This window comes from Typopeltis vanoorti, chromosome 13 (genome assembly GCF_054136105.1).
Source record: "Typopeltis vanoorti isolate ZY-2024b chromosome 13, IOZ_Tvanoo_1.0, whole genome shotgun sequence".
NCBI classification, from domain to species: Eukaryota; Metazoa; Arthropoda; class Arachnida; order Uropygi; family Thelyphonidae; genus Typopeltis; species Typopeltis vanoorti.
In genome coordinates this window covers 49,204,129-49,633,224 of record NC_143561.1, presented here as the reverse complement: position 1 = coordinate 49,633,224, position 429,096 = coordinate 49,204,129, and the positions used below count along the sequence as shown (strand labels likewise).

Genomic DNA, 429,096 nt, shown 5'->3' with positions numbered 1-429,096 from the left:
CACGCCTCTAATCTTTCTCAGGACTATCATATCTACGGTCTCTAGTCTTTGGTCAAGTGTTTTACTTCTGACCCAGCTCTCAGATCCATAAGTTAAAACTGGTTTGAACAATGTCTTGTATACAGCTAATTTAGTGTTCTGACTAATTTCTCTCTTATTCCATATGAATTTATTCAATTGACTTGCTACCATACCAGCTTTGCTGATTCTGTTGTCTATTTCTATATTTAATTTACCATCTTCACTAAAAATCGTGCCTAAGTAGCTGAAATGTTTTACTTGTTCCACAGGTTCTCCATTCGCAACACAATTGATATTTTCAATGATTCTGCCTGTTTTCATTGTCTTCGTCTTTTTATTGCTGACCTTCATACCATATCTATTACAACAGTTATTCAATTTAGTCAGAGAATCTTGCAGACTTGTAGCGGATTTATTTAGAAGTATAACATCATCAGCATAAAGCAAAGAGCTGACATTAACATCTCCAATTTTGATATCATGTTTAATACCACTTTCCTTCATAATGTGATCCATATTGATAATGAATAACAGAGGGGATAATGTACATCCTTGTCTCACACTAGATTTAACATTAAACCATCTTCCTGTACTTCCTTCAATTCTAACTGCTGACTTACAACTTAAATAAAGACTAAGTATTGCTTGATAAAATGCCCCATTGAAACCATATAACTGTAGCGTATTGAATAGCTTCTCTCTTGGCACCTTGTCATATGCCTTTTCCAAATCGACAAAACTTAAATACAGATCTTTTATAATCCCATGCTTTCTTGACTATTTGTTGTAAAATGAAGATCTGATCCTGACAGCCTCTATTTGGCCTGAATCCAGCTTGTTCTTCACCCAGCTTTTCTTCTACAATTCTTCTCATTCGTTTCTCAAGTATACTTGCATAGATTTGCCAGGAACATTTAGTAGGGAAATACCTCTGTAATTCTCACATTTAGTTTTATTTCCCTTTTTATATATGGGTACTATGAGTGCTCTACTCCAATCATCGGGAATTCGTCCCTCTGTCCAGGCTTTCTGAACTATGCAGTGCAGCCACTGTAAGACTTTTATACCACCATACTTCAGCATTTCTGGTCGAATATCATCTACTCCTGCTGCCTTTCCACATTTTAAGCCTTTGATGGCTTTTTCTACTTCAAGTATGGATATATATTCCTGACTGCATGCCTGGTCAGTGTTTTTTACCACTGTGCTGTCATCACTGCATGTTTCATTTAGCAGTTTGTCAAAGTTATTACTCCATACTTCAAGGATATCTTTTTCTACCGTTTTCATGTCACCTTTATCATCTCTAACTCCTTTTACAGCACTCTTTCCTCCATTCCTAAGCTTCTTCAACAACCTCCAGAATATTTTGCCACCTTCTTGATATTTATTTTCTATATTCTTGCCAAAGTCCTCCCATGACTTTTGTTTAGCTAGTTTTATACAGTGTTGAGCATTCTTGCATTTGTCTCTGTATTCTCTAAGAGCACAAGCTGACTTATTTGCCAGGAACTTTTGATATGCTTTCTTCTTTTCCTTCAATGCCTCTTTAACTTCCTGTGTCCACCATGGAGTTCTGATTTTTCTATCCTTGAAGAGAACTTCACCACATGCCTCTCTAGCTGAATCACTCAGGGCTTGCCACTGAATCTCCAAGGTTTGATTCCTGTTCTCAAACTCTTTCATTTTTTCTTCAATAATCTTTGTGTATTTTAGTCTACAGTTCACATCTGAGAGCTGCTCAACATTTATTCGCTTTAAAACTTTCTTACATATTATTCTTTTCAATGTGAAATTCAATTTTATCCTGCTCAAGATTAAATAGTGATCACTTCCAATTTCAAATCCTCTGTACACTCTGGTGTCCTGCACCAGGGAGAAAACATCACTATCAACAATAACACAGTCAATGAGACTTTTCTTATTTCTTACCTCTCCTCTCCATGTGAATTTGTGCACATTTTTATGTTGGAACATGGTGTTAGTAATAACCAGTCGATGTCCTGAGCAGAAATCCAACAGATATTTGCCATTATTATTAGCTTTGCTCTTTTCTCCAAATTTTCCCAAAATATTTTTGTCTCACAATCATTTCCTACTCTGCTATTTAGATCCCCAACAAGGACCAACTTTTCCTTTTTCTAAAGCATTAAAAAATTCCTCTACCTCTACCTTAGTAGAACCTTCTGTGGGACCATAGGCACAAATAAGTCTCATTGTCCATTTCCCCATTCTCATATTTTCCCACATTACTCTATTTGAGACTGCCTGCCATTCAAGAAGATTAGCCTCGTATTATGTGTTGAATACTATGGCTACTCCTTTTCCTTGATTGTCATTGCTTGAATATAACATTTTGTATTTATTGCTCAGAAAGATCTCACCAGTTTTTGTCTTTTTTGATTCAGTCACCCCTATTATGTCGATCTGGTACTTATCTAATTCCTCAGCTAGCTCCATTTCTTTGCCATTCAGGCTCCTTATGTTGATAGTGCCGATCTTTAACTCTGGTGATGTTGAGTCGGGGTGTGTTTTCAGATTTGTTCCAGTAGCTGACTTTTCGCTGTTCGCCCTGGTTCGCTGGCGAAAACAACGGGGGGCCTTGTTTAACTGGGCGACGCCCCAGCCAGCATGAAATTTTGTCATGTTGTTCCATCATTTTTTATTTTGGTTTAACCAGTAAGAATACAATTTGGTCGGCTAAATCCCAAATTGCCAGCCCAACGTCGTTCGTTCAGTATCCAGGTAGATACCCAACAGGGTGCACCACAAGAAGGTGAGGATTGGACATTAGGTCAGAATCCCTGGTCGGTTCTCTGCATTCCTTTAAAGGCTATGTGGAAGTCTCCTCTCAGTTATACAGCTTTGACCCTTAAGCCCCCCGTTGCTGTCACTTAATTTCACTCATGGATTTTTTTTTTAAGTAATGGAGATATGGATTTTTGTTTGATTGGTTGGAATGTTATTTTGTATTTATTTATTTATTTTTAATGATAAACTGTAATCTTTGTAGACTATCATCTTTCCAGTTGGAAGCATTCTGTACATCTTGTATTTGTGATTTGTTGTGTAGTTCATTTCGAAATATACCCGGGTTCCTTCCTGTGTTCTAACCACCTTGTGAAAATCCATCTTCTATTGTGTGTGTTTCATTCTGTAAAAAAATTGGGTTCAGCAATAACCAACTATACTTGAAACATTTTAATTTTAGAATGATTCCCAGTTTTTGGCTTGTAGAGTAATAAGAGTAAAGCATATTCAGGACATAATTTGTTAAACAGACTTTAGTATAAACTAGTTAAATAGATACAGTCCTGTGATATCTTCCTTTCTTATGGAAAACAATTTACTGTTTAGTTTTAGTAGGGCAGCTTGTAAGTACTGGACAATTTTAAACTAAACAAAATAGCAAAGGAATATACTTTCACAGATTTGATCAAGAAAGCTAATTTGGAGATCACTCTTTGCAGGTAGTTTAATATAGAGTTTTTTTTTGTAAATTTAAATTTACAAAATTTAAACACTTTTTTTCAGCATGCAATGAACATGTGGAATAATAATGACTCTTGAAGAGATGGACAGTGGGTACTATCATTGTATTTTTTTCCCCCAAGCTATATTTGTTTGTTGTGAAACTTTTTCAGTGCGTGTGTGTGTGAGTGTATACATACATACATACATACACACACACAGTATATTGTTGTTGTTTTTTAAATTCCACTTCTATCAATTTATTAAAACAAATAGTCCTAGCTCTCTGTGAGATATTCCAACTGTTAAACTAGATGATGCTGAGAATTTTTATGGAAGTATTTACTGTCAAATCTCATATATCATGATCAATGTAGTAAATCCATAGGATCCAAAGGAATGGTTTATTAATGCAAGAATATGCTATAGTGAATTTCCTTTAGAATAGCATTCATAATTTGAAAAGTGAGGATTCACTATAACAAATGATGTTTGCTATAGTGGGAAATTTCACAGTATTTACTTTGATGTAATTATATCACAAGGACAGAATATATTATCTGCAGCTCATGAATAAATATTTTTATTAGTATCAATGTTGTGATGATTACATTAAACATATAGCATAGTACACATTGGTTAACAAAAGATACAAATGTAAGATATTTTTCCTGTGAGCATAAGCACCCTCTATGTTAGACTAGAAAATTTGCAGGTAAATAAAAGAGAGACCTAGATTCCAAAAATAATGCTACTACTGAATCCTGTATGCTGTAGAGCTCATCAGCAGTTTTCCTTTGGTCATTTATATAAGTGGAGTATGTTTTATCTTTATTGTAGGTTGCAGTGAAGCCTACTTCTGGAATACAGCAAGAGAGAGTGATGCTGCATCTGTTATTGACATAAGCAACTTCAGTCCTGTAGTTCTTTGTTGATCAATCAAGAAATAAGTTATAGAGAAACACTGCTGAAATACTTCTTCTTCATTGTTTGAGGACCTATAGAAAATCTAGAACCCTGTTTGCATTCCTTATTCCTGGTTTATAGTTCACTAAATGCTACTTTCCTAGGAACCTTAGTACAGCAGAAAGTGTGTTGAATCTAAGTGCAGTTATGCTAGTCAAGCTCTACATGAGAGGGTTGAAATATTGCTGCCTACGGAGAGAACAAACTAGACTTGCAAGCAAAAGTAATTCAACTTGACCATGATCAAAAGAAAACTCAAGACAGGCTCACTGTTAATTGTATTATTTTTTAAATTGTCATTTTCTTTGTTTCACATATGCCTATGCTCAATTAAGAAAAAGTTATCACATTTTTATCCTGTTAATTAATGTGAGTTATGTTATCTGCTCAGCACTAAATGCCAACTTTGTTATTATTCAGTGATGTATGTAACACAGCATCTGATGCTGATTTCAGTTAGTGAAATTTATTGACATAATAAAAATATTTATTATATTAGCTATACAAGGGTAGTCCGAAAAGTTCTCGGCCTGACAATGAAAAAACGAATTTATAATTTCAAAATTATTTATATTTTTCAACATAATCTCCCTTAAGACTAATACATTTATTCCAGCGATGCTTTAGGGCATTATTCTGTCCCTGTAGTGGTTCTCAGTAAGATCTGCAAAATACCCCTTTACAGCTTCAATCACACCTATTGATTCGAAGAAAAACGCTGACCAGCAAGGAAACGTTTTAGTTTTGGGAAGAGATAGAAGTCAGAGGGAGCCAAATATAGGGAATAGGGTGGATGTTCCAACAATTCATAGTGCAGATCCCTTAATTTTCCCATTACGAAAACACCTTTGTGGGTAGGTGCATTGTCCAGATGAAAGATGATTTTTTCTTCTGCAAATCAGGTCTTTTCTCATGAATTTTTTCGTCTAGTCTGGTTAAAAGACCGGAGTAATATTCCCCAGTTATTTGTTTACCATTTTCAAGATAATAAATAAACAAAATGCCTTTAGCACCCCAAAACACCAATGCCGTGAACTTTCCTGCTGATGGAACAGACTTTTATCTTCTTTGGCACTGAACAACCGGCTTCTGTCCACTGTTTTGACTGCTGTTTGGATTCTGGTGTGTAATGGTGACTCCAAATCTTATCCATAGTAATAAATCGATCCATAAAATCAGTTTTATTCTTGTTAAACCGCTCCAAGCACTGTTCAGAGATTTTCATGTGAGTGTGTTTTTGATCTGCTGTGAGCATGTGTGGCACCCATCTTGCGCAAAGCTTTTTCATGTGCAATTCTTCATGCAAAATATATCTAAATATATCCTACACATTCTTTTGAAATGCCTATAGTCTCAACAATTTCATGCACTTTGACTCACTCATCCCATACCATATCGTGCACTTGATCAATGATTTCTGGTGTTGTTACACTTTTTGGACGTCCTTCATGTGGATCATCTTCAGGGCTGGTATGGCCATGTTTAAACTCGGCAGCCCATTTCTTAATTGTTGAAAATGAAGGAGAAGAGTGCCCATAAACTTTTATGAACTTCGAATGAATTTCTTTTGGCATTAAACCTTTTACAAAAAATTTTATAACTGCACAATACTCAATTTTATCCATTTCAAGAATACAGACAACACTTTTGCTTCAAACAGTTGTATAAAACAAACTACTTGATAGAATCTTGCAATTTCACATGGATGCTTATGACTGATGTACCAACTTAGAAAAAAAAAATCTTGCCAATAATATTGCCATCTATGGTTGAGGCTGGAAACTTTCCAGACCACCTCGTATTTACATAAGAAGGCTAATGACAACACTGTTTATTTGAACCTCAAAAGTTTTATACCCTGAGGAACATTTCATGAAAATTACTCTGCATAACATTTTTTCTGCAGAGATGCAAGTATATTTCTCATTTCTTTTCACAGATTATGTAGCTTGTTTTTGTTTGTTAGTTCATTTCACAGCTGAAGAATTTCAAATGTTTTATAGGATGCACCAGAGTGTGTGGAATGTATGGGACTCATTTAAATATCTAACTGAGCCTTACAAAAGTGGATTTTGTTACAAAAAATGGAAAAAATATATATTTGTCTTATTTATACTGGACCACTTTTAACTTCTGTACTGCATTAGCACCTCCATAGCATAATTGGAAAACCAACAGGACATTGAACATTCATTTGTAGAAAAAAATGGATGTTAGTTCTTAGATGTTTGAATAGAAATGCCTGCACATGAATGGATTTGGCATCAGGAGCCTGGAAATAGATCATCATGGGAAGGAATGGCAAAAATGTGTGTGAAAGTTCAGCTATGGTATGCAAACATAATAAAGATATGAAATACATTGAGCATGGTTATGCAGTCTTCAAAGGGGTTGAAATGTAAGCTTTGCATTTGGACCCTTTTCAGTATGTCTGGGGAGAGAAAAGAGAAAATTATACAACAAGGCCAAGTAAATTGCACATCTAAGTATAAGGAAAGATGGATGGTATATTTGTTGTGTCTATACATAAATGCCAGGAGCATCAGGGATAAAGGAATTGAGTTTGTTGCTTTATTGAATACATTTTGGCCTAAGATTCCTGGAATTAGTGAAACCTGACTATAAGATGTTGTAATCTGACTATAAGAATCAGATTTTTAACTAAGATCAAGTGTAAAAGGTATAGTATTTTTAGGAATGACAGAAAAGATAGGAAAGGAGGGGAATAGTACTAATGATATCAGACGACTTTAGTCTAGTTAGGGTAGAAACACAAGAAAACAATGATGGTAACAATGTCCCATAGCAGTGAGTTTGAAGTTATCTGGTGTGAACTGGAGGCTAACAGGATTAAATGTATGGTGGAGTGTTGCTACAGACGTGGTGGTTCAGTTGCAGGAGATGAGGAAATGCATTGCCAAATTATTCTGATTGGTACTAAATGAGTGATCATTATGGTGACTTTAATTAATTATCCAAACATTGATTGGATAGAAGAGAAATCTTATGATAAGAATGAAGCAGAATTTATTGAGTTCTTATGAGATAGCTTTCCCAAGCAGCATGTGAAAGAAGGAACTCAAGGTCAAAGAGTGTTAGATTTATTCATAGTATTAGAAGGGGGGTTATTAAGAGTATGACTATTTTACCACTATATGCTGACAGCAATCATGCCGTACTTTCCAGGGAAGTAGCTAATTATATTGATGTTCTAATTAGGACAGGTTACACACTGAACTGCAAAGCTGGAAGTTAAAACCAATTTGGAGAATAATATCTTTGCTCCCATGGTACCAGTTACTGAATGGCAAAGAATCAACAATGCATGGGAATCTTTAAAAAAGTGCTTAAATGAGGCAGTATCTGAATGTATCCCTAGAGTTTTAAGAATAAATAAGATGGCAGTGAAATGGATTTGCAACCTTATTAAGCAAAAGATCAAGAAGAAGATCATGTGGAAGGAATATCGTGGGAATTAGAGTGAGAGGAGTTATGAAATATATAAAGTGCAGGCTACAAAAGCAACAAGTATTATGTGGAAAGATAAATTGGAGTACGAAAAGAAATTGGCTATGCAAGCTAAAAGCAATCCAAAAGAATTTTATCATTATGCAGATAATCTCATTAGCTTCTGACTCTAGAGTCAGAAGCTAATGAGATTATTCAATTAATGAGTGTTCACTTTGCTAAGATATATTAAACAGATTTGTGTGTGTGTGTGTGTGTGTGTGTGTGAGAGAGAGAGAGAGACATAGTGCTACTACTACATTAGATGAAGAGTTAGAGATATGAGAATGAGGTTGAAGAACTGTTGCATAACCTGGATAAGAATCTGCAATAGGTACAGATGGAATATCAATACATATGTTAAAGGCACGTTCTACTGGAATCAGCTAGGCCTTCGTATAACTTGAATCTCAGCTCAGCTCAGCTCAGAAAACTTACCACAGGAATGGAAAGAATGTATGATAGCTCATTGTACAAGGATAGTGCAAAAACTGATGTGTCTAACACCACCACATCAGAGATGCTGCCTTATCAGCATCTCTGATGTGGTGGTGAAGATTTTAGAGAAGTTGGTAAGAATTCACATACTGAAATGGGTATACAGACAAGCTATATTCTTTACAAGGCCTTTATAAGATGCATCTGGACTACTAAACTACTCAAATAAATATAGAACACTTTTGTTAAATATAGATATAGAACTGGTGATTTTAAGAGCTTAAGAAAAGTTGTTTTTGAAAACTTGTAAGAGTTGTTTACTTACTTATTCAGTTTTAAGAGGTGCTACTTTTATTATAGGTACATTGTTCATTATGCTGATGCAAAATAGAACAATGACAGTAACTTTGTTCACTGTAGCATGTATGTAAAATGTATATGAAAATGTAATAGCAAATTTGTGAAAAGAGAGTGAAACTGGTAAGCACATGTATCACATTGATTTGGGAGAGTAAGAAAGTATAACATTGGAAAGTTAAATGATGTATGGTGAGAAAATGCAATTACGAATTTCACTTAAGTTGTAAGTAAAGTGGTGGAAGTGAGCAAAAGTGCATACTATAATGAAATTATTACTATGGCAGGTACAAATTAAAATTATCATTATAGCAGCTGCTTGAGTCCAGAGGACTCAAGGAGACCAACTGTTGGCCTCAACGATCATTGCAAATGAGTCAATACATAGATTGTGCAGGAGGAATCGTGTGGAGTGAGTTCAATGGACAAAAAAGGATACATATAAGGTGGATAGTTTGCATTTGAACAGATTCAGAGTTAGATGGAATGAGAAAGTATTACTGAGTGAAAATTTGGAGCAGTCAGAGAAACCAGAGTATTTAAGTGTACTACTAAATTTGAGTAGGATAATCAACATAAGATGTCAGGGAGGTTGTGGGATGAAAGGGTTAATGCAGTTTATGTATTCTAATACCAGAAGTATTTGAAATAAAGGAGAATTTCTGCAATTGGTTAGTTCATCTTGGTCAGAAGTCATAGGCATTAGTGAAACTTGGTTGATGTAGGCTGATATAGGGATAGAATACAAGGGTTATAGCATTTTTCGAAAAGGATGAGAAGGGAGAGGTTTTGCTAATGTTGGTCGAAGTATTTGAAGCAAAAAAGAGTAATTATTAACATGCAGAGAGCAGTACATTTAAAGCTCTGTTGTGAGATAAAGAACAACGGAATAAATATATAGTTGTTTGTTATTGTAAGCCAAAAGGTACAATGAAGAATGTGGATGGCACGTGTCAGCCAATTTTTTTATTTGTATCCCATACAGGAAAAACCTATAAGCACATAAGTGCCGTGCAGATGAGGACTAAGAAGTTAATTGATGTTTTTTTTTTTTCCTTTTTTCTTTTTTTTTGAGCTGCAGGTTGTAGTTGTTTGGTACATCATGATGAAGGCTGTTTTCCATGTTCCAGAGAGCAGAGGTAGATGGAATAAAAGAAAGCAAGAGGAGAAGCAGGCTCAGTCCATTTGTAGTTGCACAGTAAAGGGATGCTGGGCAGATGCTACTCCTTATGATAAGTACAACAGAAAGTAGAGAAATGATGGTTACCAGTTCACTGGAGGTGATATGGATCTGTAAGAGAGGAATCATCTATGAGCCTAACTGCTTGCTTCAAGGATTTTAAGGGACGTTTTAGGTACACCACTCCAAACATGTGAGTAGTATTACTATAGTACAATCCCAAATAGTTAAGAGCTAATTAAATTTATTTTAGTTAATATAGTGGGCTACATTGTAATTTCCTTAAAAATTATAGCTAGAGAATGCTTAGTTTCTTGCTGAGGAGACTGTTGATGCGATGTTTATGCCAGGAGAGACTGGAGGTAAATGTTTGTTCTAGAAGAGAGAGAGAGATCTTGTTTGTTGATTTGTGTAATACTGAGGGTAAGTGAGTTGAGATGTCTTTTGCGAGAGAAAAGGCAAAACTATGTTTTGTTAGCATTGAACATGTCAAAATTGTCCTCGTGCCATTGAAGGATATTATTATGTAGATCAGCGTTTAAGGTACTGGTTGTAAATGATCTTGTAGTATGGGATGTCAGAGTACTGCATAGTTTGTCAAATGAGTAGGATGAGTGGAGAGGATTAAAGGTGAATTGGAAGTAGATTAGAGGTGAATTATCTTAATAAATGCATAACAAGTAATTATTATGGGGAGATGTGAACTATAGGGATGTAGACTGGACAAAGGAATGGTCACAGGAAGGAGGAAATGGACTTTATAGAAATGCTAAGAAATAATTATCTGAGAAACATGTAATGGAGGGAATTTCAGGTTCAGGTACTGGATCTGGTGATAACATCAGAGAACCTGGTGGTAATCAAGGCTGCAATGCATCTAATTAGGAAGAGTGATCACTGGATCTTGACCTAGGAGAATGTATATGTAGAATTTTCAATTAAGAAGGAACATATATGGAATTGCAAAATGGGTACTTATGACAAACTGAGGAGCCATGCATGGCAGATGGGCAAGGGTGTTTGAAGAAAGCAGTATTAGACTGTATACTTAGAGTCCAGAGGATAAATCAGAGAGGAGTTAGATGGAAAAGCAGCATCATTAAACAATAGTTGCTGAAGAGGAAAAATTTTTATGGAGGGCATATAAAGAGAAAGGTGATCAGCAAGTCCACGAGCAGTATAAAGCACAGGGAAGTAGAGTGACCTGTACAGTAAGAAAAGTCAAAGCTAATTATGAGAGGAAGCTAACTGATGAGTCTAAAGGAAATCCCAGAGTTCATTTGCCATGTGGTGAGTAAAAACAAGAATGAATGAATGACTATGGAAGGATAACTTTCACTAGTGCTGATGTGGGGAAGTAAAAGAAGCAAATGAAATAATTGAGTTAGTTACTGAGTGATCATTTGCAAGGGCATACCATCCAAGTGGTGATATTGCAGTGCCAGTTATGAGAATTGAGGTAGATGAATTGTGGAGGTGCTTATGGTATCAAATATCAGCCTATGTATTACAAGAAAGTGTAAAGGAATCAAGTTCTTGGAAGCTAATTAGGGAATAGAAAAGAAGACAAATGATTAGAACTAGATGTTTTTGTTTGTTTGTTTGGAGGTAGTGATTGTGTGGAATGGAGTTGCTTGAGGTGATTGTAAGCACTTCATCATTAATGAGTTTGGGGAGAGATGTGATGAGTATTATGTGAATAATACTTGGTATAGGCCTCTCATGAGAAGTCTTTGTCTCCTTGGAGATGCTCGAGAAAATAACTTGGAACTAAATAATAAAATAAGGAAGGAAAAATTTAATATGGTGGAGAGCCATTTGAATCAGTTGGTCAAAGACCAGAGACCACAGATATAATAGTTCTGCAACAAAAATTAGAAGATTGAACTGATAGCATCAGTAATAGGATCATTAAAAATGACGATATTAGAAGAATGCATTAGCACAGATGATCTAAGATGGCATTTGGTTGCTGAAAACAAAATGAAAGTTTAGCAGAAATAGGTGTTTGGTGGTAGGCTGGAAAAAGACCCAGAGATAGATCAAGTTTTAGGTAGATTGATGTGATTAATAATGCCTCAATGAAATAACAGATTCATTTGACAAATTATTTTGGAGAAAATTCTTGATAAGTAGTTAGTATAACATAATTAACTTTATATTATTATTATCAGAAAATGATTCAGGCTACCATCACCGGGGAATGTGGAATAAGTGAATGCAGATGTATTAGACCAAACCTCTTTTCCCACTTGAGGTGTCTGGTTTGATGTTTTTTGTGCTCTCTGCTATTAAACACCAGTAATCCTATCCATAATTTTGCTGATGACAGTACAACACTTATACTCATTTGGCAAACCATTCATTACTCAGACATCCCAAGCTACAAGATGGTTTGCAACTAGTGCCTTAAACACTGGTTGCAGGCATTCATTTTCCATCCTTCAATAGTGTGAGGACAATGTGCAGTTTCTCTTTTTTTTCCTCACAAAAGTGATCTCAGCTCACCTACTCTTACCTTTAGTAATAAACAAATCACAAGACAGGATAAGATCTTGCTCCTTAGACTGATATTTACTTCCATCTTCAAAAAAATTAGGCATTAATTTCAGCTCAAGATGCTACTAACTCTGTACAAATTCATCCATCCATGTGTAGAATACTGGTCACATGTTTGGATATTGCATCCAAAACATCCCTAAAAATTCTTGATGCTGTCCAGACAAGAACAATTCAGCTGATAGATGATCCTTCATTTGCTGACTCATTTCAGCCACTATCTCACAGAGGCAATGTTTCAATTCTGTCTTTTCTACAGGTATGCTACTCCACTGAACTATCATTCTGCTACTTTCTTTTGGGCCTGTTAAAACAAGAGCAACAGCTTTCCAGCATTCCTTTTTAGTCTGACTGCAAACACACCAAACCAGTTTCTTCTTTTATTCCATCTGTCTCTATATTTTGGAACAGCCTTCCTGATGGAGTGCTCTCCAACCAACTTCAACTCAAGAAAAATGTCAAGAGAGTTCTTTTCCAACCCTTTCTGTACTTCTCTCACACACACTGCACTAATGTGTTATAGGTTCTACCCCTCATGCATGGGATCAATATAAAAAAAAAAAAAGAATAAAGAAAGCACACATTAGTTACATCTATCCAATTATACTTCATATGTGGAATCCTATCAGATGTAACCAATACCCATTTCCCTTATCCAACTCTTCTCACTCTATTATAAAACTTGAGCAGATTGCTAAAGAAAAACTCACCTTTAACAAAGTTATGCTGTCCGCTATAGAACATCCTAGTACTGTCTGTCCACCTTTGAATTCAGTTCCTAACTAGCCTCTCCGATACCTTGAAGACCATACTAAAGACACTGACTGGTCTATAATTTGTTACATCAGCCCTAGCTTCACCCTTTTCTAATGGAATTATCTTGATCTCCTTCCTCTCAATAAGGATTCATGCAAGTGCTGAGACCCAAGTTGAACCACCAGGCCAAAGGCACTGCTAAACTCTCTTTCATGTTTTTTTTTTCATTTAGTTCATCTGAGCATCTAGAGAGCAAATTGGTCTGCCCAGAATTTATACCTTACTAAAGTGAATGCTTAACCCAGTTATTTTCATTTGATACATGGTGGTAAAATTCTCTTGGATTTTCTTTATACAGCTAACGTTTTTTCATAATCAAGTTTCAGCTCCTTACTATAACTTGCGCTACTTCCATGCCATTTATTTTTCCTACTCTGGAGATGCAATCAGATATTGTTCCCTACAGATACTCTTTAACTACTTCTGATGCATTGTTGATTCTTCTGTCATTCAGTTTTTTTCCCATGGCTGTGGCTTGGCATGGGAAAAAAAAATCTTGGCATGTCACTTCTTATTGCCTTAGTAAACTAAGGCAATAAGAAGTGACAATGCACATGAGAACTTTGACTGTGTGAAATTATTTATGGTTCCACATATTCAAAGTTCTCTAATAGGCACTGTCACCTCCCAAGTCAAAACTACATGATCACTCACCATTTGAAAGCATAACAGCTCCCCCCTCACTTGTAGAAAAATTGTCAGCTGCTATTACTAGATCCAGTGCTCTACTGCAAGTCTCTTTCAACACATGCTCTCTTTCTCTCAGTCATTACACTCAGAGTTTCAACCTTTTAATTTAATGTATGTGTTGCTTAAACGTTTATGCAAACACTGAGGCATAATTAGTTTCCTTGATTATTCACAATCACTCTTTCACTGAACAACAAGTTCTCCAATCACCATGCATCCTGCAAGTACAGATCATTGTGGCCATTAAAATCATCTCATACATCAATACACTGCACACCATTTTCTTATATACAGCTACTCACTAAATCATTCATACTCACAGCTCTTCACCTCAGCTCACTCGTCATACTGTCACAACAGACTAAGAATCTTGACTCTTTTATTTTTCACCTCACTCAGTTCTTTCATATCTTCTATCATACCATGCTTATCCTTATCTCCTTTCAAATTGTTTATTCCAACCAATACAATTATATTAAAGAGTCCAAGAAATTACATTCCTGTTTAATCCTTTATCCAAGTGTACACAAATAATGTTTGCACATGAAGTAATTTCATGACTAGGCAACTTGTATATAGAGGCTAATAACTTTGCATTTAATTTCCTTAGAATGACATAATGCAAAGCACACACATCCTTTCAGGTGTGTGCTTTATTGGAAAGGCCACTACTTAGATCATTTTAGACCTTTGTTGAGTGAAAAAGTAAAGGGAGAGTTCATCATAGGTCTAGAATAGTTAGTATACAGATTCAGAAGCACCTCATGATATTAGAAGAAAGAAAGAAAAGGCAGATAGTATGAGAGAGAGAGAGAAAGGAATCAGCTTTGGGCTACAAGATGATATAAAAGCTATCATTTTTACTTTTTCACCAGTCTCTTGCAGATGAACAACCAAAAGACCAATTGAAACTAAAGTCCAAAGATGACATATCCAGGTGGTTGGCCTTCTCTACCTGGGTTTGCTCTCCGATCATTCCTGTAATTGACTATAAGACCACAATGAACCCATTTAAAAAACTTCTCAAAATAAAAAAAAAAATAGACAGAATTTTATCTCTCCCTCATGATTATTGCATAATGTGGCACCACCTGGCCAAAAATTTGTCATCTCCTAGAATGCTTTTCTAAATACAAAAATTATCTGACTGCACAACAAATTTCCATAATACAATATTGTAAAGCATTCGTAAGGCATATTGGAATCCGTGTGTAGAGGCTTAAGTGCTGTGAAGACATCATGTTGGAGGCTTAATGGATTGTATACAGCACTAAGAAAGGATCTGTTTTAATCCTTTCTGAGTGCTGTATACAATCCATTAAGCCTCCAACAGGTACTTCATATTGCTGTTTTTCAAATTCATGTTTTTTCCTAAATTTCCATAAATGGTGTTTTAATTCATTAATTATAAAAATCAAAATTCTCTTCCCATTTGTTGACAAGTGTGTGTGTGTGGGGACTGCAAAAAAAAAAAAAAAGGCCTGTTTGAATCAAATGCTCAACACATTACATAATATGTTCCAAATATGTAGAGCAAGAGGGAAACCATAGAATACATGTTCTACTGTTTCCAGCCTGTAAACAGATGTCACAGATTGGATCTTCGATGTTATTTCCATTTGATGGCATTTACTGGAAGGTGATCACATGCAATTTTCCAAGCAAAATCCTTCTTTTAGGTATCCTTGAAACTGCAGTAAGTTATGAAACAAAGTGTTATTGTCAGTACCCAACAATGGAAGTTTGTGGCAAAAGAGGTTAAAGATTTCTTTATACTAAGTTTTGTGGTTATTAATGGTAAAAATGTCAATACCAGAATGTTGTAGCATTCAGGATCAGTTTCAACTTTTGGACCTTTATAATCATTTATTCTGGGAGGTTAAAACTTAGGTAATATTGCAATATTTTATGAATTTTTGAAACTGTATTGCTTAAATAACAGTATTTTAACACTGGAAGCCGAAAGCCTCCGTGCTTCTTTGATTGTTCAAGAAATTCCTTTTTAACTTCTTGGTATCAACTGGACCAAAAAAATTGTACAGGTTTACTATATAATTGCTTTTCTTCGGTTTCTTTAACATCTAGGTGAAAATATTAGGTTAAGTTATTGTAGTTTTTGTTTTAAACGAGTGTTTGAATGAGCTGTTTAGTTTGTAAGTAAACCTAGTTTTTTTTTGTTTAAATACAACATTCGGTATGGTGCCAATCCATGGTAGAGCAATGGTGGCAAAGACCACTTTGTCGGATGATTCGAATTTGTGGGATTTTGTTCAGTTCATTATGTGTGGAATGTATTTGTCAAGAAAATTAAAAGATATGTGGAAAGAAATTAAAACTGGAGACAGAGTGTGTATTAAATGTTTTAAAAGTGAGTGCCTATTAGGTGACGAGAAAATGGTGTTATTAATGCTGAATGTGTGGCTGTGAAAACAGAGGAGAATGAAATGGACATTAACAAAGAAATAGCACTCTTGAACATTATCTTACACATGACAAAGAATGAAATTGAAAATTTTCAGAAGCAGTAAGAGATTAGCAGGGCTGAAAAGAGAAGGAAGCAGGTGGTCTGAAGTAACAATAATAAAGACCGAGTGAACAAACAAGAAAAACAAATTAAGGAGAAAATTTTATACGGAGACTCAATGATCAGGGGAGTACTTAATGCAAGTGTGACAAAATCGTGTTTCTGTGGTGCAAAAATTCACAATATTAGTCACACCATCCAGATGCAAAAAGGTAAGTCAAAGAAAATGATCATGGTTGGCACAAATAATTTGAGAGGCGAGAAGTATTCTATAAGGGAGGATGTAAAGGAGTTGTTAGTAGAGGCAAAACTGAAGAGTGAGAAGGTAAAGATTGTAAGTCTACTACCATGCTATGATAGAGGAGAACTGAGGAGGAGGACATTGCTAGCTAATGAGTCCATATAAGTTGTGTAGAAGGAATGATGTAGGATTTGTGGAGATGTAGTCTGTGTTTGACAGAAAGAAGGATTTGTACAATTCTGATGGACTGAATTGTTGCGTGATTATTTCAAACTATATGGCACATGGTTGAACAGCGGTGGGCACACACAAATTGGTCGACAGGCGCCATGGTGCCTGCGGGCATAGGGTTGGGAACCCCTGATCTAGAGGAAGCAGTATTAAATTGTATACCTAGGGTAAGGAGGATTAATCAGGTAGGAGTTAGATGGATTAGTAATATCATTAAGCATGAGCAGCAGAAGAAAAATGCTGTGGAGGGTATATAAAGAGAAAGGTGACCAGCAAACTCATGAACAGTACAAGGCTCAGGCAAGAAAGGTGATCATGGCAAGGGAGGCAAAATCAGATCATGAGAAGAATCTAGCTGAGCAGGCTAAAGGAAATTCCAAAGAGCTCTTTCATTATGTGCCAAGTAAGCAGAAGAATGGCTATGGAAGATTAACCTTAATGAGTGATGATAGTCAGGAGGTGACAGAAGCAGATAAAATAGTTGAGTTACTAAGTGACCACTTTACAAGGGGGGGGGGATATCATCCTAGTGAGGTTACTTTAACATATGTGACAGACACTAATGCAGGAATAGAGGTGGATGAACTGGAGGTTCTTAGGATATTTCAGAATCTCAATGTAAATACAGCTGTGGGATTAGATGGGATATCAGCTCAGGTTTTGCAAGAATATGCAAGGGAACACCTCTGACTAGGCTCTTTAATTGAAGTCTCAGCTCTAGTAGAGTGAAAAGAGGGCAACATAATTCTCTTGCATAAGGGAGGGTCTAAGACTGCAGTAGCAAATTATAGACCAATCATTATCTCAGGTGTGGTGGTAAAAGTACTGGAAAAATTGGCCAAAAAAGAGAATTCAAGAATGGGTGGATAAAAATATGATGCTGTAAAGGGTCAACATGGTTTGTGAAGGGTAGGTCATGCCTTAGTAATTTACTTCTTTTTATAATAGAGTAACAGATAAAGCAGAGTTGGATAAAGGAAATGGCTACACAATGATTCTGCTGGATTTTGCAAACAGATTTGACAGAATAACACATGAAACTCTGTTACACAAATGAGGATAGATATGTGGACAGACAAATATTTTAAAAAAGACAACTGGCAAACAATTAACAAAAATGAAAAGGAAATAACTAAAGAAGAATTAGAAATCAGCCTGAAAGAAACAAGAAACAGAAAATTACCTGGAGAAGATAAGCTAGGTTCAGAACTATATAAATATGCAGGAACAAGATTCAAAGAAATTTTTAAATAAAATTTACTCAACTAGTATCCCCCCCAATAGAATGGAAAAAAGCAATTGTGATTCCTATCTTTAAAAAAGATAATAGAGATGACCCTAAAAACTATAAAGGTATCAGTATACTAAATTCCTGTTACAAAATATATAGGAATCTTAAATAGCAAACTAATGAAATATTCCGAAAACTTTATTTTAGAAGTACAGAATGGATTTAGAAAAGGACGATCATGTATAGACTCGGCCTTTTGCCTAAAATTAATAATAGAGAAAAGAAGAGAATACAATTTAGAAACACACATTGCATTTATTGACTTTGAAAAAGCATTTGACAAAGTTAAAAGAAACATATTATTTAACATATTAAAAGAAAGACAAATACCAAATAATATCCTAAAAGCTATCACAAGTATATATGAAAATAATCAAATACAAATAAGACTAAATCACGAGCTATCATATATGAGAGAGATAAACCAAGGGGTCTGACAGGGATGTCCCCTCTCAGCAACTCTTTTTAATATTTACTTAAATGAAATAATAATAAAATGGAATAAAAATTTACATCAAGCAATTAAACTTTCTCCTACAGTAAACTTAAACACTCTCCTCTTTGCTGACGACAAAATAATAATTACAAATTCTGAAGATAACTTACAGAAACTATTTTAGATCTAAATGAGATATCCAAAGATTATGGTATGATAATAACAGAAAAATCAAAAACTATGGCCTTTAAAGGACAAGATTCTTGCTGGATCTTGTCCTTTAATTCACCTGTTCTAAGATCTTGTTATCTATTACTAAAATAGTAATAGATAACAAGATCTTAGAACAGGTGAATTCATTTAACTACCTAGGATGTATGATCACAAATGAAAAAGATATATAAACGTAAAAATTGCAAAATATTTAAAAATAACAGGTGTAATTAACTCTATATTTAAACCAAACCTAGTTCAAAAACAAACCAGACTAAATGTAATGTAAAAAGAAATGTAAAGTATACAATACATTAGCCCTAACAGTCTTAATGTATGGAAGCGAAATCTGGACAATAAAACAAAAAGACAAAGATTAACAACAGCAGAAATGAAGTTTATGAGAAAAACTGCAAAGTATACCTATTTGATCACAAAAGAAATGAAGAAATTATGAAAGAATTAAACCAAGAACCAGTAATAGAAAAAATTAAAAAATATAAACATAAATGGATGGAACATGTCCAAAGAATGAAAACAGAAAGATTAGCAAAACAAGCCATTAGGAAAAAGAAAACTAGGACGTCCTCTTAAACGATGACTTCTAAGGCCGGAACAGGCCATGCTAGGCCTAAATCCTTGATACGCATGATGATGAGGAGGATAGATATTGATACTGGTTATGTGGATAAGAGAGTTGCTGCTGGACAGATATCAAAAAGTGGTATATGGAGGAGCAGAATCAAGACAAAAAGAATAAGTGACTAGTGGTGTGCTGCTGGGACCACTACTGTTTAATTTGTACATAAATGATATAGGAAATAACCTGAAAGGAAATATTCAGTTCTTTGCTGAGATAGGTAGAATAATAGCTAATCAAGGTGAGAGCTTACAGGGCAATTTAAATAGGCTGTCAACATAGGAAAAAGATAATGGGTGTCAGTTTAAAGTGGAGAAATGTAAAGTTATGCATTTTTTGATATATATATATATCGATTACAAGCTGTGTACCACATTGATGGAACTGTACTCCAGAAAATAGATGAAACTAGATATTTAGAGATGGTGGAAGACAGAGAGTCAAAGTTTAGAGGACATTTGCTAAAGTAGCCCATAAGATTATTTAACTATTGAAGAATACATTAACAAATAGAGATAAGTTGTTATTCCTCTTTATAAGGCCTTGATACATCCATATCTGGATTACTGTGCAATATCTGGAATACAAAACTAGCTTACTAGTTTTGTATTCCCTGAGGATGCCAATAGAAAAAATTGGCGAAACATGTAGGAGGATAAAAATAAAGCTACTTGACAAAGATTATATAAAAAAAAGTGTAATAGTCTTATGAATAATTGTCAAGAAAAAATTCAACATAAAGGAGTTTAATTTATTAGGTGTTTTATTTAGTTTATCATGAAATGTGTATTTTAACAGTTGAAACTTCTGTTTTTGTCTTTTTCTTGATTGAAAATTAATCATATTAATTGTTCTTAATCGCATTTGTTTGGAAATGAAAGGATACTTATTTAAGTTAAGGGATATTACATCCCATATAGTTTCTCAGCCGAATAAGAAACTCAAAGAGTTTCATGCCGAATAAGAAACTCAAAGAGTTTCATGCCGAATATAGTAGAAACTATGTAAAGTTCGGCGATTCCAAGTGTAAGCAAATACCTGGATACTGCCGCAACTGACCCTAAAGGTAGTGCAAGCTGAGGCAACTCGTGTCAAAGGTGGAGCAAGCTCCGATCACTATTCTTGATATTTACCCATAATGTGAACTTAGCTCCTAGGAGCTGTATTTTTGTTCGACATTATGAGAGAAGGTCACTACCCAGACCGGTTTCAACCTTTATTGAGGTCTCATCAGTGAGTAGGCAGACCTAGTTAATATCAAGTTTGTAGCGAACAGAACTTACAACCCTTCTACGAGTTTTGCCATGAGGTGTCCTAATAAATTATTAGATATATGAAGAGCCAAATGTCACCGAATTGAAGCCTTTGGCTCTTCATATATCTAATAAAGGATACTTATTTTGACTAAGAAAATAGCATCATATGTTCTAATTGCTGATCTGTAATAGAGAATCTGATCATGACTGAGGCGTCATACTTGCTCCCAGTTGGTGCAAGTATGATCTCATCTTCCTTACTTGATTCCTGGGAGCAACCATGTATGGTTGCTCCCAGGAATCAAGTAAGGATGATGAGAAAAATTAGAATATGATAGAAGACTAGCACTGTGATCCAACAAGAATCTGAAAGAGTTCTTTTGCTATGTGGGCATTAGGATGAGAAATTACCTTGCTGAACAGCTCTACTACATCATATGCATTAGTTTCCTGGCAGTATTTGGATGACCAATGCATAAATGCATATGATGTAGTATGAGCACTTTAATGATCGCTTCATTAGTGTGTTTAATTCTGATAAAACGGGTTTTATTCCTAGGGGGAATTGAAGCATTATAAGTAAATGAAGATGTATAGAATACTAAGCACTGTAGCTGTCACTAAGGCAGTCAGATTAAATCAGATTTTGTTATGTTTTAAGAGCTAAGGAAATGATTATCCTTGACCTGGCTATGTAATGAGTCTTGAAATTGGGGTGAGTTCTAAGAACTGAAAGGAAGTTAAGAAAATAGTGCCACTGCATATGGGTGGTAAAATAGAGGTATCAAACCATAGACTAGTTTGTGTTCCTCCTGAAGTTATTAAACTTTTTTTTGTAAGAGTTTGTATACAGAATTGGGTAGATGGTTTTTTATGAACACCAGCATGGATTTATTAATCCATGCTTGTATTCTTGTTTCAAGTAACCTGGTTACTTTTTATAATAAAGTAACAAGAATAGTTGAAGGAATGGCATACACTGTAATTTTTCTGGATTTTGTAAAGGCATTTGATAGGGTGCCACACGATAAGTTGATGTTTAAGTTTGCAACATACAGGTTTAGATATCATTAGTGGATTGGATTGGAAACTGGCTTTCTGATGTCACATAGTTGTGTATGGAAGTATAGGAAGGTTATAAGTAGGTTCAGTACCAGTATTACGTTAATAATAGGGTCACTATTATTGTAAGGAGATATTCAGTTATTTGCAGATAATGTGAAGCTTGGAAGAAGTTGGTGAGGTGCAGACAATGTATGATTTTAAGGAGTGGGATGATAAACTTTGTTGTTTAAGGTAGACCCTCGCGCAATGAATTATGACTATGGAGGTCCAAATTAATAATAAATGTAAAATATTTGGTCTTCCTTCTCAAAAACTAGTTTTTTTTTTTTTTTTTGCATACATTTTTAATATTATGTTATATGTGAACCATGTAAAGGGGAGAGGACTAAATTATCAACAATTATTTTGGATGAGGGATATATATATATATATATATATATATATATATATATGAGGTGCATTTATATAAAATGTAATTTATTTTTTTGTGTGCTGTAATTTTTTTTATACTGTAAAAATGTTTATCAAAATGTAGCATCATATTTTTTTTTCCATATTGTGTAAAAAAACCATATGTTGTTCACTGTCATCTTCATATTATTTCAGTTCTTTTACAAATATTTTCCATAGGTTTAGATGAACTAAGTAAACAGTGTATCCAATATTCTAGATGAACACAAGAATCACCAAGAAGCCTATAACATTCAGTTTAATCTACAAACTTCATGAAATTTGATGACACTTGATTACATAAAAATCAAAAGTAAGTGCATTATTCAAAAAATATCCTACTGAAAACTTCATGTACACTTGAATAGTCTGTCTTCTGTATATGAGGTAATGTTCAAATCAAAGTAATCAAAGCTCCATTTATTTTATAACATTTTCTTTACAAACATACATTTATACTTCAGAATGTTCTCACAGATCAAATCAAACGCATAATTCTCATATCTTTTAATGCTTTGAAATAATTCAAAGGCAAATACAAATGACAAATGTGTGAAACAGGCACAGTTACTGAAATGTGGCAGTGTGTTCTTCAAGAGTATATAATATGTTATAAATGGTTCAGTGCTAAACCTACAAGATTACATTATAGTATACAAAGAAAACTGTGCATGCTTGTTCATACTCTGTTAATGCAATCCTGGACATTGTTCAGAAACTGTAGTGAAAATTTTATAAATTACTAAAAATAAATTGCAAATGGTTTAATAAATAAATATTTACCATTTGTTCAAACTATCTACATCAGTTATATAACTAGTTACAGAAATGTGTTCGTGCTATTTGTACTTCATATGGTCCTCGATAATATTAAAAATTAGTTCATAGTTATAGTGTGAGAAATAGATTAAAAACTATCATGTAAATATATTTCTAGAGCAAAAATCATTATTTGTATTAAATTAACAATTTGACACAAGAAGATAATGGTTGCAAAGGCTGTAAATTAGAAAGATAATGTGACTGATCATATTACTTTTCTTACAACCAATTACAGATTACCATAAAATATCCAAAAAGACTACAAAATTTAAAAAACAGTGTCAATTATCATTATATACAACAAAATGAAATATGGCATCATTATACACATTAAATAAGTAAATAAAAATCACAAAATTAAATATGTAAATAAAATATATTTGAATATTTTATAACTTAGGTTTATTATACAGTTATTTTAAGTAAAATGAAAAGTGTTCCCTACCAATTATTACATCATGTAAATGAAAGCAGATATCATTTTTACATATTATATACATTAGAGGTCTTAAATCACGTGATGTGTCCTCTGGTAGCATTATGCAGACTGTCATTCATTTCACTTTGTTTATCAAATGCCAACGTTCTCCAAGAGAAATAAATTTTTTCAGTAAAAAATTATGGGTATAACCTATAGACATTTGGAAGGGCAATGAATGAGGCTCATAACTTGATCTGAGGGTGAAAGTCCTGATTTACTTAAAGTGAAAAGTTTAACAAATAGGAAAGGTATAAAAAGAATAATAGAGAACAATTGCAAGGATATAAGGTTCAATCTAGAAAAGTGACCATTATAGTAAGGAAGGAGAAATTAAAATATGAGAGGAGACTAGTACCACAGTCCAAGAAAAAATCCCACGGAGCTCTTTTCATTTTATTAGCAGGAGGATAAATGCTTGTGGAAGAATGATCCTGCTGGATGGAGAAGGTGATCAGGCAACTAATGACAACAGAGCTGTTTAATGATCACTTGATTAGGATTATCATTAATGAAATAGCTTTTATTACGGCAGGGGGGGACTGAATGATTTTGCTTCATGTTTTAAGGAAATATGCTAAAGATCTGATAATGTCATTGATCTTGTTTGTTCACTGATGGTCTTGTAAATAGAAAAGTCCCCCAAGGAGTAGATAGAAAGATTTGCATAAGGGTTGGAAATAAAGTTACACGAAAGTAGAGACCAGTTCATATTTCATTCAGGATTTCAGAAAATTCAATAAGAACACATGCAGACCTGGCAGATGAAGGTGAAATTTACAGAGGTTGGCATGGATTTTTTTTTAGTTGTCTTGTTTCAGTAATCTAGTATACTGCTGATTACTGAGTATGTGAGAGATCAGTAGTATGAAGAGAACAGGATTACAAAGGGGTTATGGGGATTATTAATATCAAATCTTTATGTCAGTGAAGTGTAGGAAGATATTTAAGGGATTTTTAGAATAATGGCTGATAAAGAGGTGACATTCAAAGACAGATAAAAGTAGTGAAGTAACCCAAAAGACAGCTACAATAGTGAGAATGTTACTTAACGATAAAGAGAAACGTGATCCTATGGTATAAGGCTCTGATCATGCTACACCTGGACTAATGTGCATAGATCTGGTAGCCTGTATTTTGAAGAAAATTAGAGAGAGAGTACAAAGGTGGATAACATTAATGATATCAAGACTTGAGCTATAAGGATAAAATGACAGAGTATAATCATCTGCAGAGTTTGGCAGACGCATGAACGAGAGTGGTGATATGATGGAGTTGTATAAGTTATTGTTGTAGATATTTAGTGGATTAGATTGCTAGTTTTTGTGAAAACAAAATGAAAAGTAAACTGAGACATTCACATCACTATAATCCTAATAATAATAATATTATTATTATTGACAGATCTCCACTAGATTTATCACACAGAAGTCACTCAACCAATAACATATCTGTTATGATAAACAAAGTGAACATATAGTATATTTGCAAGAAGACTAGCTTTAAAATGAAAGTAGGTTCAGTCTGACAATGATAAAAGTGATTTGGAACAAGATATTAAAGTTGTATAGCATTATTTTATCAAAATAAAAAAGATGGCCAATATTAAAGATAACCTAATGTTTCTGCCAGTTTGATATAGCATGAAATGGAAGAATGCCTGCAAAATAAGAATTGGATAAATATAGAAGAGATAGCTTCAATCTACATTTAGTTCAAAATTCAGTTGATCACAGTTATTTTTTAAATGCAATTGATAAACAAGGAAGGCAGTTAACTAATTTCTTGCAGGTAGGCTCTGCTATCCTCTAGCTTGTTTGCTGCTGTGGTGCTACTAGAATTGCAAATTATTCAACATACTGGAACTGCTCTTTTTTGTGGTTAACTGATGTCTTTGATCAATATAAAAGTAGAAAAGATGTGGTCTTCAAGCACCAACATTCTTGGGTTGTCCTCTCTGAAATGTTATGATCATTGGATAAAAGTAAACTCGGTTAATAGTTAATCTGGAAAAAAAGTCTTTATGGGAAATCTGAATGCATACAATAATGAAAAACTTTTCTGAATCCACAGTACAGTTATTTCATCCATACCCATCCATTATTATCTAGTACATACAATATATAAAGTACAGTAATTTGATTAAATTGTCGAAATGACATACACTATCTACTTAATGATTCTAAATAAAGCTATATTTAGACATTAAGTTATATATTTTTAAGTTTGTTTTTAGTTAGACTTTGCTTTTTTATTATAAACATGATTAACAATTACTATATATATATATATATATATATATATATATATATACACACACACATACATACATACATACAGTGAAAGCTTAACAGAAGCCTATTGTCAGAAAAATTGTTCCTAGTAATATCTATGTTTAATAATACAACTTGTAATGTAATTTGTTCCTTCCATATTAAGTGGGAAGGAACAAATTACATTACAAGCTGTACTATTAAAGATAGATGTTATGCATGAAGAAAATTTGAAATTTTTCTTCTTTAGTGAGCACATGAATTTTCTGCAACTAAGGTTTCATGTTGCTCCTGTTGTCAGATAATAGAAAATAATGTTGGTCTTTTATATATATCACTGGTTTTTGCTCCTTTTTGGTTTTACAATTTTTAGTTTTCATATTTTTCTTTTTCAAAATCTACAGTTCATTTCATTCATTCATCATCATCATCATCATCATCAACACCATTCTCTTACCACATGTTCTCACTTCAATCAAATTTGGCTTCAAATATTTTGTCATCCTCACCTTCCAATGTACAACCAGGCATGTTTTTTAAATTACACTTTCAGTATTAATCAAAAGTTTGTATTAGTCTTTTCCTCTGGTTGAAGTTACGAGCTAGCTTCATTACCTGATTTGCTATTATATGTTGCTCCCATCCATGAAAGGCTATTAGCAAATTTGTTTTGTACCATAGGTGGGCTAGAGATTTTTTGTCTATTTTTATCAATTTCATATATATATATTTTTTACATAGTTATACAGAACTTGCTTATATCAGTAAATTCCATTTCATCATTAAATAAATTTATAATTTTTGTTATAACAAACACATTTATTCATAATGGTTGCTTATTCCAAAAGTAAGCATGCACAAAGTTCCCCATTATATATATATAGCTCTAGGCTCTAGTAGGTATAAAGGGAAGTTAGTATCACAATATTTCATTTCATTTTTCTCCCCAATCACTCCTCCCATTGTTTAATGCCTTTCTTCTCTATTCTACATGTTAGGCCTGCTACAGAGCTATCTTAAGCTCTTCTAAGTCACACCTGTCCCAAGGAGGTGACTGGCCCTATGCCTCCCGGTATGTTCGATGGCTGTAGCTGCATGTGTTCATGGGACCAGTTTGCCTACTTGTAGGAGGAAAAAAACCCTAGATAAACTGGGGAGAAAAATCCTGCTGTCCATGCCCAAGACCAGCTAGCTGGGTTTTGTCTGAGAAAGATCCTTAAGCTCCTCACGTCAGCGACGGTAATCGAACCCAGGACACTCCTTTCCCAGGCATATGGTTGCAAAGTGCATAGCAGAGCACTAGGCTAACTGCACAGACCCATGAAATCTTATTATCTAAATGGTATTTGATATCGATCAAGATTTTGTGTTGACTAATCAATATTCTTGCTGAATATGGGAATTCCACTGGCTACATGCACCAAAAGAATTATTATTATTATGATTATTATACAGTATCTCTACTGAGTCTGGAAACTTATCATGGGAGACTCACACTAACGTTTATGATACACAAAACGTATCATTCCTCTCCTTAAAACTCATTCACTGTCACAGCACTCTTCGAATCAGAATCAGAACTTTTCGAAAAGTTCTGTTTCTTTTTGGACAGAGGGTGTAGATATCCTGCAGGATGATTTAAATAAATTGGCATTGTGGGCAAAGAATAATAATTGTTAGTTAAATGTTGCAAAATGTAAAGTTGCATATGGTGTATCATATTGATGGTACTGGATTGCAGGAAATTGATGAGGCAAGGGATTTGGGGATAATGGTGGACAGAGATTTGAACAAGTTCAGAGGATGTATTGCAAAAGTTGGATGCTGAAAAACATGCTAACAAGTAAAGATAAGGAAGTTATTATCCCTCTTTTTAAGGCTATGATTCAGTGGATTTTGACTACTGTGCACAGATTTGGTTACCTGGGTTTCTTACAAATCAGAAGATGGTAGAGAGGATTCAAAGATTAGTGACAGGTCTGCAGAATTCTCCCTATGAGGATAGATTGAAGGTTTTGGGTTACAAAGTTTAGTTGATAGGCAGAAAAGAGGAGACATAATAGAAAGGGGTTTTATAACATTGATGGAGAGGAAATTTTTTATTATATGACAAATAGAGAACTAGGGGTCATCTGTGGAATTTGTGTAAGAGTGTATTTAGTGAGGGTGTGTGGAGAGTGGTGAATGAGTGGAATGGATTGCCAGAATTAGTTGTGAGTGCTGTGACAGTGAATGAGTTTTAAGGAGAGGAATCATACGTTTTGTGTACATAAACATTAGTGTGGGTCTCCCATGATAAGTTTCCAGACTCAGTAGAGATACTGTATAATAATCATAATAATAATAATTCTTTTGGTGCATGTAGCCAGTGGAATTCCCATATTCAGCAAGAATATTGATTAGTCAACACAAAATCTTGATCAATATCAAATACCATTTAGATAATAAGATTTCATGGGTCTGTGCAGTTAGCCTAGTGCTCGGCTATGCACTTTGCACTTTGGTAGTCGGTCAACTTGTGGGGAACAAATCGCAAATTCAATTTACAAAGGCCCAAACTCTCAGTCAAAATGTTGTGCACAGTTGATTTTGGAATCCCCAATTCATCTTATGGACGATTTCGGGTTTTCTTTGATGAAATCACACATTTTTTGGATGTTAACTTCGCGCAGTCCATTTTTTGGATGGCCCGGCTTTTCGTCATCCTCAAGAGTTTCACGACCACTTTGAAATCACTTAAACCACTCGTAAACTTGAGTACAGGATAAGCATTCATCACCATATGCTTTTTGAAGCATTTGATGCATTTCAGTATAAAACGTTTACCAAGTTTAACACAAAAGTCAATCGCAGCTCTCTTTTTGAAACTCATTTTCTGACCGTTCGTCAAAACACACTGTCACTCTTCGCACTATAACTCGGCTTCTAATGAAATAAATGTCATAAACAGTTGACACAACACTAATGAAGGTTGCTGCTTTCGACAACAAAAAGATACAACAGGTAGCGCCACTAGTTTCTTCTATTTTCGAAAAGTTCGTTTCTTTTTGGACAGAGGGGGTATATCATCTTAATCAACTATTGCCCTCCCCAGTTTTGCATCATTAGAAAACAATCTTTCCTATATCATTGATATACAAATTAAAGAGTAGTGGCTCTAGTACAGAACCCTGAGGTACTCCACTAGTCACCCTCATTCTCCTAGATTCCACTCCACCAGAGAGTAGTATATGGTGGAGTGGAATCTAGGAGAATGAGGGTGACTACCAGGCTACTAGTTTCATATCCATTCTCATTTGGTCAACTTTTGTAATAGTCTTCTATGTGGTATTCTGTTACATGCCTTTGCAAAGTCAAGCAATATCAGGTATAGCCATTTCCTTTATCCAATTCTACCATCATTTTATTATAAAATGTGAATAAATTACTAAGACAAGACCTATCCTTACAAAGTCATGTTGGCCACTTATTATCATATCCCTATCTGCTCACTATTACTGTTGAGACAGATTGAACTTCATCAGAGGCAGTGTCAATTCTTTTGCATATTAATGTAGTACATGGGCTACCATGCCATTCAGTTTCACTGCTGTATTCACATTGGTATTTTTCAATATGTCGAACATCTCCTGTACATCTACCTCAATTCTAATGTGCATTTTTGTCACATCAGCAACTACATAATTTCCATCTGGATGATACATCTTTGCAAAATAATTACTCAGCAATTTGCCACTGGCACTTTCTTACCATCAGCAGTCATTAAAATCATCCTTCTGTAGTCATTTTTCCCTCTTACTTCTACATAACGTAAAAACTCTTTTGGATATACTTTGGCCTGCTTAACTAATTTTCTCTCATAATCTGATTTGGCCTTTCTTACCATGCTAGTCATCCCTCTTGCTTGAACTTTGTGCTGCTCATAGGTATGCTAATCTCCTTTTTTTTTAATATTCCCTCCATATTCTTTTCTTTCTTTCTTTTTTTTTTTTTTGCAGCTCTTGGCTTTATGCCTCTATTCATCCTAATTCCCACTTGATTTGTACTTCTAACCTTGAATATGCACTCTGATACTGCTTCTCTCAAACAATCTCTGACCACTTCTCTTGCATTACTAGAATGCAAGAGAAGTGCTTATATGAGATGACTCCTAAAGTTTGCCTTATTTAAGAGCTTTATAGTAAACATAAACCCTTTTTTGACATAGAATTCCACATATTTGGCAACTTCCAGAACAAGACTGCATGGTCATTCTCCCCATTTGGAAGCAGAGTGTCTATTACCTTGCAGCCTATATATCTATTACCTTGGTAATAGATATAGGCTGTTTGGAAAGAAGCAGCAATTCAGAGCAAATTCACAGGATTGCTGTCAAAAGATGTGCTGATGCTACATGACAATGTCCATGTCCACACTGCCAGATCTTGCTCACTAACACTGGTCTCTTTTCAGGCTATTGAAATTGATTTGGGGGGAAAAAGAAAAAAAAAGTAATTTTGCAAGATTGGCTTTATGTATATAGCTTTTCCCTCCTACTGGAGGCATACAAAAGCATATGTCCCACTGGCCACACCTTGGGGGAAGGGATATGTTGAAATATGATGTTCATTTATGTTTTGTATTGTATGATGTAGTGTTTATTTTTATAGGAATTTTAATAAATACACTACAGATATTCTAACTGACCATGGTATAAAAAACTGAAAATATTGTGATATACACTGGCAATTAAAAAAATAATAAATTATATTAGTACTGATTTATCAGTTATCAGAAATATGTTACAAGTAGATAATGAAATTAAACACTGATAATATGTTGTCATATACACCAAATAGAGCCTCCATAGCTCAGTCAGTCACTATAGACAAAGCCCTTTGTCAGAAAGATCTGGTTTCAATTCTCATCCATGACTGAGAAACCTTTATCTGGTCTCTTCTGACTAAAGGTGAGTTACCAGTCTCATACACAGGTGGAGGGTTTTTTCTCCCAGTAACTCAGGTTTTTCATCCCTCAAAACAGGCAAACCAGTCCCATGAACACACACAGCTATAGTCATAAAAAATATACTTACAGCAAGGAATCACCTTGCTTCATAATCATCTTCCTGGTATAGTAGCATATGCTTTCCCACCATCCATAAGACTGAAGGGAAAAATACATACATACATCAAATAATCAAAAAAAAAGTATATAATACATCTCTTCTTTTGCTATTAGTTTTGCTGTCAAGCGAGATATGTTATTTTCAGCAAATGATAAATATAAGTAATGCTTTCTATGCACAAACAACATTTACAGAATAGTCTTGTGTACCATTAGCTTATGGATGCCGACTGGAACTATATCATCATCAGTCCTCCAAGGTCAAAGGACATTCTCCCCACCCCCCATGGGCAAGGTGTATTGTGGCATGTAACGAGTCATGTGTTTGTAGCTGGTATAAATTGGAGGAACATCATGCTCCCATGTCAGTGCAACTGTGTCTGGGTCAAAGAGCTATGAGAAGGGGAATTGATGGAGTTTGAAAGAGGCATTGTGATAGGATGCCAGGGTTGCAAGCCTATCTATTTGATAAATTGGGCCATCCCAGGTCAACAATCAGTGATACCATACCATACTGAGATGGTATGGAGTCAACTGCAAGTGCTATCCTTTGTAGAGGATGTAGCCACCTACAGTCACTTTCGGTGACTGTAGGTGCTACAAAGGATAATATGTAAAAATCCCCATTTTTCGGCTGACACGTTGAATGCAGAGTTCTGGGCATTGACTGGAATACAAATCTGCACAAAAACATTCAGAACTAAGGCTCACAACATGGGTTTCCATGGTAGGACTGCAATATGCAAGCCCCCACATTACCCAAACCACATGCAGCATCGTCTTCATCATCAAAGAGCATGTACAATGGGAGAAGCTTGGAAAGCTATGTTATGGAACAATGCATCATGCTACACCCAGAGGCATAGCTAGGGGAGGGCAGACGGGATGGTCCACCCTGGGCGGCACTTTGCATTTATGAAATCTTGCCATAATGTCTATAAAACAACTGAGTGATGAAATAGACTTCGACAATGTCATCGAAGATTTTGCTAATGGAAAAGCAAGAAAAATAACATTGTAGAATGTTGGAATTAAAGTTTTACTTCAAAAATAAACATAGTGTTTTAATTACTAATTATATGAAGAGCCAAAGGCTTCAATTTGGCAACATTTTTGCTGAATTAAAGTCTTTGGCTCTTCATATAATTAGTAATTTATTAGGACACCTTCTTGGCAATTCTCATAGAAGGGATGTAAGTTCTATTCACTACAAACTTGGTATTAACTAGGTCTACCTACTCACTGATGAGACCTCAATAAAGGTTGAAACCGGTCTGGGTAGTGACCTTTTCTCATAATGAAGAACAGTAATACAGCTCTTAGGAGCTAAGTTCACATTATGGGTAAATACCAAGAATAGTGATCGGAGTTTGCTCCATCCTTACTATGAGTTACCTCAGTTTGCACTACCAAATGGGTCAGGTGTTGCACTATCCAGGTATTTGCTTACACTTGGAATCGCCGAGCTTTATATAGTTTCTATATTTGGCATGAAACTCTTTGAGTTTCTTATTTGGCTAAGAAACAATATGGGATGTAATAACCCTTACCTTAAATAGTGTTTTAATTTATTTCCCTATATGTCGTTTTGACTTTTTGTAGTATTTTTGGTATGTATTGAAAGGGGTGGCAAACTCAGGGACCACCCTGCACTGCAAAAGCTCTAGCTACGGCACTGGCTACACCCTCTACTGGGCAGATGGACAGGTGTGGGTGTGGTGGATGCCCAGTGAATGTTTCTTACCAGAGCATGTAACCTCAACTATGATATTCGGGATTGGCAGCATGATAGTATGGTCCTGTTTTTCCTTGTTTGGCCTTGGACCTCTGTTTGCGATGCCATGAACATCGAACCCCAAATGCTTCCTGCTTTGTGACATTTCTGTGGAACTGACCATTGTCTTTTTCAGCGAGACAATGCACTCTGTAATAAGGCTGCAGCCACGTGGTTTATGAAGATGAACATTATCACACTTGGCTGGCTAACACAGAGCAATGATCTCAACCCTACAGAACATCTGTGGGAAGAACTGGAGCATTAGGTGAAGTCATGAGACATTTGGCCTATAGCAGTCCAGGACCTTATTATATGTTTACAGGAAAAATGGTCCAAAATTTCCATTGATCACAATTATATGCTTGTGGAAAGTATGTCCCATAGGATTGCTGCAGCCATTGCTGTTTTTATTTATTTATTCGTATAGAGTTTCCTCCCTTTTTTTTCTCCCCATCCCTATCAGGGAGAAAAAATTAGGAGAAATACTTACCCTCATGGGGGGGGGGTAAGTATTTATGGCTGTAGATCTGTATGTGTTCAAGGGGCCGGTTTGCCTGCTTGCAGGATGAAAAATGCCAGATAAACTGGTGGAAAAAACCCTACTGCCCACACCCAAGACCGGCTAACTTGGCTATGGCTGAGGAAGATCCTCAAATTCCTCACGTCTTCGATGGGAATCAAACCTGGGACACTCCTTCCCCAGTCATATGGTTGCGAAGTGCACAGCCACTAGGCTAATCGTGTGGACAGTCATTGCAGTGAAAGGAGGTCTTACATCTCATTAAGGTGGGTGTCATGACTGTTTGTTCCTCATATTATGGTGTCCATTGTTTTCTTTCTAAGCAATACCACCAAACTGTACCTTAAGCTCATTCACTGTTTTAAATCACCACTTACTCTCCATGCAAAAAAAAAAAAAAATGCTGCTCATTTCTTTGCTCATGCTTTTCTTATCCAGCTTCCAGAAATAGTTGCCTCTTGCCCTACCCTTGTTTGTCTCCATGCTGTGAAAACTCTCTTCCTTAATCTGACACTCCCTCACCAACTTATGTCTCAATCATATCATTTTCTCCTCCTCTCCCTATCCACTAGGCTCAGCAAAGGCAATCCCTCAATCTGTTCTCATAATCAAAATTCTGGAGACTCGATAATTAATCACTTTTCTCTGGAACATTTCATTGAGCGACTTTTTTGTGTAAAGTATTAACTGTTGGAGATGGATATTAACTGTTGAAATATGGATGCATGTTGCTTTTTAATCAGTGATTATTTACAACATATGGTGGTGTTAGATGTGTGGGCATAGAAGATAAAGACTTTTCTTTGCCACTGCTAGGCTATGTTCAAATCCTGCTTTAAAACTCCTTCTAGCTCTGGAAATTTATTATTTGTGGAAAACAAGTAGTAAATTTCACTGCTCTTGTAACACTATTGCATTGAATGAAGGCAGCCTTCTTAAGTACCATATAGCCATGTTTACCCTCCAAAACAGGATTATCTCTAATGCCTTGTCTAACTGACATGTAGTATAGGTTTTCAATAATATTTTATGAGTAGAAGTTACGATGAATGATTTATGAACACTATCTAACAATCTCTTACAACTAACCAAGCATACTGATCAACCATTTCTCCTTCCCCCATTTAGGATTTTGTTAAAATACTGTAATTTCAAACCATATTGTGTATTTGAATGTTATATTCTACATTTCTAACAGCAGAAATTAAATATTCAATCAAAATACTCATAACTATACTATTTGCTTTAATAGTACAACAATGCTTAAAATACGATGTAAATACATGTATAATTGTATAATCAAGTGATAAGTACAAGTATTTCCATAATCTTTGAGAAATAAGAAAAATAATTAAGTACTTTTCCTTTCTATTCTTTCTTACATACACATGAACACATTCAGATATCTTTAAGATAATGCAAACTTGTTACCTCCATCTTTTTGTTTTCTTAAAAACATTAAACATTAATTAATTTTACTATATTGACAAAAATGATTTACCCACCTAAAAACAAAAAAAAAAATTAAGGTAATAGAAGAATAAAATGTCTTATAAATCTTATAACAATGAATAACAACCTTTACTGATCTTTTCATATTAGACTGCTGGTTCCCAGGTTATGGGTTCCCCTGGATGGCCATTTTAATAAAACTTTGATAAAGGAATGATTCTATGTGATATTTGGAAGTCACTTATAAGATCTTTCCATATGTCAGACTTTAACTTTTTTTGCCAACTATCACACATACTTACTGAACAAAGACTGACTTGTGCCAGCTTCCACATTCCACGTGCTTTCTGTTCTTTACTTCTGTGTAATGGTTCATGTTGACCCCTTTATTGTAATTTTTTTGTGTCCTTCCTAACATAGAAGCCACTAGCATATTTGGCAAAACTAGTCAGTATGATCATCTATAATATTATGAAAATCCCAATATGGCCTAATAAAGTCTGATGTTAGTTATTTATTCATATTTGTTTTTGGTTGAAAATTCTACATACTCAAATATGTAATGAATGAGCATTTTAACATAAATCTTATAAATGTTCAATTACAATGGTTTTAAGTTTTTATTTATTTCATAAATAAATTCATAAGTTCTCATCCTAGGGATAGCAGAATCCTTATCTGTCATCGGGAGATAATATTAAAGTACAGCTGGTTCAAAATAGTAGGAAGTGAGAAGGAATATTTTCCACTGCTGTCATCACCTCACTCCTTTCTGCATTTTGCATTTGCATTCTTTGTATAACACAGTATATTAAATTCTTCCAAACATCTCTGAGAGTTTTCTTCACCTCGACAGCAGTAATAGCCTGAGTAAAAGCATTTCTTAAATAAAATGTCTTGCAATAACACCCTTTCTATGGGTTGCATGAGTGAGGTAGTATCATGTGAACATGTTAATAGGATAGCCATCATAAGTACAAATGGTCATAACTTGTCTGTTTGTTAACTGCATGTATCCTGTCAGAAAAACAGGCAAATTCTGATTTGCCTGTTTTTTTTTGTTTTTTTTATGAAAATCCCAAGTTTCCAGCTGCAGTTCAGGTGGGCCCAACCAAAACTCCAAGTCTCCCTTTTTTATTTATTTATTTTTTTTTTTGAAGAGGATGAAACCAATGATTATAGTTACACCACAGCTCGTTTGGAATGGCTATATGTAGCTGGTGTAAAGATAAAAACTCGGAAAGGAATAAATGTTAATAAATCATGCTATATGCATTCTAACTGCTCAAATATTATACATTAAAGATGCCAAGAAATTCTATTCTTGGTTTAATCCTTTATCCAAGTATAAGCAAACAATGTTTACTGCATGAAGTATCTTCGCAACTGGGCAACTTGTATATAGAGGCTAATGACGTCACATTAATTGCCTTAGTATCCCAGAATGCAAAGCAAATATCCTTTGAAATGTGTATAATGTAATGCATTATGGGACGGGCCACTACTCAGACCTACTCGGTCATATATATTACCCATATACAAGTAGTCAAAAGGTGCCAAGCCTTATTATTAAAATACTCTGGATTAAAGGTAGATGTGGAAAATTTTTTTTTTGCTTGGTTATACTATAAAAGGTCAAAACTGGTCTGGGTAGTGGCCTTCCTATAATGCTGGAAGTTTTTTTCACTTGGTTAGACTATAAATTATATATTTAGTTTAATCCTTTATCCAAGTGTAAACAAACAAAGTTTATGCCTGAAGTATCTTCAGGACTGGGGCAACTCGTGGCAAAGGTAGACTGAGTTCTGATCACTTTCCTTAGTATCCCATAATGCAAAGCACATTATATATTTTACAATGTATAATTAATGATTTTATAATGTAATTATACATTATACATTGAGCCTTCCCATAATGCATAGCATTATATATATCTGCAAGGAGATGTGCTTTACATTATGGGATACTAAGGAAAGTGATCAGAACTCAGTCCACCTTTGCTATGAGTTGCCCCAGTCCTGAAGATACTTAAGATGTAAACTTTGTTTGCTTACACTTGGATAAAGGATTAAACTAAATATATAATTCCTATAATGCATTGCATTATACATATCTGAAAGGGTATGTGTGCTTTGCATTATGGGTCACTAAGGCAATTGATGTGAAGTCATTAGCCTCTATATACAAGATATTAAGTTATTAAGATACTTCATGCACAAACAATGTTTGCTTACACTTTGATAAAAACTCAGAATATAATTTCTTGGCATCTTTAATTTATAGTATAACCAAGTGAAAAAACTTTCAACGTCTACTCAAATATGAATTTTTATTTAATAGTTACATTTAAAATAGTAATTTCTTTCATTTCAATTTAAATTTAATCATGTGCATATTAATATATAATTCTGGTTGAAACTGGTTGTCCAATTACTTGGTACTTGAGAGATCACTCATAAATCAAAATGCAGGTTTTGCAGAGAAATAAAACAATCTGGATTAAATATAAGTTTATTATATTTTATCCATATTATTTTATTTATCTGCAAAACTTAGCTAGCACTTCATCTATGAAAAACGGATTTAGTAACTGGTGTAATATATAAATAAAATGCAATCATGATCATTATAAGCTAACTTGAAATTTCTAGTAATAATTCTTCCTTCATGAAAAATTAACAAATGGAACTAATGGGTATGGGGGGGGACAGTAAAGGCTGTTTTATTCAATTAACTAAAATAATAACATCAAGAGCTTCCTGTATTATATTTTACTATAGAAAGGTAAATTCTATTTTTATATATAGAATAAACATAGTTTTGGCTCCACTGAATGAAGATAACATTTTCATTTTAATGATCTTCCAGTCCTTGTAATAAAGCACAGGAGAAAAACATAACAAGAAATGTACTGGTCATCATTCGTTTAAGTATTTTTTATCCAATAATGTTCACTGGCAGGTTTACTCTCATATGCATGCAGTACAATTAGTTTCCGGATAGTATTACTCGGTGACACCTACATATGAAGTGATGAATATTGAGAAAAAGGCAATTATAAGACCTAAAATGTTTAAAAATGTTGTGTTTCTATATAGCTTTTGAATTTTTTTTTTTCCACTTCTTCGTCAATAGTATTATCAAGTTTATTATAAATAATAATCATTAAGTTAGTTGTAAGCTTAATATAAATATAAACTTAATATAAAAATCAGTTATGCTATTCAAAAGTTAGATACGAATGGGGGGGGGGATACATTTAGTAAGAAACATCCATCCATACTTGTAAATCATTTGTTATCAGGCATGTAATTAGAAATTAATTATAACAAAAAATCTTGATCTGATAATACTTAATTATTTAACATGGCACTTCAAATTCACATTTATTTAAAATACCAATACTATTCAGGCTCTGGTCTTTCGCTCGCTTTCTTCTTTCTGTATAACTCTGGCTTCATGTCCTTAGTTGCTTCAGCTGTAATTCCATCTACCCAACTCAATCCACTGTATAAATCTTGACTATAAATTCGATCCATAATTTTTGCTTATGATAGGCCACTATACATCTCATTCGACCAGCAGTGCATTAAAAAATCCAGTGAATAATATTCAACTCTCTAAATAAAACAGAACCAAGTCTCTGTCTCTTGGTTCTTGAAAAATTCAATCTCTCCATAATACATGTACTTCATTGCAAGCTATCCATCTCCACAGCTCTTATACGGCTCCACTGCTTCACATTCAGAGTCCATTCTTGACAGTAGTATGGGCATGTTTAACAAATGTCTCAGGAGAGATGGCTCAAGACAGCAATGAGCTGGTCATCACCAGGAAGATGGAAGAGATGACAGCTTCAGCATGCATGGAGAAGGAGAGTTGTGGAGACATTGCAAGCCAGAGGATTGCAAGAAGGCTCATAGGGTGACCATTCACAGTGGGAAAAGGGGATCACAAGGCAACTGCTGTTGCCTTGTGATCCCCTTTTAATCATAGTGCATACAGGTGTATGTTTTTAAGTGAAATAAAGTTTTTAATATGCATGCTAATTGTTGGTTTTGTGCAACTTCAATTAGTTTATCATGTAAAATAATTATTAAATAAAATTGTTTTTCCTTGTTTTCTGGATTCCTCTGTGACATAGAAGAATAATACTATCCATAGCTGAAAAGAATAATTCAAATATTTCAAGCATGTGAGGAACATCTATATGCTTTAACTACACATATTTAGTTTTAAATTGTGTAAACTTTTATGCATTTCATGTCAGGTAAATCTATAGCTTTATCAGGACTACAAATCCATCGGATCACAGCTTATAATCCAAATGTTTGATTTGCATCATCATAAATTAAGGAATAATCATTTACTTTAAAAAATTAAGCCTGTGGATAAGTCCAAACAAATTAGGTCTACTGCTAACTGTTGTTCAGCATTGCATTACTATGTTTCTTCTCATGTAATTCAGGACTCGTATGTTACAGTTATTCATTAATGATTTCTAATTATTATTCAAATTTTCAATTCAATTCAACTTGTTAGTCCCAAGTGAAACTCTTGTGGCATCTTACCACCACTTTTTGAAAAAAGTTTCTTATGGTGTTTGTCTGTATAAAAGGAGACAGCTATACAATTCATATGAGGGTTAATTATTTCTGGTATTAAACTACACACAAAGATATCAAATAGAAATTGTGTTTTAATTTGACTAGTTTTATGAAAACTAGTCAAATAGCATGAATAAATTAAAAAACTAGAAGGAAAGTAATAACAGTTAATATTTCTAGTGAAAAATATTTGAAAATGTTTAGACAATGGAAAATGTGCATTCGCTGTTATGCTGGCTACTAGTTCGTGGGTTGCGGACAGGTAGTATCAGCAGGTTGTGTATGGAGGAGTAGTATCCCAAAAGAGAAAGGTCACTAGTGGAGTGCCACAGGGATCTGTTTTGGGACCATTATTGTTTAACTTGTACATTAATGACATTGGAACTGGCTTAACTGGAGATGTACAGCTGTTTGCTGATTATTCAAAATTGGGAAGAGCTATGAGAAGTAGACCAGACACTGTGGCCTTACTGGAGGATCCGAATAGAAATGTGAGTGACAAATAAGTAGAGCTATCAGTTTAATGTTGCAAAGTGCAAAGTTTTGAAATTTGGTAGGTAGGCAAGGCTGTGATACAGGGTATACAAATTAATAAAGAAATTTTGAAGGAGATGGAAGAAATGAGAGCTCCTGGGAGTGATGGTAGACAGAAACTTGAAGTTTATTGTTCACATTGCTAAAATTGTAAGAACATCCCAATGGATTATGGCAATAAGAGGAGGACACTGCCATGCAAAAGCAGAGGCTATGCTTCCCTTGTATAATTATTTGATCAGGCCACATGTGGACTACTGTGTATATGTGGCCTCATTTTGCACAGATTTGGTCCATGGAGAATGAGGATATATCGGAAAGGGCCCAGAGAACGTTTACTAAGTCAGTGTCAAGTCTATGGAATGTCAAATACTAGGGGAGAGAGAGAGAGAGTGAGTGACGGAATGCAACTTACAGAGCCTTGTGAATAGAAGAGGGGGGATATGATTGTGACATATAAGTTGGTGAGGGGTTGTTACCAAATTAATGTGGAGAGGATTTTTCATATATAAGAGGTATGCAAGGGTAGAACTAGAGGTCATCCCTGGAAGCTGTATAAGGAGTGTGAGCAGTAGGTTCTTTGCATGGAGACTGATTGGTGAGTGCAGAAGCTGTGAAGGTGTTCAAGGCACAATTCAATGATCTTTTTTTTTTTGCATGTGAGAGAGTATAGACCTCCTACGATGAGTCCTTTGACTCCATACAGGTCAGATATTAATAATAATTTTTAATGTGCTTTGACATGTGTAACTTCCCTGACAGTTCCATCTGTCCTACATTACAAATTTCAAAACAAGTGATCTTGTATATCTCAATTATCTGAGTGGGAAATGGAGGGGGGGGGGGGTTAAAGAAGACTTGAAATCTTGTTAGCCGGGAGAAAGCAACTTTCATTCCTTGATGATGCAATCTTCTTCAAGTCTCGTTCAACCTCCAAAACTCTCCCCATTCACCATTCAAAAAAACTACACAAGATCACTTGTTCATGTGAAATTTGCTATGTGGCAGGCTGGTCAAAAGAGTTTACACATGTCAAAAATACCATCAGGTTTTACTTTGACAACCTACAAAAATGGCCTACATCAGAGCATTCGAATATGTTAAAATATTCCCATTAATATGATAAGAAACAAGGTATGAACCTTCATCACATATGGTAATCTTTCATCAAAAACCTGAATCACCTAATCTCAGACCCTCTTCTCATCACATTGCTAGCCATTACAATACAACATGAATCGTGTGGATTCACCATTGTTAGTCTCTTTTCAAATATTTGTGTTACTATTTTACTCTTTCTATTAATTTGCTTTACTCACACTCCTGAAGTGTACTATAATATATAGAGTAAGGAGGGTTAATCACGTAGAAGTTAGATGGATGAGTAATATCATTAAGCATGAGCTGCAGAAGAAAAAAATGCTGTGGGGGATATATAAAATCAGATTATGAGAAGAATTTAACCGAGCAGGCCAAAGGAATCCCAAGGAGGTCTTTTGTTATGTGGCAAGTAAGAGGAAGAATGACTGGAAGATTAATTAATGAGTGATGATGGTCATGAGGAGACAGAAGTGGATAAAATAGTTGAGTTACTGAGCGACCACTTTGCAAGTATATAACTTTCTATTGAGGTTACTGCTTTAACCTATGTGACAGACACTAATGTGGGAACAGAGGTTCTTAGGATATTGCAGAATCTCAATGTAAATACAGCTGTGGGATTAGAGGGAATATCAGAGTTTTGCGAGAATGTTCAAGGGAACTAGCAATGCCTCTGACTAGGCTCTTTAAGTCTCAGCTCTGGTAGAGTTCCAAGGGAGTGGAACTCTACCAGAGTTCCACTCCCTTGGTTCTGACTGTAGTCAGAACCTCCCTTATGCAAAGGAATAATTTTGCCCTCTGCATAAGGGAGGTTCTGGCTACAGTAGCAAATTATAGACCAATTAGTATCTCAGGCGTGGTGATAAAAGTACTAGAAAAATTGGTAAAAAAGAGAATTCAAGAATGGGTAGATAAAAATATGATACTGTATGAGTTGCAAGGCATTTGACAGATTTTTATTTTATTATTATTATTATTTTTTTTAATGTTGAGCCCATACATGAGAGGTTGGTAGATCAACCTATAGTACATTAGTACCATGTATGGGTTTAGAATACCTCATGAAACACTGTTATGAAGATTAGAACAAATGAGATATGACACTGGTTAAGTGGATAAGAGGGTGGCTGCTGGACAGATATCAAAAAGTGGTATATGGAGGGGAAGAATCGAGGCAAAAACAGGTGACTACAAGGTTCAGTGCTGGGATCATTACTGTTTAATTTGTACATATGATATAGGAAATAACATGAAAGGAAATATTCAGTTGTTTGCTGAAGATGCAAAATTAGGTAGAGTAATAGTTAATCAAGGCAATGTGGAGAGTTTTGCAGGACAATTTAAATAGGCTTTAAGTATGGACAAAAGTTAATGGGTATCAGTTTAATGTTGAGAAATGTAAAGTTATGCATTTTGGGATAAACAGATTATAAGCTATGTATCACATTGATGGCACTGTACTACACTGTCCCTAAATCTCTAGCTTCATCTAGAGATTTAGGGGTGGTGGTGGTAGAAAGATAGTTAAAGTTTAGATGGCATATTGCTAAGGTAGCCCATAAGATTACTTGGCTATTGAAGAACACATTAACAAGTACAGATAAGGAAGTTGTCATTCCTCTTTATAAAGCCTTGATATGCCCCCATCTGGATTACTGTGCTCAAGTCTGGTCCCCAGGGTTTCTTGGGGATAAGGAAGCAGAGTGGAGAGGATTCAGAGGCGAGTGACCAAGATAGTGAGTGTCCTGTGAAATGTTCTCTATGAGGATAGATTTGAGGTGTGTGGATTGCAGAAGCTGGTTGACAGGAGAAAAAGAGGGATATGATAGAAACATTTAAGTTACTTAAAGGATTTTATAGGATAGATGCAGGGGAAATGTTTCAGCACTTGGCTAGAGGGACCAGAACAAGGGGGTTATCCCTGGAAGTTGAATAAAGTTGTGGTCAGTAGGGGTGTGAGGACTAGATTTTTTGCTTGGAGAGTTGTGAATGAGTGGAATGGGTTGCCACAGTCAGTTGTGAGTGCTTTGTCTGTTAATGGGTTCAAGGAGAAGTATGATAGATGAGTCTGAAGACTCATCGCGGGAGATTATATGGAGGTGCCATATAATAATATATGTCAAACTAGTCAATAAAAAAAAAAATTGAACAACAGTCTTCATGCAGAATTCATACTGGATTTGATGTTTAACTTGTTTCCTATTTACAGAAGCAAAAATTTGTGTGTGTGTGCGTGTGTGTTGTGTGCATGCGTACATATGCCTTTCATTAATGCACATTAATGATATTGCAACATAAAGTCTTCTGAATATGGTATAGCTTTACCATGAAACATTTTTAAACATCTCTATTTACCTCTCTAGCTAAAGAAGGAAAGTCAGAGAGATAGTAACTATATAATTTTTAGGATTTTTGCATTTCATTTTTATATCTGTTTTATCTTTTAATTTTCTCTCTCAATCACTTAACCTAGTTGATAATATCAGATATATTTTAAATGCTAAAGTTTCATTACTTACATTTCTGAGTGAGATATTCCGTGTTCTGAGAAAATATTCCACACCTGCAGCAATCAATGATAATACAACTCCAATAATGAGAACATAAAAAATGCCTGTTACCTCGCTCAGTGACAGTTTACCACGATACAGGTCCTAGAATACAAATCACTGATCAATCACAAAATATAATTGTTCATGTTGCATTTCTTAACTAAAATTCAATTATTACATCTCTTGATATTTAAATAAAAAATGGATTAAAAACACAGCTGCTTTCAAATAACTATTATTTGACCAGTGTCATATTTAAGTTTGCATATTAATTCTAAACTTTATTAGCATCAAAAAATTATTTTAGTCAACTCTCATTATAGCAAACTCATAAGAACTACAGGAAGTTTGTTATACTGAAAAATTGTTTATAGTGAATTTCTTTTAACATAGCATTGTACCTATAAATCTTTAGTTGGAACTTCTCAATACTTTCTTATAACAGTGTTTGCTATAGCAAGAGTTAATGGTGTTATTATTATAATTATAAAACCACTATTTGTGTCCATTGGAAACAATGCAAAATTCACCACTCAATTACACAAATCATAAAATAAGAAATAAAGTTTGCAATAACAGCAAACAGACAACAGTAATACAAGTTAAACCATATAGGAAAGAATATGAATGCCCCCTTTCATGAAAGATTAGCGTACGCTTGTATCTGCCAGAACTTTTATAGTCTATATTCAGCATGAAACTCTTGTAATTTCTCTATTTGGCTTAGAAATAATGTTGGATTGAATATCCACTTAATTTGAATCAAGAATATGAATGTTTAATTTAGATGTTAGTCTAGAACCTTTCACACACACACATACACTGGATAAAAGCATCTGCACTAACCCAAATCTCTGCTTGTGCAAAGCCAATAGTTTTGGACATACCAAAAGATTTTCCATAGTTTCTGTTTCAGAAACTGGCAGAATCTTTCACATAGCACTGTTTTTTTTTGAGGTTGTGGTTAGATTTTTTCTCATCTTGGTACATACCAAGATGAGAAAAATCAGAAGAGCCCGTTTAGGCTCTTCTAAGTACTCTAGATGCTTGCTTGCAGTCTAGACAAAATGTAAAAATCATAAATACAACTGCCACTGTCAGAAGAGCTTCCAGGTAATGTCTCTTCTGACAGTGACAGCTACAGCTCATTCTGGGTGTTAGTGTCATCAAGTGATTTCTGTCAAAGTTCTAACTTGATAAGTTTTTCTGAATGGATTTTGTCCAGACATTAGACTGTAATCATTCTGTTGCAAAGGGTCTTTTATTGTAAGAACAATTCTTCTAATAGCTGATGGGACTATACAAGAAAGCTAGTAGAGGTCAGTTGCCTTTGTTGGTTTTAAGTATCTCTGATTTGTCTGTAACTCTGGTTTAATACTACATCAAGTTTGGAGACATGGCATGATCTATCCATACTGGGCATGCATAATCTGTAACTGCAAAACATAAAGAAAGACCCACAGTTCTAAGGGTATCAACAAATGTATCCCACTTTAATGAGATTTTGTAGAATGCTGCTCTTCCTTGCACTACTAACTTTAGCCTTTGTGAAGCCAGCCAAAATCGAATGATTTTTGGCTGGATTGACATGCAAGAAAGTTTTCTTTGTAAATAAACCACCAGATTTATTAGGACTAGTGACAGTTTACCTTCAGTCATATTAAAGTCAGAGGCTTGTGTTGCAAAAGCTAGATGATCTGCATATGCAAAACTGGTTGGTTGTTGACTTAAATGTTCAAAAAGGAGTAATCATTCTCCCCTGTGGTAGTCCATCTTGTTGCATTCAGCACCACCTTTTTTTCCAAATGAAGTCACAAAGAACTATCTATTTTCAATACCCACACAACAATCATAAATTCATCAATGGTGGCTTGATTGAAGATGTCACAAAGTCTACTGTACCATTTCTACCATTCCTTACACTCATTCACTGTCTGCACTCTTATCTCCATTTCAGGAAGTGCACTCCAAGCATCCACCAGTTTATATGAAAAGCCTGCTTCTCGCTTCTTTACTTACCATAAAATCAAAAGAGTATTTATATATCCTTATGAATCTCATGAGTTGTATTTTTTTTAAAGCTACTGTTATATATTATACTGGAGAATACATATTATCCTATTGCAGTTTTTTGCAAAATCATAGTGGGCAGCTTGGCTTTTCACATTTTATAATAAAGTGACAGCAGAATTGGATAAAGGAAATGGCTACAGCATGAAAGTGCTAGACTTTGCAAAGCTGTTTGACAAAATAACACATGGAAAACTATTACAAAAGTTGGAGCAAATAGGAATGGATGGGGGGGGGGAGGCTGACAGACAGACATCAAAGAGTAACATATGGCATAGTAAAATCGAGGAGAATGAGGACTAATGGAGTACATCAAAGTTCTGTACTAGGGCCACTACTCTTTAATTTGTATATCAATGATATAGAAAAAATTTCAGAGGGGATATTCAGTTGTTTGCTGATGATGCAAAACTAAGGGAGAGCAATAGTAAATAAAGATGATGTAGATATCCTGCAGGATGATTTTAATAAATTAGCATTGTTGGCAAAGGTTAATGATTGTCAGTTTAATATTGCAAAATGTAAGGTTATGCACTTCAGGTTGAAAAGGTTGCATATGGTGTATCATATTGATGGTACTGGAGTGCAGGAAATTGATGAGGCTAGGGATTTGGGGATAATGGTGGACAGAGAGTTGAACAAGTTCAGAGGATGTATTGGAGAAGTTAATAAAATGGCTAAAAGGATTACTTGGATGTTGAAAAACATGCTAACAAATAAAGATAGGGAAGTTCTTATCCTCTTTATAAGGCCTATGATTCAGCTGCATCTTGACTACCGTGCACAGATTTGGTTACCTGGGTTTCTTAGGGATCGGGAGGTGGCAGAGAGGATTTAGAGACGAGTGACTAAGCTGGTGACAGGTCTGTGGAATGTTCCCTATGCAGATAGGCTGAAGGTTTGTGGGTTACAAAGTTTAGTTCATAGGCAGAAAAATTTTAATACTTTTCAAATTTTCCAACTTTTAAGATATTAAAGGGGATTGATAAAATTAATTCAATGGAAATATATCAATATATGACAAGTACTCCACAACTTCCACAAATGGCTCCTAGTTCTCCTAGTCGGAGAACTAGGAGCCATTTGTGGAAGTTGTGTAAGAGTGATTAGTAGGGGGGGGGGGGTGTGTGTGGACTACATGTTTTGCATGGAGAGTGGTGAATGAGTAGAATGGATTGCCAGAATTAGTTGTGAGTTCCCTGACAGTGAATGAGCTTAAGGAGGGGTATGACAGGTTTTGTGTGTATAAAAGTTAGTTTGGATTTTCCACGATGAGTCTCTGTTTCCCATGGAGATACCATATAATAATAATAATGATAAATGGAATAAAGCTAAATGTAAAAATTACAGAGGAATTTCTGTACTAAGTGTTCCAGGTAAGATTTATACAAGCATTCTTGAAATGAGGCTGAGACAAATTGTGCAGAATAACAAGTTTGGTTCAGGGCAAACAGAGGTTGTCAGGATCAGATTTTCACTTTACAACAAATAGTTCAGAAATCATGGAATCATGGATCAAGGATCATGTATTTAAGTGTTGTAGATTTGGAAAAGGCATACAACAAGGTGCCTAGAGGATATCTTTTTTAAATGCTACAATCATATGGGATAAATGGAGCATTACACAAAGCAATACATAGTCTATATTTTAGTTATAAATCAACAGTTAGAAGGAAATGAAATGCAGAAAGATGGTTTGATGTAAAATCAGGGGTAAGACAAAAATACATTAAAGACAAAGAAAGTAGAATTAAACCTGATATTATAATAGGGGATATCAAACTTAGCTCTTTGCTTTATGCAAATGATACTGTACTCTACAATACATCTGGTGTTGCAGGAGTACAGTAAGATTCTCTAAATTGAATAATAGCTGTAACAAATTTGGCCTGAAAATCAGCAGTAAAAAGACCAAAGCTATGAACATAGGCACGAACATAGAAAACTTCAGCTGCATTCTCAATAGAGAGCTTAGAGAACGAGTAAAATATTACAGCTATTTACATGGTTTTTAGTGAAGATGGCTCAGAAGTATCTTATAAGAATCAAATATTAGATATTAACAATATTGGAGTGATGACAAGTAATAGACTTATTTGGAAGAAAATTGTTGATAGTGGATTAATAATAATGTAAACTTATGCAGTACTGTAATAGTAGCCCAAACAACCTTTGAGGGTACATATCAGGAAATTGATGATGATGATGAACTATTTCTTAACAAACCAATGCTGGTTCTCAAAAAGTTCTTATTCACCCATGTATCCTGATGCCGACCAACTTCTCTAAAACCTTATTCCCATTCCAGAAATGAAAACCAAACTACAATTCAATGTGTCAGTTATCATATTACCTTTGTGCAGTGATACTATTTTATCTTTCTTCCACTCTGCCAGTACTTTTCCAAGATTAAAAGATTATTTATTTATTTATTATTCATTATTTATTCTCAATAAATAATGAAGTCAATGGTATACTATCGATTCCTAATATACTCATGAATTTAGAAATATCATCCAATCCTATGTTTGATGGAAATGATTTTTATCACCTGGTGAAAAACCACTACTACCTTGGAAATCTGAAGTGGCTTGAAAAAGTTAAAAGTTCTCCAAAGCAGAGTTTCTTGATTTTCTAGTCTGTAGTCCCACCCATGATACTAATGCACAATAGGATACTAATGTGCAATAACCTTTCATGAGCTGGATTCATATTCAAAAATTCCATGGTCTTATTAACATCTAAATTACTAAAATTCCACAGCTCTCCATCGTCTTCTACAAATACTGCCTAAATTGTTACCATGAAACACTTGAGCAAAGTGATTACTAAACTTCCACTATATCTCCTGCACTCCCCCCCCCCCCTTATTTAATCATCAACTTTATCCAATAAAGTCATCATTTTCTAAACATTTCTTTTTTTTAAGTGGCAAAAGCAAATGCCTAAAACTCTTTGGGATTTACTTTAGTCACTATTCTAATTCTTTTTTCTTATTAGTTCTGTCACTTACTTGTTTTTTATATACATAGTACAGCTTCTCAACACCTTACCTTTTATATTTTTTTCATAGCACTTTTAATTCTGTAACTCCCTTAATGCCTCTATTCATCCACTGAATTGGAGTGATCCAATTAGATTTATCCTTCTAACCTTATAAACGCAATTCCTCACCGCTGACTGCAAATATTCTTAAACTGCTCTCAAGCACATTCTTAATTTCTTTTCTTCTTCTTAAACTGCTCTCAAGCACATTCTTAATTTCTTTTCTTCCAAGTGTAGCATCTTAACTTCTCCTCTTCTGAAGACTATCATAATATCCCATCTTATATCTTTTTCTACCCAAGGCATCTATATGCTTGCTCATTTCCCAAGTAAACACCACCTGATCAATCTCACTCACTGAAGGCAAAATGGATACTTCCTTCACAACATTCTCAGATGTATTAAGTCCAGAATTCTTGATCACATTGTTCCCTCCATTACATTAATTATTTCTCAGAAATTTGACAAATTCTCTCTTTATCACAGTCTATAGCTTATTCTTTCTTCCAGTTTATTCATATTGTCATAACTGAAATTCTCCACAATGATTACCTTTTTTCATTCATTAAGTGAATATACCTAAATATATTGGGAGATGGGAGGAGAATGTATTATTATTATTATTACATAACACCTCCATGGAGACCAAGGACTCATCGAGGGAGGGAGGGCACCTACTCTACAACTCTCTGTCTCTACCAACGCACAAACTGCAACTACCTTGATCATCTAAACCAACGCCATCTATTACCGACCATCATCACCACCACCACTAAAACATCCATGGCAGGATTTGAACCCACAGCCTTTTGGCTGGAGAGCAAATATGCTAACCACTCAGCCAACAGGCCGGCATGGTATAATAATAATAATACACTGATGTGTCTCTATTCAAATGCCAGGAGTATCAGAAATAAAGGGAATGAACCGGTGGTAATGACAGCCTCAGACTGGTCAGAGATTACTGGGATCAATGAAATGTGGTTGACTGACAGAAGATGATGTCCTGACAAGAACAGAAGTAGGTTTTAGCATATTTTTGCAGGATACGGAGAGTAAATGTTATGAGCTGTGTCCTCATCAGTTATAAATAATTTGGAAGTAAATGGCAATGAAATCCTCAAGAAGCATGTCTAATCTAAATGGTGGTAATGAAGAAGTTGAGGATAAAGAATCCAGAGAATAAATGCAGAGAAAAAGAATCACTCAAAGTTCTCTGCCATCTCTTATGCATAAGTCACTGTATAGCAGAATTCAATCCAAGTTAAAGTAGTTTGTAGCCATCATGTGGCTACAAACTTTTGGCAATTCCATCTAAACATCTTTTAACAGAAACTTGAAATTGCCATGCTGTATTAATTCTCATCTATCTTGAAGGAAAATAAGGGTAAAATCTGTTGAAGGACTCTTCTGAGATAAAACTAAGATTTAATTTCAAAAGAATCCCTCCTCTCTCTCTTAATGAATTAGAATGCAACCTTAACATTGAATATTAAGTGAAAATTCTGTCTCTTAATTAAAACAATGAATGTTATTTTCTAAGTTTTAATAGAAGATCTTACTATTTAAAGTTATAAGAAGATTATGTAATGTACACAAATGATCAAGCACAATATTTAAATAAAGGACTTAAAGTTCATAAACTAGTTTTGGAAATTACTTACAGTGAATTTCTGTTGATTAGAATCTTCCTTGCAGTCACTGCTCTCTCTCCACCATTTGTGATAAAGCACAGTAAGCTCTCCACTTTCATGAAGTGTTGTAATTGCATCGCTGAGTTCTTTTCTACAGAAATAAATATTAATACAAAGAATGAAAAGGATTATACACACGATGTGTGCACATACAAACAAGCAAAGTGGTCATAAAGAAGTGTTTTCCACAGCATTTTTTTACTAACTAAACAGACGTAGCTAAAAATATATGTAAAGCACAAATACAAATATTGAAGAATTATTATTCAGTTAAAATCCATAATTCAGTGATTGTCTAAATCAGAATTTGTTCTGATTCAAGCCATTCATAATTATTATTAGCATCAAATTTCCATGAAGTAAACAATTCATAGAAAGTTATCACTGTCACACAGAATGCTCATCAATTTGTGTCTTAAATTTCTGCACTGTCCACACTTTGGGCAATGAATTCCACTCACCAACTCTTCATGCAAAAATTTTTTCCTCACTCTCTTGTTCTTACTTTCCTTATACAACTTCCAGGAATAGTTTCTTATTCTAACACTGTTCATCAAGCCTAATGTTGTTAGCAATATCCATAAATTAGCATCAGAAGCTAACATTAGGCTGACGTTGTCAGCATTCTTTCTCAATTTTTTCCTCCTAAAAGAAATCTATCATCTTGCTAAATCAGCGTCCTCAAGAAACTACACAATGACAACAGTATAGTCATTATCAGAGCTGATAAGGGAAGTGCTACTGTTGATCTTAATACCAGTGAATACAATAGAAAAATGGACATGATTCTCAGAGACTGCTCCACCTATAGACTTTAGATTATGATCCCACCAGATCTCAAATCAAAAAAAGTTTCTTCCTGGCTCCTAAAATCACAAAAGAACTCAAATCCTTCAGTTCTCATCCCCCCCCCCCCCCCCCCCAAAAAAAAACAACAAAAGATATATGGATTACCAAAAATATCCAAACCCAATTCCCCCTTAAGACCTACAGTAAATGTTACAGATTCTCCATGCTATAAATTAGAAAAACAGTTAGCAAGTTCTCTTACATCTCCTCCCCTCCTTCACTAGTCATACCACTCCCTATATAAAAAAAAAAAAAACTCTAATTCACTTTAAAACTTCTATTGAGAATTTAACTTTAAATAATACAGATATTTTGGTTAGCTTTGATATTATCTCACTGTTCACCAACATTCCCTTGATGTCCTTAAGAATCTCACAGGCTTCTTATCAACTACCCCAATCTGAACAATAATGATGGTCTAAAAATCTCAAGCATATGGAAAGCACATATTCTACCCACAGAACCTTTCTCCCTAAGAGTTATAAACAGGACACTGTAGATAATCCAGAATCCTAAATCTAATATAACAATTGTCATGTTAAAAATAGGACATCATTGTTACTATTAAGAAAACTATCTATATGAAAGACTGTTTCTCTCATATTATTTTAAATAGAATTTAGCTTTGATGTAGTTTCTAAATATTGAAAATTTATTTATCACTAGGTTAGACTATAATAGATTTAGTTTAATTCTTTATCCCAGTGAGAGCAAACAAAGTTTGCGCCTGAAAATATCTTCAGGACTAAATATAGTGTTGTACTATCTTATCCAGTAAGTAGTGCAACACCAAGGCAACTCGTGGCAAAGGTGGAGCAAGCTACCAGGCACTTCTAACCCAGTACCAGGCACTTCTAACCCAGTATCTCCCATAATGCAAAACACATTTCCTATGTGGATATGTATACTGTTATGCATTAAAGGGATTGGCCATCTACCCAGACTAGTTTCGACCTTTATTGAGGTCTCTTCAGTGGGAGCCAGGCCCAGAGCTGGAGATACCAGGCAGAAGCAGTAGCAAGTCATCTGTGCCTATGGGAGTTGCCAAAAGGTTTATCACCTTTTTTAAAAATTACTCTGGATTTAGAGAAAGATGTTGAAAATTTATTTATCACTAGGTTAGACTATAATAGATTTAGTTTAATCCTTTATCCCAGTGAGAGCAAACAAAGTTTGCGCCTGAAAATATCTTCAGGACTAAATATAGTGTTGTACTATCTTATCCAGTAGGTAGTGCAACACCAAGGCAACTCGTGGCAAAGGTGGAGCAAGCTACCAGGCACTTCAATAAAGGTCGAAACTAGTCTGGGTAGATGGCCAATCCCTTTAATGCATAACAGTATACATATCCACATAGGAAATGTGTTTTGCATTATGGGAGATACTGGGTTAGAAGTGCCTGGTAGCTTGCTCCACCTTTGCCACGAGTTGCCTTGGTGTTGCACTACTTACTGGATAAGATAGTACAACACTATATTTAGTCCTGAAGATATTTTCAGGCGCAAACTTTGTTTGCTCTCACTGGGATAAAGGATTAAACTAAATCTATTATAGTTTCTAAATAATTAATTAATTTTTTATTTTATCTGTATTTTTTTTTTTTTACTAGAGTTCATGCCAGTAGAATAACTGGTGATCAGATCATTGTTTCTTTAGCTTATTGTGTGAAATGTAACTCAGCTTGCCCTTGTATACTTATATATACCTTAATATGAAGGTCTAAACGTCGGGAAATTAAAATAGTTATTTATAACACAGTTGTAAAGTCCATAATTTCTAAAATGAATGGAAGGTAGAATTTCCATACAGGATTGGATAATTCCAATGATGAGCGGAAATTCTTTATGTATATATTACTATAGAAATAGTGTATAGTGCTCATTAGTGAATAAAAGAAAATTCTTAGAAAACAAAGTAAAATATATAATAAAACATAGAAATATATAATAAATAATAAGCACAATAAAATGTACAAGATGATTTGCTGCTCCATCAAGCTACATGTATTCCTGCCACACCTAGATGAATCACCTGATCTGCATTACTAGTTCATTGGATAATAATCTCCTTCTTATAGTTATTTACTGAGTTATCAACATATATAACTGCTGTTTATTAGTGGTTAGATAATTATATTTTGCAAAAAAAAAATCTCTTTCCCTATCCCCATAACTTTTTTTTTTTAATTATGCCATTGTAAATGTCAATATATTTATATTTGCTATTTTCATATGGCTGATTAATGTTGGTTCATATATATATTTACACATTTTAGTAGTTCAAATTGACCAGGCAAGGCAGGTGACTTGGTTGGTGAGAGTAGCTAAAGAGAGGTATGAACAGCAGTTAGCTAATGAAGCCAAAAAGAATCCTAAGGAGTTCTTTCGATATGTAGCCAGCAAAAGAAAGAATGATTATGGAAGGATTGGAGAAAATGGTATAAAGACAGCTGTTGCAGAAGGTGAGGTAGAGATACTTAATGAGCAGTTCATAAAGGTCTTTCAATTGTGTGAATGGGACTTCATGGAGAGAGAGAGATTGAGAGCAGTTGATGATGGGGAAGAGTAAGTGACTGTAAGTGAGCAAGAGGTGTATGGAGATTTGAGCAAACTAGATGTAAATAAGGCTGTGGGACTTGATAATATATCACCACATATTCTGAAGGAATGTGCCAGGGAGTTGACGCCGGCCTTCACATATTTTTTAAATATGAGTCTTGCACTGGGTCAAGTTCCTAAGGAGTGGAAGAGGACAAGATTGTGCCACTTCATAAAGGAGGTGATAGAACTCAAACATCAAACTATAGGCTTATCTGTGTGTCAGGTGTTGTAGTTGTTGGAGAAGCTTGTGAGAACTAGGATTCAGAACTGGGTTGACAACAATGGTATTATCTTTCATGGACAGCATGCATTTACTAAAGGGAGGTCATGTTTTAGTAATCTACTTACTTATTACAATAAGGTGACTGCTTCCATGGACAGAGGAGAAGGATACACAGTAATATACTTAGATTTTGCAAAGACTTTTGATAGATTACTGAATGATAAGTTGATAGTCAAACTGCAGTGGATGGGGTTGGATATTACATTGGTATATTGGATTGGAGACTGGCTATCTGATAGGTATCAACAAGTTGTGTATGGGGGGGCAGAAGCGATATCCAGGAAAAGGAAGGTTACTAGTGGTGTGCTTCAGGGGTCTGTTTTAGGGCCATTGCTGTTTAACTTTTATATTAATGATATTGGTGAAGATTTGGATGGAGATATTCAGTTGTTTGCAGATGATGATGCAAAGTTAGGATGAATCATGAAGAGCAGAGAAGATGTTGTGGCCTTAAAAGACTTGAATAAATTGAGTGATTGGGGATGGGAATGGAAATATGAGTTCTATGTTACAAAATGTAAAGTTTTAAAATTTGGCAAACAAAAATGGGATGCAGAATTTATGCTTGGTGAGGATATATTGTTGGAGGTGGAGGAAATAAGAGATCTGGGGGTGATAGTGGATAAGGAATCTGAAATTTAGGGGACACATAGCCAAAATGGTGAAGCCAACACAAAGGCTTCTGGGAATGATGCAGAGGACACTGACTTGTAGAAGTAGGGAGATTCTTGTTCCATTGTATAAGGCTTTGATTAGGCCACACATGGACTACTGTGCCCAGATTTGATGCCCAGAAGAGATGTTGGAAAGGGTCCAAAGGCGACTGACTAAGGTAATTTCTAACCTCTGGAATGTTGAGTATGAGGAAAGATCGAGAAGATGTAATTTGCAGAGTCTAGTGGAGAGAAGGAAGAGGGGAGATATGATAGAGACCTACAAGTTGGTAAGGGGTTGTTATAGGATCAATGCTGGAGAGGTTCTACAGAAAATAGTGGGAGATCAGGGGAGAACCAGAGGTTCATCCCTGGAAACTGTATAAAGAGAGTGAGGGGGGGGGGGAGAAGGTTATTTTTCATGCAGAGTGTGTGAATGATTGGAATGCCTTGCCTGAGAGTGTAGCGTCTACAGAAAATTTGAGTGTGTTTAAAGCACGGTATGATGAGCTATGTGTTTGATAAAAGGACCTCCTAGATGAGTCTTTGACTCCATGGGGTCTTGGGTGATAATAATAATAATAAAATATACCAACCAAATATAGCATTTTCCTTAATTATTGTTTTCTAACATATCCTAAAAGAAATACATTTCTTTCTTCCCTCAATGTACATTTGGTTACAATTGAAGAATACATCACAATATATGGTGTGTCCAACAATATGCAAAACAGCCAAACTGTAGTGAGGCATGTAGAATGGAGTGCATTATCTAGAAATGTTGCATATCCAGCAGTATTCATCATTTCAGGCCCTATAACTTATAGTCCAATTCCATACACTAGGAGAAACTGCTTCAAATCATTACTACACCTCTGCCACCACACTTCACTTGGGATGATGCACTCAGGCATAAAAGTGTTCCCCAGATATCTGCTATAGCCACATTCACCTAGCCAAATGAAAAAGGGGTATAGCATGGTTCATTGTTCTATATCATGGATTTTCAAAATGCTTCAAGAATCAGTTAGTGGTCTTTACACCAGTGTAGTGTATGCTGATAACTGCCGTAGTTAATGTTGGATGATATGCAACTGCTCGGAACCACTGTTACTATTTCCCTACATCTTCAGCTAGAGTGGGCACACTATCCCTGCTATCATCAGCAGTAGCAGCACTCTCTCCCCACTCTTACCCTTTCTATTCTCACAGAATATATTATTATTATAATCAACAGACCTCCATGAGTCAAGAGACTCATTATGGGAGGTCCCACCCTCACATGCACAGCTCATCATACCTCAACTTAAATGCATTCCAATCACTCTCCATGCAAAAAATCTACTCCTCAAACCTCTTGCTCATATCTGCCTTATACAGTTTCCAGAAATGGCCTCTCATTCTCCCCCATTTCCAGGTATTCTATGAAAAATCTCATCCATGTTAATCTGGTAATTACTCCTTACCAACTACATCTTGATCATGTCTTTCCTCTTCCTTCTATCCACTAGGCTCTGTAATGTGCATTCTCTCGATCTATCCTCATATTCCACATTCCAGAGACCAGAAACCAACTTAGTCAATCATTTCTGAACCCTCTCCAACATCTCATCATTCTTTTGAAAACCTGGTGACGAAATCTGTGCATAGTAATCTATATGCGGCCTGATCAAAGCCTTCTACAATGGATTCAAAACATCCTTAATTCTACACATCAGTGTTCTCTGCATCATTCCCATAATCCACTGTGTTGTCCTAACAGTTTTAGCAAAATGTCCACAAAATTTCAAGCTGCAATTCACCATCACCCACAGGTCTTGTCACCTCCTCTAAAATATCCTCACCAATCCTATACTCTGAATTCCATCTTTTCTTCTCAAATTTTAAAACCTTACACTTTGCAACATTAAACTGATAACCTCACAAAATTGCCCATTCAGACTATCTATTTAAGTCCTCTTGCAAAACCCTATCATCTGCAAACAACTGTATATTACCATTAAAGCCCTTTCCAATGTCATTTACATACAAATTAAACAACAATGGTCACAAAACAGATCCCTGGGGCATGCCACTAGTGACTTTCCTCTTCTGGGATATCACTCCCCCATGCACAACCTGCTGATACATATCAGACAGCCAATAATAATAATACTGGACTCGATAACAGCAACAATAATAATAATAACAACCATATCCCCCACCCACATTCCCATCATATACCAATGATTTTTAACAAACAATGATGCAACAAATCCTTTCTCCTCATATTTACATGCCTATTAAAGTGGATAGAAAAAGAACTATAAAAGTCAGTAGGATAGTAATATGGAAAGATAAATAGACAGCTAGAGAGTAACGAAAATCCTCAGGATAGTATGAAGAAAAGAAAAACCTGAGGATCTTATGGAATTAAACAGCCAGAAATAAAGATTACATTTGTTTTCAATAATTGTTAATATCAGAATGAACGTTGGTTATGGAAGGAGTTGAGGAAATATAAATTGCAAAGTAATAATGTGATATAGACTTTTGAAGTTTGCGATGATGTTGATAACATATTAATACATATGGAATCAAACATAAAGTGAAGGGAGATAAAAAAAAAAAAAGAAGCCATCCATAGAAGTTATCTAAAAATGTAGGGAATAAAGGAGCAAGGAGTAGATTGTTTTACATGGAGAGAAAGTAATGAGTGAATATGAATGAAAGGATTACTATGACAGATATGTTGCTGGTTGAGTGTGACCTCTATCCATGCAAATTTGGTAATAATAATAATAATGAAAATTATGATATGGCAGATAAGTTTAATAGTGAGAAGCAGATTTTTATGTTTGATTAGGATAAAAGCAGATTGACATTAATTGTTTAATGGCAGTTTCCTCTCATTAATTGTTATTTTTCATATTACTAACATTATGTGTGGCACATAAAAATTAGCATGACAAATGCAAATAGAAAGAATTTTATAAAATAATCTTCAAAATGAAATTAATAGAACCAAGAACTGAAATAGCAATTAAACTTAATCTTCGTGCACCTGTCTTTAGATCCTTTTTGGAGTGCAATTCCATAACCAGTGCTATGAAAACTTCCAGGTAAAACACTTATATCACATGGCTTCCTTAAACTCGTATATTCAGCTGAAGGAGATTCCATAATGAATGCAAAATCATCAGCAGTTCTTATACGTTCTGTACCCTCGTGATAACTTTTTAAAAGCACATCTGGATGTTTATTCAAATACTCTCCAAACTGCTTGTAGAGACCAGCTTTTGAATTCTGAAAAAAGAATAGAGGAAAGCAATATAATTATATTAAATGTATTTACAGCAATTGTAAATAATGGATTATATTTTGCAGAAAAACATAAAATCATTTTACAAATGTGTTTCATCAGTAGGTATGCCACTACCCAGTCTTTCCCCCCCCCCCAAAAAAAAAAATCTTTCTAGAAGTTTCTTTTCAGGTTATCATTGACAATCTGCTGGTGATGATGATGCTAAACTGTTTTGTTATCCGATATCTCACATTATTTCAGAGAAAATTTGATTATGCCAAGAAAAGAAAAGAAATGTTTTCTCAGGCTAACATCTCTGGTGCTAAATGGCAGAAGAATCAGCATGATGGGTATTACTGAAAGTGGAGACTCTGAAGGGATCCAGTGGAAAGGAACTAAAATAATATGAAGACTCAAGAATCTATGGGGAGAGAGAGATAAAAGGATAAGAGGATACACCCAACTTGATTATGATCCTACAAAAGGACAGCTCAAGAAACTCAACAAGTTACTCGATGAAACCACTTCCTTAGATCAAGAAACCATAAAAAAACTCAGAACATACCATGCTAGGTCTCCTAGAATATATGGTTTACCTAAACTTCACAAGAACATCGTTCCACTCAGATCCATTGTAGATTCTATTAGCAGCCCAACTTACAAATTATCAAGATTTTTGTCTAACCTTCTCTGTCCTCTTATAGGCCACTCAGCCTCTTCAATTAAAAATTCCACACAAAAATAAAAGACATTCGACTGTCAGAAATAGACACAGTAATTAGCTTCGATATTGTCTCCCTTTTCACTAATATTCCTGACAAGGAAACAATAGACTTGTTAACTCAAAAATTTCCATCTGATATTGTAGAATTATTCAAATTTGTTATTACATCTGGATACATCACATGGAAAGAAAAAATTTACAAGCAAGAGGAACAGCAATAGGCTCTCCCTTATCACCAAACTTTTTCTGGAACACCGTGAAGAAAAAATTTTCACATTTGAACCTAAACCAAAAATTTGGCTACGATATGTTGATGACATTTTTGCCATGTGGAGTCATTCTGAACAAGAACTATATCTGTTTCTAGATAAGATCAACATTTTTCATCCTTGCATCAAATTCACACTAGAAAAGAATCTTCACAAGGTATCTCCTTTCTGGATTTACACATCCAACAAAAACAAGATGGTTCCATCTCCACTTCTGCCTATCGTAAGCCAATATTTTCAGGTCATTACATTACAGTTCATCTGCTCACCATCCATCTTAAAAATATGGCATCATTAAATCATTAGTAGCCAGAGCACACGGATTTTGCTCCTCCAAAGAATCTTTAAACCAAGAATAGGAAATCATCAAAAATACAGCCATACGAAATGGATACAATCCAAAAACAACTCAAAAAAATCATGTCACTTCCCCCACACACACATCAACCTAGACAAGAACAAGCTCGTAGGATTCCTATACCATAAGTCAAAGCTGTCTCTGAATGCCTGTCAAAAATTATGAAGAAATACAAACTTGCTGCTGCTACCTACAAACCAATCAACCAGATCTATAATATGTTACCTTCTCCTAAAGACAAACTCTCACCGTTGATGTTATCTGGTGTTTATGAAGTTCCGTGTCCCTGTAAGATGTCTTACTATGGACAGACAGGAAGATCTATTATTAAACACATCTCTGAACATCTGAACCATGTCCGTCTTCTCAAACTGCACAAATCTGGCCTCGCACAACACGGAGTTGAAATCCCAAACTTCTACATAGCTCAAGATATAAACATGAGCATTTATATAAGGAAAGTGATGAAGTCCTACATCACAGACCCAAAAAAAGAGTGAACTTCTGGGAAACTGTAATGACATTCTTACTATCCCTAAAGTATGAGAAATTGTCATCCTTAATGCTGTGTAAAATAAATTGATGTTATTTTATATGAATTTAATCTCTAATTATTTTATTTATTTATTTTTCTCAGATATATTTTAATTTAATTCTATAACATGCTACTGCACGCATAGTGGAATTCCATTATAATCATGCGTCCTAACTGTATGTTATTCCTAGTATTGTGTGAAAACTGTACTGATGATGTCCTAAGATACTTAGGACGAAATATTTACTTATTAAAAAATTTAATTACTGTAGTTTACGTGTGTAGTTATAAAGTAGAAAGAATTGAGAGTAGTAAGAAAATTGTGATGACCTTGTGTACATACTGTATCATTCTGTAAATATTCCTTTACACTTAATTAAATGGTTTGTAAACAACACATTGGACTGATTTTTGTCAATGCACTATCCTAAAAAATTCGAACCTGTGTAGAAGTTCATATGACTTATATTTATGCCACGACTAGTTTTAAAGTAAGAATAATATTAGGAGGAGAATACGAACAATATCTGCTTTGTCTTTGGTTTAAGATCTTATTCTCTTGTGCTCAAAATACAGTCTAACTGGCACAGTCATTAAACAAATAAATTTGTTAGACTATAGAATGTGGGAGATAAGATTAGTACACATAAGTAGATGGCAGCAGTCTGTGGCTTTAGGCAGTCAACCATTTACGATAATTAAGTAAAGAGAAATTAAAGACAAAACAGAATAATGAAAGTATATAGTATAACAAAAGGTGCAGCCGACAAGAATACTGAACGTATAACTACAACCACAGTTTTTACAATATAATATAAATATTTAAGTTAGCAAAATGATTTTATTGGATTAATGTGGAAGGAATTATACATAGTGGTAGGTGACAGGGATGAAGGAGAGAACATTCTTGAAAGTTGAGTACAGTGTGGCAAAGAGGGGAGCGAAAAGTTTTTTTTTTTTTTTTTTTTACATGGAGACTAGTAGGTGATTGAAATGCACCAGCGGAATGAATTGTGAGTGCAAGAAATGTGAACTCAACATGAACTCAAAATTAAAGCTCACTATGACAGATATGTTACATGCCAAGTGAAACCTCCTGGGATTGTTGAATCCATGGAGGTTTGTTATAATAATAACATTCATCTATAATGTCCCATTTACACCAAATAATTGTAAAATTCTGAATAGGTTTTTGCTTTGCAATTTATCATGATGTTTCATCTACAAAAAACTATCTTTTAATGACATCTGTGAAGCAAATACAGATCCTTGTTATATTACCATAATTTCTCAATGATTTTTCACCAAAGGAAAAAAAAAATCTAATTCTCACAATCCTTATTTAGACTGAATTCATTGGTTCCTCCTCAAGTTTCTCTTATGCTATTTTTCTTAGCTACTTCTCAAGCATGCTTGCAACAACCCCTGCAATACTGATCAAAGAAATTCCTCTAAAATTCTCACATTTGATTTCATCTCTCTCTCTTTTTTATAAACGTGAGCTCTACCTCCAATCATTTGAAATATGACTTTAGATCAGACTTGCTGAATTAACCATTGTAAAACTTTTATACCTCCATATTTCCGCATTCTTCATGTTTGCCTTTTCACATTTCAGGTCTCGGATTTTTTTTTCTATGTGTTGATATGTACTCCTGATTACATCCCTCTTCTATATTTTCTATCAGTACTCTGTCACTTCTATTTCAAAAGGAATTATTCTAACATGAGATGAATTTTATCACCTGGTGTGAGATCACTTCCCTGCTTACTGGAGTTCTGAACTGGCTTTTAAAAAAATTCCATGTTTGGTCTCTAGAGCAGGGTTTCTGGACTATGTAAAAAATAAGTAAAAATACAAAAAAAAAATATAAAATCAATAAAAATGAAAAAAAAATCCTTTATCTGCCCACAGTACGAATGTACTATAGATTTACAAATAAAATTTTTGTGGGTGGGAGACACGTAAAAATTAATAAATATATAAATAAAATAAATCACATGGAGAACAGAAACCATAAGAAAATCTTATTATGTTATTGTTAATAGTGATACCAGTTAAGGATACATGAGTACATGCAGGGAATGTAAAATAGGATGATCAATTTAATCTTGAGACAAATAAAAATGAGTATCATGTTGAAAACAAAAATATGCATGAAAGTTTTAAAAAACAATCAAAGTTGAGCAACTTTCAGTGATGAACTGCAGTCTTGAATATACAAATGTCATTCAAAAAAAAAATTTTAAAAAATGAGTGTTTGAAAATGAGATTGAAACCTTGGAGATTCACAAAAACAGTAATGAAACATTGAATGGTGAAGTTGGTTGAAAAGATAGAAAAATCAAGCTTCATGGTGGGCTCAAAAAAGTTAGAGATATTCCTGGAAGAGAATAATAAGAAATTATATCAAAAGTTTTTGTGAAGTTAAGTGATATTTCAGAAAATATACAGAAAAATGTAAGAAAGCTAAGCTTTGCATACAAGTAGCTAAACAAAAGTCATATAAAGACTGCGAAGAATACAGAAAATAAATATTATGAATTTGTCTAAGTGTTCCTTGGGTTATTGAAAAGCTTTGGAGAGGAAAGGATACTGTAAAAAGAAATCAGAGATGATAAAAGTGATATAAAAACTAAATATATATACATATCTGGATGTCTAGAGTAATTACTCGGAAATACTGAGATAAGCAGTATCAAAATAGTGGTAGAAAATATTTAAGAATAACGCAGTGGGAAATCAATATCAATACATGAGATAGAAAAAACCATCAGCAACATGAAATATGAAAAAGAATTGGAATGAATGATATTTGATGACAAATGTTGAAACACAGAGGAGAGGTGTAAAAGTTTTACATGGTAACACTGCATAATTAAGAAGGCCTCATTTCATTTGAAATGATTAAAGTATTCATCTATAAAAAGAGAAATAAAACAATGTGAGAATTATAGAGAAAATTTCTTAGTGAGTGCTATTCTTCCAAGTAAGATTTATGAAGCATACTTGAAAGAGGCTTAAGAAAAATTATCCAAAAAACAGAAAAGAATAAGTCAGGTCAAGTAAATGTTATCAGGAACAGAACTTCCTTATTAGGACAAACAGTTGAGAAATCATAAGAATGTAACAAGAATCTGTAAGTTTTCAAAATTTGGAAAAGAAATACAGGAGAAGAGAAAACCTTTTCAAAATGTTACAAATCTTCTTCTTCTTCCCAAAGTCCTCAATAGGACTGGTAAGTAGATATCAGGAAATATTCCACACAGTCCTTGATTGATAATTAGCTCTCTGCTGTGTAAGGGAAGCACCTGTCCAATTTTTTATATTGTCTATACAGTTTATTTTATGTCTACCTCTTTTTTGAATTTCTGGAATAATTCCTTCAAGAACTTGCATTGGGAGACCATTAGATCTGCTGATATGACAAAGCTAAATGAGTTGTTCCCTTTGAATCTTTGTTATGATGATATGTTTTGGACTGGTGAAAGAAGTGATTATTTGTCTTATTTCAAAGTTTGTGATATGATATCTTTAGGAGTCATCTATAGTATTTCATTTCAAATGCCAGGAACCTCTTTTCATCTTCTTTTAAAGGGTCCAAGTTTCACTTCCATATAGTACTGAATTAAGTAGCATGTCAATAAGATGTAATTTGTTTGTAATTGTAAGCTTGTTATCTGTCCATAATGGTTTTAGTTTTTGGATTGCCTTTGTTGCTTTTGTTCTAATATCCTGTCTTTATCTTCCATCTTTATTAAAGATATTATCCAGATATTTAAACTGAGCAACTTCTATTGATATCCTTGAGTAGGATTTTTTCAGTTTATGAAACAGGAGTACAGATATTTGACATTGTTAACCATATTTTTTAAGAGTGTGAGCTAACTTTGAGGCAGTTTCCTGAAGATCTTATTTGTTTTCTGCTAGAAGATCAATATCATCAGAAAACTTTAGATGTTATAAATTAAAGATGCCAAGAAATTATATTCTTGGTTTCATCCTTTACCCAAGTGTAAGCGAACAAAGTTTGCACATGACGTAACTTCATGACAGGGCAACTCTTATATAGAAACTAATGACTTCACATCAATTGCCTTAGCATCCCATAATACAACACATATCCTTACAGACATGTATAATGCTATGAATTATGGGAAGGGTAAGCAAAGGATGGTAAGGAAAGTAATAATGGATGAAGCCAAGAATATAATTTCTTGGCATCTTTAATTTATAATATAACCAAGTGGTAAAACTTTTAACATCTATCTCTAATCAAGACTATTTTAATAATATGGTGTGACACCTTTTGACTATTTGTATATGGAAATATGACCTCAGCATTACCTCAACCTTAGTATCACTTCTGGTTCTGACTCCCACTGATGAGACCTCAATAAAGGTCAAAACTGGTCTGGGTAGTGCCCCTTCCCATAATGCATAGCATTATACATGTCCATAAGGATATGTGCTTTGCATTATGGGATACTAAGGCAGTGATGTGAAGTCATTATTCTCTATTTACGAGTTGCCCGGTTGTGAAGTTACTTCATTATTGGCATCTTTAATTTATAATATAATATAATATAACCAAGTGGAAAAACTTTATATATGGTTAATTCGTCTTCCTCCTCCAGGCCTTCATTTACAACATATTCAAGGAAGCAATTAAATAACATTGGGGATAATTTGATTTCAACATTATTTCAGATGATGAGTACAGTGATTCACTCAGTGTATTATCTTGGTATCTATTCCATAATGTTATGGAATTTTCCAAAGAGCATCATGCCAAATAGATTCAAAGGCTTTCTGTAAGTCAATAAAGTTATTGTCAATCGACAATTCCTTCTAAATTTTGTTGGTCCAAGCTACCATACCATCTTTTCAATACTTTGCCATTGTCAGTAATATTTATTCCATCCTTATTCTCAATTATCCAGCTCTTATGAACAAATGGCTTTGTTAATATCTTAATTATTTGGTATGCTGATTCTTTAAATAACTACTTCTTTTTTGCAAATTTTCTCTCTTTTTTTTAATCTGTCTATTCAGATAATTATGCTGTTCATGTAATCTTCTCCACTGATCACAAAGCTGTAATATTTCTAGGGTAATCCAAGGATTATTGATACTGCATTCTTTTCCTCGAATATTTTCAGCTACTTCAACGATTACCCTTGAAAACTGTTTCTAAGGGACATCAGGATCAAGAGATTTCAGAAAAGAGGAAAAGCAATATTTGTTTTAAGCAGTTCTTTAGTGGTAATTGATTTGAGTTGTATAAGGCTAAACTTTTGTCTTCTTATTTTTCTAATGGTTCTAATTTCAAATTTTAACATAAATGTTGCTGTAACTAACTCATGGTCACTTCCAATGCCACATCTAGGAAAGATCTAGTTCTTGCTGAGTTTATACAGATTTTATATTTAGTTTTTATAAGCATAGAATGAATTAGGTTCTAACTTCTTCGATCTGGGGAGATCCATGTCCATTTTGTAACCTTTTTATGTGGAAAAAATGTGTTGGTTATGGTGAGATTATTCTACAAAGCAAATCTATCAGTTTCATACTTCTGTCATTTGTTTCTCATATTCGAAAGGGCCAAAAAAGGGAAGAAAATTCCTTTCTACATCTATTCTGAATTTTGTATTTTTACAAACACATAGTATAAATGAGGAAAGGGACATTATACTTATAGCCTATACTTACAACCTAAGTATAGGCTGTAAGTATAACCTATTTAGTACAAGAGTATTGACTACTATAACATTTTTTGGTATGAAAATAAGCAATAAAAAGACAAAAGCTACAAAAACAGGCATGAATATAGAAAACATCAAATGCATTTCTATGGAGAAGCTACAGAACAAGAGAAAATATTTCAGCTATAAACTACTGAAACATTTTTTGCTGTGACTAATGTTATGTGAAATAGATAATAGAATTATAATAGAAAATTTTTATGTGAAATAGATAATAGAATAAGCAAAACTGGTATGGTAGTAAGCCAGTTGAATAAATTTATATGGAATAAAAGAGAAATTAGCCAAAACACTAAACTATCAGTATAGAAGACAGTCTGAAAACCAGTTTTAACTAATAGATCTCAGAATTAGGTTAGAAATAAAACAGTTGATCAATGAGTAATGACACTGATATAAGAGTTCTGAGAAATAAGGGAATCAACGAAGGACATTAGTGACAGAACCATATAATAAATGAAACATTTTATTAAGGAACTTGGCATTATTAACATTCAAGAATGTGAGCAGAATTAATTTAAGATAATATGATCATTTACACAGAAGGAATGGAAGGTTAGCAAAACAGGTGTATGATGCTGTTAACGTAAAATATGACAATACTGGAGTCCTGACAAATAACATATTAATTTCAATGAAAGAAAAAGAAAATAGGAAGCTAGTAATAATGCAAACTTTTATTAAAATTCCAGAGTGATAACTACATGACATGAAGTTTTGATGACCAAACCTGGTGCAGGATAATGTTCTGGTTCTTATTGCACTGAAGACTTTAAAGGTACAGCAGCCTCCCTTACATCCACAATGTTATGGACAAAGTTGCCCATTTTCTTCAAATAAATAATAAATTACACAATAGCCACAGTAATTAACTTGAATGAAATAAAGGTACAAATATTTTGTACTGAAATTAACAGTACATCATCAGTGTAGAACAAACAGTTCAACAGAATGGAATACAAAGTACATAGCAGTCGGTGAATTACCAATTAAAAATTGTTGCCACATACTAGAAATTAATATTAATAAAATATTATTAAATTCTTAAAAAACTATTTCTTTGATGGTTACATAAGATAAGAATAAGAGAGACAATCATTTCGATTCAAATTTGGCCGATGTAAAAGAAATTTGCAAATTTCTTTGAAAAGGCATTCATATTTCAAGATGTTGAAAAGAAAAGAAAACATAAATCAGGTTTAGCTTTACACACAACCACTGAAAACCACCTGTTACTTTGGAGGGGGAAAAAAAACAGAAATGCAGAAAAAACAGAAAGTGATATCAAACATTTTGTCAGAAAATTTAAGGAGGCTTCCGAAATGCTGTGCACTCCTGGTCAGCACAATGCACAAAGACTTAGTTTAGTCTTTGTTCATCAAAAATCTCATATTTACAGACCTTGGCTAGACAAATATTATGTTACAGAATGCAAAAATACCACCCAATGCATGCTTTTACATGTGTTATTTATTTTAACTTTCATCCATTGTATTTCTTCGTTCCTTAATATGACGTTTTACATTTCTAGCATTTTAACTCTTTTGTTATTACATAAACATGTTACTTCATGTCATTATACTAGAAATTCATTGAACATCTTCACAATGCCAAAATCTGAAACTTTTGGAAGCTCGTGGTGAGTTCATTTATTCTAAGGTTATGCTAGAAAAATTTTGCTGCAGAAACTTTCGGAACAGACCTACATGTCTAGTTAGTTACCGGTATAATGATGTTTAGTATTACTTTCAAGTCTCAATGGAGTCCAAAGAGTCATTGCAGGAGGTCGAATTGGAATATTGGAGCACTCATTCACCACCCACCAAGCAAAAAATTTCCTTTCACCTCTTCCCTCACATGACCTTGTACAGCCATCAGGAATAACCTTCTAGTTCTTACATCACTAATTATTCTATGCAATAATTCCCCTGTACCTACTTGGTAGGCTCCTCTCAGCAACCTCTATGTCTCATATCACCTCTCCTCCTCCTATCTACCAAGCTCTGAAAACCACATTCCTTGAATCTGTCCTCATACTCAATATTTAAGTCCTGAGATGATCTTGGTTATTCTCTGCACTCTCTCCAATGTTTCTTTATCACTGATATAGCCAGGTGACCTCAGATCATCTATGCACAGAAATCCAAATGAGGCCTATTAATAGCATCTTACAGAGTGGAACTATCACCTCCTTATCCTTACATCAACATTCTTCACATTATAGTAGGAATGAATTGGATAGTCATTTGGTAGCTTGGTTACAAAACTGCTTAATCACACCTTTTGTGAGTTGTCCTCTGAACTTCAGTTCCATATCCACCAAGTTGCCCAGATTGCTTGCCACCTCCTGAAGCAAAGTTCCTTCAATATGATAAACCTCATTCCATCTTCTCTGGCCAAAGTACATAACTTTAACTTAATAACACTGAAATGACATCTCCATTCTTCAGCCCAAAACCACCAACCTATTCAAATCCTCTTGTAACAACATATCAGAATGTACTGACATTATTCTTCCTAATTTATCATCATCAGCAAACAAATGAAGATCTCTTTTCACATCATGAACTATATTATTGATATATAAGTTAAACAGTAGTGCTCTCCGAACAGAACCCTATGGCACTCCACTCATCACCTTCCTTTCCTGGGACACTGCACTTCCATACACAGCTCGCTGGCTCCTATTAGTTAAGCAGCCTTGTAACCAAGTAACAAATGACAATCCCATCCTACTCAATTTCAACAGTAGTTTATCATGTGGTACTTGATCAAATGTTTTAGCAAAATCCAAATAAATCACTGTATAAACATCTCCCCCATCCAATACACTAATCATCCTATTATAAGTAACCAAGTTACTAAAGTATAACTCCTAACAAACTCATGCCGCTCTCTCAGAAGCCTTCGATTCTCATCAATTCACACTTGTATTCTGTCTCTGAACAGCTTCTCTTACACTTTCACCACTACACTTGATATACACACCAGCCTATAGTTTGTCACTACTGACTTGAACTCTCCCTTATGCAGTAGCACTATTTTTCCTTCGTTCCACTCTTCTGGGACTGTGCCTCTTGCCAGACTTCTGTTGAACAATCAAGTCAAGAGTATAGCTAGCTCTTTTGCTAGCTATATTCTTGACAACACATATATCCCATTCAATTCCACAGCCTTATTAACATCAAGGTTACTTAAAATTCTAAATATTTCCCATTCTTGTACTGCCAGTTTTCTGTCCTGATTCCAATTGCTATTCAACATTACTCTTAGCCCTGCATGAAACACTAACAAAATACTCATTAAATATTTGCACCATATCTTCAGTAGATGTGACTCTTGTTCCATCTGCAGCAACTAAAGTCAGCCTTCCATATTCACCCTTTCTCCTACTAGCAATATACCTATAGAAGTTCATAAGGCTTAGCAACAGTTCAGTTCTAATAAAGCATACACCAGTGCACAGAAATTACCCTCTTTAACTTCCTGTGTCTGCCATGGCGTTCTGATTTTTCTATCCTTGCAGACAATCTCACCACAAACCTCTCTGGCTGAATCAACCAATGTTTTCTTCAGGGTTTGCCACCGAATTTCCAAGGTTTGGTTCCTGTTCTCAAACTCTTTCATTTTTTCTTGAATAATGTTTATATTTTAGTCTTTCACATCTGAGAGCTGCTCAACTTTCATTTGCTTTAAAACTTTCTTTCATAATGGAATCATTGTAGATGATTGCAGTAACAACAGTAATCCTTTGTCTTATACCTGATTTTACAAAATATCTTCCTCTACCTAATTCAAATCCAACTGCTGACTTACAACTCAAATATACATTACATATTGCTTGATGTAATTTCCCACTTATGGCATATAACTTAGCATTTCTCTTCTCTCGGCACCTTGTCATGTACCTTTATCAGATCCAAAAATTAAAATACAGATCTTTGTTATATAGCCTGTGTAGCTCAGTGGATGTGGCGTTTGCACACCACCGCGCTAGGCCGCACGAAGGAAGTCTTGGTTTCGAGTCTAGTCGGCGACTAGAGGAAATTTTTGTAAGCCTTTTTTCGACCGGTTCCCGAGTTAGTCGATCTCTGGCACGGGCAAGCAGGTTTTTCCTCCCGGAAACTCGGGTTTTTCGTCCTGTAAACTCAAGAAAATCGACCGTAGAACCCACATTATTTCAGACATTAAATATATTGTGTTAGGGTTAGAGACCACGAGATGGCGGCACATTTGAGCCGTCTCTCTTCAACTGCGTACCGCTTAATTAGTGATAGCCTTGGGCCATCTGTCTCTGATTGGGTACCAGTGGAGATTGAACTGCCCACTCAGTCTCCAAAAATTAGATAGGGCTAAATGGCCTCGCCTACTCCCGTATATACAGGAATAAAAAGGCGTTAGTTGATTTTTTTTTTTCTTTGTTATATTCTCGTGATTTTTTTCGACTTTCGACTATTTGTCTTAAAGTGAAAATCTGATCTTTGCAATCCTATTAGCCTGAAATGAGCTTCTCCTCCACAATTTTTTTAGCTTCCTTTCCAATATGCTTACACAAATGTTAACTGGAAAACACATAGTGGGAAACGTTCTCAGCAATTCTCACATTTTATTTCTCTTTTTATAGATGATTATTATTATCAGAGCTATACTCCAAACATCTGTAATTTGATCTTCTGACCATCCTTCTGGATCATGTGCAGCCACTGTAAAATAAAACTTGCATACCTCCATATTTGAGCATTTCTCATTGAATATCATCTATTCCAGATGCCTTTTCACATTTCCAGTTTCTGATGGCTTTGCTTTTTCTGCCTCAAGTACTGATATATAATTCTGACTGCATTCCTCTTGAATATTTTTTACCACTGCTCTCTCTCTTTTTCACTACTTTCATTCAAAAGCAATCTGTCAAAGTAATTACTCCAGACATCTAAAATATATCTTCAGTTTTCATATTACCATTTATCATTCTTATAGACAGGCTTATACGTTGGTTAGTCATAACTATTATTTTTTTTTGGAAAGAAAAATAACAATGTATACTAAAACATTAATTATAAAAACTTTAATTAATACTTTCCTATATTTTGGCAATGTTACATTGCCATTATCAGAGATCACAAAAAAATGATATGTGCACACAGGCACTAACATTGGGCAAATCAGGTTGAAGAAAGGCAACCAAAGTCAGATCTAGAGTCCTAAATGGCATCTCCTAGTGGGCTAAATTGGATAGTCTTGGCCGTTGGGCTGAGGATCAATGGATTGATTCTTCCCAAAAGGAAATACAACCTTACAACCACTTACTGGCCACATAGAAAATTGGCATCCCTTATCCATTCCACCAAAGACCAGCCACATTTCCTAGACCTACCAGATCCCTTGCAGTTGCAATCTGTCCTACTACAGCCAAACGGACTGGACAGCCAATATCAGAATTTCTGAACACAAGGATTACATCCAGTTCCACCAATACAACCACTCAGGACTTGCTGACCATGCTGAAGAATGCCAATCTATTATACTGCAGAAAATAGAAATGCAAAAGGCTGTTCTCCTCAAATCTGCCTCAGCCCTGAAAAACTTTCCAAACCTCAACAAATTTGGGTGTGTAAGACTATCCCAAATCTCAGAAGCATTAATCTTCCAATCTTCAGCCCAGCAGCCAAGACTACCCAATTTAGCCCACTAGGGGATGCCATTTAGGACTCTTGGCCCGGCTTTTGTTGCATTTCTTCAACCTCATTTGCTCTGTGTTAGTGCTTGCATGCACATATAATTTTTTTGATCCCTGATGATGGCAATATAATGTCGAAATATAGGAAAGTATTAATTAAAGTTTTTATAATTAATATTTTAGTATATGTGATTATTTCTGAATAAATATCGTTACCATTATCATTCTTTTTACAGTACTCAATCCATTTCTAAGATTTCTCAATAGCTTCCAGAACATTTTGCCACTGTCCTGATATTGATCTTCTACATTCTTACCAAAGTCTTCCCATGATTTTTGTTTAACTATTTTTACACACTGCTTCACTGTCTTACATTTTTCTTTGACAGCTCTTGCTGACTTACTTGAAAGGAATGTTCGATACATTTTCTTCTTTTCCATGACTGAGTACATGAAGTTTTGATTTTTTTATCCTTGTAGACAACTTCATCACATACCTCTCTTGCTGAATCAATCAGTGTTTTCTTCAGAGTATGCTACTGAATCTCCACGATTTGATTATTATTTTCAGAATCTTTCATTTTTTCTCCACTAATTTTATATAATTAAGTCTACAGCTTACTTTTGACTGCTGCTATACCATGATTCTTTTTAAACTTTCTTACATATCTTTCTTTTCAATATGATATTTGTTTTAATCCTGCTCAGAACTAAGTGGTGATTCACTTCCTATCTTGATAAAAAAATATCCACACATCACAATCATGGCTCATACAGGTATAAAAGGAAACACTTAAAGGAAATGACATAATGAAAAAACTCTGTGACTTTTGACATGGCACTATAATAGGGTCAACTCAGTTTGGGAAACTGCAGTTGCCCCAATCAACTGCAAGAGATATGTTATCATGAAATGGAAATGCTAGAAACAGTAACAGCACAATCACAACTTAGTATGCTACATAAAATCACAGAGTGAGACTTCCAAGTGCTAAAATGTGTGGTGCAAAAAAATCACTGTCCTCAGTTAAAACACTCACTTCAAATTCAAAAATGCCTCTGCAAGCACAGAAGCACCAAAACTGCTTCTGTTGCTTGCAGAGGCAACAGAAGCAGTTTTGGGAAAACATTGGGAGCTCAAGAACATGGTTTTCCATGGCTGCACAGCCACATCAAGCCTAACATCAGCAAAGGCTGTCGATTAGATTGGTGTAAAACTAACCACCATTGAACTTTGGAGCAGTAGAAATGTGTTCTCATCATCTTTATCTGATAATCCAAAGAATCCCAAGAGAACACTACCTACCCAAATGTTGGGCCAACTGTGAAGTTTGGTGGAGGAGGAGACATCATGGATCTGGGACTGCTTTTCAGTTCAGACTAGGTCTCCTAGTTTCAGTGATGGGGAATCTTAAAGCTGTGGCCTATAATGACATTCTATACAATTCTGTGTTTCCAACTTTATGGCAACAGTTCAGTGAAGGCTCTTTCCTGTATCGACATAACAATGTCTCTATTGACAAAGCAAATCTGTGCAAGAATGGGTGTTAAAGAACTTCACTGGCCTGCACAGAGCCCTGATCTCAACCCCACTGCTGATTACAAGCCAGGCCACGTTACTGAAGATCACTGACCAACCTCACTAATGTTCTTCTGGAACAATGGAAGTGACTTAGTACAGATTGAGGGCTGTTATAGCAGAAAAAGGTGGATCAACATATTAACACTTTTCATATTTGAGCATGCATCCAGATATTTTTGATCAGCTAGTGTATTTCAAATTCTCTGTATACAGAAAAACCTCGCTTAACGCGATTAATTAATTAATCAATTAATGCTTGCTAAGCAAAATCATGTTAAGTGAATACAATAAACAATAGGAATAATTATAATTCATCCATCAGTTAGAGGTAAATTTGAAAAACAAAATTTACAGTATAAGCTATATTAGAGGATAAAATCATCAAAGTTAATAAAAATCAATTGCTTAAATTTTTATTTAATATTTAAACATTTGATTGAGCTACTTTTTTACAAAAAAAATTAAGTAAAGATGTTTGCTTGACTTTTTCATCTTGTCATGCAATTTGCGATAGCTGGCGATCGCTTTATCAAGATTTTAGCAGACTTCAAAGCTTTGTTCCATATCAGAATCAGCATCAAACAAAATTTCCTTAGTATGTTCAATGTGATTGAAAACTAGTTCAAGTTCTTTTGCAGTTAGCTTCTTAGTCGCAACATTCTCTTCTTGTTTGCACTCCTTATCTTCTTATTTTTCATATACACACTGTTCTTCTAGTTGAAGGAGATCATTCTCACTTAACTGTTCTGAATGTTCTGTTCTCTTAATGACTTCCAGCTTTTCCTCTAACATAATTACTTTTCCTCTAACATAATTACTTTTCTTCTCTTTTTATTACTGCTGCTTTCTTTATCAGTCTTTCTCTTTTCCATATCAGGAGTTTTATTTATTTCATGTGGGGTTTCCCCCTTTCCTCCCCTGTCCCTTAGGATTAGTGGAGCCCTCCTTATGAGGGATTAAGTATGTATTTTATGACTGTAGTTCAATGTATGTTCACGGGGCCAGTTTGCCTGTTCTGAGGGATGAAAAACTAGAGTTTCCGGGTGGAAAAAACTCGCTACCTCCGTATGAGACCGGATAACTCACTTTTAGTCGAAAGAGACCAGATAAAGGTTCTTCATGTTATGGGTGGGAATCGAACACAGGTCTTTCCGACCAAAGGGATTCGTCTATACCAAATGAGCTATGGAGGCTCATATCAGGGATTGGATATATTAAAGCCTTATAGGTATCTAAATTAAAGCAAAATGAAGGAAAAGTGATTGAGCAAGAGAACAGAGTTTTTGCACATGCGATGATAGCTTTGAGTCAACTGCCAAGTGCTGTTGGCCACTGCCTGCTATACTGACAAGTGCCGCCACTTGCTGCAGATTGGCAACAAAAAATTTCACGTAATGTAAAATTTCGCATAACGTAAAAAAATTGCGTTAACTGATTAATCAATTGCTTGAAGTGGAAAATAGTATCATTTTAATCAATCGCACTAACTGATTATCACTCATATCGAATTCGTTAAGCGAGGTTTTCCTGTATTCATATTCCAAACCACAGTGCAGATACTGCTATCAACAATAACAGTTGATGAGACAGTGGTAAACTGTCGTTTGTTGATTTTGACTAGTAGGAAAAGAGGGAGAGACTCAATTAAAATTTATAAATTACTTCATAACAAATATAATGTAAATATCCAATCTCCATTGCACTTGGATGAGTCTGGATCTACCCGCATGCATAATAAAAAAAAATAAGGAAGAAGAATAATGAGCTCCATGTTTACAGATAGAGTAGAAAATTTACAGAAAAAACCTTCCCTAAATGTGGCAGATACAGCCACTGTGAATAATCTTAAGAATGACACAGATAAATGTTATAGGTGGAAGTAGATTAAAAAAAATTAAACACATTAAAAATAATAGCAGAATAAAAAAAAAAGGTGTGTGTGTGTGTGTGCACATGCATATGCATGCATGAATGTGTATATTAGTAATATGACTTGCTTATAAATTAGGACTAACATTTTAATGATTTTGGGACCAAGGAAGATTATTACAGGATAACTGTCTCTTTGTTTAAACCATCTACAATAATACCAGCTGAATAGCTGGTATTATTGTTGATAATTTACTGTGTTTGTGAAGGTCAGACTAGTCATGAACACTGATAAATGTGTTATGGATATTGTTTACTGTTTCATCAATTATAAATTTTGTTTAGTTATAGGGACACCAAGGAAAATTTGATAAGAAATTTAATAGTACAAGGGACGTCCAAAAAGTAAGTTCCGATGGGCTGTCAGAGAAACAAAAATATACTTACAAAAAAAAACTTTATTGGAAATTAAAGTAGACATCTTTCGCTACTTTTCTACATAATTTCCACCATTGTTCAGGCACTTATCATAACAGGACACCAAGAGTTATATACCTTCCTCGTAGAAGATTGACGCCTGTGTATTGATACACAAACCATGTATTGATTGCTTCTTTGACCTACTCCTCCTCGTCATCTTGAAACTGCCAGCCACCAAGGAAAGATTTCAGATGTTTGAACAGGTGAAGGTCGCTTGGTGGAGGTTAGGACTATATGAGGGAATTGTTCCCAGTCGAAGTCTTACCCATCTTCGTACCATTGAATCACTTAGTGCGTGTTGTCCATAAACCTTAATAATTTGCCGATGAATTTCAGATGCTTTAATGTTCCTCGCATTCAAGAAACAGATAACTGACTTAATTTCACGTGCATTGGGTGATTCAATTTTACATGCGGCAGGCGATTCGATTTTCTTAGACATTATAAACACACGCCAAGAAGTGTACGGACTGCAAGAATGTCTGTAAATGGCACCAACACCTTGCTAAGGAATCAACAAACTCAGAATGCATGCACACCGTTGCGATTGCAGTGCTGCAGTGAAAATATTTAAAAACGGAACTTACTTTCTGGACATCCACTTTTCCATCGTATATAATTAGCACTGTTGAACAGGTTAATTTTGTTTTGCTTTATATTATCATCATCATCATCCCAAACCATGGGCTCACTGCCCACTGGTGTCCGATGCCTCCTTCACTATCTTCTTCAACCTTTCTTTTCCAGTGCCAGCATCATAGTTTCTGTACACCCATTTCACACTAGTCCTTTATGTTATTCATTCTCTGTATGGTCTACCTCTTCTGTTTACACCATTCATAATACTAAACATGAATGTCTTTATCTTCCAGTCCTCACTCATTCTGCAGATGTGTCCAAATAATTGCAGCTTCCATTTTATAATCTTCTGCAATAGATTCTCCTTTGGTTGTCTTCCAATAGAGTTCTTCATTTGTGACTTTCTGTACCGATCCTCTTCTTAGAATCTTCCTGTAACAAGTTCTTTCAAATGCCAAAATTATTTTTCTTGATTCCTTATTTATTATCCATGTTTCCGATCCATACAGTACACTGCTAAAGATGCATGTTTCCAGTACTCTTAGTTTTGTTTGCAGGCTAATCACTTCACTTTTCCAGATGTTATCCATGGCCTTCAGATTTGTTCTTCCCTTTGCAATCCTGATCTTTATTTCTTTTTTACAGTCCAAATCATATGTCATTTTATTTCCCAAATATGTGAATTGTTCTACATTTTCTATATCAATTCCATCCACTTGTATCTTTTGTTTCATGTTCTTCTCACCAAATACCATTGTCTTTGTTTTTTTCGAAGTTTCATAACAAGTCCAAATCTTTTCCCTTCCTCATTTAACAGTTTCAATGTTTTTTGTAGTTCTCTTTTGCCTTCTTCAATAATAGCAATGTCAAATAATAGCATCTGCAAATCTCACATTGTTAATTCTCATCCCATGCACTGATATTCCTTTTGCATCTTCCTTCATTTTATCCATTGCTCTTTCTAAATGTGCGATGAAAATGCTAGGTGATATTGGGACCCCCCTGTCTAGTACCTCTGCTTGTTTTAAACCATTTCCCCAAATCATCACTTATTCTAACTGCTACAACTGCATTCTTATAAACATCTTTTAATATAGCTATTAGTTTTCTGTCAATTCCATAGGATTCTAGCACTGCTAATGTCACTTTCTGGTCGATACTGTCAAATGCCTTCTGAAAATCAACAAAGCAAGCATATATGTTTTTGTTTTTCTCCTAGCTTTCTTTTCTATTAACTGCATTGTCAAAATCTGTTGAATTATAGTTCTAACTTTCCTAAATCCTGCTTGTTCATCTGTAAGTTATGCTTCCAATTGTGTTCTCAATCTTTCCATCAATATCATCATCATCTTACCAAGATGACTTGTCAAGGCAACTGTTCTATAATTTTTACATTGTAGCTTATTTTCTTTCTTGTGTAATGTCACTAATATCGATTTCACCCACTCCTCTGGCATTTTCCCTTCTTTCCATACCATATTACATAGTTGGTGCATTTCTGTAACCACACTTTCACCACCATATTTAATAATTTCTCCAGTGATGTTATCATTACCAGGACTCTTGTTGTGTTTTAGCCATCCTATTGCTTTTCTACCTCTCCTCCTAAAATGTCCATATCATATTCATTACCTGGTGGTGATATCCGCTTCAATTCTTCAGTCAGTTTCCCAATGCCATCTAAATCTAGTTTTTTTTTTCATATAACTCACTACAGTATCTTGTCCACCGTTGTATAATTTTTCAACAAAGCAAGCATATATGTTTTTGTTTTTTCTCCTAGCTTTCTCTGCTATTAACCACATTGTCAAAAATGTCAAAACCGTATTGTCATCAATACTTTGCTTTTATCATCTTTAATTGTGGTCTGCTTTGGTTGCCACCTTTTAAAAAATGTTGTGTTGGAATGTTGCTTTATATGGAAATAATTAAAGGATGAGAAGGAGTACAAGGGAGACATGAATGTAAGGAAGTGAAGTCCATCCTAATCAACTGAAAATTAAAGAAGATGATGATAATGGTGATTACATGTTTTGAATTACATATCCATTCTGACTGCTTTTTTCACCTCATTATATTTTCTTCTATATTGCTCCTCTAAACCTGAAATTTAGGGGACATATTGCAAAGGTGGCAAAGGTAACACAGAGGATTGCTGCAATAATAGAAGGACACTGACCTGAAGAGATAAAACAGTTATCATTCCATATAATAGATTTAGTTTAATCCTTTATCCCAGTGAGAGCAAACAAAGTTTGCACCTGAAAATATCTTCAGGACTAAATATAGTGTTGTACTATCTTATCCAGTAAGTAGTGCAACACCAATTTTCAACAGTTATCATTCCGTTGTATAAGACCCTGATCAGACCACACTTGGACTATTTTTGTCAGATTTGGTCCCCAGAATTTGAAGGGGATGAATTAACTGTGGAAAGGGTACAAAGATGGATAACAAAGATGGTTTCAGGACTGCACAATGATAGTTATGAGGATCGGCTGAGGGAATGTGGACTGCAGAGTTTGGTGGATAGAAGGAGAGGTGATATGATTGAGACTTTTAAACTGTTGAGAGTGGTTACAGGATTGACACTGGGGAGTTCTTTCGCTTGGTTGAACAGTGGGAAGGAGTGATGACAAGGGACCATCCCCTGGACGTTACGAAAGGAAACTGTAAGCAAGAGGGTGAGGAGTGGTTTCTTTGCATGGAGGGTGGTTGAACCATGGAATGCATTGCCTGATGGAGTGGTGAGAGCGAGAACAGTCAGTGAGTTCATGGAGTAGTATGATAGACTTTGTGTTTCTTAGGAAGGACCTTCCACGATGAGTCTTTTGACTCCATGGAGGCCTGAATAATAATAATAATAATAATAATTTGTTCTGATGTATCCCTTGTTATCTTCAACATTCTTTTCTCCTGTACTAACTTCAGTGTTTCTTGTCTAATCCACTTCTTCTTGATCTTCTTCTTCTTCTTCTGGTACTGTTTCTTCAACTGCGTCTTCTATCGGCTTCATTACTCCTTTCACTCTTAGATTCAATTTTTTTTTCTTTTTCCACACTTTTAAGTTTTTCTTCTAACACAGTTCTGTACCTTCTTCCTATTTCTGCTTCACTTATTCTTGCTGTATCTCTTTGTTTCTGATAATGGGGTTTATATTTTTTTTAAATTTCAACTTGATGTTTGCAAACACTAAACTATATCCGCTCCTTGAAAAGTTCGACACTGCTGTACTGATGTTATCCATCTTCTTTTAATCGTAATCATATCAATCATGTTCTTGGTTTTCCCATCATTTGATCACCACATCAATTTTCTACATTCTTTTTTTGGAATCTTGTGTTGGAATGTTGCTTTATATGGAAATAATTAAAGGATGAGAAGGAGCACAAGGGAGACATGAATGTAAGGAAGTGCAGTCCATCCTAAACAACTGAAAATTAAAGAAGATGATGATGATAATGGTGATTACATGTTTTGGTTGTTGCTACAATAGTGTGAGACAGTATATGACTAAACTGTTGGTATTTTCCTCCAGATGCTCCGGTTTTCCTCTAGTAAACATGAAAACATGAATATAGCTTACAACAAAAATAACTGAGAGCCAGTTACTTTAATTACTTTCTTCCTTCCACCAAGAGACCTAAATCCTCAATGGATTTAGATCTTCTGATGGAAAGCAGAAATAATAATAATAATAACATAATGTTAGTAAGTTCTATAATAAAAAAAAGTACATTGTAATTAAATAAATACCTTAAAGAATGCTTCTGTTGAACCGCCAGCAATAACACCAAGATGTGGTGTTCCTTTGGACACTGTGCTCTAAAATAAAAATAACAAAAAATAATATAATATGAAAGAGTTGACAGCTATATATATATATATATATATCTACATGCCTCATCTCATCATTATAGACCTCAAAAATTGGGTATCATTTCCAGACTAGGAGCAAGAGCCTGCCAACTCATTACTGACAAGGACAAACTAACCAAAGAACTTCAACATTAAAGAAACACTTTCCTTTAAAATGGCTATAACGAGCACACCATCTCCAGACTACTTAATTGACATGAGACCAAAGAAATTTCTAATGAAGAAAACAGAGGATTCATCATGCTCCCATATATTAGCTCTGTGTCCATCAAACTAGCAAAAATGCTTGAGGAATATAAAATCAAAGTAGTATTTACTCCCTTTATTAAGATGAGATCACTACTAAGATCAACAAAATCTCGACAAAGCCCAATATCTTCAATATCTTGGTGTTTATCGGCTATGGTGCAATTGCCAGTCATCTTGCTATGGACAGACCAAAAAAATCAATTGAACAATGCATTGAAGAACATGGTAGAGATATTGAATACCACAGAAATGAAGCCTCGGCTTTGTTATCACATATGCTATCTTCAGGTGACCCACAAGACACTTCACAAATAAGACATCAAGTTTTATGGGATAAATCAGAACTAATACATCATTGCTATGATACAACAGAAAGAAAAATATGGGAATCTTTGGAAATAGCATTAGATCCTAAACATTTAAATATTAATCAAATTATTAACTTGTCTGAATACATCCTAGCTTTCATTAATCAAGAACATTTGCATGATTGTGTAAACATGTACATTCGGAATAATTAGAAATATTTTTAAAAATAACATCAGTCTCTTTTGTATAACTGCATAACAGTTGTCACCTTTGTTAGTCCTTACTGTTTTGTCTACTAGTTTGTTTATTTACACCTGAAGGAATCCTATACAATTGGGATGAAATGTTGTGCTACTAAGTAAATAAATGTTATCAACTTATTCCAATGTTCTGCCTTATAAACTTTAATCACATATATATATATTTTAGTATGGAAATTTAGCAATTTAGTATGGAAAGAAGTATGCTTGGTATCACAAGACTGGATCACAAAAGGAATATGTGGATAAGAAATCAAACCAAAATCTCTGACATCATAGGAAGAGTGAAACATCTGAAGTGGCAATGGGCTGGGCATATTGCTCGAACATAAGATCGATGATGGACAAAAAAGTACTGGATTGGATTCCACGAGAGGAAAACAACCATGACACTGACCAAAATCACAGTGGACTGATGATATCATCAGATTTGCAGGAGTGAGATGGGAAAGAAGAGCCATGGACAGACAGTTGAATGACAATGGTCGATGATGATTATGATGATTTATATTTAAAACATACATATTTCAAGATACATATACAGAGAGTTACACGATATCCGATCATTGTCAGTAAGTATACTTCATTCAGTCGAATACTAGTGCCTCTTGTTCCTTCCATCACTTGCTGTGTTAAGTAATGCTGCCAAATCAAATCTATATGCTCTCTCATCTTTCCAGTAATCTTCTACAATGATCATCATCATCAAGTCTTACCGTGCCTACTGGTACATAAGACTGCAATGTTGGTTTTCCATCTGCCCCCTCCCTCGCAGCTGCTCTTGCTTCTGTCCAACTCGCCCATCTTTCCCCCTTCATTTTGAATTCCATCATATGCTTGTTAACTTCTCCAAGTTAATTTTGGGCGACCTCTAGAGTGTCTCCCTCCTGGAACCCAACTAAGTGCTACTTGGGGAATTCTGTTTATCCCTATGCAAAGAACATGTCTGGTCCATTTCCATCTTCTTAGGCAAATCTCTTCATCTATTGACTTGGAGAAGGTTTTCTTTAAAAGTTCCTTATTAGTGATCCTCATTGTATTTGGCCAGGAGATTTTTAAAATTCTTCTTAAACATTTGTTTTGAAAATGTCCAATTTATTACTTTGTACCTTGGTAAATTTCTAAGTTTCAGAGCCATATAGCAGTACTGCTCGCACAATAGATTTATAGATATTAATTTTCACTTTAACTGTAATATTTGTTGCTTTCCATAATTTATTTAATGACCTGAAACAATTTTGTGATTTAGCAATTCTTTGTAAAACGTCTTTGTCGGTGCCGCCTTGTTTATTTATTACTGATCCAAGGTATGTAAAAGTATCAACATCTTCAATTGTTTAATTTTTTAACTTAATTTCATTATTTGATTTTTCATTTATTCACATGACCCTGGTTTTCTTCTTGTTTATATGAAGACCCACAGTTTCTGCACAGTGAACAAAGTCATCAGTTTTTAGCTGTAAGTCATTTAACTTGGAGAACAGGAGCACTATGTCATCAGCAAAATCAAGGTCTTCCAGTGTGGATGTCAAGTCCTAACGTATTCCTCTCTTTTAATGATCGAGTTTTTCATAATCCAATCAATTAAAATGATAAATAAGAGACCAGATAGAACACAGCCCTGCCTAACTCCAGTTTCAATGATAAAGAAGTCTGTAAGTTTTCCATCTACTTTCACGCAAGACTTGCTGTCATTATACATATTCTTAATAATGTTAAGAAATTTATTCTTCTAATATTTTCCAAAGTTTCTCTCTATCTACTGAGTTGAACGCTTTACTAAAATCGATGAAGTTTAGGTAAAGTGGGGCTTGAAATTCTATGCATTGTTTGATTATATTTATAAGAGTGAATATTTGTTGGATGGTTCCATAACCAGTTTAGAAACCTGCTTGTTCTTCTCTTAATAAATTTTCGATTTCCTTTTTTAGTCTATTAATTAAAATTTTTGAAAAACTTTTGCGGGAATTGAAAGCAAATTTATTCCTCTCCAATTTTCACACTTGGTCAAATCTCCTTTTTTGGGGATTTTTATAATTACTGCTTCTTTCCATTGTTGAGGAATTTTTTCTGTCTTCCATATTTCATTGTATAACCTTTGTAATTTCGTAGTAGTTGTATTAAGATCAGCTTTTAACATTTCGGTGTTGATATTATCACTTTGTAATCTCGGCTTCAGAAATGTTCAAAGTGGGTATTACACTAGTTGTAATATTTTGCACCGGTTGAGATCCTGTATCTACCTTTACATTCAAAATACTCTCTCCATCTTGCTTCAATTTTGGAGTCATAATTTCAACCATAATTTCCTTGTTTGTCTCTAATGAGGAAGGGAATGCTTTTTTGTTTCGTTGATTCATTTTATAATCTGATAAAGTTGTCTAATTTGTCCATTTTCTGCAGCATGTTGTGCTTCTTTTGCTAATTTTTCAATATATTTTGTCTTAAGGCATATTCTGGTAATTGGACTACATTTTTTTTATTAAGCTAAAAGCACAATAAAGAAATAAAACCCAACAAGTTTCGTAAGTCGTTTGACTTGCATCTTCAGGGGTAAAAGGTAACTGAAAGTTAAAACAACAAAAAAGAGAAATTAATAGTTCATACTATACAGTTGTAGCCATCTGACTGTTTATAAAATTAAAAAATCAGAATGCAGATTCAAAGCAGTACTAAGTTTAAACAATGCTGGATGATGTCACGTTCTGTTGTTCACGATCATAATGTCCAAGTATTGACTGAGGTATATTTTTTTTTTATCAAAGCTGACCAAACTTGGTAGAATTAAGCCTTGATTTTTATTGCATTATGTTGGAATTCTAAGCATGTTTGCAGCTTCTTTAAATTTCCTTATGTAACGGTTTTTTTTCTATATAAGACATGCTTGTTTTCTGCCAGAGTACATTGTGGCCGGTGGAAGTGGTATGGAAAGCTAGACCTGATTTGTGTTCTCTTCTATTTTGTACATCCTTTTGGTGTTCATTCATGCATATTTCCCCAGATCTTCCTGTCTGTCCTATGCAGCAGATGACGCAAGAACAATAAATTTTATAAACACCTGGTTTTTTTAAAGGATGATGTGGAGGTTTCGAGGGATATAGAAATCTTGAAATTTTTTCCAGCGGTAGAAAGGCTACTTTGATGTTATGTTTGTTTAGTAATTTAGCCATCTTGTCTGTAACATTCTTGATATATTGAAGCGTGATGGCGTTTTTGAAATCTTGTTTCTGTGGGATGCTTGTAGGAGGTGTGTGGAGGATTTTTTTGATAGTCTTGGGTTCATAACCATTTTTTTTGAGGATCTGTGTTAAATGTTCCAATTCTTCATTTTTCTGTTTTTCTGTGCTGGAAATAATATAAGTTCTGTCCCTCAGGGTTTTTATTAGACCTATTTTTTGCGAAGGGTGGTGGTGTGAGGCCTCATTAAGAAATCTTCCTGTGTTGGTGGGTTTTCTATATATTGAGAAAGAAAGTTTATTATCTTTTTCATTGACTTCTCATAGGATGTCAAGAAAAGAAGTTTTCTAATTTCTTCCTGTTCTAAAGTAAATTTTACATTCTTATGTAAATTATTCAGGTAATTTTTGAAAGCAATGAGTTCATCTGTTGTTCCTGGCCAAATGATGAAAATGTCGTCTACATAGCGTAGCCAAATTTTTGGTTTTTTATGAGAATTGATTAAAGCATTATTTTTAAAATGTTCCATAAATAGGTTAGCTAAAGCCAGAGAGAGGGAAGAGCCCATAGCCAATCCATCTTTTTGTTCCAAAAATTTGTCTTGATACATAAAAAAAGTATTATTTATACAATGTTTATAAAGATCTACAATGTCCGGAGGAAAGAGGTCTTCAAGGAGATTCACAGTTTTGTTTCTTGGAACATTCGTAAATAGGCTGATAATGTCCAAACTTGCTTAGATGTCTGAAAATCCAATGTAAATATCTTTTACCTTCTCAATAAAACGTGTACCGTTCTTGATGAAAGATGTTTTTCCTGTGTGAAGTAAAATCATGTTAGTGAGATGTTTTGCTAAATTAGAGGTCTGATTTTAGTTCTTTGAGGGATGTGTATTCCATGTAAGGAAGGTTCCTTTGCAATAGTAAAGCTATGCTCTGTATGTAGATGAGATCTGATGTATCACCAGATAAATTTCTTATTCCTCTTTCTATTTGAGCGATTATGTCAATTTTTGGTAGGAAACGTGGCATTAAGGCAAAGTTGAACCTTTCATGAGTAAATTTTTTTCGGTTCTTGATAGGACTCTTGAAGAAAGGTTAATAACTACTTTGGAATAATCTAGGCGTTTTCTTTGTTTTTTGTTTTTCACGAAGTAAGTAAGTTAAATTTTTTGATTAAAGTATGTTTCTTCCGATCAGAAATTGCTTTGTTATATGTGATGATATCTAATTTGTTCCATAGGTCAGACGGAAGGGATGTGGCTAACTCATCATGTAAAGATAATGTATCTCGGCTAATTTGTGCTAATTCTGATCTAGTGGCTAAAATTCTTTCTCTCAGAATTGCTAGTTCCATTCTTCGGTAAATTCTGTTAGCTTTATTTGTACGGAACGCACGCTTGATTTGGATGACTTAGGTATGATTTCATTATCTCTGCATCGGATTAAGAATATAAGACGGTTGATGAAATTCAGATGTTTAATACGTAATTTCTCTAGTTGCATAACTTTATACCAAAAGCACTCACCATGAGCATTTAATTGTAAGTGGAGGTTTCTGTGGTTTAGAATTTCATAAGGCATATTCCAGTAATTTTAACTTATGGATCTGAGAGCTGGGTCAGAAGTAAAACACTTGACCAAAGACTAGAGACCGCAGATATGAGAGTCCTGAGAAAGATTAGAGGCGTGAACAGATGGCATCAATGGCAATATCATATTAAAAATGAGGATATTAGGAAAGAACTTGACATTGTCAGCATCCAGGAATGTGTTAGCAGAGCTAATCTCAGATGGTATGGTCACTTAAATAGAATGGGAGAGGAAAGATTAGCAAAACAAGTGTTCTCTGCCAGGTTGGCAGGAAAACGACCCAGAGGAAGACCAAGATATAGGTGGATTGATACTGTACAAAGTGCCTTAGACGATAGAAATATAAGATCTGATAATGTTGGAGTCTTGACAAGTAACAGACTGATTTGGAGGAAAATTGTAGATAGGAAGTTAGTAATGATATAATTTTTTCATGTAGTACTGTCATATCCTGTACACCCCTTGAGGGTACATGGCAGGAATTTGATGATGATGATGATGATGATGATATTCCAGTAATTGGACCACATTTTTTTTATTAAGCTAAAAGCACAATAAAGAAATAAAACCCGACAAGTTTCGTAAGTCGTTTGACTTACATCTTCAGGGGTAAAAGGTAACTGAAAGTTAAAACAACAAAAAAGAGAAATAAATAGTTCATACTATACAGTTGTAGCCATCTGACTGTTTATAAAATTAAAAAATCAGAATGCAGATTCAAAGCAGTACTAAGTTTAAACAATGCTAGATGATGACGTTCTGTTGTTCACGATCATAATGTCCAAGTACTGACTGAGGTATATTTTTTTATCAAAGCTGACCAAACTTGGTGTAGAATTAAGCCTTGGTTTTTATTACATTGTGTTGGAATTCTAAGCATGTTTACTGCTTCTTTAAATTTCCTTATGTAACAGTTTTTTTTCTATATAAGACATGTTTGTTTTCTGTCAGAGTACATTGTCGCTGGTAGAAGTGGTATGGAAAGCTAGACCTGATTTGTGTTCTCTTCTGTTTTGTACATCCTTTTGGTGTTCATTCATGCATATTTCCCCAGATCTTGCTGTCTGTCCTACGTAGCAGATGCTGCAAGAACGATAAAATTTATAAACATCTGGTTTTTTTAAAGGATGATGATTGGACGAAGCATACTTTAATCAAAAAATTTAACTTACTTCTTCATGAAAAACAAAAACAAAGAAAACACCTAGATTATTCCAAAGTAGTTATTAACCTTTCTTCAAGAGGCCTATCAAGAACTGGAAAAAATCTACTCATGAAAGGTTTCAACTTTGCCTTAACACCACGTTTCCTACCAAAAATTGACATAATCGCTGAAATAAAAAAAGGAATAAGAAATTTACCTGGTGATACATCAGATCTCATCCGCATACAGAGCACAGCTTTACTATTGCAAAGCAAATTACCTCAAAGGAACCTTCCTTACATGGAATACACATCCCTCAAAGAACTAAAATCAGACAAAAATATCGTTATAATCAAAGCAGATAAAGGGAATGCAACAGTCGTTTTGAACTCTGAAGATTATAACGATAAAATGAAAACTCTTCTTGAAGATTCTAATACCTATAGATCTTTACACAGAGATCCCACATGGCATGCTCACAATAAAACAAATGATCTAATTAAAAAGATTTCTAATTAGACTGAAGAACTTAAAAGAACTCTACAATCAAAACACCCATTAGTTCCAAGAATTTATGGTGTACAAAAATACATAAGATACGTATTCCCTTAAAACCGATAGTGGATGGAAGAGACTCTCTGACCTCTAATTTAGCAAAACATCTCACTAACGTGATTTTACTTCACACAGGGAAAAACATCTTCTTTCATCAAGAACAGTACACGTTTTATTGAGAAGGTAAAAGATATTTACATTGGATCTTCAGACATCTTAGCAAGTTTGGACGTTATCAGCCTATTTACAAATGTTCCAAGAAACAAAACTGTGAATCTCCTTGAAGACCTCTTTCCTCCGGACATCGTAGATCTTTATAAACATTGTATAAATAATACTTTTTTCATGTATCAAGACAAATTTTGGGAACAAAAAGATGGATTGGCTATGGGCTCTTCCCTCTCTCCAGCTTTAGCTAACCTATTTATGTAACATTTTGATAATAATGCTTTAATCAATTATCATAAAAAAACAAAAATTTGGCTACGCTATGTAGATGACATTTTCATCATTTGGCCAGGAACAACAGAACTCATTTCTTTCAAAAATTACCTGAAAAATTTACATAAGAATATAAAATTTACTTTAGAACAAGAAGAACTTAGAAAACTTCCTTTTCTTGACATCCTATTAGAAGTCAATGAAAAAGATAATTATCATTATTATTATTATTCAGGCCTCCATGGAGTCAAAAGACTCATCGTGGGAGGTCCTTCCTAAGAACAAAGTCTGTCAAGACTCATCAAGGGTCTTGACAGACACCCCCCCCCCCTAAGAAACACAAAGTCTATCATACCACTCTTTAAACTCATTGACCGTTCTCGCTCCCACCACTCCATCAGGCAGTGCATTCCACGGTTTGACCACCCTCCATGCAAAGAAACCACTTCTTACCCTGTTGCTCACAGTTTCCTTTCGTAACTTCCAGGGATGGCCTCTTGTCATCACTCCTTCCCGCTGTTCAACCAAGCGAAAGAACTCCCCACTGTCAACCCTGTAACCACCTCTCAACAGTTTAAAAGTCTCAATCATATCACCTCTCCTTCTTCTATCCACCAAATTCTGCAGTCCACATTCCCTCAGCCGATCCTCATAACTATTCTTGTAACCATCTTTGTCATCCGTCTTTGTATCCTTTCCACAGTTAATTTATCTCCTTCAAATCCTGGTGACCAAATCTGAGAATAATAGTCCAAGTGTGGTCTGATCAGAGACTTATACAACGGAATGATAACCCTCTTATCTCTGCAGGTCAGTTTCCTTCTCATAATTGCAGCAATCCTCTGTATTACCTTTACCACCTTTGCAATATGTCCCCCTAAACTTCAGGTTTCTATCAATCATCAACCCCAGATCTCTTGTCTCCCCTACTTCCTCAAGTATAACTCCTCCTCCCATAGAGTATGCAGCATCCCATCGATGTTTCCCAAACCTCAAGACCTTACATTTTGCTGCATTAAACTGACACCCCCATTCATTTGCCCATTTATGTAGCTTATTTAAATCCTCTTGCAGGGCTACCACATCTGCACTATTACTAATAATCCTTCCCAGCTTCGCATCATCTGCAAACAACTGAATATCCCCCTGCAATCCACTGGCAATGTCATTGATATAAAGGTTAAACAATATAGGTCCTAGTACTGAGCCCTGTGGGACCCCACTTGTACCCCTCTGCCTCCTTGAAACTGCTCCACCATACACAACTCTCTGATACCTATCAGACAGCCAATCCTGAATCCAGTTGACCAATCTGACATCCAGACCCATTTGCTGCAACTTAAATATCAGCTTATCATGTGGCACCCTGTCAAATGCCTTCGCTAAGTCTACGAAAATTGCAGTATATGCCTTTCCCTCATCTAATGTTCTTGTAACTTTATTATAAAAGGCTAGCATATTGCTAAAAGAAGAGCGCCCCCTTTCACAAATCCATGTTGATTCTCACAGATAACATTACCCTCATCTGCCCAATGCTGTATACGGTCCCTCACTACTTTCTTCAAGATCTTAACAACTACTGATGACACACAGACTGGCCTATAATTAGACATCTAATTATAGGCCAGTCTGGTACCACCCTTATGCAATGGCACTATCTTACCTTCCATCCATTCCCTGGGCACCTTTGCCAAAGCCAGACTTTCATTGAAAAGCCAGGTTAAAGGCACTGTCAGTTACCTAGCACATTCTCTCAAAACTCAGGGTGAAATATCATCCAGTCCCACAGCTTTACTGACATCCAGGGTACTCAGTATCTGAAACACACTCTCCTCCTGTACTTCTAAACCTCGAATCAGCCCTATCCCTCTAGCATTAAAACTGACTCCTCTAGGATGAAATACTCCAATAAAGTTCATTGAACAATTCCACTATGTCCTCTGCATCAGTCACTCTATTCTCATCCCACAATATCATTCTTCCACAGTCATTTCTCCTCCTACTGGCCACATAGCTAAAAAATTCCCTAGGATTTTCTTTGGATTTTAGGGTCAATCTCCTCTCATATTCCAGTTTCGCTTTCCTTACCACACTAGTCACTCTTCTGGCCTGTGTCTTATATTCTTCATGCATCTTCTCTTCACCTGTCTCCTTATATCTCTTCCATAGCCTCTTTTTCGCATGTAATTCCTGTTTAATATTGTTTGTCATCCACTTTACTCCAAATTGTGTCCTCTCTTCTTCACTCGTGGTATACAACTTACCATTGCTTCCTACAAATATTCTTTCACAATTTCCCACACACTAATGATATCCCAGCCTTCCAATTCCTCCCTCCATGAAACTTCCCAAAGTTGACGTCTAAGACTATTATAATCACCTGCATTATAATTCCACATAAGTTCCCGTCTCTTTGATACTCTTGCATATCTATTCATTTTCCAAGTCAAAACCATATGGTCACTCTCTCCAACTGGTGGGAGAGATGTCAACTCAGTTATTATCAACTCTTCTGATGCTATAACCAAATCCAAAACTCTTGAACCTCTTGTTCCCTCTGTTACATGTTGCCTAAGACATTTGTCCCTCAAGAATTCTAGAAATTCCATTCCCCTATTGCTACATGCATCTTCCTCTCTGCAATTTATACTACTGTAGTTAAAATCTCCCATAACAATCATTCTTCTTGCAATTGCCAAACTTAGCTGTCTAAACTTCTCCTGGTCCCCATTCTCTGTGCTCCTGGGCCTGTAGCAACACCCCACTAAATATCCTGTCTTGCCTACCTCTACCTCACACCATACGCTCTCAAAATCATTTGTCTCACTTCCTTCCAAAGCCTCCACTCTTAGAGGACATAGGTCATTCACTTATCATAAGCAGTACCCCACCACCACCACCACGCTTTCCCCTCCTATCCTGACAAAAAATGCTATACCCAGCGACTTCTATTCCTGTTATTATAATCCCCTTCTGTCAACCATGTCTCAGTGATCACAATAATTTTTGGCCAGGCTGATGCTATCTGCGCCACCAATTGCTCTCCCTTATTCCGGATGCTCCTGGCATTAGTATAAAGCATATAAATGCCATTGTTTCTATACCCAGCATTATCCCTTCTAGACTCCACTGGGCTCAGTGTTACCTGATGTCTCCCTTCTCCCAAGTATCCATTCCCACAAGAGGCCACCTCTGCTATCATCCTCCCTGGGACACACTGACTCGTTCAGAACAGCAATCTCTCCAGATGCCTATGTCCTTCCTCATTCAAATGTAAACGGTCTCTCGCATACAATTCTTCTCTTTCCTCAAACGCATTCCAAGCATCCACATATACCAGTCCTCTCTTGTCACACATTCTTGCTATTATGCCATTCAATATCACCACTCTTCTGCTCAGCTCATCATTATCATACCTAGGCAACACGCACACTATTTTTGCTCTCTCTGTCTTCTTCCGTACAGTCTCAAGCAAAAATCTCATATCTCTCGCTGCCCGACTTACATTACCACTCAAGTCATTCGTTCCTACCATCACAATCATCTCATCGGCCCTTTTGCCTCTCTTAATTGCCATAGCCACCCTTTCTATTGTTCCTCCTAGCAAACACTCCTCATGCATCCTATCTTGAACACCACGGATCATTGAGTTGCCATACATTATACCTCTTACCATTCCCTCTCTCCTATTGTTTCCATTCTCTCCTCTTCTTTCATTCCGATAGGTCTCTCTCATTCCCTCTCCTCTACTGCTATTCTCTCTTCTAGCATTCCCATACCTCTCTCTCCTACTGTTTCCATTCTCTCCTCTTCTAGCACTCCCATACATCTCTCTCATTCCCTCTCTCCTACTGTTTCCATTTTCTCCTCTTCTAGCACTTCCATATCCCTCTCTCATTCTGTCTCTCCTACTGTTTCCATCCTCTCGTCTGCTAGCATTCCCATACCTCTCTCTCATTCCCTCTCTTCTACTGTTTCCATTCTCTCCTCTTCTAGCACCCCCATACCTCTCACTCATACTTCCTAAATTCTCTCTCTCCCCTACTCTGATTTGCCTTGCAGTCATTCAATTCCGCTTGAGTAAAACGTTGCGGTCCAGAACTAGAAATTAAATTTTCATTGTCTAAATCAACATCCAGGTCTTGCTCCTCAAGAACATCTGGCATATCCCGATCATGCTTGTTCTCAAGTAAAGGAAGTCCTTTATAAATTGGCATGGCTATTTCATTGGAATGAGCAACTGGCCGAATTGCTGAGTCGAGATTTGGATACACAATTTTTTTTTTATTCTTCTTATTATAACCAGAAGTCTGAACTAAACAAAAATAGCAATCATCTACGTGATTTTTCGGTTCACGCCAAATCATTGGAATGCCAAAAGCTAATTTTTGGCGTTTTCCCTTGCTCCACTGTCGTAAATTTTTTACACGACTTACACATTTTATTTGGAGCCCATGACTTGTCCTGATCTGCAATTTTTACATCAAAGTATGCAAAGTACACTTTCTTAACGAAATCAGTGATATTTGTCCTTTGACCGGGAACAGTAAAGCTGCCACAAATGTAGCAGAAGGAATCTACACTATTGACACAATTTCGAGTAGTAGACATGATGTATTTTCTTCACTGCCGACTAACATGCAATTAACAAGACAAAAAAAACCAGAGACTTTATTGAAACGTTATAAGCACTCATCATACTTTCATGATCGATTAACAATTGACTGATTTCGATCATTCTTTGTCCACTATGATGCATACAGCATTCATTTGTTTTAGGCAGTTGTCATCGCCTACTTTTCATCACCTAAATGTATTAGGTCGGTTATCGGCCTCTCTTGCATTCAAAGCGCCAGTACGTGCCGTTGCAGGTTTTTACGCATTTATTCGTTTACTAACGAGCGAGAGCGGTGAACACTCTGATTCTGATCTGCGCACCGCTTTGAATAATAGGCTATATCTTCGGGAATTTTTTGAATGCCTTGATAAAAAGTTAGGAACAGGTTTTTAAAAGTATATACTTTTAGAAAATAATATTAAAAAATCGATTTTTTTGATCCTCTAAATAGTACTGCCTCCTAAAAACTAACAAAAACTTACAAATTAGCAAAATAAAAATGCCATAGAGGAAAAACCTGACGTGATAGAGAAAAATGGATTTGATATTTGAAATCAGCGCACCGAAATTAGTAAAAAACAAGTGTTAGATCATAATCAGCAGAAAAAAAAAAATTTTTTTGTTGGCCAGTGTCATTTACTTATCCTCTTTGTGCCTCATGGCACATAAGTCTGAGATCCATTTCTTTCAGATACCTCTTTCTTGAGAAACCAGTTCAGCTTCTCTCCAGCTATGCCATCAAGGATCTTTGTCATTCTCTGCCAAGTTCATTTAGGCCTTCCCCTTTTCCTCTCTCTGCTGTCCATTCTCAGTATGTGTCCAACCCATTTCCACTTGCATTTTTTTATTTCATCGGGGATACTTTTTTTTTTCTCAGTCAGCTTATATAAGTCATCATTTATTATACGTTGTGACCAAAAACTATTTTAATATTTTATGCAGACATTTTGTTTGAAAACTGGTTAATTTAGCTTTCTGGTTTTTTCTGGTCAGTTTCTATTTCTCTGATCCATATAATAATATTACTATTGAAGATCTTTGTTTTGGTTTGATTAAGATATATGGAATATTTTCATGTTATTTAATTTTCTCTCATTATATCTTTTCTTTCATTTATCCCAGTTCCACCTTCAGTATCTATATTTGCTCCTAAGTATGTAAAATTCTTAAATTTTCTACTGCATGTTGATTGATTTTAATTTCTTTGTGACATTTGATGTTCAGTTTAAGAACTTTTGTTTCAGTCATATTTATTTTAAGACCAACTGTTTCATCTGTTTTATACAAGTCTTCTGATTTTGCTTGTATATCAAAACTATATGTCATCTGCCTGGTTGGCCGAGTGGTTAGCATATCCGCTCTCCAGCCAAAAGACTGCAGGTTCGAATCCCACTGTGGGCATGGATTCGAAAATATGAGTATTAACAAGGATGTTTGTGATTGTCTGTAAAAATACTAGTGGTGGTGGTGGAGTTGCAGTTTGTTGTAGTTGGTAGATTGAGTGGTGGAGACAGAGTTGTAGAATAGGTGCCCTCCCTCGATGAGTCTTTGGACTCCCTGGAGGTCATGTAATAATAATAATAATATAGATCTGCTAACTGTAACACAGGATTCCATACTGACCATTAATTTGTAGTAAATCTATGCAGCACTGAAATGCAAACGTATAACAACTTATAGGAGCTATAAATGATGGAAAGATTAACACATGTTCTGATACATGAAAACGTTTCTTGCCATAATTCTGCTGATATGAACTACTGCCAAGGCAGTTGGAAAGAATAACATCTCCATTGTCAAACTTTATCAGAGCACAATCATTAGGATTTTTGAAACATATTTTTCATATAGTTCTTATTTACTAATGTTCGAATAGTAAGGCTTAATTTGAAATGCAATTCTTGAAAGGAAAGATGATAATCGTTCTGTGAAATCTGATTTAATTATTTGAAGCACTTTTTAGTACAGAACTTATGATAGTACCAAAAGCAACATTGAAAAGAAATAATGTGAAAAGTGATAAATAAAGAAATATATGAAGGGATAAAATTATATAATTAGAATTGTTGATAGCAAGAGTAATCCAATCAAGTATGAATAAATGTGAAAATTTAATATCCTGGCAGATTAAATGTGAGTGTTAAGAAGGAAGTTAAATAGCTGAATTGTACAGGTAAGCCAATAAACTTATACTAATGGTGTACTGGACTTTGTTCATTTCCATAATGATAATTAAAGTAAAATACCAACTAAGTAGCTAATTTAAACTACTTATATATATCAAGCATTTACCTCCATGACTGCATAAGCATCAGGAAATGGTCGATCAAAGGCAGATGTATTTGCTGACCAGGTTCGCTCTTGGATAAGCATAGAGGATAGGCTGGAGATGTACATACACACAACAACTAAGGTAAATATCCACCAAACTGTTGTAACAAACCGATGTGATAATGATCTAAATAAAATCATCAAATGATAAAGTTAGACAGTTTAGTTAGTTACTGGTAATAAATCATCATTATAAATAATGAATTACATTCCTATCTAATGTATTACTCTTAAATATTAAAGTAATTATTAAACCAAAACAACAGTAATCAGCATAAATAAAATAATAATAGTTCTTGTGAAACCTAAACAGCAGAAGAGTAAATGATTCCACACTTAAAGAAGTTCTTTAAAATTTGAGGAATGGAGTAGAGCAAATAATGAATGAAAATTTTCTACTCTGGATACTAACTACTGGTGAGTCGCACTATGGCAAACACCATTAAAACAAATGTTCTCACTCGTTATAACAAAACTACTCAAAAGTCCTAATCAAATCACTATAACCTCACAATGCCATGTAAAAGAAATCTACTACAACAAACTATTTCTGTTGTCTAAATGAATTTGCTACAGTGAGTTTCGAATGCGGCATTACTAACACCATGTTTTGACAAATATATACATATATAAATTGTGGGTTTTTCATCCTGCGTACAGACAATTGGCCTTCAGAACACCAGCAATTTACAGACAAAAAATACTGTTGTTAGTGATGATAGGCAGTAGATAGCATTGATGGTAGTAGTGTCATAGTAGGAGAATTAAGTAGTAGTGGAAGGGGTGAGATGTATTTAATTTAATGAAGTAGAATAGAGTAGCTTCCCACAATGAGTTCTTGACTCCCTAGAGGTGTCACATAATAATAACAAATATATGTATAATGTGCTGTGCATGTGGGGGGAGGGGGAAGCAATATTCCAGAAAATGATAACTAGTAGTGTGCCACAAGATTCTGTTCTTGTTAATTCTACTACTTAATTTATATATTATTGATATTTCATGAGGATGAAAAGATATTCAGTTGTCTACTGATGATGCCAAATGGGAAAGTGTTATAAGGAGTAATGATGATATTAACTCCTTTCAAGAAGATTTAAACAGACCTTTAGCCTGGATGAATGAGTGAAGTTGAAGTTTTAATGTTAACAAATAAAAGTGTTCTGTCTGAAGCAAAATGGTATAGCAGCATGACCTATAGTGATGGGACTGTGCTTCAGAAGGTAATAACTGAGATTTGAGATGTAGAGATAATGATCAGCAGCATCAGAAGACACATTACAAGTGCTGTGAAGAATATAGTGCCTTGCTGCTATGATAAGGAACATGCCAACATGTAGATATATGGAAATAGTATTCTACAACTGGATAAGCCACTGGTCAAACCACACATAAGTTGTTAGACTTGGTGCCTTCTTTAGTTCCTACTATGATGTGGAAACTTTCAAGAGGGTCCAAAGACAATAGACTAAGGCAATATCAGGATTATGGAAAGAGAGAGAGATTAAGGAAACATAAATTACAGAGTTTAGTAGAAAGGCAGAAAAGAAGTGATGGAGACATTTAAGTTGGAGAGGATTTTAGGATTTTGTCATATTAATACTGAAAACATCATACACAAAGTAGGGGATGGAGAAAGCGAATCTAAAACCATCCCCCCACCCCAAAAAAAAATATTCATATTTGACATCCATAGACACCGTATGGTCACTCCTGTACCTCACTGGGTTTTGAGAGTGAAGTCTTCTGCTAGAAGAAGTGGTAGGGTCTCAGATGTCCTTTGCACACAGAGTTTGTAGGACAATCACACACATCCGTGCCCACGGTGGGATTTGAATCTGCAGCCTCTTGGCTGGAGAGTGGATAAACTAACCACTTGGCAAACCATCCCTAGAAGTTGGGTAAAGGTGTGGTGAAGAAAAGAATGAGGAATAGATTTTTTTACACAGTATTGTAGGTGAGTGAAATGAATTGCTGAAACATGTTGTGCATACTAGGAGTGTGAAGGAGTAAGGTTAGATATAATTGCTATATTGCTTGCTGATTGAAACTTCTCATGATCAGTCTATTGACTCGGTAGAAGTTTGTTATAATAATAATAAATTTATTCATGTAAAGAACACACTCTGTGAAATTTGTTATAATAATAATAATCATAACTTCATTTGTGTAAATGCTTACAGAGAGTGCAGGATCAGAGTCTAACACATTCAGAGGTAGCAGCAAAGAAAAAGATAAGTTTCATTATTTTTATTAGAGTTTTTTACTATAAATTACATGACATAAAATATAGTCTGTGGGTAATTTGCAGTTGGGGAATTTGTACTTAAAAATAATATTTTAGTATAGTTGCAGTAGTTCTGTGGTGGTGGAGTACTGCTTATGATAAGCGATAACTTATGTCCTCTCAGAGTGGAGGATTTGGAGGGCAATGGCACTAATGGTTTAGAAAGTATATGGTGTAAGGTTGAAGTGCACTGGACAGGATATTTAGTGGGGATGTTGCTACAAGCCAAGAAGCATAGAGAGTGAGGAGTGGGGGATGTTTAGGCAGTTGAGCTTGTCAAGTGCAAGAAGAATGATTATTAGGAGATTTTAACTACAGCAATATAAATTGGGAAGAGGAAACTGCATGTAGTAATAAGGGAATGGAATTTCAAGAATTCTTGAAGAACAAATGTCTTAGGCAGCATGAAGTAGAAGGAACATGAAGTTCAAGAGTTTTGGATTTGGTCATAGCATCAGAAGAGCTGATTATAACTGAGATGGCATCCCCCCCCCATTTGGAGAGAGAGTGCGACCATGTGGTTTTCACTTGGAAGATGGCCACAATGCAGGGGTATCAAAGAGAAAGGAATGTATGTGGAATTATAAGGCAGGTGATTATAATAGTTTTAGATATTAACTTGGGGTAGTTCCATGGAGGGAGGAATTGGAAGGGAGAAATATCATTAGTGCTTGGGAACTTGTGAAGAAATATTTATTAGCAGAAATAGCAAGCTTCTTTGCTCTGGGATACCCAGAGCAAAGAAGAGAACACAATTTGGCATAAAGTAGGTGACAAACAATATCAAACCAGAACTGCAAGTAAAAAAGAGGTTATGGAAGAGCTATAAGGAGAGGGGTGGAGAGCAGATCCATGAAGAATATAAGACTCAGGCTAGGAGAGTGACTAGTATGGTAAGGAAGGCAAAACTGGAATATGAGAAGAGATTGGCCCTGAGATCCAAAGAAAATCCTGGAGTTGTTCAATGAACACTTTATTGGGGTATTTCATCCTGAAGAAGTAAGTTTTATTACCAGAGGGAGAGGCAGGCTCGAGATTTAGAAGTGCAAGAGGAGTGTGTGTGTGTGTGTGTGTGTGTGTGTTCCAAATACTGAGTACTCTGGATGTCAATAAGGCAGTGGGATTGGATGGAATTTCACCATGAGTTTTGAGAGAATGTGCTAAAGAACTGACAATACCCTTGACCTGGCTTTTCAATGAAAGTCTGGCAATGGGAAAGGTGTGGAAGTGGAAGGAGTAAGATAGTGCCATTGCATAAGGGTGGTAGCAGACTAGAGGTGTCAAACTATAGACCAGTTTGTATTTCATCAGTAGTTAAGACCTTGGAGAAATTAGTAAGTGATCATTTACAGCATTGGGCAGATTAGGGTAATGTCATCTGTGAGAGTCAACATAGATTTGTTAAGGGGTGCTCTTGCTTTAGTAATATGATTGCCTTTTATAATAATGTGACAAGAGCAGTTGATGAAGGAAAGGCATATTCTTCCAATTATTTTACAAAGGCATTTGACAGGATACCACATGATAAGCTGATATTTAAGTTGCAGCACATGGGTTTAGATGTCAGGTTAGTGAACTGGATTCATGATTGGCTATCTGATAGGCATCAAACAGTTGTTGTGTATGGGGTAGCAGTGTCAAGGAGGCAGAAGGTGGGAGTCCCAGAGGGCTCAGTACTGGGACCTGTATTGTTTAACCTTTATATTAATGAAACTGTCAATGTCCTTTCTTTTAGTTCATTTTACTGTCAATGGATTTCAGGAAAATACTCAGTTGTTGGCAGATGATGTGAAGCTGGGAAGGGTTATTAGTAATAATACAGGTGTGTCTAGCCCCGCAATAGGATTTGAATAAACTGGACAGATGGGCAAATGAATGGGGTATCAGTTTAATGCAACTAAATGTAAAGTCTTGAAGTTTGGGATACATCGATGGGAAGCTACATACTCTGTTGGAAGAATTGTACTGGAGGAAGTGGGGGAGGCAAGGGATCTGTGGGTGATGACTGATAGAAACCTGACATTCAGGAACATATTGCAAAGGTGGTGAAAGTAACTCTGAGGATTGCTTGGTTACCTTCACCACCTTCAGATGTACAATGTTAGTTATGAAGATAGGCTGAGGGAATGTGGTTGAGACTTTTAAACTGTCGAGAGGTAATTACAAGATTGACACTGGGGAGTTCTTTGGTGGAACAGGGAGAAGAAGCAAGGACAGGGGGGTTATTCCTGGAAGTTGTGAGCAAGAGGGTGAGGAGTGGTTGAACTGTGGAATGTATTTCCTGATAGAGTGGTAAGAGCATGAACGATCAATGAGTTCAAGGAGTGGTATGATATTTGTTTTCTAGGATGGGCCTCCCACGATGAGTCTTGTGACTCCATGGAAGCCTGAATCATAAAAATAATAAATAACACACACAAGATCTACATTATTATAAATAGTTATATCTTTAGACTGGTCTAGTACTATATAAAAGAATTTAAAGGGAAATGTTATTAGAGAAAATAGTTTTCCCTATTACTTTAGAAAAAAAGTAATGTGAGTGAAATTGGATTGTAATTAGATGACAAAGATTTGTTCCTTTTTAGGAATGGGTTGAATATGAACTGATTTCCAGGTTACAGGACAGTTTTATTCTCTTCATTTCCATAATATATATCCTGTAGGCTGTAAACAGGAATCAACTCTGGAGCACAAACATTCAGTACAAGTAAAGAAATATTATATACCATCAGAACCAAGAAACTCTGACATACACAGTTTGGAGACAATTTTTCTAATTTCCCTGTCTGTTGAAGAAATCAAAGGAAGTGTTGAATGTTTTGTATTACGAATGATAGGACATTCACCAATATCATTTATGCATAAAGAAAAAATAAGATGCCAAGAGATTGTTTTTTTCTGTGGGGAATGACATAATGGAATTATCCATATACAAAAGAGATGGGAAGCATGGTTGGATACAGCCGATAGCTTTAGCAAGAGACTAGAAAGTAGAACTACCATTTGGATATGATACAAGTTCTCTTCTTTCAATCCTTTCAAAAATCAGTTTTGGATGTGCTCGTAGTTTGTTTGCATCTATTTTAGACTTTGGTATAAATAGAAAAGAAAGATGACAATTTTGATGAAAGCCAATTGTGATATGCTTGGTTCTTCTCTTGTACAGCCTCGACACAAAAGAACTATTGTTCTTTAGAGAGCCAAGGCTAATTTAGGAACAACAATTTAAAATGAAATGGAGAATAAATGTATCCATACAAATAAGAATTGCTTCCGCAATTATACATTCAGTGCAAATGTTTGGATTAGAAGATGGACATCCAACAAGGAAATGAGACACAGAAGTCATGAAGGTTATCCCAACTAACATTCTTGTAATGCCAGGCAATACGCTGATGACAGTGACATTGTGAGTATTGCTCCGAAAGAGAAGAACTCAATAATACATGGTCTGAATTTCCTGAAGGACAAACAACATCTACAGTATACCTAGAATGGTATCGCTAGAGAAAAAGAGATCAAGAGTGTTTGGAGAGGAGGGAGAATTATCTGATATTCTGGTAGACACATGAACAATATGCATTACCTGTTCTGTGCAGCTGAAAAGGAAAGTCAGCTGAAGTTGTAAACATTACAATCGCCAAGGAAGATGACCTCACAAGTAGGAAAACCAGACAGGAGAAAAATCAACATTCAAAGAAAGGAAAGAAAATCAAAAAGTTCAGAATAGTTGGTGATATTAAGAAAGCAATAGAAACACCAAATGAATCTGGTAGAATGCAGGTTGAAAGATTGCTTGCTGAAGAAGATAAAAAAAAAATTAGACAATTGTAAGTTGGAAACTCACTGACATATGAGTGAACTTTCTGATATGTGAATGAACGCATGCAGAAATACTACCTTTGAGAAGAAAAGAGTCAAAGAGTGCAATTAGAAAAACCCACGTAAATGGTGCTTGAATAAGCTGAATTTTGAGAATTTTGAGTTGCAAAATTGGGTAGAGCAATAGTTATTAAAATGATGTTAAAATTTTGCAAGATGATTTGGATAGACTGGCATGCATTTTGGGACAAAAAAAAAAAAAAAAACTAGGTGTCATTAACACGCTAAAAAATGGTGCTTTAAAAATTTGCTCCAGTGAGCAAGCACTTAAGCATGGATTAAAAATTATCAGCAATACCTTCCTAAAGACTGCAACTAATAATAAAAATAAACTAGATCACCAATAAAACTGTAACCATTGCACATATTAAAGGGATATCTACCCCACATTACCTTTTGCTCTAGAGTTTATTATAAATTATAATTATGACAGTAACTCCAGGATCTTAGCCTTCGTATAACAAACACTTAGGTTAAATTATTGATTCGGCCATCATTGTTACTGTTATTAAAAGATAATATGAATTTGTTCTTTGAGCATATTATAAATGAATACAATACAGCTTTGATGTAGGTTTATTTTTTTTCACTAGAGGGCAGGCTAGTAAAATCACGATTGATCAAATCATTGCCACTTTGACATACTGTATGAATTGAAATGTAGCTTGTCTCTGTATGTATATACATATTTATTATTATTATTATTGTTCCGGGAAACTCCAAGGAGCAGACTCATCGAGGGAGGCCCTAACACCATGTCAAGAACAACTATTCAACATTCACACAGTATCTATCATACCTTGCCTTGAACTCATTCACGGTCGTAGCATTTCGAAATATATATATATATATATATATATATTTCGAAAGATATTTAATGACTAAAAACCGAGAATTAATTAACAGCTTTAATGATAAAAAACACAACTAGTTTTGGCTTTTTACCTGATGAAGGTATCTTTTTAGGAAGAGGAAACAATAATAAAAACTGAAGATTCTAAAAAACTGAGAAGCTCTGATAAATTGCAGTAAAATTGGCTAAAGTCCTTAAGAAGTACAAGACATTATTCACTACACTTCCAAAAATCTGATCTCTTATAAGCCATCCTAAGCATCACAATCTGAAATATTCTGGCATATATAAACATGGTGTGACTGTAACGTTCCTTATTATGGACAAACTAATAAGTCTATTGAACTTCGTATGGAGGAACATAAAAGAGACATCTCCTATAAAAGATCATATGCCAGTACCTTATCCAGCCATATTCTCTTCTCTAACAATCCTCATGATGATTTTCACGGTCACTCAATTTCCTGAGATAGATGTGAAAACATTTTCAGCTGCCATGATGAATTTGAAAGAAAGATAGTGGAATCCAGGGAGATCGTCCTTAATCCTGAATATTTAAACAATTTAAGCTATAACATCCCTGATAGCCATACTGCTGTTATTCAGTACTGGCATTCTCAAGAGTCTGCTAACACGCAAACAACAAACAATGGCATGTAAAATAGAACAACTTGGATGTTAATACAACGTTTTTTATTTCAATTATGTACTGCAATTTATCTGTGCTTCTCAGTTTTTTAGAATCTTCAGTTTTTATTGTTGTTTCCTCTTCCTAAAAAGATACCTGATGAAGGCTGTAAAAAGCCAAAACTAGTTGTGTTTTTTATCATTAAAGCTTTTAATTAATTCTCGTTTTTTTTTAGTCATTAAATATCTTTCTAAATGTATCAAAGTAACAGAGTCAATGCTCATGAATACACACACACACACACACATATATATGAATATACTCCAGACAATGACTTTTTCTTAATATGAAGATCGAAACATTGAAAAATTAAAGTAATTATTTTTTAACACAGTAGTAGTCTCCATAATTTATTTAAATGAATGCCGATCATTATGTGACATTAAGGAAGGGAAACAAATAAATCACTGTATAAGCATCTTCTCCATCCAATATGCTAGTCATTCTATTATAAAATGTAACAAAGTTACTAAAGCATGAACTCCCCTTAACAAACCTATGCTGCTCTCTTGAAAGATTTCCATCCTCATCAATCCACATTTTTATTCTGTTTCTAACTAGCTTCTCTAACACCTTCAACACTACACTTGATATACACACACACACACACTGGCCTATAGTTTGACACTACTAACTTGGATTCTCCTTGTGCAGTGGCACTGTATTTATTTATTTATTTCCACTCTTCTGGGACTGTTCTTGTTTGCTAGACTTCTCTTGAACAACCAAATCAAAGGGCATTGTCAGTTTTTTTTTGCACATTCTCTTAATAAATATAAATTCATAGTCTGACCAACACTGATGTATGCACATGAAACAAGGATAGAAACATAAAAAATACAACATGCAAAATAAAAGCATTAAGAAAAATTGTTAATAAAACAAAATTTGATCAAGTAAAAAAATGAAAATATTTATGAAGAATGTCAATTGCAAGCTATAAATGTATGCATAAAAAAAAAGAAGATTGGAAAGGAATCAACATGTTAAGAGGATGGAACCAAAAAAAAATAGTTAAACCAGCAAGAGGCTGGAACCAAATACAAAATGAAGTTGATAAAAAAAAAAAAATAAATAAATAAAAAAATGGCCAGACTGCCTGCATTGAAGTATAACAGATGCAACAAGCTGAAGCATAAAGCAGGAAGAAAAAAGAAAACAGATGGCATGAAAGCAACTACACCAGACAAAAGAAAAAATAGTATCCACATAATTTTAACAAAGCCAGGAAGTTTCTTCAGCTACAAATATAAATTATGAACATCACATAAGAAATGGATGTCAAAATTATATAACTTCAGCAAAAAAGAGAGAGAAAGAAAAACAGAGTTTTGGGCTTCAGGTGAGCATTTAGTTATTAGAAAGCATTTGATGGAGTGAATAAACACAAAACAAAAGTCACTACATACTAAGTTAGGTAATTATGGAAAACAGTTGGAAGTTTAATTTTCACGGTTAGACTATAATAAATTTAGTTTAATCCTTTATCCAAGTGTATGCAAACAAAGTCTGATCCTGAAAATCTTCCGGACCAAGGTAAGGTAGTGCAACACCAGGCAACTCCAAGCAAAGGTGGACCAAGCTCTCATCACTCCTTGTCTCAGTATCTCCCATAATGCAAAACACATCTCCTTGCAGACATGTATACTGCTATGCATTAAGGCAGTGTTTCTCAAACTTCAGATATATCTGCAGACCCCTTCTTAAATTTTCATTATTGCCAAGTATCCCCTAATTAATTAATTAAAAATAAATTAATTAATTAAAACGAATACATTAATTAAAATTAATACATGAATTTAAAATATTAAAAAATTAAATATCTATTTTATTTGAATTTATATGTTCATGTAAACAAAAAAATATGATTTATTTTTAATAGAACAAACTTTATAAAGATACTATAAAGTTTTACTTACTTGAAATAATTTATCATCAATGAGAGGAATGAAATTGCTTATGGTGAGATAAAATTTCAGCAAAATTTGGCTCTATAGTTGTTAATCTCAATCTCAGATGTGGTTGGACATCTATAATGCGATTCTTCTTCTTCGTCTTAATATCTACAAGGGCCAAAAATCCAACTTTGCACAGATATGAATTTGGAAATAGAAAAATTAACCTTAGAGCTTTATCTATTAATTCAGGAAATTCATTCTGTATTCATTCTGTAAATGATGATAACGTATTCTCGCTGTATTTATTTTTTAGGAAACCATCAGAAGCTAGTTCTAAAAGTTGTTCTTCTATTGACGATAGACCCTTTGGCATAAATTTGTTTTTATTGAAAGGGTATCTTATCCACTCAATATTAATGTCCAATTCAGGAAAATACTTTTCTAGATTAATTTGTAAGCTTTTTAAATGCTGCATGATAGTAATTTTCACATCATCGTCAATTTGTTCATTTGAACTTGCGAGCAATTCATGAAGCGATAGAAATGCATCAAATTCTCCATTACCAACCCGCTTTTGCCATAACTTTATTTTTGCCAATGTGGTGTTCACTTTATCTTGGACATGAAATAGAGAAATTTCCTTGCCTTGTAAAGATAAATTAAGACTATTTAATACATATATCTGCCGTAAATATATCTGCCGGATATGCTAATTGACTGAGCCATTTCCAATTATGTAAATGCTTTTTCAATTCAAACTTTTCATCAAGAAAAACTTGTAGTTCATTCTGAAGTTCAAATAAACGAGTAAGGATTTTTCCACAAGAAAGCCAACGAACATCGGTATGGAAAAGAAGTTGTGTATAGTTGCTTCCCATTTCTTTGCAAAAATGAGAGAAAAATCTGGCGTTTAGAGGACAGCCTTGAACATAATTAATGATTTTTACAGCTTCATCAAGAACTTTTCTTAGGTCTGTAGACATCGTATGTGTAGCCAAAGCCTCCCTGTGTATGCAGCAGTGTGTCGACTTTGCATTTGGTGCAAAGCTTGAATCCTTGAAACAAGCCCTTTTTTAGATCCGACCATGGATTTCACTCCGTCCGTGCTTATTCCAACACAACTTTTCCAATCAAGCTTGTTTTGATGCATAAAGGTATTTATACTGTTGAATATTTCTTCTCCTGTTGTATGTTCTGGCAAGGGTTGGCAATATAAAAGGTCGTCATGAATTTTTTGATTTTTTTCGTATCTAACAAACACTAGAAGATTTGCAAAATTTGTAATGTTGGTGGATTCATCTACCTGCGATGTATAACAACAACTCTTACGTATATATATATCGGATAACAATGTTTGTTTTATATTTTCAGGCATTTCAGTGATTCTTCGATGAATGGTACTATTTGAAAGGCAAATCCGATCAAAAGATATTTTTGCATTATCTCCGATCATAATTTCCACTATTATTTTTGCTGCAGGCTTGACCAAAGTTTCGCCAATTGTTTCTGCTGCACAACTTTTGGCTACTAATAGCGATACATGATATGAAGCTTCTAAAGCCTTCATGTTTTCACCACATGACACGATCGACATCACTTTTTGAGATTCTTTTAAATTTTTTAGTTTATTTTGAAAAAATTCGACAGGTTTGTCCTTGCATTCGTTATGTTTCGATTCAAAATGGCGATTTAAATTACATGGTTTCATGCTTTCATTTTTTAAAGTTTCACCACAAATTACACATAATGGAATAGGTTCCTCTTCATTTCCTGTCCATGAAAATCCACATTTCAAATAATTTATATTGCACTTACGAAGTTTTCTCACCTTCTTCCTGGTTGGTTCTTTAGAGATGTCAGACGACACACACTTATCAATCTCACTTGATCCAGATACAATATCAACATTTTCTTGTTGCTGACAGCTACTTGTATCTACTATGTTCCTCTCTTTTGTACATTTTAAAAATCCAGTCTTTAACCAGTGATCCATACTTAAGAATTTGAAAGCTAAAAAAAATTCCCGTATTTAACGAACAAATTTCAACAAATGGCTAGTGAAAGCAGAACTTGAAACAGACAGCAATGGTAGGCCAGTAGAGATAAAGCAGCTATGAAGACGTTCATATGATTGGTGCGGTATTAACAAAAGATCGCGCTACTAATTGACAAAGGCAAGCCGACAGTTCAGTTGAAATGCTAATTCTCTTCAAATGAATTCCTTATATACTATCTGAAACACATTCACTATATATTTCTTAGTTTTAACACGTTCACTCAAACAAAATCATATGTTGCCGGTGCACCATATGGTTTTGATTGTCTACTATACAGCATTTTATGTGGGAGGGGTCATGCGATTCATTAGTTAGTGCCGTTTTTATCCCAGTTGTCTCTAATTGCACTGTTTGTTGAGAAACATATTACACAGCCTGCAGATGTCTCTGTATCTTATTCAGTGACACAATAGGAACGTTTTACGATCTCAAACTTAAATTTTATTCCATGCGTTAATGATGCATAGTCGAAAATTGCCACAGACTCCCTGAAGTCCTTTCGCGGACCCACAGGGTCTGCGTACCACACTTTGAGAAACACTGCATTAAGGGAAGGGCCACTACCCAGACCGGTTTCAACCTTTATTGAGGTGTATTTAAGTAAAGACCTCTCTAAAAATTAGACGATCCCGAAAGATCGCCCAACTCAGCTTTGTTCCACTCAGTGACAGGCTCACCCCATCACCAAGAAGAACTTCTCAGCATTGGCTCTACCCAGTGGCAGACTCACCCCACCACCAGACAGAGCCATAATCTCAGCGGCGGCTCTACTCAGAGACAGGCAAAAACCTACCCCAAGCAGAGCCTCTCTCATATATTCAGCATGGGAGGCAGACCCAAACGTGGAGATACTAAGGCAGAAGCAATAGGAGAGGTCATATTTACCTATAGGAGTTGCAACAGGAGTACCACCTTATTATTGAATTACTCTGGATTTAGAGAAAGCTGTTGGACGTTTACTTTTCACTTGGTTAGACTATAATAAATTTAGTTTAATCCTTTATCCAAGTGTATGCAAACAAAGTTTGCGCCTGAAAATATCTTCAGGACTGAGGTAAGATAGTGCAACACCATGCAACTCCGAGCAAAGGTGGACTTCTCCTATTGCTTTTGCCTTAGTATCTCCACGTTTGGGTCTGCCTCCCACTGATGAGACCTCAATAATGGTTGAAACCAGTCTGGGTAGTGGCCGTTCCCTTAATGCATAGCAGCAGTACTTTTTTTCTGGCGTAATGCACCGGAACGGTGTTCCGGCACCTATTTTTTTTTACAGTTTTTTCAATTTTTCAAAAGTAATTTTTGAAATAATGCTCATGCTTACATAACACGTGCATCTACATTTGTGGCTGTATGGACGTGTGATTGACATGAGAAAGATTTTCGGTAAAACACTCATTTATCTAAAAAATATCTTTATTGAATTGACGTAAATTTAACGTCATTATTTTCATATACTTTTAGCATTTTTTTTTTTTTACTCTTTAGTGTAAAAGTCTGACCCCAAGTTTGAAAATGAACAAGATTTCCAATTACTTCTCAATTACTGGTCCCATTAATAAAAAGCCCAGAATAATAACAGACACGACGTCAAAAAATATGGAAATAATGGTGCCATTGATGTTTTCGAATGATCTCAAGCTAATCTTGAGGAGCAAGGCCAAACTGAAAATGGCCAAACTGCTGGACATTAGATCAAAAAAAATGATTTTTGCTCGAAAAATGAATAGATGTATATTTGCAAAAAGAAACTTGGCTGTACGCCTTTCAGAAAAGTTAGAACTCTTGGAATTGAAACAAAGATGGAAATGAAAATTTCTAAAGAATGGGCCAACAACGAGATTACATATTCTGGCAAAGATAGGAAGCTACAGATGAGTTCACTTCGAAAAAAAATGTTCGATCACAGAGAATCTGCTGCACACAAAATTAAATTATATTTAATTCATTTATGCGACTCCGTGACAACAACAGCTGCTTTATATTTCATTTAAATTAAGATCTGAATATCATTTTCTTTAATAAAAAGCTTAACAAGATGCGAGTTCCGGCACCTTTTTTTCTAGAAAAAAAAGCACTGCATAGCAGTATATATGTCCACAAGGAGATGTGCTTTGCATTATGGGAGATACTGAGACAAGGAATGATGAGGGCTTGGTCCACCTTTGCTCAGAGTTGCCTGGTGTTGCACTACCTTACCTCAGTCCTGAAGACATTTTCAGATGCAAACTTTGTTTGCATACACTTGGATAAAGGATTAAACTAAATTTATTATAGTCTAACCAAGTGAAAAATAAACTTCCAACAGCTTTCTCTAAATCCAGAGTAATTCAATAATAAGGTGGTACACCTGTTGGCAACTCATATAGGTAAATATGACCTCCCCTATTGCTTCTGCCTTAGTATCTCCACGTTTGAGTCTGCCTCCCACTGATGAGACCTCAATAAATGTTGAAACCGGTCTGGGTAGTGGCTCTTCCTTTAATGCATAGCAGTATACATGTCTGCAAGGAGATGTGCTTTGCATTATGGGAGATACTGAGACAAGGAGTGATGAGCGCTTGAGCCACCTTTGCTCAGAGTTGCCTGGTGTTGCACTACCTTACCTCAGTCCTGAAGATATTTTCAGGCGAAAACTTTTTATTATTATTATTATTATTATTCAGGCCTCCATGGAGTCAAAAGACTCATCGTGGGAGGTCCTTCCTATGAAACACAAAGTCTATCAAGACTCATCGAGGGGAGGTCCCTCCCTAAGAAACACAAAGTCTATCATACCACTCATTGACCGTTCTCACTCTCACCACTCTATCAGGCAATGCATTCCATGGTTCAACCACCCTCCATGCAAAGACCACTCCTCACCCTCTTGCTCACAGTTTCCTTTCGTAACTTCCAGGGATGGCCTCTTGTCATCACTCCTTCCCGCTGTTCAACCAAGCGAAAGAACTCCCCAGTGTCAACCCTGTAACCACCTCTCAACAGTTTAAAAGTCTCAATCATATCACCTCTCCTTCTTCTATCCACCAAACTCTGCAGTCCACATTCCCTCAGCCGATCCTCATAACTATCATTGTACAGTCCTGAAACTATCTTTGTTATCCGCCTTTGTACCCTTCCCACAGTTAATTTATCCCCTTCAAATCCTGAGGACGAAATCTGAGAACAATAGTCCAAGTGTAGTCTGATCAGGGTCTTATACAACGGAATGATAACTCTTTTATCTCTGCAGGTCAGTGTCCTTCTCATTATTGCAGCAATCTTCTGTGTTACTGTGTTAATTCACCACCTTTGCAATATGTCCCCTAAATTTCAGGTTTCTATCAATCATCAAACCCAGATCACTTGTCTCCCCTACTTCCTCCAGTATAACTCCTCCCATAGAGTATACAGTGTCCCATCAATGTCTCCCAAACCTCAAGACCTTACATTTTGCTGCATTAAACTGACACCACCATTCATTTGCCCATCTATCTAGCTTATTCAAATCCTCTTACAGGGCTGCCGCATGTGCATTATTACTAATAATCCTTCCCAGTTTTGCATCATCTGCAAACAACTGAATATCCCCTTGCAATCCACCGACAATGTCATTGATGTAAAGGTTAAACAATATAGGTCCCAGTACTGAGCCCTGTGGGACCCCACTTGTAACCCTCTGATTCCTTGAAACTGCCCCCCCATATACAACTCTCTGATACCTATCGGACAGCCAATCCTGAATCCACTTTGTTTGCATACACTTGGATAAAGGATTAAACTAAATTTATTATGGGATACAGTTCAATGAAATGAAAAAGAGAACAAACATTCTCTCAAAGTGCTGTCTTGGATTTATGGAGATCTACAATGATTTGACTGAAGGTGATCTTAAAATGACCATCTCTTAAATTTGGAGTAAACATATGCAGACATACTTCATGAGGTTCAAGAAGTGCTTCATGGTTAATGCTGATTCTAAAAATAGTCTTATGACGTTTATGTAATGTAATGAAAGTAAGGAACTAGAAGTGAAGAATACCAGACAAAAGGTAAGAGGCAGTGATGGATTTTAGACCAAGAATGATAGTCAGAAGAGTGAGCATAACAATATGAGTCTGGAGAATGTGATTGTGAATATGGGAATGATTAAAAAAGGAAATCTGAGTGTAATTACAGAAGCATGCCTGACTGACAAAGCAAGAGCTAGTGTGACTGCAAAAACAGAAGAAAGTCTGACTGGTGAAGCAACAGTAGGAGTGATTGCTAGAATGTATGAGTTAAAGAATGAAATTATTAAGATGAGAAAAGAAATGAGGCACATATAGAAGTAGTGAATGATTCAAGAATATCATTATATAGAGATTATATCATAAAAAGTGTAGTGGATGTGAGGGTGCAAAAGGTATATTTTCCGGGAGGGAAAATGAACAGGGTGATTGAGGCACTAGATATGAGAAGAAAATGTGTGAGAGAGAGTTAGTGGTTGTAATGAATGATTTGGTTGGGGATAGATAGAAAGTGAGATTGGATATCAATAGATTACTGAGGAGAAGGAAAGACAACAGCATGATAGGAAGGATAAGTTGTGTGTGTTGCCAAAGTACGACAATGATGAGTTGCAGAAGAGAGTACAGATCTTGAATGGAATATTAGTAGAAATGTGTGATGAGAAAGGAGTGTAGTTTGTGAATGTGTGGGACGAGTTTGAGGGATGAATAGAACTGTATAAGAGCAATGGACTGCATCTGAATGGTTTTGGAGTGAGTCATTTGAGAAGGTTGCTGCTTGAAGAAAGTTTAATGAGTGATGCAAATAAGGTATCAGTGGATACCTTAATCAAAGATAATGTGAATAAGCAGGAGAGTGGACTAGGTGAGAGTGATGTAGCTGTGAATGCAGAAAAAAATATGAGAACAGGAAACTAAGTTGGACAGGGAAATGGGATGGGCCATGGAAGTCAAGGAGATATGGCATGAAAAGAGTGGATTCTGAAAGTGGTAATGAATGCCTGTATGTGGATGGTCAGTGTAGGAATGGAATGGCCAGGAATGCATGGATGGGTTGAGTCTGGGGAGTCTATGTGAGACAGACAATGAGCAGGTGATGAGGAAGAGCATGTGTGGAACTGATTATAGACGAAAAAATGAATCATTATCTTTATTTATGAATGCCAGGCGTGTCAGAAACAAGGGAAAGGAAATTGTTGCATTGATTGAGTTTATGTGCCCCAAAATAGTTGGAATAAGTGAAACATGGTTGAATGAGAATGGCATCTTGGTGGGAATAGAAATGGAGGTGATACGATGTTTTTCATGATTATAGGAAAGGCAAGAAGGGAGGGAGAGTGCTGATCATGATAGTAGGGGAATTGTGTCTGCACACATAGTATTTCTTTCTCTGGAGAACGTAGTGAGATACATACAATGTTCTTTTTTTACAAACATATATGTTTACCCAGTATTTAAAAAAAATGTTCAATCCACATGCTCCATTAAAAATTCCAAATTAGTAAACATCATTATAAAACTGTGACAAAAAAAAGTATCTATCTTTATAACATGCAGAGTAATCTATAGTGCTATAATTTTAAGTGAAAATTAAGCTTATGCAAAATGAAAATCAAAGGTGATATTTAAAAAATATAAAACAAAAAAAATCAGTGCTTCTGCAAATCAGCATTTTTACTTAATTTATAGGTTTAATAAAAGACAACTTAGATCCTAGAGTTGGCTATTTCACATCCTGAAATTCATGAGTGAAAAATTCTACCTGGACTACATTCCTTGATGTGCAATCTCAGGAAGGTTGAGTAATAATAATAATAACTTGAAATTTTTAAACTGGTATATTGAAAAATTTAAAGGACACTTACCTTGGATAAATACCTGTACCCCTCAGAAATAAAGACCCTAGAGCAAACCAAAAGCTACTATTCACTGACAACTTATCAGATTCCTTTGTATCAACAGACCTGATTCTGTCAGGTGCTCCAGTAAATCGACTTACAAAGTAGATTAAGATGCTAATGGCAATGTATGCTACTATAATACATATCCAAACGTCATAATTGAAGGCATCAAGAAAAAAAAAAGGTGACGACCCAAGTACAGATTCTGAAGTAGACTGTATTTTTCTAATCACTGCATTAAGTCCAACAATCAAGAATGGTTTAGTAAAATCCACAACCTCCTCTCGGGCTAAGGAAATTGACAGTGGAGCCACTGCAATATCAGCCACCTAGAGGTAATAAAATGCGAGAAATTCAATACTTAGTGATATATTAATTTTTTTTCATAAAAATATTATATTATACAACAGATTACTACCACTACAGCATCATGGGCACTATGTGACATATTATTAACACTACTCTGAAAATCCATACATTCTTTGTGAAATATGTAATAAAATTGATCCCAGTAATCATTATTAAAACTGAGAATGAGGCAAGCCACCTCACAATAGATCACTTTCCAGAGAAGATCCCTAGAAGTAGTTCAATACTAAACCTCACAGAAGATGCTGGAACAAGCCAAATGTGTGTGTGTATATCAAGTTTCTGAGAGAGAGATGGGTGGAGATAAAGAGAGTCAGGGGACTCCATGGAGATAACAATTTTAATTTCACAAATGTGGCTGCTTGTGTGGTGATAAACTTAAATATTTGTTTCTTTTTTGTATTTATTTACATTAGAACTAATTCAATACAGATAACTATTTTACATGTTTACAAACAGATGACAAAGAAGGTGACTACATTGCCTCTGATGGGGAAAAGTGATCATGTTGTCTTGACTTTGGAGGTAACAAAACATGTGCAAATTCCAAGTAGCCACCTCATGTGTAGACTTAGGAGGTAGCTTGAAACACCATGGCATACAGATATGCAAGGGAAGGATGTTCACAGTGCATGGGGTTATCTGGAGGAAACAATATCACACTATATACTCAAGGTCAGAAGGTAAATCGGATAGGAGTTAGATGGATCGGTACTATCATTAACCATAAGCTGCAACCAAAGAAAATGTTGTGGAGAGTATATAATGTGAAAGGTGACCAGCTAACTTGTGAACAGTACAAGGATTGCACAAGAAAGGTGATTAGCATGGTAAGGCATAATTAGATTATGAGAAGAAATTAGTCGAATAAGCAAAAGGAAATACCAAAGAGTTTTTTCATTATATGGCAAGTAGGAGGAAGAATGACTATGGAAGGATAACTTTAACGATGCAAATGGCAGAGAGGTAATGGAAGCAGATGAAATTGTTGTGCTACTGAGTGATTATTTTGTAAGGGTATATCATCCAAGTGATACACGGAATGATGTGAGAACAGAAGTTGAAGAATTGGAGGTACTTAGTACATAGCAGAATCTGAATGCAAATACTGCTGTGGGATTGGATGGGATATCAGCTCATGTTTTATGAGCTGATTTATGATAGAAACATTTAAGTTACTTAAAGCTTTTATAGAATTGATGCAGGGGAAATGTTTCAGCATTTGGCTAGAGAGACCAGAATAAGGAGTCATCCCTGGAAGTTGAATAAAGATGTGGTTAGTAGGGATGTTACGACTAGATATTTTGCTTGGAGAGTTGTGAATGAATGGAATGGGTTGCAGAGTCAGTTGTGAGTGCTTTGTCTGTTAATGCAGTGCTTCCCAAACTTCTGGATGTCAGGGCCCCTTTGGAAAAATTAAAATATTTCACGCCCCCCCCCCAACAAAATTCGTAATATAGACATATATTATTATAATATTTATTGTATATATTCAATACAAAACATACACAGCGAATATTGCAAAAATCAAATGCAAATATTATATTTTTAGCATCTTACACGCACATTTAACATGGCACACTATCTTATATAGATAAATATAGTGTATAGATAATTTGCAGTACAAGCACATGAAAACGTAAAACGATTAGTAATAAAGAAAGAATTAAAAACATAAAAGAAGTTTAATAACAATTTAATGTGTTTCAATACTGCTACACAAAAAGTCAATATCAGGTGAAATATTTGAAACTGCAATTCTTAGATTTCTGCTTTTAAATGAAACTTATATGAATAAGCATATATTTACTAATATTCATTAAGTGCCGAAATATGCAGAAAGCAAAATTTGTGAACCCGCACCAATGTGTGATTTTTTTTCCATTAAAATAAAAAAAATAACAAAAAAGAAATAATAATAAAAATTAAATACGTTTCTAGAAATGCAATTTAAATAAGTTTCTTTTAAGATAAAAAAATCTACTTAGTTTTAAAACATTTTCAATTTGTTTTCATTATTTCACCCCCCCCTCAACAAAACCTACGGCTCCCAAGGGGGGCCCACAGTTTGGGAAGCACTGTGTTAATCTGTTCAAGGAGAGGTTTTGTAGACGGATTAGGTCTCCTACAGTGAGTCTTAGGACTCCATGGAGGTGCCCATGTAATTATTATTATTATTCAGGCCTCCATGGAGTCAAAAGACTCATCGTGGAAGGTCCTTCCTAGGAAACACAAAGTCTATCATACCACTCATTGACCGTTCTCACTCTCACCACTCTATCAGGCAATGCATTCCATGGTTCAACCACCCTCCATGCAAAGAAACCACTCCTCACCCTCTTGCTCACAGTTTCCTTTCGTAACCTCCAGGGATGGTCCCTTGTCATCTCTCCTTCCCGCTATTCAACCAAGCAAAAGAACTCTCCAATGTCAACCCTGTAACCACCTCTCAACAGTTTAAAAGTCTCAATCATATCACCTCTCCTTCTTCTATCCACCAAACTCTGCAGTCCACATTCCCTCAGCCGATCCTCATAACTATCATTGTACAGTCCTGAAACCATCTTTGTTATCCGCCTTTGTACCCTTTCCACAGTTAATTTATCCCCTTCAAATCCTGGGGACCAAATCTGAGAACAATAGTCTAAGTGTGGTCTGATCAGAGTCTTATACAATGGAATGATAACTCTTATCTCTGCTGGTCAAAGTCCTTCTCATTATTGCAGCAATCTTCTGTGTTACTTCACCACCTTTGCAATATGTCCCCTAAATTTCAGGTTTCTATCACTCATCAACCCCAGATCTCTTGTCTCCCCTACTTCCTCCAGTATAGCTCCTCCAACAGAATATGTAGCATCCCATCGATGTGTCCCAAACTTCAAGACCTTACTGTACATTTTGCTACATTAAACTGATACCCTCTTTCATTTTCCATCTGTCTAGCTTATTCAAATCCTCTTGCAGGGCTACCACATTTGCACTATTACTTATAACCCTTCCCAGCTTCACATCATCTGCAAACAACTGAATATCCCCTTGCAATCCACTGACAATGTCATTGATATAAAGGTTAAATAATATAGGTCCCAGTATTGAGCCCTGTGGGATCCCACTTGTAACCCCACCATACACAACTCTCTGATACCTATTGGACAGCCAATCCTGAATCCAGTAAATTCATATAATAATATATCTGTAATACAGCTCTAGCTGCTTCCAGCATTCCAACAATGGAGAGAAGGCCTAATGATACCATTATCCAAAAAAAAAAAAAAAAAAAAAAATGTTATCTAAACAACTCAGAAATTATAGACGAATCATGTTACTTCCTACAACACTTAAAATCCATAAAAGAATGCTTTTAAACTAAATTAAGCCTTCCTTTAATCTTAAACGTCATAGGTTTCTCAAAAAACCTAAGGATATTCAAAATTCTCAGCATTAGTAAGAGGAAAGTTCTCAGTCACCTCTCCATTAACTATTACTCTTGCATGGTAAGTCTGAGATGGTTGAAAGCAATAAAAGAACCATACCAGACTTACCAAGCAAAAGAAATTGTTAATGGAGAGGTGACTGAAAAAAAAACTTATCTGAATTCCAGATAAGTTTTTTTTTTTTGACTACTTAATTGTGAATTTTGTTGTTTATGTGTAAATGTTGATGTAAAACTGTGCTGTGTAATGTTTGTAATGTGTGTAACATTTGTAATGTGTGTGCACTTATTTGAGTTCAGTAAAATCTTTAAATTTAGAGTGAAGTATACTGACCTGCATAGAAAGCAAGATGGTGGCTTTGTCTATGCATGAGTTGAATTTTGATTTTAATGGTTTTGTGAAATGTGAAGTGTGCTATATGTATTCATTAGATTATGTCAATAAGTTGTGGGTATTTTTAAAGTGGACAGAAGGTAGGTGTGTGTGTGTGTGAGAGAGAGAGAGAGAGAGAAAGAGTGTGAGTGAGTGAGCAAGAAGTACGATTTGAATGATTGGCAGTTATGTACCATGACTGATGGTGACAGTAGCAAGAATGTAATGAGAAGAATAAGTCTGATAGCAAAGAGAGATATGGTGAAAGAGCAGCAAATGTGTAAGTGAGTGATCTGGGGAAAGAAGCAATTGATGAGGAGGTATGAATGACAACAGCAATACAATTGCAAAAGTTGAAAACAGCAAACATAGTACAAATGCGATGAATGACATGACAGAGGAAAATGCAAAAGATGAGGAAATGGTAGAAGAACAAAGAAAGAATGGTAAGGAAGTTAGCATGGAAGATATGAACATAAATTAAGATTAAAAAGAGAATTGGTAAGGTTGATGAATGAATGAACTGAGGCATGTCCAGAGTGAAATATGATTAGAGAGGAGATTGGTAGCTGGAAGAGCCAAAAGGAAGGTGCCAGTGAAAGGTAAATGATCGCTGCAGAATGGTGGAAAGTAGTGTAATGTTGTATGGGTACTCTATGGATGTGAAAATGGACAGGTGTTAAAAGTATGTCTGAGAGGATCAACAATAGGAAGGATAACTGAGAGGGAAGGAAATGCAGAGGAGTTGACTATTCAGGTTGGAACAAATGATTTATATGAAAGTGTGAATGGGGTAGCACAGGATTTGCGATCGTTGCTAGAGACAGTGAAGTGAAAGAGTGTGTGTGTGTGAGCGAGAGAATTGCGAGCATATTGCAAAGGGATGATAGTAGAGAGCTGAGGAGAAGAGCAATGATCATGAATAGCATGATAGCTAGAATGTGCAGGAAGAGAGGACTTCAGTATGTAGATGCATGAGATAAATTTTGAAAATAGGAAAGAGCTGTTTGCTGTAGATGGTCTCTATTTAAGTGAGAGTGGTAGTGTGATATTGAGTAGATTGTTGAGAGGAGCAGAGTGTGTACAGTTTAGGGAAACAAAAACTAGACAGTGGGACTGTGAGTGTAAGATACTAGAATTGGAGTGAGATAAGGGACAATGGAAGACAAGATAAAGTACAGGATTGGTCTCAATGGGACCAACAGATTCAAATTACTTGAAAGATGGATAAGGAATTGTGAAAAGGAAAAGAGGACAAGGGAGAAACTATTGTACTTATACACCATTGCAAGGAGGATTAGGAATAAAGTGCAGAGTTTATAGCCTCGATACAGTTAGTCAATCTGTCAAATCATTAGTGTTAGTGAAACATGGTTAATGGAGAATGACATACTTGCAGGAACAGAATGTGGTGATTATAGCTTTTTTGAAAAGACAGAAAAGATAAAAGAGGAGGTAGGGTATTATTGATCATTTCAGAAGAGTTGTGTCCTCTCAGTATGAAACTTGAATAAAACAGTAATGTTAATGGCTTTGAGGCCATCTACTGGGAGGCTGAAGTAACTACAAATTTTAGATATTTAGTGGCATGTTGCTACAGGTAAAATGGAGAGGGAGATGATACTCAGACAGATGAGACTGGTGACTTTAACTATGGCAGCATTGACTGGAATCATATGTGAGTAAGAAGATTGAATTCCTTGAGGTACTTAGGGACATCTATCTTCTGCAGCATATAGTTAAAGTAACAAATGAGACTAGAGTGTTATGCTTAATAAGATCTTCTCATACAGTGATAATAGCAGATGTTACCATGATGTCAATTAGGGGAGAGTGATCATGTGGTTCTGATATGAGGAGTAGCTAGGCAGATGCAAGCTTCACAGAGGAAAAGAGATGTGCAGAATTACAGAGCAGGAGACTCTGATAAATTAAGGAAACAGACTGGTGATGTGCAGTGGCTAAATCAGTTGAAGGGGAGAGAAATCAGTAGTGTCTGGGACTTGGTCTGGAATGCAATCTGACATCGCCATAAATAAATTTATCCTCCAAACGATGTCATAAATGACATCGTTTGGAGGATAAATAAAGTAGGAGTAAAATGGATGAATCAAGAAATTGTGTAGGAGTTTCTGAGAAAGAGGACATTATAGAGAAGATATAAAGAACAGGATAATCCTCAGCAGCATGAAAATTATAAGGTGCAGACTAGGAGGGTGACGAGTATATTAACGAAAGAGAAATTGTCGTATGAAAAGAGATTGGCTGAAGCAGTAAAGCAAAACTCTAGAAAATTCTACAGTTGTGTTGCTAGTAGAAAACAGGGTGAATATGGAACACTAACTTTAGTTGCTGGAGGTGGCACATGAGTCACATCTGCCAAAGATATAGTGGAAATGTTCAATGGGTATTTTGTTACACACATACACATGTATTTCATGTGTGTGTGTGGGGGGGGGGAGATTAAGAGTGGTGTTGAATAGCAATAGAATGGAGGACAGAAGACTAGCAGTTCATGGTGATATCCCATCCAGTTCCACAACCTTATTAACCCCTTAACGCACTCAACCGAATTATATATGCACGTAAACACAAGAAAGATATTTAATTAACCAAATATTTCGGTCTGGAAATAGCAGATCATCCTCAGTGGTATTACAAGAACAGATTTAAAAAATACAAGCTAGAATACTAACAATAGATCATTAAAAATAGACACGCTGTGTGATGTTATATCACTAAGTATGAAACGAATATTTTGAAGTAGAGACATGACTGGAAAAAAAAAAAGATAAATAATTAACGAGTAATCTTGATTAGACTTTTCCAGATTTTTGACATAGATATACAGTCATTACAATTTAGGTTGGGACAATAGAGCAAGGCCTCTACGCTTTCCTTGAACAAACATTCAAACCTATAATGGGATCTATGCAAGAGGCGAGTCCTGGACCAAAAGATGTTGTGGTCAGTTTCAATCCCGTGTTGAGCCAATCCAGACTTTTCAGGTTTGTTGTGAAGAATAGAGAATTGATGTTCTTGGATTCTTTTTTCAAGAGAACGTCCAGTCTGTCCAAAATAGGAGAGATCACAGTTGCAAGGAATTTGATAAACTCCAGGAAGAGATAAAGTTGAGCATTTGTCTTCAAGAGAAGGAAAATGAGAAGATATGTTAATAGGAGAATATGTAGCTGTTAAATCATATTTTATTAAAATTCTTGTGATAGGTTCTGAAATACCAGAGATATAAGGAATAGGCACTCGATGTATTGAAACTTTGTTTTGTGGAGGATTATAAGAATTGAGAAGATGTTGAGTACTTTTTTCAGAAAAGCCATTGAGTTTCATGTGTTGTTGGATAGTAGAAAGTTCTTTCTGTAGCTAATCAAAAGTAGAACAATTAGTTTTGGCTCTTCTGATGAGGCATTTTATAATTTCTGTTTTTTGACATGGATGATGGGCTGATTCTTTAAGAATATAACAACCTGTGAACGTTGGTTTCCTGTATACTGTAGTAGTAAGAGTATTTGAAGGTGACCGGATGAGGAGAACATCTAAATTGAATTGATACTGAATCAGCCTATCATCCATGTCAAAAAACAGAAATTATAAAATGCCTCATCAGAAGAGCCAAAACTAATTGTTGTTCTACTTTTGTTTATCTACAGAAAGAACTTTCTACTATCCAACAACACATGAAACTCAATGGCTTTTCTGAAAAAAGTACTCAACATCTCAATTCTTATAATCCTCCACAAAACAACAAAGTTTCAATACGTTGAGTGCCTATTCCTTATATCTCCGGTATTTCAGAACCTATCGCAAGAATTTTAATAAAATATGATTTAACAGCTACATATTCTCCTATTAACAAATTATCTTCTCATTTTCCTTCTCCTGAAGACAAACGCTCAACTTTATCTCTTCCTGGAGTTTATCAAATTCCTTGCAACTGTGATCTCTCCTATTTTGGACAGACTGGGCGTTTTCTTGAAAAAAGAATCCAAGAACATCAATCCTCCATTCTTCACAACAAACCTGAAAAGTCTGGATTGGCTCAACACGGGATTGAAACTGACCACAGCATCTTTTGGTCCAGGACTTGCCTCTTGCATAGATCCCATTATAGGTTTGAACGTTTGTTCAAAGAAAGTGTAGAGGCCTTGCTCTATCGTCCCAACCTAAATTGTAATGACTGTATATCTATGTCAAAAATCTGGGAAAGTCTAATCAAGATTACTCATTAATTTTTTTTTTTTTGTCCAATTATGTCTCTACTTCAAAATATTCCATTTCATACTTAGTGATATAACATCACGCGCCATGTTCTATTTTTAATGATCTATTGTTAGTATTCTAGCTTGTATTTTTTAAAACTGTTCTTGTAATACCACTGAGGATGGTCTGCTATTTCCAGACCGAAATATTTGGTTAATTAAATATCTTTCTCGTGTTTATGTGCATATATCATTCAGTCTTATGTCACAAGTATCCTTAAAACACACACTCAACTGAGTTAACTCAGGTCCAAGAAACTGAATTTTTTTCCGTGCACCCGAGTTAATACGGGTGACTGTGAATTTTGGTTTCACATATAAATACAACCGAATATACACTAGACAATTTTTACGTTATATTTATTATCCTATCATGGATAGTGATTAAGACTGGTTATTTAGTTCAGAAGATGAAAGCGGGAAACGTTTCTAGGCCATAAAACAATTTCTACATTTTTCAAATAATGATGAATTTGATCCAGCAAATCACCCTCACCCGAAACTCACCCAAAGGAAATTGACGGAAGAAACGACCGCTTTCTGATTTTTAATTGGTGCATTAAGGGGTTAAAATCAATGTTATGGGACTGAATGGGATGTCACCACATACTACAAGAATGTGCAAAAAAGTTGTCAGATTTCTATTGAAATCTGACAGTAAGAACAATCCCAGAAGAGTGGAAAGAGTGAAAAATAGTGCTGCTGCATAAGGAAGCACCGAAGTATGGTGATGTCAAACTATAGACCAGTGCATATACCAAGTGGAGTGGTGGAATACAAATACAGAATACAAATTTGGATTGATGAGTATGGAAATTTTTCAAGGGAACAGCATGGGTTTGTTAAGGGGAGGTCATGCTTTAGTAACTTGGTTCCATTAATAATAGGATGATAGGATGACTAGTATACTGGACAGCGGAGATGCTTATATTGTGATTTATCTGGAATTTGCTAAAGCAGTTTATCAAGTACCACATGATAAACTACTGTTGAAGTTGAGCAGGATGGGGATGGATAGTCATTTGGTAGCTTGGTTAGAGGGATGGTTGACTCAGAGGAGCCAGCAAGTTGCATATGGAGGGACAGTGTCCAAAAAAGGAAAGCAACTAGTGGGGGTACGACAGGGTTCTGTTCTGGGACCACTCTTGTTTAACATATATATCAATGATATAAAGTAATTCACAATGTAAAAGGAGATATTCATATGTTTGCAGATGATGCTAAGTTGGGAAAGGCAACATCAGGAGGTCCTGACATGTTGTTATTACAAGATTATTTGAAAAGGTTGGTGTTTTAAGCTGAAGAATAGGAATGCCATTTTAATTTCGACAAGCATCGGGTTATGCAGTTTGGCCAGAGAAGATGGAATGAGGTTTTACCATTATTGGAGGAACTTTGCTTCAGGAGGTTGAGGAGGCAGGGGATCTTGATGGATAGGGAACTGAAATTTAGGAGGACACACTGCAAAAGTTGTAAGGATTATCCAGAAACTTGCTGCTATAATGTGAAGCATGCTGACCATGTACAGATAAGGAGATGATAGTTCCACTGTCTTCTTCTTCTTTTCAGCTATTTTCTGTCCACTGCTGGATGAAGGCTTCCTCCAGTTCTTTCCACCTTTCTCTGTTCTTGGCAATGGTTGACCATTTTCCCCAACAAAATTTGACAATTCATTACTCCGCCTTCTTTTAGGACGTCCTCGGCCTCGTTTCCCTTCTTTTGGAATCCAATTTATTAGTATGGTGGTCCATTGCTCATCTTCTCTTCTGGATAGATGTTCGGCCATTTCCGTTTTAGTTGCTTATGGTGAAGAATGATGTCAGTGATGCGAGTCTGGCTTCTGATCAAGGTTTTGCTTCTTATCTCTTAATGCGATGCCTGCATCAACCTCTCCATTTTTCTTTGAGTTGTTATTAGTTTATTTGCCAGTGCTTTTGTTAGCAACCAAGTTTCACAACCATATGAGATGACTCAAAGTATACATTGATTAAACGTCTTCCTTTTTAAACAGTGGGACATCACTGTTCTGAAAAATGCATTTCAGTTTTCTGAATTTCCAGGCAAGTTGAACTCTCCTATTTATTTCCTTTTGGAATTCACAGTTTAGATCAATGAGATTACTTACCTAAGTATGTATATGAAGAGACTCTTTCCAAGAAATTGTTTTCTATTATTATGTTTTTTGGTATATTATTTGGTATATTATTAAATCTGTATTTAAGTTTTGTCGATTTGGAAAAGGCATATGACAAGGTGCCAAGAGAGAAGCTATTAAATACGCTGCAGTTATATGGTGTCAATGGGGCATTATATCAAGCAATAACTTAGTCTTTATTTGAGTTGTAAGTCAGCAGTTAGAATTGAAGGAAGTACAGGAAGATGGTTTAATGTTAAATCTGGTGTGAGACAAGGATGTACATTATCCCCTCTGTTATTCGTTATCTATATGGATCACATTATGAAGGAAAGTGGTATTAAACCTGATATCAAAATTGGAGATGTTAATGTCAGCTCTTTGCTTTATGCAGGTGATGTTATACTTCTAAATAAATCTGCTACAAGTCTGCAAGATTCTCTGACTAAATTGAATAACTGTTGTAATAGATATGGTATGAAGGTCAGCATTAAAAAGACAAAGACAATGAAAATAGGTAGAATTGTTAGAAAATATCAACTGTGTTGTGAACAAGGAACCCCTGTGGAACAAGTAAAACATTTCAGGTACTTAGGCACGATTTTTAGTGAAGGTGGTAAATTAAATATGGAAATAGAGAACAGAATCAACAAAGCTGGTATGGTAGGAAGTCAACTGAATAAATTCATATGGAATAAGAGAGAAATTAGTCGGAACACTAAATTAGCTGTATACAAGGCAGTGTTCAAACCAGTTTTAACTTACGGATCTGAGAGCTGGGTCAGAAGTAAAACATTTGACCAAAGACTAGAGACTGCAGATATGAGAGTGCTGAGAAAGATTAGAGGCGTGAACAGATGGCATCAATGGCAATATCATATTAAAAACGAGGATATTAGGAAAGAACTTGACATTGTCAGCATCCAGGAATGTGTAAGCAGAGCTAATCTCGGGTGGTATGGTCACTTAAATAGAATGGGAGAGAAAAGATTAGCAAAACAAGTGTTCTCTGCCAGGTTGGCAAGAAAACGACCCAGAGGAAGACCAAGATATAGGTGGATTGATATGGTACAAAGTGCCTTAGACGATAGAAATATAAGATCTGATAATGTTGGGGTCTTGACAAGTAACAGACTGATTTGGAGGAAAATTATAGATAGGAAGTTAGTAATGATGTAATTTTTTCATGTAGTACTATTATATCCTGTACACCCCTTGAGGGTACATGGCAGGAATTTGATGATGATGATGTTGTTTTTTTGTGTTACAAAATGATTAAACATGATTTTAGTGTTTTCTCTATTTCACTGTATAAGACACTAATTAGGCCTCGTTTGGATTTCAGTGCACAGATCTGGTCATCTGGCTATATTGGTGATAAGGAAACAGTGGAAAAAGTGCAGAGGTGAATAACTAAGACTGTCTCAAGACTCCGGAATATTGAGTGCGGACAGACTGAGGAAATGTGGTCTTCAGAGCTTGGTAAATGGGAGGAGGAGGGGTGATATGATTGAGACATACTGGTATAAGTTGGTGAGATGAGCCTATCCAATAGATACAGGGGAATTATTGCATAGGATAATGGGTGATGTGAGAACTAGTTATGGGACTGAATGGGATATCATCCCTAGAAACTTTACAAAGGTCATGCAAGTAAGGAAGTGAAAAGGAGATTTTTTGCTTTGCAGATGGTTAAGGAGTGGAATGTATTGCCAGAGCTGGTGAGTGCTCCAACATTGAATGTGTTCGTGGCAAGGTATAATAGTTATTATGGTCTCTGAGTGTTCAACCTCCCACAGTGAATCTTTACATGGAGGCTTGGAAGTAATATCTTTTTATTACCCTTGACTTTGTATTCAGACTTATAGGAAGTCTGTTCCTATAAGTCTGAAGGTTCTGTTCTATAGGAAATAGATATGGAATAACTCTTTAAGATTGGGCAGGACAAATTTGCAAGAGCAAACTTATTTGACTGGTAGGGTGTCATAGTTAACAAGTTGATATATGCTGTTGTCCGAGACTATTAGATTCATTTTTTTAAATAACCCTACCAATCGAATAAAAAAGAAAATGGAGAAGCTACTGAAATAAGTCACCACATGGCCCGAAGATACAGTTAAAAAATTAATTTCACACTACGCTCGTTCCCCAAGAATTTACAGCCTACCAAAGATTCACAAACAAAACACACCACTCTGACTGATAGTCGAAAGCATAGACAGCCCCAATTATCACCTAGCCAAGAAAGTAGCGTCAACACTCAAGGAGTTGGTAGGTCATTCCCCCTACTATATTAAACACACAACACTTTTTTGTAAACAAAATCAAGATCTCGCACTGGAAAAAGATGATTTATTAGTCAGTTTTAACGTCTCTGCCCTCTTCACAAATGTCCCATTTAATCACACAGTCCTTCTATTACAGGACAAATTTCCTTCCAATATTACAGCACTCTTTGTGCATGTACTACAATCTGGCTATTTTGTATGGCAATACACTTTCTACCTACAAAAAGAAGGCACAGCCATGGGCTCACCATTATTTCCCCCCTATTGCTAACTTTTACGTGGAACATTTTGAGCAAGAGATTGCAAGACTACAGAAGTGACAGAGAGTGAAACTCTTGAAATATTAGATACGAAAACACAGTTATTCAAAATGAAAACTGAAATAAAGAATACATGTAGTGATATTAGATGTTTAGCAGAAACAAATGAAAGTATGCAAGAGTGATCACGAGTGATTCGAAAATAGCAGTGTATGGAGATTCCATTGTTAGAGAACTGATTAATGAGAGAGTACCTAAGTCTGCTATCCAGGAGGGAGAATGAGCAAGATAATTCATGCTTTGAACATGAGGAGGAAATGAGCAAGAGAATTAGTGAGGACACTAATTCTTGTTGTAGTTGTGAGGACAAATGAATTAAGCACACATAAGGAGAATATAGGGGCAGATATCAGGAGGTTATTGAGAGTGAAAGATAACAGTATAGTGAGATAGGTTGTCAGTGTGTTGATGAGGTATGACAATGATGAGTTGAGACAGAGAGGATCACGAATGGTATGCTAAAGAAGATGTGTGAGGAGAAGGGAGTACAGTTTGTGGATGTGTGGCATGTATTTAAGGGAAGAATGGACTTATACAAACGTGATGAATTGCATTTGAATGGCCTTGGAGTCAGTGCACTAGAGAAACTGTTACTGGATGGAAGTCCAGTGCGATGCAAGCAAGAGAATAGAAGTAAGAGATGAAGTGAAAGATCAGCAGAGTGGTATTGAAGAGACAGCAGTGCTTGGCAATGGAAGCAGTAGTGGTTTTGAAGATGAAGAAGAATAAGAATTCAAGAGGAATAGGGAAACAAGGTAGGGGGAGTCAAAGTGGACAGGGAGACATGGCATAAGGAGAGAGTGGATACTGGAAATAGTAGTAAATGCATGTACAGTGGTATCTCGCTAATCCGAACCCTCCAGTAATCCAAACACTGCGGTTTGAAAGAAAAAAAGGTTTTATTTATTACGTATTATTATTTTGTGTACTATTATTTTTATTTAATAATTATTATTTTAACTATTATTATTTATTTTATTATTATTACGGTACAATATTTTTTCATACTGTCAATTGCACAGTTATACTGCAGGCCTATTTTGATTTATTGTATGTTCACGTTTGTATTTTTATATTGTAAAGTATGTACTGTATTGTCGGCATCAATCACAAATATACACAAAAAGAGGAAATTCAGAACGTGCATAATTTGGTTAAAAATATAAATTCAGATGTTGAAATTTCACAAACAGATGTTACGGAATGGGCTACAGGTAGAACTAAAAGTGAATTCGAAATCAAAAGATGCTGAAATTATAAATATGACGCTACAGAATGAATTAGAAGATGATGATGACCATGAAGAACTCAAAGAAAAAAAAGTAAAGCATGAAGAGGCAGCTGACAGTTTTAATATGTGTATAGAATGTGCTAAGCAGAATGATACGCCATTCCACAAAATTTTGTTGCTAATGCAACTCCGAGAAGAAGCATTCGAAAAAAGTTTAGCTTCCAAGAAGCAAAAGAAAATCAATGACTTTTTTTTAGAAAGAAATAAAAAAACTTTTTTTGTGTGTGTTATTTTATGAAACTTTTTTTTGTGTGTTGTGTACAAGAAAGCGATATTTTTTACACAAATTAAGTTACATACTGAACTATGCAATTTTATTAAATCAGAATCCTCAACAATACAGGTACATACAAATTAAATTTTTTACTAAAATAACTTGTGTGCCGTTTTTTTTTTGTTTGTTTGTTTTGTTTTACAGTACAGTACAGTAGCTTTTTTCTATCAGTTAATTTATTTACAGAATTAAATTGATGTACCATTAGAATCTGATTATTTTTTCTTAAACGCTAGTTGTTGTCTCTTGGGGGGGGGGTTCTAATCCGAACTTTTCGCTAATGCGAACGGGCATGGTTTTTATTAGTCGGATTAGTGAGATAGCACTGTATAGGGATGAATAGAAATGGAATAGATCAGGATGTGAGCAGGGAAGTTGAGAGTGAGCAAATATATATGTAGTAAGCAGTGACAAAGGTGATTGAGCAAGGGAAGGTGGTGGTGGTAAAATCACAATGAACAAGTGGCTTGGGTAGGACTGGTTATTAGCCCTAAAAGTGAACTGCTGTGTTTATTTAGAAATACTAGAAATATTGGAAATAAGGGAGATGAAATGGTTTCACTGATTGAGTTTATTCATCCCAAAATTATGGGAATGAGTGAAACATGGCTGAATGAAGATTATATTAACAGGAATAGAAATGGAAGGATCCTCATACAATGTTTATCACGAGGATAGAAAGGACAAGAAGTGGAGAAGGGAGTGCTGCTGATGATAGCAGGGGAATTATGTCTACATAAGGTAGACGTGAAAGAGGGTAATAGTGGCAGTGTGATGTAAGGTGGACGTTGACAGGAAGACATATTTAGTTGGATGTTGTTATAGGCCTGAGGATGTGGAGGGTGGTGATGAAGAAATGTATAAACAACTTGGATTAGTGAACAAAGAAAGGGTAATTATTATGGATGATTTTAATTATGGTGGTATAGATTGGAATGAAGAGATAGCATTTGGGAATAAGGGAAAATGAATTTCTCGAGTTCTTGAGAGATAACTCTCTCAGGCAGCATGCAAAGGAGGGCACACGAGGATCGAGAGTTCTAGATCTGATGATTTCATCAGAGGATGTAATTGCGAGTGGAGTTTTTACGCTTTCCTCTAGTTGGTGAGAGTGATCATCTGGGCTGTGGCCAGACAAATGCACATTTCTGCGAGGAAAGGATATATGTGGAAGTACAAGGCTAGTGATTATGGCAAGCTTAGGAGACAGCTTGGAGATAAAGCATGGAATGAGGAGTTGAGGGGGTAAGGAAATAAATGTAGCTTGGGAACTAACAAAGAAATACATAATAGCATCAATGTGTGAATGTATTATGAAGGCCAAAAGGCTGAATAAGGTAGATGTAAAATGGATGAATGAGGGACTTAAACATGAAATCTGGAAAAGAAAGTAGTTTGGAGGAAGTACAAGATGAATAATGGTAATAATCAGTCACATGAAGAGTATAAAGAACAAGCCAGGAGAGTGACTCATTAAGGAAAACAAAAATGCAGTATGAGCAGAAATTAGCAAATCAAATGAAGAAAAACCCTTGAGATTTTTTAGATATTTGGCAAGTAGAAGGAAGAATGATTATGGTAAGATGATGTTAATGGATGAAAATGATGGAATGGTAACTGCTGCAGAAGACATTGTTGAGGTAATCAGTGATCAATTTATACGGGTGTTTCATCCTCATCAGGGTGAAATGATGAGAAATTTAAGTGTGGAAGACATAGGAGAGAATGGCTTAATTGTGAGTAAGCAGGAGGTATTTGAGCAAATAAATAATTTTGATGTCAAGAAGGTGATAGGGTTTGATGACATATCACCACACGTCTTAAGGGAATGTTCCAGGGAATTGGCAGTAGTATTGGATTGTCTGTTTAATGAGTCTTATAACAGCACAAGTTCCAAGGGAGTGGAAAGAAGTTAAAATTGTTCCACCGCATAAAGGTGATGATAAGACTACGGCTACAAATATAGGACAATCTGTATATCTGGAGTTGTAGTGAAGGTACTAGGGAGAGAAATTGGTAAGTAGGATACAGAAATGAATTGCTGGTATTCTCTGTGTTATCAGAATGGGTTTGTTAAAATGAGATCATGTTTTCCTAACTTACTTATGTACTTTAACAAGGTGACAAATGTCTTAGACAAGGAAGATGAATATGCAGTGGTATACTTAGATTTTGCAAAAGCTTTTGATAGACTGCCACATGACATGCTATTAAAGAAATTGAAATGGATAGGTTGGATAACAGACTTCTGAGTTGGATGAGCGACTGGCTGTCAGACAGTCATCAGAAAGTTGTGTACGGGGATGCAGTATCCTGAAAGAGAAAGGTCACCAGTGGTGTGCCACAGGGGTCGGTTTGGGACCATCATTGTTCTATTTGTATATTAATGATATTGGGATGGGTTTAACTGGTGATATGCAGCTGTTTGCAGATGATGAAAAACTGGAGATCACAATGTATGAAATAAATGCAGATCACAATGCAGATGTTATGGCCTTACAAGATGACTTGAAGAGATTGTCTGAATGGACAGGTAAGTGAAACTGTCAGTTCAATGTTGCAAAGTGTAAGGTTTTGAAATTTGGTAAGCAACAACGGGATGCAAAGTAGGGTGGGGACACTAAAGATGGAAGAGGAGATGAGAGATCTAGGAGCCAGGGTCCTCTGGCAATGATACAGAGGACCCTGGCATGCAGAAATAAAGAGGTTATGATGCCATTGTATAAGGTCTTGATCAGGCCTCACATGGATTATTTTGCACAGATTTGGTCACTGGGTTTTCATGGTGAAAAGGATCAGTGGTCATTGGAATGTGGAGTTCAAGGACAGCTTGAGAGAATGTAAACTGCAAAGCCTCGTGAATATGAAGAGGAGGGAAGATATGCTGAGACACATAAGCTAGTCAGGAGTGGCTATCAAGTTAACACGGAAGAGATTTTTGATAGAACGAGGGGGGGGTAGAACAGGGGAGTGAGGAAAAGGTAGGGTGTGAGCAGGGGAGTGAGGAAAAGGTTCTTTATATGGAAATTGGTTAGTGAGTGGAATGCATTGAGTGTACTGTGAATGTAGACACACCGAATCTGTTTAAGTCGTGGTTGGATGAGCTCTGTGCGTGATTCTGTGTATCACCCATGTTGAGTCTCTGACTCCATGGAGATCAGATAATCATAATAATGCAACACTAACTGAGTTTGCAGTCAGTAGCAGGAAACTAACATCCTAAAAAAACAAAAAAGAAGGAAATATTAGGCTAAATGACCCCCCACATTTGAAGAGGTAACAGATTTTCAAGTATCCTTCTTCTTGCATCAATACTCCAACTGACATAGTGAAAAGAAAGCACAAAGCTTTTCAATTTCATAGAAGCTCAACTACTACTTCTTTCCATCAAAGATTAGGCATTTGCTTGTTTTGGCTTCATAATCTTTCAGCTGCTCTTCCTTTTTCTCTCTTTCTTTCCCCTTGGGTTATATTTATCTACTTCTTTTCAATATCTTTTCATCAAAATAGTTGATATCTTTTCATCCTAAATAAACGCTTTTTTCCATTTTTTCTTATTCATTGAATTTTTTTATTTAAATTGTAAATACTTAACTATCTTCTATGTCATCATTTTTATAAGCCTAAAGTTATCATGGTGTATATATTCCCCTTGTCTAATTCAATCAAAATGTTGTTATAAATGTAAGTTACTCAAACATGAAATTTCTTTAGTAAACCTATATTGTTCATTGTGAAGTATACATTCCTTGATAACCCATGCAAACTCTTAACAACTTTTCCAAAATTTTCATCATCATTCCAGAGATACTGATTAATCAATAGCTAGATACATCAGTCTTGTCACTAACGTTGTGCAATGGAATTATCATACATTATTTCTACTCCTGTGGAATCTTATCTGTGCTGAGACTCTAATTTTACAGCCAGTTTAGCTGAATACTCTTTTAGCATCCTTGCTGATATCCCACCAGTCCCTATCGCTGAATTCTTATTCAGTTTATGTACAGCTCCAGTACCTCTTCCTGATACACCTGAATTTCATCCAGAGCACAGGTAGTGTTGAGCTCAGTGTTGCATTCACTAGGTTAATAGCTTTTAGCAAAATGGATACTTATTAGTTGAACAATCTCTTATGCATCTTCTACCTACATACCATCCAAATTTAGGAGTTATTCTTTCACAATCATTTTTTTTTTTTTTCATTTGCAACATAAGGACAGAGTTCTTTTGGGTTGTCTTTAGCTTACAGAGACAGTGTTGCTTCATACTCATACTTAGCTTGCTGTACAATACTTGTAATGCTTGTAACCTGTGCCTTATAATTTTCATAGCTGACATCATCTTTATGTATAGTATTCTTTTCACATCATTTTTTCTTAAGAATTTCTTAGGTAATAAGATAACACATCCATTTCACTCCCACTATTTATTTTTCAAACTCTAGGGACACATTCCAATATTACATCATTCATGTATTTTTTAAATACTTTCCATCCAGTGCCAATATTCTTCCCATCTGTCAATTGATGCCCTGGATTGAACCTATTATTCTCCTCATTTGATCGTAATTTCAGATATCCTTTTCTGAATGAAATATCCATAGAGTTAGCCACTTCCCAGATCACTGTCACCAACCAGAGAAAGAACAGTCACATCTTTTACTGAAACCTTCTCAGAGACTATAATTAGATCTAATATTCTTTGACCTCAAATTCCTTCTATCACATGCTTCTTAAGGAGGTTGTCTCACAACAGCTGAATAAATTTGGTTTCATTCTTCTCATGTGATTTCACTGCTACCCAATCACTGTTCAAATAATTAAAGTCACCCTGTGATGATTAATCATTTAGTATCCATTAAGTTTATTTGGCAATGCGTTAATTCATTCCCAGAAACTCAACCACCAAACCTGTGGTTTAGTTTTATCCTATTAGCCTCCACTTCATACCAGATAGCTTCAAACTCACTACTAAGTGGGGCTTTATTATTATTCTCATGAATTTCTACCCTAAATGGACTCAAATCATCCACTCTCCTCTCCTCTCTCCTTCCTAAAAATATCATACGCTTTACGTTCAATACCAATTAGTATATATGCCTCTAAATGCTAGGCCTCTCTAACCGAACTGGCTTGCCTTTGACCAGACTATATGATTTGAGTCTCAGAACAGGGAAGATTCCATTGTACGAGAGTGCTAAGATTGATGCGACTAATTATCAACCTATCAGTATCTTTGGAGTAGTGATGAAGATTTTGGAAAAGTCAGAAAGATCTTGAATACAGAAATGGGTTGATAGTAAATCAATACTTTTGCAAAGAACAGCAAAAGTAAGGAAAGGTTCTGTTTGAGCAACTTGTTCATATTTTATAATACAGTGATCTACCATTTATTTGAACCTTCAAAACATCTTCCCTTCAATTAACCGACTCTAGCATATCAACCAACTTATGGTACAGCATAATGCAAATTGTGCTGTACCAGAAGAAAATGACAGATTACTGTGATGTTACAGTAATCTGTCATTACTGACAAGACAAGAGAAATGGATAACACCGTGATACTTTTGGACTTTTCTACGGTTTTTGACACAAAGAATGGAAGGCTGTTGCATAAATTGGAGGAATATGTGATCAGATAATAAACTCTCAGCTTGGATAAGAGGATGGCTGACTGACTGAATATCAAAAAGTGGTGTATGGGAAATGAGTCTACAAGATTTAAGGTGATCAGTAGTGTACCCCATTAGAAAGGATTTGACAGGAGATATAAGTTATTTGCTTCCGATGCAAAGATGGGAAAGGTAATTAATGTGACAAAGATGAAGTACTTGAGAAAGACCATAAAGCAAAGAATGCAAATACAATTCAGAGGAAAATTGCAATTCTGAAATGAACACATTTAGGAATAAGGAAATCATTTTGCCTCTACAAAGTCATATAATCTCATCTGAACGATTGTGCATAGATGTGGTCACCTGGTTTCTGAGATGGTGTAGATACAGTGGAGAGGATACAAAGGAGAGCATTAAAGATGACATTCAGACTATGGAATGTAGATAATGAGGATTCATAGAGAATTTGTGGATTGCAGATGCTAGTAGACAGGAGAAAGAGGGAGTGATGTAATAAATACATGCAAACTTCTTAAAGGATCATATAGCATACCGATATATGGTATTTTATGGAGAGTGGAGGAAGAGAGAGAGAGAGAATCCAAAGAATTTGAGAATGAATACAGTCAAGAAAGAGAGCACAGCTAGATTTTTCTCATAGAGCAGTGCACAATTAGAATGGCTTGCTTTCAAGCTAGTATGTGCAGGTAGTGTGAATGAATGAATGCAAGAATTTGTAAGGCAGCAAATTCTTGCATTCATTGTTGGTGATATAGGTGATATGGAATCTTGATGAGTCCCTAAATGACTCCCTTGATGAGTCCCTGAAGGTATCTGGTAGTAGTAGTAGTAATAATAATAAACACTAGCATATCAAAATTCCTAAAAATATTTCTTTTACTTTATATTTAATGAATAATCATTTAAAAGCTATTATATATATCAGTATCTGTATACTTTGTTTCATACACTAAAAATGAAATATAAAGATTTATAAAAGTATATTTACATTATCCATTAATTCTCCAATCATTCCTGTCCATTTTTCAGTTCCCAGTCTCTTGTTTCCAAACTTTCCATCTTTAACAAGATGAATTTCATACTTGAAATGAAGGGTCTCTGCGAGAGATTCAATAAGATCTACGATATATCCCTCAAACCTGTCATTCCCAGATTTGCCTCTTTTCTCAATTAAATATGGCACAGCCTAGAATAATACAGAGATACTAATCAATACAATGTATATTTGTTTACATGTGAGAAAGAAAGAAAGATAGTTTATAATGCAATAATAGAGAAATAAGGCATAAGTGAAAGATGAGTAATATAGTGATCTCTCAATTATCTCACTTTCAAATGACTAAATTTTCATTTATCTGTCTCTCAAATGGGTGTATCAACTGACCTTGTATAGTACCATGTGAGCATATCTCTAATCAACCATCCTTCAATTATCCACCCAACAAATTAATTTTCTGCAGTGGTCAAATAATTGAATTATACTACTACATCACTGTTTAGACATCACAAAGAGAAAAATTCTGGAAACTCAACAAAACCTTAAAAACAATTATCCAATCAACAAATTAATTTTCTGCAGTGGTTCAATAATTGAACTATACTACTACATCACTGTTTAGACATCACAAAGAGAAAAATTCTGGAAACTCAACAAAACCTTAATTTCTCTCTGACAAAAAAGGAATAGCCCTAATCTACATATATATCCTTCACCCTAAGAAAAATTACAACATAAATCCCAGTTTCAATCTAACCATTAAGTGTAATAACTATGTTGTGCCAATTATGTGAAAACAGTCACATAAACAAGCACAAACAAAAATCAAACTATCTTCATCTGTTTGTAGTGGTCCTGCAACAAAAATAATGGTAACTAATCCATGAGTCAGTTTTATGTGAAGAAATGTAAAGTAATGTACTCTGGAATAAATCAATAAAACATCTACATCTGGATTATTGTGGTCAGTCAGGTCTGGTCTCCTAGGTTTCTTGGGGATGAAAAAGTGGTGGAGAGGATTTGGAGGAGAGTGACTGAGATAGCGTGTGGTTTGTGGAATGTGCCCTATGAAGATAGACTGAAGGTGTGTGGATTGCAGAAGTTCGTTGACAGGCAAAAAAGAGAGGATGTGATAGAAACATTCAAGTTACTTAAAGGGTTTTATATGATTCATGTAGGGGAAAGGTTTCAGCACTTGGCTAGAGAGAGAGACCAGATCAAGGGGTCATCCTTGGATAAAGGTATGGTTAGTAAGGGTGTGAGAACTAGATTTTTTGCTTGGAGAGATGTGAATGAATGGAATGGGTTGCCGAAGTTAATTGTGGGTGTTTTGCCTGTTAATGGGTTCAAGGAGAGGTATGATAGACTGTGTGGATAGCTTGGGTCGCCTGCAATGAGTCCTTTGACTCCGTGGAGGTGCCCATACAATAATAATAATAACTATACTACTTCGTAAAATCCACAAAATGGGATCAACTGAATAAATAACTAAAATAAAATCAGGTAACAATTTGCTAGTCTTTGAAATCACTGCCTTATAAAGTCTCTCATGCCTATGTTTTCTGAGAAGTTAATGTTATCACACACACAAAGTGGAACAGTGTGTGGATAGTGAATTATGTAATATAGATGGTGGGTTACATGGAGTGCCCACCTGCAATGTGTGTTTACACTCCTTGGAGATGTCACATAATAATAATAATATATGTGTGTGTGCTGAAAAGCTGTGATAATCACCATGAAGAAATTGAGGTAGAACCTCAATTGAGGTGTTTATCAGAACCTTTCACCCCCCCTCTCATATGTGTGTGTGGGGGATTACATTGGAAGTAATCTGCTGATTCAGGGAATGATGATTCCTTCATCAATTTGAAGCAAGAAAAATGTTTATATCAACATAGGTCTGTTTATAGCCAGGTGGGGAGATATAATAGTCATTTTCATAATTTAGTCAGTCAGTCTAGTTCTTACAAGTATTCTCAATGCATGTAAACAGTATTACTGAGGTCTTTTATTGTGTGCTTTAACCAAAAAAAAATAAAAATTCAGCTAAGCTATTATAATTGATACAAAATAACAAAACAGTGTTAAGAATTTAAAAAACCATAGCCATAAAGTGTGATAATGACCAAGAGGTCTGAAAAATATTGAATAGAGTAATCAATTCAGGGAGTAAAGGTAGTTCAGACTTAAAGGGATGCTACATTTTCTATATACTAATGCCTGAAGTATCAAGAACAAGAGGGGGGAGTTTTTAGCATTGGTTAGTGCAACCTCCCGAAAAGTTATAGGCATTAGTGAGACTTGGCTAACAGTAGATGTACCGGGATAGAATGTGAAGAGTTAAGTATTTTCAGGGAGGATAGAAAAGATAGGATGGGAGGGGGGGGGGGTACTGCTGATAATACAGATGAATTGCAGCCAAAAAGAATAGGAGATAGGTGAAAAGGTGGCAGTTCATTTGAAGCAATCTGGTGTGAGATCTAGGCCAATAAGACAAAATATAAGGGTAGTTGCTGATATAGGCCAGGAGATTCCACGGATGATCTGGAAAACATGCATCAGCAAATTAGTATGAGTGCAGGTTGAGTGATTATTATATGGCTTTCAGCTATGAAGATAAAGATTGGAAGGAAAAAAATGGAATTTATACACCTACTGAGAGATAATTACTTGAAGCAGCATGTGTTGAGGGGGACTTGGGGTTCAAGAGTATTTGACTTGGTCATAGGATCAGAAGAGCCATCCATAACCATGGTGGCAGCCATATTGTTGCCGATTGGGGAACATGACCATGCAATCTTAACCTGGGAGATTGTAAAATATAAGGAATATTCTATCAAGAAGTGGTATATGTGGAACTACAAAAGCAGGTGATTATGATAAGCTCAGGAGGAAGCTTGAAGCTATGCCATATAAAATCCTGCAAGGGAAGCATGTTAGTAGTGCATGGGAGATGGTTAAAACGTCATCTAGAGGAAGCAATTGTATTAAATTGTATACCTAAGGTAAGAAAGGTTAATCAGGTAGGAATTAGATGAGTAATATAATTAAGCAAAAGCTGCAGAAAAAGAAAATGCTGTGGAGGGTATATAGGGTATACTTGCTTTGTTGACTTTCAGAAAGCATTTGACAGCATTGACCAGAAAGTGACATTAGCAGTTCTGGAATCCTATGGAATTGATAAAAAACTAATAGCTATATTAAAAGATGTTTACCAGAATGCAGTTGTAGCAGTTAGAATAGGTGATGATTTGGGGAAATGGTTTAAAACAAACAGAGGTACTAGACAGGGAGACCCAATATCACCAAGCATTTTCATCACACATTTAGAAAGAGCAATGGATAAAATGAAAGAAGATGCCAAAGGAATATCTGTACATGGAATGAGAATTAACAATCTGAGATTTGCAGATGACATTGTTATTATTGAAGAAGACGAAAGAGAACTACAAAAAACACTGAAATTGTTAAATGAGGAAGGGAAGAGAGATTTGAACTTGTTATGAACTTTGAAAAAACAAAGACAATGGTATTTGGTGAGAAGAACATGAAACAAAAGATACAAGTGGATGGAACTGATATAGAAAATGTAGAACAATTCACATATTTGGGAAGTAAACTGACATATGACTTGGACTGTAAAAAAGAAATAAAGATCAGGATTGCAAAGGGAAGAACAAATCTGAAGGCCATGGATAACATCTGGAAAAGTAAAGTGATCAGTCTGCAAACAAAACTAAGAGTATTGGAAACATGCATCTTCAGCGGTGTACTGTACAGATCTGAAACATGGGTAATAAATAAGGAATCAAGAAAAAGAATTTTGTCATTTGAAAGAACTTGTTATAGGAAGATTCTAAGAATAGGATGGGTACAGAAAATCACCAGTGAAGAGCTCTATCAGAAGATACAACCAAAACAGAATCTAATGCAGAAGATTATAAAACGGAAGCTGCAATTATTTGGACACATCTGTAGAATGAGTGAGGACCGGAAGATAAAGACATTTATGTTTGGTATTTTGGATGGTTTAAACAGAAGAGGTAGACCATACAGAGAATGGATAGATGATATAAAAGACTGTGGAATGGGTGTACAAAAACTGCAACACTGTGCACTGGACAAAGAAAGGTGGAAGAAGATAGTGAAACAGGCATCAGACATCAACGGGCAGTGAGCCCATGATTCATGATGATGACGCAGAAAAAGAAAATGCTGTGGAGGGTATATAAGGCAAAAAGGTGACCACCAAGATCATGAACAGTACAAGGGTCAGGCAAGAAAGGTGACCAGCATGGAAACGAAGATAAAATTAGATTATGAGAAGTAGAAGAGCAGGCCAAAGGAAATCCCAAGGGTTCTTTCATTACATAGCAAATAAAATGCAAGAGAAATGACTATGAAATGAGTGCTGAAGGTGATGAGGTGACCCAGATAAAATATTTGAGTTACTGAATGACCACTATGCAAGGGTATATCATCCTAGCAAAGTTACTGCTATGACATATATGACAGACTGATGTGGGAAAGAGGATTAATTGGATTTTTTAGTATATTCAGTACTCAGTGTGGATAGGTGGCATTTCAGATTGTGTTACTTAAATATTGTGCTCTGCTATTATAAAGTTTTAAAAGTGATTGCTTAACCATCTACCCCAAAAGAAATTATAGCAACAGTTCTCGAGGGGCTGTAAGTACTCTAAGCATTTCAAAGAAAAGTTTTCCTATATACTTTAATATCAGCCATTAGCAGACAAAAACATTCCAAAGATGGCAGCAATAAAATAGAATGATGATAAAGTGCTATGAGTCTCATTACTACAGATATATCTCTTGAAGCTTTAAAATGCTGAAGTTGCAAGCCAGACATTATGGAAAAGATAAAGAGTTTACTTTGTGATTTTTGTCACCAGTGGACTCATGCCAATTGTGCCAAAGTTGAAAAATCAACAGTCAAACTCCTAAGCAACCTCAGCTAGCCATTTTTCTGTCCTCTGTGCTTCAATTCCTAAACCTTGGAAAGCACATGGATAGCCTGGAACAGTGCCTTATCGTGACTGACGAAACCTTCTCCCAGAAAACTGACACAATCAAAAAAAAGCTTGAAGCAATCCACAATCAGCATCTCGAAAGCTAACATGTCTACCACAGACAATGCCAGCAAGCTTTGCGATCTCATTGCTTCATCAGCTAAGACACAATCCAGGCAGAAATAAAAAGTACAACACCATCATCTTAAATTTCCATTCAGAAACTGATATAATGCTAAATGACATCTGCAGGCTAGCAAAATAATGCAACTTTGATCCCAAGAAAATTTTTAGGTGTCACTACTTTGGTCTTACAATTACAATGAGAGATGGAATGAACTTCCCACACTTAATAAGAGACCTGCGATACCCCAATAAGATCGGTGTTCATATTGACTGTGAACAGCAAGACAGAAGGGCTGCATCACATGTACAAGCTCAGCCAGATCTGATCTATGCATAGTGCAAAAAAATGCAGCAATTATAAAAAGAGCTGGAAGAGAAAAAATGTCAAAGTGGAGACAAAGTATGGACAGTCGATTACAAAGAAGGGTTACCAGTGAGAAAATCAAACCGTAAATAACCAGTATGGAAACCTGATCCTAAATACTGCATAAAGAATGTGTGGGATTTATGTGGTCAAAAGCAAACTTCACAGAACCTTCTACATAAGTTTTACAAACATACATGTCTCAGCTCTAACCTTAATGATGTTTGCTTCTGCCTTCAGTCTGCAAAAGCTCACCTACTCTTCCCCGACAGAAACTCAAATCTCAACCTCACCACACACACTACTCATCTCTCTGCTTTCCCAACTACACACTCTTTAACTCCTTTCAACTCAGAAGTGGGCACATATGTTTGCTCCAATATATCATGCCAGAGTATCCAATCTGGAATCTCCCAATTTTGACCTTTGGCTAAAAATCACCCCCATCTCATTCTACCAAATTCATATGCTATCTCTACTGCTCTCCTAATGCCAACAACCACTCTGAACTCTTCAATCACCTTTCCTTAAATGTTGATTTTCTTCAATCCAACTCTCCAAACAGTGAAGTCATCTTCCTCAGCTGGCTGGCTGCCTGCTTCCAATTTCACAGATCAAGCAGGTAGAGGCTGAGACTTTTGCAATGACAATTGATCTCTCACAAATTGTCCACATGCTAACCAAGTTACCAGACAATCCCAACCATTCCCCCCCCAAACATCTTGGATCTCTTCCTCACTAATGACCCATCATGCTATGAATGTTGTCTGCCCTCTAGGCAGTCCAAGACCACAATGTAGCACAGATCTATTCATCCCATAGGGCAACACACAAAACCACTCACATCCATATGAGTGGTTTTGTAATCTGATCAAGGAAATGCATAGAAGTTGGTCAGGTAAACCTGACCATTCCTCCAACCATTCCAAATGCTCGACATCGTGTTTGACTTTTTGCCAGAAAGAGATCAGAAAAGTTTTATTATTATTATTATCTGACACCTCCAGGGAGTCCAAAGACTCATCGAGGGAGGACTCATCTACAACTCTGTCTCTACTACTTAATCCACCAACTGACCACAATTACACCAACGGCATCTACCGCCGACCACCACCACCGCTAGTATTTCCACAGACAATCACAAACATCCATGCCCACAGCTGGATTCGAACCCACAGCCTTTTGGCTAGAAAGCGGATATGCTACCCACTCGGCCAGCCAGGCCAGCAAGCTAGATTCCCAAAAATCTCCTGGTGTTGATGGCATCCCTCCAATTGTTCTAAAAGTCTGTGCCTAGAGTAGGGATTCCAGCACTGTCAATCAACAAGGAACTTACTAACCTACGTCACCCATCTCTGGACAAACACTGTTTGTCCAGAGATGGGCGAAAGGTTTGGCAAATATCAAGTGGTTGCTCTTGATATCTCCAAGGCTTCTGACCAAGTTTGGCACAAAAGTCTCTTAAGAAAACTCCCACCATTCAGTCTGCACCCTGATTTTTGCAATTGGGTAGCCAGCTTTCTGGCTGGACATTCGCTCCCAGTGATGGTGGATGGCTCCTTATCTTCTGTCTATACAACTAAAGCTGTAGTTCCATCTATATGTAAATGATCTACTCTAGCTGACTGCCAATCCAGTACACAGTTTTGCTGATGACAGCACATTGTTTGACAAACCCTACAAAGGACAAATCACCACAACTTCCAGAACTCTAACCTCTATACCACCTTAAATTCCAATCTTCAAAACATTCATCCATGGGGGTTGAATAACATTATCAACTTCAATGCCAACAAAACACAGCTCTGCATTATTTCTGACAAAAAAAGAACCCTAAATTAAGATATCAAGAAATTATATACTTGGTTTAATCCTTTATTCAAGTGTAACTTGCATCTTAAGTACTTTCAGAACTGAGGCAACTCGTATAAGGAAGCTAAGACTTCACATCACTTGTGTTTTGCATTATGGGATACTAAGACATATCATTGCAGACATGTATAATGTTATGCATTATGGGAAGGGTCACTACCCAGACCGGTTTCGATCTTTATCGAGGTCTCTTCAGTGGGAACCAGACCTGAAAATACTTCAGGCGCAAACTTTGTTTGTGCCTTGGCCAGATCTACTAACTACACTTTTACTCATCTTCCAGATGAGTAAAAGTGTAGTTAGTAGAGGTGTAAGGACTAGGTTTTTCTCTTGCAGAGTGTGAATGAGTGAAATGGGTTGCCAGAGTCAGTTGTGAGTACTGTCTGTTAATGGATTCAAGGAGAGGTATGATATGATATTGTATGGATAGTTTGGGTCTCCCACAATAAGTCTTCAGAACTCCATTATGGTGCCTATACAATACTAATAAAATTTTTAGTTATTATTTAGTCTACACTGTCAATTTCCTAAAACAACACTATGCTTAATAATCAACATATAAGCCTAAACACCACAATACACAAACTTTATTAGAATGAGTGTTTGAAACCTTTCTGTTTCTGAGAGATATCTTGTTAAATACCTTACACTTTTTAAATTGCTCTTTTTCCTACCAGACTAATAATGGTAATTCTCTTCATTCTTTCCTTTAGTGTTACACGGGGATCAGCATTAATTTTAGACAAATTATGGACTCTACAACTGTGTTAGAAATAATTTTTATTTCCCAAGATTTCGACCTTCATATTAAGATCATCATCTGGAGTATATACATATATATACTGAGACAAGCTATATTACATTTCACGCAGCATGCTAAAGAGACAATGATTTGATCAACAGTTATTCTACAGGCCTGACCTTTAGTGAGAATTAGATTAAATTAAAATAAATAAAATAAAATAGCTACATCAAAGCTATATTCTATTTAAGACAGCATCAGGGAAAACTTTTCTTATATAGTTTTATTACAGCAAAAATGTTGTCTTAATTTAACGTGAGAATTGTTATATATTAGATTTAAGATCCTGGATTACCTATAGTCCTATTTATAATTAACTCTCAAGGAGAAAGGTTATGTGTGTAGAATATGTGCCTTCCATATTCTTGGGATTTTTAGACCATCGTTATTGTTAAGATTAGGATTTAAAAAACTGAGTATCGCCGTATAAGATGCACCCTGTTTTTCAGATCTATTTCCAAAGAAAAAAAATGCATCTTATATGCCGGCAAATACAGTATAATATATATATATATATATATAAAGAGAGAGAAAAACCTGTAGAATTTCCATAATTATATAAAATGGGTAGCATTGTTGGAGATCTGCTGTGCATCTAGGGGTGGTAGAATCCATACCGCAGTCAGTGATTGACTAGAGGACTTGGTGGTGAAGGAGTTAACATAACAGAATTGAAATGAGTGTAATAGGATAAGATGATAGCCAACCTTTCTTTGGAATGGGTTAATTATATTTTATTCCATGCTGTAAGGTAAATGCCAAATGAGTATGAAAAATTGGGAAGTAAATATGGTATGGGCATTTATTCTGGAGCATAAGTTTTAATCACAATTGGAGGAATACCATCAGAACCAGAAGACTTCTTGGTATCAAAGCAATTCTGCATTCTACTTATCGGTGTTGCCAAATGAAAATTACATAAAACAGCTAGATCTTAAAAATAAAAAAAAGAACTAAAAAGGAGTTAAAAATAAAAATTTGAAGATAAAATTTTAAAAGTAGTAGCTGATACTTTTAAGTTATATTATTATTATTATTATTACCACCCCAAGACCTCATGGAGTCAAAGACTCATCTGAGAGGTCCTTTTGTCACACACACAGCTCATCATACCGTGTTTTAAACACATTCAAACTCTTTGCAGACACCACATTCTCAGGCAAGGCATTCCAATCATTCACAACTCAGCATGAAAAAAAAAACTGCCTCTTACTCCCCTACTCACACCCTCTTTATACAGTTTCCAGGGATGACCTCTGGTTCTCCCCTGATCTCTATCATATCTCCCCTCCTCCTCCTGTCCACCAGACTCTGCAAATTACATCTTCTCAATATTTCCTCACACTCGACATTACAGAGGTCAAAAACTACTTTAGATTGAAAGATCTTTATGAACAGCACATTAAGTATCTCCACCACACATTCTGCATCAGCTATCTTTACACCATTTTCTCCAATCAATGTCATCCTTGAATAAATTTTTTTATTTTATTCAAGTTGAAGAGATACTTGCATATATAAGTGACTAAATACATCTTCCATGTGGTCTTCTGCACTTAATTCACCCATGTTTTCACTTATATTTTCAGCTTTATTATATGTGGCCATTGTTCCAATATTACTCAGTGTAGATGCTGGTAAATGATAGTCTGTACAGCACTTGTTGTTATGCCCGAGGCCATACTTGACTTGACTGACAGAATAGCTGTCAGCACTGGCAATTCCATGGTTTCTTAATTTAGTTTCAACTACATTCGTGGAACTAAAAATTTGTTCAATTTCTGCATTAGAATTTGGCAGTATTAATAAATTTATTGCACAATGAGCAATTTTTTTAAATGGATTCATTCCGGATGCATCTTTGTATTCTCGTACTTCAGTCCAGAACAGTTCAGCGTTTTCTATATTTGTTCATTTATTTAAGTGGATAGTATTCAGCAGCCGCAAAATGTTTTCTGTTTTCAGCATTATTTCTAAGATGGGAGTAACAGGTTCTTTTATATAATTATGGTATTGTTAATAGAAAAAGAAGACACCATTCTTAAAATATTCAAGTTTTCAGGCAACCTTTGCCTAAGCTGTTTGAAGAGACAAAGAAGAAACTGTCTTGCTCTACTTCTAAGATTTTGCTCATCATTTTGCATTATTTTCTTTTGTATCATCAACTCCGAAATTTTTCTTTCAAATCTGTAACCAAGATTTCGATTGGGATCCAAATAGTCATCAATTTCTGACTCTAGAGGATCAACTGTGGATGATGATAACACTAACATATTAGCAATAGAGCGAATCAAATGAAAAAGGTCTTCAAATAATCTCGTCTTATCCGCACTGTTAGATTTCGAAAATTTTGTTAACTTGCTGAACTTGAACAGGATACAAAAATAAAAGGTACAACAAATTCCTTTCATCATTGTACATCTCCCACAAAATTTGTGCTTGTAACATTTCTCAGTCACACTCACGACTTCGAAGAGTTTTTAATTCCAACCATTGGCTGAGAATTCTGCACAATGGAGAGCCCACCTTGTTGCTTACAATTTTCAAAGGAGCAACATTTTCTTTGATAGTTTGATACAGCTCTTTGTATGCTGCTTGTCTTGAAGAAGAATGTGAAAGCCAGTTATATGTTTCGGCAACTAAAAATTCTAATTTTCTTGGGAGAGATTCTGCACAACTGTGAGACATTGCCAGTTGTAATGAATGGCATACACATCTAATTAAAATTAAGGAGGGAATATATGCCTTCAGTTGTTCATAAATGGCATTATTGACACCAACCATAACACTAGCATTGTCTGTACCAATTGCAATGAGATTTTTAATCTCGAATTTCTTGGTCAAGAGCTCTTTTTTTCAGTGCGGCCACAATACCACTAGCATCACACTTTTCAAACCACCATGCTCAGGAATGTATGCATAATTTTGTTGAATTTCTTGCTATAATAAATGATGGCAATTCCTAAAATATTATTCACTGTGATATCATTTAATTCAACTATTAGCAAGCTGAAATTTTCATCTCCAATGTCAGCAATTAGATCTTCTTCAAAATGCTCACTTAGAATATTCTTTACAATTGCAGAGCACTTGGTTCGGTGCATTTTTACCTTTGGCATAATTTGACTGTCTGGGATGATATTTTTGCAAAGATCTACTAGATGACTACAACTGCTGAATGATAAATGACTATAAAGAATTAATGCTAACCTACCTTCAAAGTTCACGGTTTCATCAGACTTTTTCACAAGCATATTTGTAATAGGAACAGCCTTATATGGAACTGCAGTAAGATGTTTCTTAGTTTTGCTATTCTTTACAAGCTGACCATATTTAGCAGCTATATCACACCTGCAAAACTTACAGTGGCCTTTTGTAGTGTCACCAGGAACTTCACACAACCATTTACTAAGTATTCCCATTTGCAACCATTCCCTACTAAAGTTTTGCTTGTAACCTTTATTTTTCTCTTTGCTGATTTTTGAACAAGGGTATACAACTCTTTACTGCAACAAATTATGATGATCATTCTTTGAAAACATCCCACTCGCTATCATAACTACCAACCAGAACACAGTGCAAAGACTAACTTGTAGCAGTGCTATCAACTTTAAGGTGGCACCAAAATGGCAGACTGTTGGATCACTGTGTGTTTGAAACATGTATGATGCTCGCACCAATTCTTTATCAAATGCGAACATCTGGAAAACTTTTAAAACAATTTCTTCAACAGTAAGTTATAAAAACAACTAAAAAGAACTGAAACTAGTTCTGAAGGAACTAGATTTAGAGCTAGGTGCTAGATTAAAATTTTTGGAGCTAAGGAAGAAAAAAAGGAGCTAGAGCTAGCTCCAGTCATTTCCACTTCTTTCAGATATCCAGATGTTACTATTGTAACATCACCCAAAGATCACTGATCTCTTGGCATAATTCTTTTGTTCCATCTCCTGCACTGATGGTTAAGATAAAAGCTCTCCCACTTTACCAAAAACTGCTCACTGCAACACTGCTACTTATGTCTTTGTGATGAAAGAATAAAGGAGTCATGCAGTGAGCAGTTTTTGGTAAAGTGGGAGAGCTTTTATCTTAACCATCAGTGCAGGAGATGGAACAAAAGAATTATGCCAAGAGATCAGTGATCTTTGGGTGATGTTACAATAGTAACATCTGGATATCTGAAAGAAGTGGAAATGAATGGGTAAAAGATGTGCTGACTAACCTCGATGGATCAACCAGAAACACTGAGTACTATCTGAGTAAAGGAGAGATGTTCTTTACACCACTTCAAAATTTATATTCATCTTGAAATATTCCATCCAATTACATCCCCACATATGAATTTAATTACAATTAGATACAATCAATTACAATTAGCTACTATTACTACTATTACTGTTTTTTCAAACAGCATTTCACATTTGTTAATATTTGGTTGATGTGAGTGAATGCTGTCCTTGCTTAAAAAAAATACTTTACAGCTCTTGATACCCTGTCAGACTGAACTCATAGTTGAACATTTCCAATATAGGACTGCTAAAATTTCTATACTCCTTCCATGCCCTGGCATATTAGTTTCCTGGATCTTCAAGTGCTTGTCATGGTTGAGTTGACATCCTCATGTTTCTATTGGCTGACAGCATTCCATACAATTAAAACTGCAATACTTTCTTTCCAAGTCTTGAACAAACTAAGAAATACTTTAACACGTATTATTCAAGACACAACTTTAATTTAACTTAGGCAGAGAATGTGGAATGTTGGCAATAGAATAAAAAGATGACTTTATGAATACAAATCAATTTAAGAACCAGGAATTGTATAAAATTGTATAAAAATGTTTGTAAGATATAATCTGTAATGCGTGTGGGCAGATTAAGACATCAATGTAAGCTGTTAAAATCTACTTAAGAGCCCCATTTCATGTACTAAAGTAGCAAAGCCTCTGAGCCAGAGTTCAAGGGTCACCTTTAACCATCCTGTGTTATGCATACAAAAAGGGGGAAGGTAGTTACTGGAAAGAGAAACTAAGGCGCTTTCCAAGAAGAGCAAAACAAGTGCACGTGCGATGAAATAGAGGGAGCTGAATAATACAATGACGAAATCCATGTGACCGCGTTGGTGGGCATCGCGATGGCCGAGAAATAACGAGAAGAGAAAGAAAACAAAAAGGCCACGCAAACCCCATTCAAGGCTTTTTTTGGGGGGTTCCTGATCTCTCTCGGACATAGGTCCAGTCTGCTCCGTCAGAGCAGTTCCTGGCTGGCTGGAAGGCATCGGTTCATCTGTTGCAGCGTTTGGAATGGACCAAGCTATTTCCTTGGACTAGGATAGCTGTGCGATGTCGTGCAACGGAGGAACCAAGCAGATGCCATCCATTTCAGGCGATGTTCCCATGCCATATCCTTTCTTTCCCATTGAGATTCCACTGGTATGGCTGATCGAAGGTAATCAGATAGTAAGCAGAGCGAGGAAGCCTTGATGACCAGACAAGGCAAGAAGAAAGACATAGCATCCAATCAGGGACGGTAGAGTAGACCTTTGTTTTGTGAATTCCAGTCATAAAAGAATGTGATCCCCTAAGAGAATTTGTAAAATTAACTAATATTATGGAACTTTAAGAATTATCTAAGATTTGGCTCAGGCCCATCTAATTAAGAATTGTCTGGCCAACAAGGCCACGTTTATCTATGTATGAGCTAATAATAATATGTAAAGTAATATAACTAATGACCATGTGTGTGAGTAGAAAGAATGGCAGTTGCCTAAGAAATAATGTTAAATTGCTAATAGTAGTGGTCTAAGCAAGTTCATTTGTGTGTTTAGTAGAATTGGTAATGAACCTATGACTTTACTTGAGAATATTTCAGATATTATGTTAGTAATGCTCACTTGTATAATTTCTCAAGTTTATTAAATTGTTTCTTTTAAGTACCTGCCTGACCTGTTTTTTATCTTATGAATTCAAACAGCCGCTCATAAAACATTGACGAACTTAGCGGGATGAACCCACGTGTATGAGTAAATAAAGAGAACCACGACTGTATGAAAGAGATTAGTGAACAGAGATATAGAGTTTATTTTAGTCTAATCATCATGTATCATTCTGAGAGAACCATCCTGGGTAAGAGTCCCATCTATCCTAGGTATTGGCTGGCGCAGTTATAAAATAAATTTTGTTAATGCTTATCGGGTGAACTCTATCAGAATGTTGTGTGATTAAACCATAGGGAAGCAAACAGGACTGCTTATTAATAAGGGGAAAAGAATTTAGTAGAGAATAAACGGCTTACAGAGCATATAAGGAAAATAAGTTAACAGTATAAAATAAAGAAAAAATGTATGAAAGAGAGAGAGTAAAAATATAACAATAGTAAGCTTCTGAAATATTACCATATTTCAGAATCTTTTATACTTAAATGCAGCAGGTGACTTTTTATAGGATACTGATTGCAATAATATATCCATAATGCTAAAACAAAGTATACACCAAATATTAAATGCATAACAACACTGATTCAAAATTTATATTCATCTTGAAATATTCCATCTAGTTACATCCCCACATATGAATTTAATTACAATCAGATACAATTAATTACAATTAGCTACTACTATTACTGCTTTTTCAGAGAGCATTCCATATTTCATTAATTTTTTACTGTTAAAATAATAATAAAATACTACTGCCTCTGTTGAAGCAGACACCTCTAAAACTGGACTTTTTCTTTGTAATTTGATTGCTTCAGCCACTACTTTGTTGTTGCTCTGAGCCTAGCTTTCTTTAGAAAACAACAAATAGATACAATTAGAATAATTTTTACAGATTTTCTTGTCATCTTTTCCTGATATAAAAAAGTGTTTTGCATTTATATAAAAACTTACTGTTTTGAGTCTTTATTTTTGTTTAGCCACAGGAGGAGTATATGACATTATGAAGTCCTGGGAGTCATTGCAGAAGGTTGCTCTACAAAATCCACTGTCTACTCATCTACCTATAGATGACACCACAAAAGGTGTTAATTGCATGTGCTCTCTGATTGGTCTGTTGTGTTGCATTTGGAGATTAGGCACCACAACTTTTTTATGGATCCAGTATTTAGAGAACACATCTTACTTATAACAGACCTCCATGGAGTTAAAAGACTAATCATGGGAAGTCCACTCTCATACATCTCATTAAACTGACAAAGGAAATTCACTGTCTTCACATAGCCTCTTCTTCTCCCCATCCTCACCTATTCTGTGAAAAAACTCATCCAGATTAATCCCTTACCAACTTATGTCTCAATCATGTCCTCCCTCTTCCTTCTATCCACTAGACTGCAAACTGCATTCCCTCAATGTCTTCATACTCAGCATTCCGCAGACTAGAAACCACCTTAGTCAATCGTCTCTGAATCCTTTCAAACATTTCTTCATTCTTAGAAAACCAGATGTCCAAATCTATGAATAGTAATCCATATATCCATATAAAGTCTAATCAAAGCCTTGTACAATGGAATCAACATACTGTACATGTCAGTGTGTCCTTTGCATCACTGCCATAATCTGCTGTGCTGCCCCTCACAATTTTAGCAAAACTGTCTCCAAAATTTTCAAGTCATTACCCACCACCATCTTCTCGCATTGCCACCTCTCCTCCACTTCCTCTAAGATATTCCTACAATCTTATACTCTGCATCCTATTTATGCTTCCCAAATTGTAAGACTTGACACTTTGCTACATTGAACTGACAGCCTCACTTATTTTCCCATTCACCCAGTCTATTCAATTCCACTTGCAATGCTACAACATCTGTTCTACTCCTCATAGTTCTTCCCAAACTGTGCATCATCACAAATAACTGTACATCAACCATTCAAGAAGCTCTTCTCAATATCATTTACATATAAATTAAACAAAAACGGCTCCAAAACAGACCCCTAGAGCACTCCACTAGTGACTTTCCTCTTCTGGGATATTGCTCCCCTGTACAATTTGCTGACAGTCAGACAGCCAATCTCCAATCCAATGCACTAATCTACTATTCAACTCCATCTGTTCCAATTTAATTATGAGCCTGTCATGTGGCAATCTATCAAAAGTATTTTCAAAATCTAAATACACCTTGCATAAATCCTTCTTGTCCAATGCATTTGCCTACAAAGCTACATCTCTTCTACTCCTCATAGTTTTTCCCAACTTTGCATCATCACAAATAACTGTATCACCATTCAAGCCCTTCCCAATATCTTTTACATTACACATTAGAGATAAGTAGATTGCTAAAACATAATCATCCATTCACAAATAGATGCTGTTCGTTAAAGAGAATGCTGCTGCTGTTGTCAACCCAATTCTGAATCCTGGTGCATACTAGCCTCCCTAACACCTTGACTACAACTCCTGACACAGCATGACCTAATTTTAAACATTGGCCTTATCGCCCCATTTACAAAACAGAACAATTTTGTCCTCTTTCCACTGCTCTGAAACTTTGGCCCATCTCAGACTGATGTTAAAGAGATACTTTAATACTATTGTTAATCCTGTGGAATATTCCCTCAACACATGTGGCAATATATCAAGTCCTACAGCCTTATTGACATCAAGCTTACATAATTCCTCAGATAGATACCTCATATGAGGTTTACTCAAGCCCTTATATATATATATATTGAACTTACCATCAGTGGCTCTTCCTCCTCCCCATTGTTTTCTAGTTCTGCATGATGTTACTACTTTCACGAGAATGAAACAAATTGCTCATTTAATATCTCTACAATATCCTTCTCAATGGTTAGTGTGCTACCATTTTCTCCAACCACTATCATCATTCCATAATCACTTCTACTGCCCAAGTATCAAAAGAACTCCCAAGGATTTCTTTTGCCCTTATTAGCTAATTGCTGCTCATCCTACATTGTTGCTATCTTTACAAAGCAAGTCACCTTTCTTGCTTGCTTTTGTACTCTTCATGGAACTGACTATTATAATAGTTAGTTCCACAAGATAAATTATTATTATTATTGTTCCAGGCAACTCCAAGGAGTCGACAGACTCTTCGAGGGAGGCCCTAACATCATGTCAAGAACAACTATTCGACATTCACACAGTATCTATCATACCTTGCCTTGAACTCATTCACGGTCGTAGCACCCACAACAGACTCTGGAAGCTTATTCCACTCATTCACTATTCTCCAAGTAAAAAACCTAGCTCTAACACCCTTGTCAACCATGCTCTTGCCCAGCTTCCATTCATGGCCCCTAGTCCTCCCACCACCAGTCATATTTTCAAAAATATCTTCTGGATCAATTCGTGTATAGAGGCTTAAGTGCTGTGAGGACATAATGTTAGAGGTTTAATGGATTTTTTACAACACTCAGAAAGGATTAAAAAGAATTTAATACTTCCTATATTTCGTCCTAGTCACTAGGACATCTACGGGGATTACAAAAATAACTAATGTAACATAACACAAATGTCATACAATACTAAGCCCAACAACGTGGGTGACACTAAAGTCCTATCTTGGTGGAGCGCCCTCTAAGGGCGGTTGTAGGTGGCCTGGAATATAAAGTAGGATCTCTGGTGATGAGTGTTTCCCAAATTTTCTGACATCTTAGATTTCTTTTCCTTTGCCATTAACTCTGGGTATTTTTCTTGGAAGAACAAAATCTACAAGCAGATAGAGGGAACTGCCATGGGTTCCCCCCCTCTTTCCCCCCCCTTGCCAATTTCTATATGGAAGATTTTGAAAAACGAGCCATAGACTCAGCCCCACTCAAGCCTTCTATCTGGCTAAGATATGTAGATGATGTGTTCTCTATTTAGCCTCATGGCCCAGACACATTAGACTCCTTCCTCAGTCATCTCAATAGCCTACATCCAAGAATCTAGTTTACTATGGAAAAGGAAAAGAACAATTGTTTACCCTTCCTAGACACCTTAGTCACACGCCTGCCTAATGATACACTTGCCTTCACTGTATACAGAAAACCCACACACACAGGCAGATACATTCACAAACTCTCACACCACCACCCCTCTTAACAATATGGCATTATTAAAACTCTTACCAAGAGAGCCCACAATCTTTGTTCCAGTGGAACCGCCCACACTACTGAGCTTAACTACCTACACAACACTTTCCTCTCCAATGGCTACAGCGATCACAATATAAAAAAAAATAATTAGTTCCTCTCCCATTCCCGGTCCTTCTCGTCAACAAGAATTTAAAAATGCCATCACCATACCCTACATCTGTGGCACATCCGAAAAAATAGCCAAGATTCTAAAAAAAGTACAACCTACACACAGCATATAAACCCCACTGCAAACTTGCTACCCTTATCCGTTCTACAAAAGATCAGCTCCCTCCTCTCTCTCTGCCTGGAGTTTACAAAGTACCGTTCCTGTAAGCTGGCGTACTTTGGACAGACAGGCAGATCAGCATCCATCCGCTTAGAGGAACACAAGTCTTACAGATGTAAGACTTGTGTCACAACTATGGTCATTCAGGCTTGGCTGACCATGTCTTGGACACCACCCACAGAGTATCATGGAAGAAAACCACCATGCTCCATCACAGCAAATTCAAGAAAGACAGACTATTCTTAGAAGCAGCAGCAGCTCTTAGAAATCAACCAAATCTTAATAAATATGGTTGCATTAAGCTTCCGAAAATTTGGGAAACACTCATCACCAGAGATCCTACTTTATATTCCAGGTCACCTACAACCGCCCCTAGAGGGCGCTCCACCTAAATAGGACTTTAGTGTCACCCACGTTGTTGGGCTTAGTATTGTATGACATTTGTGTTATGTTACATTAGTTATTTTTGTAATCCCCGTAGATGTCCTAGTGACTAGGACAAAATATAAGGAAGTATTAAATTCTTTTTAATCCTCCAACATTATTACTTCTGGGTCAATCTTATAGAAACCCTTCAGTAATTTGAATTTCTCAATCATATCACCCCTCCTTCGCCTATCGACCAATTTCTGCAACCCACAAATCTTCAACCTATTCTCATAAGGTTCATTCCACAGACCCGCTATCATCTTGGTCACTCGTCTCTGGATCCTCTCCACTTCCTCCCCATCACGAAGAAACCCTGGTGCCCATAACTGGGCACAGTAGTCCAGATGGGGTCTTATCGAGGCTCGATACAGAGGAACTTGTTTGTCTCTGCATGTTAAAGTATTTTTAAGAAGACAAGTGATTTGGTGAGCTGTTTTAGTCACTTTTGCAATGTGCCCCCTAAACTTCAATTCCCTATCCACCAACACTCCCAAATCCCTGGCCTCATCAATCTCCTGGAGTACGGTTCCACCAATGCGATATACTGCTGCTATTCTTTTCACCCCAAAGTGCATAACCTTACACTTTGGCACATTAAATTGGCATCCATTTTTCCTAGCCCAGTCCTCCAAACTATCCAAATCATCCTGTAAAATTTTGACATCCTGTGCACTCATAATTGCTCTACCCAACTTTGCATCATCAGCAAACAAGTGAACACTTCCTCTCAAATCCTTTCCTATATCATTGATGGACAAATTGAAAAGCAGTGGTCAAAACAGAGCCCTGTGGCACTCCACTGGTCACAAGCCGTCTTTTAGACTTCACTCCTGAATAAACCACTCTCTGGTATCTCTCCTTCAACCACCCTCCTATCCATCTCACCAACCCTATATCTATCCCCATCTGCTCCAGTTTACCGATTAGGGTTCTATGTGGTATCCTATCAAAAGCCTTGGCAAGGTCCAGTAGTATTACTGTAAACCCATTATGCCTATCCAGGTCAGCCGTCACTGTGTTATAAAACGTGAGCAAGTTACTGAGGCATGATCTACCCTTCACAAAACCATGTACAACTGTCCCCCATACAATATCCCATTTTCATCTATCTAATCCTGTATTCTTTTCTTGACTAGTTTCTCTAAGACCTTGACAATGACTCCTGATCTGCTAATCAGTCGGTAATTTACAACAGCAGTCTTGGAACCACCTTTATGCAGTGGAACTATTTTCCCCTCTTTCCACCCCCTCGGGACTAACCCAGACCCGAGACTCAAATTAAACAAAATGGTCAAGGGTACTGACAATTCTTTAGCTGCTTCTCGTACAACACGAGTTGGTATACCATCCAATCCCACAGATGTATCGACATTGAGGTTATGCAATAGACTACTCACCTCCACTTCATTCACCACAATTCCCGTATAATCTACTGGTACATTCGTTTCTGCAATGTCACCACCTGGATGATATATTCTTGCAAAAAGTGCTCACTCAGTAACTCAACTATATCAACTGATTCAGTTACCTCCCTACCATTGGCATTCTTTAAAATCATTCTGTCATGTACATTTTTCCTTTTACTTGCTACATATCTAAAAAACTGTTTAGGATTCTCTTTAGCCTGCATGGCCAATGTTCTTTCGTAATCCTTTTTTGCTTTTCTTACCACACTCGTTACCCTTCTGGCCTGCTCTTTATACCATTCGTGTGCCTGCCGGTCACCTTTCTCCTTAAATTCCCTCCATAGTTGTTTCTTTTTTTGCAGCTCAAGCTTAATGGTGTTATTCATCCCCTATTTAACCCCTAGTTGATTTATTATTCGGACTCTAGGTATACAGTCAGCCATTGCTTCATGCAAACACTTCTTAACTGCCTCCCATGCACCATCGACTTCTAGTCCTTGCAGTTGTACATGCCATGGCACTGAACCAATCAAACTCCTAAGGTTGTCATACTTTCCAGTTAATTCCACATGTACCCTGTCTTAATTGAAAATTCTACACCTTTAGCCACCTCCCAAGTCAAGACCCTATGATCACTCTCACCGATTGGTGGTAATGTGGTCATATTTGTTACAGCCAAATCCTCAGATGTAATTACTAGGTCAAGCACTCTCTGACCCCCTAGTATTTTCCATTACATGCTGTCGCAGATAGTTATCCCTTAATAACCGCATAAAATCCAATTCCTTCCTCCCCTGTGTCCTCTCCTCACTCCAATCAATGTGACCATAGTTGAAATCTCCCATAATAATCATGTTCCTTCCACTCATTTCTTCTATTTGCTTGTGCATACTGTCACCACCATCTTTTCCATCACCTGGTCTATAGCAGCACCCAATTGTATATTTAGTTGCTAGCCACAATCTCACACCAAATGGCCTCAAATGTGCTCTTTTCTCTATCCTGCAATTTAACTTCTATTCTCCTTGGCTGCAGCTCATCAGCTATCATCAACAATACTCCTCCCCCCCCCCCATTTTATTCTCCCTGTCATTCCTGAACACACTATACCCATCACATTCAATCCCACTAGCTATATCATCTACAGTCAGCCATGTTTCACTAATACCAATAACCTGTGGTCTGGAAGTGCCAACCATGGCCAAAAACTCTTCCTTCTTGTTCCATGAATTTAAGACCCATTAGCCTCAACCCTACCTTGATGCCTTATATTAACTATCCCACTCTAATTTGTTGTCCTTATTTGCTCGGGCATATTATATTCATTCTTACATTCAACTGCCTCCCTAAGGACTGTATACTACTCCCCCCCCCCTTAATAAATCTCGTTTCCCTGAATTTGCACATCCACCACATTCAGCAACACTTTCTCAAGTCTTCTTACACCATAACCATTCAAATGCAAGCCATCCATCTTATATAGATCCTTTCGCCCATCGAACTCACTCCACACGTCCACAAATTCCACACCACTCGTCATACATAACCCACGCATAAAGTCATTCGCAATTATGGCCCTCCTTTTAAACATTTCACTGTCATACCGTGGCAAAAGACTAATCATTCTAACTCTCTCACTCTTTTCTTTTGCTACCTCAAACAATTCATTCAGGTCTTCTATCATTTCCATTTTGTCTCCTTTCAAATCATTCGTACCTGCCACAACAATCATTTCTTTCACCCTTTTCTTTTGCTCTCTATCAGACTCAGTTACATCCTTTATGGTCGCAACAGGTTGGTACGATTTTGTCAAATCCTCTACTATCATACCTCGTACTAACGAGTCTCCATACAGCACTCTATCCTTCATTTTGTTCATGTTCACACTCATACGTCTATTTTTCCTGTCACACTTTTTATTATTGGCTTGTTCATTCAGTCGACTTTTGCTCATACGCTCTACCTGCTGTTTTGCCCTTTGTATCGCACCATTCAACAACGCGATCTCACTCATTGCATCTATCTCATCTTTTTTATTCTCAGTAAAACCATTAATACTATCATTCACACTTTCTACATTCACAATCTCACAATTCTCTGGTACAACCTCGCCATTTCTTGTCATATCCCTATTTTCTTCATTCTGAAGTTTGACAAAAATATCACACTCACGATCCGAAATACTCTTCAATTTCTCATTCTCCCTACATTTTCTACACACATTCACTCCTTTATTATCATCTAACCACACTCCGACAGCACTCCGCAAAGCGTACATTTCGCAGCTAGTACACTGAATCATCTCTTTTATACTACCGTTCTTTGATAAAGATGGCGAACCATCATTACTGGCTGCCATTTTCATTCGTACTGGAGCCATATTTACTTGCAACGTATTTTATCAAATTATAACACACCAAAAACACACAAAAAGATGCACTAAGAGACGCAAGGCAAACAAAACTACGAAATATTAAATAAATTTATCAACGATAACTGAAAATAATACTTATCTTATCCGGAGCTTTCACGAACACTACACACTATGAATCCCTCTAGCGATGACAGCCCCAATAAAATATGTTATAAAGACACACAAAATACTCTAAAAAACACGAAAATTGCTCTAATATACTATAAAACCAATTTTCTAAGGAAAAACGCACACAAAAAACACCAAAAATCACCAATTTTACACGAGTGCTAAATTACACCGACCATTCACCATATAACCTCAAACCCAATCTCCTAGTAAATGATAATTATCATTTACTTGTGCTGCCTCCATAATGCCTTTTTCCAAATTACATGCTTCACTTTATTCATCTATTCCAGCCGACCTCATTTATTCTCCTGACATCTGGAAAAACACTCAGATATTGCCTCTGCCAGATAGCCCCTGAGTAGTGACCAACTGCCATTGATTCTTCCCATCCAGTTCTTCATTCCATAATAAAGCTGCAAGCCACCTTGTGAATTTGTCAATCACCCAACTATAGTTCTACATGTAACACTCTCACAGAAGTTATTATATGGCTGGACACCACCCAACTGATCATTTCATGGTCACTTTCACTAACTGGAGGAAGATTTGATATCTAATTTACAATGACATCCTAATTCATTCTTTTTGTCCCAAGATGCTGTCTCTTCATTCTGCTATGTTACCATAATTAAAATCGCCATTTTCTTTTTATCCAGACCAATTTGCTTATATATTTCCTTCTGACTGCCTTCCACATGATGAGGTGTACAGCTACACCCAAATTTTGTTGCCTTCACATCCATTTCACACCACACTGCTTCAAAATCAATGCTACTATCTGCTCCTTACATCTCTATCTCAGATGGGCACACTTCCTCTGCTACCATCAAAAGCACTTATCTTCCCTTTCTACCCTGTCTATCTTTATGAAAAAGATTATATTCACCCATCTCTATCCCTGTCAGAATGCCATCCTCATCCAACCATGTCTCATTTATTCCAAGCATTTTGGTGCAGATAAACTATCAATGCTAAAATTTCATTCTTTTATTTCAAATACTTTTGACATATGTATAGATACATACTAGCTTATTTCTGGTTCTATAACAAGTCCCAACAACCCCACTTCTTGGATATGACTCCTTCAAAATCCCCCCCCCAACAGCCATTCCTCTCCATCACTAATCTTACACCTCTCCCTAGACCAAATTGTTGTCATCCCTAGTCACTGTAACCCTTTCTTGTACACATCCACTTCTATTCTTGTCTCCATCATCCACTCTTCTCACACACTGTTTTCCTGTTTATCCTCCCCCATTTCCCTGATCTTGTGTCTCTTCTTTCTCTCTCTCTCACATTCTATTCACTCATGCCATTGGCCTCTCCATTCATAAGCTCTTCTACCTTACTTTCCTTCTCTTTGACACTCTACTACCTCTTGCTTCCTCAGATTCAATTCACTTCAGTCATTACTCTCTTGTAACAGTTTTTCCAGCTGACTCACACCAATTCCATTTAAAAGTAGCTCATATCTTTTATACAGCTCCTTCTGTCTCTCAAACTCATCTCACAAATTTGCAAGAATTTATCTGAATCTGCACTTTGACCATAAAGTGTGATAAAAGTTATTAAGCTGAATTCTTAAGAAAATAATGCTGTATTACAAGTGTGGTATTCAAGCTTATACCAACAATAAAGTGTTTCCCACACTGTATTATTAGTACTTTTAGGAAAGAGATAAAACTAAAAGAATTTATATCCTATTTTACCAAAACTCCACCACTGCTGGTCCCAAGCCCAGATGAAAAAAAAAAAAAAAAGGAGGAAGGTTGTACTTGTAGTTAGCAACCACAAAATTTTCCTGCTACAGAAACCTCAATTATTAAAAAAATCACCAGAGGAAAGCTTTGGATGAAAGGATATCTTCGCACAGATTTGGAGGTGAAAGGATATCGTCACACCCAAATCTGTTACCAAAATTGGATGTTGGTAACAGGACATCAGGACAATGTATGAATCTAGGTAAGCACATCAAATAGCAAAGGAGATGGACAGTAACAAAATACAAATACTAGGATTAAGCAAAACCAGATGGAATGGAACCAGTGAGATCAAACTATCATCAAACAAAATGTCATATTCTGGAAACCTCAAGGATGAAGAACCTAGCAGAGATGTTGGTCTGATGATGAGAATGGAGACAAGAAAAGTAGTATCGGAATGGAATGGAATCCAGTATTAGAAAACATTCAGCACTGAATGTTTGTAGGGATAAGAAAAGGAAGCTTTTTTATGACCTACTACAAAGAGAGTTAGACAAGAGTAGCAAAAGAGATATGATCTTATTTCTGAGATATGAAAATGCAAAAGAAGACAAAGACAAAAGCAGATATGAAATAGTGAAGGGAAAAGATGGACTAGAAGATGAAAATGGAATATTATTCAAGTGTTTAACAACTTAATCATAGGAGGTACAATATTTAAACATAAGACTATACATAAACAAACCTGCATCTCATCAGGTGGAAAGAGTAAAAACTAAATAGATCACATAACCATAAAATAAATTATGGAAATTTTCATTGCAGGATGTAAGAGCAGATGCATAATGCATACAGACCATAAACTGTTAGGGTAAAAGATAAAAATGAAACTAGCAAAGAGATTAAAATCAATGGAAAAAAGAAACTTGAATAATATAAATAAACTGAAAAATAATGATATTACAGAAAACCTTGTTTCTACGACCAAAAGCAAACATGAAGCAATAATACAAAATGAAGGGGAGAAAATGGAGATATGGAAGAATGGCAAAATATAAAACAATTATACAGTGAAATAGCTGAAGAAATACTAGGGAAAGAAGAGAGAGAGAGAGTGCAGAAACAATGGATAACATAAAATAATGCTTTTAAGCAAGGAAAGAAAAAAAAATTACTCCAAAATCAAAATAGAGAAAAGAAAATAAATAAAATGTACAAGAAGAAAAAAAAAAAAGTAAAAAAAAAGTGTAAGTGATGATAAAAGAAAATTCACCAAAGAAAACTTTACAAAATAACAAGGTAGATAACCAGAAAAAAATAAGATATATAAGAGATAAATGAGGAAATATACCGATCAGGGAAAAAGACAAAAAAATAAAATGGATAGAACACTTTCAGCAAATACAGTTATTACACCCCAAGTTACATAAATAATGCATTCCATAAACCTTTATGTAAGTCGAATTTGTAAATTACATACATACAATAAAATGTTCAATGGCTACTCATACTGCTGTCTTACATTAATTTTTTTTGCCATTAATCAGATATTTTCTATTTTTAATATTTTGCATTTTTGGGGTGATTAAAAAAAAATTCAATTATAAAAAATTTATCAATTGTATTTGAATAATATATATACTGTAAATATGAAAAATACATAATATAAAAGAATATTCACTTTTCAAATAAAAAAAAGTCTTGTGATAGCTAAGTTGGCTGTTCTAAGGAATGCTGTTCTGCAGGAAGTTTACTGGATAATCAGTAAACTTAACCATATCTGCTTCTGTGTCAGATCTTCGATCCATTGAGACAACAATTTCTCCATCTCTGATATCGGGCCCAGCTTCTTCTTGGTAATAATTGTGCCCTTCAATGCTTTCAGCAATGCAAACTTTATCCTTCACTATTGTATTCACTGTCGAAATAGGTAGATTTATTTCCTAAGCTATTGTTGATAGAATTTTCCTGCCTTCATACATTAGAAGAAAAATTGAAAATAATTCTTAAGTAATTGCAGACCTTTGTTTTTTAGATTTATTACCAGCGCATCCGGTTTTGTTTTTGCATTCCATTTTAAGGATAAAAAAACAAAACTAGCAGTGATAACAAGTGATTGAGCTAACCGTGCGAGGCATCTACTACTGTATACTGTACTGCAATAATGCTGTCAAAGATGCAAAGTTGTTTGCGCAAAGCCGCAAACGTGGTCATACACACTAATAGATTTATTACGTGACTGCGAATTTATGTAAGTCGCATGTTACATAACACGGGGCGTAACTGTACTACATGGTGAAACCCCAATATAAGAAACTATACTCCCAAAAAATATTGAAATTGCATAAAGACAGAAGTAGAAATTATATGCCAATAACTATCTCAGGAGTGGTGGTGAAGGTATTGGAGAAATTGGTGAAAAACAGAATTCAAGAACCGGGCAGATAGAAATATGACTAAGAGACAACATGTTTTGTGAAGAATTAGGTCTTCCTGTAATTTGCTTACTTTTCCTAATAAAGTGACAATGGAGTTGGATAATAGCTACTCAGTGATGTTGCTAGACTTTGCAAAAGCATTTGACAAGATTCCACATAGAATTCGATTGCATAAATTGGAGCAAATGGGAATGAATATGAATCTGGTGATTTTGATTAGAGGGTGGCTGATGGACAGATATCAAAAAGTAGTTCACGAAGGAATTGAGTTCAGGAGAAGACCAGTAGTATACCACAGGGCTCAGTGCTCGGTCCTCTGTTATTTAATTTGTATATCAACGATATAGGAAATGTTTGCTGATAATACTAAATTGGGAAGAGCAATGGAATATGATGCAGAGATCCTGCAAGAAGACTTGGAATATGCGGTAAAGGTAAATGTCTGCCAGTTTAATGGGGCGAAGTGCAAGGTGATGCACTTTGGGAAGCGATCACAAGCTGTGCACTATATTGATGGAACTGAACTGAGGGAAACCAATGAGGCTAGGGACTTAGGGATGATTGTGGACAGGAAGTTGAAGTTGAGAGGACATATTGCAAAAGTAACCAAAACGGAGCACATCAGATTACATAGTTGAAGAACGTGCTAACAAGCAGGAACAGAGGTTATTATCCTGTATATGTAAGGTTTAAGGCTGCATTTGGACTAGCCCACAGATTTACAGATCTGGAGTGACAGATTCTGTGAGTGTGAAGTGGTGGAGAGGATCCAGAAGTGAGTGACAAAGATTGTGGCAGGTCTATGGAATGCTCCCCATAAGAATAGAATGACAGTGTGGCTTCAAAAATTAGCTGATCGGCAAAAAAGAGGAGACATAATAGATACATTTAAATTATTAAATGGATTTTATAGGATTGACACTGAAGACTTTGCAGTATATGGCAAGAAGTGAGAAAACAAGGAGTCATCAGTGGAAGTTGTGTAAGAGTGTGGTTAGCAAGTGTTAAGACTAGAGTTTTTGCTTGAGGTGGGGTGTGGAATGGGTTGCCAGAGGTGACTGCAAGAGCTTCATCTATGAATGAGCTTAAGATCTATGATAGGTATAGTATGAATAATGGCTAGTGGGTGAACAATGGATCTCCTGCAATGAGTCTGACTCCATGAAGATATCTGTATAATAATAATAATAAATCTACAGAGATACTATATCCTCTTCTAAATGAAATATGAATAAAAGGAAAAATAGCCAGATGACTGGAATACAGGATTATTGGTGAAAATGCCAAAGAAAACAGATACAACAGAATGCAAAAACCTGAGGAATATCTCTTCTGAGTACAGTTAGTAAAATCTTCACTAGAATAATATTAGAAAGAATGAATCGAGAAATCAAATGTAAACTGAGGAAAAAACAAGCAGCTTTTGAACCTAATAATGAATAAACCAAATAACTTTGAGAATAATTACTGAACAATGAATAGAATGGCATGACAGCCTGCATTTAGGATTCATTGACTTTGAAAAAGCACTCAATAGTATAAACAGAGAAGTAATTTAGAAATTAATGAAATATGGCATAGCCAAAATAACCAATAGAGCAAAAGCAAAATACAAAAATTATAAAATAAAGAAAATATGTAATGGAAATTTAAATAAAGAAATAAAAAAACAAGAGGGTGTAAGGCAAGGGTGCATACTCTCTCCTACAATCTTCTTAACAGTAATAGACTGGGTAACGAAAAATGCAACAGATGAAAGCATTAATGTGCACAAAAAAAAAGCACAAATGAACAAATAAATTAACTTAGAGTTAATTTATTTGTTCATTTGTTAATTTTAACTTAATTAAAACCCAAAAGCCTCAAAGTGCGATTTAAAAATAAAGCAAAATAAAGAAGATCAACTCCAAACAAAATCTAATCTAATGCTCAAAATTATGGAAGAACCACTAGAACAAGTAGACACTTGTTTTTCTAGAATCAGTGATAAGCATTGAAAGAACAGAAGAGGACAAAAAAACAGGATTGAAAAAAAAAAAAAAACAAATTGCCTGTAATACATGTTTTTATATGGATAAATAAAGAAATCTCAAGACAAGAATAAGACTCAACACAAATATAAAGACTATTCCACTATATGAACTTGAAACCTAGAGATTAGCCAAAAAGACTTTAAATAAACTGCAGATTAATGTAAATAGATGTCTTAAAAAGATAAATGGGAATATACTAGCCAAATAAAATTTCAAACATGACATTGTGTGGCAAAACAAATTAATCCAACATCTAAACAGAAATAATAAAAAGGAAATGGAAGTAGAAAGGCTACACAATCTGAAATTCAGACTAGGATATAGCAAAGACAGCCATGGAATGGAAGTCACAAGGAAGCAGAAGGGGATGCTCCAAGATGACCTGGAGGAGAGAAATCAAAGCAGAGATGAAACAGACAGCTAGGAAAATCCTGGAATGAAATCAAGAAAGAATGAAGAGTCTGATGGAGAACAATGATTGAGGCCCTGATCCCCAGGGAGTGAAAAGGATAATTATAATTTTGACACAAAGTTAAACTTCCATCATCGAGAAACAATACAGATAAAAGATACAAACACTACATAAGTAGTGAAAATTGGAAATGAAGGAGTTTTACATGCTAATAAATTTTCATGTCTTATCACAAGTCTGATGTTCAAGCTCATAGCCTGATTGGAGCTCATATGGTATTTTAGGTAAATATATTTTAGTTTCACTTACTGATATAGTGCCTGTGTGTACATATCTTTACCATTACAAATGCCAATATATAAATGGCAAAAAAAAAAATACAGAAGATTATATTAGAAGTTTAGCTAGCATATCATCTACTTTGTTAATGTTATTTCTATCCTAAAAATAGAAGTATAATTCTGAGATGCATTTGTTTTTATTCCACTTTGAAATGTTGACATCCCCCCCCCACAAAAAAAAATAATGAAGCTAAAGCACGTGTCATTACTGTTAACTCTGCGGAGGTAACGTCACGGCTGATCTGACAGATACAAACAAATTGGTGCTTAACCCTGCGACCTCTGCAGGGTTAAGCACCTAAGAAAAGCAATGCCATAGAATTGTTTACTATATCTGCATAGAATCAATATGCACACACACACACACGGCTAATGACAAAATCACTGTAGTGTGAAAAATCCCATGAAATTCTCCAGCATACCATTGAAAATAACTTAAAAATCCAGTTTGCTCCACTTCTTTAGATATCAATTTATTATACTGTGAAGAAATCTAAAGAGCAGTTAAAATTTCATATATAGTTTTGACTTGGACTGGTTTTCTCATACTTGCTTCTTAAATTTTATTTTATTCAAAACAGGAGTTTTAACATACAAGTTACAATTTTAAGCTTGGATACTGATGCCCTAATAATGAATTACTAGTTAACTTGGGAGTTTGTTCCCAATTCAGAAGAGGAAAAAAAACAATAATGAATACCAGCAATGATTATGAACATTCATTTTCTTAAATGAAAATGACTTTGCATGAAACATAAATGTTACATGCAAAGACATTCCATTTTGACCTAACCAGATGAAACATTGCATCAAACAATGACAATTTTCAATATGTGCTTACCATCTAGCAACAAACATGCTTAATGCTAGACTTAGACATACTGCTTTGGACAGTGAAATATCAATTGAAATTAGTCTTTTAGCAAGTGGTAGCAGCTGCCACTTCATCTCCCCAAATGTGCTTGTTCTAAAGCTTAATCTCAATGATTACTTTGGAAATAATAATAAAACCATGCTGAAAGTTTTGAATATGAACATTTATAATTGATTATAACTTTTTTAAAATGCACCTGGCTTGCAAAACATATGAGTGGGAAAATGCAAGATATCCTAAATAGCTGAAAACTACTAATCTAAAACTAAGAATTTCCACCAAACAGATGATATTCTCTAATAGGGTTTCCATAACTGGAGCACAGCTAATGTTTTAAGGCTGACTCATAACACTATAATAGTTTATATTAGTATTCTCTCAATTTTGTCTTCCATCAAAATGACTCATCTGATTTAGAGAAAACTACAAGATATATTCCTACCAGAATTGATGTAACTCTTAATGTCCTGTTTGCAAATTGTGCATCTTCTTGTGGGTGATGTATAGGATCCTGAATAACTTTTAGACCTGAAAGGTCAGACCAAACACCAATCTGTAATTGAAAGGGAAAATTTTCATTAATGTTTTGTTGACATCCTGAAAGTCTGAGAGTGGTAATGTCCCACTTATTTCAATTTTATCACTCTTCTCTCCATTAATCAATACACTTACACAAAAAATAATACCAAACTAATATCTTTTATATGTTTTTATTTATATTTTTACAAAGCACATATACATTATTAATATTTGCACTTATAATCCTTAAATAGTATATTTGAAATACTGCACAGGAGAGGAGAAAAAATACCGTACGTATTACACACACACACGTAGAGAGAGATTTGCAGCATTAAAAATTAGTAATTAACAAATCTCGGCTGAGTTTTGTGTGAATATTCTCAACCAGAACATCCTCTACATCCACAATGTACACATTCTACCACCTTACCCTGTTCTAATTTACTTTTCGGGACCCGACAGATACAGTTTGTGCCAAAACTTGTGTCTCTTGTTTGAATGCATCGAAGACAACACAAATTCTCATAACCCTGCTTCTTCCATTTAGCAATTAAATTCTTATCTGCGATGCCCTCTTTCATACAATAGTCGTACAGTTCTCTGCTAATAGCTCGTCTTTTATGAAATAGATCATATATGTAACGTGACTTCTGATGGTGGATCTTGAAAATTGGCCACAGTGATTCCACTTTTCGTTTACCATCAGGAGGTTCAGTCTCAGCTTCGCGCATTTTCTGTTCCAATTCTTCAATAGTTGGTTCGATTAATTCCCATCCTTCGGGTGGGGGTTTCCGATTCCTCCTTACTTTGGGCATTTAGATGACAAATAATATAACAAATTACTGAACAACTCCAAAGAGAGAGAGACACTGATCATGCGCATCAAACGCAATTATATTCACGACAGTAACGATAAACTTAACAAACAACGATACCAACAGTAATAACTAACGCTTTAAAGATTTCGATGATAAAAGAAATATCCTTGACGAGAGCGCCACCACAGATCATACGACCTACGCTTAGTTACTTAATCTATGAGCGCCGCCACCGATAATGCGTTCAGGACGTATCAACTAAACAGCGAGCTCTGCTGTCTACTTAACAAGCTATTGCAATTAGTATCATGTGGACTCTTTATGATTTCTATTCTCTATGATATTACAATTATAAGGGTTTAATATATCCTACCAATACCAACTAACAAATTCGTTTTTGATGGTTTTCATATTTCTGGTGATAAGTATTTATTTTTTATTAAATAATTAATTAAAAGACATACATCGTATCGTGGGTGACTTGCATAACCATAGAGCTTCAGATTAAAGGCCATTTTACATCCCATTCAAATCACTGATTACAGGCAGTTTTTCACATTCTTTTTTTTTTCTCAGCCGATCTGAGAATTAGCAGATCTTTACTGCAGGAAAAGTGTGCGGATTCTCTTCTGAGTTGGTCAAAAAGAGAATTCTGGAATGGGTGGATAAGAATATGATACTCTATGGGGAAGCATGGCTTTGCGAAGAGTAGGTCGTGCTTAGTAATCTGTTAACTTTTTATAATACGGTGACAGCTGAGTTGGATAAAGGAAATGGCTACACGAAGATATTTGCAATGGTGTTGGACACGATACCACATGGAACTCTATTAGGCAAACTGCAACAAATGGAGATTACTAGGAAACTGGTGATATGGATAAAAGGGAGACTCATGGACAGATACCAAAAAGTTGTGTATGGAGGAGCAGAATCTAGGAGAAGGCAGGGCTAAGTCAATCAATACCGACCACTATCTAGCTCTAATAAGAAGCAGGGGTGGATCAAGCAGGTGTTGAACCTGGCGGCCATTACAGGGCCCTAAACTATGTGGAAAAATAAAAAGAGATCTATAACAACTATATAGATATTTTGCATTTTGATGATGAATCTACAATTTTTAAAAGATAAAGACATCCAATACTTCACACAAGTATACAAGGCTGCAAGAGAAATGTCAGCTTTTCCAAATGTAGAAATTTTTAGGGGTCTCGTAAATTTTGCCTCCAGGGGGGTCCCCATCCGGCTTAATTCACCCTGGTAACAAACACTTCGATGTGCTATCACCAACTGTATTTTTAGGTTGCTACAGCCATAGGTGAAACCATTTTTAAATGGAATTTTAAGAAGGTCCAATTCGAGTGAACTTCGCCCTCAACCTCTCAACATTTATTGAATACAGTTACATTCATTGAAGTAACGTTTGAGTAACCAACTTATGTTTCTAAAACGATGTCGTAATCCTGGTTTAATTCCCAAATTTGTCAAAATGAAGGAGGCTATTATATCTTATTCTTCTCATAATATTTACCAAAGGAGCTATCAACGCACTATTGTCTGAAAGGATACGTTATGTTAAGAAGCTGTTCTTTTTATAATAACAATAAAATTTCTGAACTTCAAACTCTACTACAGAATAATCTTAGTTCTGAACGTTTTGACTTGATGAGTAGAATCTCTATTTCTTCAGTCAGGTTTGCTCAATTAAACTATAAACAGAAGTTGATATGTAAGTTTGAATGATTACAAAAAAGACACATCAGTTCACCCACCAATCACCCAACTCTACCCATAAAAATCGGTTATAAATTTAACTAACCGTCATTTTACAAATGACGAATTTAGTGTATTGTCAAAAGGTCCAGATTTTGCAATAACACCTCGTCGTCTACCTCAATTAGACATTTTGGTCGGTGTACAAAGAGACATCAGGGAATTACATACAGGTGACGCTAACAAGCTAAGGTTTGATATCGCACAGATTTTGTATAAAGCTAAACCTCCTCCACTAAATACTTTGTTCCCTGAATTCGTGTACAGTTGTTTATTTATAATTAGATATATTTCTTCTACATGTTTCGCTTTCTATATGACTAAGAGCATCATCAGGAGGTTACTTAACATAAATAATAAATGGCATAAAAATAAATGTTTTCCAAAAGCAGTTAATATCTATAGTCGAAAAGACTGGAATGATAGTCTAATCCAGTGGTTCTTAACCGGTGTTACCCGGAACACTTGTGTTCCGCGAACTGGTTAAAAGTGTTCCGTTGGTGAAAGATGTCATGTGACACAGTTTTGAGTGTAATTGGCTACTCCGATCCTAACAACTGAAGACTGCTATGCGCGTTGACTTCTAAACCAATAGAATATCGTTTATGGTTCATGTGTTTGCAGGAGGGGAGCGGAGGAGCGTCTCTTTTACAGTTATTCAGTTAATATGTTCGGTTTGTGTCTGGTGTAACATCGTAACAGCGCACTGTCCATTTTTAATAATTTAGTTTGTGGGTTGTCTACCATCGTAGTAGAACACAATGGATAAATTTATTATTAAACGAAAACGTGATTCTGAGGCAAATATTAATAATGGGGCAAATAACACTGGAAGTACTAGTAATGACATTGCTGCAAATACGTCTCATACAGAAGGCAGCATTATAATGAAGAGTTAGCTGCAATGAGGGAGATAACTCGGCTGCACGGAGTGAAGCAAGTGCGTGATAAGATAAATGAGAACATGATCAGGAGTGAAAAAAAAATTAAGGAGTGTTATATGGTGATTCAGTAGTAAAAGGTGTAACAGATGAGATTTTTCACAAAATCGTGCTTTCCGGGAGCGAAAATTAATAATGTAAGTGAGGCTATTAGAGCACAGAAGCATAAGGTGAAAGAAATGATAGTAGTTGCTGGAACGAATGATTTAAAAGAAGAAAATTTTGCTATGGGAGAGGACTTGAAAGAATTACTAGCGGTAGCAAAAGAAAAGAGTGAGAGAGTTAAGTTAGTTAGTCTGTTGCCATGGTATGACAGAGTAGAGTTGAGAAGGAGGACCATAATTGCAAAACTCTATGCATAGGTTATGCAGGAGGAGTGATGTGGAGTGAGTGACGAGCGAAAGGACTTATACAAGAAGAATGGTTTGCATTTGAATGGATTTGGTGTTCAGAGACTAGAAAAATTGTTGCTGAATGAAGTGAAAATGGATTGCAGAATCAGGGAAACTAGAGCTTTTAGGGAGGGTGGGTATGCTGTTAAGTGGACATGCAGACATCAGTTAGGCAGTTCAGTGTAAGAATGTGCATAATATGCCTGAGTTAGGACGAAGGATAACAAACCAAAATGGTATAGTTAGCATAAAGGGCCAAAATAGGGGTGGGGATAGGGGACTTTTGCACTTTATGTACACTAATGCCAGGAGTATTTGGAATAAGGAGGAGGAATTTTTGGCCTTGATTAGATCATCCTGGCCACAGGTTATTCGCATTAGTGAGACATGGCTAACAGAAGATGATATAGTTAGTGGAAGAGAATGTGAGGTATATAGTGTGTTCAGGAAAGACAGAGAGAAAACAATGGGGTAGGGGTGTTATTGATAATAGTTGATGAACTATAGCCAAAGAGAATAGAAGTTCAATTTCAGGATAGTGAAAATAGCATATTTGAGGCTATCTGGTGTGAGATTGAGGTCAGCAGAATAAAATTTACAGTTGGGTGCTGCTATAGACCAGTCGATGGAATAGATGATGGAGACAAGTGGTGGCAGGTGAAATTTTAAGTGGGGGTGCTGCCTATACAAAATAAAAGAAAATGTTTATTTTTTTCGTAATTAGTAACCAATTTATTAATAAACAAATCAGTAGATTTATTTATTAATACATTGGTGCTTGACCTACTAATTGCATCTGATATTTTATCCAAACACGTATTACACTGTACTTACAGTGTGTATGTATATTTCGAAAGTTGCATCACCCCCACGATTTCAAGCCACGAACCGCCACTGAAGCAGATTATGAAAGTAAATTAGCAATGCAAGCTAAAGTGAATCCCAAACAGTTCTTTCGATATGTGCAAGTAAAAGAAAAAAAATATATATGGCAAAATGATTCTAAGGAATGCCAATGGCAGGGAGGTAACTGAATCAGATGAAATAGTAGAATTACTAAGCGAACACTTTGCAAGAGTATATCACCCAAGTTATGATGTTGCAGGAATGAGAGAACGAATGGCTGATACCGGAATTGCAGTGAATGAACTCGAGGTGAATAGTATATTACAGAACCTTAATATAAATACATCTGTGGGATTGGATGATATACCAGCTCGAGTATTACCTGAAGCGGCAAAGGAATTGTCAGTTCCCTTGATCATATTGATTAATTTAAGTCTCAGTTCTGGGTTAGTCCCGAGGGAGTGGAAAGAGAGGAAAATAATTCGATTGCACAAAGGAGGTTCCAAGACTGCTGTTGCAAATTACCGACCTATCAGCACATCACGAATCGTTGTCAAGGTTTTGGAGATATTAGTCAAGAGCAAAATACAGGCATGGATAGATGAAAATGGGATACTGTATGGAGGATAGCATGGTTTTTGTGAAGGGTAGATCATGCTGCAGTAACTTGCTCACCTTTTGTAATACAGTGACGGGTGAACTGGTTAAGGGTAATGGATTTATACTGATGCTGCTGGACTTTGCTAAGGCTTCTCACAGGATACCACATGGAATTCTAATCAGTAAACTGCAGCACATGGGGATGGATATTGGGTTGGTGAGATGGATAGGAGGTTGGTTGATACAGAGATATCAGAGAATAGTTTATGCAGGAGCAGAGTCCAAAATAAGGTGTGCCACAGGGTTCTGTTAATGGACCACTGCAATTTAATTTGTACATTAATGATATAGGAAAGGATCTGAGAGGAACTGTTCATTTATTTGCTGATGATTCAAAGTTGGGTAGAGCAATAGTGAATGCACATGATGTCAAAATTTTGCAGCATTATTTGGATAGATTGGCAGTCTGGGCTAATGAGAATGGATATCAGTTTAATGTAGCAAAGTGTAAGGTTATGCATTTTGGAGTGAAAACATTAGCAGCAGTATTTCACATTGGTGGAACTATACTCCAGGAGGTTGATGAAGCCAGAGATTTGGGTGTGTTGGTGGATAGGGAGTTGAAGTTTAGGGGGTACACATAGCAAAAGCGGCTAAATCAGTTCATCAGATCACTTGATTACTGAAGAATACTTTGACGAGCAGAGATAAGTAAGTAATTGTTCCTCTTTATCGAGCCTTGATAAGACCTCATCTTGACTACTGTGCCCAGATCATGGCCCCTGGGCTTCTTCTTGATAGGGAGGAGGTAGAGAGGATCGAGAGGCGAGTGACCAAGATGATAGCTGGTCTATGGAATGAACCTTACGAGAACATATTGAAGATTTATCGGTTACAGAAATTGGTTGATAGGCAGAAAAGGGGTGATATGATCAAGACATTCAGATTACTGAAGGGTTTTTACAAGATTAATTCAGAGGAAAGTTTTCAGAACAGGTCTGGTGATGGGAGAAATTTGGGCCATCCATGGAAACTGGGCAAGATCGTAGTTAGTAAGGCTGTTAGAACTAGTTTTTTTACTTGGAGAGTGGCGAATGAGTGGAATAAGCTGCCAGTGTTTGTTGTGGGTGCCATGACTGTAAATGAGTTCAAAGAAAAGTATGATAGATACTGTGAGAATGCCGAATAATTTTTCTTGATATGATGTTTAGGGCCTCCCTCGATGAGTCTAAAGACTCCTTGGAGTTGCCCGTAATAATAATAATAAGAAAAATTAATAGACAATATTCGGACGAATATTTAAGTTGCAGTTTTACATAGACAAGTGAGGAAGGATGTCTTATTCCCCAGTGTCTTGTACGCGGGGAAAAATTATCCAATAGCAATAGTTCCTGCTAAGTTGACACGCCACTTTACTACGAAGCATGCCAATCTTGCTTCAAAAACTAAAGATTATTTCAAGAAATTGTTGGACATGCAAGTTAAACAAGTAAAATATTTTGAAAAGACTTAAAATTTCCGATAAGGCACAACTTGCATCATATGAGGTAGCTGAATTAATTGCTGTAAAAGTAAAACCACACACTATAGCAGTCTTTTGTTTTACCAGCATGTTGTGAAATAGTAAACATTATGTGCGGCGACGAAGAAAAAAAGGAAATTATGAAAATTCCTCATTTGGACGATACAATAAAAAATAAAATTAAAGATATGTGAGATGATATTGAAAAAAGTTACCTATCTACTTCCCAAACAACATTTTGCTTTACAAATTCACAAGTCCATTGACATTAGTGGTAAAGCTCTTATACTAGGATTCTTTCGTTTTATTAATGAAAACGAAATAGTGAAGCAATTTCTATGCTGCAGAGAACTTACAGAACGTACAACAGGACAAGACATTTTTGACTCTATTACGTCATATTTCTAAAATTTTTTAATTTCATGGGAGCTGTGTGTAGGATTTTTACGGGCGGTGCTCCATCAATGGTAGGCTCTATTAAAGGATTTGTTACACCCGCAAAAAAAATAAATCCAAATATTATATCTACCTTTTTTTTTCTTTTTTTTTCACAGAGAATCCATAGTTTCAAAAACATTACCCATTACCAGCAATTTTGAAACCTGTAGTACACCAAGTTTTAAATATGATAAATTACATGAAGTCGACCTTTAAAAGCACGCCTTTTTAAAAAACCTTCGCACATGTATGGAAGCAAAGTACGAATCTTTGCTTTTGCACACTGAATAAGATGTTATCCAGGAGTAGATTGCTATTCCGAATTTTAGAACTTAAGAATGAATTATTGGCCTTTTTTCAAAATGAAAGTTCACATGCTTTTGTAAAAAGGTTTCAAAATGATATTTGGTGTGCTAAAATGGCATATTTAGCTGATATTTGTAATTACTTAAATAGCGTTAATACAAGTATCCAAGGGAAAAATGAAAATATTTTGACATCCACTGACAATTTGTCAGCTTTTCAGAAAAAAGTATCCCTTTGGAAAAACCACGTATAAGAAAAAATACAATAGATATGTTTCCTTCGTTCTATAATAAAAATGTCGAGGGAATTATTTCCGTTATAACAGAACATTTAACAATATTGGAAGAAAAGATTTCAAGTTACTTTCTTTCCTTAAATACACACAATTATGACTGGATACGAAATCCATTTCGCACAGCTAACACATCGACTTGTGAATTTTCGTTACAACAAGAAGAACCATTAGCTACCTTGTCAACGGATCGTACTCTAAAAATGAAATTCTCTGAAATAATTCTTGAGGAAGGTCGCGCTCCCCAACCATATGCCTGGGAAGGCGTGTCCTGGGTACGATTCTCGTCGCCGACGTGAGGGGCTAAGGATCTTTCTCAGACATAGCTAAGTTAGCCAGTCTTGGGTGTAGACCGCAGGGTGTTTCTCCCCAGTTTATCTGGGGTTTTTTCCTCCCGCATAGTGGGCTAACAGATCACTCATAGTTAGTTATGCAATCCAAAAATGGGAGGGCTATGGTGCCAATAGAAGAAGAAGAAGAAGAATTAATGATTTCCAGATGTCATGAAGGATCATTCCTCATGCTATCTATAACAAAAGTATACATTCGAAAACGGTCTCAAGAAGATTGCAAACATATATATTGTGAACTCTGTCTTATAAATTCAACAATTTATAAGACAGAGTTCACAAAATCGGAACCTTTCGGAATCCTAATAAATTTGTATTAAAATTTTCAAACTATAATCTTACTAATATATAACCTTAGTTTTGAACAAAGACTTTAATTATGCCATCACTCCAAGACACATCCCAAACGTAGACATTATGACCAGTGTTGAAAAAAGCTACTAAAGTTCTGTCATCTCATGCAGGGGGGCATTATCCACAAGATTACTTAGCGCTTCAATTTTATTAAACAGCCGCTTGCCAAAACATTTCTCAGCTTTAGAGAAAGTAGCTTTGAAAAGTTTACGTAACAGTGATGAAATCATTATGCTAAAGGCACATAAAGGGAATTCCAAAGTCGTTTAAAATAGTGCAGATTATGACATCAACATCACTTCCATGTTATCTGACTCTCCCACATATTAGGAAATGGATCATGATTCGACTTGGTCGTCACACTTAAAAATGAATGATCTAATCTGCAACACTTGTAAATTTACAGAAGACCTTGAAAACAACTGAAATCCCGACACCCGATCACTCCGAGATTATATGACATGCCCAAAGTTCACAAGACAAACATCCCTCTACTTGATGGAAGAAGCTCCCCGACATATTTTCTCTCTAAACACTTATCTATATAACCTGCTCAAGCCTCATATAGGACATACACACTATATTTTAAAATACTCGAAGCATTTTGTAGATAAACTTGCAATCATTCAAATTTCCTCATCAGCTATATTAACCTGTTTAGACGTAGTTTCGTTATTTACCAACGTCCTTGTTGAAGAATCAATAGATATACTTGAACACCTATTTCCTCTGTACATCACATCTCTTCCAACATTGCCTAAAATCTTCATTCTTCACTTGGAAAGGAAAATTTTACTACCAGATATATGATCTTGCAATGGGCTCGCCTCTATTGCTTCCAATCACCAACTTATAGATGGAAAATTTTGAAGAATCAGCTATAGAACAGGCAACCTTAAAACTATGTGTTGTGTGGTGGAGATATGTGGATGACATCTTTATTATCATTTGGAAACACACCCAGAAAGTTCTGGAAGATTTTCTATATTTTCTGAATAATCGACATCCGAAAATAAAATTAACATTAGAAAGAGAAAAGAACGGAAGATTTTCATTCCTGGATATTTTTGTCAACAAAAACATCATTGGAAGGTTAACATTAGAAGTCTTTAAGAAAAAATCTACACAGTCAGGTAACTACAAGCTAGCTCATTCAACAAAAATTAGGTATAATCGAAACATTGAAAAATAGAGCTTTAAACTTCCTAACAATGATGACATCACACGAAAACAAGAACTTCAAATCCTATTTCATTAGCTCCTCCAAAATGGATACTCAAAAGAAGTACTAAAGAAACTTCTAGTTTCTAACGAACCCCGTGATAACAGAAATTAATTACAAACACAGGGAATCTGTTCCATACGTTGACAATACATCAAGAAAAATATAGTCAAAATATTAAAGTGAATTAACATCATAACAGCATTCAAACTATTCAACACCTTACGAAGCTTTCTACCCTCCCCTAGAGACAAATTTCCATTTCATAATCATCCGCGTCTATACAAGAATCCGTGCTCCTGTAGAAAGATATACATAAGTCAGACTGGTTTCAAAACTTCTGCACGACGGCCAACATAAACAGGGGGAAAAAATCAGACTCGAGTAGTATGGATGACGGTTCTGACAAGATCAAGATCAAGATAAGATAAGGAATCGTGACGTGATTGGTTGATGACGTCATTGTGTGCGTGGCTTCATGGGTGTGGAATGTTTGGAATTTCCCTGTGGGCATATGTGTCACTGGCTTCAGTTGTTGTGTTTTGGTTCGCGTATGGGATTATGGGTGCTGGTAGAGATAAGGATTCGTGTTGTGATTGGTGGTGCACTAGTGACAAGATGAAGATCAAGATAAGATAAGGAATCGTGACGTGAATGTTTGTTGTTATGAGATGTAGTTAAGTGACGTCATTTGTTATTTGTAAATAAATGTCGTCATTTGTTATTTGTAAATAAGTGACGTTGTTGTTTTGAATGGAAAGGATGATATTAGCGGATAAGAAATCGTGTCGTAATTGGTGGGACACTTTAAACAAGATCAAGATCAAGATAAGATAAGGAATCGTGACGTGAATGTTTGTTATGAGATGTAGATAAGTGACGTCATTTGTTAGTTGTAAATAAGTGACGTTATTGTTTTGAATGGAAAGGGAAATATATTAGTGTATAAGTAATTGTGTTGTCATTGGTGGACACTTCTGACAAGATCAAGATAAGATAAGGAATCGTGACGCGAATGTTTGTTGTTATTGAGTTTGAAATTTCGCTGGGGCCCTTGTCTGTCAGAAATATCACGTGATGTTTTTGGTTCGTTTTTTGCCTTGTGAGTGATATTTAGAGATAAGAATCGTGACGTTTTGTGTTTGGAAATTCACAGTTTCGAGCTTTCCTGAATAATTTAATTATATGGTATGTCACTCAAACATACAGTTTTTTTTTCTTCTATAGATCGTTGTACTAATTTTCCAATATATTTTGAGGTATTTCTTTCCTGTTAAATGGTGGGATTCTTAGAGTAAGTCGCGATGGCGGCAGTGTAATAAGCTATTCGAACTTTTCTGAATAATTAATTATATACTTAAAATACCTGTCCTTAAACACACACACACACACACACACACACACATTAGACATAAAAATCGCTAATGTATCCATGTTGATACTCTAATATATACCCTATGATTATTCTTATGGAAAAAAAAAAATCTATTCAGTATTAGAATTACGCTTACCAAAGAACATGCGAGCAGTTGTTATGTTTAAGTTAAAAAAGTACTTACAGCTTTCCAGATGACACTTCTAAATACGAATATTCCAAAATAGTTCAATTTTATATCCACAACACAACACAAACACAAAAACCACAAAGAATGAAATTTCTATAAATACTGTAACCTGAACTAGTTACTTCGTCCTTTAGATTACAGACCGTAGATGCTGTGGTTTCGTCATTTGCAATATCCCACAGCGAGCGGTTTTCTTCAAAGGGATGACATCAGTCACATCCGTAAATTGGGGTATTGTTCAAAAGGTAGCATTTCCTCAACTTTGGATATTTCTCAAATGATTACATATGACTAAGGACTTAGTATCAAGATGTTTGAATAACACATACCCTAAAATTATTCATTCTTCGTTACTGTCGGAATTCATTGGTGTTGTAAATTAATGCTTACATTTAATTTTAATTTAGAGTACTATCCGATTGGTTGTCTGTATTAATTCGTTCCCACTGTTGCCCAACCTTGGTGGGAAAGTCTACGCACCGTTTTGTTTAGGGTAAGTGTTATTTCCGGTTTCGAATTCCGATTGCTGTTAGAGTATGGAATTCAGACAAGTGAAATTTTTTTTTTCAATTGATTCGTTATTTTCTGTATTTTACTTTTACAGGTCATATTCTAACAGAATAACTGAGCAGAATTAATAAATATATAAAGTATATGAGAATTTATTTTCCAACACTGTATATTTCTCATTAAGTCTTACCTTTAATTAATATTGTTGTCATGTTTTGTTTGGCTATGGAATTGTGGGTGATGTTTTTGAGATAAGATATCTTGGAATTTTCCCAGGGTGACACACATCCGTCATTGTCGTCATGGTTTATCCAACACCATGTAGAAACATGTCTGTGAATCATTTGCGCAAAAGTTTCATTTTGGAAGGAACGGTCAGGGTTAAGGGTCAGGTAAACAGTACTATAAGAAAAAATAAACGAGTCAAGTGTCTTTGCAGTTACGACAATTCGTTCATCCTGTGAAGTTATCGTATTGTGTTGTGGTGATTGGTATCCAGGAAAGTAAAGTAAAGTAAAATAATGGGTGAGCCACAAAAGTCATTGAAATTTTCTTTCTTCAGGAAAATAGCACGAGACAAAACTCTTCACCTAGCTCTAAAAGGATGGAAACTGATTATTTTAGAAGACACATACATTGTGATGTATTTATCCAGGACCACTTGGGAAAAATTACGCAGGAAGTGGTCTGATATCCTCGGCTACTTGCAAAGAAGAGTTGACTACAAAATGGACCTCGGTGAGGGTTATATTCTGAAATGCCAAGATGGGGAACTAATACTTGATGATACAGGAGCTGATGGAAGTAAGGTTTTTTCTATTAGTTGTGAAGAAGCTGAGAGATTTTCACCAAAAATGTAACGACATTGATAATCATTTACTATTTTTGGAAACTGAATTACCATCTGTTCGTATAATGGGAAAAATTATCGCTCAACATTTAAATTCATCAATGGTAAAATTAGACTTTCAAGATTTTATCCAATTCGATAAAGATTCTTTATTTTGGGACATTTACGAACATTTTACAAAAACTGTTTGTGTATATTTGCTGACAAAAGAATACACAGAATGTTTAGTGAGGCATGGTGTCATTTCCAGACTGACACAATATCAAACGTATGGAAGTGGTGGTTACCATGGTATCTGATTTAAAAATTCTTTTGCGTGACCAGCTATTTTGAAGTAATGTAACCAAGAAACAGTGAGTAACAAAAATTTTATTCATTGAACTCTTTGGAAAATGTTGAGTCTAAACTAAATATTGTGAAATATTTTTAGGTAATTACACGTTTTGAATTTTTCTCAGTGAATATACTTGTAAATAGTATTTCGCAAAATAAAATGTACATTTGTAAACTTAAATGAACAAAGTGTGTGTTTTTGTTGTTGTGTTTTTCCACAGTGAATTTTTACTCAGTTATTCTGATTAGAACTTGATATTTAAATCCACAACTTTATATCTTAATGCAATTCTGTTTAATTATTTAAAAAAAAATCACAACTGTGAAATTAATGCCAGGCCAGGAAGAAAAAAAAGTATTGAAAACGAAAATCCATGTATTGATTATTTTAGAAATTGTCTAATGCTACCTATTGACATTATTTGAGTTATCTGAAAACAAATCGTTTGCATAATCGAAAATCCGAACTGTTAGAATTTGGTTATTTTTACAGAGAGGAGGAGAGAGAGAGAGAGAGAGAGAGAGAGAGAGAGAGAAAGAGAGAAGCACCTAATTAAACCAACAAAACATGAGTTTAACACTTCTTTAAAGTTTGGCATAGAGAAAATGTTTGTACTCTACAGATAACACATATACAAATTTTACCTTTCCCTACACAAAGTAAGATAAAAACACACCAACAGTATATCCAACATCATGTGAAAACATGTCGTCGAGTCATCTGCGCAAAAGGTTCATTTTTGAAGGAACACGGTCAGGGTAGGGGATGGTAAGTGTAAACAGTACTATAAGAAAATACCAGAGAGTCGAGTGACTTTGGACTTAAGGTAATCGTTCATCCACTGCAGCTGCTGTTTTGTGATTTGTGTTTGGTAATGCAAAAATAATGGGAGCCACAAATTCTTTGAAAGTTTCTTTGTGAAAAGTTCTAATTCTTTAGAATTTTGTAAACGAATGTTACCATAAAGTATACGATCAGAGCTAATAATCAGTGAAATAATAATAAATAACTATTTATTTGTGGTGCCATATGAAGTAATCTAAGAAGAAGAAGAAGAATGAAGGAAAACGATTATGAAAAATCGACAGTGGGGTGAAAAATACGAACTTTCAGTTATCATTGGGATAATTGATGTACAATTTTTATTGAATAAGAGTTCAAATTTATTTCCTAAAGAAATTTGTATTTCTGATGGAATTAGTGTAAGATATGCAGTAACAAAATCACCTTGTAGTTGGAAAGAATTACCTGAAAGAGTTAAAAAACAGAATTCTTGGTTAATAAAATATAACCATCAGCTGAAGTGGGAAATTGGTTCACTAGCTTTGGACAAACTAAGAGATTGGATGATAGAATCAACATGCAAATATCATATATTACTTGCCAAAGGAAGAGAAAAATCAAAAACATTAACGAAGTTAATAGGGAGGCCCTGTTCTTGATTTAAATGAAATTGGATGCCCAAAACGTGAAAATATAATGTGTACTTTTAAATGCTTTTGGAAACATAACGAAAGATTCTGTGCTTTTAATAATTCTCTGAAGTATACGTATTGGATTCGAAAATATAAATATGCAACCCTTAATTTTACTACTACAGTAATAAATTCCCAACAAACACCAAATGAAAATTCACTTCCAGATGAGAGTCACATTGTCAAAACCATACGATGGCAATTCCACAACCATGGAAGAACCTTTGATGTATTTTTCAATTTATTTATTTTCTGTATTGTTAGATTCAGTAAATACAATTTGTAAATAATATTTCGTTCAACAAAATGTGTAAATTAAATGAACAAATTGGGTGTCGTAGATGTGTTATACAAATTTAAGAAGGAAGATAACATTTTTTTCCCTTGTGAAATTTCATGCCACAAAGTAACCAGAGAATTTTTTTTTTGATTCATTGAATTAAAGGTCTTATTTGTTCGTTATCTACAAACAAGGTTAATGAATGAAAATTAACAGTGTGGGAAAATAATTCACAAATAAATTCTACTTACAGAAATAGGTTAAGAGTACAAGGAATCGAAGGTAAAATTAATAGTTATATTGGTAATTTCCCACCAGAAACCAAGAGTTCGAAACAAAACACACGATTTCTCACCTACGTACAACAAAAGGCGACCGGATAAGATAGATACCTTAAAGGTAAGACTTAATGAGAATATACAGTGCTGGAAAATAAATTGTCATATACTTTATATATTTATTAATTCTACTCAGTTATTCTGTTAGAATATGACCTGTAAAAGTAAAATACAGAAAATAACGAATCAATTGAAAAAAAAAAATTTCACTTGTCTGAATTCCATACTCTAACAGCAATCGGAATTCGAAACCGGAAATAACACTTACCCTAAACAAAATGGCGCATAGACTTTCCCACCAAGGTTGGGCAACAGTGGGAACGAATTAATACAGACAATCAATCGGATAGTACTCTAAATTAAAATTAAATGTAAGCATTAATTTACAACACCAATGAATTCCGACGGTAACGAAGAATGAATAATTTTAGGATATGTGTTATTCAAACATCTTGATACTAAGTCCTTAGTCATATGTAATTATTTGAGAAATATCCAAAGTTGAGGAAATGCTACCTTTTGAACAATACCCCAATTTACGGATGTGACTCATGTCATCCCTTTGAAGAAAACCGCTCGCTGTGGGATATTGCAAATGACGAAACCACAGCATCTACGGTCTGTAATCTAAAGGACGAAGTAACTAGTTCAGGTTACAGTATTTACAGAAATTTCATTCTTTGTGGTTTTTGTGTTTGTGTTGTGTTGTGGATATAAAATTGAACTATTCTGGAATATTCGTATTTAGAACAGTCATCTGGAAAGCTGTAAGTACTTTTTTAACTTAAACATAACAACTGCTTGCATGTTCTTTGGTAAGCGTAATTCTAATACTGAATAGATTTTTTTTTCCATAAGAATAATCATAGGGTATATATTAGAGTATCAACATGGATACATTAGCGATTTTTATGTCTAATGTGTATGTGTGTGTTTAAGGACAAGTATTTTAAGTATATAATTAATTATTCAGAAAAGCTCGAATAGCTTATTACACTGCCGCCATCGCGACTTACTCTAAGAATCCCACCGTTTAACAGGAAAGAAATACCTCAAAATGTATTGGAAAATTAGTACAACCATCTATAGAAGAAAAAAAAAAAACAACTGCATGTTTGAGTGACATACCATATAATTAAATTATTCAAAAAAGCTCGAAACTGTGAATTTCCAAACACAAAACGTCACGATTCTTATCTCTAAATATCACCCACAAGGCAAAAAACGAACCAAAAACATCACGTGATATTTCTGACAGACAAGGGCCCCAGCGAAATTCCAAACTCAATAACAACAAACATTCGCGTCACGATTCCTTATCTTATCTTGATCTTGTCAGAAGTGTCCACCAATGACAACACGATTACTTATACACTAATATATTTCCCTTTCCATTCAAAACAATAACGTCACTTATTTACAACTAACAAATGACGTCACTTATCTACATCTCATAACAAACATCACGTCACGATTCCTTATCTTATCTTGATCTTGATCTTGTTTAAAGTGTCCCACCAATCACGACACGATTTCTTAACCACTAATATCATCCTTTCCATTCAAAACAACAATGTCACTTATTTACAAATAACAAATGACGACATTTTTTACAAATAACAAATGACGTCACTTATCTACATCTCATAACAACAAACATTCACGTCACGGTTCCTTATCTTATCTTGATCTTCATCTTGTCACTAGTGCATCACTAATCACAACACGAATCCTTATCTCCACCATCACCCATAATCCCATACGCGAACCAAAACACAACAACTGAAGCCAGTGACACATATGCCCACAGGGAAATTCCAAACATTCCACACCCATGAAGCCACGCACACAATGACGTCATCAACCAATCACGTCACGATTCCTTATCTTATCTTGATCTTGATCTTGTCAGAACCGTCACCCATACTACTGACTCATAGCGAACATCCTCAAAGAACATCACGCGCTAAATTGGAAAACATCCTCTATGCCATAATTAGAAGAGAATTACTTGGAAAGGTTGTTTAAGGAATCCTCTAAGGTCATTCGCTCAAAAGGCACACGTGGAGGATCAAGGAATGATCCTCGACGACATCTTGAAATCATCGATTAACATGTGTAAAATTAAAGACCTGTTCTATGCCAGCAATCACATACAGAGTTCACACAACAATGGAGAGACTGCACGTAATATGCCTAATGATAATCATGATTAGACTATCATTCAAGTCTTTTGAAACTATAGGTCGGGGGGGGCAACTATGCGTCCTTTTGGAATCAAAATAATTTCGGTAAGACTTAGAAGAGTCACAACCCTTGACCGATGCGATGGCACGGGAGTAAGTGAATGTGCGCAATGCATGGTGGGGAGGTGGGGATGCAGAAACTCTGCCTGCCCACCACAACACGTTAGTTACACTTCCGGCGCTCATCTATCACTATCGTTCAGCATATTGTTGCGTGAGTCCATTTGACAGTGGTTATTATCGTTGAACTCTTTTTCAAGTGCTTAGAAATGTCGCATAAAAAACCTCAATATGAAGAGGAACACAGAAGTTTTAGGCCAGAATGGGAAGAGGAGTTTCTTTTTGTGAAAAGACCAAGTAAACCGATGTATGCCATATGCCAAATAACATTTTTGGAATTGAAAGCCAGCAATCTCAAGCGTCATTAAGGCACACATCACAGTAATTTTAGTAAAGAATTTCTTCTTGGCTCTGATCTGAGGTTTACTAAACATTCAACTTTGAAAAAATAAATCCCTGGTCAGAGTAAGTTGATGTCCATTTTTACATGTCTCGCTTTGGATGTTACTACCGAGGCTGGTTTTATTTTAGCGTTTAATACTGCAAAGGCAAAACGTTCGTACACAGGAGAATTTGTCAAGAAGAATATTGCAGAAATAATTTCAGTTTTAGACCCGGATAATAAAAAATTACTCCCAGTGATTGAACAGATGCCAGTCTCCAGGCATACAATTGGAAGGAGAATTTCCGTTATCCGTGCTGACATTGTAAATAGCATACACCATAACTTGAAAACTGTGCTGCATCTAGTCTGGCTTTGGATGAATCTACAGATATTCAGGTTGTCAATTTTATTCGTTCAAGTGCTAAAACAGACCGAGAATTCAAAAGCTTTCTCGATGAATTGAGTTGTGACGAGATTCCTAATGACCTATCATGGTTTTGTTTAGTAAGGTGGCTCTCGGCTAGCAATGTATTAAACCATTTTTGTTGTTGTTGTTAGACCCAATCAAACATTTCTTAGAGAGAGAGAGAGAGAGAGAGAGAGAGAGAGAGAGAGAGAAGGAGAAATTTTTCCCTCATCTAAGACACTCAATGGTCGTTAGATATGGCATTTTTCACCGAAGTTTTCCAGCATCTTTAGATATTAAACGTCTCACTTCACGGGAAAGAAAAACTAATAACCGATCTCGCACAGACCGTGCTAAGCTTCCAAAGCAAACTGCAAGGCTTCCAGAGAGACTTGGAAAATAAAACTTTCGATCACTTCGTTTGTCTGAAGAAAATACCGACAAATTCGCCAAGAGTGGTATTAGAAACGGGTTCTTATGTGAGCAAATTAAATGATCTGGCCAAAGAAGTCAGCTATCGATTTTTCGAACTTCGAGAACTTAAGCCATCATTTGCTTTTTTGGAAAAGCCTTTCCTCACGAACGTGCTTGAGCACGGCTGTCCTATTTCAAAACTAATTGTGATGAATATCGCAGCTGCAGAACTGGAGCTTTCGGAACTTCAAGAGGACGAAAGACTGAAGCTAGTGAAGCAAAGTGGATGTTCGTAATTGAGTATTAGGAGCAAATTCCAGACCAACGGTATCCAACACTTAAGCAATGTGCCAGAAAACTGATCTCCATTTTTGGGACCACGTACTCCTGTGAAGCGCTACATTCGACTCTTAAATTAATTAAATCTAAATATAGATCTTTTAAATGATGAACATTTGAACGAGTAGAACAACTTTGACTAATTACACACCTAATTTTAAGGACCTTAATAAGAAAATTGATACAAGGAAAGCCTCAAATAGTAAATAAGTAACTAAAATTATTGTGTTTCGACTAAAATTATTCTAATTGTTGAAAGCAAACTTCATTTAATGTGTTCGAATTAAACTTCTTTTTATTGCAGTAATTTTTATTAAACTTGTTCTTCTCTTCCTCTTCCCTCTTTTTTTTTAAATTTTGTTCCACTTTTTTGTTGTCTTCTCTTCTCTTTTTGTTTATTTTTTTTCCTGGTAGAGCGTAAAGAGCCGCGTGACGCGAGCAATGTTTTGGACACTCCTGATATAGGAAATTACTGTTGGAAAACGTTTAATTTTTTGCCGTTTTTTTTATTTATGTTAAGTAACCTCCCGATGATGCTCTTAGTCATATAGAAAGTGAAAGATGTAGAGGAAATACATCTAGTATAAATAAACAATTGCATATGAGATAAAAACCTGGTTATTATTAATCAAGATCCACTTATAATATAATTGACAGAGACCCTACGCAAAGCCAGTTTAACAAATTGATCAAACATATTTCTTAGATAATACTACTGAAAAGTTGCGGATTTATCATATTCGTCTCCTGTGTATTTACGGCCTTCCTAAGGTACACAAATCTGGTTATTCATTACGTCCAATAGTTGATTGCATAGAATCTCTTACTTATTATTTGGCAAAATATCTTTCAAGACTTCTACAAAATTTTACTGGGAAAAGCGCCTCTTGTATACAAAATAGTTACCAATTCATAGAAAAAAAAATTAATAAGCGTTCATTGATTACAAATATATCACTTCAAGGAACTACAACTTTTACAACTAGATTCCCTGTTGACATAGTCAACTTATTCAAGTTTACTATCAATAACGACATTTTACTTGTCATAATGAATTTCAGCAGATCGACGGTAGATCTTTGCAATCTTGTCTCACTCTGAAACAGAATCACTTCAGTTTTTAGATAAAATTAACTCCTTATATTCTCGTATCAAATTAACTGTTGAACGTGAATCCAACAACAATCTTTCCTTTTTAGATACTTGGATACATCGTAACTCTGCTAGTAATATTGAATTCTCTGTTTACAGGAAGCCATCTTTTACAGGCAGTTTAATCCACGTAGCAAAGTATAAGGTTATGCATTTTTGGGTGAAAATATTAGCTGTAGTATATCACATTGGGGGAACTGTACTCCAGGGGGGTTGATGAAGCCCTCTGGAGTACAATTTTTTGAGTGTGTTGCTGGATAGGGAGTTGAAGTTCAGGGGACACATAGCAAAAGTGGCTAAATCAGCTCCTCAGATCACTTGGTTACTGAAGAATACTTTGACAAGCAGAGATAAGAAAATTATGTATATTATTTCTGGGAAAACTCCCATGTTACTCCTCGTTATTTAACTATTATAATTACAGCTATTTTGCCTGCTTCAGTTTAGGAGTACCTCTGTTTGAATGTCATTGGCTATTTACTCATGGATTCTTAGGGCATTATGAGTGTAGATGTACTAAAAAGTATATGTAGCCTAAGGAATAGAAAATTGCACATACCTTTTTCTGGGTGTTGTGGCTTTTCCTCTGTCTGCGATGTCGAAAACTGCAGAGTGTGTATGTAGGGGGGGGTAGGCAGTTTGGTAGAATAAGTTAGAAAAACCCGGGTTTTTTTCGTAAATATAGAAACATATACTTTTATATAGGGTGGGGAAAAAGTGAAAGGGTTAATTTTTTAAAATAGGGAGGGGGAAGGGGAAAGGTGGTTGACGGGGTGTGGACAGTTTCGACTATTCGTGGTCGTCATCTGAACACATTGGGAAAGTGGAAGCTATGTCAGGTCGGGTGGGTGCTTCTGCTTTAGAGGTGTTGTGTTGTCTCCTATTGGTCGGGGTTGTGACCTCAATTTTATGTTGTGAAGCTTCCAAACCTCGGAGATTATGTAGGGCCTGTGTACGTTGATAGAGTTCGCGTCACACTTTATAGCTATTGTTTCCGATATTCTGAGCATTGTTTCATTGTCCTGTCTGTCTATTATGATGGCCTTGTCTATCTGCGGGGTGTGTTTTTGTTCAAGGGCGTGAACAGCTATTTCCGTTTTTCCTGTGCTTTGTATATGATTTTTCTTTTTGGTGTTGCGTTTTTTAGTGTTTAAATGTTCTGGAATAGGGATGTTACAGTCACGGAAGTGTTCTTGTAGTCTTGTCCATAAAGACCTGATGGTGGAACCTGTGTAGGTGATGTCACAGTCTTTTTGGCAGGGAAATTTATAGACTACATTGTGCTGTTCAAATATTTCTTTTTGTGTGTGAGGTTTGGTGGATTTTAGGAGGTTTGCCAGTTTTTGGCTTGTGGTGAATACCAGTTTGTAGTCAGTATGTTTGAAGATGTATTTATAGGCTTTGTATGTGTTTTGGGTGTATGGCAGTTTGATAATTTTTTGTGTAGGTTTGATAATCAGTTGTGTAGGATTAACTACGCAAACAAGACGGCAAAAAACCGCCAAAACAACCCTAGTACCAAAACGAACTTCCCTACACAAAAAATTATCAAACTGCCATACACCCAAAACACATACAAAGCCTATAAATACATCTTCAAACATACTGACTACAAACTGGTATTCACCACAAGCCAAAAACTGGCAAACCTCCTAAAATCCACCAAACCTCACACACAAAAAGAAATATTTGAACAGCACAATGTAGTCTATAAATTTCCCTGCCAAAAAGACTGTGACATCACCTACACAGGTTCCACCATCAGGTCTTTATGGACAAGACTACAAGAACACTTCCGTGACTGTAACATCCTTATTCTAGAACATTTAAACACTAAAAAACGCAACACCAAAAAGAAAAATCATATACAAAGCACAGGAAAAACGGAAATAGCTGTTCACGCCCTTGAACAAAAACACACCCCGCAGATAGACAAGGCCATCATAATAGACAGACAGGACAATGAAACAATGCTCAGAATATCGGAAACAATAGCTATAAAGTGTGACGCGAACTCTATCAACGTACACAGGCCCTACATAATCTCCGAGGTTTGGAAGCTTCACAACATAAAATTGAGGTCACAACCCCGACCAATAGGAGACAACACAACACCTCTAAAGCAGAAGCACCCACCCGACCTGACATAGCTTCCACTTTCCCAATGTGTTCAGATGACGACCACGAATAGTCGAAACGGTCCACACCCCGTCAACCACCTTTCCCCTCCCTATTTTAAAAAATTAACCCTTTCACTTTTTCCCCACCCTATATAAAAGTATGTTTCTATATTTACGAAAAAAACCCGGGTTTTTCTAACTTATTCTACCAAACTGCCTACCCCCCCCACACACACACTCTGCAGTTTTCGACATCGCAGACAGAGGAAAAGCCACAACACCCAGAAAAAGGTATGTGCAATTTTCTATTCCTTAGGCTACATATACTTTTTAGTACATCTACACTCATAATGCCCTAAGAATCCATGAGTAAATAGCCAATGACATTCAAACAGGGGTACTCCTAAACTGAAGCAGGCCAAATAGCTGTAATTATAATAGAGATAAGAAAGTTATCGAGCCTTGATAAGACCCATCTTGACTACTGTGCCCAGATGTGGGCCTCCTGCATTTTTTCTTGATTGGAAGGAGGTACAGAGGGTCCAGAGGCGAGGGTCCAGAGAAGACTTACAGATCTTCAACCTGTTCTTGTAAGGTTCCAGAAATTGGTTGATAGGCGGCAAAGGGGTGATATGATTGAGACACTCAAATTTCTGAATGGTTTTTACAAGATTAATTGAGAGGAATTTTTTCAGAACAGGTCTGGTGATAGGAGAACTAGGGGCAATCCATGGAAGCTGAGCAAGAGTGTAGTTAGAAAGAGGGTTAGAATTAGGTTTTTTACTTGGAGATTGGTGAATGAGTAGAATAAGCTGCCAGAGTTTGTTATGGGTGCCATGACTGTAAATGAATTCAAAGCAAAGTATGAGAGATTCTGTGTGAATGCCGAATAGTTCTTGATATGATGTTTAGGGCTTCCATCAATGAGTCTAAGGACTCCTTGGAGTTGCCCGTAATAATAATAATAATAATAATGATGATGATGATGATGATGATGATGATGATGTATCCACACATCTTCACGTCATCATTCTTCACAAAAAATATTTATTATCAAAAGCCTTGTACATTGAGCATGCACAGTTTGTTCTTCTGAGTTTTCTATTAGCAGAATTAAATAAAATAAAACTTAATCTATTACTTAAAGAATACAGTGATACAGAATATATCTGATAATTATCATTTCTCTTCCAGACTGCAATGTGATGTTAAAAGGATCAGCATACCCTACCTTAAAGGAACATCTGAACAAATAGCAAGGACTCTTTGCAGATATATTTTGTACACCATCTTCAAACTAGCCTGGAAGTTGTCATCTTTTTTTAGCACCTATCAAAGCTACGTTATCACCATAATCCTTGCCTGGTGATGATCAAATACCCTGTTCTTGTCATCTTTGCTACATTGGACAGACAGGCCATTCTGCTACTATTAGAATCGAAAAACATCAAGATTATATAAGATTTTTGGATTTCTGAAGGTTCAGGCCTTGCTTCTCATGTCATCGATACTAGACAAAGAGTTCACTGGAACCGTACTAAAATACTACACTACAGTAGGTTCAAATTTGATTGTCTATTTTTTGAATCCTGTGAAATCTTACGCCATCTTCCTAATCTTAATAGGACAAACTGTATGCCTATTTCTAAGTTTTGGGAAGTGATTGCTGTTAATTGTTATATATATATTTTTTTTTTAATTTTATATTTGTATATTTAATTCTATATATATATTATTAAATATTTAATGATATATATATATATATATATATATATATTATTAAATTAATTAAACATCTATTCTCACTTCTCTGAACTGTAATAGTGACCGAGACACGTGATATTATACGCATGCTTTATAATAGTGTATTTGCCCAGTCAGGCAAACACACTGTTAGCAGAGGTCTGTCGATGCATGCAAAGAGAAACATTTTGTTTAGAAATTCCTTTAGATTGTTTAATTATCGAAATATTAATGATAGATTAGACTTACACTTATCCGCAATAATGCGGCGAAAACAAATATAAAAAAAGAAAAAATAATGAAAGAGTAATCAGAATTTAAAAAAAAAAATAAATAAATATATATATATATATATATATATATATATATATATATATATATACAGGGTGTTCGGGATAAATTTGACATATTTATAATTAATTATATTTTCCCGTAAGTTACATGTATTAACACACACTTCTCTTCATTTAAAAGTTTGGACCCTTCTTCATTCATATACAAGATGTCAGAAAGGATGGATAGCTGGAACCCACCTGAATCATGGAAGAGAATAACTTGTATCATGATGATTCGTGCCCGCCATCAAAATAAGGATATTACGACTGCTGCCCAATGCTCCCTGAATACAGTAAAAACAATCAGGCATGAACTAGAGACTTGCAATGGTGACTACGAGGATGTAGCAAGAAGAAAGATCCCTAGCAGACGATCTGATTGCGTTCGTACAGCAGAATTCCTCGCAAATCTGCAGGAACAGGTGTTGAAGAACCCTGGCATTGGAATTCGGGCTTTGTTCGTGGAGTTGCTAACTGTAGTCAAGCCCTGGATAACAAGGGTAGCCAATGGTAGGCCGTATGTATGGCAGCAGGATTCGGCCCCTTGCCACACCTCTGGGAAAAGTCAAAAATGGTTGTCTGAAAATTTCTACGACTTCACCAGTCCAAATGTTTGGCCTCCAAACTCCCCAGACCTTAACCCCATGGATTATTTTGTATGGGGCGCAGTTGAAAAAGACACCAATCGCACTTCCAGTAATACAAAAGCCCAGTTAATGGATAAAATTAAAACAGTTTTTGCGGCCCTTCCCAGGGAGACTGTAGCATCAGCTTGTTCGAGGTTCCGAAGCAGAATTGAAGCTGTGATCGATGCTAATGGTGGTTATTTTGAGTAAATCTTGTTGATAGTATTGTAATTAACTCTGCCTGTAATGTTTTTTTGTCAATTCATTAAATTTAATAGATACAAAGAAGATTTTCTTTTTCCTTACGAAACTGTCAAATTTATCCCGAACACCCTGTATATATAAATATATATATATATACTTCATACCTCAAGGCCTGTATAATAAATGTACAATAAATTACAAACAAGCGCAACATTTTTTTTATATAATTATTATATTTTGGTTATACAAATCAAATATGCATACAACCCTAAAAATCATAAAATTTAATCCGCAAAAATTATGAAATTTAAATGTCCAATAATAATAAAAAAAGTTTAATATAACGCATGAAATTGCTTCATTTGGGTGTTTGGGATAATAGCATTAGACTGCCCAAAGAAAGACCGTTCTAAGTTCGACTGTACAATATTTGATTACTTGTTTATCTACTTCGTCGGTAGATTACAGTAAAGAAGTAAATGCCAAACAGAACACAGAAGCTACAATATTAAGTAGGACAAATAATTATATTCAAATTGAAATGTACAATGAAAAAATGTTTAACTCTGAACCAGTCATATTTCTTAATGTGTTTGTTAAGTAATATTCATAAAAAATAAAATAAACCAGCTAACGCCTTTTATTCCCTTATGTTAACTGTTAACTTTAATGGCGAGATGGATGTCAATCCCATGGATTTTTATCCCTTCATCGCTAGATTGTGCTTATTAATAATGAGAAATTTTTGAGCGCCTGGATCGCCCAATTAGGGCTGTGTAGAATCGTTTGGAGCGATGATCAGAACTGCCTTCGGGCGTTTGTGTCTCCATCTGTCGTTTTCATCATAATTTGACGCATCATGAATGAGTTGGTTGGGATGGAGTGATGCCTGGGCGAAGTACTTGGCAGCAGTCTGGTTGAGATACGAAGGTATGTCTGGCATGTTTCCGTCTTGGTGGAGAAGAGCATTCCTAACAAACCACGGAGCGTCGAAGATCATTCGGAGGCATTTATTTTGTAGTACCTGTAGTCTTTTGATGTTGCTGGGGGAGGTGTGGATCCATGCCGGCGATCCGTACGTTAGTATGGGTCTGATAATTGTTTTGTATATTGTTAGTTTGTTTTCTGTACTGACTTTGCTTCTTCGGTTGAGTAGAGGGTAGAGTTGAGCTATTACTAAGTTGGCTTTGTTGCAAGCATGTGAGATGTGGGGGTTGAAGCTGAGTCGGTTATCCAGTTTGATTCCCAGGTATTTTACTTCTTTTTTGCCATGGGATATCAGTGTCGAACATCGTGACTGCTCCGTGGTGGGTTGTTTTCCTTCTTGTAAAGAGTATGGCCGTGCCCTTGTCGGCATTGACATCTATCCTCCATTTCTGAAACCATTCAAGATTTGTTGCTGAGTCTTGTAGTCGTTGTGTGGCTAAGTGTAGCCTGAGTGATCTGGTCGGTATTGCCATGTCGTCTGCATAGAAAGCCATGGTGGTTGATGCTGTGCTTGGTACGTCTGAGATGAAAATGTTGAAGAGTAGCGGCGATAGGAGAGGAGCCTTGCAGGACGCCTACTGTGATGCTTCTCATGGAGGATCTGAGGCCACGTAGCTTAACTTGAAATTTTCGGTCTTTCAGATAGGAGTCTATGATTTTGGTGAGGTTTAGTGGGTATTTTGCAGCTATTAGTTTGTGGATGAGGCCTTTGTGCCATACTTTGTCAAAGGCTTTCGCCACATCCAGGAAGATTGCACTGTGTTGTTTCCAGTTGTATCCAGTAGTTGTGAATCCTATAAGTCTGTGGACCTGTTGGGTTGTGCAGTGGCCTTTGCGAAATCGAATTGTTGTTTTGGGATTAGGTCGATCTTGTCCGTTTCGTTTTGCAGGCGGTTCAGAATTATCTTTTCCGCGATTTTTCCCAGATTTGATAGGAGGCTAATAGGTCTGTAGTTCTGGAGGAATTGAGGTGTTTTTCCTGGTTTGTGGATGAGGATTACTCCCCCGCATGCTTCCAGCGAGTGGGGAAGTAGTTGAGTCTTAGCATCGCGTTGAGGATGGCTACTAGATGCATAATTGTTTTATGGGGGAGAGCTTTTATGGTTTGGTTTGAAATCTCGTCAGGACCTAGGGCCTTTCTGTTGTTGAGGCACTTGATGATTTGGTGTACTTCCTTTTGTGTATCATAGCTTGTGTTTTCTTGGCTGCTGGTTTGATGGAGTGCACAGCGGACATGCCTGTGTATTTTTTCAATGAAGTGCAAGTCCGCAGGCGCACAGTTTGGCTGAATTGGAGTTCCAGGGCGTCCGCGAAGGCTTCTACTTTCTCGTTGTCTCGATAGGCTACTCCCCTTTCTCCACGGATTGGCTGAATGTTGGGGCGGTTGCTGCGAAGGGCTTTAGCCATTTTCCGTAACGAGTTGTCTTCGGTGTTTAAGGAGCTTGACTTCTTCTTCCACAGCTGGTTCTTGTGATCTTTGATCACATATCGGATTAGGTTTGTTGCCCTGTTTAGCTCTTGTCTATCCTAGAGGGATAGTGTTGTATGGTAATGGCGTCTGATCCTGTTTTTGCTGCGGATGAGCTTTAGAATCTCTTCTGGGAGCAGGTTGGCTTGAGCTGGAGCGGTAACGGTGGAAGTTACTGCTAGGCCAGCTTGAATTGTGCTTTCCAGTTTTCTGATCGCTGTATCTATTTCTTTAGGTGAGGAGATGGTTGGAACGGGTCCTGTGGGATTGCAGAGAGTAGCGTTCAGCTTTTTGAAATTTGTGGAGGACTGCCTGGGAATGATTTCTGTTTCCCCGCCTAGGCTCAGTAGTACCACATTGTGGTCGGAGCTAAGATCATTGACTACCTGTAACTGGAATTGGTGCAAGGTGTTCCTGAAAAGGGTTCTTTCCAGCACATCAGGTCTTCCCAGCGGTCCGTAGTGTGTTGGTTCGGCAGGACCTGTTATGATGTTTCTTGTCATAGTGAACGTGTGTAGGCTCTTCCCGTTGTTGTTGGAGTTCCTACTGTTCCATGCGGGATGTTTTGCGTTTATGTCTCTCGCTACAATTGTTGCTTCGTTTGTGTCGAGGAGCTGGGAGAGATCCGAGGCTAGTAGTGGTTTGCCTGGAGGGTTGTAGACTGAATATATCTTTAGGTTACCTGCATTGTTGGTGTGTATCTCAATTCCAGTTTCCTCTAGGTTTGTAGTCGTTGTCTTCTTGATCTCCTGGTATCTTATATCTTTTTTGACAAAGATAGCCGTTCCACCTCCTCTGGCATTGAGTCAGTCATTCCTAAGTAGTGCGTGGTTCCTTAGTTTGGGGTTGTCGCAGGGCCGAAGGTGTATCTCGTTGGTTGATTAAGACGATGTCTATTCTATGTCTTGCTGTAAATTCTTTTAGTTCCAGGAGTTTGTTGCTTAGGTCGTGGGCATTCCAAAATGCGATCTGTATGAAGTTGTTCGAACCAGGCGTATTACTCATTGCTTATCATTGTGAATATGACTTGAGTGTTTTTAAGAACTTGTTTGTATCACTCTGGATACAAACTGACTGGTGGGTATAGGTTCTGCTCTGATTTAGCCTTTGAGATGACTGCTGCAGCATATGAGCTGTGTGATGTTTGGTGATGGATTCCTTCTTCAAGGGGTGATGCACGTTTTAGAGTTGGTGGAGTGCCTGCTTTCTGTTTCTTGCCAGGTTATCTGGGTGGAGAGTGCAGCCTCTATAGTTGGCTGGGTGTGGGCCGCTGCAGTTTGCACATGTGGCTGGAGTTGTGCATAGTTTGGAGTATGTATGAGTAGGGGTGACTGTCCCCGCACTTCACACATTTGTACTCTGCTCTGCACAGTTTCTGTGTGTGCCCATATCTCTGGCAGCGATGGCATTGTCCTGTTGCTTTCTTTCTGAGTGGTTCTAGAACCACCATGCTCAGAAATGTATGCATAAATTTTATTGAATTTCCTGCTATAATAAATGATGGTCATTCCTAAAGTCTTATTCACTGTGATATCATTCGATTCGTCTATTAGCAAGCTGAAATTTTCATCTCCAATGTCCACAATTAGATCTTCTTTAAAATGTTCACTTAGAATATTCTTTACAATTGCAGAGCACTTGGTTCGGTGCATTTTTACCTGTGGCATAACTTGACTATTTGGGATGATATTTTTGCAAAGATGTACTAGATGATCGCAACTGTTGAATGATGAGTGACTACAGAGAAATAATGCTAGCCAACCTTCAAAGTTCGCGGTTTCATCAGAATTTTTCACAAGCATATTTGTAATAGGAACAGCCTTATATGGAACTGCAGCAAGATGTTTCTTAGTTTCGCTATGCTTTACAAGTTGACAATATTTACCAGCTATATCACATCTGCAAAACTTATAGTGGCCTTTTGTAACATCATCAGAAACTTCACACAACCATTTACAAAACATTCCCATTTGCAACCACTCTCTCCTAAATTTTTGCTTGTAAGCTTTATTTTTCTCTTTGCTCATTTTTGAAGAAGGGTATACAACTCTTTACTGCAACGAATTACGATCAGTCTTTGAAACTTTCCACTCGCTATCGTAACTACCAACCAGAACACTGTGCAAAGACTAACTTGTAGCGGTGCTATCAACTTTAAAACTACAAAATGGCAGACTGTTGGGACACGTGACTGACTGACGTCATCGCGCATTTGAAAAGTGTGTACGATGCTCGTACCAAACGTACAATACAATTCCTTATGAAATGCGAACATCTGGAAAACGTTTAAAACAATTTCTTTAATAGTAAATTTAAAAACAACTAAAAAGAGCTGAAACTAGTTCTGATGGAGCTAGATTTGGAGCTAGGTTCTAGATTAAAATTTTTGGAGCTAGGGAAGAAAAAAAAGAGCTAGATCTAGCTCCAAAAGAGCAAAATTTCGAATAGTACCGTACATTTTTTGGAAGAATTTTTCGTGAACGTCTCATCTCGAACGAATTGTGGCCTCCAAAATTTATTGCCATCAGATATTTTACTTTTGAGGTATCTCAAAGGTGTTGTTTATCGAAATAATCCTCACACACTAGATGAACTAAAAAAGAACAATCCAACAGCAATTGAAAACATCAGTGTACTTCACAAGGTGGCATCAAACCTGGTAAAAAGAGTGCGAGTTTGCATTCACAAAGGAGGTGGCCACTTTCAACATATGTTATAATGAGGTGCCTATTCTTCTTTTATATTCTTCTGTCCACGAAACCATAGATTCCATAAAGCACCGGCTGGTAAATATTATCTGTCGTTTGTTCTTTACTTATCATAAACATTTAATTTTTAACATTTCACTGGCTTTAACCTCAAACATGACTGAGCAAATAATTGGTCGATGCGTAATTTATTATTGTAATTGAAATATCACTTTATTTCAATTACAAATAAATTAGTAAAGAACATACCATTATAAAGGTAAGAATATAACCTGTATTTGTAGCTGTTTCCATTTTTTCATAGACTTGTAATTAACCTCGAAACAGATACGTGATTTCTGGCTTGCGCGACTTGACGATTACCCTGCATAACACGCATACCGTTTTAGAACTCGTCCAGGCGAAGGAGGAAAAAAAAGCGAATATTGCATCTATTTTTGGAGTTCGCGTAATTGTATTCAACTGAATTTAATGTGTCCACAAAATAAATAAATAAATAAATAAATAAAAATATATAAAAGAGAAATCTAAATCTTGTAAATCTTGTAAAAAAACGAAAAAAACGTTTAAATCCATAGCTAGCGCTATGGATTTAAACGGCCTTTCCACAAGCACCTTCTTTTCATAACGAATTAAATAAAACAACAAAATTATCCATTTTCTTTAAATCAATATTTTTAAGGCTTAAGATTACCTTTTATGCAGACATAAATTAGTAAAGAGCTTACCTGCACACGAGCCATAGAAGTAGTCTCCATGATATCTAGTGTGTAATCTCTTCTTCTACCATTAGCATCAAATTGAATATGGCCCGTCAGTCCATTGGAAAGACGACTCTGTAAGAAAATATTCCCCACGGCATAAATAATAATAATAATAATAATAATAATAATAATAATAATAATAATAATGTGGCTGATTTAAGGGTGTAGCCAGGGAGAAAGATTTTATTCTAGCATCTCTCACTCCATATTATACCTCAAAAATATTAATGTTTTCTTAAGAATAATATTTTCTATTCAAACAATAAGATACTAATATTGCAAAATATTACAGCTTGAATTCTTTCAAAAAAAAAGAAGGGGGGGATGCACTGTTACTTAGTAGTTTTCAAAAGAAATCCTGACAGAACCCTTAATTCAAAAGAGACTTTCTACTGATAAAGCAAATGAAAGAAACTGAAATTTAATTCACTGCAAGTTAGGAAATAACGAAAATATGGGTTATATTGTGAATTTAATTTAAACACCTTTTCAGAACTTTAGAACACCTGAACATAAACATGCAATGCGCAAATAAAAAAGCAGTAATGAAGTAGAATTCTAGTAAGGCATGACAATAAATGGGATTCATTCATTTCCACTCAAAACATGTTATATTCATGTCTATTCGGAAATCCAGGTTTGTTAGACTTCAAATCTATCCGTTCTTCTAGATGGCACTGAATAAAGATTAGGAGTATGTATACAGCTATTGTTATTTGAAGACTGAATTCCATTTAGTATTCATGGAACACGTACGACTTGTGAAAAATTGTCAAGAGAAGCTCTCATTACTTGCTCCATCTTTACACGAAGAATGGTGGAACACTTTCTTCAAGATATTGCGAAACTGTGATAAAGAATTTAAATAGAATACACAGTGTGCCCGTTAAATAACGATACAAAATTTGTATAAAAATAAAAAGCAAGAATAGGGATAAATCATTTTTTTTCTATATATTCTCCCTTAACTCAATACAACGCTCGCATCATTCAAATAAATTTTCGAAACATCGCTAGCATGCAGTTAAAAAGGTATAACGTTGAGTACAACAGTCACCATCTTCTGAATGATCTCCATTGAGTCAAAAAAAAAAGTGGCATCCTTTGAATTTCGGGTCTTTCGGGAGGGGAGAGAAAATAAAATAAAGAAATAGTGGGTATGTGGCGGGTTTGGAAGCAAGAAACTCCTTTACGTTTAACGCACAATGTGCAGGCGCATTGTCGTGCAACAACAGCCGTTTCTTCAGTACTGCTTCCATTCTCATTAATCTCAAGCGTTGATTTTAGACGTTTCATGACGAACTCACGAACTTTTACCATGTTTTCATCGGTCCAACCTGAGACAAGCCTTCCTGGTAGTGATCGTCTTCTATTCAATCGCTACCATCTCGAAATCATGAGAACCACTCAAAAACTTGTACACGTGATAGGTAAATATACCCCCGTACACCGTTGTAAGATCATTAGGTGTTACCGAAGCGGATTTTCCCAGTTTAAAAATAAAACTTTATCACTGTTCGTTGTCCATTTTTGAATACCACATAATAGTATTTCTTCATCATTATTCCAAGTAGCCATTTATTTGAATTTCTTTTTATTTTCTAACATCTTGGGAAACATATTAAGCCTACATTTCATTATACTAAATTACTTATTTTATTTTTTATTTTTTTACTTATTTTCTTTAATTTGATTACTTACGTATTGATTACTCACCGTTCTTATATATTCGGCTATTTTAGATCCATGATCCCACACGGCTGTAGTTGGATTAGAACAATCAACACTCGATCCATTCAAATTATAGAAAATACTAGGTTGATCTCGGATTAAGCGACCAAAAGCATCGAGAAGAACTTTTGCACCATCATAAGTCAGAATTGCATTTTCCTGTAATAAAGTTAGATAGATCATTCAGGTGTTTGCAAATTGGCATGGAACAATACAATATAATAATATTGAAATAGTTCAAACTGAATATATTTAGATGTGACTCTTTAATGATAGGTTAACCAGAGGATCGCGACTCCCCTTCCATCATGCAAGAGCTACGAAGGATGAAACAGTCATTAAAAGGATATTTGTAAATAGAAAAAGATTAGTAATTAAAAATATCTTCATTTGTCATTTTTCAAAAACTATTATTATACGCAATTTTAATTGAAATTACGATGTTCAAAAACTAAGCCCTTTGGCAACGTGTTGTGTTGATAACTGTTAATGAAAATCTTTTTTTTTATCATAACATAATGGTAATATTTTGATATGAAACATTTAAAAAAGTTTTAAAGATCTTATAGATCGTTGCATTAAGTTTTAAATAAAAATTTAATAAATTAATATTTTAAAAAAAAAATAATGATCTGCTTATATTGTTCATAAACTGTGCTGCATTCATTATTGCAAACATTCTATCTGAATTTGATATTAGCGTTAAAACACAAACAAATGAATCTCCAATTATCTTAAGTCCATCATTAAACTAAAGAAAAAGCGAAAATAAAGGCAAATTACAGGTATCTGTGTTGTTCCAGCTCGAGGCCAACGGTTTGGCTGAAGATTTCTCCATGTATTGTAGAACTGCTGGACATGGTCGTTCTTCATATCAATAAGTCGAAATCGTGTGATTGTGAGCGTATTCAGGCTGGATCCTATTGAAGTCATCATGTTGTCAACAGTCTGAAATGAAGACATTCATAAAATATAGATTTTGAAAATAACAGAAAATAAAGAATTATTATTATTATTATTATTATTATTATTATTATTATTATTATTATTATTATTATCGGCTCTTTCCTGCAAAAATTCATATTTCTAAAGTTTATACTTCGCTTTATATCATAAAAAAATATTTATACCCATAACAAATTTTCATGTCAAATCTGTTTATCTGTGCTCATTCTGAAAGGGTACAAAATTTTCTAAAACTTTTTTTAAAGTGAGTGCAAGGTATAAAATCTTGGGGAAATTTATGCTACATGCTTGAGTGTTACTAGAGAACTCCCCACGACACTTTAATTAACATCAGTTTGCTCTTTTTTTTTTTTAGTACTGAATGAAACCAAGCCTATTTGACACCGTGTTTTTAGCATTGTTAAGAAAGAAATGAAGCTTCGTTAGGTTTGTCAGATCAAATATGAATAATCATTTATACCTATTCACCTATTTTTCCGGTTAATGTTCTTCCCTTAATAATATACAGTATAGTATTATAGGCCATGAATGCCTCCAGTTGTCTACTGTACTCTCCTCAAACGGATGCCTATGAAATCATTGATAGCCTTGGGCCAGCTATCAGTAACAGCTAAGGGAGAAAGACTGGTTCCCAATCTTTGAAAAGCTAGTTAATGCTAAAAAAAAAAGTCCACTCCTACCTTTGTGGAATAAAAGGGGTTAGAAGAAACCATAGTACTAAATCGCACTTTCGTAGCACAATCAGAATTGCAAATGGAAAGATTTGGGTTATTAGTTATTACAAGCTTTACAGTTAATAATATCCCTCTCATACAAGAACTGACAAGGAATCATATTTATTGCGATTTTGATGTAAAAAAAATTCTTTACGGGATTCTTTGAACAATTTTGCAAATTACAAAAAAAAATGTCATGTCCTGACATTTAATACGATGCTCTGTATTAATACCAGCGTCTCGCATCCGGACATACAAGTTGACGAAAACGGATGTAGTTCATATGTTCTTCGCGTCTAACCTCAGCGGAGTTTGACGCCTAGTTTGACAAATACCATAAGAGACTAACGATGTACTTTGTCTTATGAAGTATTAAAAAAAGGAAGAGAATCTTTGAACAGGAATTTGCAAAACAATTAATAAAATATGAACAACTTTTTCAGAATTGTTTCAATAAAAAAAGAAACAAAAAATGAATAAATAAAAACTTACGGGCTCCGTCAATAGAAAATGGAAGTGCCTTCTTCTCAAAGCAGCATCATGAACGTATGCAACCAAAGTATCACGGGCTAATTGAGGATCGGTAGCCAAGACTACGTGCTTTCTCGTATTTGTGTTTTCGTTATCTGTGAACATTTGATTAAGGATGATAGCAGCCTCCACTCCGCTTCGAATTCTCCGAAGTCCTTGCACGTCTAATATCAGGCGTGGAACTAACTTCTGAATTTTCTGCAGTTTATCAGCTCCTAAACAGAAATAAGGATAATTTATATAGAAATAACAAACACCGACCACCTGCTTTATAAAATTAAAAAACAAACTTATATATATATATATATATATATATATATATATATATATATATATATAAAGAATTGAATGACTAGAACCGAGATTTAAGTAAAAAGGTTTTAATATAAAAACACGACTAGTTTCGGCTTGTAACAGCCTTCATCAGGTGATATTATAAAAGAAAGAAAAAAGAAAAAACACTAAAACGCTGAAGCTTAAATAAACTATGAACATCATAGTCTCTGTACATAATTGACATTAAATAGTTGTGGTTGCATTTAAAGCTGTTCTTTCGTTAGTTGTATTGTTGGGAAAGTGCGTGCTAGTAGCATCTCGTGAACGCCAGTACATGATTACAGCTGAATGACAATCTGGGAGGTTGTAGCTCAAGTTATTATTTAAATGAACAGGATTGAAGATGATTTCTCTAGATTCCACGATTTTTCTCTCTAGTTCATCACTGTAACGGAAGATGTTAGAAGATTTTTCCCAGCAGACTTTGTGACTTTGGTTTTCATCATTAGGATTAGCCGATAAAAGGATATGACTTGATAATGCACTGGCTCGCTGTCTCTTGTAAGTAATGTACCTCATGTGTTCTTCCATACGCAATTCGACAGATTTGTCTGTCTGCCCAAAATAAGGAATATCACAATCACACAATATTTTATATACATCAGGGTATTTGAGTTGATGATGACAAGGTTTTGGGTGGCTAATTAAGGAACGGATCTTTGGAAGTGGAGTGAACAAGGTTCTGATATTGTATTTTCTTAGAACTTTTGCTAATTTGTGTGAAACAGTACTTATGTAAGGAATAGATATATTGCCTTTGAATCTATTTGTTTCTTCTGAGTGATGTCTAGGAGGATTAAGAAGGAATTTGTCAATGATTTTCTTGGAATATCCATTAACTTCGAAAGAAGTTTTCAGATGGTTTATTTCTGTAAGCAGTTCATTTGGGTCATCAAGAAGAGAACGGGCTCTATGTCCAATGGTGGAAATCATTCCAAGCTTATGAGGAGGGAAGTGATGGGACTGACTATGCAGATATCTCTTGGTATGTGAGGGCTTTCTATATATCGATATTTTGAGTTTACCAGAAGAGCGAGTCAGTTTGACATCAAGAAAATTCAAGGAATTATCCGTTTCAAGCTCGGCAGTAAACTTAATACTTTGATTACAAATATAATAAGCCGAAAATTTACCATCTCCCTTTCAATTAATACTTTGATGTTGGCTAATGAGATGTTCGAGGAAAACCATAAGGGAATCATGTCCATGGCTCCAAATAATGAAGCATCATCTACATAGCGTTTCCAAACTTTAGGTGTTAAACTAAAGGAAGAGATAGCCTTGGTTTCAAAATCCTCTAAGTAAATATTTGCGAGTACAGGGGATAAAGGATTACCAATAGCCAGTCCGTGATTTTATTTGTATATATTATCTTGAAATTTGAAGTAACCGGACCTGATGCAATGTGTAAGCAAGGCTAACATTTTTTTGGATAACTTGTCCTTGAGTAATGTTAGGACTTCATCTGTTGGGACATTAGTGAACAGAGAAGATATGTCCAAGCTAGCCATGATTTCATCTTCATTACCTGTAATATCCTTGATGTATATAACAAATTCTGGTGTGTCCTTGATAAAGGATGGTGACTTGCCTGAAAAACCTTTTAGGTATTTGGCAAGATATTTTGAAAAGTTGTACGTCGGAGAATTGATACCTTCTACAATTAGGCGTAGTGGAGTGTTGTCTTTATGGATTTTAGGAACACCATATATGGGAGGAATTAACGGACGGAGAGAGCGTAGAGATAAGCGAACATTTCGGGATAATTCAGTTGTTGTTTTTAATAAGTTATTTGTACGATTTTTAAGTACACGAGTTGGATCTCTCTCGAGTATTGAGTGGGTATCGTTATGTAGTAATTCAAGCATTTTGTTCTGGTAATCTACAATAATTCTGCTAATCTGTAATAATTACAAGTCGAAACTAGTCGTGTTTTTATATTAAAACCTTTTTACTTAAATTTCGGTTCAAGTCATTCAATTCTTTATAAAAATATGTATGTTAACTGAGTTAATGATCATTCTTTCATATATATTTTTAATTTATTAGATATGCGTACTATTTCTTAAATGCATACAAAAACACTACCTACCATCGTCGCTATCGTAAAGATAAACCATGGATTTCCATTTGTACAATTTTATAACTTCTGCTACAGCTGAGGTTGTGTCCGGATTAACTGCAACAGAGAACTTCGATGGTCTAGCAGTAAACGGGACTGAAGGAGTAAGCAGTGGCATTTGGAATGTTTTGGAATAAGATGACAGCACACTGTGGGTGAAAGAGGATGAAGGTGATACCAGAGTAAATATACCATGGCGAAGAACTCTGCATACTGGAAAATAAATGAAATTTCAATTTGCTAATTATCATTTCTAGGAACGACAAAAAGAAGTGATTTTACACTATTTATTATTAAAGTTAAGTTTTACTTAGATATTCATTGTTGAAAACTGAAATACATATATCAGAAGACGCCAAATCACGGATCACAAGCCGCATACGTAAGACACCTTCATATTTCCTGTAAAATAATGTTTTGGGGGAAATACAATGTATTCAGTCGTTTGGATTAGCGTATATCATGTAGATCGAAAGTACTCGATTAGTTTTCTTTGCGGTTCTTATTACGAAAAATAAAATAAATAATTTAATCGTTAGCAGCAACAACAACAAATCAGATCATTATAATCTACAAAATTCTTTCGTTTGGTTACAAAGTATATTATACTTGACGATAAATAATACTCTTGTTTTAATCTTTTATCCAAGCATAAACAAAGAAAGTGCGTGAAGTGTCATAACTAGACTACTTATATGCTTAGAATTACACTGTTTTGTTACTGTTGAGTCTAGGATTAAACAGTAATTTCTTGTCATGTGTAATATACTGTATTTTAGAATCGAGTGAAAGAAATTTTCACACCAATCTCTGATCTAGAGTATTTTAATAAAATGGTGACAGATCCTTTTACTATTTGTATATGAAAACCATAATAATTCTGCATTGATTCAATCACGTTATCATCCTGCTTCTGGCTCCATCTGATGTGATTTTACACATATGACATGATTCCTATGGACATGGTCCTGATCAGGACCCTTCCGTATGATTGCGTAGAAAATCAGAAGCTATGCTCGGTTGTAAGTTTTTGCTTTTGCCTGTCACTGACTTAAACCACCAAGTTCAGCGAACCTTTCGGGTTCACTTGTTAACATTTAGAGTGATCTTTTGAATCACGCATAGCTTTTGGAGAAGAAATTCTTACTTAATCAAATCGCGATTATCTGGTGAAGTGGTCTTGATCACTGTATTCCAATGATGTTAGCCTACGGCATAGCTTCTACTGACGTGGCCCCGAATCGTTTTTTTTTTTAATTGCTCATCCCCTAGGACAAGCGCCCACTAATGGGGCATACCCTAAAAGATAAGCGCTTCTGCTGGTGGTAGGTTTTTACCTGTAGCTGTGTGGAACCACCGCTGAGTATCTTGGAATGATCAAGAGTTAATAAGTCAAAATAATGCCCATTCAGGTCACCAATTTGGGTTAGAGTTATTTGAAGAATTATCTAGTTTTTGGAAGATCCCATTATTTACAAAGTGCTCTTGATCACTGCATTCCATTGGTACTTGCCTATGAAATGGCCTCTACTGATTTGGTCTTGATCAGGGCCCTTCAGTGGGTGTATGCCATACAAAATGAGCGGTTCTGCTCGGGAGTACGCTTTGCCTATCACTGAGTGGAACAACCACTCAGTATCCTAATCGATTTAGAGATCCTTTTGGATCACTCAGAGCTTTTGAAGAGGATCCCCTTCACCAGTGGCGGCTCGTCCATAAGAGCTGCATTGAATGCAGCTCCAGCCTTGAGTATACTAGCCAGTACTACCCGCTAGTATACTCAACGCTGGAACTGCATTCAATACAGCCTTGCAGCCGTTATGGACGAGCCCCACTGACCCTGACTTAAACACATCTCTGAAATTTATCACTGCATTTCATTAGATGCTCGCCTATGGCACGGTCCCTACTGACGTGGCCTTGATCAAGGGCCCTTCAGTGGGTACCTGCTCTAGGAGATGAGTGGTTCTTGCCGGCTGCCTTGCCAAGGATGTTGCCAAGTCCTTGGAAGAACCACCGCCGAGTTTAACATAGTGACTGAGAGCAATGAGGTAGAATGGCTGTTTTGATTTACACTGAGATTAAAGTGATCTGATAGATCACTAGAAGAGCCTTTTACTTACACAAAGTGGTTTTAATCACTGCATTCGATTAAATGCTTGCATGTATGGCTCCTACTGACGTGACTTTGATCAGAGACCTTCAACAGTTTACCCTAGGAGACGAGTGGTTCTTGCTGGCTACCAGCAGCTGCTGCTGTTTGGCTCAGCGATTCTACCTTATCACTCTTGTGGATAAGACCCCATTACTTACAAAGCGGTCTTGATCACTGCATTCCATTGGATTCTTATTTATTGCATTGCTCGGCTAATGTGGCCTTGATCGGAGCCCTCAGGAATGGAATAGGAAATAGGCAGTCTGGCTTGACTGTAGGTTTTGCCTGTCATTAAGTAAAGCCACTGGAGTGATTCGGGTCAGAAGTGATGAGTTCGGTGATCCTTTAGGATTACTTCATGAGATTTAGAGTGAGGTTTTAGATCACCCAGAATTTTGGGAGGGGAAACCCTCATTTTAACCGACAGCTGAAGTAGTCTGGCTCCCCTTGATGACATTTTAATAATTGTCATCTTTAGGCTTCTTAGGAATATAGCAGTTCTACTCGGTGGTAGAGTTTTTGCCTGTTGCCAAGTATGAGCCACCGTTGAGTGTCCTATCCTGGAGGGACTCATGTCAAGAGTGATCAATTTCGTGATTCTAAATCAGGTCACATAATGAGATGTAGAGTTATCTTTTAGATCACACAAAGTTATTGGAAACGAATGCTATACTTCAACAGGTTTTCTATTGGGATGCTTGCCTATGGCATGGCTCCTACTGATATAGCCTTGATCAGTGCCCCTTCAGTGAGTGCTTGCCCTAGATGAGCAGTTCTTGCTAGCTGCTTGTGGAGTATGGTGTTAGGTTCGGTAGGATTTTTGTCAGGTTGTAAATTTTTACTGTGGACAGCCAGACTTTTGCAAATGTCTTGTGAAACAACTGCTGAGTATCCTGGAATGATCCAGATTATGAATAATGAGTTTTCATTCGAACTCGTCGCTTATGTTTGGGTAAAGGATTAAACTAGAATATAATTTCTTGGAAAGTATAAGATACACTAGTGGCCAAAACTGTGGAAACCTTTTTGGGAAAAGTGTATTTTTGAGGTTTGATGGCTCATAACACCACTTTTTGTGGTGTAATACCATAACATTATATATCAATGGAAAGATACTTTAATCACGAATGTAATGCAATAACTTTTATGAAGTATTTTTTATTAGAAAAGCAGTTATAAAGAAGAAAATTGAAACACGTTGAAAAAATGAGATATACAAAAATTCTCACAATGTGAGTTAATACTTAGTTGGGTAACCTTTAGCGTTAATTACGGCCTTACAACGCCTTCCCATGGAGTGAACCAAGTTTTTTACTTCTGCAGCTGTTATAATGTGAAACCAAGATTGAATTATTGCTTCTATTAATTGGGTTTAATTGGCGGGTTGCTTCTGACTAACAAGTTTCTTTAGTCGGCTCCATAGATTTTCGATTGGGTTAAGGTCTGGGCTATTCCCAGGCCATTCCAGCAGTGGAATATGATTATCTTGAAACCACTTTTTGCATACAGCAGCAACATGACATGGAGATGAATCATGTTGAAATATAAATGCTCCATTATCTTGGGCTCAAGATATTCCATTTTTGGAATATCTTGAGCATCAGTTTGGGCTCAAGTATTCCATTTATGTAGTTTGGGGCATTTATATTCCCATTAATCACACAAATTCTGCCCACACGTATTGATGGCATACAATCCCAGATCATAATACTGGGTGTAGGTGTAATGCAATCAGGATGCAAATCTTCTCCTTACGTATTTTATGCCGTCACTACCAAACATGGAGATTTTGGTCTCATCACTGCAAATAACACTGTCCCATTGTTCCGCTGTCCAGTTAACAGGGTTTTAGCCCAGTTTAATGTTTTCAACCTTTGTTTGAGAGATAAAAATGGCTTTTTGCGTGGAATTCTAGCATTTAGACCAAATTCCTGCAGTCTGTGCAGAACAATCCTTGCACTCAACTTCACATTGTATTGTGCCATTTCATCTTGTATACACCCAGATGATTTTCTTCTGTCACATAGGCACAGTCTCTTAATTCTTCTATCATCACTTGCTATTGTGCACCTTTTCCTGCCTTTACCAGTCTGGTTTTTTAGTGACAAAAATTTAGAAATGCCACCTTTGGTTAAGTTTCCACCAATTTTTCTTCTAATTTCTTCATAACTGTAGCCTTGTTCACTTAATAGTACTATTTTACATCGCTTTCTGGGTGACCTGTCAACTCGTTGAGTAAGTTAATTAATTTTATTGCGTTTTACGAACTCACTAAATGAAAGAACACAAAATAACCCAACCAACTTGATAGCAATCACATAGCATATTGACAAATATCCTCCACTCAGCTTCAATACATGACATATTGGCTCATTGCCAAAACAAGATAACACTTGATTGGCTCTCTAAACACTCATGCTCATTGGCTACATTCAAATGAAGGAAAGCTACTTCGTATCAACCTAAGCAAGTTGTGCTTCTTTTTTTCTGGTTATTTGGCTATAATATATCAGTGGAAAGAAATTATTATATATCTTTCCACTGATATATAATTTTATGGTATTATACCAAACAAAAGCGGTGTTATGAGCCATCAAACCTCAAAAATACACTTTTTCCAAAAGGTTTCCACAATTTTGGCCACTAGTGTAGATCAGTATAATATTTCAGCATACTTTTTTGTTTATTTATTAATTATTATCCATTAATTAACATGCGATAATTAAATTTCAATGTATATAACCTTGAGTGTCATATTTATTTTTCTTCTTTCTTTTTTTTAAATTGAGTCGTAAAGCTGTCCAAAAGGAAATTTTTATTTATTTATTTATTTTTGGAACTTTTCCAAAATATAAAATATGAAGCCAAATTACTTCAAAGGTGCGTTCCCTGATTGACTGGCTTACTAACATGTCCTACAAACTTTTTAAACGTCATATGCTACAATAAATAAATTCATTTTCAAAAATGCAGAACTAACATAATTGTTGTATGTAAAGATTACTGAATTAGACTAAATTCTGGAATAATCCACTGACCGTCAGAAATGTGGAGCTCCATTGGATTCTATCGTTGCTAATGCAAGATGCTCAACTACTCCCCATACTACATTCATTACTTCCCTTGTTGTAGTGCACATTCCGTTATATTCCCAATTAATATTCGGAATATTCGGGTAAAAAATCGGAACCATGAAAATCGGCAATGGAAAACATCGTAAGTGATTGTATAGCTTCTGCAATAATGCGTACTGTGTAGTGCAGCGTTAGCTTCATCTACTATGGTCAATAAGTTTTAATATACGGTTACGAATGAATTGAAAGGAGATAAATTTTTTTATGAGAGAGAGGACATGAAAGTATTGTTAAAGGTAGCGAAAGAAAAGAGCGACAGAGTTAGGATGGTGAGTCTGTTGCCGCAGTATGACAGAGAGGAGTTTAGAAGGAGGGCCATAATCGTAATTGACTTTATGCGCAGGTTATGCAGACGGTGTGATGTTGGAATTCGTGGACGTCTGAAATGAGTTTGATGGGCGAAAGGATTTATACAAGATGGATGGCCTGCATTTGAATGGATATGGTATGCGGAGACTGGAAAAGTGTTGTTGAATGAAGTGAAAATGGATGTGCAGAACCAGGGAAACTAAACCTATCAAGGAGGGGGGGGGTGGGGGGGATGGATATGCGGACATCAGTGAGACAGTTGAGTGTAAGAATGTATATAATGTACCAGTACTAAAGACAAGAAATCGGAATGGGATAGTTAGAATAACGCATCAAGATAGGGGTGGGACAAAGGGACCTCTGCATTTCATGTATACTAATGCCAGGAGTATTAGGAACAAGAATGAAAAATTTTTGGCCTTAGTTGGCTCTTCCTGGCCACAGGTTATTGGCATTAGTGAAACATGGCTGACGGAAGATGATATAGTTAGTGAGATAGAATGTGTAGGGTATAGTGCGTTTAGGAGGGACAGAGAGAAAATAAAATAGGGGAAGGAGTGTTACTGATGATAGCTGATGAACTGCAGCCAAGGAGAATTGAAGTTGTATCGCAGGATAGTGAAAAGAGCACACTCGAGGCTATTTGGTGTGAGATTGAGACTGGCAGAACAAAATATACAGTTGGGTGCTGCTATAGACCAGGTGATGGAATAGATGGTGAAGATAGTATGCATAAACAAATTGATGAAATGAGTGGAAGGAGGGTAATTATTATGGGGGATTTCAACTATGGTAACATTGATTGGAAGGAGGAGAGGACACGTGTGAGGAAGGAAATGGATTTTATTCAATTATTAAGAGATAACTATCTGAGACAGCATGTAATTGAAAATACTAGGGGTGTGAGAGTGCTTGACCTGGTAATAGCATCTGAGGATTTGGCTGTAATGAATATGACCATGTTGCCACCTATTGGTGAGAGTGATCATAAGGTCTTGACCTGGAAGGTGGCTAAAGGTGTGGAATTTTCGATTAAGACAGAGTATATGTGGAATTACCGTGCTAGTAAGTATGACAAGCTTAGGAGTTTGATTTCACTTTGGTTCGGTGCCATGTCATGTAAAACTGCAAGGGCTGGATGTCGATAGAGCATGGGAAGTGGTCAAGGAGCATTAACAGGAGGTTATGGCTGATTGTATACCTAGGGTCCAAATAGTAAAACAAGTAGGGGTTAAATGGATGAATAACACCATTAAGCTTGAGCTGCAAAAAAAGAAACAACTGTGGAGGGAATTTAAAGAAAGAGGTGGCCTGCAGCCACACGAACGGTATAAAGTGCAGGCCAGAAGGGTAACGAGTGTGGTAAAAAAATCAAAAGCGGATTATGAAAGGAAACTAGCTATGCAAGCTAAAGAGAATCCCAAACAGTTCTTTCAATATGCTGCAAGCAAAAAAAAAAACTGTACACGAAAAATGATTTTAAGGAATGGCGATGGTAAGGAGGTCACTGAATCATTCGATATAGTGGAATTACTGAGCGAGCACTTTGCAAGAATATATCATCCAGGTGGTGACATTGAAAAAATGAAGGAGCCATTAGTTTATACGGGAACTGTGATGAATGAAGTGGAGGTGAATAGTCTATTACAGAACCTTAATGTGAATACATATGTGGGATTGGATGGTATACCGGCACGGGTCTTACGTGAAGCGGCTAAAGAATTATCAGTGCCCTTGATCACGTTCTTTAATCTGAGTCTCGGATCTGGTTTAGTCCCGAAGGTGTCGAAAGAGGGGAAAATAGTTCCACTGCATAAAGGAGGATCCAAGACTACTGTTGCAAATTACCGACCGATCAGCATATCAGGAGTCGTTGTCAAGGTCTTGGAGAAAGTAGTCAAGGGAAGAATACAGGAATGGATTGATGAAAATGAGATACTGTACGGGAAACAGCATGGCTTTGTGAAGGGTAGATTATGCCTCAGTAACTTGCGCAAGTTTTATAACACAGTGACGACTGAACTGGATAAAGGTAATGGGTTTACAGTGATACTGCTGGACCTGGCTAAGGCATTTGACAGTATTACATGGAATTCTAATCCGTAAACTACAATATATGGGAATGGATATAGGGCTGGTGAGATGGATAGGTGGGTGGTTGATGGAGAGATATCAGAGAGTAGTTTATTCAGGAGTAGAGTTCCAAAAGATGGCCTGTGACTAGTGGTATGCCACAGGGTTCTGATCTTGGACCACTGCTGTTTAATTTGTTCATTAACGATATAGGGAAGGATCTAAGAGGAACAGTTCATTTGTTCGCTGATGATGCAAAGTTGGGTAGGGCAATAGTGAGTGCAGAAGATGTCAAAATCTTGCAGGACGACTTCGAGAGATTGGAATTCTGGGCTAAGGAGAATGGATGTCAATTTAATGTGACAAAATGTAAGGTTATGCATTTTGGGGTGAAAAGATTAGCAGCAGTATACCACATTGGTGGAACTGTACTCCAGGAGATTTATGAGGCCAGGGACTTGGGAGTGTTGGCGGATAGGGAGATGAAGTTTAGGGGGGCACATTGCAAAAGTGCCTAAATCAGCTCATCAACTCACTAGGTTGTTGAAAAATACCTTGACGGGCAGAGACAAGCAAGTTATTTTACGTCTGTACCGAATCTTGATAAGACCCCATCTCGACCACTGTGCCCAGATTTGGTCATCTAGGTTTCTTCTTGATGGGGCGGAGGTGGAGAGGATCCAGAGGCAAGTGACCAAGATGATAGCAGGTCTATGCAATGAACCTTATGAGAACAGGTTGAAGATTTGTGGGTTGCAGAAATTAGTTGATAGGCGGAATCAAATTACCGAAGGGTTTCTATAAGATTAATTCAGATGATATTTTTGAGATCAGGACTGGTGGTGGGAGACTAGGGGACACCTATGGAAGCTGGGCAAGAGTGTAGTTAGCAAGGGTGTTAGAGCTGGGTTCTTTATACTCTTATAGTGGTAAATGAGCGGAATAAGTTGCCAGAGTTTGTTGTGGGTGTTATGACAGTGAGTGAGTTCAAGGCAAGGTATGATAGATACTGTCAGAATGTCGTATAGTTGTGTGGACATGATGTTTAGGGCCTCCCTCGATGAGTCTAAGGATTCCCTGGAGTCGCCCGTAATAATAATAATAATAATATTATTATTATTATTATTATTATTATTATTATTATTATTATTATTATTATTATTATTATGTTAACTATAATAATAATGATGTATTCGTATATTAATATAATTTATATATAAATATTTGTATTTAATAAATGTATGTATTAGAGTAAACCATGTATTTAAAAAAAAAAAAATAATAATAATATTTATTTAACTCCTCATGAAACCTTACTGCCGTGATGATAGCATAAATTATACCCTCTGTCCAAAAAGAAACCCAACTTTTCGAAAATTGAAGAAACTAGTAGTGTTACCTGTTGTATCTTTTTGTTGTCGAAAACGGCAACCTTCATTAGTGTTCTGTCAACTGTTTATGATATTTGTTTCATTAGAAGCAGAGTTATAGTGCCAAGAGTGACAGTGTGTTTTGACGAACGGTCGATCGTCACGACATACGCAACGAATTCTAGCTATCAATCGCTTCAAAACTTCGAGATAAAACTCATCATTAATCGTTTGGCCAGGAGGAACGAATTTTTTGTGGATAATGCCCTTGGAATCGCAGAAACACAAAAAAATCAGCATTGTCTTTACTTTTGACTTCTCCAAGCGACTTTTTTTCAGATGCCCCTCTTCTGGTGGTCTCCGCCAAGCCCTCTGGCGCTTTGTTTCGGGCTCGTATTCAAAACACGTTTCATCACCAATAACGATCGTTTCAAGGAAGTTTGAGACCTTACAAGCGGTTTTAATGACGTCCTTGCAGTGTTCAATTCAATACATTTTTTGTTCGTCGGTCAACTTGTGGGGAACCAATCGCTAATTCAATTTACGAAGGCCCAAACTCTCGGTCAAAATGTTGTGCGCAGTAGATTTTGGAATCCCCAATTCATCTTCACTCAATCTCATGAACGATTTAGGCTTTTCTTTGATGAAATCACGCACTTTTTGGATGTTAACTTCGCTCAGTCCAGTTTTTGGACGGCCCGACTTTTCGTCGTCCTCAAGAGTCTCATGACCACTTTGAAATCGCTTAAACCACTCGTAAAGTTGAGTACGGGATAAGCATTCATCACCGTATGCTTTCTGAAGCATTTGATGCGTTTTGGTAAAACGTTTACCAAGTGTAACACAAAAGTCAATCGCCGCTCTCTGTTTGAAACTCATTTTCCAACCGCTCGTCAAAACACACTGTCACTCTTGGCATTATAACGGCTTCTAATGAAACAAATACCATAAACAGTTGATACAACACTAATGAAGGTTGCCGCTTTCGACAACAAAAAGATACAACAGGTAGCGCCACTAGTTTCTTGTATTTTTGAAAAGTTCGGTTTCTTTTGGACAGACGATGTAGTATGCAAAACAGAAAACGTATTAATGTAAACAATCTACCGATCGTCTTATACAATAAAGAAATTACCTGTGATTTCTATGCCCACATTATATTAAATTTAAAAGTATGTGTAAGAAGCTGTCAGTGGTAAGTATAAAATTTGTTGCGTTCTTATACGTTGAATATTGCACAATATAACCATTTTGAAAATAAAATTTGATTAGTTCTTCCCATAACGACATTCAGATTATATATTCTAACGTCTTTCATTAGGTACTAGCGAATTAACTGGCGCTAGGTTCAGTATGAGAGAGGACATGAAACGGTTGTTGGAAGAGGCGAGAGTGAAGAGTGAAAATCGGTATTTTACCTCGCTATTATAAAATGAATTAAGAAGGGCTCTGATGGTAAACGATTCGATGAGTAGAAGGAATGGATGCGAGTTTTTGGATGTGTGGAGTGAGTTTGAGGAAAGATGGGATTTGCATAAAAGGAACGGCCTACACCTGAATGCGTTTGGTATCAGGTATCTAAAAAAACTAATAACTGGTATGAGATCTAACACAGAGAGCCAGGGAGACTAAATAATAAAGGGAGGAATGGTGTGAATGTGAGTGTAAGAACTACAATGTTATATAACTGTATTAATGACGGGATTGGATTTCATGGAAATGTTAACGAGGAGAGAACGATTTTGGCTTTGTGTTCGTCCGGTTCGGACCCATCAAACGTGTGCAAAGATGTCTACATGTATAAGGCATTAGAGAAAAATAGAGATCTGCAAGTTGTCCAATTATGTCAGGCATACTGCAGACAAGACTATACAAAAGAACAAAAACAAGTAGATTATTATGTCTGTACACGAATGCTAGGAGGATCAGAAACATAAGGTAGAGTTTGTTGCCTTAGTCAATAGGTTGCCACCTCAGATTGTAGGTATTAGTGAGACCAGGTTATCAGAATCAGACCGACTAACTGGCATCAACTGTCAAAAAAGGATAGAAAGGCGAAGAGAGGAAGGGACGTGCTGCTAATGATATCGGATGACTTGAATCCAGTTAGAGTTCAGACCTATGATTGTAATACTACTACTACTGCTAACAATATTTCATGTGGCAGTGAGTTTGAGGCCATCCGATGTGAGGTGGAATCTAACAAGATCAATTACATAGTGGGGTGCTGTTACAGACCTGGTGGATCGATTGCTAGTGATGAAGAAATGCATCGCCAAATAGAAAGGTTGAGTACGAAAAGAGTAATCATAACTGCTTACATAACAGCTGCAGCTTTGTGCTGTTGGGCATTGTCGTCTTGATAGTAACACGAGTTCGTTCATAAAAACTCCAGTGTAGCACCTGATTATCCAGAATATCAAGGTACTGAACTGCCTTCATGGAATCACAGACAACCACCAGTGGTCCCACTCCAAACTAGCTGAATGCACCATCACTTCATCACCAAACTGTGGGTTCAACACACTGTGGTAACAAGTGTTCACCAGGCTGCCTCCAACACTCTGCCATCATACTGGAAATAGGTGAATTGATTCATCTCTCCAGAGTACCGTTTTCCAATAGTCAATTGTCTAGTTCACATGCTCTTTGCACTAGATCAAACGATCTTCCTTGATCGTTGTTGTGATGTCCGTCTTATATGCTGCAGCTCTTCGCGGAAACCCCATAAATGGAGTTCTTTTCGTACAGTATTAGTGCTTACCATGGTGGTACTGGCGCTCTGGAACTCATCACGGATGGTCTGTGTCAATTGTAGCCGGTTTTTGCGTGACACCCGTTTTTAACACCCTCGTGTTCCTGTCAGCCATTTTCGGCGGCCGCCCTGGGTGCTTTCCTGCACTAGTGATGCCAGAACTTGTTCTCCATTTGTTGATCAGATCGTCAACCGTTGATTTTGGATGCTCCAGTTTAGCGGCAATGGCATGTATGGACATGCCACCAATGTTACAGCCCAAGATGATACCTCTCTCGAAGTCGCTGAGTTCACGTAGTGTTGCCATACCACCGTAGCAGTTGAATACGATGAAATACTGCTTCCTACTATCTATACACCAGTTTTCATGGTATTAACAAACCTGGAATGTTCCATAACTTCAAATAGCCGGAGGTGGGGGGGTCCGAACAATTATTGCTAGATAGTGTGTATATATATATATATGTGTGTGTACCCTTCTTTCCTGATTTACGCTTACGCATAGACCCACATTTCACCGTGCAGGTATTCGAAATCAAATCTGATGGAATAGGTCGGTTAATCCATATTCCCGAAGTACCCTATGTCTGAATATTGGGTGTGTTCTTCCGGCTGGTTTGGCTATTTTGAGGGACGAAAAACCAGAGTTTCACTCTTCACTCTCGCCTCTTCCAACAACCGCTTTATGTCCTCTCTCATACTGAACCTAGCGCCAGTTAAGTCGCTAGTAGCTAATGAAAGACGTTAGAATATATAATCTACTCTGAATGTCGTTATGGGAAGAACTAATCACATTTTATTTTCAAAATGGTTATATTGTACAATATTCAACGTATAAGAACGCAACAATAAAGTTTTAGTAATACGGAGCCTTATCATCTTTACTTATAGAAGTTGCAACAAGGTGTTTTTATTTTTAATAAAAATCTCTGGAGGAGATATAGATGTAATAAATTTTTTAACTTGGAGATATTGTATATTAGGATAATCAAGTAATTTTATAAACTTGGTTATTTTAACTCCTAATCCCAAGTATGCAAACAATTAAGTTTGCGCCTGAAACATTTACGATGCGTTGCCCTAGTGTTGTAACATCTTTAGACGTGAACTTTGTTTCAGGCGCAAACTTAATTGTTTGCATACTTGGGATTAGGAGTTAAAATAACCAAGTTTATAAAATTACTTGGTTATGCTAATATACAATATCCCCAAGTTAAAAAATTTATTATATATGTCACACTACGAGGATAGTATACGACACTAATATCATCCGCTTGCTTGTGGTGGCTTTAATATAGCAGTACAGCAATTCTAATAAAGAATTGCGTCCAAATAAACTGTCAACTTTTATTTTTTATTTTCTTTATGAAATAAACTTTCAAAATTGGCGAGTTCATATTACAGTTACGCAGAGTTTCCAGTTATGTGTAATTTTATAATCTTAAACTGAATACACAAAACAACTAACTATTTGCTTAGGAATCCACATAATTACCGTATATAATTAACAAAATTTATTACTTTAAATTAATAAAAGTCATCGAGAATTGCAAATGATCTACTTTATTATCAACACGATACTATATATAGTAATACGAATATATGCAGTATGTTAAACCGACATCTTATATAATTACACAATAATCAGATCCTCTAGTACCAATTATATATTCTTTTTTTTTCTTTATTTAAGATGTAAAATAACAGACAACGAAGAATCATCCATCGTACTTTCTGCTCAGTCATTTTGGTCGAACCTTGTATCCATCTCCGATTTCGTTCCACAATTATAGACGAAGTGAGAAGCCATGAGATAGCATCGTATGTCTGTCCAATATATGTATGTACAGAGGCCAGTTTGCTTGTTTCTTTTTGTGGGAGGAAAAACCCTGCTACTATCGTCTGAGACTGGCTAACTCAGACTTAGTTGAAAATACCTGAGAAACGTTCCACCCTTCCTTGAAGGAATTTGAACTAAAGTCTTTCCAAGCAAAGTGTACTTGTCATTCTTCGGAGTGCATCACGGAAGCGTAACTTTAGCTTCATAGTACAGCATCTTGCGAAACCCTCTAGATCTGGCGAGTAGATGAATTTTGGCAATAGCGCCTGCAAGGTGTTGTCGACGAACTGTCTACGACTAATTTTTCTGTCTATCTCTTAATCTTCATTCTGCATGCTCCCAGTATCCACTCCATGAGAACCTAAACGAAGAAAAAGAAATTCCAATTATTCAACTGGATCCCTCAGATGGGAATACCCATACGGAGAGACACTAGTACAGAGCAGTCAGTGCACCGTTTCCTCCCACTCCTAACGGAGAAAATATCTGTCGCACTCGTGTCTCCATCAACATCCTTGGGATCCAGTTGTTCTGCTTTAGTTTTTCGCTCCAAGATCGATTTTTTCTTTAACGCACTCTCCATTTTTGTCCTCACTTATTTATGAGTTTTCTGTGTGATGGATGCACCAATTTTCAACTACTCAGTCCCCATTGTAGGAATAGCAATAAGGTCCTCCAATCTTCCTGACATTCATCACTCGCTACAGCAGTGTGCTGCTCAGTTAGAATCAAAAATACGAAACTCAAAACCATTATATCAAAATACTCTTCATTCGATGACACCCTTCTTCGATCCACTCATGACATCTCATGGACTGATGCGAATTGTGATTGAAAGTTAAAGGATCTTAGAATACACTTGTGTTTGCAGCTACATCATTGAATACCGAATGTTACACGTTGAGATTAAAAGTGTCAGTAGCGTTAACAGTAGATAACCGTTGTTGGCATTGTGATGTTAGCAGAAGATGTTGCAATCAATATACTGAGTGCAAACGTTTCAATTTTCGCATAATAATGAATAAAAGTGTTTTAATAGTGAAACGAAACCTATCAATTATCTAATACAATTATGTGTTGTATTCTTAGCGTCCTTACAAGTAGACTTGAATTAAATAATCGGCAGTAAAAAAAAAAGGATAGACTGGATTGGCTGGAATTGCAAGAGATGTCATTGACGTTATCAGTTTATTGCCTTTGTATTCTCCGGCTGCTTCGACTATTCTATAAGATAAAAACAAATAAATAAAAATAAAATAAATCTTTCCAGAAAGGGGGGAAGCGCTCCACCTACGAATGAAACTAACTGATTTTCAGTTGAAAAAACCTTTATAACGGTTCCTCACTTTTCTACGGAATTGAACCAGTCGCAAATGCACTACGTTGACACTCCAAAATGTGGCGGACACTGACTGTCCACAAATTTCGAAAAGATACTAGAAAACAGTTATTCCGCTTGCTCCCTCTGGAAAATAAGGTGTTGGATGATTTATTTATTTATTTTACGTATTTTTAGAATTTCCTTTCGTCTGCTCAGCTAAGCTTTTCTCATAATCTGATTTTGTCTTTCTTACCATGCTGATCTTTTTTTTTGTTCTCTGTACTGTTCATGAGTTAGTTGGTCACTTTTCTCCTTATATACTCTCCACAACATCCTTTTTGCAGCTATTGCTTAAATTACTCATCCATCTAACTCCTATCTGATTTACCCTCGAGCTTGGGTATACAGTGTGCTATTGCTTCTTCCAAATACCCTTTGACTATCTCCCATGCACTATGAACATCCTTCCCTTGCAGATCTTTATGCCATGGTATTGGTTCAAGCTGCCTCCAAAGTGTATCATAATGACCTCCCTTGTAGTTCGACATATATCCTTCTCAACTGGAATTTCCCACGTGCTTTGCTACCTCCCAACTCAAGACCACATTATCACTTTCCCCAATTGGAGTCACCTTAGTTATATATGGAAGTTCGACTCATGGTGTACGATTAAGAGAAACTTTTCTTGGGGTCATTTTTCTAGGTATTCTTTTCTCAAGAGCTTTAGAAAATTAAGTAGCTTTATCTTTACTTTATTCTGGACAGGTCTTCATATCCCTTTTCAAGATCCAACACCCTCGAATTCCAAGTGCCCTCAGTCACATTCTGCTTCTTCTTCAAGTAATTATCTGTCAGTAAGTATCAATTCCATTTCTTTCTTGACATGTGATCTTTCCTCCTTCCAATCTACGTCGAGTGTAAGTCGTGTAATTAATGAGAGACTTCAACTGAAGTTGAAGTCGCTCATTAATTACTCGACTTGCACTCATTGCATTAACCTGCCGATGCATGTCTTCAAATCATCCCTGGTACCCTTGGCCAATAGTAGCAACCAATTTTATATTTTGTCCAATTGGCCATGATCTCACACCAGATCGACTCAACAGATCTGCCATCTGCCCGACTTACTCCTAATCGTGTTAATTGTAATTCATCTGATATCATCAGCAGCAGTATCCCCACTCCCAACCTGTCTACTCTATCCACCCTGAAAATAGTAAATCTATCACATTCTATCTCTGTAACTATGTCATCTGCTGTGAGCCAAGTCTCAATAATATCTATAATTTTTGGAAAGGCTATGCTAACTAATGCCAAAAACTCTTCCCTCTTGTTCCTGATGCTTCTATCATTAGTAGAAGGTGATCAAAATTCAAGTATCTCTGTTTAAGGCCTTGTGAAGCGTCATCCAGTGATCCAAATACTGCAAAACTTTGCAAGAATACATTGTGCGTCATGCGGAGCGATATCTGACTTAAAAAAAATAAAAACAACTTCGTAAATTCACCACCAGGGACGTTGTAAACGCCAAATTCTTGGAATTTTCATATCGCGCAACTCGGGAGGGTTTTAAAAGACGGACACGGGATTTTTCCCTTCATTCTGTTTGTTAATACCATCCACTAACCTTGCCCCAATATTCTTTGTTCGTGAAGCTATACCACCTAAACAATTGTAATGTTGTTGCGGCACTCAACGAATTTCTTCGCCTGAACAAATGTCGACGAGGTCCACTATCTCCATGCACTCTGCGACGAATGATCACTCGTTTTGAAGAAAGGGGATCGTTGAGAGTTAGACTTGGCAAAAGGTGACGAACCAATCACTTCACAACAAGTGAATAAAGTTTCTACTGCCATTGATGAGAAGGCCGTGAATAACAGCGTTGTTCCTGCAGTGCACGTACTGTATCAACACACATGAATACAACTGTCTGGAAAATTACACGGAAGAATCTGCATTTCTACCCATTCAAGATAACCTTGATACAGGAGTTGTGCCCGCAGGACTTTGAAAGTCGACTGACATTCGCTTTAACAGTCCTTGCTCGAGTGGAGTTGGATGCTGCGTGGCCGTGGATGATTTCGTGGGGAAATGAGGCTCACTTTCACCAGAACGGAGACGTGCATGCCCACAATTGTAGGGTATACGCTGCTTCAAACCCGCACGCAATCTAACAAATTCCTTTGCATTCACCCAAAGTTACTGTCCGTTCGGGTTTACAGCTTCGTTTATCATTGGACCATTCTTCTTTGAAGACATTCGCCAGTCGCGTCCTGTGACCTGCTCAGTTACTGCCGAGGGTATCGCGATATGAGCTACAGCTGCGCCTGTGTATGAATTCAATCATTTTCATGCAGGATGGGGGCCCCTCCACACATCGATCGATCCGTGCAGGAGGTTCCGTGAAATGTTCTTCGAGAACATTTCACAGAAGACAGAGTGATCAGCCTTACATATCCTACTGCATGGCCACCTCGTTCACCTGATCTGATCCACCAGTGACTTCTGGCTCTGGGGATTTTTCAAAGACAGGGTTTACAGGATCATCATGAAAATTTGCCAGCACTGAAATACAACATAACGCAGCATGTGCGCAACATCGGTCCCGACCAGCTACTTTCTACGATGAACACACTGGGCAACGGATGCAGTTCGTGCATACTGGGAAGGGAGCACATTGAACAGTACAGCGAATGATTGCATAATGAAGTGCATAAAAACGTGTTATTTAAGCTTGTGTTGCTTTTCTCCTTCTTACACACGCAGAAATATTACATCTACATTCGGAACATCATCATACAGCGGCCCTGGTGGCACATTTTGAAACTACTATTTATTTTCTTATTTCACAATGTATTCCTGCAAAGTTTCGTAGCATTTGGATTACTGGAGCACTCCACAAAGCCTTAAACAGGGATACGTTTATTTTGATCACCCTATATATAGAACCTGTAGCATCCCCTTAGGTCCCAAACAAACTTGACATCCCAAATTGACTACTTCATTCGATATTCTAGCCGAGAGCCTGGATTCTGAATTTTTGTTCATTCACACACTCATTCGCTTCATACACACTCGTTTGCATCCATCCTGATTGCTTTAGTTTTACTGACTCTGCGCTTCCACACTATCAGTGAACAGCGCTCTCTCTAGCTTAACTCCGAATCCATTTAAGTGCAGTCGATCGGCATTGTACAAATCTTTCTGCAAATCAAACTCAGGCCATAGGTCCACAAACTGTACATCATTCCTTCTGCACAACCTGTGTATTGATTCACTAGCTCTTGTCACCATCCTTCTCATCCTTCTCTATCATAGTTGCAGCAGACTCAAACTTCACCTTCTCGCTCATGAATTTAGTTGCCCTTTTTTGCATTCTAACAGCATTACTAATATTATTAACTTGATAATATTATTATTAATATTAGAAAGATAATAAAATAAAAACAAACGTAATTGGGGCAATTTTATTTATTTGGGGAAACACAACTTAGAAAAACCGTTAGGTTATTATAATATACACACTGCTAATCTTTCTGGCCATAATGCACTGAGTGATGAATGGTGAATACCAAATGCACGTCCTCTGTCTAATAGTATACGTGATATTATTAGATTTCCATTATGAAATCTTTACTTTTGTAACAGATAAGCGAATAATATACACATCCTTTGTTTTATGACCAGAGGTAGAAAAACTATGCAAAAGCCCACTGACCACGCCAAAAAAAATAATAATAATAAAATAAAAAACAAAGACCAAGATTTTTTTTAATGACATGTCCCAATAAGAGATGTCATTATAAAAACAGGAGTTCCACAAACATTAATAGTGCTGTACTGTGGTTCGAGAAATCATTTATTTATTTTTTATTAAATAAAAAATATTCTACCAATTATATATTTGCTTTAATCCTTTATCCAAGTGTAAGCAAACAAAGTTCGCGCTTGAAGTACTTTCAGGGCCGAGGCAACTCGTGGCAAAGGTGGTATAACTGTGGTACAGTCCTGAAAATACTTCAGCCGCAAACTTTGTTTGCTTACACTTGGATAAAGGATTAAACCAAGTATATAATTGGCAGCATAGCCAAGCGAAAAAAAACTTCCATAAAAAAATATTCGATTTTTTTCCCTTCAACTCCTCGCCACGGGATAGTGGGCGAGCTTATCTGTCCAGCCCAATACAGTAGATTGCCCAATCCCCCAGTTCCGGGCTGGTAAGCCAGTTCTCTGAGCTGGTAAGCTGGTTATTTTTGGATCAGATGCCCGGAGCTTGCTCCACCTTTGCCGCGAGTTGCCCATTCTTGAACTACTTCCGAGTCGCCTTATTGTTGCACAACTTCCGAGTTGCTCTCATGTTGCGCTACTTACTAAGACTTGAAAAGAGCCATTTTTGTTCAATATTAGCTTTCTCTTATATATCTATAAAAATAGTGCAACGTTTAATATTTTTCTATTTAAAAAAAAAGAATGTATTATTTTCCTCAAATTTGTTATATAAAATTAATTACACTATCCACACTAAATTATTATTATTATTAATTACTATTAAATACATATTATATTATATTAAATAAATATAAATATATATAATTTTTGAGTTGTGAGTTTGAAAAATTTGACCAAAAAATTTGATCTGAGTTCTGATTAGTTTGGTTTACGTTTATTATGGGTCTTGAAGATCATGCAATTTTGAATCAGTGCTCTTACCAAAACAGTTCAGAGTGCTGCAGCAGTGCCGGTCAGACTACAACAACTGCACGGTAAGAGGGTTTTTTATTTTGTTGTTGTTTTGTTTTTTGGAAATTATCAGACTGGGCGAGCTGCTCAACAAAAATTGGCTGGGAAAGGTGAAACTTTATGATACGTGTTGACACCAAGATTATGGAAGATCAGTCAGAATCGGCAAACCCCCACTATTTCTGATTTTCAAGAATTCCGCGTATGTAAAAAGTGGAGAACAACAGATGACCCACTCAAAGACAACATAATGGAACAACACGATCAAGTGTCGGACTCCACTGCTTCTCCCGAAGAAAAGATGCCTCCGATTATATTACGAGAGAAGCGGAGATGGGCAGCTTTAAGATCAACAATGTCCAACCTACACATTGGCTATGTAAAGGCCTTTGGCCTTTACATAGCTCCTACAACGGTGATAGACTACAGGCGTCTAACAAAAGAAATGGACGATAGAGGTATACAATACCATATCTTTTCGCTCAGCTCGGAGAAAAATTTAAAAGTGGTCCTCCGTGGCGTCTGTGAAGACATTGATATAGTTGCTGATCTTAATTTGCAGGATCTACCTCCTGTTAAGGTCAGCAGAATGTACAGACCAAACAAATCTCCCATGCCTCGTAGAGATCCATAAAATATATATATAAAAATATCTACAACTTGAAAATAATCTGCGCGCTCATTGTCACACCAGAGCCACTCCAAAAAAGGACATCTGGGCAGTGCCATAGGTGTCAAAAGTTTGGTCATGCCCAGAAATTATGTAAAGCGGAATTTAAATGTTTGAAATGCGGGGACAGCCACCCAACCAATATCTGCACAAAGCCAAAAACAACCCCGGCTAAATGTGCCAACTGCGGTGGCCCTCATCCTGCCAACTACAAGGGATGCATTCAGCACCCAAAAAATAGACGGATGGAATCAGCCAAACAGTCCTCTTCCTCTAGTACATCAGAGGCTCCTGCACCACAGCCAGAGGCTTAGCGTCTCCACAGTCAGAGACCTTCAAAGATAGAGTGAACCAAAAGCAAACAAGAAGTTATGCTGACGTGGCCCATACAAACAAATCAGCATCTATAAACCTAACAGCTGTTATTACAGCCTCTCTAACCAACATGCTACAAGACTTCAGCTTGTCAAACCCTTCAGAAACCTCCACCAAAAGATTTCTCTGTGAAACACAGGTCATCCTCACAACGCTAATTGATGAGTAGAAATAAACTTATTCCAGCCTCTTTGCAGATCATTGCATGGAATGCAAATTGCCTAAGAAACAAAATTCTGAAGTTTCAAGACTTCACTAACAGATATCAACCAGATGTTATATTAATCAGCGAATCTCATCTAAGACCCTCAGATAACACTAAAATAAGGGGTTACCGCCTATACAAAAATGCCAGATTGGTCTACAGAGGTGGTGGCACTGCCATCTTCATTAAAAACTACATCAGGCACAATTCTGTGAACAACCCTCCAACCACTAATCTTGAGATCACGAGCGTGGAGGTGTTCACCAGCTCAGCTGGCAGACTGAAAATCTACTCTGCTTACAACCCACCCCTAAAAACTCTATTACACTCTGACTAAATGCCATCTTATGCATCAGAGAACACACCATTATAGCCGGGGATCTGAACTCCAAGCACCCTGCATGGAATTTCAGATCCACTAACAAGAACGGTTGCATCCTTTCCAACTTCATAGGATCACACAATGCTGTTGTGGCAGGCCCCACCGAACCAATTCATCATAGTACGTTTGGAACTGCGGACATCCTGGACCAGGATATAGCTATCCTGCGGGACATTAATCTTCAATACAGCCTAAGATCATTAAATGAGTTGTCATCTGATCACAACCCAATACTACTTCACATGGGAAGACAAGAATACCTGTCTCCTCCCCCTCACTCCTATATATCGTGGGAAAAATTGTCGGAAGTGCTCAGGGATAGCATTAGCCCTGTTCCTCACATACGTACAAAAGAAGACAGAATCTGCAGTTACAAGCCTCTCCCAACTAATTAACTCCGCCACAACGGTAGCCACCTTCTACAAATCTGTCCACAAGCCTGGTCGTCTGCCTGAAGACATTATGAACTTGATCAGGGGAAAAAACAGAGCCAGGAAAAGATTTCGTAACACTCGTGCGCCACAAGATAAAACAAATCTAAACAGACTTACTGGGACTGTGAGAGATGCACTCAAGGCTCACAGAGACCATCTATGGGAAGAAAAGTTAGCCTTTATCTCACCTACTGATCACTCTGTCTGACAATTAGAAGAAATATCAAAAACAAATCTCTTCCCCCAATACTCTCTGACCAGGGCCTTGTACACTTTGATGCGGACAAGGCGGAGGCCATGGTAAGAAATGTGGAAGAGCAGTGCAAACCTGCATATGGAAATCTAGACTTCAATCATATATACAAAATTCACAGACAGGTCAGACACTCACTCAAACTTCCTGATATAAGTACTGACCACATTGTACCCACATCACCTGGTGAAATATATAGTATTATTAAAAACTTAAAGAACAAAAAAGCTCCTGGACCAGACGGCATTTCAAACAGGGTGATCAAGCTGTTGCCTCGAAAAGCTGGAGTGCACCTGGCCATTATAATAAATGCAATCTTAAGATTTCACTATTTTCCTTCCACCTGGAAACTGGTTGATGTAATCCCTATACATAAGTCAGGCAAGGACCCACACTTATCGCAAAATTATCGTCCAATCAGTCTTATCTCCAGCCTGGGTAAGGTTGTGGAGAAGGTCATCCTCTCATGACTCCAAACCTCAATAAATGACCTAAACATCCTCCCTAAGGACAGTTCGGTTTTCGGCAAATGACAAAATCTGGCATTTCGGACTCCTACACAAACTTATCTCAGTCGGTATCTCACTAACAATGGTTCATCTAATCCGTTCATATCTTCCGAATAGATCAATGCAAGTCACAATTAATGGTTCTACCTCATCCCAGCGTCATATCTTTGCTGGAGGAGTGCCGCAAGGATCCCTACTAGCTCCATTGTTGTTTTCTATATACATGTCGGACATCCCGCACAATCCGATGTCTTCCATCTTGGCCCTGCATGCGGACGATACAGCAATACTAACCAGATCTCTCCGACCCCATTTCATTACCAGAAAGCTTCAAGAAAACCTTCTAAAGCTAGAGGGTTGGTTCTCCAAATGGAGATTGGAAGTGAACCCCCAAAAAAGCTCAGCCATTCTTTTCTTGAAAAGGCGCCAATATCTCCTGCAGGAGATGTGTTACTATTCAATACCAAAATTCCCTGGCAGACAGAAACAAAATACCTGAGTGTAATTCTCGACAAAAAGCTAACTTTCAATCAACACATCAAGTCTGCGTGCGCAAAAGGCATCTAAAGCCATCGCTCAGATCTATCCGCTAATTAATAGAAATAGTAAGCTAAGTAACAAATTGCAGTTATACCAGATGACGATTACCTACGCCTCTCTAGCCTGGAGCCATACCTCTAATACTAACATTATCAAAATACAACGAGTACAGAACAAGTGCTTGAGAATGATTCTGAACGCCCCATGGTATGTTACAAACAATCAACTTCATAGAGATTCCCTATACTTTCTCTTTCCTACAATATTTAGCATTTAAGTTCTTGCTAAAGACGTCTATACACCCCAACGATTTGGTTCAGCAAGCTGCAGCATACGAGGCAACGGACATATTCAAACATAGAAGACCAAAAGCTATTTTAACCTCCTATAGAGATGCATAATCTCCATGCACAATCAGGGCGAGCAAACTGCTCATAAATTTTACCCTCACTGAAACCGCAACAGATAGCGGGGAATATGAATAGCATCTTGCTTCACCCCTAAAGACATAAATGTCAATTGTCAAAATATATATAACAGGAAAAGATCCGCGATTACCTGAAAGTTACAGACCTATCAGCCTTATCTCTAATCTGGGCAAAATTGCTGAGAAAGTTATTCTCACCAGCCTCCAAGAATCAGTACGCAAGCTAAACATTCTTCCTGAGGAGCAGTTTGGGTTCCTTCAATTGCACAACACCACACAACAGATTTTCAGATTAGTGGAATTTGTCACCATAGGATTTAACTGGCGTCAATGCACTGGGGCTGTTTTCCTTGACACAGCCAGTGCATTTGATAAAGTTTGGCATTATGGTTTGCTATACAAAATGATAACATCCGGAATACCACTGAAAGTGGTTCATCTGATCAGCTCATACCTCCATGATAGGCGCATGCAAGTTAAGTTAAATGGCACACTCTCAACTCAAAAACGCATCATAGCTGGAGTCCCACAAGGATCCCTACTGGCACCGACTCTCTTCTCCATATATGTATGATATCCCGCACAACCCTCTGTCATCTATCAAAGTCCTATATGCAGATGATACAGCGATATTAACCAGATCTTTAAAACTGCACCTAGCAATTAAAAAACTGCAGGAAAATCTACTGCTAATCGAACAATACTTAGCCAAATGGCGACTTCAAGTAAATACCCAGAAGAGCGTAGCCGTGCTATTCGCCAGAAGATCAATGCTTCCTACTGGAGACGTCCTCTTGTTCGACACAAAAATCCCATGGTAAACCGAGATCAAATATCTTGGCGTATTGCTGGACAGAAAGTTGACCTTCAGCGCTCCCATATCAAAACTCTATGTCTAAAGACGTCAAAAATCATTGCACAGCTCTATCCTTTAATCAATAGGAACAGTAAATTGAACACCAGAATCAAGCTACTTATATACAAAATGATGATTCGTCCTATACTCACATATGCTTCTCCGGCTTGGAGTCATACTGCTGATACCAATATCCTAAAATTACAACATGTGCAAAATAAATGTCTCAGAATGATCCTCAACGCACCATGGTTCGTACACACTGTGCAACTTCACCGGGACATAAATATCCCCTATATTTACACCTTCATGCAAACTATGGCAACTACGTTTTTCTTAAAAGCATCTGTGCATCCTAATAATCTAATTCAACTAGCGGCAAATTAAGACGCAACAGACTACTGTTGCACAAACGATCAAAAGCTATTTTAAACCAAAACTCCAATGACTAATCCTCAGGCCCACTCAGGGCTAGCTACGGGCTCATAAAACTTTTCCCACTCACAGTTTTCCACATCAGATAGTGGGGAATATGAAAAGCATCTGCTTCACCTATAAGGCCAGTAATGTTGACAGTTGACATATATAATATATAATATTAAGAAGCCGCACAAAAAACGTGACACAAAAACGTTACATAAAATTGCTTATCATTTTATATTTATAGGGTAGATTACGCTGTGAAAAAAGTATACATTATTATTACGTGACACTTGCAAGGAGTCCAAGAACTCATCGTGAGGGGGGGTACACAACTCACTGCCTCCCCTACTTAATCCTACACTACTAAACTAAATTACACTACTACCATCAGCATACAACGCATCTACCGCCAACCACGCGATATATATAATACGAGTATATATATATATATATAATACGAGTATATATATATATATATAATACGAGTATATATATATATATATAATACGAGTATATATATATATATATAATACGAGTATATATATATATATATAATACGAGTATATATATATATATAATACGAGTATATATATATATATATATATATATATATATATATATATATATATATATATATATATAGGGACCATTACTGGTATCATCATGTTAATATTATAACTCGAAAACGTTATAACAGAATGTTTCTTTCTTTCTGTTTGGTTACTGCAATGGAAATTCCCGATATTATATTCTCTGATTTCTTAAAGAAAAAAAAAAATGACCGTCCTCCCTTCAGATCCACTCCTGTCTTCTCCATCACTGTTGTGCTTGACCGATTTCTTTTTCCAAGCAAAGTACTTGAACACACGAATTTACTTTTATGGATTAGCAATTTTGTTTCCTTATTATTATTATGAAGTATGGTTTGGGTTATATATCGTAAAACAAAGAAAAAAAATCATTGCCGAAACATGACTGAGTTTCAGGCTCTACGCCACATTTTAGGCATACTTAATTTACATTGTCCCACGTTTCCTTTCCCAGGATAATAAACTACACTCAAAGTAAGACTCGTGAAGGTCACTCATCACATTCTCTTCCAAGAGCCGTAAGTTGTCATTCTGAATATTGTTCCTGTCATCATGATATCATTAATTTCAATTTTAATCGCGTCTGGTGGCGATCTCTGTTTAATTCCAGGTAGTTTATGCGCTAATTAAAGCTACTGGATAATGAGAATGATAATAATAACTGCCAGTATCCAGAAAGTTAATTAGATTACACCATAGATGTTTCAGACCTCTCGTTAAGAACAGACTGTAATTTCTCACGGCTTATGTAATGTACTCTTATAATTAAGAAATTATTGCAAGTTTCTGAAAATAAATTAGATAGAAGCAGATATTTATTCATTATACTGTATATAAAGATCAACGTAAACTACATACGTACTCGTATATATTCTAAGTAAATATTGCAGATGTCAAAAAATCAAATAACAAATGTATTTTTATCGTTTGGTGTCGCTACCAGACTATGACTGAAATTAAAATAACATTAGAAGTGTTGCATTTATAAATAATTATAAATGAAAATGTGTTTTTCGTTTTGGTAACATGTTTTATTTTTAATAATTATAAATGTTGATTGCTTTTATAGTCAATCAAGTTTGTTTAACATAGCGAATATTCGGCTACATGGTTGTACTGTGCCCAAAATTTTGAGTGTTTTTGTTGTCTAATATAATAATAGTATAAAAAATATATATCCGCGAAAATATTTATTCCCAAACGGAGTAATTAATAAAAAAAAAAAAAATTTAATTTCAATAATCTGAATAAAGAATACTTAGATATTTTCGATAATATTGAAATGGTAACACATTAAATATTATGATGCATGCAAATAGCAGTAAATGTTCATGGTTAATAATGAAAACAAAATGGAATAAGAAATTATATAATTCAAGTGCATTTTAAATAATGACTAATAAAGCATAACATGTTAAAATCTTTGATTTTAATGGTGTTAGGTATATTTTTTTTCCGGCGTCTTGATATTCACTCAAGTCAAGATCACTCGAAGTTTTTAGGATATTGGATCGGTTCTGGTGTAGACGTATGTTCATCAGACTATCATATTATGGTCTAAGTTCTACATTTTACAACTGGTTCTTCTACTTCTCTGTCTGGTCGCTTGCTATGTCATGGTAGACAGTTTCCCTCAGATTTCTCCATCAATGCAAGAGTATTCCGAGGACTGTACTTCCTCCTATACATAAATAACCCACTCCGACTTTAAATCTTATACATGGGTTTGCTGATCATATTACACTCCATTTCTCTTCATTTGATAGACCTTGTAGTTCTCAATTATTTGAATCTTCAACACTTTTCGTAGCCAATGCCTTAAACTCTGATCTAATGGTCGTTTTTCTGTGAGAAAGAATAAAATTCTGAAATACTATGAAAATTGACCCTTGTCTTATTCCTTGCAAGGATTTCATTCCACCGTTTACTGTGGTCCTTACCATTCAATGTCCAGCATCAAAACCTCACTAACTGCCATCTTTTTCTGTTGTTTGGAACATTTTCCGTAATAGTCGCCGTAGCGCAATTGGAAGAACAGCGGAACATTGCGCCCTTCGATTGGAAAAGACCTGGGGTTCGATTCTCGTCGTGACAAGGGGAATCCTTATATGGGAATTTTCAGTTGAAGGTGAGTTATCCGATCTCATATGGTGGTAGCAGGGTTTTTTCTCCCGGAAACTCGGGTTTTTCATCCCTCGTACAGACAAATCGGCCTTCAGAACACACGCAATTTACAGACAAAAATTACTACTGTTGGTGATGGGCGATAGATGGCGTTGATGGTAGTAGTGTCGTAGTTGGAGAATTAAGTAGCAGTGGAGAGGATTAGATGTATTTAGCGAAGTAGAGTAGTATGTGCCCTCCCACGATGAGTCCTTGGACTCCCTGGAGGTGTCACGTAATAATAATAATAATAATAATAATAATAATATTGTCTTCCTCAAAGCTACCGTCAGCTGTTCAAGAAATATGACAGTAGATTTCTTCTTGTTACCCACACACTACATTGATTTACTGTAGATTTTGCTAACTTTTATGTGTGGGTTTGATATTAAAAAAATTAAATTAAATTTTAATAGTAGTATTCGTAGAGTATCTTAAAAGACATCGGAGCTTTTCTTAGATCATTTCATCCATATTCACATTCTTTATTCTCATATTGCACATATCATCCGTGTGTCTACCATTTCATTTTTACAGGACGGTAACAAAATTACTCGCAACAATATTTCAAAAATCTTATTTCCTTCTTCAGTTTCAAGTATGCATATACCAGCAACTGAATCAGATACCTTTATGCAGATATACGTAAAAGTCACTTACGCAGCGTATGTGCAAAATACTTGGTGATGTGCGTCACATGTTCTAGACAAGTACATGTATTTAAAAATGCTGCTGGTCAGCAACTCGTACATACACATACCAGTATTGCTGTTAATCTCGCTGCGATCGTGCTTCATTTTTTCCCCTTTTTTCCCCCTTCTCCCGATGTGGTACTTTTATCTGTTTGACATATAACAATAAATACCGAATATAATACAGTGATGTTATTATAAAGTTTATAGGCCTTACATTTTACATCTAAATTTGTAATAAAGTATTATAATTAAATTCAGACTTACCGGTACTTGTACCAAGTAATTTTCGAGAGAAACAAATTTAAATCAATCGAATAAGTAAATAAAGCAGTGATGGAAAGTCATTATGCTATGCTGGCTGTCTGTCCTTTTAGTCAGAGCATACATTTAAGTGGGGACTTTTTTCAGCTCATTGTTGTGACGACAGGTCAGGGGTGGGGTGGAGGGGAATACAATCCTTATAGACAGCGGATGCTGACAAGTTGTTCCAAATTAGTAGCAAGAGTCTAAAAAAAAAAATGACGGTACATTCGTAACACAGTAAGTCGGACGATGAGACATTTACTGGTTTGTTAGACAGAATTCGAATTGCGTGTAGATCTCAAGGATCCATATGAGCGATTTTTGACTGAAGACGAGAGTTAACGGTCCCCTAGATTGCTGACAGAATTTTCCCTTCCGAAAACTCGGAGTTTACATCTCACAAAAAACACAAACCGGCCAGAGAACACATTTAACAACATATACAGTTGTTTTACTGTACTAGGTTAAACAACTTCAGACCATTACACGTCTAGCACCAAAATTCGTAGGCGGGATGATGCAGTTGGACACATTGCCATGGTTAATATTTGGTTTACGTGCAGCTTAGCGTCTGTAGAAACTAGAAACTGTACAACTCTTTAAGTAGTTGCCGACTACAACTTGAATCCTTGAAGACTTTGAACTTCCTATTCAGCATTTCAACATTTTGATTGCCGTATCACCTTTCCCAAATTTCGATCGGCTCATATGTGACCTACATTTGATTTTTTGGTAATGCAGTCTTTGCTGATGAGAGAAATGGATTGGACACTGATGTGGCATCCTATGGCAACTCCTCTTTCGAAGATCGTGTTCTATGCGTGCCCCTTGATAGTATCCCGATGGATACTGTCGAACAATAACCGGTCTGTTCGCTTTAAATAGCAGTAGACTACGTGTCACGACAAGATATATATATAAAATATTGAAAAAAAATTTTAGAACACCCTCGTGTTAATGTGCTATAGATTAATAAACTTTCATAAGTGAGAGTCACGTAAAAAATGAAAAGATATTAAAATTTATATACGCCTACTCTAATAAATGAGTAGAAGAGATGATTTGGGTGTACATGAAACCATTTAAACGACTTTCATCTATCCTAGAAAATATGCAGAAATCGGTTGAAAAACATATGTTTATAAGAGATCAAACTATCAATGACATAGTCAGGTACAAGCATTCCATCATCCATTGTCGAATTCTATGATCCCGTTTAGCACTTGCATGATGCTGTTCTCCCAACCACCGAAATGGGACGATGGCTATCACTGTTAATTGGGAATTGCAAAAAAACATTAATCAAATTAAACATTTTCCTAAATAAACAATCCTAGACATCCCACTGACGCGTACATTGTTAAGACAATTGCATAGTTAAATGTTGGCATCTTTTAATATAAATTCAGCGCCAAAACGATGTTGCATTTGTATATCTGTGTCCATTGGATGCCACTGACTTAAGAGTTTGATAGTTCATTTACATATTCCAAATAGATTAGCTTTTATTGCGATTTATTTATTCTTTTGATAATAATTCTAAGTGATACAACTTATCGAATAGTTATACTTCTGTATTCATTTTATAATCTTACCTGCTTGGCTGAGTTGAAGAGAGTCTATGTATCTCTCGATAACCGGTTCCAGGGTTACTTGAGGTGAAATAGTATTGTTATTGCTGTGGGCCCAGAACGCATACCTCAATGCAGTTAAGGAAGCTTCCGTGTCTGGATTGAAAACAGCACCTACATAAAATAGATTTCAAATTTTATTTTCCGATTCTTGGAAAAAATAACTACAGACTTTGCTAGAATCATAAAGGCTTCTTTTTAATTAGACACAACTGAAATAAGGACCTCGTATTATTACTTTATTTGACATCAAAATGGTAAAGAATCGTACACTTTTTTCCCACTGGCTAGGAAAGTGAGTTCTACTTAACAAGAAATTACTGCACCCAACTCTGGAGTATTGTAGTAAAATGGCGACAAAACATTTTTACTTGTATATGGGAATATTGAACTTCTGTTATTGAGTTATCCACACGAGTATAGTTCCCAGTAATGAGACCTCTGTAAAGGTCGAAATCTATCTATATAGTGATCCTACCCATAATGCAGCATTTTAAACTTTTTTTTTTTACTTTTAAATATTTTAAACGAAGTGAATGTGGCGTTCACTATGATGCACCTCTATATGCAATTAAGCCTATCATGACGATTTTTCACGTACAAACTTTTGTTTGTGACACTTGAGTAAAATGAGGTAGAGGATTGTGACATGCCTTTTCCGTTGTTTCGAATAAAAAATCAGACTGAGATTCAGTAGAGAGCAGGGGCGGCTCGTGCATAGGCACTGAGGAACTACAGCACTCCCGATTTTTCTCGATATATAAATATATTTATTAATTTATTTATATTTGGTTGCAATATTTAATTTTATCATCAACAATCTTATACAATTCTCTTATTTTGTATTAAAAATAATAAAAAAATCCATCATGTAGCACTTAGGAGTGCGAAGGACGCTAGCAGCACTGTGTTTACCACAGTGTCATATTGCTACGCGCGCAAGCATATGCACGTCATAGTTAGATGCGAGCTTTTTTAGGGTAATGTGGCACTGTCCGTCGCGTAGTTCCACTGTTGTTTATATGCAGTTTGCGCCAGTAGTGTTCGTAGTGCTTATCGTGTTTACTCCGTCTCTTTAAATATTTAGACATTACAATTAAAGACATAGCATTTGTTATAGTTTTTATTTTAGAACATTATTGGGGTTATTGACAATTATGATCTCAGAATTTTTAAGTAATTTTGAATTATACTAAACTATATAATTTTATCGATAATAAACAGTATTTTTTCATATTTAATTTTTTTTTAATTTTTACCATAATTTTGGTATTTTATCCAAACACGTATACGCTGTACTTACAGTGTGTATGTATATTTCGAAAGTTGCAGCACTCCACGATTTCAAGCCACGAGCCGCCACTGGTATAGAGATCATTGTAAATGTGTTCTTAAACTTATCGATCGTGCATAAATATAGCCATTGCCATCAGGGTACATTGTAAGATGGATTTGATTCACATCTTTATAATTATGTTATCTGGTACAATAGGAGAGAATATATACGAATCATGTGATTCCATTATTCATTCTTCTCTCTCTCTCTGTATGGATAATCATAAATTACAACTGAAATTACAATGCATGTATAATAATTCCTATCCACAAAAAATTGAAACCTACAATACATTAAAACCGGGGTAAAGTTTTGCACACACACACACACACACACACACACACACACACACACACAAGAATCCCTTCTTTCAGACCAAAGACTTTAGACGTCCAATATATGCAAAGCGATGTCATCATCGATTTAAACACCTCATTTAAGCTATTTTCTAAATCTACATTATGCATTAAGATAATCAACCACCCGAAGAGACTCCCACAGAACATTCATGCGCCAACAGTGGGATCCATACGGATAGTCTTTTTCGTTATTCACTCAATCACCCATGACTCATTTATCTGCAGCAGTCCAACTTTTACTCATTAACCGCCCACTACAGACTTATTTTTCTAATTTACGAAAACGAGTGTACTACGGGATACTATTTGAATGTATCAGTGCGAACATAAGGACTATAGCATCTAATGTCCACTGTTCGCTTTTCGTAGAATGAACTGCTAGTAACGTATCAACTTGTTTACTATTGCCAATAAAAATGAATTCTGTATATTCCATTCTTAATATCAGAAAGTCATCTGTAGTAAAATAATAAATAAATAAATACGCTAAACTAAAATAACTCGAATCTCTTTGTACGTTTTGATTGCATTTTTTCCCTTATTTTTTTCAGAGCGAATTCAAACAAGAAGTTGTAAACTTGGTTAAACTTCTAATTTCTCTAAACCTAGGTTAATTTTAAGATTTTTACTATTTTATTTTTATTTAAGTAATTAAGTTATTCAGGATTTCTCATTATAAACATTTATAAAGAGAAGATTGAATATTTTCTTGTTAGCGAATTGCAACAAAAGTGAAGATCTATTTTAGCAATATTTTCTGTTGATAGTTTAGTTTTCGTCTGATTTGAGAATGGTGGCAAACATCCCATCCCATCCCATTACCTCTTCCCTTTCATATTAGGCTCAATGGCCTGTCACGGCCAATAAATTGGGTGCGCGTTCTGCTGGTCAGTTTGCCTGTTTTTTAAGATGAAAAACCCTTCCACCACCACCCCCGTATAAGACTAACTCACTTTCAGTTTGAAAGCTCTAATAAAGGCTCTTCTTGTCCTATCATTCTAACTCAGATTTTTCCAACCGAAGGGCATCGTATATATCGACTGAGCTACGGAGGTTCTATGATGCCAAACATAAATTTTGTAAATCAATTTAAAAAAAAACAACTCTTTATATTTAGTAAGACGGAAACAAATATTTTTATTTATCTATTCATTGGTAACATGTAACGCTGCGAACATGAAACTAATGTCTCAAACCAGGCGTCCAAAAGGTACCAAGCCTCCTGGACCACTTGAGGCAACAATAATAAAAACACAACTCAAAAAATTCCATGCCGGCTCGATCGTCGCCCGGAATAACAAGGATCGCGTTGCTTGTTTGGAAGGAGGGCAAGCTTCGAAAAATATGTTACAGTCCCCTAAACAACACTCTCTCAATATTTGTTCCATAAACATAGAAGGAGCATCTAAATCTAAAGCCGAAGTCATTGGAAAAATAGCCAAAGACAAAATGACTGATGTCCTGGCTCTCTAGGAAACCCATATACCTGACACAGCTCTCAATAGACTAAAGATCCCAGGATTATTGTCTTATAACTTATTTGTCTTATAACTTCCATCCCAAGCATGGAAATCTACATCCAGCCTAGTCTCAAGGACATAACCCAACGCGTGTCTGAAGCAGAATACTCCATAGGTATTAAACTTCAAAATACCACCATCTACAACGTCTACAAACCACCATCGCAATCCTGCCCTGACCAGATGGACCGACAGCCACCGCACCCTGCTATTTATGTTGGTGACTTCAACTCTCATCACATCATGTGGGGCTATTCCTCTAACAACCAGGATGGTGATAATCTAGTTAACTGGATGGATACATATAACCTATATTTGATCTATGAGATGACGCCAAGCAAGAAAGCACTCTTCACTCAGCCAGATGGAACAGAACTTACACCCCTGATTTGTACATAGTCTTTAAAGACTCTGAAGACCACCCCTCTGTCAACAACCAGAACCATCCTCAACAGATTCCCTAACAGCCAACATTGTCCTACACTAACAGAGACAGGTACATCAATCTCAATCATCAGTGGAACACCAATCGCTAGATGGAAACTTCGCAAATCCAACTGGAATATATTTGAAAAGCAAATTGAGCAAATCATTAAATAAATACCACCCACCCCTAATTGCTGTCCCAGATTTGTTAAACTAATCAAAACTGCAGCCAAAGCTTCTATTCCTAGAGGCTACATCCCATACTGGAGTAGGGATACCGAGGAACGTTTAGCCAAATATGAAAAAAACTGAAGACCCAACTATTGCTAAGGACCTCATAGCAACGCTTGACAAAAACAGAAAAGAAAGATGGATCTCAACCATTCATGAACTTGACTTCACCAAATCTAGCCAGAAAAGGGTCACTTCTGAAAAGATTAGGGAGGGGCAGAACCACATCATCTGAAGATGGCCTTATCATAAGATACAGAACAACTTTCCAGCTTTTGAATCCATTCTCTCCAACAGAAAGATCCGGGTCTATATTGGTAGAAAAAAGAGCAAGCCCAGATTCCTCCACAGCGGTCTTTCACAGGGCCCTGCGTTATCCCCTTTACTATTTAACATCTACACGTCTGACTTATCACATACCAGCTCAAGCAAATACAGTATGTATACGCCGATGATCTCGCTATCCTACGCCAGTCTACCCCCTTTGCCAACCTGGAAACAACCTTGAACACAGACCTGAACATCCTAGAGGTATACTTCAAGCAGTGGTGCCTGAAGCCAAACCCAACAAAAACTGTGTCCACAGCATTCCACCTGAACAATGCAGAGGCGAATCGACACCTCAACCTCTCTTTCTGTGACAAAATGGTAGAACATGAGCCCACCTGAAATACCTTGGAGTGAGCCTGGAAAGAAGCCTAACCTATAAAAGGCACATCACCAACCTGTCCAACAAAGTTAAAATGAGAAATAATATCATCTCACGGCTTGCTGGAACAACCTGGTGTTGTAGTGCTGATGTCTTAAAGTCGTCTGCACTAGCCCTCACATTCTCTGCAGCAGAATGCTGTGCCCCTGTCTGGGAAAGAAGTGCACCCACTAACATTATACACACACAGCCAAACTCTGCCATGCGCACAATTAGTGGGACATTGAGAAGCATCCCCTCTCTCCTGGCTGCCTGTCCTATCTAGCATTGCTCTATCAAATATACGGAGGAGACAAGCCTCGATTAAAGTAGTTAATAAAGTAATGAGCAACCCACTCCTGCTCCTGAACCGGGCTCTCATAAGTTCACCTTATATTCGCCTAAAATCACGAAACACTTTCTGGTCCATGGACGAACTCTCTTCAGTTGCCTTACCATCAACACTTGACATGTGAAGAAAATAATCTTCCAATAATGGTTTTCTGGTGAAGATCCCTGTGCTCCGCAGCCTGGTTTTTGCAGTTTCCTTGGAAGATTTGGTCATCTATCAACAGGATCAGAACTAACCAGGGCAGATGTGGCTACCTACTGCATAAATCGAGACTATCAGACCACCCCTGTTGCGACTGTTCCTCTGTGGCCCAGACGATCACTCATATTGTGAATGACTGCACAAGGCGCCAATTTCATGGTGGTGGTGGTGGCCTCCAGAACATCCATGCGATGACAGATGAGACCCTGGATTGGCTTTCTGGTCTGAACATTGACCTGTAGCTGCTTTTGCCATGAGAATAAATAAATGTCCTATCATTCTAACTCAGATTTTTCCAACCGAAGGGTATCGTCTATATCGACTGAGCTACGGAGGTTCTATGAAGGCAAACATGAATTTTGTAAATCACGTTAAAAAAAGCAACTCTTTATATTTAGTAAGGCATAAACAAATATTTTGAGAAATCTGTATATTCGCTTTATTCGATGAGGTAAAGTTCGCTAGCTAATCCTGTATAAATTTTATTTATAAATAAAATATCTGATAATATAATAATGCACAACAGACTCCTAAACGATCTATAGCCTTGTTTAGAAAACTGACTGACAGATTCAATCTGGATAGATAAGCTTCATGTAACATTTAAATATATAAAATAAAATAAAAGGTGAAAGCAGTTTTATTCCACTTTTCTCATTTTTTCTCGTTTCTCATTATTATCTTCCTCAGATAAGCTCTACAAAGCTTTGAGGAAGAAATCAGAAATGCCTCCCAAAGAAACAATTATGATTATTTATTGTGTATATGTAAATAGGTTGTATAAAAATAAGCTATGTTATTGATACTAAAAAAAAATGTACATTTATATTAAACAAAAATCACTGTACAGTACTCTATATTTTGTACTGAACAGAAATTGTAATAGTATGCTTTATTGTATATATATGTAAATACCCTGTATGATGATAAACAAAATGTTATTACAGTTAAAAAATTATTGATATTAAACACATTTATATATTATTCATATGAATGATCATATTATGTATGTATATGATTATATTTTGTCAAACTTTGAAAAAAAAAAACTTTAAATTTCAACATGCAATGTTACAGTTTACATTGCAACTAACTTTAACAATAGTATATGTTATTATGGTATTATAATTGTTACTAATAATACATGAATTATCCTGTTATAGCATTTGCACATTATGCAAATTATAATGATATTAATTAGAAATTGTTCTTGAATCACATGAAAGAAAATGTAATATCATTGCTTAAATTTTATATCATATGTATGCAATCTATCTGAGACTAAATAAAGTATTAAACTATTATTTAAAAACAATAAAATAAAAAAGAGACTTCCAGGGAGTCAGGAACTCATTGAAGGATGCCACATACTGCACGCATCAGCTATCATACTTATTCTAAAATTCATTCACACTGCTTGCACTCACAACATCCAATAGCAATCCATTCCAATCACGCACCACTCTATGAGAGAAATATCTAGATCACCACTGTTTCAGCGGCATTCATTCTCAGCTTCCAAGGAAGCTGTCGCGTCTTTCTCCACCCTCAATAAAAGGAAAAATTCCATCAACTGAAATGCGGTATGGCCTTTTTAGAAGTTTGTTGTCTCAATCATATCGCCCCCTTTTCCACCTATTTGCTAGTGTCTGCAGTCTACAAATTCTCAGTCCGTTTTCATAATCAGTATTCTACATCCTGATATCATTTTTAACACTATTTCCACTGTCAGAATCATAACGGACACCAGAAGAATAGACCTACACACACAACAGTTCAAGTGAGGTCTTATCAATGCCTTGCAAAGAGACAAAATAACCGCATCTTAACATGTTAAAGTACGTTTCAGCATTGCAATTATCTTTCGAGTTGTATTTGCAATCTTTGCTACACGTCCTCTGAACTTCAACTTGCTACCTACTAACACTCCAAAATTCAATCCCTAGCCTGATCAGTTTCTTCTGGCATAATCCCACTAATATAATACGACATTGGATATCTAATCATCCCAAAGTGCATGACTACACTTACTGATTGAAGAAAAAAAACATTCATTTTCCCATTCCTACAATTCTAGCCTATTCAAGTCATTCTGCGAGTACTGCATATCAGCAGCATTCTTGATTAACCTACCTGTCTTTGCATCATCAGCAAATAACTACGTCGCTTGTCAAATCCTTCCCAATATCCTTAATGTATAGATTGAATAACAGTGGACCAAGCACTGATCCTTGTGGTACACCACTGGTTACCTAAAATCATGCAGACTCACATCCCTCCCATGCCACTTTTTTGATATCTGTCAGTCAGATATCAAAAAAGTGGCAAAATCCAAAAGTATCATGGTGCATCCATTCCCCTTGTCTAGTTCAATGTTAACATTATTATAATGTGAGCAAGTTGCTAAAACATGATCTTCCCTTAATAAAGCCCATGCTGTTCATTGCAAAGCAGAGATTCACTGCCAACCCATTTCTGAATGCAAGTCCTAAGCAATTTTTAAAAAATCTTCACAACCACTCCTAACATGCTGATTGGTCGGCAGTTGGATACATCGATCTTTGCACCACCCTTGTGCAATGGGATCACCATACATTCTTTCCATTCCTGCGGAATCTTCTCTTTCTGAGACTCGTATTAAACATCCTGGTCAAAGGAATGGCCAGTTCAGCTGAACACTCTTTTAGCACCTGTAGTAATTCCCATCAGCCCCTATTGCTGAATTCTTATTCAGTTGTGCAACAGCTCATACTTCCTCTTCCTACATCTGAGTTTCATCCAGTAAAGATGTAACTGTGAACTCAATGTTGCATACACCAGGTTGATAACTTTCAGCAAAATGAGCATTCATTAATTGAACAACCTCTTCTGCATTTGTCACCCTCAACACCATCTGCATTCAGTAGAGCTTTTCTTTCATATTCATAAGACATCCCTTTTGTGGGTTCTCTTTAGCTTGCAGAGCCAATTTCTTATCATACTCAGACTTAGCTTTCCATACAAAAGTTGTGATTATTCTAGCCTGCTGCTTATAATTTTAATAACGGACATTTTTATGCACACGGTATTCCTTCACACATTATCCGTTTCTTAGGAATGTCTTGCCTAATAAGATTACACATCCATTTGACTCCTACCCTATTTATTCTTCGAACTCTCGGGACACATTCTGATATTGCATCATTTAAATATATTTTAAATGCTTCCCATGCGCTGTCGATATTCTTCCTATCGAGCAACCGATCCCATTCCACTGAACTCAGTATACTCCTCAGTTGGTCATAATTGCCTGTTTTGTAGTTCAGCATGTAGCCTTTTCTGAATGGAACATTCATAAACTTAGCCATTTCCGAAGTGAGTGCCGCATGATCACTGTCACCAACCAGAGGGAGAATAGTTACGTCTTTAACTGAAACACCCTCTGACACTGTAATCAAATCTAACACTCTTTGACCTCAAGTTCCTTTTGTCACATGCTGCTTGAGGAAGTTGTCTCGCAACAGCTCAATAAATTCAGTTTCATTCTCATGAGATTTTATTGCTACCCAATCAATATTTGGATAAAAGTCTCCCATTATGATTACTCTTTTCGCGCCCAACGTCTCTATTTGGTGATGCATTTCTTCATCACTAGCAACAGATCTACCAGATCTATAACAACACCCCACTATGTAATTGATCTTGTTAGATTCCACCTCACACCAGATGGCTTCAACTCACTGCCATATGAAATACTGTTAGCAGTAGTAGTACAATTATAGATCTCAACTTTAACTGGATTCAAGTCATTCGATATCATTAGCAGCACGTCCCCCTCTCCTATCCTATCTATCCTTCCTAAAAATAGTGTACCCTGTACACTCGATACCAGATAGCCAGGTCTCACTAATGCCTACAACCTGAGGTCCCAACATATTGACCAAGGTAACAACCTCTACCCCATTGTTTCTGATACTCCTAGCATTCGTGTACAGACATAATAAGCTATCTGCATGTTCTTTTGTATACTCTCGTCTGCAGTCTGCATGACACAGTTGGACAACTTGCAGATCTCTATTCTTGTCTACTGTCTTATAGATGTAGACATCTTTTCATACGTTTGATGGTTCCGAACAGGACGAACACAAATTCGAAATCGTTCTCTGCACGTAATCAATCGAGACATACAAAAGACATGATTAGATCACTTGATGATCTAATCATGTCTTTTACTTTTGCACTTCCCAATTTAGCATGATTGCCAAACAACTGGATATTTCCCCTCACATCATTCCAAATATCATTAATGTATGGAACCCTATGGGCACACCAGTGGTTATTATAAATTCCGATCCATTAGTTAAAGTTCCTTTTAATGATTATCCAAGAAATTCATTTCCCATCAACTCCAAATAATTAGATGTCCGTTGCACAAGTATTTCCAATATGACGTACCTTTTGATACAAGAAACTAAGATGGTCAGTGAATGGATTGCTTAGAACAGTGGTTCCCAAACTTTTTCCACTTGCATACCCTTTTAAACCCATTTCTGTAAATTGTACCCCTTGTTTTTAAAATAGCTGTTTTTAAACACTGACACTTTTGTTCAGTGCCTATCTTAATGTAGAACAGTGGAAATGAGGTCATTTCAGCCATTACTGATTATTTTTCGTGTACCCCGGAGGTACGCGTACCACCGGTTGGGAACCGATGGTTTAGAACATAAACAAGAGAGTGAGAAAATGAAGAAAATCTATTTATTCGACGATAATATACAAAATAAGTGTAAATACTGTCTACATAGGTCGAATTTAATGTTAGAACTCTCTTGGTGCTTTTAATGAGAGCTGTACGTTTCAAATAAAATCTAATAGGATAAGAGCTACGCCATGTGAGTCTTCTAATGTAGAAAACTGGATTAAGTGAGGTTGTGATCAGTTAGTGTGATCAGATACAATGTACAATGCGAGCAAGTTTTAGCAACTTGCTCGCATTCTATAACAATGTTACTATTGAACTCGATAAGGAGAATGGATACACCATGATATTTTTGGATTTTGCTAAGGCCTTTGACAGAATACAGCATGATAGACTGTTGCATAAATTGGAGAAAATGGGTTTGGGTTATTAAATATTAGCATGGATAAGAGGATGGCTGACTGGTAGATATCAAAAAGTAGTATACGGGTGATGGGAGTCTGCAAGATTTGAGGTAACCAGTGGTGTACCACAAGGATCAGTGCTCGGTCCACTGTTATTCAATCTATACATTAACGATATTGGGAAGGATTTGACAAGCAACATACAGCTATTTGCTGATGATGTAAAGATAGGTAAGGTAATCAGGAATGCTGCTGATATGCAGTACTTACAGAATAATTTGAATAGACTGGAATTGTGGGCATGGGAAAATGGATGCCTGTTCAGTGTAAAGGCATTCACTTCGGCGTGATTAGATATCCAATGTCGTATTATATTGGTGGGATTATTCTTGAAGAAACTGATCAATGATTTTGGAGTGTTAGTAGGTAGAAAGTTGAAATTCAGGGACCATGTAGCAAAGATTGCAAATACAACTCGAAAGATAATTGCAATGCTGAAACGAACATTCACATGTAAAGATAAGGATGTCATTTTGCCTCTTTACAAGACCTTGATAAGACCTCAGTTGGACTAATGTGCGTAGGTCTGGTCTCCTTTGTGATTCTGATATATTGGAGAGAGAGAGAGAGAGAATGCAAAGGAGAGTGTTAAAAATGATATCAGGATTATGAAATACTGATTATAAAGACAGATTGAGAATTTGTAGAATGCAGACACTAGCAAACAGGAGAAAGAGGGGTGATATCATTAAGACTTACAAACTTCTGAAAGGTCATACAAGATTTCAATTGATGGAATGTTTCAATTTGTGGATTGTGTGGAAAGGAAAGGGGGCATCCTTGGAAGCTGAGAATGAATGCCGCTAAGAAGGGGGGAGGAGGCTAGATTTTTCTCTCAGAGGGTGGTGCGTGATTGGAATGAATTGCCATTGAATGTTGTAAGTGCAAGCAGCGTGAATGAATTCAAGAATTAGTATGATAGCTGGTGCGTGGTATAGTATGTGGCCTCCCTGGAGGAGTCTCTTAATAATAATAATAATAATTTGTATTCGCATGGGATTCTTAAAGTATCAATATAACAAAAGATATTCCGTTATTCAATTACGTCTATCTTTCTTTACTTCTTAGACCCAGTGAGCTATTCGCCAAGCTCGACTAATATAAATCATTAATTAAAGTTAGCCATAAACCATATAAATTGTGAGTACGAAGGGTGGTTTATGCTACTCTTATAGTTTGCTTGTCAGCGTGAATTTTCCATTTTGCAGGAAATAAAAAGTCTAATTTAATAGAGGGAAACTATCTGCTTCAGTATCAGATCGGCTAACTTCCTTTTTGTTTGAAAATCATCCTTATAATTGCTTCGTGGAATAGAATTCAAATTCAGCTATTGCAATCAAAGGGTGTCGATATAACCGGCTGCGCTTAAAAATATTCAATTTTGCTTAAAATCATAAACAAAGCTCGCACTTGCGCTGTTAAAATGAATTTTTAAAATGCTGCTTCGTGTTAATTATTCCAACTCTGAGGTTGCTTCAGGATAATTTGAAATTTTGTGAGGAAATATTCTTTTAATTTCTTCCATGGAAAATATGTGTAATTGTTTCTTCTTATTTTTTTTATCATTTTGTACTGTTTGATCTGTCTTGGATGAAAAACAGAATTTGCTACAAAACTATAATGGGAACGACAACGAGAAAATGAACCATTAACTTTTCCAAACGAAACTGTATCATAACAGTCACACGCCCACGAGGATTTGTAAAACGTTCAGCATACCAATATTGTGAATGCAGTAAGTATTAAACAATCCAGAAACATGGGTCTCAAGAGGACAAAGGTACTTTGTCAAGCACACCAATAAGCAGAAGAATTCTCTTGTCAAGCAATAAAAACTCATCCTACAATCTGAAGGCATTCATAAACATCCAAATTCTAAATTTAAAAGAACTGATAGAAACAGTGAATGAAAATTTGAGATGGAAAGACAGATAAATAGCAAAATAATTCAGCTATTTTTAAATTATTTCATGAGAAGTTCTAATTGAAGGTTCTCATTGAGAGCCTTCATTTTTTTTTTACCTTTCTTCGTGAAATAAACTGAACAAATTTGTTCCAGGATTGTAATATGAGCCCATTTACTCAATCTCTGTTCCAGTGAATGAAAGAGAAAAAGTTGTCATTAATATGGAACAATAAGAGAAATAAGAGATAAATAGATATAAGAAATAAGATATAGAAAGATATAAATATAAAAATATAAGTAGAGAGTTAAGTAATTGTCAAATTTGTATATATTAAAGAAAATTTTATCGTTCAGAATTACTAAAAGCGTGTTAAGTGTTTATTTGTTTTATTATTTTTCAAACTTACGCGTATCTGATTTCCAATTCCCATCCTAAACGTTCAGCCTAGTTGATCTCAAGGGAAGAAAATAGGTCAGGAAAATTGGGTGAAAAACATTTCCTTTTGTAAATCAGTCAGTCAAACCGCTGTGAAACTCAAGAGAGAGAGAGAGAGAGGGAGATATATATATAAACGTGGCTCTCGCACGATTGGCGTTTTCGTCGTACTGCACTCACAGTTAAAGGAGCTGAGAAATGACGAGAAAGTAGTGGGTGCAGCTGCAGTAAAATCAATTATGTTGAAATTTTGGGAGTGAGCGACGTGTGTGTAAATGGCAGCAGTCGTACCATTAATCGTACTGAACAGTGATAGTTATCAGTACCAGATTCAACCTTTTGAAGGTCAAGAGAGGCTATTCATTGGCGAGAAGAGATTAAATTAACTTTGTTTTTCAAAGCAAATATCCTTTCAAGATCATGTTTTTTTGTTTGTTTTTGCATACCCCCCCCCCACTTCCCGATGACAGTAAGTGAGGACATGCGAAAAATGAAACGTGTACATTCGAAGAATTTAATTTATAAATAATGCCCTTTAGTTACAAAGACGCAGTTTTGACTATCGTCTATGACTCGAGGATCTTTATAAGACTTTCTTCCAACTAAAGATGAGTTAGTCGATCTCATATCGGAGTGGCATGGTTCCCTCATCCGGTCCAGCAAACTGGTCACAGATCACACGTATCTGAAGCATATGAAATAACCGCCATATCAAAGCATTAATAATGAATGTTAATCTTCATTAAGTTGTCCATATTTAAATATGAATAAGTACTTCTTAACTGCAGTGGTTATATTCCTTTTTAAATCTCATGAAATAGCAAAAATATCACGCACGATTATATGGGTTTCATTACATCTGGTATAAATTATATAATTTATTATATCTGGTTGGTTGAGTGGTTAGCGTATCCGCTCTCCAGAACAAAAGGCTGCGGGTTCGATTTCCCGCCGTGGGCATGGATGCTTTTGATTGTTCTTTGGAAATGGTGGTGGTGGGTGGTAGATGGCGTTGGTGTAGTTGTGGTTGGTTGTCGTCGGCGGATTGAGTGGTGGAAACAGGGTTTAAGAGTAGGTGCCCTCCCTCGATGAGTCTTCGGACTCCCCTATTATTTATAAAATTTTATAAATAATAAAATTTATAAAATAAATAAATAAATTGCATTTGCTCTACACAAGTTAGTCTTCTGACAATAACTTGCCCAGTCTTGGGAATCAGGTAAGTAAGCCATCGCCTTATAAGCACTTACTCCAGGAATCATCTTTTTGAACACTTGGTATATAGAATTTGTACACAGTCCACACTGTTCTATGGATCACGACTAGGGTTGCAACCTCAATCACGGTCGTATTTGATGAATCATACTCTCGGTTATACGCACTTTATGTAATGCATCAAGTGGTGCCATCGGAAATCTCTGAATCGAAATAAATACCGAAAGAGCAAGAAATGTGAAGGTGATCATCGTCTACGGATCTCAGCGTATTCCTTTTCATCATTGTGTTCTTTGAGATAACCTTCAACACACAGCGTCTTCAGCATCATCTACGACCGAGACTGGATCTCAAAACAGATGTTTCTTAGATATTCCGTATATCGCGTTGCAAGAAAATGAACAGCACCATTGCGAGTACAACAAACGTAAAGCTTACATGAATGTAGAGACAGTGAAACACTCGTATCAATGTGAAGAATCTCCTAGACCGATGGAAATAGGGAACCATTGGGCCTCCTCCTCACCTCAGTAATATAAGTCCTTGTGATTTTATCTTTTCACGAAAATTGAAAGAGTCTCTGAAACAGGCTTTTCAGAACAAACAGGACATCTTGCACCTCATCTGTCCTTATCGGATATTCAAGAACAGCAGTACATACAGTTTATCTATAATTCTAGGTAGAAAAGATTACCCAGATAACCGACGATTATACTGAAGAAATGTAAAGTCTGTCTTAGTCCTGGATTCTTATAACGATCTGCTCACTTCATCATATTTGTTCACCTGTTCATTCCATATATGTATGGTGAACAAATAAGAGAGACGGAAGTCAAGTGAAGAACTCTTTGATAGCATGGTCATGGGAAAAGGAAAGAGAAAAAATAATATAGCTAAATTTTATAATGAGTTTAGAGATTTAAAAAAAAGGAATATGGGTGAAAGGCATTCAGGAAGTTGCATTTAACAGGTAGAAAATATTGAATCAGGAAGAAAGAAAGACGATATGGAAACTTTGAATAACAGGTCATCTGTCGGAGGATGCGAGAAAAAGTAAAAGTAATAAACCTCGCTTAACGTTAATGCGAAATATAATTTTTGCAAACCGCTAAATTATTGATCTTACTATCTATTTTACTTCATATTTGACTTGTGAAATATAGGAAGGAAGATTGATATGGTCTGATGTATGCTCAAAGCTAAAAAAAAAAAAAAAAAAAAAAAGGTATCATCTGTTTATCGTCCATTTTAAATATTGCTGTCTTTTCTCGTAATTGCAGAACATTTGGTTTGAAATTAGTAGATTTTGGTTTGTGTTTATTGAAGTATCGAGTATAGGTATATAATTATCCTTGAGTGTTAGTATTACCTATGGGTTGTGCATGCCTTTTTTTTTTCCTTTTTGATTGATAGATAGATAGCTTTGTGAAGTTAAAGGGTAAATGCATTTGTTCGTGTGACGACAGTGATCAGTTCATTAGCAGTAAGCTATACATGCAACCACTACTGACTCAAGTACTTCCCGATTAGCAAGAATTAATATAGGTCTAATCCGGCTCTAGTATTACATGAGAAAGTATTTGGCTCTATAGAACTTCTAAAAAAAAAAAAAAAAATTATTTCAAATAGAGATGAGAAAAAAAATAATTAAATTCCAAATAGGGATGAGACATTTATTTCCTCTTTACTACAATTTCCAAAACATTTTCAAATACATTTTATATACAGGGATAGGGTGAAAATTAATGCAATATATATTACCTTATAAAATCCTAAATATCGTATCCAATGTCTTCAGTCTTTAATTGCTAACAGCAACAACAATAGAAAGAAATATTTTTTTCTGTTTGTTACTCTCAGAGGTTTTTTTTAAAACAATAGCTAGACCATTTAATGGGCGTAAGATTCATCAAAAACTATTTGCGTGTGTGTGGTACTGATATTAGCAATGTCCAAAAGAGAGAGAGGGGTTAGCAAAAGAAGAACAGAAGAAGATATTTTAGATCACGCAGATATCCCAGCACAACAACGGATAAAAATCAGGGAAAGGTTGATTATTTGGTATTATCTTTCTAATCAGCAGGCTGCGGGTTCGACTCCTGCCGTGAGCATGAGTGTTTGTGATTATCTATAGGTGGAAGATGAATTTCTAAGTGAAAGAATGAATTAGAGGCCTGAAGTGGCTTTGAAGAATATTTTAAGTTTGGTCTTTAAAGCCGGGTTTCGGTCTATGTAGAAAATAACTAAAATACAAAAATATATAAAATCAATTTAAAAAAATAGAAAGAAAGCCTTAGTCCTCTCATGGTATCAATGTACTATAGGTCTACAAAATCCTTCCGTGGGTGGGAGCCAGACGGACTAACTTCAACTGAAAAGCCCTTATAAAGGTACTTTTGTCCTATAGATTCGGACCTAGGATTTCATCCATAGGACATCGTCGTTACTAAGCTATGGAGGCTTCAATGTGGTTGGAAAGATATCACAATCAAGAGGGCACATGGAAGACCGAATAGCGATTACTAGCATCCTTTAATATATATAAAAAATCAAGTAACTATCTGTGATTTTATTCAAACACAAGTAATCAAAGCCTATATTTCAAGCATGGGAGCGAACGAAGAGTTTTTGTAAACTATAGTTAGTACATTCTTACCATAGGTGGACTAAGGATTTTTTTATATTCTTTTATATTAATTTATTCTACTTATTTTTCTACTTTCCATCCAATGACATAGCCGCCATGCTTGTACACACAGCAATGCGGGTGGGGAAATAGCTTATAAGCCGATGAAAATACTTCCTGTGAGATAAATAAATAAAACAGACTTAAAGAGGGTACCCATCTAAAGCTATGATGCTAACTGTAAGCTTATTTCCAGGCGGGAGACAGAAAAAACAACAACAACATAATTACGACACTGCATCTATCAGAACTGGGAATATATAATCATGCATATGCTTGGGATTACTTTGCTTCTTGGCTGAACTACGTTTGTTATTTACAAAGTAATTTTCGAGTAGCGATGAAATATTTCGTCTCCCTAACACAAAACAGAAATTTAGTTTAAAAAATTATTCAGATTCCCTTCCCACCACAATATATTGAAATCTATGTTTAAAAAAAAACAGTGTATTATACTAAATTGGGCAGCTACCGCCAAAACATTTGAAGGCAGCTGCTTCTTTCTTTGCGCATGCTAAAGACCAGCTGTAATGGGCATATACGACGCACATTCGTCATTCATTTGCCAAAAAGAGACACCGGGTAATATCCTCTTCCTAGTTATTCAAAATCCACTTACCAATTGGAACTTTGTACTCTCGGACAGCAATGGAGCTACCCAGAACACAAAATAACACTATAAACACTTTCCACATGACGACTTCTTTACCAAACCACTATTTTTCCTTACATCCAAACTAACCTAGAGGGGGATCGTATTAGCTCACACTACCCAACGAAACATAGCACGTGTCCCTGCTACATGAAGTTTTCCTTCTCTATTTATCTGATTTCTCATATGACGCACGTGTTGGCCTATAATGATATATATTGCGCATGCGTTACTCTGATAGTAGATGCATTTTTTTTTTACTGGAAGTACTAACCTTCGTTTATGTTTTCGTCTGTCTAAATGGTTTACACATTTCCGCAACCTTTGACCTTTTGCATAACTAGGTGGTATCAATGGGGAAAAGTGGTAAGGAAACTTGCATGTTTCTTTCAGTTGTGTTGGTAGTTTAATTAGGCTTGTTGCTACGCTATGAAAATTTCAAGAGATAAGCATACAAGAAATAAAACATTTCGCTAAAAAAAAAAAAGTGTGCTATTTTATGAAATTAAAGATACATTTTATGAAAGTAAAGTAAGTTCGACAGAGAGAGAGAGAGAGAGAGAGAGACGTATTTAACATTTTTTATTGTTTTCATATTGCCAAATTATAGAAACAAAAGAAAAATTATAGAAAATAAAGCGGGGAAAAAATTCCATTACTTTATTGAAGTATTTACTTTTAAGAAAATTAAGTTGTAACGAATTACCATTTTTAGATATTCAAAAATTTAAATTAAAAAAAAAGTTGAGGTTCTACACTTAGAGATAGTACTCATTTTCTGGTAATGATGTAGGTAGAGACAGACTTTACGGTTTCCGAACAAGATTTCTTAAGAGGAAAAAAAAGGGGGGAGGAAGACAATAGATAGACGCAGAGCACCTAAAATTTTCAATTCATACTGTGATATATCATGACTTCTTCCTCGGCGCGTTTATCCATATATATAAATAATAAATAAAAAATACATACTGTAAATATAAAATAATAATTACAGGGATGTATTTTTTGACTGTCGCAGCGGGTGTTCACGGCTTTGGTTTGCCTATTTTGAGAGACGAAAAACCCGAGTTTCTGGGAGAAAAATCCCTCTACCTCCTTATAGGACCGGCTAACTCACCTTTAGTTGAAAGAGACCACATAAAGGTTCCTCATCATGGACGGGAATCGAACTCCGGTCTTTCCGATCAAAGGTCTTCGTCAATACTGACTAAACTACGGAGGCCCTTGTGATATATCATGACTCAGAAAGCAATTTATTACACCCACACTTGCTGGTTGCTGCTCCCGTACTACTGTATCAAGGGTGTACCAGAACTGGATTAACCATGAACAGACATCCAGAAGGGCTCACATTGTTTGGTCAGGTGATTGATTGATCCTATAGGTGAGCGTCGGTGTCACGATTGTTATCTCAGCAACGACGTGCAACAGTCATACGGCACACCCACCAGTACAACAGAGGGGCAGTTCGATCTATTTCCACATGCACCATGGGCCGTACCTTTCTTCGCCTGGGATTCCAGAGCCGGAGACCAACAAGGGTACTCATGATGACGGCCAGGCATAGCAAACAATGTCTTGCATGGGCCAAGGAATGTTGGCAATGGATCCTCGGCAGATGGAAGGCCGTCTAGAGTGATGAGTCCAGTTTCCCGCTGTGTCATGCTGATGGCAGATGGCTTTTTCCCTGCTAGAAATTCGGGTTTCTCATCCTGGAAAACAAGAAAACCGTCCAGAGGAACAAATGCAATTAACAGACATATAGATTATGCTGACAGGATTAACTACCCGATCAAAGCATTAATCAGGTTTCAAACAATCCAAGTTACTTGGCCGTGACAGGCTTCTGAATCTAACACGCAAGGGATAATGGGAGAGTAGTTCCTATTCAAGATTCTTCCCGTCAGGAAGAATCTTGAATAGGAACTACCCCTCCACTTAGGCATGAGGCTGAAAGAGCAGTTAACAATAAGGTCCCAGGCACAGACGGAATCCAGACAGAGCTAATTAAGGTCACAGGAGATGGAGAGAGAAGTATGTTTCAGAGATTGATTGTATGGATGTGGAAGGGATGATAGTATGGCCTAGAGACAGAAGTGATAAATATTTATCCAGCTTTCCAGAATTCCTCTACGGCAAAGAATGATGAAAGCTATTAGAAGATTTGAAAACGCTTCGTTTGAAAAAATCTTCACGTGACAGACTCATGTCTCATAAGCACTGTCTCAATGCTGATATTATTCCGGACTGTCTAAAAATGAAGGAGACCATCAAATCGCACACTGCTCTGGGTTCTTATCCTCTTATCCCTCTATGAAGCGAGACACATTTATAAGGACTTTTCAATCAAAGGTGATTTAACCAGTCTCATACCGGTTAGTTTTTTCCTCTTCGTCTTTTTTCTATAATAATCGTCTTGTTCTATAATAATTTCTTAGTAAAAGTAGCATTGGTACCCCACCGACCATTGGGTTGAGAGAACACACACACACACACACACACACACGCACGCACGCACGCACGCACGCGTCTCTATCATCCCCCACTTTTTCCACCTATCAACCAATTTCTGTAATTTAAAAATCTTCAATTCGATCCTCATATGGAACTTCGCACTATATGAGGATAGAATACAAGGATCTGCCACCATCTTGTGGATCCTTTCCATCTCTTCCACATTTACAAGAAACTCAGGTCAGATCTGTGCATAATAGTTTAGATGAGGGTCATATCAATCCCTTACAAAGGCTTTTTAAGCTATTTTATCTATTTAGTCACTTTTGCAATATGATATCTGAACTTTAACTCAGAGTCCACTAGCACTCCTAAATCCCTAGTCTTATTAATTTCTTCGAGTTCATTTCCATCAACGCAGTGAATGAACAGGTATCAATGTTTACATCCTCTTCTTTGTCCATACTGTCTGTCTAGATAAATCATCGTGATCTCCATTGCTTTACCCAGTTTTACATCATCAGCAAATAACTGAGTATTTCCCCTATATCACTGAAGCAAAAGATAAGTAGCAGTGACCCGGATATAGAGACCTGTGGCAATCACGTGCCTTTTCCCCGACGCTATTCTTCCATAAACTACTCTCTAACATGTATCCGTTAGCCACCCTTTTATCCGCGTTACTCATTTCATATCCAAACCCATTTGCTACAATTTATGTAACAACGTTCCGTGAGATATTCTGTCTGCTTTTGCAAACTCCAGTAGCATCTCATCTGTCACTTTATTGTAAAAAGTGAGCAAACTACTGAAGCATAACTCACGTTTCATAAACCCATGCTGCTCCCTATACAGTACTCTCCAGTACCTTGACCACCACTCCCTAAATGCTGATCGGGAGATAATTTGGTACTTCTGTCTTGTTCTGTTATGCAAAGGAGCTATTTTTTTTCTCTTTATTCTCTCAGGACTCTACAAGAGCTGACTCACATTAAACAATTTAATCAAAGGCACTACCAGTTCCCAAGCACATTCTCATAATGCGTGAGCTGATATCCCATTTAATTCTATAGTCGGGGAGCGACAAATATGCTCACCCCCAGACGACAAAATAGCAAACTTTTTTGCTATTTTATCTAATTTAAGAAAGCACAAAAGAACATGCGTAATTCTAGTAAAAAAAATTAATGCAACAAATTAAGTTTCCCCAAAAGTGAATGTTGTATTTATGCTTCTTCATATTCTTATTATTTATGAAGTTTTTCTTCTTGAATGGTTCTCACAGAAAGGAAATATTCTCCAATGATACAGCCCCACGAATTACTTTATCGAACTCTCCTACTGACATTAAAAACTTGGGGATGGGGGATTTCCTGGGCAAGTTAAGTTTTTTTTTTTTTTTTTTCGTAGTGAGTAAAATTTTGAATAGTTTGTTGAGCCCTGTCCATAGTTGTATTTACATCAAGATTCAGTAATATCGTATACACTTCTACTACTATATTTTGTTTCCGCATCTATTACTGGAATGTTTCTACCTGGATGATATATCTTTGCAAAATGATCACTCAGTAATTCAATTATTCCAAGAGTAATCTAATCCGAAAGAATTCTTTTGTTGAGCGAGCCAAGGGTCTCTTAGCTCGGTCAACTAATTTCCTCTCATACTATAATCTTGTCTTTCTTCCCACAGTAGTCACCCTTCTGGCCTGTGCATTATACTGATCACCTTTCTCTTTAAATTCCCTCCTGCTTAATATTGCAACTCATCTATTCCTACTTTATTTATTAATGATGTGCAGAAACTGTAATTTCTCCTACAAAACCTACGTACAATCATTTGCAATCATGTCTCTCCTTCTCAACATACCTCTATCATACTGTGGCAAGAGACTCACTATTCTTTACTCTTTCTACATCCAACCTCACTGACATCATTAATTTTCGTACCTGTGAAACAATCACTTCACCATAATATATCAATTGAACTATCGGCTTCAAGTCAATAAACTTGAAATCACTGAAGATCACAATAGAATGTTTAGAAAGGTTTTCTAAAAAATAAACTGTGCAAGAGATGACTAACTGCAGAAAAAATCAATCAATGAGCCTTTACGTTCATCCTCACATACACTAAAGTCACATCAACCGACCACTTTAATAACGGGTCAAAAGCAATTAACATGCTAGATTTATAATTACATCTTTTCAGATCGAAAATACACTGCTATTAGGCAAGTTATTTAATACATAAGCAAAAACTCCACAGTACTATCGAGAATATTTATTAAGTTGTTACGTTACATATTAATATATATACATATACATCCAATGACGACCATTATAATAATATGAGTGACAGGCAAAACAGTTAGGCTTACCAGATAGCTTTCACTGCAACTACTATTTTCTAAGGTACATTAATCACCTAAAACTTATAAGAACTTTATACAATCAAAAGCTTCATCTAACATAACAAAAATACATATAATAAAAATAATCTAATAAGAATAATGCACTAAAAAACATGAGTCTTTGGACTATTGGAGTCGCGTAATAATAATAAATCTTCTGTAACTCAAACAACAGCGCCATCTTCCACATTAAATTAAATTTAGATTTAATATGTTCATTAATATGTTAATTAATTAACATATCAGAAATTTATTATATTAAATTTGGCTTGCCAGATGTCCCGTAAATACGGGTCTGTTCTGCATTTTACGTCGAATTTTGCTGTCCCGTATTATACTAGGGGACAGCCTAATGTCCAGTATTTTAATGAAAAGATAAAATTATACATATTATGTTAAGCAATTATTATTTTCAATATTATTTTCGAATAATCCAACTGAAATTGATTTGTAAGCCATAAAAACTGACAATTCAAGAAAATCAACTGTGTTTACAGTTTATGGCGGCGAAGGTCGCTTTTTATTTATAAGCATTTTATTTATAATTCTGTACAAATATATTGCATTTGCTTATTTTCAAACAGTTCTGATTTGGACATAAGCAAATGCAATGTATCTGCGGTGCGGTATCGGTACAGTACGTGGATGTATAATAAGCTAACGCCTTTTATTCCCTTATAGGGAGTAGGCGAGGCCTTTTAACCCTATCTAGCTTTTGGAGACTGAGTGGGCAGTTCAATCTCCACCGGTAGCCAATCAGAGATAGCTGGCCCATGTCTATCACTAATTATAGCAGTGTTATTTCAATAATTATTAAAAATAATATCTCGCCTTTTTCGAATGTGCGATATTTGGTTAATACATAAAATATATAATTAAAGGTAAATTAATTTTCTTTATTAATTATACAAAGGTAAATTAAATTTTATTTCTTTCCTTAAACTCTTAACAATGCCAAAACAAAAGTGGAATTTTATTGTAAAAGGAAAACATAACGAGGAAGTTGAATGCAAAATCTGTAGACGAACGTTTAGTATCGCACATGGGGGACGATTGGATATCACACAACACATTAACACTCTGAAACACAAATCGAGCATTTCGAGTTCCAGTTCCAAAATTTTATAAAACCAACTTACCAAAATTGTCCCGTGTTTAGTTTTCCAAAATCTGGCAATCCTATATTAAAATCATAGATTCTCTCTTCGTCTGAGTGTACTACGAGGTGTACAAATCTGTAATTTATCTTTATTTATGTTTATTTCCAATGGTCTTTATTTATTCAACTATTTATTTATATAAATCACTTTCATGTGCCATTAGAGTCCCATACCTAACTACATGAAACTATATTGGCATACGAAAGAAATTATGTTTGATGCTACTGACCAACGACGGGAACTTTTTTAAGCCTTTTTTTACAGCCAATTCCGAAGTTAATGGATCATTGATAGGGGTAAGAGTTTCCTTCTATCGGAAGAAACTCAGATTTTTAAAATCTCTTCATACAACTTATCTAACCTCATCACACCACATACATGATACTCATGCAATAATACTGGAATATAAGACAGTCTATGTGTCGTTGTCTCTGCAGTTGCTGCAGTTAGAAATATATACAATATGAAAATTGAACATACAACAGAATATAAATATTTAGGCACCTACTTTACTGCAGATGGAAAGCAAGATAAAGAAATAAAATTAAGAACAGCCATAGCTAAAGATGCCTTCTGGAAAAATAAAGATCTGCTCAGAATTTCTGTGAGTATCGAGACAAAGAAAATAATGATAAGAACATTAGTGTAGCCAATTTTCACATATAGAAGTGAGACCTGGATATTCAAGAAGAGAGTAAGGCAACAAGAGAGAATAATGGCCTTTGAAATGTGGTGCTATAGGAGAGCGCTGAAAATCCCATAGAGAGAACAGGTGACAAGTACAGATGTCCTACAGAGAATGTGAACACAGAGATCTTTATTACAGGAAATGATCCAAAGAAAGATAAGATTGGCAGGACATGTACTGAGAGGTTCAGCAGAATAGAGGATACTAACAGTTTTAGAAGGAAAAATTATAGGAAAAGGATTAAGAGGTAAAAAACGAAGGACATGGCTTGAAAATATAAGATCATGGACAGGATCACATGGCTATGCAGAAACAAAAAGGAAAGCCACCAACAGAGAGAACTGGAAGTACATGGTGCTGCACCCTCTCACTGAGGAAGCTATATGAAGAAGAAGAAACCTCGTCATAAAAGCCATCGATTGCATACGAAATACATCCTTTGAAATTTACGATTTAGCTGGTGTTCCTTTCCACAAGTTCTTGAGGTCCGTGAATTACTTATTTCAATCTTTATGGTAATTAGTCTCTTTTAGTTGAATAACAATTAAGAAGGATGACAACTTGTGCTTAACAAGTAAAGGGGGAATTTGGATATCTCAGCATTGGAAACACCATTTTGTTGTCCTTCATAAGGCATGGGCAAAAATTCAAGATTTGGACAGAGATGAAAAAGATAATTTTTTTATATTATTTCTGTTCCGTTTTTGCCATCAACATACTTTACAAAAATAAAATAATTATGGAGTTCCGGCATAAGCGAGATAATGAAGAATATGGTAGATGCATCGCATCAAATACCACTGGTGCAAAAAATGGTAAAATAAATAAATAAATTGAAAGAGAGAGGGAGAGAGAGAGAGAAGAAACAAACTTGGGTATCATAAGCTGATTCAAACAGTAAATTTCAATTCCTAAACTCTAAATATTTATCAGTACAATTAGTATAAACTTTTTCAGTTTAAAAATATTTTTATTGTAGTTTTGATATTGGCATCATCAATTTCCTGCTATGTACCCTCGAGGGGTGTTCAGGCTATTATGCTAGTATTACACCTGATTAAGTTTACATTATTACTAATCTCCTATCAACATTATTTTTTCAAAATCAGTTTATTATTTCCAAATCGGTACTTCAATACTATCATATCTAAAATTTCGGTCTTCTAAGGCACTTCTGACTGAACTCATACCTAGACCTTGGTCTTCTTCTGGATCTTTTTTTAACTGTCATCTTGGCATCAAACACTTGTTTTGCTAATCTTTCCTCTCCCATTCTGTTTAAGTGACCTTGGATTAGCCCTACTTACACATTCTTGACTGCTAACCGTAAGAAGGTTTTCTTATAATAAATGGTGTGTCTTCCTTAAGACCCCTATGTGTATTTTTCGCTCTTGTTATGAACTGTCTCCTTATTTAGTTCTTCATAAATATATCATTTAAACTTCCGTATGACAGCCTTTCCGCTTTCTATACTGGTGACGAGAGCACGATGTTATTTACGTAATCTTTTATAGAATATGGCATCACAGATGATGGCAGTGGTGGAACAAAGGTCACGCGACTTACTGTCATGTGATAAATTATAATTTGTAAGTTAATTACATAATTAGTGTCAAATATCAGAGGACACATATATTTCACGGTTTGTATGAAATACGCTGCTGGAGAAAGAATAAAATCGTTTTCAAACTGTTTAAAGAGCTCTAGCCAAGAGTAGAATAATTATCATTCATATAGAAAATTAGAATACAACTAAACCTCTTTTTATGCGAATTTTTTTTACGCTAATTCGGAGTTACGCGAATTGGGATATCAAAAATAATTTTTTACGCGATTTTTATTCACTTTTACGCGACCAACCTAAAGTCTAAGTTAAGAAATAATCCGTAATTCAAGAAAATTCTCTGAGTTTTTTTTTTTTTTCATTCTCGCTTCAATTAAGAAAATTCTAAATTCTTGCGAATTTCATTTATTGGGAATTCCCCGAATTACATAACTGACTGAGCATAAAAAAGTAGTTCTTAGCAGTTTGAATTTGGTGTTTGAGTAGACAACACAGTTACCGCATTTTTTGCATTTGTATTTTTTAAGTGAAATCAAAATAAAAATCGCGTTATAAATCTTATGATCCTAACGAATTTAATGTTTGTTTTTTTTTCATTATTTTGCTTATATTTCAGGTTTGGAACCAATCTCCACTTTTTCTATGGAGTCAGTAGTTCTTTTTACGCGAATTCTATTTACGCGTAATTTTTAGGAACCTATCTATCGCGTAAAAAGAGGTGTAGGTGTATATTTATGTAAATAGAAAGGGAAAAGAGAAGCTGAACAAGCCCTGTCGGGAATGAGTAACATATTGACGTATAAATTATATATATATATATATATTTGATGCAACGGATTTTTGATTCAATAGATTTCGATATTAAAATAATGAGAAGAAAGAAAAAAGCAAATACATTTGTCATTTGTTTGTTTTTTATTAGATATGTTGCTTTTTAGTTGTTTTTCCTAACCGTTGCTATATATCAGGGGTTTTCAACCTGTCGATCGCGGAGCGATTTTTGTCGATCTCCTGTGTGTTCCTCCTTACTTACAAATGTAATAAAACTGAAAACATAATATTTTATTTATCATTATTTTGTATTATTTTTAATTCGCTTTAAGTGTATTGCTATTGTTTATTTATTTTTCGTTAAAATTGTCAAATCAGTAATTTTCTTATAAGTCAAGGTAAATATAAAGTTTCAATCAATATATTGCATTGCTAAAGCTTGATTTCTGGATATGATGAGGCCAGGGATTTGGGGATTATGATTGACAGGGAACCGAAGTTCAGAGGCCATGCTGCAAAAATTGGAAAAATGCAGAGATGATCCCTTGGATCGTTTATGAATCCCTCTTTTTTAAGGTTTTGATACTCGGTGCTCAGATTTGGTTGCCTTAGTTTCTGGAGGATGCGTAAGTGGTTGAGAAAATGTTACTTTGTAACATAACAGAAATATTTGATTATTGGATAATGTTTAACCATTTAACAAGCAGCTTAAGTCACAAACGCAAATCGTTCGTTGCTTCTGAAACGCAAATCCTTTCAGAAGCAAGGATAGTATTCCTTCACACAAAAAGCAGAGTATGAAACACATCACGTTCCAATTAGTTGAAAATGACTTTACACCTCATGATGTGAGGTGAATTTACATTGCCTTTTTCAACTCATACATCGAGAGAAGGATTTTTCATTTTTGAACTCGGGTTTTCCATCCCCTCAAAAACGACCAAATCTGTCTGAATACAGGCAATTTAATAAACATAATGCATTTAAGAATGGATGAAAGTTGAGAGGACCGTTGAGTCGGGTCTGAGCAGTGATCACCGATAATCAGTTTTGGGACCAGATAAAATAATAAAAAAAATAATAATAATAATAATAATGTCGAAAGCTTCAAAAATTCCCATTCTTGTTTATGATATAACAGATTTATGGAAGTGGAAGAATTATACCGCGGGTTCTCCGGTCGATTTTTCAGGTGTATAGATGAAAAAAAAAAAAATTGCTACGCTCATGTGAGAAGATTTATTCACTTTGGTTCAATCGAAAAGCACTTATTCGATCAGCTTCTTCTAGCATAATCCCACCAGTATAATATGTCGTGGGATATCTCATTAAAAAAACACATAATTTTGCTCTTAATAACATCGAATTGATAGCCATTTTCTTATGCCCACCATTCCAGCGTATTCACATTCTGCAAGTGCCGTATGTCAGTCGCATTCATTAACCTGTATTTCTTTGCATCATCAGCAAACATCTGTATGTCACCTTTGAAATCCTTCCCAATTTCGAATAACAATGGACCAAGGTAATCCTTGTGGTACATCACTGTCACTTTAAATCTTGCTAATTTACATCTCCCATACACCACTTTTTGATATGCCAGTCGTCCATCCTCTTATCAAAACTAACAGTTTATAATCCAATTTATACAACAGCCTTCCATGCTATATCCTATATCTATCAAAATCCAAAAGTATCATTTCCCCTTGTCTAACTCAACAGTAACTTTATTACAAAATGTGAGAAAGTTGCTTAAATACGACCTTCCTTAATAAAGTCATGCTGTTCAATGCAAGTATAGATTCTCTGACAACCGTTTCTGTATGCCAGCTCTCACCAACTTTTCCAAAATCTTCACCAACACTCCTGAGATACTGAACAGGTCGACAGATAGATATATCAAGTTTTGTACTACCTTGTATAATTAGATGATCATACATTCTTACCAGTCTGTGGAATCTGTCCTCAGTCAGTTCAGCTGAACACTCTTTCAGCATCCGTACTGATATTCCATCAGTCCCTATTGTCGAATTATTGTTCAGTTGGTGCAACAGCTCTAATACCTCTTCCTCATACACTTTAGTTACATCATCCAGTGAAGAAGTAGCAGTGAGCTTAATGCTGCACACACCAGGTTGATAGCTTTTAGTTTTTAGGGCACTCGCTAGTTGAACAATAAAGCGTGATATTATTTGGATAAAGATAATGACAACACATTCATACTTCACAAAGGCGCTTGACTGGCCTGGAACTCTAATATATGAATGACATGTAAAGTTAGTAATGTGGATAAGAGAGTGGTTGACAGAGAGACACCAAACAGTAGTTTATTCAGGAGCAGCGTCTCGTAGAAGGCCTGTGACTAGTAACGTGCCACAGAGTTCTGTACTTGGGCCACTGCTATTTAATTTGTAAATTATTGATATAGAAAACAGTGGCGGCCGGTGAAATTTTAAAGTGGGGTGCTGCATATACAAAATTTAAAAAAATATAAAAATAAAAATAATTCTTTTTTTCCTAATCAGTAACCAATTTATTAATAAATAAATTTACATATTAAAAAATTGCTTTATTAAAAATATCTCACCCTCACCACGAACACACACCAATAATAAAAGTTTCGTATCTCACAGAAATAACGCGCGCAAGCATACGATACACTGCCCAACCGAGCAGTGTCAGGAATGACTTGTAACGTGTAATCACAAGCGCCAACGAATATCGGCGAGATGGCTGCATTTGGCCAAACGCGATAATTCTGACACTGCGTTAGATCGCAGTGTATTTGTTTCGTGTAACGATAATTGAAAAATATAATTCTTTTCATATTTTCAACGGTGACACTCGTCATAATTCAGCCTTGTATCTATAATAAATAAATAATTATATCTTATATTAACAAAATAAAATATGATTTGCAAAAAAATAGTTCACCCTTACCACGAACATGTACCAATAATAAAAGTTTCGTATCTCAGAGAAATAACGTGCGCAAGCATGCAATACACTGCTCGTTTGAGCAGTGTCAGAATGACTTGTAATGTGCAATCACAAGCGCAAACGAATATCGGTGAGACTGGCTGCAATTGGTCGAACGTGATAATATCGACACTGCGTTAGATCGCAGTGTATTTTGTTTCGTAATCTAAACCGTCAATCGAACAATTCCAATTATTAACTATTCAATCAATGTCAAAGCATAAGCTGTAATCTTTAACATGCTGTATTGCATTTATATAATGTTGTAAGCATTGTTATTATTTATAAACACAAACAAAATTAAAATTTTTAATTTTTTCCTTGGGGTGCTGCAGTGTCGCAGTGCTTATGTACAGGCCGCCACTGATAGAAAATGATCTGAGGGGAAATATTGCAGATGATGTAAAATTAGGTAAAGCAACAGCCAATCAATGCTAGAAATTTTGCATGATGATTTACATAGACTGGGCAAAGGAGAAAGGATATCAATTTAATTTGGCAAAGTGTAAAACTATCCATTTTGGAGTGAAAATATTACCAGCTGTGTACCATTTTGATGAAACTATACTCTAAGAAATTAATAACGCCAACGATTTGGGGTGTTAGTGGATGGAGAGTTGAAGATTCAGAGGGCATATTGCAAAAGTGTGATACTAATATATCACATAGGATTACCTATTTATCAAAGAACACTCTGACATGCAGAAAACAGCAGGCTATTATTCCTCTTTATTCGGCTTTGTAAAATCTCATCTGGATTACTGCACACAGATCTGGTCACCTGGATTTCTTGGGATGTGGAAGAGGCGTATTCAGAGGCGAGTAATCGGGATGGTGGAAGTCTGTGTGATGCTCCATATGAAGACAGATTAAAGATCTATGAGTTACAGAGGCTCGTTGATCGGCGGATGAGGTGGAGATTTGGATATGATAGAGATATTTAAGTTATTTAGAAGTTTTTAAAGAACTGATGTGGAGGAAATATTTCAGTAGATGAATAATATTTGCATTTCCTCAATCTGACTTCATGCTCAACATTCCAGAGACCAGAAACCCCTTAGTCAATCCTCTCTGGACCTTTTCCAATATCTGTTAATTCATTTGAAAACCAGTCTGTGCACAGTAGTCCATGTGTGGCCTAATCAAAGCCTTATATAAGTTGAACCATAACATCCTTACTTCTACACGTTAGTGTCCTCTGCATCATTGACGTAATCCGTTGTGCTGTTCTCACGATTCTAGCAATGTATCCCCGAAATTTTAGGTCCTTGTCCACAATCACTTCTAGTTTTCTCATCTTCACCACTTTATCCATGAAACCGCCACCAATTGTATAGTCTACATCTCTTCTTTGCTTCCCAAAATTTAAAACTTTGCACTTTGCAACATTGAACTGACAACCCCAATCACTTTCCCGTTTTAGCCAGCGCATTCAAGTCCTCTTGCAAAGTCACAACAGCTACTTCATTCTTCATAATTCTCCCTAACTTTGCATCATCTGCAAACAACTACATATCACTATTCAAATCCCTCTCAATATCATTAACATACAAGTTAATGGCAACGGCCCCAAAACAGACCCTTGAGGTACACCAATAGTGATTTTCTTCTTCTTCTGGGATATTGCTTCTCCATTCACAAATTGCTGATACCTATCAGACAACCATCTTATTCAATAACGTAATCTACTATCCAATCCATGCTTCCCAGTTTAATCACCAGCTTATAATGTGGCAATCTATCAAAAAACCTTTGTAAAATCTAAATATATTACTGTGTATGCATCACGTTTATCCAATGCATTGGTGACCTGGTTACTGATTGTAAAAACGATCTTCCTTTAGTAAACCCATGCTGACTCTCAAAGGGGAATGCTGCTGAAATCAATCCAGTTTTGAATCTTGGTCCTCAATAACTTCTCTAATACTTTAACCACAACTACAGCCACACAGATTAGCATATAATTCGAAGCTTTAATCTGATCACGTCCCTTATGAAGCGGAACGACTTTACCATCTTTCCACTCCTTTGCAACACGGCCCAGTGAATGACTCATGTTAAAAAGGTATGTCAAAGGTGTTGTCAATTCTCTGGAACATTCTTTCAAAACAAGTGGTGATATGACATCAAGCCATACAGCCTTATTAACCTCAAGTTTACTCAATTCCTCATATACCTCATGTTCAGTAAACATCTCGACAGTGTATCCTCTGCAGTTGTTATCATTCTATCATTCGTACCAACCAATATTATCTATCCATACTTATTCTTTCTTCGACTCCGTGGGATTCTTTTTAGTTTCGTGAGCTACCAGTTGCTTGCCCTTTTGTCATCCTCAGCCAAGCGAGTTTCGTCCCTCGCCTGCTCTTCATACACTTCATGCAACCAGTTATTACCGCTCATCTCATACTGCTTCCATAATATCTTTCTTCCGGATTGTGCTTTACCTCTTCATTCACCCATTTCCAACTGCTCTATTTAACCTCGTAATCTTTAGCATATATTCCAATATTGCCAAAGGTTAAGAGGTTAAATAGTTATTAGATAAAATAAGAAATCTCCGTGAATTGCAGGCATGCTCATTCTGAAGCTTTCTTTTCGTTGAAAGTGTATTTTAAGACGGAAATAAATTAATTGGCTAACCAATTAATTTATTTCCATGAGACAAGGAAAACATAAAATATTGTTCCATAGTGGTCTAATACTATTAAAAAAAAAAAAAAAAAAGAGTAAATAAAGGGGGAATAAAAATAAATTTAAATTTAAAAATAGGACACCTAAAATGTTTGATTTACGACTACGAACCAAAAAAGGGTTTGCAAGATGCAGATTTTTATTTTTATTTATTTAATTATAAATAATTTTTATTATTTATGATTTTTATTTATTTTTTTATTTATTTTTGCATATTCGACTTACGAAAGTTTTCAATCTATCGTTTAAGTAGATTGCAAACGGAAGAATGGAACTCGGGTCGTTCTACCAAAAGGATATCTTGTCAATGTAATCAATTAATTAATTTTATTTAGTTTATTTTATTATTTCTTTTATTTATTTTCGGTTTTTTTTTTTCATTTATTTGTTTTTATTATTTTATTATTTAATTTATTTTTTTCTCTTTTTCATTTATTTATTTTTATTATTTTATTGATTATCTCTTGTGTCTGACATTTATTTACATTACCCGTAGTCACATTTCTACATTTTCAATGTCATATTTGTTTATATTCATAACATTTCTTCCAGCTAAGCTAAAACGAAACCCTTGTACTCTTCTCCGTTCTGTGTTAATTAAAAGGCAGAAAAAATGTTCGAATTGTTTTTCTTAATTACTATTTTATGCTTGCTTAATTTTATTATATAAATGGTGTGAGATAACAAGATAAATTAACAATTTCCGCATTCTCCCGGAAGTAATTAGCAAGCTATTATACAGTTTGTTTGACTTAAGTACTTCTAATAAGGATCATTTAAATTCGACATTAATAATGACCACCAATCGGAAAATGTAGTAATGTTTACAGTCCTTCATTGAAAAAGAATGCGGTAGTGCATAGTAGCATTATCGCTTTCTCACAAGTATGTTCAAGTACACAGTATTTACATCTCTGAATAAATTATAAATATGTATCTTGTTCGTCTGCTTTCCCTGTCTTAATGCTGTATATTAGAAAGAATAAATGTCAGTTGCTCTGCAAGATAGGATTATTAATTTCCATAGAATCTGGTACGCGAGTAACTTTTCGTTTTTTTGTTTTTTTTTTAATTTTTGTTGAAATAGACTGTAGTTCGTGAGATGATGTGATGTAAATTATGAAGGTAATTTCAGTATATATACAACCGTAACCGCTGACACTCTTATATTGTATTTGAAGTATAATTCAGATTTTATATTGTCAGATCATTTATTATAAAGGTGGCTGGAGGTATATGTTGAGAGAATTTGTGTAATACTTCTCTCCACCACCACTCCCATATATATAATTGAAACTTTTAGATTTGTTTCTGACATTTTGAACCGCAATCTACGTAATTCCTTAATGATGCAATATCAAGAACGCAGTTCTTCAGTGGAGCATGACTTAAACGGAAGTGAGCATCGCTCTCATTGCTTCGATTTTTATTCTTATCAGGGGCAGTAGGTCATTGTAATAATCTCCATCCCCTCCCCCAAAGTAAGTGCGGTCATCCTGAGGAGAGAAATTTATCCACGACTACTATACGCATCCCTTTTTTAGCATAATAACTTCCAAACAGCTTGCTCTTTCACAGTATTTTTTTCTTACTGCAGTCATTGAGAACTTTTTTTTTTATTTGTAGTTCAGTGGAAGTGGCATTTGCTTCCTCAGCTCTAGGCCATCGGAAGAAAGACCTAGGCAGTCTTTTCTAGCAATTCTAGTAGTCGTCGACTATAGGAACTAAAGCCTTTCTTCGACCAGTTCTGAGTTAGTCGATCTCTGGTACGAGCAAGCGGTTTTTTTTTTTTTCTCCAGAAACTCGGGTTTTTCATCCTCGACTCTAGAACCCACACTATTTCAGATAATAACATATCGTGTTAGGGACCACGAGATGGCAGCACTTGTTTCCCAGTCTCTTCACTGGATGCTACTTAAAAATTAATGATAGTCTTGGACCAGCTATCTCTGATTACAGGGGAAATTGAACTGCCTACTCAGTCTCCAAAGGTTAGACAGGGCTAAAACAGTCTTAAGGGGAATAGAAGACGTAGCTGATTTTTTTTCTGATTAAATAAATGAAACAATACAACACAGACCATATGACAATATCTTTTGGGTGAAAAGACTTCGGATTCACATCCTGTCTTCTTACAAAGCAGAAAAACCAACCAGAAACCCATATTTATACATCCATCACTTTGTCATCAATAAAAATTCGAATTATGTTTATAAGAAGCCAAATTACTCGGCTGTAAAAACCATCAAGTCTAATAAATATAGGAAGATGGGATAAAATGTGGATTACCTGATTACCATTTTTATAAAAAAAAAAATAATTAAAAAGGCATGTTTATTTTATTAAAGTTTATTGCTTTATTAGTTATTTTATTGTTATAAAAATTGGATCTTTATTTTGTTCATTTTTATTTCTAGGTAGCCAGTAGGGATCAGCAATAAATGACAGCACAATTTGGGAAGATTTTTTTTTCATCACTTCCTCCTTCTTTCACAAAGCATTGCTGAAAAACTATTTCAAATACATACAGTTTTACTTTTAAAATTTGTAGTTAAAGCTATTCCATTTTTATATCTTCAATAATTGCGAAATATGTACAATACTAGCTTTCAAGATCATTGAAAATAAAAATAAATAAAATAAAACTTAGAATATCTTTGAAATATTTCTTATTTTTACTTTTATTCAAGTATTATTCAGTTATTGTTATTCAAGTATTGCCCAAGTATTATTCTCCGACGAGGAGAATAATACTTGGGCATAGTCTTCAAATTAAGATTACCCTATCTTGGACTTGAAACAGGAGTGTAATGTGGATCTATTCAGTATACATCGTTTCCTTTTCGAAATATACTCACCTTCCGAACTATATTTTGGAAAGTGTGAGAGCAAACAGAAAGGTTACCATAACGTCATTGGTATTATTATGGTATTTATTACCACAAAGCTTCTAAGTAAGAAAGATTATCGCTGTTTGGTAGCGGTTATCTGTGCGATGATGTGTTTTCAAAAATGATGATTACAATAAATTAAAAATGCTCTAATCTTCTGCAAAGTCGTTGGATCTCTTGAAGAGTTAAGTCAGTGGTTATCACAACTAGCAACTTAACTCTTCATTTCTAGTATTAACATCAATACAAGCAGACAATGATATTAGTATAGGCAGTGCATTTCTTCGGAATTTATCTTTCTTCTGCATCTTCTTAATTAAGATCCTCGTTATAATTATTAGATGTTGGGAAATTTGTTGAAATTTGACCTACATTTAAGGCAGAGGCGTAGCTAGAGGTAGGGGGGGTGCTCCGCCCCGGGCGGCACTTTGAACATTTTTGAACTTTTGCAATCAATTCTAAAATACAATCTCGAGAACTCGTTTCCAACTATTGTAATACTACTGCGAATTTTCCTCACAATTACTGTAAGTGTTGCTAGTTGTGAGAGGAGTTTTTCTAAATAAAATTGATTAAGAATTACCTACATTAGTATGAAATAGACTTCGACAATGTCTTTGACGATTTTGCTAACAGAAAAGCAAGAAAAATAACATTTAATAATGTTGAAATGAAAGTTTTACTTCAAAAATAAACATAGTTTTAATTTATTTCCCTATATATCGTTTTGACTTTTTGTGGTATTTTTGGTGTGTACTGAGAGGGGCAGCAAACTCAGGGATCGCCCCTGGCGGCAAAAGCTCTAGCTACACCACTGATTTAAGGTAATTTTTCATTCCTCAAACGCATACGGTGCAGGATAAAAAAAAATCCAAGTTACGTGGGAAAAATTCTGCTATATACATGTAACTCCATCTAAGAGTGGATAACCTTCCTTTTTTTAAAGAGAGAGAGAGAGAGAGAGAGAGAGTGAAGTATAATATAGTTTGTACTATCACTGATAGGTTGTGATCTCAGGTCTGTTTTTCACAATTAGCCATGGTACAGTCACTTAGCAATGGAGATTGTTTATATATTTATCTCTTTTTCTTCGATCTGGAATTAAGCAAGGTCAATGTGACTCCAGCTTAATTCATCAACTTTTGCAAAGACTTCAAAAACATAAAAATTAATTAAGACTAGACTCTAAACACATATTATGTTTAATTCTTTTCAGATATGTTAGTTTGTTTTTATTATTCGACTAGCCTTTAAAAATTCATTTCTGATACTTAGACTTTATTAACAATCGTTCGTTTGGTTACTCAAATTTTGGAAATCCACTGAAGTTTAGGAAACACTATCACTTTACAGAGTTTTATGTTGGTTTGTTTCTTTGCTTTATTTCCTCTATTGTTTCACATGCCAATCGGAATATCTAAAACTCTGAATATATATATTACATTTATACAAAATTACTGTTGCATTTATTGATCTTATTTGAACAGAGCCTCCGTAAACTCACTGTATCGAGGATGCTGTTCGATTGGAAAGAGCTGATTCAAATCCGTCTAGAACGTGAAGAACCTTTCTAAGATTTTTTCAGTTGAGAATGATTAACTGGTATCATAAGGAGGTATCAGGGTTTTCCTCTCGGAAACTCGGAGTTTTCATCGTACTAACATGGTAACCGGCCATAGGAACACGCAAAAACAGCAGACATAATTCATTGACCCCATAGCCATAGTCTCTCTCTAGTAATTCCAACCACCCTTATTCGTACAGTGGTAACTAAAATTCCTAGAACTTTCTTACATCATTTGCATTACCTTTCTTTTGCATGATCCTTGGTCATGCAAGGTCACTGTGACTCCAGCTTAATTCATCAACTTTTGCAAATTGGAATCATCCGATCATGATTCCAAAAGGATTGGAATCATGATCGGATGATTCCAATCCTTTTGGCACTAGAATATATATATTCTAAATAACGTCAAAGATCGTTACATCTTTATCTGACTTCTTGATTTGTAACAGCCATTTCCGACATGTTTTATTCTACTTATGACATTCTCAATCTTCTCAAATAAAAACGTCTTATGATTTTAGTGTCCAATTCTGGATTCTTATATATATATACACAAGATAACTTATAACGGATCACCTGACCTGATGTATTTGCACAATCTTATATGTGTTTTTCTTTTTTTTTAAAATTAAACTCGTTTCTGTTATCTTTCACTGTTTTAATATGAATTCGTCATAACCACCGTCTTCATTTGCTAAATCCTCGTTGTTTCAGAATTAAGACATCCTATACCATTAATCAATTAGTTATCATTTTACCATTACTCTTATATATCTTTCTTACCACCCTTTTTGTCAGAATGTCACATATTTGGCATTTCATTATTCTACAATTCTACGGTTTAATCAGCACTTATGCAAACGGTGTAATAGTTTTTTATGCTTCATAAGTACACTTACGATATGATATGATATCTGAAGGTATCGTAACCCACTGTACAGTCTGTACTGTGTTTGGGTGGGAGAGAGCAGCGCTAATTGGTTAGAAGGATCTAGTTGAATTCCTGTACGAGAGAAATATTTTTGGGGCTTCTCACTATAAACCCCCCATCCCACACATACCACGTTCACAAACGTAGATTATGGAGACAGGATCAACAACGCATTGCACATATCATTCATAAGAAGCCATGTTATTCGGCCCTTAATACGCCACCGTGTTCATACATAAAGAAACATTAAAGAAGACGAAATGAGATGAATTTATCCCATCTTTACTTGGTACGTTACTATTTTTAGTTGTTTTCGTGATGTCTTTCATGAACTCATTTATGGATAAAACTCTGCAATTTTAAACATCAAAGTCAGGCATGTTGCCAGAAACAGTCGATCACACCCAGTCCCTAGTGAAGTAAATTGGCACACGACCATTAAAGATACTACATCTAGCCAACAAAAACAAGTGGCTACAGTTAAGATGAAAGAATTAGCTTTGATTCTGGACACCAGAATGCCTGAGAATGGTCGCATGAAGTGATTAAGTCTGGTTCAGGTTTCATGCTGTCGAAAGGATGACACAATTATCTTGAAGACAACACTAAGCCATGTTCACAACAATGCAAGACAGTGGCACTGGTGCATGATCGATTAGCACACTTTAAATCCATTGAATGGTGAGGTCTTTCTCGATAGCGTTGCTCACCAAGTAGAATCATTCATTCTGATCATTTTTCTCCCGTATAAATGGACATTTCCAATAAACAGACTGTGGTCACAGAACACGTTCCTTTTCTGAAATCCATGTAACAATCAGTTTGTCGTATACTTCAGCCTTCTATGGTATAGTGTTTTAGCACCTTCTTATAGTGGAGTTAAGTCAGTATTAATACGATGTTTAGATGAGAAGATAAACTATTCGTTGAAATATGGATGCAAATGCTAATGAAGGTAGGCATTAAAGTCGGGTTAAACATTCTGGTCATTGCAATTTCCTTCAAAGATTATAAGTTAGTCACTAAGTATATTTCCACATTGAAAAGACAGAAAAAACGTGTGAGACAATCTGATGATTTACAACTGACCACGCTTGATTTCCAAGATCCAAGAGATAAATGAACACGAAAAATACCTTTCAGTTTCTCCAAAAGAAACGTAGAAGCAGTGCAATCGGGAAAAGGAAAAAAAAAAAGCATAGTTATCTACAGGATTTGCACGCAGACGATTTAAAATAAAGGTAAAATTACATTTGACATCCTGAAGGGGGGGGGGGGGAAGAAATGAAATATAAGCGGATATAGTTAACGGAAATGAAGCAAGATTTGCATAATAAGAAATTACCACTGGAGTCCTTGAAGAGAGTAAATACGATGCAAAGCTATGGGCAATAAAAATAACTGACATTCATCAGGAAAGGGAAGTATGAGAAAAAGGAAGTAGGAGAGGAAACTCGCTCGCTGGCCAAGGGCAATGGAGGATATGCAGGCAGCAAACGAAACAGAAAAAAAGTAGGACAATGACATGAGTAAACACAGACAGCAAAATAAAAAATATATTAAAAAAAAGAAAAGAAAAGAACAACTAAACACTTCAGTTGGGACCGAAGCATCCGAACTTTTAAAACATACATATCCGACCCAAAGATCTTTTTGTGATGATTTTTTTTTCTTTAATGATTATGAAATTTTTAAATTTTATAATTCACTTTATAATTTATTGTACCTACATATCCTCTTGATAACCGTAACGTCATAACGTTAGATTGGGATAAGAAAGACATAAGTTCGATTAGCCATTGACGAAGAAATCGACTTTGCCAATTTCAAAGTTTGTCGATCTTTAGCGGACGTAAGTTTTTCTGTTGTTTTTTTTAATTCTGGAAGAAACTCCAGTTTTTATCCTCGCCACTCAGCAGAATCGACCCAGTATACATATAAGCACATACAATAACTACTAATTAGGATTAGGAACGTAGTTTATCGTTTACAATCGTTTACTTGCAAAAATAGATCAAAGGTGGAAGAGCACAGCTACTGCCTACCATTTTCAAAAAGTAAACACTAAAAAGAGTGCTACTTATTCCTTTTGGGAAGAATAAAAGGGGTTAGAGGACAAAAAAAATCCTCTAAAGCCTTTTCATTTCCCTTCATTTTTGTAAGTCGGTAAAAGTAGACTCTATCCGTACTTGTCACTGATAGTTCAGTTAATGGCCATCAATGATTTATACACGTGTGGTTGACGACAGTATAACAGACGCCTGCTGGCATTTTGAGGTACCATTACTAGTTTTATTGTGTGAAACAGTACGAGTTCTATGGCCACATGATGTCTATGGGCAAATTACTGGATTAAATATTGGAGTTTCCAGGGTGAAAAAAATCAGAAAATCCTTTTATTTCGCTATAGGGAATAAGAGAGACTGTTCTAGCCACAAACTTTTCGAAGACTGTGGAGGCCGTTCAATCTCCACCGATAGCTAATCAGAGATATCTGACCCAAGACTCACAAATACTAAACATCACCCGATGAAGAGACGGCTGACTAGTGCCGCCATCTCGTTCCTCCTAATCCTTACACTGTATTTTATTGTCTGAAATAGCGAGGGTTCTACCATCAATTTTCTTCGTTTACGAGAACGAAAAATCAGAATTTCAGCGAGAAAAAAAAAAAAAAAACCGCTTACCTGTGTTGACTAACTCGGGAACCGGTCGAACTACACAGTGAATGTGGTATTTAAATTACTTGCCTGCTGTAGCAAATATCAATTACCTAAGGAAGTTGTGGAAAAGGGTAAAAAATATGCTTTAGTCGGAGAATGATGGAAGCAAGTAATGTCCTCTAGTGGTCTAGTATAACGGAAATTACTACATGCTACACCGGTAAGATGCTTTATACTTTATAAATAAAATTACAGTACGTTATTTTTATACAAAACTAGACATTTTTTGATGGAATTGTAGCAATTTTCAGAAATGATCGTACTTACAGAGACCAAATCTTCTCTTGAAAAAACGATGAGACGTGCCTGTAGTTTAAAAATGTTTAACATATCAAGACATATCACATACTTAAGTTCATTCATCATCACCAGTATTTCCTTGTTGAATGCATTTTCCTTTTCATTCCCATCTACAACTTTCTCATCCATTACATCTCTTCATAGTAAGAAACAAATGATGTGAACATACTGGTGGGTTGAATTTATTAACAGAAGGATAAGTAAAGGATAACAAATACATAACAATTTTATGCCCATCCATTAAAATGAAAAAAAAAAACAAAAGAAAGAAAGAAATAGGTGTGATAGTGAATTTTGCCTTTTGTATTCTTATCCTACAGTTACAAATGAGTCATAATCGATAGAATAAGATACAACTTATACACGAAGAAGATCTTTATAGAAAGAAAGAAAGTAAATATTTTTACTCAACTTCAGTGAAAATATGACTTAGAAATAATATTTTTAATTCATGGATGCCCATGTAGCCCTGTGCAAATGGTGTTTAGCATCCCATAACCAAGTTCGATTTTAGTACCCCACTAGAGGAACCTTTTCTAAATCTTTCTTCGACCGGTCCCCAAGTTAGTCCCTCTCTGGCGCGAGCTAACAAGCTTGAGTTTTTAACTGGCATCTCAGGAAAATTAACGGTATAATCCCCCACTGTTGCTGGCAATAAGTGGAAGCATTGAGATCTAGGGTCAAAAGATAGCGGCAGTTGTCTGCCACCAGCTCTTCTCTCTCTCTCTCTCTCTCTCTCTCTCTTGAAAAGCTTTGATTTATTAATAATTCAAACTCGTTATCAATACATGCTTGAACGATAGAGACTGGCTGCTCAACAGTTTTCAAAAGTTAGATAGGTGTAAAGGAGTTCCATCTACTCCCTTTGGGAAATAAAACGTGTTAGAGAGAAGGATTAATTTAGGGTTTCAAACTTTTATGCACTTTCATACTGCAAGCCAATTTTTATTTGAAATTTACATCATTCATAGCTGATACCAATAAAAAAACTGTCTCACATTGCACCCATTTCAATTAGCTTTCGATGGTCTCCTGAAGTTTTTTCTTTTTGCCTCTTTGGCTTATTGAGCCGATTGAGTACTTCTCTAAGTGTACTCAGGGTTTCACATTGCAATTAGCAATTCAGCCTCCCTCCTGTGCAGTGCCTTATGCCCTTCCAATAGTCACAAGGATGATGCAACATTTGTCCTATTATTCGAAAAGGCCTGAGCTAAAATCCTGTCTAGAACACAAGAAACCCTTTATAAGAGCTTTTCCAATAAATCCGTATGAGTTTGCCAATCTCATACAGATATGGCAGAACTCTGCGTCCTAAACTTGGAAGGGAGGGGGGGGGGGGAGTTCATCCAGGAAAACAGTTAGAACACATGCAGATAACCATAATATGCTGATCGCGTGTTGTCCCTAGTTGCTTTGACTGTAAATACAATCTAAATTTTCTCTCTGCAGAAGATTATGCACAGAACGTGCATAATCTTCTGCAGAGAAAGAGAGGCGTGTGAAGAGGTTGCACGGGCGCACAGTTAATTGTGATAATTTTATAAAATAGATAATGATAATTACGTTAAATAAAATTTTTTTACTGATTTCTCTCTAAATATAATGAGATTCGTTAAAATTCAAATTAGGAAATGACATGTACACGAGGGGGATTCTAAAATAAGATAACACATTTTTTCTTTGTGAAATGCCTCCAAGAAAGGTGTTTCTTGAGGAGGAGGGAAGGGGGAAAGAAATGGAAGTCTGAAGGTGCTAAGTCTGGGCTGGGCGGTGGCACAGTCTCCTAACAATTACAGTGCAACCACTCACGAGTGTTGTGTTCTGTGTGTGTGTGTGTGTGTGTGTGTGTGTGTGTATGTGTGTGTGTGTGTGTGTGTATGTGTGTGTGTGTGTGTGTGTGTGTGTGTGGAGTAGCTTTGTCGTACATCTAAATCACTCCCCCTGGTCAGGAGTGGTTGTTTGCATCGAATGTTGGCTTTCAATTTGTCCAACGTTGCACAGCAATGCTCTGCATTGATTGTTCCTTCCTTCGGCAAGAAGTCCAACAACAAAACGCCCTGTTGATACCAGAACATTGTGTCCATGACTTTTTGGACAGTGGGAACAGTTTTGAATTTTTTGCACATAAGAGATTGTGGATTCTTCCAGGTCACGGAATCTTGTTTGCTCTCCAGGGTAAAATGATGAATCCACGATTGGTCTCCTGTGAGTAGGCGTGCGAGAAAATCCTTGCCTTTGTAGCAGTATTGCAACAGACTCTCCAGACACATCCCCATGAGTGCTGGGGAAAATTTCGGAAAAAGTGGAGTTTTTCAAGTTCACGATTTTTTGCATCACGCAGTCTCATTCTCCAGTCTTTAAGAACGATGCCCTTAAGACCTGCCTGCCCGATGTCATCGTCAATGTCACCACGACCCACTTTAAATTCACTGCACCAAAAACATCTGCTTCGACATCACGTTTTCGCCATACACAGCAACCAGTTAACGGTGAATATCAGTTGGTGAAGCCCTTTTTGCTTGCACAAAACGAATAACTTCACGGACACCTGTTTTGGACCATTCTCGCACAGTAGCTGTGATCTTTCAACTGGAATTGACTGAGGCGACAATAGCACCACACTGCAATAGCGGTTTTTGAACGTTATTAACGGTTCTGTCTGCCCAATGTGTTTTATCTCATTCCCTTTCACCATTATTAAGGGGGCGGGGAATGCATTACCTTACTTTTCGGAAATCCATAATGCTATGTTTCAAATTCTTAATGTCGAGAAATTGTCATGGAGAGCATTTTAGATTCCGGAATTTTAGAGTTCAAATTTAAATTGATGTTGCTAATTCAAAATTTATTATTGTGAACAGCATTAAAATACGATAATTTTACATCAGTTTGGGAAAGAATTATCTTCTGATAATTCTTTCCCAAAGTAGTATTAGGAAAGATAAATGAAGAAAAAAAAAATACCATCACAAGGATATTCATATCACTGAGAGCTTTTTATCATGAACATATATTTTTATTATGTTATATTATTGTCATCCTGGTTAGCCGAGTGGTTAGTGCATCCACACTCCCCTGCCAAAAGGCTGCGGGTTCGAATCCTGCCTTGGGCATGGATGTTTGTGGAAATACTAGAAGTGGTGGTGGACAATAGATGTCGCTGGAGTAGATGATGCAGTTGGTGAATGACGGATGTGGGAGCTTCAGTGGTGATGACGGAGAGTTGTAGAATAGGTGCCCTCCCTCGATGAGTCTTGGACTCCCTGAAGGTGTCAAATAACTTAAATTGTGGAATTGATGTTATTGGCTGTGTCCATTGCTTCAGTAGAAAGTAAATAGAATACTGTTCTTACATTTGCCATGGTGCAAAAAAAATCTTCCTAGAATTGCTAGATGCTACATTCTAGATAGCATCTAGCATTTCTAAACAATCCAATTAATAATGACCTCCTCCAGTCATAGACAGTTTTTACTTGTATGGGCTTTTCATCGATGGTGTTCTGCAGCTTACCCTATGACTGCAAAATCACATCTGTTGGTCAACATCTCTTTCTTTTCATTCATCCACCTCAATCTTATGGAACAGTACTCTTGTTTCCTAAGATCATAAGCTCCAGCTGTTCAAGAAATGTAGGCACAGATGTTCTCCAGTATATTTTCCATCCATTTATTCATTACTGGACATCATCAGATGGAGTATGGTGACTCAATTACTCAGTGTTGTCACTCCAGCCCTTGCTAGGTGGTCAAAGCATACAATAGGTATGCTTTTCTGGAGGATTCAACTCTCTGAAGATCAGAGAGTTGAAGTCTTTCAGTATATGATATCCTCAACAGCCATCTGTAACACATCTCAAAAACAACAACTCTTTTCCTATCAGACTTCTTTAGGTTCAAAGTCTTGTATCCACAAATCGCTGTTGGAAAAATAGCTACATCCAGAACCCTCAACTTTGTTCCTGTGGAGACAGATCCATCCTTCCAGATCTTAGACAAGTCCCTGACTGTTGGTTTCATCATTTCCTAATCTCCTTCTGATTTCTAAACATCAATTTTTCACCTTAATAATGGATCCCATATACTTAAACTTGCTTTCTCAATTCTTTCTCCATTAAGGTGCACTTGTTTCTCAGGAGCTTCCCTATATTTCCTTTTAGAATCATCTTTGTCTTGCTAGGCTTGAACTGAATTCCTCTGCTCTTACTGATCTCATTAACTTTTTCAAGGATGTGTCTTAGTTCTTCCTTATCATTACAAAGGAGTACTGTACCATCAGCATACCTCAGATTACTGATCAATCTGCCACCTATCTTAATTCCTGTCTTAAGCTCATCTAGTGCTACATATGTCCTCAGCACAGATATTAAACAGGCAAGGAGAAAGTAAGAATCCTTTTCCTAACCTGAAGTCAACCAGTTAATTCAACAACTGTTCTTATCATGGCTTTTTGCTCATTGTACAAGTCAGTTATTAACCGACCTGATGTGTTGAAGAAAACTCATTTCCCAAAGTTTCACATGCTGAACAGTCAAATTTTGAGTAATCTGTGTAACACATTACTATTGGGAGTCGAAAATTTTTTTTATACTCTTCTGTCTAAGGCAACAGATATGATCTCTGGTACCCTTACCTCTCCTAAAACCTTGTTCCTCAAGCAATGTCCTATTTAAATGATCTTTAATAAATTCCTGCTTGCATGAGAGATTAATCATTCAACAGTTCTTGCAATCCTTAGCTCCCTTCTTGTGTAGTAGTATGAAAACTGATTTCTTCCAGTTTCTAGGCCATGATCCTGTCTCCCATCTCTTGTAATCAATCTATGAAACACACTTATCCCAACATCGCCCCTGTGGTCTCAACTCTGCTGGGATTGCATCTGCACCAGAGGCCTTATTGTTGTTAAGCGGTTTAACAGCTCATTCAACCTCATGCCTAAGCGAAGGAAGTTTGAATCGAAATTTTCCTGGTGAGAGGGATCCTCCAAATTTTCCTTAACCTCTCTACAACACGGTTCTAGAGACTGTATATATGGAACTTTCAAGATTCAAGCCAGTAATGAGCAGTCTGGGTCTCCACATGCCCTGGAAAGAAAAAAAAAAAAAAATTATATATATATATATATATATAAGGGTTTAATGACTGTTACCGAGAGATAAAGAGATGACAAGATATATTTAAAAAAGATACTAGTTTCGTTACATGAACATCCTCAGGTATCACAATCAAAGAAGTATATAAAAAATTACAGAGACTTAAAATTGTACTAACAGAACAAGTATAAAAAAACAGTAGCGTGTTTGAAAAAAATGCAAGTATGAGTTCCAAACAAACGAATACTACGCGCTGTCGCGAGTGCGCCAGTACTGAACAGAAGCAACGTGTGCGTCAGAGAGATTGTAACTCAGGCTGTTGTTGATATGAGAGGAATCTAGAGAAATTTCCCTAGATTCAACAATCTTTCTTTCGAGTTCATCGTAGCACACATGGATGTTAGAAGTTTGAGTCCAGTTTACAATGTGCTGGCGGCCTTCGTCTGAGTTAGCTGAAAAGAGAACGTGGCTAGAGAGAGCGCTAGCTCTAGTCCTGTTATAGGAGATATAACTACGCTTCCAAAACTTCGTTCATTACTTAGCAAACATAAACATCTTCCTACTCAGTTTCCAGGAGTGTACAAGATTTTGTGTGATTGCGGAAAGCCATACTATGGACAGACTGCTCAATCCATCCTTCTACGTTTGGATGAACACCGTAGAGATATTTCCTATAACAGGACTAGAGCTAGCGCTCTCTCTAGCCACGTTCTCTTTTCAGCTAACTCAGACGAAGGCCGCCAGCACATTGTAAACTGGACTCAAACTTCTAACATCCATGTGTGCTACGATGAACTCGAAAGAAAGATTGTTGAATCCAGGGAAATTTCTCTAGATTCCTCTCATATCAACAACAGCCTGAGTTACAATCTCTCTGACGCACACGTTGCTTCTGTTCAGTACTGGCGCACTCGCGACAGCGCGTAGTATTCGTTTGTTTGGAACTCATACTTGCATTTTTTTCAAACACGCTACTGTCTTTTTATACTTGTTCTGTTAGTACAATTTTAAGTCTCTGTAATTTTTTATATACTTCTTTGATTGTGATACCTGAGGATGTTCATGTAACGAAACTAGTAGTATCTTTTTTAAATATATCTTGTCATCTTTTTATCTCTCGGTAACAGTCATTAAACCCTTTTTTTATATTCCGAAAATGTATTTTCGGAATATAAAAATGAATTTTGAAAATATATAAATATGTATGTATGTATACATATTTTAGTCAACTTTAGAGAGAGATCCTAAAGTTGACTATATTTGTCAGGTCACCTGGAGACCACATGCATTCCAAAAAAGCATCTCATGGGATACTGTATCAACAGCTTATTCTTCTTTGCTGTTGGTCAGAGATCTCAAAATCAATTGCAGGTAACATTATCAACTGATGGAAATGTAAGTGCCATCTCCTTCCTAGATAGATGTGAGTGCCATTTCACATATATAGGAAGTCCCAGAAAGCACTAGCAACCAAAGGTGGTATGGAACTTTCAGCAGTATCACAAGGAAACAGGAGTTCAGAGATATGTGGGATTCAGTTTAATAACAAGGGAGTCTCAAGAGTTCATGCTGTGAAGTACCATGGTTGATGTTTGGCTCATATGCAGCTTCCCTTCCAGAGAAACTGGGACTATCTACGTGCTAAAATGAATAAAAAACATGACTAGTCCATAGAAATTTAGAAATGATTGATATGGAGAAATGAGTCACTTTATACCTTTCCTAATCAGATGGTTAAATGTGAGTGTGGTAGATGACAGAAATACTTTGTGCAACTGTGAAGTGCAATGATCTCTAGTTCTTTCTCATGATATGGAAGCAATCATAGTATTAGTAGCTGGAAGAATAATTGAATCTGCTTCATGGATATGCAACTTTTGTATAATACAATGCTTCCTACATTGCAACTGTTATGGGACTGACCTGCATCACTTTCAACATGACATACACCATGTCAATCCCATTGATGCTATTGCAACATGGGTTAAGAAAATGGTATTATTTCTGGTTCCCCATGGAGCCAGGATGTTCATCATAGGAAGGCTATTGCTTAAATATTTAGAATGATAGAATGACAATCAAGCAACTAAGGCCATAAGAATGTATTGTATCTGTTAATCACATGCATTCTTCTAGTCAGTTTAGCTGGATAAAAAAAACAAGAGATCTTCTCTTCGAAACGAGAAATCCTGCTACCTTCACGAGACATCACAAGGGACTCCCAACTCTTAGAGTACAAAATACATTACATCTTCTCTGAAAATGTTCAGTGTTAGAATATTCGCTTTGGTAATGCATTTCTAGATGCATTTATTTTAAATAACTATAACAGGTCAAGAGTGGTGATATTAAAACTCACTTTACTTTCCACCTGATATAGCTAGCCATTTAGCCTGTCGAAAGGACAGCAACTAGTAAAGGCACATTGAAATCATTTAGCCATGTGGCAACAGAAGGCAAAAAGCATTGCAAAGTTCAGCCGATCAACACCTTAAGAGGAGTGGATGTTGGTATACATACAATCATAGATAGTAAGGTGCCATGGCCTTTATTCCCTGTGCGAAGGCTGATTCTAGACGATGCTAGAGCGAAGAGCCCAGCATTAAGTGATAGAATAGTAATTGATTATTTATAGAACCTCCGTAGCTCAGTCAGTATAGACTAAGCCCTTTGGTTCAATTCCCATCAGTGACGTGAAGAACCTTTATCTTGTCTCTTTTGACTAAAGGTGAGTTAGATGGTCTCATACTAAAGGTAGAGTTTTTTTTTTTTTTTTTTCACCTGGAAACTTTGGTTTCTCGTTCCCCGGAACAGGCAAACCAGCCCTGTGAACACACGTGGATTACAGTCATGAATATGCCCCAGCCATATGTCCAGTCCCTAGCCCAGATAAAATGGTGAACTGCTCTGTAAAAATCCTTTTGTGTGGATACATATATATATATCATATAGGATAACAGGTGGTGTAGTAGTCCCAGAAGACAAGCAGGATACCAGAGTTGTATCCTGCTTGTCTTCTGGGACTACTGTTTTTAAGTAGTACCAGAAGCATGTCTGACAGTCTTCAAGGTTTGAGAGATGTTCATTGCTGGTGATGCTAAATTGGAAAGAGCAATTTCAGGAAGTGCTGGTCTTACAAGATGATCTGAATAGGTTAGTACTTTTAATCAGATGAATGGGAGATGTTAGTTCAGCATTTCAAAGTGTAAAGTTATGTACTATGGACAGAGAAGATGGAAAGAGGTTTACTGTATTATTGCAGGAATTTTGCTCCAGAAGTTGGAGGAAACATGAGTGTTGATGGATAGAGAGCTGCAGTTCAGGAGCACACAAGCACTGCAAATGTGTAAAAATTACCCATAAAATTGCCCCACAATGCGAGGACATTGACAAGTAGAAATAATAAACTTTTCCTAGAGGACAAGCAGGATGCCAACATGTGGCATTCTGCTTGTCACCTTTCCCTTTCAAAATATTGTATCCCCATACACAACTCACTAACTCCTATTAGACAATTTAACCAGCTTGCATAGTCCTGATCTCAACAGCTGGAATCTCAAAAGCAAGCTGGAATTCCAGTTGTAGATCAGACCACTGCATCTAAGAACTGTAAAACTGGTGATCATGTGGATGGGGGGAGGGGATGAGTTGTAGTACCAAACTCATTATCAGACTGGTGTGTGGGTGGGGGAGGAGCATGTTTAGAAAGCTGGAAAACCATGATCAGGGTCAAAAGACCTACACACAAGAGAAGAGAAGCCTACTTAAGGCTTCTCTTCTCCGCAATAATTGTGTCAGACATCACGAACTATGCAAAATCAATATATAAAATACAATGTAGATAACTGTATGTCCCTACAGGTTTTTTTTATTATTTAATGCAGACCAAGCAATAATTCGACCATTAGGGATATGGTACTTTTATGGATAAATATACAAATTTCTTTAAGAATAGCAATTGTTAATTACTTCAACTGCCTTTATCCTAAGGAAAGATTCAGTTACAGTGATTAAAATACATTTATTTCCAAATCAATTCCTAAATTTATATACATAGAGACAAAATTCACATCATAATGTGCTGGTTACAGAAGCATCCTGTAAATCAGTTACAATTTGGTTCAGTTCCTCTTGATTTAATAAACCCTCCATTATGAAATCAGCATTATTAGTTTACAAACAAAAGCAGAGTATTTAATTTTGAAATCATTACTTATGTCAAACTTTCAAAAAGAAATGTAAAGAGCATTTCTTGTAGTGATATCACCTAGTACAGAAGGTATTCAATTAATTCAAAAAGTTGAGATAAGGGAAAATGCATAGCTTGAAATCTTGAATTACTATATGTACAGACCAAAAAAAAAAAAAATCCACAAATACTACTGGTATCTAAAGAGATTTCCAATTTTTTATGTTCTAGTATGTGCATCTGCTGTGTATAAAAATAGAGTGTACAGGTTTGGTCCAATGGAAATTGCCATTTAATTCATTTCTTGGATTAGCAAAAAAAAGGCAATTTGCAGGTTAATACATGTTTTGTATTACGTTATCAAACTAAGAGTGTATTTCACAGAAATGAAATAAAATTATTCACGTTTAATTATATACAAAACTATAACACTTGAAAAATGAGAAATGTAACTACCTCCAAATTGTCACCGGTTACCTATGCATACAATTAATTTATAATCCAGCTCTCCCTGAAAGGGCAAATTTTCTTGGTTAGACTTTGCTCCAACAACCCCCTTCCCCCCAAACAAAAAGCTATTAATATCTTTGCTAGCAAATCATATGTCTATACAGGGTGGTTCAAAATTCCACGTACAAACTTTGAGGAGAGGTAGAGAACATCAAAATCAACCATATTCACATAGGAAAGCATGACCAGAAACGCCACCCAAAAGTGATAGGTAAACCTGAAGCACTGGCGAACTATACTGTTCGCCAGTGCTCCAGGTGAGCAATTGGGGCTTCCTCATTCAAGCTTTCTCGACATTGTACGAAGAACATGCATCGTTTTACAAATGCAGAGATGGCAGACATGCACCTCATTTACCATATTATGCATCCAACTATTATTGAACTGTTCAGTTACGCCTAATAAAGTTTTTTTACACTACTTACTGCCTTGTGTTATTTCTGTATCTTTGTGTCCCTGTTAGTACCTTCTGGTCATGTGTTTCCAGTCATGCTTTCCTATGTGAATATGGTTGATTTTGATGTTCTCTACCTTCCCTCAAAGTTTGTACTTGGAATTTTGAACCACCCTGTATACTGATGACATTCTGGAGGAAAATATATTTATGGAATGCTGTTCAGATTATGTGTAGTTTGTAAATCAAAATTCAAGAATGTCCATTAGAAATTAAATTACACATGAATTAAAAGCATTTTAGGAATAAATTTATTATAAAGTAAAGAACCAAATTTAAATAGAAACATTCTTTAGAAAAAGAAAAAAAAAAAGAAATAAATAGTTTCATTAAAGTATACATCTTCTGAACCAGCATTCTATACAATTGACAGCAGAAAAAAAAGTCACCTTAATTAGATGGGATGGGAAGCACCATGAAGCTATATACATCAAGTAATCACACTACATACAGTTCACAAACTATACTGTCTACAGTGATATAAATTGCTATACACTTTAACTCTAATGAGTATAATCGGCTTAAATGAACTTGACTACATGGTGCAAATATATGAAGCATAACAATAAAATATATACAACAAAAGGAAAAGAGTAGAGCTCGGGAAAAATAGTTTACCTACACCTCAAAAATGCATGATAAACTGGAGAATAGTGGTCGTGCAAAACTTTGCAATAATTTTCTAAGTGAAAAACTAATGCCTTTCATAAAAAGTCCAGTAATGAATTAGCTTAGTAAGCTAATGTCTTGGAAGGCCACCTTGCATCTATAATATACATATATAAGTGAATAACTATTTACATGAACATAACCACCAATTAAAAAATACATATACACACATTTAGAGAATTTCTGTGCTACCTATATAACAGTCACTATACATATAATTTTTTCTTATCTCTGAGTCACTAAGGTTTAACAATAAAGACAAGTTACAAATGAGCATAACATAAGAGAAAAGACATTTATTTAATGCAAGATGTAAAACCTTACTGCTAAATATCTAAGGGAAGTACAGAGTATATGAACAATAGTACAATTTTATACTGTAGGAAAATTCAAAAGCCAATTGGTAAAATTCTCGGACAATTAATCCAAGATATTAAATTTATTTTATTCATCCATCAGCATTTTAATGTGACACAATCATCGTGACCCATTTATGGCCCCTTGTGATAAGTCAGTTTACTGATAAGTGGAATATTCAAAAGCTTATTCAAAATTTCAATACGAGTTGTACCAACATTTATGGTATACCACATGTGTACTGAAAAGAATAAAGAATTATTACTTAAACAGCACATATAATTTAATTCTATCGTCACTATAAATACAATAATTACAACAGCACTTCTAAGTTCAAAACTGATCTTTGCCTAACTTTCTATCATCTATAGTGCATTTAGATTTTATCATTAAAAATCTGAAAATATTACATTGACTGGATTTTTTTTTGAGCTCCTGTTCATTTCTCTAAAAAGCTGGCATCCTCAACTTTTCTAAAGAGGAATAAACAAAAGTCTAAAAGGGGCAGGAATGGGAGGTATTAAAGTTTCACATAAAAATTTAATCTTGCTATGAAAAAGCAGATAAATATATCTTTTACTTATACTTAACTACTAATCCCATGTTTCACTCAGGGATCCTTTTTTTTTTTTAATGAACAAATGAATAAATATTGTTAAAGATAATGGTGAGCAGTCGCACTTTTTTTACCTCTTATTGTGGGTGGGTGTGTATATATGGTACTCGCATATAAGATATCCATGTAATAAAACAGCAAAATTTATTACACCTTAATAAACATAAGTTTATTATTTTAAACAAAAGTTCATGATGCATTGCTAAAATTTATATGCAAAAATAATGCACTTAAGACAAAGGTTGAGATTATTAATAACTAAGCAAAATATAAATGGGAAAAGGAAATTTTACTTAATGCAATTCACCTGGAGTTGTGATAGAAACAAATAAGATGTGATAAGTGAAAAAAATGCTACAACCACTGTCAAATTAAAAAGTTGTATATAACAAAAACACATAACTGTGAGTTAATATATGTTATATGAATTAAATGTTAATATAATAAACAGAAAGGCTGCCACATATAAAATCAAATACAATAAAATCAAAAACAGAATGTTGCATAATCCTCTACCTTAATTTCCTAATCATATATATATGGCAGCCTTCTGTTTATTCTATTTCTAAATATGTTCAACTCTCACTTGCATAGCATTAACTTTCTGTAAAGTGCTTTTTTTTCTCTTTTAATGTTGCATGATGATTAGCATTCATTATTGAGACTGCCACCATGTTATGCGTAATAACTTTAAATAATACTTTTAAAGGGATTATGTGAACCCCCCCCCCCAACGTGCATAAACTTCAGTAAATTAATTTTGCAATAATTTAAATTGTAATGTAACTTACCAATAATACAAAAGACACAAATTACAACTAAATGTTCTAGGAGTTACATAGTAAGAAATTTACTTGTAATTTTTTAAAAAAATGATTTGTTACCATATTTATAAAGAGAAAACAAGATGCTACTTGGTAGTCAGGAATCCATGTTTCTCGACACTTAAAACCAAAATTTCAATCTCCCAGTGAAATCAACTTAACAAAAGCTGTAGCTAAGAGAGAATGCAAACTTAAATTTTTCATATTTAAATATTCAACTATAATAAGTATCAGATAAAAACATGTTGCAAAGTATTGAAATATTTTTGATGCTAAGAGACCTTTTCTGAAAAGCTTTAGTCACTGGGGGAAAAAAACCTCCACATATCAATGCATATTTATTAAAAGGCAAGCTACTCAATATTTAAAAACATGGTCATAGACACTGACTGTTTTTAATTTTTTGTATTTATGTTATTGAGATTTATCTTACTGAATTTTAAATATTTTTAAAAGTTAAAAATAAAAAATAAAGGTGGTTAATTCTCTGATCTATTGTGTTTCAGTTGTTTGTTTAGGATTGTCCAAAGGCAACTAAGGCATCAAGACGAATGTATTCAGTCTGATTAATGTATGGGTTCTCCAGTCAGTTTACTTGTTTTAGGGGAGAGAGAGAGAAACCCTGCCACTTATGACCTCCAAGCTCACCTTAAGTTAAAAAGTCCTCATAAATGTTCCCTGTTACATTATTAAATCTAGGACTTTGCAACCAAACAATACATTCTCATGATTATGCTGCAGAGGTACTTATTTGTTTTGGACAATTTAAATGTTCATTTTTAGATTTAAGTTCTTTCAGTAAGTTTAATAATTAGAAATAAAGAATCTCAATGATGAATATGCTGTAGCAAAATTGACTAATCATATAAATTCCAAGTTTAATATATCAATATCTTCTTAAATCTCTCCTCTGAATACGAGAGTTTTATCAAAATGACTGCAATAACAAAGAGAACACAAGTGAATTTTTTAAAAGACTTATTCTACATTACTAAACTATAATCCCTCTCCCCCTTCTTACTCAAAAGTGTCCATAACAAAAGAATGGCACCCAAAAAACATAACGGCACTATGACTAACAATTTAGTAATATGGAATACTAATTCCATACTGAAAAGAATACTAATTTTTAGATTTCTTTCTCACAATTATTATTCCCAACTCTGCAATAGAAAATTCATAAATTCTATATATCAACATTTAAAGTCATTTATCAACAATTATGAACTCTATAATTTTTTTTAAAGTTATTTAAATATATCTGCTTTGCATTTTTAGACAAGAAAAATGTAAGCAAAGTTATAGTAAAAAACGTTTTACTACAGTACAAACAGGAATTTTACTGCTATATAACAGCAGTATAAATTTTATTTCTATGTAGTGATATCTTTATGCTTAACCTGTAGTAAGGAGAGGAATATGAGGAACAAACTGCGCATTTGAGGTATATAATAAATTTCTAAAAAGAAATATAAACTGTCTATAGCTGAGTTATAAATCACAGGTATTATTAAGGCATATTATGTATTGGGAAGGAGAATTTATGAAGGAGAAATTTGCTGTTTTGCTTTCCATCATATTTGGTCATCAATTAAAACTTCAAATCTACATCGCAATCAAATTCAGAAATAGCATATATATATATATATATATATATATATACATACACACACACCAGGCTTATACAAAAAATCTGCACAAAACACAAATGCATAATAAGTGATATTAAAAATGCTTATTATATTTTCATATCACTTAAGTTTTATCGTAAACTATCATTTGCATTTTAGTATGGTGCCAAATCATTACCAATCAGTCAGAATCACAAAAATCATTTTGAACCACATAACACTACCTGCATCATGGTTTGTTTTAATCAATAACAGAATACACAACAAAGTAACATTTATCTGTTTATATAGAATCTCCCAAAAGTTTTAATATTATTTATTAATATACTAATTTCTAGCACACGGCAGCCGTTTTTAAATTGGTAAACTGATTGTTGTATGTAGCTTGTATTCCTGTTCTTTGATTTGCTTGTTTCTATGCACTGATGATGGTACAAAATATCTGTACTTTCATTTCATTAAAGTTACTGTGGTTATTATGTAATTTGTTCTATAGAAATACTTTTTCTGTTTACTATAATAACTTCTGTGATGAATCTGATATCAAATGGAAGTTGAGAACTGCCCGAATCTTCATGCTCAATTTAAATGTTTCAGAGAACCAAAATGAGTTAAAATGGTTCACAAGAACAAGCTTCATCACATCCCCCCCCCCCCTACTTTCACATATAAAAAAAAAATTTTTTTTTAAAAAATGTACTTGCAATTTCTAAGGCAAAACAGCAAATTTTCTATCCAACACTAAGCTTAAGTGAAGCTTATGTAAACATACTGAAATCTCTCATATGGAAGATGCAAAGAAAGACACTTGATCAGGAATAACTAACTTTTGTGGTATGCTCTAGAACAGGGGTCAGCAAACTACAGCCTGTGCCAGATCCAGCCCACTATATATGGTCAACAAGCTAAGATTGATTTTATTTTAAATGTATTTCATGACAGAATCATGAAATTGCCGTTTCAGTATCCATACAGTTGTGTTAATGTGACGTAGCCATGCCCACTCATTTGTGTATTATCTATGGCAGCTTTCACTCTGCATGTGTAGTTGTGGCAGTGGTTACATGTACTCTCATTGCCATTCACTGCCACTGATACCACACACACACACACACACAGTGCTAACTTGACAGTGTTTTTGAGTGCCAGCATTTCTTAGTTGTATATATCATGAGTTTATTAGCAATTATTTGTGTATATATATATATATATATATATATATATATATATACACAAATTCAGTAGCTTGAAAGTTTTTGGGGAAGGATTCTCTTTTTAGTTGGCATTAGGCACCATCATGTCAAAACAGATCCACCTATCTGATGACCATTTGTAAATCAATTTTAATGATTGGGAACACTTCAAATTTGAACTACAATTTAACATAATTATGTCTCAAAAAAAAAAAAATCCATACTTCTCATTAATTTCCCTAAATGTTTGCACACAATTATATTCTGTACTTTAATAAAAATATTGTGTAAATTTTGGTTTCTATCCTATATATATGATATCCTCTATTTTACCTCTTGGATCTGTGAAGCATAAAATATTTACTATCCAGTCCTTAGAAAAAGTTTGCCAACCCCTGCTTACAGTGTCTTGATAATGGGACAAATATTCTCTTTAGAAAAGCACAATGCTCACACATGGCATCAATTTACTATAGGTTCTGTAACCTCCCATGTGTGAGTGATATATTTTAAAATGTATTTACATAATAATGCATTATTATGTAAATTTTTCTTTCAAAAAACTCAATTTTTAAAATTTATGATAACAGTCATCATGCAAAGGTAACATATCAAAACATTAACTCCAGCAACACGTGTCGTGTTATTTAGTAACACAGTTGTTACAAATGAGAATAACACTAAGATAACTGAAATCGCATCTTATCTTCTTCACATAGTATTTGAAGTTATCAATATATTAAAATTTTATCAAAACTGAAGCTTATACAAAATGCAATGTACACTATAAATACAGCATCTACTGTACAGATTTATATTTTATATGATTAATAAAAAATACTAGCAAACAGGATATCTATATTTCTTTTTCAGACATTTTCATTCACTATAAATATTGAAATTTTTGCAGATAACATTAAGAAAATACATAATTTTTTAATGATTTTTAATAATTTCGGTGAATTCCAAAATGGCTATGAACATCAAGTGTTAGAAATATACAAAGTTTTTCATTAAATTTAGTGAACATGGAAGGCCCTCCCTGAAGTGAAACTGCCAAAATTCACAATTTGATTTTTTTTTTTTTCTGTAGTTAAATTAAACCTACCATTTGTGAATATTTCTTACTAATACTATATAGCTGAGGGAATTAGGGAATTACAAGATCATCAACATACATTTTATCACTCTAGCACATAATATCTAACTGCTCAGTTCTTTTCTAAATATGAAACACTAAAGCTAAACTTTTGCAGTTTTACTGTTTTCAAAGTTACCAAAAGATAAAAAGTTATTAAACTTCAACTACATGAAAAAGGCACAAGACAAGGCAACCACTTAGTGCATTTGCAAGTCTTCTGCAATGTTATTGGTTGTCAGGGATCATCAAGTTACATTCTAAGGTGATCCTATAAAACCGGTAATTGAATATTTTTGATATGTTATCCTACATCCTAACATTCTTTTTCCTCAGATGCACTCCTAAAGAAATCTAAAGGCTAAGGCACATAAGAAATGAACATACACTTTTATATAAACAGTATAATGGGTACACAAAATAATAGCTGACCAAAATTTAGTATTTTGTGATTAAAAACCCAATTTCCTCTACTTGAACTAGGAATTTTAGAACTAGCAAAGAGCAATGGTTAAAGGCACAAATTCTGAATAAGATAAATGTTTATTACAGCACTGAATGGTACTATATATAAATAATTTAATACAAAATTTTTCATTGAGTACAGATAAATAATTGTACTCAATGAAAAATGATAAAAATCTTAGTTATTTTAAGTATAAAATACTTAAAAATAACATGTATCTCTATGCTAAGATTCAAGAAAAACTAAGGGAAAGACACTTATTGCATATTGATATTTCAAAAATGCTACCAGATACTTTGACAGGATCCTATGAAAGAAAATCTAGCATCAGTTTTCAAATTGTATGCATTCAAAAGCCATAAAAACTTTTAGCAGTGTATACAAAAATTGGCAATAGGAAATTTGAGATCGTTGAAAGCATGCTCTAGCCAAATAATTAGATGATTCAAACCATCTGATGCAGAAGGCAAGATTACAAAAGATGCGCTCGAGTAGCATGCATGGCAGTGCAATGCATGGAGCAAAGAACAGAAATTTGCAGGAATCAACAAGCTTTTTTAACAATCAAAGCAGATAGTCACTACATCCTTATGGATATCCCCTCCCATCAGAAACCATGTTCCTCAACTGTTATCAGTGCTAAATTATAACCAATTAATTATTTATAAACTGTAAATACACAATTAATATATTATTAGGTGCATGAATAGATTGACATCTTATCAAGCAGCTTTTCTGATCACATCAACACTGATAATTAGCTGACCATCTCTAGTACCTAGTGGTAGAAGAAATTTCATCCTGCACGGTATGGTGATAAACACTACTTAAACTTACAAAAATCACTTTTATAGACGTGTTCAGCCTTCATATGATCATGAATAGATGCTGACTGTAGTTGGATATTTATATTGCTATTTGCTATGGTCTTTCTTGTATAAGATCCTGACAATGACATTAAATTTACTTTCAATGAAAAATGTCAGTACATGGTATCATTTTTCTGGAACATTCTGTAGTAATGCAAACACTTCAGTATTTCAGCTGTTTACTCGTAATGTAATAGTATTTATATTAATGATGCAGTATTGAACAAACAATATTCTGCACAGATCACAGATAAATTGAGTTATACCAAGCTGATTTCAGAACTGAATTTATTTTTATTCTTTTTTAATGAAATAAAAATGAACTTCTCTACTTCAAAATGGTTTAATAGAATAAATCCAGAAACAGTATTTCACAATATTCTGTAATTCCTAGAATACTAACCAAATTAATTTTGATAAAAAATCAGATTTGATAGGTCATATTACATAGTGCCAAAAGTCAATGCAGTACACAAGGCAAAACATGATGGAAAAAATAATAATAATATTGCCTTAATCAGGGTCAAAGCATTACCAGAATTACCTACACAGAACATCATCTCTAAATAACTGATTCAATAATCAAAAAGAATGATAACAGATACAGCAACTTCTTTTAAAAAATTCTCAGTATATATAAGTATTATAATGGAAGTACAATAAAGTCCTGTCTTATTTACCTAATAACTGAAAAATAATAACAGTTGCAATGTGAACTGTTAAAGAGATGCCAGGTAACTTTGAGGTGTGGCCTCCCTTGATGAGTCTAAGGACTCCATGGAGTAGTCCATAATAATAATATTCCAGACAATAATCTCTAGTAGATTATTTTTAATGGATTGAAATACAAAGTATCCCTAAAAAAACAGTTTAGCATTTAAATTATGAGCTTCCAACAGCTAACTGAGTGTTCCTTTAGAAAAGGTCAAGGAAACTGGTGAAATAAAATTCATGTGAGAATATGAGCATCTTCATCATTTTCCCATACGTTTCAGAATACAAAACATGTAACTATTTTATTAGCAATTATTACAAATGTCCTCATTTTTTTTAATTTAGAAATTCAAATTTTATTAATATTATCATTTGTACGATAGTTTTAATATAAGCAAAATTTAAAAAATAAGAGGAAAATCCTTCTGCCAGTGATAATAACAACACATGCAAATCAATTTTGAATGGATGTTTATTAAAAAAAAAATCTGTGGCTAGATTGTTTAAATGGCAAAAAAGACTGTTTCCAAATCCAGTTTGGAATGAGAATTTAGTAGGGCCTTTTTCAGTCAAGTCTAAGATAGCTGGTCTTAGGTGACAAACTGGCAAAAGAATGCATGTCACTGACACTATGGATTGCTGTTACGAGATTTCCAGTGACCTATTTAGCTTTCAGCAATCTAGTAACTTATACATTTTTTCTAATAATGATGTTATTCATTAGTAGGGGAAAAAATAAGAAAATGGAAAAGATGGACCTGGAGATTTCTTTTATAACAAAATTAAGACTAAATATATTTAACTGTGTAAACAAAGAAAACTGTGTAAACTGTGAAAAAACAGATCATCAGATAGATAAAATAAAAAAATGGAAAAGATGGACTGGGAGATTCTTTTATAACAAAATTAAGACTAAATATATTTAACTGTGTAAACATTATCGACATCATATTTAAAGCCTATTTAGAGTTTTAGCAATTAAAAAATAAATAAAAATAAGGAAGCTGAGCATATTTACATAAAACAAATAATTTTCAAGGTGTCTTAACTTGAATGGTGTTCCTTATGTTCCCCTAACTTTCAAAACCTATAGGTTTTGTTAGAATAACTGAAGTTCAGAATTCTTAATTAACCACACAATCTGTCATGTTGTGTATAGACATCAAGCAAAACATACATGCAAAGTGTATCATTGAAATAACATGGATATGAAGCTTAAGACTGTTGACATTTCATCCACCACAGTCAGCTGGTGGGTTAAATAGCAAGTCTATAAATGCTCAATTTCTCCACCATCATGAATCAGAACAGGAATATAACATAGCAATGTAAAAGCATTTTGAGAGCATGCATTTTTTTTCATTCAAAATTATATGGGGAGGGATGGGGGCAGAATGGATTATGTATGCAAGAGCTTAAATGATCAAATTTTAAGTAGCAGTCAGTAAAAATACTGGTTGGTGTCACTGGAATTTTATTAATGCTCATATATTTCAGTAAAATGAAAACACAAATGAAGAATCTATACTGCCCTTTGTAATACTGTTTACATACTACTGACCAAAGATCGTTGTATTGTTTACTTACTACTGACCAAAGATTTTTATACAATCCCAAATACTGAATTGAAGGAGAGAGAGAGAGAGGCAGAAATGTTAAGTGATAGAAGGAGAGGATGAGAGGATTCTCTTAAAAGGATTTAGATTTCATCTGGGAGCATCCAACAATGGATTGGGTAGGAGGACAAAAGACAGTTGGGCTGAAGATAGAGAGCATTCAGAATGAGTAGGTTGCATGATTTGTTTGTGAATTCCTTTAGATAAGAAATGAATTTCATCATCCAATTAAATTGCAACTCCACTTACAGGAGACCTGAAATGGCTTGAAAAAAAATTATGTTTTGTATACAGAACAAGGTTTCTGAATTATGTAAAAATAAAAAGTTAAATAAAGAAAATCCATACCCCAACATGATACTAATGTACTATAGATTTACAAATCTTTTGTGAGTGGGAGTCATATATATATATTTAAAAAAAAAGTATGGTTTTTTTTTTTTTTTTTTTTTTTTTTTTTTTTTTTTTTATGGTGGGGAAAAGAACACTCAAACAACTTTGATATTCCTTGTTTATTCTGTTTCATTGAAGAACTTTCTAGCTGATTTATGAAATATAAAGTAATTTAATGAAAGTTCTAGCATCAATCTAAAGCTGACTGCTTTTCCAAGGCTACTAAATGAAATAACAAGTCTGCTCTTGAAAGTATTCTGGCAAAGGCTTCTTCAACAATATGTTCCAAAGTAAAATAAAAAAAATAATAAATAGTAAATTAAGATTAAATATTAATCAATGGTATGCAATGACCATAATTCCATAGAGAGTATAATCTATCTTCTTTCTTTGCATATTATAGCATTTAATATTTTCATAACCTAAGACTAAATCAAATATTTCACTGATCTCAATGATGTCAATAGCAGATTAAAAAAAATAAAAAATTCCTATTCTGTCTTACCTATTGTTTCTAGTTATCTAATTGTCTTAGCTAAAGTTTCTGGATCTATGCACTTAGAGAAATTTATAGGAAAAAATGGTATCCTGGTATCTTGTATGATAAAATCAGTTTTTTTTTAAAGAAGTTCATTACACATGAACACCTTTAAATCAAGATATAACAAAAGTATTTCATATAATTTATCATTAACACATCAAATATTGCAACATTTATCATCAAAATGGGTTTAATCTTTAAAAAATTAATAAATAAAATATGATTTCTTCATTTTACAGAAAATTATTTAAATATAGGAAATTTCATTTGTTTATCACTCTGTACATAAAAATCAGTACAAAAGCAGTAAAAATAACAGATACTTAGTGAACAGATCTGGAATTTATGAACATTATTTAAAAACAATGTATTTTGAGCTAAATGTACATACACAACTACTTGAAGTCTGAAAGATACAACATGGTCCAACTACAGAACTATGGAAGCAACCAACACAGCTACTTTTCCTGGTATAATTGATCCCTTTGCAAAGTTTTTAATACCATGGACCCCTTAACATAAGACTAATTTTCAATCAAGAATGCCATGTGTTTTACCACTGAAATCATGAATTTAAAGAATGTCATACATCAGAAAATGAAGTTTTCCTCTTAAAAGATTCTAAAATATAGACAAATTGGTTTGAAAACGTAAGAGGTATCCATTCAATACTTATGATATATTAGAGTACATAATTACAAAATAAAAGCAAAAAAAAAAAAAAAATGTGAATGTGATCATAAAAGAATAAGAATAAAATACTACAGATGCTACAAAAAAAAAAAAGTGATTTATCCTAAACTGATCAAAAATGACACCTTTAACCAATTAGTCTTAAGAGCTAAATCATTGCAAATATCACCAAAGTCTCTCTTTCTCCATTTATAACTGTTATAAATATTTATTACTGTGCTGTCAAAAAAGAGTTAATGGCATTAGAGGAAAACTATATTATATGTAAGGTATTAGATTAAAAAGGAATTTCACAGTCACAAATGTATAAGTAGAGCTCATATGAGCTATGGTCATTGAAACAGAATGGGAGATAAACGATTAAAACAGGTACTCAAGTAAAAAAAAAAAGGAAAGGTCCAGAGAAAGACTTGATGCGATCAAGACTGATGACAGATTCAATCAGAAACCTATGCAATACATTTTGGAAAAAGCCTGATAAAGAAGTTTAACTGTATTGAATATCATGACAGCCAGTACATCACTTGAGAGCACATTTCAGAAAATGATTTCAAGATATACAAGTGAAATGCAAAAATGGGACATTTTTATAATTCCGATTCAATAAACAGTGCTAGACTTGCAAAGAGCAGCTCAAATGTTGGAAGAAATATCAAAACCGAAAACAGTATTTATGTTACAAACACAGAATTTCTCAAGATTAGTAATTACTCTTATGTGATATTTACTATCATCACATTACTATGAAATGATTGGGATTTCAAAAATTCCATTGTCACATTTCAAGAGTTCAAATGTTCACTGTTATTCAGATCAATTCTGCATCCAGTGCAAAAACATGAATGGTGCAATAAAACATCTAAAAACATTTTAGACTTTTTTATGACTATCAAAAGCTGTTAAGTCAGACTAACACTATTTTCTAATGCTAAGGTTCAAAAATGCTCTTGCTTTAAAATTCAGCTAATCTTGTAGTGCTTGTATGTCACCAAATCTAAGTGGGAGACTGACCTATAGCTGAATTTTTCAGTTGTGGTTCAGCTACTTTTAAGAATAAAAGTAGCTGAACCACTCAAATTCTTACCATTTACTACAAGCATACTTCAGAATTTATACAGAGGGATTCCAATACATGATGTATGATTGTATTAATACTATGAATTCTTGGAGAACAAAAGCAGGCTAGAATGCAATTTACTGAGTGAGAAAAACTTAAAACAGATCAGCGGTTTCTTGATATAAAAAAAAATAGTATTACAAAATTAATTATTTTATCTAAGCTATACAAAAAGACCATCAAAAATTATTTTCTGTGTTCTATTGAAACAAAAGTATAAACAGTATTTTAAATTTTAAAAACTAACTTGCTTCACTAAGTTACAAAATCAAGCCACCAGAAGCTTGATGGTTGAAAAAAAAAATTTCACATTACTTGTGACAATTTTATGCATCCCAAATGAAAATTTAATTAAATAAGAATTTTCTTTACAATTTCAAATCACTACTTCAAAGTAATTGTTGGAAGAATTCATAAGCTATAACTCAGATGGCAAGCAAATATAAAATTTGCTTGAATGGAGTTGAGGAATGCATGGATATTTGTAATTATTTATCTATATGAAGATTCTTTAATATCAAATATACAAGTAAAATTATGTATATGTTTTAAACATGTAAGTCTACTATTAGGGATTCAAAAATAACATTCTCTATGACAGGCAACTCAAAGCAATGAAATTTTTCATATTTACATAAAGCAGAACAATAATGAAAGCTCTTAATTACCATACTTGGTCAACATTAAATTAATATGCAGAATTTGCAAGTAAGATCAATTTACACTGCAGTTTAGCAGAAATAATAGATTCAGATATAAAGTAATATTAACTATTTACATACTACAAGTCCCAATTTTTCATTTTTCTAATAAAATACAAATATTATAATGAAAAAAAAAAACAGTAGAGTAGTGATAAATGGCATATATAAATATGCTCTTAAGATTTATATGCAACTATTTCAGGCACAGCTATGAAAACTATATACATATGCATAAGTAGTGAAAATTTTCCTATTCTGAAACATTTCTTACATATTAACATTCTTAATATCTACACAAAACAAGCAAGAAATATACTAAATGTCTTGTTAACATCTTAACTTCCTCCAAATTTCACCATAACTCTAATTATAAAAAAAAATTTTTTTTTTTAATTATCAGATTTTAGGCTCCCATTAAAAATAAAAAATTTAAAAAACATGAAACTTTTTTCAAGTGTTCTGCATATACAAATGAGATATTTTCATAAAATATCAAATTGCACACAGTCAAATGGACTCCACACATTAAATAAGCTTCAATATTTAAACAATTAATGTTATATTAAAATGAAATCTTTCCTACATTGTGGTAGGAAATTCAATTCTGAGGTATATACAATAATCTGAAGTCTTCCATACATCTAAGTTTGGATACACCTGAGATGTATTTCTTAATACAGTTTACAGTGTCTTTTCCTCTGAGAACTGTAAGAATATATTCACATTCAGTTGCATTTAGTCCATAGGAATATGTACCAATAAACACATGCTATCACAAACTGCTACCTGAAAGACATTTTTTTCTTCTTTTTCTCCCCCCCCCCCCCTTAAGATGCATGAATCTTCTGGAAATAGCTCACGCGATCCAACACTTTTGAAGATTTTGGTGGTTTGGCAGGCGCCTAAAATAGAAATATTTATATGTTAATGAAATGTCTTCAACACACTTCTAAAATTAGAGAATAAATAACTGCAGTAAGTTAAATATGCTGTATGGAAATTATATATTTAATATAAATGCCATACTGAAATCCCAATTTCAATAATAAATGAAGTAAAAAAAAAACAAAAAAAAAACACATAGCCAGAAGGATAATAAAGACCCATGGCTGTTTTATAAGCCAAGTAATTTTATTGCCATCCAGGTCAGGCATATCCACTCTCAAACCAACAGGCTGTTCAAAACCCACCACGAGCATGGATGCGTTTGTCTTTAGATAGTAGATGAATTTCATTGCCAGGTATGAGACCACAACCCAGCTTATTTAAGGCTGGAAGTGGACTGAAAAAGTTTCATGTCCAGACACTAGAACAGGATATCCAGACCAGGCTATAAAAAAATATATATACAGGGTGTTCGGGATAAATTTGACAGTTTCGTAAGGAAAAAGAAAATCTTCTTTGTATCTATTAAATTTAATGAATTGACAAAAAAACATTACAGGCAGAGTTAATTACAATACTATCAACAAGATTTACTCAAAATCATCACCATTAGCATCGATCACAGCTTCAATTCTGCTTCGGAACCTCGAACAAGCTGATGCTACAGTCTCCCTGGGAAGGGCCGCAAAAACTTTTAATTTTATCCATTAACTGGGCTTTTGTATTACTGGAAGTGCGATTGGTGTCTTTTTCAACTGCGCCCCATACAAAATAATCCATGGGGTTAAGGTCTGGGGAGTTTGGAGGCCAAACATTTGGACTGGTGAAGTACTAGAAATTTTCAGACAACCATTTTTGACTTTTCCCAGAGGTGTGGCAAGGGGCCGAATCCTGCTGCCATACATACGGCCTACCATTGGCTACCCTTGTTATCCAGGGCTTGACTACAGTTAGCAACTCCACGAACAAAGCCCGAATTCCAATGCCAGGGTTCTTCAACACCTGTTCCTGCAGATTTGCGAGGAATTCTGCTGTACGAACGCAATCAGATTGTCTGCTAGGGATCTTTCTTCTTGCTACATCCTCGTAGTCACCATTGCAAGTCTCTAGTTCATGCCTGATTGTTTTTACTGTATTCAGGGAGCATTGGGCAGCAGTCGTAATATCCTTATTTTGATGGCGGGCACGAATCATCATGATACAAGTTATTCTCTTCCATGATTCAGGTGGGTTCCAGCTATCCATCCTTTCTGACATCTTGTATATGAATGAAGAAGGGTCCAAACTTTTAAATGAAGAGAAGTGTGTGTTAATACATGTAACTTACGGAAAAATATAATTAATTATAAATATGTCAAATTTATCCTGAACACCCTGTATATTTGAAAAGCCTAAATATAACATTTTGTATTTATTGCTCAGAAAGATCTCACCAGTTTTTGCCTTTTTTGTTTCAGTAACTCCTATTATGTCAATCTGGTACTTATCCAATTCCTCAGCTAGCTCCATTTCTTTGCCATTCAGGCTTCTTATGTTGATAGTACCAATCTTGAACTCTGGTGGTGATGATGAGTTGGGGTGGGTTTTAGGATTTGTTCCAGTAGCTGACTTTTTGCTGTTTGCCCTGGTTCCCTGGAAAAAACAACAGGGGGGGGGGTCTTGTTTAACTGGCCGACACCACACCCCAGCCGGTATGAAATTCTGTCATGTTGTACTATCATTTTTTATTTTCATTTAAGCCAATAAAAATACAATTTGGTCAGCTAAATCCCAAATTGTCAGCCCATCCTCGTTCATTCAGTATCCAGGTAGATACTTAACAGGTTGCACCATGAGAAGGTGAGGATTGGACATTAGGTCAGAAGCACTGATCAGTTCTCCACATTCCTTTAAATGCTATGTGAAGGTCTCCTCTCGGTCTCGCACTTTCATACCTTCCCCATTCTCTTTTTCTTTCATTCTCCTGCCTGCTATACCGCATAACAATCATTTCTCTAGTCACTGTAGTTCCTGTTTTATCCTTTGAAGGATGCCATGTAAGCTATTTCATTGCTTACTATCACCTCATCATCCATATTACTTTCAGCCACTTCTTTCATGCTCTCATTTTATGTTTTGTGCAATAGCATTCACTACCTCCGCATTCTCCAGAACACTTTTGCTATCTTTCTTTACATCATTAATATTCATCACTTCATTTTCCACACACCTTGTTTCTTTCACTTGCAAATGAACCATTCGTTTATGACATACTCTCTTGTCAAGCCTTGCTTTTGTACCATAACCCCAAATGCCTCATGCTAAACTCAGTCAACAAGGAAGCCCTGGCTGCCATTTTCCTTGTATGCATCGATGCCATGGAGGGAAAAAAAAAAAGGAAAAAATCACATCTGGGCAACGACCAGTGGTCCCACTCCAAAACAGTTGAATGCATCCCACAATCCATTACTCTTTCACCACCAAACTTTAATGTGGGTACAACACACTGTGGTAACAAGAATCACCAGGCTGCCTCCACACCCTGCCATCAGAATGGAAACAGGTGAACCTTGATTCATCACTCCAGAGTACCATTTTCCACTGGTCAATTGTCCAGGTCACATTCTTTGCACCAGGCCAGATGAGCCACCTTGTCTGTTGTTATTATGATGTTCGGCTTGCCAAACATCATAACAACAACTGTGCCACTACTATTCCGTGGAAACCTAGTAAATGGAATTCTTTTCATACAGTATTAGTGCTCACCATGGTGTTACTGGCTCTCTGGAGCTCATCATACATGGTCTGTGCTGATTGTAGCTGGTTTTTGCATGCCACCTGTCCTTGTCAGTCATTTTTGCCAGCAGCCCTCTTTCTTTATTGTTTAATTTCCTTAATATTTTGTAGGTTATGTCTTATCTTCCATGTATGTCTTCTATTTTATTAATATTATCTGTCTCAAGAATCTTGGTGAGCTTTCTGTACGTTTTTAGCTATATTTCTATTGTTTTTGTATATTTCTTTTGATTCTTGAAAGTTTATTTTTCACTTGGTTAGAGTATAATACATGTGTAATGTATTATACTCTAACCATGTATAATGTGTTTTGCATTATAGGAGATACTGAGACAGGAGTGTTGGTATCTTGCTCCACCTTTGCAACGAGTTGCCCTGTTGTTGTACCACCTTACCCCAGGCCTGAAGATACTTTCAGGCGCAAACTTTGTTTGCTCACACTTGGATAAAGGATTAAACTAAATTTATTATATTCTTTTGATTCCTTTGCATCCTTTTTGAAGAAATGACTTGCAAGTCATTTGTTTTTCTTTTATTGCATTTTTTATATCTGTGTTCCAAATTTTTAATGTTTTTCTTTTTAATATTTTATTAGATATTTATTAGTTTTCCATTCTTCTATATCTTGATTGATTTTGGCTTCTTTTAGGTAATGTTAATCGTGATTGATATAGCATTGTAATGCTTTCTTCTTGTAATAGATATACATTGTATACTTTTTTGTTTCTATTTCTTATTTTTTTTTTATCTACTTCCTTTTGTTAGTATTTCTATTTTAGAAACTACTAAGTAATGATCTGAAAAAATTTCATTTCCTCTGTACACATATACATCTCTCATACATGGATCTAGTTTCTGATTAGTAATGATATAATCTATTATAGATCATGTTTCTCTGTCATTCCAGGTATATTTATTTATATTATTTTTTTGAAAAGTATTAATTATTTTAAAATTATTGAAAATACAGAAGTCTAATAGTTCTTGACCATCATTATTCATGCAAATTTCTCCATATTTTCCTAAGACATTTGCAATTGAATTATTTCCAACTCTAGCATTAAGATCTCCTGTTATTAATATATAGCCATTTTCATTACATTTATTTAAATGTTTTTGTAGTAGTTCCTCCTAAAACTGTGCAAAATCATCTTAATTAGTTCATCATGACAGAAGCCATCTTTATCGTTTTATTTTATAAAAAAGAGTGCTTCAACCATTTGGCCAAGAGAACTATCGATAAGAAATTAGTTGTCTTGGGATCTCTCAGTGCTTCTTTATATAATTTATACTATCATTAGTTTTTTTTATTATGAAATAAATAATAGTTAGCACATGTAAAAAAAAATTACACAGAATTTTTTTATTCCTATACATTTTATCCTTGTTACAAGATCTCAATAGGGAGAATAAAAGATTGGTTAACATTTGAAACTGACATAAATCACATGGCATATGTTTACTACTCATGTCTCTATCATAAAATAGAGTTTGGGAGGACAGTGTTATAAGACACAATGAGCCTGGGGCTGAGTTTTAGCTAGATATCAATATTTGGGATTTGCTTCAGATATAAAATGAAAAATGACATCCATTCAGCACATCACAATCATGAGAGAAATATAAGAAGAGAAAAAAAAAAAAACTTAATCACAGAATCTTTACTGTTTCAGGCAATAATAGCAGTTAGAGTTCAGGATCAACTGAAATGACATTATGAGACTTTGATTGGGATCTGGATACTTTGCAATAATGAGCCAGTTCACTATAACAGACAATATAAGATTTCGTGTTTTTTATAGATAATTATATTATAAGACAAAGCACATAAATAGCAGAGTAGGAAATGATTGTGAGACATACAAAAATATTTTGGGAAAATTTGGAGAAAAGAGCAAAGCTAATAATAATGGCAAATATCTGTTGGATTTCTGCTCAGGACATGGACTGGTTATTACTAACACCATGTTCCAACATAAAAATGTGCACAAATTCACATGGAGAGAAGAGGCTAGGAATAAGAAAAGTCTCATTGACTATGTTATTGTTGATAGTGATGTTTTCTCCCTAGTGCAGGACACCAGAGTGTACAGAGGATTTGAAATTGGAAGTGATCACTATTTAGTCTTGAGCAGGATAAAATTGAATTTCATATTGAAAAGAATAACATGTAAGAAAGTTTTAAAGCGAATAAAAGTTGAGCAGCTCTCAGATGTGAGCTGTAGACTAAAATACACAAAGATTATTGAAGAAAAAATGAAAGAGTTTGAGAACAGGAATCAAACCTTGGAGATTCAGTGGCAAACTCTGAAGAAAACATTGATTGATTCTGCCAGAGAGGCATGTGGTGAGGTTGTCTGTAAGGATAAAAAAATCAGAACTCCCTGGTGGACACAGGAAGTTAAAGAAGAAAGCATACCAAAAGTTCCTGTCAAATAAGTCAGCTTGTGCTCTTAGAGAATATAGAGACAAATGCATGAATGCTAAACACTGTAAAACTAGCTAAACAAAAGTCATGGGAGGACTTTGGCAAGAATATAGAAAATAAATATCAAGAAGGTGGCAAAATATTCTGGAGGTTGTTGAAGAAGCTTAAGAATGGAGGAAAGAGTGCTATAAAAGGAATTAGAGATGATAAAGGTGACATGAAAACGGGAGAAAAAGATATCCTTGAAGCATGGAGTAATTACTTTGAAAAACTGCTAAATGAAACAAGCAGTGATGACGGCACAGTGGTAAAAAACACTGACCAGGCATGCAGTCAGGAATACATATCCATACTTGAAGTAGAAAAAGCCATCAAAGGCTTGAAATGTGGAAAGGCAGCAGGAGTAGATGATATTCAACCAGAAATGCTGAAGTATGGTGGTATAAGAGTCTTACAGTGGCTGCATTGCATAGTTCAGAAAGCCTGGACAGAGGGACGAATTCCCGATGATTGGAGTAGAGCTCTCATAGTACCCATATATAAAAAGGGAAATAAAACTGCATGTGAGAATTACAGAGGTATTTCCCTACTGAGTGTTCCTGGCAAGATCTATGCAAGTATACTTGAGAAACGGTTGAGAAGAATTGTGGAAGAAAAGCTTGGTGAAGAACAAGCTGGATTCAGGCCAAATAGAGGCTGTCAGGATCAGATCTTCACTTTACGACAAATAGTCGAGAAAGCATGGGAATATAACAAAGATCTGTATTTAAGTTTTGTCGGTCTGGAAAAGGCATATGACAAGGTGCCAAGAGAGAAACTATTCAATACGCTGTAGTTATATGGTGTCAATGAGGCATTATATCAAGCAATACTTGGTCTTTATTTGAGTTGTAAGTCAGCAGTTAGAATTGAAGGAAGTACAGGAAGATGGTTTAATGTTAAATCTGGTGTGAGACAAGGATGTACATTATCCCCTCTGTTATTCATTATCTGTATGGATCATATTATGAAGGAAAGTGGTATTAAACATGATATCAAAATTGGAGATGTTAATGTCAGCTCTTTGCTTTATGCGGATGATGTTATACTTCTAAATAAATCCGCTACAAGTCTGCAAGCTTCTCTGACTAAATTGAATAGCTGTTGTAATAGATATGGTATGAAGGTCAGCAAGAAAAAGACAAAGATAATGAAAATAGGCAGAATCATTGAAAATGTCAACTGTGTTGTGAATGGAGAACCTGTGGAACAAGTAAAACATTTCAGCTATTTAGGCACGATTTTTACTGAAGATGGTAAATTAAATATAGAAATAGACAACAGAATCAGCAAGGCTGGTATGGTGGGAAGTCAATTGAATAAATTCATATGGAATAAGAGAGAAATTAGTCGGAACACTAAATTAGCTGTATACAAGACAATGTTCAAACCAGTTTTAACTTATGGATCTGAGAGCTGGGTCAGAAGTAAAACATTTCTAGACCAAAGACTAGAGACTGCAGATAGAGAATCCTGAGAAAGATTAGAGGCGTGAACAGATGGCATCAATGGCAATATCATATTAAAAACAAGGATATTAGGAAAGAACTAGACATTGTCAGCATTCAGGAATGCGTTAGCAGAGCTAATCTCAGGTGGTATGGTCACTTAAACAGAATGGGCGAGGAAAGATTAGCAAAACAAGTGTTCTCTGCCAGGTTGGCAGCAAAACGACCCAGAGGAAGACCAAGATATAGGTGGATTGATACGGTACAAAGTGCTTTAGACGATAGAAATATAAGATCTGATAATGTTGGAGTGTTGACAAGTAACAAACTGATTTGGAGGAAAATTGTAGATAGGAAATTAATAATGATGTAATTTTTTTCATGTAGTACTATCATATCCTGTACACCCCTTGAGGGTACATGGCAGGAATTTGATGATGATGACAAAGCACATTAATGTCAACAAGTGAAGGCACATAACCACAACAGTAACAAGTTATTTAATGATGTAAAAGATCACAAATATTTCAGACTGAAACTTGTGATCTATCTTCAATGTAAAAACATAAAAAAAATAAAATAAAATAAAGGCTTAATGTTTATTTCAATTACTGCTGCAAAGATGCAAGATGTAAATCCTTTGTTCCCATTCAAGCCAGGAATATTATATTGAGTTACATCACATTCAACTCCCTTAGTTCCAATTCAACATTCAGATAAACAAAAGTCCTGATAAAATAAAAACTGAGTTTTTCAATTCTTTTTTCAATTCAATGTGTGAAATGACATGTATAAGTCTTAAAACCAATATTGGAATAATCAATTTATTAGGACTTTTACTGGTCATTCAAAGTTTAAAAAAAATTAACTTTTTAAGTTATAAATTAAAGATGATAGAGGCTAATGACTTCACATTACCTGCCTTAATATCCCATAATGCAAAGCACATATCCTTAAAGACGTATATTATTATTAAGTTTTTAAGTTAGTTGAGGAAAGTTGGATAACCAAAGAGACAGGATGTAATATAACTCGAAGTATATAAAATTTAAGATAAAAACAGATTTTTACCTCACGGAGACATGGTGCTGTTGGTGCAACTTGAGATTTTTCTTTTTGTTCCCTTTGTTCTCGTCTTAATTGGGCCATCTGTTTCCACTGTGGAGTTCCTGGCTCCTTTTGATCCTGGGTTTCTTTTACTTGTGCATTTGTGACTACAGAAGTCCTCTGATTTGGAGGTTTTTTAATAACATTTGAAACAACAGATGGTAACTTATCAGATGTGACATCGACACAACTAACACTATCATTTTCCTCATGCTGATCTGACATTGCAGGAAGCTGTTTTATCGATGCTGGTGAGGAAGGAGACCTGTGTAAAGGAGTGTGCATAACTTTTGCTTCTGTTATAGGAAAACTAGATGATACAGTTCTCTCTCTTCTTTCAGGTGAAGAATTTACATCAGTCTTTATAATGATCTGAGAAAGTGAAGGATCATAGTCTGTTTTATTGGAAATATAACTTTCTACTGAAATATCAGTTTTTTCCTTTGATTCCATTGAATCAGATTTTAAGCCATTGTATATTTTGTTTGGTGATAATTTTGCATTTTGTATTTTTTTCCCATTATGATTAAAAATTTGAGATGGCTCTAATTTCAGTTCTCCAGGTGACTGTGAGGGTAAACAATTACTTTTACAATCTGAACTTCTCATTTGTAGTAATTCTTTTTTGTCTGTTTTTTCAATTTCACTAGCAAAGACAATATTCATCTGCTCAGATGTTTCAATAGGAACAGAATTTTTCTGTTTTACTGAACGACGTGCAAAAACTTTCATCAACTCTGGTTCAGGATCCTTTTCTTTAACAACCCTTTTAAACTTACTCTCTTGATTTATTTCATTTTCAAAGTTATCATCTATGGCTTTCTCAGAATTGGAAAGTTGCTCTGTGACTTGGGTCACATCATAAGTTGTGCTTTCTTGTGCAATTTCTTCCATTTCAGATAAGTTTTGTTTTATCTTTTCTTGACTATCAGCTGAGCCATTTTGCTGAACTAATGTTTCCTCAGAAGTTATTAAAGGATTTGCATAATTCTGAACAGGACTAGACTGCAAGACTTCGAATATGGCAACTGAATTTCCTGTCTCTTCTACAGTGTCTGTTTCTGACATCACTAAATCTGTTTGCTCTTGCATTTCAGAGCTACTGTTTTCTAAATCAGTTTCTATATATTCAGAAATAATGCTATCTAGCTCTTTAGTAGCATTTACTACATCTGAATCGTTAATTAGCAATTCTGAACATTCATCTTTCAAAACTACTTCTGGTACTAAGTTAATATTTGTAATAATATTAGAAGAAACACTAGTTTCAGGTTTTGTTGATAATGACATTTCTACTTCTTTATTCTCAGAATTATTCAAGTGCAGGTTAGTACTACTATTCTGTGAAAGCGTTGCATCTAACTCATTCTGTAAACAATCTGGTTTGGAAAAACTGTTTTCAAATTTAGGATCTGAAATTCTAACAGCTGTACTAGAGACAAATATGGTAGTACTTTCACCTGAAGTGTTAAGATGAACAAAATTTTGTTGAAGAGAAGAATCTAGCAACACATGAGATTCAGAATTAAAATCTAAATTTCCATTAATTACAGCCACTTCTGTTGGTTCATTATGCTTTTCTAGATGGTCAAATAAGCTTTCAGGTCTGTGCTGTTTTATTCCAGCATTAAAGCTATCATGGTCTTCAACATCGACATGGTGAGATTTATTAGTATTTTCGAAGTCATGCCTGTTTACTTCTTCTTGGCTGCATATATCAGATAACGGAGAATGCATTTCTGAAGATTTTTCATGATGGTACTGAATGAATTCTGTAGGTGATGAAAATGAAGATTTATCTATATTTTCCCTTTCTTCTCCTTCGCATTCTGTTTTAAATGAAATTGCACTAACTTCTTCTTGTTTCTTTGATTTTCTATTGCTTTTACGAGGTCCAAAGAGATAACGTCTAAAAAATCCTGTCTCTTCTGATTTCTTCTTTTCCTTTATTTGCTTTTCATTTTTTTCAAGTCCTTTGCTTACATCACAATTTTCAGAATACGAGGATAATTTAATGTCTCTTTCCATTGATGAGCTTTTGGCTTTAGCTTCTACCTTACCCCGCCAAATAACTCCATTTGTTTTTGATGCCTCTTCTAATGATATCATGCTATCTTTAACATCTATAATGATACAGTCTTCTTTAGATGAATCATATAAGTTGAAGTTTTTCAATTTTTCTAGTTGTCGTCGGCTGTACTGATTAATCTCATGCTTCAGCTTTAGTTCAGCACCTGCAGACTTGCTCCTTGAAATGAAAAGTTCACTTCCAATGGTAAATACATCATTATTTCCCTCCGACTCTTCACTAGGTGAAGAAAGTGTAGGAGATAATTTAGAACTTGCATCACTTTGCTTAGATGATAAAAGAGAAGAAAGGTCTGATGATTTATCACACCTTGAAGAATCTGGTGATCCTAAAATAGAGAAAGAAAATAAGACATGTTAATGAAATTAGCAATGCAATCACAAATAACTCAGAAACACTTAAATTCATAAATTATAACTAATGACTATAATTTTGAGGATATAAACATAACAAAGATTGCTAAGTCATTAAATTAAACATTAAAGATACTAAGAAATTCTATACTCGGTTTCAACCCTTTACCCAAGGAAGCAAAACAACATGTGAAATATTTACATGTTGTTTTGAGCTACTTGTATACATAGAGTCTAATGACTTTAAATCACCGGCCTTATTATATATCCATAATGCAAAGCACACACACCCTTTCAGAATAAAATGCTACGCATAATGGGAAGAATCACTACCCAGACCAGTTTCGACCTTTCTTGAGGTCTCATCAGTGGGAGCCAAACCTGGGAGAGATACTAAGATTGAAGTAATGCAGAAGTCATATTTATCTCATATACAAGTAGTCAAAATGTGATAGACCTTATTAATAAAAATCTCTGGATGAGAGAACGATGTTGATGGTGTGTGTGTTTTGTATTATGGAATACATACTAAGGCAAGTAATGTTAAGTTAGTAGTGTCTATATACAAGTAGCTCAGATGTGAATATACTACATTGTGGTGTTCTAATATTTCTTTGTATGTGTGAGATTGAGAAGGTTTTAGAAATGTTGTCAATTTTTGGTTCATGGTGAACACTAATTTATAGTCAGTGTGTTTAAAAATGTATTTGTAGGCTTTGTACGTGTTCTGTATGTATGGCAGTTTAATGATTTTTTGTGTTGGGATTGGACTTTGGTTATTGGACTATTTTTCACGGGTTTTGCTGTTTGGTTGGTGTAATTTATTAGCTGTGTTGACAGCAAATTGACAACACTCCTAAAACCTACTAAATCTCACACATACAAAGAAATATTAGAACACCTCAACGTAGTATACAAATTTCCCTGCCAACACAACTGTTAATGTCACTTATACAGGTTCCACAATCAGATCTTTATAGGCAAGACTACAGGAACACTTCCTTGACTGCAACATACCAATCCCAGAACATTTAAGCAATAAGAAATGTAATAACCAAGAGAAAAACAAATTGTAAAATACCAGGAAAACAGAAATAGCAGCCCATACTTTTGAACAGAAACATACCCCACAAATCGACACAGCCATAATAATAATAGACATACAGGAAAATGAAACAATGCTAAGAATATCAGAAACAATAGCCATAAAATGTGACAAAAAATCCATAAACATTCACTACCTATGCATAATCTGAGAGTTGGAAGCTCCACAAAAATTAGGTCAAGATTCCAACCAATGGAAAACAGAGATAAACCCAAGAAAAAAAATACTAAGCCAACATAACATAGCCTCACCTTTTCCCATGAGCTCTGAAGACTACACTCAGTTGAAACGACTCGCACCCCATGACTCCCACTAAATTGATTGATCTTGATTCATCATATCTATCCTTCTCCTTTCCCCTAAAAGTATTCTATCTTTCACCTTCTTCCCAATGAATTTACAGCCCATCCTGGAAACTCAATTTTTATCCACATGCCTTGTTTTGTCTGCAATTCTAGCTCCCAAATTTCTCTATCTCCACATTTCTGCCTCCCCCCTTTCTGTCATACTTCACAATGATACATAAATGCATTGTCATACACCTGATGATGTGCCAAAAGACACATCCTACAAAGGTATGAAAATATATATTTTCATATTTTTCATGCATCTGCCTCTCTAAAATATCAATAATGCTTTAAAAAATTGAGTAAAAAGGCAATGACATTATACAACAAGGGATACTCCTAAAAAAAAAATAGGCAAAATAGCCATAAAAAATTAATTCTATTTAGTTTTCTCTTACATGTGTAAAGTCATTATTAAAACATTATACTATGTCTAACATGCTCATCTGTATTAAACATCTAGTAACCTCAATAGTTTAGTTGGTATCAATGATGCCCTCTGATTGGGAAGACCTGGGATCAAATTCTAAGAAAAAACATCTGTAAGGGCTCTTCAACTGAAAAGTGAGTTAGGTGGTCGCATATGGAAGCATAAAGGTGAATACTCCCAGAAACTGAGGTTTTTCATCCTGCAAAACAGAAACCCCCTGACCAGAGAATACACAGACAGAGCAGATGGGATTAATTACCCTATCATAGCATTAATTAAGTTTCTGTGAAGCCATGTTACTTGGCTGCGATGACAAGCCAATGAGCCTAACTTATTAATGGGAAGATAAAACGAAGTGCTATATAAAACCAAAAATTACAGCTATAAACATAACAAATTATGTGCAACAAACAACACACACATGAAATTAACTAAATAAAAGTAATTAAACATATATTACAAAGGTGGGACCAGCACTAAAAGGGGCAAGTGCAGCATTTTTCACAAGCAATCAAAAAGCAGTTTACTGATTTACAAATGTTTAATTAAATAAACCAATACTCTCCCATCAGATACTAGAACATTTAGCACCATAGATACTGCCTAAGATGCATAATCCAGTTTTGTTTTCTTAACTTTTCCATGTGATTAAAATTATAATTATTTATTAAGTATAACATATACAAGACACACAAATTTCTCTACTTCTCTGACTACTAAGATGTTTCTTTATTTCTATGAATGATTTATTCACAAAATAAATGGGACACCAAACAAAACATGCTATAAGATCACTTAAACAAAACAAATAGAAACTGTTTTCACAATCTGAATAAGTTTTCTACAGAGCAGTCCATTGTATCTGTTGAAATAACCAAATCTGTTGAATTAACTGAAGATCCACTGATCTGTAGAAAGAAGTAGCTATGCATGTATCATCAACAGGCTAAAACAGTCTCTGAGTCTTGATTTATCATCATGAAAGAACTGATAGTAATATTTCCATTTATGCTACACTTCTATCTAGTCACACAAACATGGGTTCCTTTTAAGTCTAATGCCCCAATACAAAGACTGACACCCACCAAGCTACTAATCCTACATAAATCCCAAATCTACTCATCCTTAGAATACTGTGCACACATTTGGGATTGTGCATCTAAAACCTCCCTCAATGCTGTTCAATAGAAAGCAATTTAGATCATAGATAACCTGTCCCTCAGAAGCTGACTTCAACCTCTATCTCAGAGATGCACTGGTTCAGCTCTGTCGCTCTTCTAAGGTGACCATGTATTATATTTCCATGGTCACCACATCAGTGAATTGGCAAGCATCATTCCTCCACTTACTGTTGGACCCATTAAAACAAGAGCAACAGCTGCCAACACCTCTTTTCAGCAGTTCTGAAAAAAAAATTAAACCTGCTTCTCCACTTCATATATTCCATCTTCCTCATAATGTGTTTCCCAACAATTTCAACCTCCAGCTCTTTAAGAAAGATGTCAATAGATGTCTTCTTTCCCCTATCTGTACCTCACATGTGGCACTGATGTGCTAGAGGTTCTCATACCTCTCATGTGTAGAATTATTAAAAAAGAGGGGCCCTTCCTTTTAAATCTGACATCTCCATGTTCTTTGTTGTATTTGTAGAAAATGGTCTACTTTAATCCATATAGTCTTCCATTATTATTATTATAATACGGCACCTCCATGGAGTCCGAAGACTCCTTACAGGAGACCCAATCTACCCATACAATCTATCATATCTCTCCTTGAACCCATTAAGAAAAAGCACTCAACTGACTGGCAACCGATTCCACTCATTCACTACTCTCCAAGCAAAAAATCTAGTCTTCACACCCCTACTGACCACACCTTTATTCAACTTCCAGGGATGACCCCTTGTTTTGGTCCCTCTAGCCAAATGCTGAAACATTTCCCCTGCATCTATCTTATAAAATCCTAAGCAGCTTAAATGTTTCTATCATATTCCCTGTTTTTCTTCTATCAACCAACTTCTGCAATCCACACACCCTCGATCTATCATCATGGGGGGGGGGGGGGGGGCATTCCACTGATCACTCACCATCTTGATAGCTCCCTTCTGAATCTTCTCTACCGCTTCATCATCCCCAAGAAACCCAGGAGACCAGACTTCAACAGAGTAACCCAGGTGTAAGTGTATCAAGGCCTTATAAAGAGGAATTACAACTTCCTTATCTCTACTTGTTAATGTGTTCTTCACTAGCCAAGCAATCTTTGTGTGTTACCTTAGAAACCTTAGCAATATGTCCTCTAAACTTTAACTCTGTCTACCACCACCCCTAAATCTCTAGCTTCTATTTCTCATCTATTTCCTGGGTTACAGTGCCATCAAAGTGATAAAGGGCTTATAATCTATTTATCCTAAAATGCATAACTTTACATTTCTCGACATTCATTAAACTGACATTCATTAACTTTTTCACTACTGACAGCCCATTTAAATAGTCCTGCAAGATTTCCACATCACCTTGATTAACTATTACTCTACCTAATTTTGCATCATCAGCAAACAACCGAATATTTGCTTTCAAGTTATTTCCTATATCATTTATGTATAAATTAAACAACAATTGTCCCAGCACTTAACCTTGTGGCACATCACTAGTTCACCTGCTTTTGCCTCCATTCTGCCCCTCCATATACCACTTTTTGATATCTGTCCAGCAGCCACCTTCTTATCCACTTAACAAGTGCCATATCCAACCCCATTTGTTCTAATTTGCATAATAGTGTTTCATGTGATAGTCTGTCAAATGCCTTTCCATGTACATCAAATTTTGTGCACTCCAAGAAGCAAGAATGGCTAGAGATCTTTAGCTGACCTGTGTGCATTTGGACACATGTTCTTTCAGCCAGATAAAATAACTGGTGTTAAACATGCATAGACTCTATCCTATGATAGAGTTGGAAGCCTGAAGTGGCTTGAAAAAGTTCCATGTTTGGTTTCTAGACCATGTAAAAAAATAAATTAAAAATACAAAAAGTATATGAAATAGATAAAAATAGAAAAAAAAACCTTAGCTTACCCACAATACAAAAGGTAGTATAGGTTTGAAAACAACTTTTGTGGATAGGAGCAACATAAAGACAGAGAGAGATAAAATTCTATATATAATAAATCAAGTAGGGGTTAAATGGATGAATAACACCATTAAGCTTGAGTTGCAAAAAAAGAAACAACTATGGAGGGAATTTAAGGAGAAGGGTGACCGGCAGGCACATGAACGGTATAAAGCGCAGGCCAGAAGGGTGACGAGTGTGGTAAGAAAAGCAAAAAAGGATTACGAAAGAACATTGGCCATGCAGGCTAAAGAGAATCCTAAACAGTTTTTTAGATATGTAGCAAGTAAAAGGAAGAATGTACATGGCAGATTGATTTTAAAGAATGCCGATGGTAGGGAGGTAACTGAATCAGTTGAGATAGTTGAGTTACTGAGTGAGCACTTTGCAAAAGTATATCATCCAGGTGGTGACATTGCAGAAACGAATAAACCAGTAGATTATACGGGAATTGTGGTTAATGAAGTGGAGGTGAGTAGTCTATTGCATAACCTCAATGTCAATACATCTGTGGGTTTGGATGGTATACCAGCTCGTGTTGTACGAGAAGCAGCTAAAGAATTGTCAGTATCCTTGACCATTTTGTTTAATTTGAGTCTCGGGTCTGAGTTAGTCCCAAGCGGGTGGAAAGATGGGAAAATAGTTCCACTGCATAAAGTTGGTTCCAAGACTGCTGTTGTAAATTACCGACCGATTAGCATATCAGGAATCATTGTCAAGGTCTTAGAGAAATTAGTCAAGAAAAGAATACAGGATTGGATAGATGAAAATGGGATATTGTATGGGGGACAACATGGTTTTGTGAAGGGTAGATCATGCCTCAGTAACTTGCTCACGTTTTATAGCACAGTGACGGCTGAACTGGATAGGGATAATGGGTTTACAGTGATACTACTGGACCTTGCCAAGGTCTTTGATAGGATACCACATGGAACCCTAATCAGTAAACTGGAGCAGATGGGTATAGATATAGGGTTGGTGAGATGGATAAGAGGGTGGTTGAAGGAGAGATATCAAAGAGTGGTTTATTCAGGAGTGGAGTCTAAAAGACGTCTTGTGACTAGTGGAGTGCCACAGGGCTCTGTTCTTGGACCACTGCTTTTCAATTTGTTCATCAATGATATTGGAAAGGATCTGAGAGGAAGTGTTCACTTGTTTGCTGATGATGCAAAGTTGGGTAGAGCAATTGTGAGTGCACAGGATGTCAAAATTTTACAGGATGATTTGGATAGTTTGGAGGACTGGGCTAGGAAAAATGGATGTCAATTTAATGTGGCAAAGTGTAAGGTTATGCAATTTGGGGTGAAAAGATTAGCAGCAGTATATCGCATTGGTGGAACTATGCTCCAGGAGATTGATGAGGCCAGGGATTTGGGAGTGTTGGTGGATAGGGAGTTGAAGTTTAGGGGGCACGTTGCAAAAGTAACTAAAACAGCTCACCAAATCACTTGGCTTCTGAAAAATACTTTAACGTGCAGAGACGAATAAGTTGTTGTTCCTCTGTATCGAGCCTTGATAAGACCCCATCTGGACTTCTGTGCCCAGCTATGGGCACCAGGGTGTCTTCGTGATGGGGAGGAAGTGGAGAGGGTCCAGAGACGAGTGACCAAGATGATAGCAGGTCTGTGGAATGAACCTTATGAGAATAGGTTGAAGATTTGTGGGTTGCAGAAATTGGACGATAGGCGAAGGAGAGGTGATATGATTGAGACATTCAAATTACTGAAGGGTTTTTATAAGATTGATCCAGAAGATATTTTTGAAAATATGACTGGTGGTGGGAAAACTAGGGGCCATGCATGGAAGCTGGGCAAGAGCGTGGTTGACAAGGGTGTTAGAGCTAGGTTCTTTACTTGGAGAGTGGTAAATGAGTGGAATAAGCTTCCAGAGTCTGTTGTGGGTGCTACAACCGTGAATGAGTTCAAGGCAAGGTATGATAGATACTGTGTGAATGTTGAATAGTTGTTCTTGACATGATGTTAGGGCCTCCCTCGATGAGTCTGTCGACTCCTTGGAGTTTCCCGGAACAATAATAATAATAATAATAATAATATAATAGAAAAGTTGCTCTGTACTGAACAGAAATTTTCAGTAACCATTTATCGTACTATCCTATGAAGAATGTTGATGCCATCTAAGTTCTTTTGGAACTTAAATCTTTGTTTGTTTCAAATCTTTCTAGGTAACAATGAAATACATACATGACAAAGATGTGTACAGCAATCCGTAGATTAGTGCACCAAATGCGTTCTTTAAAGCAGGTGCATTAATCGAAAACATACTAATCGAATATAATAACCTACAGGAAAATGTATAATTCATTCCTCAAATTTCTTTTTTGAACCTTAATTTTTTTTTTTATAAAAGAATTAAGGTATGTCTCAGGGCCTAGTTAAAGGAAAACCATGAAGCTGAAAGGCAATAAAATATAGTCAGAATATAAATTTTATTATTCTACTTCTTAACAAAGAATTGAGCTAACACAGTTTGGCAGGAAATTTGTTTCTTTTTTTCATACAACCGACAGTATGGCCCTATTGCTCTTCTGCAAATTTTACTGCTTCTCTCTTCATCAGGGTCAGCCTCTAAGCATTGCTGCTTAAAAACTTCGATTGTATGAAAAATATTTTCCAATTATTTCTGTGAAATCTCTTTTGGCTGACTATCAGTGGTTAAATTTTCTTCATATTCTTCGGGATCTTCCTGTCGTGCATCTAAATTTAGCAGGTCAGAATCGCTCAATTCTTCAGAATAAGATTTAATTAACTTTTGGACATTATCAATGAAGGGGAGAAAGAAATGAAGGACGTACGAATTGGTCGCCAACACGCGAAATCACGTGCTTTATAGATAAAATTTCCCAACTGTTATACAAGCAAAATAGTTACCACTTTAAAAACTACAATGATCATAAAAGAGAAGTTAATATTCCGATGTGTAATAATAAACAACTCATCCCAGAAGACAGATTGATTACCCTATTATTGGAATCGAATCTCCTTTTTGTGACATGCGCAGAAGTGTTGAAGGGTCTCGAATCTGTGGGCATACTATAGCAGACAAGATAAATTTTGACAGTAAAAATTTGGAACATAGCATACATAGTGTACATGGAAGTAGTGTAGTATGCCATTAAAACTAACTTTGAAAAATGCTTTAAATCAGTAACTAAATTATTTCATTCTGGTGAGTGATTTTTTTAAATAGTTAGCCATAAAAATGTATAGATAGAAAATTTTTAAATTCGGTAACATTGGGTATCAAAAAAAAAAATGACGCACTAATTGAAAATTCACTAATCGAGGGATTACTGTATTATAATACAACAATCAAATAATATAACTACTAACTTGCAAATTCCATATCAGAAAATGATCTATCTGAAACATGTTTGGTCCCATCTTCTAGAACCTCAGGAGTTGATGGCAAGCTGCCAGAGGTGGTTATCTATAAAATAAATAATACCAAATGAAATTAAACTTCTTTCATATCTGACACTATAAAAAATAATATTTACTAATTTTGGGTATATGAAACTACATGAATACTCAATAACACATTGTGCCCAGTCATTAAAATAAACATATGAAGAAAACAAATTCACATGTAAAGTGTTAAAAACTGACAGTATGGAAGAAAGAATAAAAAATTATTCAATATCTGACTCGATCACCTGCAGGTTGTAATGATAAGAAACACTTCATCATCATCAAATTCCTGCCATGTACCCTCAACAGGTGTACAGGATATGATAGTACTACATGAAAAAAATTACATTATTACTAACTTCCTATCTACAATTTTCCTCCAAATCAGTCTGTTACTTGTCAAGACTCCAACATTATCAGATCTTATATTTCTATTGTCTAAGGCACTTTGTACCGTATCAATCCACCTATATCTTGGTCTTCCTCTGGGTTGTTTTGCTGCTAACCTAGCAGAGAACACTTGTTTTGCTAATCTTTCCTCGCCCATTCTGTTTAAGTGACCATACCATACCACCTGAGATTAGCTCTGCTAACGCATTCCTAGATGCTGACAATGTCAAGTTCTTTCCTAATATCCTCGTTTTTAATATGATATTGCCATTGATGCCATCTGTTCACTCCTATAATCTTTCTCAGGACTCTCATATCTGCGGTCTCTAGTCTTTGGTCAAGTGTTTTACTTCTGACCCAGCTCTCAGATCCATAAGTTAAAACTGGTTTGAACACTGTCTTGTATACAGCTAATTTAGCTTTCCAACTAATTTCTCTCTTATTCCATATGAATTTATTCAATTGACTTCCCACCATACCAGCTTTGCTGATTCTGTTGTCTATTTCTATATTTAATTTACCATCTTCAGTAAAAATCATGCCTAAGTAGCTGAAATGTTTTACTTGTTCCACAGGTTCTCCATTCACAACACAGTTGACATTTTCAATGATTCTGTCTATTTTCATTGTCTTTGTCTTTTTATTGCTGACCTTCATACCATATCTATTACAACAGCTATTCAATTTAGTCAGAGAATCTTGCAGAAAACACTGATGAAGAAAAATGTTCTCACAAGGTTAAAAATAACGAGGATGAATAGGGCAAGAAAAGCTACTTCAACAAATTCTAAGTTGAAAACTAGTGACAGAATGTTAGGAAGTTGATTATTCAATATCTGACTTGAGCAACAGAAGTTCAGCATGGATTTATTAATCATTTCTTGTTTCAGTATTCTGATCACCTTATATGATAAAATAACATGAATGGTTGATGAAGGAAAGGCATACACAGTAGGCCCCCCCCCCAATATCCGTGGGGTTTGGTTCCATTGTCTTCTGCGGATAGTAGCGAACCACTAGTGAAACCCAGATTTTTCCACATACATAGCAAAACTGAAGCAGGAAATTATTAGTAAATTGACTTAGTCTCACATGCTAGGACTGTAGGGTTCTTTAGTGAATATGTTATGTAGTTAATATATAATGTATACACTAAATTGTATGGCTAAATAAATAATAATAAAAAGAATGTTTTTTTATTAAATGAGGAAATTCTAGACTACCACTTCACCCATACTATCCAGGGATGCTATCTACCGCATTTGGGCACACATTCCATTGCTCCTCGATAATAATATTACATATTTATTTAAAATTATCATGAAACAATTTTTACATCTTTAGAATCTATGAGGAGCAATGAAATGTGTGCCCAAATGCAGTAGAAAGCACCCCTGAGTAGTACAGGTGAAGTGGCAAACCAAAAAAATTGCCTCATTCGATAAAACTTCATCTTTAGAGAAATAAAATTTAACCTGCATAATAATTATGTAGAATGAAATGAGAAAATATGCTAATGAAAATGTAATTGTTAATAAAATCTTAATGTTTTTATTCTTATTAGAAGGAATCAACTGAGATCAGAACACCTCGTTGTGTCCAGCTACATATTTATTCATCTTCCGAATCTTTGGACGTTGGCTGCTTGCCTACTGACCCAAATGATGCGGATGGCTGAGGAGCATCGATAGTAGAAGCTTTGTCGACTTTTTTTAAAAAAAACATTGTTAATGGAAGCTGCCATTTTTGTCTCTTCAATTCAGTAAACAGGTTCTGCAAAGGTTCCAAAACTTCTGTTATTGTGCAAGTAATTTTTATGCTGTGCTCCATCATTGAATCATAATCCATTATCTGTTCCTTTAATGTTTGAGCCATTTGAAATATCATGGCAAATTTTTCAAGTGTCCATGCTGGTGGTCTTGTTCACTTTCATCCTCATCTTCTTCTGTAGAAGATTTGGCAAGATCTTCCAACTCCTCATTAGTGAGCGCCTCACAATGTGCATCTATCAAATCATTCAATTCTTCGTCTGTCATATCATCAAATCCCTCTCCACCTATTTTCCGTGCTGTGTTAATTATCGTTGTTATTTGTGAGTTAATATCCGGGGAATCTTGGGAATTATGAACAGCATCACTCCAAAAATTCTTCCAGCATGCAGTTACCGTTTCTGGTTTCAATTCGTCCATTGCTCCCTTGATGAATACAATTGCATCTGCAATTGTGAATGATTTCCTGCATTCCATGACTCCAACATCAGCAGAATCCTCAACCATTGCACGAATCATATCGAAAACCTGCTGAGCATACGAGGCTTTGAAGCATCTAATGACACCTTGATCAAGTAGCTGAAGCAATGAGGTCATATTAGGTGGGAAGAAAACCACTTGAACATTTTCATCTTCAGTGACTAGTGACTCAGGGTGCCCTGGAACGTTGTCTATTATCAATAAAACTTTAAATAGTAATCCTTCCATCTCCAAGTATTTTTTCACCTCCGGAATAAAGCATCGATGGAACCATTCCGTAAATAACACAGCCTTGACCTATGTTTTCGGATTTGATTGCCAAAAAACAGGCAGACAACTTTTGTTTTTAAGGGCACGTGGATTCTGTGCTCGGTAAACAGAGCAGGTTTAATTATATAACCAGCTGCGTTGCCACAAAGTACCAGCGTCAATCTGTCCTTAAATGCTTTAAAGCCTTGTGCTTGCTTCACAGTTTTATGTATGTAGGTCTGTTGGGGCATTTTCTTCCAAACGAGGCTGGTTTCATCACAATTAAAAACTTGCTTAGGATGATAACCTTGCTCTGCAATAATTTTTTTTTTTAAATTTTGCAGGGAACAATGCAGCAGCTTTCTTATCAGCCGATTCAGATTCTCCCATAATTTTTGTTTTTTAGATTAAACCTAGTTTTGAATCTAAACAACCAGTCCTTGCTTGCTGCCGCATGTCTTCACATAGGATTTTCTTTCATCTTGCGGCCACATGTCTTCGCATAGGAGCAATGCTTTGTCGTAACGTGTTACCGTCATAGGAATCCTTTTTCTTGTCATGTCTTCTGCCCACAAATTCAAAGCTTTCTCTAACTTGAGTAATGCCTTATCATGCACTGTAACCGTAACTTTTGCAGATTTGGGCACAATGGAAAGACTGGCACGAATTTTTTCTTTGTTCTTCAACACTTGATGTATTGAAGATTTGTTTTTTTATTATAGATCTTGGCAGCAGTTGCAATTGATCTTTTTTCTACTTCAATATATTGATAATCTTTGATTTTTCACTAATACTGAGCACTTCACGTCTTCTCTTCAGTTTTGAAGCCATTTTTAAATTTTTCATAATTTATTTGCTTGAATTTAAACACAATTTTTAATTGCAATGACAGACAATTGACTGCTTTCTTCGACGATTAGAGTAAAACAAAACATGAACAAACACACATGTTTAAGTCCACACGCCTAGCAAAACAAGCGCATTTCGACGTTTTCAGCCTGCACGTATGTTTCAACCGGTACGCCACTCAACTGTTTCACATGCTTTTTTCGAACTGTGGATATGGGGGGGAGCTATGTACTGCTCTTTTTTTTTTTTGTTTGTTTTTTTTGAAGGTGCTATATGATAAGTTGATATTTAAGTTGCAACACATCGTATTAGATATCAACTTAGTGAATTGGACTAGAATCCACCAATTGGAGGTTGAATTCTCTGGTGGTAGAACTTTACCTGAAAAAGTAGAAAAGGCAAGGAAACTTGGGATGAAGATCAATAGAAATGTGAAGCTTAGGGAACATATCATGAAGGTGGTTAATGTCACTCAGAGAATTGCTGCAATACCAAGAAAGACACTGACCATTAGAGACAGAAGAGTGGTAAATCCATTGCATTCCCTGATCAGACCACATCTGGATTATTATGCTCAGATCTGGTTATCAGAATATGAAGGGGATAGATTAACCTTGGAGGTGGGGGAAACAGAGGCAGATAATAAAAATTATACATACTGCACAATATCAGTTATGAAGACAGAGCATGTCAACCACAGAATTTGATGAATAAAAGGCAAATAGATATGATTGAGACATTTAAACTATAGAAAGGTATTTAGAGCAGAGACACTGGCTATAGTAGAACAAGGGGCCATCCCTGGTAGTTATAAAAGGTGGTGGTGGTGAGTAGGAGGCCAGAACAGGCCACTTGGCCTAAATTCCATGTTAGGAAGAAGAAGAAGAGTAGGAGGATGAGAAGTGCTATTTGCATGGAGGGTGGTAGGACAAGGAATTCATTGCCTGATAGGAGTAGCAAATGCAGAAATAGTGAATGGGTTTAAGGAGTGGTATGATAGACTGTGTTGTCTAAAATGTGCCAAGGAGGTCCTGAATAGTAATAATAACTGTGAAAGAATGACAACTGGTTGTCAAATTAAATTATAAGATTTAAAAGACCTCATTTCGATTACCTTTCTCTGTTGGCTTAAAAGTAGATTAATGTTCTCCATGTCAGGTGACTAGCCTGGTGATGGATAGTTCAGTGGTAGGGCTGCTGCCCTAAGGCTTTTGAACTGGCCTTCTTCCAAATTTAACGCACAGGAGGAATAGGGTATATTGAAGGGGAAAGAATAGTTTATAGTAGAATAGTTTATAGAGCAGACATAGATATAGGCCAAAAATGGAAAGATCCCCATAGCCCTCAAGTATTCTAATAGCATAAGGATCATAAAATAAGAACAGTTAGCTGATAAGGCCTTATAGGAAAGATTAAAGTGAGTGGATCCACTATTGAACCTAAGTATCTAAAGTCTCTCACCTTCCTGATGACATTTCCTTCCAGCTCCAGATCTGTCTCCTGGCCACCGCCCACTGCGCAACACATATACTCTGTCTTACTTCTGCTCAGTCTCATACCTCTCTCTTCCAGTACTTTTCTCCATCTTTCCAGTTCAGTTTCTGCTTCTTCTCTTGAATCTACACACAGCAAGATGTCATCTGCATACAACATTGTCCAAGGTGCATCTTCTCTCACCTCCTCTGTTACCACCTCCATCACAATATTAAACAGAAACAGACTTAATGCTGACCCTTGATGCAAGCCAACTGTTACTTGAAAACTTTCTGTCTGTCCCAAACAGGTCCGAACACTTGTCTTCACATTTCTGTACATTTCCCGCACCAACCTGACATATTTCTCCGGCACCTTCTTCTCCCTCAGACACCTCCAGACTTCTTGCCTTGGCACTCTATCATATGCTTTCTCCAGATCAATAAATACCAGATGTAGCTCCCTTTGTTTCTCTCGATATTTTTCCATCATCTGTCGTAACCCAAAGATAGCATCTGTTGTTGATCTACCAGGCATGAAGCCAAATTGTTCCTTTGCAATCTCCACCTCCTCCCTCAATCTACCATCAAGAACCCTTTCTAGGATCTTCATTGTGTGGGACATCAACTTTATTCCTCTGTAATTTTTACAGTCTTGTGCATCCCCTTTACCCTTGTAGACGGGAACAAGAGTACTCTCCCTCCATTCCTCGGGTATATTTTCCTATTGGCAAACTTTCGTGAACAGGTCCCACAGCAGGTCAATTCCCTCTTCCCCCAGTGCCTTCCATGCCTCCACTGGAATTCTGTCGGGGCCCACCGCTTTTCCATTCCTCGTCCTCTTCATGGCCTCCATCACTTCAATTCTATTGATGTTCTGCACCAACCCCTCAGAAGGCTGTCCATCTCCTCTGTGAGTCCTTGCATTTTCCTCATTCAAAAGCCCCTCAAAGTACCTTTTTGTATTATATATTAATTTATGTTTTATTCCCCAGTTTATCCTGGGGTTTTTAATCCCGCCAAGCAGGCAAACCTGCCTAGGGAACTCAGATACACCAGAGCGTAGGGCTGACCACCTTATCCTGTGAATGGTTCAAGGTACGAAGATCAACAAACCCTCGCCACCGCAAGGTAAAGGAGGGTAAAAGGAAGATGAGATGAGATAAAAAAAAATAAAATAAATAAATAAAATAAAATAAAAACTACAATAAACTCTGCTAAAGTCCTCACGTACCAGGATTCTTCTGGAATTATACAGTTTATATTGTTATATTACGATTATCTTCTGGATTTGTACAGTACAGGTTGCTATTGAATGTTCAGGAGAAAAAAAAACCACTTTACTAAGTCTTCTTGTATTGAGATTTTTCTTCGTGGTTGCTATGAAGGTTGTAGATGGATCCTCCACATTCTTGGAATTGTTAGATCATTTTTATTCAGATTCGGATCATGTTTGAGCATTTCACATGCTTTCTTGAATTTCCGCTCGAACCAGGTTTTGGTGCAGTGTAGGGACTTGGTACCTTTCCAGTCAATTCTGTGGTATGTTTGGAGTGCGTGGTCAGAAAGGCCGGTTTTTCCAAAATGGAGATATTTTATGTGACGTTTGTGTTCATCCTTTCTGATTGGGTTGGTTCGCCCTGTTTCCCCTATGTAAGGTATGTTACATGCGCAATCTATTTTGTAAACCCCTGGGTGGGCTAAGTGTGGCAGGGGATCCTTGGAAGAACTGAGTTAGGTGTTTTAATTTTGTCGGGGGTTTAAAGGTGGTTTTGACGTTGTATTTGTGTAGTGTTCTGTCTATTTTTTCTGAAATGCCTCTAACATATGGTATAGCAATAGCATTCTTGAAATCTTTTTTGTTATTAGTGGTATCTTTGTGGAGGATCTTGTGAATGGTTTTAATACTGTATCCATTTTTTATAAAGGTATGTTTGATGGTCTCGTATTCATTGTTAAGAGCTTGTTCATTTGAACAAATGGTTTGAGCTCTGTGTTTAAGGGTGCTTATGACCCCTAGTTTTTATGTTGGGTGGTGATAAGAAGTTTTGTGTATGTAGTTTTGCGGTAAACTGAGAAGAAGAGACAGCCTGAAGGAAGACGTGTGACAAGTGTGTCTAGAAACAGAAGAGAGTTTTTTTTTTCAATTTCAATGGTGAATTGGATGCATTTGTGTTGTTTGTTCAGGTGGCTAAGGAATGCATCTAGTGCTTGGTGGCCGTGGGGCCAAATGGCGAAAATATCATCGATGTATCTGAGCCAAATTTTGGGCTTTAGGCACACCGATTCTAGAGCTCGTTACTCAAAATCTTCCATATAAAAGTTCGCTATTGGGGGGGGGGGGGGGAGTGGTGAGCCCATGGCTGTACCTTCTTTTTGAAGGTAAAAATTGTTTTGCCATACGAAATATCTGGAGCAGAGTATGTGGGCAAAGAGGGCCTTTGATGCCGTGTGGAAATATGTTCTGTAAGAGTAGGATAGTATCATTGATTGGAACATTGGTGAAAAGGGAAGTTATGTCAAAGCTGACTAATAGATCTTGGTCGTTGAGTGTAATATTTTTAATTTTGTTTATGAATTGTTGTGTTTTTTTTTTTTTTTTTTTTTTATGTAGGAAGGGGAATGACCAACCAATTCCTTGAGTGGTCATTCCACTCAAGGAATTGGTTGGTCATTTATTTATTTATTTTATTATTTTATATATATATATATATATATATATATATATATATTTTTTTTTTTTTTTAATCACTAGAGGGCAGGCTAAGAAAAAAGATTAGTTAACAACGTAGATGTAATTTAATTGTATAGAGTGAAACAGCATGTAGCTTGTTCTTATACACATGTATCCTTCTGAAGATGACCTCAATACAGAGGTCGAAACGTAAAGTTATTATTTTATTATTAATCAGTAAAATAATCTTTTCAACACGTGTGTTTTGTGTCCCTAAATTCATAAATATGAATATAATGAAGAAGGCTGTTTAGAGGACAGAAATAGATGGTATAAATGATGAGGAGAAGAAGGTTCGATGTGTTTTCAGTAGTACTAAAAGTATACTAGGCAACAGCTGCTGCTCTTATTTTAATAGATGCAACAGAAAGCAGAAGAATAATAATGTTATTATTGTTATTATATGTTATTGTATGTTATTATATGTTATTATAATGTTATAATAATGTTAATGTTAACCAGTTCACTGGAAGAGTGACCTGTAGAAGAAACATGGAGTTGAAATAGCTCTGTGATTCCAAGAGATGAAGGTTGAAGTTAGCCTATCAGAGAAGGGTTATCTATGAGCCAAATTGCTTCTCCTCTGGTAGCATCAAGAATTTTTAGATAGGCTTTAGGTGTGTAAACATATGTTCTGTTGTGCCTTTGTAATATTATGCTGTTATTTTACTTTATGTTCCTTTTAGACTATTATTACGCTTTTACTCTTTGCCTTAAGTCACTACAGGTTATCTAATTTCTAATACCTTGGGAACCTTGGAAAATTTATTTAATGTTACGACTGCACCACCAAGATTCCCCTTTATGGGTATTAAATATAATTAAGATTACCTGCAGAATCTCTCTAGATCTATCTAAAGCTTCATGGACAGTTGTGGCTACTCTTATTTGTTCCTGTGAGCAAAGGTCCATATTTATTTAGAAAGCGCACTAGATTAAGGATCAATGAATACGCATTCTTTAACATAACAAACATATTTATTAAACTATGACAATTATATAGTATCTTAAATGAATTGGCTCTTTCTAAAAATCTAAAACTAAGAATTATAATATCTCAATAAGTGTACATACATTAAAACATGCAGCAATACTATCATACAAGAATCTATGTTCTCATCCCAATACTAATTTGTTCATGTAATATATACTTCAATTAACAAGTTTCTCATATCTAAATTATACAAATTAATCATCAGCTTCTTAGTCCAGAACAAACAATCACATTTAAACTTTGTAAGTGTCCCATGGGAAGTGAGGCAAGTCCACGTCCACGTCGTGCTCCCTGGGACCTTCCGTAGGGTACACGCCCTACAAGGATGCTAATGGGCCTCTGTGAAGAACAACGGACAAATCAGTGGAAGAGGATTCGTATCCCAACAGTGAAATGTGTGGAAGAATCTTCAGAGGAGCAGACCTCTATAAACAACCCGGGCTCAACTGGCTCCAGCTGTCAGTACCCGGTTAGGGCCCCCTACCTAGAGTTACAAGGAAAAATAGAGGATTCAATCCTCTGACAAAGGGAAGCAGCTTTGTCAGTACTGACACAAGGTTGAAGTCTCATGATGACGGTAAAGGTAGTGATTAGAAAATTGCAGATGGCAATACAGTTTATTGTGTACATCTGTAATACTGCAGAGCAGAAAGCAAATGGAGAAACTACTGCTCTATTCTCTCTCCAGACTAACATGGGACAGGGGTGCGAAGAATAAATGGGAATATAGTCAGAAACCAAATTGATTACTTGCTAATTAATCAACGATTTCGAAGTTCTATAAAGAGTACAAAAACCTATCCTAGTGCAGATATTGCTTCTGATCATAACCTACTGGTGGCAGATTACAACTTAGACTGAAAGCTATACTTAAGAAACATCAACAAAAAAAGTTTGATTTGGGAAAATTAAAAAACACAGAGATAAGAAGCAAATTGAGTCAAGATCTGAATCAAGAGCTAGCACTTATCAAGAATGATGACATCATGAGGGTTGATGAATCGTGGGACAAATTGAAATCTGTCTTCATAGAGAAATGTACCAATACCTTATGTCCTAATAGAGTAGTAAAAAAGAAAGATTGGATGACTGATGAAATTCTCTCTCTCATGGATCAACGCAGATCATATAAAAATCATAATCCAACAAAATATACAGAGGTTCAGAAAATTATTAAACACAAGATCAAAGAAGCAAAAGAAATCTGGATGAATGAAAAATGTAAAGAAATAGAAATTCTACAGGAAAAGCATGACAATTTTAATCTACACAAAAAGATGAAAGAGACCTCAGGTATATGTAAGAAAAAACAATTCTGCATCCTTCGAAACAAAAAGGGAGAAATTATATCCAAAAAAGGATGACAAAATACAAGAATGGGTGAAATATATAGAAGAACTCTTTACTGATAATAGACAGAACCCAGAAAATACTTATGAACATATGGAAGGTCCATGCATTCTAAGATCAGAGGTAGAATGTGCACTAAACTCAGCTAAAAATGGTAAAGCCCTAGGACCAGATAGAATACCAGCAGAAATAGTAAAATTATTAGAAGGTGACAACATTAACATATTAGTAAAGCTATTTAATACGATCTATGATACAGGCATAATCCCTCAAGACTGGTTACAGTCGACCTTCATCATGCTACCTAAAAAAGTAAATGCAAAAACTTGTAATGACTATAGAATGATCAGCCTAATAAGTCACATTCTCAAAATGATTCTGAAAATAATTTAAAAAAGAATATACAGAAAATGTGAAGACACCATCAGTGATACCCAATTCGGCTTTAAAAACGGCTTGGGAACAAGAGAGGCCCTTTTCTGTTCTCAGATCTTATTTCAAAAATGTATTGACCAAAACAAGGCAATATTCATTTGCTTCATCGACTTCGAGAAAGCATCAAAGATCATTGAAAACTTATATTGGAACCAAAAGGCATCTGTTCAAATTGATGACATTATTACAGACTCCATTAACATCAAACGAGGAGTAAGGCAAGGATGTGTACTGTCACCTCTTCTTTTTAAGATCTACTCAGAAGCCATATTTCAAAAAGTCTTGGAAGGAAGAAAGGAAGGGATTAGTGTAAATCGTGAAATCATCAGTAACATCCGATATGCCGATGATACAGCTCTTCTGGCTGACAATATTCAGGATCTTCAAAATCTTTCGGAACTAATAAATGAAGAGAGAAAAAATGGGATTAAAAATAAATATCACCAAAACTAAATTCATGGTCATAAGTAAGAAACCAATTCTTAATTTAGCACTTTCTTTAAATAGGAAACAAATAAAAAGAGTGGCAAAGTTTAAATATCTCAGATGTTGGTTAAATGAAGATTGCAATCCAGAAATGGAAATAAAAGTTAGAATTGAAATGGCAAGAAAAAATTTTCTCTTGATGAAATCAACACTGTGTAACTGCAGTTTAAACTTAGAGTACGCATGATTAAATGCTATGTATGGTCTGGTCTGTACTGCTGTACGGTGCAGAAACTTGGACCTTAAAAACAACATCAATAAAAAGACTTGAAGCCTTTGAATGTGGTTATACAGACGAATGTTAAAAATCCCATGGACAGCAAAAACGTCCAATCAGGAAGTACTGGAACAAATGGGGAAATCACGTGAACTTTTAGATACCATAAAAAGAAGGAAAACTGCATATCTTGGTCACCTACTTCGTAATGAAAAATATAAGATACTTCAACTGATTATAAAAGGGAAGATAAATGGAAGAAGAGGACAAGGAAGACGAAGAAAATCTTGGCTGGCAGATATCAGACAGTGGACCTGGTATGAACTCTGAGAGACTGCTCAGAGTAGCTGAGAATCGCTCAAAATTTGCCAAGGTGGTCGCCGATCTCCAATAGGTGATGGTACTCAAAGAAGAAGTGTCCCATGGACACTTATAAAGTTTAATCACTATCAATCTATTTAAATTATTTAAACATTATCAGTCTATCTTCCGTAATGCTAAACAAACACATAAAATTCTACTAACAGTTCTTCTCTGACACATATATCTTAACTGGCTTTTCTTATCTCTTTACTGGTTCCACTGACTGCTTTTTCCATCCTGGGCCTCAGCATTCATGCACGGGCTTCTTTCCGTTAGCACCGTCGCATCGTGGAGGACTCCCGGGGCTTAATGCATATTACACCGATGCTTTCTAGGTCAGCCGATGGCTTTCAGCATCCGATGCACATGGCAGATTATCTTACTGCCAAGGCATGCTGGTCTGATTTCTCTTCTCTTCTCCTGGATATCTTCTGGCGCCCACAGTTTCTTTTTGGACTTGTAACGGACCTGCGTCTACAATGCTGGATCGAGACACTACGAGAGGAGACTGCATCTGTTTCTACATACCCTCAAGTTTTTTCTGATCCTTTCTTATACTTCTCCTCAGGTCCCTGGATTAAAGGTTGAGAACCCCTAATATTCCGGCGCAAAAGGGGATGTGACCTTCAAAAGTTGTCGATTACTTCTGTTTCTCACAGAACACATAAAAACAATCTTATTTACCAAATGTGAGACATCCTTAGATGTTCACCATCTTTTGTTGCACTGCCCTTGAGACTTGCATTTGGTTAAGCTCGAACACAATTGAAAGCACTTTACATTGTATAAACAACTTCTAAGCTATTTCTTTTAAATTGGAACCTTTAAATGCCAGGCTGCTTTCTAAGGCATTGCCTTTGAAATATACAGTTTAACATCCATACAGTTTCAACATATACTTGCATGGTTTTTCATTAATCAGAAAATTATTACAACTACAGAGTTATATACCTTATATACAAAATTCATAGCAAAAATTTACCATCAGTGTTAAATTACAATATCCTTCTTTATACAATATTCGTGACCTCTGTAAAAGTTGATACAAAGTTAAGAGAAAAAAAAATTTCTACTGCATCAAATTTTACAGGTTCACTACTCCAAATGTGTGAACAGTATTCTAAGGATGTGCAGATTTGGAATTTATACAGGGCTAGTATCTGGGAGAGTGAAAAACAGCATCTTGAAAAAATACCTAGTATTTTTATAGGCTGAGGAAGCTGCCAATGTAAAGTGTTTATATCAGAAGAGGCTGGAGGTCAATGTCAGTCCAAGGAGAGAGAGAGAGAGATCTAATCCTGTCTGGTGACATATGTATTAGTGAGAGTAAGGGAAGGTCAGCAGCTGAAACCCCCTTTTGTAAGAGAAGAGACAGGACTGCATTTTGGTGGCATCAAAGATATGACCAAGTTATCCTTACCCCACTGCAGACCAATGTTTAAGGCATTAGTTGCTGATGACTTTTAAAGCTTAGGATGTTTAAGAACCACAGTTTGTCAAAAGAGTAAGATAAATAAAGTACCTTATAGTCAGCAAAGCTGTGTAGAGAATTAGTGATTCAGGGCAAGTCATTCATGTATAGGAGAAGAGGGGAAAGAGGGGTGGGTGCACAGAATGGAGTTGTGAGACACTCCTACATTGATGGCAAAACTCAAGGAGAGGATATTGTGCACCATGACATGCAGTAGACAACCAGAAAGAAAGCTGGCTACCAATTACAGACTTGCAAAAGAAAGCAGTAAACCACCGACTACTTTATATACTTTGTAATCCAGTTCCTTTGATTGCTTGTTTCTACATAATGATGATGTACTGTTATTTTCAGTAAGAAATAACTGTACTTTCATTTCATTAAAGTTAATTACTGTGGTTATTGTGTAATTTATTATTTATAATCATGCCACAGGTACCTTTAAAGAGCACAATAACAGCAGAGCCACCTGGATGAGAAAGATGGAAGCATGGGTGAGCAGAAGTCATTCAATGACCTTTGCAAAGTATCAATTTGGAGAGGAGGTCAGTTATTTTTTTATTAGTCTTTATGAAGTTATATTTAGATTTGCTGATGGTTGATTTTCATATATTGAATGCTTCAGCATAGGCTGAGTATGAAGCTGGTTTGAACCAGTGCTTGGAGAGTGGATAAGAATTTTGAGTAGAATGGGGATGCAAGCAGTCATGCCAGCATGGATGATTTCTGTGACTCATCTGATCTAAGTCTGAATCAGAAGAGCAGGAGTAACAGCCAGCCATAGAAAGTAAGAAATGTAGTTATCGAGGTCATCCTGTAATGTTAGTAATTTATATTTTATAGTTTATGATACTGTTTATTACTTTACTTCTTTGACGTTACTTGTTTTCTCTATATATTTCCCCTCTTACTTCCTTAGTTTTTGTGGTTGCTTGAGATTCTACAAAATGCCTATATGTTCTAATCTTAACTCCCCTATAATACTATTATTTAACTTTAGTCCTTTCGTAATCTACTTAGCTTTCTCCCCCACCCCACCTTCCAAGGCCGTAAAGTATAGCTTCACACAATCCTAGACTTAGGAAAAGCCTCTGGCTGAGACCAAATCCTTAATCTACATTGTTATAATTCAAATGTATTAATCCTTAAAAATTTATTTTTATTAATAACTGCGACATTGAGGATCGTGTAAAAAAATTTTCTATCTTTCCTTTCCATACAAGAGAATAATTTAGCTAAGCACGTATAATAACCCTTAAATCAATTTTATCTCAAGCAACTCCGAATTACTCAGTTGTGGCTGTTACTTAGGTCACAAAGGTTCGATTTGTTTTTATGAGACAGTGCATTGGCTAACAAAGATCAGGCAAGCTATTAACGAAACCAAACATGTTTATTCTAACTAAGATAATTAATATACAAAGGAAACAGTACATATCGCATGTCTGATTCTCCACACATTCATTAAAACAATTCACTTAAAGCATTAGACAAAGAAATTATTTACACTCAACTTATTAGACACACGAATGGATTTTAGCACACATAACCTTGCACTCATTATAAATAATAAAAAGCAAAAATTATACTATACACGTTCTAAGCATTATATAACACAAGCACTATTCAAGATTGCAATATTCTATTATACACATTCAAACTGACTTTCGGCTTTCTGACCTCTTCAACACATTATGCCATTTAGTTAAATAGAATCAACATCTATCATCTGTACACACAAATCTAGGCTATTAACATAAAGCAATCTACTTACAAGCTCACTATATCATTGTACAGTCCTGAATTCTGGACTAATTAAGGGTGAATTCTGCTGGCTCCTTTTTTTTTCTTGGCAATAGCTGTGATCGGGCACTATCCGGAGGTTGTTGTCTTGCAAATTCCTTCCTTGTAAGTTTAATGCATTTTTTCGTTGATGTTAGGAATTTCATCGGCCTACAAATCAGCACTCATGTGGATCGGTACATTCGAAGAATTTCATGGAAGGATATCTTGTAATACTGCAAGTGAACTTCCCATGATCTCCAGAACTACTGCTTGCGGGATCGCGACTCCTCGAAAAGCTTGCCACAGGAACAAAAAAGAAGAGAGCCTTCGAACCTCAATCTCTGCCTTTTATATCATATAAAAAAAAAATTCCCAGATTTACTGGAAGTGCCCTTTATCACCCATGCTTACGTTAGGTTTTGGCAGCAAAACTCATAATTGGGTGAGCTTCAAGACTGTTTTTCACCTTCAGTTTACTAGCCTAATCCTGTCTGAGCTTTTAGTCACAATTGCTTGTGGTTCTACATTCAGTTATTCTAACATTATATTACAAGATTATTACATCACATTAGGTGATGTAATAATATACACTTCTAATTATATGTATTTTATGGCCTATGTAAAATCGATATAGGTGAAAAATATTTCTATTTTTCACCACAAGAGATTTTACAGTCCCACTCGGTACCTTTGTAGTGCCAAAGAACACAAAGGCTTGGAGTGGTTAGAGGGAGGGTTTTCTGAATGAGTGAAAACTTGCATAAAATTATGATCTGAGTTGTTGAGAGGAGAGGCAACCTCTATGATATATCTGTAAGGAGAACTGATAGAAAAAGATCAAGGGTATTGCTAAAGTGGAGAGCATTATCAGAAATTTTGGTGGGCAGATGGACAATCTACATTAGGTATTCTATTTAAATACCCAATATTAGGTATTTAAAAACTTCTGCATCACATCCAGCTTATTAGTAGAGCTGGAAGAGGGGAGCCAGTTGGAATTTTGGACACTGAGGTCACCTAGGAAGATGACTTCATTATTTGGCTAGCTCAATTGTAGGTGAGCTTCATGCATAGGAAGGTGCAGAGGTCCAAGTGGTTTCCCTGAATTTGAGTAGTGGTAAATACAGCAAATGAATGTCACTGAATGAAGAAGGGAAACTTTGAGCCAGAAAAGGTCAAAAGCAGGGTATACTGAATTTGGCATTCTCTGGCAGACAATGCTGATAAGGCTTTTGACAGAATACAGCATGAAAGACTTGCATAAATTGGAGAATATGGGATTGAATTATAAAATATTAGTGTGGATAAGAGGATGGCTGACTGGCATATCAAAAAGTGGTATACATGGGATGTGAATCTGCAAGATTTAAGGTAACCAGTGGTGTACCACAAGGATCAGGTCTTGGTCCCTGTTATTCAATCTGTACATTAATGACAATGGTAAGGATTTGACAGGCAACATACGGCTATTTGCTGATGATGATGCAAAGATAGGTAGGGTAATCAATTGTGGGCATGGGAAAATGGATACATTTACTGACGAACTGATAAAGTCATGCACGCTGGCATCATTAGATATCCAATATCTTATTATAAACATATCTTATATATTATTATGATAACAAGCATGGCAGACTACTGCATAAATTGGAGAAAATGGGTTTGAGTTAGACAATATTAGCATTGCCTACATCTCATTCTACAATGATTTTGTCAAATAGGAAGCAGAGGAAGAGGGCCTATGCAGCTATGCAGGCCCTCTATAAAAAGAATAGAGGGCAATGTGCCAAAACTATCCTTGACGGTGCTTTCCCTCCACCTCTAGCAGACTTACATGATGATTTTGTTAAATTCTGGAATATAGTCTTTTCTGCTCCACCTCCACACTTCCCTGATTATGATGACCAACCTACGATATTGAGGTCCATTCCTGCCTTTCGAATATACCAGCCTGTCTCCAACCAGGAGATTAAAGCAGCTCTTCCATCCAATTTCTCTGCCTCCGGACCTGATGGCTTTCCTGCGTCTAGGCTTCGGAAGGTGCCGTTGAAGATTCTTCAAGACTTAGTGGACATTCTCCTTTCCAGTAATACCACCATACCTACGTGCTTCAAGAACTATCTTCATCCCAAAGAAAGAAACTTCAAGCTGTGCATCAGACTTTAGACCTATTACCATCTCCCCTGTGATACTTAGACTCTATCATAAAATCTTAGTTAAACGACTTCAGCAACATATACAGCATGATTATAGACAGAGAGCTTTTGTCTCTTCAGATGACTGTGCCGAGAATATATCTTCTTTCTTCTCTTTGATTCCCGACGCCACCTTAAGCCTCTATATATGGCATCGCTGAACCTCCAAAAGGCCTTTGATAGCGTCTCCCTTCCTGCTCTCCTTCGACCGCTGTCTATTGCTGGATGTCCAGAACCCTTTCTTTCCTATGTTATGGAGCTATACTTGGGTAGCTCCATCACAATCACTACAGGGTCCCGTGCAACTTCTATTCCCGCAGTGCAGGGTGTTCGCCAGGGTGATCCTCATATGAGTTTCTTCACTGAGATAGATGAGTTTCTTCACTCTCTTCCTAGCCATACAGGCTACTCTCTAGGAGCTTCTTCCTTTAATGCTATGGCCTTTGCGGATGATCTTATTCTCGCAGCCTCTACTAAGATGGGCTTGCAGGAACTCCTTAACCAGACAGTTGACTTCTCTATTCGGCCTTTCTATTAATGTAGAGAAGTCCTGCTCTTTAGCTCTTGTCCCCTCTGGTCATGAGAAGAAGCTTAAGGTCGAGACTATAGAGTTTTCCCTGCACGGGAGGCCATTGCATGCTTTGACCATCCTGGAAGAGTGGAGATATCTCGGTATCGTGTTCACCCCAAAGGGAAGGTCTTCTGTCCCTTCTATCCTAGAAGCTGGGATCACTTCTTTGAGGAAAGCTCCTCTTAAGCCACAGCAAAGACTGTTTCTCCTTTCCCACTATCTCCTACTTCACTTTTACCACAAGTTGGTGCTTGGTAGGACATATATCTCGGTACTGTCCCGAATGGACAGGGCTATCCATTCAGCCATGAGATCATGGCTCCAATTGCCACCTGACACCCCTACTGCATATTTCCATGCAAGGGTGAAGGATGATAGCCTTGGGACTCCATCATTTAGATGGTTGATCCCACGCTTGCGGCTGTCAAGAATTGCGAAGTTAGAACTATCTTCTTCCCCTATCTGCAGAGAGGCTTTCTATAGTCCATTAATAGGCAGGCTAAAGACTGGTCCCATTATCAGAGTACCTTAATTGAGTCAGCACCTGCAGAACACAAGAGGTGGCATCTCTGTTGCACTGTTCTGTAGATGGTGCTCCTTTAAAAGAGTCATATCTGGTGCCTCCCCAGCATGATTGGCACCAGACTTCTCCCTGGGTTCGAGTATATTGACCTTATCAGGATGAGGATCAATGCCCTGCCTACTCGAGCCTGCACAGCTCGATGGGGTAGTGACGACTCAAACTGTAGGACTGGCTGCCACTACAGTGAGAAATTTTCTCATATAGCCATGTTGCTTCTGCACCCATGGGGTCAGCGTGCGGAGGCATGACACCATGGTCCCATTCTGAACAACTGCTTTAAGAAAAAAGGTTGGGTGACTGCGGTGGAACCACATTATAGGACCTCAGCAGGTTTGCGTAAGCCAGACTTGGTGATTAAAAGAGATGGTGACGTTTGGGTAGTTGATGCCCAGGTAGTGGGAACAGGGCACCCACTAGCCTATAGCCATAATAATAAAGTGAACTACTATAAAAATAACCAAGCATCTAGTTAGTAAGATACGGGAGGAGCATGGGGCAACTCCAAGGTTTACCAGCTCCACCATCTCTTTACATGGCATATGGAGTGCAGATAGTTATAAGGACTTAAAACAGCTTGGGCTTATACAGAAGGATATAAAAGTTCTTTCCTTGAGGGCCCTACAGGGCAGAGTGGTGGCATGGCATTGCCACCAGAGAACGAGTACAATGATAACTAGGACAGGCATATGGTAAAACACTTGTAAAGGCTTAGGCCTATATCAAGTCTGCACAAAATGTCTGGACTTGATGTAAGGGTAGTACTGCCCATAACCAGTACAAAGATTAAGAAAAAAAAAATAATAAATAACAAGTGGCCACAAGGATCAGTGCTTGGTTCACTATTATTCAAACTGTACATTAATGATATTGGGAAAGATTTGACAAGCGACATATTATTTGATGATGATGCAAAGATAGGTAGGGTAATCAGGAATGCTGGTAATATGCAGTGTTTGCAGAATGATTTGAATAGGCTGGAATTGTGGCCATGGGAAAATGGGCGTCAGTTCAATGTCAGTAAATGTAGTCATTCACTTCAGCATGATTAGATATCCAATGTAATATTATATTGGTGGGATTAGGCTAGAAGAAACTGACGAGGCTAGGGATCTTGGAGTGTTAATAGATAAGAAGTTGAAGTTTAGGGGATATGTGGCAAAGATTGCAAATACAACTCAAAAGATAATTGCAATGCTGAAACGACGTTCACATGTAAAGATAAGGATCTTATTTTGCCTCTTTACAAGGCCTTGATAAGACCTCACTTGGACTATTGTGTGCGGGTATGGTCTCCTTTGTGATTCTGATATATTGGAAAGAGTAAAAAGAAGAGTGTTAAAAATGATATCAGGATCGTGGAATACTGATTATGAAGACAGTTTGAGAATTTGTAGACTGCAGACAATAGCAAACAGGAGAAAGAGGGGCAATATGATTGAGACTTACAAACTTCTGAAAGGGTCATACAGGATTTCAATTGATGGACAGCGGGGAAAGGATGAGAGGGCATCCTTGGAAGCTGAGAATGAAGGCTGCCAAGAAGTGTGTGAGGGCTTGATTTTTCTCTCAGAGGGTGGTGCATGATTGGAATGGATTGCCATTGAATGTTGTTAGTGCAAGCAGTGTGAATCAATTCAAGAATGAGTATGATCGCTGGTGTGTGTGTGTGTGTGTGTGTGTGTGTGTGTGTGTGTGGCCTCCCTCAATGAGCCGCTGACTCCCTGGAGGTCTCTCTTAATAATAATAATATTGCTGGGATTATGCTAGAAGAAACTGATCAGGATAGGGATCTTGGAGTGTTAGAAGATAGCAAGTTGAAGTTCAAGGGCCATGTAGCAGGGATTGCAAATAGAACTCAAAAGATAATTGCAATGCTGAAACAAACTTTCACATGTAAAGATAAGGAAGTCATTTTGCCTCTTTACAAGGCCTTGATAAGACCTAATTTGGACTACTGTGCGCAGGTCTAGTCTCCTGGTTTCCATTGCGATTTTGATACAGTTGAGAGAGTACAAAGGAGAGTGTTAAAAATGATATCGGGATTGTGGAATACAGATTATGAAGACAGATTGAGAATTTGTAGACTGCAGACATTACCAAATAGGAGAAAGAGAGATGATATGATTGAGACTCACAAGCTTCTGAAAGGATCATGCACAATTTCAGCTGATGGAATTTTTCATTTTATGGAGAGTGGGGAAAGGACAAGAGGGCATCCTTGGAAGCTGAGAATAAAAGCTGCTAAAAAGCTGCTAGGCAGTGAGGGCTAGATTTTTCTCTCTTAGGGTGGCATGTGATTGGAATGGATTGCCATTGGAAGTTTGTGTGTGTGCACGCAAGCAGTGTGAATGAATTCAATAACAAGCTGGTGTGTGCAGTATGTACCTTCCTTCAACAAGTCCCTGACTCCCTGGAGGTCTCTCCTAATAATACCTTTCCCTTAGTAAACCCATGCTATTCATTTCAAAGTAGCGATTTGTGTCAATCCATTTTTAAATGTGAGCCCTTACCAACTTTTCCTAAATCTTCAACCACTACTACTACCAGAGATACTGATAGGTCAACAGTTAGACACATCAGTCTTTGCATCACACTTGTGCGATGAGAATACCATACATTCCTTCCATCACTGCAGAATCTTTCCTGTTGAGCTGAACATGCTTTTAATATCCGTGCTGACATCCCATCAGTCCCTACTGCTGAATTCTTATTCAATTTGTGCAACAGCTCTAATACTTCCTCTTTATACACCTGTGTTTCTTCATCCAGTGAAGAGGTAGCTTTGAGCTCAATGTATACAACATTGAGCTCAATGTTGCATACACTAGCTTTTAGCTAAATGGACACTCATTAGTTAAAGAACATTTTCTGAATCTGTCACCCTCAACATCATCTGCATTCAGTAGGTTATTTTTTCATATTCATTCTTTCTTTCATTCTTGTACTTGCAGCATAATTATAGAATTCTTTGGGGTTGTCTATAAACTTGCAAAACCAGTTTCTTTTCATATTCAGACAGCTTTCCACATAACAGTTGTGACTATTCTGGCCTGCTCTTATACTTTTCATAACTGACATCATCCTTAAGCACAGTGTATTCCTTCCACATCATCCTTCTCTTACGAATATTTTACTTAATAAGATTGCATATCCATTTCACTCTTACCTTATTTATTCTTCAAACTGTAAGGGCACACTCCAATATTGCAACATTTAGGTATTTTTTAAATGCTTTCCACACACACACACACACACACACACACTGTGGATATTCCTCCTATCCAACAACCAATACCATGGCACAGAATCCAGTATACACCACAGTTCGTCATAATATCCTACTTTATAGTTCAGCATGTTACATTTTATGAATGGAACATTCATAAACCTAGTCAGTTTCCATTTCTATCACTGTCACCAACTAGAGGCAGAATGGTCAAGTCTTTAATTGAAACCTCCTCTGACACTATAATCAAATCTAACAATTCTTTTACCTCTATGCTACTTAGAAAAGTTGTCTTGCAACTTCTCAATAAATTCAATTTCATTCTTCTCACAAGATTTTACTGCTATCCAATGAATGTTTGGATAATTAAAGTCCCCATTATGATTACTCTTTTTGAAGTGTAGACTGTCCTCCTCATACTTTGTATAAGAAGGGCAGTCTACACTTCACACATCCAAAAATTCACATCCATTCCTTCTACACAGCCTACAAATCGAATAGTTTGCCATCATAGCCCTTCTTAATTTATTTCTATCACATAAAGGTAATATACTTATGATTTTCACTTTCTCACTCTTTACTCTCACTTCTTCCAACAATCCTTTCATATACTCTCTCTCTCTCTCTCTCATACTGAACTATTGCTAGTTAAGTCATTTGTACCTACTAGAATTATGATCTCATTTGCTTTTCTGTTCTGTTTTTCAATTGCATGTGCTATATTTTTAAATTTTTGCTCCAGGAAAACTTGAAGTTATAACCTGCTCATTAACAGCAAGTTTTATGATAGGGGCACTATACTAAATAATATCCTTCTGTTTGCAATCAACGTTACTTACCTGATTTTCATTATGCATGTAACTTACCTGATTCTGTGCTTTGTCATTTCTTTTTGCTGCTTAATTGGCTTATCCTCCCTATGTTCTTTTAAATGTCACTCAACTTTCTGTAATTCCTGTGTTGCCTGTCTAATAATCTGCTTTAACTTTGTGATTTTGGAGTTAAGTCATTTTTAATTTCCTCCTCAATATTCTCCTTAGTGGAGCAAGCCTTCTTGTTCTTGACTTCACTGTTCTTGTTGGGTTCCACTTCTTGGGTGTCTTTGGTGATGCGTTAAACTGCATTTAATATTGCAACATCCTAATAAAAATATTATAAAAACACTAAATACTCTGCAGAGTATCAGTGTTTTACAGTAATATACTATAAAACAGATAAAAATCACTAATTTTCCAAGAGTGCTAAATATCATTCGGGTAAGTTTCCTGTGCACACAGACTGGAGAGAGCACCAATAAAGTTACTAAACAGAAAGAGAAGCTGTTGGAGGGAGAGAGATACTATAGAAGAAGAGTTCAAAAATTTCAGGACAATATGTGTGGAGTAAGGGAAGCAAGTAGATGAGCAAATTAGTTGTACAAACATGAGATTGTTAGAATCTTAGGCCAGAAGAAACTAAAAATAAAAGATTCCATGTTAACCAATCAACATGACATAAGCATAAACAGAGCCACAGATTCTTAAGGTAAAAGAGAGAGAGAAAGCACTATAGTGAGAATAGTTGGGTGAAGTGAGATAGCTATTCTTAAGGAAGTATTTGGGTTTTAGAAACGCTACATATGGTTTCATGGATTACACATAAAAGTATATCTCAGTGATAAAAAGTTGATATGCATTTCAAATATTCAAAATGCAAACTATAATTGCTTTCAACCTTCATAAAATTTATCTGTCACAATGTAACTTTCAACATTTCAACTTCCAAGTTTGCAATACACTTCATATTAACTTTGTCAAATATAGCTTGAAACAGTTTCTTTTTACTGAGAATTTACAGAAAAATAATCAAGGTTCAAAACAAAAGTAACATTCTTTATTGCAAAAATACTGCAAACTTGCTAAACTGTTTTAAAGTTAGGATTCCTAAATTACCTGCTGCATTTTTCGATGCCGTGGAAGTCCATGTGTGCGCTTGGGACGAACAGCAATCTTGTGACGAGCAGCATTATGGTTCAAAGGTACTGACTGAGTAACATCAGCTTCTTCTAAACAGCATATAAATTAAACTATGTTTAACTGAAAACTGAAATATATTTTTCAATCAAATTTTGTGCCAATAACTCAAAATTAGCACAGTAAAATTCTCGCTAAGGAATGTGTTACAAAAAAAATTTTTTTAATGATTTTTCAGAAGGTATTCTCTCAACGGATGTACTAGAAAATTGTATTATGATAGACCCCAATTAATATTTCATGACAAGTTTTATTAATAATATCAACAAATTTTACCAAACTATACTATAAATTAGAGATACCAAGAAATTATATATTATATACTTGGTTTAATCCTTTATCCAAGTGTAAGCAAACAAGTTTGCACCTGAACTATTTTCAGGACTGAGGCAACTTTTTATAAAGAAGCTAAGACTTCACATCACTTGCCTTAGTTCTATAATGCAAAGCACATCTCCTTGTGAACATGTATAATGCTATGCATTATGGGAAGGATCAGTACCCATAATTCGACATTTATTGAAGTCTCATCAGTGGGAGCCAGACCAGAGGTGATACTAAAGTTGAAGTGATGCAAAGTCATATTTTCATATACCAGTAGCCAAAAGGTGTGACACCTTTTGGCTACTGGTATATGAAGATGCTTCAGTCCTGAAGATACTTTCAGGTGCAAACTTTTGTTTGCTCACACTTGGATTAAACTAAGTTTATTATAGTCTAACCAAGTGAAAAATAAACTTTCAACATCTTTCTCTAAATCCAGAGTAATTTAATAAAAAAGGTAGCACACCGTTTGGCAACTCCTATAGGTGGAGATGACCTTGCTAATGCTTCTGCCTGGTATCTCCACTTGGGCCTGGCTCCCACTGAAGAGACCCCGATAAAGGTCGAAACTAGTCTGGGTAGTGGCCCTTCCCTTAATGCATAACATTATACATATCTGCAAGGAGATGTGTTTTGCATTATGGGAGATACTGAGATAGGAGTGATGTTAGCTTGCTCCACCTTTGCAACGAGTTACCTGGTGTTGTATTACCTTACCCCAGTCCTGAAGATACTGTCAGGCGCAAACTTTGTTTGCTCACACTTGGATAAAGGATTAAACTAAATTTATTATTAGAATCTTAAAAGTAAGAAATAAAATGGCCTCTGTTTCTTATGAACAGATGTTGAGAAGAAGGGCCATGATTACTAATGAGTCCATGAGAAGATTGTGCAGAAAGAATGGTGTGTGCAATTTATAGATGTATGGAGTGAATTTGATGGATGAAATGGCTTAAATATGCCTAACATACTACACTGAAATGATTTTGGAGTTAGATGTTTGGAGAAATATTGTTTAGTGACAGTTTGGAAGTGCAAAAGCAGGGAAATTTAGAGATATTGGGAGTGAGGAGAGTTTGCAAACACTATGATAAATAAGCATGTGTACAGAAATTATTATGCAATACTGGATGTTATTTCACAGGTTTCCAATTCAAATGGGTTAGTAATGACATTACACAAGGGTAGTTGTGAGTACAAGAGGATCTTGAAAAATGCATGTACACAAATGCAAGACGTATCAGGAATCAGGGAGAGGAGATTTTGGCATTGGTCAGCTCGACTTGGCCAAAACATTATAGGCATCACTGAGACTAGGTTGACAGAAAATGATATAGTTACAAGGACAGAATGTAAAAAGTATTGTATTTTCAGGGAAGATAGAGGGATTATGATAGAAGGTGGAGTATTGCTGATGATAGCTGAAGAATTACAACCAACAAAATTAGAGGTTAAAGAGTATTTTAGGTTAGGGGAAGATGGTTTATTTGAGGCTATCTGGTGCAAGATATAGGCCAAAATATGTTGTTCGGTGTTGCTACAGACCAGGAGTTCCACAAGAAAATGTAGATACTATGTACTGGCAGGTTAGCATAATGAGTTCAAGAAGCCGAACAATTATGGGAGACTAACTATGGGGACAGATTGGAGGGAGGAAAGGAGACGTGGCAAGATAAAAGTGGAATTTATACAGTTGATAAGGGAACAATATGTTATAGAAGGGACAAGGTGTTTGAGAGCACTGGATCCGATACAGCATCACAAGATATATCTATAACCAAAGTAGACATGTTCTGCCTCCGACTGGGGAGTGACCATGCAATCTTATTCTGGGAAATTGCCAAATGTTTGGAATATTTTCAAGAAAATTTATGTTGACCTATAAAGCTGATAATTATGAAAGACTTAGGAGTCATCTAGCAGTACCATGGTTTGAGAAGCCATGGGAAGTGGTCAGAGATGTTTGAGAGAAGCAATATCAGATGGCATACCCAAGGTCAGGGGATAAACCAAGCGGGAATTATTAAGTGGATGAGTAGAAATATAAAGCAAGAGCTGGAAAAGGAAAAAAAAAGGAATATAAAGGCAAAGGTGATCAGCATACTCTTCAGAAGTATGAAGTGCAAGATGGGTGACTAGTTTGGTAAGAAAGTCCAAATCAGATTATGAGAGAAAATTGGCTAAAAATGTTAAAGGAAACCAAAAAGTATTTTTGTTATATAGAAAAAGAGAGGAAAAATGACTATGGTGAGATGACTTGAAACAATGCTCATGGTACAAAAGTAACACAGAGGCAAAATAAATAGTTGATTTGCTGAGTGATCAATTTGCAAAGGTGTATCATCCAGGTGGAGATTTTGCAGTTGCTGATGAGATAGGGACACATCAAAATTGACCTGAATGAAGAGATGGTGTTCAGCATATTGAAAAATATGAATGTGATTATAGAAGTGGGACTGGATGGCATGTCAACCCATGTACTGTGTGAATGTGCAAGAGAACTGGCATTGCCTATGATGAAGTTGTTCAATTTAAGTCTTAGCTCTGGCAGGGTTCCAGAGGAGTGAAAAGAGGATAAGATAGTTCCATTGCATAAAGGCAGCACCAAGACAGGGGTAGCAAACTACAAACCAATTAATATCTCAGGAGTGGTTGTTAAAGTATTGGAAAAGTTGGTTAAAGATAAAATCCAACACTCTGTGGATAGGAATGTGATACTCTACAGTAGTGGGCAACATTGCTTGGTAAAAGATAGGTCCTATCTTAGTAATTTATTCACATTTCATAATAAATGTGACAGTAGAACTGGATAAAGGAAATGACTACACCATCAAAGTGCTAGACTTTGTGAAGGCATTTGACAGAATACCACATGGAAACTATTACAAAAGTCTGAGCAATGGGAACGGATATGATGCTAGTAGCATGAATGGGAGGGGAGCTGACAGACAGACACCAGTGAGCAGTATATGGTGGAGTGGAATCTAGGAGAATGAGGACAACTAGTGGAGTACATCAGGGTTCTGTACTAAGATTACTACTCTTTAATTTATTTGTATATCAATGATATACAGAAAAATTTAAGAGGTTTATTCAGTCGTTTGCTGATGATGCAAAACTAAGGAGAGCAATAGTAGATAAAGGTGATGTAGATATACTGCAGGATGATTTAAATAAATTAACATTGTTGGCAAATGCTAATGATTGTCAATTTAATGTTACAAAATGTAAGAATATGCACTTCAGGTTGTTGCATATGGTTTATGATATTGATGGTACAGGATATTGATGAGGCAGGGACTTGGAGATAACATTGGACAGAGAATTGAAATTCAGAGGACATATTGCAAAAGTTGGTAAAATGGATCAAAAGATTACTTGGACGTTGAAAAATACGCTAACAAGAAAAGATAGGGAAGTTATCCTTCTTTATAAGGCTATGATTCGATTATATCTTGACTACTGTGCACAGATTTAGTCACCTCGGTTTCTTGAAGACCAACAGATGGTAGAGAAGATTCAGAGACTATGAATAAGCTGTGATAGATCTGTGGAATGCTTTTTATGAGGATAGGTTGAAGGTTTGTGGGTTACAAAATTTAGATGGTAGATGGAAAAGCAGAGACATTATAGAAATGTTTAATATATTAAAGGAGATTTGTAAAATTGATGCAAAGGAAATTTTTCAATATATGACAAGTAGAGAACTAGGGGCCATCTGTGGAAGTTGTGTGAGTGTGGTTAGTAAGGGGGGAGGATGACAGATTTTTTGAATGAAGAATGGTGAACAAGTAAAATGCATTGCCAGAATGAGTGGCAGTGAATGAGTTTAAGGAGAGGCATGAGAGGTTTCTTGTGTGTAATAGTTTGGGTCTCCCACAATGAGTCCAGACACCATATAATAATAATATTTCACTTTTATTATTGATCTGAGTTATTGTCTACACAGAGTGCAATGTAGTTTGAAACAGAAGTCATTAAGTCAGCAAGAGCTAAGATGGGTAAGGTGGACAAAAATACAAATTCTTTTTTTCCCTTTAATTTTATATAAAAGCAAAAAATAAAAATTACATTTTAAAAAAATAATAAATATGTGACCCGTAAAGTAGTACAAGTCGAGGCAACTCCTGGTAAAGTCGGAATAAGCTCTGATCACTATTCTTAATATTTATCCTTAATGCAAATCCCATCTCCTTGAGGAGATGTAGCCTCGACTTGTACTACTTTACAGGTCACTTAGACTTGCATTACGTGCAGGTGCAAACTTGACTAATTTGTCTGTTTGCTTACTTGGGAAATGGAGTAAAAAACCAGGTTTAAAATAGCTTGGTATTTTTAACACACACACACACACACACACACACACACACACACACACACACACAATAAATTATGTTAGAAAGCAAAGAGATGCAACTAAACTACTAGCGAACAGCTAATTCCAGAACTATGTCTTGATCAGATGGACTGGTTATTTTATGACTGGACAATTATGATTTTCTTTTCAGCCATTTTCTGTCCACTGCTGGATGAAGGCCTCCTCCAGTTCTTTCCACCTTTCTCTGTTCTTGGCAATAGTTGACCAATTTTTTCCAACAAATTTTGACAGTTCATCACTCCACCTTCTTTTAGAAGGTCCTCGGCCTCATTTTCCTTCTTTTGAAATCCAGTTTGTTACTATAGTGGTCCATCGCGCATCTTATCTACTGGATAGATGTCCGGCCCATTTCCATTTTAGTTGCTTATGGTGAAGAATGTTGTCAGTGATGTGAGTCTAGCTTCTTATCCAGGTGTTTCGCTTCTTATCTTTTAATGCGATGCCTAGCATCAACCTCTCCATTTTCCTTTGAGTTGTTGTTAGTTTATTTGCCAGTGCTTTTGTTAGCGACCAAGTTTCACAACCACATGTCATGACTGGAAGTATACACTGGTTAAATGTCTTCCTTTTTAAACAGAGTGGGACATCATTGTTTTGAAAAATGCTCTTCAATTTTCTGAATGCACCCCAGGCAAGTTGAACTCTCCTAATTATTTCCTTTTGGAGTCCCCAGTTTAGATCAATGAGATGACCTAAGTATGTATATGAAGAGACTCTTTCCAAAAAATTGTTTTATATTATTATGTTTTTTGGTTACAAAATGATTAAACATGATTTTAGTTTTTTCTTTGTTTATTTTTAGACAGACTTTTCTGCTTTCATGATATAGGTCTTCTATCATTATATTAAGGTCTTCTGGAGTGTTTGCAAAAATTATATCATCTGCATATCTTAGGTGTGTTAAGTTTCTGTTATTAATTTTTATACCAAGGTTTGTCCAGTTTATATTATTAAATATTTCTTGAAGGACTGCTGTAAAGATTTTGGGTGAGAGTCTCCTGTTAGATTCTGAATGGAGAGTTTACAAGTAAATTCTTTATTCAGGATTTAACATGATAAATACTACTAATTAAGGCGATATCTGCACATCAGCTAATAATTATGAAGTATTATTTTATGTTGTGTAATAATGTGTAGTCCATGTGTGCCATATAGTGAGAGTTACTCCTGCATAACTGAAATGAGAAACAGAGAATTTTGTGTCAAAATAGTAAGAATTGTATAAGGGAATTGTTAAGTTATTTGTAATTCCCATTAAGCTGTCTAGTACATTACGAAATTCTGAGAAAAATTATAAGTAGTAATCCGGAATAATCACGTATAATCTGTACGAGTCGAGTGTAGCGATGGAGGCCATACCTATGCAGAAAATGACGTCAGAACGGCTACCTGGAATAATGTAACCTAACAGATTAGGGAGAGTATAGGATAACCCAAGGGGCAGGAACGATGGGGTTCATGGGTGAAAACCACATCGAATAGAGGGTGCCCGAAAAGGGTGAATAAAAGACGAAGCGCGCCATTTTACAGGGCTTTTTTTCTTCTTCAGCTCCTGGATTCGAGTTTTAGGAATTTTGTCGGAGGGGGTCGTGAGAGAGCGGTGGATCGACTATGGTGATGACGGACGGCGGGTTCTTTTTCTTGAGAATGCTTGAAGATTTCCAAGCGGAGCTGATCGCGATATGGCGGCCTATGCGGAATCAAGCCTTAGCAGAATGTCTCATTGGAGAAAGTTTCCTGCAGAGCGATAGACAGCACACCACAGTCGGAAATGATTAAAAGAAAAGAGTAGTGCATCGCCAGGCGCAAAGACAGCCGATGAGTATAGAGTAAGGTAATCCAGATCTATGGCATGAAATCTGAAAGGATCCGGTAATGTAAAGATTTTCATTCTATGTTAAAAATCGCTTAGAAGAATAAGAAATTTGTGTATACTGTAAACTAAAGGACACTAGTAGAGAACTTTTAAGTGAGAAATTGACTGAATTAATTAAGATCCTGTGATAGGCAGTATTTTGATTGTGAATGGCTAGGCTTGCTTGATGAAATTTAGAATTAAGATAGATATTGGGAGAGTATTAGTGAAAGTGTTCAATGCGTGTTCTGTGAATGGCTTGTGAAAGGAATTATATCCTAGTAGTATTATGCTTACACTTAATCTTATCCTTTCGTAGGTGAAGAATTTAGCATACTCAGATTCATTGTGATTTAGTATGAACCTTAACTTAGAGTAAATTTTGATCCATTGAATAATTGAATTTTCTTAACTTAAATGTTTTATGTTTTTCCAATAAACATGTTTTGTACCTTATACCTGAGTTTATGCCTGATTACGAATTCAAACCACCACTTATGAAATAGAACCTTTTGGCGGGAAGGAATTTAGATATAATTGCTTAAGTGAGATTCGAGTCACGACTGCTAACTGAATCTGCATAGCACTAGCGTGAGATTAATTATTGTGTGTATCCCTTTTGAATTTAGAATTATTTCCCTGAACAAGAGTCTCCTCTGTTATAGGATGTTGGCTGGCGCAGCATAATATAAATTTTGTCAATATCCGAAGAGGAGATAAATCTGAATTAATATTTTAAGGGCACGACAGTAGATTAGAAGGAGGACTATTTAGAGGTAGAATTAGATATGATATAGGGTAAGCAGACGACATAACAATATTTAACACTCCCCTTGTCAGACACCTTTTTCAATTGATATTTTATTGCTACTTGTGTGAGGTTGGATTGTTGCTGTTGCAGTGTGGTGTATTTCCTGGAGGAGGTTCATATATTCTCCAGGAACTCCCTGATTATGGAGTTCCTGGAGAATATATGAACTGTTTTGATTATTGCATTAGTTTTGATGGAATCGAATGCTTTTTCATAATCAAACAATTATGATATTACACTTTAATGATATAATACCATAATTTTACCATATTACCACATTACATCTTGATGATGTAATACCATACAATAATTAATAATTGCCTATTAAGGTATGAAAATTTGCATCTGTAGCAAGAAATTTTAAATACCGAATATGTCTGTAGGTATTATTTGTTGCAGTGAAATGAAACTACCAAGTACAGGTTAATATTTCAATAAAATGCTGCCAGATATCTCACCAATATCTCCAAACCTGCGATCTTGCAGTGACATGCGAGAAGAATGACTGGAAGAGAGCTGAACTGCAGAATCCTGAAACAAATAAGTAAAAACAAATTTCTTACTCAGTAGGAAATTTTTTTTTAAAAACAGAAAGGAGTTTTTTTTTCAAGTTTCACATTCTCAAAATAGTATGCAAGCTAAGAAAAATTAAATATTCAAGATTACGACATGTTCTCTTAATGTACTATCTAAGAGATAACATACTGAGGACTAGTCAGAAAAAGCCAAATGGTAGCAAAGGCAACATGTTATAAATGATTAGACCTTATAATTTATAAATCCAAAACAGTAAGCCAACACTCAACTAATACAGTTGACTCACTTTATTTATTTTTTAAATATAGTGTACTGCACCTATGGGACTTAGTTGAGACTTTTAGTATGTTACAGTGGGTGAGTTTCTTATAGTGGCATTTGCTATAGTGAGAGTCGACTACATCACTAATTCATGAGAAGAATATCTAATGCTTGCTAATAAGCTTGAAATAAAAATGTCCCACTTTCCCCCAGCCAAAAAAACATAGCAAGACACAGTTAGATTTTATATTGTAGATAAGTAAATGCAGTTCTAAACTAACAGGTAGTATATTATTCATATCTGAAGATGAATTATTTATTAACTATAATCTAATAATTAATGTAGATTGAAAAACATTTCATGTTTTTCAAAAAGATACAATACTGCCAAGAAATTAGAAAAGAAATGCTATGCTTATTTGAATGAGATGCTGTTCTATACCCAACTAGGCTATATGGTAATAGCTTTTATTTTTTAAATTACAGCTAGTAACGTAAGTAATAACCAATTTTTTTTTTTAATTAAAAAGAGTGACAACTAAAACATACCTGAATTTTAGAGATAAAGATGATGCTAATATTTAGATAAATTTAACAATGGTGCAAAAACAGTATGAGGTTAGAAATAATGTGGAATATGCAGAACCAATAAATAAGATAAAATGGTGAGATTGGAGATTGAAACATAAATACATAAAAAAATAAAGACTGAAAGATAACAGATCAAAAATAATGTATTTCAGAAAGGAAGAAATTTTTCCACTTGGTTATACCATAAATTAAAGATGCCAAGAAATTATATTCTTGGTTTAATCCTTCATTCACGTGTAAGCAAACAAAGTTTGCACCTGCCTGAAGTATTTTCAGGACTGGGCAACTCGTATATAAAAGCTAATGACCACATCACTTACCTTAGTATCCCACAATGCAAAGCACATATCCTTACGTACATATATAATGCTATGCATTATGGGAAGGGTCAATACCCAGACAGGTTTCAACCTTTATTGAGGTGCATTAGTGGGAGCAAGACCCAACTAAGGCAAGTGATGTGAAGTCATTAGCTTCTATATACGAGTTGCCCAGTCCTGAAAATACTTCAGGTGCAAACTTTATTTGCATGCACTTGGATAAAAGATTAAACCAAGAATATAAGTTCTTGGCATCTTTAATTTATAAATGAAAATATTATACTTGATCCCTATGGGATTTCTATAGTGAGTCAACTGTATTACATGACAAGCCAGATATGACTGTATGCTAGCCTTTTCCAAGGAATCATCAAATAGTAGAAAGTGAAAACCTGTTGTGTGCTTGTTGCATGGTTATTGAAATAAACACATTAAGCAGAATTTGGTTGGACTGAGAATAACAGAAATATCTTTAGTTGTCATGAACGTGAGAAAGGTAGTCTTTGTGTTTATTGTGTATTGGTTGGCTCTTACTGCAGTACATTCAGAGCAAGGAATTTGCTTTCATTTTCTTGGAAATAATGAAGAACTTTTTGGTTTCAGGTGGAGTGATTCAAATGTACAGTATGGAGTGATTCAAATGTACAGTATGCAGTGATATTTCTGTTGTAGGATTCTGTTAGTTTTTGTTGTTTGTATTTTGTTTTGGCTGATAATGTTCAATTATGCATGATTTTAAAGAATGAATGGATTCACTGAAGAATGAATAGTGAGATTTGTATGCGACATTATACCATATGTTGAATGGTGTTGTAATATTTTTGTAGTTTATTACCAACAGTTGAGAGAGCTTTATACTTAGAATATCTGAAGATGTATTTGATGGCCTTTGTTGGGAATATATGGGAATATTAGGACTGTACGTGATTTTGATATTTATTTTTGGAGAAGAGGGGAAAACACAATTTTGGGCAGAATGAATATCATAGTCTATTAGTTATTATTATTTGTGACACCTCCAAGGAGTCCAAAGACTCATTGTGGGAGGACACCTACTATATAACACTCCGTCTCCACTACTGCACCGACCCTCTACTACTAATCACCTACATCAACGCCATCTACCGCCCACAACCGCTAGTATTTTTGTCTGTAAATTGCGTGTGTTCTAAAGGGTCAATTTGTCTGTATGCAGTATGAAAAACCCAAGTTTCCAGGAGAAAAAACCCCTGCTACCTCCATATGAGATCGGCTAACTCACCTTAAATTGAAAAGTCCATACAAAGATTCCTCCCGTCATGACGAGAATCGAACTTAGGCCTTTTCTAATTGAAGGGCGCAACATACCGTCGTTCTTCCAATTGCACTACGGAGGCACTTAGTTGTTGAGGATAGTGCCAGAAGATATCTTTGAGGCATGCAATTTCTTGGTTTAGGGCAGCAGCTGATGCATATTTGTAAGGATTAATAAAGTGTGTTAATACAATAGATTTTTTTTTATATAGCAAGAGTGATAAGAAAAAAAATGCAAGCACAGTAATTGCCAATGTTTGTAGGTTTGTGATATACATTACTGTTAATATGATGACTGAATCAAGAGTTCAACAGAACTCTAATCTTTGGCTAAAAAGTATGCAGAGAAAGCAATAATTTTTATATGGCATCTTCACTGCCAATAGATAGGACATTATCAACATATCAATTGTAGTAGGACAGAGATAGACATTTTAATTCCATGTGATTGAGAAAGTGTTCAGCAAGTTAACAGCTGATGGTAAGTACACAGGAGGTTTTCACTTTCTACTATCTGATGACTGCTCTGAAATAACCAGCGCACACCATCATGCCACTAGCTTATGTATTATTGCTTTCCATTCTTTCCTTTTTAAATCCATATTTTTATCTATTGTCTTTAAATCTTTTTATTATTTTCATGTATTTACATTTCAATCTTGCCATTTTATCTTATATATTAGTTCCATATCTTTACACATTATTTTTAACCTCATTATTTCAAGCACATTAAGTTCAGTACTAAATATTAGCATTGCCCTAACCTCCAAAATTCAGATATTCTACTTGTCACTTTCTGATATAAAAAATTCTAATTAATATTTATTTCATTAGCAGTGATTTAAATTAAAAATAAGCTATTAACAAAACTTTACTAATCCTCACAGACTGCTGATGGATATAGAAAGACAGCTCTGTCCCATTTAAATATCTATTCTTTTAGACAAAGGCTATTTCTTTGGACTACTTTATCTTTTTATTATGGCCAGGGCCCAATAAGATTGCCCACTCATTAATTTTTGCCAGCTGACTGATGAGTAGCTGCAGACTGGATAAAAACAGAACATTTCTTATAATTAATAAAAAAATAACTTTCTAAACCAAATATTTTTAACATTAAGAAAACAGATACAGCACCACTAATCTCTTCATGGAACTCTTCATTTTACTAGAACATTTAAAAAAAAAAAACACATTTTTGTATGCAAATATGGTTTTGCATGCTCATTAAGTTCAATTGATGAAAATACAAGTTTATTGGATCCTATATTTCAACTGTCACAGAGATCATCATCAGGGATACAATCTCGAAATTGTAGAAGCACACATTAAAACAAAAAAAAACTGTCAGATTTTTAGGGAAAGACAATGTATACTATAATATTAATTAAAAAACTTTAATACTTCCTATATTTCAGTAATGTTACATTACCATCTTCAGGGAACATAAAAATAATGACATGTGCACACAGACACTAACACTAAACAAATATAGCTGAAGACAACAACTGAAGTCGATCCTAGACACCTAAAAGAGTGTTCTTCAAACTTTTTACACCTGCGGACTGAGGAAAATAGGAAAAATATTTTGTGGACCGGCTGACGGCTAAGACAAAAACATAAACCAATGTAGATAGTATTTTATTTATTAAATCCAATGTTATGAAATTACAATTTTTAGCTAGCGCAACATCTGCTGCTGCTTAGAGGTTAGAAAATTTGATATAGTGGCTGGAACGTAGTTTCTGAGAGACGAAGAAATTTTTGGCAGACCGCCAGGAAATTTCCGCGGACCACAGGTTGAAGAACAAGGTCCTGAAAGGTGCCACCTAGTGGGCTAAATTGGGGGTAGTAGATTTGGCTGATGGGCTGATGCGCTAAAAATGCAAGCTTCCCATATTTATGGCAGTCTCATGCATCCAAATTTGTTGAGGTTTGGGGAGGTTTTTTTTTAAGAGCTGAGGCTGATTCCAGGAATAATCTCTTATATTTATACTTGCTGAGGTGTAGTAAAGTGGCTTTCGTCCAGCATATTTTGTGGTGGGTGTCCAAAGCATGGTCAGCAAGTTCTGAGTAGCTATATTGGTGGAAACAGATATAATCCTTATGTTCAGATATCCTGATATTAGCTGTCCTGCCTGTTTGGCCATAGTAAGACAGTTTGCAACTAAAAAGAACCAGCCACTTCCTTTAGACCTCCAGGTAGGTCTAAAGGAAGTGGCTGGTCCTTGGGGGAGCAGATAAGAGATGCCTATTTTTTTATATGGTTTATAACAAGTTGTCAAGTCATAGTTTTTTAGGATTTTTGTTAGCTTTTCAGAAGTACCCCGAACATAAAGAATGGCGATAGATTTCGAGTTATGGAGGTGGAGAAGTGGGGGAAAATGAGGTTAATTGGTTTTAATATTTTTTGGATTTTATGGAGGTTGTAGCCATTGGCTACAAAAGGTGTTAAGAATATGGATAAGTTCAGTAGTAAGGACATTGTTATCTGAACTGATTAAATCCTATATAACTTGATTATATAACCTATATAACTGATTAAACCCTATACAAACCCTGTTATATAGGGTTTTTATAATCTCATATTGTTGGGAAGGGAGGAGGGGGTGATTGCTGGTGAATGTATCTACCTGTATGTGTAGGTTTTTCTGTAAAAGAGAAAGCCAGGGATCCATCAGGCTGGCATGTAATCAGAGTGTCTAGGAAAGCGAGATTCTTATTGTTTTCTTTTTCCAAGGTAAACTGGATCATGGGTGTTGATTGTTTAAGTGTGATTAGAAGTTGTGGAGTGTGTCCAAGCCATGCAGCCAAATAACAAAATACTCGGCTCCACTAAACCTAATGTTTGGCTATGCTATGCAGATGATGTGTTTGCTATTTGGCTGCATGGCTTGGACACACTCCACAACTTCTTATCAGACTTAAACAATAAACACCCCGGGATCCAGTTTACCTTGGAAAAAGAAAACAATAATAATCTCCCTTTCCTAGACACTCTGATTACATGCCAGCCTGATGGATCTCCGGTTTTCTCTTTTACAGAAAACCTACACATACAGGTAGATACATTCACCAGCAATCACACACCTCTCCCCTCCAACAATATGAGATTATAAAAACCCTACATAACAAGGCAAAATTAATCAGTTCAGATAACAATGCCCTTACTATAACTTAACCATATTCTTAACACCTTTTGTAGCCAATGGCTACAACCCCCATAAAATCCAAAAAATATTAAACCAATTAACCTCAATTCCCCCACCCCTCCACCTCCATAACAGGGACTACTCTAAATCTATCAGCAATCCTTATATTCAGGGTACTTCTGAAAAGTTAACAAAAATCCTAAAAAAATATGACTTGACAACTTGTTACAAACCATATAAACAAAATATGGCATCTCTTATCTGCTCCTGCAAGGACCAGCCACTTCCCTTAGACCTACCTGGAGTATATCAGGTTCTTTTTAGTTGCAAACTGTCTTACTATGGCCAAACAAGCAGGACAGCTAATATCAGGATATCTGAACATAAGGATTATATCCGTTTCCACCAATATAGCCACTCACGACTTGCTGACCGTGCTTTGGACACCCACCACAAAATATGATGGAAGAAAGCTACTTTACTACACTGCAGCAAGTATAAATATGAGAGATAATTCCTGGAATGAGCCTCAGTTATAAAAAAAATCTCCAAACCTCAACAAATTTGGATGCATGAGACTGCCCCAAATATGGGAAGCTTGCATTCTTAGAACATCAGCCCAACAGCCAAGACTACTGCCTAATTTAGCCCCCTAGGTAGCACCTTTTAGGACTCTAGGAGCAACTTCAGTTGTTGTCTTCAGCCATACTTGTTTAGCGTTAGTGCCTGCGTACACATATCATTATTTTTATGTTCCCTGAAGATGGTAATGTAACATTACCAAAATATAGGAAGTATTAATTAAAGTTTTTAAATTAATATTATAGTATACGTTGTCTTTCCCTAAAAATCTGACAGTTATGAATCGCCAACATACAAGTTTATCTACAAGAAAAACAAAACAAGTGGAAAAAATCAGATGAAAGACAATAGCACCCTCTACAGGTGCTGTTGGACAGGAGGCCTAAGAATTAAAGTTAAAAAGATTTTATTTAGAAAGATTGCATTAAACTTCCTAAATCTTGAGAAGTTTAACACAACCATATATATTAAGATTAGGCTGGTTAATCAAATCTGCTGCTGATTCTAGGAAAAGCCAAGTTTATATCTGCTGCAGTGAAGCAAAACAGTTTTTTCCTATTTGATTCTGTGCAAGGTATCCAAAGCATGGTTGGATAGACCAGACTGCCCATAGTTATGGACAGATGTATAAGGAACCTTGTAAATACCTGAAACAGAGAGAGGAGAAAAAGTGGATCCTTAGGAGAGCAAGGCAGGCAGGCAGGCAGACAGCCAGCTTCAGCTAACAGTTAAAAGCAGTAGAGATTATATTTTATTCAAGTTTTTTTTCTTTCTGAGGTACCCCAGTAATAGGGAATAGTAATAGCATTACTGTAGTCTGTTTGTATAGCAGGGTGCAAGGAGAAGGGATGAAAAACCATTTTGTTAATATTTTTAGCAGAGACGTCATGAGGAATTTTGGCACCAATGGCCAGGAAAGAAAATTGCACCGTTCTAAAAAAAAAAAAAAATTTTAAATCTCATTTTTTGCCATTAGTAAAATTAGCACCTATGGCCGCTACATTGGCCATAGCCTCACTATGCCTCTGCTTTTTAGCACTGTAACCACTGGACAGAAAGGTCTGGCAAATAAAGAAGAGTTCAGCTGAAAGGAGAAGTCTGGGTGGATCAAAGGTTGGAGGCTCTGTTCACAATGGTTTTGATAACATTATACTGTTGAGAGGGAGAATGATGTGATGGGAAAGTTTATATAGGTATCTAAATGTGTGGGTGTAAACTGAGAAAGAAAGGGTAGAATAGGGAATACATGCAATTACAGTATCTAGAAAAGGCAGTCTATTTTCTTTTTCTATGGCAAACTGGATTCTGGGATGCTGGTTGTTGAGGATGTAAAAGTCTAATGTGTCTGAGCCATGTGGCCAAATAGAGAAGACATCAATCTATCTTAGCTAGATAGGTCTGAGAATGGTAGTATCGAGAGCATGTTTTTCAAAATATTCCATAAAAAAATGGCTGGCTAGAGGGAGAATGCCCACAGATGTACTCTCATCTCTTTATATATAAAATTCTTCCAAGAGAAGTAGCTACCATGGATGTCAAAATTGAAAAAGATCAATGATATTGGGAGGGGGGTATTTACTAGCAAAGATTAGTGAAGATTAGTGTCAGAATACTGATAAATAAACAGCTGACACCAATGCTCACCATGATATCATTATTACTTAAAACTAAATTTTGAATTAAGGATCAATCAGGGTTTTCTTCAAGGCTTGCCACTGAACCTCCAAGGTTTGGTGCCTGTTCTCAAACTCTTTCATTTTTTCTTCAATAATCTTTGTGTATTTTTGTCTACAGTTCACATCTGAGAGCTGCTCAGCTTTTATTCGCTTTAAAACTTTCTTATATGTTATTCTTTTTAATATGAAATTCAATTTATTCTGCTCAAGATTAAATAGTGATCACTTCCAATTTCGAATCCTCTGTACACTCTGGTGTCCTGCACCAAGGAAAAATCATCACTATCAACAATAACATAGCCAATGAGACTTTTCTTAATCCTTGCCTCTTCTCTCCATGTGAATTTGTGCACATTTTTATGTTGGAACATGGTGTTAATAATAACCAGTCCATGTCCTGAGACTGGTTATTAGCAGAAATCTAACAGATATTTGCCATTATTATTAGCTTTGCTCTTTTCTCCAAATTTTCCCAAAATATTTTTGTATGTCTGACAATCATTTCCTACTCTGCTATTTAGATCCCCAACAAGGACCAACTTTTCCTTTTTCATTGTGTCAGTTGCTTTCTCTAAAGCATCAAAAAATTCCTCCCCTTCTACCTTAGTAGAACCTTCTGTGGGAACAGAGACACAAATAAGTCTCATTGTCCAATTCACCATTCTGATATTTGCCCATATCACTCTACTTGAGACTGCCTGCCATTCAAGAAGATTAGCCTTGTATTTAGTGTTGAATACTATGTCTGTTGAATACTCCCTCTTTTCCTTGATTGTCATTGCCTGAATATAACATTTTGTATTTATTGCTCAGAAAGATCTCACCAGTTTTTATCTTTTTTTGTTTCAGTCACCCCTAATATGTCGATCTGGTACTTATCTAATTCCTCAGCTAGCTCCATTTCTTTGCTATTCAGGCTTCTTATGGTGATAATACTGATCTTTAACTCTGGTGATATTGAGTTGGGGTGTGCTTTCACTTCAATACTAATTAGAAAGGTTTCTGTGGTATGAGGACATCATAAATTGTAGTGCTGATATTTAATAGGACAACTTGATAGTAGAAAATATTTATTCAGATACTTCTTCTCTCTTCCATCATCTATGTGGATGATGATGAGGCCGAATGAACTCTTTCCACTTCTGTCTGTCCTGGGAGAATCCAAACAATTCTGTCCAGTTTAATGTCGCTTGTTGTGATTTGGTTTTCAGGTACTCTTTTATTGTCTATCCATCTAATTCTGGGTCGTCCTTTAGATCTTTTACCTTCCATCGTTGTATTCGGGGCTTTAGATGGTAGTCTTCCTGTTCCCAAGGCCAAACTGTTGCAGTCTTCTTCCTTGGATTTTGTCTATTATTGTTATTTATTGTTTTAGTTGTTTCCTCATGTTTTTGTTTCTTAGTCAATCCAGCAGAGATACTCCAAGTAATCTTCTTAGCCAACCCATTTCAGTAACTAATAATTTTTTCTCTTCAGCCTTTTTGAGATTCCAGCATTCACTTCCATAGAGAAGTATTGGGAGGACCATCGTTTCATAGATTCTTACTTTTGTTACTTTTTTTTTATCTTTGATTTCCATATTTTATTAAGTCGTCCAAAAGTTTGGTATTTTTGACTGATTCGTCTGTTTATATCATTTGTAATTTCACCATTGTACTTCAGATACTAGTTTCATAAAATAACTGTTTCACATTGTTAGAAGTAGTGAATAATAAACATTTCTAAAAAAATTAAGCTAAAAGCAAGTAAAGATCACAACGTAAATATTTAAAAAAAAAACTAACAATGGAATGCATGCATATGCCATGACATATGTATGCATTCCATAGTAAAATCATTTATAAGCAAGATCTGACTTCCCCACCTGACCTTATTACTTTTGATAATATTCAACCTCTATATTCAAAATCAGGTTTCTCTTCTCAGACTGACGTATATCTAGCCTTTCCTCATCCAGCTGCTGGTTGACATCTATACAGTTTAAATTTACTGAACTACTTCTCATCCCCCCTCTTTCATTCCATCTAGCTCAGTTATTTGGGACAGCTTTCCCATACCATTTTCTCCAAGGTTCAGAACCTCCAGCTATTCAAGAAACACATCATATTCCTTCTTTCAGACTAATCACCTGCCCATACATAACATTACTGTCATCTTTTGTGACCTTTCATGTCTGGAGTTCATATAAAACTTTATAAATCATTTCCAATATTTTTATATCATATACAACAAATACAATGCTTTAAAAATCACTGTAAAATTATGGGAAATCCAGCTATTTTTGACAGGCTCAACTTGTAACAACGTAAATACTACTTGAAGTATGTTGCATTGCAAACATATGCCAAAATACTGCATTTTGGTTAAACTATAGTGACTCCAGATTCATATGCATTTCTCTTGAACTCATTTTTAAGTTTTTATTTTTTACCTGAACTGTTCTGTAATTTGTTACCTTAACATGATGGTGGCTGTTGTCATGACAGTCTATATCACAAATTTTTAAAGAAAGTGATTTCATTTGCATAGGAAAACTATAAAGAATATTTCATAAGAGCAATAGTAATCAATTTTATACTCTTAACCTATCACTGTAACACAAGTGTATATATAATGCAACTTTTGCAATATTGGACAATCCACCACAGTGTCAATTACATCTTTGAGATACAGCATCAGCAATAATGTATTGAAGCAACCCTACCTCCTCCTCATTTGTATTTCAAACCAAGCACAGCGCATTAATACAATGAAGAGTACTGAAAGATAAAATATTCTATGGGTTTTTTTAAAAATCAGACCTATGCATTAAATGTTGCAAAAACCCATCACACATTAGTGTCATGTATGGGTAAGTGGTTAAGAAAAAAGAAGGAACTTGTTTATATGTTTCTTGAAAAGCTGGAAGTTGCAGTGTGGGAGGCTGTTCCAAAGAATGAAGGTATATGGAATGAAAGCAGGAAACAATAAGTTGGTTTCAAACCAGCTGTAGATGTTGATCAACAATAGCTCACATTTTTAAAGACTAAAAAGAAAGTGAAGACAGCGCATTAATACAATGAAGAGTACTGAAAGATAAAATATTCTATGGGTTTTTTTAAAAATCAGACCTATGCATTAAATGTTGCAAAAACCCATCACACATTAGTGTCATGTATGGGTAAGTGGTTAAGAAAAAAGAAGGAACTTGTTTATATGTTTCTTGAAAAGCTGGAAGTTGCAGTGTGGGAGGCTGTTCCAAAGAATGAAGGTATATGGAATGAAAGCAGGAAACAATAAGTTGGTTTCAAACCAGCTGTAGATGTTGATCAACAATAGCTCACATTTTTAAAGACTAAAAAGAAAGTGAAGACAGCGCATTAATACAATGAAGAGTACTGAAAGATAAAATATTCTATGGGTTTTTTTAAAAATCAGACCTATGCATTAAATGTTGCAAAAACCCATCACACATTAGTGTCATGTATGGGTAAGTGGTTAAGAAAAAAGAAGGAACTTGTTTATATGTTTCTTGAAAAGCTGGAAGTTGCAGTGTGGGAGGCTGTTCCAAAGAATGAAGGTATATGGAATGAAAGCAGGAAACAATAAGTTGGTTTCAAACCAGCTGTAGATGTTGATCAACAATAGCTCACATTTTTAAAGACTAAAAAGAAAGTGAAGAAAGGACGGTTTGGCAGATCAACAGAGAGCAGTACCCAGAGAAAAATCATAAGGCAGAAACATCTAGGAGAAAGTGACTTGAGTGAATCTGCACGGGGGGGGGGGGGGGGTTTGAGGATAACCCTTAGACCACTGAAGGTCTAAGAATAATAAGGAGATTAGTGTTTAAGGCACTGGTTATAAAATCTTGAAACTGAGAATGTTTCAATACTACAAAGTTTGTCACAGAAATCCTGTCCATATTTATTGTCACTGGCATAAATATACACAAGATTTCATGTTAATAAGAAGAAGGACATGTATGGGTAAGTATATGGGCAAAAGTATATTACCCTTAGTATTCCATTAGCAGAGTAATCTAAAAAGAGGAAGCCATTCATCATAATGACAGTGAATAACCAAAAAAAGAAACTGGCAACCCATATGATATTAATTTGGGTCTAGTATACCAATAAAATACCCTATAAATGTCAACAGCAACCGTAAGAGTTTCTCTAAACCTTTCCATGGTTTGCATCCAAAAGCTAACAGATCTGAAATGAATTGTGACTGACAGAACCCATATTGGTGGTCTAATTAATTGGTATATCTCTAAGTAGCAAATAAGTTGGCTGTTGATGCCCTTCCCTATTATTTTCGAGAGAGAGAGAGAGAGAGACTGGAGTGATGAGATAAGAGTCTGATGGCTGACTTTCATCTTTTTTTTTTTTTTTTTTTTTTTTTTTGGAATGGACTGAACATAAGCCTGTTTCCAAAATTATTATTATTACGTAACACCTCGAAGGAGTCCAAAGACTCATCGAGGGAGGGCACTTCCTCTACAACTCTGTCTCCACCACTCAATCCACCAATGCCATCTACTGCCCACCACCATCAGTATTTTCACATATAATTACAAACATTGATGACCACAGTGGGATTTGAACCTTCAGCATTTTGGCCGGAGAGTGGATACACTAACCACTCAGGCTGGCTTTGATACCTGATGAGCAATGAAAGATTGTGAAACAGACACACAGGATGAGTGTTAATTCTAAAGCAGAAATTTTGAGGAAAGGAGGAAGATACCATCAGAATGAAATTTGTTAGTATTCACAATATTCAGGATTCTTGAAATATCTTTCTGGTGAAAAGTAAGAGGAAGGTAGGGGAGGGGAAGCAGTTTATGGTATAGTTGGAGGAAATTAGCCTTGGTCATCTAGGAACTGGAGAAGAATAATACCAAGAGGTCTACTTTATCTTTAAGTGATGTTAATGATAGCATACAAACGTATGTTACCATTAACAATGGAATGTATGTCTGGTGGAAGCATAAAAAAGTACAAAATGCAAGGCAAGATCCTGGTGAGAGACTCACATTTGCTGAGTATGAAATGGCAGAAGTTTTCTGCCATTTCAGCAGACGTTTTCTACATTTGGCCTTTTTGCAGTCATTTTTGTAGCAGCTGTTGCAAGCTGCAATGGGTCAAGTGTGAAGCTGGAGTTTTTGTGACATGCCAAATTTTTTTTCACCTATCTTGGCAGGCACATTTTAAGAACCAGGGATAGTAACCTTGGGTTTGGGGTTGAGAGGTAAAGGGCTTTGTTTAAACAAGAATTCAGCTGTGTGGGCAGAACAAGTGTTCGTATTAGATTTGAAGAGTAAAAATCATGAAGGTTTCTTCCATTTTGCATCACTAAATTCCCAGATAGGCTGAGTAAAAGAGTTCCATAGAAAATAAAACTCAGATGAGATGAGGTCATTACATACCAAGGGTGCTGAGAGAATAGTGAGGATTATCTTGTTTCTAGTGAATAGATGGACAAGTCTGGATCAGATCAATGCTAACACTGCATCATATCCTCAAGTTTGATCACAATAGAATTGGAGAAGGAACACTTCTCCAATTCTAGAAAGCTTGAGTTGTCAACACTGAAAAACCCCAAGGAAGAGCTCACTCTTTAGGTATTTAGACTGTAGAAAAATCAAGCCTCAAAAATAAACAATAAAAAAAAAAAAAGGTACGTTACTGTTGGAGTATCTTCGCCGAAAACTTTGTACTGTGTTTTGCTCTTAGACTATGCAGGCACTTGCAGTTTTCAGTCGCCATAATCAAAAAATCATAATCACAACAAAATATTATGATATGCACACATGCGACTTACCTTTTTCAACTTTGTCAGTTTCGAAATGGATTTTATAGAAACATGTTGTACCTCTATTATTGTGCTTAAAAACAAATAAAGAGTGAAAAACAATACTGGGCTCATCCCATTATTAGTCAGATGGTTTTATTACTGATAATTCTATCCAATTGCTTATAACATTCCCCCACAATTTTTTAAGATTCCAATCACTGTATTCTTTCAATTTTTTTATCATAAAGAGCAGGCCATTCATTTTTTTTTTTTTTTATATCTGAAACACTGTTCGATGATGTGTCCTTGACAAATATGTAATCAGCCCTGTTTAAATAAATCAATGGTGTGATACAACACCAAGAACTGTGATTGTGTGTGCAGGTTCATGCCTGTCCATATGACTCATTTTAATTTGCGATCAGAAAAACAGGGCTGGCTGCATCTTTTTAAAATTACTGTGATTATTTAGTCGCATATACATGCAACTGTATTAAAACGTATGAGTTCTATTTATGTAACTAAATCATGTAACAGAAAATCACAAATGCATATGTTGCCTTAAGCGAGATACCTGCTTCAAAAGAAACCTTACTTTGTTCCGTTTTACTTTTTTTGCAGCCTTCGTAAACATCTGTACATTATCTCTCTCCTCCTGTTTATTTTTATATAGCAATCAGACAGTGTACATAAAATTGATTTTTTTGTTTGTAATTACCTGATGTCAGTTATCACTACAGTGGTTGTCATACTTACAGCACACCTGAAAATAAACTTGCATGGGATAATGCAGTGACTGCCTCGTGTTTCTTATATGGTGCGCAATTCATGAAGATTCTCGACTAATTGTTTTGAAATATTAGAGTTTATTTTCAACATTAAGATTCACAAATTTAAAGTTCAGCATTAATAATACTCAATGTATCATTAATGTTACAATCATTTTATTCCTTAATTAAACCATTTTTACTGAAGTGCAGATATAATTGAAATGCATACAATGGTGCAATGCAATGCAGCAATCATACCATTCTTGCTGAGCAAATTGTGAGTACAGAAAGTGGAATATGCCTCAATGATTACATGGCAAATTATTATAAAACAATATAAAAAAGCTATTCAGAACTCATGAAAATATTGTATTAAATGATGCATTTAAAAATGGGGAGAAAAACAGTGGATTCCTTAAAAAAAAATTACCTCATCATTTTCTGAACTTTCCATACTTATTAAGCTCCCTGCACTGCACGTATTCTGGGAACTAACAGATTTATCCTAGAAATGAAAACAGTTTTATATATTTTTATAGTTCCAGAAAATAATATTTAATTTATTAAGTACAAGGAATATATTGTCACACAGGTTAGCTATCCTTATTAATGAAATGAGGAAACATCCACTTTGTTTTTTTTGCCTGCTGTTTAGCCATCAACATTTCTTTTGTCTGAGATTATTACTAGGCATTCTAACCAGCACACAAAGAAGGCATTGCTTAAAAATGATTAACAATGACATAAATTTTATAATGAAGAAGCATTTTCCTATGTTGTACTGAGGACCATCGATGATCAATAGCTGCAGAGCAAAAAGTCAATAAGTGAAAAAGAAATTAAAACTTATTACAGCTTTGAAACCAAAATACCAACACATAATACTAACATTACCTACAAAATTTATGTTGTTGTTTTCATCCATCTTTTAGCCTGGGTGAAAGTTCATCATCAAATATCTACTTTCAAGGCATGTACAGGATATTATGATAGTACTATAAGAAAGGTACTTCATTACAAACTTTCTATTAACAATTTTCCTCCAACTTAGACTATTATTTGTCAGCACCCCAATACTGTTATATCTAACCTTTTTGGTCTGTGTTCTAAGACATTTCTGACTGAGTCAAGCCACCTAGATCTTAGTCTTCCTCTGGGTCTTTTTATTGTCATCTTGACAAAGAAACTTGTTTTGCAAACCTTCCCTCTCCCATTCTGTATAATTGACCATACCATCTCAGATTAGCTCTACATTTCACTCCTGGATGCTAACAATATCAAGTTCTCTTCTAACATCCTCATTTTTAATATGATAACGCTAGAGATGCTAATCTGTTCACTCACCTAATCTTTTTCAAAACTCTCATAAATGTTGTCTCCAGTCTTTGATCAAGTGCTTTATTTCTAACCAAGCTGGAGGATGCATAACTTAAAATTTGTTTGAACACTATCTAGTATACAGCTGATTAATGTGTTGCGACTAATTTCTCTCTTATTTCATATAAATTTATTTAGTTGACTTTCTATCATAGCTTTGATAATACTGCTGCCTGTTTCCATACTTAATTTGTCCTCTTCACTAAAACTGTGCTAAATAGCTGACATGTTTTATTTGTTCTATAGGTTCTACAATTCAAGATGCACATGATGTTTCAATATTTATCCGTATTTTCATTGTCTTTCTTTTTGTTGATGCTTTTCATACTAAATTTATCACCACAGTTATTCAAATTTAGTCAGGAAATAATGCAGACTTGTACTGGATTTATTTAGAAGAATAATATCATCTGCATAAAGTAATGTGCACTGTTGTCTCAAACCTAATTTAACATCAAACCATCTTTCTATACCTCATTCAATTCTAACTTCAACTTACAACTTAAATATAGTCTATATATGCCTTTTCCAGATCTACAAAACTTAAATAGAAATTCTTGTTATGTTCCCAAGATTTCTCAACTATTTGTCTTAAAGTGAAAATCTGATTCTAACAATCTCTATTTGTCTGAACCCAGCTTGTTCTTCTCCAAGCTTCCCTTCCACAACTTTTCTTAGCCCTTTCTCAAGTATACATATTATGAGGAATACTCAGTAGGAAAATTCCTCTGATTCTCACATTGTCTGATCTGGCCTTCTGAATTATGCAGTGTAGCCACTGAAACTTTTATACCTCCTTATTTGAACATTTCTGGAGGAATATCATATACTTCAGCTGCTTTTCTATATTTCAGGTTTCTGATGGCTTTTTTGGCTTCAAATACTGATATGTATACCTGATTATATACTTACTGAGTGTTTTCTACCATAGTGCTGTCACTGCTTGTTTTATTGTCACCTTTATTTTATTATCAATTTTCATGTCACCTTTATCATTTGATTCCTTTCACAACTTTTCAATAGTCTCTAAGAATAGTTTGCCACCTTCCTGCTATTATGTATTATTAATTTGAAGGAAAATTATCAATAATTTTCCTTCAAATTCTTCTAAGGCACTTCTCAGTGAATCAATCCACCTTGGCCTTGGTCTTCTTCTGAGTCTTTTTCCTGCCTTAAACACTTGTTCTGTTAACCTTTCCTCTCTCATCCTGTTTAAGTAATCATATCATATTAGATTAACCCTGCTCACAGATTCCTGAATACAAACAATGTCAAGTTCCTTCCTAAATATGATTCTACCATTAATGCCATCTGTTCTGGCCCCTAATTTTCTTAAGAACTTTCATATCTGTGGTCTTTAATCTTTGATCAAGTGTTTTGTTTCTAACCCAACTCTCAAATCCATAACTTAGGCATTGGTTTGAACACCATCTTGTATAGTGCTAGTTTAGTGTTTTGGCTAATTTCTCTCTTATTCAGGGCCGGTTTTATCATTAGGCGAACCTAGGCAATCGCCTATGGGCGCCAGATTTTGCCATATAAAACTAACAGGAACTCCTGTATTCCATAAAATTCATGTATGTAAATGTACCATTTCTTTGCTGGACATATATACACGTCCAGCAAACCTGGATAATATTCTGTCCACCTGCTGAAAGAACATGGATAAGAAGTGTAGTTTGACAGTCATGTCCATTAGAAGAGGGAATAATCCTTCACGCTGAAAAGAACACTTAACTAGATTACTTGGCTATGTAGTAGCTATGTTCAGTTGCCTACAGCAAGAAACGCAGTTGCTTGTCGTTTGCTCGGTAACCGGAATCTAAGTTATATCAGACTAAATACCTATGAGTTATATTCATTTTGCTGCTTGTTTTTATCATATAATTATAGTTTTTAATGCCAGCGCAAAATAAGAAATCCTTTCATACTTTCTTCACTTCATATTGTATCACTATGGAAGATCAATGTTACTATCAATTTTTTGACTAATTATTTTAATCGCCAATACATTTTAAAATTCACTCTCTACAAATCGAAATAAACGGCAGTTATGAAGTCAACTGTTATGCGCGTATTTTAGATATTATGCAGCAGTTTTGAAGTAGCAATATTTTCCCCTACACTTTATCATTCGCTACATGTGTAGGTGTATGCGTCAAAATGAAATTTTCATAACAGAATTAATTCACTTTTAATGGCTAACTCCCCCTCCCTCCCAAAATTATCACCACACATAAAATACTGCTATAGAAGAGGGCGCTAGTGGGTCAAGCGCTACGGACGTGTTTTGAAGAGCTCCTGATTCAGATAAGTTTTACTAGGAATAATTAAGTATATATGCGTAATTGTTTAAGTAAGAGCGGCTGTAAACGTTGTATGCTACCGATATTATCAGTGTGGGGTTTTTTTTCCTTGCTTAAACTAAATACGAAAACGTTAATATTAGACCTAGTAACCTGCAGAGAAAAAAAAAAAAATGTCGGCGGCATTGTCATTCCATGATTTTAATTTGGATTTCAGTCGGTTCGTTAAGTGTGAGGTCTGTTATATGTATTCCTTCGATTACATAAATGATTTGTGGATGTTTAGTGTGGATGGAAGAAGGGTGTGTGCGAAATGTGACCTGAACGAGGAATTGATGAATGCGAATATGAAGTTGATGACAGAAAGTGCTAGTACCGATTGTGTCGCGAGTGCACGTTTGAAAGAGAGGGATGGTGAGAAAGACAGGCGAAAAAATGTTAAAAAATCAGGAAAAAAGAAAAAGAGCGATTTGACAACCGTAACGGATGTTAAAAGGGACGAAAGTGAGGCGGAAAGAAACGAAATTGAGAGAACGAATGAAAGTAGAAATGGCGTGATGCAGAAATCGCAAGTAAAAAAAATCGAAAGAATGAATGATAGCGAAAAAAGAATGACTGATGGCGAAAGTTGGACGCATGTTGGAACGAAAGTACTGAACCAAAGAAAGATAAATGACAGTAAAAGTGAGAAGAATGATAGCGAAAGTTGGACGCATGTTAGTCCGAAAGTACGGAAACAAAGAAAGATATGTGAGAGTGAAAGTGAGAAGAATGATAGTGAAAGTTGGACGTATGTTGGACCGAAAGTACGGAAACAAAGAAGGATGAATGAGAGGGAAAGTGAGAAGAGGGGGTCAAGAGTTAGAAAGTTAGAAAGATTTAATGATAGAGTGAATGTGTCGCGAGGTTCGGAAGGTGAATTGGATTGGATGAAGCAAGAAATGAAATGGATGCGGAATGAAATTAAGAGAATTCAGGTCAAAACTATTAAAATAAATCATGATGGCATGAAAGAGTTAACAAAAGATGAGCGAGTGGCGTTGTATGGCGACTCCATTATTAAAGGGGTGCTAGAGGATAAAATGCACAAGGTATGTTTTCCAGGTGGTAAAATGAGTAGAGTGATTGAGGCATTGAATATGAGGCAGGAACGAGCAAAAGAGTTAATTGTATTAATTGGTACAAATGATTTGAGACAGAACAAAGAGCATGTCAAAATGAATGTCAGGAGACTGCTTCGAAAGATAAAGGAGAATAGTGTGACAGGAAGGGTGGTCAGTGTGTTGACTAGGTATGATTGTGGTGAAATGAGGTGGAGAGCAAGGATTATTATTATTATTATTGTTCCGGGAAACTCCAAGGAGTCGACAGACTCATCGAGGGAGGCCCTAACATCATGTCAAGAACAACTATTCAACATTCACACAGTATCTATCATACCTTGCCTTGAACTCATTCACAGTCGTAGCACCCACAACAGACTCTGGAAGCTTATTCCACTCATTTACCACTCTCCAAGTAAAGAACCTAGCTCTAACACCCTTGTCAACCACGCTCTTGCCCAGCTTCCATGCATGGCCCCTAGTCTTCCCACCACCAGTCATATTTTCAAAAATATCTTCTGGATCAATCTTATAAAAACCCTTCAGTAATTTGAATGTCTCAATCATATCACCCCTCCTTCGCCTATCGTCCAATTTCTGCAACCCACAAATCTTCAACCTATTCTCATAAGGTTCATTCCACAGACCTGCTATCATCTTGGTCACTCGTCTCTGGACCCTCTCCACTTCCTCCCCATCACGAAGAAACCCTGGTGCCCATAGCTGGGCACAGAAGTCCAGATGGGGTCTTATCAAGGCTCGATACAGAGGAACAACAACTTGTTCGTCTCTGCATGTTAAAGTATTTTTCAGAAGCCAAGTGATTTGGTGAGCTGTTTTAGTTACTTTTGCAATGTGCCCCCTAAACTTCAACTCCCTATCCACCAACACTCCCAAATCCCTGGCCTCATCAATCTCCTGGAGTATGATTCCACCAATGCGATATACTGCTGCTATTTTTCACCCCAAAGTGCATAACCTTACACTTTGCCACATTAAATTCACATCCATTTTTCCTAGCCCAGTCCTCCCAACAATCCAAATCATCCTGTAAAATTTTGACATCTTGTGCACTCACAATTGCTCTACCCAACTTTGCATCATCAGCAAACAAGTGAACACTTCCTCTCAGATTCTTTCCAATATCATTGATGAACAAATTGAAAAGCAGTGGTCCAAGAACAGAGCCCTGTGGCACTCCACTAGTCACAAGACGTCATTTAGACTCCACTCCTGAATAAACCACTCTTTGATATCTCTCCTTCAACCACCCTCTTATCCATCTCACCAACCCTATATCTATACCCATCTGCTCCAGTTTACTGATTAGGGTTCCATGTGGTATCCTATCAAAGGCCTTGGCAAGGTCCAGTAGTATCACTGTAAACCCATTACCCCTATCCAGTTCAGCCGTCACTGTGTTATAAAACGTGAGCAAGTTACTGAGGCATGATCTACCCTTCACAAAACCATGTTGTCCCCCATACAATATCCCATTTTCATCTATCCAATCCTGTATTCTTTTCTTGACTAATTTCTCTAAGACCTTGACAATGATTCCTGATATGCTAATCGGTCGGTAATTTACAACAGCAGTCTTGGAACCACCTTTATGCAGTGGAACTATTTTCCCCTCTTTCCACCCGCTCGGGACTAACCCAGACCCGAGACTCAAATTAAACAAAATGGTCAAGGGTACTGACAATTCTTTAGCTGCTTCTCGTACAACACGAGCTGGTATACCATCCAATCCCACAGATGTATTGACATTGAGGTTATGCAATAGACTACTCACCTCCACTTCATTAACCACAATTCCCGTATAATCGACTGGTTTATTCGTTTCTGCAATGTCACCACCTGGATGATATACTTTTGCAAAGTGCTCACTCAGTAACTCAACTATCTCAACTGATTCAGTTACCTCCCTACCATCAGCATTCTTTAAAATCAATCTGCCATGTACATTTTTCCTTTTACTTGCTACATATCTAAAAAACTGTTTAGGATTCTCTATAGCCTGCATGGCCAATGTTCTTTCGTAATCCTTTTTTGCTTTTCTTACCACACTCGTCACCCTTCTGGCCTGCGCTTTATACCGTTCATGTGCCTGCCGGTCACCCTTCTCCTTAAATTCCCTCCATAGTTGTTTCTTTTTTTGCAACTCAAGCTTAATGGTGTTATTCATCCATTTAACCCCTACTTGATTTATTATTCGGACTCTAGGTATACAGTCAGCCATTGCTTCATGCAAGCACTTCTTAACTACCTCCCATGCACTATCAACTTATAGTCCTTGCAGTTGTACATGCCATGGCACTGAACCAATCAAACTCCTAAGCATGTCATACTTTCCAGCCCGATAATTCCACATGTACCCTGTCTTAATTGAAAATTCTACACCTTTAGCCACCTCCCAAGTTAAGACCCTATGATCACTCTCACCGATTGGTGGCAATGTGGTCATATTTGTTACAGCCAAATCCTCAGATGTAATTACTAGGTCAAGCACTCTCTGACCCCTAGTATTTTCCATTACATGCTGTCGCAGATAGTTATCCCTTAATAACCGCATAAAATCCAGTTCCTTCCTCCCATGTGTCCTCTCCTCACTCCAATCAATGCGACCATAGTTGAAATCTCCCATAATAATCACCCTCCTTCCACCCATTTCTTCTATTTGCTTGTGCATACTGTCACCACCATCTTTTCCATCACCTGGTCTATAGCAGCACCTAATTGTATATTTAGTTCTGCTAGCCACAATCTCACACCAAATGGCCTCAAATGTGCTCTTTTCTCTATCCTGCAATTCAACTTCTATTCTCCTTGGCTGTAGCTCATCAGCTATCATCAACAATACTCCTCCCCCCATTTTATTCTCTCTGTCATTCCTGAACACATTATACCCATCACATTCAATCCCACTAGTTATATCATCTACAGTCAGCCATGTTTCACTAATACCTATAACCTGTGGTCTGGAAGTGCCAACCATGGCCAAAAACTCTTCCTTCTTGTTCCTAATACTCCTAGTATTAGTGTACATGAATTTAAGACCCCCATTAGCCCCAACCCTACCTTGATGCCTTATATTAACTATCCCACTCAGATTTGTTGTCCTTATTTGCTCTGGCATATTATATTCATTCTTACATTCAACTGCCTCCATAAGGACTGTATCTCTACTCCCCCCCCCCCAACAAATCTAGTTTCCCTGAATTTGCACATCCACTACATTCAGCAACACTTTCTCAAGTCTTCTTACACTGTAACCATTCAAATGCAAGCCATCCATCTTATATAGATCCTTTCGCCCATCAAACTCACTCCACACATCCATAAATTCCACACCACTCGTCATACATAACCCACGCATAAAGTCATTCGCAATTATAGCCCTCCTTTTAAACATTTCACTGTCATACCGTGGCAAAAGACTCATCAGTCTAACTCTCTCACTCTTTTCTTTTGCTACCTCAAACAATTCATTCAGGTCTTCTATCATTTCCATTTTATCTCCTTTCAAATCATTCGTACCTGCCACAACAATCATTTCTTTCACCCTTTCCTTTTGCTCTCTAATAGACGCAGTTACGTCCTTTATGGTCGCACCAGGTTGGTACGATTTTGTCAAATCCTCTACTAACACACCTCGTACTAACGAGTCTCCATACAGCACTCTATCCTTCATTTTGTTCATGTTCACGTTCATACATCTATTTTTCCTGTCATACCTTTTATTATTGGTTGGTTCATTCAGTCTACTTTTGTTCATGCACTCTAGCTGCTGTTTTGCTCTTTCTATCGCACTATTCAACAACGCGATCTCATTCAATGCATCTATCTCATCTTTTTTGTTCTCTGAGAAACCATTTATACTATCATTCACACTCTCACAATTTTCATGTACAACCTTGCCGTTTCTTGTCATATCCCTATTTCCTTCATTCTGAAGGTTGACAAAAATATCACACTCACGATCTGAAATACACTTCAATTCCTCATTCTCCCTACATTTTCTACACACATTCAATCCTTTATTATCATCTAACCACACTCCGCAAAGCGTACATTTCACAGCTAGTACACTGACTCATTTCTTTTATGCTACCGTTCTTTGATAACGATGGCGAACCTTCATTACTAGCCGCCGTTTTCCTTCGCACAGGTGCCATCCTTATTTGCAACGTGTTTTGTCAAATTATATGTTATAACACACCAAAAATAGACGCACTAAAATACGCAAGGCAAACAAAACAAAACTACACAATATTAAGTAATTTGTATCGATAACTGAAAATGATACTTATCTTATCTGGAGCTTGCACGAACACTACACATTACGAATTCATCTAGCGGCGACTTCCCGACATAGATTATGTTATAAAACACTTTAGTACACTAACCACGCTAATAAAGCTCCAATAATATACCAAAATTACACACTTAAGTCCATTAAATTGAATCCAAAACACCAATAAATCAACAAAAATCACAAATCTCTCAGGAGCTCTCCGATAGCACATCCGTTCACCAGCTAGCCTCGACACCAATTATGAATGATATTCTGGCTGAAATGTGTGAGGAGATGGGAGTACAGTTTGTTAATGTGTGGAATGAGTTTGAGGGACGAAGTGAGCTGTATGGGAGCGATGGACTGCATTTGAGTGGTTATGGTGTGAGTCGCTTGGAGAGACTGCTGCTGGAAAGTGGAGAAGTGAATAGAGAGGATGAATCGGATCGAGAGGGGAGTGATGTGGAAGAGCAGGAGAGTAAGACAGGAGAGATTGAAGGAGTGGAAATGAATGGGGAAGTGAGTGGTATGAGTATAGAAAATGAGAGAATGGGTGTGCAAGAGGAGCAGGGAAACGGGGAGGCTCAAGGTGGACAGGGATACACAGCGTGAGAAAGGTGGATGCTCCAAGAGGAGGTGAGAGCATGTGTAGACAGGAAAGTAATGGGATGATCAGGGATCAAAAGGAAACAGATGGAATTGCAAAGGGTTCTAAAATGAAGAAGCAGAAAGGGAAATGGCCCCAGTCCAGCATGGAGAGATCACATCGAGTGAGTGGTATCAGTGAAACTAGCTGTAGATCCAGAAATGAGTTGCTGTTTGTATACCAATGCTAGAAGTATAAGAAACAAGGCGGATGAAATGGTTGCACTAATTGCGTCTGTGCACCCAGAGATTGTCGGAATAAGTGAGACATGGTTAGATGAGGATGACATCCTGACAGGAATAGAGATGGAAAGGTATGATGTGTTTCGTGAGGATAGAAGGGGTAAAAAGGGAGGGGGAGTGCTATTGATGATAGAGAAAGAGTTATGTCCATACAAGGTAGAGATGCAAGAGGGAAATGGGGCCAGTGGTTTTGAGGCAGTATGGTGTGAGATAGAGGTGAATAGAATCAAATACTTGGTGGGATGTTGTTATAGACCTGGTAATGTGGATGGTGGTGATAGTGAAATGTATAGTCAAATAAGCCAAGCAAATAAGAAAAGGGTGATCATTATGGGTGATTTTAATTATGGCAATATAGACTGGAATGAAGAGATAGCAACTGGAAGTAAAGAAAATGAGTTTCTTGAGTTTTTGAGGGATAACTACCTCAGACAGTATGTAACAGAGGGCACAAGAGGATTAAGGGTCTTGGATTTGGTCATCTCATCGGAGGATGTAATTATCAAAGAGGTATGAAATCATCCACCAATTGGTGAAAGTGACCATGAGGTGATTACTTGGGTGGTTGCCAGCAGTGCAAGGACCTCTGTGAAAAAAGGGTATATGTGGAACTACAAGGGGGGTGATTATGAAGAGCTCAGGAGACAGCTTGCAGGTGTAGCATGGAATGAGGAGTTAGCTGGAAAAGAGATCAATGCAGCTTGGGGGATTTTCAAAAAATATTTAGTGGATGCAATGTCTAAATGTATTCCAAGGGTGAGAAGGTTAAATAAGGTAGGTGTGAGATGGATGAATAAAGAGATTAAGCATGCAATACAGAGAAAAAGGGCATTGTGGAGGCAGCATAAGAGAAGTGGAAGTAACCAATTTCATGAGGTCTACAAAGACCAGGCAAGGAGGGTGACTTGGTTGGTGAGAGTAGCTAAAGAGAGGTATGAACAGCAGTTAGCTAATGAAGCTAAAAAGAATCCTAGGGAGTTCTTTCGATATGTAGCCAGCAAAAGAAAGAATGATTATGGAAGGATGACATTGATTGGAGGAAATGGTATAAAGACAGCTGTTGCAGAATGTGTGGTGGAGATACTTAATGAGCAGTTCATAAAGATCTTTCAATCTTGTGAATGTGACTTCATGGAGAGATTAAGAGCAGTTGATGATGGGGAGGAGAGACTGACTGTAAGTGAGCAAGAGGTGTTTGGGGAGTTGAGTAAACTTGATGTAAATAAGGCTGTGGAACTTGATAATATATCACCGCGTATTCTGAAGGGATGTGCCAGAGAGTTGACACCTGCCTTGACATTTTTTTTAATACGAGTCTTGCACTTGGTCAAGTCCCTAAAGAGTGGAAAGAGGGCAAGATTGTGCCACTTCATAAAGGAGGTGATCGAACTCAAGCATCAAACTATAGGCCTATCTGTGTGTCAGGTGTTGTGGTTAAGTTGTTGGAGAAGCTTGTGAAAACTAGGATCCAGAGTTGGGTTGACAACAATGGTATAATCTTTGATGGACAGCATGGATTTGCTAAAGGGAGGTCGTGTTTTAGTAATCTACTTACTTATTACAATAAAGTGACTGCTTCCTTGGACAGAGGAGAAGGATACACAGTAATATACTTGGATTTCGCAAAAGCTTTTGATAGAGTACCTCATGATAAGTTGACAGTCAAACTAGAGCAGATGGGGTTGGATATTAGATTAGTGCATTGGATTGGAGACTGGCTATCTGATAGGTATCAACAAGTTGTGTATGGGGGTGCAATATCCAGGAAAAAGAAAGTCACTAGTGGAGTGCCTCAGGGATCTGTTTTAGGGCCATTACTATTTAACTTGTATATTAATGATATTGGCGAAGATTTGGATGGAGATATTCAGTTGTTTGCAGATGATGCAAAGTTGGGACGAACCATAAAGAGTAGTGAAGATGTTGTGGCCTTGCAAGAAGACTTGAATAAATTGAGTGATTGGGCAAGCAAATGGGGATGCGAGTTCAATGTTGCAAAATGTAAGGTTTTAAAATTTGGAAAACAAAGATGGGATGCAGAATTTATGCTTGGTGAGAATACATTGTTGGAAGTAGAGGAAATAAGAGATCTGGGAGTGATAGTGGATAAGGATCTAAAATTTAGGGGACACATCGCCAAAATTGTGAAGACAACACGAAGACTTCTGGGAATGATGAGGAGGACACTGACGTGTAGAAGTAGGGAGATTCTTGTTCCATTGTATAAGGCTTTGATTAGGCCACACATGGACTATTGTGCCCAGATTTGGTCACCTGGTTTTCAGAAGGATGAAGAGATGTTGGAAAGGGTCCAAAGGCGACTGACTAAGGTAGTTTCTGACCTCTGGAATGTCGAGTATGAGGAAAGATTGAAAAGATGTAATTTGCAGAGTCTAGTGGAGAGAAGGAAGAGGGGAGATATGATAGAGACCTACAAGTTGGTAAGGGGTTGTTATAAGATCAATGGTGGAGAAGTTCTACAGAGAATAGTGGGAGATCAGGGGAGAACCAGAGGTCATCCCTGGAAACTGTATAAAGAGGGTGTGAGTAGGGGAGTGAGAGGCAGGTTTTTTTCGTGCAGAGTTGTGAATGATTGGAATGCCTTGCCTGAGAGTGTGGTGTCTGCAAGGAGTTTGAATGTGTTTAAGACCCGGTATGATGAGATGTGTGCGAGATAAAAGGACCTCCTAGATGAGTCTTTGACTCCATGAGGTCTTGTTTAATAATAATAACAACAACATATGTGCACTTTCTTTTTGTTTGAATTCGTTATTTTTCCAAAATAATTGTACTGTTGCAGTTTTAAGAAAAAAAAAAAGGCGAAGAATCTCTAATAAAATACCATTGGATATAAATTTTTGATATTAAAAAGACTCGCAATCGGAAACCCCGAGTAATGCAGTTTAACATCGTTTGTTGTTCATTAAAAAAACAGTCCTCAAATTTAAATGTGTGACCCACATAATTTTATTTTGCAAGGAAAGAAAGCAAAATGTCTTATTTATTTCAATAAATGTTATTTAAAAAATATAAATATTTGACATAATATTTCCAATGTAAACAAACGTTTTGATTATTTATTTTCGCACATGTGAAATTCGTTTCTATTTGGGAAGAGACAATAAATAAATTGTGCAGCAAAAAAAGGGTCAAATATCATAGGACAGTAAAGAAATTCCAAGTAATAAAGTGCACATAAAGACAATAATCCATTAACGGCAGGGGAGGGGGTGGGGAGTTAATTGCATTTTAACAGATAAAATGCTGTTGAAGTTTCATCAGCATTCTACATTTTTATTAGGTCAAAGGGATTTTGAGTATATTTATGAACAGATATATTCAACATAACTTAGCCAGTTTTGTTGTAAAAAGTGCTGCATTTGAAGAAATATCAATGGCATAATAATAATAAAATAGCAAAATTCATAATGCTTCAGAATAACTTGATAATACCAAAACAAGATGAGACACATCTGTAGAAATCTATTATTATTAGTAGTAGTCCTTTTAATTATGAACTCTATAAAGATATATTTAATAAATTGGTTGTATTTTTGTGTTTTTAATTAAATAAACTAGTTTCATTTTGTCACAGATGGTTTTCGCTTCTGAACTATTGTTCTTATCAATATTACTAAATTCCAATCTCCTTCTCTGGAAATTTTCTCTTACTAAATGTTTGCCTTTGTTGACCAATCACTGACTTAGCAGTTTAATCCAGAGATTAAATATATGGTCAGTTTAATCCATAGCACTCTTAAGAATATTTCACCCTGCGATTTCCCAGAATCCTATTAGGAAAGAACAGATCGCTGAGTATTGAACTTGCGATTATTTTGAAACACGTTTCTGAGACAACAGAAGTTTTTTTTGTGTGTGCTGCTGCTATTTGTATTAATTAGTGGGTAAGAGCAGTTTCTATATCACATAAACAGAGCATTTGAATTTCAAGTTTATTATTATTTATAAATTAAATTGATTTTTCAGTTCATTTTTTTGTGCATCAAGATTCTAGTTATTTTAGGGTAAAATCTCGAGTAAAAAAGTGGATGTTAGCGAGCATAGCAAATTATCGTTACTATTCATTGCTTCGCAGTTTTAACTAAAGCTGGAATTATTATGCTTATTACTGTAACTTAAAAAAATCAAATCTAGAGTTGAATAAATCTTAATAATTGTGCGATAAAGTTGGAACTGAATTAATCCTATATATTATATGCTTTTTATGCGAATCCCAGGCCTCCAGTATGTAAGGTGGTCTCGCACTAGGCGACAAAATTTACCTTTCACCTAAAGTTGGGTGGTTGGAACGCAGATACATTAACCATTCTGTCAACCAGGGGAGGCATACTGTGCATGTTACTGCAAAGTGAAACATTTTATATTTATATTTAGATCCATGTTGTAAGTCCATAAATATGATTTTTGATACAATTTTTATTACCGTAAATTCAAAATTTTTATTTTTAGTGAGAATATCTGAATGTTACAGTTGATGAAGTTCCTATTTTTTACCTTCATTAGCAAGCTTAATTTGATTGCATTTAAATTCTTTTTTTTAAAAAAAAAACTTTTATCTCATCATCATCATCATCATCAAATTCCTGCCATGTACCCTCAAGGGGTGTACAGGATATGACAGTACTACATGAAAAAATTACATCATTACTAACTTCCTATCTACAATTTTCCTCCAAATCAGTCTGTTACTTGTCAAGACTCCAACATTATCAGATCTTATATTTCTATCGTCTAAGGCACTTTGTACCGTATCAATCCACCTATATCTTGGTCTTCCTCTGGGTCGTTTTCCTGCCAACCTGGCAGAGAACACTTGTTTTGCTAATCTTTCCTCTCCCATTCTATTTAAGTGACCATACCATCTGAGATTAGCTCTGGTAACGCATTCCTGGATGCTGACAATGTCAAGTTCTTTCCTAATATTCTCATTTTTAATATGATATTGCCATTGATGCCATCTGTTCACGCCTCTAATCTTTCTCAGGACTCTCATATCTGCGGTCTCTAGTCTTTGGTCAAGTGTTTTACTTCTGACCCAGCTCTCAGATCCATAAGTTAAAATTGGTTTGAACACAGTCTTGTATACAGCTAATTTAGTGTTCCGACTAATTTCTTTCTTATTCCATATGAATTTATTCAATTGACTTCCCACGATACCAGCTTTGCTGATTCTGTAGTCTATTTCTATATTTAGTTTACCATCTTCAGTAAAAATTGTGCCTAAGTAGCTGAAATGTTTTACTTGTTCCACAGGTTCTCCATTCACAACACAGTTGACATTTTCAATGATTCTGCCTATTTTCATTGTCTTTGCCTTTTTATTGCTGACCTTCATACCATATCTATTACAACAGCTATTCAATTTAGTCAGAGAATCTTGCAGACTTGTAGCGGATTTATTTAGAAGTATAACATCATCCGCATAAAGCAAAGAGCTGACATTAACATCTCCAATTTTGATATCAGGTTTAATACCGCATTCCTTCATAATGTGATCCATATAGATAATGAATAACAGAGGGGATAATGTACATCCTTGTCTCACACCAGATTTAACATTAAACCATCTTCCTGCACTTCCTTCAATTCTAACTGCTGACTCACAACTCAAATAAAGACTAAGTATTGCTTGATATAATGCCCCATTGACACCATATAACTGCAGCGTATTGAATAGCTGCTCTCTTGGCACCTTGTCATATGCCTTTTCCAAATCGACAAAACTTAAATACAGATCTTTGTTATATTCCCATGCTTTCTCGACTATTTGTCGTAAAGTGAAGATCTGATCCTGACAGCCTCTATTTGGCCTGAATCCAGCTTGTTCTTCACCAAGCTTTTCTTCCACAATTCTTCTCAACCGTTTCTCAAGTATACTTGCATAGATCTTGCCAGGAACACTCAGTAGGGAAATACCTCTGTAATTCTCACATTCAGTTTTATTTCCCTTTTTATATATGGGTACTATGAGAGCTCTACTCCAATCATCGGGAATTCGTCCCTCTGTCCAGGCTTTCTGAACTATGCAGTGCAGCCACTGTAAGACTCTTATACCACCATACTTCAGCATTTCTGGTCGAATATCATCTACTCCTGCTGCCTTTCCACATTTCAAGCCTTTGATGGCTTTTTCTACTTCAAGTATGGATATGTATTCCTGACTGCATGCCTGGTCAGTGTTTTTTTATCACTGTGCTGTCATCACTGCTTGTTTCATTTAGCAGTTTTTCAAAGTAATTACTCCATGCTTCAAGGATATCTTTTTCTCCTGTTTTCATTTCACCTTTATCATCTCTAATTCCTTTTACAGCACTCTTTCCTCCATTCCTAAGCTTCTTCAACAACCTCCAGAATATTTTGCCACCTTCGTGATATTTATTTTCTATATTCTTGCCAAAGTCCTCCCATGACTTTTGTTTAGCTAGTTTTACACACTGTTTAGCTTTCTTACATTTGTCTCTGTATTCTGTAAGAATAAAAGCTGACTTATTTGCCAGGAACTTTTGATAAGCTTTCTTCTTTTCCTTCACTGCCTCTTTAACTTCCTGTGTCCACCAGGGAGTTCTGATTTTTTTATCCTTGCACACAACCTCACCACATGCCTCTCTGGCAGAATCAATCAATGTTTTCTTCAGAGTTTGCCACTGAATCTCCAAGGTTTGATTCCTGTTCTCAAACTCTTTCATTTTTTCTTCAATAATCTTTGTGTATTTTAGTCTACAGTTCGCATCTGAGAGCTGCTCAACTTTTATTCGCTTTAAAACTTTCTTACATACTTTTCTTTTCAATATGAAATTCAATTTTATCCTGCTCAAGACTAAATAGTGATCACTTCCAATTTCAAATCCTCTGTACACTCTGGTGTCCTGCACCAGGGAGAAAACATCACTATCAACAATAACATAGTCAATGAGACTTTTCTTATTCCTAGCCTCTTCTCTCCATGTGAATTTGTGCACATTTTTATGTTGGAACATGGTGTTAGTAATAACCAGTCCATGTCCTGAGCAGAAATCCAACAGATATTTGCCATTATTATTAGCTTTGCTCTTTTCTCCAAATTTTCCCAAAATATTTTTGTATGTCTCACAATCATTTCCTATTCTACTATTTAGATCCCCAACAAGGACCAACTTTTCCTTTTTCAATGTGTCAGTTGCTTTTTCTAAAGCCTCAAAAAATTCCTCCACTTCTACCTTAGTGGAACCTTCTGTGGGACCATAGGCACAAATAAGTCTCATTGTCCAGTTCCCCATTCTCATATTTGCCCACATTACTCTACTTGAGACTGACTGCCATTCAAGAAGATTAGCCTAGTATTTTGTGTTGAATACTATGGCTACTCCTTCTTTTCCGTGATTGTCATTGCCTGAATATAACATTTTGTATTTATTGCTCAGAAAGATCTCACCAGTTTTGGTCTTTTTTGTTTCAGTCACCCCTATTATGTCGATCTGGTACTTATCTAATTCCTCAGCTAGCTCCATTTCTTTGCCATTCAGGCTTCTTACGTTGATAGTACCGATCTTTAACTCTGGAGATGTTGAGTTGGGGTTTGTTTTCAGATTTTATCTTTATACTTTTACTTTTTACTTTATATATACCTTATATCTTTATACTTTAACTTTTATCTTTATACAATTATTTAAGAAGCAACTTGCACCAAAATAAAACAAGTGACCTGTCGTTATTATGCATTGAATCAGATATAATGGACTCTATTAATTATGATGACATTATAGATATATTTGCTTAAACCAAAGCCAGAAAGAAAAAAAAAAAAAAAATGAGTTATTGATTTTTTTTTAAATTTAAATTTAAACTGATTTATTTTTATATATATATATATTTTTTTGCAAATATATGTATACCAATGTTGTATTGTGTTATTAAAATTAGTTATTATGGAAATGTTGACTTTTATTTTCAATAAACTAAAAAAAGTGCTTATTTTTGAGGCCTCATAATGATGTTGTGCCTCTGGTCTCCAAAAGTATAAATGCGATCCTGGACACTGCCTGTTTGTAATGCTAGCGGTGAACGCTAATTTTCTGTACTTAAACGCGTTAAAAATATTTACACAATTCGTTAAGTCAGAAACATTTGAAAAATTTGTCAATTATGTTCATAGAAAACAATATTGTTGAATTATTAGATTATAAATGTATGATAGATAGATAAGTTATATAATATATAGATAAATTATATATACTTTATATATACAATATATAAAGTATATATAATTGATAAATACTTCATTAAGTAAATGTATAAAAATTTATTTGTGAATTACTGAATAGTTTAAAGTCCATATTTTTTTATAATTAAGTTTATTTTTATTTATAAATATTTCAGTTACTAGATTTTGAAAATGGATAAAAAGAAATCGAGTTTTCAATATTGCAAACGTAAAGCGGAAAAGGAAGAAAGTTTGAAAAAACAAGGTGCATTTTTAAAATATCTTTGCCGAGAAGATCGCGATCGCATACAAGAAGAAAATCTTCAAGATTATTCGTTGAATAATTCGTCTATAGTTTCAATTAATGAATTGGAGGAAAATTCTAAGATACCAAAAATTGGATTAAAACATCGAAGGAGAAATCTACAGATCATATGAGAATTGTTGATTCTGAAGCTGGTTGTTCTACAGATCCAATCATAAAAGGATTTGATTTTACAAATTTAAATTATAATGATCCAGCAACTAGGTGTCCTGTAAAATTTTTCAATATCAATCAATTATGTCAACTAACAGTTGAATATGGACCTGAACAGATTCATAATTTTGATTTTCCGAAAGATAACAATAATAGAAGATTTTTGATGACTCATTAATAATGAGTCATTATACTCGAAGACTATTTAACGGCGAGACAATGCAGCGTTTGTGGTTATTGTATTCAAAATCCACCGATTCTGCATTTTGCTTCTGCTGTTTATTATTTGATCAATGGCGGATTAACCTTGCTGATTCTGGATTGAGGGACTGGAAAAATGCTTCTATTTTAGCTGTGCATGAAAAAAGTCAAAGACACGTTGAAAATTACCATAAGTGGAAAGAATTAGAAATTCGAATAAAAGAAAACCATTGAGGAGAACTTGCTAGTTATTAGAAATGAGGAGAAACATTGGGTGCAAGTATTAGGATGACGCTTTGCTTTAGTTCAGACGTCAGCTATTCAAAATTTATCATTTCAAGGAACAAATGAGACATTGTTTTCGATGGAAATTTTTGGAAATTTGTCGAATTTCTAGCCAAGTTTGATCCAATAATGAATGAACATCTTCGAAGAATAAAAAATAAAGATACATATGTGCATTATCTTGGAAAAGATATTCAAAATGAAATAATAAACATCTTCACCAATGTGATAAAAAAGAAAATTTTAGAATCTGTTGTTGCCGCAAAATATTTTTCCATAATTATTGACTGTGCGTCCGAGATTGATCACAGAGAACAAATGAGCATAATACTTCGATTCGTAGACACTAGTAATAGCACAGTTTCTATAAAAGAACACTTTTTGGGATTTATAGAAATAAAAAATACCACTCGAGAATTTTTATTAAATGAAACACTAGGAACTCTAGACAAATTTTCATTACCAATACAAGATTTACGAGGTCAAGGATACGATAACGCCAGTAATATGAAAGGTGATGTAAAAGGTGTGCAGCGACGAATTTCAAATATTAACCCGAGAGCAATGTGTGTACCCTGTAGTTCACATTCATTAAATTTAGTAGTGAATTGTACTGCTAATACTTTAGATGCCACAGCATTTTTTGAAGTGGTACATCATCTATATGTATTTTTTTTTTGGTTCGACTCATCGATGGGAATATCTCAAAAGACACAAGTAATTTTGCACTCCAACCAGTCTGTGATACATGATGGGAGAGTCTAATTGACTCATTAAAGCCCCTAAGATATAATTTGGCCGATGTTTGCAAAGCACTGCAAGAAATATCTCAAGATGATAGTTTATGTGGATTAAGTGGAAATACCATGAAATTAGATGCAAGTAGTCTTCTTAAAACTTTAAGGAAGTTCAAATTTATCGCATCCTTAGTAATGTGGTATAATATACTTTTTGAAATAAACTTTACAAGTAAACAACTTCAGAATACAAGCCTTGATATAAATGGTGCCATAAATTGTATTAATGATACAAAGAATTTCTTAACGAAAATCCGAAATGAGGATGAAAAAGATGTTAACAGATGCGGATAAAAATTGCTGAGGTCTTAGGTGTAACACCTAATTTTGAACAAGAAACAGACTTAGAAAAAAAGAAACAATTTGTGTATGAAGCAGAGGATGAATTCATAACAGATTTTAAACAAAAATTTAAGGTAGATTTTTATTTTTCAATTATAGATACTGCAATTGCATCTGTTGATGAAAAATTCAAGCACATGTCTACAATTAACGAAAAGTTTGATTTTCTTTTAAATATGTGACATCATGCAGTGGCACTTGTGACACATGTGACACTTGAAAGTAGTGGGAGAAGAGGAGGAGGAGGAACTGTTAGTAAGTGAACAGGAGGTATATGAGGAATTGAATAGACTTGATGTAAATAAGGCTGTGGGACTTGATGCTATTTCACCACGTGTCTTGAGGGAATGTGCCAGAGAGTTAACAACAGCTTTTTTATATCTTTTCAACATGAGTCTCTCACTGGGTCAAGTTCCACAAGAGTGGAAAGAAGGTAAAATTGTTCCAATTCATAAGAGAGGTGATAAGAGTAAGGCTTTGAATTATAGACCAGTCTGTGTGCCTGGAGTTGTGGTCAAGGTATTAGAGAAGTTAGTTAGGAATAAAGTTCAGAATTGGGTTGACAACAGAAAAATACTCTTTGGTGGCCAGCATGGATTTACTAAAGGAAAATCATGCTTTAGCAACCTGCTTACTTTTTATAATAAAGTGACAAATGCGTTGGATAAGGGTATTGCATATACAGTGGTATATTTAGATTTTGCAAAGCCGTTTGATAAATTGCCACATGACAAGCTGGTAATTAAATTGGAACGGATGGGGCTGAACAGTAGATTGGTTCACTGGATTGGAGATTGGTTGTCTGATAGGTATCAGCGAGTTGTCTATGGAGGAGCGATATCCCAGAAGAGGAAAGTTACTAGTGGTGTACCTCAAGGGTCTGTTTTGGGTCCATTGCTGTTTAATTTGTATGTAAATGATATCTGGAGAGGTCTGAATGGTGATGTGCAGTTGTTTGCAGATGATGCAAAGTTGGGGAGAGCTATCAGGAGTAGTGTGGATGCTGTAGCTTTGCAAGAGGACTTGAATACACTGTCTGAATGGGTAAATAAGTGGGGATGTCAATTCGATGTCTCAAAGTGTAAGGTTTTGAAATTTGGGAAGCAGAGATGGGATGTAAAGTACACAATCGGTGCGAATATCTTGGAAGAGGTAGAGGAAATGAGTGATTGTAGACAAGGACCTAAAATTTCGGGGACATGTTACTAAAATAGTGAAGACAACACAGCGGATAATGGGAATGATGCGGAGGACATTGACTTGTAGAAGTAAGGATGTTATGGTTCCTTTGTATAAGGCTTTGATCAGGCCACATATGGATTACTGTGCACAGATCTGGTCACCTGGTTTTCAAAAAGATGAAATTGCGTTGGAAAAAGTTCAGAGGCGATTGACTAAGGTGGTTTCTGGTCTCTGGAATGTAGAGTATGAAGACAGATTGACAAAATGCAATTTGCAGAAATTGGTGGATAGAAGGAGGAGGGGGGGGGGGATATGATTGAGACATATAAGCTGTTGAGTGGTTATTACCAGATTAACGTCGGGGAGGTTTTGCACAGAATGGGTGAGGATAGCAGGAGAACAAGAGGTCATTCCTGGAAGCTGTATAAGGAGGGTGTGAGCAAGGGAGTGAGGAGCAGGTTTTTTGCATGGAGTGGTGAGTGATTGGAATGCTTTGCCCGAGAGTGTGGTGTGTGCAGAGACAGTGAATATATTTAAGACACAGTATGATAAACTGTGTGTATAACAGTGGACCTCCCACGATGAGTCTTTGACTCCATGGAGGTTTTTATAATAACAATAATAATAATAATATATGAATTTCAAAAAATTACTTCAGCAGAACTGCTTAAATTTGATATTGGAAAATTATTTAACGCATGATAATTCTAGAGATATTGACAGAAGAGATTTATGTAGTGAATTACAAATAATAACAAGGTGAATTCCAGAAAATACTTCCTCATTAGATGTCCTGTCATACATATGCAAAAATAATTTAGAAAATAGTGTTCCAAATGTGTTTATTGCTCTGACAATTTTTTTGACATTGCCAGTATCGGTAGCAAGTTCAGAAAAGAGTATCTCGAAATTAAAACTTGCATTCACTCTACGATGGCTCAGGAATGACTCACTGGTCTAGCAATAATATCTATAGAGCATGAAATTGCATCTACAATCAATATAGATGAATTAATTCAAAACTTTGCCAAAGCAAAAGCCCGAAAGATTAATTTTTCATAATTTTTGTATTTAAGATGTAATAATTTTCTTGCTATACAGATATTAGGAGTAATCATATATGTATACAAATGTATTGGTTTTGATTAATAAATTTTATATATAAGCATTTATATAAATATCCACATGTGTAGGTGTACGTGTGCTTGTGTGACAAAATATATGTACAGCAATCCCTCGATTAGCGCGTCTAATGCGTTCTTTAAAACTGGCGCATTAATCGAAAACACACTAATCGAATATAATAATCTATGGGAAAAAGTATAATTCGTTCCTCAAATTTCTTTTTTGAACCTTAATTTTTTTATAAAAGAATTAAGGTATGTCTCAGGGCCTAGTTAAAGTAAAATCATGAAGCTGAATGACTATAAACATATTGAGAATATAAATTTTATTATTCTACTTCTTAACAAAGAATTGAGCTAACGTAGTTTGGCAGACATTTTGTTTCTTTTTTTCATACAACCGACGGTATGGCCCTATTGCCTCTTCTACTCTTCTGCAAATTTTACTGCATCTCTATTCATCAGGATCAGCTTCTGCATTGCTGCTTAAAAACTTCGCTTGTACGAAAAATATTATACACCGCCGATTGTTATAATCCGCTTGCAGGCAATTTTTATGACCGATCATAAACAGCAGTTTCCCAAATGTTGAAAGGTTTCAATGTGTGAAAATTAACAATACACAAATCGTTATAAGGCGTTCTGGATCCGAGCTTTTCGACATATTCTCAAATATTATTCTCCTCAGAATATTTCCACTATAAAATGTTTATTCATAAAAAATGCTTAGAAAACTAAAATGACAAATTCCAGGAACTTCTCGCAGAACACAGTTTGGGAAACCCTGGTATACATAATGTACATGGAAGTAGTGTAGTATGCCGTTAAAAATAACTTTGTAAAATGTTTTAAATCGGTAAATTATTTCATTCCGGTGAGTGATTTTTTAAAATAGTTAGCCATAAAAATGTATAGACAGAAAATTTTTAAAATCCGTAACATTTATTTTTAAAATGTATATAGGCACACTAATCGAATTTGAGTATCGAAAAAATAACGCACTATTACTGCATAGAAACATTGTATAGGGGCACCTAAATTTTCTTTGCCTAGGGGCATCAGATACTCTCGCACTGGCCCTGCTCTTATTCAAAATAAATTTATTCAACTGAATCCCCACTGTACTGGCTTTGCTTATGCTAGTGTCTATTTCTAGATTTAACTTTTATTTGGTGATATCTTCATTAAAAACTGTGCCTAAATACACGAAATATTTTACTTGTTCTATATGCTCTCCATTGAGAATGCAGCTGTTTTCTATGTTCCTGCCAATCCCAAGCCTATGTTGATATTTTTCTCACTCAGCAACTGATACCACGAAACCAAAAGATAGTATTTTACTGAGTGTTATAATTTCCTGATTTGTAGTTCAGCATATGATGTGTCCTGATTGAACATCCATATAGTTGGTCACCTCCCAGATCAGTATAGCATGATCACTCTCACCAACTGGTGGCAACACTATCAGATTCTTAACTGAAATCCCTTCTGATACTATGATCAAATCTAACACTCTTTGTCCTCAAGTTGTTTCTTTCAGATGCTACTTGAGAAAGCTATCTCACAATTCAATGAATTCTCCTTTGTTCTTATCATGAGTTTGGTCTACTACCCAATCAATATTCAGAAAAAGTTGCCCATAATAATTACTCATTTAGTACCCATCAGGGTAATTAGGTGAATTTGGTATTTCTTTGCCCTCAGCAACTGAACCATGAGGTCTGCAGCAACACCCCACCATATATTTCATGTTGTTGGCATCCACCATTTCACACCAGATAGCCTCTAGCTCACTGATACATAGGACATTAGCTTTATTGCTTTCAAAAGTTGCCATCCTAAATAGACTCAAATCAACTGACATCATTAACAGTACTTCCCTCCTCTCACTTGTTATTCCTGAAAATACTATACCCTTTACACTCAATTTCAGTTACATCCAACTCAAAGCCAGGTTTTGCTAATGCCAACATTTTAGGCTACAAGATATTCACCAAAGCAACAAACTCAACCACTTTGTTTCTAATCTGTACACCATTTGTGTACAGATATAACAAGTTAAATCCTCATTTTTTTGTATACTTACATCTGCAGTCTGCTTGGTTCAGATGGATCTCTTTTCCATTCCCAAACACACTCAAAATGCCCAGAGTCAAAACACAGTCCATCTCTTCAGCAGATTCATAACCATACTCATTGACATTCATCACTATTACATCTGCACACTCTCAGGCTGAAGTTACACATATCCTCAGTATTCCACCCAAGATATAGTTTCCCTAACTCTCTGCATTGCATTCCATCAATTTCTCCAAGTACCTGATGGCAAATCCATTCAAGTGTAGGCCAACATCACTGTTATACATGTCTTTTCTATCATCAAACTCGCATCTATTTTTTTTTTTTTTTTACATAGCCTGCACATTGAATCATTGGCTATCATAGCCCTCCTTATTTTATTACTATTGTAGTTCAATAATAAACTAACTATTTTTACTTGATCACTTTTCTTTCTCACTTCTCCCATTAAGCCTTTCATATCCTCTCTCATACTATATTTATCAGTACTTAAATCATTAGTTCCAACAAGCACTACCAAGCCTTTTGCTTTCCATTTCTTTTTCTCCATTGCCTTTGTCACGGCTTTTATTTTAGCTCAATATAGCGCTTCCATTGTCAAGCACAAAATTAATTAGAAAATCTCTGTACCATATTACTTCTTTTTTCTTATATTCTAATTAACTTACTTAACTTTACTAAAAAATTTAATAAAGTAAAAAAACTTGACTAATTTAATTAATAAAGTAAAAAACCTTTTTTTACTTTATTAATTGCTTTTTCATAATCTATAAACAAAAGATGATTTACTAAATTAAATTCCTGTCTTTTCTGAATAAGCAGTTTTAAAGAAAATGCTGCATTCCTTGTATAGCACCCTTTTCTAAATAGAATATATATAATTTTAATTTTTCATTAATTATTCTATTATATTTGTAGCATGGATTCAATAAAATAATTCCTCTGCAATTAGCAGTTTTTTTTTATCCTCTTTTTTTAACTATTGGTATTACTATATACTTGTATTCCATTCTATTGATATTTTTCCACTTGCATATATTTTATTTAAAAATTTTAATAATCTCTGATTTTTTTCCCCAACAAATTTATACAGTTTGGAGTTTATCCTGTCTTCTCTTGCTGATTGACCATTTTTTTATTTTACTTAGGCTGTGCTTTAATTCTTTCATTGTTAGTAATAATATCATATAAATCATTTTATATGTTTTTAGAGCAAGTTTTTTATGTTGGTATTATCAGCCCTATAGATCTATAAAGTAATCTAATCTAAGAATTCTTTTAAATCTACTTCATAACTTATGACTTAAAATTACTTAGAATAATAATGACAATAAGTACCTGAGCAATAACTTCTGCAGTAGTCGGACTAGTACAAGGACTATGAGGTAATCCTGCATCTTCCTCATCTGAACCTCTCTGACTTTGAATTATTCTCCTCTTTAGCTCCTTCTGTAAAATGAAAAAAAAAATATACAGTGACACACACATTTCAAACAGATCTCATGTTTCAATTTTTTGAAAACTGTATAGTTTGCATACAGACTTTTTAGGTGGATTTCACAATAAGCCAGTGTATAAAGAAAGATGAAGTAAAGTACATATGGACATTGTACACTGATACTTCATCTCTCTCTCTCTCTCTCTCTCTCTCTCTCTCTCTCATTGGATCAATTTAAATAAAATTTGAAATTTCAATTTTCAAAATTTGTCAATATATCTCAAGTTTGGTTTAAACTGGATAACTAAATAAACACAGGTCAGATGACCTTTTGCTCTCTAAAATAATGAAACAAGTCATGAATAATTAACATCCTTACCTGACTAACCTAGTTGGCCGAGTGGTTACCTACCGACTCTCCAACCAACAGGTTGCAGCTTCAAATCCTGCCATGGGCATGAATGTCTGCGATTGTCTTAAAGTGGGAGATGAACTGCACTGCCCAGTGTGAGACCACTCTCCCGCTTATTGGAGGCCTGAAGTGGCTTGAAAAAAGTTCAATGTTTAGCCTCTAAGAGAGCAGAGCTTCCAGAATATGTAAAAATAAATTTTAAAAATTACAAATATATCATCATCAAATTCCTGCCATGTACCCTCAAGGGGTGTACAGGATATGACAGTACTACATGAAAAAAATTACATCATTACTAACTTCCTATCTACAATTTTCCTCCAAATCAGTCTGTTACTTGTCAAGACTCCAACATTATCAGATCTTATATTTCTATCGTCTAAGGCAATTTGTACCGTATCAATCCACCTATATCTTGGTCTTCCTCTGGGTCGTTTTCCTGCCAACCTGGCAGAGAACACTTGTTTTGCTAATCTTTCCTCTCCCATTCTATTTAAGTGACCATACCACCTGAGATTAGCTCTGCTAACACATTCCTGGATGCTGACAATGTCAAGTTCTTTCCTAATATCCTCATTTTTAATATGATATTGCCATTGATGCCATCTGTTCACGCCTCTAATCTTTCTCAGGACTCTCATATCTGCGGTCTCAGTTCTTTGGTCAAGTGTTTTACTTCTGACCCAGCTCTCAGATCCATAAGTTAAAACTGGTTTGAACACTGTCTTGTATACAGCTAATTTAGTTTTCCGACTAATTTCTTTTTTATTCCATATGAATTTATTCAATTGACTTCCCACCATACCAGCTTTGCTGATTCTGTTGTCTATTTCTATATTTAATTTACCATCTTCAGTAAAAATCGTGCCTAAGTAGCTGAAATGTTTTACTTGTTCCACAGGTTCTCCATTCACAACACAGTTGACATTTTCAATGATTCTGCCTATTTTCATTGTTTTTGTCTTTTTATTGCTGACCTTCATACCATATCTATTACAACAGCTATTCAATTTAGTCAGAGAATCTTGCAGACTTGTAGCGGATTTATTTAGAAGTATAACATCATCCGCATAAAGCAAAGAGCTGACATTAACATCTCAAATTTTGATATCAGGTTTAATACCGCATTCCTTCATAATGTGATCCATATAGATAATGAATAACAGAGGGGATAATGTACATCCTTGTCTCACACCACATTTAACATTAAACCATCTTCCTGTACTTCCTTCAATTCTAACTGCTGACTTACAACTCAAATAAAGACTAAGTATTGCTTGATATAATGCCCCATTGACACCATATAACTGCAGCGTATTGAATAGCTGCTCTCTTGGCACCTTGTCATATGCCTTTTCCAAATCGACAAAACTTAAATACAGATCTTTGTTATATTCCCATGCTTTCTCGACTATTTGTCGTAAAGTGAAGATCTGATCCTGACAGCCTCTATTTGGCCTGAATCCAGCTTGTTCTTCACCAAGCTTTTCTTCCACAATTCTTCTCAACCGTTTCTCAAGTATACTTGCATAGATCTTGCCAGGAACACTCAGTAGGGAAATACCTCTGTAATTCTCACATTCAGTTTTATTTCCCTTTTTATATATGGGTACTATGAGCTCTACTCCAATCATCAGGAATTCGTCCCTCTGTCCAGGCTTTCTGAACTATGCAGTGCAGCCACTGTAAGACTCTTATACCACCATGCTTCAGCATTTCTGGTCGAATATCATCTACTCCTGCTGCCTTTCCACATTTCAAGCCTTTGATGGCTTTTTCTACTTCAAGTATGGATATGTATTCCTGACTGCATGCCTGGTCAGTGTTTTTTACCACTGTGCCGTCATCACTGCTTGTTTCATTTAGCAGTTTTTCAAAGTAATTATTCCATGCTTCAAGGATATCTTTTTCTCCCGTTTTCATGTCACCTTTATCATCTCTAATTCCTTTTATAGCACTCTTTCCTCCATTCTTAAGCTTCTTCAACAACCTCCAGAATATTTTGCCACCTTCTTGATATTTATTTTCTATATTCTTGCCAAAGTCCTCCCATGACTTTTGTTTAGCTAGTTTTACAGACTGTTTAGCTTTCTTACATTTGTCTCTGTATTCTGTAAGAATAAAAGCTGACTTATTTGCCAGGAACTTTTGATAAGCTTTCTTCTTTTCCTTCACTGCCTCTTTAACTTCCTGTGTCCACCAGGGAGTTCTGATTTTTTTATCCTTGCACACAACCTCTCCACATGCCTCTCTGGCAGAATCAATCAATGTTTTCTTCAGAGTTTGCCACTGAATCTCCAAGGTTTGATTCCTGTTCTCAAACTCTTTCATTTTTTCTTCAATAATCTTTGTGTATTTTAGTCTACAGTTCGCATCTGAGAGCTGCTCAACTTTTATTCGCTTTAAAACTTTCTTACATATTTTTCTTTTCAATATGAAATTCAATTTTATCCTGCTCAAGACTAAATAGTGATCACTTCCAATTTCAAATCCTCTGTACACTCTGGTGTCCTGCACCAGGGAGAAAACATCACTATCAACAATAACATAGTCAATGAGACTTTTCTTATTCCTAGCCTCTTCTCTCCATGTGAATTTGTGCACATTTTTATGTTGGAACATGGTGTTAGTAATAACAAGTCCATGTCCTGAGCAGAAATCCAACAGATATTTGCCATTATTATTAGCTTTGCTCTTTTCTCCAAATTTTCCCAAAATATTTTTGTATGTCTGACAATCATTTCCTACTCTGCTATTTAGATCCCCAACAAGGACCAACTTTTCCTTTTTCATTGTGTCAGTTGCTTTTTCTAAAGCCTCAAAAAATTCTTCCACTTCTACCTTAGTAGAACCTTCTGTGGGACCATAGGCACAAATAAGTCTCATTGTCCAGTTCCCCATTCTCATATTTGCCCACATTACTCTACTTGAGACTGACTGCCATTCAAGAAGATTAGCCTAGTATTTTGTGTTGAATACTATGGCTACTCCTTCTTTTCCGTGATTGTCATTGCCTGAATATAACATTTTGTATTTATTGCTCAGAAAGATCTCACCAGTTTTGGTCTTTTTTTGTTTAAGTCACCCCTATTATGTCGATCTGGTACTTATCTAATTCCTCAGCTAGCTCCATTTCTTTGCCATTCAGGCTTCTTACATTGATAGTACCGATCTTTCACTCTGGTGATGTTGAGTTGGGGTTTGTTTTCAGATTTGTTCCAGTAGCTGACTTTTCGCTGTTCGCCCTGGTTCCCTGGCGAAAACAACGGGGGCCTTGTTTAACCGGGCGACGCCCCAGCCGGCATGAAATTTTGTCATGTTGTACCATCATTTTCTATTTTGGTTTAACCAATAAGAATACAATTTGGTCGGCTAAATCCCAAATTGCCAGCCCATCCTCGTTTGTTCAGTATCAAAGTAGATACCCAACAGGGTGCACCACGAGAAGGTGAGGATTGGACATTAGGTCAGAAGCCCTGGTCGGTTCTCCGCATTCCTTTAAAGGCTATGTGGAGGTCTCCTCTCAGTTATACAAAAAAAAATCCTTAGTCCTCTACGAATATATTATAGGTTTATAATAACCTTTCATGAGTTATTATAAAAATAAATTTTAAAAAATTAAGATTCCTCCATTCCTGCAAATGATTTGCAGGAATATTAAAAGAGAAACTAAACAGTATTGTGGAGGACAAACCACTAGAAGAATAGAATGAATTCGAAAAAGGCTGATCTTGCATAGACTCAATTTTCACTCTAAAAATATTAAGCAAAAAGAGAAGAGAATTTCAAAAAGAAACACATATGGCCTTCATTGATTATGAAAAGCCTTTGATAAAACTAATAGATATTTAAAACATTAACTGATCTAAATATACCAAACCAGCTCTTACAGTTATTCAAGAAACATACATAGGAAATAACATAGCAGATAAATTGGAACAGAATGGAAAGATATAAAGAGGAGTATGGCAAGGATGTACCCTATCATCTCTACTTTTTTGATATATATAACAATCTAGAAAAGTATAAACCATTTGGTATACAAATAAACCCAAAAATGAATATACACTATTATTTGCAGATGATCAAATTGTATTAGCTACATCAAAAGATGTACAGAGATCAGTAAATCATTAAATGCAATTTCAGAACAATATAATATATGAACATCAAAAATAAAGGCTTTCAAAGGAGAAAACCCAATAAGAAGTAAAATATATCAGGAACAAGCAAATACTTTCAAATACCTGGGGTGCAACTTATCATATCAAGATAAAAAAAAAAAAGATATAGACATTAAAATATCAAATTGTGTTAAAGTAAATGACATAATAAATAATATATTTAAGCCATCCCTGGTACAGAAACACACCAGAATCAGACCACATAGCATTCTGTCTAAACTAACTTTATTATATGGAGGTGAAACATTTCATTTCACTCAAACATGAACCATTTCATGGTCCATGTTTGAATGAAAAATAGATTCAAACAGCAGAAATGAAATTTCTCAGAAAAACAGCTGTACTAATAGATAAACAGATATACTAATGGGACCATAAAACAAAGCAATTTTTTCATAAACCAGAAAAACTTACACAATTTACAGAGATAGGACAGAATACAGATAGGATTAATTACCCTATAATAAGCAGTATTAGGTTTCTAAGAAGGCAAATAACTTAGTTGCAACAAGCCAATGGAGCCTAACACGAAAGGGAAGATGAGATGATACGTAACAGTTAAACACTTAAATAAGTGGAACTACATAACTTGTTACTGATTGGGGTTTAGTTACAAATTACTGTCCTATAAATTTGTAAGCTATGTTTATTTTTTATCAACTGTTGGTTACAAGTTGATCTGCATTTCTATTCTTCCCGGTTTTAGTTTGGAGATTTTTTTTTTTTTTTTTTTTTTTTTTTTTTTAGAGTTCTGCAGTCCTATTCCTGGATTTTAGAGTGGTTGCAAATGGGGTCCAAGCTCTTGGAAGAACTGTTAAGCTATCATTCATGTTTAGAATGAGATGATAGATTAGCATTTCACAGGCTTCTTTGAATTTTCTTTTGTAAGTTTTGGCACGCTGTGGACTGGGTGCCTTTCCAATCAATTCTGTTGGCATGCTTGAAGTGCACGATCAAAAACATCAATTTTCCATAATGTGCCATTTGTAAAAAAAAAAATTGCAAATAGTGCCATCATTCCTTAAATTAGGGAAATATCTGAGAAAACAGAGAGAACAATGCAAAATTACAGTATTAAAGCTGCATTCACATTACCCACAAAAAAGCTTACTCAGCTTCTCTAAAGATATCTGAGTGGGCAAGGGAAGGAAGAGTGTTACCAAATATACTATACTTGTAATTTACTCTACATAAGTGAAACAAAAACACAAAACACTGAATTCCTTAATTATGGAAAATTGGGCATTTCCAATCATGCACACTTTAGACATGCAATAGAACTTACTGTTACCAGTTCTTACCATGTACCAAAACATGGCACAAAAAAATTAAAGAAATTGGTGAAATGCTAATGCATCATCCCAATCTCAACACATTCACAATGGGCAGTGTCCACAGATGCTGAATGCGAGAAACTGCTTTACCATATTTATGTCTCCTCTGTGTCAAATGGGCACATTTTCACAAGTTTATATGCCAATGTTAGGTACAACTTTTTCAGTAGAATTTTATTCATAACATTACCATTTGTGAATTACTTAAATTATATAAATCTTAAATGCAATTTTAATTGATTATATAGTTAAGTTATATATCACCATTAATTTGATTTAGAAAATTTGTTTGCATAAATCGTTTGCTTTCTGCATCCAATGACTGCATTATAAACAATTGTTACCACGTATTTTCAGCAATCAAATATTTGAAAGTAGATGTTAGAACAAATGCATTTAGTTAAATATTTTGTCTGGCATTGCAATAAAACTGTTTTACTTGTATGCATGCATTATAGTGCACGTGGAAAGCGGGGGGGTTCATTATGAAGTGTCATTGCAGTTGTCTCTAATTATACTAATTGTTAAATATAGTACATAGGCAGGCTGACAAAGAGAATTTAAAATAACAGGACTGTAGAAAATTAAAACCTAACCAGCAGCAAGTGATATAGTTCCACTTATTTAAGTGTTTAATTATTACTTTGGTTATGTAATTTTTTTCTCTTTCTTTTCCCTTGCAAGAAGTCAGACTAAGGTCACCAGTTGACCAGAGCAATAATGCTACAGCTGACTGTAGTATATTGTGATGTAGCTTGTAGATTACTGATATAGAGGTTTAACCACGCTATCGGCCACGATGTCTATAGACGTCGAGTTTATCATGGATGCGAGGTGCATATTAAAATTTTAATACCATTGATATTACATTGAAATATGTGATGGATACGAAGCGAATGCGTATCCGTATTTGATCCATAATGGCCGGTGAGGTGGTTAAATGTCAAGTGTCATGTTATCTTAGTTTAAAGTAAAGTAAGCACTAACACACGAGTTAGAGTGTTAGTGCTTACTGTCTATAATTTTACACGATGAATGCCAATTGTTGTGTATCAATGAAAAAAAAAAACATTTCTGGATATGTGACATGAAAAGATTTGGAGATATATTAATTTGGAAATTTCAGGTATAATAGCACCTGACATTTCCAAGGCATTTGATAGGGTCTGCCATAGAGGGGGTTTCTCAGCAAATTGCCAACTTATAGTCTGCTTTGGATAATTGAGTCACCACTTTTCTTTGGATCATTATGGTGGATAGCAATCTCCATTCTCACCCCTCTTCAGATTTCTTTGTTAATGCAGGCATTCCTCAGGGTTCTGTTACAAAATTAATCCACCCTCTTCCTCATATACATAACCTTCTCTCATGACCTAAAATCTCATCCATAGTTTTGCTGATAATTTCCTATTCATCCTACTTATAACAAACCTTGCAGTATGCAATCATACTAAGCTTCAAGACATACTAAGTCTACAGCTAATGTCCTAAAAAAAAAAAATTATCTCCATACCATCCTTCAAAGGAGCAATGAGAATCCAGTTATCTTCAAATGCTTCCAAAACTCAAATTTTAAAAATAAATAAAAAAAATAAGAAATTAGAGTTCTTTTCCTATTATCTTTGATAACACTCAGCTCAACAGTAAAGACCCTTCTTTGAGACACCTACCTCTAGCCTTTCATGGTATAAACAAACACAAATTCTATAGCATCCTTTTTTCTTTCTCACCTGTCCAGTTACTAAATCTGTACAATCTCCCAATTAGCTCTTCCCAAGTTTCTAAAAAAATTAGAACTGCCTCACCTACTCTCTTTGGTAATTAAAAAGGAGTTAAATTTTTAATAAATAAAGAAAAATCTATTAACTAACATATGCCAGGTGTGCATATAACATAGTTAATCCTGATATTAAATTTCCAGTGGAATTTGTCAGATGCACATTTTATTAAAGAATTATATAGTAAACTTGCAAAAAAGACAGGTGGTTTGGAGGACTTCATAATATTCAACCAGTTAAGAACTACATACCAGTGCACTAAATAATACAATAAAGATAGTTGAGTAGCAATATTAACTTATATAACTTTTTTTGAAAATCTATATCAAGTCTGATGATCAAACTTAGTATATTACAATACATACTTATGTCAGTCTCCCCATTTCCAATTATAATTGCAAATAAATCCTCTAATGCCTTTTATTCCCCAAAGGGAGTAGGACAAAACTCCTTCAGCCCTAAATAACTTCTTGAAAACTGATGGCAGCAAGTTGCCATCCTTCAAGCTTTCACTGCTAGTGAGTTCGACGCTATTAATGAATCAAGGCTTTTCAGGTTGGAGGGTATGGCAGACAATTGCCACAACAATCTTATGGCACTAAACTCAAACACTTCATAGCAATGTATGTAATTCAACCAAAGAACTCTCATTAGTTCTTTGGTTGAATTACATTCCATGGCAGGGGGACATGTGAATTTTAACTAACGAACTAATTTTAAGGAAATGAGAAGAAATGTTTTAACATGATAATGGAAGGTGGTCTGCTGTTAAATCTCAGGAAACATTTCTTTATATAATGGGAAATAAATAGCTTATAATATAAACTAAAATTAATCTATAAATGCCATATACTTCAATACTTGGTTGAGCATATACTTCAATACTTGTTTGCATTTTAAATACAGTCAGAATCAATAATCAGGTAGAAATTTTCTTTTACTGACCTGTAAATCTTCCTTAAAATTCTGAACAGAAACTGATATTCCTTGCATTTTTCTAGAATCATCAGATTCCGTGCTATTACCATAATCACATCTAAATATACTGTCATGTGACAAACTCAGTCCTACAGGATATGGTGGTGAATGATGAGAGTGTCTACAAATACAAAATATCCCTATTAACTTTCATATTTAGACAAATGGATAAAACTGATAAATCTGAAGTATGATAATTTCAGATAACCAAATTTAAATGATAAATTAATAAATTGATTTTTGATAAATGAGATTGATAAACAAAAGCTGATATTTATCTTGAGTGGTGAAGTGATATTAGTTGATTGCTCAAGAATAAATGTCAACATTACAATGGTGGAAATAAAAAAAATATAACTAAAATGTTAAAAATTATATATTTGATTTAATCCTTTATCAAAGTGTAAGCAAACAAAGTTTGTGCCTGAAATATTTTCAGGACTGGGGCAACTCGTGGTAAAGGTGGTAGTTCTGATCACTTGCCTTAGTATCCCATAATGCAAAGCACATCTCCTTGCGGACATGTATACTGCTATGTATATTGTACATGTATAGTGTATACTATGTATACAGTATACATGTACACGCTCTGTCCAAAAAGAAACCGAACTTTTCGAAAATAAAAGAAACCAGTCGAACCACCTATTGTATCTTTTTGTTGTCAAAAGCAGCAACCTTCATTAGTGTTGTGTCAACTGTTTATGACATTTCTTTCATTAGAAGCTGAGTTATAGTGCCAAGAGTGATAGCGTGTTTTCACGAACAGTCGGAAAATGAGTTTCAAACAGAGAGCTACGATTGACTTTTGTGTTAAACTTGGTAAAAGTTTTACCAAAACGCATCAAATGCTTCAAAAAGCATACGATGATGAATGCTTATCCTGTACACAAGTTTACGAATGGTTTAAGTGATTTCAAAGTGGTCGTGAGACGCTTAAGGATGACGAAAAGGCAGGCTGTCCAAAAACTGAACTGAGCGAAGTGAACATCCGAAAAGTGCTCGATTTCATCAAAGAAAACCCAAAATCGTCCGTGAGATTGATTGAAGATGAATTGGAGATTCCAAAATCAACTGTGCACAACAATTTGACTGAGAGTTTGGGCCTTCATAAATTGAATTTGCGATTTGTTCCCCACAAGTTGACCGATGAACCAAAAAATGTATTGAATTGAACACTGCAAGGACCTCATTAAAACCACTGGTAAGGACTCAAACTTCCTTGAAACGATCATTACTAGTGACGAAACATGTTGTTTGGAGTATGAGCCTGAAACAAAGCACCAGAGTGCTGAGTGGAGACCACCAGAAGAGGGGCATCCAAAAAAAAAAAAGTCACTTGTGGAGAAGTCAAAAGTAAAAACAATGATGCTGATTTGTTTCTACGATTCCAAGGGCATTATCCAAAAAGAATTCATTCTGCCTGGCCAAACAGTCAACAGCGAGTTTTACCTCAAAGTTTTGAAGCGATTGATAGTAAGAATTCGTCACGTACGGCATGAATATCGTGATGCAGGCAGCTGGTCACTTTTGCACGATAATGCACCATCTCATCGTTTGAACATTGTGAGATAGTTTTTGAGCATAAACCAAGTTTGTGTGTTGGATCACTCGCCGTATTCACCTGATTTAGTACCCTGTGACTTCTTTCTCTTCCCCCAACTTCATTTGCCAATGAAAGGAAAGCGATACGACGCCGTTGAAAACGTTCAAGCGGCAGTAACCACGACCCTCAACAATATCTCAAAAACAGATATAAAAAACTCATTTAACGAATTAATTGACCATGCCAAATGCTGTATCGAAGCTGAGGGAGATTATATTGATTGAAATAAATGATTTGAATAATTATAATTGGCCTGCGTTTTATTTTCTATCAAAAGTTCGGTTTCTTTTTGGACAGAGGGTGTATACTTCCATCAACTATCTCTAATCCAGAGAATTTTAATAATAAGGTGTTGACACCTTTTGGCAACTGGTATATGATGATATGACTTCTGCATTTTTTCTACCACCATTTATCACCACCTCTGGGTCTGGCTCCCACTGACAAGACCTCAATAAAGGTCGAAACCGGACTGGGTAGTGATCCTTCCCTTAATGCATAGCAGTATGCATGTCCACAAGGAGATGTGCTTTGCATTATGGGATACTAAGGCAAGTGATCAGAACTTATACCACCTTTACCACGAGTTGCCCCAGTCTTGAAAATGCTTCAGGCAAACTTTGTTTGCTTACACTTGAATAAAGGATTAAACCAAATATATAATTGGTAGTATAGCCAAGTGAAAAAACTTCCATCAAAATGTTAAAAAAACAAAAGTTTCTCACACTATATACAAAGTGAATTTCATAAATGTTAAAAAAAACACACATTCATAAACAATTTAAATGAATCAAAGTGAATATCAAATATTCAATGATGAGTATCAAAGAATATAAATGGAGCATGCTCTATTAGGAAATTATTCTGGAGAGGAAGTCCTCATAACATCAATCGCTAAGTTTATTATTCTCTTATATCACATTTCACACTGATGATGACTATTTATTACTTATATGGACCATCATTTCCTGGCATATTCTCCAAGGTGCTTACAGGATACCATAACAGTCTGGCATAATTAAATCTCCATAAAACTGAAGCTAGGCACTATTTATAGAGCATCAACAGCAAAGACATTGAGACAACAGAGGAGTTACAAAAATACTGTTGCTAACATAACTGTTACTAAGAGGAGAGAAAAAAATAAGACAAACAGGGAAGAGTCTTCTAAATGACAAGATGACTGATTCATGAAATACAGAAATTATGTAAAGTAAAGGAAATAATAAACTAAATGTAAATCTTCTGCTGAAGTAATGTAATTTTATTTTACCACTAATGCTTCAGTAGTGAAGTTGAGAAATTCTTAGTTATTGACATGGCAATAATTTAATTATAAAATCCCTGCTTTCTTGTTGAAGATCAAAACATAAGAGTAGAAAATTAAGCCTAGAACTGTTTAAGTATTTGAAGAAGACAGCAGTAATTATTATTCTGGCAATGCATTCTACTCACCACTCTTGTATTAAAAAATAAATAAATACACAAAAAATAAAATAAAATAAATCTACTTCTCCTTTCATCATACCTTTACACAACTTTCAGGGTTAGCCCTATTGTTTTTCCTCTTTTATCCTTCACTCAACGTATAATCATTTGTTAAGGAGAATTTTATAGGATTAATGCAACGTAAACATAACTATCATACCTCTTTTTCACCTATCCATTATACTCTGATTCCTTACTGATTTATCTGTGTGTGTATATATATCTCTCTCTCTAGGGATGAGTGACTTTTCCTTTCACCAGCTGCTAATAACACAAAAGAAAATAAAAATTTTCTTATATGAAAAATAAAAAAACAATGACTCTCTTATTGCTTTTTAGATGAAGAATAAATTTAGTAATGAAGATAAGTATCTTGAATTCAGTTTTATTTCTCTGAAAGTCAATTAGTAGTAGTTATTCACATGGGACATTATTTTGATGATGTCCCATGTGCCTCACATAATAATAATACTTCACTGGGTTTTGGAAGTGAAGCCTTCTCTGCCAGAAGAAGTGCTAGGGGTTGCAGATGCCCTTTCCACAAAGAGTTAATAAGACAATCACAAACATCCATAACACATGGCAAGATTTGAACCTACAGCCTCTTGGCTGGAGAGCAGACATGCTAACTACTCAGCCAACCAGGCTGGCTAAAATTCAATTAAGGGTCAATAATAATGATAAACACCTACTTGATTTCTGCTTGGGACATAATACTAGTCATTCAAACAAAGGCATGCTTAAATTCCACAAAATATCTACAGGAACTCTATTGTTACTACCAGAGGGGCTACGCCCCCCCTCCCGGTGCCTACGGCATCCCCCATGTTCTGGACTGGTAGGCCAATTCTCCTTGAATTCTGATGACTCGAAGGGGGGGAGGTCTGCCCCCTGGCACCTATGTGACTGATTATTACTATTATTCATCTTGTACTTCCTCCAAAGTACTTTCTTTTTCCAGATTTCCTGCTTTCCACATTCATCATCCATTTTACACCTACCTTATTCAGCCTGTTGGTCTTCGGAATACATTCACACATTGATGCCGTTATGTATTTCTTTGTCAGTTCCCATGGAGCATTTATTTCCTTACCGCTCAACTCCTTGTTCCATGTTATGGCTCCAAGCTGTCTCCTAAGCTTGTTATAATCACCAGCCTTAGAATTCCACATATATCCTTTCCTCACAAGCAGGACTGCCAAAAGGGGGGCGACATCTGAGACTTTTGTCACCGGCCCGGCTATGTGTCACATAACCGTGTTTATAATGCATGGTTTTAATTCTCGTAATAATACAACAATGATAAAGGCATATCGAGAATGATACTGTGTTTTGTTTTAGATGGGCGGCTATGCTCTTTAGCTTGCCGTGAGTGTCTGGAAGACATTGATTCTCTCAGCGCAGATTGCTGTAGTTATAGCGGGTGATGACGTCAATAGACATTTGTGCAAGGTTGTTGCAGTCGGTTGCGCTAGCGCTAGCTAGTAATTGCATTCACAGTAATGTTCCCTGCCAGAATGCTTCGTTCTTGTTAGTATTTTGATAGACGAAGGTTTTGTGATTGTTTGTAAAGTGTGCAACTGTATAGTGTAGGCTGTGCGCTAAAAAATAAAAGTAGTATTATTAATTTGATTTTTTAATTATTAAACTTATATTTTTAATAATAAAAATTTGACCAACAGAAATGTATCATAAATCTGAAGGAAATAAAAATTTTTAAATTCTCTTTTTATTTAATGTTTGTATTTTGTATGGTATGTAATGTATCGAATTTTGAATTTATTGTACACTTTTTTAAAATAAATGTTTAATATGACTTTTTTTTATTAAACAAAAGTGATGCACTTTTTTAAGTGGAGCCCAGACCACAGACTTGTCACAGGCCCAAAAATTTCTCTTGGCGGCCCTACTCACAAGAGTCTGCATATGACTAGCCACAACACAGGTGATTACTTCATGCACACACAAGTGATTACTTCATTATAGACAAATATGGAAATATAACAAAAATATTTTGCACACCTTAAAACAATTCTGTGCTGTAAGTGGAAGAAATCCTAATACCAAGCAACAGTTCACATTTAAATCTTAAATTGACAGTTAATGGCCTGCTTGGCAAAGTGGATAGCATCTAATCTTTCTCTGATCAATAAGCTGCAGGTTCAAATTCCCACTGTGCGTGTGGATGCTTGTGAATGTCTTTAGGTGGCAGATGAATTTCATTCCAATGTAAGACCACCACCACCCTGTTTAGTGGAAACTAGAAATAGCTTGAAAAAAAGTACCATGTCTGGTCTAGGGTAGGATTTAGAGATTATTTACCCCTTTTCTTGCCTGCCTGCAATATTAATCCCAATGTACTATAGGTTTACAATCTTTTATGGATGGGATTCACATAAAGTCAATATGCTGTTAATCAGATGCAAGATAGATTACAAACAAGAACAAATACTGTACAGTCTTATTTATATTAGATAATCCAATTCATGAAAGGTTGCCTCTATAGTAATCTGGTGCTGAGCAGGAGGATGATCAAATAAAGTATTTACTAAAATAAATAGCCAAAAGGCTTTGCTTCGGCGATGCAAAATTATATAAATTAAGTGGATATGAAATCCAGCATTATTTCAAAGCCGAATACAGAAACTATTAAAGTTTCATGTGAAAATTTGACCAGAGAGCTTAACGGGAACATTATGGGCGCTATTCTCGTCACCTATAAGGTTCAGCTAGGGCAACTCGTAGCTGTCGGCAAGCATATTCCCGTTAAGCTCTCTACTCAAATTTTCACACAAAACTTTTATAGTTTCTGTATTCGGCTTTGAAATATGTTGGATTTAATATCCACTTAATTTATATAATTTTGCATCGCCAAAGTGAAGCCTTTTGGCTCTTTATTTTAGTACAATACTGAAAGTTACTTAAGAGCCCAGTAAATCTCAGCATAAATTTCAGCAACCGAGCTAAGCACTGCACCACTAGTACCTCTCTTCTCTAAAAATCTTGGCCAGTTTTTAGGGAAGCAAGGAAATTAAATATAGAAATAGATAAATAGCAAGACATATTAGAAACCAATTAAACAAACATATGTGGATAAACAGAGAAATTAGGAAACCACTTAATTAGCAAAAATTATTCAAACCAATCGTAATAAACATATATATATATATAGGAGTTGAAAAACAGAATTAAAGAATGGAAACAGATAATATGAAGATACATGGTACTGATACAATTAGTTCTCATACTGATAGAAAGAAACTTGACATAACTAAACATCAATAATGAGCAAGTGGAAGTAATATCAGTGATATCAAATTAAATGAGCAATGAATAAAAAAATACAAAAAAATATAAAAAAAAACTTTGTTCAACTACAGTACTAATGTACTCTGTTTACAACCTTTTTGTGGAGTTACATAAAATTAGCAAATCAAGGATCAGAGGCAAAAATTATTACAGGAAAATAACCAAACTATCTTAAAAAGCAAATAATAATATAGCAACAGATGAGATATCATGACTCGCTGTTAAAATTCTTTTGTCAAACTAAGATGAAGTTCGTGACATATATATAAAACTAGTTTCAATGCCATTGCCATGGAACACATTCACATTTTAAAAAAAAAACAAAATCACATCAAATATTTTACAGCATTACATGATGTTTGCATAAGAGACTAAATTAATCAAATTTTGTTAGGACCTAAAAAACACCTGACAAATACAAATGTTTTAGAAATGATTGGATATATACACCAAAGGCAGTAACCAACAAACTGCATTACAAATCATATTGGATTTTAATCTTCTTTAATGTGTGCAGTATGACATTTGACCAACATACATGGTGATCTCATGATAATCCCACTGGTGAAATGTTTAATATAACAAACATACACTTAGACAAGGAAATATACAAAGAAGCACAACTGATATTTGAACCAAAATGGTAGATAGAAAGTTTCCAATAAACTTATAATACTGAAGGATTTTGTTAGATATTTGACTGACTTAAAAATGAATACCAAGCTATAGGAAAACATATCACTGCTTATGTTTATAAGTTGGACACTAATGATGCCTGCAAAATGAAATGGATATTTTCTTGCTAATCACAAGAAAAAAAGGAAGTTTATGCAAAGCTTCAAACTGAACAAATTTCTATATGACTGGATAAGAAAAATCTAGAAGAAAATTTCAAAAATGATCAAAACTAGTTCACAGCTTAGCTATTCTGATATATAGGAAATGAATGTTCTTTCATTTTGATTATTACCAGTGCTCTATTTCTTATGCATTCCAAAGATAAAAGAATCTGTTGATGTAAAAAATGCATTTTGAAAAGCTTACAAATTTAAAAGCTACTACTACCACGTCTTCGAACCAAACTAAATGCTGGCCTGGTTGGCCAAGTGGTTAGCATATCTGCTCTCCAGCCAAATAGCTGCAGGTTTGAATCCAGGCGTGGGCATGGATGTTTGCAATTGTCTGTGAAAATACTAGTGGTGGTCGGCAGTAGATGGGGTTGGTGTAGATGGTGAAGGTAGTTGCGGTTGGTGGAGTACTGGAGACTGAGAGTTGTAGAGCAGGTGCCCTCCCACAATGAGCCTTTGGACTTCCTGGAGAAGTTAAGTAATAATAATAATAAAATTCATCCCTTCAGAGAAACAAACAGACCTAAAATATGGAAAATTCAGAGTGGCAATAAAATTTTTATTGTCAAATTCTGAAGACATACGACACCTAGCTATAATAAATACCTTTCTTCTTTCTCGTCTTCGGGTGATGTTTCTGCAGAGGACCCCGACTTTTTTGAGGATCGGTGAATTTCTTCTGATCCATGCCTTCGAAGCCGACGTATAAATATATTTCGCACTGCACGAAATGGATGAAAGCCTCTCTTTTTCTTATCTATAAGTGTAATGTATCACCAAATTATCAATGATAAATCAATAATTATGAATACCTCAATATAATTTGCATTACAACAATACAATTTAGTTTATGATAGTACTATTTTGCGAAAACAAGAAATCACCATAAACACATCAGAATGTCAACATAAAAAGTGCAAAATTAACACGTTCGCTGCCAACTACAAGTATACTTGTAGTTCGTATATGAGCTTCACAAGCCAACTACGAGTATACTCTTATGTCGATTTACCGACCTCCTATGTCAAACACGAGTTAACCCTTAATATATTTACCTTAATTTGGACCCTTGGATTCTGAATAAAGTGGAGAGCACGTCTGGGGGCTTGGTAGAAGGGAAGTATTTCAACTAAAATATTATATATGTGTCTCAGAAGCCAACTACGAATATACTCTTATGTCGATTATCAACCTCCTATGCGAAGTGCGAATTAATCCGTAGTATAACACATAATTTGTAAATCAATTTAAAACTAATAAAATCAATAAAATAAAATAAAATAAATTTATTCAAATTAAGAATGGTACATTTTAAAACAATTTTCCACGCATAATGGTGGTTTTTTCCTGGCAAACAGGACAATAAGAACGTGTTTCGCGTGATCGTTTGTTTCGTGTACACACCGGCATGACTTTGTTGGGCGATTCTTTTTTTCTCTTGCTGGTAAAATTTCCAAATAATAAAAATTCCGATTCCTCCTGATATTCTCTGATTGTGTAAGCTCATCTATTCCAATAAAAACTGAGATAATTGATCTCTAAATTTTAACACAGTCACTGCATTTCCAGTAATTATGTTATAAAATTTATGCGCATTTTGAATGTATACCTCAAAAATGTGTATTGCCAATTTCTTTGGCCATCTAATTGTCTTTCGTAAGGTGGAATAGTAAGAAAGCATTTGATCAGAAAGATCAGTGCCTGACATCCCCAAATTATAATCTCTAACGATGTTTGGTTTTAATTGAAATTTACCATTCCGATTTTGCGTTTCAACCATTCCAAATTTGTGCATATTTGAAATCGAAAGAACTTCCCTCTTATCCTTCCATTTGCTGACTACAACAGGACCTCTTCATTGCCAGACAAATTCCCCTTTCTTTAGTTTCTTCTGAATAACATCTGGTGGATTGTTTTTCCTAAAATTTATCAGCGTTCCACTCACGTACAATTTTCTGTCGGTAAGTGATTCCATCAGAATTATAAAAATTGTCCTTATACAATACATAACCCCTGTCTAAATATTCTTCCATCAAGTGGAATACAATATCATATGCATGACCCATTTTCGATAGAGGATTCTGATTTTCCTGTATAAATTTTTATTTTTATCCCCAATCCATTCGATTCGCATAGTTCATAGAATTTCACGCCATATTTATGTTTATGTATTGCCGAAACGCCATCTATCGCGCCACTACACCATTGACTCATCAATACGAGATTACTCATAGTTGGTGTATGAAACAAAATTCTGTCTGATAAGCCGGCTACGAGATTACTCGTAGTGACCTTGAAGACGCAAAAAGGGCTTGGCATGCAGGAACAAACTATGCTTGAGGAGCGTGGCAGCAAACGTGTTAATATAAAGCATGCCATACCTCCAGTATTATTAATTTGCTTCTAAACATTGCAGTAATACAGGAAAGTGTGAACACTACCTTCTCTATGCAGTTCTGTTAAAAAAGTCTTGCAAAAATCTTTAAGTACCACATGATACTGACTACTCCTGTTTCTCCTTAGTTACCTCTTACAACACAGAAATATAGGATTATTCTATCCTCAAAAAAAAACATGTATATTAAACATAACATACAACCAGAAACGACAGGATATCATTTAAGCATATGAAGTCCATTTCTCCATGAGATAGACAGCAACTGTGGTGCATCCAAGGGGAGAAAGGCCCCCCCCCCCCCCAAAAAAAGAAAAAACACAAGAAAATTTCCCAAAAATGTTTTCCTAATTAATAAAATTCATTTTTTTTTAAATTTATGTTGTGTCTACTATATACTACTCAGGAATTAGCAATCATTGCAGATGCTCGGTCATAGGTCATATGCGATGGTGTGTGTTCTCAAATCGCCTACTCAACTCCCCCCCCCCCCAAGATTAAACCCTGAGTGCACTACTGCAGCAACTTATCTAGCGAGTATTCCTTATAGACATAATTTTTTAGATGGAAAAGAGAAAAAATTTAGACAAAGAGATTGCTAAAATTAAGATCAAAATGACTAAGCTATAAGGCTGATGCATGTGTGTGTGTGGGTTACTGACACAAAGGGAAAACATAATGCCATTTTATAACTGAAGCAAATTCAGAGAATAAGTTCTAATCTTATTTCTATATCTGTTCAATAACCACAGACAGACGTAAACTGTGATTTTACACATGGGATTATTGAACATATGTAAATATATTTAATATTTACATTCAGAATAGAAAAGTGCCTTAGAAGACAGAAATATAAGATCTGATAATATTGGAGTCTTGAGAGGTAACAGACTGATTTGGAGGAAAATTGTAGATAGGAAGTTAGTAATGATGTAAATTTTTCATGTAGTACCATCATATCCTGTACACTCCTTGAGAGTATATATCAGGAATTTGATGGTGATTCGGAATAGATTATTCTGAATTCAGTTTATCCAGGTTTTGATATATATTTCTATAATACCCAATGATTAATGTTTTGAAGTACTACAACATATTACCATACATAAACTTAAAGTGAATCAGAGTGTAGATAGTAATTTAACACAATTTCAGTTTTTCACAGAGTTAATTGGATGGCCAAGGCAATTAAACATTGCAATAATATAGGAATATAAATTATGAGGTAAGTAGTATATTGAAAGGTGTCCTCCAGCCTAGTTTGTTTTGCAAGAATAAAATCTACAATTTTCAAAGACAAACTTGGCCATCTCAGTATGAAGCTAATGAACACTTTCAATTGTTTTTTTCTCTACATTATAAGGAGATAAAATTCCAAACGGTGTGATTCACATGACTTGATTAAAAAGTGCAATTGAGGTAATATATTTCTTTTTCGTAGTTCATATTGCATGTAGCAAATGCTAGTTGTATAACAATTGGCACATACAGACTGCTAATTTTGACCAAACGGTTGACCATTTTCAAATTAGAAAAATTTGGGAAGATTTTTGCCACTCTCACACAGAAAAGATTGTGACCCTTATAGTACATCAGTACTAGATAGGCTAATGTTTTTTTTAAAAGATTTTTTAAAATATTTTTCACATCATAATCAAATTTCTGATATATATCCTTAGCAAATGTATAGGATATTTATATAGTAATGATGGAAACTTTTCATACAGTACTAAGTTTGTATCAAGAATTTTTCTCCAAATTAGTCTATGTCAAGACTCCAGTTGTCAGATCTTATATTTTGGTTTTATAAGTCACTTCTTACTGCATCAATCCATATAGATCTTGGTCTTCTCTGGGTCTTTTTCCTGTCATCCTGGCAACAAACACTTGTTTTACTAATCCCTTCTCTTCAATTTTGTTTAAGTGACCATCTTAGAATAGCTCTGCTCACACATTCTTGAATGCTAACAATGTCAAGTTCCTTCCTAACACCCTCATTTTTAATATGATTCAGCCTCTGAGGTAATCTGTTCACCCTGTAATTTTTTTCAGAATTATCATATCTGCAGTTTCCAATCATTACTTATTTTATTTCTAACCCAGCTCTCAGATCCAAAAGTTAAAATTGGTTTCAACACCATCTTATTTACAGCTAGTATAGTGTTTTGACAAATTTCCCATTAATTCCATATAAATTTACTCAGTTGACTCCCTACCATATCATACCATACTAGCTTTACTAATTCTGTTATTTATTTCCATATTTAATTTGCCATATTCATTAAAAATTATGCCTAAATAGCTGAATTACTTGTTATACAGATTCCAACATCCTATTGTCTTATACCAATGGCATTGTTATCCTTAGACTGGATGTCACACTAATTTAATCAAGGCAAGTGAGCCTAGTGGTCTTGACCTCTAGGCTCACTTTGATTAAATTAGGACTAAACCAGGAAAAGACTAAATATGTGAATTTCAAGAACTCAGCAAAAATGACACCCAACTTGGTTGTTGATAATTACATTTTTGAGGAGGTGGATAACTATCTAGGAGTCTGTTAAGTTAACAGCTACTATAATGATGTGCATCTGCAATTTTACCTCCTGAAGTCCAGAATATTATCAAGAAAATCCAAAGAGAAACTATTTACGCTATCTATGACCAATATTAACCTATGGTTGTGAAGCAGAGTCAAAACAAAAGGAGATAATAGAAAACTTATCATATCTGAAAAAAAAAAAAGTACTGAAGAAATTCACACCATTTTATAATCGAAATACTGGACTGTATGAATGAAGACATAATGAAGAGCTATGAAGCCTGTTTCAAAAATCCAACATCCTATCATTTTTAAGAAGCAAGAGAATCGAGTGGCTTGGTCTCATTTGGAGAGCAGATGATCAGTTTATCAAACAAGTACTTGTAAATAAAATGGACAAGAAAAAAAAACATAGGAAGATCCCAAACATGATGGATGGATCTACGTAGTAACTAAAAACTTAAGCCAACTGGATGAACACTTTACACCAGATGTAGCTTATGACAGAGACCAATGCTAAAATCTGGTGATGGCAGTATTGGACCTGAATTGTCTATTAAGCTGAAAGAATATAAACTGCATCTTGAATTAGAAACCTATGTTTTCAATGTCCTTGCCTGTGTTACAGAGTGTTTTCAATGTCCTTGCCTTGTTACAGAGTGTTTTCAATGTCCTTGCCTTGTTACAGAGTGTCTTTTTACTACTGATTTTCATATCGAATTTATTACAGCTAGCCTGGCTAGCTGAGTTGTTAGCATCTGCTCTCTAACCAACAGGTTGCTGTCATGGGCACGACTGTCTTTAGTTGGAAGATGAATTTCATCACCCAGTATGAAACCACAGCTGCTTAATGAAGGCCTGAAGAGACTTGAAAAAGTTCCAAGTTTAGCATTTCCAGACTATGTAAAAAAAAGTAATAAAAATAAAAAAAAAATTACAAAATTAATTTTAAAAATAGGAGAGATCCTTGGTCCACTCATAGTACTAATGCACTACAGGCTTATCTTTTGTGAGAGGGAACCATATAAAAAAGGCTACTCTATTTAGTCAGGGAATCCTAAATCCATGATGATAATACTCCTGCAGTACAAGTCTTCAAGAGTATTATCATCATCATCTGCATAAAGTAAAGAGCTGCTCTGAATATCTCCAATTAAGATATCAGACCTAATGCTGCTTCCCTTCATAATGTGATCCATATAGAATGTGAATCATGAATAAAAGTGAACATATTGTCACAGTGAACCTCGGCTCACACTTGTTTTTACAAACCATCTTCCCATATCTCCTTCAATTCTAGCTGCTGACTTATAACTCAAATAGACAATATATTGCTCAATATAATGTACCTCTTATAGCATGTAACTGTTGCATTTTGAACAGCTTTTTTTCTAGGTACCTTGTCATATGCCTTTTCAGATCTACAAAGCTATATAACAACCTTGTTATATTCCAAAATTTTTTTTTAACTCTCTTAAAATGAAAATTTGATCCTAACCACCTCTATATAGCCTGAACCCAGCTTGTTCTTTTCCAAGCCTCCCTCCCTTTCCTTTCCCTTCTTAGCACTTTTTTATATTTTTATGAGTACTAACAAGAGCTCTACTCCAATGGAATTCAACTTTCTAACCATGCCTTCTGAATTATGCAGTGCAGCCACTGTAAAAACCATCCATTAGGTTCTGCAATTTGCATTCTCTCAATCTGTCTTCATACTCAACATTTCAAAGAACAAAAACCAACTTAGTAAATCATCTCTGAACCCTCTCCTCATTTTGAAACTCATCATTTTGAAACCTAGGTGACCAAATTTGTGCATAGTAATCCATATTTGGTCTGATCAAAGCCTCGTACAATAGAATCATAACATCTTGACTTCTAAATGTTATCATTCCCATAATCTGCTGTTATCCTTACAATTTTAGCAAAATTGTCCACGAAATTAAGTCCCTATCCACCATTACCCCAAGATTTTTCATCACCACTACCACCACCTCCTCCTCTAAGATATCCCCCACAATCCTATATTCTACATCCCATCCTCTACTATATCCTCGTGTTTATCATTCTCCTATTATCATTGACCAACATCACCCACCCATAATCATTCTTCCTTCTACTGGCCACATTTCAAAAAAAAACCCTAGGATTTCTTTTAGCGTCATTTTCTAACTGCTGCTTATGCTGCACTTTCGCTACCCTTAGCAAGCAAGACCTTGCTTACTCTGTACTCCTCATGTAGCTTATTATCCCCACTCATCTTGTGCTGAATCCACAATGCCTTTTTCTTCCAGACTGCATGCTTCACCTCCTCAATCATCCATTTTACACCTACCTTATTTAATTTAGTCACCTTTGAAATACACTCAGTCATTGCCTCTGCCAGATACTTCCTGAGTAGAGACCAAGCAGCACTGATTTCCTTGCCATCCAACTCCCCATTCCATACTATTGCTGCAAGACACCTACTGAGTTTATCATAATCACCTGCCTTTCTCACAAAAGTCCTCATATGGCTGGCAATCACCCAAGTAATCACTTTCACCAACTGGAGGAAGATGTTACACTTCATTTACAACAACACCTTCTGATGAGATAATCAAATCCAAGGTCCTCGACATGCAGCCTCTGTTATGTTCTGCTTAAGGTAGCTATCCCTTAAAAACTCAATTCATTCTCTTTGGTTCCTGATGCTTCATTCCAGTCTATATTACCATAACTGAAATTGCCCATAATGATAACCCTGTTCTTATTAGCCAGACATTTGTCTCAACATTTCCTTCTCACTGCCTTCCACATTACCAGGCCTATAGCAACATCCTACTAAACATTTCATTCTATCTGCCTCCACTTTACACCATACTACTTCAAAACCACTGTCGGTATTTGTTCCTTGGATCTCCATCCTAGATGGGCACAACTCCACTGCCATCATCAATAGCACTCCTCCACTCTTTTTGCTACGTCTGTCTTCATGAAAGACTACATATCCCTCCATCTCTATTCCTGTCAGAATGTCATCCTTGTTCAACTATGTCTCATTTATTCCAACAATTTTTGGGTACATTAACTCCATAAATGCTACAATATCATTCCCCTTGTTTTGGATATTTTTAGCATTTATAAGCATATACAAATCATTTCTGTTTCTATAACAAGTCCCACTGATGCTTCTCAGATAGAAGCATCAGTGGGACTTACTCCTCTACACCCCCCCTCTGTCTATATCTCTATCATGACTGATATTACACCCCCCCCTCCCAAGACCTAAATGTCACCTCCACATCCTTGACTATCTTAACCCTTTCTTGCACACTCGCACATCTACTCCTGAAACCATCATCTACATTTCTCAGGCAATGTCTCCCTGTCCACCCTGTGTTCCTTTTCTCTCATTCTCTTCACTCGTGCCACTCACCACTCCATTCTGAAACCTTACTCTCCAGCTATTCCACAACATCTCTTGCTTCCTCAGGTTCTACATTCAACTATCCAACATGCATTTAATATCAACAATAGCTATGAAATGTGATTTCAATCAACATTAGAACGTACATGGCAATGTACATCCCTAATACATTTTCGAAAAATAAACAGCAAAATCCTAACAGAAACAAATCAGAAAAGTCTACTAAGGTGATTGGAACACCAACTCAGACATGCACTTTTATCTACATTCAGTACTCTTACTCTCTACAGAGCAAAAAGTTGGAAGCAGAAGTAGAGTAAAGCTCAAGAAGTTTTGGTAATACATAAACATTTTTTTGAAAGACAAGATCTCATATGTCAACAAATATTCTGCCAACAATGAGACCTCTTTCAACAGTACCTATGAAATCTGCATGGACTTATCAATCCATGTGTAAAACAGTTACATATAATTACTGACATTATCTATTTTAGAAATTTGATCCATTTTATAAATTTATTCTGCTTCAGATTGCCCGTCGCCAGGGCTAAGTTGTCCCCACTATATGGTCAGACAGAAAATTCATCATAAGCAGATATGTATACTGTTCATCATATTAGACAAACATTTTATATACAGTAATACCCCAACTTACGCTATCCCGACACGCGAATCCGGAGTTATGCGGTTTCTTATATGTACGTATTCCCATCACGCCTCACCGCTAGTCGTATCTTTCCGTGCCGGCTGCATTCACCAGTGTTGCACATGCTGTGAACAAGCACTGACATGTTTCGCGTGGTCTCCATTCATACGCGATTTTTATAGTCTACAAAATCACATAAAAAATAATAATGTCGTCCAAAAGAAGCAAGTCCAATTCTTCTACAGCTAGCAAGAAAAGAAAAACATTGACTTTGGAAACAAAACTCAACATTATTAAGGATTTTGAAGGTGGAATGAAAATTTGTGAGCTATCAAAGAAGTTCAATCTACAAGAATCCACAGTAAGAACAATCATGAACGATAAAGAAAGAATTCTCGCTGCTGTGAAAAATGCCCAATCATTGAATTCAAGCATAATTCGTAAACGTCATGGGATTATTGGCGAGATGGAAATGATGCTTAAATTATGGTGTGATAATCAAGTGAGAGTAAAAATTGCCCAGTTGATCAAATGACGATATGTAGCCAAGCCAAGCTGATGTTTGAGAGGCTAAAAGTAGAAGCTGGAGAAGTGGCCAAAGAAGAAAATTTCATGGCCAGTAATGGTTGGTTCAACCGATTTAAAAATCGCTGTAACTAGCACAGCATCGCGGAGAGTGGAGAGGCGGCAAGCGCTGATAAAGAGGCTTCATCTGCTTTTCCTGAGACACTTATGGCTATCATCGAGGAAGGTAGCTATAGCAGTCAAACCATATTTATTATTATTGTTCCAGGAAACTCCAAGGAGTCGACAGACTCATCGAGGGTGTAGACAAGACTAGCTTATTCTGAAAAAAGAAAAAACGTTTCCTGGCTTTAAGGCTTCCAAAGACCGGTTGACAGTAATGCTTGGTGGAAATGCAGCTGGTGATTGCAAGTTAAAACCTCTCTTAATTTATCGCTCCGAAAATCCAAGAGCTCTGAAAGAAAAATCTAAAGCTGGCTTGCCAGTGATTTGGAAGTCAAATTCTAAAGCTTGGGTGACAGCTTCTATGTTTGAAGACTGGTTTGGTCACCACTTCATACCTGAAGTTGAACGTTATTGCCAGTTTAAAAAAATTCCATTTAAAGTTATGCACATTATTGATAATGCACCTGGTCACCCTCCTGCAACTTTAATTGATTTTGATCCATGTGTAAAAGTTGTTTTCTTGCCTCCAAATACAACCAGCTTGCTTCAACCGATGGACCAAGGAGTTATCAAAACATTCAAAGTGTACTACACACACCGTTCGTTTGCAAGTCTGAATGAAGCTATGAGGCAAAATGAGCAACTGTCTGTTAAAGAGTTTTGAAAACAGTTTAATGTTTAAGATGCTGTAAGGATTATTGGAGATTCTTGGAGTGAAATTTCCCAAAAAACCTTGAATGGTGTCTGGAAAAACTTTGTCCATCCTTTTATAAATGCGAAATAGAAATGTTGCCAGAAACTGATCAAGTTGCTGAGGCAATAGAAGAAATTGTCAACCTTGCCAGGCAATTAGATTTAGAAGTCGACAGTGAAGATGTCAGCGAGCTATTAGACTCACATAAAAAGGAGCTTACAATCGACGAGCTCATAGAGATGCGTAAGCAAAGTGCTACTGAAGAGACCGAAACCTCAGATCCAGTTTACCAGAAAAGCACATGACAATTGCAAAATTAACAGAAGGTCTCAGCTTAATTAAGAAAGGTTTACAGATTTTGGAGGACATAGATTCTAACGAGGAATGAATTGTAGCCACAGGGCAAGGAATAAAAAAACACTGGCTTGCTATGAAGAAATTTTGTGTGACAAGAAAAAGACATTATGCTGTCAGACGAATCTATTAGATTTTATGAAACCATCGACATCGAAATAACTTTCTTTTTTTTTTTTTTTTTTTTTTTTATGTACGAAAAACTACAATTATGATTACTGTATATTTCTTAAAAAATATAGGTGTTTTTGTAAACCTTTAGTCCCAATTGTATGTTTGTATATATAAATTACATGCAAAATTATACCCCAAGTTACGCGAATTCGACTTACGCGCTTTTCATTGGTCCCACCTACGGCGTAACTCTGAAGTTATGCCGGAGGTGGGATATTATATATCGCTGTATTATATTATTCTAATACTGTAAAAACTAGAAAATAAATCCAAGATGAATCAAGTGGAATATGGCATAAAGTCATGTAATTAAATCCATTAACATGGATTTTAATTTAAAATGTCATTAGATATAAATGAACACCAAAACTGACAACATGCAAGATATTTATTCTTAGACCAACAAAGTGATAATCATACTTAATTTAGAGAGATATTAACACCACTTTATTAAATCTTTATTTGCACCACTAATATATTCTTTGAATCATTTCCTTCTGACAATAGCAGTACTTGTTTTCAGTTTTTTCAATACCACTACTATGTGCATATTTTATAAATCCAAAATTATCTTTAAAAGGACTGCTTATCCATGCATTATCCAAGAAATTTGACATATATTGCAAATCAAGATTTACTTTATAATTATTCTAAACACTTACCTGCTTTCTGAGATGTTGCTGAGGTAACAACATCTCTGTCACAGCTTTCTGGTGTTACAGAATCTGACTGTCTGGCTGCTGCTGCCATAAGGACAGTTTGCTATTTTAAGGTTTCACAGTTTTCAAACAGTTCCATTCTAGATAAATACAAATGAATTTTACTAAATACACTTATAAATCTTTTTTCATATTATTGATGGCAAAAATATATATACATTTTTGGAAGCCATACATACTAATTTTCAGCTTGCTTTCACCTTCCCTCTTCTAAAAATAATCATGACTGATTTTCAAATATACAATGAACTTCATTTATTACAGATTAATATAATTTTAATTTATTTTCAAATTAATATTATTATATTTAGATTTTCACTGACTTGGAAAAGGACTGTTGGGTCTTTAGTAATCCTTAGTTCCCATGACACTAATGTATTACAGCCATTAGCAGATGGGATAGACATAAATATTGTAAATTACAATTATTAATTTTATCTTAAACTGTTATTAATATTACACTAATATTATTAATCTGTATGAGATTTAAAAGATATTTGGCATAAGCATAAATACAGCACTGGTAGTATTTTTAAAATTCTAAATTTAATTTATAAACTGTATGCTGGCCTGGTTGGCCGAATGGTTAGCGTATCTGTTCTCCAGCCAAAGTCTGTGGGCTCAAATCTTGCCATGGGCATGGATGTTTGCGACAGTCAGTAAAAATACTAGTGGTGGTGATGGGCAGTAGATGGCATTGGTGTAGATCAGCGATTTTCAACCAGTGTGGCGCGGCACATTGGTGTGCTGCGAGATTTGTGAAAACAAATTAATTGAAAGAAATAATGTCATAATTTGCGCATTTATGTATTAGTGTCTGGTCTTCCATCCGCACCTGAAGCTCCCTTATTTATATTTTACGAAACTTACAGTTGGTGAATCAGTTTAAAATTGTGTGTGTTAATTAGCTTTAATTCTTTTGATTAGTGTGTTCATAAATAACTTTATTTAATTCTCTTATTGTTTCTTAGCCGAATAAGAAACCCAAAGAGTTTCATGCCGAATACAGAAAGTATATAAAGTTTGGCAATTCCAAGCGTAAGCAAATACCTGGATAGTGCAGCAACTGACCCTTTAGGTAGTGCAGCAACTGACCCTTTAGGTAGTGCAAGCTGAGGCAACTCATAGCAAGGGTGGAGCAAGCTCCGATCACTATTCTTGATATTTACCCATAATGTGAACTTAGCTCCTAGGAGCTGTGAGAAGGTCACTACCCAGACCGGTTTCAACCTTTATTGAGGTCTCGTCAGCGAGTTCTACCTACTCACTGATGAGACCTCAATAAAGGTTGAAACCGGTCTGGGTAGTGACCTTCTCTCATAATGTTGAACAGTAATACAGCTCCTAGGAGCTAAGTTCACATTATGGGTAAATATCAAGAACAGTGATCGGAGCTTGCTATGAGTTGCCTCAGCTTGCACTACCTAAAGGGTCAGTTGCTGCACTATCCAGGTATTTGCTTACGCTTGGAATCGCCGAACTTTATATAGTTTCTATATTCGGTTAAGAAACAATATGGGATGTAATATCCCTTAACTTAAATAAGTACATGTCGCTGAATTGAAGCCTTTGGCTCTTCATATAATTAGTAATTCTCTTATTTTTAAAAGGTAACTGGTAAGAGTTCTTTTGTTTTATTTTCCAGTCAGTTAATTTTATTCAATAGTATTCCTTTAACATGGATAAATTTGTAATAAAAAAAACGAAAATTTGAAAACAATGAAGAAAGTGAAGCTAGTACGTCGAAAGAAAAAAAAAATGAAAATGAAGCTAGTTTTGCCCAGCACATCAGCAGCTGATACCATATCTAGTACTGGTTCTTCTAAAACTAAATTAAAAACTAACGTTCACCACTACAACAAAAATCATTTGTCATTTGGCTTTATTTCCAGTCAAGAAGATCCGGCAAGTCCTACATACATAGTTTGTGGTGAAAAATTAGCAGACAATGCTATGGTTATGAGAATGTGCAAGGGAATTAACAGCTCCTCTGACCAAGCTGTTTAATTTAAGCCTTAATATGGAAAGATGCCAATGGAGTGGAAAGAGGACAAAATAGTCCCACTGCATAAAAGAGGCTCCAAGACAGAAATGGCAAATTATAGGCCAATCAGCACCTCAGGAGTGGTGATTAAGGAATTGGTGAAAGAGAATTCAGGACTGGGTGGATAGGAATATGATACTCCATGAGAAACAACATGGTTTTCTAAAGGGCAAGTCTTGCCTAAGTAATTTGCTTAGTTTTTATAACAAAGTGATAATGGAGTTGGATAAGGGAAATGGCTATTCAGTGATATTACTAGACTTGCTTTGCAAAAGCATTTGACAAGATTCCACAATAAGACTCAAATGCATAAATTGGAGCAAATTGAGATGGATATGAATCTGGTGATTTGGATTAAAGATTGCAAGTGGTTTTGAGTTCTTCATCAGTGAATGAGTTTATGGAGAGCTCTGATGATACGTACTGTGAAATTAATAGATTTCCTACAATGAGTCTTCTGATTACATGGAGATATCTATATTATAATAATAATATAATGGAAACATGCAAAACTGTGAAAAGTGGCATGAGTCAGTTGTTGTTGTCCAGCATTGTTTGTAGGTGGTTTGCTGAAAAACTGAATCGGCATCTGAAAGATGTCCAAATGTCACACAGGATCATTCCTTGGTTCTTAAGTATGCCATGTGAAAAGATAACATAGTAGATTCTTTTATCTTGTGATAGATGAAGTTGCCATCTAAGTGGGGCATACTATTGTTCCAATAAATGTCGTGATGTGTGTTGGAAAAATGAAAAGCTAAGTCAGAGTTGTGAACATTTCCAAGAACGGTCTGTTCTTATCTCAAAAGTTGTGTTTGTGCCCTCCCACACCAAATCCTTAGATTCCTCAAAGGTGTCACAATAAAACTTCTTAAGTCTGTACTACATGCAAAAAGTCACATAAACTACAAGATGGTTGTAGAAAGGGGGGGGGGGGGGTATGTTCTTTACAAGAGAGCAAAGCAGACTCCGTATAGCAAGATCTTTACGGGTTAAGTCAACCTAATATTGTGAGGTTTGAAGAGGCTAATGATCAAGACAGAAAGTCTACCAACATATGGAATAGAAACCGAGTCTCTGTAGCAAATATCAAAATTCTGCTGGTGGAGCAAGAGTAGAAAAAAGCAATTTTTGTACAAGATTTTTTTTTTTTGAATATCTAGTTGCTGAAGTAGAATTTGCTCTATTGTTGATCTGTCCCCCCCCCCCCCCGATATCTCTAACCTACCCAAGTATTGGAATGACTTCTAATGGGACTATATTGATCAAGTACATATAAGAAACAACTATGTTATACCAACTAGTTTCACCAACTAAGGCTGTCAGCATCTTCAGGGTACATAACTGATGTAAGGCACTAAAAAGTTAAAAACTGTTACAAACTATAATCAACCAATTCCAATTGCATTAGACAAAGAACAGAGCACGTACAATACATGCATAGAGCGTGCATGATCTCACTTGTTATTTAGGAGTGTTCTATAGTTCCTAAATAACAAGTGGCACTGTAATTCAGTTCTGGTGAGTTAAGAGATCTAATAAGGGTCTTCCAGATCACGAACAAGATTAGTCCTTGGTTCCTGTTAAGGTTTTATATACAGCGGGCAACTACTGTGGCTTCTTTAATAATTCGAGAGCAGAAGTCCTCCTCCTGTATGTAAGGAATTGTGCTTCTATCCCGTTTTGTGCTCTATGATATGGTTCGTCCTTGAGAAATGAAAAGGACTTCCTCTCCCAAATTATTAAAGAAGCCACAGCAGTTACCCACTGTATACAAAACCTTAACAGGAACCAAGGACTAATCTTGCCCGTGATCTGAAAGACCCTTATTAGATCTCTTAACTCACCAGAACTGAATTACAGTGCCAACTATAGAACGTACCTAAATAACAAGTGAGATCATGCACACTCTATGCATGTATTGTACGTGCTCTGTTCTTTGTCTAATATAATTGGAATTGGTTGATTATAGTTTGTAACAGTTTTTAACTTTTTAGTGCCTTACATCAGTTATGTACCCCTGAAGATGCCAACAGCCTTAGTTGGTGAAACTAGTTGGTATAACATAGTTATTTCTTATATGTACTTGGTCAATATAGTCCCATTAAAAGTCATTCCATAGCTTTTGTGGTCAAGAAAATTAAGCATTCTTTTAACTACCCAAGTATTGTTTCCACTCTAATTACTTTAAAAGGAATGAACAAATTTTCAAACAATTTTTTGGCTTTACCATGGACAGCCCATGTCTCCATCTGCCAACCCATTCATGGAAAATTTTGAAAAATGATTTCTAAGGTCAACAAACCTTGAAGCGAATGTCATGGCTTTGCAAGAGGACTTGAATGCACTGGCAAAATGGGCAAGTGATTAGAGTTACCAGTTCAATGTTGCAAAGTATAGTTTTAAAATTTGGGGAGCAAAGTATACAATTGGTGGCAATATCTTGGAGGAAGTGGTGGAAATGAGCTCTGGGAGTGATTGTGGACAAGAATATAAAATTTTGGGAACATGTCCCATCTTCCTACAATGTGGGCTGTTTCTGCACTAGGCAAAAAAGCCTGGTGATCAGATCCTTAAAGCACCTTTTCTAGCTATACAAAATCTCAACTAACTCCCTAGTTGATAGATGGTTTTCATTATTTGAAAAAACAAAACAGACTATTGGAGACATGGTGGCATTTCGTTTCCAGAGAGAAGTGTCTAGTTTCTGTCCTACTCTTTCCTTTTATATGGATTTTTTTTTTAATTTAATATAATTTATGGTAAAGTGGTTCTCTATAAGCTAACTAGTAGATAGGCCATCCTGATGGTAACAAATCAGAAAGCTTTCTGATTTGTAAGAAATGATGTCCCGTTCTCTGCTAGATTGTGCTTATTGGGAATCTGAGTACAGTAGTAAGAAGGGAATATTGCCAAGGCCATACACATGGACAGAAGACAGCTTTCTGTGGAGACATGTTCATGAATCTGTTACCTCATGATGCACATGCTGCTGCTCTGTAATTTACTTTCTGACATTACCAATCATGAAAGAATCAGATCAGAAAAAATCTCTCACAAAAATACATACATGCATACATTTATATATATAACAAAAAACTATACAAAAAAAAAAAACCTTTCATATAAACATAAATGATGTGCAGCACCACATGCATCAATACTAGACCTGTTGCTTCTCACAAAATCTCAACTGGCACCTCACTAACAACAATCCACCTAAACTATCAAACTATACAATTATGTGATTCCTTGTTGTGTTCAAACCTAACACAACCCTTTCTTTATGATTTGCTCTGGCTCAGATTTCCCTGTTACACTTGGCCGCATTATTTTCTGTTTAACACAAATGATCAAGCTGAAAGAGATGCCAGAGTATATGCTGTTAGTTATAATGGAACTAAACTGTTCATCTGACCACATGAATGATAGATAACTCTCACTATTCTAATACCTTGAAATTTCTTAACCTTCTGTTTCCAATACACTATAGATTTCAGCTCTCTTCTTGGAAACTTAGACCATAACTATGTCCATGTTTCTTATCTATAAAATGCCCTTCACTCAGCCATTCTTCTTTGGTACTGGCCTTCTCTGTGATTTCTACTCCACCTTTCCACAATCTGATTACAGTTTCTACTCCAAATGAATAACTGAAATAACCCTTGCTAGAATGAGGTCTTCATTCCCCTCACTCCACCCTAACCAAGATGCAATTCTGCAACATATGTGCATCAGATTACAAGATAAAAATTCTGATCATCTCAAGTGACTTAGATCAAAAATCTCAGCTTTGCACTTGGCCACATCTGTTAGTCTTTTGCCCTTGCAAATGAGTTATTAATTTCTTCTCTGGTCATTCTCAAATAATTCCTCTCTTCAAATTTCCCCACTAATGTTCTTTCACAAACCTCACATCCTATCCATAGTTTTGCTGATAACAGCATACTCCATTCCTCCTCCTCCTTTACAAACCTTGTTATGGCTAAGTGATCCACACAATAATAACCAATGTTTTTAAACACTCATCTTGTCATTCTTCAGGAAGATGAAGATCACCTAGTGAACTTCAACAATAACAAAAACACAATCTTGTCTTAATTCGTGAAAGAAAAAACTCGCCTCATCAGATCAATCTTCAATTAGGTTTCTCTTTTCAGCAGGCTTCAAATCCCATCAATGATGTGAAGAAACTTCAGTTGAAAGGTCTTTTCAACTGAAGGCAAGTTGGCTGGTCTTATACAAAGGTGGTAGGTTTTCCACTCTCAAAAACTATGGTTTTTTTTCATCCTACAAGCAGGCAAACCAGCTATCTATAAAAATAGATACAATTGTATTATAACAAATTGAAACATTGGATTCATCGCTTTAGATGCTTCAGACATGATTCAAAAGAACTCAAACTTTTTTTTTTTTTTTCAGGTTGGCAATATATACCCATATACACAGTTTTTCCTGGCACAAACACAGTCTCTAAAAGCCTTAGTAACCTTTTCTCTTTGCACCACTACTTGTCAGTCAAATCCTAATGCTATATAAATTCCAAATCTATCCAGACCTTAAAATATTGTTCTCACATTTGGGATGATGAATCAAAAATCTATCAGAAAACATTTCATACTATTGAAGTGGAATTCACTCGATAAGTGACCTGCTCTCACAGACTCACTCTATGAACTGGTGATCCCTACAATTTCTCCTACATGTTTTTATGTCTAAGCATATAAACACAGGAGCAACTATTTGGCAACATTCATACACAGTTTGGCTTCAAAACTTACTAAGCCAACTTCCCAACTTTTTTGTCTGCCTCAGTTTTCGACCAGCCCTCAGTTTACATCAAATATGCTTAAGGATGACTTCTAGCTGTGCAATAAGCAAAAATGTTTGTTCTTTCACATTAATCATGCACATTGGTATTAGCATTATAGATTTGTGACCCCCTATATGTAGAGGTGATTAAAAAACGGGTAAGTAAAATGCAAGACATCTCATAGTTAACATTACATATTGTATTTATAATGGTCTACTATATATAAATTTTGAAAAGATTATAATATGTCAAAACCTTTTGCAGTTCAAATATACAGTATAAATTTTTGTATGCAATAGTTCACAAATTGCTTTAGATGCTTTAATTGCATGTTACTAACACTCAAAATTTCAACTAAAAGATTTGCTATATCTTGTGAACAAAAAAAAAAAAAAAAAAAAAAAACAATTCTGTTTGCTTTCCTACTAATTCATCTGATATTAAACTGTGTCTGGAATTTAATCCCAGAACATGATCAAAATCAGTTAGCCCTGAGTGCCGATTTATTTTTATTGTGTGTATTTATTTATTTTGGGGGGGGGGGGGGATAAAGAAAGTTTGGCGATTAAGTGCAAGGTGTATGGTAACAATAGAACAAAATTCAGTCATATTTGGCTACATATGAAATAGTTTCATAGATAAAGTAATGGCAAGAAAGAGTCAAGATGGATCATATCCAGCAGTTTCTCGAGATGTTTTTTGCACATCTTTCCACAAAAATGCTACAGTGAACTTTCTGTCTTTGCAATAACGAGGGAATGAAGTGCCTGTGGCAAATGTCTAACTTGCGCCCTCCCCACAACCTAAAAATTACAAACATTTTTGAAAAATTTAAATGTAACAAGTTAAATTTTACTAAATGCAATCTGTTAAATACTTACTATTAACCACATCAAAACGAGTTGCGGTGTGTTGCATAATTTGTATGTCTAAAGTGGCGTATTGCCGAAATTTAAAAATACAATATAAAATAACGGACTTTTATATCTATTTATTTATTTTTAACGTTTTGCGCCCCCCAAACCTAGTTGCACCCATGGCGGGTGCCTCTTTCGCCATTACCACACCGTGTCTTTGAATAAAATTATGTTAGGACTCTTGGACTTTGACCACTGCTTTGTTTCTGAATCATACCCAACTTATGTCAACAACATCTACACTTCTTTTCTAAGATTACTGCAGATCTATTTGAAGTGATTTCTAAAGAACCTGATACACACAAACCTAATTTTGATTGCTGATGAACAGAAAATTGATAAATTGGACATTGATTTATTTAATATCCAGTTTTTTCAAAAGGTTTTGGCAGGATCCAAATAAGATTCCCACATTGGTGTGAGCTGTGACTAATTTCCAACCAAATTTCATCCTGTGCTTACAGATCAAGGCTGTTAATATTTCACATCTGCCATGACAATGTGCCACCATCATAAACTACTCAAATCCCTGTGTTTCAGTTTCTTTCCATCACCCCAGTTAATAATCGAAGGATTTCGGAAAAAATTTTGACAAGAATGAAACAAGAACATGATGCACGTGCATTGCTCTTTCAAGTCTGCAATCATCTATAAAACAAAATTTCCCACATATGCTTTACAAGACTTTATCTAGCAAATTGATATTTCTGACTGACAGTAGCCCAACTTCACAGGAGATGACAGACTACTATTCTAGTGCTACTTAGTGCAGAGCTCCAAACTAACAATAATATTAATCTTTCCCTAATTTAGAAAATTCTTTATCAGAGTCTACATCTTCCTTTAACAACATCTGCAATACCGTTAAGTTACAAATTCAACCCAAACAGACAAACAAGAGGATATCCTGTAATATCCTTAATTTGCCTTCCTCTTTTCTTGCTGAAACAGCATAGCTAACAGGAACTAAACCTTAAATATTCAACTGCAAAGAAATGAAGAAAACATTGACTAATTCAGCCAGTGATAATCAGAACCATCATGGTGGACACAAAAAATTAGACAGCCCTGGAAAAGAAGATATCTTATTAAAAAGGTCCTGGCAAGTAAGTCAGAATATGTCCTTAGAGAATAAAGAGAAATGTAAAAAAGACATGCGTAAAACACTTAAACAAATAAATAAAAAAAACTTTCATAAAAATACAAAGGATATCATGATGAAAGAAATGTTCTAGAGACTACTGAAACAGTTTGGAATGAAGAAAAGTCAGATCATTATCAGAGATGATAAAAGTGCTAAAAGTTGAAGACAAAGAGTAATTTTTCAAAGAGTACTTTGAAAAATTGCAATATGAAATGAGCAACAATAGAACAATGGAAGAAAACAACCAAAAACAATGCAGTCAAGAGCATATTTCAATACTGGAGGTAGAAAAAAAAAGCTGTCAGACATCTGAAATGTGGTAAAGGCTACAGGAGTACATGATATTACATCAGATATGCTTAAATATGGAAGTATAAATAAAAGATATCAAACTCATCTCTAACTTTATACAGATGTTATACTCCTAAATAAATCCACTAGTTTCATAACTAAATTGAATAAATGCTGTAGCAAATTTATTATTTTTGCTCATACCTGCAAGGAATAAAAAAAGACTCCTTGAGGGAGGTCACACACAGCTCATCAAACATTGAATGAGTTTAAGGCTCATCAAGCCTTAAACTCATTCAATGTTTCTGCACCCACTACATGCTCAGGCAATGCCTTCCACTCATGCAAAAAAAAATCTGCTTCTCACTCCTTTATTCAAAACTACTTATACAGCTTCCAAGAATGGCTTCTTATTTTACCTATGTTTATGCATTCTAAAAAAAAAAACCTTCCGCATTAATCTAACAATCCCTTTGGTTTGAAAATCAGTAATAAAAAGTCAAAAACAATGAGAATCAGACAGGAATATAAAAAATATCAACTTTATTTTTAATTAGGCACAATTTTTAGTGACACCTTCCCCTTAACATGTTAAACTTAATTGCCTGTAACTACTAAGTAACTTTGCTTCACGGAAATTTAATCAGTGTTCTAATAGGGCAGTTAAATTAGAAAGGAAAATAATAAAATAAGCAAAGCTGTTATATAGTAGAAAACAGCTAAATAATTTATATGAAATAAAAGAAATTATTCAAAACATTAAACTAGCAGTATACAAGATAGTGTTTAAACTAATCTTAATTTATGGATATGAGAGCAGGATAAAAATAAAATGGTTGGCCACAAATATGAAATAAGAACTGAGGAAAATTAGAAGAGTTAGCATGAGCATCAACATTAGCATTCACAAATGTGTGAGCAGAGCATCTGAGAGTAGACTCAGAAGTATGGTTGAAGATAACTTCCTGATGCAAGAAACATTTCCCTAGAAATAACTGTGTGTGTTGGGAGAAGGGAAGTCATCTCCGAAGTTTTGCTAGAAAAAGAGCTAGACAATTTCTCTCATCACAGCTGAAATCTAAGTCTCTTCCAATTAAAAAAAATAAAAATTTGAGTTTTTATGTTTTATGGAAGGATTTTGAACATTTATTCAATCCAATTAGCCCTTTCCCAATTTAAATGGTTATTTATTCCGGTATAATATCCTAGTAATCTATTCAACATCCACTCAACTGAATAACAAGTTTTGAAAAAGCTATTTCTATTACATTTCTTCATTATATTTAAAAGTACTTTTGTTTTGGTACTTTTTAGCTTGATAAAAGATATCAAAGCTTCAAGATATCCATTTAAAAAAAAAAAAAAGAAAAGAAAATTAAAACAAAATTACTTCAGTAATCAAAGGTTACAAAGACAGTTGTATATATCTTCCTAACTCATCATAGACATTTGCCAGTTGGCCAAGGGGTTAACGTGCCTACCAATCAACAGGCTGTGGATACGAATTCATGAGCATGGATGATTGCGATTGTCTTTAGGTGGGGGATGAATTTCATCACCTGGTGTGAGACCACTTCCCTGCTTATCAGAGGCCTCAAGTGGCTTGAAATTCCATGTTTGGTCACTACAGCAGAGTTTGCAGACTATGTAAAAAATAAATTAAAAAATGCAAAAAAATATATAAAACCACTGATAAGAACAGAAAAAAAAAATCCTTAGCTTATCCATGGTACAAAATGTACTAAGCTGCGGGTTTGAATCCTAGACATGAACATTTTGTGAATGTCTTCAGATAGCGTAAGAATTTCATTGCCCAGTGTGAGACTACTACCCAGTTAATTGAAGCCATGAAGTAGCTTAGAAAAAAAAAATTTCCATGTTTAGTTCCTAGGGTAGGATTTTTAAGTTTATCTCTTAGCCCACCCATGTTATACTAACATGCAATATACTATAAACTAACATCCTTCTGTGAATTATATTAACAGAAAAAAGAATAAATAACTATTCCTCCTATAGTTTATTATCTTAACAAGATATATAAACTGCATTTTTTATCCCTATTCATCTCTTATTGTGGGGGGGGGGGGGGAACCATAAACATAACTAATGCTAGTCCATTTTTAATATATATAAAATGCACCACTCAGTCCTGAAATCATAAAATGGACTTACAAGTAAATAAAACTACACTGTGGCAGTGAGGGAAAATTGTCCTTCAAAAAATTGGATCAAAATAATAAGACTGAATTTTCACTTAATAACCGGGGAGAAGAAGTAATTGATTCAGTGGCGCACCCAGGGAGGGGGGCCAAGGGGCCCTGGTCCCTCCAAAAGAAAAAGGAAAAAACACTAGAAAATTTTCCAAAAATCTTTTCCAAATTAAAATTCTTTTTTTTTTTTTTTATTTATGTTGCGTCGTGTCTTCTATTTCTATACTACTTATGAATTAGCGATCATTGTACATGCTCAGTCATTGGTCTTATGCGATGCTTAGTGTGTATTCTCAAATCGTCTACTCAACTCGAAGCCCCCCCCCCCCAAAGATTAAATCCTGAGTGCGCCATTGAATTGATTATAATAGAAATTAAACTGAAATCAATATTATTGATGAAAATTTAAGAAACATTATATTAATCAATATAATAGAAATGTCTAGAATGAAATCAGATGTCATGATGTATTTTCTAAAATAGTTTACATCATTCCTCACTGGAAACACAAAACTTCACAGTAAAAATCTTAAATCACTTAATAACGATGTAAATAAGAGAATAAATAATAATTAACTTATTTTTGGCACTTTTATCATCTCTGACAATGATCTGAATAAATAATTTAAAAATGCTGAATACATGGTGAATCCAATTACAATAAAACTTCATGAATTGCATTAATTGTTATTATAAAATTAAGAAACTTATCTACAAATCTATGTATTTATTATTATTTATGATAAAATTCTTCCCCACCCAAAAAAAAAAAAAAAAAAAAAAAAATTGAGTAACATTAAGAATTATCCCATTTAGTGAGCAAAGCAAATTATAGTCTTTAAAGAAATAGCAAGATCTCTTCTGTATACGATCATTGTACCAAGCCTCCATGGAGTGCGAGCTCTCATGATAATGTGCTAATTATAAATTTATGAACTTCCAAACTCCATAAATGTTGTATTAGCTGAATCAGAATACTGCCAAATACTTTTGACGAGTCAAACCGTTAGCTTTGTTATTTTTTTCCTTCTTCGCACGGATGCAGTTAATATATTTATAGCATAACTACTTATGCTGTATCAGGAAAACACACATTCAATTAAATGAAACTAAAAAAAAAAAAAAAAGAAAGAAAGAAAGAAATAGTGGTATTACCCCATTATTTCGACCCCATTATTACCAAACATTATTTCGACAGTATTCAAGATTAATATAAAATTTTGTAGAGAATTTAGGTATATCTCCCAACCAAATCTAAATATCAAAATTCCCAAATACGTGTTACCGGATATTTCTTAAAAGTGATGTACAATTCTAGTATCACAAATCATTTTAAACTGTACTTTCAAAAACGTTGATATATTGATATACGTTATGTAAGTATCGGACATATATGTCCAGCATAATTTCTGCAAATGACATATTAAAACTGACAGACAAATACATGCATTAAAATAAAAATAAATAAAGGTCAATGGATGAACTACTGAAACACTACCTTAATTAACTTCACTTTATTTAAGCACCAAATCAACTCAACAGGTACTGAAGTGTGCAAGTTTAACATAAACACGCAGGCGACAGATAAACGAAACGAAACTACGTTCTGATATTGTAACTGACCACGTGTAACAGATTATGAGAGGGGTCTCTCATATCTCCCCCCCCATTTTTTTTTCCTCCTTTGACATTCAAACAACTTTTATACCTATTATATACTGATCGTACTACTCACCTGTCGTTTCCTTCAAGGACTTACAAGAATACAATTCACATAAAGTGAGGCACGAGGACCAAATTGCAAACACAACGCGCTTAACAGTTCACTCATGACGCCTAAACTACCAAAGTTTGTCTCGATCTCCGACATCGGCCAAGGCCTTGGCTAAAGCCGACCACAGCGCTGAATTCAGTGGCGTCAGTCTTCAATGACGTAGTAAACAGTAAGCCCAACGTCTTCCTTTATTTTTAGCAAACAGGGTGTTAGCAATATAGGTTCTACGAAGCTCCTTGTCAGTGCACCAGTTGTAAGAAATAAATGAAGGGTTTTTTTTTTTTCGACAACAAGAAAACGCGATTTACTTTCATG

The 429,096-nt window shown here is 35.6% G+C and overlaps 3 protein-coding genes across 3 annotated transcripts; all 3 read right to left on the bottom strand.

Annotated features, from left to right (window-relative positions):
- Positions 1–22,593: 22,593 nt before the first annotated feature.
- On the bottom strand, positions 22,594–249,653 carry LOC150100135 (glutamate receptor 1-like). The gene is made up of 16 exons (XM_090402506.1): positions 249,487–249,653; positions 232,334–232,483; positions 202,184–202,426; positions 199,717–199,970; positions 198,326–198,490; positions 197,528–197,701; positions 195,776–195,883; positions 164,572–164,682; positions 133,386–133,583; positions 111,965–112,329; positions 94,407–94,572; positions 79,647–79,715; positions 57,812–58,053; positions 50,354–50,474; positions 43,542–43,676; positions 22,594–25,609 (listed from the first exon to the last, which is right to left on the bottom strand). The coding sequence occupies exons 1-16, from the start codon at positions 249,560–249,562 to the stop codon at positions 25,580–25,582; spliced, it is 2,607 nt and encodes an 868-aa protein (XP_090258632.1). The 5' UTR covers positions 249,563–249,653; the 3' UTR covers positions 22,594–25,579.
- On the bottom strand, positions 164,824–165,614 carry l(1)10Bb (BUD31-like protein). Its single transcript, XM_090402989.1, has one exon. The coding sequence runs from the start codon at positions 165,464–165,466 to the stop codon at positions 165,032–165,034; it is 435 nt and encodes a 144-aa protein (XP_090259115.1). The 5' UTR covers positions 165,467–165,614; the 3' UTR covers positions 164,824–165,031.
- Positions 249,654–281,748: 32,095 nt separating the features above from the next.
- On the bottom strand, positions 281,749–428,866 carry LOC150100134 (uncharacterized). The gene is made up of 11 exons (XM_090402601.1): positions 428,743–428,866; positions 415,532–415,668; positions 404,572–404,722; positions 396,685–396,838; positions 387,932–388,042; positions 362,365–362,439; positions 347,433–347,505; positions 339,526–339,638; positions 315,898–315,994; positions 305,083–307,535; positions 281,749–297,338 (listed from the first exon to the last, which is right to left on the bottom strand). Exons 2-11 carry the CDS (start codon positions 415,617–415,619, stop codon positions 297,264–297,266), a joined length of 3,390 nt encoding a protein of 1,129 aa, XP_090258727.1. The 5' UTR covers positions 415,620–415,668; positions 428,743–428,866; the 3' UTR covers positions 281,749–297,263.
- Positions 428,867–429,096: the final 230 nt, after the last annotated feature.

Excerpts from the sequence above, each read along its gene's own strand:
- LOC150100135 (XM_090402506.1), bottom strand. The coding sequence starts at position 249,562 with ATGTGGAAAGTGTTTATAGTGTTATTTTGTGTTCTGGGTAGCTCCATT. Across the intron at positions 202,427-232,333 it reads TCTTCAACTCAGCCAAGCAG|TATGCAGAGTTCTTCGCCAT; the intron begins GTAAGATTATAA and ends TTTATTTTCCAG. Across the intron at positions 164,683-195,775 it reads CTTCTATGGCTCGTGTGCAG|ATTGGTGTTTGGTCTGACCT; the intron begins GTAAGCTCTTTA and ends TTTCAATTACAG.
- LOC150100134 (XM_090402601.1), bottom strand. The coding sequence starts at position 415,619 with ATGGCAGCAGCAGCCAGACAGTCAGATTCTGTAACACCAGAAAGCTGT. Across the intron at positions 388,043-396,684 it reads ATTTTAAGGAAGATTTACAG|AAGGAGCTAAAGAGGAGAAT; the intron begins GTCAGTAAAAGA and ends TTCATTTTACAG. Across the intron at positions 307,536-315,897 it reads TTCTGATATGGAATTTGCAA|GATCACCAGATTCTTCAAGG; the intron begins GTTAGTAGTTAT and ends TCTCTATTTTAG.